The 475,805-nt window shown below is 44.5% G+C and overlaps 6 protein-coding genes and 1 non-coding gene across 18 annotated transcripts in view; 1 reads left to right on the forward strand and 6 right to left on the reverse strand.

Moving 5' to 3' along the window:
- Nucleotides 1-19,382: 19,382 nt before the first annotated feature.
- Nucleotides 19,383-47,323, reverse strand: OAS2 (2'-5'-oligoadenylate synthetase 2). The gene is given in 12 exon segments (NM_001024557.1): nucleotides 19,383-20,584; nucleotides 21,700-21,859; nucleotides 22,902-23,140; nucleotides 24,965-25,155; nucleotides 26,846-27,128; nucleotides 28,633-28,803; nucleotides 31,252-31,393; nucleotides 31,886-32,121; nucleotides 33,879-34,057; nucleotides 37,915-38,191; nucleotides 39,966-40,208; nucleotides 47,259-47,323. Coding segments are annotated over 11 exon segments (2,145 nt in total). The 5' UTR covers nucleotides 40,143-40,208; nucleotides 47,259-47,323; the 3' UTR covers nucleotides 19,383-20,494.
- On the reverse strand, nucleotides 45,346-53,281 carry OAS1Y (2',5'-oligoadenylate synthetase 1, 40/46kDa). Its single transcript, NM_001040606.1, is given in 6 exon segments — nucleotides 45,346-45,927; nucleotides 47,259-47,412; nucleotides 48,272-48,504; nucleotides 50,106-50,290; nucleotides 51,951-52,239; nucleotides 53,050-53,281. Coding segments are annotated over 6 exon segments (1,170 nt in total). The 5' UTR covers nucleotides 53,227-53,281; the 3' UTR covers nucleotides 45,346-45,795.
- A 7,512-nt stretch (nucleotides 53,282-60,793) lies between these two features.
- OAS1X (2',5'-oligoadenylate synthetase 1, 40/46kDa) lies at nucleotides 60,794-67,422 on the reverse strand. The gene is given in 5 exon segments (NM_178108.2): nucleotides 60,794-61,117; nucleotides 61,916-62,148; nucleotides 64,538-64,722; nucleotides 66,110-66,398; nucleotides 67,210-67,422. Coding segments are annotated over 5 exon segments (1,059 nt in total). The 5' UTR covers nucleotides 67,384-67,422; the 3' UTR covers nucleotides 60,794-60,939.
- A 6,577-nt stretch (nucleotides 67,423-73,999) lies between these two features.
- Nucleotides 74,000-84,978, reverse strand: OAS1Z (2',5'-oligoadenylate synthetase 1, 40/46kDa). Its single transcript, NM_001029846.2, has 5 exons — nucleotides 84,693-84,978; nucleotides 83,591-83,900; nucleotides 80,874-81,058; nucleotides 78,548-78,780; nucleotides 74,000-77,731 (listed from the first exon to the last, which is right to left on the reverse strand). Exons 1-5 carry the CDS (start codon nucleotides 84,870-84,872, stop codon nucleotides 77,530-77,532), a joined length of 1,110 nt encoding a protein of 369 aa, NP_001025017.2. The 5' UTR covers nucleotides 84,873-84,978; the 3' UTR covers nucleotides 74,000-77,529.
- Nucleotides 84,979-89,521: 4,543 nt separating this feature from the next.
- On the reverse strand, nucleotides 89,522-382,557 carry RPH3A (rabphilin 3A). Of its 9 annotated transcripts, none has more exons than XM_059875879.1 (22): nucleotides 382,512-382,557; nucleotides 374,182-374,380; nucleotides 189,859-189,979; nucleotides 155,468-155,556; nucleotides 138,024-138,170; nucleotides 120,362-120,491; nucleotides 118,770-118,856; nucleotides 118,452-118,623; nucleotides 116,437-116,475; nucleotides 116,186-116,338; nucleotides 114,232-114,318; nucleotides 111,668-111,730; nucleotides 109,560-109,799; nucleotides 107,185-107,264; nucleotides 103,983-104,057; nucleotides 102,423-102,532; nucleotides 97,711-97,837; nucleotides 95,645-95,701; nucleotides 94,761-94,915; nucleotides 94,119-94,200; nucleotides 92,714-92,810; nucleotides 89,522-91,729 (listed from the first exon to the last, which is right to left on the reverse strand). In XM_059875879.1, the coding sequence occupies exons 4-22, from the start codon at nucleotides 155,536-155,538 to the stop codon at nucleotides 91,599-91,601; spliced, it is 2,103 nt and encodes a 700-aa protein (XP_059731862.1). In that variant the 5' UTR covers nucleotides 155,539-155,556; nucleotides 189,859-189,979; nucleotides 374,182-374,380; nucleotides 382,512-382,557; the 3' UTR covers nucleotides 89,522-91,598.
- Nucleotides 382,558-413,778: 31,221 nt separating this feature from the next.
- Nucleotides 413,779-475,805, reverse strand: part of PTPN11 (protein tyrosine phosphatase non-receptor type 11) — a 70,663-nt gene continuing 8,636 nt past the window's right edge. The window contains exons 2-16 of one of the 4 annotated variants that reach the window (XM_059876402.1): nucleotides 462,364-462,486; nucleotides 457,229-457,420; nucleotides 455,303-455,495; nucleotides 452,512-452,628; nucleotides 451,759-451,872; nucleotides 435,917-436,013; nucleotides 433,668-433,747; nucleotides 433,385-433,543; nucleotides 430,884-431,015; nucleotides 427,855-428,009; nucleotides 426,870-426,937; nucleotides 426,265-426,416; nucleotides 420,768-420,880; nucleotides 418,735-418,837; nucleotides 413,779-417,869 (exon numbers count right to left, since the gene is read on the reverse strand). In XM_059876402.1, coding sequence (XP_059732385.1) covers nucleotides 418,768-418,837; nucleotides 420,768-420,880; nucleotides 426,265-426,416; nucleotides 426,870-426,937; nucleotides 427,855-428,009; nucleotides 430,884-431,015; nucleotides 433,385-433,543; nucleotides 433,668-433,747; nucleotides 435,917-436,013; nucleotides 451,759-451,872; nucleotides 452,512-452,628; nucleotides 455,303-455,495; nucleotides 457,229-457,420; nucleotides 462,364-462,486 — 1,765 coding nt within the window. In that variant the 3' untranslated portion in view covers nucleotides 413,779-417,869; nucleotides 418,735-418,767. Of the gene's footprint in view, nucleotides 417,870-418,734; nucleotides 418,838-420,767; nucleotides 420,881-426,264; nucleotides 426,417-426,869; nucleotides 426,938-427,854; nucleotides 428,021-430,882; nucleotides 431,016-433,384; nucleotides 433,544-433,667; nucleotides 433,748-435,916; nucleotides 436,014-451,758; nucleotides 451,873-452,511; nucleotides 452,629-455,302; nucleotides 455,496-457,228; nucleotides 457,424-462,363; nucleotides 462,487-475,805 lie in introns of all 4 variants that reach the window. The other 3 variants (XM_059876401.1, XM_002694590.7, XM_059876400.1) reach the window with 3 other exon arrangements.
- Nucleotides 457,960-458,066, forward strand: LOC112442121 (U6 spliceosomal RNA). Its single transcript, XR_003030128.1, has one exon. It is a non-coding gene; the product is annotated as a U6 spliceosomal RNA (small nuclear RNA).

The raw sequence follows: 475,805 nt of genomic DNA on the forward strand, positions 1-475,805 counted from the left end.
GATCCAGGGATGCAACCCTCTTCTCCTGCACTGCAGACAGATTCTTTACCATCTGGGTCACCAGGGAAGCCCCTGGAGTAGGGTAGGGCACCGAAAGAGGGATCTGGGGGTTTCCTCCTCCAACAGCCTCCACCACCACAGGTTGCACACATCTCATCTCACCACCTCCCTCTCTACAAGTCTGTCCTGTCTCCTCACCACCTTGACGACCGAGGCCCACCACTGAGCCCAGCGATCGATCGAAGCCCTTTACCATCTAGCCCGAGCTCCCCTTGCTGATTTCATCTTTTATCCCCACCTCCACCCTCTCCTGCTCTAGCCAGGGAAGTAGGGGACTTAACAGTTGGCCACACCTCTGCTCCTTCAGAGCCGCCTGCCTGGGTTGCCAGCCCTTCCCTTGTCTCCCTGACAGACTCCTCCTTAGATGCTAAACCCTGCTCAAGGGCCACCACCTCTGGGTGGTCTTTCACTCTCCTCCCTGCCCACCCCTCCCACCACCCTCGAGTTCCTTGCCTTCAGAGCACTCTAGCTCCCCACCCTAGAGAGGATGACATTGCGGTCTAGAGCATATCTTTGGAATCTCGGCCCGTAGACAATAGTGATTTACAGAGTACAGTTGCCTAGGTGACAGTGTCCTTATGCTTGTCCCATTTAATAGCCCTGTGGATAGGGACAGAGTAAGGGGCAAAGTAGGTGACTAAATAGTTACTCCACTAGGGGATTGTAAGTAAAGAAAAAAGTATGGGAGACCCCTGGAAATTAACAATCACTCAAGAATGCAGGCTTGCTTAGCCACAAAACCCAACAGTTTGTTTAGCAACAGAACCATGAGTCATGGCCCCAAACAATAAAACAATGGTGGCCTGAGCCCCATATCCTGCCAGGTGAGCTCAGAAAGTTAATGACCCCTAGGACACGCTCTCTGCACACCTAAAACAAACAGTAATTTATGGAAAGGTGACATTTCAAAGTGAAAGGCCATCATTGTATTGAGACCTAAAATAATTTTTCCATAGTGCGGTAAGAGTCCTCCAGGTAGGGTGAGAAAACTCTCCTGCCCAACCTGGAGGAGGAGCTGATGATGGAAACATGACGTCTACTCAAGAATGAAGAAGGTGGTGGTCTTTTCCCCCCTTCCCACTTTTGATTATAAAACTGTAGCCCTAAGTTCTTGGGGGTGCAGCACCCTCTCAGCTGCCTGAAAAAATCACCTCTTACCTATCACTTTGCCTCTCGCTGAATTCTTTCTATGCTGAGACATAAAGGAGCCCCCTGGAAATTCCACCTAGTGGTTTTACTGTGGGGTGAGGGCTACAGAGATCCCCATCTCGCAGATGAGGGAAATCGAGGTTCAAGGAGATGAAGCAACCCGTCCCCAAGGCACCCAACAGGAAGTGGCCAAGCTTTGCACCTAGGTCTGAGTGACCCCAGGTGAGTCCCCTTCACCACTACGAACTAAATGTCCTGTATCACTCTGCAGTAAGGCTAGATCTATCTGACATTCAGCAGCTGTATTCAGAAGGCCCAGGGCCTGTGTGGTGTCAACTGAAAAAAAACACAACCTTGGCATCTCGGTTTTATTGGGACCTTACTGAGGACGATAGCCAGACAGATAGCCCCTCACATAGTTCTGAGGAACTGCTCCAAAGAGGTGGTAGTCAAGCATACATCTTGGTGAAAGTTTATTGTTAATGACAGAAATATAGACATCTCAAGTTAATGATTTTAGTGCTTTTCTATGGATGCAAAGATGCAAAAATCTGGGGTCATTGAAATCTTCCCTTAGTTATGCATCTTAGCTTTCTGGGGGCCATATATCCAAACCCCAGAATGCTCTTTCAACCCTAAATGCTCCGTAGGGTACACTGCAGTGGGTCGTGATTGAACCCTTTGCAGAACTGGAAGATGAGCCAGAGTCTGTTCTTTTTATCGACAGTGGCAGTGTCAGGAACAAAGCAAATGTTTGGGGAAAGTGTGAGCAGAATAGGCTCAAAGGGGAACTTAAAAGAGGAAAGAGAGAGAGAATTAGAGCTTCCAGTCTTTACTGAAGAGGCCCAAAGACTTAGAAGGTGCCTTAAGCATACCGGAGTCTCATCTGCAACCAATACAAGTTCCCTCTTGATCCTAGCAGCCCTGGGCAGAGTTGTACGACACCTACTTGAACTCCCCCAGGGACAGGGTGCTCATTACCTCCCATGGCAGCCCAGTAATCGGCAAACAGTACCAACTTCGAGGAAGTGTTTTCATTGCCATTGCCAGGAGTTGGCATGGGCATAACCCTTCTAGAAGCGGACTTGCCCATTGATAAATTTAATCTTGAGAGCCTTGAAAACATATGTGCTTTTGTGCCTCCGTTGCTCCTGGAGCTTTTCTGAAGAGGAGACCAGCGCTCTAAGCCTGGGCGTGTTTGCTGTGTCATCTTCATGTTTGTGCAAACATTGAAAATACCCTAAATCTCCATCCGTGGTGGACTAAGGAAACAGTTGATGTATCGCCTGTGAAATACTGTTGTGCGGCCATTTAATACCCAGTTCCTTCTTTTTTTAAAGAACAGAGGGATTTATTTTATTATTTTTATTCATTTATTTAGGTCTCTCTGAGTCTTCACGCTGCACCAGGGCTTTCTCTAGCTGCAGTGCACAGACTTCTCGCTGGGGTGGCTTCTCGTTTCGGAGCGCGGGCTTTAGGCACGTGGGCTTCAGCAGTTGCAGCACAGGGGCTCGTCAGCTGTGGCTTGTGGGCCCTGCAACCCACTGGCTCAGTAGTTGTGGTGCACAGGCTTACCTGCTCCGAGGCGTGTGGAATCTTCCCGGCCAAGGGATGGAACCCATGTTCTCTGCATTGGCAAGTGGATTCTTATCCACTGTACCCCCCAGGGTAGTCCCTGAGGTGGTTTTTCTCCTTTTCCTCCTCTGCTTCCTTCAGAGAGATGAAATCTGCTTTTCTAGATCATGCATATCTTAGAAGTTTTTCTTCTAAGGAGAGTGTCTTTTAAACTCGTGGAAGCAGTTTAGATCGCTATGTGGTATCTGGAAGTCAGGAGAACTCTGAACTAATTGAGGGGAGAAGGGATGAGGCCAGAGATCAAGCCACCCCTAGCTCCTTGATTTCTCCTTGGCTCCTCCCCAGCATCGTACTACAGAACTCCCTCCTGTTCCTGGAGAACATCCAGTTAATCGCCACCAAGATATTCCAGATATATTCTGCTTCATCTCTCTATGGAGGCTTATAACATTTTTGCTTGCTTGCTCAGTTTTTTTTTTAATTTATTTATTTTAATTGGAGGCTAATTACTTTACAATATTGTATTGGTTTTGCCATACATCAACATGAATCCGCCACGGGTGTACACGTGTTCCCAATCCTGAACCCCCCTCCCACCTCCCTCCCCATACCATGCCTCTGGGTCATCCCAGTGCACCAGCCCCGAGCATCCTGTATGCTTGCTTAGTTTTTAAAAATGTTTTATTGTGGACCGTGTTATACTTGCAAAATGAGGCAAAACTTGTTTACAGTTTGTTGTCTGAAATAAAAATGCACAACATAAATGCTGTGTTAGGTTTTATAGGGTTAAGTCCTCACTGAGGACTGTAGCCAGAGAGAGAGCCTCTCAGATAGCTCTGAGGAACTGCTCCAAAGAATTGGGAGGACTCAGAATATATATAAACTCTGTTGTTGTTCAGTGGCTAAGTCGTGTTGACTCTTTGCGACCTCATGGACTGCAGCAGGCCAGGGTTCCCTATCCTTTACTATCTCCCGGGGTTTGCTCAAACTCATGTCCAAGTCAGTGATGCCATCCAACCATCTTATCCTCTACCATCCCCTTCTCTTCCTGCCCTTAATCTTTCCTAGCATCAGGGTCTTTTCCAATGAGTCGGCTCTTCATATCAGGTGGCCAAAGTACTAGAGCTTCAGCATCAGTCCTTCCAAAGAATATTCAGGGTTAATTTCCTTTAGGATTGACTGGTTTGATCTCTTTGCTGTCCAAGGGACTCTCAAGAGTCTTCTCCAATACCATAGTTTGAAAGAATCAATTCTTCAGCACTCAGCTTTCTTTATGGTCCAATTCTCACATCCACACATGACTACTGGAGAAACCATAGCTTCGACCAAATGGATCTTTGTTGACCAAGTGATATCTCTGCTTTTTAATATGCTGCTTAGATTTGTCATAGTTTTCTTCTAAGGAGCAAGTGTCTTTTAATTTCATGACAAACAATCACCATCCTCAGAGATGATGATTTTTGGAGCCCAAGAAAGTAAAAATCTGTCACTGTTTCTACTTTTTTCCCATCTATTCACCACGAAGTGATGGGACCAGATGCCATGATCTTAGTTTTTTGAATGTTGGGTTTTAAGCCAGTTTTTGTTTTTTTTTTCACTCTCACCCCCATCAACAAGCTCTTTAGTCCCTCTTCACTTTCTGCCATTAGAGTGGTATCATCTGCCTATTTGAGGTTGTTGATATTTCTCCCGGCAGTCTTGATTCCAACTTGTGATTCATCCAGCGTGGCATTTCACATGATGCATTCTTTGTATCAGCTAAATAAGCAGGGTGACAATATAAGCCTTGACATACTCTTTTCCTAATTTTGAACCAGTCTATTGTTCCTTGTTGGGTTCTAAATGTTGCTTCTTGACCTGCACACAGGTTTCTCAGGAGACAAGTAAGGTGGGGGCTGAGAAATACAAGTAGTCAAGCATTCATCTTGATAAAAGATTACTGAGAATCACTAAAAGCAGACATCTCAAGTTAATGATTTTAGTGCTTTTCTATGGGTGAGAAGACACAAGAATCTGAGGTCATCGAAATTCTTCCCTAGATATGCATCCATCTCGACCTTGTAGGGGCCATCTATCCAAAAGCACAGAGCGCTCCCTCCTGTCTGTCTGCATCCTGAATTTCCCTCAGGGTGCACTGAAGGTGGCCACTGCAGAGGCTGAGGACGGGATCCTTGTAGAACCGGAATGGCGGCACCATTCTTTCTTAACAAGTTTAAAAATAATGAAATGAACAATGCCCTCCATTCAAGTTAAAAAAACAGAACTATCGGTAACCTTGAAAGTGACGTGGAAGTGTTAGTAGTTCGGTTGTGTCTAACTCTTTGTGACCCATGAACTGTAGCTTGCCAGGCTTCTCTGTCCATGGGCTTTCCCAGGCAAGAATACTGGAATGGATTGTCATTTCCTTTTCCGGGGTCCATCTCCTTTTCCAGGGGATCTTCCCGAAGCAGGATTGAACGTAGGTCTCCTGCATTTGCAGGCAGATTCTTTACCACCAGGGAAGCCTCTTCCCTGAAAAGCTGCCAGGGAAGCCCTAGGAGTCCCTGAAATCACCATCAAACTGCTGATTGTAAATCATTCCATCACTATATGTGTAAAACTTTCTTTTGTTCTATAAACATATATATTCACATATATTATGTATATATGTATCCTCTATAAGATAGTATCTATATATAATACATATAATATATACATTATATTATATAATATATAAAATGTTATAATGTATGGTATATATTATATATACTATATAGCTATATAGAATTGATGTATAGAATTATTTTATATACTTTATATATCATATCTATTAATAGATTTATATACCTATTGTATTATATATCTATTTATCTATTTTATATACCTATACATATAGCTTTACCACTGTGTAAGTATTCCTAAGTAGGCTTCCCTTGTAGCTCAGCTGGTAAAGAATCTGCCTGCAATGTGGGAGACCCAGGTTCGATCGTGGATTGGGACAATCCCCTGGAGAAGGGAAAGGCTACCAACTCCAGTATTCTGGCCTGGAGAATTCCATGGACTGTATAGTCCATGGGGTCTCAAAGAGTCAGACATGGCTGAGTGACTTTCACAGGTAAGTATTCCTAAGCAATGACTTGGGCTTCCCTGGTGGCTCAGATGGCAAAGAATCTGCCTGCAATGCAGGAGACCCAGGTTGAATCCCTGGGTCTGAAAGATCCCCTAGAGAAGGGAACACAACCCACTCCAGTATTCTTGCCCGGAGAATCCCACAGACAGAGGAGCCTGGTGGGCTATAGTCCATGGTGTTGCAGTCGGACATGACTGAGCGCGGAGCGGCAGAAGCAATGACTTGTTTAGTTTTGCCTGTTTCTGAATTTTATGTAAATCAAAGAGTACTTTATGTGTTCCTCTGTGACTTGCTTCTTTCTTTCATCATCCTGTTTGTGAGCTTCATCCCTGTTGTCTCTGTGCTGGCGGCGGTTTGTGCCTTTTCTGTGCTGTGTAATAATTAGTTCATGGCATGACTGCACGGACGTTGATCTCTCCACTTTTTTCTGTTGATGAATATATGTGTTGTTGCCAGGTTTTTGCTACCAATGGCATCTTTATTACATTTCTTCTGGTGCATTTATAAAATAGTTTTTCTAGGATATTGTTTTGGTCAGTGTTCAATCAGAGAAACAACCAGTAGGAGATACAAGTTTAAGAGATTTATCACAGAAATGTAAGAGTTGATCATCACTAGTTTAAAATATATTTTTTTGTATCAAGAAATGAATTTCCACGACTGGGGGTGGCTAGGCAAGCTCGAAATTCACAGGGTGCCTGGCTGGAAATTCTGGGGCACCAGCCAACCACAGCGGCAACTGCTTCTTCCCGGAAGCCTCAGCTCTGCATTTAAGGCCTTCCAACCAATTGGGCTGGGCTTCCCAGGTGGCACTAGTGGTAAAGAATCCACCTGCCAATGCAGGCAGCACCGGTTTGATCCCTGGGTCAGGAAGATTCCCTGGAGAAGGGAATGATCACCCACTCCAGTATTCTTGCCTGGAGAATCCCATGGACAGAGGAGCCTGGCAGGCTGCAGTCCATGGGGTCACACGAGTCGGACACAACTTAGCGATGAAACCACCAACCAAACAGTTGGATCAGACCCACCCAGAAAATCCAGAATAGCCTCCCTTACATATAGTCAACTGATTACAACTTTAATCACATCTATAAAGTCCTTTCACAGCAACACCCAGCTTAGTGCTTATTCAATAACAGGGGACTGTAGCCCAGCCAGGTTGACACCTAACACTGACCTTCACATTTATAAGGAAGAGTAGTAAGTGTGCATCTTTATACACAATATCCTGTCATTTGTTACAAGTGTCTTCCCTTTCTTATTGGAAGGACAGAAAAGCTTGTTAAAGTCTGAAAATCAATAAAATAATGAACACTGTTCTCTATCTCCTTCTAAGGACCCACTGCAGACTCTATGCAAATACACTCATAGAGGAATTCTAACTTGGATTTCATTCCACTTTTGTAAAAAGTAGCTCATATTATTGATGTTGTTTTGCAACTTGTGTTTTTTTAAAAACTACTACTACTTCGTGGGAACCCCTCATGCTGGTGCATTTAAGTCTCAAATCAGTCACTGTGGGGAATTCTCTGAAGGTCCAGTGGCTGGCTAGGACTCAGTGCTCTCAATGCCGGGGCCTGAGTTCAGTCCTTGGTTGGGGAGCTAGGATCCTGCAAGTCTTGCAGTGTGGCCAAAAAAATATAATCATTTGTTATAATAGATGCTTGATATTCTGTGGGATAAGGGAAGTTGCCATAACTTTGCAAACTTTCCCACACAGGTGGGTACTTGCTTTGCTTCTGGGTTTTGCTCCCGGCAAACAGTGCTCTGTCCACATCCTTGAAGACGTACCTTAAGGCGCAGGTGCTTTCGTTTCTGTGGGACAGAATCCCGAAGTGGAAGGCAGATTAGCAGGTGTGCAGATCTTAAATGTCAACAGCTACAGCGACTCCCTTCTATAAAGAGCGGTAGCAAGTCACACTCCCACAGCAAGGTCCCATCAGGGAGTACCCATTTTCCTGCTTTCTCACCAGTGCTGATTTTTAACAACTGGGTTAACTCTTGAGTAAAAAAAAAAAAAAAAAAAACTTTCTCATCATTGGTGTGATTTGTACTTTTCCCTGTTGGCAAAGTTGACAAGTTATCATCGGCTTAGTAACTATCTGCATTTTCTTTTCCGTGAACTGTTTGCTCATATTCTTTGAGTATTTTTCTATGGTGCCTAGGCCACTATGGGCTTCCCTGATAGCTCAATTGGTAAAGAATCCACCTGCAATGCAGGAGACCCTGGTTCAATTCCTGGGTCAGGAAGATCCCCTGGAGAATGGATAGGCTACCCACTCCAGTATTCTTGGGCTTCCCTTGTGGTTCAGCTGGTAAAAAAAAAATCCGCCTGCAATGCGGGAGACCTGGGTTCGATCCCTGGGTTGGGTCACCTGGAGAAGGGAACGACTACCCACTCCAGTATTCTGGCCTGGAGAATTCCATGGACCATATAGTCCATGGGGTCGCCACTGTGTCATTAACAAAATTGTTAGATCAGTGTTGGTTGTACTCTGAACACTAAAGCAGTTCCCATCTGGGGGCCCCTGTATGCAGTGGGTAAGAATAAGGTCTTTGTATCAGCGAGATCTGGGACTCTGCTCACTTGAGTTTGTTCCTGGGGGACGTTACCTCTCTTCTTGGACTCCGTTTTATTTATTTTTTGTCTTTAAAACGGGGTTCTAAGGGTTTCCTGGATCTCTTAGTGTTATTGTGAAGATTTAAGGAGAAAAGGTGTGTCATGTGCCTGGCAAGTGGATGTCAGGTGTTGTTACCAGGAGTTAAGTCTAGGGAACACGACTTGCTCGGTGGTCACATGCAGACACCTGCGGTGCCTGGTCAGCAGTGGCCACAGGCGGTCACATGGCCCATTGGGAGGATCAAAGGCCATGTCCTGGGACAATGCTGTCACAGCAGAAGGGCCTGCTTCATGTTCACTGGGTCATCCCTGGGTGCTCTCTGCCCAGGAGCTCTGTTCTCTTAAATGATGTGAACTTCAAAAACTGGCTGGAACAGGGTAGCCTTTAGATAGGGGCCCTGGTAGGGTGGGGGGAAGGGAAGCGCACAGGCCAAGATCCTGAGGACGTTAAGGTCTGCCCCTTTGCCTGGGGCCCCAAGTCAGCTGAGGGATGCAGGGAGTGGCCTTGGAGGGTGGGATGGGAGAGGCTTCCATGTCTTCTGGGCTTCTATAGTGCCTGGCACTGCACACAGCCCTCTCAACAAGCCCATATGGTGCAAAATGATTATGATACCCTCTTTACTGGAGCTCAGAGAGGTGAGGTCACTTCCCCAAGATCACACAGCCAGCAAATGATGGAGTTGGGATTTGAACCCAAGTCTGTCTGAACCCACAACGCCATGCTCCTTCCTACCCATTACCCCTCAGTGTCTGGCTAATGAGAGAGGGAACTGCCCTTGCTTTCAGAGGGTCAGTCCACAGAGAGCACACAGACCACATGCCAATGGGAAGTGTCACCCAGAATTCTCCATGGACAAGCAGTGTGCTTAGAAGGCATTAATGCTGAGAGGTAACCTTTACTGAGTGACAGTCTCAGGTGCTGTGCAAGGGTCTTATTTAATCCCCTGCAGCGCTACGAAGTGGTAAGTCCTATTCTTGGCCCCTTTATAGAGATTAACAAACTGAGGCACGGAATGGAGCCATTGCTTTGGACAAGGATCCCCAGGGAATAAGGGTTGGCGTGGGGACACAGGTCGAAGTCTGCCTTTGTATCACTTTTCTGAGGACAGCAGGAAATGGTATTAATCGGAAAAAGTTGGGAATTGGTGGATTGCGCCCTCTGGTGGCAGCCTCGATAGGCAGCGTCTGTAGAGCCGTGGAAAGTGAAAGTGAAGTCGCTCAGTCGTGTCCGACTCTTTGCGACCCCATAGACTGTAGCCTACTAGGCTCCTCTGTCCATGGGATTTTCCAAGCAATAGTACTGGAGTGGATTGCCATTTCCTTCTCCAATAGAGCCGTGGAACTGAACTCAAATCCCTATTTGGACATTTCCTCACGTGACCTGGGGCGTCCCTGGTGGCTCACACAGAAAGTGAAGAAGTGAAGTGAAGTTGCTCTGTCGTGTCCAACTCTTTGCGACCCCATGGGCTGTAGCCTACCAGGCTCCTCGGTCCATGGGATTTTCCAGGGTACTGGAGTGGGTTGCCATATCCGCTTGCAATGTGGGAGACCTGGTTTTGATCCCTGGGTTGGAAAGATTCCCCAGGAGGAGGGCATGGCAACCCACTCCAGTATTTATCCCCGGCTTGGATACAAGGACCATCCCATTACCTCCAGTCACCCTCTCCCCTCCTTCACGGGCCACCTTTCTATTTTTCCAAGACCATAACAGCCAGGACGTGTCAGAGCAGCCTGACAAGTCAGCCTCCCCCATCTGGCTGTGACCACATACCACGTCTTGGTTAATCTCCCCCAAACCCTGCCTTTCTCATGCCCTTCAATTCCCAGCTCAAAAACCATACACGGCTCCCCATAACTCCCCAAATTCACTGCCCACCATCTACCGTCAACCTACCCTTTTGAACTACCTCTTGTTCTCACCCTCCGCTCACAGCAAGTCCATAAGGCACACGGTCTCAGAAGTGCTGAGCTCTGAGCCAGGCTGGGGGCAGGGAGAAAGCTGAAGATAGGGCTTGTCGTCAGATCCAGCCAAGCTGCTTTACTCTCTGCCCCAGCCTTGTTCAGGCTGTACCCACCGCTGAGAAAGCCGTCTTTTCTCTTTGATTCTAATGTCACTATCTGAAGTTAGAAACAGCAGAAACCAGCTGCAGGAAACCAGAGTGTGATCAATATAACCTACCACTGCTTAAAGATGTGGATGCAGACTTTGAGATGTGCATAGACATTGGGTATAGACACATAGATATAGAAAGGCATAAGGATAGACAAATGGACACGGTTGTAGACATATAAATAGGCACACACCTATTATGATCCCACCAGCAGTCTGCAAGAATGTCTTCACATCCTTTCCAACGTGTTATTGTCTTTTTTCTTTTTAAAATTATAGCTACCCTCACTAACGTGAAGTGGTATTTCATTGTGATTTTGATTTGCATTTCTGTAATGACTAATGGGGCTTCCCTGACGGCTCAGACAGTGAAGAATCCACCTGCAATGCTCAAGACCTGGGATCGATCCCTGGGTGGGGGAGATCCCCTGGAGAAGGAAACAGCTACCCACTCCAGTATTCTTGCCTGGAGAATTCCATGGACGGAGGATGTTGAGCATCTTATCATGTACTTATTGGGCATTTGTATATCTTCTTTGGAGAAATGTCCATTCAAGTCCCCTGCCCACCTTTTAATTGGGTTTTTGTATTTTTGTGGTTGAATTGTAGAAGTTCTTTATATGTTCTGGATTTTAAACCCTTATTAGATGTAGTATTTGCAAATATTTTCTCCCATCCTGTGGGTTGTCTTTTTACTCTCTTAATGGTATCCTTTGAGGCACAAAGGTTTTTAATCTTAATGAAGTCTAATTATCTATTTCTTCTGTTGTCTAAGCTTTTGGTGTCACATGTAAGAAACTATTGCCAAATCTAAGGACAGGCAGATTTCCCTCTAGGCTTCCTTCTAACAGCTTTATAGTTTTAGCTCTTAAAATTTATCCACTTTGAGTTAATTTTTGTATATGACATAAGGAAGAGGTACTTATCAGCACCATTTGTTGAAGAGAACATTTTTTTCTTCATTGAATAATCTTGTTACCCTTGTTGAAAACCAACTGACCGTAGAGGTAAGGCTTTATTCCTGGGATTTCAACTCTATTCTATTGGTCTACATGTCTGTTCTTCTGAAAATACCACCCTGTTTTAATTACTTTCACTTTGAACCAAGCTTTGAAATCTGGATTCTTTGAAACCCCATATGGATTTCAGGATGAGTTTTTCCATTTCTGTAAAAGAAATACTATTGGGATTTTGATAGGAATTGCATTGAATCTGTATATGCCATTGGGTAGAATTGTTATCTTAACAACATTAAGTCTCCAAATCTGTGAACATGACTCCATTTATTTTTTTAGAATCCTTTGATTACCATTTTAATAGGGGATTCTTAAAAGTGGTAATGCCTACAGAACTCAAAGACTTGAATCCCTAGTGGTTAAATTTGAGGCCGATGGGAAAGACTCGTTTCTCTGACACAATGTAGAATGCTTTCAGAAATACCACAGGTCAATTCAGTAGGATCTATTCAGTGTCCCTAGCTTGGGGGAAGCCGAATAGAAAGACAAAGGTTGTTTCAGAGCCTCTGGTCCATGATTCCTCCTGTATGTCAACCAGCAGTATGTGAGAATGCCAGCTTGCTGAGACACGCTTTACTGTCTGGATCATAACTCAAAATGAACCTCCCCAGGTGGAGGTTCATGAACTTACCTGGTGGTCCAGTGGTTAAGACGCCACGCTGCCAATGCAGGGAGCTCAGGACTGATCACCAGTCAGGGAGCTAGACCCACATGCTGCAACTAAAAAAAAATAAAGAAAGATCCAGCATGCCTCAACTAAGACCTGGTGGAGCCAAACAACCACCACCACCACCCGCAACGAACCTTCCTGCCCTGACTGGAGCACTCCAAACCTTCCAGGACTGGCCTGCCTTCTGCACAGGCTAATTTAATTCTCTCGAAGACCACAAGATGGCAGCAAGAGTGGAGCTGCCAAGAGTTCGGGAGTAGAGGCAAAGATTAGGGAAAGAAAAGGGAGCGATGCCAGGGTGAAGGTGTGAGCAGCACGGGGGGAGTGCCACGGAGGGCGCCCCCTCCACCAGTCACACACATGGATACTGGCTGTGAGCGGGAAGCTGCCCGATGCCCATGGGTGGACATGCTCAAAGTCAAAATAGATACGAAATTGTTAGCACACCAGCATTTTCATATTATACATCTGTAATTGATATAAGATTGTACATCAACTATGCTTCTATTTATAGAAAGAAACAGAAGTTTATGTATGGAAAGATGTGTTGTGGCAAATTTTTCAAAAGCAAAGATCTTTTTCAAAAATGTTCAACAAAAATGAAAGACTAGGACATGAATTGCAGCAATATCTTTTTTGATCCACTTTCTAAAGAAATGAAAATGAAAATTTAAAAATGGGATCTAATTAAACTTAAAAGCTTTTGTACAGCAAAGGAAACCATAAACAAGGCAAATATCATATTGTATCACTTATATGTGGAATCTAAAAAAAAAAAGTGTACCAATGAACTTATTTACAAAACAGAAGTAGAGTCGCGGATGGAGAAAACAAACTTATGGTAACCAGGGGTTAAGTGGGTGGCTAGGGCTAAATTGGGAGATTTAGACTGACATAAACACACTGCCATATATACAATAGGTAACTAATAAGAACTTGCTATATAGCATAGAAAACTCTATTCAATACTCTGTAATGAGCTATATGGGGAAAGAATCTAAAAATGAAAAAAAGAAAAGAGTGAATATACGTAGAACTTATTCACTTTGCTGTACACCTGAAATTAACACACGTTGTAAATTGACTATCAGTTCAGTTCAGTTCAGTTGCTCAGTCGTGTCCGACTCTTTGCGACCCCATGAATCGCAGCACGCCAGGCCTCCCTGTCCATCACCAACTCCCGGAGTTCACTCAGACTCACGTCCATCGAGTCAGTGATGCCATCCAGCCATCTCATCCTCTGTCGTCCCCTTCTCCTCCTGCCCCCAATCCCTCCCAGCATCAGGGTCTTTTCCAATGAGTCAACTCTTCGCATGAGGTGGCCAAAGGACTGGAGTTTCAGCTTTAGCATCATTCTTTCCAAAGAAATCCCAGGGCTGGCCTCCTTCAGAATGGACTGGTTGGATCTCCTTGCAGTCCAAGGGACTCTCAAGAGTCTTCTCCAACACCACAGTTCAAAAGCATCAATTCTTCAGCTCTCAGCCTTCTTCACAGTCCAACTCTCACATCCATACATGACCACAGGAAAAACCATAGCCTTAACTAGATGAACCTTTGTTGGCAAAGTAATGTCTCTGCTTTTGAATATGCTATCTAGGTTGGTCATAACTTTCCTTCAAAGGAGTAAGCGTCTTTTAATTTCATGGCTGCAGTCACCATCTGCAGTGATTTTAGAGCCCCCAAAAATAAAGTCTGATACTGTTTCCCCATCTATTTCCCATGAAGTGATGGGACCGGATGCCATGATCTTCGTTTTCTGAATGTTGAGCTTTAAGCCAACTTTTTCACTCTCCTCTTTCACTTTCATCAAGAGGCTTTTTAGTTCCTCTTCACTTTCTGCCATAAGGGTGGTGTCATCTGCATATCTGAGGTTATTGATATTTCTCCCGGCAATCTTGATTCCAGCTTGTGCTTCTTCCAGCCCAGCGTTTCTCATGATGTACTCTGCATATAAGTTAAATAAGCAGGGTGACAATATACAGCCTTGACATATTCCTTTTCCTATTTGGAACCAGTCTGTTGTTCCATATCCAGTTCTAACTGTTGCTTCCTGACCTGCATACAAATTTCTCAAGAGGCAGATCAGGTGGTTTGGTATTCCCATCTTTTTCAGAATTTTCCACAGTTTATTGTGATCCACACAGTCAAAGGCTTTGGCATAGTCAATAAAGCAGAAATATATGTTTTTCTGGAACTCTCTTGCTTTTTCCATGATCCAGCGGATGCTGGCAATTTGATCTCTGGTTCCTCTACCTTTTCTAAAACCAGCTTGAACATCAGGAAATTCATGGTTCATGTATTGCTGAAGCCTGGCTTGGAGAATTTTGAGCATTACTTTACTAGTGTGTGAGATGAGTGCAATTGTGCGATAGTTTGAGCATTCTTTGGTATTGCCTTTCTTTGGGATTGGAATGAAAACTGACCTTTTCCAGGCCTGTGGCCACTGCTGAGTTTTCAGTTCAAAGTTAAAATAGATACGAAATCGCTCAGTCGTGTCTGACTCTTTGAGACCCCTTGGACTGCAGCACTCCAGGCTTCCCTGTCCATCACCCACTCCCAGAGCTTACTCAAACTCATGTCCATCGAGTCGGTGATGCCATCCAACCATCTTAACCATCAAATCAACTATACACCAATAGAATATTTTTAAAAATCACAAAAGGAAAAAAAATATCCTTGCTCTGGCCATTATAAGTTGTTAGATATCCACACTTGATACTTCTAATAATATTCACTTATCTAAAATTACCCCTTAATTGATAGGGTAAACAAGCAAAAATAAATAAATAAACCCAAAAGAAAATGACTAACTTACATCCCTATGATGGCACACCCATATGATGGGACACAGTGACATCTGAGTGAGGGAATATTACGGTGTTTTCAAAGAACATTGGACGACATGAGAAAATATCCATGATTCCATACTAAGGGGTGAAAGCAAGGCACACTATAATATATGCAAGAGGACTCCATCTTTGTAAATATACATGCGTTTGTATGGATGCATAGCAGAACAGATGGAAGGTTAACTGAGATCATTCCTGGGTGGTAGGGGTTAGGGGTGACTTTTAGAAGCAGATTTCAGGGACTTCCCTGGTGGTCCAGCGGCTCAGACTTCTCCTTCCCAATGCAGGGGGCCCCGGTTTGATTCCTGGACTAGGACCTAGGTCCCAGATGCCAAGACTAGGAGTTTGAATGCAGCAACTAAAAGATTCTACACGCTGCAACTAAGACCTGGTGCAGCCAAATTTAAAAAAAAACAAAGTTTTTTTTAAATGGAAAAATATCAGTTCAAAACGTGGTTTCATTTTTTCAAAATTCTCTAATATGCCTGAATTAAATGCATAATCTGAAAAAAAATACATATACACACGCACATAGATACACGCATATTACACACACATCAGAAAACCAGCATTTTCCTTTAATACTGGGGATGGAGGAAGTGAGGGGAAACTTAGGGATAGTAAAGATCTCTCTTCCCCTCATGCGAAGACACATCAAGAAGGCAGCCACCCTCAAGCCAGGAAGAGGGCCTTCGTCAGCTGTTCGGAGTTGTAGGCTTTTATAATAAACTGGTAATCAGTAAATAAGCTGTTCTCCTGGTTCTGTGAGCCATTCTAGAAAATTACTGAGCCTGAGGAGGGAGTCCTGGGAACCTCCGGTTTATAACTGGTTGGTTAGAAGCACTGGAGCCCTGGGGGCTTCCCTGGTGGCTCAGAGGGTAAGGAATCTGCCTGCAATGCAGGAGACCCGGGTTTGACCCCGGGGTGGGGAAGATCCCTTGGAGAAAGAAATGGCAACCCACTCCAGTACCCTTGCCTGGAGAATCCCATGGACAGAGGAGCCTGGCGGGCTACAGTCCACGGGGTCACAAAGCGTCAGACGTGACTGAATGACTGACACTTTCACACTGGAGGTGGGGACTCTGAAGTGGAGGTGGGGGCAGCCTTGGGGGGACTGAGCCCTCAACCCAGGGGTTCTGATGTGGACTCCAGCAGAGAGGGTAGAACTGAATTGAACTGTGGGACACACAGCTGGTGTCGGGGAGTTGCTCAGTGAGAGAAAGTCCCCCTTGGCCCCAGTCTGGGAGCTGCCTGGTGGCCCAGAGATTGCAGCTCTATGCTCTCACTGCCAAGAGTCAGGGTTTCATCCCTGGTCTGGGAACTGGGATCCTACAAGACGCGAAGCACAGCCCCCAAACCCCAACCAACCAACCAACCAGAAAGCAAGGCGACTGGCATCAGGAATACTGAGGGCAGAGGAAGAAAACAGCTTTCCCTCTTGCGTGGGAGTTGTTTCCCCTGGACGCAGGCTGGGCAGGATGGACTAACAGGGCCTGGAGTCGGGAGGCCGATTTTCCTACAGGCCCAGGCCCCGAGCTGCTTACCAGCCCCTGCCCCGTTGAAGCAGCTGCTGCCCGAACAGATTAGCACACATTCAGCGGCTCAGAACCTTGCAAGTGTGTTATCTCACGTTTTGTGGTCAGAGGCCCAGCAGGCCTGGCTGGTTCCCCCATTCTAGGCCCCACAAGGCTGAAATCTAGGTGTTGGCCAGGCGGCATTCCTACCTGGAGGTGCTGGGGTCGCTCCGCCGGTGGGTGAACCTGGTTCCACGTGCTGTTAGGATGGAGGTGCCTGCCTCTTGGCAGGCGGTGAGCCCCCAGAGGCCTCACATTCCCCGAGAGCAGCTCAGACGCCTCGCCTGCCTCCTCTGTAGCTGACCCTCTCTGACCTCAGGTGGAACCACTTCTCTGCCTTTAAAGGCTCGAGTGGGATTCAATTGGACTCACCTGGATCCCATCCCTACCTCAAGATCTTCACCCACATCTTCAGTGTCTCTTTTGCCATGTCAGGCAACATAGTCACAGATTCCAGAGAGTCATCTAATGGTTTTATCCACTGACAGTCTCTGTTTAAACCATCTGTTTCATCAGAGGTTGCAAAAGGGCGGTATTTCTAACTTGTTGTACTTTCAACAAACAGGATTTTCCACTTAAAATTTTGTTTCTTTATCAGTCATGGCCGTTTGTTTATCCCAAAATAAAGTTTGTACGAGAAAGGCTGGGTTTATTTCTTATTCATTGTTCTCTGAGGAAAAAAAAAGGAGGGGGAGAAGGTACCCTGCTGCTGCTGCTGCTACTGAGTCACTTCAGTCGTGTCTGACTCTGTGCGACCCCAGAGACAGCAGCCCACCAGGCTCCCCTGTCCCTGGGATTCTCCAGGCAAGAACACTGGAGTGGGTTGCCATTTCCTTCTACAGTGCATAAAAGTGAAAAGTGAAAGTGAAGTCACTCAGTCGTGCCTGACTCTCAGCGACCCCATGGATTGCAGCCCACCAGACTCCTCCGTCCATGGGATTTTCCAGGCAAGAGTACTGGAGTGGGGTGCCATTGCCTTCTCCAGAAGGTACCCTAGGTACTTTCAATGATGATCTGTGACTACATGTTTCTTTTTTTTTTAATTAAAAAAATTTTTAATTGTAGGAAAATTGCTTTACAATGTTGTATTGGTTTCTGCTGGACAGTAAGCCAAGTCAGTGGTAATTTTATATATACATATATATATATATCCCCTCCCTCTTGAGCCTCCCTTCCCCCCTTCCATCCCCGCCTCTAGGTCATCACAGAGCACCACGCTGAGCTCGCTATGTCATAAAGCAACGTCTTATTGTCTGTTTTACACATGGTAGATTATATATGTTAATGCTACATTCGTCCCGCTCTCTCCTTCCCCCGCTGAATCCACAAGCCTGTTCTCTACACCTGTGTCTCCATTCCTGTCCTGCAAATACGTTCGTCAATACCATTTTTCTAGATTCTGTATATATGCATTAATACACGGTATTTTTCTCTAACTTACTTCATTCTGCGTAAGAGGCTCTGGATTCATCCACCTCACTACAATTGATTCAGATTCATTCCTTTTTATGGCTGAGTAATATTCCATTATATATATATATAATGTACCACGTCTTTATCCATTCATCTGGCAATGGGCATCTAGGTTGCTTCCCTATCTTGGCTACTGCACATAGTGCTACAATGAACACCGGAGTACATGCGATGACTGCATGTTTCTTGATCACTGAAACATTTCCTTTTCTTTGCTCTTAACAACCTTAAATGTCTACTGAGTGCTGAGAAGACTAAAATGGTCCCGTTGTGCCTCTCTGAAGGGCTCTGAGTTGCTCACTTCATCCTTGCTGGTCTTCGTCCACTGTACACATATCACTTAGCGCGTGGTGATAAACTGCCCTTCGTTCTTCTATAAGGAATCTGTTCTGGTCCCTTTAAGTACATCACAAACCCTGTAAGAATGTCTCACAGTTTCCTACCTATGGGTCTAGGGCAAGTTCAGGTGTCTAGAGGGGTCTGGTCACTGGTGGACTGAGCAGATGTGAACTTAGGCTGGTCCTTCTTCCATGTCTCAACCTCAGGCCACAGCACTTCCCTTAGTCCTTGTTCTGGGCCAGAATAGTGGTGCATTCCAACATCAGCTCGCTGATACTAACCACGTGTCCTACAACAATTCAATTCAGTTCTGACACTGCCTGGAGATGGTGCAGACCCTACAGGTTAAAGGGCAAAGTCCAAACAGGATTGTTCCCATTCCCTGGTGGCTCAGATGGTAAAGCGTCTGCCCGCAATGAGGGAGACCTGGGTTCAATCCCTGGGTTTGGAAGATCCCCTGAAGAAGGAAATGGCAACCCACTCCAGTATTCTTGCCTGGAAAATCCCATGGACAGAGGACCCTGGTAGGCTACAGTCCATGCAGTCTCAAAGAGTCGGACACGACTGAACAAATGAACTTCCACATCCCAGCTGCAAGTGGGGTCCTCAGACAACTCTGACTTGGCTGCAAATTCAAGGATTTCCATGATCCCCCTTTCAGGTTCAGTAATTCATAGAATGACTCATAGAACTCAGGAAAGGGCTACTTTTACAATCACTGTTCTATATAAAAGATACAAATGAACAGCCAGATGAAGAGATACATAGGGGAGGAGGGCTGGCAGGCTCATGAGCGCAGAAGCTGCCATCCCCCCATCTTTGTGATACATTCATATGCTCATCAGCCAACCAGGAAGCCTTGTTGTCCAGAGTTTTCTTTAGGGTTTCATTACAAAGGTACAGTTGATTAAATCACTGGCCGTGTGCTTGGCTTCGATCTCCAGCCCTCCTGTCCTCTTGGAAGGTTGGTAGTGGGTGGGACTGACCGTTTCAACACTCATCACATGCTTGGCATTTCAGGCATGGCTAATCCATCCTTTGAAACTAAGGACCCACACCTCATTAGCATAATACAGGGAGAGTTGGAAGGGGCTCCTCAGAATACAAAAGACAGCCCAAATCAGGGAGTTCCAAGGGTTTCTGAAGCTCTTTGCCAGGAACTGGCGACAAAGACCAGATCTATTCTTGTTTATCTGACAGTTGGTATATGTGGTAGTACTCAAACATTAAGTGGATATGTGAAGTTAACACATTTAGACTTCCAAGTGTCTTGAAAGCCAAAGCCAGAGGAGAAAGCCTTTAGATTTGGCAAGAAGAAGCTCATGGATGTAGGGGAAATGGTAGGCTCAGAAGGAAATGACAACAGTCATACATACATAATACATGTACATGCCTATCTGCTTTAAACAACTGCTGATGTCCATCTAAATATCTGTCTATCTCAACAGTCACAATCCAAGCCTGTGGAGAGTGTGCAGTTGTAAGCAGAGCCCGGCTCACTACTGGCTTAGGAGACCTTGATTTGGCAGGGCCCCATGGGAAGAGACAAGAGGTGAGTGAGGTGGAGGAGTCTGAGAGCAAGATGACCGAATCACAGGAACCGAGGGCCAGGAAAAGGGTTTCATCCCGGGAAGAGACCCCTCCTCTAAGACTTAAAGGAGAAGGAAGGAGTTAATCGGAAAAATACAGAAGGGTTCACAAATATGGCGCACGTAAAGCTGGATGAGAGCAGATATGTTAATAACAGAGGTCACACATGGAACGCGATTTCAGCGAGGTGAGGCGAGACGTTTCAGAGGACGTGGAGGTGATGATTTCAAGTGGAGTTGAAGACGCTTGGGAAGAGGTAATGGGGCCCGTCAAGGGAGGCATGTGTTACTCTTTTATACCATGAACTGATTCTTTAAAAAGCTATTGCGTGATGGCCTCTAGAAGTTTCTCCCAGCATTACTAGTCCAGGAATCTATGACTTCTGAGTAAGTGCATCTCATTGACCATAGAATATATCCCTGCTCCACAACTTCCTGGTGTCTGCACTCTCTTGAAAGAAGGAAGGAAATATATGTGCAGGAATAAAACATATCCAAGCAGTCAGAACCACTGGTGAAAAGACACAGGAAAAAGAAAGAAGGAAGTGTATCTGAGGAGGTGATGATAACCAGGGACAATCTGGGGGTACTTGCTGACAGAGAAACTGATGGGAGAACCAAGTGTACCTGGGGCAGGTATCTTGGAAGCAGGTGGAGCTTTGGACAGGTGTGGCAGGCACTCTGGGTTGACTGACCCAACCCCACCCACGGCTGTCTTCACCGCCCGCCTTTATGGAGTCACTTTTAAGCTGCAAGCAATGCATGACAACGGTTCCAGGTAACGAAACATAAGACGTTGCTGGATGAGGCTTCGAATAAGACGCCCTGTGGGTAGGTGTCCTCCACTTTTCTGTCCCTCCAGCCTGATGATGAGCCCGCCATGCAGAGGTGCAACAGCTACTCTCAGTGGCAGGAAGACTCAGCTAGACAACTCAAGAGGGCGGAGCCAGAAGGAGCTAGGGATGAGCGTGCCCCGGGTGACACTCGGCCATCTCTGGAGACATCTTTTTAAAAGAACTGATTTACTTATTTGGCTGTGACGGGTCTTTCTCTTCATGGCACACGGGCTCTCCAGTTGTGTTGTATGGGCTCCAGAGGGTGTGAGCCTAGTTGTCTCTCAGCACATGGGATCTTAGTTCCCTGACCAGGGATCGAACCCACATGCCCTGCACTGCAAGGCGGATTCTCAACAGGGAAATCCCTGGAGACGTTTTTGACTATTGCCCTCGGGCGTGGTGCGCACGCATCTCCTGGGTAGGGAACCAAGGGCTGCTGCTCAACGTCTTACACGGCTTACACCGTGAAGAACTATCCAGGCCCGAATACCAACTGTCACGGTGGAGACAATCTGCTCCCGGGGAAGCCTGATGGAGCTGTTGAGTGAGTCCTGTATTGCCCGCCTTAGGATTTCATCAAATGGGACCAAAAAAACCCAATTGTTTAAGCACCTGACTTGGGCTATCTGTAATGTGTGGCTGAGTGAATCTCAAGTTCCTAGAGCAGAGGAAGCTCTTGGATGGAAGCCCATCCCAGGGTAATCTCCAGACGACACTTCCTTTAGATGACTTTTTTTGGCACGTTCCACGGTTGTATGGGACATCCCGACTTATCTTTGAAGCAGAGAGAAGACAACCATTCAGTCGCTTCTTTCGCTAGAAGATGCCAGCACCAACGGTGCCCTCCACCCACGTCGCCAGTAGGATCGGCTGGGTCCAAGATCACAGGCCTAAACGAGAGGTTAGGAGTCATTAGAAGCATGCTTTTTCAGAACTGGTGGCCTCAGAATTAGGGGCCCATTCTCTTTTTCATGATAAAACAATGTGTCTTTCTAGCTTAGATGTCAGTCATTCCAATGTACCGAAACAGTTCGAAAGGATTTCCTAGAATTAAATCATATTTGTCAGAAAAGTTTTGAAAGCTATTCGTTATTACGCACGTGAAGGCATGATATAAACATCTCCCCATGCTGGTGCAACTGAAATATGATTTATTTAATCAACTCTATTTCCCAGATGGCTCAGTGATTAAAGAACTTGTCTGCCAACACAGGAGATGCAAGTTTGATCCTTGGGTTGGGAAGATCCCCTGGAGGAGGGAAATGGCAACCTACTCCAGTATTCTTGCCTGAGAAATCTCATGGACAGAGGAACCTGGGGGGCTACAGTCCATGGGGTTGTGAGGAGTCGGACATGACTGAGTGACCGAGCACAGACTGTCAAGTTGGTCACACCCATGGCTGGCAAGCCACGGTATCTTTTTCTCTTTTTTCACCCTCCTTCCTCCATTCTTTCTCAATGTTCCTTTCTTTCCTCTCGCTTCCCTTGTTTTGGCTCCCCGCTGCTGGCGCTGAGTGGATGCACTAAGATTCCTTCCTATTCTTGAGGATAACCGTTTTGTAGGATGGAGATGGGAACCTGATCTAATAAATAACCTGTAGGATCCTTCAGCAGTGAATAATAGCATTAGTTCTCAGGGACACTCTTCCAACTCCCACACCTTTTAGACCTGCTAACGAATCCCTGCTTTTCCTTCTGACCTAGAAAGATGAAAGCAACTCAGGACCTGGTACCCTGGTCCTTCCCTCTCTGTTCCTCCTGGATGACATTTCCCCTGCCTCCCTGGAGACCGTGGGAGGTTCTGACGGTCAGCACAGTTCCCTTCTCAGTTTCATATGAGGAATAATGAATCAGGGTCCCTGGGAGGTGAATTCCGGTCACCAAAATAGTGTTGGAGGGAATAAGGGTAAGAAACGGAGGGGTTTGGGGCACCTGGTTCTCCGGATCTGGCCCAGGAGGAAGTTCCGCAGAATCTCATCATCAAAACTGTAGTTGACCGTCCAGAAGACACAGAGATGCTGATATTGTATGACCAACTCCAGGACCGTCCGGAAACCTTCAGCCATGTCAAAATCCTGTGCCCCGCTCCCCTTCTCCCAGGCGTAGATGCTGAGCAGCTCCAATGCATACTTAGGGGGCAGAGACCCCTTTTGCTTCAGTTTTTTTTCACACTGAGGGGAGAGTGGAAACATCAGACGATACTGGTTAAAGCAGGGAGGTGACATGAGTGTAGCAAGAAGGTACACACGAAGGATGCTGCGGCCACAGCAGGACAACCGAGTCATGAGACACAGCCCTGGGGGGATTGGTCTGCTGGGGGCCTGAGAAGGGCCGCCCTGCAGCTCAAAGGCAGCCAATCAGGCTTCTTTGTTGAACTTTGCCTTTATGTGCCCTCCCAGAGTTATAACACAATCTTGTCCTGGATTTCAGTGGCTGGGACGGTAGAGAATCTGCCTGCAATGAGGGAGACCTGAGTTCCATCTTTGGGTCGGGAAGATTCCCTGGAGAAGGGCATGGCAACCCACTCCAGTATTCTTGCCTGGGGAATCCCATGGACAAAGGAGCCTGGCGGGCTACAGTCCATGGGGCCGCAAAGAGTTGGACACAACTTAGCCACTAACACTTTCACCACTTCCTAAAGCCCCGCTCTGCTAATTATGTGGCCAGACATTCCACCTCCATCATTCATTCCTGATCCTCCAATGTCCCTACCCAGCAGGCAGAGGTCACCATGATGAAGTCATGGGGAAGCGAAGTGACTTGCCCAAAGTCACCTAGGAGCCCTGAGCACTCTGAGCTCCCCGGGGCTTGGCATAGAGCTGGAAACCACAGATTTGGTCTTTTCCAGCTTCAGGAATCTGGACACAGAAAGGGAACATCTCCCGAAAGAGCAGCTATTGTGTGGGGCTCAGAAAGTGCCCCATGAGCTGATGGAAGTGAAGGGAGGTAAACCAGTATAGAAAATGCAGCCCCTGGTGCCGCCTGTCATTCCAACCTGCCTTCCAAGAGTAGCATCTGTGTGTATCATGGGCACCCATCAGAAGGTAAGCCATGACTTGTAGGCTTGCACATCCCAACTTCATCCTCCCTTCGGCTCCAGAATTATTTGGGTGCCAGAGCAAAGGCAAAATAAGCCACATGTAGCAGCTTTAGGGGTATGAGGGGCTTACATCTGACCCAACTCAATGGGGTTAGTGGTGTAAACACCACAAAGACACTCAGGTTAAGAGCGGGAAGATTCCTTCATGTGGTTCAGTCTCCACCCAGCTTGGGCAAGTGTGAGCACCAGGTAAGGACTGGTTTCGTGGTCACAGAGTACTGATAAAAATAAAGACCAGGACGGTCCGGTGGCTAAGAATCTGCCTGCCAATGCAGAGGACTCGCATTCAATCCCCAGTCTGGGAAGACCTCACATGCAGCGGGGCAACTGAGCCCCAAGTGCTACTGAGGCCTGCATGCCTAGACCTTGTGCTCCAGCACAAGAGAAGCCCGCACACCGCAACTTGAGAGTAGCACCTGCTCGCTGCAACTGGAGAAAGCCCACGTGCAGCAACAATGCAGCCCACATGCAGCCCACGCCCAGCGCAATCAGAAATCAACACAATAAGGGCTTCCCTGGTGGCTCAGTGGTAAAGAATCTGCCTGCCAATGTAGAAGACACAAGTTTGATCCCTGCTCTGGGAAGATCCCGCATGTGGCGGCGCAACTGAGCCCATACACCACAACTACCGAGCTTGCGCTCTAAAGCCCGGGAGCTGCAACTGCTGAAGCCTGCGCACCGAGAGCCCGCGCTCCGCGACAAGAGAAGCCACCACAATGAGAAGCCCGTGCACCGCACTGGAGAGTAGCCCCCACTTGCCGCAACTAGAGAAAAGCCCAAGCAGCAACCAAGACCCGGTAAAGCCAAAAATAAGTAAAAGCATTTCAAAAAATACAATAAATAGATCATTAAAAATAACAATAATGAGGTGGCTCTAGGAAAAGAGCCGTCGTACCCCTTTCTACCAGTGCTTCAGCAGGCGGATTAAATCCTTCAGTTTCAGGGGCAGGGAGCGAACAAAATTGCGCTGTAGCTTCGTGAAACACGCAGAAAATTCTCCCTCCAGGAAGACATCAGAAGGTTTGTACAAATGGATGAGTTCAGTATAGGTCCTGGGGCTGGGTGTGGAGCCAGACTTCAGTTCACCTAGCATGGGCGAGAAATTTACATTATGCTATAGTCTCTCTAGACAGTAACAGATCTCAAAACACTGTTAATGTAATTTAATCCTGGGAAATTACTTTGAACTCCATTGGTGTATGTAAACTACTGATGTCTAATATCTCCGGAGTAGTGAGTTATTAAAAATTATATGGTTTATATGACTATAGATGGCATTATTAAAGTGTTATCTAGATCTGCACTGTCCTATAGGGTAGTCATCAGCCAGGATGGCTATTTGCATTCAAACTCATTAAAGGAAAATTGAAAAATTTAGTTCCTCAGTAGCACTAGCCATATTTCAAGCTCTCCATAGATACAGAACATAATATAGGACATTTTTGTTATTGCAGAAAGGCTTTCTGGACAGCGCTAACCTGAACTTTGGAAACTATGGCCCCCAGATGACACCTGGCCCCTTTCTTATTTTTATAAATAAAGCTTTATTAGAACACAGTCATGCTCACTTATTAATGTATTGCCTATGACTGCTTTCAAGCTACAAAGGCAGAGTTGAGTAGTTGTGATGGATACATTATGGTCCTTAAAGCTGAAAATATTTGCTCTCTTATCTTTTATAGGGCTTCCCTGGTGGCTCAGATGGTAAGGAACCTGCTTGCAATGCAGGAGACCCAGGCTTGAAAAAGTTAGCTGACCCTCAATCTATATACTCTCATTTCCTCTCTAAAGACACTAAGAACCATTCAGAAGGAAAGTACCAGAGTCTTCTTGATTTTGATTTGGAAAATGCCTGACGTAGCCTTGGTTTCTTTTAATACATCATTGTGTATCTGTCACTTACAAATTGAATTTCTAAAGGAAATTTTTGCCTATGATTGAAAGTGAACACCCAGATTTCCTGTTTTTGCCTCAGAATTTCTCCCAAAGTCTATTTTTAAAATTTCCTTCCCTAGTACTTGAGACATTTTATCTATAAATGTGTACTGAATTCCTGTGTACCTCATTCTTTGATCTGAGAAGACAATGGCACCCCACTCCAGTACTCTTGCCTGGAAAATCCCATGGATGGAGGACCCTGGTGCTGTAGTCCCTGGGGTTGCTGTGAGTCGGACACGACTGAGCGCCTTTGCTTTCACTTTTCACTTTCATGCATTGGAGAAGGAAATGGCAACCCACTCCAGTGTTCTTGCCTAGAGAATCCCAGGAACGGGGGAGCCTGATGGGCTGCTGTCTATGGGGTCACACAGAGTCGGACATGACTGAAGTGACTTAGCAGCAGCAGCAGCGAGTGATACCCTGGGAATATACGATGCAGGTTCTGGCTGTTGCTGTTGTTGAGTCGCTAAGTCGTGTCTGACTCTGAGACCCCATGGACTGCAGCCTTCCAGGCTCCTCTGTCCATGGGGTTCTCCAGGCAAGAGTACTGGAGTGGGGATCGAACCTGCATCTCCTGCATTGGCAGGCGGATTCTTTACCACTGAACCACCAGGGAAGCTCTCTGGCCTTCATCAGGATACTTAAATGAGAATAAAAATGCACACAGGTGTAAGATGCTGGTGTCATCATATCACCTGTTGGGGCACTGGACCCAAGGCTGATTAGTAAGTCGCATGACTTTCCCTCTACACTGCCCCTGCCTCCATCACACCAGAATCCTTCCTTCTTCCATCACGCCAGAAGCCTCTTCCAGAGGCTCAAGTCTCGGGAGTCTTACCTAGGGCATTAAACGCAGGCAGCACATCAAAGTCAACACTTTCATTGAGGACTTTGGATTTCAGAGTGAAGCTTAGCACCCAGGGAGGCTTCCATTTTGAAATCTCAAACTTCACTTCAAAATCCTTCTCCTGCCGACAGGCTTCCAGCTGCTCATGGATTTCCTTGATGATGTTGTATCTCTCATTTTTTGGGGAGGTGTAGCTTTTCAGCGAGTTTGCGAACACTACGAGGCTGGCATCAGAGCCAGTCTTCAGAGCCGTGCCTTTCACAGTCGACCCCCCCTAGGGAAGAAAGGCAAATCGAGATACAGAGTTTTCTGGAGCTTGAGCCCCTCGCCCCTCGCCCCTCGCCCCTGTGGGCTGGCACCTGTTGGGCTAATTGATGAGGTTGCCAGGGATAGTCCCAAGTTTGTGTCTCCAATTAGGGCTGAGTCCTAAGCGGAGAGTTTCATTTTCCCAATAGAATCCTCTGATTCCAAAGGTGGTTTGTCTCACACTTTTTGATGTGTGAATTTACCCACAAACAACAGATAGGTTAGTTTTAAATTACCTGCTTCTCAAGTCAACGTCCTAAATACTTCTGGTAAAGACTTCATAGCTTTACAGACTCAGGGACACAGAGAGCAGACTAGTGGTTACAGTGTGGGGAGGGGCGGGGGCAGGGCCCACAGAGGTGGGGTGTAAGAGGTGCAAACTCTTAGGGATAAATAAGCTACAGCGACATACTGTACGCCATGGGGAATAAAGCCACTATTTTATAATAACTATAAGTGGAGGGCGCTCAGTTGCTCAGTCTTGTCTGCCTCTTTGCGACTCCATGGACTGTAGCCCTCCAGGCTCCTCCGTCTGTGGAATTCTCCAGGCAAGAATATTGGAGTGGGTTGTCGTCTTCTCCTCCAGGAGATCTTCCCAACCCAGGAATTGAACATATATCTCCTGGGTTGCAGGTGGATTCTTTACCGCTGAGCCACCATTTAAATTACATTGTCTTACAAAATCGTGAATCACTATATCATACACCTTGCGTGTGCATGCTCAGTCGCTCAGTTGTGTCTGACTCTTTGCGACCCCATGGACTATAGCCCACCAGGCTCCTCTTTCCATGGGATTCTCCAGGCAAGAATACTGGAGTGGGGTGCCATCTCCTACTCCAGGGGATCTTCCCGGACACAGGGATCAAACCCGAGCCTCTTGCATCTCTTGCATTGGCAGGTGGATTCTTCACCACTGTGCCACCAGGGAAGCCCAACCGTATGTATACCTTACTGTACCTTGTATGATACTGTACAGCAACTATACTTGAAGTCAATCATTTTAAAAAGAGACCATAGTGAGGAAAAAATATCCTCAACTAATAGTAAAAATCTAAAATTTTCCCACTACAAGAGATACACTACAAGCCAAGGATGGGCAAGGAGGGCCAAGCAGTGATCCTTCACCTCTGGGTCAACCTTGGAGGCTAACGCAGAATCGGAAGTCTGTTGGGAACGGGAACCCCCTGGTGGTCCAGCGGTTAGAACTCCGTGCTCTCAATGCCGTGGGTTTGATACCTGGTGTGGGAATAAAGACCCTGCGAGACACACAACGTGCCCCGCCCCAGAGCCTATCACGAATGACTTCAGCAGTGCCTCAGCACCCTCCGCTGAGAACTGGGGTCCCAGGTGCTGCTCTCCCCAGCTTCCCTCCCACATCCTTTGCCCTCACGTTTCTGGTGGTCACAACTCTTGCCGAGATCCAGGGACTACTTAGTTCCCCGCAAAGAACAAAGAAAAAAGCCAGGGCTCACCTGGATAACTTGAATCTTTGTAGTTGAATGTCGAAAGCAATTTTCTTCAAGGAATGAACAGATGATTTTAAGAGCTTTCTTGATCTGGTCTTGGAAAGTCTGGTTGGGCTGGAGAAAGTCCTTGACGAACTTATCTAGCAGATGGCCTGGGGTTATGTAGAGTGATGCAGGCTGTGGAAGGAGCCAGCTGTGAGATGCCCCCTGGCAGCCACCACCCCCCATCCCGCTTCCTCCCCTGCCTTCTCTGTTCCACCAACCCCTCCCTCCTGCTCTCCAACCCTCCTGCTGGTACCTTTGTCATCATGAGTTCTCACATCAACATACCCTAAGAGCATGCCTGAGAGTTCCAGGTGGTGCCCAAGATCCGCCTGAAACAAAAGCTCCCCTCCTTGCTCCTCCTTACCCCCTAGGAGAGATCTGGCTCCTTCTCCCAAACAGGTTTGTGATGCCCTGGGCTCTGAACCACTCTCTCATTTCCACTTTCTGTTCTGGCTTCGTCTGCCAGTTGCCAGTATCTCCTATGAATAGCTTCTCATATTCCTTCATTATTTTCCCATTGATTGTGGGTATTGTTGACTCCTGATGATCACACTCATTCCTTTTTTCGAGGTTCTGTCAGCCTCTGTCAGACACCCTGTGCCCAGGTGGACTGGGTTTCCAGGCGCTGCTGTAACAAACCACGGTTCTGGAGACTAAACTCCTGAAATCAGAGCATGGGCAGGGCCAGGCTCTCTCCCAAGACTCCGGGGAGAATCCTTCCTCGCATCTTTCAGCTTCTGGTAGTCCTGTAGTCTTCCTTGTCTCGTGGCGGCATCACGCCTGCCCCTGCCTCCGTTGTCACGTGACCTCGTCCACTCTATGTCTGTCCCTGAGTGTCTTCCTATATGACCCAGTCATAGGATCCAGAGCCCATGCTGATCCAGGGTGACCCCTTAACTGATGATACCTGCAAAGACACTGCTTCCAAAGAAGGTCACACGCTGAGGATCTGGGGGGATGTGAATTTCCCGGGACACTATTCGACCCTTCACGGCAGGGGATGTTGTTCCCTCTAAGTGTGTTGAAGAGAGGGATGTCCTGGGGTCGGAGGGGCTGTGTGCTCATTCTGAAGGGGGCAGTTCCCTGCTCTCAAATCAAATGGGGTCGTGGAGGGTGGGACCTGCTCACTCCCTCGCACCTCTGGTTGCTTCTGGAAGGAAACCACATTCTGATGAGTAAAGGGGATCTGACACCCGCCCAGAAGTGTGGTTCTGTCCTCTTCAGTAGAAAACGTCAGATGGCACATGCCCTGTAGACCACAGCTCAAGACACCTCACCCGAGCCTCTTCTCTTTGCTGTTTTGCTCAGGCCTCAGCCTGCAGAGGCAGTTTGCTTCTTGCTCTGGGCAGGGAAAACAGCGGTACCCCTCCTCAATGTCCGCGTCCTGTTCTCTGACTCTGCCTACCTTATGCAAAGATGGGACCTAGCAGATATGATCAGACTTGTGTGGATCGATGTGCTTCTCCTTTGGGGAGGGGAGGGGGAAGTCAATGCATCTGGCTGCGTCATTAGTTCCCATCTCCCGCCTCACTTCTCACTCTCACGCCCCACCCCCATAGTGTGTGAAAGGAGCTCAGGGCCTGATCCAGCATTTGCTGGGGGGCCACCACCCACATCTCCTGGGCTCTGCTCCATTTCACCTGTCACCACCTTCTCACCTGCTTCCTCTCTTGCAGAAACTAACTCTCTTGCAAACTCTCGTTTGCAGATGCCCCCATTCTTCTTTGTTCAACTTTACACTTTACCATCATTTTAATGGAAGGGAAGGCCCCTAAGGGTGTGTGTACAGATTGAACTGTGTCCTCCTAAAAACTGCATTGAAGTCCCGACCTCTAGGCCCTATTCATGTGAGCTTATTTGGAAACAGAGTCTTTGAAAAGAGGTAATCAAGTTAAGGGGCCACCCCTGGTCGTTCAGTGGTAAAGAATCCACCTGCTAATACAGGAGGTGCAGGCTTGATCCTTGGGTGAGGAAGATCCATTGGAGCCGGAAATGGCAACCCACTCCAGTATTCTTGCCCAGGAAATCCTGTGGACAGAGGAGCCTGGGGGGCTAGTCCATGGGGTCACAAAAAGAGTCGGACAGTGAGCAAACAGTGAAAAGAATCGAGTTAATGAGGTTGTTACTGTGGGTCCCTTATTCTGTATGATTGGGGTCCTTATAAGAAGAGCAGAGAAAAAAAAAAAAAGAAGAGCAGAGAGACGCAGAGACAGACAAGCATGCAGGGAAGACGTTGTGATGACACAAGAGAGGCTCACGCGACAACAGAGGCAGGGACTGGGGTGACGCTGCCACACGCCAAGGATTTCTTGCAACCATCAGAAGCTGGAAGAGGCATGGAAGCACTCTCCCGTGGAGCCTTCAGAGGGAGCACAGTCCTGCTGATGCCTTGATCTTGGACTTCTAGTCCCCAGAACTGAGACGGAATATATTTCTGTTGCTTTAAGCCACCAGTGAGTGGTACTCTGTCACAGCAGCTCTGGGCAACCAACTTAGGGTAATCTCAGATAGACTGTCGTCCAAGTGTCAGGCGGGCCCTGTCTGTAGCAGCACACCAGCTGTGCTGGAAAGCTCTCTCACCAGAACATTCCAAGATGGTCCAGGTGACTCGTTCTGCCTGAGAGAACGCAACCAGTTTTGAGCTTCGTGTTTTAGTTGCAGCCAGCAGGTGTTATCCATGCTCACATTATTGGTTGGGTCAGTTGGATCCAAGATTACTGGCCTATAAATTCCATTAGGTTAAAAAATAATAATCAGTTGGGTTGCTTGTGGGAGAAGAAATCAGTTTAAGGGAGAGGGCTGGACTGGGCACCCAGGAATCTGTATTTTACCTCCTGCAGTTCCTCCCAATTGCTGAAGTGCTTTGTCTAAGATGTCTAGCCTCTCTGGTCCTGTTTACTCTGCTTCACGGACATGTTCCATTCATAAGCTAATAAAACGGTCTCCTCTTTTTGCTGACCTGTCTCCTTAGCCCCTCTTTCTATGAGGGGAAGTGCTTGCTTTGTGGACAAAAGATGACAATGGTTTAGAATGTGAGAAATGTTGAAGCATTCCTCTTGCAGACAGACCTCTCTTTGCCTCCTTAACCACTGCAGCTCGTGTTCTTTTGACAGATCCCCTGGCTGCGGAAAGGGGGATGGACCCTCATTCTAAGGGGGCACAGCCTGGCATGCAGATAAAGAGGGAAGGAGAGATGGAATGGGAAGCTTGGTACCTTGGGGCTTGGAGCTGGCTCAGCAGGATGTTGCGGACGATCTCATCTCCAAAGTTGTAGTTGACTGTCCAATAGACACAGAGCTGCTCCTGCTTCTCAATGAGCCTCAGAACAGTCCTGACACCTTCAGCCATATCAAAGTCCTCCGCTCCACACCCCTGTTCCCAGGCGTAGACTGTAAGCAGCTCCAGTGCATATGGAGGCAGCAGGGAGGAATTGATCAGCTTTTCCTGGCACTGTGAGAGGAGAGAAGCCTGGCAGATAACTTGGGACCCGCGCCAGGGGTCTGAAAGCAAGAAACTAGAAGTCTATAGGAAGTCACCATCCCCTGCTAGTGACAGAAATGATATCGTGGCTAAAATCCCATAGACTGACAATAGCAAGTGTTGGCAAGAATGTGGAGCACCTGAAACTATCATCCACAGCTGATGGGAGTGTGAACTGGTGCAACCATTTGGGAACGCTATTCAGCTGTATTTACTAAAGTTAAATTTATATCTATATAGTTCACAAATTCATTCATGTGTGCCATGTGTATATGTATACACATATACATACATATTCATATATGTAGCTAAGTCGCGTCAGTCATGTCTGACTCTTTGTGACCCCATGGACTGTAGCCTGCCAGGCTCCTCTGTCCATGGGGATTCTCCAGGCAAGCATACTGGAGTGGGTTGCCATGCCCTCCTCATTCATGTATATATATATAATATATGAATATATATTGCATATATAAGGTATATGGACTTCCCAGGTGGAGCAGCAGTAAAAGATTCCACCCCACCAGACAATGCAGGAGATGCAGGAGACATGGGTTTGATCCCTGAGTCAGGAAGATCCCCTGGAGGAAGAAATGGTACCCCACTCCAGTATTCTTGCCTGGGAAATCCCATGGACAGAGGAGCCAGGTGGGCTACAGCCCATGGGTCGCAAAGACACAACTGAGCAACTGGGTATGCATGCGTGCGTGTGTCACACACACACACACACACACACACACACACACAGTATACCTTATAGTACAGCAGTTTCACTCCTGCATTTTTACCCAAGAGGAATTGACTGCTTCAAGTCACCAAAAAAAAAAGACATGTAGGGGAATATCCATTGTAGCCTAACTCCTGATAGCCCCAATTTGGGAGTGACCCATTCTCTTCGCAGTGGAACGCATCCAGGTACAGTGTGGTAACGCAATGGAGTAGTATCAAACAATGAAGAGCCTCGACTCCCTGCCACAACATGGAAAAACCTCTCAGGCCTAACACTGAGCGAGAGGTGGCAAACTTAAAGTACATTTAGTAAGATTCTGTTGACATCGAGTTTAAAAACCAACAAAACTAATCTGCGGTGACAGATGTTAGGACAGAGGTTTGTTTGGGAGCAGTATGGACTGGGAGTGGGCAGCCTGCTGGGGTGCAGGAAATGTGCCCTATTTGGATCTGAGGATTGCCTGCTGCTGCTGCTGCTGCTGCTAAGTTGCTTCAGCTGTGTCCGACTGTGCGACCCCATAGACGGCAGCCCACCAGGCTCCCCCGATAATGCACTGAGCCATATTCCTTTGTGTGTGTGTGTGTTTGTGGCATGTGGGATCTTACTTCCCCTACCAGGGTTCGAACCTGAACCCCTGTATTGGAACGGTGGTATCTTAACCCCTGGACGACCAGTCAAGTCCTGAGCTGTATTCTTGAATGCGAACATGTTCAGTTCAGTTCAGTTCAGTCACTCAGTTGTGTCCGACTCTTTGCGACCCTGTGGACTGTAGCCCACCAGGCTCCTCTGTCCATGGGATTCTCCAACCAAAAATACCAGACTGGGTTTCCTCCTCCAGGGGGTCTTCCTGACCCCAGGGTCTCTTGCATTGCAGGCAGCTTCTTTACTGCCTGTGCCATCATTCTTAACGTTGTTGTATTGACACTTAACCCAAGATGAATCATCTCAGTCAAAGGGAAACAGATGATAGATAGCAATAGACACACAATTTGAAATTTACCTTTTGAAACCAGTGCTTTACCAAGAGGATCAAATCCTTCAGTTTGCTGGGATAGTTGCTAAAAAACTTCTCCTGGAGTTCAGTGAAGCAGACTGAGAACTCACCAGGCCTGGCTTTCACCATATCCAAGGATCTTTTGAGTTCTCGATAGCTCCAGAGGCTAGACTTCTCACTTAAGCCTGGTGTGAAAGAGAAGCAGAACTTCTGATTTTCAGGGACCCTAGCCTCGGTGAGCCCACAAAGAGGCTGGATGCAGCTAGATAGCACACGCTCACTGCTTCATGTATAAGAGGATGGGGTTATTTACATAAAAGGTGAGGGGTGGTCTGTCCTGCTAGATAATAAAATGTAGTTAGGCTAATATTTAGTAAAGAATGTAATTTTAAAATTCCCCTGTAGTTTACTTTTCTCAGAAATGAAATGAAATGAAATGAAATGCCAGTCGCTCAGTCATGACCAACCATCTGAGCTACCCAGGGAAGCCCTGCTTTTCTCAGAAAGCAACCATTATTGTTTCGTCTAGGGGAAAAAAAAAAAAAAAATTCAAGTTTGTAATGTGTCACTCTGCCGTCATCTCGTGGAAGCTTCTGGATACTTCATGTGAGGAAGACCTGGTCTTTCGTTCTCACATCATCCTTGCACGACTGGGAGAGCCAGCAGAGGGCGCTCTGGCCTTATCTCCAACCACCCTGCAGTGACCCAACAGACAGCGCTCTGGCCTTATCTCCAACCACTGTGCTCTGAACCAGAGGAGAGAACACAGGATTTCCTACGAATTCTGAGTCACAGTTATTGTTTGGTTTAGGGGGGAAAAAAAAAGAGAGAGAGAGATTCAAATTTGAAATGTGTAACTCTGCCGCCATCTCGTGGCAGCTCCTGGATACTACATGTGAGGAAGACCTGGTCTTTCCGTTCTTACATCATCCTTGCACGACTGGGAGAGCCAGCAGAGGGCGCTCTGGCCTTATCTCCAACCACCCTGCTGTGACCCAGAGAAGTTCAGTTCAGTTCAGTCGCTCAGTCGTGTCCGACTCTGCGACCCCATGAACCGCAGCACGCCAGGCCTCCCTGTCCATCACCAAACTCCCGGAGTCCACCCAAACCCATGTCCATTGTGTCGGTGATGGCATCCAACCATCTCATCCTCTGTCGTCCCCTTCTCCTGCCTTCAATCTTTCCCAGCATCAGGGTCTTTTTAAATGAGTCAGCTCTCAGAATCAGGTGGCCAAAGTATTGGAGTTTCAGCTTCAACATCAGTCCCTCCAATGAACACCCTGGACTGATCTCCTTTAGGATGGACTGGTTGGATCTCCTTGCAGTCCAAGGGACTCTCAAGAGTCTTCTCCAACACCACAGTTCAAAAGCATCAATTCTTCGTCGCTCAGCTTTCTTTATAGTCCAACTCTCACATCCGTACATGATACTGGAAAAACCAGAGCCTTGACTGGACAGACCTTTGTTGACAAAGTAATGTCTCTGCTTTTGAATATGCTGTCTAGGTTGGTCATAACTTTCCTTCCAAGGAGTAAGCATCTTTTATTTTCTTGGCTTCAATCACCATCTGCAGTGATTCTGGAGCCTCCCAAAATAAAGTCAGCCACTGTTTCCACTGTTTCCCCATCTGTTTGCCATGAACCAGAGGAGAGAACATAGGACATCCTACGAATTCTGAGTCACACTGTCTCTTCACCTTGTCTCCAGCCCCTCCTGCTGAAATGGAGCTGGACTCTATGTCCTTGCCTCCTCCCACACTTACCATGCTCTCTGTCTGCTTTTTGCCTGGGGAAAACTTCAGTCAAAGGATAAGTTTAACCAGAGAGATGAGAACATGCAGAAACAAAGGAAAAGAGTCAAAGGAGACCAAATAATAATAATATGTCTGCTTTTTGCCTGGGGAAAACTTCAGTCAAAGGATAAGTTTAACCAGAGAGAGGAGAACATGCAGAAACAAAGGAAAAGAGTCAAAGGAGACCAAATAATAATAATATAGTCATTAAACATAATTGAGCTACAGTCTATGGGGTTGCAAAGATACAGACTCCACTAAATGACTAACTCAACATTAAGCTTAGTCGAGGACCTCTGAGAGTTTCCTTCTCAAGGATTATAGATAACATTCTGAGCCATATCCATGAGCTGTCATATAGATACTGAAACTCCAGGTGGAAGAAGTTAGCTACGCGATGACCAGACTGTACCCATGACATGAGCTGCCGCAGTTCTGAGACTGGACCCCAAAGAAAATGGGAACAAACCGACCCTGGAACTGAAGATAAACTGCAGAAGATAAACTGCATCTAAAACAATTGAGATGATGCTGGTCAGATCACTGATGACCAGTTTGAAGATGCCTGTCGGAGCTGACTGTACTTTTTCTTCATGTAGCCCCCTCCCTCGGTCTAAAAAAGCTCGTCTCCACTGACGATCAGCGGGACGAGCTGACCTTTGGACAGATGTCTGCCCTCCCCTAAAGTTACTGGCATCTGAAATAAAGCTAATTTTCCTTTCCATCAGGTTGGCCTATTTGTTGACTTTTGGACCGTGAGCAGCTGGACCCACACACCTTTCAGTAACACTTTGAGTCAGGCATGTATTCTCAATCCTTACTGTCCGAAAGGCCCTGGAAGTTAGCTTTTTCTAGCTTTGATCTTACAGTTAGACAAAGGTGGGTTAGTAGTAGGATCAGGGTGAGAATTCAGAGTTGCCTAACTCACAAACTGCTGCATTATTTCCTCTGAACTAGGTCACCTTTCTGTGAATGTGAGTCATCAGGTTTTGTGTGTGTGTGTGTGTCCACCTTGAAGGCACCATGCCTGACTCTTAAAAGACTCGGGCTTTTATTCTAGCTCTGTCAGTAACTGGGTGTGACCCTGGATACAGTCATTTCTTTCTGATTCCATTTGTTTAATGAGGGGTTGGATGTCAACTCTGATAATTAAGTTTGTGATAATATATGTACCTAATGCTTGAGACTAAGCTGTGACTATGGTAAGTCTTATCCACTCAATAAACCAACCATCCATCCACCCAGTCAACCATCCTTTCATCCATCCACCCAGTCAACCATCCATTCATCTATCCAGTCAACCATCCATCCATCCATCCATCCATCCAACGATCCATCCATCTATCCAGTCAACCATCCATCCATCCATCCAGTCAACCATCCATCCATCCATCCTCCAACCATCCATCCATCCATCCATCCAGTCAACCATCCATCCATCCATCCTCCAACCATCCATCCATCCATCCAGTCAACCATCCTTCCATCCAACCATTGATCCTTTTAAACAGTTGCCCATGGAAGATCCTTGCCTTGATGTTGACCTGATTAGAGGGCAACTCCAAACCTGCTCTAGCTGAACTTTTCTCAGATGTTTTCCCCGTCCTCTACCTCTAACCAACGTTTATTCTAGTTTACATCTTCACTATGGTCTGCAGAAGAGCAGCAACCACCATGAGGCTGGTTGAAAATACAGAATTCTGGACCCCAATCTCTTGAATCAGAGCCATCATTTTAACAGGTTTCTCAGGGGATTTGTGTGCATATCACAGTTTGAGGAATTCTACTCTAGGTTCTAGAATCTAGAACATTTCCTCCAAAGTCAATTAGGAGTTAAAGGAGAGGTTCTAAAGAACAGAGTAAGCTCAAGGTAGAAGAAGTCTTCTCTCTTGAAAGTCTTCCCTGGTGGCTCAAACAGTAAAGAATCTGCCTGCACTGCAGGAGAAGAGGGTTTGATCCCTGGCTGGGGAAGTTCCCTTGGAGAAGAGAATGGCAACCCACTCCAGTATTCTTGCCTGGAGAATTCCATGGACAGAGGAGCCTGGCAGGTTACAGTCCATGGGGCCACAAAGAGTAGGACACACCTGAGTGATTAACACTTTCACTTTCTTTTCACTTTTAGGGGTATTTATTCCATCCCCATGCTGCCCACCACCCCTTTCATTGGCTTTGGCTTTGTTCTCTTGACAAGCCCTTCCAGACCCATACCTCCAACCCTCCCCACCACCCTGCACGCCCAGGAGGGCTCACCCAGAGCATTGAAGGCAGGCAGCACGTTGAAAGTGATGCTCTGCTGTTTTGTGGAAAGCTGGATAGTGACCCTGGAGCTCCTATTGGTGTTCTGGAGCTCCATCTTGGCTGCCAGTTTCCACGTGGACTCACAGTGCTTCATCTGTGCCCAGATTTTGCTGAGGAGTTCATATTGTCTTTTTTCCTGGTCCTGGAATTGCTCAAGGTCCCCGAAGAAGACGACAAGGATACCATCGGAGTTGCCTCTCAAGACCGTTCTCCGGCCATAGGAGCCACCCTACCAGCAACAGAGAAGCAGATGTGAAAGTCTGAACCCTCTGGGGTCACTGGGCACCCCAACAGGCAGAAGTATTTCTCAACTTGAGCAGAAGTTCCACATGTCACCATAGTCTAAGAGTTGAGTGGCCGGTGTTCATCGGTCCACCCAAATAGCTGAATCAGGGCACCCACAGCAGCATTTCCCCTACAAGCCCCAAACAGAAGGCAGCTTGGATGGCCATCAGCAGCAGAGCAGACAAATGTGGTGCGCCCACACAGCGGGATGCATGGCAACAACAAAATGATAACAGCTGCACGCGGCAACGCACGCCTCGTCAACCGGTGGGTTGAGAACAGAGCCCACACGTTACAGCCACACAGCGCACGGTGTCTTTAGACAGGGAGACCAACCTGCTCAGTTTTAGCCCCGAGACGTCCATGTCCCAGAAAACCCTTCAGTCGCAGACAAACCTGGAAGCTTGATCACTCTATGCGAAGTTTAAAAACAGGCAAAACTAATCTATGTTGTTAGAAGTCAGGAGAGTGGTGGGCTGGGGTTGAGGGTAATGAGTGGATAAGGGGCCCAGGGACTCTTGGGTGGAGGCTGGGAAAATTTTATTTCTTGATCTGGGTATAGGTCACATTGGTATGTTGTCTGTGGCAATCCATCAAGCTGTACACAAATCTGTGCACTTGTACATATTTTTTTAATGAGAAAAAAGTTAACAATTTTGAGAGGTAGGACTGCATGGTGGTTAAGGGTACATGCTCCCAAACAAACTGTTGCCATTGTTCAGTTGTTCAGTCGTGTCCAATTCTGCGACCCCACGCACTGGTGCCCACCAGGCTCCTCTGTCCCTGGGATTTCCCAGGCAAGAATACTGGAGTGGGCTGTCATTTCCTTCTCCAGGGGATCTTCCTGACCCAGGGATCGAACCCACGCTTCCTGTACCTTAGTGTGGATTCTTTACCACGGAGCCACCAGGGAAGCCCTCCCAAATAGATTACCTGAGCTTAAAATCCCAGGTCGAATGCCAACTAATAATAACTTCCCCAAGCTTCATTTTCCTTATCTGGGCCAAGACAGGAGCCATCATGTGTCCAGGTGTCTTTCCTCCTAGGGCCAGTGGGTGTGTGTAAGGGCAGAGGCCAGAAAGCACGTGACAGCAGAGGAGTGTGGTGCTGGAGAGCACAGGGGTGGGGCTGGGCACACGTAATCCCCTCCCCACCCTAGGGTCCTGGCAGCTTCCCAGTATCATTTCTTCCTCAAAATTCCAGAATCTTCAGCCTCCACCCTAGGGTTTGTGCCAGAGCACCCGATGAGGCTTCCCACCTCCTTGGAGTTAAGAAATCATAGAACATTCTTGAATAGTATTATTGAACTCTGGTAGGCTCAGTTACTCGTCTGTAAAATGGGGAGGATAAAAATGCCACAGGTAACCACAGCTGATTTACTGCTGTGGCTTTGTGCCAAGTCCTTGCCAGAACATTATGTGTTTAAGCCTCTTAACACTTGGCACTGAGTATTATTCCCCTCCCATTTTACACATTTGGACACCGAGGCACAGAGAGGTTAAGCAACCTACCCGGGGTCACACAGCAGTAAGGAGCAGAATCCACGCTCTCCCAACCTGTACCCCTAAACTCTACACCCTGGTCCATCATGTCACTCGAATGCGGGTTTAGACAAGGTGATGTCTTGCATACCCAGGGCCCAGAACACAGCACGTGCTCAGCACCAAGTCCTTCTGCCCCTTGGGTCCCAGAAGCACTGACCCCAGCCATCTACTCACTTTGGCCACCCCTGTCACGGTGAGGGACGGGCAGGGTTCCTGCAGGACTTCACAGATGGTGTCCACTGACTGGTCGATGTCTTTCTGACAGTCTTCAGAAGGCCTCAGGTGGTTCTGGATAAACTCCTCCAATTTCTCAGAAGGCTTTTCATAGAGGTGGGACTCCCTGCTGCCCATGGCTCTGACTGGCTGCTGAGATGACAGCTGGTGGCAGAGCGGGAGGCTGAGGAGAATAAGGAACTTCTGTGTGCAGGGGGAGGAGAGGGGAGAAAACCGAAACTCACACCAGGGGAAAAGGAAACTCAGAGTCTTCTGGCCCAACCCAGGCCTCGCCCCCAGCCTCTCCGCTGCTGTCAAGGGAGGCTTGTAGTTTAAAACATGACCCCTTGAGACAGATTATGAGGGCTTGATATGGGTTATGTCTGTGTCTTTGAGCACACTGCCAGCCCTTTTTGTGCCTCGATTTCCATCTGTAAAATGGGGGTAACTGTGGTACCTATCTCACAGGCTTAATACAAAGATTAAAATACTTGCAAAGTGCTTTGAACAGGACCTGAAATATGGCTAGTGCTGTAAAGTGTTTGTAAAGCAAATAATTTCATAGGGGGCCAGAGGTTTTCTTTTTTTTTAATAATTGAAGTATAGCTGATTTAAAATATTGTGTTAGTTTTCAGGAGTTTAGCAAACTGGTTCAGTTATATTTACATCTAACTATATATATATATATATACTGTAAAAAATTATTTTCCCAGAGGTCATCTTTTGAGGCTCTTTCCCCTTTTCCCTGTTTCCAATGTTTTTGGGAATTCAGAGTTGATGAGAACAGTGAGGAGAAGAGACCAGAGAGGGCCCTGACTTGTTTCAGGGCACACAGCAAGGCAAGGGTTCAGCCACTTGGGTTTTAGTTCTGCCCCTGAGCAAACACAGGTTCCCAGAGGCCTGCTTCTGTGGGCCCAGTCCCTCAGCGCACATGAACACCTGCCAGGTTTCCTCGGGCATTTAACCACCCCCAGCAAGGAAGGAAAACACGCCCAGTAGCACATAGGCCAGAGAGGAGACAGACGTCAACCCCTGTGTCCAGAACCATGAGAACGAAACTCCTGGGCTCCCTCTGTAACACAGAAGGCAAACATCTCCAAGGTGGGACAGGAACAGACCCCTTTCTCTGCTGTGATGATTGATTTTGTTATTATTCTCTTTTAAATGGTGATTATTTGTTTGTAGCTTTTGGCTGCGTTGTGTCTTCATTGCTATCAGCAGGCCTTTCCTAGTTGCAGCGAGTGGAGGCTACTCTCCAGCTGTGGTACACGGGCTTCTTATTACCGTGACTTCTCTTGTTGCAGAGTTTGGGCTCCAGGGTATGCAGGCTCAGTACTTGTGGCACCTAGGGCTTAGTTGTTCTGTGGCATGTGGGATCTTCACAGACCAGGGATTAAACTTCTGTCCTCTGCATTGGCAGGCAGATTCTTAACCACTGGACACCAGGAAAGTCCTGTGATGATTAGTTTTGTATGTCAACTTGACTATGACCATAGTACTCAGATATTTGGTCAAACATTCTTCTAGAATTTTTTTCTTTCTTTGGAATATATTTTTAAGATGAGATCAACATTTGTAAACGTTGGGGAAAGCAGATTATTCACTATAATGTGGATGGGCCTCATCCAATCAGGCGAAGAGATGAAAAAGGTCTGATCTCTCCCTGAGGAGGAGGCAATTCCACAAGCAGATACTTCTTTGGGTTTCCAGCTACCCTGGCTACCCCACCCTGCAGAATTTGGACTCACTGGCCCCTGCAATGGCACAGCCAATTCCTTAAAACAAAATTTTCTCTAAATCTAGATTTATAAAACCAATTGGTTCTATTAACCTCAAAAGTAAAACAACCATTGTTTTACCAGCAAAATGGGTTTATTTGGGAACAGCAAAGAATTTCAACTTAGGACAAGCAGGCAATAGCAAAAAGCCATAGGCAAGTCCAGCCAACAAAGAAGAGGAATATTACTTTATAGAGAAAAAGGAGGAAGTTAGGAGGGGTTGTTTGAACACGTGTCTGTTGGAGGAAAGCAAGAATTCAGGGTGATGATGGGTTCTCATTGGCTCAGTTGCCAGGGGAGTTGGCTTCCTCCAGGAGACGTGCAATGTACATCTTTACTGTCCTGGCCCGTCATTGACGATTTTTCCCTGTTGATAATCTTCCTGTTGGGGGTGTGTTAACTGACTTGTCTTTCCTGGGATTGGCCTCCAGAGGCATTTGAGGTGTGAGAGCTCCCTCTTCTGGTCTTCTGACTCCATGAGGTTTCTGTTTGTGAGTTCATTTTCACAGTTTGGTTTCTCCGGAGAAACTTGATGATTGCTCCTGTCCATAAAGGGCCCTTCCCTGCCCTTTTCTGACTTTTAAAACACCTAGAGGTAGGCTGGGCTTAGGTCATAAGCCTTCTTTTCTATATTCTGAAAATATAGAGGCTCAGAGAGCTGAAAAATATTTGTCCGAGGTCATACAGCTTGTAACTTATCTGGCTAGCTTCTAACTACCTGCTTTCTAAAGTCTGTGCTTTTTTATTTTTAAAAATATTTTATTTTGAAATCATCTGAAACACAAAGAACTCTTTCATATTCTTGATCCTGAATATTTCACCATATTTGCTCCTCGTTCTCTGTGTACATTGTATTATCAGTATTATTATTACTGAGTCATGTGAGTTGTATGTTGCAGGTATTATGTCTCTTTACTCTTTAAAAAAAAAAAAAAATATATATATATAAACTTAGTTTATCAGAGTAGTTTTAGGTTCCCAGAAAAACTGTGCAGAAGCCAAGAGATTTCCTATATACCCCACTGCCACCACCCCACCACAACCACCATTACGCCAGCCTCCTCCCACTCCAACAACATTCTGCAGTGGTATTTGAGCTGAGCCCCGAAGAATTGATGCTTTTGAACTGTGGTGCTAGAGAAGACTCTTGAGAGTCCCTTGGATTCCCAAGGAGATCAAACCAGTCCATCCTAAAGGAAAACTGTCCTGAATATTCATTGGAAGGACTGATGCTAAAGCTGAAGCTCCAATACTCTGGCCACCTGATGTGAAGAACTGACTCAGTGGAAAAGACCCTGATGCTGGGAAAGATTGAAGGCGGGAGGAGAAGGGGATGACAGAGGATGAGGTGGTTGGATGGCATCACCAACTCGATGGACATGAGTTTGAGCAAGCTCCAGGAGTTGATGAAGGACAGGGAAGCCTGGCTTGCTGCAGTCCATGGGGTCGCGAAGAATCGGACACGACTGAGCCACTGAACTGAACTGATTTGAGAAGTGAGAGCACCCCTTTCTGGTCTCCTGGCTTCACTTAAGATGGGGTTTCCCGTTTCCCAGTTCATTTTCAGTTTCACATCAGTATCCCCTAGCAGGGTGGGACACTTGTTACAACTGAGTAGCCCATACAGACACATCATAACCACCCAGGCTCCTTTACTCTTTTTTTTTTAAATAATTTTATCTGTTCATTTGTGTTTGGTCGTGCTGGGTCTTTGTTGCTGCGCAGGCTTCCCTCTGGTCGCGGCGAGCCGGGGCTGCTCTCTAGCTGCGGTGGTGCTGTGGAGTGCGGGCTTCTGGTTGAGATGGCTTCTCTTGTTGCAGAGCACAGGCTCTAGGGTGCGCGCGGACTTCAGCAGCTGCGGCCCGTGGGCGCTAGACAGCAGTCTCAATAGTTGTGGTGCACCGGGGCCTGGCTGACCCGAGGCATGTGAGATCTTCTGGGACCAGGGATCGAACCCGTGTCCCCTGCCTTGGAAGATGGATTCTGAACCACTGGACCACCAGGGAGGTGCCTCGCTAGCATATCCTTTATGGCCTCAGTAGAGCTGTATTCTCTGCTTTTCCACGGGAGATAATTTGGTGGGGTTTTTCTTTTTTCTTTCTGGATTTATACAGCACATCGGCCCCTAGCACATCCACTTCCCTGACCTTTTAATCCCATCTCCCACCATCTCTCGGAGAAGGCAATGGCACCCCACTCCAGTACTCTTGCCTGGAAAACCCCATGGACAGAGGAGCCTGGTAGGCTGCAGTCCATGGGGTCGCTAAGAGTCAGACACAACTGAGCGACTTCACTTTCACTTTTCACTTTCATGTTTTGGAGAAGGAAATGGCAACCCACTCCAGTGTTCTTGCCTGGAGAATCCCAGGGACAGGGGAGCCTGGTGGGCTGCCGTCTATGGGGTCGCACAGAGTCAGACACGACTGAAGCGACTTAGCAGCAGCAGCAGCAGCCCACCATCTCTCGCGGGAATATCACCTGGCATATGCTCGTACTTTATCCGTTCTAAGAGCCTGGCTAAGAGCGAGTCTGCACCTTCTCCTGGGGTCCTTGCCAGGGTGTGAAGTCCTGAAGTCCAGGAGGGGACTTCCAAATCAATAAGCTCTAGGTCATCTGACCTGACTCCACAGCCCCTTGATGAAGTGCCCTTGGGGTCCCTCCCCCACACCCACCTGACTTGTGCTGGTACACGCTGCCGGGTCTTCCGGCCGATATGGATACAAGTCTATTCCTCCCTCAGCAGGCCCAGAGTGTCCCCAGGTGGGCTGTGTTGGGACTTGACCATACTTACAGTCCTAGTGGGCAGGAGGGGAGGTGGATACTGGTCCTCGGAGCTGGGGGGTGTCTTATGGATGAGAAGCCTCTGCAAGAGTCTCCTTGCAAGGGGGCAGATGCTAGCTTTTAATAGCAGGGGTGGATGGGATAGTTCTGAACCAGAAACCTTGCTTTACTGTTTCTTGTGGTCATATAAGCAGTACAAACTACAGCCCCAAATTAGTAATAATCTGAAAACTCAGGAAAGTATAAAGATGAGCACCTCTCAGTTGGGTTCAGCTACATCTCAAGTACTCAATAGCCATCCGTGACTAATGACTACTGAATTACACAGGGCAGTTCTAAAATTTTTCCTGGGTAAATAATCAGAGATGTGGACAAAGGATGAACCAAAGATGCTTGTCTCAGGATTATCTGTAGTTGAGAATTGAAAGGACCCTCATCTCTCCAATAGTAGAGTATTCCACAAAATATCAGCTCCATGAGGCAGGGATTTTTGTCTGCTTTACTCATTGCTATGCTCCAATACTTTGGCCACCTGATGAGAAGAGCCGAGTCATTGGAAAAGACCCTGATGCTGGGAAATATTAAAAGCAAAAGGAGGCAGAGGATGAGATGGTTGGATGGTATCACCAACTTAATGGACAAAAATCTGAGCAAATTTTGAGAGACAGTGAAGGACATGGAAGCCTGGTGTGCTGCAGTCCATGGGGTCCCAAAGAGTCAGACACAACTCAGCAACTGAGCAACAACAGTGAGCCAGTGACCAGAACAATGCTTGGCACAGAGCAGGTGCCCAATTAATATCTTTAGTTGAATCAATGAATATGCACACACACACATAATATGCAGGTATACTTCTTGGCGCTGTACCTTGAAGCTAATTAACACCCAACAAATGGCATTTGCTACTATTTTTGTTATTATTGACAATAAATTGGACCATCACCTTTCCCCTCAGGTTCACAGAAGAAAGTCAAGGCTGGGATTCCACTCTTTTGCCTGAGTCTCTCCTGGTGGCTCAGAGAGGCTATTGTCAGGCTCCAATGGGGAGCATTGTCTATGAAAGAAAAGACAGCACAGAATAGCAGGAAGGCTGGGGGTCAGGAGACCTGGATTCTGGTCCCAGGTCTGACATCAATTCACAGCTGTCTTTGGATCCAAGCCCCCTAGCCCTAGAAGTGAAGAGGGCTGGCCCAGACGGCTCTGGAGACCTTGCCTCCAAGATACTCTGGCGTTCAGAGGATGGTACATGTCCAGTTCTCTTCCACCTGGGGAGAGGCTCCTCCGTGGAACTGGATTCCTGGAGAGGGTCTATAGTGCTGTCTAAAATCATAGGCCTGGAACATCAGGTCACTGTGTTCTTGGGGCTGAAAGGGAGAAGCACATTGTCACACTGGAGAGCTGGGCCTCCCCGCTTGGCACGGGTCTCAGTGAGCATTCACCGTGGACGCTGTGACCTGCCGCCTGGATGCCCTTCAAGGAAGGCCACACCCACTCCTGGGTTGTCCACATTCAGCGGCTGACCCGTGTTGGGGCTATAAAGGCCTGGCCACCTCGGTCTTCTGTAGGACAACTCTGGAGGCTGTTGGGGCCCCCAGGGCTCCCCGGGGAGATGGTCTGAGATGGCCAGCATCCCGGATATCCCTCTCCTTGTGTTGGTACCCACCTCCCTCCCCTCCTTTACACAGGTGTCGTTCCAATGGTCCTCCCCAGAAACATCCTGCACGTGAACTTCATCCCAGAGCCTGTTTCCTGGGAAACCCATCTCTGGCATCATCAGCCCTCTCCACTCCAGCTTGAGAAAGATCCCTACTCTTGGAGTGGAAAGATGAGGCCCTCAGCCCCGACTTAGTTGTGTGACACACCCACGTCCTCACCTACTCTGAGTCACCCGTTTGTTGTGTGATATGGAGGGGGAAGGGGATACAAGGCAGGCTGTTTAGCTCAGCGGAGTAACTCCTGGCATTGGAGTCTGCTGAGTGGGATTCCCAGCTCTGCGGCTCCCTAGCTGAGTGGGCTTGAGCAGGTGACTTCACCTCTCTGAGCCTCCTTTTCTCATCTGTAAGATGGGAGTAGAAATCAGGGCTCATGGGGTGTCATGAGGATTTAATGAAACAATGAAATTTAAGGGGCTAAGAACAGAGCCTAACCCCAAAGTAGGTATTCATAAGTGGTGGTGGTTATTCTTTTTCTTCTTAGTGGAATGAGCCAATTGGCGCTGTTAAAAAAGTTACTTCTGGCCAAGGAGGCATTAATTAAAGAATAAGCTCTGGATAGGGATGTGAGAAGTCTAGGAACCCTCTGATTGGGGTCAAGATGACTGTAAAACAGGGAGCACAGCCTGGCATGATATGAATGGGAGTGACCTCTGTGAAACTGAAAGTTGCTCAGTCGTGTCTAACTCTTTGCGATCCCATGGACTGTAGCCCACCAAGGCTCATCTGTCCATGGGGATTCTCCAGGCAAGAATACTGGAGGGGGTTGCCATTTCCTTCTCCAGGGGATCTTCCTGACCCAGATATTGAACCCAGGTCTCCTGCATAGGCAGGCAGATTCTTTACTGTCTGAGCCACCAGGGAAGCCCTAGTGACCTCTAGCAAGAGGCAATTTCTTTGGAAGGAATGGTCTCTAGCTACACACCCCATATTGTGTGGAAGGGGTAGGGGCAGGGCAGCGGTAAAGAAGCAGAAGTTCTCACCGACACATCCCAGGAGCCCACGGGAGACCCATCCCATTTCTTAAAGCACGGGTAATCCAGCCAGACCAAAGCCGCTCGTGCAAGCCGCTCCCAGCTATATGCGTCTTTACCAGCAACATTTCCTGTAGGGTCCGCCGGGTCCAGAATCACAGGCCTGAAGGGTAATATTTAGAGAGAGAGAGATGAGAAGCTGGGTTCTGTCTGGCGGGTGGCCTAGATGCTCCAGGAAGGGCAAAGCAACCAGCCTGGCCCAGGCTCAGACTCAGGCAGCATCAGGGCTCCAGCAGAGCATCACTCCCTGGGTGTGTCCTGGGTGCCCTGCTCCATGGAGGACAGTGAACGGAAGGGGGAGCCTTGCATTTGGGCTTTGATAGACCTGGGCTTGAATATCACCTCTGCTCTTCTGTAGGAGTGTGACCTTGGGTAGATGTCTTGGTCTCTCTAATTCTCAGTATGCTCATCTGTGAAATGGGCAGATTTGAACATCCCTACTTCAAAGGATGTTCTATGAGGATCTAGATAAGCAACATGGAATACTCAGCACAGTAATTGGGCCATCGTAAGGGGTTAGTGCATGACAGTTACAATAATCATAATTTTTACTATACTATTAGAGTGTGTTAGTCTTATAGCAAGCTCTTACTTTCTGGGAGCAATTATTATTGTTGCTGTAGCTGTTGTTATTTTAGTCGAAATTTCAGCTGTTTCGCTCATTTTCTTAGAGTTAGGGTTTGGACAAACTCTTTAGGGTTTGGGTTAGGGTTTGGACAAACTCTTTACTGCTCAGAATCTCGGTTTACTCATCTGTGAAGCAGTTAGCATAGTGCCTGACTCACATGGTTTTTTGCACACTGTTTTTAAAATTAGACGGTACTAGTAAAGTGCCCAGCAGCATGGTATCAGAAGATGATCAGTTAATGTGGAACCCTCCCAATTCCTTCATTTCCAGGGTGCTACAGCTGTAAGCAGGGGTTCATTTATGTGGGGAGCTAAGCCTTGAGCGGATAGAGTACCTGGGTTTTGCAAGTTGCTTCGTCAGATATTCTTCAATAATAGGGTTTTCAGAGTTATAGTTCTTTTCCCAGTAGATGCAAAGCTTCTGATACTTTAGGACTAATTTCAAGACAGTCTGAAATCCCTGAGCTGTGATGAATCCTGTTTTATTGCATCCTTGCTCCCAGGCATAGACCGTCAGAAGCTCCAGAGCATATTGTGGGGGCAATGGCTTTCCAAGCTGCTCCTTACACTGAGTAGAGAGAAAACAATCAGAAAAATGGGCTTGTCTAGCATTTGTGTAAAGCTCATTTCTCATGGATCAAATTCAGCCTGTAACTTGTTTTAGGGTATAAAGTTTTCTGAGAGCAAATCCACACCTATCCATTTAGGTATGGTCTATGGTGGCATTCACAGAGCTATTAACTCACCTGTTCAAAGCCAGATGGCTAGGAAGTGAACAGAAGTGTGTGTGTGTGTGTGTGTGTGTGTGTGTGTGTGTGTGTGATGTTGGTGGGGGATATAGCACTCATTAACTCACCTAACAATCATTTTTTGAACTTCTTTCATGTGCCAGGCACTGTTCTAGGTTCCTGGGATACAGCAGGGAATCAAACACATAAATCCTTCTGTTCTTGTACATTTATTGAGGGGAAAGTGAAAGTGAAGTCCCGTCTGACTCTTTGCAACCCCATGGACTGTAGCCCACCAGGCTCCTCTGTCCATGGAATTTTCCAGGCAAGAGTATTGGAATGGGTTGCCATTTCCTTCTCCAGGGGATCTTCCTGACCCAGGGATTGAACCTGGGTCTCCCGCATTGCAGGCAGATGCTTTACCATCTGAGCCACCAGGGAATAGTGGGGAGACAGACAATAAATATGACTACTGGAAAAACCTTAGCTTTGATTATGTGAACAGATGTGAGACTTGCACCATAAAGAGAGCCGAGCACCAAAGAACTGACGCTTTTGAACTGCGGTGCTGGACAAGACTCTTTGAGGGTCCCTTGGACTGAAAGGAGATCAAACCAGTCAATCCTCAAGGAAATCAACCCTGAATATTCATTGGAAGTTCTCATGCTGAAGCTCCAATACTTTGGCCACCTGACGGGAAGAGCCAACTCATTGGAAAAGACCCTGATTTGGGGAAAGATTGAGGGCAAGAGGAGAAGGGGGTGGCAGAGGGTGAGATGGTTAGAAAGCATCACCGACTCAATGGACAGGAATCTGAGCAAACTCTGGGAGAGAGTAGAGGACAGGGGAGCCTGGTGTGCTGCAGTCCCTGGGGTCACAAAAAGTCAGACATGACCTAGTAACTGAACAACAACAACACAATAAATAAACAAATAGGCACATGCAAAGGCCTGGAGGCTGGAGTGTAGAGTTTCTCTCCAGGAGGACTAACGAAGAGAAGAGCGTGGCCTGAGGGTGGTGGTGCGCGGACAGAGATGGGGGTTCAGAGAGGTCAAGGGCAGATCCTTTGAGCCTCCCAAGATGATCTGGACTGAGGGGTAACGGAGGTGGTGACCATGGATGAATCATAAATATATTTTAACATAGGACCAACAACATTTGCTGACTAGTTGGATGTGGGTGTCTGTGAAGAAGCCAAGGATGACCCTTGGTTTGGCCGCAGTAACTGGAAGGATGGATTTGTGATTTCCCTTCCCTCCCCTCTGCTCTCCCCCCGCCTCTGTCACCTCTCCCTCTTCCCACTGCCTCATCCTGGCTCCTCCCCACACCTCTCCCTGCTCCTTCCCTCCCTCCACGCCTCTCTCCCTCCTCTCCCGTCCTCACTCTCTCCCTTCCCCTCCTCCTCCTCCTCGGCTCTCTGCCCAGATGGGACCGGCCATACCAGTTGGTACCAGTGCTTCACCAGGCGGATGAGGCTCTTCAGCTTGGTTGGACGATTCTTCAGGAAGTCTCGCTGCAGCTCCGTGAAGCAGGGGGAGAACTCGCCCTCTCTCCTCAGGTTCTCGCACTCTTGGATGAGCCGGACATAGACTCTAGAGTCAGGTCTGTAACCTTTGGTCAACTGACCTGTTGGGAATGAATCCATGTTTCGACGTCAGCTCTTCTCTGAGGTTCTTCCATTCCCTCTGAGACAACAAGCTCACTGGCCGTGGGGGACAGTGGGGAGGTCAGCAGGCCCAGAGCCAGGGGGCCTGAGGTCCATCCCCGTCCTCCCTTCTCCCGCCTCTACCGCTGTCACCCATCGTCTCTCACCTGGACTCAGCAGAGGTGGCGGCACCCTCCCCCCTGGATCCTCCACAGTCCATATAGAGGCCTTTAAACCTGATCCTTCCACTTCTTGCTTCCCAGGACCTCTGGGTAAAATCCCAAGTCCTCACAGTGGTCCACGCGGATGGTGAGGCCTGTCTCCTCCCTCGTCTTACCTCCTGCCTCAATCCCTTTGCCACTGACTCCCCTGGTTACTTCACCTCTTCAAATATGTCATGTTCATTCCTGTCTTTGCACCTGCTGTTTCCTCTTCCTGGGAGGTCTTCCCATGCTTGACTCTTTCTCATTCTTTGGGCCTCAGGTCAGAGGTCACCTCTCTTGTTAACCTATCTACCCAAGTCCTCTGGTCCCCTTTGCTCTCTTTCGAGTCAACATATTTAGTTTTGGTCACAGCAAGTTATCATTTCTTTCCTGGTGTTCATATGGTCAGGCTCCAGGAGAGAGGTTCTCTGTCTGTATCATTTAGGGCCATGGAACACGCCTTGCACCTCCAGGTCTGTGTTCCTGCTCAGTTGCTCAGTCCTGTCTGACTCTTTGTGACCCCATGGACTCTAGTCTGCCAGCTCCTCTGTCCATAGAATTTCCCAGGCAAGACTACTGGAGTGGGTTGCCATTTCCTTCTCCAGGGGATCTTCCTGACCCAGAGATCGAACCTGTATCTCCTGCTTGGAAGGTGCATTCTTAACCACTGAGCCACCAGGGAAGCCCCGCATCTAAGGTACACAGTGGAAACTGAGCCTCAAAGAATGAATTGCTTCCTGTCCCAATGTTCCTGCACATTAGCTCTGTATTCCAACCCTCAGTATAAGTTTGATATGGTTGCCTCACATTTTGCATAAAAAAATGAAATTAACATATTGAATTTACCCTAGACCTAGTTTTTAGAATGGAGAAGGCAATGGCACCCCACTCCAGTACTCTTGCCTGGAAACTCCCATAGACGGAGAAGCCTGGTAGGCTACAGTCCATGGGGTTGTGAAGAGTCAGACACGACTGAGTGACTTCACTTTCACTTTTCACTTTTATGCACTGGAGAAGGAAATGGCAACCCACTCCAGTGTTCTTGCCTGGAGAATCCCAGGGACGGGGGAGCCTGGTGGGCTGCCGTCTATGGGGTCACACAGAGTCAGACACGACTGAAGCGATTTAACAGCAGCAGCAGCAGCAGCAGCAGTTTTTAGAAAGATTACACAGTTTGCCAAAAGTCAAACTAGTAAGCCTGGCAGGTGTTCTATAAAAATATCTTGACCCCTAACTGTACCAGTTTGTTGTTTAACGTCACTTCAGTGGCTGAGTGTGACCCTAGGCATTCTTGTCCCAGGAGAGATGCTGGTGTCTCCTCTCACTTGAAGGGATACCTTGGTTAATAAGACATTTTATTTCTGCTCAGAGACAAGAGAGCAGAAGAAGCCCTGACATAGGACAAAGACTATAAGAACCTGTGGCTGGGAGCACTCACCTAGGGCATCAAAGGCGGGCAGGACATCGAACTCCACCGCCTGGTTGAGCTTGGGGGACCTCAGCACAAAGCTGAGAGCGCGGGGATTCTCCCATTGCCGTTTCTGGACCTCAAACTTCACTTCAAATGTTTCCTCTCTTTGACAGGCTTCCAGCTGTCTCCTGATTTCTTCGATGAATTCTCCTCGGCGCTCAAGCTGTTCCTGAAAACTTGTGAGATTGGTGAGGAAGACGACGAGGTCAGCATCTGATCGTCCCCTGAGGGTCGTGCCTTTGCCTGAGGAGCCGCCCTAAAAAGGTGATAAGAATGAGTATTGACACATTTCATTGAGAAGAGCCTCCCTAAATAAAATGCTGAGAACAATCACTAACATTTTGAATGCTAGCCACTGCTCTGAAGGCATCAGCGGCTGTAACTCCTAGAATGCTCACAAGAACTCTGGGATCTAGCTACTGTTACTATCTGTTGTCATCTTCTGGATGGGGAAACAGATGCTGAGAGATCATGTATCAGTTCAGTCATACAGCTAGTGGGTGGCAGAGATACAGTTTACATCCTGGTTGTCTTTTTCCAGGGTCTGTATTCTTTACCCCCTGTAATTTATGACCTTATGTGATTAATACTGTAAACTGGCCCATGCTGACTTTACTTGATCTGCAAGCCCTATAAGGTACTGAAATTTATAGATAAGGAAACTGAGGCACAGAGAGGTTAAGTGACTTGCCCAAGACTTCACAGCCAGCAGGTGCTATCTGCCTTTAAAACGTACACTCTTAACCAGCTCGTGACTTTGCAGAAATAGTGAGATCCCAGCCTGGTCAAGATTAGTGAACTGTAGATGCTGCCAGGATTCAGATTGCTTATCTCTATAGCAGTCGTGACCCAGGTGGTTTATACACCTCTCCAGGGAATTTGTTAAAAACTTACAGATGATGCCCTCACCCCAGAAGCTATTTTCACAAATGTGGTTATAGTTCTGGCATGGATAAATCAGAAAGCACCAGCCCCAGAGACCTCAGCCTTCTGCTCTCTGCCTGTCCCTGTGCAAACGCTTGCTCACCAGCCTCTCTTCTCCCCAGCCAGGCCATTCTGGACTCACCTTCACAACTTTGGACACCCGAACTCTGTGAGGGGCACATCGGAAACACCTCTCCTTCAGGAAAGTGCAGATGATGTCGATGGCTTCTTTGACCTGCATGCGGAACTCCTCGTCTGGCAGGAGGTGGTCTTCGATGAACTTGTCTAGAGACCCGGCCGGGGTATTTCTGAGCTCCATCACGGTGCTGGGGACTGGAGAGCCAGAGGCGGCAGAGCTGCTGCCTGAATCTGTGAGCTTCTGTCTCTTCTGCTGCCTGGGTTTGGAGGCTGTTAAGTTTCATTTCACTGGCAGGGAGGAGCTATGTCCATAGTCTGGGCTGCTGCTGGTTTCGTTTCCTTGGAAGGGAGGAGCTTTGGCTGGAGTCTTTAATCTCTCCTTTGCTCTGAGTAAATCAAACTCTGCTTTCATCCTGTCAGGTCTCCCAGTACATTCCTCTAGAATCCCAGATTTACTCCTGCCTTGATGCAGGAGACCCATGTTCAATCTCTGTATCAGGAGATCCCCTGGGGAAGGGAATGGCTACCCACTCCAGTATTTTTGCTGGAAAGCCCATGGACAGAGGAGCCTGGCAGGCTGCTATACAGAGGGCTGCAAAGAGTCAGACAGGACTGAGCAATTAACACTTTCACAGCCTAGAACATCTGGTCTTTCTTCAGAATGTACTCTGAAAAGGTATTTTTAACCCAGGTTGGCATTGCACCCAAGAGTAATCACAAGTAGAAACAGATTTTTGGTTTCTTTTTCCTCTCTTTTTTGTTGCAGACAACATTGTTCTATAGCCTCCTATGGTCCTTGCAGCAGTACATGAATGTTGCAAACAGAAACAGTCAAAAAATCTGGAAGCATAAATTCCATCCTGATCCTGACTAGAAGTGTAACTACTTTGGTGTAGTCTTGGGAGATATTTTTCTAGGTTAATGCACACATACATACACATATAATTTCTCTTTCTCTCTTTTAATGGCCTAACTCCATACATTTCCCTTTTTGCTTAATAGACGTTATTTCCTGTCAGGGGAGTATAATCTCCTTGGTTCTGTCTCATCACAACAAAAATTTGAAGCGATGGACGTTAAAGCCCTTGGCGTGCCACAGCTCTCAGACAGACCGTGTTATAGCTCTCGGACAGATCAGTGTTACGGCTCTGAGTTACAGCTCAGTTTTATTTAGAAAATAAAAGGAAAATACATCCTCGAGGCGTGAGGGCATGCCAACCCAAAAGACATGAAGAGAAGAGCGAGCCCAGCCCTTTGGCTCCTCTTTTTATGTCTTTTCCTCCCCCTGGGCCTGCCCTGTGTAAACTGGGCTAGCCAGGAGTGCTGTCTGTCCCACCTGAGGTCTTCACTCCAGTCCTCGCGCCTTCCTTTGTTCCATTTTTGCGGGCTTTTCCCTTCCTTGTCTTTTAGCCACTGCCATTCTGGACTCCTGTTTCCTATTCTAACTACCTAACATTTCCTAAGGCACTTTTAGGATGGCAGAAAAATTGCAAACTGTCCCTAACTGCGCAGTGTGAACACGAATGTAACCTGGCATGCCTCAGTGCCCCAATCTGTAAAGAGGGCGGCCGATTAAAAAGTATTCATAACATAAAGGTTGAGGGTTATGTTTTATTTGGTGGGAATTTTTAGGACTTGAGGCCGGGGAGACAGCCTCTCAAGGGACCCCGAGAGAACTGCCCCAAGGGTGGCGAGGGGAGGAGCCAGGTTGTATGGAAGTTTCTCAACATAGGTCAGGTAGTCTGGACATTAAAAGCTTTTTTTATGTAAATGAAAGAAAACCAGATAGTCTAAGCTAAGGAATTCAGCACTTTCCGTGTATCTAAGAGTCTGGGCTCAGCGTAGTCGTTCCTTTCTAAAGCATCTCGGCTCTCTGGGGCCGGGGTTCTGTTTTCACGTTCCGATCTTTCCTTCCTCAGGGCCCACAGCAGCGAGTGGCTGCTAGATGGCAGCTAGTATTCCTTCCCGAGTTCCCTCAGGGCTCACCAGCTCACCATCCCTGTTGACTGTGCCATCCTTGTTTACTAATAGGGCAGGCAATATTCCATTTCTCAGAAAAACTTTTCTCTCTCACTCATGGAACTACTCAGAGGATAATCTGAAAGGAGAAACACAAAAGGAGAGATGAAAGATATCAAAGCTGAGCAAAATTAAAGGGCGATTCTGACTTTAAAATTCTTTGGCCTGCTTGCTTCGCTTCAGTTGTGCTGGAATCTTTGTAACCCTATGGACTGTAGCCCGCCAGGCTCCTCTGTCCATGGGATTCTCCAGGCAAGAATACTGGAGTGGGTTGCCATGCCCTCCTCCAGGGGAGCTTTCTAACCCAGGGATCGCACCCATGTGTCCTGTGTCTGCTGTGCTGGCAGGCGAGTTCTTTACCACTAGCACCACCTTTAGGACTTCCCTGGTGGCTCAGACAGTGAAGAATCTGCCTGCAATGCACGACACTCAGGTTTGATCCCTGGGTTGGGAAGATACCCTGGAGAAGGGAATGGCAACCCACTCCAGTATTGTTTCCTGGAGAATCCAAATGGACAAAGGAGCCTGGTGGGCTACAGTCCCTGGGCTCACAAAGAGTCAGACACGACTGAGCGGCTACCTTTCACTTTCACTTTTCGGCACCACCTTTGATCTTAAATTGGCTAATTTAAGATCATTAGGTCTCCTGTTCCCCTTTTCCCAATGGTCACCAGGGCAGCTCTTTCACTGGTGGCCACTGTAATCCTCCTTTTTCTGGAGGGTTGGGTAGACAGGGTGCTGGGGGAGCTGGTGAAGAAAGCAATTTGCGTGTGGCTGGGATTTAAGGGAGTAAAGTAGAGGAGCCCAGGAGCTAATGTTCTCTGTGGCACTGTATGAGACATTACACCAAGTTGTGAAAGACCAGGGCTTCCCAGGTGGCACTAGTGATAAAGAATTTGCCTGCCGGTGCAGGAGACGCAAGAGACGCAGGTTTGATCCCTGGGTTGGGAAGATCCCCCGGAGGAGGGCATGGCAACCCACTCCAGTATTCTTGCCTGGAAAATCCCCATGGACAGAGGAGCCTGGCGGGCTACAGTCCACGGGGTCACACAGAGTTGGACACAACTGAAGAGACTTTGCACGTGAAAACCCAGACTCATCGCTGACATGCATATTCTTTTGTGAAGACTTTTTTACTTGAAGAAAGTCTGTAGCCACATCCACACTGGTCTGATTCTCAGCCAGGTTCCCAAGGGAAGCATTGCTGTCTATTATCAGAAACACTGTGGGCCAGGGCATGGGAGGGAGGGCCTACCAGGTTGGAGAGGTTGGTAATAAACACTCTTTCCTGTGAGTAGGACAGTGACGGTAATTAGAGCCTTAATGGCAGATACTATTGAGCACTTCCCATGTAGCAGATCACAGAAAAGTACACCTCTAAAAATAAATAAATAAATAAAGATGCACCACGTCTCAGATCTCTAACTGCAGAGGACAGATCTATGCTGCCCCATTGTTAGAAAAATTAAGTTCACACACTTTGCCATGATTCAAACAAATAAGCCTGGTGGGGTTTTGCCCCCAAATTGAGCCAATTTGCCGTTTCCTGTTGCCTGCTTGGTTTAGGCACGACTGCCCCAGGAGATATACGATGATCTCTGCTCCACTTTTTAGAGACACCTCATTTTGGTAAGGCTCTCGAACTGTGGGAGACTTCTGCTCAGAAACATGACAGAGAGAGAAAGAAGCCCTGAGACAGGACAGCTCCCATGGAGCTGGGAGCCCGGAAGGCAGGTAGTACAGCAGACTGCACCCCTGGTAGGGCTGGGGCCCCCGACAAGATGCTGAGCCTCCAGGGAGGCTCAGAGAACTCCACCCTCATCTCTCCTGCTTTAATCTCAGTTCTTCCCAGTTTTGTTTCCTCGGCAGGAAGTGGCCCAGAATGAGGACTCAGCTCTAGGCAATGAGGCATTTATGACTTGGGTGTTTCAGATTTCATACGAGTATGTCCATCATCCCTTACACGCTCTCTTCTCTGTTGCTGAGTCTCATGAATTTGTGGTTGAACCAGCAGTTCTGAAGTGCACCACCCTTGAGCTTTGTGTCACCTGCGTCTACCAGCTTGGACCAAATCATCAGAGTTCAGCTGACAAACACTTATCCAAAAAACTTTTGAAAGAAAATGCTTTATTGTTTCTTGTGGCCATACAAGCAATATAGATTTACAGAAAAATACAACAAAACCACAAAATTAAGAAAAGTATAAAGCTCACTCATCATACTATAATCCACATAGCCACTGAAAACATTGAGGTCTTCATGAAACCAACATTACAAAGGAAATTAAAGAAAGTACAATAGTATAAAAAGGGATATCTAGGAATAATATGACAAAATATATGTACTAACAATGCAGGGAAAAACTATAAAATGTAGTTACAGAGTAATTAAAGAAGAAAATTAATGGAAAGAAGTTCCAAGTTTGTGGACTGGAATTGTCAATATTACATGGATGTCATTTTCCCTGAACTAATTTATGGAATTCTAATCAAATGCCTCCCTGTATTTTGGGTGAAAATTCACAAACTGAGTATAATATTATCATAGAAAAAGCCAAGAGAAAACACTCGTTTGGAGAGAACACAGTTTTCTACAAGACACTGAGAATATCAGGATATCATAATTAGTCAAGGTAGTATTAACTCAAGGACACAAAACCTGACCAATGGAACAACACAGGCTCACACACAGAGGACTCGGGGCATATGTCTGAGGTGCTTCTGCAGAACAGTGGGAAGGACGGTCCCTTCAGCAAGAGCTGCTGGAATATTTGGCACCCACATAGACTAACTAGTGGGGGACCCCCAGCTCACACCCGTCTGTCTGTGTTTCAATAGGACGTTCATAAAGTCATTGCCAAATCTATGTCATGAAGTTTTCCCCCTGTGTTTTCTTCTAGGAGTTTTACAGTTTCAGCTCCTGTGTTCAGGTCTTTATATGTTCTGAGTTGATGTTTGTGCTGGAAGAAAAGGTGTGATTTTATCCTTTTACATGTGGATATCCAATGTTCCCAGCTTGATTTATTGAAGAGACCATCCTTTCCTCATTGTATATTCTTGACAACCTTGCCCAAGAGTAGTTGACTGTGTAAGCAAAGCACTGACAATAAAGCAAAAATAGACAAAGGGGAACTAATCCAACTAAAAAGCTTCTGCCCAGCAAATTAAAAAAAAAACACAAAAACAAACCCAGTGAAGTCAGAAGGTAACTGATGGAAAAGAATAGATACATGTGTAGCTGAATCACTTTGCTGTGCATTCAAAGCAACACGCAATGCGAATGAACTACACTCCAAAATTAAAAATGGAAACAGATGTATGAATGAAAGGGAGCAAAGGTAAGGGAAAGGGAGGAAATGATTGCAAAGCACAAATCTCACAAGGGGTTAATTAGCAAAATAATGAGGGCTTTGGACAACTCAATGGCTAAAGGACAAAAATCCTAACTGTATAATGGGCTACAGATTGAATTTTTATTTCTCTAAAGAAGCTTTACAAATGGCCAGCAGGTATATGAAAAGATGCTCATCGTTATTATTTTGGCCACACTGTGTAGCTTGCCTGATCTTGGTTGCCCAACCAGGGATTGAAGCCTGACCCTGACAGTGAGAGCGCCCAGTCCCCACCACTGGACCCTCAGGGAATTCCCATACTCAATATTATGAATCAACTGGGAAATGGAAATCAAAATCATAAGACATCGCTTTGACCTGTTAGCATAGCTGTTACATGTGCTAAAGGACACTCGTGTTGGTGAGCATGTGGAGGGCCTGGAACTCTTGACCACTCTTGCTAAGAATGCAATTTGGTGCCATCACTGTGGAAACAGTAGGAGAGTTCCTCAAGAATTAACAATAGCCCCACCAGAGGATCCATGTGGCTCTTCAACTGAGCAACTGTTTACCAGTTCAATTCATCTACTAGTGACTGTATCTTTATGTACAATTCTGAAACACTCTCGGAAAACAATACAAGTGGACCACCCACATGGTAATTACATGTGATTCCAGTGTCCTCTCCGCATGAAGAGATACCTGTGCTAAAGATAACACCGTGGTACCAAAACCCCATCTGGGGTAAAATCCCATTTTCAGAAAGACTCGACATAGACATGGAAATTGAGACAGAAAAGAAAAGGTCCCAAATTTTGGAGATATTTTGGAATTCTTCCTCTTTTTTAAAAAACAAAAATATTTCTCACTCTCATGTTTAAATCAGTGACCAAGTATGGTCCTCCCAGGTCCCTAGAAACAGGAGACACAGCCTGTCATTCTGTGTCCAGGCCTCACGGGAACCCCCAGGGTCTTCCGTGAGGCAGACCGAGTTAGAGGAAAACAAGGCCAAGACCTTGATGGTCATTTCTCTGGGAAAGGCAGGCGAGGCAGGGAAAGCAGTCCTTGGATGGCAAGTATGAATAATGTAAGAGGGCTGTGGAGAGGAAGGGGTTTCCTGAGTCATCTGGTACCTGGTCCCAGCATGAGTGGGGCAGGGTGGGTTGTGGCTCAGACTGGCTCTGAGTCTGGGCAGTGGAGCAGAGAGGAAAGGCTCGACAGGTTTGCGTGGGAAAGGCCAACAGGTGAGCTGCTGGCTGTGTCTAGGAAACAGCCAACCCCAGGAGGGCAGTCTCTCCAGGATCAGCAGGGCCCAGATGTCAAAGCCTCTGAGAACACAAATATACAAAGGATAAACACAGAAGCCCCGGCCAAGGAGCAGGAATGAGGGTCGAGATGGGGTGGGGAGACGGTGAGACGGTGGCTTCATCTAGGAGCCACCTCGTAGGCAGTGACAAGAGAAGAGGTGATGGCTGAGGATGACCAGGATGGTACCTCGGGTCATCATCACAGCTAGGATTTGCTGAAGAGCCCACACCTACCTTGAGGGTGGTGGCAGAGGTGCTTGTGTGGGTCTGGGTCACTCTAAGGAGCAGATGCCAATGTGACATTAAATGTGGGAGATTGTTCTTTGGGGAAACACCCAGGTGAGAGACAATGATCAGGGATCTTATGGAAGCTGCGAAAGCTGACAACCCTGATCTAATCTGACTCTGGGTGAAGGCAAGAAGGAAGGACAGTTGGCTCTGCAGTCAAGACAATGTCCAGCAAGGTCGTGGAGAGTCCTTTTGCCAGTGTCCCATGTCGGAGCTTCCCCTGCCTCTCAGGAATGGGGCTGCCTGAGTGTCTCTGGCACCCATGGTCATTGTCTGGGAGCTGCAGGTAGGCAGCGTGGCTTGGTGTCAACGTGGAGATGGATCACAGAGGGCAGTAGCTGGGACCCTCAGCCGAGTATGTTCCCTCCACTGAGGCTCTGCTATATCCCTTGTCATGGTCCCCAGATGGGAAACAGAAAAATTCAGTGTATGAAGACACACTGAGAGCAGCAACAAAGAGCAAGAGCTTCATAGCAAGAAGGACCAGGGTTCAACTTCACACTCTCGTCTCTCACTCATCAGGGGACTCTGAGTGAGTGGCCATGTCTCAATGTATTACAATGAGAATCAGAGTAAAACCCATCTCACAGGGATGCTGGAGGCCTCAAAGGAGGAACAGCAATATGGAGAAGCCAAAGGCTGTCTTCCAACCACTTAGGTGACCAGTGACTCAGGTGGTAAGAACATCTTGATCTTTTGTGCATCCTTATGGGAGTTTTTCTGGAATGGACTTTTGTCAACGACACGTTGGTTTTGGTACCAAGGCAGGGTGACAGTGTAAGTTGGTAAGCCTGCTGTCTAACCCAGTGATTCATTCTGGGGCAGACACAGGTATAATTCGACATATTCTAGTAACCACAATGAAAGAATACAAAGACCGAGATGAAACTCCATTTGATTTAAGTAGCATTTCTAGAAGTTGTTATCTCAACATGCCATCAGTATCAGGTCACATGAAATCAGGAGTTCTCACCGGCACGTTCCAGGTGCTCACTGGCATCCCATTCAAGTTCGTACAGCATGAATAGCTCAGCCAGTATCTAACCTCGTGTGCCAGCCAGTGCCACCTCTGTGGCTCTCTACCAGCCACATTTCCAGTCGGGTCAGCCGGGTCCAGAATCACAGGCCTGGAAACAACAGTCAGAGAGAACAGGTGAGTACATGGACTGTGTCTGGGGTGTTCAGAGCTCCTGGCAGGGCAAAATACCAGCCTGGGTAGACTGTTTCTGGGGGCAGCTGGAGGGCCCGTGGACACCTCTCCCTGGGTTGTGACCTGGGTGCCTTGCCCTACAGTGGGCATTGAACACGAGGTGAAGGAGGCTTGCATTTGGGCCTGGAGAGACCTGGTTTCAATCTCACCTCTGCTCTTTAGTAGTGGTATCTCTTTGGGCAGGTCACCTGAATCTCTAGTCTTCAGTATCCTCATCTGTGAAATGGGCAGATTTGAAAATCCCTGCCTCAAAGGATGTTGTATGAGGATCTAGAGAAGCACATGACATGCTCCCAACAGTAACTGATACATAATGAGGGGTCTATACATGACAGGTTTAATAACCACCATTCCCCTATTCTATCAGAGTGTTTTTGTCTTACAGCAAGCTCTTGCTTCCCGGAAGCAATTTTTATTACTGCTATAGCTATTGGTAGTTGAGTCAAATTTTAGCTCTTTCACTCACTCTCTGTAAAGTTTGCACAAGCTCTTCTTTTTCCATACCTCAGTGATCTGTGGTTAGCACAGTGCCTGCCTCACAGGGTTGCAGGTTATTATTTCAATCAGATGGTAGGAGTAAAGTGCCCTGCACAGTGACTGAGAATAGATGATGATCAATAACTGGAAACCTCCCTCTTCCTACATGTCCAAGGTGCCACAGCTGTAATCAGAGTTGCATTTATGTGGGGATCTAAGCCATGTGAGGATAGAGTACCTGGGTTTTGCAAGCTGTTTCTTCAGGTATTGTCTAATAATAGAATTTTCAGTGTCATAATACTTTTTCCAGTAGATGCAGAGGTCCTGATGCTTCAGGATTAACTCCAAAACAGTCCGAAATCCCTGAGCTGTGCTGAATTCTGGTTTTGCGCTTCCTTGTTCCCAGGCATAGACGGTCAGCAGCTCCAGGGCATACTGTGGGGGCAGGTTATTCTTATGCTTCATCTTACACTGAGAAGAGGGAACAAATTAGAAACATGAGTTTGTTCAGCTTTTGCGTGGAGAAGAGTTGATGCCTATCCTTCTCAAACTATTTCAAAAAAGTGAGGATAAGGAGATGATTCCAAACTCATTTTACACCAAAAGCAGAAAAATGCAGCACAAAAAAGAGAAGAGCAGGCCTGGTGATAGACGGGAAAATCCTCTACAAGATATTAGCAAAGCAAATTCACCAACATATTACTAGGTCACACAGCATGACCAAGTTGGATATAGTCCAGTGACGCGAGGATGTCAGAATCCACAAATCAATCAAAGAGATACATTTCTATTAACAAAATAAAGGATAAAAACATGATTATTTTCCCATATACAGAAAAAAAAATTGAGAAAATTCAACAACCACTGTCATACAAACTCTTAACAAGGTGGGTATAGAGAGAACATAACTCAATAAAGGCCACATATGACCAACCTACAGCTGACATCACACTCAGTGGTGAAGGCTGAAAGCTTTTTCTTTAAAATCAAGAACAAGACACATATGCCCACTCTCCTCACACTTATTCAACATAGTATTGGAAGTCCATCCATGGCAATCAGGCGAGAAAAAGAAACAATATCCATGCAAATTAAAAAGGAAGTTTAAACCTATTGCTATTTGCAGATGACATGGCACTATACACAGAAAATGCGAGGCACCTCCAAAAAGTTATTAGAAATAAAAACTGAATTTAGGAAGAGTGCAGGATACAGTAATAATACATAGAAATATGCTGTATTTCTATATATGAGTAACAAACTATCACAATGAGAAATTCATTTATTCATTTTTTAATCTAATCTCAGTTTTATTTATTTATTTACTCTACAATATTGTATTGGTTTTGCCATGAATTGATATGCATCCGCCATGGGTGTACATGTCCTCCCCATCCTGAATCCCCCTCCCACCTCCCTCCCCATCATCCCTCTGGGTCATCCCAGTGCACCAGCCCCGGGCACCCTGTCTCATGCATCGAACCTGGACTGGCAATTCGTTTCACATGTGATAATTTACATGTTTCAATGCCATTCTCCCAAATCATCCCACCCTCGCCCTCTCCCACAGAGTCCAGAAGACTGTTCTAGACATCTGTGTCTCTTTTGCTGTCTCGCATATAGGGTTATCATTACCATCTTTCTAAATTCCATATATATGTGTTAGTATAGTGTATTGGTGTTTTTCTTTCTGGCTTACTTCATTCTGTATAATAGGCTCCAGTTTCATCCACCTCATTAGAGAAATCTAAAAGCCATCCCATTTGCAATTACATTTAAAAGATTTTAAAAACTAGGAATATATTCAACCACTTGAAAGACCTATAACTGACTTTGAGGAGAGCAACTGAAGATGACAAAAATAATGGAAAGAGGTACCATGCTCATGGATTTGAGGGGTTAATATTCTTCAAATATGCATACTACCTGAAGCAATCTGTTTGCATGGCCTCACGGTATATGATTTAGTGTTGCTGCGCCATGCCACTCTTCAAGGGAGAAAATGGGAAGGACAAGAGGTTAATTCATTTGCCCAGATTCAGACAGCTAGGAAGTGAGCAAAGGGGAGTGGGGGGGAGCACTCATTAGTTCATTGAATACTTACTTACTGAGAAGCTATTATATTCCAGGCACTGTTCTAGGTTCTAGGGCAACAGCAGTGAATAAAACATGCAGTATCATATTATATATTTATACAATACACACAAATAAATTATACAAATGCCTTCTTTTATGTACATTCCCAGAGGGAAGACAGACAATAAACAAACAAATAAGCTCATGCAAAGGCCCTGAGGCTGAAGTAGAGTTTCCTTCTTGGTGGACCAATGAAGAGGAGAGAGCAGCCTGGGAGTAGGGGTGAGCGGAGAGTTGATGATGATATTTAATATAGGACCAAGCCGTTCGTAGATTGGTGGTGTGTGTGTGTGTGTGTGTATGAAAAAGATAAGAAAGACCCATGGTTTGGTCCGGAGCAACTGAAAGGATGGAGCATTCATTTGCTGATATGGGAGAACCAGGAAGGGTAAGACACCCAAGTCCAGTGGCAATGTCCCAGACCCTACCCTTCTGCCCCCTGTTTTTTCCCCTTCTGACCAATGTCTACTCCTCCATGTTCTTCTTCTCATCGTCTCCCTCCAGGCTCCCTTTCCCTCCTCTCCATTCGTCTCCATCCGGCTCCCTCCTGCCTCCCGCATCCTTTCTGATTCCTCCCCTCCTCCCTCTCCTCTCTCTTCTCCCCACACCTCTCCCTGCTCCTTCCCTCCCTCCACGCCTCCCTCCCTCCTCTCTCGTCCTCACTCTCTCCCTTCCCCTCCTCCTCCTCCTCCTCAGCTCTCTGCCCAGATGGGACCGGCCATACCAGTTGGTACCAGTGCTTCACCAGGCGGATGAGGCTCTTCAGCTTGGCCGGACGCTCCTTCAGGAAGTCTCGCTGCAGCTCCGTGAAGCAGGGGGAGAACTCGCCCTCTCTCCTCTGGTTCTCGCACTCTTGGATGAGCTTGACGTAGATTTGAGGGTCAGGTCTGTAACCTTTGGTCAACTGACCTGTTGGGAATGAATTCAAGTTTAAATGTCAGCTCTTTTCTGAGTTTCTTTCTGTCACCCTGGGGACACAGACTCACTGGCGGTGGGGGGCAGTGGGGAGGTCAGCAGGCCCAGAGCCAGGGGGCCTGAGGTCCATCCCCCGTCCTCCCTTCTCCCGCCTCCACCACCATCACCCATCGTCTCTCACCTGGACTCAGCAGAGGTGGCGGCACCCTCCTCCCTGGATCCTCCACAGCCCACACAGAGCCCTTTAAACCTGATCCTTCCACTTCTTGCTTCCCAGGACCTCTGGATAAAATCCCAAGTCCTCACAGTGGCCCACGAGGATGGTGAGACCTGTCTCCTCCTTCATCTTACCTCCTGCCTCAATCCCTTTGCCACTGACTCCCCTGGTTGCTTCACTTCTTCAAATATGCCACGTTCATTCCTGTCTTTGCACCTGCTGTGTCCTCCGCTGGAACCCCCAAATCTTTGAGTGCTTGGCCTCTTCTCATCCCTCAGGTCTCAGGTCAGAGGTCACCTCCCTTGTCACCCTGTCTCCAAAGTCCTCTGATTCCCCATTGCTCTCTTTTGGATCATCCTATTTAATTTGTGTCGCAGGAAGTTATCATCTCATTCCTGGTTTTCATATGGTCCGGCTCCAGGAGAGAGGTTCTCTGTCTGTCTCATTTAGGCCACAGAATATGCCGTGTGCCTCCAAGTCTGTGCTCCTGCTCAGTCGCTAAAGCCTGTCCGACCCACTGCGACCCTATGGGCTGTAGTCTGCCAGGCTCCTCTGTCCATGGGATTTCCCAGGCAGGAATACTGGAGTGGGTTGCCATTTCCTTCTCTAGGGAATCTTCCCGACCCAGGAATCGAACCTGCATCTCCTGCTTGGCAGGTGGATTCTTAACCACTGAGCCACCAAGGAAGCCCTGCATCTAAGGTACACAGTAGAAATTGAGCCTCAAAAAATATATTGCTTCCTATCCCAATGTTCCTGCACATTACCTCAAAATTCCAACCCTCAGTGTAAGTTTGAATGGTTGCCTCATTTTTGCATAGAAAATGAAATTAACATATTGAGTTTAGCCTAGACCTAGTTTTTAGAAAGAGATCACACAATTTGCCAAAAGTCAAACTAGTAAGCCTGGCAGGTGTTCTATACAAATATCTTGATCCCCCCAAATGCACCAATTTGTTGTTTAACGTCACTTCAGTGGCTGAGTGTGACCCTAGGCATTCTTGTCCCAGGAAAGATGCTGGGGTCTCCTCCCACTTGAAGGGATACCTTGGTTAATAAGAGTCTCAAAGTGAGAGACATTTCTGCTCAGAGACAAGAAAAGAGAGCGGAAGAAGCCCTGACATAGGACAAAGACTGTAAGAACCTGTGGCTGGGAGCACTCACCCAGGGCATCAAAGGCGGGCAGGACATCGAACTCCACCTCCTGGTCGAGCTTGGGGGACCTCAGCACAAAGCTGAGAGCGCGGGGATTCTCCCATTGCCGTTTCTGGACCTCAAACTTCACTTCAAATGTTTTCTCTCTTTGACAGGCTTCCAGCTGTCTCCTGATTTCTTCGATGAATTCTCCTCGGCGCTCAAGCTGTTCCCGAAAACTTGTGAGATTGGTGAGGAAGACGACGAGGTCAGCATCTGATCGTCCCCTGAGGGTCGTGCCTTTGCCTGAGGAGCCACCCTAAAAAGGTGATAAGAATGAGTATTGACACATTTCATTGAGAAGAGCCTCCCTAAATAAAATGCTGAGAACAATCACTAACATTTTGAATGCTAGCCACTGCTCTGAAGGCATCAGCGGCTGTAACTCCTAGAATGCTCACAAGAACTCTGGGATCTAGCTACTGTTATTATCTGTTGTCATCTTCCGGATGGGGAAACAGATGCTGAGAGATCATGTATCAGTTCAGTCATACAGCTAGTGGGTGGCAGAGATACAGTTTACATCCTGGTTGTCTTTTTCCAGGGTCCATATTCTTTACTCCCTGTAATTTATGACCTTATGTGATTAATACTGTAAACTGGCCCGTGGCTGACTTTACTTGATCTGCAAATCCTATAAGGTACTGAAATTTATAGATAAGGAAACTGAGGCACAGAGAGGTTAAGTGACTTGCCCAAGACTTCACCGCCAGCAGGTGCTATCTGCTTTTAAAACGTATACTCTTAACCAGCTTGTGACTTTGCAGAAATAGTGAGATCCCAGCCTGGTCAAGATTAGTGAACTGTAGATGCTGCCAGGATTCAGATTGCTTATCTCTATAGCAGTCGTGACCCAGGTGGTTTATACACCTCTCCAGGGAATTTGTTAAAAACTTACAGATGATGCCCTCACCCCAGAAGCTATTTTCACAAATGTGGTTATAGTTCTGGCATGGATAAATCAGAAAGCACCAGCCCCAGAGACCTCAGCCTTCTGCTCTCTGCCTGTCCCTGTGCAAACGCTTGCTCACCAGCCCCCCTTCTCCCCAGCCAGGCCGTTCTGGACTCACCTTCACAACTTTGGACACTCTGTGAGGGGCACATCGGAAACACCTCTCCTTCAGGAAAGTGCAGATGATGTCGATGGCTTGTTTGACTTGGGTGCGGAACTCCTCGTTTGACAGGAGGTGGTCTTCGATGAACTTGTCTAGAGACTCAGCCGGGGTATCACTGAGCTCCACCATGACGCTGGGGACTGGAGAGCCAGAGGCGGCAGAGCTGCTGCTTGAAACTGTGAGCTTCTGTCTCCTCTGCTGCCTGCATCTAGGGGGCTGTTAAGTTTCATTTCACTGGCAGGGAGGAGCTATGCTGCTGCTGGTTTCGGTTCCTTGAAAGGGAGGAGTTTTGTCCTGAATCTTTGTTTCTAGTTTGTCTCTCTGCAAATGGAACACTCCTGCCAAAGGCTCCTGTGATCCCACAAACCTGTCAGTTCTCTCAGCTTTTTCCTCCAGAACCCCAGAACTACTCCCTGCCTTTACCAGGCAGACTAGCATGTCTGGTCTGTCTTCAGACTGTACTCTGAAAAGCTGCTTTTAAACTGTTAATACTTCACCCAAGACTAATCACAATTACAGATAGATTTCTGGTTTCCTTTTCCTCTTTTCATTGTGGACGAAATTGTTTTATAGTCTCCTATGATCCTTGCCGGAGAAGACAATGGCGCCCCACTCCAGTACTCTTGCCTGGAAAATCCCATGGGTGGAGAAGCCTGGTAGGCTGTAGTCCATGGGGTCACACAGAGTTGGACACGACTGAAGTGACTTAGCAGCAGTAGCAGCAGCATGATCCTTGCAGCAGTACATGTATATTGCAAACAGAAACAGTCAGAAAAATCCGGAAGCACTGTTTAGTCCACCCCTGATCCTAAACCTCAAAGACTACAACTATAACTACTTTGGTTAGTCTTGTGAGATATTTTTCTAGGTTTACGTACACATATGCACAAACATAATTTCTCTCTCTCTCTCTCTCTCTTTTTTTTATGGCATGAATCTATATGTTTTACTTTTTCATAAACTTTAGTTCTTTAGGTTGACAGAAAAATTGTGAGCTGTCCCTAGCTGTGCAGCTTTGAACACGAATGTAACCGGGCATGCCTCTCTGTCCTAATTTGTAAAGAGGACTTTCGACCTGAAAAGTATTCACAACATAAAAGTTGAGAGTTATGTTTTATTCGATGGGAATTTTTAGCACTTTAAGCCAGGGAGACAGCCTCTCAAGTGACCCTGAGAAGACTGCTCCAAGGAGGCGAGGGGAGGACCCAGGTTGTCTAGAAGTTTCGCAACATAGGTCAGGTAGTCTGGACATCAAAAGTTTTTGGGTAAATTAAAGAAAACCAGATATCCCATTGAGGCAAAAAGGGGAAAAAAAAATAGAGGAATGAGCTTTTTTCTTTCCCTTTCCGGAGAACACAGAAGATAAAGAGAAGAGTGAGCAGGCCTGAACATTCTTAGGTTTTTACTTTATCAGTTCAGTGCGGCACGCCGGGCTTCCCTGTCCATCACCAACTCCCGGAGCTTGCTCAAACTCATGGCCATCGAGTCGATGATGCCATCCAACCGTCTCAGCCTCTGTTGTCCCCTTCTCCTCCCGCCTTCAGTCTTTCCCAGCGTCAGGGTCTTTTTTTTTTTTTAACTTTAACTGCTCCTAACTCTGCATGTCTGTAAGTTTGCTTTTCTGCCTCCTAACTCTGCAGGAGCTACAGCTCACCCCTATTTTCCTTTCTGTGTGTGTGCTCGAGAGTGCTTAGTCAATGCCAGTTCTTTGAGGCCTGCTGGGCTAAATACATCCTGTATCTGGTGTTTACGCTTGCAACATTCTTCCCCTTAAAGTTCTTCTTTTTATATATCGGAAAGATAGCCGCAGAGCCGCCAAACTGCCAGATTCAATTACTGGATTACTGATGCCAGCCTATGACTGTGTTTAAAACAGTGCAAGAAGAACAAGTCAAGATCCTAACACCTTTGTTCCTCATCACTGATTCCTGACTGGAAGCCCTTATCTTATAAAAGTCCCTGGGGGGCGGGGGGTGCAGTTCTTAAGGCATGAGTTTATGGAGCTCCCCTCTCTGCTGGCTGAGAATTAAAGCCACCTTTCTGTTTTTTCCAAACTCTATCTCTGTATTTTTTATTTGGCTTTGCGGGGCTGAGAAAGCCAAGATTTTGGCCAGCAACAATCTCAAGTTAAGGAATAGAGTGCTTTTCTATGTATGGGAAGATGTCAGAGTCGGGGCTCACTGAAATCATTCCTTTGATATGCACCTCAGCTATCTGGGGGTAATGTTAGGAAGATCCCCTGGAGAAGGAAATGGCAACCCACTCCAGTGTTCTTGCCTGGAGGATCCCATGGGCAGAGTAGCCTGGCGGGCTGCAGTCTGTGCTGTGCTTAGTTGCTCAGTCATGTCCAATTCTGTGCGACCCCATGGACTATAGCCCATCAGGCTCCTCTGTCCATGGGGATTCTCCAGGTAAGAATACTGGAGTGGGTTGCCAAGCCCTCCTCCAGGGGAATCTTCCCAACTCAAGGATCGAACCCAGGTCTCCAAAATTTCAGGTGGATTCTTTACCGACTGAGCCACCAGGGAAGCCCAGGTCTGTGGGATCACAAAGAGTCAGACCCAGCTGAGTGACAAGCACACACTTCCTGCTTTCACATTCTGCGCTTCCTTTCCTCAGGGCTCACCTTTCTTCCTGAGTTTCCTTAGGGCTCATCAGCTCACATGAAGGGCTGCAATTGCTGATGACTGTGACAACCTTGTTTACTGACATCAGTTCAGTTGAGTTCAGTCAGTCAGTCAAGTCCGACTCTTTGCAACCCCATGGACTCAACACACCAGGCTTCCCTGTCCATCACCAACTCCCAGAGGTTACTCAAACTCAAGTCCATCAAGTTGATGATGCCATGCAATCATCTCATCCTCTGGTATCCCCTTCTCCTCCTGCCTTCAATCTTTCCCAGCATCAGGGTCTTTTCCAACAAGTCAGTTCTTCGCATCAGGTGGCCAAAATACTGGAGTTTCAGCTTCAACATCAGTCCTTCCAATGAATATTCAGGACTGATTTCCTTTAGGATGGACTGGTTGGATCTCCTTGCAGTTCAAGAGACTCTCAAGAGTCTTCTCCAACACCACAGTTCAAAAGCATCAATTCTGCCATGCTCAGCTTTCTTTATAGTCCAACTCCCACCTCCATACATAACTATTGGAAAAACCATAGCTTTGACTAGACGGACTTTTGTTGGCAAAGTAATGTCTCTGCTTTTTAATATGCTGTCTAGGTTGGTCATAACTTTTCTCCCAAGGAGCAAGTGTCTTTTAATTTCATGTCTGCAGTCACCATCTGCAGTCACCATCTGCAGTGATTTTGGAGCCCCCAAAAATGAAGTCTCTCACTGTTTCCATTGTTTCCCTACCTATTTGCCATGAAGTGATGGGACCAGATGCCATGATCTTAGTTTTCTGAATGTTGAATTTTAAGCCAACTTTTCCACTCTCCTCTTTCACTTTTATCAAGAGGCCCTTTAGTTCTTCCTCACTTTCTGCCATAAGGGTGGTGTCATCTGCATATCTGAGTTTATTGATATTTCTCCCAGCGATCTTGATTCCAGCTTGTGCTTCATCCAGCCCAGCATTTCTCATGATGTACTCTGCATATAAGTTAAATAAGCAGGCTGACAATATACAGCCTTGACATACTCCTGTCCCTATTTGGAACAAACCTGTTGTTCCATGTCCAGTTCTTACTGTTGCTTCTTGACCTGCATACAGATTTCTCAAGAGGCAGGTCAGGTGGTCTGATATTCCCATATCTTTAAGAATTTTCCAGAGTCTGTTGTGATCCACACAGTCAAAGGCTTTGGCATACTCAATAAAGCAGAAGAAGATGTTTTTCTGGAACTCTCTGGCTTTTTCTATGATCCAACAGATGTTGGCAATTTGACCTCTGGTTCCTCTGCCTTTTTTAAATCCAGCTTGAACATCTGGAAGTTCATGGTTCACGTACTGTTGAAGACTGGCTTGGAGAATTTTGAGCATTACTTTGCTAGCGTGTGAGACGAGTGCAATTGTGTGGTAGTTTGAACATTCTTTGGCATCGCCTTTGTTTGGGACTGGAATGAAAACAGACCTTTTCCAGTCCTGTGACCACTGCTGAGTTTTCCAAATTTGCTGGCATATTGAGCTGGCATATCATCTTTTAGGATTTGAAATAGCTCAACTGGAACTCCATCACCTCCACTAGCTTTGTTTGTAGTGATGCTTCTTAGGGTGCGCTTGACTTCTCATTTCAGGATGTCTGGATCTAGGTGAGTGATCACACCATGGTGGTTATCTGGGTCATGAAGATCTTTTTGTACAGTTCTTCTGTGTATTCTTGTCACCTCTTCTTAGTATCTTCTGTTTCTGTTAGGTCCATACCATTTCTGTCCTTTATTGAGCCCATCTTTGTATGAAATGTTCCCTTGGTATCTCTCATTTTCTTGAAGAGATCTCTAGCCTTTCCCAGTCCATTGTTTTCCTCTATTTATTTGCACTGATCGCTGAAAAAGGCTTTCTTATCTCTCTTTGTTATTCTTTGGAACTCTGCATTCAAATGGGTATATCTTTCCTTTTCTCCTTTGCCTTTAGCTTCTCTTCTTTTCTCAGCTATTTGTAAGGCCTCCTCAGACAACCATTTTTCCTTTTTGTATTTATTTTTCTTAGGGATGGTCTTGATTCCTGCCTCCTGTACAGTGTCACAAACCTCCATCCATAGTTCTTCAGGCACTCTATCAGATCGAATCCCTTGAATCTATTTGTCACTTCCCCTGTATAATCATAAGGGATTTGATTTAGGTCATACCTGAATGGTCTAGTGGTTTTCCCTACTTTCTTCAATTTAAGTCTGAATTTGGCCATAAGGAGTTCATGATCTGAGCCACAGTCAGCTCCCAGCCTTGTTTTTGCTGACTGTACAGAGCTTCTCCACCTTTGGCTGCAAAGAAAATAATCAATCTGATTTTGGTATTGACCACCTGGTGATGTCCATGTGTAGAGTCTTCTCTTGTGGTGTTGGAAGAGGGTGTTTGCCATGACCAGTGAGTTCTCCTGGCAAAATTCTGTTAGCCTTTGACCTGCTTCATTTTGTACTCCAAGGCCAAATTTTCCTGTTTCTCCAGGTATCTCTTGACTTCCTACTTTTGCATTTCAGTCCCCTATAATGAAAAGGACATCTTTTTCGGGTGTTAGTTCTTGAAGGTCTCATAGGTCTCTACTGATATGGCAGGAAATATTCCATTTCTTGGGAGAAACTTTTTTTTATCACTCTGGGAACTATTTCACAGGATAAACTGAAAGAGGAGACACAAAAGGGTATTTGAAAGGTATCAAATACTGAACCAAAATAAAGGGCGATTCTGACTTTAAAAATCTTTTTGGTAGTTTAGTCACTAAGTCATGTCTGACTCTTTGTGACCCCCATGGACTGCAGCCCACCAGGCTTCTCTGTCCATGGGATTCTCCAGGCAAGAATCCCACTGGAGTGGGTTGCCATTTCCTTCTCTAGGGGATCTCCTGACCCAGGGATTGGCAGGTAGATTCTTTACCTACCTGAGAAGCCCCTCAAAAAAGTTTTTATTGGATCTTAAATTGGCTAATGGTCTCAGTTCAGTCACTCAGTCATGTCTGACTCTTTGCGACCCCATGGCCTGCATCAAACCAGCCCTCCCTGTCCATTGCCAACTCCCAGAGTTCACTCAAACTCAAGTCCATTGAGTCGGAGATGCCATCCAGCCATCTCATCCTTTGTCGTCTCCTTCTCCTCCTGCCCTCAATCTTTCCCAGAATCAGGGTCTTTTCCAATGAGTCGACTCTTCCCATCAGGTGGCCAAAGTATGGGAGTTTCAGCTTCAGTATCAGTCCTTCCAGTGAATATTCAGAGTTGATTTCCTTAAGGATTGACTGGTTTGATCTCCATGCAGGCAGTCCAAGGGACTCTCAAGAGTCTTCTCCGGCACCACAATTTGAACCAGGCTGGAGAGATCATTACTAAACACTCTTTGCTGTGAGTAAGATAGTGATGGTAATTATTTATAATCATAATGGCAGGTATTAATTAAAAACTTCCTATGTATCAAATCCCACAAAAGTACACCTCTAAAAAAAAAGAAAAAGCGTACCTCTCAGGTCCCCAACTGCAGAGGATCAATCTATGCTGCCCCATTGTTAGAAAAATTAAGTTCATACACTTTGCCATAATTCAAACAAGTAAGCCTGGTGGGGGTTCCATAAAGAATGTCTTGTCCCCAAATTGTGCCAATTTACTGTTTCCTGTTGCCTGCTTGGTTTAGGCACGACTGCCCCAGGAGAGATATGATGATCTCTGCTCCACTTTTTAGAGACACCTCATTTTGGTAAGGCTCTCGAACTGTGGGAGACTTCTGCTCAGAAACATGACAGAGAGAGAAAGAAGCCCTGAGACAGGACAGCTCCCATGGAGCTGGGAGCCCGGAAGGCAGGTAGCTCAGAGAACTCCACCCTCATCTCTTCTGCTTTAATCTCAATTCTCCCCAGTTTTGTTTCCTCAGCAGGAAGTGGCCCAGAATGAGGACTCAGCTCTGGGCAATGAGGCATTTATGACTCGGGTGTTTCAGATTTCTTACGAGCATGACCATCATCCCTTACATGCTCTCTTCTCTGTTCTGAGTCTCATGAATTTGAGGTTGAACCAGCAGTTCTGAAGTGCACCACCCTCGAGCTTTGTGTCACCTGCATCTACCAGCTTTGACCAAATCATCAGAGTTCAGCTGACAAACACTTATCCAAAAAACTTTTGAAAGAAAATGCTTTATTGTTTCTTGTGGTCATATAAGCTATATAGATTTACAGCAGAATACAACAAAACCACAAAATTAAGAAAAGTATAAAGCTCACTCATCATACTATAATCCACATAGCCACTGAAAACATTGAGGTCTTCATGAAACCAACATTACAAAGGAAATTTAGGAACACTTGCTAAGTACACTAATATAAATATGGATATCTAGGAATAATATGAGAAAGCATATGTAACAGCAATGCAGGGAAAAACTATAAACTGTAGTTACAGAGTAATTAAAGAAGAAAATTAATGGAAAGAAGTTCCAAGTTTGTGGACTGGAATTCTCAATATTACATGGATGTCATTTTCCCTGAACTAATTTATGGAATTCTAATCAAATGCCTCCCTGTATTTTGGGTGAAAATTCACAAACTGAGTATAATATTAACATAGAAATAGACAGAGCCAAGAGAAGACATTAGTTTGGATAGAACAGAGTTTTCTACAAGACACTGAGAATTAATACCAGGCTATCATAATTAGTAAAGGTAATATTAAACCAAGGACACAAAAATTGATCAATGATATAACACAGGTTCACACACAGATGACTCTGGACATATGTCTGAAGTGGTTCTGCAGAACACTGGGGATGGACGGTCCCTTCAGCAAATGCTGCCGGAATACCTGGCATCCACACAGCAGAACTAGTACAGACCACCAACTCACACCCATTTGTCTGTGTTTTGATATGATAGTCATAAAGTCTTGCCAACTTTACGTCTTGAAGCTTTCTCCCTGTGTTTTCTTCTAGGAGTTTTTCAGTTTCGGCTCTTATGTTTAGGCCTTTATCTATTCTGAGTTGATATTTGTGCAAGCTGGAAGAAAAGTTGTGATTTTATCCTTTTGCATGTGGATATCCAATTTTCCCAGCTTGATCTATTGAAGAGACTGTCCTTTCCTCATTGTATATTCTTGACAACTTTGCCAAAGAGTAATTGACTGTGTAAACAAAACACTGACAATAAAACAAAAATAGACAAAGGGGAACTAATCCAACTAAAAAGCTTCTGCCCAGCAAATGAAAAAAACACAATGAACTGAAAAGGTAATTGATGAAAAAGAATAGATATATGTATAGCTGAATCACTTTGCTGTACATTCAAACTAACAATGTAAATCAACTGTACTCCAATATAAAATAAAAATGAAAAACAGGCATAAAATAAAAGGGAGAAAAGGGAATGGAAATAGAGAAAATGATTACAATCCACTATCTGATAAGGGGTTAATGACAAAATAACGAGGGCCTTGGGCTTCCCTGGTGGCTCAGCTGGTAAAGAACCTGCTTGCAATGCGGGAGACCTGGGTTCAATCCCTGGGTTGGGAGATCCCCTGGAGAAGGAAATGGCAACCCACTCCAGTGTTCTTGCCTGGAGAGTCCCAGGGACGGTGGAGCCTGATGGGCTGCCGTCGATGGGGTTGCGCAGAGTTGGACACGACTGAAGCGACTTAGCAGCAGCAGTAGCAGCTACCATATGATCCATGTGGCTCTTCAATTGAGCAACTATTTACCAATTCAGTTAATCTACTAGTGACTGTAGCTTTATATGTAATTCTGAAACACTCTCAGAAAACAATACAAGTGGACCACCCACATGGTAATTATGTGTGATTCCAAAGTATCCTCTACGCATGAAGAGATACATGTGCTAAAGATAACACAGTGGTAACAAAACCCCATGGCGAGTAGAATCCCATTTTCGGAAAGACTCGACATGGACATGGAAATTGAGATAGAAGAGACTAGAGAGTAAGGATCCAAGTTTTGAAGACACTTTGGGATTCTTCCTCTTGTTTAAAAACAACCATATTTCTCACTCTCATGTTTAAATCAGTGACCAAGTATGGTCCTCCCAGGTCCCTAGAAATAGGAGACACAGCCTGTCATTCTGTGTCCAGGCCTCACGGGAACCCCCAGGGTCTTCCGTGAGGCAGACCGAGTTAGAGGAAAACAAGGCCAAGACCTTGATGGTCATTTCTCTGGGAAAGGCAGGCGAGGCAGGGAAAGCAGTCTTTGGATGGCAAGTATGAATAAAGTAAGAGGGCTGTGGAGAGGAAGGGGTTTCCTGAGTCATCTGGTACCTGGTCCCAGCATGAGTGGGGCAGGGTGGGTTGTGGCTCAGACTGGCTCTGAGTCTGGGCAGTGGAGCAGAGAGGAAAGGCTCGACAGGTTTGCGTGGGAAAGGCCAACAGGTGAGCTGCTGGCTGTGTCTAGGAAACAGCCAACCCCAGGAGGGCAGTCTCTCCAGGATCAGCAGGGCCCAGATGTCAAAGCCTCTGAGAACACAAATATACAAAGGATAAACACAGAAGCCCCGGCCAAGGAGCAGGAATGAGGGTCGAGATGGGGTGGGGAGACGGTGAGACGGTGGCTTCATCTAGGAGCCACCTCGTAGGCAGTGACAAGAGAAGAGGTGATGGCTGAGGATGACCAGGATGGTACCTCGGGTCATCATCACAGCTAGGATTTGCTGAAGAGCCCACACCTACCTTGAGGGTGGTGGCAGAGGTGCTTGTGTGGGTCTGGGTCACTCTAAGGAGCAGATGCCAATGTGACATTAAATGTGGGAGATTGTTCTTTGGGGAAACACCCAGGTGAGAGACAGTGATCAGGGATCTTATGGAAGCTGCAAAAGCTGACAACCCTGATCTAATCTGACTCTGGGTGAAGGCAAGAAGGAAGGACAGTTGGCTCTGCAGTCAAGACAAAGTCCAGCAAGGTCGTGGAGAGTCCTTTCGCCAGTGTCCCATGTTGGAGCTTCCCCTGCCTCTCAGGAATGGGGCTGCCTGAGTGTCTCTGGCACCCATGGTCATTGTCTGGGAGCTGCAGGTAGGCAGCGTGGCTTGGTGTCAACGTGGAGATGGATCACAGAGGGCAGTAGCTGGGACCCTCAGCCGAGTATGTTCCCTCCACTGAGGCTCTGCTATATCCCTTGTCATGGTCCCCAAATGAGAAACAGAAAAATTCAGTGTATGAAGACACATTGAGAGCGGCAACAAAGAGCAGGAGCTTCATAGCAAGAAGGACCCTAACCCTAACTTCACACTCTCGTCTCTCACTCATCAGGGGACTCTGAGTGAGTGGCCATGTCTCAATGTATTACAATGAGAATCAAAGTAAAACCCATCTCATGGGGATGCTGGAGGCCTCAAAGGAGGAACAGCAATATGGAGAAGCCAAAGACTGTCTTCCAACCACTTAGGTGACCAGTGACTCAGGCAATAAGAACATCTTGATCTTTTGTGTGTCCTTATGGGAGTTTTTCTGGAATGGACTTTTGTCAATGACACGTTGGTTTTGGTACCAAGGCAGGGTGACAATGGAAGTTGGTAAGCCTGCTGTCTAAGCCAGTGATTCATTCTGGGGCACACACAGGTATAATTCTACATATTCTAGTAACCACAATGAAAGAATACAAAGACTGAGATGAAACTCCATTTGACTAAGTAGCATTTCTAGAAGTTGTTATCTCAACATGCCATCAATATCAGGTCAGATAAGTAATGAGGAGGTGTCACTGGCACATTCCAGGGGCTCACTGGAGACCCATTCCGATTCTTACAGCACGAATACTTCAGCCAGACTGTAACCTCCTGTGCCAGCAGCTGCCACCTCTGTGGCTCTCTACCAGCCACATTTCCAGTCGGGTCAGCCGGGTCCAGAATCACAGGCCTGGAAACAACAGTCAGAGAGGACAGGTGAGTACATGGGCTGTGTCTGGGGTGTTCAGAGCTCCCGGCAGGGCAAAATACCAGCCTGGGTAGACTGTTTCTGGGGGCAGTTGGAGGGCCCATGGACACCTCTCCCTGGGTTGTGACCTGGGTGCCTTGCCCTACAGTGGGCATTGAACACGAGGTGAAGGAGGCTTGCATTTGGGCCTGGAGAGACCCGGTTTCAATCTCACCTCTGCTCTTTAGTAGTGGTGTCTCTCTGGGCAGGTCACCTGAATCTCTAGTCCTCAGTATCCTCATCTGTGAAATGGGCAGATTTGAAAATCCCTGCCTCAAAGGATGCTGTATGAGGATCTAGAGAAGCACTTGACATGCTCCCAACAGTAACTGAAACATAATGAGGGGTCTATACATGACAGGTTTAATAACCAAAATTCCACTATTCTATCAGAGTGTTTTTGTCTTACAGCAAGCTCTTACTTCCTGGAAGCAATTTTTATTATTGCTGTAGCTATTGTTATGTCAGTAAAATTTCAGTTATTTCACTCATTTTCTGTAAAGGTTTGAACAAGCCCTTCTTTCTCCAAACCTCAGTTAATCTGTGTAATGGTTAGCACAGTGCCTGCCTCACAGGGTTGCAGGTTATTATTTAAATTTATTATTTAAATTGCATGGTAAGAGTAAAGCACTCAGCATGATTGACAATAGCTGATGATCAATAAATGTGGAACCCTATTTTTTCCTGAATTTCCAGGGTTCCACAGCTGTAATCAGTGCTTCATTTTATGGGGATCTAAGCCATGTGAGGATAGAGTACCTGGGTTTTTCAAGTTGTCTTTTCAGGCATTGTGTAATAATAGGGTTTTCAAAGTCATAATACTTTTTCCAGTAGATGCAGAGGTCCTGATGCTTCAGGACTAACTCCAAAACAGTCCGAAATCCTTCAGCTGTCCTGAATTTTGTTTTTGAGCCTTCCTGCTCCCAGGCATAGATAGTCAGCAACTCCAGGGCATACTGTGAGGGCAGTTTTTTCCCATGTCTCTTCTTACACTGAGAAGAGGAAAAAAATTAGAAACATGAATTTTTCAGCTTTTGTATGAACAGTTAATGAGTTAATGCCAATACTTCTCAAACTATTCCAGAAAAGTGAGGATCAAGAGACGATTTCAAACTCCTTTTATACCAAAACCAGACAAATACAGCACAAAAAAGAAAACGATAGGCCTGATTTATCATAGATGTGAAAATCCTCCACAAAATACTAGCAAAGTAAATTCTCCAATATATTATAAGGTCATACAGTATGATCAAGTTAGATATATTCCAGGGATGCAAGGATGCTTCAGTATCACAGATCAATCAATTGATACAGTTGTATTAAGAAAATAAAGGATAAAAAGCATGTGACCATTTCCCCAGATACAGAAAAAACATTTGAGAAAATTCAACAGTCGTATGTGATACAGACTCTTTCCAAGGTGGGTATGGAGAGAACATAACTCAATATAAGCCGTATATGACCAATACACAGCTAATATCACACTCAGTGGTGAAGGCTGGAAGCTTTTAAGATCGGGAACAAGACATATATGCCCTCTCTCCCCACATTTATCCAATATAGTATTAGAAGTCTGTCCATAGCAATCAGGCAGGAAAAAGAAACAAAATACATCCAGAGCAAAAAGGAGGACGTTATACTATTGCTATTTGCAGATGACATGATATTATACATAGAAAACCCAAAAGACACCACCAAAAAACTTAAGACAATCAAAAACTGAATGCAGGAATACTGTAGGATACAAAAATAACACATGGAAATCTGTTGTACCTCTATACATGAATAACAGACTATTGGAATGAGAAATTTAAAAACAATCCCATTTATAATTGCATCAAAAAGGATTTAAAAACTAGGAATAAATTTAACCATAGAGGTGAAAGACCTGTACCCTGTAGTGTATAAGACTTTGATGAGAGAAACTGAAGATGACAAAAATAAATGGAAAGATATAGTGATGATGGATTTGAGGAATTAATGTTAAAATGTGCAAATTACCCAAACAAACCATATGCGCATCGTCATGGCATATGATTTAGTGTTGCTGGGCCATGTTACTCTTCACAAGTGACAAAACAAGAGGTTACTTCATGTGCGCAAATTCAGACAGTCAGGAAGTGAATAAAAGAGTGTGGGTTGGGAGGCGGGGAGTAGGGGGTTAGCACTCATTAATTTATTGAATAATTACCCAGTGAGCACGTATTATGTGCCAGGCACTATTGTAGGTTCTGTGGCAACAGCAATGAATAAAATATACAATATTATAATGTATATTTATACAATATATATAAATAAAATATACAAAGCCCTTCTTTTGTGGACATTTTTAGTGGGGAGATAGACAATAAACAAACAAACAAGCTCATGCAAAGGCCCTGAGGCTGGAGTAGAGTTTCCTCCTTGGAGAACTAATGAAGAGGAGAGACCAGCCTGGGAGTGGGGGTGAGAGGGCAGAGAGAGGGGTTCAGAGAGCGTGAGGGCAGATCCTGTGAGCCTCCTGAGATTATGGTGGGGGGGAGGTATGGGGGTCAGTGGAAGTGACTGAGACGGTAGCAATCGATGATAATGGGTTTATTTTAGATACAGGTCCAAGCCACTTGCAGACTGGTTGGATGGGTGTGTGAGTGGGTATGTGTGTGAAAAAGATAAGAAGGACCCATGGTTCTGCCCAGCGTAGCTGGAAGGATGGAGCTCTCGTTTCGTGATGTGGGAAGACTAGGAAGAATGAGATGTCCACTGGCACCCATCCCAGGCAGGCCCTACTTTTTTTTCTCCCTAACCTTTCCCCCTCCCTACACCCTCTACACCTCCACCTTCTTCCTTTCAGCCTTTCCTTCTTGTTTCCTGCCCTCTCCCCTCCTCCATGCCCTTCCCTCCTCTCCATCCGTCTCCATCCGGCTCCCTCCTGCCTCCCGCATCCTTTCTGATTCCTCCCCTCCTCCCTCTCTTCTTTCTTCTCCTCCCCACACCTCTCCCTGCTCCTTCCCTCCCTCCACGCCTCCCTCCCTCCTCTCCCGTCCTCACTCTCTCCCTTCCCCTCTTCCTCCTCCTCGGCTCTCTGCCCAGATGGGACCGGCCATACCTGTTGGTACCAGTGCTTCACCAGGCGGATGAGGCTCTTCAGCTTGGCCGGACGCTCCTTCAGGAAGGCTCTCTGCAGCTCCGTGAAGCAGGGGGAGAACTCGCCCTCTCTCCTCAGGTTCTCGCACTCTTGGATGAGCTGGACGTAGATTTGAGGGTTAGGTTTGTAATCTTCAGTCACCTGAGCTATGGAGGAGGCATCCAGAACTTTAAGGCATCAGCTCTTCTCTTCTCTAGACAAGCTCACTGGCCGTAGGGGCCAGTGGGGAGGTCAGCAGGCCCAGAGCCAGGGGGCCTGAGGTCCATCCCCGGTCCTCCCTTCTCCCGCCTCTACTGCCGTCACCCATCGTCTCTCACCTGGACTCAGCAGAGGTAGTGGCACCCTCCTCCCTGGATCCTCCACAGCCCATACAGAGCCCTTTAAACCTGATCCTTCCACTTCTTGCTTCCTAGGACCTCTGGATAAAATTCCAAGTCCGCAAAGTGGCCCACACGGATGGTGAGACCTATCTCCTCCTTTGTCTTACCTCCTGCCTCAATCCCTTTGCCACTGACTCCCCTGGATGCTTCACTTCTTCAAATATGCCATGTTCATTCCTGTCTTTGCACCTGCTGTTTCCTCCTCTGGAACCCCCAGATCTTTGCGTGCTTGGCCTCTTCTCATCCCTTAGGCCTCAGGTCAGAGGTCACCTCCCTTGTTGCCCTGTCTGTGAAAGTCCTCTGATCCCCACCTCTCTCTTTTGGATCCCCATATTCGGTTTTTGTCAGAGCGAGTCATCATCTCATTCCTGGTGTTCATATGGTCAAGCTCCAGGAAAGAGGTTCTCTGTCTGTCTCATTTAGGCCATGGAATATGCCTTGTGCCTCCAAGGTACACAGCGGAAATTGAACCTCAGAGATGTATTGCTCCCTGTCCCCATGATCTTGCAGATTGTCTATAGATGCTAATGCTCAGGATAAGTTTGCTGAGGTTCCTCATGCTTTGAAAAATAGATGAAATTAACATTCTGAGTTTACATCAGATCTATGCTGCCTAATTTTGGGGGATGGGATTTATCTATTCTTGGGCTTCCCTGGTGGCTCAGATGATAAAGAATCTGCCTGCAATGCAGGAGACCCAGGTTTGATCCCTGGGTGAGGAAGATCCCCTGGAGAAGGGAACGGCAATCCAGTCCAGTATCCTTGCCCAGAGAATCCCAAGGACAGAGGAGCCTGGCGGGCTACAGTCCATGGGGTCACAAAGAGTTGGACACAGCTGAACGACTTGAAGTTAATTTATTTACAATATTGTGTTGGTTTCAGGTGTCCAGCAATGTGATTCAGTTATAAATAGATAAGATATACTATAAGATACTGAACATAGTTCCCTATTGAAAGTGAAGTCACTCAGTTGTGTTCGACTCTCTGTGACCCCATAGACTAGCCTACCAGGCAACCCCATCCATGGGATTTTCTAGGCAAGAATACTGAAGTGGGTTGCCATGTGCTTTTCCAATAGTTCCCTATGCTATTCAGTATATCCTTGTTGGTGATCTGTTTTATGTGTAACTTCCTCATTTTTAGTAAGGTAAGGTTCACACACTTTGGCATAAGTAGAACTAGTAAGCCTGGCTATAATAAACAAACATACAAAATGTGAGGGAGCACAAAGGGTTAAGGGGAAAAAAAATGAGCCAACTGGGAATAATGGAGGATGTCACTGTAGAAAATCTGGACCAGAAAGCCAGTAGTTAGAAAAGACAGATAAATCAAGACATGGTCCTCTCTCCCAAGGAAAGTATTCACATTTCTTAATATATGTGGGGCTAGTGTAGACTGAGTGACCACAAGTAGACCAGATTTCAACCTCTCTTAAAATACTTCCTGTTCCTGCAGAAGGCAGCCTAGCATCCATTGTGCCTTAGAGAAAACAGGGTGTTGTCAGTACCATCCCCCATGAGCTCAATTTTCAATATATTCTTTTGATCCTGAGATGCACAACAGATAAAGCTCTGTAAGAGATCAAGAGGAAGGTAAGTGAGAGGTACCAAGTGAGTCCAACAGGCTATAAACCTGTCACAAGGAGGTTACGGATGGTAAGAGTTTACACACTTATCCCCACTATTCAAAAGTAGAGTGTTCCTGTGAAAGTTTTGTTAAGTCAAAATGGTGTAAAACAAAGTAATTACCTTAGGACACATCTTATTAGGGATGCACAAAAGAAACTGAGATGAAGCACAGATGCTCACAGACACAGTTCAAAGTTTGGCGATACGTGTATGCTTATAGCTGATTCACGTTGTTGCACAGCAGACACTAACACACAGTGTAAAGCAACTACCCTCCAGTTAACAGAAATCCTATGATAAAACATAATGGGAAAGAATGTTTTAAAAAGAATTGTGTGTGTATGTATGTGTGTGTGTGTATATACATAAAACCAAATCACTTTGATGTACAACAGGAATCAACCTTGTCAATCAGCTATATTTCAATATAAATAAATAAATAAGATGAAAAAAAGAAACATCTTACCCCGAATTTGTACCAATTTGCTGTTTAATATTGTCATGGTGGCTGAGTATGACCCTAATTATCTTGCTCTGAGAGAGATACTAAGATCTCCTCCCCGTGTTGACGGGATGTTTTAAAAGGCTCTTGAACTGAGGGAGATTTCTGCTCAAAACCATGAAAAAAAAGAAAGAAAGAATCCCTGACATAGGACAAAGGCTGAAATACCTTGTGACTGGGAGTACTTAGCCAGGGCATCAAAGGCGGGCAGGACATCAAACTTTACCCCCTGGCAGAACCAGGGGGACCTGAGCACGAAGCTGAGAGCACGCCGCTTCCTCTTTCGCTGCTTCAGGACCTCAAACTCCACTTCAAATGTTTTCTGTCTTTGATAGGCTTCCAACTGTCTCCTAATTTCCTTGATGAATCTTACTCGGTGCTCAAAGTTTTCCTGAAAACTTGTGAGATTGGTGAGGAAGACGACAAGGTCAGCATCTGAGAGGTCCTTGAGGGTCGTGCCTTTGCCTGAGGAGCCACCCTAAAACAGGTGATGAGAATGAGAACTGACATTTATCATTTGAGAAGAGCCTCCCTAAATAAAATGCTGAGAACAATCACTAACATTTTGAGCGCTAGCCACTGCTCTGAAGGCATCAAAGGCTGTAACTCCTAGAATGCTCACAAGAACTCTGGGATCTAGCTACTGTTACTATCTGTTGTCATCTTCCGGATGGCGAAACGGATGCTGAGAGAGATCATGTATCAGTCAAGTCACACAGCTAGTAGGTGACAGAGATGCTGTTCACACCCTGGTTGTCTTTTTCTAAAGTCTGTGTTCTTTACGTCTTGTAATTTATGACCTTATGTGATTAATACTGTAAACTGGCCCATGGCTGACTTTACTTGATTTGCTGAAAATTCTGGATAAGGAAACCAAGGCACAGAGAGGTTAAGTGACTTGCCCAAGACCTCACAGCCAGCAGGCGCTATTTGCTTTCAAAACCTATACTCTTAACCAGCTCATGACTCTGCAGAAATGGTGAGACCCCAGCCTGATCAAAGATTAGTGGACTGTAGATACTGCCAGGATTCAGATTGCCTAGATTCGTGACCTAGGTGGTTTATACACTTCCCCAGGACATTTGTATAAAACTTACAGTTGGATGCCCTCTCCCCAGAAGCTATTTTCACAAGTGTGGTTATAGTTTTGGCATGGATAAATCAGAAACCACCAGCCCTAGAGACCTCAACCTCTTGCTCTCTGTCTGTCTCTGTGGAAACGCTTGCTCACCAGCCCCGCTTCTCCCCAGCTAGGCAGTTCTAGACTCACCTTCACAACTTTGGACACCCGAACAGGGTGGGTGGACTCTTGGAAGCACGTCTCCTTCAGGAAAGTGCAGATGATGTCAATGGCTTCATTAACCTGCCTTTGGAACTCCTCGTGTGGCAGGAGGTGGTCTTTGATGAACTTATCCAGTTTGTTGGCTTGAGTTTTTCTGAGTTTCTTCATGATGCTCAGGCAGGAAGGGGCAGAAGAACCATTGGAGGGAGGCAGAACTGGTAGCCTAAACCTATTAACTTCTGTCTTTTCTGCTGCCTGGGACTAGGCTGCTGTGAGTTTCATTTCCTTGAAAAGGCGGAGCCTTGTCAGAATCTGGGCTATCATCTCCTCAGAAGGGAGGAGCCATACCCTCGTTCTTTGCATTGAAGAAATTAAGCGTCTCTTTGATCCTGACCTTTGTCTCCCACCTCTTTCTCTTGTTTTCTGAGACTTTTTGTTTTTAACCAGCCCCCTAGACAGCAGTCCCCAACCTTTTTGGCACCAGGGACTGGTTTCTTGGAAGAAAATATATGAATTCTTGCAGGGGGTTCAGGCAGCAATGTGAGCGATGGGGAGCCCCAATGAAGCTTTGCTTGCTCACCAGCCAATTGCTTCCTGCTGTGTGGCCTGGTTGGGACCCCTGCCCTAGAGCATTAGGCCTTTCTTGACACTATTATGAAAATGTTGCTTTTTTAACCCAGGTTAGTACCTCACCCAAGAGAAATTATAAGTAAAAACATTTTGGGAGATTTCCTTTGTCTTTTTTGGTTGCCTACCAAACTGTTTTATAGTCTCCTGTAATCTTTACAGCACTACCTGCATATTTCACAAAGAAAAATGCCAGGAAAATAAGAGAGTTTAAAGACCATCTAGGATCCCAAACCTCAAGAACTACATCTATAAGCATTCTGGTGTAGATCTTTTCAGATATATATATATATATATTCCCCCTGGCCACAGGTTAACGGACAAAGTGTCTTTTTTTTCCTAAATGACGTTGTCCTGTACTTTCCCCCCTTTTTGATTAATAGACTTTATTTCCTAAAGAGGCTTCAGGTTTACAGAAAAATTGAGTATAAGTACAGAGTTCACTTGAAGCTGAAACTCCAATATTTTGGCCACCTGATGTGAAGAGCTGACTCATTTGAAAAGACCCTGATGTTGGGAAAGATTGAAGGCAGGAAGAGAAGGGGACGACAGAGGATGAGATGGTTGGATGGCATCACCAACTCAATGGACATGAGTTTGGGTAAATTCCAGGAGTTGGTGATGGACAGGGAGGCCTGGCGTGCTGAGGTTCATGGGGTTGCAAAGAGTCGGACACAACTGAGCGACTGAACTGAACTGGACAGAGTTCACTTATGTCCCCATCATTTCCCCTATTTTTGACTTTGGTGTGGTAAGATGAACTGATATTGACATGTTATTATTAAACAAAGCTCAAAGTTTACTCTATGGTTCACTCTATGTTGTACATTTTATGACTTTGCCAAAATCATGTCTTATCTCCACCGATTACGAAATCACCCCAGAATGTTTTCACCTCTTGCTCCACCAGCTCATCTCTGAGTTTAGATGTTTCTCCTCTTCTAATATATACATTCAGCACTAAAAGTTTTCCTCTAAGTGCTGCTTTTATCGCATCTCAAGATCTTAATTGGTGATTTTTTTTTCCTTTCCTTGAGTGCAAAATAATTTTTCCATCTCTTAGAGTTTTGGACCCATGTGTTAATCTCCAAAGATGCTGGAATTCTCCAAGTATCTTTCTTTTCCTCATTTCTTGTTTAATTCTATACTTTATGCTGTCTCTTCTTTTGAATCTGTTTAGGTGCATCCTGTGGGCTCAACAGTGGTCTTTCTTGGTGAATGTCCCACGTGAGCTTGAGAAACGTGTGTATTTGGCTGTTGGGTGAAGTGGTCTGTAAGTGACAATTAGCTACTTTCTGAATCACCCTTGTCTTAACCAGCTCATCAATTAATTGACACTCCCCACTTCTTCTGTGTAACATATCGACATGCCTAAGATATTTGGAACCATAAAAGGGACGGGTATTCAACTATGTGACACTCTATACATCCATTTGGAATAAATGTTTATCAGAGATTCTGTTTGTTCCCAAATGACTTTGGGGCAATCATACATATTAATGAAATATATACTTTTGAAAAAGTATATGTAAAAAAATCCTTGTTGTTGTTCAGTCGCTAAGTCATGTCTGACTCTTTGCAACCCCAGGGACTGCAGCCCGCCAGGCTTCCCTGTCCTTCACTATCTCCTGGAGTTTGCTCAAACTCATATCCATCGAGTTGGTGATGCCCCTAGTGCAAAAGAGATCTGTCCTTAGAAAACCAGCACTGAATTCTTTGGCAAGATGTAATAAAGCCGAGTTCCATAAAACATCGCATAGAGTTAAGTATGAGTGAGACAATTGTGAAAGAACTGAGGGCCTAATTGGAAAAATCCGGAATTAGGCCCTTATGCCTTTGCAAGTGGCTTTATGTTCTTGTTTCCTTTAAAGAAACAGGCACAGGAAATCATAGATGGCTCATTCTCGTGTGTTTTATGTGAGACAGATTATACGGGATTTTAGTCAGGGGGTCTGCCTTCAATGGTATGGTCTAGGTCTTCTTTGAATGACTGGGAAATGAAGGCACATTTGTGGGCCTGGGGAAGCCAGTGAGAGAATCAGGACACTCTGATATCCTGCCTACAGAATTGAAGACCCATAGGAGGAAGAGACTTGCTCAAGCTCAAGAAACAAATTTGGGCCAGAGCCAAGCAAAATATTACACCTGTTACGAGCATGGACAACCATTTCTGTTTCCATGGTGCTTGGATTATTATTATTAATTAACCTTATCAGGAAAGGCCCCTGGCAAGTCTGATTGAGCTGAGGTGGGGCCAGCCCAGGGGGTTTCAGACCCTGGGTGTTTAACCCACTTGGCTTGTGCCCAGCTTTCACCAGGGGCCACCAGCCCCTTGGCCTTCACCTTTGTCAACCCAGAGGGGAGACCAGACCTTGACAACTTGGTCTCACCCATTTGAGGTCTTTATTATTGCCCCCATTTTCCAGATGAGGAAACTGAGACTCAGAGAGTTTAGGTTCCACAGCTAGGAAGTGACAGTCAGGATCTGAATGTCACACTGAGAAGATTAAATAGCTGGTGTGCTTTCCTGGTCAGGTGATTTTCAGGACACAGCATCCCCTCTTTGATATATTTGGTTTCAGTGGGGGAAAAGAAAATTAGCCAAGTTAGGTGTACTGATATATATGAAAACTTTCCTCACATGTATTCATCTCAGCCCATTAAGGGTGTCCCCATGCCCAGGTAAGGAGATGAACCATTTTAGAGGTGGAAATTAGGCTTCTTCTTTTCAGCTGCTCAGGACTGACCGATGGTAGATGCTGGGTGTAGAGTGCTGTGTTGCAGGACATAGATGCTGCTTGTAGGTTCTGTGGGAAGCAAGTCAGTTCAGTCACTCAGTCATGTCTGACTCTTTGCGACCCCATGAGCTGCAGCATGCCAGGCTTCCCTGTCCATCAGGAAAGTGGAGCTTGCTCAAACTCACGTCCATCAAATCGGTGATGCCATCCAACCATCTCATCCTCTGTCGACCCTTCTCCTCCTGCCTTCAATCTTGCTCAGCAGTAGTGTCTAGTGGTGCACCATGAGCACAGGAAAGAGAGTGGTAACTCGGGTCTCCTGCCATTCCCGAGAGAGCTCGGTGGCTCTAATGGGCACCTCTCTCCACCTGGTGGCAGCTGATGGGATTGGAGGCAAATTGATGGACTTTTAGGGCAGAGGTTTGCAAAGTCATGATGGAGGTGGGAAGACCAAGCCATCAACCAGGAAATGTTTTCAAATATACCTCCCGTCCCCAGGGTGTAGCAGAATGTGAAGGGAGCAGAGAAGGTGGCAGGGCAAACACAGTAGTTTGGGGAAAAAAAAAGAATCTCCCCAGGTGATTCTAATATGCCAGCCTCTGTCCCCAACCTTGAAAACCACCCTTTTGGGGATGAGAAAAGGAAACTGCCTCAAACTTGGCATGAAGAGAAGTTTCCCTTGGATGGAATTGTCAGCTCCTTCTGAGAGGTAACCAACCTTCCTGATGAGTTGCTTAAGCACTTTTGATGTAAGCTGAAAAATTGCACTTGCAGGGAGTTTCCAAATCCTTCTGAAAAGTTAGTTTACTTACTAGCTCACATTCAGGACCATTGAGAATCTCAACTGAGGGATCCTCTCTGAAAAGGCTCACCACAGGATGGAAAGTGCTAGAATACAAAGGAGGTATTTGGTGAGTTGCCTTTTTGGATTGGTGCGTTAAGAGCAGTGCACGCGGAGTCTACTGATCTAGCTCCTTTCCTGGCATTGCAGCCATGAGACCCTGGGTGTGCCATTCCCTTCTCTGGACTTTGGGTTATTCATCTGTCAGATAAGTGAGTTCACTGAACTAGACTCTGGCTCAACTCTATGGTCTCTTTCAGCCTTGACATTATCTGATTCTACAACCACTAGGGGTTTTTCCCCAAGGCTGGGCTAGGTAGGAGAAGAGGAGGATGTCCCCTTCTTATTGAGTGGACACCAGCAAAAAGCATTCTTCCAGGAGGGTGTGAGCTCAGCCAAGTTGGCTGGAGCCTACCTTTCCAAGATGAAATCCACCAGAAAGCACACTTCATGGGCTCGGGGACCACATCTGCCTTGTTCACTGTTGTAACCCCAGGGGCTGCAACACAGTAGATGCTCATTAAATACTGACTATCTGAGTAGGCATCATGCATGTCGGCAGGAAGAGAAAGCTTCCAGAAACCAGAGAGGACAAAAACCCAGGCCACCGGTTTTCCTGGATATTCCTACTTTATTTTTGGCTACATCATCACAAAGAAAGGCGATGGGTAGTTCTGCATGCACCAGAGGGCGTGTGTGTGTGTGTGTGTGTGTGTGTGTGTGTGTGTGTGTGTTCGAGGCAGGGAGGTGCTTACATCTGTCAGGGAAGGGGCGCGCCTGGACCGAGGCACTGTGAGCTAGCCGCATGCTGAGTCCAGCGCCAATACCAGCGTTAGGCCTGGGCGACACAGCCAGCATGCTTTCTCCTAAGGGCGAACCGTGAGAAGGAGGTGGGCTGAGAATGGGCACCAAGGGAGCCCCTGGGGAGAGAGAGGGTCAGCAGGGAAGATGGCAGCCAGGAAGCTGCTGGCCATTGTAGAGAAGGCGAGCTGCCTGGCATCTAGAAAATGGTTATTCAAGGCAAGAAATCAATGCCTTCCAATGACTTGTCAAGGGAGCTGGGGGTGGAAGGCCCTGAAAGGGAAGGTTAACAGGTGTGCGTTTGGAGACAGCGAAAGTGTAGTGTCCATCTGGCTACTTCTGTAGATAATGGTGGGGTTTGGGAGAGAATGGGGTGATTTTCATGGAGGAAGACTTACTGGAAATGGGGGGTAAAAATCCAGCCTTTCTCGCAGGGCACTGGAGATGACCTGGACTCAAATCTTATAAAGTTTGACCTCATTGCCTTTTCCTCCTTTAAAACAATTAAAAAAAATTTTAGAAAGACTTGAACAATCCAGGATGGAACAAAAGCCTTTGGTGTCAGGATCTGTCACTTTCAAACGCTTTATGTGCACGATGGTGTTTTATTCTCCCAACACAATGAACAGGGTGCAAGAGATAAAGAGACAGAGAGAGACAGAGAGACCAGAGACGATTCTGAGTTAGAGACAGGATACAGTCAGAGAGAGAGAGAGAGTGAGGGGAACGGGTCATGTGTTCATTTAACTAAGAGCCAAGGAAGGAGACTGGTGGCTTCTATAGAGAGGCCCCCTGGAAACCAGGGCTCTGGTTTGAACACCTTCTGCACCCACTTGGGGAGGTCAGGGGCTGAGAAAGGCCATCTGAGCGGAGCATCTACACAGCTTGCTGGATGCTGCCATGCACCCGGGGCAGTGCTAGCGAGCGGCCCAAGGTCCAAGTACACCCGGCTCTGCCAAGGGGAGAAGTGGTTACAGAAGCAGGGACCTAAGTGGTAGTTCAGGATTTTGCCAGTTTCTCAGCATTTGCTCGTTAGGCTGGTGAGAGGAGGTGAGGAGGTGAGCCTGTGTTAAGATACACGTTTTTGCTTTTGCTATCCTATCCCCTCAGAGAAGGGGAAAGAAGAAGGGGCGAGAGGTGGGGGCGGAGAGAAGAGATAAGGGGGTGAGAAGATAAAGATGAATGTGGCATCGGGCGAAAGGAAGGAGGAGAAGTGGGAGAGGGGTGGTACAGAATGGGGGCTAGTGTCTGCTAGGAAGCAAATAGGGAACATCTTGAAAGAGGGGACTACCCAGTCCCTTGGAGTATTCTGCAAGGTCATTTCTAGATGCATCTAGAGCTGGGAAGTGTGTTCCTAGTCACCGGAGAGTTTAAACACGGGGGTCTGTTTTGTGGCAATTGAGTGCATGATGTGAAGAGGTGGTGGGGGGGAGCTGGGATGCTCCATTTCTGTCCCAGAGCTCATCCTCATGACCTTGTCTGGCTCTGCTGACAGCTGAAGGTATAGGCGGTTGGATGTTAGGTGTGTCCAAGGCCAGGAGGGTCTAAAAACAGTCCTAAATGATGAAGAGCCTCTGTAATTCACCCGGGCTGAGAGGTTGTTAAACGAACAACCTCCTTGTGAAACTCTCCTCATCCCTACGGCTCCATCCTGGAGGGATCTGAGACAGGCTGGATTCAGAGCCCGCATCGCAGCATCGCGGAGAGTTGAAGTTATTGGTGGCAATGTCCGTGGTGCAGGGGAGACCTCAAAGGCAGGCTCCAGGAAGGATGGGTGGGGAAGGTGTCGAGAAGAGAGACAAGAATGTAACAGGCAGCTGGGGCAGGCTAGGGGTGGGGGTGAGGGGCACAAGATCGGGGCATGGACCTGGGGACCTGGGCACCACCCTAATCGCTCGACACGTGGTTCTCGTTCTGTAGCTGGTGCCAGCGTTCGATCTTCTTGTCCTTGTTTTTCAGACACTCGTACCAGTGTTTTAAGCGCTCTCCCTTGGCCGAGATCCCCAGCTGGCAGCCTCCTGGAGGACAAGAGGGGAAGACAGGGGCAGGTGGTCAGAGTGGAGGAATGCACAGGAATCTCATTCTAGACCCAAGTGTCTAGTTGGGGGAAAACGGGCCACCAAGCAGTGACCACCCACCCAGCCAGCCACTTGGGATCCACCCTTTCTCCTGGAAGTTGTGGTTGTGATGTTATTATTACCACTGGTTTTCTTTGTCTACAGACTCCCTGCTTAAGAACCTGCAATGGCTCCCTACTGTGGCATCAAGTCATAACTACACTGTCTATTTTTCAAGACCTTCTTTATTTTTTTAAAGTCTTCATTGACTATGTTATAATATTGCTCCTGTTTAATGTTTTTAACATGTGGGATCCTAGCTCCCTGACCGGGGATCAAACCCACATTCTCTGCATTGGGAGGTGAATCCAGAGAATTCTTAATCTCTGGACCACCAGGAAAGTCCCTAAAGACCTTTTTAAAATCACCACTCTGCTCACTGAAATTCTCTCTCACTACTTCTGGGGACTCATCATGCATTTCCAAGGAGTCTGTTTCATCACCCTGCTCAATCCCACCTGCACTCCTTTGCTGGAGCTGTATGCATTGTCTGGAATTCCCTCCCTGCTCCACAGGTAATGATGGTGCTTCCTCATTATTTGGAGGGGGACTGGGAACAATAGAACCTTCATCCTGGACTTGCCAATAGCCTAAGGAGATGTCCTCTGCACCCTATTTTCTGCGGAGGCCACATACTCCTCTCCTCTGCAATTGTTTATTCCACTGGAGGTGATTTGTTCAGCAAAAAAACAAATCATGATCCAATCTTCCCAGCTTTGTAACCCAAACTGGACCCAAATGAGGACCCTGGGTCCTGACTTTGCATTTGGACAAAGTAATTGCCAGAGTAAAGCAGGGTCCTCAAAACTCTGCATCCCTGGGTAAGGCTCTCTTCTCCTGGGAGGATAGAGGATAGCATTTTGCCTGGGAGCTGGGAGCACTCACCAATGTAATCATTGGACTTGCCGATGTCATAGTCCCAGACTGAGATGTCCAGTGACTTCTTCGCCAGGTCACTGTGTTTGATGTCATAGAAAAATTCCTAGACGCAGCAGAGGAAGGTATGTGAGTGACAGGGTTCTCTGAGTCTTCAGCATCAGGAGCTAAGAGGCTGAGTCCAAGGGTGCATGGACCAAGGGGAGGCCCTTGTATTGGTTATTTGGAATCAAGGGGGTCTTTACCCTAGGCCTGATAATCCCCTTTCAACAAACACTCTGTATAACAAAGCCCCCAGGCCCTATAATTCTCTTTTCAATGACTCTGCTTGAAGTTGGGAAGACTGGTGGGGTTTTTCTAAGAAGGCTGATTCTGGTCACATTTCCTTGAAGGTAGACAGACATGAACTCAGTCCTTACATTCTGATAGCTTCTGAAGTGGTTTTCCTTCTTCTTCATCATTCAGAGATTAAAGGTAGTTGAGGTTTAGGTGTTTATGTTTTCAGATAACCTGATTTTTTCAATAACTCTTCTGCCCAATCATAAAATTCACTCATGTTCACTTTTAAAACAAACACGGAAGCAACCCTGGCCCCCCTACAAAAACCCAAAACCAAACTTGTAATCTATCTACTCAAGAATGACCACAGTCAACATTCCCCATGTGTGACCATATTGGTATATGACTTAAAAAAACAATGTGAATATTAATTTGAATTTTGTATCATATGAAATATTCAAATATTAAATTATAGAAATACCATATGAATATACTGTACTGTGGTTTCCCTTTTCCATTTTATAAGGGATGGTAAAAACCAATTTTGCATGTTAGCAGTTTTTTCTACATCACTACTTTATTCTTTATTTATTAATAATTCTTTTTTTTTCTAAATCACCACTTTAATGGCTTCGTCTACCAGCTACGTGGCTGGCCTGTAACCTAGTGCCCACGAGTTGAGGATTTAGGTCCCTGACAAGTCGCGGTGCGAATACAGAGGAAGGAACGCCTTAAATGGGCATCTGGAGAGTGGCTTTAGCTGGGGTTGGATGCATTGGATGGGTCTGGGAGTTGAGGGAGAGGGCAGTGCCAACCGGGTGGCTGGTATGGGGGACAACTGCTCCTATTTATTTCCTCAAATATCAGTATTATACACAATTAGAGTTGGTAAAGACATTCTCTCTCCAAACACAGCATCTTCCCTTTGACATTCCAAATCTATAGGCTTTGTCTTAGGCTTGATTCCCTCCAGTGATGAAGAACTCATTCTTTCTTCTTTAGATAATTCAAGGTGATCTATGAAAGAAAGCTTTTTCTAAAAAAAATGTGCTTTACAACTTTCTAGCAGGGAATTTGTTCCACCTTCACATATACGAACTATTACAGCATATGACAAAAAATGGGACAACCATACCTCATTAAATTCAGGATTCAAGGTTTTCTTCTTAATTTGAGTCTTGTGTTTGGCTTTCTTTCCCATGTCTGGTTTCAGCCAGCTGAGAGGAGACATAAGAGGCTATTATGAATTAAGTTTAATGAATAGGAATAGCCTCCTGATGACCCTAAATGTCCAACTAGTATCAGGAGAATAATTAATTAACAGATCAGAAAGTGAATCAACATTAATAATGACCAGTGTGCATTAGAGCATTTACCTGGTGCCAGACATTACCTAAGCACCTTATGCACATTTAATCCTCAACAAACCCTAGATGGTACAACCGCCCGTTTACATATAAGGAAACTGAGGGACCAGAGAAGTTGAAACATGTGCCTCCAGTCACACAGCTGGGGGCTCAATCCAGCTGTTGCCTCTGGAGTCTGTGCTCTTAGCCAGGACTTTCTCCCAGTGGATCACTAAGAACCTGGATGACGGTGTCTGGGGCTTCACTACTGATTACCTCTTAAGCTGGGCATCTGTCTCACTGTGTGACCTTGGGCAGGTTCTTTGCCCTCTCGGGGCCTCAGTGTAAAATGATCTTGGGGAAGCTCTCTAGTTCTCCATTTGCAATGGACCCCCTCTCGGCCCCACTGACAGGCCCTGGCATTGACTCACAGCTTGACAAATGGATCTGAGTAGCCATTGGCATCCATGGCCGCCAGGTGCACGCAGCGTATGATGCCCACGATGAGGCCTCCCTGCTGTGTGCTGTACATGAGGGACACCAGGATCTTGCCGCGTTCCTCTATGTCACCAATACGTTCCACCTGCTGCAGTAGGAGAAGAGGGTGTGTGGGTCTAGGACGGACGGGTTCTGGGAACATGGATGGTGATCATTAAGAGACAGTCTGTGGAAAGTAGGAGGACTTGGGCCAGCACAAGTGCAGTTCAGCACCACAAACAGCAGACACTCCCCTCCAACCTCCAGGGAGGAGCAAATGATGAAAGCCAACAGGCCCAGTCCTTGGCACACGGGGGCTGGTGGCTTTATTCTGACTTAGTCACAGGCTAAGTCTGACACTGGTCATAGACTGAGCCTGACCCTGATGCCAGCCCGACTCTGAGCTCAGAACCCCCCATCCAACCAGTCTTCTCAAAAGCAGAGTGCCTGGGGCCAAGGGCATGGCTGTGAAGCCCAACTCGAGCCTCTGCCAGACGCACAGCTTAAAGAACCTGCCCTGCCTTCCCAAGGGGTGTGTGGCATTGCCCTAGTGCAGTGGAATTACTAGAAGAGCTTCTGCAAACAAGGCCAAGGAACACGAGGGTGTCTTCTGCGGGCAAGAGGATGGGCTTCCCCCACCTTGGGGGCTCCAGGTGTGAAGAGCATGCTCCTGGTCTCATGTTCTAATGCCCTGGGCAAAGGCACCTCTCATTATGAACCAACAGGCGGGTGGTTTGGGGAGAAAGAGTGGGAAACGGGCCAGTGAGGGAGAGAAAAGGGAGATGTCAAACCCTGTTTGTGGCTTCAACTATATTTTTCCATTTTACTCAGCACTCACCTCCTCCTCATAGAGGGCCATGCCTCGGGCTGACCCAGTGGTTCCGGCACGCTTCATCTTGAGGAGGGAGATAAAAAAGATAGAAAAGAAAAATAGCACTGTCAATGGGGCTCATCACCCTACTCAAGAAAGACCAGAGACCCCCTTCTCCCCTCCACTAGCATCCAGAGCCATGATGAGAGGTCCTCCAAGCTTCAGTAGCCCTCCAACACTCCCCCTTTCAGCTAATATATATATATATATATATATATATATATATATATAAAATGCTAACCATTTGAGAGACCATGTTAATGCACAACAGCCTATGATGTAGATTGTATTAATGTCCCCATTTCACAGATGATGACACTGAGGGTCAGAGTGGTCAAACCACTTGCCCCAGTCAGTAAGTGGCAGACTACCGGATCCACAAAACAGATAAGGTGTTGTCTGCTCTGGTTGAAGCAGCACAGGGGCCTTGAGATCTGGTCCACCAGATGCTTCTTCCCCCATGGCTCCTTTGGGGAACAGAATGTGAAAAGCACTGGTTAAATCCAACCTCTCGCCTTTAGAGATGAGGAAACTGAGGTCCAGAGGAAAGGGCACAGTGCTTAGAAGATCCCTGTCCTTGGTGGGACACATGAAGGGAGTCAATGGTGAGAGGGTTAAGAGCAAAGATCAGCAGGGTGCTGGGGCCAGCGCAGGCCTGGCCTGCCACCTCTGTGCCTCCGGGACTGGCTGTGTCCATCAGAGCAAGATGAGCAGACCCAGTAACTGAAGACCCAGATGGGGGCCTGGCCCTGTCCTGACCGACTGGACTCACTGAGGGGAAGGAGATGAAGCCTGAAGAGCCAGCTGTTACCAGGCAAAGACCCAGAGGAAAGGCTTCCTCCTAGCACATCTGGCGATTTATTGGAGCCTGGCATCCGGTGTAAAGTTTTCCTTGTTGCTTTGTCGGTGCTATAGAACATGGTGTGGCACACATGAGAGTCCCTCCTGAGGCTGGCCATCTGGTGGGAGGATGCTGCAGGCATCTCCATGGGGGCACTGGCTCACTGCCCAGTGAGGAGGCACACTGGTCATTGCAGGAAAGCTGGGCTATGGCCGGTGTCTGAGAGCAGAGTCATCAACTCATATCTTAGCAACTCCCTCCTCTTTCTGGGCCCCAGGTAGCTCAGAGGTTAAAAAAAAAAATAACTGGGTGGGTTGGATTATCTGTAAAAATACAGATTGCTAGGTCTCACCCTTCCTCACTAAGTCAGAATATCCAGGGAGATGTCCCATGAAATCTATTTTGTAAAGCTCTGGTTTTAAAATCTCCAGTTGATTCTGAGGTGCAGCCCAATTGAACAGCCTCGGTGTGGTTCTCGTTCTTTCTTAAAAGGTGAGAAATAGCAGTTGTAATGCTTTATATGTACTCTCACCTCAATCCTTAAAAGACCCTATGAAGTTGGTACCGTATTTTCCCATTTTGCAGATACGAAAACTGAAGCAGAGAGGGGTTAAGTCAAGGGATTCAAGCTATACTGCAGGTGGCAGAAAATGGGACTCAAACCCAGTCTGGCTCCAGAGCCCATGCTCTTAAGCACCACGCTATCCTGCCTTCTGTGTATCTCTGCGATGCTTTATGAACTTCTTGACTGACAGGTGGGTAAGGCAGCATTATTTTCTATAAGAACAACAGTTAATTTATGCGTGCTCATTATGTGCAGGGTTGTTTTAGTTATGTCTTTCACACAACCCTCCTACAAGGCAGGTGCTATTGTAATGTCCATTTTATAGACAAGAAAAACTGAGGCCCAGAATAGTTCAGACCCTTGGTGAGGGCCAGGGAGCAGGGACATGGCAGGGCTTTGAACATGGCGGGGCTTTGAACTCAGGCAGACTGCTCTGCCACACCACACTGCCCTTCAGAAGTGATGCTAACCAGGGTTGGAAGAAGGCATAGCCAGCAGGCAACCCTGATGTTCTGAGCTGAAATCTTCACCCTCCTCCCCAAAGCTGCCGCAGCCCCTCTCTGTCTGGCACCTGACAGATCTATCCCATCCTCTCCCTCACTGAACCCTCAGGGCATAGGCACTCACCGGGATCACCCGCTCCAGACAGATGTTGAAGTTCTTCCTCTGATTGGGCTTCAGTTTCTTGAGGGAGAATCTGGTCTCACCAATAAACTCATTATGGCCGAATTTGTCCTCATCACAGACAGAGATTCTGTGGTCAATATAAACGATGGGGATGAAAAAAAAAAAAAGAGCATATACCGAGCACCTACTGTGTACCAAGAGCTGTGTGTGATTGATGATGGTAGGGAAGGTATAATGTGCACAGGAATAATACAACATCCTATTTATTGAACACTAGGCCAGGTATTTTAAATTTCTTCTTGATCACAGTATAACTTAATGAGCAGTAACATGCACAAAACTTAAATTTTTAGCTGCTGATTTTTGAATATGCATACACCCATGTAACCACCACTCAGATCAAGATGTAAAACATTTCAGCTGCCAGAAGACCCTCATGATTCCTCCTAGTCACTAACTTCCTCAAAGATAACCATTTTGTCCCCTTGGCAAGATTCCGTGTCTTGTTTTTGACCTGCATATAAATAAAATCAGATGTATAGATTATTTTACATTTGGCTTCTTTTGTTCAGCATTATGTCTGTGAGATTCATCCATGTCTATAGTAATTTGTCCTTGTTTTGGGTGTATAGTATTCCATCATGTAAATATACTCTAATAATGTTGCTACATATGGGCATTTGGTTTCGAGCTATTTCTAGTTGTTATGAAAGAAGCTGCGAGGGAATATTCACATTCATGTCTTTTTGTATGCACATGTATGTGTTTCTATTGGGTATTGCTGAGCCAAGCTTCTCCTGAGGTTAACACACAAATTTAACCTCAGTAGAAATGTCTAAACAGTTTTCCAAAGAGGTTCCTTCAATTATATTCCTCCCAGTAGTTTATGCAGGTCCTGGTTGTTCTTCATTCTAATTTCGATTTTGTCAGTTTTAACTGTTGCATTTCTGAGTAGGCCATAATATCTATCTCCTTGTAGTATTAATTTACATTTCCCTGATGAGTAATGAAGCTCAGCCCCCTTTTCATCTGCTTAATGGCCATTTCGGCAGCATGTTTTGCAAAGTTAGGCTAGGACCTCTTCTCATTTAATTCTTTCCCTTCTCCCAAACCTCTGAATTTCCCACTTTATAGAGGAAACTGGGGCCCAGAAAGGTTGAATAATTTTTCCCTAGTAAGGGGCAGAGAGGGCAACCCACTCCAGTATCCTTGCCTGGAGAGTCCCACGGATGGAGCAGTCTGGCAGGCTACAGTCCATGGGGTCGCAAAGAGTCAGACACAACTGAGCAACTAAACATCACACAAGGCGCAGCACCAGAATTTGAAGCTCCTGAATCCCAGAACACTGTATTGTCTTTTGCTACCCATTCTGTACAGCAGTAAGTACACTAGAGACACAAAATTGGTGGTCATGAGAAAGGTACCTCAGGAGGCCCAAAGGACAAGTTGAGGCATGATAATTCTTCCTGACATATACTAAGAGGAACGAAGGAATCTCCCCCTCACCAAGGCATGGGAGGCTGATAGGAACTAACAGCACCTTGCTCTCGGCCATCAACATTTGTTGAACGAGTATACTCCAGTAAAACAAAAAATTGCTGAACAAGGTTCATAGCTCTAGAGGGTCAGAACACCCTCCTTCTGAGCCCCATGTGTACACACCATGCAGCCAGTAGGGGTGTGAACAACACCATCCTTTCTACAGGACAATATGTCTCCAAAGACTTAAAAATAGTCACCATATTTGACCTAGCAATGCCACTTCTAAGAATTTATCTTGAAGACATAAGTGCAAAAATACATAACTAAAGATCCTTCCTGTAGTTTTGTTTGTAATTGTGAAAAAGCAGAAATAATGTAAGTATTCTATAATGGGGAGAGATCTTAAGAAAATTATGAAATAACCCTGGAAACGTTAACAGTACACATTGAAAATAATGTTGTCCTCACTCACCAGGGAAATGCAAAAGCCACAATGTGACACCCCTACACACTCACCAGAATGGCCAACATGGAAAAGTGTTGATGAGGACGCAACTGGAACCCCTAGACACTGCTTGTTGGAGTGTAAAAACCATAAAACTATGGAAAACTGGCAGTCTCTACTAGACCTAGACATATAGGTATACTGCGGTTCAGTCATACACTCCCAGGTGTATATACGACAGAAATGCATGCAAGGAACAGCTACTACCATGTCCCAGCAGCACTATTTGTAATAGCCCCGAACAGAAAGTCCACCAAATGCTCATTAACAGTAGAATGAATAAGTGAAACTGTTACATCCACACAACGGAATACTAAATAGCAATGAGAACTTACAACTACACACAACTCGGGTGACTGTCACAAACGGATATTAAATGAGAGAAGACAGACATAAAAGAATGATGTGGTGTGGTTTCATTGTATAAAGTACAGAACCAGACTGAGCGAAGCTGTCCTGTTAGCAATGGGGGCGGTGAACGCCCTGCGGGGAAAGGTCCTCACTGAGGGGGGCGGGGCGGGGCGGGGCGGTGCTTCCGGGGTCCAGCGCTGTTCTGTTTTCTTAACTCAGTGTGTTCACTCTGTGAAAATGTGTCTATCTGTACACTTTTTCATGTGCACTTTTCTAAATGGATGTTACACTGCTATACAAATGTGTGCTTAAGAAAATTTTGTAGCTGACAGGAATGTACTTGGAACAGCCCCTTTGAAGAGGAGTTTGTATGTCTTGTAAAATTAAAAAGACCCACACCCTATATCCTATGATCCAGCAAATATTCCTCCTTGATTTCTATCCTAAGGAAATACTCATATGAACCCAAGGAAGCATGAAGGATGCTCATTGAAAATTCGTTTATAATAGAGAAAAGCTGGAAGCTGTCTAAACGTCTGTCCACAGGGAACTGGATAAATAAAGTGGTAAACAGTCACATAAAACTTTAAGACATGCCAAACAATATCATATACTGTTTACAGACACATAATTATGCAGCTGAAGCATAGGATACGCTTGGGAATCATACCCATAGAATTCAGAATAGTGGTTAGCCCTGGGGAAGGAAGAAGAAAAGAGGCGGGGGATGGAGTATACAAGAGGAGCTTCAGTTTGCATCTGTAGTGCTTAATTCTTTACAAAAAAAAGAGCAGAAGCAAATACAAAAAATATTAAGGTTTTTGAAAGACTGTTTTTTTTTTTATATTCTGTAAAAGTGTTACTTGCTCAGTCATGTCCGACTCTTTCCGACCCCATGGACTGTAGTCCGCCAGGCTCCTCTGTCCATGGAATTCTCCAGGTAAGATACTGGAGTGGGTGGCATTCCCTCCTCCAGAGGATCTTCCCAACTCAGGGATCAAACCCAGGTCTCCCGCGTTGCGGGTGGATTCTTTACCATCTGAGCCACCAGGGAAGCCTGTATATATATTCATGATATTTACTAATAAAGCATTTAAAAATATGTGATAAATCTATGCCGTGGAATACTCTGAAACAGTTAAAAATTAGGTAGATCTAATGTGTAAAATGTGTAAAATAAGTAGCTAATGGGAAGCTGCTGTCCAGCACAGGGAACTCAGCTTTGTGCTCTGTGATGACCTAGAGGGCTGGGATGGGAGAGTGGGAGGGAGACTCAAGAGAGAGGGGATATATGTATACATACAGCTGATTCACACTGTTGTACAGCAGAGACCAACACAACATTGCAAAGCAAATATACTCTAATTAAAAAGTAAAATAAATATCCTGAAAAAAATTAGGTGGCTCTAAATGTCTTCTCATGGCCACAAACCTAAGATATATTTTAAGGAAAAAGGCGAGTTCCAGATATATTCGAAAAGATATTTCTTGTACTGTAAATGATGGTGTTTGCATATATATGTACACTAAACATATGTATACGGGGCTTCCCAGGTGGCGCCAGGTAAAGACCCTGCCTGCCAGTGCAGGAGACTAAGAGATGTGTGTTCGATCTCTGGGTCAGAAAGATCCCCTGGAGGAGGGCATGGCAACCCACTCCAGTACTCTGGCCTGGAGAATCCCATGGACAGAGGAGCCTGGCAGGCTACAGTCCATGGGGTTGCAAAGAGTTGGACACGACTGAAGCAACTAAACCACCACCACCATGTATGTATATAATGAATATACACACACTCACAGAAGGAGAAAAGAGACCCAGGCAAAGGAAGGGATGAACATTTAAAGGCAGCTTTGTTTTCTCAGTAATTCTTCACAAGAAGAATATACTCATTTATTGAGTGCTAAGTGGCTTCAGTCGTGTCCCACTCTTTGCATCCCCATGGACTGTAGCCTGCCAGGCTCCTCTGTCCATGGGATTTTCCAGGCAAGAATACTGGAATGGGTTGCCATGCCCTCCTCATTAACGCATTTTAATACATTATAGAAGAATACAAAGTGGCATCAGTAAGTGAAGCTGGCTGATTATTCGATAGGATGGTCCATTCTTATAAACACTTTAAAAAATACTTAAACTTTATTTAAAAAAATACTTTTGCGCGCACACACACACAAATACACACGCTAAACCCAGATGTCAAGACACCAAGATGTTAACAGTTTCACTTACCTGTACTTTCAAAAATGTCTACTTGAAATAGGTAACATCTTTTAGAAGTAAAACTACCCTGAGATGTTTTAAGGCATAGCTCCTGGGGATCACGCGTGCTTGTCTGCCCAGCCGTGGCCCGTCTCTGCCCTCCCACCCAGCAGGCACCTGAGGGTCTTCCTTTGCATGTCCTCGTCTGTGATGCCATGGTAGACCAGAGTTTCGTTCCAGATGGGGTTTCTGGTGTTCCGCAGGGTTTTTGTACGAAGCTTGTTGGACTAGAACCCAGAGAGATGGACAGACAGACACCTGCCTCAGTGGGGAGCCAGCCCTGCAGCCACATCCCCTGGGCCCGTTTAGTGGCTGGGTGACTTAGGAGGCCACTCCCCTTAGGAGTGTCCAGGGCTCTGTTCTCCCAAGTGCGTGTTCTCGGGGGAGTCGGGGTCAGGCTCTAGGATGCATCGCCAACACTGGACGGTGGGCTACCCCTCCCTCCAGGCCCTCTCATTGACCTTTGCATAAAGGTTAGAAAGCTACAATGTCTTTGAGAAAAATGATTATTTCCAGGACAGGGAGGCAGAAATGAGAGTCACTCACTCCTAGGCAGTGAAGACATAATTTCTAGGGATATTGGGGCAATTCTCTCAACTTCCCCAAATAGAATCCTCCATGCTGGAAATTCCTTGGAGGGGACAAAATTTTTTATTTTACTCTAGGAGTGAAGGCTAGAAATACACCTGGTGACAAACCCAATTCATACTAACATGTATAACTGACTGGATTCTCTAGCAAAGCAGGTTTGGATTTAGGAGCGGGCAAAGGAGAGAGTGTCAAGGAGAAGCAAATGTCACTCGGAATAGAAGGAGTAGTGGCCAGCTAGTTTGGCCATGGCCAGATGGGACTGTCTTTTCTTCACTTGATCTTAGCCTAAAGGCTGAGAAGCAATGGGACTGTCTTTTCTTGATCTAAACACAAAAAAAAGTGAGAAAAAGTGTGTGTGGGGGTGTGTGTGTATGCCTGCACACATGTATGTGTATCCTTTTTTGTCTTATGGGGCATTTGATACTTACAAAAATTTTTGAAAAGGCGTTTTCCTAAGATCACATGTATAGTATATACCAAGTATATAGTCAGCTTTGTTTTTAGGACATTCATGTCAAGTGAACACAAAGCAAAAAATAAAACTCAAGAAGGCACACTTTCATTTCCAGCCTTGTGTTCTGAGGGGGTCAATCCAAAGAAAGGAGAATTAATCCCACTTTTCCTCCCCAGAGCAAAATAATGATCAGTAGGTGAGGTGGAATGGGAGAGAAAGGTAGGAGGGACGGGGGCCCATTTTCTCTTAATGATAGAATATTTTCTCAAGTTATCTGGAGAGAGTTGTTCATCCCTGTTGAGAGATGTTTGGCTGAGGCACAAAATGGGAGGGGGAGGTGACCATGGTCAGCACTGGGGAGCCACTATAGCTGTTTGAGCAGGTCAGGGCATAATCATGGCATCTGCTTGTCTACTGGATCCCTGGTTTCTGAGTTGGAAAAATGAGCAGAGCCCCTGCCTCTTGAAGGAGGATGGCTCTGGCCCATGCCTTATCCCGTGCAAGGACTTTGCCAATCAGGGAAGTGGGGGCTTGGGGGCAGATAGGGCTATTTTAGGCTCTGAGCTGGGAACCTTGGGTGCTTTCCAGAGCCCATGTGCCCGGCTTGCCGAGAGGCCCAGGCCATATGGTACCTTGCTGGCTCCCGGCAGGAGGTGCAGCTTAACGTAGGGATCGGCCAAGCCATTCGAATCCATGGGCTTCAGTCCCTGTAAGAAAGAAAGCAATGGTGTGAGGGCCTGGGGAGGGCTTGGGCACTCAGCTATCAAAGGCAATGTACAGTTATCGATCCACCCTGTGTGCTTCCTCCTCTGAAGAAAGAGAAAGGAAATACAGCACCTCAGAATGAGCACTGGAATCAGGCAGATGAGGTTTAAAGCCTGGTCATGTCACTTACTGGCTGTGTGACCTCAGGCAAGTGTCTTAACCTCTCTGAGTCTCATTTTCCTCACCTGTCAAACGGGATGTGTCATGGGCTGGTAAGATCTAAATGCATTCCCACTTGTAAAGTGTTTGGCAGTGGCTGGCACACTGGAAGTGCTCCATCAAGGTTGGATTGTTATTGCTGAGATGGAAGGACATGTCCCAGAATGGGTGGGAGAGGAGGAAAGGCTAGGGAGAGGAGGCTTGTGTTCGGGCCCTGGCCTCTTCACTCGCTTCTGAGACCTCAGTCTCTCCATCCATGTGATGGAGATCACAGTCTCTGTCTGGTCCCTCTTAGAGCTGACATGGGGCTCAAATCAACCATAGGGAAAGGAGTCTGTCTGGGATAGGAGTTAAGTTGGGCTTGTTAGTATGAGCAATTCCAAAATTCCTGGGGCTCAGATACATTTTGTCTACTCCCTAGGCCCTGGCTGGGGAGGTGTCTTATCTCTGGGCTCCCACGGTCTCCTTTTAGAGCACTAATCTCCAATCCCATGTGTTTCGTCCTGTGATCTCTGGGAACCTCAGTTTCCCCATCTGTTTAATGGGGCTGATCACAGCCAATGCTTCATGGGATTCTTGGAGGAGTAAAGGAGCTCTCACTTGTGAATGTTGAGCTCTGGTCCTGGCTTAAGTTAAGTATGATCAGTGTTTGTTAGTACAATATGGGGACAGGAGGCCACAAAGTAGGGTGCAAGGGGTAAATCTGGCCAGGAAGCCTAGAGGGTAAGAGCACAGGCTTTTGAGTTGGACAACATTGGTTCAAATCCCAGCTCCACTTCTTCCTGGCTCTGTGACCTGAGCAAGTCCCTTAATTTCCCTGTGTCTCAATTTCCCCATCTATAGAATGGGAATGATGATGGAACCTTCCTCATAGGTTTGTTGTGAAGATTAAATGGGACAAAATAATCTGTAGAAAGCCCCAGAGGGTGAATAATACTCGTGTGTGCAGGAGTGCTCAGCAACTCAGTTATGTCCAACTTTTTGCAACGTGGACTGTAGCCCACCAGACTCCTCTGTCTATGGGATTTCCCAGCAAAAATACTTGAGTGGGTTGTCATTTCCTTCTCCACGGGATCTTCCTGACCCAGGGATGGAACCTGGGTTTCCTGTGTCTCCTGCACTGCAGCTGGATTCTTTACTGCTGAGTCAACAAGGAAGCCCGAATAATACTCAGGTGATGGTTTCTTATCCATTTCTAGAACAAAGTTCATGAGAGCACAGCCTATTCTGGCTCATTCTAACATTCTCCAGCATTAGGGTAGTTACTGGTACACAGTAGCTATTTAATAAACATTTCTGGAATGTCTGCTTGGATTGTGAGTTTGCAAATCAGCAGATGTTGTGGTTTTCAAATTGAAACGGGAACATGTTGGTTTGGTAAACATACCAGTTTACCAAAGTTACTACCATTCCCTAACACTTTCCACATGCTTTTCTTGTCTCTATTACCAACCTAGCCCGTAAGTCATTAAGCCCCTGTCTCATGGGGGCTGTGATGGTGTGGCTTTCTCCCATTTCTGAAGCTGGAGGCCATTAAATCTGGATTCAAATCCAGCTCTATCCCTTACCAGTTGAGTGGCCTTAGGCTTTAACTTTCTAAGCCTCAGTTTCCATCTGTACAATGGGGCTAATAATAATCTCTTCCTCAGAGGTTCCTGTGAAAATTAAAAAAGATAATGTAGGGCCTTACCTCACTGTGTTATTGGGGGTGGGGTGTAAATGCATCTAAACACCTGCTGAAAAGTGACCTGGGTGTGTTGATCTAAAGTTGTGTTAAGCATCTCACACATCACTGATCATCCAAACTGGGACATTTTGTGAGTGGGAAGGAGAGTTCTTAATTATTTTAGCAAGGCAACAGGCATAATGGAGACCATCTGTGCAAACTGGGATACCCAGCTACCTTCTGTGTAATACTCACCATTGCCCTTATGGGAGAGGCTCTACTATTATCCCCGAGGCACAGAGAGGTTAAGTAACTTCCCCCAAGTCCCACAGCTAGGAGCAGGAGAGCTGGTGTTAGAACTCAGGAAGTCTGGTTCCTGAGCCTTGCTTGTTCTCTATAGACCAGACTTGGGGCAGGGGAGACCCTGGTTAGTTTTTAATACTTCCTTGGGTTGGCACTGGCATCATCCAGCTTTCCTCGGGGCCTAGAGTGGAGTCGGCTCAGTGCCCCTGAAACCTGCAGTGTAGAGATGCTCTTCCAACCTGGTCTGCCCTTCCCGCCCCCTCAGAAGGCCAGATGACTGTCCTTGTATCTGCAACAACAGGGCTTCCCAGGTGGCTCAGTGGTAAAGTATCTACCTGCCAATGCAGGAGCCACAGGACATGTGGGTTCCATCTCTGGGTTGGGAAGATCCCCTGGAATAGGAAATGGGAACCTACTCCAGTATTGTTGCCTGGGAAATCCCATGGACAGAGGAGCCTGGTGGGCTATAGTTCATAGGGCTGCAAAGAGTCAGACACTATTGAGGTAATTTAGCGCACCCGATCTGCAACAATAGGCCCCTGACTGTCTGCTACTCCAGCTTGACAGCCACATCTGTAGAAGGAGCTGTTCAGTGACTTGTCAGCTGTCAAGATCGGCTGTCACTGCCTCCCGGGTGACACCTCTGCAGTGCCCTCCAGCGGCTGTGGATGGGGCAGGTCTCAGCTCTGCCCTTGAAGCTTGGTTGCCTTCATTCCCAGGAGGCAGATACAGTTAAGTAAAACCCCTCCCGGGCCATCCCCACAGCAAGTCCTCCCCGAAAGGGATTAGCCGTGGCCAGTTCCTGCGCTTTTCTCATTCCTGTCACTGTCACAGACAGACAAGGCCGTGACAGGAGACAGGCCTAATAACCCATGCCCTCCCCAAGTCCCCTAGAAATGCCAGAGCAGACTGAGCAGTCCCCAGCTTGGCCCCTCACCCACCTTGGCCTTTATGATGGTGCAGTGCAGGGAGCTGTTGTCCTGGTCATAGAGAAGGCTGAACTCCAGGGCACCCAGGGTGGCTGAAGAGGACAGAGGCAGGTACCAATAAGACACTCATTCCGTCATTCAACAAACATTTCCTGACCACTTACCATGTGCCCAGTCTGGGATAGGCATTGAACCTACAGGGCAGAGGAAGACTTATTTGGACTTCTCATCCTCATAGACCCTCCTCTTCCTTGGAGCCCTCGGCACACCTATGATCAGTTAATCATTTGTGCAATTGCCTAGTTAATGACTTCTATCCGCTAGGCTGAGAACCCCATGAGGGTAAGGCTGTGACTGTCTTGTTCACTGCTATGTCCCCACTGGGCACAGCGCAGGGCACACAGTTGGCACTCACTTACTTGCTGAAGGAATAAATGAGTCTTAGCGTTTGCTGTTGCCTGTGTCTAGAATGCACTTCCTCTAGATCCTCCTGTGGCTGATGACTTCTCATTATCCACTTCTCAGTTTAAATTAAATGCTACCTCCTTAGAGAAGCCCTCTCTGATTGCTCCATCTAAAGCAGCTACCTTCTTGGTCATTTCACCCTATTTTACTTCCTTCACCATGCTCTGTCTCTGTTTGAAATCAACTCATTGGTACATTATGTGTCTTTCCACTAGAATGCTATTTCCATTAGATCAGCCATCTTGTCTGTCTTTTTTTTTTTTGGCCATGGTATCCTTAGCACTTATAATAGTTTAGGGGCACCTAGTCGGTGCTCAATAAATACTTGTCAATACAGAGATGAGTGAGGGAGGGAGCCAAATACAGAGACAGGCTTGTTATAAATCATCAAGGACATCTCCTATTAGGGACATACATAGGCTGGGAGGGATAGTCTAGGCTTGGCGGGTCAGGAAGAGACACTTCAGGTGGATAGAAGGAGCAGTGGTCACTGCTCTGGGCAGAGGGGCCAGGATTCCGAGAGCCAAAAGGTGGGATAGACATGGCGCCTTTCCAGAGCAGAAGCAGCCTGTGGCCGACAGCTGAGACTCCTTTCCCCCAAGCCTGCAGCCCCACGGCCCCTGGGGGAGACAGGACAGCTGATATTTCCTCCAGGTCTGGCCTCTGATCTGCTGCAGCATTGAGACTGACCGTCGGCCCCTCCACTCACTGTCCATGTGAACTAGGAGAAGCCCTTGAGCCTCTCCGAGACTCCATCTCCCTATCTGTGAAATCGGAAGAAGAAAAGCAACTATTCCTAGACTCACTGGGATGGTTAAAGTGAGCACTGCACGTAGTACACTTAGAAAAGTGCCTGACTATTACTATTATTACTTCTGACGCGCATGTTGCATAATAATACTTCCTCATGGGTGTTCTGTACTATATAAAATGATTTTTGGTTTTTGATGCCCTTTCTCAGGAGGTACCTCAGTTTACCCTGTACTTGTACTTTGTACTATATAAAACGTTTTTTGTGTGTTTTGTACTACATAAAATGATATCTGGTTTTCGATGCCCTTTCTCAGGAGGTAACTAAGTTTACCCTCCCCTCAGCCCCGCATGGGAGGCAGTATTTACTCCCCTTTTTACAATGAGGAGAGATAACCTGAAGGGCCAAAGCCATTCCACCGATTACAGCCATTGGTCCATTTCTTTGGAGCAGGTCCAGTCTCCCCATCTGACCAGCAGCTCTTGGAATGTCCCTCCAACCCCACAACGTGAATCAGGTCCAGACACGACCCATCTGTGCTTCCTTCCAGCTCACAAGGGCCACCCCAGCTCTCCCCTGCAGTGCTCAGCCACACCCAAGAGAAGTGCCACTAGGGTGCGTGTGTGTGTGTGTGTGTGTGTGTGTGTGTGTGTGTGTGTCCCCTTGGGACTCAAGGTCTGAGTGAGAGAAGCACAGAGTCGACACTTTATAAATCACCGTGTGGATGGATGCAAGAGGAAATACCAGAAAATTTCAAATCATGGTTAAAAAAATGACTTTTAGAAGACACACTAAAGAGTAGGAAACTATTAAAACACGTGCCTCTTTGTATACACCTAGGAGTGGAATTGCTGGGTCATATGATAATTCTATGAAATCACCCAGTAGAACACTGTGAATGTAGTTGAATTATACTCATAAAAAACCATGTAAAAGGTAACATTGATGTTATGTATGTTTTACAATGATGAAAAAACCATAAAGCACCTATACTTTAGAAAGCTGATGTCATTTTGTGAATTTAGTAACACAAATTTGTATTTTTATAACTTGGCTAATATGTTTATGGGGGGCTGGGGTATACAGGGCTGTCCCCAGACCCATTCCTGTTTCCCAGGGGGTGAGCACTGAAGCGACTTTTTCAGCCACCCCTTTGTTACGAGTCACCTACTTGCTTCATCCGAATCGTAGCTGTTAGCTTCCTCCTCGTCCTCCTCAGGGGGTGGGGGCTGACGGGCCGAGGCCACCACCGGCTGGGGAGCAGCCGCAGAGGCTTGGGTATAGGAGCCCGGGGGGTGGCCCGCTCGGTCCTCCCTGGTTCCAGCTGCCGAGTAGCCTCCGATTCCCCCGGTTCTCTCCTCCCGGGGTTGGGCGGCGGCCCCTGTATAGTCGGGGTCACTGGGAGCCACCTCTGCAGGGGAGATGGGGAGAGGGTGAGAAAGAGGCAGCTGAGTCCCTGTGTTGGAACTCTAGCAATGACAACTGCTGCAGTGCTGCTGCGAGTGATGAGCACCAACCAGGTGCTTGTCAAGCTTTGCATCAGAATCACCCACTGCTCTGCAATGGGGGGACTGTCACTTCCCTTGGATGGTGGGTGTGGCACATATTGCGCTGCTCCCCAGATCTCAGAATGTCGCCTTTGTCAAAGCCACCCAAGGAAGGTTTGCAAAAATGCAGGTTCCCGGGCCCCAGCTGGAATCTAAAGACCCTGTGATGGGGCCTTGGAATCTGTTTTATAACAAGACCCGTGGGCTGATTCAGATGGAGGCAAAACAGACCTCACTGAGAGCGCTCACTGGTGTGGGCTCTGAAGCCAGGCAGCCTGGGTTTGAATCTCAGCTGTGTGTCCTGGAGCAAGTGACTTGTCTCTGAGCCTTAGTTTCCTCATCCCCAAAATGTGGAATTTTAAGACGTGAATGTGCTCAAATAGTAGTTCAGTTCAGTCATTCATGAACCGCAGCACGTCAGGCTTCCCTGTCCATCACCAACCCCTGGAGCTTGCTCAAACTCATGTCCAACAAGTCAGTGATGCCACCCAACCATCTCATTCTCTATCATCCCCTTCTCCTCCCACCTTCAATCTTTCCCAACATCAGGGTCTTTTCCAATGAGTCAGTTCTTTGCATCAGGTGGCCAAAGTATTGGAGCTTCAGCTTCAGCATCAGTACTTCTGATGAATATTCAGGACTGATATCCTTTAGGATGGACTGGTTGGATCTCCTTGCAGTCCAAGGGACTCTCAAGAGTCTTCTCCAACACCACAGTTCAAAAGCATCAATTCTTCGGTGCTCAACTTTCTTTATAGTCCAACTCTCACATCCATACATGACCACTGGAAAAACCATAGCCTTGACTAGATGGACCTTTGTTGACAAAGTAATAGCTATCATTTAAACATTTTTTCTCTAATATATGCACAGGAGGCTCAGTGGTAAAGAATCCACCTGCCAATGCAGGAGATGCAGGAGACACGGGTTCGATCCCTGGATCAGGAAGATCCCCTGGAGGAGGAAATGGCAACCCATTCCAGGATTCTTGCCTGAGAAACCCAAGGACAGAAGGGCCTGGTGGGCTACAGTCCAGAGGGTCACAAAGAGTCGGATACGACTGAGGAACTGAGCCCATCGCACAGTACCTGGTGCATTAGCAAGCAGTGAACACGTTGTATTGATTGGGGCTGTTACATACATATCATGTAATAATCACTGTCACTTGGAGTGATCTTGGCAAAGAAAGAAAGAAGTCTGGAACAGAGAAGGTGACATCACTTGAGTGTTTGCCCCAAGCGCCGCCCTGCCTCCACTTCACAGGTGTAGACACAGGCCCAGGGGCAGCAGGTGATGGGCAGAGGCCACGTGCTAAGGTTTTCTATGTCTCAGTTTACTTAATCCTCACAACAACTCTATGAGGTAGGTCTTTGTGTTATTCTCATTTTAGAGATGAGGAAACTGAGGCTCAGGGAAGTTAAGTGACTTACCTAGGGTCACACAGTTGGGAAGTGAAGAAGCAGTGATTTGAATCCAGGCAGCCTGTGCTCTTAACTACTGAATGTATTGTCATTTTCTGTCCATCAAACGTTAGTACGGACTCTCTAGAGTTTTAGAATTCGGAGGATCCCTTAGAGATCATCAGCTAGGTCTCAGGATGCAGTATGGGCCAATGTCTGGTAGCCCCTGCTCTCTCTCTCTCTCCGCCTCTGTCTCTGTCATTCTCTCTCTCTCTCAATTAGTGAAAGAGAGGTGGTCACCCACACAGGCACAAAAAGAAGTGAACACTTGCCTGGTCTCTGATCTGGAAAGCGTCCCGTCGGCCCCGGACTGGGTCTGCTGCCTCCTGGGGGTCCTGAGTGGGGCAAAGACAGAAAGAAGCTTGGAACAGAGAAGGCGGCATCATTTGAGGGTTTGCTCCAAGCCCTCCTCATTTCACGGTGCAGACACAGGCCCAGGGGTGGTGGATGATGTGCAGAGGTATCCAGGGGTGCAGGAACAGTCCCACTGTAGGGATCCTGGGGCTGGAGAGGCCTAGCTTCAAGCCCCAGTCCTTCCCTCCTGAATCTCATCTTCCTCCCCGCTTCCTCCCATCACCAGTGGGGCTGGTGATACCTGCTCTTCACGTTTTGCTGGCTGTTATGAGGTCAACGAGCTAATGGAATAAGAATCACTTGCAAGGTAACAGGGAGTCCATGCTTTGTGTCCACCATTATTACAGGGTCATTACCAGTCCAGAGGATTCTCTACATTTCCAAAGCTTGGGATGTGGGAGAGAGCCACAGGTTTGGGGCATGAAATAATAACATTCAATGACACAGTGAGAAAGCCATTCTGGGCTCCATTGGTTTGATACTGATCCCATCATGGGAAAAGTCTTACTGCGGTGCTCTTTTCTTTAACACATCTCTAACCTTTATAAGTGTCCCTTTTGAAAAAGCAAAAGAGGATAGGCCTCAGGCTCCAAACCTTCAGTAGGCCAGTGTACTGAGAATATCACTGCACTCTTTTATCTTCAGTACATTAATCTTTTAAAGATTTATTTAATCTATAAATTAAATTATAAGTTAATATAGGCTGTGCTAGGTCCTTGTTGCTGTGTGTGAGCTTTCTCTAGTTGTGGTGAGTGGGGTCTACTTCATTGCTGTACGCAGGCTTTTTATTGCTGGGTGTCTCTCGTTGCAGAGCACGGGCTCTAGGCACACAGGCTCAGTAGTTGTGGTACATCGATTTATTTGCCCCATGGCATGTGGGATCTTCCCAGAACAAGGATCAAATCCATGTCCCCCTGCATTGGCAGGCAGACTCCTAACCACTAGACCACCAGAGAAGACCCAGTATACTAATTTTTATAATAGCTTCCACAATAGGTTGAATTGCATTCCCCCAAAGATGTTCAAGTCCAAACTCCCAGTCCCTGTGAATGTGAATATTTAGGAAAAGGGTCTTTGCAGATGACCAAGTTAAGATGCAGTCATTAGGCTGGGCCCTAATCCAATATGACTATTCCCTTATAACGAGGGGAAATTTGGACACACAGGACCCAAGCATGGAAGGAGGATGATGTGAAGATCCCTCTACAAGCCAAGGAATGCCTGAGGCTCCCAGAAGCGAGGGGAGAGGATGGGACACATTCTCTCTCACAGCTCATGAAAGGAACCAACCCTGGCAACACCTTGATTTTGGACTTTTGGCTTCTAGAACTGGGCCACAATACATTTCCTTTATTCTAAGCCACCCAGCTTGAGATATTTGCTATGACTGCCCTTTGTGCTGTTTAGTCACTAAGTTGTGTCCTATTCTTTGAGACTCCATGGACTGCAGCACTGCAGGCCTCCCTGTACTTCACTATCTCCCGGAGGTCACCCAAACCCACGTCCATTGAGTGGTGATGCCATCCAGCCATCTCATCCTCTGTCGTCCCCTTCTCCTCCTGCCTTCAATCTTTCCCAGCATCAAGGTCTTTTCCAATGAGTTGGCTCCTCACATCTGGTGGCCAAAGTATTGGAGCTCCAGCTGCAGCATCAGTCCTTCCAATGAATATTCATGACTGCCCTAGCAAACTATTAATAATACACTCTCTTTTTTTCTGGTATGGAATGCTGGTTTCCCATTATTGTAGGTTTCTTTTAAAATAACAAAATTTTAAAAATATTTTATTTATTTGGTTGCACCAGGTCTTGGTTGCAGCGTGTGGGATCTAGTTCCCTGACCAGGGATTGAACCCAGCTCCCCTGCATTGGGAGCATGGAGTCTTAGCCATTGGACCACCAGGGAAGTACCTAAAATAACAGCTTTTTAAATGCACCTATTAGGAATTATTTCCATTCTTTTATACAAGCCGTATGTGCTCAAATTTTCTCATGTTACTAATCTCTTGCCACTATTTCTTGCTGAATCTCACATACCTGTCTGAGAACATTTGCCTTCTTGTTAAAGTCCAAGGTCCTTAAATTTTCCTTGAGAGCGAGTTTATGATAACAACTTCTCTCAGTTATGTTTTTAAAGGAGGTCAATTTGAAGAAAATGTTAAGGAAATAAGAGGGCAGATGGTAGACATATGTGGTGAGAATTGAGAGCAGAGTGACAGTACTGGAAGGTGGGACACCCTGGGGGATGAAATACTGTCACTTCTTGCGTTTAGGTGGATATGATGCTACCCACCCCCTCCCACCCATGCTGGGCTCCCAGCCTCATTCTATTCTAGTAGTACTCATTCTAAGGGTCTTGAAAGAGTTTAGAGTTTGGCAGTGGCTGCAGCTTTTCACAAAGCCCAGCGGATTCTGCAAGCAAAGGTGGGAGGTATTGTGGTCATAGCTGAGTGACGACCTGGGTGGGCAAGTGGGTGGCAGGTACCTGGTTGCCCCGGTTGGGGAGGTGCCGGGCTCTGCATTGAGGCTGGGGCAGGTCTAGAAGCCTGGACTGAGTTGGCCCGTCTCAAACCTGAAGGGGAAAGAAAAGAGCCTTTCATGTTACACACACACACAGACACGTGCACACACATGCAGTCAAAGCAGGAAGAAGCTTGGGATTGGTGAGCTAGCATAAGGTATAGTCCTCTGGGTATGAACTGGAGGCAGCTCCCTGATATTCTCAGCTCTTTTAGACCTTCTACTTCTCCCCTCAGTGTGTTCTATCTTTTCAGTACTTAGATCACCCTGAGCAAGTCACAGCAGCAACATGGGTATTGAAAAGCCCAGGTTCTGTGATGTTGCTCCCAACATCTATGACTTTGCACAAATGACCTGTCCTCTCTGGGCCTCAGTCTCCTCATCTGTCAAATGGGATAACAGTACCTAGCTCACAAGGCTGTGGTGGAGACACATAATGATACAATACATGCAAAGTGCTCAGAACAGTGCCTGGCATGTAGTAAACATGCAAAATCTGGTAGATTTTAAAAATCAATTCGGAATTTATTTTGGTACTTGTGTCAAGCAGATTTCTTTTTTTTTTTTTTTCTTGTCGCACCTTGTGGCGTATGGGATCTTAGTTCCCAAACCAGGGATCAAACCCGTGCCCCTCCTACAGTGAAAGCGTTGAGTCTTAACCCCTGGATGGCTAAGTAAGTCCTGAAAGACTGTTCTTACCTTCATGAGGACTTAGTTTTGCATCCCAGATTTTTCTTTTATAAGCTATGTGTCTTTGGGCTGGTCACTCACCCTCACTGAACCTCAGATGCTTCATGCAGGCAATAACTCTACCCACTTGATAACAATGGGCTGATGGCTTATTTATAATAACTTATTTAATTTCACACCCTGTGAGGTAGGTGCTTTATGAGCTCCATTTTACAAATGGGTAAACTGAGGCACAGAAGGGTTAAGGAGCCCACCTAATGTCTCCTGATTAGTTAGCAGCAGAGCCAGGGTTTGAAGTCAGGTGTTTGATCTCTGGAATCTACCTGAGACTTTTAGGTGCTACTGCCTCTTGCTGAGCTGCTGGGGGATCAAATGTGGATGATACCCATAGCAGCTCCTGGTACCCAGAAGCTAAGACATTCCCGGAAGAATGCCTTGTCCTCGCTCACCTCACTGAGCTGGATCCTACCTTTCCTGAATTTACATCTTTAAAAAAAATGTATAACTTTTATTTCCAGAAGTAAAAATGTGTAGGCTTTATAGTAAATCCTCTTTTTTTTTTTTTGGCTGCAGCCTGTGACATGTGGTGGAGAAGGAAATGGCAACCCACTCCAGTACTCTTGCCTGGAGAATCCCATGGATGGAGGAGCCTGGTGGGCTACAGTCCATGGGGTCGCAAAGAGTCAGACACGACTGAGCGACTTCCCTGTGGCATGTGGGATCCTTGTTCTCCAACCCAGGATGAAACCGTGTCTCCTGCATTGAAAGCATGGAGTCTTAAACGCTGGACCACCAGGGAAATCCTGATTATTATTATTATTATTTTTGCCCATGCTGAGTGGCTTGTGGCATCTTAGTTCCCTGACCAGGGATCAAACTCATGCTCCCTGCAATGGAAAGTGTTGAGTCCTAACCTCTGGACCACCAGGTAAGTCCTGAATTGAAACCTTTTTCACAGGAGAGATGCTTGAATGCTCAGAACAGAAAGTACTTGGCCACCTCTGGCTGGAACTAACTAATCCCCAGGTCTTATCTCAGGGTCCTGCATTATTGTTTGCTTGTTCATTTTGATCTTTGTTCATCCATCCATCAACTCACCCAATCATTCAACAAGTGTTCACTGAATGTCTACCAATGGCCAATGAATAAACGGATAAAACACTGTCCTCCCCATTCCTTTTGTTTCTCTTCCTCCAGGAAGCCTGTCCGGCTTTGCCCAACTCTCTCACCTGCTGGGCTCTGGCTGGGGTCCCCAGCAGCCATGCCGTGGCCCTGGTCCCAGCTGTCTGAGTCCCGGCCAGAGGAGCTCATTCGTGCCTCAGAGGCCCTGCGCACAGGAGGCCCGTAGCTTCCTCGCCCAGGAGCAGAAGTCATGTCAGGGCCTGGAAGGAAAGCATGAATTGAATGCAGAAAGGGCACCTGAGGAATGGGGGAAAGGACTCCTGTCCCCAGAGTAGAAGACAGAGTCGGCAGAACCCACCTGTCTTCTGACCTGGGCCCCTCCTGTCTTCAGTGTCACCTGCAGAGAGAGAAAAAACTGACCAGGGGTATGTATTTGATGTTTTTGAAGAGGCATCATTTAGGAGCTCACAAAAGGGTCTGTCCACCATTCCTCAGAGCTAAAAAAAAAAAAATTAAAAATTTCCTCTCCCAACTTCCCCTCTAATGTAGAGACTGCCTACAATATCACATTATTTCCTTTGCAAATGAGTTGGGATCATCAGTTCTGTATTCTTTCTAGAATGTGCTTTGTTCACTTACTTTGATTTTCCCCAGGATTCATCAGGCATGCTCCAACCTCAAGCCCTTTGCAAGCGATATTCCCAAAGATTTTATGGGCACTTTTAACCACCTTGGTCAGTTTCCCCCAAGTATCATCTCTTCAGACAGCCCTTCTCTGACCATTCTGCCCAACATGAAGCTTCTATCCCCTCTACCTGTTTCACTTCTCTTCCAGGCACCTATAACTACCTGATATTTATTGTATTTGCATTAGCTGTTTGTTGAGCATCTGTTTGTCCCACTAAACTTTAATTGCATGAAAGCACGGGTTTTATCTGCTTCATTCACTGACTCCCTAGGGCTTAGAACAGAGCCTGGAACTCACTAGGTGTTCAGTAATTGCTTGTTAAAAGAATACTGAAAGCTCATATCATGGGCATAATTCTAAATCTATTATGTATGAAATATCATTATGTCTTAAAAAATGTACATGCCTTAATTTAAAAATATTTCATTGCTTAAAAAATGCCAAAACAATTGCCATGGTAACATCAAAGACCAAAAAATGATCACAAATCATTTTTGTGTGTGTGAAAAACTGCAATTACTGTGAAGTGCAATAAAGCAGGTGCAATAAAACAAGGTGTGCCTGTAGCATCTCATTTAATCTTCAAAATAACCCCTTGAATTATTAACCTCATTTTATAGATGAGGAAAGAGTTTCAGAGAAGTTAGATTACTCATCCAAGCTAACACAACTTGTAGGCTGCAAAGCTGGAATTCAAATTCAGGTATTCCTGGGCTCAGCTACTCAAGATGTTGACAGTTACGCTATGCAGTCTTCTCATCTTAGAGGGAGTAATGCTTAACCAGGGAGAAAGATGCTCTAGTGATGGAAACCCAGGGCTACAGAGTATGTTGACAGTTTGGTGAGTCTCTGCAAAGAGCAGAAATTGCTCATGCCTTGCCAGGATAAAAGTATTTGTTGAGTGCCTTCTGAGTGTCAGACATGTTACTGGGTGCCTTGAGAACCTATGATTGGGCACTTCAATTTTGGCGACCTTCAACTATAACATTCCTTTCAGAAGTACTGCCTGCACTCAACTCTGGAATTGTCGTTCAGACCAGTTTTTATCACTTCATCAAAAGTACTGCAAGAGCTTTATGTGGTCAGTCTTGGTGGTCTTATTAAATTAAAATGTGTTCTATTGAGGTTACATTTTTTTTTTACTGTTTTGTCACTCTTTTTATTATCATTTTAATAATTAATAAAAATAGATAATAGTGATAATATCCATAGTAGCAGTAATTTTCTTTTTGCTAATTTCCTTTTTATTCATCTTTCACTTTTAATTAGTCCAGTTTTGGATTTGCTGGTGATTGATATAAGAAATATCAGGAGAAAATAAGGCCTTTTCAGCAAGCCTCCGATCCCCTGTCCTCTGGACCCCAGTGTGTGTTTTGGTGCTGGGAGCCTTTCTTAGTTCCTAATTTTGACTTCCATCTCTGCTGTACCTCTAAATACTCCATCAGGGATGACAACAAAGCCTTTTGGGAGCCTGGCATTGCTGGAGAGTTCCCTGTGCTACTCTCTTGATAAGGGTTCATAGTGAGTTGTGAAAGGGACATAGGAGTTCTAGACCGAAGCCCAGAGGCTGGCTGGCTATCCACCAGCTGGGCAGAAACACAGACATGATGTCAGGACACCCTTCAGGTAGACCAGTTAGCCAAGATCTGCCCTTGGTCCTGAAAGAAGCAGCTGTATTTTCCTACCTCGAGTTGGAGCCCGGGCAGGGTGCTTGGGCTCAGGAGTGGGCTGCTCAGGGGCAGCGGGCACAGGCTCACTGACTGGCTGCTGGGGCTTGTTCTTCTTTATGGGCATAGGCTGTGGGAGGACCTGTTTGGGGAAGCCCTTGAAGAACCATGCTCCAGAGCGCTTCCACACCTGGACGAGGAGAGGTAGAAGATGAAGGCATGGCAGCTGAGCACTATTGCTCCTGTCTTGATGAATGCTAATTTTCCACTCTGCTCCCTGTCCTCAGAGCACCGACACAGTAGGCTCCAGGAGCCAAATGGGACCCGTCCACTCACCTCTCTCTGCTCGATGCAGATTTTGCAGAGCCACACAGGGTGTGGGCGGTTGTTGGAGGTCTCCACCCCACACTTGGTGCAGACATTCTGGAGACAAAACACAGCCCAGTGCACACTTAAGATATGTCAGGCTCGGAACTGCTGGCAATCAGAAATGGCTGGGAAGGGTGGCAATGAAGCCCCATTCTCCCTTGTTCCTCACCTGCCTCCCATGACCAAGGCCAGTTAGAATAAAGTTCTAATTTGAGTCTTGATTTCTGATAACAAGAACTGGAGTCATTCCCAAGCCCTCAATGCAGGGATTCTCCAAGAGTCTCTGTGGGGCCTGAGTTTTCAGCATCCACACCAGGGAGATCATTGACATAATTCTTTAAAGAGCGACTATTTATCTGTTTCTTACTTTATTTCTTCTTTCTTTCCCAAATGAACTGGAGACAACCTAGACTATGACTACAGATTCAACTCCTTACAAAGAAGGAAGTTATCTGAGTACATGTTGTGACTATGTGATGGAACATTATACTTTTGGCTGAGTTTCCTGCCAACCAAAACAAACAGGTCACAAAATTCTCACTATCTAGTTGGCTACAGAAGGCAGGTTTTTTGGAGTAGATAACCTTCCCCCAATATTCCATTCTAAATGCTAATTGGGACCCCAAGTAGGAGAAGTCAGGTGATATTATGGATCTCTCCAGCTGGATTGTTCCCTTGAATTCCTTTCCTGGGAATCAGACGGACCCAAGGACAGTTGTGTTTCTGTCCTGGAATGGTCAAGTGCAGACAACCTGAGCAGAGGGTACAAGGTGGAGAGCATACAAGCCCCAAGAGTGAATGCTTGAGGCTTTCCTGCCAGTCCAGTGGCTAGGACCTCATCTTCCAATGCAGGAGGTGCGGGTTTGATCCCTGGTTGGGAAGCTAAGATCCCACATGTCTCATGGCCAAAAAACCAAAACATAAAACAGAAGCAATATTGTAACAAATTTAATAAAGACTTTAAAAATAGTACATGTCAAGAAATCTGAAAAAAAAAAAAAAAAAAAGAGTGAATGCTTAAGAAGACCAAAGTCTAACTTGGCCTAACTTGGCTAGAGAGGGGCTTTCTAAAATGGCTTGTACTGTAACCCAGGGTAGAGCTTGCTGTGTATGCTGTCCATGTACACATGTATAGGCATAAGCCCAGCAGTTTTTTGTTTTTCTTGGCCACATGGGATCTTAGTTCCCCAATCAGGGATTGAACCTGCACCCTCCCATGGCGGAATCACTGAGTCTTAACCACTAGACTACCAGGAAGTCCCCCAGTATGCTCTTTAGGATGACCAATATCTTGCTGAGCCAGAATACCTGTAGGTTCAACCATAGTTCATGTTCTGCCTCATTCTCCCAAGGTCATACTGTATGAAGCAGAGCTCCAAGGGTACAGAAGGGTCAGCATGACATCTAGGGGAGGAACCATGAACAGGCACAAGAGCATGCTAGAAGGAATCAACCCAAGCTCCATCCCTAAGAGCAAAGGCCCCCAAAAGGCTGGACCCCAGGCTTAGGCCCTCTGCATGGGATGTGCAGGGAAACAGGGAAGGGGAGGGAGACGGTACCTTCTTACAGTCCTCACACACCACACAGGCAGAGCCCAGCATCCCCAGCTGTTCTCCACACAGGATGCAGCGGTTCACCCCGTCCCCGGCCACGTTCTTCCTCATGTTCTCTAGGCGGTCCACCAGGCGCCTGGAAGCAGAGTCAGAGTTATATGGACCTTACAGGACCAGGGACCACCAGCATCTCCCTCAATACCTGGCTGATGGCTTTAACCTTCTCTGGGGCACATATTCTTGAGTATCTGATGATGACTAATTGGGCCACTCCCCAGAAAAAAGGTACATACATTCTGATATATTTCAGAACATCATGGAACCCCTTTCCTGTACCCAAAAGTCTATCTATTCTACTAACTTCAGATTAGGAACTTTAATCTTTTCTCCTGTCACCTCCTCCAGGGACATTGTCTTCTGAACTCCAGATTGTCTACACGATGTCTTCACTTGGGTCTCAAACTTGCACTTTCATCTCAACTCTTCATCTTGGCTGCTCTTCATTCCATCCCCAGGGAATCTGCTCCCATTCTCAGGAAGCAGTAGGACTATCCACTAACTTGCTCCAACCAGAAACCTAGAGGGTCTTCCTGAGCCCCTACTCTCCAGACCTTCAATGACCCTACCAAATCTTATTGTATCTAACTCCATAACGTTTCCAGAATCCACCCACTTCCCTGTCTTCACCGCAGCCAAGCCACAGACATGTCCCCTCCAGATGACTGCAGGAACCTCTCGGTCTCTGTGTCTTCATTCATCTCCTTCTATTGTCTGTTCTCCCCACCACAGCCATGGAGAAATTCCTAAAACATAAATCTGATCATGGCACTCCCTCTTCCCCCTAAAACCTTTAGCTGGTTCCCATTCCACAAGGTTTCCGTGATCCTATGTGGTCTGGCCCTGGATAAAACCCTAAACTTCTTCTCCCTCTTAGTTTTACTTCAGTGTTATAGTTCAGTGGTTCTTTAAGTCTGATGACCAGACCATTAGCACCAGTGTCTCCTGGAAATTTGTCAGAAATGAAAATTCTTGGGCCCCACTCCAGAATAATCTAGTCAGAGAGTCTGGAGGGCAGGGCCTGGCAATCTGCTTTAGCAACCCCTCCAGGGGATTCTGGCAAAAGTTTCAGAACCACTGCTCTGGTTACCCTGGTCTTCTTTGAGTTATAGTTTTCCTAACTGCCTCAGTGCTTCTGTACATTCTGTTCCTTGTGCCTGAAACATGCCTTTGCCCATTACACATCTTTGTGATCTTTCTCTCTCTCGCACACACACACAATTTTCCTGTCTAGATCCCCCTTATCCTTCATATTCCATATATATTTCATATTCCAATATCCCCTCCCCTTAGAAAACTTCTCTGACTACCCATTTTATTTACTCTAATTGCAACCCTTCTGCATAGCACTTGCCACATGTATAAGTAATTGTGGGATTGTCTACATTAAGTAATTAATTAACTGTGAGTCCATCTCTAGACTATGAACTCCCCTGGGTCAGGGATCTTGTCCTCAGGGCCAGAACAGTGCCTGGTCCACAGTGAGTGTTCACACATGATGGTCAAATGAATGAATGAATGAATGAATGCAGCCCGCCTCCTAAATATGTAATCAGCAAAAGCAAGCTGAATTGAATGTCAAGTGACATATAATAGCAGCTTATACTTACTGAATACATAGTGCTTATTATACGCTTGGCATGGTATGAAGTGCTTTGCCATCCAACCCTAGGAGGTACTATTAATAAGCCATTTTGCAGGTAAAGAAAGTGAGTCACTTTCTTTAAAATTAAATTACTTGCCCAAGGTCACACAGCTAGGAAGTAGCAAAGCTAAAACTGAAACCCATGTATCTTATGTGCTACACTGTGTGTGCGTGAGTGTGTGTCCGTTAGTCATTCCGTCATGTCTGACTCTTTGCAACCCCACGGACTGTAGCCCGCCAGGCTCCTCTGTCTATGAAATTCTCCAGGCAAGAATATTGGAGTGGGTTGCCGTTCCTTTCTCCAGGGGGATCTTCCTGTGCCAGGGACTGAACCCAGGTCTCCTGCATTGCAGGCAGATTCTTTACCTTTTGAATCACCAGGGAAGCCCATGTGTTATGCTAACCCTTCTCAAACTTAATGTGCATACAAGTCACACTGGTATCTTGTTAAAATGCAGATTCCAAGGCATCAGGTCTGGGGTGAGGCCTGAGGTGTGTGTTTCTAGAAAACTCCCAAGTGATTCCACACTATGCTACTGGTCCCAGAACACACTCTGAATAGCACAAGGCTGCACATAATGACTCTATCTGTGGGGGCATCCTGCTTCAATCTCAAGTGGGTTGTTTTTGACACTTCCCACCAGCCTGAGGGGCTTCCCAGGTGGCGTTAGTAGTAACCCACCTGCCATCCCTGCAGGAGATGTAAGAGACACAGATTTGATCCCTGGGTCGGGAAAATCCCCTGGAGAAGGAAATGGCAACCTCCAGTATTCTTGCCTGGAGAATCCCCATGGACAGAGGAGCCTGGAGGGCTATAGTCCATGGGGTGGCAAAGAGTTGAGCATAACTGAAGCAACTTAGTATGCACACATCAGCCTAAAGTCATCTCCTGCTTTTTCCCTCAAACAAAACCTTATTGTTTCCGTTCCAGCCACTGCCAGTGGACTCAGATGAAGTTGGACCCTGCGCACCCCTCCACGTGCTGGCTGTCAGCTGTGGACACCAGAGGCGTGAGAACCACTGGGATGGCACTTGGGCATCACAGGGTCCAGGAGGTCCCTGGCCAGCCCTGCTGGCAGCTACCTGATGCTGATTCTCCCCACAGACATCTCTCCTCGGTCCCGCCATCCGCTCAAAGCGCTCTAGTCGCTGTGTTATAAATAGCAGCTTCTCTGTGTTCCATTCAACAGGGGAGCCCACAGAGGAGCCAAAAGCAGCTTGTGGGCGCTAGAGCCTGCTGTGACCCTGATCAGACAGGGCTGTTTAGGGAGGCAGCATGTGAAAAAGCAAAGACAGCACGCTCTCTTCCTCTGCCTCTGCCCCAACCCTTCCCACATTTTCCCTAGAAATGGTTTTTATAGGATGATGCAATGATGCGAGGTAACCAAATCCAGGGGCTCCTGGTGCTGTCTCAGTACACCAGTAGCCAGTGTCTACTGAGCACTTACAATGTGCCAGGCACAGAGGTGAGCACTCCACGTGGATTTCCTCAACAAATCCTTCCAGCAGCACTGCAAGCTGAAGACTATTCTTTTCCTCATTTTCCAAATGAGAAAAGTGAAGCACAGAGAGGTGAATTGAGGTACTCAAGTCACACAGCAGGGAGGTGGGTAGGGAAAGCCTGAACTCAGATTCAGGCAGTCTGGCAGTGTGGTTTTTGAGTCCCTGTTCTTTTTTTTTTTCTACATTTAAGTAAATAAAAAATCTTAGTTCCCTGACCAGGCATGGGCCTGTGCACACCTGCAGTGGAATCATAGCATCTTAACCACTGGACCACTAGGGAAGTCCTTCAAGTCCCTGTTCTTATTCAGACCTTGCTGCTGCTACTGCCGAGCAGAGCCATGGGGACCTTCTTGAACAGTCCAGTCTCCCCCTGCTCTGTTCCGTTGCCTTTCTCACATCAGTGGGGCCTCAATCACTGGTAGGTACCAAGTTGCACACATGATTCTGTCTCTTTTGCCTCTGACTTCTCAGAAGTTGGGATAAGACACCCAACAACTGAGCTGCCGTCTTGTTCCCCTAAAGAGTCCCCGATGTAGGATGGAGAAATCTGGATGTTAGCCTTGAATTTTGCCTCTCTGGGATGCAATTTCCTCATCTGTAAAGGAGAAGGTGTTGGGCTAAGTTGGTCATTGTCAAATTGTGTTTTATGGCACCCCAGGGGTTCCTCAGAGACCATCTTGGGGACTCACTGGAGCGGTATAGCGGGAGTAATGCTGAGAGACATTTCATTCAGAGTATATCTGTGCTTATCTCTTTCGTTTGTTTGAGCTTTTGGATTAGATTTCCTTCAGAAAGTTGGTTCCACTATTTAAGGAAACAGTTTGAAGTTGTCTGGAGCAGACAGATTTGAAGATGCTTTTCAATGCCATAGAATTACCAAATGTTACGCGACAATGGTAAGCTAATGGAGGCAGGGGATGGTAATTGCACAGTGTCATATATATATTTTTCTTTTTGGGGGACACATATTTGTTTTCACATTTTTTCCCCTTCATCCACAGCCAGATGAAGTGATTAATCTAGCCAGAAAGTAGTTACATTTTGTTCTTCTCACTCTATCAGTGGTGGTGATGGTGGTAAAGGGGGCAGTCCCAAGGCACAGAGAGCACTAAGCCTGGGCTAGAATCTAGTTCTCTGCGCCAGTAAACCATCTTTGCTTTCCATGAGTTCCCCTCGTGGCCTTCTGCCTCGAGTCAAGCTTTGCCAACCCAGCTCAGGAAGAGAGCATGGGCTAGATGACCCAATTCTAAACTGCAGCATACTTTACTCAGGAAACCTAGAAGGCTCAGCTGCCGCCACTTGCAAACCCACACTCTTGCATCCCTCTCAAGATGCTTGCTCCTTCCATCATTCAGTCCTCAACTCCAAAAGGCCCCATTAACACGCATTGTACTGGGAGTGTCTCATTAGCTTATATCAGTGGCAGCAAACGGCATGGAAAAACAGATTGAAGATCATTATCCAGATCTCTCAGCATAGCGACCCTTGTTATTTGTGAATTCAGTACAGACCAATAAAGAGAGAGGTAGTGGAGTAGGGTTGGGCAGACCTTCCTTCTCTGCTCAAAGACAGGGATGAACAGGGTGGCAGGTGTGGGGGTGTTTCCTGTAGCCTGACCATTCGGACAATCTCTCTGCAGCCCCAGATGCTAGGGCCTCAACAGGGAGGGCCTGAATAGCCAAGGAGCATAAATTTGGAAATAAAACTTTGCAGGGAACGAAGTCCAAATTATGTCATGAAGACCATGAGTCATAGATGAGTCTATCCCGGTGATAAAATATTTCAGTTCCTTCACCCCATAAGGAATGTTTCTTGTTACCAGTCTTGGCAGGAAAGTCCTATATGCACTATGAAAGATGCCTGTAACCCTCAATGCATGTTAATGACCCAGAAGAATTAAAAAAAACAACAACAACCAACGCCTGGGGTCCCAGCTCTAAAACTTCTCAGTTATGGATTTGATTACACTCGGAAACCAGTATTTCAGCCTATGGTCCTGTTGACAGCCACCGCATGCGGGTATGTTCTGCAAATGGATGGTCCATCTAGATTACCCTAGAAGAGTGTTCAACATTCAGATTCTATGGGACTGGGATGGGTTCCAAGTGTCTGTAGTTTGGAGTAGCTCCCTATGGGATCTTGGTGCTGGTGAATTTTTGGCCACATTTTGAGAAATGCTTCGGTAGGGAAGGAAGCAGTGGGACAAATCACACAAGAAAATGCTCTCCTCGTTATGTTAAGTGGAGGAAAACCCCCCAAATCCATGCAGAACTGTGATCGTGATACAAGGCTGGGTTTGGAACATGCTCATCTGAATACATGTGCCTAGTGTGCATCAGGCCAAAAAAAAAATTAGAAAAGAAACACACTGAAATATTCACAATGATCACTTCCAGGTGGTGGGATTATGAGTAACTTTTACTTCCGTCTTTAATACCTGTGCTACCCTCTTCCCTTAAGCACCCAGTTAGCTGGACTCCTCTATACTTTCTTAACTTTCTATGATAAACATGAGCTACTTTATGTTAGACAATAAAATTAGCATTTTTGGAGATAGAGAACATGTAAGCCAAGGGTTAAAACCATGGCCTTAAATCCTACCCCTCATCCAGGCAATGACCTAGAAAAAGCTTTGTGCTCTGCGTGCTTTCACCCAAACAAAATGTGAGCAGTTAGATGAGATGCACCTCAAGCTTCCTCCCCTGGGCAACACTCAGGGATTCTCAGATGCTGAGGCTAAAGCATCAAGATTTCTTCTTGTGTTTTGAAACTGAAGGACCTTCACTGACAGAGAAGACCCATCCACATCGGCAGGCTAGCTTTGTTTGCCTGTCTAATGTCTCCACATTAAGCGCCCAATTAGCTGGACACTGTACGTGGCTGTCACTCTCTAGTTATGTCTTTACATGCCCGATTAACTTTATGATTCCTACTCGTGCCTCAGATCCAGGAAACCCATCCATCACCAGGCTGGGTGCTTAAGGGGAGCTGATGGTTATTCAGTGAAGTTGGGTGGGCATCTCCCGTTTCCCAGGATGTTTCTGGAGGCACCAGAAAGGTTAATGGTTTCCTCCTCTGGGCACCAACAGACAACCCCTGGAGGTGGTGGGAAGTGGATTCCCAGGGTGCTCTGACCTTGCTGTCCAAATAGACGCAGATGGGCTATTCATTCATGTGACGAAAATTTATGGAGAAACTATGTGACAGTAGACAGCGAGGACACAACGGGGAGCAGAACAGATGAGGGGCCTGGCGTCGTGGAGCTGGCATTCTAGAGACTCGGACATTTTTACATGATCACATCGATCATCATAATTAAGCTCAGAGAAAGTACTCTGCAGAACAAGCTGTGAGAACTCAGAGGGAGGGACATTAAGTAGGATGGGGCCTCAGAGAAAGTGACCGCTGAAATGAGACCTGAGGATAAAGAGGAGCTGGACCAGTAAAGAGGGTGAGGAAAAGCACTGGAAGAAGAAGGAACAGCAAGTGCAAGGGAGTTGAGAGTTGCTTAACAGGGCTTGGGCGGAACGGCAGAAGATGAGTCTGGAGGGGTGGCCAGGGGCCATTCCCTGCAAAGTCTTGAGTCTAACAGTGATGGGAAAGCATGAAAGGGCTTTCGGTAGAGGAAACCCAACTTCCCCCATTTTGAGACAATGTATGGACATATGAATGGAGCCCCTGGAGTCTTGAAACAGTGAGTTTCAAATGCCAAAGTGGTTCTAGGTAGAATGAGGCAGGCAGGTTACCAGACTTTGTCTACACATGGGAGGGACCAGGTCTCTTGAAACTATAAGATTGTCCCCAGTGGCTCTAATTCAGTGGTGACAGTGTATACTAGCAGGAAGCCTCTGAGATGCCATTGCATGCTAGCTGGCTTAAGGAGCCCCTCTGTGTTAGCTTCTTAGTGCTGCTGTCACAAATTACAGCCTAGTGGCTTATGACAGCACAAAAGTCCTAGAGATTATATACCTGACACAGGTTTCACTTAGTCAAGGCACTGGCAGGCAGGGCTGCGTTCTTTCTGCAAGCTCTAGAACATCTGTTCTTCGCCTTTTCTAATTTCTAGAAGCTGCCCACATTCCTTGGCTTGTGGCTTCTCCCTCCATCTTCAAAGCCAGCAGTGTAGCATTTGCCAATCTTGCTGTTACCCTCCCACCTCTCTCTTATAAGGACCCATGTGATTATATTGGCTATTCCAGGGTAATCTCTCTATCTCCAGATTCTTAATCATACCTGCAAAGCCTCTTTGGCCATGGGAGGAACATAGCCGCAGGTCCCAGGGGTTAGGATGTGAACATCTTTGCAGGGCAGCATTATTCTACCCACTACACCTGTATTCCTGCCCCATCTGACATGCAAGTTCTGTTTCTACCTGGTTCAGGTCAGAATCAGATTCAAGTCCTCTTCTCTGGAGCAAAGTTTGGGCAGTTCCTCCCTGCCTGGCTGTGGATGTCAGAAAAATCAAGTTTTTGGACCCTGTGAGTTTCTGATCACCTTCTCTGGGTACTCGACCCCAGGAAAACATAGAGTCTCTCCACACATGCACATGCACATGAACACTTGCACACACACACACACACACACTCTTTGAAAATTAAGAAATGTGAGGCACTTATGATGCAGGAGTTGGGGTGTCCATTCTGCAGTGACCTTGCTTGGGTGCACAGTGGACTTTGGGCTTTGGACTTTGGACTTTGCGATTTCCTGGCTCTGAGACTTTAAGAAAGTTACATAACCTTTCTGAGCTTCTGTTTTCCATCTGTAAATTTAATGAAAACAAAGTCCTTGCCACCTGGAATTGATGCAAAGATAAAACGAGAGTGTTTGTAAAATGCCCAGAACACGGTAACTACTCAGTTGTGGCTGCTGCTAATTATTTCTTCTGGAAATTTGTAGCTTTAATAGCTCCCTATGCTCACATTTTTTTTTCTGTGTAACCAGGGTGCTAAAATCTGCACATGAAATCCATCTTTCTAAAGCTTTTAAAGAGGCTGCCATGACTAGAAACTGACAGAACTCATGTGCCTGTCTCTAACCACACACACAGATGGAACCTACAACCACACAGGAACATGGGTGTGATTGTCACCCGCATACAGAGCATGCTTTCACACACACACAGCTGTACACACTCTGCTTTTGCAAGGAGCCTAGCTCTAGTTGGCTGCCTTCTGCAGACAAGGATACCAGCCAACTGCAGATCTGATACTGCTTTTTGGTTGAGCTCAGGCTTCCTCCAAAAAATCCAAATTGGCCCCAGAAATGTTCAGGCAACTGCTTTAGCACTTTCAAACCAGCATTGCTGCAACATCTTGATGAATGTTGAAGAGAAGCCTAATAGATGTACAATTGCTCCAGAAAGTAGTTTAATGGGGTGAGCTGCAGAGCTGAGAAGAACACCCTGCCTGTGAAGGTGTGTTGGCTGTATGTGCTGGTCCCTGAACTGGTGAGGAAAATGGTGAAAAGCTGGGCCTCCATCACTGATGGTGTGGAGACAGAGAGCTGCCTTTAGAGCCATGATGGAGCGCGATTGCACGATGGTTCGGAAGACGCAGCGGAGTGAGAGTGCATCATGTTGTTTCTCTCTCTCTCTCCCTCACGTGCACACTCCATTAATTCCAGAGTCATGCTGCTTTCCCCATCACCCTAATTGCCAAGTGGGGAGATGCTACCACTAGGTTTATTAGACTTGGCATTTCCTGAAGTCTAGTCTGGGTCATCTAGACTGTGAACATGGCTGCTCTGAAGGGGGCTGGTCTAAGACTCCAACGCCAAGGTCTCTCAGGAACCTGTCCTTAAATGACTAAGTCCTTCCATCATGAAGCCATGCTGCTGGCATGCAAAGTGCATGCAGTTCAGACTCATTAATTTCTACTGCTGTTTATTACCGTCACTAGCTGGGGAGCTGTTGATCCTACTCTGTCTCCTTGATGGATTGGTCAGTGGGATTCCTGTCTGGACCCCAGCACTTTAGGGAAGGGGGTCACCCCGGGTCAGGGTTGGAGCCAAGAGAGAAAGCCCGAGGGCTCCGCTGGGCTAATGTAGTCAGCCAGGCAAGGAACTGGGTCATTTAAACCCAATAATAGCAACAGTTATCTGGTGCTGTGCTAAGCATTCCTTGTGCATTGTTTTCCTTAAGCCATACAACCTGTGAGGTCAGTTCCATTATTCACTCCTATTTTGGGGGGGGGGGAAGGAGGCACACAGACAGAAAGTCACTTACCAAGGGTACACAGCCAGCAGGTGGCCGAGACTGGAGGCTGGGTCTAGCTACTTGGATGCTGTTACCCGCTTTGGAAGAATTAAGCCTTTGTTTCTTTTCAGTGCTTACAGTTGGGGCTCCTCCTAACTCCTGCACCTGCCCTTTCTTGTCATGGAAAGTAGGGTTGAGAGAATACGCTGCTGAGGCCCACAAGGGACAGTGAAGGGTGAACTGCCCCACTGTAGGAAGAAGTGTGCGACACTCAATCTTTTAACCTGAGTGAATATATAAGACACCCTGTAAATTATTCACTTCCCTGAAGCTCTGAAGTCATTTGTCAATTGCCTTCCCTACCTGCACCTCTGAAAGGCAGTAAGATAATGTGGAAAGACAGATTCAAGTTCAGAGTTTGGTTTGGCCATGAAAAGACTGTGTACCCCTGGGCAACTGCCTTAACCTCTCTGAACTTCAGTCATCTCATCTGTGAAGTAAAGACAGTAGTCTGTCACTCTGAGAGGACATAGTAGGGACTAAAGGTAATGCAATATACTTGAAAGTTCCTAATAGAATGCTTGGCTATAAATGATTATCTCTCTATCAGTCAGTACAGTTCAGTCACTTAGTTGTGTCCAGCTCTTTGCAGTGCTATGGACTGCAGCATGCCAGGCTTCCCTGTCCATCACCAACTCCCAGAGCTTGCTCAAACTCATGGCCATCGAGTCGGTGATGCCATTCAACCATCTCATCCTCTGTCGTCCCCTTCTCCTCCTGCCTTCAATCTTTCCCAGCATCAGGGTCTTTTCCAATGAGTCAGTTCTTCACATCATGCGGCCAAAGTACTGGAGCTTCAACTTCAGCATCAGTCCTTCCAATGAATATTCAGGACTGATTTCCTTTAGGATTGACTGGTTTGATCTCCTTGCAGTCCAAGGGACTCTCAAGAGTCTTCTCCAACACCACAGTTCAAAAGCATCAATTCTTGGGCACTCAGTTTTCTTTATGGTCCAACTCTCACATCCATACATGACTACTGCAAAAATCATAGCTTAAATCTCTCTATAGAATAGCAGAATAGGCATCTAACTCTGAAGCCAGCCAGTCTGGGTTTGCAATCCCAGTTTGCTTATTAGCTGTGCAACCCTGGGAAGTTGCTTAACCTCTCTGTCCCTCAGTTGCCTCATCTGTAAAATGGGAATGATAATAATATGGCTTAATGCATAAAGCTGTTGTGAGGGTTACATAGATGAATCTGCTTAAAGCTTTGAGTACCCTGCCAACATATGGTGTTTGTAAGGGTGAACTATTATTATTTCCCTAGAAGTTGAGTTATGGTTGCAGAAAAATTCTCATTTGTTTCTTCTTCCTTTTTTGAGTCACTCAGCAAGAAGGCTAGAGCAGTGATTCTCAACAGGGCGTGATTGTGCCCATCAAGGGGGCATTTGGCGATGTTGGGAGACATTTTGGACTGTCACAGCTTGGTAACAGTCCCAGTTACTACAGGCATCCAGTTGGAGGGAGCCAGAGGGAGCTGCTAAAAAATTCAGGGCACAGAACCACACCCACCAGAAAGAATTATCTGTCTCCAGATGTAAATAGTGCCAAGGTTCAAGAACCTTGGGTTAGATGGAGATGGACATAGTCCAACTCCAACTCCCCACTTTATAGATGAGGTCTGGTAAACCTCAAAGTTAAAATTATTCAATGAGAGACTTAGTCAGTTGGGTTTAGAATTATCCAACATGCATTCATTTGCTCTCTCCTTTTTATGCCAGGCACTGGACTGCTTAACGAATTAGGAAGACATCTGTTTTCACTGGGGGCTTCCCATATAGCTCAGCTGGTAAAGAATATGCCTGCAATGCAGGAGACCCCGGTTCGACCCACTCTAGCATTCTTGGGCTTCCCTGGTGGCTCAGCTGGTAAAGAATCCACCTGCAATGCAGCAGACCTGGGTTTGATCCCTGGGTTGGGAAGATCCCCTGGAGAAGGGAACAGCTATCCACTTCAGTATTCTGGCCCAGAGAACTCCATGGACTGTACAGTCCATGGGGTCGCAAATAGTCAGACACGACTGAGCGACTTTCACTCATTCACTCACTGTTTTCATCTTGTGCAAACAGATTCCACATATTATTAAGGATACATGGACATAACAAAGTGTTGATCTGATCCCTTGAAAAACTGAGGTACTACTCAGTGTTTCTCAACATTTGGGGGTTCAGAATCCCCCCAAACCTGATGACATCTATGAATATTTCTTCTTAAAAATGAACACATACACACAGATAACTATGTTTATAATATCAGGATGCCCCAGAACCCCTGAGTTCTATCCACAGAATGTCTAGGACTCCAAGTTAAAAAAAAAAAAAATGTAGCAGGGTGGCTTGCTGTCAGCTTGTCAAGCCATAGGAAAGATGCCTAGCTAATTAGATGCAGCAAATTCCAAGCAGTATTACTCACTTCTCCCTCTGTCCACACTTTGAGAAAAATTCTAGGCTAAGACTATAGGGGATGGTGGAACTGAGATGGGGAGGTGACAGAAATCCAACAGATTTTGTCAACAACAGTCTCCCAGTGTCTCTTTGACTTCCTCCTCCATCACAGTGTTTGGACACCAAGGTTAATGACAAATCCTAATTACTTCTTCGGATCCATCTGTTGAGGGACATCAACCTCGAATGGAAACCACCAGGCTGCCTGTCCCCTTGCAGACAGAATATATGAGCAAATGCCTTTGAGAGGCTCTGAAAGAAAGAAATATGATAAAGACATGGAGGAACCTACCAGGGAAACAAAACAAAAACAAAACCTGCACACACAAGTTTCCCCAGGCAAATGTTTAATTCCAGATTTAATATGCTTTAAAAGTCCTGTGGGCACCCTCTGGGTGTCTGTTCAATTCACAAAGGACCTTGGCACTCTCTTGAGAAGCACTCAGCATCCTTGTTTGTGTAGCCTGGCACCTCTGGTCATGGCTGATTGGATGAGAGGCAGGCACTTAGGGTGACCTGGACCAGAGTTCCTTTCTTGGGAATTTGGAATTAGGGCTAAGAAGAATTATAGCAATTGAAGAGGTATAGTTTGTGACTATATTTTCTAAGATGTGTATGAGAAGCAGAACTTTTGTGAGTCTAGGCTGTGTCCCTGTCCTTGCAACCCTTGAGATACCTCTGAAACCTTGTATTCAATTCCCCTTTTTGCCTAATGGAGTAGAATCTCCAAAGAAAACTCCCATTTACAGCTTCTTTCCCTGGATGTGTAAGTCATTCTTCCAGGAAGAGGTGGATCTCTTTCTCCTCTCCAGTAGAACCCAGTGGAGTAATGCTCTACCAGTCCCAGACCCAGCTGTTAAGAATCCCGATGACTTCCATCTTTGCTTTCTTTGCCAGGTAAAGGAACTCAGGTCAGACGATTGAGTAAGAAAAGATTTCTTGGAAAGAGAGGGGCCATGCAGAGCACACTGTGTGAAAGGATTGGAGCTTTCCTGGCCCTTCCAGTCCAACCCAGTCACTCACTGAATGCAGTTGAAAGAGTGACCCCTTGCCCATGCTACGCGGAGCAGAAAATCAATCTGTCAGAGTCCTGCCTAAATTCTTAACCCACAGAATCATGAAAAATAGTAAATTGTGGTTGTTGGCAGTCAGTAAGTGTCGGGTGGTATGTGATGCGGTCACAGATAACTCAAACAGTCTACCTGGAATTAATTTCCTTTCTTGCAAGCCAAATGTTCTAACTAGTATAGAAAGTTTACAGCAGTCAGGCCATGCAAAATAAATTCTGAGATCCCATTTAGCCTTGAATAAGGAATGTGGGGAAAAATGAGGCTCTTTAATGAGTTTCCCTTCTGGCTATCATCCTTCCCTCTAGGGATGCTGAAGAGAGCAGAGCTTGATTGTGGGCTGAGTAGTGAGTGAAGTTTTAGACACCCTCTTGGTCAAAAGCAAAGAGGCTCCAAGGCGAGAACCAGCTCTACTCAGCTGCATTGCCTGGGACTCCCTGGGGCATCTAACTCTAGCTAAACCGCCCCAGGGAGGCAGTGCTTCCTGGGACACCTGAGGCTGATTCTCACTTGGAATTCTCCACAGCCTTAGGACCATGGAGACAAGTTCTGACAGCTGTGGAGGTAGAAACAGGTTAGTAAGATCACTGGGAAGGAATCACTGGGCCAGTATAGAAGGGATTCTAGCTTCTAACTCCCCCAAAAGTGAGTGAAGTTGGTCAGTCATGTCCAACTCTTTTTGATCCCATGGACTATAACCTACCAGGCTCCTCTGTTGTGGAATTTTCCAGGCACAAGTACTGGAGTGGGTTGCCATTTCCTTCTCCAATGTCCTCTCCAAACCTAAGCTTTAAACGTTCCTATATTCTGCAGAGTCTAACAATTTTGAGGCCAGGCCTTCAGGAAAGACACCTAATAGGAGCATAATTCTGAGAGTCAGCCAGAGAGGGACATGTCTCTTAGCTCTGCGTGACTTTGGACAAGTGACCTAGATTTTCTAAGCCTCAGTTTCCTCAGCTGCAAAATGAGGATAATAATAGAACCTACTTGATCGGGCTGAGAGGAGCAGTTAATGAGTTAAGCCTATATGAAGTTTTTAGATTCAGTGTTTGGCACTCAGTAAATACTCAGCCTATAAACGGTACCCATTATAATGATTGCTTATTATGTAAACAATGACTTTGCATATCTCTCAGACGGGTGTTAGGTAACCGAAAAGGAAGTTCAGCATCACAGACCTGGTGTCTGGGCCCAGAAGGGGACACAGTTATATCCACAGGTTTAATAGAAAGAGCTCATTTGCTGAGAGGGGCAGCCAATAACATGGTACAGGGTCCTCCACCAGACCTTCCCAAATACTTTACAGTTGGATCAGGAAGGATTCTGAGACCCAGGCTGACCTGCCTTACTGGATGGGTGGGGAACTGAAGCCCCCAAGGCTCATTAACTGAGCCTCAGGTTCTGAAGGGGGAACCCCGATGGCACCCCGTTTTCAGCCTCACTCTGTGCCTGATGTGTTGCTCTCCTTTCATCTGACTCCACTTTGATCCTCTCCCAGGGAAGCGTGGGTTGAACAGGAATGAGGGCAGGTTCGAGCTCATAAGACACAAATAGCATGGCTTTGCCTCTGGCGATGCTACCAGCGAGGGCTGGCAGCTGGAAGGGTGCAGGGAAACAGCGGCAGCCAGAATCCTCCAGGACTGTCCTGCCTCCTGGCAGGATGAGAAAATGTAGTGTTTCAGCAAGGGGACACTCTGTCACCATGGGCTTGGTCCCGGCTTCACTGGAAGGCTCTCAGATCTCCTTCATGGGAAGCCAGGGGCTTGCCAAACCACAGTCTTGGGCATAATTCTAGAACGGAGGCCTTGGTCGGTGTAAAGAAACGCATTTCCTCAGCAAATGCGTTGGTAAATGATCATCACCATTAACTGAGCATGTGCCCTGTGTCAGGCACCATGATAATATTTTGCATGTGAATTAAACATTCCCAGAGAAGTGTGTGCTAAGTTATCCCTGTTCTTGCTGTCCTTCAGTCACTAAGTTGTGTCTGACTCTTTGCGACTGCCTGGAATGCAGCACACCAAACTTCCCTGTCCTTCACTATGTCCTGGAGTTTGCTCCAACTCATGTTCATTGGGTCGATGATGCCATCCAACCATCTCATCTTCTGTCACCCACTTCTCCTCCTGCCTCAATCTTTCCCGGCATCAGGGTCTGCAGAGGCTCAAATCAAAGGCACCTACTTCCTGTGTGTTCATAACATCATTTTCCATCCAGGAATAAAATGATCTGCAGAGCTTCCCCATTTTGCAGATGAGGAAATTGAGGAAGGAAGAGTTCAAGTGGCTTGCGTAAGGTCACACAGGGGATTAGAAATACGGCTGGAATTTGAACCCAAGTCTCTCTGACTCTGGGGCCTCAGGGGTTAACTGCTGTGCTCTTCCACCACGTCACCAGATCAGGCAATGTAGCAGGACATGGGGGCAAAGCAGGGAGCCCATCTACCCTGTTCTTGAATGTTCAAGCTAGAATCCACTTAATTCACAGAGATCCCCTTAATTTACACCCAAAGGCAGCCCAGTTAACAGGGATAGATTCTGATATAAATCTAAATCAGCAAGTCGCAGTGTCTTCCCTGGAAATGTGGACCCTGGACTACAAAATTCCAAGCTCTCCAGCCTCATGGCCACAGAAGATGCAGAAAGAAACTGACTTGGGTGGGTGGGAGGAGCACTGTCTGCCATGTTCACTCACTCACTCAACAAATACTCTACTGCACACCTACTATGTACTAGGTCTGGGGATTCCATGGTGAACAAAACAGGTAACAATGTCTACACTCAGGAATCGTATCATCTGAAAGGGAGAGACACACAACAGTCAAACTCAGTGTAAAATACAAAGCGTGTTAGCTGGTGGGAAAGTGCTATGTAGGAAAAAGGTTGGAAGTTCTTGCCTCCAAGCAAGAATTTAACATCCATATCCTTCTGCAAGGATATCCTTTCTGCAAGGCTGAGGCCCCTTGTTGGTTGAAGTGAACACACACTCAAGCTCACACCCACACACTCACAAGACCTCCAGCCTGGACAACTCCTCACTCCTGATATATCTTTTTAAAAGCAAAATAAAAACTCAGCCATGTAAGCAAGCCCCTCAAGACCTCTCCCCATTAGCAACCTACCCAGGAAGCTGATGGAGGGCGGAACACAAGCTGACTCCGCCTGTGCCAGGTTATCTGCCACTTGCCAACATCACCTCTGATCGCCCCAGCCCACCCTGAACAAAATGGTCTGCAGAGGCTCAAATCAAAGGCGCCCACTTCCTGTGTATTCAGAACATCATTTTCCTCCCAGGAATCTTGTTAACCCCCTGCTGAGTGGATGGGCGGGGAGATGAAAGGACACCCCAGTGCCCAACCAGTTGCAAGCAGTCAGCAAAGGCTGCTCCCCACTCTGCCCCAGGGAAGAAAGGTCTGGGAAGGAGGTGACATCTCGGTGACCCCTCCCATTTCCCATCTGAGGTTCAGTCTTGGAGGACCGATTGGTGGCCTCCCTGAGTCCTAGCAGTGGAAACTTCTACCCATGAACTGCACCCCCCAACCCCCAACACACACATACTCACTCTTCTCTTCTCCCAGGCACGACTCCCCTCTCACTTCCCCATCCATTCCTCCCAAGCCCACCCGCTAGCCCTCCCTCTCTCTCTAACACTGCCCTGGCTCACTGACGCTGTCACTCCCTGACACACACACGCCACACATCCTTCTTCCATCCCTTATGTGTTTTTGTTACCTCTGCCCTCCAAACTCCACTTTCCTCCCCCCCTACCATTCGTTAAATGCAAAGTATGCCCAGGCCACTTGATGCGAAGAACCAACTCATTGGAAAAGAACCTGATACTGGGAAAGACTGAAGGTGGGAAGAGAAGGGGATGACAGAGGATGAGATGGTTGGAATGGCATCACCAACGTGATGGACGTGAGTTTGAGTAAACTTCGGGGGTTGGTGATGGACAGGGAGGCCTGGCGTGCTGCAGTACATGGTGTCGCAAAGAGTCGGACACGACTGAGTGACTGAACTGAACTGAATGCCCAGCCCTGGGCCAGGAATGATACAAGCATCACTTCACTCCTTATGACTGTCCTATGGGACAATGATTTTTATTCTCCCCATTCTAGAGAGAGCAAACCAAGGCTCAGCGGGTGAAGCAACATGCATGGGAGCTGCAGCTGGTAAGCAGGGAGTGGGGATGGAACCCTGAGTTCTTGGCATCCAGACCCACCAGCTTAATCTCTGAAGCCTCACTCTCATGCTGGCTCCCCTTTAGGAAGGATTTCTCCCGTTCTCTCATATAGTTCATTTCAGGCGTGTGCTCTCTTTCCCATACTGTGTCTTTGATGTAGACTTGCTCCCCCTTACCTCACCCTCAGCTGTATATTCTAGAACCTGCATGGCGTATGTCACTAGAACACATTTCTGTGCAGCCGAAATGGTGAGACAACTGGGCTCACACACACACACACCTCCCCAGCCCAGATGCCCCCCTCCCCAGCCAGCCCCCAGCCCGCTCTCTCCTCTGTTCTTTTCTCCTCTCCTGGCTGTCTCATCTCCTGCACCAAGGATTCCGGCTCTGCCTGAGTGGGTGTCTCAGCGCGTCACAGATGACAAATCCCAAAGGCAGCCCTGCCCCGTGCCCTCCCCAAGCACTCCGCCCTGGGCAGCACGGCCCTCCCAGAATGGAGGGAAGCACAGGGCCTCACCCGATTCGCTCCTGTTCCATCTCTTCCATCTTCTCAGCGCGAGCGATCACCCTGTTGATGATTTCCTTCTCCTCATCTGTCAGCTCTTCCTGTTTCCTCTGTCTGTCCGGCTGACCGCTGGGGTGGACAGACCATCCTGTCTGGAGCCTGAAAGGTAATATGGGAAGGCGTGAGGCTGGAGAGAAAGTAGGCTGTTGTGGTTAGGCTCTAGCCTCTGGAGTCTGGTAAACCTCAGTTCAAATCCCTTCAGGCAAAAGAATCCCAACCTCTCAGAGCCTCAGTTTGCTTATCTCTACAGTGGGACCCGTGGAGGCTTTGCAGGTGGCACAATGGTAAAGAATCCACCTGTCAATGCAGGAGACGCAGGAGATAGGGGTTCAAATCCTGGGTCAGGAATGTTCCTTTGGAGGAGGACATAGCAACCCACTCCAGTATTCTTGCCAGGAAAATCCCATGGACAGAGGAGACCAGTGGGCTGCAGTCCATGGGGTCGCAAAGAGTAGGACGTGACTGAGCAACTGAGCATACACACACACACACACACACACAGTGGGGAACATATACATCCTTCATAGGGTTCTGCTGAGTTTATTTTTCTTAAGTGCTTAGCATGTGGCAGACACTCTTGACTTGACATTTGCAGGAAGTTCATGGAAACCTGGGCTTCCCCTGTGGCTCAGACAATAAAGAATCTGCCTGTAACGTGGGAGACCTGGCTTCTATCCCTGGGTTGGGAAGATCCCCTGGAGAAAGGAATGGCTACCCACTCCAGTATTTTGGCCTGAAGAATTCCATGGACAGAGAAGCCTGGCAGGCTACAGTCCATGGGGTTGCAAAGAGTCAGACACAACTGAGCAACTTTCACTTTTCATGGAAACCTGGAGGATAATGGTGTTCTCAGGAAAAGAGTCCAAACAGTAGACTTCTGCAACTGGAGTGGAAAAGATTCTTGGAGAGTGGTCTGAAGCCCTGGATCCCAGGTGGAATCCAACCCCTACCTGGCACAAATATGTTTAGTATGGGCCACAGAATTTTTTTTTTTCCAAATTTAAACTAGTTGCCAACTAGTTTTATAAAAATCTCTCCATTTCACACAAACATCTAGATTTCCTGCCTCCAAAGCTCCTGTAGCATTTCAAGTTCCATCCTGTGCTCTTCTTGGCTTTTTTGTTTCAATAAAAAAGCAAATACTGACATGGACTTCCCAGGTGGTGCTAGTGGTAAAGAACCTGCCTCCCCACGAAGGAAATGTAAGAGATGAGGGTTTGTTTCCTGGGTTAGGAAGATCCCCTGGAGGAGGGCATGGCAACCCACTCAGTTATTCTTGCCTGGAGAATCCCATGGACAGAGGAGCCTGGCAGGCTACAGTCCATGGGGTGGCAAAGAGTTGGACACGACTGAAGCCACTTAGTAGCAGCAAATACTGACATAGTGCCTTCTGGAGGCCCACATTACTTCATTTAATCCTCACAACATTTCTACAAGGCAGGGATGGTTACTGTCTATTTTCTGGTGAGGAGACTCGGCTGTGGAGAAATTAGACAACTTGTCCGAGGTCGCACAGCTGGGAAGTGGCAGAGGTGGAATTCAGACCTGGGCAGCCTGCACACTTAACCTCCCCAATATGAGGTGAAATGAATGCCTATCTGTGTAGCCCCAGGGATGGTGCAGAGGATCAGAGCTGGGTAGAGAGCTAATGCTACAGTCTATGGCAAATTATCATTCTCTCCACTAATAATATCCTCCACCCCCCAGGCGCTGAGGGGCATTACCCAAGTGGAATGCAGGGCTCAACACCACTAGAAATTCTTGTCCCTGTTGGGGGGGAAAAATCAGTAATTACGAATCCCCTGGAGCCAGCACCCCATTAGCTGCCAGCCTCTATTACTTCCACTGCTCTAATCACGTCAGTAGGCATGAAATTGCCTTTTGACACTTAAAGTTGAAAATTAAAAGCCCTGTCTCCCCCTTCCTCCCTCCCCACCTCCTCTCACATCCTCCCACCTAAGATGGTTTGTTCAGAAGAGCAGAGAAGGAAGAGTTTGAAAGCAACTGGAAGCAGACGTCTTGCGAGAAAGAGGACGGAGCGGCTGGGGGAAACCCGGATGGAAACATACCTTGCTTTGGATCAGGGGCCTCTGGGGATGAACAAATGCTAAACATACTCAATGGAAGAAAGATCAATATGGCAGCCAGTCTATCATATGGTTCCCCGGGATATCTGCCTCCTGGTATTCACTCTCCCTGTGTTGTCTTCTTTCACACTGAATCCCAGCTGGTGTGGGTGTGACCGTGGGTGACTTCCTAGGCTAGGTCATGAAAGACATTTCAACTTCTGCCTTGGTCTCTTGGGTCATTCGGTCTAGGGGAAGTCAAATGCCATGTCATGAGGACACTCAAACATCCCTGTGGAGAGGAACTGAGCCCCCGCCCCCACTTCCCCACCACCCAACAGCCAGCACCAACTTGCCAGTGACCCTCTAGCCCTTGTCAAATCTTCAGATGGCCTCAGCCTCAGCTGCCATATGACTGCAGCTCTGCCAGGACCACCTAGCCAAGCCACTCTCAAATATCTACCAACAAAATCTGCAAGAGGTAAAAAGCAGTAACTGCTGTTTAAGCCACTGCGCTTGATGTGATTTGTTGTATAGCATTGTTGTTTAGCTGCTAAGTCGTGTTTCTTTGTGACCCCATGAACTTCAGTATGCCAGGCTTCCCTGTCCTTCTCTGTCTCCTTGAGTTTGCTCAAATCCATGTCCATTGAGTTGGTGATCCATCCAACCATCACGTCCTCTGTCGTCCCCTTCTCCTCTTGCCCTCAATCTTTCCCAGCATCAGGGTCTCTTCCAATGAGTCGACTCTTCACATCAGGTGGCCAAAATACTGGAGCTTCAGCTTCAGCACCATTAGATAATTGGAAAAATCAACCTAGCAGAGGATATAGACAGGGTGGAACAAAGCCCTACCTACAATGCCTATGTTCATTTTCGATTGTTGCATAACCAGTTATTACAAACTTAGGGGCTTTACACAACACACATTTATTATGTCACAGTTTTCATGTTGGGAGTCCAGGCACAGCTTTGGGTCCTCTGCGCAGCATCTTACAAGGCTGCAATCAGATGTCAGATGGGTCAGATTCCAGATGGCTCCAGATGGCTCAGATTTCATCTGGAGGCTTTCTAGGGGAAGAATAAACTTCCAGGTAAATCTAGTTCATTTCCCAGCAACCATGTGACCTAGGACTCCAACTTCTTGTTGGCTGTTGGCAAGAGGTCACCTCCATGTCCTGGAGGCAGGCTGCAATTCCTAACCAAGCGGACTTCAATTTCATCCCATGGGCCACTTCCTTCATCAAGTATGCAAGGTGACTCTGCAGCTCCAGTCAAGTGAGACAGAGTCTTACATAACATGACGTAATCACAGAGCTGAGGTCCCATCCTGTTTGCAGTATTCCATAGGTTAGAAACACAACCCTGGTCCTGCCCACACTCAAGGTGAGGAGGTTACACAAAGACATGAACCCCAGGAGAGGAGGGCCATGGGGGATCACCCGAAAGCCTGTCTTACACAGCCTCCCTAGAGGGGTCCTTCCAGCCTTGCTTCAATGCTCCCTGTGATGAAGACCTCACTCTCTCATAAGGAGCCTATGCCATTCTATTGGAAAGATCTTCCTCAAGGTATGCTAATATCCCTCAGCCTGATGTTTCTTCCCATCAATTGCAAAGCATACATTGGACTCCTGCATGAGGAAGACCACCCATCCTTCCCAAAGAGCCTTAGTTACAACCTCATCCAGCCACCTCCCCAGGTCCCTCTGGTTTTCCATGGAAATGGATGTCTCAACTACCCCTCTTCTTCCTCCTTCATCCCCACTTCTCTTTCTTCATTCTCTTCTGATCCCCCTCTGCATATTAAAAGTGAAGCAAAATTGTTAGTTGCTCAGTCGTGTCTGACTCTTTGTGACCCCATGGACTGTAGCTCACAAGTCTCCTCTGTCCACGGAATTCTCCAAGCAAGAATACTGGAATAGGCTGCCATTCCCTTCTCCGGGACATCTTCCTGACCCAGGGATCAAACCTGGGTCTTCTGCATTGCAGGCAGATTCTTTACTGTCCAAACCACCAGGGAAGTCTCCATGTATCTCCTGCCTTTAAAAAGCAGCTCAGGGACCAAGACAGAGCATACATGAGATGCTGGGCCATACACCCAGTAGAGACCCTTTCATGGACACATTCCTACAGCTCACAGTCTGGTCATGGGTATGGTCAGACCTGAAGTCAATGCCTCTAACCCCAACACATGACTCGCTGGGATTAGCACGCACAGGAAACACACGACTCCAGAAACACAAGCAGGAATAGGGGTCCCCAAGAGGCCCACCTAAGATAATTGCCTCCTTCTGCAGATGAGCAAAAGGCCTGCTGGAGCTCCCAGCATCCCTCCAGACCTTACCCACTCCCCGTCCTCTGCTCCAAAATACACAGTTGACAAACAACTCATCTAGTGTTTGAAAATGTCACCAATTGGTCCCAGTGGGGATTCGCAAGCCTCCTGTGGATTTTCATGTTTTAATTTCAAAAGCAAACAGAGGGAAACAAACTGGTTTTTCAAACCAAAGCCTTTGCTCTGAAGGGAGAGAATGGCCGTATCTGGGCCTCCTGTGGGCTGGCGAGCATTGTGAACATGGGGACCTTGAGAATACTCTAGTGACAAGAAGGTGGAACCCTCACTAAGGATTCGGGCTCCATGTCCTTAAGACCAAAGTCCAGTGTTGGGATCTCATTAAAGACCAAAAGTGAAAGTGAAAGTTGCTCAGTTGTGTCTCTTTGCAACCCCATGGACTGCAGCTTGCCAGGCTCCTCTGTCCATGGAATTCTCCAGGCCAGAATACTGGAGTGGGTAGCCATTCCCTTTTCCAGGGGATTGTCCTGACCCAGGGATCGAACCCAGGTCTCCCACACTGCAGGCAGATTCTTTACCATCTGAGCCACAAGGGAAGCCAAAAGTGGAGACCAAAGTGTTGCCTCCTTGGACAAGTTCCTCAGAGCATTGTATTCAATCCAGTAAATGCCTAGAGGGCCTACTGCACACCAGCTTGAGTCCTCTTTGACCTAGTGGGGTTTAAGATCCAAATCCTGGGTCTGTTGCTTATTAGCAGTGTGCATTGGGGCCCCAGTCTGAATGTCTGTTTCAGATCTGTTAAGTGAGAAGGATTTCATGTCTGTTTACTGCCAGGACTCTCAGAGGCTACTCCTTTTAAAAAAAAAAAATCATTTATTTCTTTGGCTGTGCCAGGTCTTAGCTGCATCCAGGACCCTTGATCCTCTATCTTCACTGCAGCATGTGGGATCTTTAGTTGCCAACTCTGTTATGGCATGTGAGATCTAGTTCCCTGACCAGGGATCAGACCTGGGCCCCCTGCATTGGGAGTGAGAAGTCTTACCTACTTAGTCCCTCAGAGGCTACCCCTGACCCTCAGTGGCTGCATGTGGAAACACCCCTGGCTTAGTGGCTCAGGCAGGTCAGGGCGAAGAGGGCTGACCCATCTCCACTCTTATTCACATACTTAGGACAAGGCTTCCTGGAGAATTATGAAGGGCACCTGCCTCTTATTCCCCCAAATAGTCTAAGCTGTTGTAGTTCCCTGAAGGGATCTCAAAGGGTTGCAGGTGAGTGGGCTGTGCAGGGACAGAGTAGACAGGGAACCAAGCCCTCCATCCTCACTTCAGCCCAGATGGCAATGCTGGGTTCCCACTAGCAAAGTAAGGATACCAGTTAAAAATAGAGTGAGCAAAAACAATTTTTAAGAATTTAATATTTAATAAAACCATGAGATCTAGTTTATTGCATTGGGGACCTCAATACTTCACCCTTCTAAGGATCCATGCCCTTTGCCATGTGGATTTCAAATTGCTTTCACCCAAAGGGCAGAGTCTATTTCTCAACCCTTGAATCCATATGGAATTGTGGCTTACTTTGGCCAATGAAACACAGGGGAGAGATGGGCCATCCTGGGGCTAAGCCTGAAAAACCCTTGTACGTTTCTATTTACTTTCATCACTGAAACAAAAAGCTCAGGACAGGATGAGAGGCATGCAGAGCTGAGTCATTCCAGCCACAGCATCTTAGATCAGCCTACAGTTTGATGCACAAGAGAGCCCAGCCAAGATCAGCAGAGCCACCAGCCAGGCCCAGATTCCAGAAAATAAGTCATCATTGTTCTATGCCACTGAGTTTTTTTTTATAATTGTTTATTTTTAATTGGAGGATAATTAATTTACAACATTGTGTTGGTTTCTGCCCTATATCAACATCAATCAGCCATAGGTCTATGTATGTCTCCTCGCTCTTGAATCTTCTTCCCACCTTCTACTCCATCCCACCCCTCTAGGTTGTCACAGAGCATCAGATTTGTTACACAGCAAAAGATAACTGATACACTATTCACTGTGGCGACAACAACAAAGTGAATCTTGCTAAACTCGCTACATTTACTTTATAGTTTGGTATTATTTTAACTTACAGTTGTACCATGATACATTTAATGCTTTTAGCCACTAAAGAACTTTATCCAGCTCCACTCTTTATCTATCTTATATATTTAGCTTCTGAATAAAATTGTATTCACAGAAAGAATTTTGCTGCTAATAAAAGTCTAAAGATCACTGCAGTTGACCTGCTCATTTTCCAGACGCCCAACCCTCAAAGGAGGGAAGGGAATTGCCAAGAGAGCTGTGTGGGGAGGATATGGTCAGAGGCTCAAGAAACCAGCATTCTGGGTGCGCTTCATCTGTGACCTGAATGTAGCTGCTCAGGTGCATCTAGAGACTGTTGGAAGGAACCCTCCCCAACAAACCAGCACCAGTGGCCTCTAATACAAAAGGAAACTAGTCCTGACTCCAGGTGGAAGCCCCTCACAGGTGTTCCCCACCCGCCGAAACACTGCAAAGCGCAGACTCCCAGCTTCTTCCTGCCTCCTACCTTGATTCTTCATTTCATACACACAATAGTCACGTAATAAATACCCACCAGATGTCTCTATTAATATATTATAACTCCCCAAAGGAGTGGGATGATGGAAATGCTGTCAGGGCATGAAGGCTCTGAAGCATTAAACAGCGGTGGTGTGCAGAAAATTAATCCTTTTTCTTTTCTTTCTTCTTATCCCCTCCCTTCCCCCAGGATGCCGACAGAAGCAGGTGTCAGCAGGAAGTCTCTTTACAGCTCAGAGAATGAGATTTTAATGAATCCTGAAGGGGAGGGTGTGGAAGGAGGGACATCCACAACACAGAACATTTTATCCAAGTCCTGCTGGTATAAAGGCCCTTTTGGATGAGATTTACCCCTACCAGACTCAAGGGGGTGCCACAAGGATGCTGTGGTTCCCTAACTCCCTTCAGAAAGCTAAGGGGATCTCGGGATCCTGGTAATCTTTTAAACCAGCCTGAGTTCCATTCAGCTTTCCTAAAATCCCATGCTCTCTCTCCTATTTAGACTTTGTGTATGCTGTTCCCTTACCTGGAACTCCTCTGTCTCTTCTCTATCTTGTACCTCCTTTACACAATCTCAGCTTACACAATACTTCTTCCAGGAAACTTCCCCATCATTGTACTCCCACAGGACACTGATCTGCTATTATAGCTCCTTGCACAATAAAGTGTATTTGTTGGTGACTATTTGTTTGTAAACCCTTTTGGGGTGTGGACCTACCAGAAGCAGAAGATATTAAGAGGAGGAGGCAAGGATACACAGAAGAACTATACAAAAAAGACCTTAATAACCCAGATAACCATGATGGTGTGATCACTCACCTAGAGCCAGACATACTGGAATGTGAAGTCAAGTGGGGCTTAGGAAGCATCATTATGAACAAAGCTAGTGGAGGTGATGGAATTCCAGCTGAGCTATTTCAAATCCTAAAAGATGATGCTGTGAAAGTGCTGCACTCAATATGCCAGCAAATTTGGAAAATTCAGCAGTGGCCACAGGACTGGAAAAGGCCAGTTTTCATTCTAATCCCAAAGAAAGGCAATGCCAAAGTTTGTTCAAACTACCGCACAATTGCACTCATCTCACATGCTAGCAAAGGAATGCTCAAAATTCTCCAAGTTAGGCTTCAACAGTACGTAAATTGGGAACTTCCAGATGTTCAAGCTGGATTTAGAAAAGGCAGAGGAACCAGAGATCAAATTGCCAACCTCTGCTAGATCACAGAAAAAGCAAAAGAATTCCAGAAAAACATCTACTTCTGTTTCACTGACTGCACTAAAGCCTTTGACTGTGTGGATCACAACAAACTGTGGAAAATTCTGAAAGAGATGGGAATACCAGGCCACCTGACCTGCTCCTGAGAAATCTGTATGTAGATCAAGAAGCAGTTAGAAATGGACATGGAACAATGGACTGGTTCAAAATAGGGAAAGGAGTATGTCAAGGCTGTATATTGTCACCCTGCTTATTTTAACTTAATGCAGAGTACATCATGCGAAATGTAGGGCTGGATGAAGCACAGGCTGGAATCAAAATTGCAGGGAGAAATATCAATAACCTCAGATATGCAGATGACACCACTCTTACGGCAGAAAGCGAAGAGGAACTAAAGAGCCTCTTCATGAAGGCAAAAGAGGAGAGTGAAAAAGCTGACTTAAAACTCAACATTCAAAAGCTAAGATTATGGCCTCTGGTCCCATCATTTTGTGGCAAATAGATGGGGAAACAATGGAAACACTGACAGACCTTATTTTCTTGGGCTCCAAAATCACTGCAAATGGTGACTGTAGCCAAGAAACTAAAAGTCACTTGCTCCCTGGAAGAAAACCTATGACAAACCTAAACAGCATATTAAAAATCAGAGACATTACTTTGCCAACAAAGGTCCATATAGTCAAAGCTATGGTTTTTCCAGTAGTCATGTATGGATGTGAGAGTTGGACCATAAAGGAAGCTGAGTGCCGAAGAACTGATGCTTTTGAGTTGTGGTGTTGGAGAAGACTCTTGAGAGTCCCTTGGACTGCAAGGAGATCAAACCAGTCAATCCTAAAGGAAATCAGTCCTGAATATTCATTGGAAGGACTGATGCTGAAGCTGAAGCTCCAATACTTTGGCCACATGATGTGAAGAACAGACTCATTTGAAAAGACCCTGATGCTGGGAAAGATTGAAGGCAGGAGGAGATGGGGACGACAGGATGAGATGGTTGAATGGACATGAGTTTCACAAGCTCTGAGAGTTGGTGATGGACAGGGAAGCCTGGGGTGCTGCAGTCCATGGGGGTCACAGAGAGTTGGACTCTACTGAGCAACTGAAATGAACTGAACTGAAACCCTTCTAGACATCCACTCAGACTTTGACTAACCTTGTATTCCTGATGCTTAGCACAGAGTATGATACATACTAAGCACTGCTGCTGCTGCTAAGTCACTTCAGTCGTATCCAACTCTGTATGACCCCATAGACAGCAGCCCACCAGGCTCCCCTGTCCCTGGGATTCTCCAGGCAAGAACACTGGAGTGGGTTGCCATTTCCTTCTCCAATGCATGAAAGTGAAAAGTGAAAGTGAAGTCTCTCAGTCGTGTCCAACCCTCAGTGACCCCTTGGACTGCAGCCTTCCAGGCTCCACCGTCCATGGGACTTTCCAGGCAAGAGTACTGGAGTAGGGTGCCATTGCCTTCTCCGATACTAAGCACTGGGTATCTGTTAATGAAAGGAAAAAGGGAAGGGAGGGAGAGGGAGAAGGAGAGGATGGAGAGCATGAAGGAGGGAGGGAAGGAGCATGAATATATATCCTACCTTTCAACTTTCAGCATTCAGGAAGCCTAACGTGCTTAGGACCCTCTAAAGTCATGAACGTCTCTCTTGCAATCTTCGTATTTATAATCAGATATCTCAGCATCTCTACTAGCATGTCTGAATTATATCAGTTCAGTTCAGTTCAGTACTCAGTCATGTCCGACTCTTTGCAACCCCATGAGCTGCAGCACTCCAGGCCTCCCTGTCCATCACCAACTCCCGGAGTCCACCAAAACCCATGTCCATTGAGTCAGTGATGCCATCCAACCATCTCATCCTCTGTTGTCCCCTTCTCCTCCAGTCCTCGATCTTTCCGAGCATCAGGGTCTTTTCAAATGAGTCAGCTCTTCTCATCAGGTGGCCAAAGTATTGGAGTTTCAGCTTCAACATCAGTCCTTCCAATGAACACCCAGGACTGGTCTCCTTTAAGATGGACTGGTTGGATGTCCTTGCAGTCCAAGGGACTCTCAAGGGTCTTCTCCAACACCACAGTTCAAAAGCATCAATTCTTCAGTGCTCGGCTTTCTTTACAGTCCAACTCTCACATCCATACATGACCACTGGAAAAACCATAGCCTTGACTAGACGGACCTTTGTTGACAAAGTAATGTCTCTGCTTTTTAATATGCTGTCTAGGTTGGTCATGATTTTCCTTCCAGGGAGTAAGCGTCTTTTAATTTCATGGCTGCAATCACCATCTGCAGTGATTTTGGAGCCCCAAAAAATAAAGTCAGCCATTGTTTCCACTGTTTCCCCATCTATCTGCCATGAAGTGATGGGACCAGAGGCCATGATCTTAGTTTTCTGAATCTTGAGCTTTAAACCAACTTTTTCATTCTCCACTTTCACTATCATCAAGAGACTTTTTAGTTCTTCTTCACTTTCTGCCATAAGGGTGGTGTCATCTGCATATCTGAGGTTATTGATATTTCTCCCAGCAATCTTGATTCCAGCTTGAGCTTCCTCCAACCCAGCGTTTCTCATGATGTACCCTGCACATAAGTTAAATAAGCAGGGTAACAATATACAGCCTTGACACACTCCTTTTCCTGTTGCTTCCTGACCTGCATACAGGTTTCTCAAGAGCCAGGTCAGGCGGTCTGGTATTCCCATCTCTTTCAGATATACTCACAATATTCATAAAAAGATACTGTCTGACCATAAGTTTACCAACCAACAACAGAAAATGTAGAACACAAACACTATATATATACACACACACACACACACACACACACACACACACACACACACACACAAGGGTAAGGTTAGATTGTAATCCACCCCTTCCTCTGACTTTGTTTGGTGCTTTACAGAAGTTATGACCAACCTAGACAGCATATTAAAAAGCAGAGACATTACTTTGTCAACAAAGGTCCGTCTACTAGTCAAGGCTATGGTTTTTCCAGTGGTCATGTATGGATGTGAGAGTTGGACTGTAAAGAAAGCCGAGCACTGAAGAATTGATGCTTTTGAACTGTGGTGTTGGAGAAGACTCTTGAGAGTCCCTTGGACTGCAAGGACATCCAACCAATCCATCTTAAAGGAGACCAGTCCTGGGTGTTCATTGGATGGACTGATGTTGAAGCTGAAACTCCAATACTTTGGCCACCTGATGAGAAGAGCTGACTCATTTGAAAAGACCCTGATGCTGGAAAAGATTGAGGGCAGGAGGAGAAGGTGATAACAGAGGATGAGATGGTTGGATGGCATCACTGTCTCAATGGACATGGGTTTTGGTGGACTCTGGGAGTTGGTGATGAACAGGGAGGCCTGGCGTGCTGCGGTTCATGGGATTGCAAAGAGTCAGACATGACTGAGTGACTGAACTGAACTGAACTGAACCTTTCCCATGCATCTCATTTGATCGCACCACCTCCCAGTGAAGGTGGAAGGGCAGGATTAACATAGCTAGGAGCTTTGTGCATGCTCAGTCACTAAGTCATGTCCGACTCTTTGCAACCCCATGGTCTGTAGCCCTCCAGACTCTGTCCATGGGATTTTTCAGGCAAGAATACTGGAGTGGTAGCCGTTTCTTCCTCCAGAGAGTCTTCCCAGCCCAGGGATTGAACCTGTGTCTCCTGCTGCATTGGCAGGTAGATTCTTTACCACTGAGCCACCTGGCTTAACATACCCATATTATAAAGGAGATGGCCAGGGTTCAAGGAAGTGACACTGAGTCCCAGAGCAGAACTTAGACCTGGGTGTTCTGAGGCCAGGCTCAGTGCTCTGCTTGTGGATCTGTGATAACTCCCCTACCATGGGGAGAGTAAAATGACCTTCCTTTAGTCTCCCGATGTGTACACACAACCAAAACCCCATCTGCTTTGCAGCCTAACTGTTCATTTATTGGACCCAGCATCCAATCCGTCATGCATATTTAGGAAATGAATCTAATTTAAAACAAAAGTTATGAGCAAAGATGAGACCTCGGAGTCAAAGGCATTTCATTGGGAAATCAGGCTGACCTCCCATGAGATGACAGAGACCATGTGTTTAGCATATAACTTCCCACAAGCTCTGTTCTGTTCTTCGTCATCTTTGATTAATGACAGCACTCATTTGAGTTAATATTTTCTTTACCTAAGAACAGTGTTCCCAGGAAAAATGCAAAAGAAACAGAAGGTGGTTAATAAACTTGCTGAATCCCACAAGCTGCTAACAAAAATTAAATTGAGGGCTCCCCTAAGGAATGTTTTCCATCCTTTTATCAAGAATTTTTTTCTTGAAATTTCATATTTTTTTCTCAAGAGGGGTGTGCTTTTTTTTTTAACAACTTGGATTTTTTTTTTAGATATATAAAACATGTTAGTTCCTTTTTGAACCAACTCTCCTTAGGGGCAAGCCACTTTCATCAGAAAAGAGGTAAAATTCAGTCTGTAGAAAAATAAAAGTATCATAAAATACTCACTGCTCTTTATCACTGAAGGTAGGCAAAGAAAGGAGAGAAAGAAAAAAAATGAATAAAGTTAGGGAGAAAAAACACCTTGTAACAGTATCAGCACCAGATGCAACAACCACACAGTTCAGCTTAAATGACAATGACCTACTTCCATTGTTATCATTATTATCTTATTTTAGCACATCTAAAACATGGTTGCTGTAGGGTTGTATATTCACAGCTTTGATGAACATGACCCATCAGTTCAGTTTATTAATTAACCCATCTGATCATTTATGCATTTGAATAATATTTTTTTGGCACTAAAGAGGAATCATTTAATGATAACAAGGCCACCACCATTCTTGTTTTCTGTTGTTTCAAACACCGAGGGTTAAGGAGCACACTGTTATTGTTTAGTAACTAAGTCGTGTCTGACTCTTTGTGACCCCATGGACTGTAGCCCGCCAGGCTTCCCTGTTCATGGGATTTCCCAGCAAGAATACTGGACTGGGTTGCCATTTCCTTCTCCAGGGGATCTTCCCAACTCAGGGATCGAACCTGCATCTCCTGCATTGGCAGGTGGATTCTTTACCACTGATCTACCAGGGAAGTTCTAAGGAGCATGTTAAGAAAGGGCAAAGAGCCCTGAACAGTGGTTGGATCATCCAAAAGCAGAACTCACAGTGCCCCATTTTGGGGAAGCAAGTCCTTCCATTCTAAAAAGAAGACCAGCCTCTCCATTTACTAGTCATGCTACCACAGACATGTCACATCTTCCCTTTGTGCCTCGGTTTCCACCTCTGGTCTCTGCCACTCTCAGGCTTGCAGACTTGAAAGCCACAGCGAATAATCAACTATCAGAGACAGCATTTCTCCCCATGTATCCCCAACATAGAGAACTGAATCCCTGCTCTACCCATGCAAGAAAGAAATACATTCTCTCCTTTCAAACACAATCACAATTGTCTTCCAAACACCATCGTTGGATTCAAGGAGACTGAGAGAGGAAGGCATTTGAAAATCACAAAGGCAGTAAGTGTATCTGGCTAGCCAGCAGTTAATTAAGACTAGATTTCTTAATTTACTGGAGAAAGACATTAGAGAATCATCTGCATTAGCACATCATCACTGCTGCAGACTAGATAGCATGTGTGATGACTATAATTCACTCATTAACATTTATTGGAAAATAATTTTAATATCTGAAGAAAATGCAGTAGCAATCAAGCCAGCCAGATGCATTAGGAATGCCAAGATGTTTCACAGAAGCCCGGGAGCACTTTAAGGAAATAGCATCCAGACTGCTTGAATAATTCTAATTTAATTGTAAGGCAAATTGTTTGGCTTCATATTGACTAAAGTAAACTGTGATGGATGGGGTTTTAATTAACTGACATTTCTTAAATAAAATAAATACTTTACCCCATCCACCTTCAGGCAACTGTTTATAGAGAGACAGTTTTTGGCTGATAAGATATTCTTTGCCAAATGAGTTTAGTATCAAGAGAACGTTCATGGGAAGGGCTTGGAAACCAGAAGTTTCCTTTCAAAACGGAAACCAACAGAGTTCAATAATGTCTTCAAAACTGTTAAACTCGTAGAAGTAGAGGAGGTTTTAGGTGGAAACAGTAAACAGGGACTTTTGCTTCAGAGAATACAAGTGGACTACATATTCTGAAAGACCCTCATCAATATATAATTAGGACCTTGGTAATTAAGGGCAAATCTTATTAACACAGTTCTAGGATTGCTAGCGGAGAAGGCAATGGCACCCCACTCCAGTACTCTTGCCTGGAAAATCCCATGGACGGAGGAGCCCTGGTTGGCTACAGTCCATGGGGTCGCTAAGAGTCAGACATGACTGAGCGACTTCACTTTCACTTTTCACTTTCATGCACTGGAGAAGGAAATGGCAACCCACTCCAGTGTTCTTGCCTGGAGAATCCCAGGGACGACGGAGCCTGGTTGGCTGCTGTCTATGGGGTCGCACAGAGTCGGACACGACTGACACAACTTATCAGCAGTAGCAGCAGCAGGATTGCTAGAAAGTAAAGGAATTCCCCAAAACCCCTCTACCTTTGAAACAAACAGACAAAATAGACTTCATCAAAATAAAAAATGTTTCCTCTTCAAAAGACTATGTTATGAAAAAGAAAATGCGAGTCATAGACTGAGAAAAATATGTGCAAAATGTGTCTCCAACAAATGACTTTTATCTACAGCACATTAAAAAAAATGTTAAAACTTAATAACAAGAAGATAAATGACCTGATTTTTAAGTGGACAAAGTGTTTAAACAGACACTTTAACAAAGAGGTTATATGAATGTCAAACTTACATAGAAAGATGTTCAATATCATTATTCATTAAGGGGAGTGCAAGTTAAAATCACAAAACAAATACCACTATGCACACATAGAATGGTTAAAATGGAAAAGACAAATCGTATCAAGTGTTGGTGAGAAAGGAGACAGACAGAACTCTCATACACTTCTGGTGGAAATTTAAAGTGGTACAAACAATTTGGAAAACAGTTTGCAAGTTTTTTTAGAAGTTAAACATTTACCTACAAAGCCACTGAGACATTTTCCTCCTAGGTATTTCCTTAAGAGAAATACAAGTATATATCTATACAAATTTTACTTGTACTAGCCAAAAAAACTAGAAACAACCCAAATGTCCATCAACAGATGAATGGATAAACAAACTGTGGTACATCCACACAATGAAATATTACTTTTTTAGCAATAAAAGGAATAAAATATTGATATGAAAAACAATATGAATGGATCATGATTTAATTATGCCAAGTGAAAGAAGACATCTTCCCTCAAAGAGATGATTCCATTTACATAATTACTTAGGGATGGGTGGTGACAGGCAGGAGCAAAGGGGAATGAGTATGCATGTAAGTGTAAAAATGATCAAATTGTACTTTAGATGTGTACTGTTGGAGGTACATTAATTATACCTTTAAAAGGCAATTTTTAAAAAAAGAAAAAGAAAACCCAGCAAACTGAATCCAGAACTGGGAGCTCTGAGCAGGAAACCAATGTAAACACCAACATTGTGTCCCAGAGACTGACTCTGAGCTCCTAACTAGATGAAGAAGCTGAATCTGGGACCCCCTAAGGGAGCTCAGATCACATCCTTGGTGAGTAGCACACACTTCCTGGCAGAAGCAAATGCAAATCTCTCTGAAGAAAATATTCTCATGGTAGATCCCCAGGATTCTTACAGGTTGAGCTCACAATAAAACATTACTAAGCAATCATGATAAAGAAGCTGTGGTACATATACACAATGGAATACTATTTGGCCATAAAAAAGAACACATTTGAGTCAGTTCTAATGAGGTGGATGAACCTAGAGCCTATCATACAGAGTGAAGTAAGTCGGAAAGAGAAAAACAAATGTCATATATTAACACATATATGGAATCTGTAAAGATGGTACTGATGAACCTATTTGCAGAGCAGCAGTGGAGACACAGACACAGAGAAGAGACTAATGGGCAAGGGTGGTAGGGAGGGTAAGATAATGGAGAGAGCAGCACGGAAGCATATACACTAGCATATGTAAACTAGACAGCCAAGGGGAATTTGCTGTGTGACCCAGGGAACTCAAACTGGGGCTCTGTAACAATCTAGAGGGGTGGGAAAGGGTTGGAGGTGGGAGGGAAGTTCAAGACGGAGGGGACATATGTACACCTATGGCGAATCCATACTGATGTATGGCAGAAATCAAACCAGTATTGTAAAGCAATTATCCTTCAATTAAAAATAAATAAATTTTAAAAATTACCAAGCTTTCAAAAAATAAGACCTTTGAGTGAAAAATCTTCAGTGATGATAAACAACAGACGTAGATTGTCAAGGTCTTTAGGCGGTGGTACGCTGGTGAATGTTTAACAGTTGCACTTCTAGAGCAAAACCCCACTGAGGCTGATTTCGAGTACCTATGTGATATCACTAAATGCAAAGCTGGGAGGAAACATGCAGTACCATACTAAGATACAGTGTTTCACTATACAAGTATCACAGACAACAAGTAACACAGGGAATAGCAAAATGTAGAAAAATAAGTAAGAAATGATTAATGTTGAGTATTCACCACCTTTGTCTAATATAATTATAAAACTATACAACTTAATTTCTAGTAACAGTCATATTTAACAACCGACTTGCAAAATTCCTGCCAATTTAACAGCAGCTCTAAGGACCAGCATGATACAGAGCCAATACACCACCGATTCAGGTGTAATAATTACTTAATACAGAATGTGAAGTTATTTTTATGTGAATTTCCCAATTTTTAAATGATCAGGCCAAAACTAAAAAATACATTTCTGCAAGTCACAGTCAGCTGGTGGCCTGTCAGTTTGCAACCTCTGATTGAGTCCAACTTCCTTATTTAATTGATGATAAACTGAGGCCCAAAGAAGGAAAAGAGACTCACCCAGTAAATTAGTTCAGATTTAGGACCAGAATCAAGTCTGATTCCAACCAACAGGTTAGTGCTCTTTCCATTTCACGAGACCACCTCTCATTTAGGGCATGGAGCTCAGAGTTTCATCTTGATACTCCAACTTTGCAAAGTAGTAAAATCAGTGGAGGAGTTTCCACATCAGAACTCCCACCAGCTTCTTTTTTCCCCCACCCCAGGGATGGAAGTTCTCTTTTTTCCCCTACTACTCTCCTCCTTCAAGTGTAGATCAGGACCTCATTGCCCCTAAGCAGATGACTTCCAGGAATACCCAGTGACTTACTTTGACTGCAGGGGTCGGTCACTGGGACACATCCAACGGCTTGAGCTGCTGCTGAACACGGTGTCAGTCATGGCTGAAGCCCAGCACTCCTGGAAAACATCAGCCCAGAAAGGTCATCATGCAATGGTCATTCAATCACTCCTTATTTCTCAGGTCCCTTGTCTATGTCTGAGTGGTATAGGGAAGAAACAGAGCTTCATCCAGCTTCTCCACTTTCCAGATGGGACCTTCAGGACCAAGAGGGAAATTGTCACATCCCCCTTTTGGCAAAAATGGATCAGAATGAAGAACTCTTTCCCTTTAATCTGTATTCCTCCCATTCATTTTTGATGCAAGAGGAAGGGTGCGTATGTGCATGCTAAGTCACTTCAGTTGTGTCCAACTCTCTGCCCCCGCCATGGACTGTAGCCTGCCAGGCTCCTCTGTGGGGATTCTCCAGGCAAGGATACTGGAATATTGCCAAGAATACTGGAGGGTTGCCATGCCCTCCTCCAGGGGATCTTCCCCACCCAGGGATCAAATCTGCATCTCTTTTGCCTCCTGCAGGTGGGCTCTTTAACACTAGAGCCACCTGGGAAGAGCTCTTAACTCCAATCCAGGTTATTTCTACCAGAGGATGTCATCTGGCTCATGTACTACTAGTCATCTTGGCCTTGGGTAGGTAAAAAAAAAAAAAAGCAAAACCCATCTCTCAGAGTTTTGAGGTCTCAAATGCTAGAGTCATCCCTGGCTTGCTTTCTTTTTAATACTCTACACCCAAGCCATCAGAAAGTCATGGCTTGATTGTCATAAATAGAGCCAGAATCTTCCCAATATTCTCTGCCCAATTTGCTTCTGTGCTGATCCAAATCTCTGCTGCCCCAGCCTGCCTTACTACAGGAGCTGCTTCACTGTCTCCCTGATTCTGCTCTTGGCCCACCTCAGTCTATGCTCCACACAGTGACCAGGGAGATGGTCACAGACATAAACCACAGCTTGTGAAAACCGCATCACCACAGATGGAATCTCCCGCTAAAATGTAAGCTTCTTGCAGAACTCTTCCTGTTTTGTTCTCTGTTTAATCTCCAACACCCAGCATAGCTCCTGGCATGGAGAAGGCATTTAGTAAATAAGTATTGAATGCGTGAATGAGTCTTCATCAATGCTAAGCAAGTCCAGCTGAACTTAGGCGAACTTGTGTTCTTTCTGGACCTCCACTCCTCCCTGCTCCCCCAGGTATAGCCAAAGAGTAAGGGGAAAGAGACCATGGAGATCACAGTTAATTTATTGTTTTAAAAAGTTTTGGAAGGTAGGTCATGGGGTCCAGTGGGTCCTGATTTCGCTAAAGTTCTTGTTACCTCACAGTCCTTTTCCCCAGGAAGCCGAATAGATGAGCATTTGGGAGGGGAAAAGGGAGAGAACTATCTTTCCTATTCTGCAACCAGTGCAATTATTAAATATTCACGTGGGTGGGGTTGGGGTGGAGGGCTCTGATGTTTGGACACAGGAGAGGAAAGACCCCTTACAGAAAAGCCATTTCATCTGTTCCCAGGTGGTTAACATAATCTTCCTAGTATAATATGACCGTTTCATTGTTTCCACTCTGAATATAGAAAAAGGAGTGATGACTCCTATTGCGAAGGAAATATGTTGAAAAGAACCTTAACTTCTCATTACTGCCTGTGCCAAGAGCTGAATGAGGCTTCCCGGGCCCCCGGGGTCCCCTGGTCCCTGCTGGGGACCCCAGTCCTCAGTCCTCAGTAATGAGCTTCCTTGGCTGCCCTTGACTGGAACAGCCAAGCGCTCATTTGAATGCATCGCCTCCTGAAGCAAGATGCAACAGTGCCCTTGGAGGATCCCAGGAGGCGGGGACGAGGGGATGGGACAGGTGATACACAGTCCCCACCCAGGAACTCTGATCTCCAAATTCTGATGCTCGGAACAGACACCTGCCCACCCAGACCCCTGTCTGAAGATCACATGCTCTGTTAGAGCCAAAGCCAAATCTAGTGAGGCAGCGGCAAGTTCAGAAAGCATAAAATAATTACCTTCCCTGGAAGCCAGAGGCTCAGCTCTCTGCTGGGCACCACAGCAAAGGGTCCACCACAGCCCTGTTGTGAGTGCCAAGGAATGAAAGAAACAACAGCAACAATCACTAGTTCAAATATCAAGGGTTTTGTACCTGCTAACTGCCCTTCAGGTTTTATCTCATTTAATCCTCAAAAGGTCCACTTAGTCGGTTTTTCCAGTAGTCATGTATAGACGTGAGAGATGGACCACAAAGAGGGCTGAGTGCCAAAAAATTGATGCTTTTGAATTGTGGTGCTGGAGAAGACTCTTGAGAGTCCCTTGGACAGCAAGATCAAACCAGTCAACCTTAAAGGAAATCAACCCTAAATATTCACTGGAAGGACTGATGCTGAAGCTCCAATACTTTGGCCACCTGGTGCAAAGAGCCGACTCATTGAAAAAGACCCTGATGCTGGGAAAGATTGAAGGTAGGAGGAGAAGGGAATGACAGAGAATGAGATGGATGGATGGTATCACTGACTCAATGGACATGAGTTCAGGCAAACTCTGGGAAATAGTGAAGGAAAGGGAAGCCTGCTGTGCTGCAGTTCATGGGGCCACAAAGAGTTGGACATGACATAGCAACTGAAAATCCTCAAAACAGATTTAGGAGGTAAATGTCCTTATCCCATTTCACAGATGAGTAACTGAGTCACAAAGAGTTCAAGTGGACTTCCCAAGGACCTTCTTGAAGCCCTTCAAGGAAGCAATCTAAATGCCTAATAACAAGCACGGGCTAGCAGGATGCTGGTGCATCTGTATGGTAGAGGGCTTCACAGCTGCAAAGAATAATGAGAATTTATGATGGATATGGATAGGTCAACAAGATTACTTGTCTAGTGGCAAGGCCAAGACATAGAACACTGTTCAAGAACAACACTATTGTGTAGAAAGGAAAGTGGGATAATTGCATGTTTAGGTTGTATATGCATACAGCATCTCTGAAAAGAACACACAAGAAATGGACAATACCGCTGGCCTCTGTAGAGGGAGCCTGGGAGGGTGGGCCTGAGATGGGAAGAACTGTCACGTGATACCCCTTTGTATTTGCAACCAGGAGACACTTTAGCTATTCAAAAACAAATGTATTTTTTAAAAGATAATTTCAAAATAATAAATTACTTCAATTTATTGGCTGTCCAATGCATGTAAGATTAAGACTCTCTCCGTGACCTCAAAGAACTGTCGTGACCTTCTGCCTGCTACTGTTCCTAGATCTTGGACCATGCTCCAGTCATGCTGGCTTTTCCAGCTGCCAAGTGTTTGCCTTTGCTGTGTCTCTGCCTGGATAGCTTCTTCCTCTTACTTTTGCATAGCTGGTTTTACTAATGCTCTGCTGGTCTCTGCTCAAATGTCACCTCCTCCAAGAAGCCTTCACAGACTCCACCCTCTAAGTCACTCCTCTCACTGCTTACTTCTCACTGCTTGTTTCCTCTATGATATTTATCAAGATATGTAATTATTATTATTTTTTAACTTATCCACTGTTTGTTTCCCCACCTATTCCATAAGATCCATGAGAACAGGGCCTGGGTTTGCATTTGTTCAGCAGTGACTTCAGTGCATGTGGAACCAACTTCAGGAAGCTTTGGTCTGTACAGTTGCACAGGGACCCATGTCTGGAAGCACCCTGAACTTAGAATGACCCTGTACTTAGATGAGCCCACACTTGGCTTAATGCTTTGCTGTCATCATCTCAAAGTGTCTTATAGAATTTGAATAAGGGGCCCTACGTTTTCACTTTGCGGAGTGTGGTATACAGTAGATGTTCAGTGAATCTCCACACAGGTCCTAGAGCTCAGTGAGTGCAGCAGGCACTCAGTAAATCTGCGTATAAGTGACAGAACCAGGCCTTGTTCCAGATCTGCCCACCTCCACAGCTTGGTGCTAACCTTTAAATCACCTGCATTTTAAAACGACTCAAAGACCCAGTGCCAAGCCCAGAAAAGGTTCCAGAACCCTGCCTTTCTCCCTCTGCATTTTGTTCTACCTACTTCTCCCCTGGCTCCCATCAGCACTGTTTGTTAAGGAACGATGCCTCCATTCCCCAAAATCTCCAAGGTCTTCTGCTGGGATTAGTTGAACTGAAAAACAACAACAACAACAACCCTGAACATCCATTAAGCTTCAGAGTCACACCAGGTGTCTAAGCATGATGCGGCGGGGCTGGGCTGGGCCGGTGGCGGCCCTGCACGTGGCACTTCAGGGCACTGCAGGGACCCAGCATGGGCTGCAGCTGTCTGTGTGGAGTTCAGTGCCACCGTCAGTCTCCCAGCCCCGAGTTGGAATTAAACCAGATGCTTCGCAGCAGAACCCGCAGCCACCAGCTTGGATGGTGTCAAATCGGTTCCATCTCTGTGTCTCTTTTCCTGCCCTGTTCCTCTCCCCACGAGTCCAGCCTATCTCTACTCAATTAGGAATCTAGGGGCGGGGCCGGGGGGCGGGGGTGGAGCAATCACTCAGACTGCCTGATGGGATGGGATATGCAACTTACACCAAGGGCTCCAAACAGGAGTGAAGTGGGGCTGGGGGTACTTCACAGACAGCATCCAGGCTGCAAGTACGTTTTGTTTGGCCCGTGCAATAGTTTTTAAAAGTAAGAGTAAGCCAGTATTTTAAAGGCACAGGATTTAATTAAAAATACAGATTGCCAGCTTCTCTTGAGAAACGGGAAGAATTAAAAAAAAATTATAGAACATCTATTACTCTGTGGCAGACACTGGTCTAGGTACTATGGATACGGCATTAAAACAAATAAAAAAGAAAAATCTTTGTCCTCATGGAGCTTCCCTTCTAGTGGGGAAACTGTAAGTCAAATGAAAGCGTGTCAGCTGGTGATTGGGCGCTTTAGAGAAAAACAAAGGAGGGCTGGTGAATGTGAGGGAAGTTTGATTTTAAATAAGTGGTCTAGAGAATTCCCTGGTGGTCCAGTGGTTAGCGCTCTCACTGCCAGGGGCCTGGGTTCGATCCCTAGCTGGGGAACTAAGATTCCACAAGCTGTGTGATGTGGTTAAAAGAAAAAAGTGGAGGCCCACTGAGAAATTATATTTGAGCAAAGACCTGAAGTGGGTAATGGACTGAGCCATGTGGCTGTCTCGTGGCAGAGCATTCTAAGTGGAGGGGGAAAGCAAGTACCAAGGCCCCGGGGTGGGTATGTACCTGGTTAGTTGGAGATATGATAAGGAGGGCAGAGTGGCTGGAGTGGAATGAGCAAGGGGGAGATGAGTGGGAGCTGAAGTAGCAGTGGAGGTCATGAAGGTCGTGAAGCAGTGGAGGTCAGATCATCAGGACCACTTAAGCTTCTACTCTGAGTGACATACAAGCCACAGAAGGACTTTGAGAAGTGAACTGAATATATCCTATTCTGTCTCAACCATGCATCCAGCTTTGATTATTTGACAGGCACTCATGGTTCCTACGGGAGATGGCAATGGCAACCCACTCCAGTACTCTTGCCTGGAAAATCCCATGGACAGAGGAGCCTGGTGGGCTGCAGTCCATGGGGTCGTGAAGAGTCAGACAGGACTGAGCAACTTCACTTTCACTTTTCACTTTCATGCATTGGAGAAGGAAATGGCAACCCACTCCAGCTTGCCTGGAGAATCCCAGGGATGGAGGAGCCTGGTGGGCTGCTGTCTGTGGGGTCGCACAGAGTCGGACACGACTGAAGCGACTTAGCAGCAGCGGCAGCAGCATGGTTCCTACATACCTTTGCCATGGCAAGGACACTTGGTCCAGTGAGGGAAAGATGGTGGTCTCTTGCCCCGCCTACTATACTTGACAGAGCTGAGCCTGCCTCCACCTGCCTGCAAGCCTTGCCATTTCGCGCTCTCAGAGCCCCAGCATCCTTTACCCCAGTTTCATCCAGGGGGTGCAGGCTGCTGATGGCTTCTCTTTGCTTCCAGAACCAGTTGGGTCATCCCCAGCCTCCCCTGAACCTGGCCAAATCTGGAATGACAAGACTTTGACTCCTTCCATGCTGAGCTGGTTGGTGTCCAAGATGAAGACAGAAACAAGTCTGAGAAATGCTCCAGATGAAGGCATCTCTGTGCTGCCAGCCTTGAAACACAGCAGATTCACTGTCATCTCCCCCAGGGTTCTCCCATCACCATATCACAATAATAGATGGTTCCATAAGCCCTCAAAAAAATCCCACAGGATTTTATGGGTTTTTAAGGCAGGCACAGAGCTCATCCCCCACTGCTGTACAACTCTGGCAATTTGCAGAGACCACGTTGTAAGGGGCCACAGTTGTCCTAGCCTATGCAGCTGCTCCATCATAAACTGGCCAGTCCCAGCTAACATACCAGCTGACCATAGAAGTGAACAAGCCCAGCCAAGATCATCCAAGTCTGGCCTAGACCAGAACAACCTCCCAGGTGGACTGAACCCAGTTCTGACTCTAAACAATCTTGAGATAAATAAATGGCTGTTGTTCTAATTCACTCATTTGTGGGTTGCTTTGTTATGCAGCAAGATCTGGCTGATGGAGCAGCCCATGTTGTGGAACAATTCCTGGCCTTGGATCCAAAGTCTGGGATCTGACCTTAGCTCTTCTATTCATTTCCTGGCATCTCATTTAGTCATTCTGGGCCTCAGTTTCAGCATCTGGTTAAAATGAGGATGTAAAAATTCCCATCTTTGTCATGCCAACTTCACAGAGTTTTGGGGAAAAGCCAAAGGGTTAATACATATGCAGAGGCCTGGTAATACAAAATACTTTTTAAGGATTAGGCAAAAAGGTCATTGTTAGTGTTATTTGAGGGTGCGGCTGGGGAGAAGAACACGTGTCTAATTTCTAGGTGTTTTTTAGGCCTGAGTGAGACACTGCAGTGGATACCTGGGGTAGACATTTCTTGCTTTTTCCTGTCCAGCACCTATCCCTTCTTTTTTTTTTTTTTTTAAAGTAACAGCACCCCCAATTTTCCTTTGGGAAACCATCCCTCTCTCCTATCAATCTGCGTGGCTCAGATGGAGATTACCCAAACCTGGTTCCTAAAGGTGGACCAAAGATCATCTCTAACCAATCAGTGTATTATATGCCTCATGGACTCAGGGATAGGCACATGTCCCAGTATGGACCAGTGAAGGTATACCCTAAGACTTGCTGGAACTATGTGGAAAGAAGCATTCTTTTTCCATTGTAATTGCTAAACTGATAGAACAGAAGCCTGGAGCTGCTATTGGTCACTTTTTCGCACCAGATTGGAAAGGTCTGTCAAGGGATGAAAGTGGAGTTGAGAGATGGAGAGTGACTGGTTCCTGATGACGCTGTTGGAATGCTGGATCCAGCCACACCTGAATCCCTCATGGTCTGTTTTGGCTACCATATGTTGAACATATGAACATATATGTTCCCTTTTTTTTTTTTCTCCTGAAGTCAAATTTGAATTGAATTTCTGTCATTATGACCCTCCTAACCTCTCTCTATGTGTCTTTATAAACCAGCTACCTTGGAGCAAATGGGGATCTCAAAGAAAACCAGAATTGGCTGAAGTCTGGGAGAAAAAAACCATCTTCATCCACCCACCCCAGCCAGAAATGCTCCCCGTTTACTTCAGAGACACTGCCACCCAAGCTGAGGTTATGCAAGAGAACAAGAAACATTTGTAATGCATCCTTACCAAGGCCTGCGGAGACCCTGCACTGACAATTAAAATTCAGTGACAATAAACAGCACTAATTAAAAGCAAAACTAAGTACTTAATAAGACAAATGAGGTGCCAGTACTAAAAGCTAGGATGAGAGAACTGGCATTAATTAAAAACAAAGACTAATTTCTTCCCTCCTCCAAATGGACTGCATTGTGTGTGTGTGTGTGTCTAGAAAATGTTTAGATTTATTAATGTACAAAATGCCATGGAAGCAGACAGGTTATGGGATTAGCTCTGTCTGGGGTTGGGGGTGGGGTGGGTCCTTTCCAAAAGGGGGAAGACTGGGACTGCTCCCTGAAGGATGAGCTGGAGTAAGCAAGACATGAAGATTGGAGGAAAAGATGAGGGAACAGAGTGAGCAAATGTTCAGAGGCTTCAATGGACATGGAATATTTAAGGAATGGAGAAATCCAGGGGGATGGAGCCTGGGGTGATGGTAGGGCTGGGAAAAAGGGAAAACAGAAAAGAGGGAATAGGTCCCAGTGATGAACCCCTGTTTCTGTGGGTCAACAAAGACAGTGCATAGCGTCTCCAGCACTCCCCACCCAGACAACCCCTGCTTCCAGTTAAAGATCCAGAGGCTAAGACCACATATTCTGAGCAGACAGTTCAGCAAGGTGACTTAGGGTATGAGTTGGGGGGGCCAAGTCCATTCTGCCATTTATGAGCCTGATAAGTGGATTCATCTTCCTGAACCTGTTTCCTCTTCTGTAGAGTGGAGACAATAATAGGACCCATCTCAAAATAGAATTGTGAAGATTAAATGAGATGAGGCCTGACACAAGTCATCCTCTTGTAAGTGGGAACTATCATTTATTTATGTTATTATTAATAAAAATATCAGTTATGTTTTCTTAAAGAAATGGGAACCCAACTTTGGCACGAGTAGGAAATGTCTCAGGATTCTTGAAGCCAGATTAGGTATGTGAAGCATGATAATAATGAATGATAGAAATAAAAACAACAACAAAATGCATTCTGTTATTATGATAAGAACAATATAATTGTACTAATGCAAGGATTATTTGAGAGTGCTATGGAGAAGGAAATGGCAACCCACTCCAGTATTCTTGCCTGGAGAACCCCATGGACAGAAGAGCCTGGCAGGCTACAGTCCATGGGGTCGCAAGAGTCGGATACAACTTAGTGACTAGATCATCATGGTTGTCATTAGTGCTGATAACTAAATATTTCTGACTTCTCACAATGCGATAGGATTGCTCTTCCCTCTCCCTGGAAAGCCGGAACACAAACTGTTTTGGCCAAAAAGAAAAAAAATTTCCAGGTGGAAACTCTAAAGCAAGTGCTCACATCACCACTTTCCCCTTTTCCTGTCCTGACAATCGTAGATGTATGAGGATGGAGCTCCCCCCTCAGTCTGGGTCCCTGTGTGAGGACAAATGCAGAGCAGACACCCACTGCTAACCCACCACATCCAGGTTCACGAGTGAGAAACAAATTTCTGTTGTCTCGGTCCTTGCAACATTGAGGATGGCTGTTACCACAGCACAACCTAACCCATCCTTTCTAGACTCACTGTGAGTGGGTAACTGTACTAAGTGTTTCATTTGCCATATCTAGTTGTATCTTCATAAAGATCCTAGAAAAAAGGAGCTTTTGTTACCCACTTTTACATATCAGAAAACTGAAGCCCAGAGAGGTAAGGTCATTTGTCCAAGGACACACAGTCAATAAGCCATAACAGTGCATGCACTCAAAATGAGTCCACAGCAGAAAACACAGGACACACACTGAAAGCAAGGCAGAGCATCCAGAATCGATCTTCCTGGGGGGAAGATGTCTCCTGCTAGAGGGAGGTGCCCCCATCATTTCCCTCTTTCCCTAGGTTATGAATCCCTCTGAACCCTGAGTCTACACACCCAAATACTGAACAATAAAATGCAAAGGCAGACACTATTAACAGAACACTCTTCAGGGCTCCCTGCACAGCCCAGCCAATTACCTGATTGCTTGATAGTGGAAGCTTGCCTTTGTTGTGTTGTTAATCGAGTTTATCTCTGCTCCAACTCCATTGTGGTGAGTAAGGAGAAGAGGAAAAGCTCAGGATTGATTTCTGCACTTGCACAGACACACACAGCCCCAAACAGGAAAATGTGATTAGACAGGTCTGCGTATTAAAACAAGTAATTTAGCTTAATGGCCTCTGGCTGCCACTCAGGCTCAAGTTGCAATACCATTCATTCTGATTAAAACTCAGTTGGAACTGACTTATTTGCAGCCCTAAACTAACTCTCCTCATGTCACAGAGACCACAAGTGTCACCCTAATCCCTCCTCTGCCTCAGGGATGAAATACTCAGAGCAGAGAGGGGCATTTATCCCTTTGAAAAAACCAGCATCCTCTCATCTGAGGGGCACTTTCACAAATCATAGATAGGAGACATAGCACTCCCATTTTACAGATAAGGAAACTGAGGCCCTGGTTTGCCAAGGTCACATGGTAGCAGGTAGAAAATCCAAAGATATTCCTGGATCTGGGTCTTGTATAAATGAGCCTTCTGACCACTCTGTTATCTTGACTATTGTTGCAAATAATACAATATTTGTTCTTTTAAGTGAAAGTCGCTCAGTCATGTCTGACACTTTGCGACCCCATGGACTATACAGTCCATGGAATTCTCCAAGCCAGAATACTGGAGTGTGTAGCCGTTTCCTTCTCCAGGGGATCTTCCCAACCAAGGGATCAAACCCAGGTCTCCCGCATTGCAGGCAATACAAGGGAAGCCCAAGCATACTGGAGTGAGTGGCCTATCCCTTCTCCAGCGATGGTGGAGCCAACCAGGTATAAATCCAGGTGTATCTTCCCTTGATATCAATACTCCTAACCATTACTCTGGACAACCACTCATATGACACAGCTGCCTAGCTAGATCTGGCGCCAAGTGAAAGGTACAGTGAGGGAAAGTCTGGCATAAGGTAAAGGACAGCTCTTGGGTATTCCCTGGCAGGCCAGTGGTTAGGACTCAGTGCTTCTACTGCAGGAGATATGGGTTCGAACCCTGGTCAGGGAACTAAGATCCCACAAGCCACACAGTGTGGCCCCAAATCCCCCAAACCCAAACAAACAAAATCCAGCTCTTGTTAGAGCTGATACCATCAGAGGTATCAAAAGGAGGATGTGCTACTTTGAGAAGTAATGAGTTCCCATTCGCTGGAGCTGGTCAAGCACACACAGCAAAACTACTTGTTGGGACTGTTGTAAAGAGGGCTATGAGCTTTTCTGAAATGGCCTCTTTCTGCATTTGAAAAGGAATGGTTCAAGTTCACAGACTTTCCTCTTATGTGCGAGCAAAACTCCTCACATTTCACATGTCTGACTCTCATCAAGCAAGCAAGGCCAGTTTCTGTTTATACGACAGAAAGATTCAGTACTCTGGTCTCAGATGCGCCCTGCCATGGGAAAATGCGTATTTCATTTCATCCTTGGAAGAACAGGCAATCAGGGATCAGGAAGAGCTTTGCTTGCCTCTTCACCTCAACACGCACAAACCCACACTCACATTCACTGTCACCCACACCCTCTACTTCAGTTCACCAATACCTACCTACACCCTGCTACAGCCCCTTCCTTCCCACAGCACATACTTAGACTTGCCCATCCCCATTGACAACATTCTGATGCACTTATGCCCATTCATACTCAAACCATACATCCACACACCTCTACCACACACACTCCACACACTCCTAACCACCCCTCCTCCCACACTCTCAGCACCTTCTCCACCCACAACACACCCACATTTGTGACAGTCACGCCCATACCCAACTGCATCTACACACCAACCATCTTCAGTTCCAACAACCCCCCACCCCCACACACACACAACAGTCATTTTCACACATGGTACAAATTCCAGGACAGAATCTCCCACCAAGAGCTCAGGCTTTGCAGTCACACGGACCTGGATTCAACCCCCAGCTAAACTTGAGCTGGGTGAGCCTGGAAAAAATTACTGCACATTTCAGAGCCTCAATTTTCTTGAGGCTGTAAAATGGGGGCTGTAACAGCCGTTCCTTCATAGGATTGTTGAGACGCTGGAGTGGAAGACACAGCAGTAGAGAGCATAGGGGCTAGTTCTGGGCAGGGCAAACCCTCACTTGGGTCATCCAGGGGCTCTTGCAGAATTCCCACCCTCCAAACGAACACAGGTTACAGGTTCCCTGGCTGGGAAGGACAGTTTTTGCCTCAGATTGTCCAGCCATGCTATCTCCCTGGGATGTGGATTCTAAGAAATCTGAGACCAGGTCAGAAAGAACAAAAAGCTTCTCTTGGTTCCCATGAATAATAAATCTTGGAGACTTGGCTTCATCCACTCCTCTCTCCTGCTCTCCTGACACCAGATGGGGGAAGGCAACAGAAAAACGAATCTCAGTCAGTGTTGGCTGGAGAACCCAAATGAACCCCAAAGTTCCTGTTCCTCTCCCTATGTCCCCATGAAAACAGCCATCAGAGCAAGAATGGATGGAGCGGTCTGCAATATACAAAGTCCTTGGTCTTCACAATGACCTAGGCAGGTGGGTGTTATGACCTTCATCACTGGAGGCAGAGGAGTGCAGAGGTTGAAAGGTGCTGAGTTGCCACAGTTCAAATTACAACTCTGTCTCTTTCTAGCTGCATGATGTTAGGATAGTTACTAAACCTCTCAGTGCCTTAGTTTCCTCATATGAAAAACTTCATAATAATAGTGATAGTAGTATTATTTTGTAGGGATGTTGAAGGATTAAATGAGCTAATACTTGTAAAGTGTTTAGAATAGTGTCTGGCACATGGTTAGAATTAAATAAGGAGAAGTCTCCATTATATCCTGTCACATCTCCAGGATATAATGGCTGAGAATAACAGCTCTAATGGTATTTACCATTTACAGGGTGCCAGTGACCATGCTCGGAGAAGGCAATGGCACCCCACTCCAGTACTCTTGCCTGGAGAATCCCATGGACGGAGGAGCCTGGTAGGCTGCAGTCCATGAGGTCATTGGGAGTCGGACACAACTAAGCAACTTCTCTTTCACTTTTCACTTTCATGCATTGGAGAAGGAAATGGCAACCTACTCCAGTATTCTTGCCTGGAGAATCCCAGGGATGGGGGAGCCTGGTGGGCTGCCGTCTCTAGGGTAGCACAGAGTCGGACACGACTAAAGCGACTTAGCAGCAGCAGCAGCAGCAGCAGTGACCATGCTAAATGATTTACGTACATTGGCTCATACTGTGCTTGCAAAGAGACATCATTGAATCTATTTTACAGATGGAAAGTTGAGGTTTAATAAAGTTAATTGGCCTTCCCCAAAACTGAATCAGAACCAATAAGAAGTAGGACTTCTTAGAAAAGTTGGGGAGACATGAAGAGAGCTTTGGCCCAAGCTACAGTTCAGGACCCCAGACAGCAGCACACGTTTAGTACTTTACTTCTATCATTCTGGAGCTTCCCTGGAGGCTCAGATGGTAAAAAGCGACTACTTGCAATGCAGGAGACCCGGGTTCGATCCCTGGGTTGGGAAGATCTCCTGGAGAAGGAAATGGCAACCCACTCCAGTACTCTTGCCTGGAAAATTCCATGGATGGAGAAGCTTCATAGGCTACAGTCCATGGATGAGGTCACAAAGAGTCAGACACGACTGAGCAACTTCACTTTCACTTTATCTCTCATTTTGGTGACTATATGAAAGTGTGTGTGTGTGTGTACATAGGGGTGAAACTAGTAATTGATGAACTGTCTAAAAGTTGGGATCCACCCTCATTTTATGATGTAATTCACACTTTTCTCCCCGAGGTTCATGCCACAGAAGATACCAGGATGGTAAGATGTTGAGAAGCCTTTTTCATCCTCTGAAATGTTCCTGCTCCTCCACTTAACACCTCAAGTCCCAGTTCAATTCTCACAGTCCCATGATGCTTTCTATAGCCCCTTGAACCCTTTCGTCTCTGAAAATTTAAAGTTCTTAGAATACAGAAACTTAGGGCTTAGCCTCCTATAGTTCACAGAAATCATCCTCCACAAGATGGAATGTTCCATGGGGGGATGGGAAGTGGACAACTGTCCCTCCTTCTCCTGGTATCAGCACTCCAATTTTATTTTAGTGAACCATCCTTTTCCTATCTTACCCATGGTTCTGATGGGAATGACCTCAACTACCAGCCATGGGGCAGTCACATGACTCTGGTCTGGGCAATCAACATATTCTCCTCTTTGATTCAAAGTTGTATTGGTTCCCCAATACAAGCCAATTAGACTCAGTCCTGAAACTTTTGTTGGAATATCTTAGGAAGGAGTTACTCTCTTTTCTTTACTGGACTGAAGATGGGATAAGACAAACTTAACTTGATGAGGTTTGATCAGGTAGAGAAAATCTGCCTGGGTGTGAGGGTAACCCAAAGGGAAGCAGAATGAAGAGACAGTCAGCTCTCACTCCTACAGCTGTTAAGCTATGGGATTCAGTCACTCCTCAGCTGTGTCATGGACTCTTTGATTATGTTGGCCAATAGATGTCATTTAGCATCACTTGAATTAGTTTGAGTTAGGTTTTCCATCAATGTAGTTCAAACAGACTAAGATGTGTATTAAATAATGTGTCTTTAAACAGAAACACAGAAAGCAAGAATATATACAGATTGGTTGATGCAGTGTGACCAGAAGCATGCAGGAACTTAACCCTGATTTTCTTCTGGGAGCAATGATTTAGTCATGTGTTCATCAGTGACCATGATGATGAACTTTACAGAACATAACCTGATGACTTTACAGAACATAACTAACTGCAAAGAATGATAATCTGCTCCCTCCCTCTCTCTCTCTCCACATACACACACACACACACACAAAGGGCTTACCAGGTGGCTTAGCAGTAAAGAATCTGCTGCAATGCAGGAGACTCAGAAGATGAGGGTTGGATCCTTGTATGTGGGAGGGTGATGATCCCCTGGAGAAGAGCATGGCAGCCCACTCCAGTATTCTTGCCTGAATTTTCCAGGCAGAGGAACCTGGTAGGCTACAGTCAGTCCATGGGGTCGCAGAGAGTCAGACACAACTGAGCGACTGAGCACATACACACACAAACACATACATATACATATATGTATATATAAGATAAATAATATATACATAATATGTAAAGATGTTATATATCATATATACATATGTATCATATGTAAATATATATAGAATACTAATCAGCAAGCACTCCTACCTTTCCACTTTTCCTCTTACAAAGAGGACTATTAAGTGGGACAAATGCTTAGTAGTTTGGTCTGTTTCCTATTTTATTTTTCAGAGTGCGATAGAGGCAAAGGGCTGATAATAAGATAATTGATGCTAAGAGGCAATTTGAGAGGCAAAGTGCCAAGGACCTAAAAGGACTGTCATTGTGGTTAGTTTCCTGGCCAATTTCTCCCATGCAAAACCAAAGGTGCACTTCAAGTCCCATTCCTACACCATCACCTTGCTGGGGGCAGAATGAGGTGAAGAAGAAGAATGGAAACCAGCCAAGAGCGAACATATTGACTTGGGGTTCAACTGGGGATGGAAAGCTTGCAGGAATCATCTAGTACCCAGCCTTTCTGGAGTCTAATCAGATAACAAACCACTGCTGGGAGCAAATGGGTTTTTAAGTATATTTTTAATCTCTAACACCCATGGGGCATGCTCAAAGGCAGAAGGTTTGCAGTAAGCCAGGGGTAGTTGCAAGTAGTTCCTCTCCAGCCAAGCTACCAGCTCAGTTTCTACAATAAAATGGGTTACTTATGAAGGCTGATTTGAGGGAGTAGGATAGTCCTCATCTTTCAAAGCCAAGAACGAGTGTGGATTGAGTCCCCTTGTCCCTGATTCCCAGCTTCTTATTCAGGAAAGAAAGGAAAACTTGAAGGTCATTCCTCTGTAAGACAGGAGTTGAAGTTTTGCAGTTATTCTGAGTTTTTAATCTGGTTTTTGCCTGACCAAGTTGCAAGGAAAATTAAGAAAGGAAACTAAAATGTCCCCAACAATGGGACCTGGCGACAGAAAAGGCCTGAATGAAAAACCAAGCACTTGTGATGTAGAACTGAAACCAGCAGGAGGCACTGGGTTAAGGGTCTGGATTTAGAAGCAAAAGGAAGAGGAAAGTGAAAAATGAAGTCACTTAGTCGTGTCTGACTCTTCACAACCCTATGAACTGTAGCCCACCAGGCTCCTCTGTCCATGGGATTTTCCAGGCAAGAATACTGGAGTGGGTTGCCATTTCCTTCTCCAAAATGAACAGGAGGTGATGCTCAACTCCTCCCACACTCATTTCACCTGGTGCTTCTTGGGACATCTTCAGACCCTCTCCTCAAGAATTACCTCTCCCAGGAAGCCAAACTGTCTTTAGTTTAGGGACTCACTGCATTTGAAGTACCTAAATCCAGACATGTCACTGAGGCTAGTCCTGGCTCTATCCCCCGCTAGCCTGGAACCTTAAGCAAGTTCCTTGGCTCCTCCCCTTCCTTGTCCAGAAAATGGGGCTTATCACTGTGCCTTCTACTCAGGACTGATGGAAGAATTGGATGAAATCAGACATGCAGCACCCCAAGCACAGTGCTGGCCCACATTAAATACTCAAAAACTGGGAGTTCTCATTTCAAAATAATAGTAACTCTCATACAGAGTCCTCATTGCCAACCACAGACTGTACGACCTGAACTTACACGCAGGTCCTCTTGTTTTCCCTGCCTTCTGTACCTGGTGTTGAGCTTTCCTCTCCCAAGTGCAGTAATCAAACTGAGGAGCCTCGGAGATCTTTTAAAATCTTGGGGGTTGAGGTGAGCATTCTATGGCCCTAGATCCCCAAGAGGATGAGAGAGGTCAATGAGGCAACCAGAAGGAAATGTCAAGAACCATCAAAAGGTATCGACACATCCCAGGAGACCCTCTTCAACTCTCCTACATGCACAGCATTTTAACACCTACAAAGATATCGCAATAGCGTCCTTCTTAATCTTCATTTCCTTGCAAGTCACACAAGATTAGAGTTTCAGGGCTCACTTCAAAGATGCCCAAAATAAGGACACAAGAGGTAAGATGACTCACCAAAGGCACATCACTGGTAAACAGAAGGATTGTCTTAGAACAAAGTGTCACATCCCTGGCTGCACCCTAGAATTGTTGAGGGGGGATGGGAGGACTCAACAATGCTAATTCCAGGATCCCAACCAAACCAACTAAAGAAGATGCTCATGGTGGGTACCCACATCACACTTTTTGAAAGTCCTCCTGATGATGTTACTGTGCAGCTGGGGCTGAGAACCACCAGCTTAGAACCATGTGCCCTGAGCCACACTCTTTCCAGGCTCTCTCTCCTTCAGCCAGTGAACCTTCAACTTGAATGTGCACCAGAGTCAGGAGGGCTCAGGAAACTAGACCAATGCCCACTTCCCAGGCCTGCAGATTCTGATTCAGGAAGTCTGGGACAGAGCCCACCAATTTGCATTTCTAAGTTCCAGAGTGATGCTATGCTGCTGGTCTAGAGACCACACACACTCTAAGGACCACCTCTGCATGTAATGCTAGAAAAATGGAACCCAGGAGACCAAAGTTCCTGGTCCCTAGTTTCCCTTCTGCTGACAGCACTCTCTTCGCTCTGAGTCAGAGCAAATGTTACCAGAAACCAAGGAAGCCCAGGGGGAGGCTGAGGGCTTTAGGGCCTTTTCTTCTCTTGTTTCTCTCCTTTTAAAAATAATCCACCACTTAAGAGACTGTCACTGAGCATTTGCTGCTTGTTCTTCCACACACAGTCCAAATCCTTCTCCTGCAATGCAGGTCTTCTTAAATATTGAATAAGTCTGCTGCTCCACCAATTGCCACAGCCAGAGCTGAGGTAATGTTGATATTGACAAAGGATTAATATCATTAATCAGGTTACAAAGATCAGGCTACTGAGCTGGTTTTATAAAAGACCTTCACTTTCTTCCCATCACCAAAATCTCTGGTGCCTCAGCACCTTCCCTGACTGTCCCTGACCCCTTCTAAGGCATGAGGTTTGCTTTCTCTTTTACTGTTTTTGCCATTTAATGAACCGTAGGACGAGTCAGAGCAGCCTGGGGAGTGGGTCAGGTTTCAAACAAGAGCAAAGAGCATTAGACTGACACTGTCAGTGCCCATTGTTTAACAAATACTACTTACTGAGAACTTACTGTGTTGCCAGACGCTGTGGGATACAGTGTAGTGAGCTTATAGTCATAAATAAAATAGTCAGATATTCCTGCACCAGTGGAGCTGACATTCTAGTGGGGGGAGATAGACAACAAATGAAATAAACAAGTAAAATTGTGTGTCATATGGTGCTAAGTGCTAGGGGGATAATAATAAATAATAAATAAAGAAGGAAGAAGCAAAATTCTGGAGGGGGGTGATATTTTAAATAAGATGATTAGAAAAGAAAGGCCTCACTGAGAAGCTGATGTTTAAGTAAAGTCCAAAAGGAAGCGAGGCAGTGGGCAGAGTGGAAAGGATTAAGAGTACCCCCTCTCAGTTCAGTCAGTTCAGTTCAGTCGCTTAGCCGTGTCCAACTCTTTACGACCCCATGAATTGCAGCACGCCAGGCCTCCCTGTCCATCACCAACTCCCGGAGTTCACCCAAACCCACGTCCATGCAGTCGGTGATGCCATCCAGCCATCTCACCCTCTGTCATCCCCTTCTCCTCCTGCCCCCAATCCCTCCCAGCATCAGGGTCTTTTCCAACGAGTCAACTCTTCTCATGAGGTGGCCAAAGTACTGGAGTTTCAGCTTTAGCATCATTCCTTCCAAAGAACACCTAGGACTGATCTCCTTCAGAATGGACTGGTTGCATCTTTTTGCAGTCCATGGGACTCTCAAGAGTCTTCTCCAACACCACAGTTCAAAAGCATCAATTCTTCGGCGCTCAGCTTTCTTCACAGTCCAACTCTCACATCCATACATGACCACTGGAAAAATCATGGCCTTGACTAGACGGACCTTTGTTGGCAAAGTAATGTCTCTGCTTTTGAATATGCTATCTAGGTTGGTCATAACTTTCCTTCCAAGGAGTAAGCGTCTTTTAATTTCATGGCTGCAATCACCATCTGCAGTGATTTTGGAGCCCCAAAAAATAAAGTCAGCCACTGTTCTCACTGTTTCCCCATCTATTTCCCATGAAGTGATGGGACCAGAGGCCATGATCTTCGTTTTCTGAATGTTGAGCTTTAAGCCAACTTTTTCACTCTCCTCTTTCACTTTCATCAAGTACCCCCTCTAGAATGTCGAACTCTGTAATTTCACCACCATCATCAAAATAACAGTAACTAGTGTTTATCAAGCATCTCTCATGCCTGTTCCAGTGAAAGTCACTCAGTTGTGTCTGACTCTTTGTGATCCCATGGACTATACAGTCCATGGAATTCTCCAGGCCAGAATCCTAGAGTGGGTAGCCTTTCCCTTCTCCAGGGGATCTTCCCAACCCAGGGATTGAACCCAGGTCTCCCACACTACAGGCGGATTCTTTACCAGCTGAGCCACAAGGGAAGCCCCATGCCTGTTCCAAGCAAAGACTAATATATATATATTTGTTCTTATATATATATATATATATATATATATATTCTTCTTAAATTCCCAAGACAATCCCAAGAAGTAGATGTTATTGTCATCCCCACTTTCCAGATGAGGAAACTGAGGTACACGGAGGTTTAGTAACTTGCTCAAAGTCACACAGCAGCAGAAAAGTGAAAGTGTTAGTCACTCAGTCATGTCCGAGTCTTTGCGACCCCATGCACTGTAGCCTCAGAGAAGGCAATGGCAACCCACTCCAGTGTTCTTGGCTGGAGAATCCCAGAGACGGGGGAGCCTCATGGGCTGCCATCTATGGGGTCACACAGAGTCGGACACGACTGAAGCAACTTAGCAGTAGCAGCAGGACTGTAGCCCACTAGGCTCCTCTGTCGATGGAATTCTCCAGACAAGAATACTGGAATGGGTTGCCATGCCCTTCTCCAGGAGATCTTCCCAACCCAGGGATCGAATCCAGGTCTCCCGCATTGCAGGCAGATCGTTTACTGTTTGAACTACCCAGAAAGCCTGCACAGCAGCAGAGCTGGGATTCAAACCCAGGCAGACTGGCAACTATCCCTACCTCCTCCCTCCACTCTCAGCCCCCACATTTTCAGGAATTGGACCCTATACCATGATTAATTGCAGAACACTCCCTCGTTGGGGTCCCACTGTCTTCCTGATTTCTAGGCAGTCAGTGCTATAAAGAGAAGGGGTGTGGGCAGATTGGCCAATACAAGAAACTTTCTCAGTCAGTATAGAGTATTTCCTCCCCTTATTGTGAATCCTGTGCTGCAACCAGGAAGTCATTTTCAAAACAGATTAGGCTAAGTCATCCTTTTGCTTATAAAATCGCACTGCTCTCAGAATAAAGACGAACTGCCTCATGATGGCCCTGCAGGTACTACCAACCTCAGCTCATACTGAGCTCCCCACCAACCCTATGTTTTGCGTGATGCTGCCTTATTTGACCCTTGGATATCACCACCTCAGGGCCTTGACACACTCTTTTTTCCCTGCCATGAATGTTTTCTCTTCTTACTTGGTTACCTTCTGTTCATCCCTCAGCTCCCAAGTCAAATGCCACTTCCTCCAGGAAGATGAGGTCAGATTTCTTTGTGACATGTGCTCATAAACTTGTGTTCCTCTCTTTAGAACCCTTGCCTCAGGTTCTAATTATACATTCATTTGTATCATCACTGATTTATGTCTACCTCCTCAAGGGAAGGTACCAACTCTAAATTGTTTTCTACTGTATCCGCACAGTGAGCACAGTGCCCGATAAATACTAAAAATGACCAAATAGAACATAAGGACCCCCACCCTCGACCAAATATCCCTAAGACAATGGAAATTTACCTTCTATCCAGGTCCTTAAAGTGTTTTACACTGTCATTATCTCTCTCGATTTACTTGTTTTGAATAACAAAATAGTTAGGAAATTCTTTCTAAACTTTTCAACCATTATGCTCCAAATGATATCTCTTCCTTTTCCCATTCTTTAACAAAAAGTATTTGTAGCAGATGACTTTTTTAAAAAATTATAAAATTGGCCTTACTTTTCTGGTTTGTTGACTGTTTTTAAAATATGTCAGTGGCAGAAAGCAGTTTTTATGGATTACTTGATTATTTTATATAATAAGTATTTTTGTATAATATAGTTGATGAATCAAACACTATAAAGGGACATTTGACCATTTCATCTATATCCCTTAATAGGTTTTGTTTTCTTTCTTTCAGCTCCTAATAGGTTATTTTTTAAAGTCTGGCTAACCATTTTGTGCAAGTCAGGAGGGATTGATTTCACAGGGAAAATGTGGGAATTGAAGGTCCACTTTGTTATCTGGGGACATCTGACCTACATGGTAGTGAAAGTGAAAGCGAAGTTGCGCAGTCGTGTCCGACTCTTCGAGACCCCATGGACTGCAGCCCACCAGGCTCCTCCGTCCATGGGATTTTCCAGGCAAGAGGACTGGAGTGGGGCGCCATTGCCTTCTCCGAGGCTACAGTCCATGGGGTCACAAAGAATCAGACACGGTAGTAGGTAGTCAATAAATATCTATCAACTGAATAGTGGTAACTATATGTTGAATGAATAAATGATTGTATGTTGGTTGAGAGGACCTCTAAATTCAATGCAGAGCAGATCAGACATTCGTTTTTAATTACCCCCTGACAAAAATGAACTCAGATTTATAGCCTCATACAATTACCATGTTCTGTCTTAGGATTTTCATTTCTTCAGTTTGGCTCTGGAAGGTGAAATGATCAGGAGTGACAGGAATCAGATCTAAGTTAACATCAAGAAGGACAACCACGCTGATCAGACCTGTTCAGCAATGCACAGAATGACTTTGTAGGTGCTGAGCCAACCATCCTAGAGGCATTCAAGCCCACTGCCCTGGGAGTGATGAAGAGAATTCACCCATGGGAAAGAGCATTGTTCCTCCCAGAATGACCCATGGATCAGCTGCTACCGTATCAGTCAGGAAACCCTTTACCTTGCAGGTTCCAGGGTATAACCCAAACCTTCTGAGCCAGAATTTCCAGGGATGGGCCTTGAGAATTTAAAAATACCCCAGGAGATTCTTGCATACACTAAAATTAAATAACCCCTGAAGTTAATGACTGGGCAAAATAAGTTCCCAGACATTAACTGCCTGCTTTTCCCAGCATATTGTCACATTTTGTCGGCTTGATGCCTTGTCACTGGCCTGGTGGACCTGCTGTGCTTTAAAGTTCTGTGGCGTAGCCATTGTCATCCCTAAAGATTGAACTTTTTTCTGGTCCCCAACTTACCTTGCGATCTTAGGGAAAAGGTTTACCTCTATGGGGTTTAGTTCCTTCATCTGTAAATGGAAGGAGTAAATCCCAACTCTCCCCTTCAGAAGTTTATTGTGAAACACCATTGACTCTAAAAGCAATTTTTATTTATGTATTTATTTTTTTTAATTTTTAATTTTTTTAATTTTATTTTATTTTTAAACTTTACAATATTGTATTAGTTTTGCCAAATACCAAAATGAAAGTAATTTTTAAAATGTAAGTCCTATGCAATAATAAACAGCTAGCATTTCTATAGTTGACCATGTACTGGGCACTGTTCTGAGTGCTTCATATGTATATTAACTCATGTAATTTTCATAGCAACTCTACAAGGGAGATGATATTATTATTCCCATCTTATAGATGAGTAAACTGAGGCCAGAGAGGCCAAACAACTTGCCCAAGTTCACAGTCCAGCAAGTAGCACAGCTGAATTCCAAAGAAGTCTAGAGGCAGCAGCTGTGCTTTAACCACTGAGAATACAGCATCCTACTGGTCAGTGAGATCCAGTCCTTTACAAGAGTGATGTTCTTGCTTTGGCTACAAACCAGAAGGAGTTGAAGACTAGACAATCTGTTTCTGTAGAGCTTTACATTGTTAAAAAGTGTTTCTAAATTGCTCGATCTTTGCAACAATTCTGAATAGTAAGGGAAGTGGTAACTGACTATTATCCCATTTTACAGAGCAGAAGAATGAGGCCCTAGGAAGTTTATTTCTTTGCTATGGAAACTTGACTGTAATATCCAAAGATCTGGATTTGAGTTGTTGAATCCACCCTTTACTAAATGAACTGGGGGCAGGGCGGGGAGGGGACTGAGAAAGCTGCCTCTCCAGCTTTCTGTTGCCTCAGAATTCTGTATGCAAAATGGGCATAATACTACTGCCTCTTTCCCAAGGATTTCTGAGGGTTAAAGGCAATCACTCATGTGAATGAAAAGCACAGGGCTAGTCCTTGGGACTGCTCTGTCTATCCCCCAACTCATTTGCTTCCTGTACAAAACTGCAGCTCCAGCATATAATTACCATGTTGCATAGCTGGGACTTGAACCCAATTGGACAGACTTTATCTCAGAGACCTTTCTAGCAAGAGGATGAAGAGCAGGTGGGGAGCTCTCCAGGGCATCAAAGACCACCCTGTAGTAGAGCCCTGAGGCCACCGTTACAGTCTGTGTCAGTGAGAAATGCCCCTGTGCTGCTCCATCGGGATAAAGGTTCCCATTCCAGATCTGCTGCCATGACAACCAGAGGGAGGATTTTCCAGAGCTGAAAGCTGCTCAAGCCCAGGGCCTTGGGGAGGCTCTAGGGAGCCTCTACGGCCACTTGAGGAGGCCAACTACCAGCCTCTGAAGCATTTTACCCTCTGAGCATATTCAGGGGCAGTGCGATCCTTTCTGCTGCCACCAGTGTTTTTCCAGAGGCCACGTTAGAGGAGGAAACCAAGGCTCTGGGGGGTACACAGAGAAGCTTGTGTGGCTGAGTCTGGGACAGGATCCAGGTCTCTCTACGTAGTTGGGGAAATGACTACTCAACAGGTTGTTGAAGGAAATGACTGTCTCAACCTCAGCCATAAAACTGCTCCCCAACACACCGTATACACCCCTCCACACAGGGTAAATTCAGCAGAACATGGAGGGGCCATTAACACCCATTTATCCACATCCCACCCCCAAGTATCATTTAAGACAAAGTTTCCTTACACAAACCACATCATGCATAATATCATTTCACTCTCAAGCAATCTTATAAGAATATTAAGACTATCCCCATTTTATAGAAGACACTGAGACTCAGAGAGAGAAACTCATTTTGCCAAAGGTCACACAGTCAATGAATATCTGAGACAGAATTTAAACCCAGATGTCCCTGGCTCCAGACCCCATCAACTTGACCTCTGTTTTCCTCGACATACCTATGGGGTCTGATATTAGAAGCTATTCCTCAGTGTTTGCTGAGCAAACCATCCAAAGCAAAACAGTAAAGCATCAACCTGCACCTCTCAAATGACATTGCTACATGCTAAGTTGCTTCAGCCGTGTCCAACTCTTTGCGACGCTATGGACTACAGCCCACCAGGTGATTCTCCAGATAAGAATACTGGAGTGGGTAGTCATTCCCTTCTCCAGGGGATCTTCCTGACCTAGGGATTGAACCCAGGTCTCCTGTATTGCAGGTGGATTCTTTACCATCTGAGCCACCAAGGAAGCCCCAAATGACGTTAAAGTTCTATTAAAAATGAATCTCTATGTCTTGAAAGAATCCCAGCTGCCCAGTGCAGGGAAATTTCCAGAAATGATCTGGGTAACTGGAGAGAAACTAATATAAGAAAATGGTAAAATATAAGGGATTTACACTTTGGAGCACAACAACAATTAAAAGCAAAGGATTAGATGCACATCTCACGATCTCTTAAAAAACAGTGCTGGGTAGGGGGGGAAAGGTGAGAAACAATGAGATCTACAGCACCATAGCATTTATGTAAATTAAAAATACATGTTTTGTGAACTTATGGTTGATGGTGGAAAGGACAGTTAGGGAGTTTGGGAAGGTCATATATATAGCAGGTACACACTGCTATATTTAAAATGGATAGCCAACAAAGACCTACTGTACAGCACAGGGAGCTCTGCTAAATGTTAAGCGGCAGCTTGGATGGGAGGGGAGTCTGGGGGAGAATGGATACATGTGTATGTATGGCTGACTCCCTTTGCTGTTCACCTGAAAATATCACAACATTGTTAATCGGCTATAGTCCAATACAGAATAAGAAGTTAGGAAAAAAATACACGTTTTGCAGGTGCATAAACAACAAAAGAGATGATCACTGAACAGAATAGAAGGGTTGCCTATTAGGGGAGGGGTTTGGGGTAGGGGAATAAAAGAGAATAAATAATAAATTAAAAATAAATACATTAATTAAAATTAATTAAATAAATTTTAGAAATAAATAATAAAGAATGAATAACTGAGAAAGAAACCTGCAAGGATAGGTGATGGTCATGGTGGTGTACTAGGATATGAGAAAGAATAAATTCACCCTCGGCACCTTATATCAGAATGAAAATTTAATGCTAATCTGTACAGCAGATGAGTTCTGCGTGGAAAATTGAGAGGCTGTGAATGAGGACAGCTCTCCTTCCACTATAATCACAAGTAAAGCCCCCCACTTGGTAACCAGCATATAAGCACTATTTATTCTTCCCGGAGATTTCTCCCCAAAGTGGCTTATGCGCTGTTGATGCGCCCAGGCCCGTCTTTATTTTTTTTTTTAATTTCTTTTTAGCTTTAATATATTTATTTTATTGTATTTTTTAACTTTACAATATTGTATTGGTTTTACCATACATCAACATGAATCCGCCACAGGTATACACTTGTTCCCCATCCTGAACCCTCCTCCCTCCTCCCTCCCCATACCATCCCTCTGGGTCGTCTCAGTGCACCAGCCCCAAGCATCCAGTATCCTGCATAGAACCTGGACTGGCTGATGAACATAGATGCAAAAATCCTTAACAAAATTCTAGCAATCAGAATCCAACAACACATTAAAAAGATCATACACCATGTCGAAGTGGGCTTTATCCCAGAGATGCAAGGACTCTTCAATATCCGCAAATCAATCAATGTAATACACCAGGCTGTCTTTAAAAAACACACAGATAACACGGAGGTCGGCCCTGGCTAGATCAACCCTTCCAAAGTTTAAAAAAAGAGAGAGAGAGAAGAGAAAGCAAACCAAAAGAAACAGCAGCAGATGCCTTTCTGAAAGGCATTGGAGGCCCCTCATCGGTCTGCACGTGGCTTTTCACCCCGCCCAGGGCGGGGCAGGGGTGGGGAGGGGGGCGGAGGTGGGATGAAGGTGCTCCAGCGCTCTTCCTCAGGAGCATGCTCAGTGCCTACGATGCCCTCTGGCCTAGATTCCCGGCTCAGGTGAGCCACAGGTAGGTCTCTAACGATCAGAGGGGAAGCTGCAGGCGCCAGAAGTGGTTCACCATCTTGTCCAACAACCTTTCCCGCAAGCCCCCACCCCGATCTCCAGAACTTTGGGAGAGAGGCTTGACCCCACGTCCCAGCCTGACACAGCGGCATCGGCCATTTCCAGTGGCTTCCTCGGCTTCGCCAAGTTCGCCGATGTCCTCCTTAATGCTGACAGGTTAATCCAGCCACTACTCATGAGAGAAAGAAAAACTCCAGCTGCTGCCTTTTCCTCTGGGGTGGTGGGGGGCGGAGGGGACGATACACGTTAGCCGGCCTGGCGTCTTAACCCACAGGCCCCACTTTCGGTGCCCGGAATCACAACCAATGAACCACTGCCAAGAATGGACCCCCACACCTAATCCATCAGTAAGAGGTGGCCGAGCTACTGCAGAAGCCACCCCGAATCTGACCACCTTCTTTGCACCCCCTAGTCCCCCAGGCTGTGTCACTGCTCCCCATCACTGGTCTCCTGGCTTCCACCCCTGCCTCCTGCAGTCTGCTCTCCGCTCAGAAAACAAAGTGATCATTACCAAAATTGTAAACTAGGTCATGTCACTTCTGATTCAAACCCTCCCCCCACCCCCTAGTGAAATGAAATCCAGACTCCACGCCTACCCTGGCAGGTCCTGCAGCCCGCAGGCTCCCTCACTTTCCCCTCATCCCACCGCACTGACCTTCTTGCTGTTCCATCAAGACAACATAGTTGTCTCTGCTTTTGCGATTGTCATTCCCCCAGCCTGGCTCCTTCTGGCTCCTTCTAGAGACTCAGCTCTCAATTCAACCATTACCATCTCCCCTGGCCATCCTTTTTGTAACTAATTTTAAAAACTTTTTATTTTGTATGGGAATATAGCTGATTAACTTTGTGATAATTTCAGGTGGACAGCATATAACTAAATTTTAATTACTAAGTTATCTCTCTCCCTGCACACCATTTATCACTATCTGTCATGTCATGCTGTTTCCTTCATAGCACTTGACATAGTCTAAAACCATCTTGTTTGTGTTTTTCTTTTGTTTCTCACTAGACTGTAAGCTCTAGAAAGGCAGGGAACTCTGTCTCATTCACTGCTGAGTCCCCAGTGCCTGGCACATGGTAGGATACAATAAATATCTGAGAATGAATGAATGAAGGAATAAATGAGGGAATAAATAAATGAAAGGGAATGAGTTTGCAGAAAGCAGTGGATCTCAAAGCGGAATTCCTGGAGCAGCAGCATCCATGTCCCCTGGGAATGATGTGTTAGACATGAAAATTCTTGGGCCCCATCCTAGTCCCACTGAATCAGAAACTCTGTGTTAACAGCCCTCCGAGGAATTCTGACCCAGGTTGACGTTTGGGAATCTCTGTCATAGGGACCACCTGCAGTCTCTTGCCAGATCCCTCTTGTGACTGAGGAGTGCAGAGCTAACTGGCTGGGTGGTCAGTCTTGTTGGAGGAAGGAAGTCAGAAAGGAGGAAGGAGTCAGCCCCATGCCCTTGACTGACCACTGGCCTTTGCATGCCCGGGTAGTCTTCAGAGCCATGCAGAGCTGTGCTGAACACACTGAGGCTGGGGAGGGCTTCAGAAACCACTCTGCTCCTCTCCAGAGCAGAAGGACAGGCAACTTGCCCAAGAAGTTACATCTCTGGCCTTTTGAAAGCTCCACAAAATCCCAAGCACTTGACCTTAGCAGTAAGATGACCAACTGGTCCTGATTTGCTTGAGCTTCTCTCAGTTTTAACACACAAAGTCCTGCCTGCCAAGAATCCCCTCAGTCCCAGGCTAACTGGGAGAGTTGGTTCACGCTACTCAGAGACCCGACTTGGGGTCTCGGGACTTGTAAATGCATTCCCTTCCCAAGTCACTTTGGTATATCTACCTGGGTGAGACTAAAGATGGGATGGGGAAGGGCAGAATTTAGGAGAGGAAGATGGAAAGAGATTGGGAGAAAATGCTAGCCAGAGGGAGAGAGCAGAGATCAGATGAGGGAGAAAGAAGGGGAGGAAAGATGAACTATGAGAAGAAAGAAAGGGAATTTTTAAAGGGTGGAAAAGATGGAGAAGGGGATTCGGTGTGGGTGTGAGAAGGGGAGAGAGAAGAGACAGAGACTTAGAGACCCAGTGCTACTGTGACAGAAGAAACTCACAGGTAGAGGGGATGGGACAGGGGCAGGCTGGGCTTGGGGGAAGAGTGGACCACATAGATGCCTTCTGGCAGCATCTTGAATACAGGGCCTCCTGACAAACTTTGAGAAATCATCTCTTTTCTCAGGAGCCCTAGACACCACCTCGCCATCAATGGCTGGCACCAAACTTGCTTGCCTAATCTGTTCTCTACTGAAAGCTGCTTCCATTCACAAGCTGCTGCTTATCATGGTGTAGATGCATTCGAGAGGAAAGGAAGGAGAGAAAGAAAGAGAGAGAGGAAGAAAGAAGAAAAAGGCAGCTGAATGAACTTAAAAGATTATATTAAGAGATGCGGAGAGTTTTTTTTTCCTCCCGCTCTCCAAATAAATCTTTCACAAGCCAAACATCATTATGACACTGTCAGATTAATTCCCTCTTGTTGATTGATTGCAGAGGGATGGGCAAAGCCCCGAGCTTCCTGAGGCCAGTTATCTTGCTCACTAGCTGCATTCCTAAGCCAGAGTCTGACACAGCTCCATTACAATGAGATTTAAGTGTGCATTATGTCTTTAAAAGTAATGACAGCAAGACAATTACTTAGAAGAAACCACAGTGACATTGCATACGCAGTCTGGTGCCTCAGCACTGCACCCCGGTCTCCCACTTTTCCCTGGCCCAAATGGAAAGCTATGTTGGACTAAAAGGAACCAATTCTGTTCCCTGGCCAGGCTGGAGGGGTGATTCTTACCACCTGGACAATGAACCATCCTATAACCTGAGTCCTTGCATCCTGACTGAGAAAGAAGTAGCCTCCTAGAGCACTCAGGTTAGCAGGGGATGCTAGGTCCAGCTTGTGCTCCCATGGGAAATAGAGGGAGCCAGTAGCAGAAAGTTAATGATGTGTCATGGGGAGGCAACGGCCCCAGTTCTCAGCCCCCTGGGGGATGTGGAGGGTGGGGGACCATGGCAAAAAGTCTGACGCTCACAACACACCTAGAACTGTTATAACTGACACCTGTAAAAGTGTTTAGCATTTCAAATAACTCTTTAATCTATAGCATTGGTGGTTTAGGAAAACACAGAGCCCAGGGCCCTGAACTCAGAGTTTCTCGTGGGACAGGTCCAGAATCTAACCCAAGAATTTGCCTTTTCTAACAAGTTCTCAGATGATGCTGATACCGCTGGGGGTGGGGATGGGAGGTGGCGAGGACCGTACTCTGAGAACCACCGAGTCAGATGAACCACCCAGTTCAGGTGAATCAGTCTCTTGAGCACTGAGAGCTTTTTACAGCAGAATGTGAACCCAGCAACGTCTGTCTTTCTCTGCCTTTTGCCCTCCCAGGTAAAGCCGCAAGCTTACTTTGTGCAAATGCCGCTTCTCACTCGCAAAAAGCTTTTCAAAAAGCTCCCCTCACTTTTCAGAAAGGATTTTACAACTCCGCCTCGCTAAAGTGTAAGTGACTAATAAGGAAGGATGCATTATTCCACCCCAAAAGCATCTGCTCTTCATCCAAGAGCAAAGCCTAAAGACAAAGAATGAAACTTTAATGATGGGTTTTCACATATCAGTGAGCTGAGTGTTTTAGGGTGATGAAGGAAGACCTCTTTGTACTAAAACCTGCCCTCTCCCTGAAAAGATCACATTTTGTAGGCAGTCGCTTACTTTATCTAAGTCCCAAAGGGACTGTGTCTTTGTCACTATTACCATTATTTTTTTGGCCAATGCCCACCATAGTGCCAGGCATACGGTAAGTACTCAATAAATGTATGACATATGGATAAATGTCAGCTAACTCTTTGACAGGCGAGAAAGGCCAGTTCTTTGCCTGTAGCAGATCTGAGATGAAAGCCAACCCTTTTTAAACTCTTCACCAATGACTCATCATAATGAACCAATGCTAATTAAGGACCTACTGCATGCAGGTCACTGGCTGGACCATAAAGGCATCTCTCCAAATTGACCAGTTCACTAGTTAATCAAGGTTTCATTCATTCATTCACTCATGCAAGTCATTGCTGAGCACCTGCCATGCTAACTGTGACTCTAAAAAGGAAGAGGGTACAGCCTTGGCCCTAAGGATCTTGCCTTGTAGCATTTTGGAAGTTGTATATAGAGACACCCACTGTGGCAGGGAAAGCACCAAGGCAGGGAAGGGAGAGAAAGCTCAAGTCTCCTAGGAAAAATCCTTGAGCTCCAAGCTGGTGAGTAGAGATGATTCAGCAAAAGCCTCCTAAGGATTTGGAGGAACAAAAGACACAGAGGGCTTCTCCTCCCGAATGCCTTCCTCCAGGGCCTGCCCACCACACTCATGACCGCCCTTTTTCCTTGGGGCCTCAAAAGACTTAAAGAAAGGTGGTCATTATGCCCATTTCATGGGTGAATAAACTGAGGTCTGCCACCCACCCCCCGCCCCCGGCAACTACACAAAGACCACATACTAAGTAAGTGGAACTGGAAGTCCCCTATCTCCACACCGTGTCCTCTTTATCCTGGGTCCCAGAGATGTGTGCCTGACACAACAGAGGAGTCACCTTTCTCTATCCTAACTCAGTCTTATTTAGGTCAGGGGTGACTGCTGCTACCATCACCAACAGCATCCCCATCACTCACATTTATTGGACACTTACTCCTTGCCAGGCTCAGTGAGAAGCAGTTTGCAAACATTAACTCAAAATGCTCACAGTTCCTTTATTATCCTCATTTTAAAGATGGAGAAACTGAAGCCCAGAGAGGTGACATGACATAACTAGAAAGTGCTAGAACCAGGATTTAAGCTCAGGAGATCTATCTCCAGAGCCTATGCTCTTTACCATCACACTGTGCTCCCTTAGTGCACCTGAGGAAAATGAGGCTCAGAGAGGTTTAGGGTCTCTCCTGAAGTCACACAGCAACCAAGCACTGGAGCCAGGATTCAAACTCAGGTCTGTTTGCTCCCAGCATCTCATACTGCAGCCCCTAGAGGCTAAAAAGGCTGGCTTAAAGAAACAGACAGGGGTGGGGAACAGGAAGGAGAGGTGGCTATTTTTGTGGTGCCTCCTTCACTCTTCTAGCACATCAAGGATCTCCATCCTGGGTGGCAGCTGAATAATTTAAGCTCATCACTCCAGCCCACCACTACTGGGTCCCGGATTTATTTTTATCCCAGGTTACAGCCACAGTGCTTAACAGAAATAAACCATGCTGTTTGCTTCTCATCGTCTTTACATCAACTCCTGATTTGTCTGCATTCATGACCAGCTCCCAACTTGAAGGCGATAAAGAGCAGAAGATAAGCCCATATGTCATGGCAGTTTTTATTAGAAAGTGTCAGATTCTCTATGACCCACAGAGAGACAGAGAGAGAGGGTTAAATAAAGAGTAAATATCTCAGCTTACAAATAGACCCCCAGAGCAGCCACTCTGACCAGACCCACAGCCTTAGATAGGCAGCCAGGATGTGTACAGGCAGCAAGAAAACAGAAGGCACAGCAAGCCGGGGAGACTGACTTCCCAGGCCACCATTTCGGACTGCAAGATCTCTGGCCACTGCCTCCCTCCCACCACTGAGAAAGGAGACGTCCGCACTTGTCCCCACAGCTATGCTTCCTGATCACCTCACAGGATAGAAAATTGGAAAGGAGCTGCTGAAGGTCCTCCCCCTGCACCCCGGTTGGGTCAGGGGAGTGGCAGCTGCTGGAGCCAGGAATGAAGGCAGGTATCTTATCTTTGTATGTTGCTGTGCATGACTCACTGTGTGGTCTTGGGCAAGCTGCTTGCCCTTCCTGGTACCCCTGATGACTAGATCAGAGGTTCTGAACTCGAGGTGCTCAAGTGGGCTATAGGGCATAGGCATCTTTCCAGAGTGGAGGTTCTCAAAGAGATCCTTGGTGTCTTTCTGGGATAAGTCTCTAGAGGGCTTTCAAGTGCTGCCAGATCTGGATGTCTATGCAACTGAAGCCACAAACCAATAAGACCCCTTTCCATCTGAGCACAGGATTCTAGGAACCTAGGAAAGTTCTTACAAGAGCCAGTCTCCATCCTGATTCACCCAAACAAAACCTGCTCAACACATCTGGTAAATTCCCAAACACAGGGCTGACCCTTCCTAGAAGCATGAATGCACACACGCACAAATATACATACTCAATACTCATCACACAGTTATAGAGCCTCAGAGATGGAAGCGGCCTTGGGGTCACCTAGACCAGCTATTTCATAGCACAGATGGGAAAACTGAGGCCCAGAAAGGGGAGGCAGAGCTGGGGCTGGGACCCAGGTCTCCTGATCCAACTCCAAAGCTCTTTCCAGAAGCTTCTGTTTCCCTTACGCTGGTGCACCACAATGCACCAATTCAAGTGTGATGAGGGGGTAGGGAGGGCAGCCTCTTGGATCTTAACCACCCCCAAGGAAATAAGGATGGGAGGTGGTGAGTAGATGTTCAAAAAGCACCCATGGGTGGACAGCCGAGTTCCAGCTACCTCAGGTGGGCTGGCCTGCCCTACATGGCTGAACCAGTGGTTATCACGTGTACGTGTAACTGAATCACTTTGCTGCACCCTTGAAACTAATGCAACATTGCAAGTCAACTCTGGTTTTATTTGTATATGTATATATATATACTCCTACACTGGATGGTTATATTGCATTGGCTGGTTATATTGCCCCAGCCCCCTAAACTTCCCTGTGATCCAGCAATTAAAGAGTTAACACTCAGCGCAGCAGGAGACCCTTGAGATCCCCTACTCCAGGGCCCCAGCCGTGGTCCAGTCTGACCAGTTAGTGCCAAAGTTCAAAATTTTAAATATCACCCATGGGCCGATCTGTGGCTCCTTATTTGACTGTGGCTCCAAATTTCCCCACATTCATCATTCACACTTAGGCTTCCCAAGGAGGAGACAAAGGCAACTTCCTCCCCAAGGTCACCCAGCAAGGAAAACCTGGGATTTTTGAGGACCAACTCTTTGGTACTAACCACCAAGCATCCCTTCCCACTGCCTCACATGTCATGTCCTGCCTGAGCAGTCATATGCCTTGGGATTTTGGTGTCCCCACTTGGCTCTGGGGCTGGAGAAAGTGACTGAGTGGGCCGTGCTTACGCTTGCCAGTCTTGGGGGCTGATGTTTTATTCCTCCCACCTCCAAGAATAAGAACTGGAAAAGGAAATCCTCGGGGAGGGGGTGGCCCCTGAGATAATAGTGAAGATGCTAAAAATAAAGACATTCATTTCCAGTAAGGTAGATATAATCAAACCAGGAAGCAAAGCAAATCCCCTTTTGATGGGTCACAGATTAGCAGCAAAGGCATTTAAAATTAAATGTGAGTTTTGGATTCAGTTACAAGGGACCTCCCCCTCCCACTCACTAACAGGTTGGTGAGGCTGATCCCATCAGAATAAAGAAACTAGAGCAGGGTATGGTCTGTCCTGGAACAGATCTGAAGCTGGAGCCTGGAATCCTTCCCCAGAAGCCGAACAAACCTTATTCGCCCCTTTCCCTACTCTGAGACAGGCTCAAGGATGAAATCCCCTGGGCTTGGTGCACCCTCTGTGTAATCACTTACAGGTTATACCACCTGTGAAAATAAAACCTTGTCTGCTCAGCAGACAGCTGGCTGCTCCCCTCTGACCTGCCTGACCACTCATTCCAAGAAAAATGTGATCCTTTCATGTCTCCCAGATCTCTCATCTCAGGAAACTATGAACAGGTAAGCTTGCACAAAATCACCACAATTAAATTACTCAGCTGTCCCTGGAAGATGGTACAATCTGCACCCGCTCCTAGGCAAGCTTCACTTAGCATGCCTACGTTACCCTAAACAAGGGTTAACTATCCAGCCATAAGTGATCCTCTCTCATCCAGAGTCAGGGTGCCCACCCACTAGATCAGAATACCCAGAGACTGTCCATGCCAGGCTGGCCAGTACCACAAAGGGTTAATTCACTCAGAGAACTGCTGGCTACTTTCAGAAGCTTCTGTTGCAAGGGAGAGGACAAATTGGGCAGAAGCCACAATTTTGATTGCATTGCCTAAAACATGAGCATATTTTACCCCCACCCTGGGCAGTGAGCCGAAATCTCATTTGGCTTTGGGGTGCTGCTTAGGCAATCAAACACTGCAGAATGTGGGCAAATAAATGTGGTCATTCCTCAGCACCCTTTCCCTCCCACCTAACCTCTATCCCACCAGGTCATGTACACACCTCGTTGCAACTGGGACTCCAATACCCCTAGCCCATTTACACAATTGAGAAGAATATCACTTACCAAGACACCAGAGGATTGCAGGGGGAATGGGTGAGCCAAATTCTTGCCAACTCCTCTCCTCCCTGACGGGTGGGAAGATGCTAACTCTGGATGACTTGGTTTGAAAGCTCAGCGGAGGTGCCTGAAAGAAAATTGTTCATTTGACTTTCCTACTCTTCCCAAATAAAATCAAAGCAACTGCACACACACACACACGCACACGCATACACGCGCGCGCGCACACACACACACACACACACACACACACACACACACAGAGCAACTATTCCTAAATCACGAAGATCCAAGATGAAAAGAAATACCACTGCCGGAAGAGGAGAAAACTCAGACCAGTCAGTCGACAAGGTAAAGACAGTGGCTCCCTCAGCCTGCCCTCCACATGGATGAAGGTTTTCACTCTGTGAATCTCTCTTTCTTTCTCTCTCTGTCCTCTCTCCCTTTCTGTCTCTTTCTCTTTCTCTCTGTCGTCCGCGTAGGCAACTCCGGGGCTGCTGGCAGTAGACGAATCAATTGCTTCCCCGGTGCGGGAATCAGTGGCGGCTGCCACCACTGCTGCAAAACCCGATGTGAGCAAGGGAGGGGGCAGCAGTTTCCCGGAGCAGGGGGAGCCAAGTCTGCCTTCCCTCTCCGTGATTTATGTGTGAGGTACCTGGAGAAAGAGGGGTGGGAGCCCGGGAGGTGAGACTGGGCGCACCAGAGATCCTAGCTGGTGGAAATGGCAATCGGGAGATTGGCGATCAGCACCGCGGACAGCGCTATAATGCGGCGGCGGAGGGATGGGCGGGAAGCGAACCCTCAGGCTGCGAAGTTAAGTAATTGGATGGTTAGAGCAGAAAAGGGGGAGAGTCCAGGGGAGGTGGGGGGGGGGGAGGGGCGGGGAACGGGACTTCTTGACATCACACAGTGAAGTCAGTGACAGCCTACCTACCACACACTTGTTCTAATCTTGTCGTTCACTCTCGAAGCAAAGAAGCTGTAACTTTACAGCCCCTTTTCCACATACGCCCCCAGACTTTCACTGCTCCCTCAGAAAAGAGTTTGACCCCAGTGTGGGAGTCTCCAAGTGGCTCCTCCCCACCAAGTCAGCCTAGCTGACCTGTCCTCACCCACACTACTGCAGATTTCTGACCTATACCTCAGGTGCCTTGAAAATCAGGGCAGGAAGATGAGGCTTAGGAAATGGAAATTTCTATGGGGCAGGATGGCTTAGTTGAATAAGCGCTTGACAGGTTTCTGGAACCAAGTCGAGCCCCCATACAACCTTGGAAAAGTCACTTAACATCTCCAAGTCTTGCATAAAATGAGCATATGACTATGCAAGAAGTTAGAAGGCAACAATAAGAACATCCAAGTTGTGGGCTGCTATAACCCCATGATCCATAATCTGTCCTGTGATTCAAATGTCTTGACAGAAGGAGAAAAGAATTGACAGCCAATCCAGAATGGTATATGCCAGCCTCACCTTTCAGTTCATGGTTTGAGTGGGATGAAGTTGGGAGATTATAAAAGGTCTAAATCAGACAATTGAGCCATGGCCAAAGACCTAAACCCCAAAGACCCAGATTCATCTTCTGAAGTGAAATCACTATACAGACAAGAAAATAAAATCATTAAAAGGAGAAATACATAAAGAGAAATTGACTGAACTTTCCTGGTAGTACAGTGGATAAGAATCTGCCTGTCAATGTAGGGGACACGGGTTCAATCCCTGGTCCAGGAAGATTCCACATGCTGTGGGGCAACTAAGCCCATGCATCACAATTACTGAAGCCCATGTGTGGAGCCTGTGTGATGCAACAAGAGAAGCTACTGCAATGAGAAGCCCGCACACCACAACTAAAGAATAGCCCCCACTCTCTACAACTAGAGAAAGCCCGCGTGGAGCAAAGAAGCACAGCAAAAAATAAATAAGTAAATAAACAAAATATATAATTCCTTAAAAAAGAGAGAAGTTGATTCCCATGGTTTCCAACATTCCAGATCTCAATGAGTCTTATTCCTGCTTGTTGGGAGGAAAGGACAGGAAATCTCAAATAGACCAGGATCTGTTTAGAACTTCTCAGCAAAGTGAATTAGAACCCTCTTTACTGGGGACCTTCCTCTAGACAGTCCCACTGAGAGGGCCCAGAGTGAGCTACCACATTCGTCACCTAATCCCCTCCTTGAAAAGTAGGGCTTAAAATATGAGGATCTTAGAGACCATTTAGAGCTTCACTTTATCGATGATCATGATGATGGTGATGGTGGTGGTGATGATGATGATGGCAGCTGTCATTTTATTGAGAACCAACTACACACAAGCCCTTTGGCTAAGGACTTTACATGTGTCATTTCCTTGAATCTTTACCATGACTTTTTGAGGGAACTATTATTACTCCCATTTTACAGTTGAGGACACCGAGACTCAAGAAGTTAAGTCTCTTGCATAATGTTACACCAGAAATGTCAGACATAGGATTGAAATCCTGCTGCTAAGTCACTTCAGTCGTGTCCAACTCTGTGCAACCCCATAGACGGCAGCCCACCAGGCTCCGCTGTCCCTGGATTCTCCAGGCAAGAACACTGGAGTGGGTTGCCATTTCCTTCTCCAATGCATGAAAGTGAAAAGTGAAAGGGAAGTCGCTCAGTCGTGTTCGACTCTTAGCAACCCAATGGACTGCAGCCTATCAGGCTCCTCGGTCCATAGGATTTGCCAGGCAAGAGTACTGGAGTGGGGTGCCATTATCTTCTCTGAGGATTGAAATCCAGGGTTGTATAATTCCAAAGCCCATGCTTCAGGATGCCTCTCTCAGAGTCAAGTTCAAATGCACTCTACAATTCTTTGGCAGAACTTCATTGAATCTTTTCTAGAAAGATCCTACGACACAGGTTCAATGCCCTCATTTTGCACATGGAGAAACTGAGGAACAGAGAGAGACAGTGTCTTGCCCACAGCCAAAAAGATAGAAAGTAGCAGAGTTGAGTCTGGACCTTAGGCCTTTCAGATGCCAAGGCCTGTGTTCCAGTGCCTAGAACAGTACCAGGTACATGTCTCAGTAGACATCTGAAGACTGATTCAAGAAACCCACATAGGATGCTGATGGTGGAATCAGAATCCAATTAATTCCCAGGTCTTTTGGCTCCCAGTTCCAAGGAATGTCTACCCATCTCCCCCCACCTCACAGCTTCCCTGGCATTAGGCACATGTTCTGGGAAGGTCTGTCATGAATTCAGATCACCCTTAGGGAACAAAAATAGCTACCACCTGCTAAATGTCTAGACATCTGCCACCTGTATTAAGCACTTTATGGTTGCTAACTCCAATCTTTATAACTACAAGGTGGGTGCTATTATTGTCCCATTTTCAGTTGATGAAACTGAGACTCAGGTGAAGTAAAGCCCCAAAGCTCACACAGCCAAGAAGTGGCACAGACAGAAATGCAAATCTTGGGTCTGTCTGATTCCAGGGCCTCTGTTTTTGCTACCTTGCTAGTTTTTTCTCAAACTGGCCCCCTCTCAAGAGGCCCCTATTGGAGTGTAAGTTTGGCCTGAGTTCCACCACCCCCCTCTACCCCTGCTTTCAACCTGAGAAGTTGCACTTTTAAATGTTTTGCATACTGGGCATCTGCCCAAGCCTTCATTGGAACAGAGCTTTGCAGCAAAATTAAAAAATAATAATATGGTTGAAACCAGAGCTCTGCACCTTCCCGTGACCATGCCATCTAGGAACCAGCTCTGCCTTCTCAGATTTTGCCTCCAGCCTCCCTACCTCCTTGGTCACCATCTTCAAATCCTTCTTCCATTCTGAGAGCTTCTGGAGAAAACTCTTCCTTCAGAGAACCAGCTGCGGCTGTAAGCTCTGGCAACTCTGCAGCAGGAAGATGCCTAGACACCAGACACCCCAAGGCTAACTAAGCCCAGACAGACTCTGATCCTCTCGAGGATGGAGCACTGCAAAGGGATTTCTCAGGGCCCTGGATTCAGCAAGTTGTCCTGGCCTGTCCTTGTGCTCCTGGGGCCAGAGGCAGTCCGTTAGACTCTCCCTCACCTCCAGAATAGACAAACAGTCGTGATGGTGGTGGTGTCTGTAACAAGAGCTGCCCACTGTGTGCTGGGCGACTTGTATGACCATGCTGTTATGTCATCCTCACAACAATCCTGTGTGTTAAGATGGCAATTGTTTTATTTCCATTTTAAAAAATGAGAACACTGAGACTCAGTGGCCTAAAACAACTAGCCCTTTAGTTCATAAATGGTACCACTGGGATTTGGACCGAGGTTTATAACTATTATGCTATATGACATCCTAGTTAAAATTGCTGCTTCCATTTTTTTATGTGTGTATGATTCACCAGATGACATGTTTTATCACCCCAGCAACATTCATGACTTGTAACAGCAAAATGAGGTTGTACTGCTGCATTATATGCCCATCTTCGAGATGAAGAAACTGGACACAGAGAGCCCAGGTGATATGCCTGAGGTAAGACAGCTAGAAAGAGATGGGGAGGGCAGGATGTGAATCTGAACAGTCAGTCTCAGGGGCCATGTGCTCTTCTGTCTCCCAGAGAAATGGTGCTGAGTTTGTCCAGAAAGAGTAAATGTTCCCATTTCACTTGGCAAGTGGGGCGGAATAACAGCCCTCAAAAATGTCCATGTGCTAATCCTCAGAAGTGGTGAACATGTTACCATATGTGGCAAATGGCACTTAGTAGGTATGATTAAGGATCTTGAGATAAAGAGATTACCCTGAGTTATCTGGGTGGACCTGGTGTAATCACTACGGTGTTATAAGGGGAAAGGGAAGCAGGAGGAATAGTGAGGAGAGGTGATAATGGAGTAGAGGGTTGAGAGAGGTGGGGAGAGCAGAGGGAGATGGAGGCAGAGGGAAGGAGGAGAGGGAGACAGAAATAAAGAGAAACAGAGGGAGGGAGGGAGGAAGAGAGAGAGAGAGCTGTGTTATTGGTCTTGAAGATGGAGGCTGCTGCTGCTAAGTCACTTCAGTCGTGTCTGACTCTGTGTGACCCCATGGACAGCAGCCCACCAGGCTCCTCTGTCCATGGGATTCTCCAGGCAAGAATACTGGAGTGGGTTGCCATTTCCTTCTCCAGATGATGGAGGAAGGGGCCACAAAGCAAGGGATCAGGGAAGCCTCTAGAAGCTAGAAAAGGCAAGGAAACAGATTCTCCTTGAGAGGTTCCAGATGGAGCACAGCCCTGCCAACACCTTGATTTTAGCACTCTGACCTCCAAAACTGTAAGACAATAAATCCTTGTTGTTTTAAGCCACCAAGTTTGTTGATATTTGTTACAGCAGCCATAGGAAACCCATACAGCAAGTTTGCTGGAGGACCCTACAATAAGAAACCCATGGCAAATCAGCCTCAGAAATCACACCTGAGCCCCCTCTTGGCCAGAGGACCCAGGGCTTCAGTCATATCACTGCCTGTTCCAAACAATACAGTGTACATATGTGTGCAGGTGTGCATGTGCACACATGACTGTACATGAGTGCACACAGAAGCAGATCCTACAAGAGAGAAGATTCATGCTCAAAGCCACAGCCCAACCATCAAGCTCTGTTGCTGGATGGCACTGGCAGGGCACGACATGCTTTATTCACTCCCTCCTTCTCTTTTTTTATGAGCCTCCAGGGAAATGCTATCAATGGGACCACAAAAGAGAAGAAATGTCACAGGGCAGCTTTCCAGGAGCACAACTCACTACAGGGGATAAGTCAAAGACAAAACAAGTAGACGGAGGAGAGAGACAAGTGAGCAAGAAAAAGAAAAAGAGCTGAAGAGGGAGAGAGAATTGCTGGGTTCTTCCAACAATTGCTTTGTGCCCTGGGAGATCCTGTCCCACCACGAAAGGGACAAATCTTAGGAAAGCCCATTAGCCCTTTGGAGAAAATATGGCTAAGTACAGGGGAGATGCTGCAGGACTTGACAAGATAAACTTAAAACAAATCAACAAGTATTACTTATTAACCAGTCGATTCGGTGTTATCAGGCAAGGCACTTCTAGGGGAAAGAAACTTGGACTTGCCTTCTGGTGCTATGAGCTTGATCCTGGGCTTCCCCCACTCACCAGCTGTGTGACCCTGGGTAGGTCACTTGAACTTTCTGAACCTGTTTCACCAACTGTAAAATGGGACTGCAAGACCCTTCCCACCTACCTGCAAATGTGGCTAGGACATTTCATTGAGCTAATGAATGTGGATGAGTGTTATATACTCTAAAACAATAGCAGTTACTATTTATTAAGCACCTACTATGTGCTGGGTGCTTAACTAGGCTCATTTTTACCTCAAGGAGTGCAGTTAAACGTCCAGCCTCAAACTACTACTGGTGCTGGAAGACGGCACGTCAGCAGAGACAGTACAATGAAATGGGTAAAAGGCCAGGTTTTAGGGTAAAGTTAGCTTGGCTCCAATCTGGCTTTACCACACACAAACTGTGTGGCCTGGAGGAAGTTACTCAGCCTCTCTGTGTCTCAGTGTTCCCGTGAGTCAGGTGGAGATTGTAACAGTATCTCTTCATATGGCTGTCATTAACTGATGTATGTAAATCCCTTAGCGTGCCTGGCATATAGAAAACCCCATGTGTAACATCTTTGCTTATTATTGTTACTATAGTGATGATGATTATTGTTGAAGAGAGGCATTTTCCAAAGGGCGATACATGCTGTGCTGAGGCGAAAAGGGTCGTGTTATGTTAGGTGGCCTATAGACAAATTTTTTTTAAGGTTTAAATGTTATATATTTATTTTAAAGTGCATCAGAAAAAAAAATTGTATTTTCATTTCCAGTAGTGACATAATGTTTTCTTCTATGCAAGTACACTTAAGTTGAAGCAATGTAAGGCAAAAATAGGTTTGATTTTCTCTTTTATTTCCAGCACTTCAATCGCATTATCTGCCCTGAATCCATCCTCTAGGCATGCTAGATTTACCTAACTGCCTTGCCCCACTACCTTTAGCAACTGCATCTCTCGTGGGTGGGGGTTGGGAGCCCCAGTTACTCCAGGAAATCCAGAAGCATGATCTAATGACAAGAAAATAAAGAAAGAAGGCAGAATCTTTGCACTCCCAGGCCCCCTCCAGAATATGCTCCTGGTCTATAACAAATCAGTTCAGTCGCTCAGTTGTATCCGACTCTTTGCGACCCCATGGACCCCAGAACTCCAGGCTTCCCTGTCCATCACCAACTCCTGGAGCCTGCTCAGGCTCATGGCCGTTGAGTTGGTGAAGCCATCCAACCATCTCATCTTCTGTCGTTCCCTTCTCCTGCCTATAACAAATAAATAACACTTAGTGAAGCCTAACCATATGTTAGTCCATCATATGAGCTCCTGAAATACAGCCTACTCCCTGGGTCCAGCATACATTACAACCAATTCTCCCATCAGACTGGCTGCTTCAAGAACACAGTTCAGTCTTGAGTGTCTCAAAGTTCTCGGGCCCAGAGCACTTTGATACTTTGTCAGTTCTGCACGTGGACTTCCCAGGTGGCACTAGTGGTAAAGAACCCGCCTGCCAGTGCAGAAGACATAAGAGAGCAGGTGTGATCCCTGGCTTGGGAAGATCCCCTGGGGAAAGGAATGGCAACCCATTACAGTATTCTTGCCTAGAGAATCCTCATGGACAGAGGAGCCTGGCTTAGAACACATGCAGTGCTGAATAAGTGAGTTATTCTTAGAATGTTTAGTATCTGTATCTTTTATTTTACTGAAATCTCAGAAAGAGGGTGTCTGACCACCTGAAATTGCATGTATAGTTGTAAATGGGATATGGCAGTGGTTCATGGGATTCTGCAAGGGGCCCCGTAACTTCAAGATACAGCTAGTTTTGAACAATTTTAGAAGAACTGGGGCTAGATTATCCTCCAAGATGATCAATACCAGAGTTGCTGGCTATAGGGAGAGAGCAGAACAAGCTAGGAGAGGCCAGGAAACTCGCCTGAGTGAGATTTTAGGCTGGTTAAATTTGGACGAGTGGAAAGAAGAGTTGAGTGAGGAAGAGCAGCTTGAGAAAGAAGTTCAGCTGTCCTGACGCCCACTAAGGCATGGAGGATGGAGGGGACTGACATTTGCTGGGAGAATCCACATTTTCACAAGGAGCTTTAAGCTCTGGGTTTTTTTGTTTTTTGTTTTTTTAAGAGTGAATCCATAATGGAGGGATCCCAGGCACTCTGACTGAAAGTGGGGAGGGCAGGAGAGGCAGGACTGTATCCTGTGAGGTCTTTCAAAGCACACATCCAAGAAGACCCTCTCAAACCCTGGTCTGGCTTTCCTCTTAGATAAACCAGATTCCTCGCTTCTGCTGAGAACAGATATCTGTTGGTATCTTCCATTCACCAGCCAGTATCAGGGAGGAAGCAAAGGGAAAGTTTGGAGTAGGAAATGGCAACCCACTCCAATATTCTTGCCTGGAAAACCCCATGGACAGAGAAGCCTGGCAGGCTACAGTCCATGAGGTTGCAAAGAGTCAGACACGACTGAGCACACACACACTCAAAGGGAAAGTTGGCTCCTCGCGAAGTGACTTAGATACTCACCAAGCACCTAGAAGAATGACTGAAAGGGAATTGGTCTTGGGTCCCACCTTTTCCATTTACTGGCTGTGTGACCTTGAGCAAGTCATTTCATCTCTCTGAGCCTTAGCATCCTTATCTGTAAAATGGGAGAGTACTAATACCTACAGCATATGTTTAAGGGAACAATTCAATGAGATAAAATATGTGGCTTGATACAGTCTGTGAAGTACCTGAAAGTGAAAGTGTTAGTTGCTCAGTTGTATCCAACTCTGCGACGCCATGGACTGTAGCCCATCAGGCCCCTCTGTCCATGGAATTCTCCAGGCAAGAGTACTGGAGTGGCTTGCCATGCCCTTCTCCAGGGGATCTTCCTGACCCAGGGACCAAACCTGGCTCTCCTGTATTGCAGGTAGATTCTTTAACAGCTGAGCCACCTGGGAAGCTCCTGATATGATATGATAGTCATTCAGTCTTGTCCAACTCTTTGTGACCCCATGGATTGTAGCCTGTCAGGCTTTTCTGTCCCAGGGAATTCTCCCAGGCAAGAATACTGGAGTGGGTTTCCATTTCCTTCTCCAGGGGATCTTCCCGACCCAGGGGTCGAACCCAGGTCTCCTGTGTCTCCTGCATTGCAGACAGATTCTTTACCACTGAGCCACCAAGGAAGCCCCTGGCACATAGCAAATGCTCAGCACATTAGTTGTTGCTATTGTTATTATTACCCTCATCTTATTTTTTGTTTTATCATTACCTTCTGCCAGATACTGGGGATACTGAAAGGAGTAAGATTCTACCCTTCCATGCTACAGGCCAGCTGGAGAGATAGAAAAATGTCCCCCAAATTACAAAACAGTATATGACAAGCCTATAAAAGAGCTGCGAGATGCATACTACAGAGAGGACGCTTGTTTCTGTTCATGTGTGCGATGGCAAGAGGTTGAACAAGGTTACCTCCACGGGAGTCAAGGGAAGCGGACAGGTGGGAAGGAGGGCATGCCACGTGACTAACCCCCCAGTGCCCCAAGTGTCCCTCCCTCCCCTCCCCAGTACTTGCGCCAACATCTGGGAGCATCTCTCCTCCAAGGAAATTTCTCAAGATCACACTTACGTAATCCTAACATGACACGACAGATATCCGGAAGGCTTGAAAAAGGAAGAGGCTGGTTCTCTCCAGCAATCCCATTTGGCCAAGCAGGCAAGGCAGTGAAAAGTGCTGTGGAAATGGTGAGAGGCCGTTTTTCCGGGAAGCAGGCTGGCAATCAGATTAGCCGACTGGTACCCAGCAATGTACATGACACAGCCTTCCTGGAGGGTGATCTAGCACTAAAGTGTCCAAAACCTTAAAAATTATATGCACCTACCATTTTGACCCCTGAAAGTCTCTTAAGGAATTTAACCTAAAGAAACAAATAGATGAATATACAGAGATTACAGAGATGCTGAAGCCCTGATACTTTGGCCACTTGATGCGAAGAGCTGACTCACTGGAAAAGACCCCGATGCTGGGAAAGATTGAGGGCAGGAGGAGAAGGGGATGACAGAGGATGAGACGGTTGGATGGCATCATCGACTCAATGGACATGAGTTTGAGTAAACTCTGGGAGATGAAGGACAGAGAAACCTGGTGTGCTGCAGTCTATGGGGTCGCAAAGAGTTTGACACAACTTAGTGACTGAACAGTAACAGAGACTATCATCATGACAATGCTTATCATGATGACAAATTGGCAACAACCTAAATATCCAACAGCAGGGGGGTCGTTTAAATAAACTGCGGTATACAGGAGAAGAGCTGACTCATTGGGAAAGACCCTGATGCTGGGAAAGAGTGAAGGCAAAAGGAGAAGGGGGTAGCAGAAGATGAGATGGTTAGACAGCATCACTGACACAATGGACATGAATCTGAGCAAACTCTGGGAAGTAGTGGAGGACAGAAGAGCCTGGAGTGCTTGCAGTCCATAGGGTCACAAAGAGTTGGACACAACTTAGCAACTGAACAATGGCAACAAAAATATTTCATACCAGGGAAGGTGAAGCAGCCCCACACTGATAGTCTTGGTATAACCCCCAAAAGACATAGTCTTTATATTTAAAAAAAAAAATACAAGGCACTTCTCTAGTAGTACAGTGGTTAAGACTTCATGCTCCCAATGCAAGGGGCACAGGTTCAACCCCTGGTCAGGGAAGTAGATCCCACATGCCACATAGCATGACCAAAAAATTTTTTTTTAATTTTTAAAATGTACAAAATGGTATATATGGCTTGAAAGTGAAAGTCACTCAGTCACATCCAACTCTTTGCAACCCCATGGACTATACAGTTCATGGACTTCTTCAGGCCAGAATACTGGAGTGGGTAGCCATAGCCTTCTCTAGGGGATCTTCCCAACCCAGGCATTGAACCCAGGTCTCCCACATTGCAGGCAGATTCTTTACCAGCTGAGCCACCAGGGAAGCCGAAGAATACTGGAGTAGGTAGCCTATCCCTTCTCCAGTGGATCTTCCTGACAGGAATCAAACTGGGATTTCCTGCATTGCAGACAGATTCTTCACCAACTGAGCTACCCCATGAATAACTACAGTCCCTGGGAAGACAGAAATGCTGGAAAGATCCTTCTATGTGCACCTTACATCCCTCCTTCAAAGTTCTGGCCAGTCATTCATTTACTCACTCAACAAACATGCTGAGAGCCAACTTGATTGCCAGGTGCTAGGGATATAGAAGGATGCAAAAGTGTTACTATCCTTGCTGTTGCCAAGCTTACAGACTCAAAGGTCACTTCCTCCAGGGAGACCTCTCTGATAGTTCCTCTTTTCTGATCCCTGGTAGTTCCCCCCCAGAATTTATGAAGGAGGATAATAGCAATTTCCTAAGATTTTAGCTAAGTTCTTTACTTGCAGGATAGAGATTATAGCAACCCTGGAAAATAAGTCCTAGGATTGATCTCCCTTTTTTGGATGAGAAGACTGAGGCTCAGAGAAGCTAATATATTTGTTCAAACTCTCAAATTAGCAAGCAATCAAGCAGGGACTCAGCTCATTTCTGTCTGACATCAGAGCCCATGCTCTTAAGTATCATATTTGTGTTGAGCAAACACAGAAGACCCTGGAACTGCCCTCTCCAAGAGCCTTCCCCAACTCCTCCCAACAGGGTTGGACTCTCCTTTTCTCTGTGCCCATTGCACATATCTGGCCACTATAACAGCTTGTCTCTTTCCATTGTGATCCAAAACACGGGGGAGACAGATATCTGACCAGCCTAAGTTTCAGGCTTAGTTATCATAACTAGAATTTGTCAGTGGTGAAAGGGATTCTGCAAGAAGCCCCATGTCTTCCAGATGCTGTTCTCTGTGGACAAGTTTAGAAGGACCTAGACTAGATCATCATCACCTGGCAAGACCAAGGCCAGAGTTGCTGGCTGCATCCAGATATCTGTTCCTTGAGGACAGGGGACTACATCTGTCTTATGTACCTAACAGGATAAATACTAAATAAATGGCTGAATGAAAGAATGATTGGGGGCATCATTTTTGCCAACCATTTATTTCCTAGATAAAAGTTGCTTCTTCCTCTGGGCTAGATGCCCAAAGCTCACTGAGTCTTCCACCATCATCACCACCCTCAGAAAACTGCAAAGACACTGAGCAGAAAGAAATACAGGCCACCCATCCACCCAGGGTCCCACATGGAGGAGGAGGCTTGGAGGAAAGAAAGGGAGTGATGATTGTGGGGGAGGCCAGCTGCAAGTCTCCTGCCCGAGAGCTGATGCTTCTGAAGCTGCAGTCACGTGGGACATTCCTGCTCACTCAGGCAGCAAAGCCAGGAACCTCACACCAGCCCTTTCTAGCACAGGAAACCAAGAGAGAGAGAGAGAGAGCCACAGGGAACATGAATCTGGCTGCATTTTGAAAATGCCTACTGGTTTTTAGGGGGAATCACATAATTTCCAGAGGATACTTTTCATAAGAATTTATGTGTCATTCTCAAGTCAACCTTGAGGGGCATCAAAGCACAAAGTCATTTCTCCTCATCAGCCCATCCTGATATTGCTACAATTCATTGCAGGGAAAGGGAGAGGTGATTCTGAGCTTCTCCATCCTCACCTGTAAAATGGGGGCAAGCTTATCTACCTTCCTAGTTGTTTATAAGGACCACAGGGGGATTGAAACATATGAAAGAACCCATTAAGAAGCTCAGCAAACAGCAAGTGTTCAAAGAATGCCCGTTCAGTCTGAAGGTGGTAAAAATCACCACTAAACGTCCGTGTTGTGTGCTGTGTGCTTAGTCACTCAGTCACGTCCCCGTGGCCCCGTGGACTATAGCCCGCCAGGCTCCCCTCTCCATGGGATTCTCCAGGCAAGACTACTGGAGTGGGTTGCCATTTCCTACTCCAGGGGATCTTCCTGACCCAGGGATCGAACCCATGTCTTTTGAATCTCTTGCATTGGCAGGCGAATTCTTTACCGCTTAGCGCCACCTAGGAAGCAAAATATCAGTGTTATTCCCTTTCAAATGTATGGAGATTTATTTTTGTAAATAAGTCTTTTTATTTTGCAATGATTTCAGATTTACAGAAGAACTGTGAGTCCCCACAAACCCTTCATGCATCTTTTCCTAATGTTAACATCTTACATTACATGGTACATTTGTCAAAACTAAGAAATTAACATTGGTACAATACTAACTGACTTTTTATGGATTTTACCAATGTCTTTTTTTTGGTTGTTTTAGGATCCAACATTGCATTTAGACATCTCATCTCTTAATCTCTTTGTCCAAACTGGGAATTTCTCAGTCTTTCCTTCTTCCATGACATAAACACCCGATGAGTACTGGTCAGATATTTTGTGTAACATCTCCCCAATCTGGGTTTGTTTGATGATTCTCATGATTAGACTGGAGTTATAAACTTAGAGCAGGAATCCCTTCTCATCACGTCCCATCAGGGGACATATGATATCAACATGACTATGTTTCTTTTTCAGACGCTATCCTTAGACTTGCATACAACCCAAATCTTCTTGATCCAGTATTTCTAACTAACTAACCACAGACTCTGTGGTTTTCAGGCTTCCCCAGTAGTTCAGCTGGTAAAGAATCTGCCTGCCATGCGGGAGACCTGGGTTCGATCCCTGGGTTGGGAAGATCCCCTGGAGGAGGGAATAGCTGCCCACTCCAGTATTCTGGCCTGGAGAATTCCATGTATGGTCCATAGGGTCTCAAAGAGTTGGACACGACAGAGCGACTTTCACTAACTAACCACAGACTCTGTGACTTCGGGTTTGTTTGTTTCCTTGTTTTTTTGGGGGTGGAATTTAACGTGCAATTTATTTATTATTAAGATTCTTTCTTTATTTATTTTCGGCTGCACCACATGGCATATGGGATCTTGTTCTCTGACCAGGGATCAAACCCATGCTCTCTGCAGTGGAACTGTGGGGTCTTAATCACTGGATTTTTAGTTGGAGTATATTTGCTTTACCAGACTCTGTGGCTTTGGATTTATCTAATCAGCACTGCCCATGGGGCTGGGTGGGGGCAGTCACATAGCACAGAGAGGAAAATCAGAGAGGTGACAGCTTCTTTTAAGAGGATATGTCATCAAGACAGTATGGTACTGGCACAAAGACAGAAATACAGACCAACGGAACAAAATAGAAAGCCTAGAGGTAAACCCATGCACCTATGGACACCTTATCTTTGACAAAGGAGGCAAGAATATACAATGGAGAAAATACAATCTCTTTAACAAGTGGTGCTGGGAAAACTGGTCAACCACTTGTAAAAGAATGAAACTGGAACACTTTCTAACACCATACACAAAAATAAACTCAAAATGGATTAAAGATCTAAACATAAGACCAGAAACTATAAAACTCTTAGAGGAGAACATAGGCAAAACACTCTCCAACATACATCACAGCAGGATCCTCTATGACCCACCTCCAAGAATATTGGAAATAAAAGCAAAAATAAACAAATGGGATCTAATTAAAATTAAAAGCTTCTGCACAACAAAAGAAACTATAAGCAAGGTGAAAAGACAGCCTTCAAAATGGGAGAAAATAATAGCAAATGAAGCAACTGACAAACAACTAATCTCAAAAATATACAAGCAACTCCTGCAGCTCAATTCCAGAAAAATAAAGGACCCAATCAAAAAATGGGCCAAAGAACTAAATAGACATTTCTCCAAAGAAGACATACAGATGGCTAACAAACACATGAAAAGATGCTCAACATCACTCATTATCAGATCAGATCAGATCAGTCGCTCAATCGTGTCCAACTCTTTGCGATCCCATGAATCGCAGCATGCCAGGCCTCCCTGTCCATCACCAACTCCTGGAGTTCACTGAGACTCACGTCCATTGGGTCAGCAATGCCATCCAGCCATCTCATCCTCTGTCGTCCCCTTCTTCTCTTGCCCCCAATCCCTCCCAGCATCAGAGTCTTTTCCAATGAGTCAACTCTTATCAGAGAAATGCAAATCAAAACCACAATGAGGTACCATTTCACGCCAGTCAGAATGGCTGCGATCCACAACTCTAAAAGCAATAAATGCTGGAGAGGATGTAGAGAAAAGGGAACCCTCTTACACTGTTGGTGGGAATGCAAACTAGTACAGCCACTATGGAGAACAGTGTGGAGATTTCTTAAAAAACTGGAAATAGAACTGCCTTATGATCCAGCAATCCCACTGCTGGGCATACACACTGAGGAAACCAGAAGGGAAAGAGACACATGTACCCCAATGTTCATCGCAGCACTGTTTATAATAGCCAGGACATGGAAGCAATCTAGATGTCCATCAGCAGATGAATGGATAAGAAAGCTGTGGTACATATACACAATGGAGTATTACTCAGCCATTAAAAAGAATACATTTGAATCAGTTCTAATGAGGTGGATGAAACTGGAGCCTATTATACAGAGTGAAGTAAGCCAGAAAGAAAAACACCAATACAGTATACTAACGCATATATATGGAATTTAGAAAGATGGTAATGACAACCCTGTATGCGAGACAGCAAAAGAGACACTGATGTATAAAACAGTCTTTTGGACTCTGTGGGGACGGGGGTATGATTTTGGAGAATGGCATTAAAACATGTATAATATCATATAAGAAACGAATCGCCAGTCCAGGTTCGATGCAGGATACAGGAAGCTTGGGGCTGGTGCACTGAGATAACCCAGAGGGATGGTATGGGGAGGGAGGTGGGAGGGGGGTTCAGGATGGGGAACACGTGTACACCCGTTGGCGGATGCATGTTGATGTATGGCAAAACTAATTCAATATTGTAAAGTAAAAAAAAAATTAATAATAATAAAAAAATTTAAAAAAAAGAGGATATGTCAGTGTCCTAGGGTCACTGTAACAAATTACCACCAACTGGATGGCTAAAACAGCAGATTTATTCTCTCACAGTTCTGGAGACTAGAAGTCCTAATCGAGGTGCCATAAGGCCATGCTGTCTCTTGAAGGCTGTAGAGAAGCACCTGTCCATGCCTCTCTCCTCCCTTCCAGTGGCTGCTGACAATCTTTGGCAATCCTTGGCTTGCGGCCATATCACTCTGATTTCTACCTCTGTCACCACGTGGGCTTCTCCTCTCTGTCTCTTCTGTGGCTATGTCCTTATCTCTTCTTCTTACCAGGATACCAATCACATCAGATTTACAGTCCACCCCATTCCAGCATGGCCAGTCTTAACCTAGCTAATTCTATCTGCAAAGACTGTATTTCTAAATAAGGTTCCAGGTGGACATGAGTTTGGGGTATGCTGTTCAACAAGAGTGCAGAGGGGGGATGATAGATAGGGAGGCAGGTCAGGATCTGAGTCCAGCTCTTCACTGACTAGAGGTTTGGACAAATCATGACCTCTCCTGTCTTACCTTCCCCATCTCTAAAATAGGAAAAGGTGATGACGATCATTATCTGTATCATGGGCATTAATTAAGCTAAGACCTATTATAGCACCTTTTAATCTCTGATATACTTTACAAATGTGAGTTATTATCTGTGACAGCCATGAGAACGTGCCTTACGAAGCTCCGGCTACAGGAAGCTTAATTGACTGAGGGCCCCAGCTGCTGCACTCTCAAATCCATTGGTGCAAACGAGGCCACGCTTCCCATGGGCTGTTCCCAGCCAGTAACTGAATGCAGCAGGAATGCTAAAACAGGCCTAATCGGGGAGAGATGGGGCTTCTCTGCCAGAGACTGTCAGGAGAGGACTCCTGACCCTTGCTGAAACTTTCTTGCAATGCCTGGGAGTCCAGGACACTCCTACTGAATCTTCCTTCTCTCTCCCCTTCACTCAGAGTCTGATGGCTCCACAAGCCTTCCCAGCTCCCTTGCTATTTGCTCCCCCAGGTGCTTCCCCTAATTAAATCCTGCAGTATTTAATCCCATCTCAGTGTCTGCTTCCTGAAGGACCCAGACTAGCACATTATCCCAGAAATCACCTGTTACCTTTGCCCGAGCAGCACACAGTTCCCTCCTCCTGACTGTCTTTCAAGTAAATCACTTCTGCCCTATAGTCTGTCCATGAGGTCTGGGTGAAACTGATGTCTCCCTCTACTCCAGAGGTTGGCCCCTGCATAAGCCTGACCAATCTACTGGATTGGCCACAATAGCCAGTGTTTGGTACAGAGAAGGGCATGGGACTCGATGCAAACCAATGAGATCCCCATCTGAAACTTTGCTAGTGCTGTTAGGAAGAAGGCATACTTTTACATTGGATTGCTAAGCTGGTAGAATATAAGTCCGGAGCTGCTGAGGGGCATTTTTGCTTCTCTCCAGCCTGAGACTGAAGTCTACGTAAAAGAGAGAGCGATGTAAGAAACTGGTGCCATTATTTGAGCGCCTGGAACCAGCAGTGTCTGAAGCTTCTACATTTGTCGATAATGTAAGCCAATATTCTCCTTTCTTGCTTTCTGCTTTTGGGTTTTGTTTTGTTTTTGCTTTAGCCTATTTGAGTTGAGTGTTCCAACTAAAATATTAAATTTATAATTTTTCCTGACACCACTCTTCCAAGTGAGGGCCAGAGGATGAGATTGGGACTTCTAGAGAGTGACTACAAAGTCAAGCAAATATCAAGGATGGACAAAATGGATTCTTTTAATTCTATGTGTGAACTACTTTCAAAGTGTCAGAAGGATTAAAGAGAAAAAAGAAACAACCAAAGCAGCATCAGTGGGAGCCAGTTTGGCATTAGGCTGCTTTTTAAAGAAAGCTCTCCACAATTAGGATTTCCAAATATAATCTCTCTCTCGTTCGACAGAGCCCAGTACCTAGACAGCTACTTCTAAAAATAAGAGAAATAAAATCTGTCTGTTTTCTGATGAATCACAAACACATTTCATCTCTGGCTCTTCAGTCTTAGGGTAGAACTCAAAAGAAGGTGTTTCCCTTCTTATAAAAAAATTAAAATTTGTGGAGATTCCTATCGATAAATTTGTTCTGCTCTTCTTCGTAAATGTAGATGCTTTTTTTTTTTTTTTGCAGATGCTGGTGCCTCCCATTTGGAAAGGAGGCTGATGTTAGGCCCATAATATCAAGCACGTTGAGGTTTATCCCACATGGTGAAAAGCATCTTGGCCATTCTTTGGCAATAAACAAGAGCCCCAACAAAACCAAGACTCAGTGATCCCTATTCTCATAGCTCAACTAGGAGCACCCAGCCTGCTGAGGCGTTGTGAGCAGGACTATAGAAGTTAGCAAAAATGCAACCTGGGAGGCATTTCTAACTCAGGGCTCAATCTCCTTCCTTTGCAAATAAAAACAAATAACAAACCATTAACATCTGGCTGTATTATCATTAATTAACATGAGGAGACCAAACCTCACTAAGCAATTAATTCTACTTTCTTGAGTAAATGCAGATGACAAACTAAGGTCTGTCTCATATCAGGACCCTCCTGCCCCTGTTTCAGATGTGTCTCTTTCCCTGGCACAGCTTTGATGGCAAAAAGCAAATGCACCTACTTGTTCTTTAAATAGATCTCTGCCCTGGCTGCCTTGACAGCTAATGGCCAAAGGATGCTAACGCACAGTGGCACCTGTGTTCAAAAAATCAAGGAAGTTTTCCATCAACTGACTTGCTCCTTTATTAAGAGGAAAAGCAATCAGGCATGCAGGAGTAAAGCTCAGCTAGGGGATCTGAACCTCTGAACTGCACTGAACAGATGCCCAGGGATGAGGAGGACTCAGATCAATAATAATAATAACCTTAATTATTCCCACAACAACAGCAGCAGAAACTGCTGTTATTTGCTGAGCACTTCCTGCAAGCCTGGCTCAGAATTACTGCTTTGTATGCAATGATCTCACCGAATTCTCACAGTAACTCTAAGAAGTAGGTGCTAATATTATCCTAGCATAACAAGATGGTTGCAGCAGATTGGCTGCAAAAAAAATGACCCTAATTCTTCCTTCCTTGTACCCACAGTCCTTGCAATGTGACTTCACAATGCAGTGAGATTTTGCAGTTCTGTCCATTAACAGATGGAGTCAATTTCTCTACTCCTGGAATCAGGTTGGCTTGTGTCTTGCTTTGTCCAATAGGATGTCAAGAGCCTAGAGTTCAGAGGGCCTTGCAATTTCTGCTTCCTCTCTTGAACACCTGCCCAATAAGAAGCCCAAAGTGTCCCGCTGGAAGATGAGACATTTAGGCTAGTCTTGACCAGTCAGCTCCCCGAGACCCTTAGCCCCTAAGATAGCACAGAAAAACTAGCCAAGCCCTGCTCCGACTGGCATTTCCACCCAGGCTACCCATAGACTAGTGAGCGGTAATAAATGCTTGCTGTTAGGTGCCCCTGGGGTTTTGTGATTGTTTCTTACATAACATTATTGTAGGAACAGATAACTGATACAACGAGGAACCTAAGTCACGGAGAGATTAAAGCAATCTCCCAGCAAATTTCTTAGCACATAGAAGATATTCAATAAATATTAGTTAAATGAGTGAATGAATGACTGACTAAATGAATTGGAATTCAAGTCCGGGTCTGTCTGACACCATAGTCTGAGCATTCGACTAATAGGCTATGCAAGAATGTACATTTCTATCCTAAACGAGTTTGTTCCCTTTCAAAACCATGCAGCACAGACCTGACTCAATAGATATCCCCTCATTTCTATTCTCTGCCACTCCTGATTTCTCCCTAGCCCATTTAATTCAAACCCTTGTTTATGAAGTCTCTAGAGAAAGTGGGAAATGCAAGTAATGATAAAAGATGTTAGACACGATTATAATCCACCCCTGACGGGAAAAACATATTTCAACTTTTCTCTGTTTTTATGTGTTAGATACACTGGATTACCACTACCCTGCCCCCATACTCTCCATCTTGATAGCTCTCTATTTTTTTCATCTGTTTTTTCTGGCTGTGCTGAGTGGCTTGCAGGATCTTGGTTTCCTGACCAAGGACTGAACCTGAGCCACAGCTGTGAAAGCACCAAGTGCTAACTATTGGACCACCATGGAATTGTCTGATCTCTATCTTTTAACTAGTAAGTTTAGACCATTTATATTTATTATGATTACTGAGATTTTTTAATTTAAAAATTTTATGTTATATTGGAATACAGCCTATTAACAACATTATGATAGTTTCAAGTACACAGCAAAGGGACCCAGCCATACATATACATGTATGCAATCTCCCCCAAATTCCCCTCCCATCCAGGCTGCCCCATGACATTGAGCAGAGTTCCCTGTGCTACACAGTAGGTCCTTGCTGGTTATCCATTTTAAATGTGGTAGTGCATACAGGTAGACCCCAAACTCCCGCACTGTCCCTTCCCCTCGCCTTTCCCGCTGTAACCATAAATTCATTCTTGAAGTCTGTGAGTCCGTTCTGTTTCAATCATTGAGATATTTGAATTTTGCTCTACCCTCTTATTTTGTGCTTTCTGTTTACCCTGCATTTTGCATGGTCCTCCCCCTGCCCCTCCTGCCAACTGTTTTCCCCACTGCTAATAGGAAAGTTACAGTTTCTTTCTATTCTTTCAGTGGTTACCTTCCACTTTTAATATGCCTGTGGCACTCAATCTAAAATGATAATAACAGCAATCTAAAGATTTATTTTCACAACATGGCTGGTTCCCTTGTTAAGATGTGCTTTGTACATCTTCCTTGTATCCCTTTCCTTCCCTAATGACTTCATTTTTTTTTCTTAATTTTTAAACTTTTGGCTGTGCTGGATCTTCATTGCCAGACAGGCTGTCTCTAGTTGGGCTGAGTGGGGGCTACTCTTCTTTGTGGTGCACAGGCTTCCCATTGCGGTGGCTTCTCTTGCCACAGAGCACAGGCTCTAGAGCGCTTGGGCTCCACTAGTGGTGCGCAGGCTCAGCTGCCCCTGGGCATGTGGAATCTTCCCGGACTAGGTATAGAATCCGTGTGCCCTGCATGGGCAGGTGGAATCGCAACCACCGGACCACCACGGAATTCCCGCCTCATGCCTTTCTTTACAAAGCAGACTTGTTACTTGACTTTCCTTTCCAGCATCCTCAGCCCTCCCTCAATCCCTACTTCTCCTTTCACCATGGCCAGTGGTGATGGGGGCAACAAAATAATTCTATCCACTGACAGCAAGAAATGAAGGAAGATTCTGGAATGCTGAATATCAACATTAATTTTAAAAAGGTGATACACCCCCTCCCCTCTGTAAAGAGCTTTAATCTTTCTCTTCAGAGGATTAAAACATTTGAAAGTAGCAAATGAAAGCTAATTTAATCTCTCCATTCAAATATGTTCCATCAGCCTATAGATCATTTTTCTTAAAAAAGAAAAAGATGACAGTGCTGAAAGTGAGAAAAATAAACTCAATTTGTACTAGCAATCAACATTTCAAAGCTGGGGTCAAGCCTCATAATGGAAAAGAAACAAAAAATCTTTTCCACACCAGGGAACCAATTCCACCATCATTATATTGTACCTCTTTTCGCTTCTGCAAAGCCCCATCCTTCAAAGTGAGGTCTTATTTATTTTCTCCTACCTATTAACTTTCTGTACAAGCCTTGAAGAACAATGTCCCAGTGACAATACTAATAACAGCTAACATTTACTGAGCATTTATCACGTGTCAATCACTACTTTAGCCACCTGATGTGAAGGGCTGACTCATTGGAAAAGATCCTGATGCTGGGAAAGACTGAGGCAAGAGGAGAAGAGGGTGACAGAGGATGAGATGGTTGGATGGCATCACCAACTTGATGGATATGAGTTTGAAGAAACTCCGGGAGACAGGAAGGACAGGGAAGCCTGGAGTGCTGCAGTCCATGGGGTTGCAAAGAGTCAGACACGACTTAGCAGCTTAACAACAACAAATCACTGGTCTAAGTACTTGATGTGCTGTATAATACATTCAATGGCTCACACAACACCATGTACCGAGCACCATTATTATTCCTACTTCATAGATCAGGAAACCTGAGGCACAGAGAGGCAACTATCTAGGAAGTAGGAGAGGAAAGACCTAAGCCCAGGGGGACACTGCCTCTGGCACCGTGTTCTTAACCACTCTACTCCATGGCCTCTCAATCCACACCACTGCTGTCCCCTAAGATAGATTACTGTCCAGTCACCTGTTTCTCCTTCAGAGTACTCTCCACCCTTGTCCACCCTGCTCTGTAAGGACCAAGCATACAGGAGGCTCAGCTATATAGACTGCATCATTGGACTCCCTTGCTCATTAGGGTTGGCTAATGGGAGGTCTTGGTAGGAGGTCAGAGGATGGGAGGAGAGACAGCTGGTGTATTTATTTCCCTGTGCCCTTCCAGTGGGGTCATCACAGGTTGGCCAAGTACCTTAGCCAAATGCCATCCGGGCCTGCCCATGTCAGGTGGCCCTCTCCACAACTTTCTCTCTCAAGATCCAGGTAACTTTTCCCTCCTCTCATCCCTTAATACCGAGAACTTTAACCTCCTGCTGGTTCAAGCCTCCTGGTTGTTGCACAACCTTTTGAAGGTTCTCTAAATCTTGCCTTTCATACCCTGCAGACCTCCTGCCTCTGTTCCTGGCTGGTTCCTGACATGGCCTTGGTGGATACACATGCCCGGAACAATTCATCAGAATTTCCTCAGACTATCACTTCACAGACAGCAAAGAGCTTCTCCCCAAAGGAAGCCTCTCCTTGCGGTGGCTTCTCTTGTGGCGGAGCTTGGTCTCTAGGCGCCTGGGCTCCACTAGCTGTTGCTCCCAGGCTCTCCAGCACACAAGCTCAAAAGTTGTGGCACACAGGAGCTTAGTTGCTCCTCACAGTATGTGGGATCTTCCCAGATTAGGGATTGAACCCATGTCTCCAGCATTGGCAGGTGGACTCTTTACCACTGAGCCACCAGGAAAGCCCAGGAAGGACTTTAAAGCAAAGGTGATTGAGACTTAATTTATTCAAGTAGAACTCTAGCCAGTTTCCATCACCCCAGAACCAGCAGAAGGACTTTCCACTGGGGATGGTACAAGCTCCTAAGGGGAACTAAGAAAAGTGGAGAAGAGGCATTATTTTAAGTTGCAGTGACCAAGAGGGTGCTCCTGATACTTAGTGTCTGGGGGCAACTATTCTAAATGCCCTGTGCTGTGCAGGACGGCTCCTCACCAGGAAGACTGATGTGTTCTGAATGTAAATAGCTCCCCTTTGGTGAAACCAACCAGCTCACATCTGACATGAGGTTAGGTAGGGTCAGATGACAGAAGGGAGAGTGAATTTGCATCAGTACATTTTTCTCAAAGGACAGGACAAGAGATGAAAGGGAAAGGGGAGCTGTAAGAAAGAGACGATCTGGGGGATTTTTGTGTGTTTTTTTCTTTTAAATTTTAGAGTGAGAGTTGAGAATAAAAGCTTGGTCCAGAAAGTAACTGCCATCACTGTAGTAATGTTTTTCAAACTCTTTAGACCAAGACCCATGGTAAAAACTATGTTTTACATCACAACCCAGTTCACATACACACACAAATACCCAGATGCATGGCTAAAGCAGAAGTTTGACAAAACAACACTTCACGTTACCATTAACAATGTTTTCTGTTATGTTCTATTCTATCCTATGCTGATTTCTATCTACTAAATTAACTTTCCAAGACATTACTTTGTCAACAAAAGTCCATCTAGTCAAAGCTATGGTTTTTCCAGTAGTCATATATGGATGTGAGAGTTGGACTATAAAGAAAGCTGAGCTTCTAGGAATTGATGCTTTTGAACTGTAGTGTTGGAGAAGACTCTTGAGAGTCCCTTGAACTGCAAGGAGATCAAACCAGTCCATCCTAAAGGAAATCAGTCCTGAATATTCATTGGAAGGACTGATGCTGAAGTTGAAGCTCCAATACTTTGGCCACCTGATACAAAGAACTGATTCATTGGAAAAGACCCTGACGCTGGGAAAGATTGAAGGAAAGAGGAGAAGGGGATGACAGAGGGTGAGATGGTTGGATAGCATCACTGACTCAATGGACATGAGTTTGAGCAAGCTCTGGAGTTGGTGATGGACAGGGAAGCCTGGTGTGCTGCAGTCCATGGGGTTGCAAAGAGTCAGACATGACTGAGCAACTGAACTGAACTGAACTGAAGCAGATCTCACTACTTGGTTGAAAAACATGGCTGAAGACATAACCAGAGTGTATTTTAAACATAAAAGATGTGATACTACATTATGTTGATGAGCATGGAGGGAAATGAACACTCTCATAACTATAAGTGAGAGCAAGAATTAATGAAATTCCATTAGTCAGCCATTTGGCATTCCATATCAATATTTTAAATGCATATGCCTTTGACTCAGCAATTTCACTTCCAGGAATTTCTTATTTATTCACGTATGTGCCCAAAGATGAATGTAAAAGAATACACACTGTTGCATTGTTTGTAGTGACATAAGATTAGAAACAATACAAATGTTCATCAACAGGACACTGGTAAAGTGAATTACGGGAGTTGTGTCTGACTCTTTGCGACCCCGTGGGCTGTAAACCACCAGGCTCCACCCAACCCAGGGATCGAATCCAGGTCTCCCACATTGAAGGTAGATTCTTTACCATCTGAGCCACCAGAGAAGCACCCCTTTATATAGAATCCTAAGCAACCATGAAAATAAATGAGGCAAGTTTACACAAACTGAAATGGAATCAGGTCCAAGACACAATCATATAGTTGAAAAAGCACGGGCGATATGCTGGTAATTGTTCAGCTGAAAGATGAGTACAGAGGGATTTATCATACTGTTCTTCCTACTTCTGTTTATGTTTGAATTTTTTCCATAGTTAAAAAATGAAAAAGACAAGCGTCCGAACTGTGTTCAGTATGGTACCATTTATGTTTAAGCCAATTTGCTTTCATAGACAAGAGGATATAAAAGACTGGAATCAATACATGTCTCTGGCAAGAGAACTAGGGAACAGATGCAGGAGGGAGGGTTTTAATCTCATATCCTTTTCCGTCTTTTAATTTGTAACTATGCATACCTCTTCTCTATGTGTGAATTTATCATTCGAATGGAAATAAAACTGGTTTGCCAACCTCCATAAGGATAAACACAATTTCTATCTGAAGTCAAAAGAATCCAAATAATACCTGAAAACAAACAGACATTAAAAGGACATTAAAAGAATGTCCTCCTAACTTTGACTCTCGCCCACTCCCCACTACACCACTACCTTTGGAGATTTCCTGAGCAACCTAGTAAAAACAGAATAGTGTTTAATTATATTTTGAGGTCAGATTGTTATCTGTTTGAATTGACATAGTACAAATCCTGGGCCCCGTGGATGCCAATTATACCCAGTTATACTGGAAATGATTTCAAGTTTAACCTGTTCAGTTTCCTCACTTTAAGAATAACAGAACTACAATACAGCATTCTATTTCTCAATATCCACCTAAGAGAGGATGTCTGAACAGGATATTTATCACAGCATGGTTTACAATAAGGAAAAACTGAAACCAGCCTAAACATTCATCAATAAGAAAATAACTAAGGGAATACCCTGGTGGTCCAGTGGTTAAGACTATGCTTCCAATGCAGGGGGCCCGGGTTCAATCCCTGGTCGGCAAACGAGATCCTACACGCTGTAACCAAGCGTTCACATGCTGCAACTAAAGATCTTTCATGCTGCAAGGAAGATTGAAGATCCTAGGTGCCACAACTAAAACCTGGGTCAGCCAAATAAAAGAAAGAAATAAATTTTTTTAAAAAGAAAATGTTAAGTAGGTAGTGACCTATCCGCAGGATGCAATACTGTTATGGAGTGAATGTCTGTCACCCTCTCGCCTACTGACATGCATTGTTGGCCCCTAACTTCCAGTGTGGTGGAATTAGGAGGTGAGTCCCTGGAGCGGTAACTGAGTTTAGGTGAGGACATGAGGGTGGGCACCCCATGGTGAGATTAATGTATGAGGAAGACACAGCAGAGTTTGCTCTGTCTCTGCCATGTGACGACACAGAGAGAAGGTTAGCTGTGAGCCAAGAAGAGGGTTTCACCAGGAACGAAACCACTTGGCACTTTGATCTTGGACTCCCAGCCCCCAGAACTGTGAGGAATGAATGTCTGTTATTTAAGCCACCCAGTCTGTGACATTTTGTTGTATACCCTGAGCTGACTGGTAGAAATACCATGAAATTATTCAAAAGTATAAAATGTATATATGACTGACATGAAAAGAACTTTAAGACACCCATTGGGTCGAATAAGCCAGTTGTGCACAAGTTACAATCTTAGAGTATTTTTATGTACATGTGATTTATATGAACATGTATAACACATGTTCATATAACAATACTATACATATTAATGCATTCCCAGGTGGTGTAACAGTAAAGAATCTGTCTGCCAATGCAGGAGACACAAGGGACGTCAGTTCGATCCCTGGGTCAGGAAGGAACCCAGGAGGAGGAAATAGCAACACATTCCAGTATTGTTGCCTGGAAAATTCCATGGACAGAGGAGCCTGGCAGGCTACAGTCCACAGGGTCACAAAGAGTCGGACATGACTGAGTACCTACACACACATTAGTGCACAGATGCATAGCAAATTATCTGGAAATATAAACATTTAACATACAGGATTCTTCAAGAACATGGGAGAGTCATGATCAAAGAGGATTCGGGCTTTGGTTTTAAATTTTAATTTTTTATTAAAATACATTTCTCTATTACTTATGTAATTTTAAATTATTTCAGGATGTACCCCTTCCAAAAGGTTCAGAAAAGATAGCCTGACCTCAAGCCATACAGTCAGTCTACTTCAGGGATATTTCTAGAATTAAAATTCTAAAATCTGCATCCCAATTTGAGAGTTCTTCCCACAAGCACTGAGTTCTCCATCTTAGTTTCAAAACCAACAAAAATTACACTCTCTTCCTGGAGACAGAATAAGGCAGAACCCACATCCCCCCAGACACCAACAAGGAGATAATGTTTTTATGCACTAAACATAACATGGTTAGATTTAAACAAGGTTAGCTAAGACAATTAATTTCAAAGCCTTCCAACTGACAGCAATACACAAATTAGCTTCCCCATCAGCTTTAGGAAACTAATTTCGCTACGGTGAAGAATTCAGTAGGGGGTTTTGATGCCTTTTTAAAGAAGAAGAGGATTCACTTCAAAGGGAGATGGAACTATTTTCTAGAGCAACTTCGTAATTATACCACAAGGACAGTGTTTACCTCTAAAACCAACACCCAGTAGGAATATGCTGGGAGGAAGAAAGAAGCCTCAAAACAGTGGCAGGTTGAAATCTGCAAGAGACATCCATGAGAAGAAAATAAAAAAAAGAGCAGAAGTTTCAGAAAGTTTGTTAGCAATTAAAGTAGGCACTGACATTCATTTATTCAGCCAAGAAAATGATGAGTACTGACAGTGCCAGGTGTGGGGAAAGAGCAGCGAACAAGACACAAAAATCCTGCCCTCTTGACATTCCGGCAAAAAATGTAAGTACTACAATAATCTGAGCAGGTGAACAGGGAGCACTCAGTTAAGGGGTTTCTATTTTAAATACAGTGACTGGTCAGGGAAGGTCCCATTGAGAAGGTGATGTTTGAGTGATCACCTGAAGGAGGCAAAAGAGCAAGCCTGCAGATATCTAAGGGACTTTTTTTTCCAGGCAAAGGGATGGCAAGTGCAAAGGTCCCGAGGTAGGGACATACCTAGGATGTGTTGTGGAGCAGTGAGAGGCTAACATGATCAGAGCAGAGAGACCACAGGAAGAATCCCAGGAGATACTATAAGAGAGGAAGCCAGGAACCCAATGGTGTAGGTTCCTGTAGGTCACTGTAAAGATATGGGTTTTCACTCAGAGCCATAGGAGCCATAAAATAATTTAGAGAGCAGGAGTGACATGAACTCACATACCACTGAGTACTCTGATGGGGAGCAATGGGAGGGGTAGGAAGACTAGTTAGGCATCTTACTAATTGCAATAACCCAGGGGAAGGATGGTTCATCGAGTACTGGCTTGTGAGCTAGGGACTTCACAAGCCATATATTCCTGTCTGCTTGTTTGAATTGAGATGTAATCCCCACACCATAAAATTCACTATTTAAAAATGTAAATAGTGACATAGACACGGACAGAGAAAACAAACTTATGCATACCAAACAGGAATAGCAGGGGTGAGGAGGGATGGATCAGGAATTCGGGATTGACATATACACATTACTATATATAAAACAGATAAACAAGGAGCTGCTGTATAGTATAGGGAGAGTGAAAGTAATAGCTGCTCAGTTGTGTCCGAATCTTTCAACCCATGGACTAGCCTGCGAGGCTCCTCTGTCCATGGAAGTCTCTAGGCAAGAATACTGGAGTGGAGAGCCATTCCCTTCTCCAACGAGGGGCCTTACTAAGGCCCTTGTTCATGCCACAATTAGGCAATCCAGTTAATGACATGGTCAAATGGTCAACGATGATCCCCTTCTCTAGGGGATCTTCCCAACCCAGGGATCGACCCCAGGCCTCTTGCATTGCAGGCAGATTCTTTACCCACTGAGCCACCAGCGAAGCCCAGGGATACTCAATATTTTGTAATAACCTATAAGTGAAAATAATCTGAAAAGGATATATGACGATACAGATAGATAGATCTGAATCACTTTGCAATATACCCGAAACTAACAGAACATGTAAATCAATCATACTACAATAAAATATAAAATTTTACAGTTCAGTTGTTTTTAAATGTTCACAATGCTGGACAGTGATTGACATTATCTAATTTCTGCACATTTTCATCATTTCCAAAAGATACCCAGTCACTTCCCATTCTCCCTGCCCCCAGCCTCTGGCAACCACTAGTTACTTTCTGTCTCTACAGATTTGCCTATTCTGAACATAAATGGGATCACACATTATGTGACCTTTCAACTCAGATTTCTTTCACTCAGCATCCTGTTTTCAAAGTTCCTCCATGTTGCAGCATGTATCAGTATTTTGCTCTTTTTTATGGCTGAGGAATATTGTTAATATCTTATCAAATCCCCACAAAAGGCCATGAGGAAGAGCTATCATTACCATGCCCAATTTTTTGGTGAGAAACTGCAGCATTGAAAGGTCAGATAACTAGCCCAAAGACAAACAAGAGATTGGAAGAGCTGGCATTGACCTTGGCAGTCTTACTCTAGTGTTGGCCATTTGACCATGTCATTAACTGTCTTGCCTAACGGTAGCATGAATAAGGGCCTTAGCAAGGCCCCTCATTGGGCTGGGGAAGTGGGGACCCTGATTTCATACAGAGCCGAGCAAGGCTATGACTGAAACTCAAACATCATGACATTCTATCCATCTGGGTTCCGCTCTAGCATCTCCTTTAGGCACTGGTGGTTCCTTCTCATTCTGGTGGAGTCAGATGAGATGACTGAAAGGCAAATATACAGGGTGAGATCAAGGAGACGGGCAGTGGGGGTAGGAGCAAAGTATCAACAGCATTACTTCTCCCATGGCTGAACTCAACATCAGTTCAGTTCAACCAACATTTGCTAAGCACTGACTATGTGCTAGATACCTGTGAATAAAAGTCTCAATGAGATGTGGTCCCTGCCCTTGAAAAACTCACATGGGAATTTGGAAAATGGCCATCTTGGTATTATCTCAAAGAAGAGGTTGTGGCACTCGTATCTTTGTCTTGTCTTTGCTATGCTGGGTGCACAGCGTTTGTCCAGGAGACATCTGCTAGGGAACGCCTCTGCACTAGGGATGTCACCCGTCCCCATTAGCTCTGTGTTATTACCCTGCTCCACCTTCAGCCTTCCTTCAAATGGGCCGTTTAATGCCCTATGCAATCCCCCAGCCACACCTGTTTGGGAAACGGCTGGTCACCTCACTCCCACAGTACCAATCAGAGCTCTGTTGCTGAGGATTTCAATTGGGGCTATAAAGAGTGAGCTATTTTGCTCTTGGAAGGAGTGGTTATTGCTGTCAGGGCTCTGTCCAGATTGCCTTAGCTCCCGTTACCATTTTCGTGCACACTGACTGCCTCTTAGTTGACACAGAGAACCCCAAGAGTCTGGGAATTAATTCCCTTAACTAGTGACTAACAGGTTGTTTTTGTTTAGTCGCTGAGTTGTGTCTGACTCTTTTTCGACCCCACGGACAGTAGCCCTCGAGTGTCCTCTGTCCATGGGATTTCCCAGGCAAGAATACTAGAGTGGAGGTGTGGGGATGTAAATACTCCAGCTCCCTCACCTACTTACAGGGACAGTCCCAAGGTCTGACCACACTGTCTCCAGAGCTGCCCCTGCAGGATTAAGTGAAGATCGCTCCCATCACTTCATGACAAGTAGATGGGGGAAAAGTTGAAATAGTGACAGATTTTATTTTCTTGGGCTCCAAAATCACTGTAGATGGTGACTGCAGCCATGAAATTAAAAGATGCTTGCTCCTTGGAAGAAAGGCTATGACAAACCTAGACAGTGTATTAAAAAGCAGAGCCATTGCTTTGCCAACAAAGGTCCATATAGTCAAAGCTACAGTTTTTCCCAGGAGTCATGTGAAAGTCAGAACACAAACAATGCTGCAGTCCATGGGGTCACAAAGAGTCGGACACGACTCAGCGACTGAACAATAACTCCCTTGGAACTGTCCTTGGTAACCCGTTCCTGCATGGCCTCTTTTCCTTCCCTTGAGATCCCTATTTCCCTACCCCCTTCACAGTTTCCCCTGGGAACACTTTTTCAAAAATCCTTTTCATATGAATCCTCATCTCAGTGTCTGCCTCTGGGAAACAAGCATTGCTTGTCCATTCTCTTTTCTGTGAGGCACATCAGGGAGCTGTGGAATCTTCACTTAACTGCGTCTGCGCTTGCTGCTCAGAAATAATCTCACAAGCCACCCCTAACATCTCAGAGTCCAATTTAGGGAAGCTGGCCTTCCTTCCAAAAAACTGGAATTTGGACCTAACAGTAATAACACACATACAGTAGAAACATCACACCCTCCTCTCTACTGTGTCTGTGATAAACATCTTTTGGTTCTCCCACTGATGAGCTCCTCCCTGACCAGCTGGGACCATGCAGAGAAGCAGCAAGGTGTCTGATGAATGGAGAACTTTAAATGAATACAGGGTCTTCAGAAAAGGATGACTTGTCTCTTTCAAACCAGCAGGTGAAACATTCTTCTCAGAACAAACCAAAGTCCCTCATGGATCAGACGACTGTGTAGGGCAGGTGCATTCCCCACGGTTTGAGGGTTCCAAATGAAACCCTCTAATGGGTCGGTACCAATCAGATCCCAGCCAGGAAAACGGGTGCCTCTGTAAGTATTTCAAACAAATGAAACTTAAGGCTGGAAAATGATTGTATGGGGGACAGAAAAGATCAGAAGCCACGATGGGATGGTGAGATGATCAGAGATTAGCCACAGCAAAATGCCACCACTTGTCCCTAGGTCTGGATAGCCAGAGGGAAGAAACGGTATTTACCAGAGCCCATGGGTCAGGGTCGCAAAACAAAAGCTGGAGCTGTAGAGGAGATACAGGCATTGCCAAAGAAGCCTCCCAAGGTAGAAAAGAAAGGGAGGTAGAAAAGAAAGGCTCCAGGTTCTGTGACACCAGTTTTGGCTGATTGATCACCATTATAATAAAGAGTAACGGTCACTAATGGGCTTCCCTGGTGGCTCAGCAGAAAGAATCTGCCTGCCAATCCAGAAGATGCAGGTTCAAGCCCTGGGTCAGGAAGATCCCCTGGAGAAGGAAATGGCAACCCACGGCAGTATTCTTGCTTGGGGAATCCGATGGACAAAGAGTCTGGAGGGCTACAATCCACGAGGTTGCAAAGAGTCAGACATGACTTAGCAACTAAACAACAATAACAATGGTCAGTGAGGAGGCAATGAGAACACCTACATTTAAAATCTAGAGACTGATGTGGGACTTGAGACACCATGTTTCATCTTATTAAATGTGGTGTTTCAGCTCAGATCCTCTTTGGGGTGGTTGCCAGAGTCTGAAGCAGGCTGCAGTGGCCACTGTGCCGTGAACATCCACACTGCCTGGACTCGGGCTGCCTGGTCCAGCTCAATGTGACTCAGCACCTGGAAACATGTGCTTCTTTAAATAGATCCTGCTCTCAGCTGGGTCTCAGTGGTGATCAATGACTTATCTGTCATCGCAGGGACGTGTCCTGGGGCTTGCTGAGCTGCTGTGGAACAGAGGGACATACAGGGCACTGGAGCAAGGTTGTTTGGTGGCTGTGACCCTGCCAGAGAATGAAGACAATGGCCGAGTGAGATACCGCCCAGAAGTAGGGGGTTTGTCTACACCCCTCCCCCAGACTGGCCTCTTGGGGTTTAGTGCCACTCTCCTTTTCTCCCCAGAGCCCCTGCAGCTTTGGAGAGGAACCAGAAACAAGGTGGGCCAGGATCAGGAGACCTACATTCCAATTCCAACTTTGCCACCAAAGAGCTACACGACCTTGGGCAAGTCCTTCACTTTCCTATCCTCTCATCCATCAAGTGACATGCTAATTATAAAAGCACAACAGGAGGCAGATGACAGCCTGATCATTCTCAATGGAGGATCGGCCAAATGACTTATGGTCCGTCCATATCACGCAACAAATGCTACTCAGATGAGAGTGGTAATTGACATGGGCTGAAATGAAACCATCTCCAAGTAGGGTGTAGAACACTGAGCTGCCATCTGAGTGTTTTTAAGTGGTTTCCTATATAGACAGGTACTGCAGAATATTCGTACAACATCTCAAAGGATACGTGCACACACATTCTGGTGAATCACATGAGCAGAACTGGGTTAAAAGCCCAGCTGATCATGTGGGTGGGTAATCAACTGAACTTCACAATGCCTCATGCCTCAGCGGATAAAAGGGACAAGAGCAGCTGCCATAGGAAGAATGACAATAGCAAGGACGGTGGCAACATCCATCATCTCTAACCCCATGAGAATAGCATGAGCCAAGCTCACTCTGGCCAGAAAGCAAGATTGATGCATGGTTCATGAAAGGTACATAAACTAGGCCTAATACACCTTCCATCCAGGTGAGAGACCAGACTTGCCACCTTAATATCCACACTGTGATGCCAGTCTGCCATCTGTTCATCTAGTGTATAAAGCACATAGATCCACTCCCAACCACCCATCTCGGAGAATGAATTAGGTCTTCTGGGCTTGGGAAGCATACAATCCCACTCTATTCCACTCCCACCGAAACTACCGCTAAGGACAGAGAGCTCTCTGGATATTCTCAGCCCTTTTCTCCAGAAGGCTACCTACTCGGATCTTGTTACTTCAGCCTCTTGTAGAACTGAAATGCCACCAGGAGTGGCACTTAAACATGAAATCCAAGGCTTTTTATCAAAGGACATGATATATAACCACAACCATGGCAGATCTATTCTCGCTTCTGCAGAGTTTTAATTGGGACATTGAACCCTGATATTTCGTGCCCCCTATTTAAATTCATCTTAATCCATTCATTTGTTTATTCAGCAATTATGTAGTGAGGGAATCAATAAGAAAAAGACAATCTAATAGAAAAATTGTTAAAAGGTAATGAATAGGCAGTTCATAGAAAACACAAATGACTCTAGAGCGTTTGAAAAGATGCTCAATCATACTAAAAAAAAAAGGAGGGGAGGGGAGAGAATTGCAAATTAAAGCTACACTGCGATACCATTTTCCCCATCAGATTGGCAAAAATTCAAAAGGTTAATAACACACTTTGTTGGCAAGGGTGTGAGGATATAGGTATTCTCAAGCACTGTTGGTAGAAGTGTTCCTATGGTGCATAATTGGGCAATATCTATCAAAATTATGAATGCAGATATTCTTTGACACAGCAGTTTCCCTTCTGGGAATTTATCCTGCAGCAATATTTGGATTGGTACGAAATAATGTATGTACAAGGTTATTCACTGCAGAATTGTAAAAGCAAAATACTGGGAACAATCTATATGCCTTTGAACAGACTAGTTGAATAAACAAGAATATATCCAAACAATGCATTCTATATAATTTTTTTAAAGAATGAGATCTCTTTATTCGCTGATTAGAGAAAGATTTCCATGATACACTGACAAATAACAAGACATAGAGGCATATGGATATGGCATTTCCGCAATAACACTGCCTAACAAACCACCCCAAGACTTTAAGAGTAATCATTCATTCTCATGCGCATGGACCCAAGAGCTGGCTGAAGTTCTGTCGATCTTGACTGGGTTCAGCCGGGTAGCTCTGCCTGGAGCTGCCCTTCAGGTCCTGATTGAACCTATTCCACATTCCTTATTCAAGGGCCAGGGGGAAGGGGCAATAGTTAACCATGGCATGCTCCTCTCTTGGTGTGTCATCGAACACAAGAGAGCAAGACCAGTCACATAAAAACATTTCAAGATTCTCACATCTTGTCAGCTCACACCCCATTGGCCAAAACAAGTTACATGGTCAAGTCCAAAATCAAAGGATGAAGAAAACCCACCATGAGATAACAGCTAGAGTGTGGATGTGTGGGACCACCAGAGGGGAGTGAAGAATGCGACCAACAACTGAATCTAACACTGTATCAACACACACGTATAACATTTAATTTTACTTATCTTTGTGTAAAGATGTCTGACATTCCTGCCTCCCTTGTATGAAAATCCTCTGATTACACTGATCTGCCAAATCCTAGAAAATCCAGGATCATCTTCCCGCCTCAAAATCCTTAACTTAATTGTATCTGCAAAAGTCCCTTTTGCCACACAAGATAACATATTCACAGGTTCTGGGAATTAGGACACGGACATTTTTAGAGGGCCATTATTCAGCCAACCAGAGCTGAGATTCAAACCCAGGCCCCTCTGTCCCCTAATCATGTGTTCTTTTCACTGTTCCTTGCTGCCTCGAAGAAATCCGGTGTTTATTTCTGGGAAATCATTAATCCCAGGGTTTTTGTGGGTCTATGAGGAGAAAGAAGCATATTTCTCTGCAGATTGGACAAGACACAATAATAATACACATTCTACCAAAGAGAAATGTCCCCCCATTTCCAACTGCAGTGGGCAGCGTAATTCATAAGGTAGGGCAACAAAAGGTGATCCTCACCACCCCTTGCCGTTTGCCAGGTGAGGCTCCAAGAAGTGGCCAATGTGACTTTTCTGCACTACTCATTTGTTTCCTTGTTTGTTATCTCTTTCACTTGAATGGCAGCCTCAGGAGAGTGAGGACATATCCATCATACCCATCATAGTGCCCCAGAGCCCCAAAGAGCCCAGAACAGAGTTGTCATTTCATTGATAAATGCAAACCCCAAAGGTGCCCTGACCCAATGGATAGAATTTCACTTGGGTATGAAATTTGAAGATGGGGGAGGGGATCAGGTGGGCTCTGCCCAGAATCCCCTACCTTTGGGAAGGGTCGATGTGAAAGCTGAGGTCCCTGGTCAGGATCATAATGATGGGGAAATGTGAGCAAGATAATGTTTGCTTAGCTGTACCCTTCTGAGAACAGAGATTACATCTCTTGAACATTCTACATGAAGCATTCTGAATCGATCGTGCTTAGACATCAATAACAATCCACCTATGAAAAATTCTCCCACAAGGGCACAAAGATAGATGTACAAGGATATTCACTGTACTGTTTGTAGCAGCAAAAATACTGGACACAACCCAAATGTCTATCAATACGGACTTGGGGAAATAAATGACCATACAGTCACAATGATGGAATGCTATGCAGCTATTAAAAGAATGAGACAGATGGGGGAAAATGCCCAAGATATATTGCTAAATAAAAACAGTAAGTTGCAGGAAAGTGTATAAAGTATGGTCCTATGTTTAAAAAAACAATATATATCAAAACTCATCGAACTGTGTACTTTAAGATCTGTGCATTTTACTGTACATAAATTATAACTCGATGCCTTCTAGTTCTTTGATTTTAAGAAGCAATTTTTCACATTGTTTTTGAAATGAAGACTTGCCTTTTCATGTGATGCAGCATTTTATGTTTTGTTGAAAGGCTGTTAAGTCAAAAGAGCAACTTACCGATGATGATGGTTTAGAAGAAGAAATACAAAGGAAATACATTAGAATATACATAGACAGTAAACAAGAGATAAGTATATACGTAGAAAAGCTAAAAATATAAACATTTTGAATTTAGGAGTGAAATAATGGAGAGTAGAAGGTGTGGGAACTAAGTAATATTTTTCTATAATTGAATTTTTCACTAGGGACACACATTCCTTTGGTAATGAGAAATAAATTAAGGTTAAGGAAAAACCCTTTCTGTGACCTATACCTTTTGTGGGGAAGAGTGAAAACCCACTTCGTATTTAGGAAACTCTGGGGCATCAAATCCTGGGGAAGGAAATGGCAACCCACTCCAGCATTTTTGCCTGGGAAATCCCATGGACAGAGGAGCCTGACGGGCTACAGTCCATGGGGTCGCAGAGTTGGACACGACTAAGCGACTAAGCACACAGGGGCATCAAAGGGGCATTTGACAATTTAACAACCAAGGGAACTGAACTTCATTTGTGCTGTTAAAATAGAAAGAACTTTGTTGTTTTCTGCTTATAAAAGTAATATGTATTCATTGCATGATTAAACACCCAAACAACACAGAAAATTGACACTGAAAGTTACCCACCGTCCCACACTCTACCCCCTCAGAGAGAGCGAACCTGAACATTGGGGTGCATACCCCCACTTTCAAAGGCAGCACCAATCTATACATACTGTTTTAAAACCAATTCCATCCCTCTTAATATGTAAAGAACATCTTTGCATGTCATAATACTATAATACATACATACACGGTATCATTTCAATGATCCCAAATATATTCCATCACATTTTTATACTGTAATTGGTATAAAAGAGACCCTGTTGCTGAACATCTACATTGTTCCAAATTTTTTGTCAATGTAAATAAAGGTAAAGAGAAAAATCTCATACATTTATCTTTAAGCATTTATCTGATTATTTACTCCTCAGTAATTCCTAGAAGTTTAACTTGCTGAGTAAAGAATGTTGCACGCTCTAAGGGCTTCTGATCCTTGTGACCATATTTCTTCTCCATAACAGGAGTCGTCATTAGCATTATAAAATGTTGAACATGGACTTCTTGCCAAGTCTTTCGGTCCTCTGAACAATCCCATGAGACTGGTGTTTTTATTATCTCTCATAGGAAACTGAGGTTCGAGAGGTATATAACCTCTTGACATCACACAACTGAAAACTAGCAGAGCCAGAAATAAGAGACAGAACTGTCTTCAAAGGGCAGGCTCACAATCACAGCACTTTGCTGCCTGCATTTGAGCAAGCTCCAGGAGTTGGTGATGGATAGGGAAGCCTGGCATGCTGCAGTCCTGGGGTCACAAAGCGTCAGACACGATTGAGTGACTGAACTAATCAATTTGCCTCCCAGAATAGTCCTATCATTTCATCATCCAGCCAACAGCGCATGAGAAAGCCCATGTCCTCGCTTTCTCCCGCTTCGTCCAAACTGAGTATTTTCATTTGAATCATGTAAGGAGAATGCAGTTGCAAGCAACAGAAAGCTCAACTCAAACTGCCTTAAATAATTAAGTGATTCATTGGCTCAAAACAACAAGTCCTACGGAAAGCTAATGTCAAGAACAGCCTGACTGTGCAGCACAATTATAAGACAGAGGTTCAGGTCTTTTTCCTTCCCTCTGTGTCCAGGGTGGCTTCATCTTCCACTTGACTCTCCTTCATGGTCTTGAGACAACTCCCAAGGCTGTGTGTTTAATTCCCCAAGTCCAAACAGGAAAGAGAAGGCTGACTTTGGAAGTCCTCTCAGAAGAGTAGGAAAGATTTTCCAGATCCCTTAGCTTCTCCTGGAGAAGGCAATGGCACCCCACTCCAGTACTCTTGCCTGGAGAGTCCCATGGACAGAGGAGCCTGATGGGCTGCAGTCCATGGGGTCACTGAGAGTTGGACACGACTGAGTGACTTCACTTTCACTTTTCACTTGCATGCACTGGAGAAGGAAATGGCAACCCACTTCAGTGTTCTTGCCTGGAGAATCCCAGGGACGGGGGAGCCTGGTGGGCTGCTATCTATGGGGTTGCACAGAGTCAGACATGACTGAAGTGATGCAGAAGCAGCTTAGCTTCTCCGTGGCTTGAATTGCCCCAGAAGCTCATCTTGAACCAGTAACTGTGGCCAGGGGGTAGGATTGTGATGATGAGTTTATGCCTGAGCTATATATTTGCATTCCTAGATCCCAGAGGAGGGGCTGATTTCTTCCCTGGTGGCTCAGATGGTAAAGAGTCTACCTGTGGTGCAGGAGACCTGGGTTCAATCCCTAAGTTGGGAAGATCCCCTGGAGAAGGAAATGGCAACCCACTCCAGTATTCTTGCCTGGAAAATCCCAAGGGTGGAGTAGCCTGGTGAGCTACAGTCCACAGGGTTGCAAAGAGTTGGACACGACTGAGCAACTAACACACAAAGACAAAAAGGCAAAAGGCTATAGAGAAAATGCGTGGAATGACAATCAGGACACTATCAAGAGGAGAAAGGCTGCTTTGGGGGGTGGTAGAATGCACTTTTGTGCCCCACCATCTCCTCCTGGGCTCTCCATTGTAGTGCACCCTACATGCTAGTCTCTCCTTGCTCATGGCAGCGAGATGTATCAGGGAATTACTATCCCCAGGGAGCAACGTGCAACCAGTAGCGGTAGAGGAGGCGTATAAATAGCCCAGCTCCCTCACCCTTTTAGGTGGGCCATCGTGTTCTACAGTAATCCCTAGAGTTCTCCAGTGGGACTAAGCTCCAGCTGCCCACAGTAATAACTGACTGGTGATTCGGTCTTTTCCGGTCCCTTCTCTTCCATTCTCATATCCCCACTCACCTCCCAGGGTTTCTTGGTTTCTTACAAATCAACTTAACGCCGGACTCCCTGACTTGGGGTCTGTGTATGGAGAATCCAAATAATGACTGTTAATGCAGCGGCAAAGTCCACTACATTGTTCCTTTTGGTCTGTGTCTAATTTAAGCACATTCTGCAAAGATAAAATTGCAGCCTTATGATGGAAGACAGACATTTACGCGGTAGCTCTCCACGCTGATGAAAGAACAGTACCTAGCCCTAAGCTACCTCCTTCACCTTCAGTGTGAAGGAGAAAAGAGGCCCCCTTCCATCAGAAACCACTTTGCATGCACAGCTACCTCAACAGTGACCAGACAAGAATGTATTACTAAGCCCCCCATTGGGAGACTGTCCTGCAGATAGAGACATCTGGGCTCCTTGGCGAGATTCCTTTAGGAAAAAGAGTGAGAACTCTCTCCCACGGTAAATTGGAGTTTTTAATATATCTCTTTCCGGGAGTGCTTGCTATAAACAAGCTATCAATCTGGTTGAGTGATAAAAAGGAAGCCCTTCTTCAAAAGATGCCACAGATTAATTTTTAAGTTCACTCCCAAAAGATGTAATCCCCTCTTTTGCACCTGTTAATGGGATTTGCACAACAATCATTTGTCTATAATTAATTGCCATATAGCTTTGCATGGCTGCATGCAGCATTGGCAAATGGCTGATATCTATCAGAAAAAGATATGTGCGCAGCTTCCTTTTAGGGAATGAGCCATAAACTAAGCAGATTTCTAGCTCAGAAATGGTGCTTTTCAAAGAGGAAAAATCTCTAGACTCTTTTAAATGGGGCCCAATTTCTCAGCCTGAGAGTAGGAAAGGAATTAAAAGATGACTGAATTCAACTGCCTCCTTTTACAGACGAGAGAACTGAAGGCCAGGAAAAAGAAATCTCTAAAATTACTAAGTGAGTTAGTGCAGGGTTAAAACATCCCAACGCCCAGCTCAGTGCTTGTCCCATTAAGCCCTCTGCCCACACCTCCAAGCACTGATGAAACAGACAAAACATATTTCTGTTCCCAGAAGGCAGGGCTGCAGGCTGTTCGATCAAATGGATTGAAAGCAGAGGCAGAAAGAATGCCTGGCCTAGAATGACCTTGAAAACACATCACTCTCTCTCTCGCTCCTCAGAGGAGACTAATTCTGGGATGAACTAGAATTCTTGCGATAACATACAGACAGTTACTTAGACCAACAGTATCAAATGCAAATGTCTTTAATCTCCATGTAGGCAAAACATGGGCAGAGAAGGTGGGAGGTGAACCTCAGGAAGTGGTGGGGACTGAGGCAAGTATGAGAGCCCCTGAGCATCTCAACCATCCCAGCACTGACAGATCATCTACATTTTTAAAGAGAGACCGAAAGTCCAAAGTGTGATATGAAAAAGTATTTCATGATATCTTCCAGCTTTTAAATCTTGGTAATTGGCATAATTTCTTAAATAAAAGATTTAATCTCCATACAAGTCAAACAAAATATATCATCTCCCAAAATATCAGTTTGTAACTACTGGCACAGGGTAATAACACCTGGTGACAGAGCTGGTCATTCATTCATTCAAACATGCGTTCATTTGTTCAGGGTTGATAAGAGTGATTCTTAAATCTTTCTACACTTTAGAATCACCATGGAAGCTTAAAAATCCCAGGTCTTACATCATACCAATCACACCAGCATATTCAGGAGTGGGCGATGGGCATCAGGATGTTTCAAATACACCTGGATAATCATCCAGTGTGCAGGAAAGTTTGGAACAGCTGGTCTACAATGAGCCAGGCTATGGGTTAGCTACTAGGGACACAAGGATGACCAGGACAAACATATTCCCCGTCTTCACAGGGCTTAGAGCCCAGTGAGGCATTCAAACAGGTAACCAGATGTAGCCATGGCTGTCAGCTATCCACCAAACCTGTTCTCCTCCCCACCATCTTCCAGGGCACACGCCAGACTGAAGTTTTCCTGGTGTCTTCTGCAGATAGATGGAGCCACACATGGGAATGCTGACCAATAAGCACGTGAGCAGAAGCCATTTGTGCCACTGCCAGGGGTAACTCATGACACATAGCAGGTGTGCGTTTCTTTGCTATTTGATTCCTGCCGCCAGGTTATTCAGGATGGCAGAGCCACTGTCCACCCAGGTCAATGGGTCTGTGACCAATGGTGAGGACCATTTATTGACCTAGACATGTCCCCTCTGAACAGCTGTTGAGATCTTGTTACAGCAGCCCAACCAATGCACTAAACAATTATAATAAAGACTATGACAGCAACAGCATCAGATGCTGGGGGAGCACAGATGGAGATGTGAGGAGGCAATCAGGGAGGGCCTCCCATTTATTCACATGCTCGTTCATCCAACAAATATTTCCTGAGCGCTTGCTATGCACCAGGCGTTGTTCTGGATGCAATTAATGAAATCAGTTAATAAGTTATTATATAAAAATCCTGTTTAAGAGGGATACAGCAATGAAGGAAAGACTCAAAAATCCCTGTCCTCATGGAGTTTAGGCTCTTCAAAGTATAAGGTGGCATTTAAACTGAGACCTGAAGGATAAAAAGGCAGGCAGAAATCTGGGAAGGGAACACAGATATCAGTGCTCCTGGGAAGAAGAAAGACACGTCATGCAACAGCCATGAGAGTGGGAGAATGTGGCACTTTGCAGGAGCTTCAGGGCTTCCCAGGTGGCGCTAGTGGTAAAGAACCCACCTGCCAATGCAGGAGACATGAGAGACACAGGTTCAATCCCTGGGTCGGGAAGATCCCCTGGAGAAAGGAATGGCAACCCACTCCAGTATTCTTGCCTGGAGAACTCCACGGACAGACGAGCCTGGTGAGCTATAGTCCATGAGGTAGCACAGAGTCGGATACAACTGATGTGACCTAGCATGCATGCACGCCAGTAACTGGGCATGACTAAAGCACAGAGCAAGAAGCTGGGGGTGATGAGTGGTAAGACAAGAGACAGAGACTGAGACCGAGAGACGTCCAGATAGAAAAAGAAACTGGCAGAAACACAGAGAGGGAGACAGAGCAAGGCAGAGAAACTGTCAGAGACAGAAAGACAGAACCAGAGAGACATCTGACAGGGACAATGTGACAGGCACCACAGAGCCACCTCCTCCTGATCCCACACCTCTCAGGCCTTCCTTTGACAAGGGAGACGATGTCCACATTGACTTAGGTTTACCTTGCTTTGCTGAGTAGGTAAATATTTGATCTCCTACAACTCCCAGAGATTTCTCCTAGGTGAAAAAAGCATTGTTAATTAGCCGGAGAGCAAGCCCATGACGGGCTGGGACAGAGCTGGGGTGAGGTTTGTAATTCACACACTGGGGCTTGGGTTGAGGAGCCATCACGAGACTTGAGTTCTAGACCCTCCTTGACTCCACGCAGCAGTGGGGCCTGTGCCTCAGTTTCTTCATCTGTAAAATGAGCAGTTTCCTACTCTGACATTCCATGGTAGCACTTACCGAGGTTTGTGATCCTATATTTAATTGTGAAATTGTTTAATGGATGCTTTGAAAGCTTGAGAGAGATGTGTGTGTCTGTCTTATTCACAGATGAGTGCGTAATACATGTTCAAGAGCACTGACTTGTTTAAAAAAAGAAAAAAGGAAAGGAGTGGGAGGAAGAAGGATAGAAGGAAGGAAAGAAGAATGGAGGGAGGAGGAAGGAAGGGAATGATGTTGAAGACATAATGAGTGCTATGGCAAGAAAGCAAGGAAGAACAGGATACAAGGGGACTTAACCTCACCTGGATTAAATCTTTAGGAAGAGAAACCCAGCAGGACGGATCTAAAATGGCTTTGCTGAATTTCCCCAGGGAAGCTCATACATTTTTATACCTCTTGTAGAGGCACCCACACGTTCCACAACCACAGAGGAAGGAGAAACTGGCATATACAGGTGGCCACCACCAGGAAACCAGCAAGTTGGGTGGCCAAGCCCCTCACCAGCCCTCGCCCCCACAGTGCAGGTTGAGTGACAGTGGCATGCTGGGGGAGAACCTGTGTGAGCAGCCTGGCTCCTAGACATTGTGGAACCAGCCCAGGCTTCCCCTGGGGCTTGATGGTGGTTCCATAAAATCCCCAGGTGCTTGTTCCTCTCCCTCCTCCTTCTTAGGGTGGAAGTCTGGGAATTTGCTCCTTTCTAGCTAAAGCTGACTATTTCTAGACAGTGGGAGGACTTGGGATTTTCCAAGGATGAAACAGGAAGTGAGTTGGTAATAGGAACAAATGAGGAAGTGACAGCACGTTTGTGGAAACAACTGCTCAGGAGATCAAATACATAAAGACGGGTGACTCCATGAGCCCCTGACAATAAAGCAAATGTGAACAAATGAATAAATGTGGATAAAGGAAGCTCCTCCTGATCAGAGAATGCAGCAAAGAAATGTAAAGGGAATGATGGAGTTAGAAGTGAAAAGTGAAATACTCAGTCATGTCTGACTCTGAATGATCCCATGGACTATAGCCCACCAGGCTCTTCTGTCCATGGAATTCTCCAGGCAAGAATACTGGAGTGGATTGTCATTTCCTCCTTCAGGGGATCTTCCCAACCCAGGGATTGAACCTAGGTCTCCTTGCAGGCAGAATCTTTACCATCAGAGCCAGCAGGGAAACCCTTCAGAAAACCTTCAGTGGATGCTAAAACTAAAAGCTAAACATTGATGGGTGAAGTGAAGTGAAAGTCGCTTAGTTGTGTCCGACTCTTTGCGACCCCACGGACTATATGGTTTATGGAATTCTCCAGGCCAGAATACTGGAGTGGGTAGCTGTTCCCTCCTCCAGGGGGTCTTTCCAACCCAGGAATTGAACCAAGGTCTCTGACGTTGCAGGCAGATTCTTTACCAGCTGAGTTACTAGGGAAGCCCAACACTGATGAGTAGCAAGAGAGATTTATATACAAAATCCAAAGTAACTCCCCACAACTTCCTTATTAATCACAAAGAGGATGATAGCAGCCTTCAGTGGAGAAACCTGTTGGCCACATAAATCAAGTGATCAAGGTGACCCTCACCAGGAGTAGGACAAGTCGACAGCATGCACTTCCTGATATGATGTACTGAGAATTCAGCATCACATCTGCATTATCCCTGCTGAAAGTACACAGCCTGACTCTGACCACAGTGAAGCACCAGGGAAGCCCAAATTAAGAAACAGTCTACAAAAGAACAGGCTTGAATGGTTCAAAGGTGGCAAGGTCAAGAAATGGAGAAGGGCTGAACAGTTGTTCCAGGACAGGGAAGGCTAAAAAGACATGAGAACTCAATTCAATGCAGAAACTTAGATTGGATTCTGGACAGAGAATGAAAATATATTACTGAGAGAGTTGACAAAATTTGAAAGTGGATGTGGATTCGATAACCATGTTACAGAGATGTTAAACTTCTGATTTTGAAAACTGAATTGTGGTTACATAAGAAAGCATTCTTTTTCCTGGAATACACACTGAGTTATTTAGTGGTTTAAAAAAAAAAAAAAAACAACTAGAAGAATCTGAATATCAAAGCAGAGGGTAAGGGCTGGTTTTAGGGGTTGGAGGAACTGTTTTCAAATCCCAGGTCTATTATACCCTCACTGTGTGACCTTGGGCAAGCCACCTGCCTCTCTGAGCTTCAGTTTCCCCATCTCTAAAATGAGACTAAATGGTTAAGACTCCACACTTCCAATGTAGGTGTCACAGGTTCGATCCCTGGTTGGGGAGCTAAGATCCCACATGCCTAGTGGCTCAGCCAAAAACAGAAACAAAATGAGGCTGCTGATGGTGCCTGTCTTCACAGGATTTTTGCAAAGATTTGATGAGGTAACCAATTGCAAGTCCTGAGCACAGTCTCTGGTGCATAAGGACATTACAGGCAGCTCTCAAGCTACACGTCTCTGGGTTGGAGGAGGTCCTCAGTCTTTCAGTCTCGCTTTCCTCCCAAGTGAGGGCCTATTAGGAAATGCTGTCTAAGGAAAGAAGCATGATTCTAAATACTGAGGAAAAGACAGAGATGTTAGTGCCGTAGTCTAATCCTTTTGCTTTACAAATGAGGAAAATCTTTGAATCTCCCACAGCGGCTAACATTTTTGGTCTTGCCCATAATAGGTGTTCATTAAAATTTTGGTGAGTCTGACTGAACCTGGTGAAGCCACTTGACCTTGATAGTTCAAGGCTTCAAAGATAGTCAGGATCAAAGACTGAGCATGAAAGCACGTATGTGCCATTACTAGAAAGTGGAGATGAAGGCAAACCAGAAGGAAGTCTCACCCACATCTCCCCATGAAATCTTACCAGTCCTCAAACCTGCATCTTCCTGGATTGTCTGGGTGAGCTCTGAACATAATTACAAGTGGGAGGCAGAGAGAGATTTGACTCCAGTAGAAGGCAGAGAGGAGATGACAGAAGCAAGAGGCTGGAGAGAGATGACTGCTGGCACGGGCTATGATGCAAGGAATATGGGTAGAAGCTGAAAAAGACAAGGAAATGAATTCTTCCCTAGAGCTTACTGCCAACACCTTGATTTTAGCCCCAGGAAACCCATTTTGGACTCCTAGCCTGCATGACTCTAAGATAATAAATACGTATTGTTTCAAGCCATTGAATTTATGATAATTTGTTACAGCAGCCATTAGAAACTAATACCTGTGCACCATGTCATCTCACAACTCCCTTGTTCCTCATAGCACTGTGACATCAGGAGCAATATTTACCCAACAAAGAACCAGACTTTCTCCTTCAGACCTGGAGGGATAATGACCCCCTCCCTATCCACCACACTGATAATAACCCCCATCTAGAATTCCAAATAAGAAATGATAAAGAATACAAAAGCCCTCTGAGAATCCTCAGATATATCCAAGAAGGCATTGGACTCCTCACAATACATAGGATGAGTGTTTGGACCATTTGTATTCTGATTTTGAAGGGACAAGCGATCCCGAAAGTGTGGAGGAACAGGTGACATCCAAATGGTATATGCAGGTGGCACTTTCAGACTTTGAACTTGAGCACTAATGGTCAAGGCCTCCCAATCATAATGCAGAGTAGAGATGTGTCTGAATCTCTGCTGAACCGGGGTGTTAATTACATGTCTGCGAGACAGAGACAGTCGGTGAGAAGGCTAAAATTAGCCAACAATCTGATACGTTGACACTTGGCATCAGTAACTGAAGCTTCTATGAAAGACATATTTATGAGGTGAGCTTATGTTTCATGATGACATGCAGGCTTTCAGAAGCCCCAAGAAATTCTAAAAGTTCAGCATTTTCTCTCCATGCACCTGGCTATAATGGTGAGAAAAGCTGCTGGCTTGCCCCCTCCTTGAGGTTGAAAAGGGAAGAAAATGAGAGGGGCAAAGACATCAGATTAAACGCCAAGTCTTTGTCACTGGAATGTGTTTTTCTGGTGACATTCATTAACGTGCATACCCAGAATCAATGCTTTTCAGAAAAGTAAAGCAGAGTAAGTCTTTGTGGCTAACTATAGAATTAATTGTGCTTCAATTGCTGGAACTCATGCCTAGAGTCTCCAACCTGGGAAAACCATTATTATATGCCAGAAACTGAACCAAAGGTTTAACTAAAATTATCTCATTTAATCCTCACAAACACATCAGGTGATGGGTACTATTATTATTCCCTATTACAGATCAGGAAACCAAGGCTCAGAGAAGTGAAGTAACTTAGGCAGCTAAGGCAGGATTTTCCAAGGATTGAAGTAGTTACAACAGAGAGAATTTAATGCAGGGAATTGATCACATGGACAAGGAGGGAGCAAAGATGGTGAAGCCACCCAGAGATTAGAAATAGCAGAAAGAAGACCTGCACTCAGGCTGCAGGATGGAGGAAGAGTCATATACCTGGGGCCCTAGGAAGAGGTTCACCTGGTGGAAGCTGGAGCCTTGAAGGGAGCAGAGAAGAAAGAGCAGAAATACCCTGGTTCCCTCCCTCTTCCCACTTTCTAGTATAAGGCCAATGCCTCTCACTGGCCAGACCTGGCAAGAAGCCAGCCAACAAAGAAGTCTGAGTTATGCAGCCCACAGGGATTGAAACAGAGCAGGACTCTATGGTCCTTGCCTCACCATGTCCTCTACCTGCCTTCTGTCTGTGCAAAACTTTAGTCAAAGAATAAGTTTAATCAGAGAAGTAAGAAATGCAGAAGCAAAGGAAAACAGTCAAGAGACTAAATAATAATATATTATCAAGCATAGTCAACCCTGAAAATTCATTGGAAGGACTGATGCTCAAGCTGAAGCTCCAATACTCTGGCCATCTGATGCAATGAGCCAACTCATTGGAAAAGACCCTGATGTTGGGGAAGATTGAAGGCAGAAGGAGAAGGGGACGACAGAGGATGAGATGGCTGGATGGCATCACCGACTCAATGGACATGAGTTTGAGCAAGCTCCAGGAGATGGTGAAGGACAGGGAAGCTTGGCGTGCTGCACTCCATGGGGTCGCAGAGTGGGACGCAACTGAGCAACTGAACCACAACAAAGCATAGTCAAAGACCTTTGGTTCTTTCTCAAGGGCTGTAGATAATAATCTGAGCCATATCCTGTGAGCTGTCTTATAGATACTAAAACACCAGGGTGAAGAAGTTTACTACAGATGACCAGACATGAGCTGCCATGACTCTGAGAACTGGCCATGAAGAAATGGGAGCAAATGGACCCTGGAACTGAAGATCAACTGTGCCTAAAACCACCAAGATGATGCAGGTCAGACTACTGATGACCAATTTGAAGACGACTGTTAGAGATAACTGTGCTGTTTCTGCATGTAGCCCCTCTCCCACTTCTATCTATAAAAGCTCTCACCTCCCTGTTTGGGCTGGGTTAGGGGCAGCGGGCGGTGGTGAGGCAGTCTGCCTTTGAACAGACATCCGCCACCCTCTCCTCTGCAGTTGCCAGCATGTGAAATAAAGCAAACTTTCCTTTCCACCAACCTGGCCTGTTTACTGACTTTCGAGCAGCAAGCAGCCAGACCCACCACATGCCTTTTGGTAACAGGATATGCTCCCAGTCCCAGGAGAGCTAGGAAGGGCCTTAGCCAGAATATGACACAGGTCTGCACCATCCCAGTAAATCACAGGTCCTTTCACGGGAGAACACAGAGGCCAAATGTCAACTTCTTCCGGATAGCACCTGCGGTCGCCCACAGACCCTGAAGAGGCTCAGGTAACCCTTCTGGATTCTAGGCAATGCTCCCTGTAGGCAAAAGGGGGGTTGCCCAGAGGACTGAGTCCCAAGCCTGGCTCAGGGAACAGCTCCTTGTGTGACTTTAGACAAATATTTTTACCCTCTCGGAGCCTCAGTCTCCTCCTCCGGTACACGGGTAATAGAAATACACCCCTCGCAAAACTGATTTACAAAGCACCAGGTATTCCAAAAATGGACCAAATTACACCACTGCTACCATCAGTAGTATGTAACCTATTCACAGGATTATCATTTTATTTATAGGCGGTGGGCTCTCATGAGGAGACAAGATCAGGAGAGAAGAAAAATGAGTTTCTCAGTCATGTCTACAGAGCTGTCCTGGGCATTCTCTCAGAGACCCTTCTGCTATCAAGTAAACTTACTCAAGCTGAATAACAGTTATACGACCTGCTTCCAGGAAACAATATCTAGGGATGCCGTAAACTGTTTATTCTGGCTTCTCCTTAATGAGTGCATTTACCTCACGCTGTGACCTTCCTTTACTTTCCTTAGAAAATTATCCTCTAGAAAGTAAAGAGAAAGCCAAATACCTAAAGCAAACAAACCCAACTCCCAGACCCCCGTAGATCTGTTGTGAGCCTTTGCCTTAGAAGGGATCAGGGAAATGCAAGTCACCATTAAGACAATGAAATGTATAAGGTGGGGACATTTAGCACGAAGTTGCCTGAGCTGCTCTGCAATGACTGGATGGGCTTCATTTGTTCTGCATCTGGCCATCCAGTGAGTCACTTGCTGTTTCTGTTTGGGCTGGAGATATGGTGGCTCCCCAAATGTCAACACCACTCACCTTCCAGGGGGACCCTCCTCACTTCCTCCACACCTGCACCCTGGAGGCAAAAGAGGGGAATCATGTAAAACAGGGCTACTCAAAACACAATCTCAAAAATGCTTACTCTCTATACCATATTGAATAGCACTCCCCTCTGCCAAATGAATGTCCTCCTAGAGCTTCTGAATGTAACCTTATTTAGAAACAGAGTCTTGGTAGATGTAATGGGTTAGGATGACATCATATTGGTTTAGAGTGGCCCTAAGCCCAATGACTGGTGTCCTTACAGGAAGAGAACACACACAGTGATGCTCACAAGGAGGAAAGTCATGTGATGATGGAGGCAGAGATGGAAGTGATGCATCTACAAGCCAGGGAATCTTGGTAGAGGCCAGGGAAGCTGCTCAACACCCTACAATGCCCAGGATAGCCCTCATAACAAAGAAATGTCCATCCTAAAATGTGCTAAGGTTGGAAAACCAGGCTAAATAGGCTAAATGAGTCAAAGTCAAGGTGAATTTAAGATGAGTTTTGAAGGATGTGTAGAAGTTTATGAAGTGAAGAGGAGGGGAAAAGGCCTTCTAGGCAGAGAAAACAGCCTATTCAAAAGCAAGAAGGAAACTAAAGGGCAAGGCCTGTTCAGAGAAAGGGGACAGCTCAGTATGAGCAATAAAGCAGAGTAGGGCTGGATCCCAATGGACCCAACTAAGTAGTCTGAATTTCATCCTATTAGCAATGGGGAGCCATTTACAGTACTTGAACAGGGTGGACAATATCATTACTGAATGATAATCTCATATGAAAAATTAAGGGAAGATGAGCAAAGCCAGGGGTAAGAGGCCATGAAGTCAGTCTGGTTCCCCACACCTTCTCTGCCCAGCCTCCAGTTAATCTTACATCTAGGCATCTAATCTCTGGCAGACCTGACTGGAAAGTGGTGTTCTCCATCCCAGACTCTGCCAGGCACACATTCAAACAGCCATGGGCCTTAGTGACACTGCTGGCCCTGCCTGGGAAATCCTGACTCAAACAGGAAAGAGTACAACAGCTTTCCAACCCCTGCCCTCTGGCATTTCCAGCCATTTTCACTTGGAAGAGACTTTGTTTCCTGCTCCCTTAATGAGGGGGAAGGCAGACTAATTTGAGCTCTCCTTAGAGGCCCACACAGAGACACAAAGAAGTTCCTAAGGCTCTGTCCTCAACGCTCTCCATGTCTTCTCCCTTTCTTTCTATCGACCTTGTCTGCAAAATGGTTTTAAGGTCACAGTGGAAAGGCCAAGCCTTACCTCCTGCCAGGGGACACAGAGACACCCCCTAACCTCCCAGCAAATCAGCCACTTGCCATCTTTGCCATGAGCCTGCAGAATCAATATCATGCTCTCAGATCTTGTTTTTTCCTTCAGTGATCTTCCCATCTTTGCCATGAGCCTGCAGAATCAATACCATGCTCTCAGATCTTGTTTTTTCCTTCAGTGATCTTCCCAAGGACTTTATCTCTGCTCTGTGGCAGTCAGGGTCACAAACACTAGAGTCTCCATTTCAGGAGTGTGGTGGACTCATTCATCATTTGACTTGGACAAGTGACCTCTCCTGTGGGTCTCATGTTCCTCATCTATAGAGTGGGAATAGTAAGTTCTCTAATCAAAGGATTGTGCAGGGATTCATGGAAACCATGCATGTAAATTGCTTAGTACAGTGGTTGGCATGTAAGAAACACCTAACAGATTGTATAGTAATAATATCATGGTTCAGATCAGATCAGATCAGTTGCTCAGTCATGTCCGACTCTTTGTGACCCCATGAACCACAGCACGCCAGGCCTCCCTGTCCATCACCAACTCCCGGAGTTCATCATGGTTACTGAGTCACCTAATGCTGCATGACCTTTCATACTCCCCTATTTCTTGCTACAAGATCCAAAACCACAAAAGAAAAAGGCGGAAGGGGAGGAAAAATTCTCAATGTCCATTTACATGTTTGCCATACCTGCTATGTGCATGCATGCCCTCCTCTAAGCCTCATATGGGGCTTCTCAGGTGGCTCAGTGGTAAAAAGAATCTACCTGCCAATGCATTGAGACATGGGTCTCAACCCATTGAGACATGGGTTCAATCCCTGCATCAGGAAGATGCCCTGGAGGAGGAAATGGCAACCCACTCCAGTATTCTTGCCAGGGAAATCCCACGGACAGAGGAGCCTGGTGGGCTGCAGTCCATGGGGTTGCAAAGAGTCAGACACGACTAAGCGACTGAGTACACACACATGCAAACTTCCCATGGCAGCCTTGGAGATTTTCCTCCAAGAAAGAATTTCCTTTAGCTCTGAGAACCTTCAGGATCAACTACAGCATTCAAGGCGAGGCTGCCTTCTCAGGCAGCCCCAGACAACAAGCATGGCAGGGGTGCCACAGCCTAGCCATTTCTGTCCAACATAGGGTTCTTCTAATAGGCGATCTTTACTCCAGGGGCCCCCATTGGATTGGCCAAGACTTGAGCAGATCTGCATGTTGGCCTGAAGGCTCTCCTTGCCCATTCTGCTTCCTTCCCCCTTTGTCTTTCACTGGCATCAACCTCCCAATAAACCTCTTGCACCCGTAGCTCTGTCTCAGTGTCTACTTCTTGGAGGACCTACTGAAATACCTCAAAACAACTCTAGATGCTGTATCTGTGTGTGTGCCTCTGTGTGTGTGTGTGCAAGTGTTAAGAGTGTGTTTCCTTAGGACTTCCCTGGTGGTCCAGAGGTTAAAAATCTACCTTGCAATGCAGGGGGTGCAGGTTCGATCTCTGGTCAGGGAACTGGATCCCACATGCCACAGTAAAGATCAGTGATCCTGAATGCTGCAACTAAGACCTGGAGCAGCCAAACTAAATGATTATTTTTTTAAAATATAGAGTGTATATGTTTCCTTCCTTGTAGCATGGAGTCATCCTGGTCTACCCATCATGTGAATTAACTCTGCAAAACATAAGACCTTCATTTCGAGTGTAAGATGCTTGTGCAAGCCAGTGGATGGGACCAGCACCCAGCACGGTGCCTGGCACATGGCAGGAGTCACTCAATACCTATTCGTTCCATAAATGACTAATTGACTGTAACATGGTGTTCAGGACACTCCTCTGAACACTGTAGGACAGTGCTCTGCATCTTACAAAAGTGAAAAACATTCAAAAGGAATTGTTTTTAGTCCGGACCCAGTAATAACAAGAGGAGCCAGTCTGTACTGAGAGCTATGGTGGACAAGGGATGCACCCCCTGGCTCCCCTACAAGGAAGGATGTGCCACCCTAGCTGCAGAGCCACCTCGCCTGAGGTCACCAGCACCCCAGCTTGGCCCACACCAGTGACTGATGGGTGTTCAGGACACAGACCCACCGGCTATTCTAGCTCTGGAGCACACTGTGGGCTCAGTTGGAGCAATCATTGGGCCCTCCTCGCAGCTCCAACCTCTCCCTCTGCTCTTTCCTGCTCCCATCCCCTCGTTTTCACTGGTGTTGATCCTGAGAGGTCTCCTTAATAAACATCCTGCCAGCTCAACTCCACTTAACGGTGCTAAGAGCATGCACCTGCATGAACTCACTGCATTCTCACTGCCACCCTAGGGGCAAGAATTATGCATCCCCCTCCATGTTGCAGACAAGAAATCCAAGGCTCACAAGGGTCACACCTCCAGCAAAAAGAGAGCTGAGGTGCAAGCCTCAGAGTGTGGGACTTCAAAGCCCAAGGTGTTACATTTTTGGAAATGAAGGTTGCCATCCTCCACCTCCAAGCTGAGTCTCAAAGGCAAGCCGCAATCTCACAAATAAGCCAAGGCAAGCACCACAGGCAAGTGCCTGACTCCCCAGACCCCTGTTTTCCCTTGAGTGTCCCCGGAGGAGGCTCAGAGGGACCCACCTTGACCCAAGAATGCCAATCAGGTAACACAAAAGGTCATTTTTAAAGGAGTCCCTGCCAAGCTGATAACAAGTTTTAAAGGATATTTAATCAAACCTATTTATCTGATTCAAGCCTGAACCCAAGAAATGAACTTGAGACTTTTCACAGCCCACTGGAAACCTGTCAAAGCAATCAAGTAAACACACAAAATACGTACCTTCTTTATGGATTTTTTTTCTTCCACTGTCTCACTGGGCAAGAGAATGAGAGAGAAAAAAGTACAAGGGATGCACCAATTTGACTGAAATATTTACTGTCTTTGGAACCAAAAGAAAACCTTTCTCCATAACAAAATGTCATTTTTTTTTCTAGAAGACTTAATTAGAAAACCTTCAAGGGAGAAAACTCCCAAAAGGGTATGACATGATACCTCTGTCTGAAACTGTTAAATTAAGAGGAAGAGGAGTTGTAAAAAATCCACCTGCCAATGCAGGAGATGCAGGAGACGCGGGTTCGATTGCTGGGTTGGGAAGATCCCCTGGAGTAGGAAATGGCAACCCACTCCAGTATTCTTGCCTGGAAAATTCCATGGACAGAGGAGCCTGGTGGGCTACAGTCCAAGGGGTCGCAAAGAGTTAGACACAACTGAGTGAGGGAGCATGTTCACGCACACATGAGGAGGGAGAGGTCACACAAACCACACCAACAGGCAGAAGCCAGGAGGCTGTCAAGAGCCCCTTCAACAGAGCAGAGATGTGAAGAGGGGAAATTAAGAAATCTTGTCCTGATTCACTGTTTGCTGTGAAGTCTCTGAAACGCATCCACAGATAATTAAGCTTTTAGAAGACAGGCATTTCCTTTAAATTTAATAGAAATAGAGAGCTGGACATTTATTGAAGCTAAAATGCTAAATAATAGGTCATGTATTTTGTACTTGACTGGCAGTTTTCATCATGCATTGGGGGATGGATAAAGTGCCTGTTACTACCTGACTCTGACAACTGAAAGTCTCTCCCTTGAATCTTCAAAAAGATAGTGATGGAAACATGCACATGTATGTATTAACATATTCCTCTCTCTTCGAAATTTCTCCCTCTCTCTCGCTTCCTCTGTCATTCTCTCCCCACCACCTCTTCTCTCCCTCTCTGTCTCCTATACATGTACACCATGAAATGAAATGAACCTGGAGAACTCAGGACTTCCCTTCCCCCTAAGTGAAGAACACCTCACTCTTCCCCATCCTCAATATTTAAACATCTCAAAATACAGCCAGCTTCAACAGAATTCTTACAAATGATTAATGACAGCCCAGGATCAGTCTCAAACCCTGCCCATCTATTTTCTTTTTTTAAAGATTGATCTATTTATTTTTGGCTGTGCAGCATCTTCACCGCTATGTGTAGCCTTTCTCTAGTTGCAGTGACTGGGGGCTACGCTTTGCTACAGTGCATGGGCTTCTCATTGCGCTGACTTCTCTTGTTGCCGAGCATGGACTCTAAGCGAGCATGTGGGCTTCAGTAGTTGTGTCTCAGGGGCTCTAGAGCACTGGCTCAATAGATGTGGCACATGGGTTTAGTTGCTCCTCGGCATGTGAGATCTTCCCTGACCAGGGACTGAACCCATGTCCCCTGCATTGGTAGGTGGATTCTTAACCACGAGACCACCAGGAAAGCTCTCATCTATTTTCTTGTAGGAAATCGCAGAGGATTTCATAGAAATGCAGTCCAAGCTGTCCTCGTTCAGCCTATCACCAGAGGGCATAGGGTGGGGGTACCAGCCTACAGGACATGGTAAACGCACTGAATGGAGACCCCAGATGCCCACTAAACCAGCCCCAGAACAAACAGCCAGCTTCATTCTCTGCTAAATTCTTCAGCTGGGGTTGGAGGACCTTTTCATGGTTCTCACTTCCTTCTCAGGTGGCACAGGGAAGGAAATGGGGCTTCCCAGGTGGCTCAGAGGTAAAGAATTCACCTGCCAATGCAGGAGACACGGGTTTGATCCCTGGGTCGGGAAGATTCCCTGGAGGAGGAAATGGCAACCCACTCCAGTATTCTTGTCTGGAAAATCCCATGGATAGAGGAGCCTGATGGCTTATAGTGGGGTCTCAAAGAGTCGGACACAACTGAGTGACTGACCTCATGCACGCACACAGGGAAGGGAATGCACAGAGATTCAGCTTCCTCAACATCGGCAACGGGCCATGCCAGGGGTTTTCAGGGCTTGCAGATGGGAAAACTGAATCCCCATGTCACAAGTCGAGGTCCCCAAAAGCACACATTGAAGTAGAGTTTGGAGTTCAAGATGTTTACTAGGGATCAAACTTGTCAAAGGAGGAGGGAAGCAAGACTGGACAGAGAGAATTGTCAGCTTCAATGCTGCCTGGACAAAGCCTTGGCCAGCCCCCTGGGGTGTTCTGGGATAAATACTATCCATGGGAGTCACCCTGTATAGGGCTGAAATGGCTGGGTCATTATGCCCACACCTGGCTCAGACACTGAATGTTGACTTCCCAAGGAAAGACATGCCCTCAGGCAAGGCGGCTCTGCAGCTGAAGTGAACCCTGAAGGACTGACCATCTACGGCCACATTCTCTGCAGCTGGACAGCAAATCCAATCATGTATCTTCGTGTCTGCTTCACCCTGTGCATCAGCTTCCTAGGGCTGCCATACTAAGGCACCACAGGTGGGGGCCTTACAACAACAGGGATTTATTGTCTCACAGTCCTGGAGGCTAGACATCCAAGATCAAGGTGTCAGCAAGATTGGTTCCTTCTAAGGGCCAGAAGGGAGAATCTGTCCTGTGTCCTCCCCCTAACTTCTAGTGGTTTGCCAGCTATCTTTGGTGTTTCTCAGTTTCTGCTGTATCACTCCAGTCTGTCTTTGTGTTCACATGTGTGTGTGTGTGGATCTAAATTTTACCTTTCTATAAGGACATTAACCAAATTAAATAAGGGACCCATCCTACTCTAGTGTGACCTAATCTTAACTAATGACGTCTTCAATGACCCTATTTCCAGATAAGGTCCCATTCTGAGGTATTAGGGGTTAGGACTTCAATATATGAGTATGGGAGGCAAGGGGAGACACAATTCAACCCATGATGCACAGAAAGGCTAAAAAACACGCCCACATTCACACAGGATGTGAGCAGCAGAATTGCAGATGAAAGGGAATTCTTTCAACTTTTAAGAGACCACAGCCAACTGAATTACAAGTTATCATAAACTGAGCAGTTCACTGGCCCCCACCCCCGACTCTGTTAATACAGCTAGTCAACACTTGGGATCGCGGTGTGCTCCTCTGCTCCACCCAAAGTGGGTGGGGAATTCTTTTAAGGTTAAATCCTGGGAACAGTCTAACAGTTAATAACCACCTAGAAGGCACTGGGTCTTAAACTTTTATGGGTCTCAGAACACTTTGGTTTCCTAATCCAAGTTATGACTGCTAGAAAAAAAATTATTTTTTGTGGCATATAGGATCTTAGTTCCCTGACCAGGGATTGAACCTGTGCTCCCTGCAAAGACAGGGCAGAGTGTTAACCACTGGGACTGCCAGGGAAATCCTAGAAAAAATTCTTATATGGAACTTTGCACTCCCAAAATTTTGCACACAAGTTCAGGGCATTCATAATGCTCATCCATGACCATCAGTATATATTACTCCTGCTATAAGGACAAATTGGAAAAAAAAAATAGCTTAAAAAGGGAGTTCAAAAAGTTATAAAAACATGAAGTTAAAAGTTGGGATCTGCCAATTTTGCCCCACAGATGTGGGGGCAGGGTCTTCCACAAGTCTGTTGACTTGGGAACAGATGGAAGCTGGTGCTAAATTTCCCTGCTCCCATAATTTGCCACTTCCAATTTTATGTTACCAGAAGAGAAGGAAAATTCTGCTTTTGGAATAGAAGGAAGATCCCAGCACCCAACCTTCAAGAGGATCTTGCCTGCAGTTGAAAGTAAAGTCACATCAAGACTCCCCCCTTTGAAGATGAACTGAAAGGAAAAGGGGAGTACTTTGGTTTTCCTCTTCCATAACAGGTCTGCTTTATGTATCTATGTGTTTTCATTTATTGAATTATTGGGCTACGGTCTGGCTTCATAACAAACTATTGTAGGGAAAGAAACCATCATCCCAGGAGAGAAGTTATCTTTCTGAATCAATGAAGCCTTCTTTGGTTTGTAAACAACAGAAAACCCTACTCAAACTGGCTTAAGAAAAATAATAGAATTTTGTTTTTTCATTTAATGTACTGGTATCATGTTCAGGTAAGGTTTGATCCAGGAACCAAAACCAGGTAATCAGGACTCTTACATTTCTTTCTAATCTTTAGAATCTGTCTTTGCTACTTGGCTTTATTCCTTGACTCCATGCATCATTTCCAACATTATCAAGATTCCACTCCCTCTAGGTTCAAAGTCCATGGGAAAGAAACACCTATGGCTCGGTCACTGGTTTTAACTAATTGCAGTAGTCATCTGATGATGAAGCTGAAGCTCCAATACTTTGGCCACCTGATGCAAAGAGCCGACTCACTGGAAAAGACCCTGATGCTGGAAAAGATTGAGGACAGGAGGAGAAGGAGATGACAGAGGATGAGATGGTTGGATACCATCTTTGACTCAATGGACATGAGTTTGAGCAAACTCTGGGAGATAGTGAAGGACAGGGAAGCCTGGTGTGCTGCAGCCCATGGGGTCAAAAAAACTTGAAAGACTGAACAACATCAAGTAGCCATCTAAGAAAATGCCTTTATATTTTAGAAATATGATCTAAAATATGTAGGGGCAAATGGCAAATATGTGAGTTTGCTTTAAGAAACCTCAGCAAAGATAGAGGATTAAGGGATAGGTGAAGCCAGTGTGGCCACACTTGTATAATTGTTGACTCTGAATTACGGGCATGTGAGGATCCTCCATGCTACTATTTCTACTGTGGGTTGATCTACAAATTTTCATAATAAAGATGTATTTCAAGTGTCATCACATCTCAGTGGCTCTGGTTTTATCCCACATCTCTTCCTAAGCCAATTGCTGTGGCCAGAAGAACGCAAACCTCTAACTGGTCACACTGAAAGCAATTTCCCACCCCTGAGCTGTGGATGAAGCCAATGTCACCTGCAGCATCCCTGGGAGGAAACCAAGGGGTCATTACTAAAGGAAGGGTAGAAGGATGCACAACCAACTCAACTCAACTCATGGAGATGTGAGTCTCCATCTCACACTGCCTCAATCAACAATGGTCATGGCCAGAAGAAAGCTGATGCAGGCCTCTTTTTTCCACTCAGCATCATAAAAGCTTTCTCCCATCTTCTCCATCACTTTCCTAAGAAGTGAAGCTGAACTTTTTTTTTTCCTGAATGAGAATTTATTTTTGGCCCACTCTGTATATCTACCTACAGAACAGTTAGGACACTATCTCTGAAGAACTCCACATTCCTTTCCAAAGGAGATGATTCCAGTGACCTCTTTTCAAGTTTTCTGGGTGAGACACAAGAGAAAGGAGAAGAGCTTTCCAGAAAAATCCAAGTCTAATAGGCAAAATCAGCTTCTAATCCATTTCCAAGGCAAGGAGTCTTCCCACCTATAAATGAGGGAGTTGGGGAATGTACAATTTCTCTGGGCTCTTCCAGCCCTGACATTTTATAGCACTTTTATAGAGTCCATTCATCAAATCATCACAGGTGCTGATAGATTTTATCTTGGAAGAGTTTGGAGGAAGGAAGTTTCACTATTTTTAAAAATCCATTTCAACTTTATTGAAAAAAGAGGTTTCTTGGTTTTTTTTTTTTTTTTCTTTTGTTAATGGAACTGGGAAATGCATAAAAATTGGAGACATAAACTCGAATAAAAAGTATTAAAAGCTCCACTTCCCAGCTGCCTTATCATCTTCATTTCATTGGTTCATGTGTAACTTGGGATTACAACATCTAAAATGGCCATATCGCAAATGCAATTACTGTGGCAATAGTGGGTTCCATAAGTATGCATTACTGAGATTGGCAGCTCTTGCCCATGAGCTGGAAAATCTAAATAAGGTAGCCTACCACAAGAAAAAAAATCATTATCTAATCTTATTATTCACTGCAAAAGCTATCAAAGCACAGCAGTCTACTTTAGCATTTTTTTAAAAGGATATTATTTTGCTTACAATTGTTAGCCCAACAAGTTTAATATATTTAACTTGAACAAATACATTAATGTTTTCTAATATATTCCTGGAGTGTGGTATAGTCACAATCTGGCCTTCCATCTGTTTGCTTCCCTGAAATATTGCTATCCTAAGTGACTGCTGTTGTTTGTTTTCCTGCTGATCAATTGAAAGCTTAACACTCTTCCTGTTTCCAAGGGTCAGATCTGTTAAGATCATCCATTGTGACCCAAGCCAGGCATCGCTGGAGATTCACAGACTCCTCCAGGCCACTGAAATTCCAGGAAGGGCAATGAAGTATTCATTTTCATGTTGGCAGATAACAAAAGTAGACGTCTAGTTCATATTCACACCCCTAGAGGAGTTTATTCTATCTTTTAGAGCTTTTGTTTCCAGCTACAACTTATTGAGCATTTGTCACATGCCAAAAAAATCTGATAAGTGGCTTATGTGTATCATCTCATTTAATCCTTGAAACATCAAGTTGTGGATATCTTATTATAATTGTCTGTCAGATGGATGAGAAACCTACATTTAAAGAGGTTAAGTCATTTGCTCAAATTGTAATCAGTCAGTGGTGGAATACAGATCGACTTTAATCCAAGTCTGTCTGTCTAATTCTGTAACACTGGCTCTACACACTGAGATTGAATAAACTCTTCACCATTTCCTGGATCCATGCCCTTTGCCATGCACTGCAAAGGTCCCCCTACAAAAAACAGAATGTATTTCCCTGCCCCTTGACTCTGGGCTTGTCCAAGTGAATTGATTTGGTCAACCTGATTCATGCAGATATGACAGAATCACATACTTGGAACATGTCATACAGTTGGGCTTGCCCTCTTGAAATTCTACCATTACTAAGAAAAGACCATGCCTTGGCTGGCTTGCTGGGCCTGGGGGGAGGAGCTATTCCAATCTACCTGCAAATTTGTGAGCAAAAACTAAATGTTTGTCATCTCCCACTGAGATTTTTGAGACCGTTTGTTACACAGCACTAGCTAACTGATACAAAAACTATAGTTTACAGTCTTGTGTATTATAGAACTTTATCACAGCTGGGAGGAAAATCATGTTCTTTTAATTCAGTGTTAGTCACTAACGGTTATGGAAAAAAGAAATTATATAGCCACCAACAAGTGGGAGATATCACCTGCCTGCCACAATCGATATCTTCAGAGCTATTGGCCCCATGTCATTCATCATTATATTCAAATAAATGACTTGATTAAGTCATATGAAACCTATGAGTCTGAAGTTTAACTGTGCACTTCCTCCAAAAATCTTCAAATAGTCTATCAACAGAGGAATAAATAAAGAAGATGGCAGGGGTGGGGGGGTTGTGTGTGTGTATAAAATGGAATATTACTTATGAAAGTGAAAGTCATTCAGTCATGTCCAACTCCTTGCCACCCCTTGGACTATACAGTCCATGGAATTCCCCAGGCCAGAATACTGGAGTGGGTAGCCTTTTCCTTCAGGGGATCTTCCCAACCCAGGGATTGAACCCAGGTATCCTGCATTGCAGGTGGATTCTTTACCAGCTGAGCCACAAGGGAAGCCCATATATGTGTGTATGTGTGTGTGTGTGTGTGTGTGTGTGTGGTTTAGTTGCTAAGTCAGGTCTGACTCTTGTAACCCCATGGACTATAGCCTGCCAGGCTCCTCTGTTCATGGGATTCTCCAGGCAAGAATACTGGAATGGGTTGCCATTTCCTTCTCCAGGGGATCTTCCCAACCCAGGAAGCAAACTCAGGTCCCCTGCACTGCAGGCAGATTCTTTACCAACTGAGCTACAAGGAAAGCCCTTATATATGAGCCCTTATATATGAGGGCTTTCCTTGTAGCTGAGTTGGTAAATTATATATATAATGGAATATTGCTCAGCTATTAAAAAAAAAAAAAACAATGAAATAATGCCATTTGCAGCAACCTGGATGGACCTAGAAATTATTATACTGAGTGAAGTAGGTCAGATACAGAGAAAGACAAATATCATATGATATTGTTCATATGTGGAATCTAAAAATGGGGTACAAATGAACTTATCTACAAAATAGAAATAGAGGTAGAGGTACAGATGTAGAAAATAAATTTATGGTTATCAGGAGGTAAGGGGGCAGGGATAAATTGGGAAATTGGGACTGGCATATCCACAACACTATACATAAAATAGGTAAGTAATAAGGACCTCCTGTATAGCACAAGGAACTCTACTCAATCTGTAATGACCTATATGGGGAATGAACCTAAAGAAAGAGTGATATGTGTTTGTTGTTGTTGTTGCTGTTTAGTCAGTAAGTCTAGTCTGACTCTGTGTGTGCCCATAAACTGTAGCCCACCAGGCTCCTCTGTCCCTGGGATTTCCCAGGCAAGAATACTGGATTGGGTTGCCATTTCCTTCTCCAGGGGATCTTCCCGACCCAGGAATCAAACCCACGTCTCCTGCATTGGCAAGAGGGTTCTTTACCCCTGAGTTACCTGTGAAGCTGACACATGTTTATGTAAAATGAATTCACTTTGCTGTATAGCAGGAACTAGCACAACACTGTAAATTAACTATACTCCAAAAACAGTTTTTTAAAAAATGACGTTGCTATTTTCACTGTAAAAATAAATAAATACAAGGCAAAAATTTTTTAAAAGAAATCTCTAAACATATACACACACATCTCTCTACCATTCAGGAAGATGGTTGTCAATATTAAACTTCAATCTGTCTCTCTGTTATTGCAAAGAGATTCAAGAAACAACCCAAGTACCGAACAAGCCGTTCTGTTGTGGGGACAGTCATTCTGACATTTCTTTCCTTCAGGGTCTTTTGGTGCAATGAGGAGAAAGGGGAAAGGGGAAAAGCAACAGGTTCAAAGAGAAGCTGCTTCAGGGCAGAATGCAGCTGATACATGAGGGGAAAAATAATGAATAAAGAAAGGAAAATAAGGTAGTGGTCCGATTCAGTAAAAAGGATGACAATACATTCCCAGTTCCAGTGGCATGGGGAAAGTACCCAATTCAAGTCACACAGAGGTTGAGTCTGCTGTTTCCTTGAAGTTCTGGAGCAGCATCTGACTTGGCTCCTATTAGTACAAGCTGGACAATTCCTTAATAAAACAATAAAAAGCTTAGATTGGCCAGCTGATGCCATCTTTCCTGTGATAACATCCTACACAATAGTCACTGTGTCCTAGTGCTCTCTTTGCCATCCCTGTACTGAATCACTCTATTGGACAATTTCTTTCTGCCCCATTATGGCCAGTGCGCTGTACTCCCCTCAGGAATACCCAATGGCAATAATTCTCAGCTGAAGGAGGGAACACACATTCGCCTGTAAAAAGATCCAAATCCTGGGGGGGAGTATGTGCGCATATGTAATGAACCACCTGCCAGGAATCTTGACAGCCTGGACACCCTCCACTTTGTCCCCCAGTTGGGAATTATTTCTATAGACTGTAGACGTATTTCCTCAGTAAGAAAAAAATGTTCTTTCTGAGAAAATGCAGAAGCATTTGCCCTTTAAGAAAATATGAGAATGTTACTTATGCATGGAGTCCTGGATATATTCGATCTTCTTTAATAATTCCAAAACTGGACCGGGAAAAAACAGAAAATCTTAACAGACTCATCACAAGCACGGAAATTGAAACTGAAATCCAAATTTGTATTTAAGTATATTTTTAACTTAATGTAACCTGAACTATGATTGTTTAATTTGAATAGGTCAACGTACACTGCTGGCTAATTGAAGGTAAATCTTTCTCAAGCTCTGGGCTAGAATAAATTTTCATGGCACTCCTTCCTTGGGAAAGTTAAGAGCTGCATTAGCCAAGCACAAGGGAAAAAAAATTCCCCCTCCCCCGCCCAACCGCCCTGTTACCTGCGTGGATACCAGAAGAGGACAGGCTCAATTTGATATTGAGAATCCAAGCTGGCACAAAATTAAACAGAATGAATTTGCCAGAAGGAGAAATTTATGTTTAAAAGCAGAACCAAAAGAATGAAATAATACCATTTGCAGTAACATGGTTGAATCTAGAGATTGTTATACTGAGTGAAAAAAGTCATACAGAGAAGGACAAATATGATATCGCTTTTATGTGGAATCTAAAAAAAAATGGTACAAATGAACTTATTTACAAAACAGAAATAGCGTTACAGATGTAGAAACAATCTTATAGTTACTGGGGGAAAGGAAGGGAGGAATAAGTTGGGAGACCTGGACTGACATATACACAGCATAAAACAGATAACCAATAAAGGCCTACTATATAGCACAGGGAACTCTACTCAAAACTCTGCAACGACCTATACGGAAAAAGGATCTAAAAAAGAGTGCGTGCGTGCGTGCTTAGTCGCTTCAGTCGTGTCCGACTCTCTGCAACCCCATGGACCGTGGCCCGCCAGGCTCCTCTGTCCATGGGATTCTCCAGGCAAGAATACAGGAGTGGGTTGCCGTTTCCTTCTCCCTGAAATAGAGTGGATGTATGTATATGTATAAACTGAGTAACGTCACTGTACAGCAAAAAATGACACAATATTGTAAATCAACTATAAATCAACTGCCATTTCCTTCTCCAGGGGATCTTCCCGACCCAGGGATTGAACCCGGGTCTCCCGTCTTGCAGGCCGATGCTTTCACCTCTGAGCCACCAGGGAAGCCATAAATCAACTATAGTTGAATACAATTTTTTTTCCAAAAAGTGAGACCAAAATATGTTTTAATCTGATAGCAATACTATCTACCTATTAAGGTAACTTAAAGCAAGAAGAACTCAATGTCAAGAGCCAGCAAAAACACAGAGGGACTGGAACCTTTGTACATGGCTGGGGAAGATGCAAAATGCTACAGTCATCCTAGAGAACAGTTTGGCAATTTCTTGTAAAGTTAAGCAAATATTTACCATTCAAACTAGTGATCCCACCTTTAGATAGCTACCCAAATGAAATGAATGTTTTTGTACATTTGCACCAAAATGCCATACAAAAATGTTTAAAGAGTTTAATCACAATTTGTAAAAAACTGGAGGCAACCAAATGTCAGTCAGCTGGAGAATGGATCAAGAAATCGTGATACACCCACACAAAGGAGTACCACTGAACAATAGAAAGGAATGAGCTATTGGCACATGCAATACCGTGGATGAAGCAGAAATGCACTGTTACAATGAAAGGTGCCGACTGGAAACATATATACATATATACATCAGATCAGATCAGATCAGTCGCTCAGTCGTGTCCGACTCTTCGCGACCCCATGAATCGCAGCACGCCAGGCCTCCCTGTCCATCACCAACTCCCAGAGTTCACTGAGACTCACGTCCATCGAGTCAATGATGCCATCCAGCCATCTCATCCTCTGTCGTCCCCTTCTCCTCTTGCCCCCAATGCCTCCCAGCATCAGAGTCTTTTCCAATGAGTCAACTCTTCGCATGAGGTGGCCAAAGTACTGGAGTTTCAGCTTTAACATCATTCCTTCCAAAGAAATCCCAGGGCTGATCTCCTTCAGAATGGACTGGTTGGATGTCCTTGCAGTCCAAGGGACTCTCAAGAGTCTTCTCCAACACCACAGTTCAAAAACATCAATTCTTCAGCGCTCAGCCTTCTTCACAGTCCAACTCTCACATCCATACATGACCACAGGAAAAACCATAGCCTTGACTAGATGAACCTTTGTTGGCAAAGTAATGTCTCTGCTTGTGGGAGAGATATATGCTTTTGAATCTGGCACATTTCATTATATATATATAATTATTCCATTTATATGACTTTCAGGAAAAGGTATAAAGAGCAGGGATAAAAAGCAGATATATGGCTGTCAGGGGTTACGAGTTGGGGGGAAATGTTTGACTCCACAGGGGCAGGAGGAGGGAATTTGGGGACGGAGTGGTGGTTCTCTACTTTGACTGAGATAGCGGTTGCATTACTGTATGTTTGTCAAAACTCATAGACTTGTGTACCACAAAGAGTGAATTTTAGGGCTTCCCTAGCGGCTCAGTGGTAAAGAGTCCACCTGCCAATGCAGAAGACATGGGTTCCATCCCTGATCTGGGAAGATCCCACGTGCCACGGAGCAACTAAGCCTGTGCACCACAACTGCTGAGCCTACACTCTAGAGACAGGGAGTCGCACTACTGAGCCTGTGTGTCACAACCACTGAAGCCCACACACCCTAGAGCCTGAGCTCCACAGCAAGAGAAGCCACCGCAATGGGAAACCTGCACGCTACAACTGAAGAATAGCCCCCACTCACTGCAGCTAGAGAAAGTCCTCGCAGGAACCAAGACCAAGCAGAGCCAAAAATAAATAAATAAAATTATTTTAAGAAGAGTGAATGTTACTGTGTATAAATTTAAAAATAAAAACAAAACAATTTGAAAGTAGCCTCTCAATTGATTACATTATCCACCAACCCAGACTATCTTAGAACACTTCTCTGAGCCTCATCTGGAAAACAGGGCAACTTCATAGGCTGTTATAAGGATTAAATGGGACCAAGAATGCAAAGTGCCCTGCACATAATAAATCTTCAATAATTGATTTTTTCATCATTCGTTTAACAACCCTTACCCTGGGCAAGGCTCCAAGTATTAGATTTACTTGCCTGTCTTATACATTAAGTTGTAGGCTTCTATTGGGCAGGGAACATACATAGTGTTTATCTGCACAAACCACAGTGCCTATTCCCAAGTTTCACACAGGGGAAACAGTAAATTTTTGTCAAATTGTAATGTTGTGGGCAGAAACTTCTAATTGCCCCTCAACATCCATTCTCTATTTAATAATACGCATGAGTTTTAGCTGGAAAGTGACTGCCGAGCTAGAGACTACATTTCCCAGACTCCATTGCAGCAAGGAGGGGGCATGTGACTTGATATGGCCAATGGGATATCAGCAAAAGTAAGGTGTATCCTTCCAATTTGTGGTGCTGGCTGGAGAGCCAAGACTAGAGGCATTGCTTCGATCCCAGAGGCAAAGGGACATATGAAGATGGCAGAGGTATCCAACTTCCTATATCGAGAGACTATTATGTGAGCAACAAATAAACTTATAGCCTCTGTTAAAGCCTAAAGCCTCTGTTAAAGCAGGCTGATGAGACTTTAACCCACACAACTGGATGCCACTGTACAATACTGTTCCTTCATTCAGTCGTTTAAGCACATTTTTTTTTTACCATCCCCTGCAACATGGGAGATCTTAGTTCCCTGCTGCTACTGCTACTGCTAAGTCACTTCAGTTGTGTCCGACTCTGTGTGACCCCATAGACGGCAGCCCACCAGGCTCCTCCGTCCCTGGGATTTTTCAGGCAAGAGTACTGGAGTGGGTTGCCATTGCCTAGTTCCCTGACCAGGGATCAAACCCATGCTCCCTGCAGTGGGATCGCAGAGCCTTAACCACTGGACCACCAGGGAAATCCCTTTGACTACCTTCTACATGTCTGTCACTGTTTTAAATACCAGGAATAAAATAAGGAGGAAGAGTCAGAATTCCTACTCTCTGGGGGCTTACATTCAAGTGAGGAGGGGGCAGGAGAGAAAATAATAGACAAAAAAGCAAATAAATCAACAATAGCAATTAGTGCCTGCTAAGTTGCTTCAGAATAAGTGCCTAGATGAAAATAAAAACAATGTAGTGTGATAGAGAGGAACTTGGGGGTTAATCTATATGAAGGGAAGGGAAGGTTGCCCAAGGTCAGGGAAGGTTGCCCAAGGAAGTAAGACCTTTAAGTTGAGACCTTGATGAGAAGGAGCTAGTCATGTAAAGATTGGGAAAGGATGTTCCAGGTAAAAAGAACACAAAATTCAAAGGCCCTAAGGAAGAGCAATTCAGATATGCTTTTGAAATTCAGAAGAAAGATCAGCGTGGTAAAACAAACAAACAAAAACCAAAAACATATTGAGAAGGGAGAGAGACAGCAGTAAAATAATAAGTATTTATTAAAAATACAAACACTAAGAATATGAGTATGGAGGAAACGCTGTGAATTAGATTTCTCAGAGAAGGCTTCCTGGAGGAGATGAAACTCAAGCTGGATAGAGAGGAAGGAAGGAGATTTGGATCAGCAGAAAAGGCAAGGGAAGTCATTTTAGAAAAAAGAAAAAGAAAAGTGGGCAAATTATAGAGGTAAAATGGACCTGCTTTACTCTAAATGGATATATGGATGAAAGATATGCAGCACAGACTCCTTTATTTGCCATTTCTTCACCCATGACAGACATTGCTAATCAACCACAACACTTTTCCTACAGTGCCTGAGCACGGTCATAAATCTTCACCCACATGCCATCAATCCCAACCAGTCAAGTAGTATCTCTGAGCCAGCACTGAATGAATTTAAAGGGTCCCTTTAAAGTTCAAGAAAGTTAGAAGGAGAAAGCCCCATAGTTGAAAATGACATTACAGATTTCTATAGTTTCTTGTCAACTGCTGAGGCAAGAGCCTCTTACTCAGCAATACGAAAATACAGCTCTCCCTTAAGTCCTGCACCACACAGAGACCTGGACCCCAAAGACAAGGTTTTGCCACTCCTGTTCTTGCGTTGGCACTCGGATGGTGATGACTGTGCAAGCTGAATTTGTCTAATTCCAGCGAACTTTAGCTCTGCTTCCCAAATCCTTCCCCATAACAGGAGTGGCTTCTCACATCTCCCTATAAGCATCAGCTCCTTGCCTCATAGATTATGTTCTAAATAGCTTTCTTTGGCATTTAAGGCACTGCATCAAGATGCACTGCAGTGACTACATGATCCCGTTCCAGGTGAAGAGGCCTTCCTGAATGACTGCTCTCAGGAGTCTGAGGTTCCACTGAGGTAGCTTGTGACCTGTCCAGCCATCTGGGCTCCTCAGGGGTGGGCAGAATGGGACAGAATCATAATGTTGATGACATTTAATAGGGGCCAGAACCTGTGCCAAACACTTCACATAGCAACCTCCCTTAATCCTCTTATTAACCCCATAAGACCCTCTTATTATCCCCATTTTGCAGATAAAGAAACTGAGGCACACAGAGAAGCTAGGCAACTTGCCCAAGGTCACTAATAAATGCCAGGAACTGAATCCAGATCTCAGCACTGAACCCAGCTTCCCTGCTTCACTAATTCAATTCCTCTCTTATTTCTCACCCACACCTCCTACTCCATCATGTAATACAGTTTAATTCAAAGCAAAGGACAAAACTGATTTTAACTCAGAGCTACCTTCTGCCATCACTTGAGTTCTCTCAATTGGGGTGCCTCTTTCTTTTAATTTGTTCTTGCAACAAATATTGATTGGACATCTACCATATGCTAGGCACTGCCAGCTGGTGGGACTGTTTTCTGACTTTGTACTGGAATATTCTTTTGCTCTTGCAAAAGCATGATTCCCAAGATGGTGACATACTTCTGTTGTTTAGTATTAAATTGTGTTTTTTGTCTTCAGCAAATCTCATGGAATCTTTCTCAATACAAATATTTTCAGAAAATACAGACTAAAACAAGCTTGGGATGAAGGCTGGGGAAAAGACTGTAAAAATGAAATGTGTTTCTTTTTCCATGCACTGTTGATTTTACTGCAAATCCTTTCAGCTACTTGATTTTTGAAAATAACATTAAGCTAGAGCTACACAGATAGACATGAATGAATTTCAACCATGACTTGAGTGAGGAAAGCAAGTTACAAAAAGGACCTGTGTCCCTAGTTATCATTTAAATAAAGTAAGGTGTAAAACAATACAATATGTTTTGCTTTGGATACGCACTTAAGAGATAAAAATGTAAACACATGTATGGGAATTATAGGGACCAAATTCAGTATGTAGGTTACCTTTGATGGAGAAAGGACATTGGGGAGGAGACTCCAATTGTTTTGGTTAGTGTATTATTTCTTAAACTGGAGAGTGAGTACATGGGTGTCCATTGCATTATTCCTTATACCTCTTTGAATGTCTGAATGTTTTATACACTTAAAATAACTTTAGACATCCAGACTAGTTTATCATGGTTTCTATTAGATTAAACTATAAGAAATCACCACCATTCAACTGTTTTTGACATACAAAGGGTAGTTTCATATTTCAGTATAGAATACAGGTCTGCAATGTATCAATTCACCTAAAATAAACCTTTCTATAATAAAACTCAGTTAAGAATAATTAAGAATAGAAAATGGTGATCTGGGGTGATTTATGTGTGTGTGTTCTTGAACTGCAATTAACTACAGTTTCCAGAGGACAGAACCAAAATTAATCTAAGAGCTAAGATGTGCAGAGAATGGGAAAAGAGATCTTACAGCAGAAAGTGGGAAAATGTAGCATTTGCCTCATCTATCAGTGTGGATTATCACTCCTCTTGTTTGTATTGGTCCATAGGGCCCACCCAATGAAGTGCCTGGAATAACTGCCCTTTCTCAACAACCTGAAGTCCAGTGAGGCAAATTTTTGACCACTAAAACCATGAGGAAGGCTTTATTAGATATATAAAACAAGCCACTCATTTCTAAGGTGTTGAGTATATTTTCATTATCTTATAACCAAAAAAAAAAGAAAGAAAGAAATCTATTTATGTCAAGTAATGGAACTCATTCCAAGACAGAGGAATAATGAGAAAACTACTGCACTGTCATCATTTCACTCACTTCTCAATTCTTTTCAACTGAGAGTTGTCCCCAAAGAGATGTGCTCCTTTATTTCTCTCAAGGCTTTAAAGGAAAAAAAATAATAATTTTTTAAAATAAAGAGTAAGAGGGAGGCTCAAGATTATAGCACTAATGATCGAAGCAAACAAACTATACTTATATAGGGCAGTTGGGGCTTTAAAGCTTGAGTGTACACAAGAAACATTACAGGGAGCTTATTAGAAATGCAAATTCCTGCCCCTGCCCAGGTTCTGATTCAACTGGGTCCAGCCACGAACCCAAGAATTATACAGTTTAAACAAACATCTAGGGCAATTCAGATGGAGGACATTTACAACAGGAAATAAACATGGTGGGAGGATCTGGCCACCCTAAAACTGGTCTGAATTCTGCCAAACACTGTTCTTGATCAAAGAAAGGGTAATGCTGCTCCCTGTTTGGGGTTCATTCTGAACGAAAGAAAGCATTCTAAGATAACTGACTCTAGCTGCCGGCCTACAGAATTGTTCATTCACTTAATTTGTTCAACAAATATTTATTATGCTAGGTGCCTGTGTTACAGTAAGAGATTCATGCTCTTCATAAAAGGAAGGAGGTAGAGAAGGAGGGAGGAAGGTAGGTAAAAGGATGCATTAAAAATAAAAATACAGAACCGCCTTGGTGGTGCAGTGGATAAGAATCTGCCTGCCAATGCAGAGGGCAATGGGTCCAGTCCCAGGTCCAGGAAGATCCCATGTGCCGTGGAGCAGCTGAGCCTGTGTGTCGCAACTACTGAACCTCGAGCCGTAACTGCTGAGCCTGAGTGCTGCAACTACTGGAGCCCACACGCCTAGAGCCTGTGCTCTACAATAAGAGGAGCCGCCGCAGTGCGAAGCCAGTGCAACGCAACGAAGAGTAGCCCCTGCTCTCCCCAACTAGAGAATGCCTGTGCAGCAGCAACCAAGACCCAGTGCAGTCAAAATAAATAAGATTTTAAAAACACAAAAATACAGATCAGCGAAAAGAAAAGGAAAGGAAGAATCTTTAAGAAATTAAAGAAAAAAATCATCAGGCAGCTTACTGTGGAGACATGGCACATAATTTATCATAACTACTTCACATATCTTGCTGCTGAATGTACCTAAGTCCTTTTTATTTTCTCTTCTGGACAACAGGCTCTAGGCAAAACCATCTCTTTTGTTATCTACCACCAGAGACCATGCACACTAGGGAATTCTTGCTTCTAGCTTTGGGGACCTTAAGGATATGTCACAGCATCACAAACATGACTGGGCCTGAAAGGGAAAAGCAGAGGCCAGGGCTGGTGTCTTGGAGTGTGTCGTGACTGCCTGGGGACCTCACAGGGCACAGAAGCAGAATCGTCATTCCTCTTCTCCTATGAATGTAGAACCACCCACTTTCTGTCCTCTTTGCTTTCTCAGCCAATCTTCCATCCCTGAATGACCCACCATCCCTGTTTGTCCAAGAATGACAGGGTTCCTGGGACTTGAAACTTAAAGAGCTAAAACCAAGGGAGTCCCAGGAAAACCAAAACAGGTTGGCCACCCTGCCTATTCCTTTCCCCCAAAGCATCAACTAAAGAACAAGAAAGAAAACCAACCATGAACACAGGGCCTGGGACATAGTAGGTGCTCGATCAATGTTTGTGGAACGAATGAACGGTACACATCCTGGGACCCAACACAGAGTAAAGCTACCAACTTTTACTCTTATTATTAGAACTAACAATGATTAAGCATATGGGACTTCCCTGGAAGTCCAGTGGTTAGGACTTTGCCTTCCAATGCAGGGGGTGCAAATTTCAATCCCTGGTCAGGGAGTTAAGATCCCACATGTCTCATGGCCAAAAAATCAGAATGTAAACAATAGAAGCGGTATTGTAACAAGTTCAATAAAGACTTTAAAATGGTCCACATTAAAAAAAAAAAACTTAAATAATAAAAAATAATGATTAAGGACCTACACAACACACTTCTTAAACACCCCATGTAGCAGACATCTTGCAGGGTCCATTTTTAAAACTCAAAATAAAATCTCTGATGTCACCTTTGCCATACATACCCATCCAGGTGGGTTGCAGTTTAAAGAGTTAAGGGTTTGGTTATTTTGTTGTTTGGTTTGGCTTTTTTTAAGGCAGTTGCCATAAAATTCGGAGAGGGCGATGGCACCCCACTCCAGTACTCTTGCCTGGAAAATCCCATGGATGGAGGAGCCTAGTAGGCTGCAGTCCATGGGGTCACTGAGGGTCGGACATGACTGAGCGAATTCACTTTCACTTTTCACCTTCATGCATTGGAGAAGGAAATGGCAACCCACTCCAGTGTTCTTGCCTGGGGAATCCCAGGGACGGGGGAGTCTGGTGGGCTGCTGTCTATGGGGTCGCACAGAGTCAGACACGACTGAAGCGACTTAGCAATAACAGCAGCAGCCATAAAATTAAAGGGAATTGTTTCACAGAAACTTCATATAACTACTCTTCATTTTAATTCTCTTTATCAGGTATTCCTTCAAAGGATGTAAAGGATAGTGAAAATCAACACTGTAGTAGACTTTTTGTTTATTTTCGTATCTGTATGATTCTTCATAGGATCCAGGTCTGGGAGGGAAAGAAAATAAGAAACAAAGGGAAAGCAGCTTATTTCTGAGATTTCCTCACTATTCCTGGCACTGCTCACTTTCAGGTAGTTCTGTTTTCACAATCTTGGTCCCTGTGCTGCTTGATAACTCCTTGAAGTTGAAGACTAGACACTTGGAACTCATGCACAGTTGCCCCCAAGCTCCAAAGCAATGACGTTACTCATCACTACCAGTGCTCTTCTTCCCTCCACCTCCCCACGGCCCACTGGGCCTAACACAACACTGGGCACACCATGCACGCCGAAAACATCTGCTGATGGGATAGGTCCCTTTCACCCCCGCTTTGGCATCTCACTGATGACCGTCTGCCATCTTTGACTTCAATTCCGGTCCTGGCCCCTTTTCTTTTCTCAACAGCCTTACAGATGCAGTCATCCACCTGGACAACCTGATGAGGTTATATGCCCCATTTCTCCTTGTAGCCCTGGAAGAACTTCACGATTAACACCTTGACTGCTCCCTGAGAGAAAAAAGTAAATGAAATTAAGATGAGCTATACTGCTCGGGTATATAAAACCTCTCTCTGCTATGTGAGGATCCCCAAAGACTCAGTCACATTCTGAAACTGCACATACCCAATCATGTAACCAAGATGAATATGATACTTGCTACAATTTATTAAATGCCTGGCACAGAGCTAAGCAATACACATATATTCTCATTTATCCTGACAACCGCTCTATTAGTGGTTAAAACCACAAGCTCTGACGTCAGATCTTGGTTTAACTTCCAGTTCTGTGGCCTTATTGGGTGGCACTGGACAAGTGACACAAACCTCCTAGGCCCCAATTCCAATATACTTGTAAAGTGGAGGCACAGATAACTGCCTGAAAGGACTGGTGTTGGAGTCAAGGGTGGAATGTGTCTAAATAAATTCTCACAGTCCATGTTTAGGTAAATAGTGCTGATAATGATCAAGAAGAAAGAAGAGGAAGATAAACCAATTCAGAGAGGCTAGTTACCTTACTTAAGGTCTCACAGCTAATCTGTGACAAATATGGAATTCAAAGCCAGGTTTAGCTCATTTTCAAATGACTTTTAGCATCAGAAGACACTCTTCCAACACCTTACTGGGACTTTCCTGGTGGTCCAGTGGTTAAGAATCCGCTTTGTCCATGCAGGGGACGCAGGTTCAATCCCTGGCCAGGGAACTAAAATCCCACATGCTGCAGAGCCACTGAATCAGTGTGCCACAACTAGGGTCTGTGTTCCATGACAAAAGATCCTGTATATCACAGTGAAGATCCCACGCGCTGCAACTAAGACCCGACACAGCCCAATAAACTTTTTTAAAAATCTTATAACTCTGAGCATTTGTGTCCCACCCTCTATTCAGCACTACTCTGCTGCTGCTGCTGCTAAGTCGCTTCAGTCGTGTCCGACTCTGTGTGACCCCATAGATGGCAGCCCACCAGGCTCCCCCGTCCCTGGGATTCTCCAGGCAAGAACTCTGGAGTGGGTTGCCATTTCCTTCTCCAATGCATGAAAGTGAAAAGTGAAAGTGCAATCGCTCAGTCATATCCGACTCCCAGCGACCCTCTGAAGGAAGCTAAAAAGATCACTTAGGGTGCTGAGGAGCACCATTTGAAAATGGAAAAATACTGCTTTTAATAATTAATTAATAATTAATTTTATGCAATATCACTTCCTATGTATCTGTTATCTACTGCTGCAATAATGCCAGGTGTAACAAAACACCACAAATAATGAATGTTTATTGCTCACACACCTGCAGTCAGCTGTGATTTGGCTGGTCAAGTTTAGGCTCAAGTCCATCTACCATTTTTCTTGCCTTTACAAGAGAACATGTAGAAACACACAGGTCTCTTGAAGCACAGGCTCAGAACTGGTACCTTGCTCTATTGCTTAAGTGAGTCACACAGCCAAGTCCAGAGTCAGAGTAAAAAAATATTGCACAATTAGATGAAGAGGGAGTGGTACCTTGGAACTCATTGAGTCGTTTCATATTCAAATCTCCAGTGGATGACACATGCCAGAATGTTGTTGAAGCTCCTCGCAGAGTTTGGCAAAGACCCCCATGAGCAGTACACAGCCTCCTTAGCTAACCTCTTCTCCCCTCTCTGCAGTCACCCTCTTTGTTCAACAGTTATTGCTAGCTCTTTAATAAACCCTAGCACCAGGGAAATAGCTCAAAGCCTGGAGACCTGTTCCCTACCAACTGTGTGATCCTGGGCAAGACACTTAGCCTCCCTGAGCCTCATTATCTTCATTATGAAACAGAGACCTTCATCTCTTTGGGGATGATTAAAAACTATCTAGGCAAAAAATGTTTCCTGAATGCTAGAATGATTCCTGAACTCCTGAGCAAATCTTTTGAGGTGTTTCTCTCAGCCCAGCTCCTAATACTGGGTTCTGCCCATACCTAACTCAAAGAGAAGTTGCTGCAAGTATAAGCATCTGGCCAATTCCTTTAACCTTGACACAGGATGGGAAGGGAAGCCGTTTATCTCATTGTTTGCCCAAAGGCAAGTGGGAAGTGGGAAAATGGGAGAGGTTTCCTAGAATATTCTGAAACCTAAGAGAGCCTTAGTGTTGTTGTTGAGTCTCTAAGTTGTGTCCAACCCCATAGACTGTAGCCCACTAGGCTCCTCTGCCCATAGGATTTCCTAGGCAAGAATACTGGAGTGGATTGCCATTTGAGCCTTGGTGTGGCTTCTGCCTATAAAGTAAAAAGGGAAACAAACCCAAGAAATGCTGAAACTGAGCCAATTCATCTGCATCCAATGGCAACTTATGTCCTTCAAACTTTTCCAGACGCACAGGCAGCTTAGTTGATATTCAGGTCATGGCTGTGCTTGTTCAAGCCATCCAGCATTTATCCCAAGTGGAGTCCCCTAACTCCCTTCTGCTTTGTTCTTAATCCTGAAACTGGGGGATAGCAGGGGAGGGTTAGCTCACTTCTGAGGAACAGCATATATACTCTTTACAGGTAACATATTAATACTCAGAGCCCAGATTAGTTGACATCACAAATGCAAGAATGAGGCACCTGACCTAAGTTTCTGGGTGGACACTCTCAAAATAAGTGTAAAGACAGGTTCTTGCATCCTGGTTGTCTTTTCTTCTAACCACATCTCTTCTTTGCTGTATTTCATTCTTGTCTCTTTGCCCTGTGCCTTTAAGCCACAGGTCAGTCAGTCCTTGGACTGGAACCGTTATTAGAACTCACTCAGCTCAACCACAGCATATTAACCTCTCTTTCACTCCTCAGTCCAAAGTTGAAAACAATCCACTAGATTTTCCCCAAGCTCTGCTGAAATACCTCTGGTAAAAGAGAGCTCCTGCCTCCTGAGAAATTTGTATGCAGGTCAAGAAGCAACAGTTAGAACCGGACATGGAACAATGGGCTGGTTATTGGGAAAGGAGTACATTAAATCTATACATTGTCACCCTGCTTATTTAAATTATATGCAGAATACATCATGGGAAATTCCGGGCTGGATGAAGTACCAGCTGGAATCAAGATGGCCAGGAGAAATATCAATAACCTCAGATATGCAGATGATACCACCCTTATGGCAGAAAGCAAAGGGGAACTAAATATCCTCTTGATGAAGGTGAAAGAGGAGAGTGAAGAAGCTGGCTTAAAACTCAACATTAAAAAACAAAGACCAAGGCATTCAGTCCCATCACTTCATGGCAAATAGATGGGGGAAAAAATGGAAACAGTGTCAGATTTTATTTTCTTGGGCTCCAAAATCACTGCAGATGGTGACTGAAGCCATGAAATTAAAAGACACTCACTTGCTTCTTGGAAGAAAAGCTGTGACCAACCTAGACAACATATTGAAAAGCAGAGACTTTGCTGACAAAGGTCCATCTAGTCAAAGCTATGGTTTTTCCAGTAGTCGTGTACAGATGTGAGAGTTGGACCATAAAGGTTGAGCACTGAAGGATTGATGCTTTTCAACTGTGGTGTTGGAGAAGACTCTTGAGAGTCCCATGGACAGCAAGGATATCAAATCAGTCAGTCCTAAAGGAAATCAACCCTGAATATTCATTGGAAGGACTGATGCTGACGTTGAAGCACCAACACTTTGGCCACCTGATGCAAAGAGCTAACTCACTGGAAAAGACCCTGATGCTGGGAAAGACTGAAGACAGGAGGAGAGGGCATGACAGAGGATGAGATGGTTGGATGGCATCATTGACTCAATGGACAAGAGTTTGAGCAGTCTCTGGGACGTGGTGAAGGACAGGGAAGCCTGGCATGCTGCAGTCCATGGGGGTCACAAAGAGTTGGACAGGACTGAGCAAATGAACAACAACAGAGAGCTCACTAAATCTTAAAGCAGCAGCATCCATTATAGGAGACCCTCAGAGGGTACCTTAGTTAGGTTAGACTTAATTAGGTTAGGCTTAGTTATGCCTCTCTGGTGACTCAGATGGTAAAGAGTCTGCCTGCAATGCAGGAGACCCAAATTCAATCTCTGGGTCAGAAAGATATTCTGAAGAAGGGAATGGCAACCTAATCCAGTATTCTTGCCTGGAGAATTCCATGGTCAGAGGAGCCTGGTGGGATATGTCCATGGGGTTGCAAAGAGTTGGACATGACTGAGTGACTAACAGTTAGGTTAAACCACAATTCACCTTTTCACAGCTCCTTCAGCCCTGATTCTATTCACTGAGGCTTCTCTCTCCTATAGTTGTCCTTTGGTATATGAAAGCAACTGTCACATCTCCTCACTAAGGAATTTTAGGTTCGATCTTTTTCAGCTTCTTACCCTGTACCTGGTCCCCATCCTCATCCCCATCCATCATCATGCCATTCCTTAACACCTGAAGAGTATGATTGCCTCTTTTTCTGTTTTCAGTCTAACCTTTCCACCTATATTCTTGGCTCCATCTCCTCCTGCCCTCTCCATCACCTTGGTGATTGAACTGGACTTGGGAATCAATAAAAAACAAAAAGGAAGGTCCATACCCAAGTTTATAGCTTGCATGGCTAAATGAATGAGGAAGCCATCAATTACAAGAGGGAAAAGAGAGAAGCAGGTGTGGAAGGAAGATAACAAGGTTGGGGGTCAGAGGCAGGTCGAGTTTGAGGTGTCTGGGGACATCCAAGTGGAAATGTCTAGCAAGTGGCTGGACATAAGTTTCTAAAGCTTGGTAGGTGGGAGGGATTGAGAGACTGGGACTGACACATATACACTATTGATACTGTGTATAAAACAGACAACTAATGAGAATACACAGGATAACACAGGGAACTCTGCTCAATGCACAGTGGTGACCTGAATGTGAAGGAAGTCCAAAAGAGAGGAGATACATGTATATGTTTGCCTGATTCATTTTGTGGTACAGTAGAAACACAACATTGAAAAGCTACTATAACTAAAATAAAAATTAATTTAAAAAACAAAATGAAGTTTGGGAAAGAGGCTTGGAATGGGGATAAAGATCAGGGAATCATCAGCATAAAGAAGGTGGTTGAACAAGAGAAATGATAGGATTACCCAAAGAGGATACCAAGGAGACAAGTACACTATTTGGGGGGGACCTCAACTTTTAAGGGCCTTCCCTGCTGGCTCAGTTGGTAAATAATCCACCTGCAATGCAGGAGACCTGGGTTCAATCCCTGGGTTGGGAAGATCCCCTAGAGAAGGGAAAGGCTACTCACTTCAGTATTCTGGCCTGGAGAATTCCATGGAATTCCATGGACCCCCATGGGGTCGCAAAGAGTTGGACACAACTGAACAACTTTCACTTTTATTTTCACTTCAACTTTTAGGAGGTGAGAAGGAGGATAATGCAGAGATGGAAAAGACACAAGGAAAATCAAGAGAATTTAGTGAAAGGAGAGCCAAAGGAGTAGAGAGAAGGGAAGGAGGGGTGATCAGCCATGTCAAAAGAGTCATGCAGTCCAGGTAAAGAATTAATGGAAAATATCCAGCAAATTTGAGTGTTAAAAGATCAGGGGTGAACTCAGAGAATGCAATTCTTATAGACAGATGGAGGCAGAAACCAAACTGCAGTGGGTGAGAAAATGTTGAAAGGAATCCCAACATAGATGTGCCTTTTGAGACAATTACATGAGAATAAGAGGAGTTTCTGATTTCAGAGTTGTATTAGTTTCCTAGCACTGCTGTATGAATTACCACAAACTTGGTGGCCTTCAGTTCAGTTCAGTTCAGTCACTCAGTCGTGTCCGACTCTTTGCGACCCCATGAATTGCAGCATGCCAGGCCTCCCTGTCCATCACCAACTCCCAGAGTTCACTCAAACTCACGTCCATCAAATCGGTGATGCCATCCAGCCATCTCATCCTCTGTCGTCCCCTTCTCCTCCTGTCCCCAATCCCTCCCAGCATCAGAGTCTTTTCCAATGAGTCAACTCTTTGCATGAGGTGGCCAAAGTACTGGAGTTTCAGCTTTAGCATCATTCCTTCCAAAGAAATCCCAGGGCTGATCTCCTTTAGAATGGACTGGTTGGATGTCCTTGCAGTCCAAGGGACTCTCAAGAGTCTTCTCCAACACCACAGTTCAAAAGCATCAATTCTTTGGTGCTCAGCTTTCTTCACAGTCCAACTCTCACATCCATACATGACCACAGGAAAAATCACAGCCTTGACTAGACCTTAATCAACAGAAATTTATTCCTCACAGTTGTGGAGGCCAGACTTCTGAAACCAAGCTGTTGGCAAGAATGATTTCTTCTGGAGGCTCTGAGGAAGAATCCATCTCATGCCTCCCTCCTAGCTTTGTTCACTGTAGGTAATCCTTGATGTTCCTTGGCTTGTAGACACATCACTCCAACCCCAGCCTCTGTCTTTCCATGGTCATCCCCCTCTGTGTCTCTGTGTTTGTGATTTGTGATTCCAGCCTTTTGGATTAAGGACCCACCCCAAATCCAGATCATACAAAATCCTAGGTTGGATGACTCACAAACTGGAATCAAGATTGCTGGGAGAAATACCAACAACCTCAGATATGCAGATGATACCACCTTAATGGCAGAAAGTGAAGAGGAACAAAAGAGCCTCTTGATGAAGGTGAAAGAGGAGAGGTGAAAAAATTGGCTTAAAACTTAACATTCAAAAAACAAAGATCAAGGCATCCAGTCCTATCACTTCATGGCAAACACATGGAGGAAAAGTGGAAACAGTGTCAGATTTCATTTTCTGGGCTCCAAAATCAATGCAGATGGTGACTGTAGCCATGAAATTAAAAGATGCTTGCTCCTTGGAAGAAAAGCTATGACAAACCTAGACAGCATATTCAAAATAGAGACATTACTTTGCCAACAAATGTCTGTCTAGTCAAAGCTATCGTTTTTCCAATAGTCATGTACAGATGTGAGAGAGAAGGCTGACTGCTTAAGAAATGATGCTTTTGAGCTGTGGTGCTGGAGAAGACTCTTTACTGTCCCTTGGACAGCAAGGAAATCGAATCAGTCAGTTCTAAAGGAAATCAACCCTGAATATTTATTGGAGGGACTGGTGCTGAAGCTTAAGCTCCAATACTCTGGCTACCTAACAGGAAGAGCTGACTCACTGGAAAAGACCCTGATGCTGGGAAAGATTTAAGGCAAAAGGAGAAGGGAGTGGCAGAGAATGAGATGGTTGGATGGCGTCACTGACTCAATGGATATGAGTTTCAGCAAATAATAAAGGACAGGGAAGCCTGGTGTGCTGCAGTCCATGGGGTTGCAGAGAGTCGGACACGACTTAGTTACTCAACAACCAAATTCAGAGTGATCTCATCTCAAGATCCTTAATTTAATCACATCTGCAAAGACCTTATTTACAAATAAATTAACATTCACAGATACGAGGAGTCAGGGCTTGAACACATCTTTTGGAGACATTATATTCAATCTACCACAAAGGTCCAAGTATAGATAGAAAACAAGCTTTGACAAAGACTCTCTCCTCCCTCACCAATCTATGATGTCTAAAAAGTAAATCATCTTATTAATATCTCATAAAGATGAATTCATTTAGGTAAATGGAAATTTTAAAAGCAATGGTAATATTCATTCAACAAAGATTTATTGAACTCTTTTGTGCCAAAGCATATTGCTAGGCACTGGGGATAATGAAGCAGACCAGATAGAAAAGTAAAAACTCATTGTTAAATTAATTTCTGGAATTTTTGTAACAAAAAGCCAGAAAACCCATCAACTCCGGAAAGTGTATATAGATTTTCTTTAATGGATACATGATTTTTATTTTTTATCAACTTTATTGAGACATAATTTGCATACAGTAAAATGAACAGACTCTACCTGTAGCAGTTTGATGAGTTTTGACAAGTGTAACCACACCCCTGGGCTTCCCTGGTGGCTCAGAGGGTAAAGCATGTGCCTACAATGCTGGAGACCTCGGTTAGATCCCTGGGTCGGGAAGATCCCCTGGAGAAGGCAATGGCAGCCCACTCCAGTACTCTTGTCTGGAAAATCCTATGGACTGAGAAGCCTGGTAGGCTACAGTCCATAGGGTCACAAAGACTCGGACACGACTGGGCGACTTCACTTTCACTTTCAACCACACCCCCAATCAAATAGAGAACATTTTCATTACCCCCTATAAGTACTCTTGTGTCTCTTTATAGTCAAATCCATTGGGCAGTCACTAGTCTGCTTTCTGTTACTATAGATTAGCATTGCCTTTTCATAAAAATGGAATTGTATTATTTTCTATATGGCTTCTTTTACAGAACACAATGTTTTTGAAATTTATCATGGTGTCGTGTGCCTAAGTAGCTTATTCTTTTTTATCTCTCAGTAGTATTCCATTGTATAAATGTACCCCAATTTGTTTATCCATCTACCTACTGACAGACATTCAGTTCCTTTCTAGTTTGGGATAATTATGAATAAAGCTGATGTGTGAAAAAGTGAAAGCAAAAGTGTTAGTCACTCTATGGTGTCTTACTCTTTGTGACCCCATCGACTGTATTCCACCAGGCTCCTCTGTCCGTGTAATTCTCCAGACAAGAATACTGGAGTGAGTGGCTATTCCCTTTCTCCAGGGGATCTTCCCAACCTAGGGATCGAACTCAGATCTTCTATACTGCAGGTGGATTCTTTACCATCTGAGCCACCAGGGAAGCCCTATATAGGGCTAGTTATTTAAATATATATATATATATATATACACACACACACACACACACACACACACACATCACTCAGTTCAGTTCAATCACTCAGTCATGTCCGACTCTTTGCGACCCCATGGACTGCAGCATGCCAGGATTCCCTGTCCATCACCAACTCCTGGAGCTTGCTCAAACTCATGCCCATTTAGTCAGTGATGCCATCCAACCATCTCATCCTCTGTCATCCCCTCTCCTCCTGCCTTCAATCTTTCCCAGCATCAGGGTCTCTTCCAATGGGTCAGTTCTTCGCATCAGGTGGCCAAAGTACTGGAGTTTCAGCATCAGTCCTTCCAATGAATATTCAGGACTGATTTCCTTTAAGATTGACTAGTTTGATCTCCTTGCTGTCCAAGAGACTCTCAAGAGTCTTCTCCAACACCACAGTTTAAAAGCATCAATTCTTTGGCGCTCAGCTTTCTTTATAGTCCAACTCTCACATCCATACATGCTGCTGCTGCCAAGTTGTTTCAGTCCTGTCCGACTCTGTGGGACCCCATAGATGGCAGCCTACCAGGCTCCTCCGTCCTTGGGATTCTCCAGGCAAGAGTATTGGAGTGGGTTGCCATTGCCTTCTCCTCTGTACATGACTACTGGAAAAACCATAGCTTTGACTAGATGGGTTTCTCTTGGATAAATAACCTAGATGTCTGTGGTCATGTGGTAACTCCAAAATCACTGCAGACAGTGACTTGCAGCCTTGAAATCAGAAGACAATTGCTTCTTGACCAGAAAGCGAAGACAAACCTAGACAGTGTGTTGAAAAGCAGAGACATTACTCTTCTGACAAAGGTCCATATAGTCAAGGCTGTGGTCTTCCCAGTGGTCATGTACAGTTGTGAGAGCTCGACTGTAAAGAAGGCAGAATGCCAAAGAACTGATGCCTTCGAACCATGGTGTTGGAAAAGACTCCTGAAAATCCCGTGGAGATCAAGGAGATCAAACCAGACAATCTTAAGGGAGATCAACCCTGAATGTTCACTGGAAGGACTGAAGCTGAAGCTGAAGTTTCAGTATTTTGGTCATCTGATGCGAACAGACGACTCATTGGAAAAGTCCCTGATGCTGGGAAAGATCAAGGGCAGAAGGAGAAGAGGGCATCAGAGGATGAGACAGCTGAATGGCATCTCCAAAGCAATTAACATCAACTTGGGCAAACTCCGGGAGATGCTGAGGGACAGGGAGGCCTGGAGTGCTGCAGTCCATGGGGTCGCAAAGAGTTGGACACAAGTGGATGACTGAACAACAACATGGAAACTATATTTACTTCATAAGACACTGCTACGCCATTTTCTGAGGGGTTGTACCATTCCTATCAGTAACATATGAGTGCTCCAGTAGTTTCATATCATCACCAACTTAGTATTAATAATTTGTTTTAAAAAAGCCATTCTAATTAGTGTGTAGTAGTATCTTATTGTGGTTTTGATTTGCATTTCTCTAATTATTAGTGATGCTGAACATCTTTTCATATGTTTTTGTGACATCCCTTCTTTGAAGAAGCATCCACTGAAATATTTTGTTCACTTTTAATTGGTTTGTTACCTATTATTGTGTAATGGGGTTATATAAATGTATATACATATTTATGTGTGTGTGTGTCTTGCAAAGTATAGAAGTTCTGCATTTTTATGAAGACAAATTTATCAAAGTTTCATGGTTCATGCTTTTTTTGTCCTTCCTAAGAAATCTTTACCCAACTGAAGGTCACAAAGATTTTTCTCCTACATGTTTTGTAAGACGTTTTATAGTTTAGTATTTTAAATTTAGATCTGTGATCCATTTCAAGTCAATATTTGTATATGGTATGATGCAAAGGTGGAGGTTCATTTATTTTCATATGGATATCCAATTGTCCTCGCACAATTTGTTGCAAAGATTATTCTTTCTGTATCAAATTGTCTTGGCACCTTCATTAAAAATTGACCGCACATGTATGGGTCTATTAATCAGCTCTCTGTTCTATTCCATTTGTATCTTTCTATTCTTCTGCCAATATCACATTGTATCGATTACTTTAGCATTTTAGTAAGTCTTAAATCAGGTAGTATGAGTCCCCTGAATCTGTTCTCTTCAAAATTCTTCTAGTTGTTCTGGATTCTTTACACTCCATATAATTTTTAGAATTAGGTTGTCAATTCCTAAAAATAGAAGCCTACTTGGATTTTGAACAAGATTACTTTAAGTCTACAGATCAGTTTGAGGAGATTTAACATCTTAGCAATATTGAGTCTTCAAATCCATGATACAGAATATTCTGCATTTATTTAGGTTTTCCTTCATTTCTCTCAGCAATGATTTCTCATCAGTATAAGTTTTATACATATTTCATTAGGTCTATCCTTAAGCATTTCATGGTTTTGATGTTATTATACATAGTATTGTTTTAAATTTTTTATCTTATAATTATGTATTGTTAGTATATAATAGTACAATTACATTTTTATATTAACCTTGTATCCTGCAACCTTGCTAAATTCTCTTATGTATTCTAATAGTTTTAAAATAGATTCCTTAGGATTTTCTACATACATGAGCATGTTGCCTGAGAATAAAGACAGTTTTATATCTTCCTTTCCAAACTATATGCCTTTTTCTTTGCCTTGCTGCCATGGCTAAGCCCTCATATGATGCTGAATAGAAGTGGTAAAAGAGGATATCCTTACATCCTCCCTATATTAAGGGGAAAGTTTTCAGTCATTCATTAATTATGATGCTAATGATAGATTTTTCATAGATGTAACATTTTTTTAAATCAAATAATATCACTGTTACTATTAATATTATAAAGGATAAGTGTATTTAAAACAGGCAAACAGAACTGAAGGGTATGACATAAAATGTTGTGACCCAGTTCTACCAATCTCCCCCAAAGGTAAATATCAAAATTATTTGGATACTGAAAGAGATAGAGACAGGAAGACTGGGAGGGGGAAGGGGCAAAAAGAGAATACATGTTTATTTAAAAAGAAAAAGAGTAAGTTGCTCTATAGCACAGGGAACTCAGCCTGGTGGTCTGTGATGACCTGAAGGTGTGGCTTGGGGTGGGAGGTTGGAGGGAGATTCAAGAGGGAGAGGACATGTGTATATCTATGGCTGATTCATGTTGATGTATGGCAGAAACCAACAGAACCTTATAAAGCAATTATCCTCCAATCAAAAATACATCAATTTTAACAAAAGAAAAATAATTTCAGTTATCTAGAGCGCACCAAATCTTTTCCATGAGGGAACTCTCCTCTTTCCCTGAAGTTTTACCTGAGCCCAGATCATTCTGATTCAACTGTCTTCTCTGTATACAGAGGACAGGGAACATGCTCCTTGGGATCAGAAGAGTGGGGATGAGAAGAAGCACAGCCTAGCAATTAAGAGCCTGAACTTCCGAGTCAGACCGATCCAAGGTTTTATCCTCATTGCAGTTCTTACTCATGTGTAAGCCTAACCCTCTCTTTGCACATCTGTTTAAAAAAAAAAAAAAAGAGCCATGGTATTAGCACAGGTCTTACAGAGTTGTGATATAAAATGTGAGATGTAATACATGGATGTAATATGCTCAGCACTTTGCCTGCACATAACAAATCCACCCTGGATGTGAGCAGTCACTGGGTGTCTTTGGGCCCATTTATTAACCCCTAGGATTCCATCAAATGAGGCTCTGCCCATCTGCTTCCCAAGATTACATGGAAATGAAATGAGAGGATGAACATCAAAGACAGAGCCACACAACCAAGTCTGATCAATGCCTGGAGGTAAAAATCAAAACTTGATTTAAGATCTGTGTTCATGTTTTTCACTCAAAATTGATTTCCTTGCAAAGCTCCAGCACTTGCTCCTTTATTGACCAACTTCTTAGATGACCAATATTATACTGGGTAGGCAGTAGCCTCTATTTTTAAATAAGAATGAATTTGTTTACTCTGAAATGAGCACACTTCATTTTTTTTCCTTCCCGAACTATTACCCTTTCTAATGAAGTGCCAAAAATAGAAGAGTGTCTGGCAAGCCTCCCAGTCCTATAGGTTTGGATAGAATATATATCAGAAACAACACCAATTATCTTAAGAACACATATCCTCAATCCTTGTCTATGGATTAGAATTGCTAAATTTAGTGAATAAAAACACAAGATGCCTAGTTAAAAGTAGACTTCAGATAAACAGTGAATAGGGTGGGATTCTTTTTTTTTATAAGGATAACCCATATAAAATTTACACTAAAAAATTATTCATTGTTTATCTGAAATTCAAATGTAACAAGGAGTCCTGTGTTTTATCAAACAACTCCATTATGGATTTCATCCCCAAACTGCATCTCAAACTTTCAACAAGTTAGGGTGTGAGAATTCAGAAGGAAACAGCAGACATGGAGTAACGAAAGGGAATTTCAAAGACGGTGCTAGGTATTTTAGATACTTTTCCTAATTTAATCTTCACTCACACATTCAACAAAAGGCATATGGGTTGGCAGTCTCTCCCGTTTTATGAATGAGGGGATTGAGGCTGAGAAAGTTTGAGTGGTTTATCTTAAATCTAAAGTAATTATCTAGGAGAGTTTCATGGCAGATGAGACCATTTCAAGCAAAAAATGCTTAGAAGGAGAGGATCCAGGAATAAGAACAGCTTGTCATGGGGATACTGAATGTCGGACAAAGGACATTCCCCTGAACCTCACACAGGAATGACTATGAACCTGAGAGCTCATCACAGCCCAGGATACCACCTGGGTCACTTTTACTAGTAATTGCGTCACTGAGCTTCCCTAGATCACTGACTTATGGTATGGTATACTCTCTCTCTCTCTCTCTCTCCCATCTCTTCCTTTCCCTTGTTTCTTCTGCCTGGCCATCTCAGCTTGCTGGTCACCCCACAATAACACTGTCACTTGGAGGAAAGAAGAGGTCCTACTCAGTCCTCACCTTAAGTCACTGGCCTGAAAAACCTACATGGGTGTGGGGCACTTGCCAGCTAATAGCCAAATGAAGCTTCTACTTCCCATTTGTCGCTGTGCCTTGTATGTGTAAAACTGCAGCTAGGAGATGGAGTGGCTGGGCCAAGCAGGATTCAAGCGCTCCCTGGGTCCTCCCACCAAATTCCAGCAAATGCTCAAGGCCCAGCAATAGTAAGTCTGGTCCACGCGGAGATGAGAGTTGGGGAGTTTGGAAGGAAAATGACAAGGAGCCATGGAAGAGCACTGCAGGCAAAGAAGAGCCACTTGAGGTGTCTGAACAAGGCAGCTGCCGTGCTAAGAGGGGCCAAGGTGCGAACAACAGCTTGTTGACCAGCTAATGAAACACCTTCAGTCTCAAGAGGAATTTTCCACTAAGAGTGTGCAGGGCAGACTGGATACCAGTTAGGAAGGCCATGCAGGACACCTGACCTTCAGTCAGCAAATATGCATCAGGCATCTTCTAACTAGAGAAGCAAGACAAGCACTGCATCTATTCTAGATGCTGCGGAAATAACATCTAACAATAAAGAGCTGGTTCCTACTCTCCTGGAACTTACATTCTGATGGGGAGACAATTAACAAGTAAGCTAGGGAATAAATAAGCACAATTTTTCAGCTGGCAGGAAGTGTTTTGAAAAAACTAGTTGATGGGATAGTGGGGAGCAGGGGGGCATCATTGGAAAAGAGAATTGGGGAAGGGAAGGCATCTCTGGCTTCAGTAGAGACTTAAAAGATCAGAAGGAGGCAGCCGTGCATAGATCTGGAGAAGAGAACATTCCAGACAGAGGAAAGAGCAAGCAAAAGAAGTTGAAGCAAGAACAGATAGCCATGTGGCTGGAGCAGAGTGAGTGAAGAGAGAGGGGGAAGGGGTTGAGGTTGGATTGGTGGGGAAAGGCCAAATGACACAGGGCCTTGCAGACCAAGTTAAGAAATGGGAACTTGCCCCAAGTGCAAGGACGAGTTTTTGGCTAACATGATAAATGATGGCAGCAGAGAGGAACACTTCTGAAAATCACTTCAAACCTGGAGAAGCCAGGACTTGAGAGGTGAGAGGTGAGGAACCCAAGAAGGATGCTGATCTCCTTGTGTTTGATTCCAGGACACTGATGAGCCCATGTTTGCTGCTGATGGGCAAGGTTTTCTAGTACATGCAGCTAACCTTGATTCCAACTGGTATTGGGGACAGTCCATGCCCCAAACCAGTACTGCTAAAGAAGCTGAAGTTGAACAGTTCTATGAAAACCTACAAGACCTTCTAGAACTAACACCAAAAAAAAGATGTCCTCTTCATTATAGGGGGCTAGAATGCAGAAGTAGGAAGTCAAAAGCTACCCGGAGTGACAGGAAAATTTGGCCTTGGAGTACAAAACGAAGCAGGTCAAAGGCTAACAGAGTTTTGCCAAGAGAATGCACTGGTCATAGCAAACACCCTCTTCTGATAACACAAGAGAAGACTCTACACATAGACATCACCAGGTGGTCAATACTGAAATCACATTGATTATATTCTTTGCAGCCAAAGGTGGAGAAGCACTATACAGTCAGCAAAAACTAGACTGGGAGCTGACTGTGGCTCAGATCATGAACTCCTTATTGCCAAATTCAGACTTAAATTGAAGAAAGTAGGGGAAACCACTAGACCATTCAGGTATGACCTAAAACAAATCCCTTACCATTATACAGTGGAAGTGACAAATAGATTCAAAGGATTAGATCTGATAGACAGAGTGCCTGAAGAACTATGGATGGAGGTTTGTGACATTGTACAGGAGGCAGTGATCAAGACCATCCCCAAGAAAAAGAAATGCAAAAAGGCAAAATGGTTGTCTGAGGAGGCCTTACAAATAGCTGAGAAAAGAAAAGAAGTGAAAGGCAAAGGAGAAAAGGAAAGATATACCCATTTGATTGCAAAGTTCCAAAGAATAGCAAGGAGAGATAAGAAAGCCTTCCTCAGCGATCAATGCAAAGAAATAGAGGGAAAACATAGAATGGGAAGGACTAGAGATCTCTTCAAGAAAATGAGAGATACCAAGGGAACATTTCATGCAAAGTTGAGCACGATAAAGGATAGAAATGGTATGGACATAACAGAAGCAGAAGATATTAAGAAGAGGTGACACAGCAATCAGAGCAGAAAAAGAAATAAAAGGAATCCAAATTGGAAAAGAAGAAGTAAAACTCTCACTGTTTGCAGATGACATGATCCTCTACACAGAAAACCCTAAAGACTCCACCAGAAAATTACTAGAACTAATCAATGATTATAGTAAAGTTGCAGGATATAAAATCAACACACAGAAATCCCTTGCATTCCTATACACTAATAATGAGAAAACAGAAAGAGAAATTAAGAAAACAATTCCATTCACCATTGCAACAAAAAGAATAAAATACTTAGGACTATATCTACATAAAGAAACTAAAGACCTATATATAGAAAACTATAAAACACTGGTGAAAGAAATCAAAGAGGACACTAATAGATGGAGAAATATACCATGTTCATGGATTGGAAGAATCAATATAGTGAAAATGAGTATACTACCCAAAGCAATTTATAGATTCAATGCAATCCCTATCAAGCTACCAACAGTATTCTTCACAGAGCTAGAACAAATAATTTCACAATTTGTATGGAAATACAAAAAACCTCAAATAGCCAAAGCTATCTTGAGAAAGAAGAATGGAACTGGAGGAATCAACCTACCTGACTTCAGGCTCTACTACAAAGCCACAGTCATCAAGACAGTATGGTACTGGCACAAAGACAGAAATATAGATCAATGGAACAAAACAGAAAGCCCAGAGATAAATCCACGCACATATGGACACCTTATCTTTGACAAAGGAGGCAAGAATATACAATGGATTAAAGACAATCTCTTTAACAAGTGGTGCTGGGAAAACTGGTCAACCACTTGTAAAAGAATGAAACTAGAACACTTTCTAACACCATACACAAAAATAAACTCAAAATGGATTAAAGATCTAAATGTAAGACCAGAAACTATAAAACTAGAGGAGAACATATGCAAAACACTCTCTGACATACATCACAGCAGGATCCTCTATGACCCACCTCCCAGAATATTGGAAATAAAAGCAAAAATAAACAAATGGGACCTAATTAAACTTAAAAGCTTCTGCACAACAAAGGAAACTATAAGCAAGGTGAAAAGACAGCCTTCAGAATGGGAGAAAATAATAGCAAATGAAGCAACTGACAAACAACTAATCTCAAAAATATACAAGCAGCTCCTACAGCTCAATTCCAGAAAAAAAAATGACCCAATCAAAAAATGGGCCAAAGAACTAGACATTTCTCCAAAGAAGACATACAGATGGCTAACAAACACATGAAAAGAAGCTCAACATCACTCATTATCAGAGAAATGCAAATCAAAACCACTATGAGGTATCATTTCACGCCAGTCAGAATGGCTGCGATCCAAAAGTCTACAAGTAATAAATGCTGGAGAGGATGTGGAGAAAAGGGAACCCTCTTACACTGTTGGTGGGAATGCAAACTAGTACAGCCACTATGGAGAACAGTGTGGAGATTCCTTAAAAAACTGGAAATAGAACTGCCTTATGATCCAGCAATCCCACTGCTGGGCATACACACTGAGGAAACCAGAATTGAAAGAGACATGTGTACCCCAATGTTCATCGCAGCATTGTTTATAATAGCCAGGACATGGAAGCAACCTAGATGCCCATCAGCAGATGAATGGATAAGAAAGCTGTGGTACATATACACAATGGAGTATTACTCAGCCATTAAAAAAAATACATTTGAATCAGTTCTAATGAGGTGGATGAAACTGGAGCCTATTATACAGAGTGAAGTAAGCCAGAAAGAAAAACACCAATACAGTATACTAATGCATATATATGGAATTTAGAAAGATAGTAACGACAACCCTGTATACAAGGCAGCAAAAGAGACACTGATGTATAGAACAGTCTTTTGGACTCTGTGGGAGAGGGAGAGGGTGGGATGATTTAGGAGAATGGCATTGAAATATGTATAATATCATATATGAAACGAGTCGCCAGTCCAGGTTCGATGCACGATACTGGATGCTTGGGGCTGGTGCACTGGGACGACCCAGAGGGATGGTATGGGGAGGGAGGTGGGAGGAGGGTTCAGGATGGGGAACACATGTATGCCTGTGGTGGATTCATTTTGATATATGGCAGAACCAATACAATATTGTAAAATTTAAAAATAAAATAAAATTTAAAAAAAAAAGAAGAGGTGACAAGAATACACAGAAGAACTACACAAAAAAGATCTTCATGACCCAGATAACCACGATGCTGTGATCACTCACCTAGAGCCAGACATCCTGGAATGTGAAGTCAAGTGGGCCTTAGGAAGCATCACTACAAACAAAGCTGGTGGAAGTGATGGAATTCCAGCTGAGCTATTTCAAATCCTAAAAGATGATGCTGTGAAAGTGCTGCACTCAATATGCCAGCAAATTTGGAAAACTCAGCAATGGCCACAGGACTGGAAAAGGTCAGTTTTCATTCCAATCCCAAAGAAAGGCAATGCCAAAGAAAGTTCAAACTACCACACAATTGCTCTTATCTCACATGCTAGCAAAGGAATGCTCAAAATTCTCCAAGCCAGGCTTCAACAGTATGTGAACAGCGAACTTCCAGATGTTCAAGCTGGTTTTAGAAAAGGCAGAGGAACCAGAGATCAAATTGCCAACCTCTGCTGGATCATAGAAAAAGCAAGAGAGTTCCAGAAAAACATCTACTTCTGCTTTATTGACTATGCCAAAGCCTTTGACTGTGTGGATCACAACAAACTGTGGGAAATTCTTCAAGAGATGGGAATACCAGACCACCTGACCTGCCTCCTGAGAAATCTATATGCAGGTCAGGAAACAACAGTTGGAGCCAGACATGGAACAACAGACTGGTTCCAAATTGGGAAAGGAGTACGTTAAGGTTGTGTACTGTCACTCTGCTTATTTAACTTATATGCAGAGTACATCATGTGAAATGCCAGGCTGGATGAAGCACAAGCTGGAATCAAGATTGCTGGGAGAAATATCAATAACCTCAGATGACACCACCCTTATGGCAGAAAGCAAAGAAGAACTAAAGAGCCTCTTGATGAAAGTGAAAGACAAGAGTGAAAAGTTGGCTTAAAATTCAACACTCAGAAAACTAAGCTCATGGCATCCAGTCCCATCACTTCATGGCAAATAGATGGGGAAACAATGGAAATAGTGAAAGACATTATTTTGGGGGGCTCAAAAATCAGTGCAAATGGTGACTGCAAACATGAAATTAAAAGACACTTGCTCCTTGGAAGAAAAGCTATGACCAACCTAGACAGCATATTAAAAATCAGAGACATTACTTTGCCAACAAAGGTCCGTCTAGTCAAAGCTATGGTTCTTCCAGTAGTCATGTATGGATGTGAGAGTTGGACTATAAAGAAAGCGGAGTGCCAAAGAACTGACGCTTTTGAACTGTGGTGTTGGAGAAGACTCTTGAGAGTCCCTTGGACTGCAAGGAGATCCAACCAGTTAATCCTAAAGGAAATCAGCCATGAATATTCATTGGAAGGATTGATGCTGAAGCTGAAGCTCCAATACTTTGGCCATGTGATGCGAAGAACTGACTCATTGGAAAAGACTCTGATGCTGGGAAAGATTGAAGGTGGGAGGAGAAGGGGATGACAGAGGATGAGATGGTTAGATGACATCACCGACTCGATGGAGGATGAGATGGTCGGATGGCATCATCGACTCGATGGACATGAGTTTGAGTAGGCTCCAGGAGTTGGTGATGGACAAGAAAGCCTGGTGTGCTGCAGTCCATGGGGTCCCAAAGAGTCAGAGACAACTGAGCAACTGAACTGAACTGAACTGATTGGGGACCTGGTTATCCAGAGAAGTTTTATCACCATAAGGGCCAGTGAGCCTCACAGCGTTTCCCCTGAGAGAAGCAGGAGATGGGAACTCCCACATGCCACCTTCCTTTCTTCCCAGCCGTGGAAAAATAGGACAAGAGCAGCAGGGACTGGGGTTTACTAAGTAAGACTCTCACGCCCACTTCTGCTCCCAGAGGCTCACAGGCACAAGGGCACACAGTTAGTTAGAGACAGAGTGAAAAACTGAACACATGTTGACTGACGTGACCTAACCTTGGGGCCTCACGTTGTTGTTATTCAGTTGCTAAGTTGTGTCTAACTCTTTTTGACACCATGGACTGCAGCACGCAGAGCTCCTCTGTCCTCCATTATCTCCCAGAGTTTGCTCAAATTCATGTCCACTGAATTGATGTTGTTATCTAACCATTTCATCTTCTGCCACTCTCTTTTCCTTTTGCCTTTAATCTTTCCCAGCAACAGAGTCTTTTCCAATAAGTCATCTCTTCGAATCAGGTGACCGAAGTATTAGAGCTTCAACTTCAGCATGAGACTTTCTAATGAATATTCAGGGTTAATTTTCTTTAGGACTGGCAGGTTTGAGCTCTTTGCAGTCCAAGGGACTCTCAAGAGTCTTCTCCAGCACCACAGCTTGAAAGCATCAATTCTTCAGTATTCAGACTTCTTGTCCAACTCTCACATCCATACATGACCACTGGAAAAACCATAGCTTTGACTATACAGATCTTTGTCAGTAAAGTGATATCTCTGCTTTTTAATATGCTTTCTAGGTTTGTCATAACTCTCCTTCCAAGAAGCAAGTGTCTTTTAGTTTCATGGCTGCAGTCACTGTCTGCAATAATTTTTGAGCCCAAGAAAGTAAAATCTGTCATTGCTTGCCCTTCATAGATCATAGCCTTGTCATGGTGAAGGGGCTTGCATAACTCAGTAAAGCTATGAGCCATGCTGTGCAGGGCCACCCAAGACAGAGGGGTCATAGTGAAGAGTTCTGACAAAACATGGCCCACTGGAGGAGGAAATGTCAACCCACTCCAGTATTCTTGCTGAGAGAGAGGACAGTATGAAAAAGTTGGGCCTTAGGGCTACCTGATAAATCCCTTAGATCCTCAGATGCAAGCCCAGTCTCTTGGCCCTGAGGCCAATTGGAACCTGCCATCCTTCCCCTCCCAGCGAGGGCATCCTCCTGTCCCAGTGGAGGCAGGTGGTTCTCATAGCCCTTCTCATGGTTAGAAGCTTTGTCTGCACTAGGACATCTAAAGGGTCCTCTTATAAGTTTTGCACTTATAGGGAAGATCTCTTCCCTTTTATTTCCAACCAGAAGTCCTTTCTTGCTTCCTCATCCAAAGCACTGTCATTGCTCTCATTTGTCTGAGCAATGTGGCTTTGTGAGAATAGATAAATGAGGTTCCAATGAGGGCTCTTCTGAGTATTTTTGCCAATGAGAAGAGTGCTCGAGTAGGATACTAAGACCAGAAATTAGAAAGAAAAGTATTTTCAGACTTGAACACTTTTTTTTTCTGTATAGCTTAGACACTGAAAACAAAAGTGGAAGACTAGAGACATATCAGGAGAAAATATTTGCAATGTACATGATAGGAAACAGGTTCGTATCTGTAATATAAAGTGAAAATCAGCAAGAAAAAAGGAGCAACACAACAGATAGAACTGACAAACTCAGGAACAGATGCTCAGCCTCCTTAATAACCAAATAAATAAGAATCAAAATCAGTTTCTTTATCAGATTAGCACAAGATTGATCTTTTGCATAAATGATGAGAGTAATTAGAAATGGACATTCATATTGTTGGTGGGAGTTTAAAATAGAACAATGTTTTGAGAGAGCAGTTTGGAATGTCTATCAAAATTTTAACATCAAGTTGTATAGATTAAATATCCACAGCTTTTTGCATGTCAATCATACCTCAATAAAGCAGTTAAATTTAGAAGGAAGGAAGGGAGGGATGAAAGGGCGAGGGAAAGAGGGAAGAAAGAAAGGGAGATAAATAATGTGCTTACTTCCAAGGGAGTCAGGACACAGTACGTGTTCAAGGAGGAGTGAATGAATGAACTGGGGCTGCCCCTGCTGTTAATAACAGATTAACACTTTTTTCCAATCACCTAAACACTACAGGAAGAAAATTTCCACCCTATAGCCGCAGTGATATTTTGCAAATCAAAGCCAGCCATATTATTCAACCACCTAAAACTCTCCAATAACAATTAAGTCCAGGAAATCCCCCTGCGGTCCCGTGGTTAGGACTCAGCACTTCCACTGCCGTGGGCCTGGGTTCAACCTTTGGTTGGTAACTAAGATCCCACAAGCCACAGTGTGGCGAAAGAAAAATAATAATGTCAAAAATTGCCACCTCAGCCTTTGAGGCCCTGCCCACCGCTCCAGCCTCACCTTGTAAAACTCTCCCCAGTTCATGTCACTGAGCCCCAGAGGCACTTATTTCCCATTCTGTGATTTCCCACCTCAGGTCTTTGCACATGCTGTGCCCTCCACGTGGAACATACTTCCCACTGCTGTCCTCGCACCAGGTTTCCCCTGCCCTGCACAGCTTGACTGAAATGTGGCATCCCAGGCTTTCCTGACGGCCCACTCCAAAGCCAGCCACCCAACATCAGTCTCTATCAAGCACCCTTTTCGTTTCCCTCCCAACACTTGGCACACTCAGCACTATGTATATGTTTATTGCGTGGGTTTTTTCCATCCTCTGCCCTCATTGGACTGTGGAGCTTCACAAGGGCATAATCATGCCTGCTTTGCCCCTGCCCTTGAATTCCAAGCACCTGGCACAGCAAGACCTCATTAACCATTTAATGAGCGAAGGGATGCCAGGCTCATTAAAGGACCCTCTCGCCTTAACCCCCTCGTGGCTTCCCCATGAAGTTCTGTCTTCCAAGAGACAATGGGCCCTGTCATACCAGGACAAGAGTGTTACAGCCTGAAGGAGAGCCACGCTCCTTGGTGGAAGTTAAATTGGCATTCTGATGCTTGAAAGAAGAGAAGAAATGGCATGAAGTAGCCTGTAGTCTAAGAATATAGAAAACGCAAAAAGCAACAATAGAAGAATGTTGGAGTCCATGGCAACCCCACATGCGGCTCCCCAATGGAAACCAATTCCCATGGGCTGCAGGGTCCTATCTAATCTATCACACAGAACAGAGATTCTGTGTTTTCTGGTCTGCTTCCGAGTAGACTGTCAGCTATCAAAATGGAGACACAAAGATGTTATAGCGATACTGAGTCCCATCACATCTCTTCCATCTGAACACATGCCTGACTTAGAGTCAGCACCCAATTATTTTCTCTTGAAAAGCTGTTAAGTCCCTCATCTTGTTTCTTCCCTTCTTGCAGCCTGTTCTGCAAAACAGGTGAAAATAACTATGTCCAGACCCTTATAGATTTGAAGAGGAGATGAATCCAAACAGGAAGGCATAAAAGTGTTTTTCTTGATAGAAAACCCGCCACGGCATTGATTTTTGTTGGTGTTGATGATGACTGCATTTATTTTGTTATCTCTGCATTATAGGCTGAGTGAGCAAAGATCTTAGATATCCAAAGCAGATCAAGTTTCAAATATCCTTTCCTCTTGCCTTCATAGCTGCACTTGTATTTCCAATTTCTGGTTCTGGCTTCTGAATTTTAGGGAAAAAAAATAAGAATAGACTTTTTCACTTGGAGAGAAAAACCCATCCTTGGATTTCTTTAATTAATAACAGCATCAATGGTTGCCACGTATGGCTCATTTGCTGTGTGCCAGGCATTGTAATATGTGCCTTGCAAGCATCACATACCATTGATGCCAGGACTCCCTGAAGTGGGGACTATTCCTGCTCCCATTTTACAGGAGAGAAAACTGAGTCTTGTAGCAGGTATAGAGCCTGTGCAAGATCACACAGGGAGCAAAACAGCAGGCCCCGCAGCCTGTGTAATGATGAAGCCCATGCTCTTGGTTTGCTTTGGTTTTCATTGTTCTCCTTTGACACGAGCCAGGTCCTATCCCCCTTCTCTTGTAAGCCAGGCTCATCCCAGCAAGGAGGCTCTGATAGGTCAGACCTCCAGAAACCATAGAGTTACTTTCCTGGGTGTGATTCTTCTTTTTCCAGTTGCCTGACTTCATGAGCTCTTCATCAGAGTGGAACTGCCTTTTTATGAGCTCATGAAGAAGTTCTATCACAGAAAACCAGATCTCACTGCAGCCAGCTGTAATTACTGAATTGAAGAGCCCCATAAAGAATCCACATGCAATGCAGGAGACTCAGGAGTTTGATCCCTGGATAAGGAAGATCCCCTGAAGAAGGAAATGGCAACCCACTCCAGTATTCTTGCCTGGGAAATTCCATGGGCAGAGGAACCTGGCGGGCTATAGTCCATGGGGTCACAAAGAGTTGGACATGACTGACGCAGCACAGCATACGCAGGGGGAATCCCCAAATCCCAGACTGGTTGGAATGCACTCCACTTTCAGTGGGGCAGAGAGGTTCCTGCCACCTCCCCACCCATTCCTTCTCTTACTCTTTCCCTAACTGTTGCTGTTGTTCAGTCGCTAAGTTGTGTCTGACTCTTTGTGACCCCGTGGACTGCAGCACGCCAGGCTTCCCTGACCTTCACTATCTCCCAGGTTTGCTCAAATTCATGTCCACTGAGTCAGTGATGCCATCCAACCATCTCATCTTCTGTCATTTCCTTCTCCTCCTGCCCTCCGTCTTTCCCAGCATCAGGGTCTTTTCCAATGAGTAGGCTCTTTGCATCAAGTGGCCAAAGTATTGGAGCTTCAACTTCAGCATCAGTCCTCCCAATGAATATGCAGGGTTGATTTCCTTTAGGATTGACTCGTTGGATCTCCTTGCAGTCCAAGGGACTCTCAAGAGTCTTCTCCAGCACTACAATTCCAAGGCATCAATTCTTCAGTGCTCAGCCTTCTTTATGGTCCAACTCCCACATCCTTACATGACTGCTGGAAAAAACCATAGCTTTCCGTAATATTGTCATCTTATTTCCAGCTGCCCCTTTTCTGTCCACCCCAGCCTCTGAGAAAAGCTCATGACAACATCAGAATGTGTCTCCCAACTCTCACACAGAGAAGTTCATTTATCCGAGCCATCACTAATACTTTGATGGTGCGTTCTAAGAAGCCATGCCTGGCCTTCTCCAAGCCATTCAAGCCCCTCAACACTGCTTCCAGGAAAGGGGCCCTTCCCCTGCACAATTTCCTCCCACAACTTCAGATTTCCCCCAGGAGCTTCTGTCAGTCCACAGGAGGGAACATAGCGGCGTTTGAAAAGAAGATCCAGTCTCATTCTTACTGGCATCTGAAGTTACTGTGGGCCCCAGAATCCAATTTTGAAATCAAATGAAGTCACACCAAAATTATGGTTTAGTTTGTGAGTTTAGCCCTGCTGGGGAAAGAAGCCAGGAAGCAGCTTGGTGAGAGAGTTTCAAAGCAGTTTTGATGGGTGGACAGTGGCCGAGATCCCTTGTGCTACAGTGTTGGTGGGTATTAAGGAAAAACCAGAAACAATGCACAACCTGGATAAAGCAAGTCAGGGAAAATGAGTTTGGTTTATGAACATTCAGTGCAAGCCTTGGGCCCCTCTGCCCTCAGACCCATCCTCCCCATCTCTGCCCTGTGTCACACACTACATTTCCCAGGGTCCATTGCTCACTTGAGGAACGCCTGAAACATTCAAGTGGAGATATTTAATAGGTAGTTGGTTACGCGGGCTAGAGCTCAGGCATATGGGGTGGGTATATGGAAGAGCATATAGATGATAGTTGAATCGCAGATTGAGCCCATGAGCAAGTGAGAAGAGTCCTGAGGAATTGTGCTTAGAGGAACACGGGTATTTAGAAGCAGGTGAAGTAAATGAGAAAAAGACTGACAAAGAAGTTGGAGGAGAAATAGGTCTTGGAGTTTTAAGAGTCAAGGAAGGAGAGAATTTCAAAGACAAGAGAAGAATTGGTCAGAGGGAAGGCAGTAGCTTTAGAAACTGGATTTTTTTTAAATGTATTTAAATGCTTCTATGAGAGGAACCAGGAGACGCAGCTTTGATCCCTGGGTCAGGAAGATCCCCTGGAGGAGGAAATGGCAACCCACTCCAGTATTCTTACCTGGGAAATCCTATGGACAGAGGAGCCCGGCGGGCTACAGTCCATGGGGTCGCAAAGAGTCGGACATGACTGAGCGACTGAGCATGAGCACGAGCACTGCTCACGGGCGTCAGGGAGGTTCTGCCAAAGGGAAGCCTGTGTAGAAATCTAAGGGCAGGAGGAACGGGAAAGCAGGGTTGACTCCGCTTCCCTCTTCGCCTCGAGCAGCTTCGCTGGAAGGAGATGCATCTCCTCTGTGAGTCCAGCACCAGCTGGGCACACCTCCCTGACTGCGGCTTCCACCAGGAAGACCTCAGCTCCTTGACTCTACTCACACCCTCTTCTTTCTCTTCCTTCCCATCCTGGGGTAGCAGTGTCCTCCAGCTACTGCTGGTCTCTGATTTCCTCACCACCACCTGTTTAACCAACTCCTGAGCTCTCTCTCTTTTACTTAAACACTCAGAGTCATTTCTGTTCTCCTAAGAGGACACTGGCTGATACAGCCACCAATACTGATTAACACAACCCTGAAAATATAAGATTTATAGGAATGCAATTCTTCACAGAAAGCAATGAATACCTGAGACAAGAGTTCAACCCTACAGATATAGGCAGAGCTGATAATCAAGGCCTCCCAGAGGTCAAGGATTTTTTAAAAAACTAGAATATGAAAACAGAAACAGAAAAACACCTTTCCAATCAAATATGAGTGGGTTTTCATATCAAGCCAACCTGGGCTTGAACCCTAGCTCTGCCTTTACCAGCTGAAGGACTCTGAACAGGTCACTTAAGCTTCTTGAGCCTCAGATTTTTCATCTGTAATAAGGGGAGAACCGTACCTGTACTTTATATGGTTGTCTTGAACATAAAGAGGGCATAGGTCCTGGCATGGAGTTAACTCTTATGTAAATACTGGTTCTCTGGACCTAAAAAAATTTATAGTCACCACAAACATACTCTGGAGGTGACAGATCTACCTATGACACTTGCTCTAACATTTTGGTCTGTTATGAACCTTAAAGAAACATGAAAAAATGCCCTCAGCCTTTCAGAAAAACCCTAGTGTCTCTTGAGAAAATTCCAGAGATAAATCATCAGGAGAGGGAATAAAAAAGTTACTTCCTTTAACAGGCAAGTAGCAAGTTCTGGTGAGGAATAATAAAACTTTTGACACATGAAACTTGTTTTATGTAGTTTTAGCTCTGACAGAGATGAAAGAAAGAGAGATTCAGCTAAGACACTTCTGCAAATGCCATCTCTTTGGAGCCAGAGAGAGATTGCTACTGTTTTACAGGTTTGGAAGCTGCCCTGTGGGACCTTACTGCTCAGAATTCTTTAGTCTGTGGTTGCTGTGACAAAATTGAAAAGCCAGCTCTGACTTTCACTTGTGATGTTTAAAATAAACCAAGGAAGGAAAGCCCCTGAGGAAGGATGTCGATTGGGTCTTTTTTGCTTTTTTGTTTCAAATAAACCCCTGCTTATAACTTTCTGTTGCCCATCAGATGAGGGGCTGTCCTGCTGTTTCTGTATCTCTTTTGCAGGGGCATCTGAAATAAAAGCTCAGATAGCTGATCCTCAGGAATGTGAGATGAAAACTCCAATTCTGGTATCTTGATGGATTCCTGGACGGGGTCAGAGATAGCAAATCTCTACACTCTCTACCTCCAGATGCTCCTGGGGAGGTAGCCTAGGAGGGTTGGCATAGCTCAAAGAGATTTGAAACATTCCCTCGCTCAGCTGTATCAGGGATCCTGTTGGGTAGAAATAAAATCATAGATGGCAGAGCCCAAACCACTGCCATTCAGTGGTGTCTGTTGCAAATCCAACAGAAGAGACTTCCTATGTCACATATGTGTCACATGCTTATATGGCACTTGCCTATGTATGCCAAGTAAGGCCCACATGAACAAAACTCACTAACTGTGCAAGAAGCAAGAAGTGAGAGGAGGGGGTAGTGACACAGGATGCTGGGAGACCTTGACTGACATCTCAGCTGCTCCTCTTCCTCACGCTTCAGTCATCAGCGAGCGACCTGCCTCTCTGTCTCTGAGCTTTTGTTTTCTCAGTTGCCATACAAAAATGATAATACTTCTAACAATAATAAGCTGTGGCCCTCACGGCATTGCTGGGAGGATCTAAGGAGAGAAGGAAGAGGAAAGTGTTCGATAACAATAATCATTCAAATGTATTGTCTGAGACTGTTTTCCCCAGAAGCCGACATGACTGAAGTTTTATCTGGAGAGGGGGTGAAGTGAAACAGGGAAGGAAGGGAGCTAGGAAATGGTGCAGGTCAAGAGCTGTGGGCACTCCTGCTGGGTAAATCTGGGACATGGGATAGGATACACCTCAAAGAAATCCCAACTGAGGGGTACATCAGCTGGGTATTTCCTCACTAACTCCCCATCGTTGCTGCAGGCTGATTTGGGGGATGTTGGTTTCATCACACTTCTGGCTGGCCAGCTGCAAAGTCCACTTGGGGAAATCTGGGTGGCCTGTGGAGAATGTGCCCCCAAGTGAGGATGTTTGGGACAGAAAGGTTTCTTAGAATGCAGGACTTTCAGTGCTAAAACAGGGACAGTCCTGAACTTGGAGAGGGCTGGTCACCCTGGAGCTAATCCACCTGAGAACTACCTCCAGGGATATTAACTCTCTAGCACTTCCAGCCTGCCCTGAGGATGGGCGTGCACAGCCCAGCGTCAGATGAAAGTCCAGAGGGTGAGCCCCAGATGTTTGCAGTAAGCCCACTTCAGGATGTCAAGGGGAGCAATAGCACCGGCCACGACCCATGGGCTGAGCCCAGCACTGAGCTCCCGTGGCATCTCACTGCATCTCACCACAGCCCTGTGAGCTTGCATAGGAGGAGCCAAGGTGCAGAGAACCACACGGTAAGGCAACGGCAGAGCTGGTCTCAAAACCTGGGATGGTTCATCTCTGTGTGCATTTGGCTAGGCTGTTGTCCCCATCTGTGTCATCAAACTCCAGGCTGGACATAGCTGTGAAGGTATTCTTTGGATGTGACTAACATTTTTTAATTTAATTTTATTTATTTTGGCCACACCGCAGGGCACAAGGGATTCTAATTTCCCAGCCAGGGATCGAACCTACACCCCATGTAGAGGAAGCATGGAGTCTTAATCACTGGACGACCAGGGAAGTTCCTAAATGTGGTTAACATTTAAATCAGTAGATTTCTGGGTAAAGCAAGTTACCCTCCATAGTGGGTAAACCTCATCCAGTCTCCCTCTCTCCCTTTGTCTCAGTCTGTCCCTGCCTCAATCTCTGTCTCTCTCATGTCTAACCTGGTCTGACATCCCTTTAGTCTTTCTGTTGCTCATCCCTCCCATCCTATATGTGTTCAAGCATTCATGCTTCTAACAGACTTTATTCCTGGAATGAGGCTATGTACTATCCCTGGTTTGAATTGTTTCTTGAAAGTCTTTTAACAAGATGTTAAAACAAAACTGTGATTCGTTTTCTCTCCCTCAGCCTCTCTATTCCCCATTCTGGGTCTTTCAATGAGTGATTTCTTTCCCCCGATCCTTCCCAATGGGCAGCTCCCATTAACCTCCTACCCTATCTACCTTTGGTTTTTCTTATTGCCATGTGAAATTTTAAAAAGAAAATGTTACATAACCATGAGTAAGACTACCTTAGTTCATTTGGTTGATCCCCCATATCAGTTCCTAATAGTCTCAGACACTTGTGCCGAGTTTTACTTAATCTTAAATATATTTTAATTTTTCATATTAAAAACCTAACGTAAAAAAAAATCCCTAGAGACAGAGAAACAGAAAGAGAGAGATTGATTCATATTGGGTCTACTTTTTTGGAAAACCTTGACTAGGACAAAGCCTAGTCTAAGTTTAGTTCAGTTCAGTTGCTCAGTTATGTCTGACCCTTTGCGACCCCATGGACTGCAGCATGCCAGGCTTCCCTGTCCATCACCAACTCCCAGAGCTTGCTCAAACTCATGTCTGTCAGCCTCCAAAGACTGCTCTTATACTCTTTGCCACTCTATCATTTGTGAAGTGTAAAGTGCCTCTAACTCCCATGCTCCAGTTCTGCTCTTTAGTTCATCAACTGATAGTTCTTCACAAAGCTCTGCTCTGCCTCTTGAAAATGCAAAAGAGAACACAAACCATGTCCCTTAATATCCATTCATCCCTTCTTCTTTTAGTAATTGAATGGGGTAGGGGGGAGATGCACTGCATGGCTTGAAGGATCCAGTTGGACCCTGATCACTATAGTGCAGAGTTCTAACCACTGGATAGCCTTGGAATTCCCTAAATTCCTTGAATTTTAACTGGGCACATAGTTACCCAAACCAAAGACTATCCTACCCTTGCAACTAGCTGTGGCCATGAGAATAAATCCTGGCCAATGAGACATGAGCAGAAGTGATTCGTGCAACTTCTGAGCAGTTCCTTCAAAGAGAAGAGGCATGCTCCTGTTCTTTGCTTATTGATGGAATGTAGACATAATGGCTGGACCTGGAACAGCCATTTGAGGATATGAAATGATAACCATGAGTTTGAGGATAGCAAAGCAACAAAGCAGAAAGTGCCTGCTGAGGACTCTATGACTGGGAAACAACCACATCAATCTCAGACTGTATTCTCAGACTTTGAAAGAAATGAACATTTATTATCTCATTTCAGGTCTCCTTGTTACAGTAGCAAAATCTACATTCTAATCAATATAAAGACTCAGAGTAGGAATTGACTCCAGCCGATTGCTTCCACGTCTACTTTTCAAAGTCAGACACAGCCACCCACTTCCTTTTAAATCTACTAATCATAAAAATAAATGACTCATGGCTGGTGGCTCAGAAATCAGAGCAGTGTCTTAATGCCAGAACTTTTTTTAACAGTCAAACTTGGACATCTCCCCTATAGTTGATTAATTGCTTCATGATCTCAGTTAATACCCTCCCAATATCCATGTATTTGCCACATGACTTTGCAGATCCTCCCATCAAGAGGTTGGATCTGCCTCCCCAGCTCTTAAATTGAGGCCGGCCTTATGATTTGTTTTGGCCAATAAAATGTAACTGAAGTGATGGTATGCCAATTCCAAGTCTTTGCCTCTAGAGGCTTTGTTTTCTTCTGTTCTTCCTTGAGACATGTCTTCCTGAGAACAAGGTAGAGTTAGACACTAGATAAAGCAGATATAATTCATCCCAGCCAAGTCCATCCCAAATTACCTACCACCTATGTGACCACAGACAGATGAGAACCCAGCCTAGATCAGCTGAGCAGAGCCCAGACCAGAAGAACCACCCATCCAGTCTATTTTAAATTGTCAACACAAAATCACTTACTAAAAAAACAGCTGTTGTTTTAAGCCACTAAATTTTGGGGTGGCTTGCTACAGTGTAATAGCTAACCAGTATACCCTCTTATTGGAGAAGGAAATGGCAACCCACTCCAGTATCCTTGCCTGGGAAATCCCATAGACAGAGGACCCTGGTGGGCTATAGTCCATGGAGTCGCAAAAGAGTTAGACATGACTTAATAACTAAACAACAACAAACAATACCTTCTTATTCTACGTGCCATTCAAGAGCTCAGAAACAGAGACTTCCCTGGTGGTCCAGTGATTAAGAATCTGCCTTCCGATGAAGGGGACTTGGCCTCCATCCTTGGTGAGAGAACTGAAATCCCACGTGCTGAGGGGAAAACTGAGCCTGCACACCACAACTAAAGAGAAGCCCACACACCACAGTGAAGAGCCCGTGTGCCGCAACTAAGACCCAGCACAGCCAAAAATAATAACTAAATGTTTTTAAAAGAGCTGGAAGCTTTTGGTTACCTGCAGGTGGATAAGTAAACAGATAGCGGCTCTTGAGAAGGTTCTTGGCAATATCTAACATTTTAAATGCATGAACCGTCTGATCCAGTAATCCCATTCCTGGAAACAGATCTATGGAAATAGTTGTGCATATTCTGAAATCTAAATACAGTCATCCCTCCGTTTTCACAGGGGATGAGTTCCAGGAACCCTGAGGATACCAAAATCCACAGATGCTCAAGTAGCTTATATAAAATGGCATAATATTTGCATATTATCTACACACATTCTCTCATATACTTTAAATCATCTCTAAATTACTTGTAATACCTAATACAATGTAAATGCTATGGAAATAGTTGTAAATACAATGTAAATGCTATGGAAATTGTTGCTGGCATGCAGCAAATTCAAGTGTTGCTTTTTGCAAGTTTCTGGAATTTTTGTCTGAATATTTTTGATCCAAAGATGCTTGAATCTGTAGAATCATAACTTGCAGATACAGAAGGCCAACTGTGTCAAAGATGAACATAACAGCATTATTTATAATAACTAGACATTAGAAACAATCCAACCATCTGTCAATTGGATAAATTAAATAAATTATGATATAGAATGCAATGGAATACTATACAGCCATGAAAAGGATGAGATAGGTGTGTATGTGCTGACATAGAAAAGTGTACAAGATATATTAAAAGAAAATAAGAACAATATGCTTAGTATTATCTCACTTACATTATTGGTGTCAAATTTATGTGTGTACATTCTAGAAAAATATGTGTTCAGAAACATTTTAAAAATCTGGAAGTGGAACAAACTAACACAAATAGTAATTGCTTTTATAGAGTTTAAGGGGAGTTGGGAGCTTCACTTTTTCCTCTACTTTGTGATTTGGATTTGTTTATAAAAATGGGTCTTATTTCTGTAATTTAAAAAATCTCAGGGAGGAACTACCATGGTGATCCAATGGTTAAGACTCTGCTCCCAATGCCAAGGGCATGAGTTTGATCCCTAGTCAGGGAACTAAGATACCACATGCAACACAGCACAACCAAAAAAAAAAATCGCAGAGAAAACTTTTAAGCAGCAACGTCTACAATGAGGTGGTGGCAATGCATTTAACAGTATTTTTTGCCAACTTTTTTTTTTTTTTTTTACCACAAGCTTGCTTTGTTCTTAACTGTTATTTTTCAGGGCAACTGCTAGTTCATATAGCCTTTGAGGCAAATTAAGAAAAGGGCCCCTCTTTCTAAGTCCATTCAGGTGATAAACAGATTACGGGCTGGACATCAACTCCCACTCACTTCTCACCCTTGAGCAGTGAGCAACTTGCACAACCACACCCAGCAACTCTGGTTATCAATGATAGATATCACTGTCTTTAGTGGATTTAGATGGAGTCTGGATTTGAAATAGAAAAGGAAAAAGAATCATTTTTCATTGTTCATGAAGCTACTTGGAAGACAAATGTCTGCACATATATCCACATTGTTATTCTGCTCTGAACCCAAAAGAATAAAATCCATAAGGAGTTCTGAGAGGGTGAAATCAGGGCAGCACTGAGAGTGTTGCTCTACTAATTCATTCTCTACCCAAGTGTACCTACAATAAAAAAGGAACCAGTGGGAAATTCAAGTTTACAGAGCAATCAAATTTGGAAGTGCTTTTTCCAAAAGCATCATTGGTCACCCTAAGATATATTTATAGAAAATTACCTACCTGTTAGAGAGGGCCAGTCTTAGAGAAAGCTCATTTATTATTTATTCATTTCACAAAGATTTTGTGTCTGTGGGGGTGGGGAGCACCTGTGTGCCAGGCATTGTGCTGAGTGCAGGGGATAGATTATGAGTAAGACAAATAGCACCACTGCCATTCCAGATCTTACAGCTTGGTCTATGAATTGAGATACTAACAACATAATCACACAGATACATAATTATAACATGTGGTGGGGCTATGAAGGAAACCAAGGAAGTATTTGAGGTGAATGATCTACTCTGGGGGAGTCAGGGAAGGCTTCCTGGAGGAAGGGACATTTGAGCTGAGGTCTGAAGAAAGTATAGGACTTAACTAGGCAAAAGGAGCAGGGGAGGACTTGCCATCCATTCATTCAACAACATTGTTTTAGTTCCTACTCAGGCCAAGCACTGCCCCAATAGGGAGCAAGGGATCAGATGAAACAAGGGAGTATTTATTCCTCACCTTTTCCTTGCAAAGTTTCCTTAGGATAGTTATGTCCCCTGATCTCAGTGGTCACCCAAGGTGACCTGTTCCACACAGTTCCTCCTTCTGAGTTTGAATAGCCTTTCTTTCTTTTCATTCACCTCAGGCTAAGAGACTAACAGATCTTCTGCTTCAAGTCCTGGGTTCCAGCACTATGCCTAGAAGTTCTTTTATTCACATCTTTCTAACTGGTCCCTTTATAAATAACTCCTCCTTAAATTATCCTGATTTGAATATGCCATGTTTTCTGCTGGAGCCTTGACTGACATGGAAAGAAATCACAAATGACACTTGAATTTGCTGCCTGAGCAAATCCTTTTTCAGAGACGAAGATTTGGAGAAGAGAGGGTGCAAGGTGGGAGAAGGAATCCAAAGCTATCTTTGACATATTATATGAGCTTCCTAATAGACATGCAAGTGAAGATTTAGGCTTATATACAGTTCTTTGGTATGTGTGTGTGTGTGTATATATATATACACACACAAGTCTGTATTGCAAGGTAGAGGTTGGGACTAGAGAGTCATACCTGGAAAATGTCGCACACATCAACAGCATTTAAAAACTTAAGACTGAATGAGATAATCAAGAAGGGAAGAGCAATAAAGCGAGCTGAAACAGCATGTGCAAATGCCCTGAGGCAGAAGAGAGTGAGGCACTCTACTTTCAAAGAACTTGGAAATGGCTCATGTGACTGGAGTAGAGAACCAGAGAGTGGCTTGGGGATGAGGCTGCAAGGGTCCATGGAGAGGTTTCAGGTCTTCATCTTAAGAGCTTTGAAAGTCATCAAAATGTTTTAGGTAGACAGAAGCAGGTCAGCATTTCTTTTTTTTTTTAAGATTTTTTTGATATGGACCATTTTTAAAGTCTGTATTAAATTCATTACAATATTTCATCTGTTTTTAAAATATTATTTATTTGTCTGGTTGTACCAGGCCTTAGTTGCTGCACGCAGGACCTTTGATCTTCTTGTATCATGCAGGATCTTTAGTTGCAGTGTGTGAACTCTTAGTTGTGGCATATGGTATCTAGTTTGATTACCAGGGATCAGATTTGGGCCCCCTGCGTTAGAATCGTGAAGTCTTAGCCACCGGACCACCAGGGAAGTCCCTGCTTCTGTTTTATGTTTTGATTTTTTGGCCACAAGGCATGTGGGATCTTCACTCAGCAACCAGGAATCGAATCTGCACACCCTGCATTGTAAGGCAAAGTCTTGACCACTAGACTGCCAGGGAAGTCCCAAATCAGCATTTCTTAATGATGATGCCAATTAAGGTGTGGAGGATGGATTCAACTTAAGTCTCTGCTGATGGTCTCTGGTGATGGTTTAGTCGCTAAATTGTGTCCAACTCTTTGCAAGTCCATGGACTGCAACCCACCAGGCTCTTCTGCTCATGGGATTTCCCGGGCAAGAATACTGGAGTGGGTTGCCATTTCCTTCTCTAGGGGATCTTCCCAACCCAGGGATTGCACCTACATCTTCTGCTTAGCAGGTGGATTCTTTACCACTGAACCATCTGGGAAGCCCCTCAGTCAGTTCAGTTGCTCAGTCGTGTCCGACTCTGCAACCCCATGGAGAGCAGCACGCCAGGCTTCCCTATCCATCACCAACCCCTGGAGCTTGCTCAGACTCATGTCCATTGAGTCAGTGATGCCATCCAACCATCTCATCCTCTGTCATCCCCTTCTCCTCCTGCCTTCAATCTTTCCCAGCATCATGGTCTTTTTCCAATGAGTCAGTTCTTCACATCAGGTGGCCAAAGTATTGGAGCTTCAGCTTCAGCATCAGCCCTTCCAAAGAACATTCAGGACTGATTTCCTTTAGGACTGACTGGTTTGATCTCCTTGCAGTCCAAGGGAAGCCCCTAAACAAAGATAAAACTCAGCTAAACATACTATGACAATGACACTAAGATTTGGGCTCCAGAAATGCGGTTTACACAGTTTCTCAGGACCTTTGCATCAAAATACATGCGTGAGGGGTCAGCACTAGAAAATTTAGGAGCAGAGACCCCTCCCCTTCCCAATGTACCTTCTGGAGCCTGCCACGTGGGTGCCGGCATCATCTCTTGCCCCATAAAACTCCCTGATTCAGACATCTCTTTGCCACTCTACCCGCTGTTCTCTCACTCAGTTCACTTAGACCAGACAGGATTTTACATTGGAGGGTAAAAAAAAGCCCCCCTGTCTCTTATTCTCCCAAGTCCCAAGGCGGGGAACTAGAGCAGCCCAATGTTCACACTTTCGACTGTCCAGTTGGACTGTAGCAGTAAAACTGGAGAGGTTTCAGAGGAGGCCCATACCAACTGTAGATGTCAGAACTGGGAGGCTCAGGCTATTCCAAAGGCAGAGAGAGAATTGATGGCAGTGAGGGTTAAAGACTGGCCAGGGAGGAAAACTCAGAATACGGTCACTGATCTAGCGGCCAGGACAGGATCCTAAAAGGCAAGGCTTTCAGACATAATCCCAACACCCCACGTTTCCCCAAGCCATTAAAATGCCCCTGGCACCACACAGCAGAGAAAAAAGACATAAGCTATTAAGTTCTGTTTCCATCTGAACAGCAGCAAGATAATTTCCCATCAGTGACCTACACTGAGTGACGGCAGCCACGGCTGAATCGGCAGAACCTGACTCCCAGCTCAGGTAAATGCAAGAAATTGGAGTCATCTGCTACATCAGTGCTTGTTGCAAGTGAGTAGCAAGGGGGCTGCACTGCCAGTCTTGAACCTCATGCTTCTGACTCTCAATTCACGTAGATTCGCCTGACCAGGCAGTGGCTTCTGTGCTTTTGCAGTCACTGTGCCCCCTACAAGTGAAAAGCCACACTTGGCTCAGGAAGCCTTTGCAGTAGTGAAGAAGCTTTCAGGAAATAGATTTTCTAAATCTGAGTTTACAAAAACAGCGAAGGGTGATTATTTGCATTGCAAGAAAATGTTTCTTCTTTTTCAAATGGATTCACAACTGTGTTCCAATAAATAACTATAATCCCCTTGTGCAAGTAAGCTTTGTTTATAGACCATAAACTCTGAGGATAAAAGAATTTTGAAGACCACTAATAGCCAAAATCAAGCAAACCTTCAAATTCAAATAAAAATAACTAAAACTTTATAGCATATCTAACCTTGTGTCAGGCACTAAGCCCTTTATCTATATTTACTCACTTAACCTTGAAATGGCAACCCACTCCAGTATTCTTGCCTGGAGAATCCCATGGACAGAGGAACCTGGTAGGCTACAGTCCACGGGGTCGTAAAGAGTCGGACACGACTGAGCAACTTCACTTTCACTTACTTTAACCTTTGCAAAGTTTTACCTTTGAGATAGAAAAAATTAATGTCCCCATTTTACAGATGAGGAAACTCTCATCATCAATTTGTCAGTCCCAGAGAAGACTTTGATGGGCTCGGGTTGGTCACATGTCCATCCTTGTAGCTGGGGGTCCAGGTAGTACGGGTCACCATAATTCACAACCCTCAGGACCACAGAGCAGAAGTTGGTCAACTACAGCCCATGGGACAAATGTGGCCTGTCTCCTGTTTTTCTAAGAAAACATTTACTGGAACAGTCAACGCATTCATTTGCCTACTGTCTTTGGTTGCTTTCATGCCATGGCAGAGTTCAGTAGCTGTGAGAGAAACTGTATGGGCTGCAAAGCCTAAAATAATTACTATCAGGACCTGCCACAGACAATAAGACAGGAGTGAGCCCCACTTCATGCTTACAGCAAAACCCAGTACTTCTTCTTATTAGATGTATAACTTTAGGCATATCACAACCTCTCTGACCTTTAGGTTCTTATCTGTAAGATAAAAATAACAGTACTTTCTTTTTTCTTTTCTTGCTTTGTTCTTTTTTTTAATTTGGCTTCTCTGAGTCTTCATTGCAGCACGCGGGATTGAGCTCCTTGACCGGAGATGGAACCCAGGTCCCCTGCATTGGGAGCACGGAGTCTTAGGTGCTGGGCCACCAGGAAAGTCCAAACAATACTTTCTTCACAGGATGAATGAGTAGATGGATGAATGGATGGATGGATGGATGGATGCACCCACGCATGCACAGAGGAGCTCATACTAAAACTTCTTTGTCTAACACTTCAATCCTTTAGAGTTAGATTTCATTATGGAAATGGCTAATCTGGAATGAGTTGAATGGGAGACATGCCAGGGAAATGCTCCTGTACAAAAAGTAAAGAGCTTAGTGTAGAGTCATGCACATAGTAAGCAGTCAAGATATGGTAGACCAAAAAAAAGAAAAGCTAGTGGAAACCCAAGGAAAGTGAAACGGCATTAATAACTTTGTAAAGGCACAGAATGGCTTAAGGCATTTCATCCTACCTCCTCCCTGCTGAGATCATGACACCATTATGCCTCAGTCAAGAGAAAATCAATTTTGTCCCTATTGTTTGGAGATGAGAGGATGGTCCCTATCTTGATGTTTGAACACCTCATAATGTTGAGGTACAGCTGCAAGTGGATGCTGACCTAGAATGCACTGGATTGCTTGTTTTGATGGGGAAGGGTGGGGAGGCAGAGGGGTGTTTGTGTAAAGCTGCTGTGGAAACAACTGTTTTCATTCTAATCAGAAGAAATGCTCCAAGAATAACTCTTCCTTAATTGCTCACACAAGGTAGCACACTCATTTTTTAATGGAACATTAAAGACTGAACAGCACTTACAGACAAAACTATAAGTGCTACAGTGCTACATCTGCTTCCTTTCAAGAGCTTCTTACTCTTTGTTGGACTCAGTTGCCTCATCTGTAAAATGGGAAGACAGCACTTCACTTCCATGAAGATCTTCCAGGGGCCTAGACCAAACTGTGCCTCTAATTACTCTTGCCCTGTTTTGAATGAAACACTATTTTCAGGGACCTAAACAAGAATCCCAGAAGCTCATTTACCAACCACTTACCATTAAGCCAGACTCTCTCCTAGGTAATTTACATATATTGTCCCATGGAATCCACACACCCCCATCTGAGAAAGCAGGTGTTGGAATTATCTCCTCTTTCAGATAAAGAAATTGAGGCTTAGAGAGCTGCCCTGCCCTGCCCAAGGCCACCCATAAACTCGGTGGTAGATCCAAGATCTCAACTGGGGCCTGTCTGATTTAAAATCCCACACTTCAGGCTTTTTACACTAGAGGAAATGGAAGCTTCAAAAGGCAACTTACTGTCAAATGATTCAGCAGGAAAAAAAAATTGGTACTGTACTCCCAAGTTTTCTATAACTTTGTGATTATCTCAAATTAGTTTTCTAAATATATATCAAAGAATATCTATCTACTGTATGAGATTTGAGTGTTAAAAAGAGTCCCAGGTATAAAGAAAGTTTTCAATCAATATTAGCAATTATCATTATCAGCATCTTCTCCTTCCTCCTCTGAACCTGAGAAGATAGACCATAAGGCACCAGCCGGCGAAGGTCAGTTAATCTGACCATCTGGGCACCAGCCCCAAAAGCAACCATCTTCTATCAATAAATGGATCTTGCCCCAATATATCAAACCCTTAGCAGCCATTCCCACAGATGCAGCAAAACATTTGGTTTCTTTAGAGCATTTTATTGACAAATAAGTCACACAATCCACCCAGAAGTTCTTTTGGCTCAGCCTGCAACACATCTCCTGAATCCAAACATTTCGTATCACCTCCACAGCTAACAGTCTGGAACATGTCCTCATCTTCTCTCTGCTGGATCATCGTAACTGCTTTCTAAGCGGTCTCCCAGCCTTTGCCCTGGTCCCCCTTGCAAACTGTGTATATGTGTGTGTTAAGTTGCTTCAGTCATGTCCAACTCTGCGACCCATAAACTGTGGCCCACCAGGCTCCTCTGTCCATGGGATTCTCCAGGCAAGAACACTGGATTGAGGTGCCTTGCCCTCCTCCAGAGTATCTTCCCTTGCAGACTACTCTCAACATAGTAGGTGGCATAAACCCACTTTAAAAAGGAAAGGAAAGGAGGGACTTCCCTGGTGGTCCAGTGGTTAAGAATCCGCCTTCCAATGCAGGGGACACGGGTTTGACCCCTGGTGGGGAACTAAGATCCCACATGCCACAGGGCAACTAAGCCCATGCTTTACAACTACTGAGTCCACGCGCTCTAGAGTTGGTGTGTCAAAACTAGAGACGCCCACTGCCACAACAAAGATACCGAGTGTGACAGCTAAAACTCAATGCAGCCAAATGAATACACAAATAAGCACTAAAAATAATAATAAAATGGGAAATACTTTAAAAAAAAAAGGAAAGAAACCAGATCTCACTATTCCTCCAGTCAAAATTTTCCAGAGATGCCCTCCTTCACTCAGAAAGGAAGCCAGTGGCCTTACAGGAGTCTCCAGGAGGTCATTCTGCCCTCATGATCCCCCAGCCTCATCTCCTCCTGTTCTGCCTCTTGCTCACTGTCCCCAGGCACGCTCTTCCAGAGCATGGAGGCTCCCACCTCAGGGCCTCTGCACTAGCTGTTCCCTCTGTCTGAAATGCTCTTCCCTTCGTCCACACCTCCACCTCCCACCTCCCCACTTTAGGTCTTTGCTCAAAGGCCACCTTCTCAGTGAGTCTTTCTCTGACCCCCTATTTAAAATAGCAACATCCCTCTTCCCAGCACTCCCTGTCCCATTCCCCTATATTTTTTTCCTCCATAAGTATCTTCACCTCTCTACATTTTCCGGTGTTATCTATTTATGCTGCTTATTGGACTATTTATAATTATCATCATATTAGCTCCTTGAGGGCAGAAGTAATATTTTCACCAGAATATTCCAGCACCTAAACCTATGCCTGAAACATGGCAAATCAATCAATATACATGTATTGAAATATGAATGAATGAAAGAAGGAAAGGGTGTTTTCATGGGGCAGAGGAAAGAAAGGAGAACAAATGTGCACAGGAGCCACACCTGATGATAGGGGCTCTCCAAGGACAGAGTTTTGTTTTCTCTTGGGTCATTCACCAGCTACCCACCCTCTCTGGCCCTGTGGTTACACACACAAATACAGGAAGTGACTGGTTTTTCAAATGAAGGTTCCAGATTGGTGGTTGCCCAAAACAAGCCACTATATGATCCACTAATTCCACTTCTCAGTACGTATCCTGAAAATTGAAAGCAGGAACTCAAACAGATATTCGTACACTCGTGCTCATGGCATCATTAATCATAATAGCCAAATGGTGGAAACAACCCAGATGTTCACCAACAGATTAACAGATAAACAAAATAAGTTCTAACCACGCAATGAAATACTATTCAGCTTTTAAAGAGGAATAAATTCTGATATATGCTACAACATGGATGAACCTCAAAAACGTTTGTTTACATAAAATAAGCCAGGGACTTCCCTGGTGGTCCAGTGGTTAAGAGTCATTGGCAGGCAGACCACCAGGGAAGTCCAATGCAGGCAGACTATCTCTCTATCCCTCCTCGGGGAATATCCCCCATGCCCCGGAGGAACTGAGCCCATGTGCCACAACTACTAAGCCCACTTGTGGAGAGCCTGAGCTCTGAAACAAGAAAAGCCTCCGCACCGAGAAGCCCGAGCACCATGGCAAAGAGTAGCCCCAACTCATCACACCTAGAGAAAGCCCGAGGACAGCAACGAGGGGCCAGCACAGCCAGAAATAGAATGAATAAATAATGAAATACACAGAACAAGCCAGAAACAAAGGGACAAATATTGCGCGACTCAGCTTCCATGAGGTCCCTAGAAAAGGCAGGTTCGTAGAGGCAGAAAGCAGAAGAGTGGTTACTAGAGGTTGGGTGGGGGAGGAAATGGGAGCTATCGTATAAGGGCATAGTTTTCTATCTGGGATGGTGGCTGCACAATGCTGTGAATGTACATAACACAACTCAATTATACACTGAAAAATGTTTGGCATGGGAAATTTCATGTTATGTATATCTTACCATAATAAAAAATGAAAGTTCACGATTCCATTACACTGGATATCTCTGGTATCTAGAGTGACATGGATCTATAGTACTGATATGAGAAAACACCAAGATATAATTAAGTTTAAAAAAAAGTCAGATGGTATTGATAACATGAACTCATTTGTATTTTTAAAAATTAGGAGTTTGGGATTAACATATACACACTGCTATATATAAAACAAATAACTGACAAGGGCCTACTGTATAGCACAGGGAACTATACTCAATATCTTGTAATAACCTACAATGGAAAAGAATCTGAAAAAGAATATGTATATACATACATACACACATACATACATATATATATAACTGCATCATTTTGCTGTAGACCTGAAGCTAATACCCACTGTAAAAAATACCCAGATAATTATTGGGCCCTCATGTGTACCTGATCTTGCTACTGGCATTAGGATATAGAACTGGGAAACCAAGACAAAGCTCCTAGCTGTCACAGTGCTGGCGTTCTTGTCCATAGTACCTCTGAGAGTGGGCCTGGAGATAAGCAGGGAGAGGGATTTTTTTCCTTTTTGCCTCTCTGTACTGTTTGAATTATTTTACCATGTGTGTGTTACTAAAAGCTACTTTTTATTAAATATATATATATATAAGGGGATGAGAAAGATTCCACTTTTGGACTCCCTTATCATACAAGAATCTCTTCCTGGCTTCCTCTTTGATGCTGTTCAGTCACTAAATCTGTCCAACTCTTTGTCACCCCATGGACTGCAGCATGCCAGACTTTCCTGTTCTTCACTGTCTCCCAGAGTTTGCTTGAATCATGTCCATGGATGCTATCTAACCATCTCATCCTCTACCGTCCCCTTTTCCTCCTGCCTTCAATCTTTCCCAGCATCAGGGTCTTTTCCAATGAGTCAGTTCTTCACATCAGGTGGCCAAAGTATTGGAGCTTCAGCTTCAGCATCAGTCCTTTCAATGAATGTTCAGAGTTGATTTCCTTTAGGATTGACTGATTTGATCTCCTTGCAGTCCCAGGGACTCTCAAGAGTCTTCTCCAGCACCACAGTTCGAAAGCAATCAACACTCAGACTTCTCATATCTGTACATGACTACTGGAAAACTTATAGCTTTAACTATACTTTGTCAGCAAATTGATGTCTCTGCTTTTTAATACACTGTCTAGGTTTGTCATAGCTTTCCTTCCAAGGAGCCAGTCTGATAAGGAAGCCTTCACTGAATGAAGAAGGGAAGATTTCTAGAAAAAGTGAGGGAGGGACTTCCCTGGCGGTCCAGTGGTTAAGACTTCCGCTTCCAAAACAAGGGGCACGGATTCGATCCCTGGTCGGGGAGCTAAGACCCCACATGCCTCGCAGCCAGAAATCCAAAATATAAAACAGAAGCAATGTTGCAACAAATTCAATAAAGCCTTTAAAAATGGTCCATATCAAGAAAGATGGTAACGATAACCCTGTATACGAGACAGCAAAAGAGACACTGATGTATAGAACAGTCTTATGGACTCTGTGGGAGAGGGAGAGGGTGGGAAGATTTGGGAGAATGGCATTGAAACATGTGAAATGTCATGTATGAAACGAGATGCCAGTCCAGGTTCAGTGCACGATGCTGGATGCTTGGGGCTGGTGCGCTGGGACGGCCCAGGGGGATGGTATGGGGAGGGGGGAGGGAGGAGGGTTCAGGATGGGGAGCATGTGTATACCTGAAATTTGAAATTAAAATTAAAAAAAAAAAAAAAGAAAAGATATTTAAATAAAGTAAGGGAGCTTGGCAATGATCAAGCCAAGCTTGTTAATGTGGCAGGAAGGTTAGAAGTTCTGATTCTGACATCAGGGAGACCTGGACTTGAGTCTCAGCTGCTTTAGCTCAACATCCTCAACTCTAGAACAGGGGTAATATTAGAGATGAGGTTATACCAAATGGGACTGCCTTGGCTGCCTGGACCAAACTGGAGACGTCAGCTTTCCCAAACTTCTAAGATGCTCCCTTCATTCATTCAACAGAAGTTTCTTGAGAGTGTATGTGCCAGGAACTAAAGTGATGTGGATCTGTGTGTGTGTGTGTGTGTCCGTTGCTTAGTCATGTCTGACTCCTTGTGATCCCATGGACTGTAGCCTACCAGGCTCTTCTCTCCATGGAGTTCTCCAAGCAAGAATATTGGAGTGGATTAGCCATTCCCTTCTCCAGGGGACCTTCCCAACCCAGGGATCGAACCCGGGTCTCCTGCATTGCAGGCAGATTCTTTACCATCTGATCCACCAGGGAAGCCCCAGTGTGGATCTATTTTCAGTGCTAAATATATGATGACAATGTTGATTCTAAAAGCTGCATATACAACGGCTGAATTTTGTATCTCCTCCCCTGACCCTGTCAAATTCTTATGCTGAAGCCCCATCACCCAGTCAGAATGTAACTGTATTTGGAGAGAAGTCCTTTAAAGAGATGATCAAGTTAAAATGAAGACAACATGTGGGACCCTAACCCAATAGGAAGGTGTCCTTATGAGCAAAGAGAGACAGGTATGCACCAGCACAGAGGAAGGGCCACATGAGGACACAGTGAGAAGACGACCATTCATGCCAAAGAGACAGAGATCTTGAGAAAGCAATCTACTGACACTCTGATCTTGAACTTGCAGCCTCCGGAGCTGTGAGAAAATTAATTCCTTTTGTTACCGCAGTCTCCAGTACTTTGTTATGATAGCCTGAGCAGACTAATATAGTTGTAAATAAAGCAGACAGGATATCTGACCTTAGTGAAGTGAAAGCCACTCAGTTGTGTCCGACTCTTTGCGACCCCATGGACTATGCAGTCCATGGAGTTCTCCAGGCCAGAATACTGGAATGGGTAGCCTTTCCCTTCTCCAGGGGATCTTCCCAACCCAGGGATCAAACCCAGGTCTCCCACATTGCAGGCGGATTCTTTACCAGCTGAGCCACAAGGGAAGCCCATCTGATCTTAAGGAGCTTATTATAGTCTAACGCAGTATTCTTGAAAGGCAGGCACCCAATTGCTCCAAGAACATGGGGTCAATTAATGCAAACAGCACAAGTGCTCAGAACACAGGAGTCCTGCAGTCTTTTCTAAAGGGGGGTACACTGTGACCCAAAGAGAAGGTAGGACTTGCCTTGGGTCACAGATTTTGGCTAGCAGTTTCATCGTTTACCCCATTGCTTTAACTGCTTTAACTGACTGAGTTCTGGGATAACCAAGAGTCATAAAGTCTCCACAAGGCACTGGATAGAGATCTTTTTTTAAGTAATTTAAAATGAAAAGTGCTAGGGGCACTAAACAGCAAATCTCACTACTCTCAGAGATGAATGGACATGAACTTTTCCAACTTGAAAAGGGAATAAAATGCAATGTAGCACTATCTGAAGTCTACCAAGAGGTCTGCTTCACTTCACATCAACGAACCTCCCCCCACAAATAAACCCTGTAGGTTTTCCATTTCTGTAAGTAAAGAATCAACCATCTTGAATTTTGAATCAGCAATTTCATATTTGAAAATGTCAACTAAGGAAATAACCCTAAATATAAAGGAGGAAAAATGTAATGCACATTATGCATGTAGAGAAAAATGAAAATCAGCCTAAATGTCTTTTAACTGGTGACTTGGGTTAACATGCTAGTCAGCAGAACATTGTTCAGCCCTAACAATTCATGTTTGTGGCACATTTGTATCATGGAAAATATTTACATCATCAAGTCAAGTTAAAATATAGAAAGTATACAGTATATGTAGTGATTTGTAATTGTGATAGATGAAAACCTAAGCATATAAAAATACCAGTGGAAAATACACTAAAACATTAACAGTGATTGCTTCCATATGTTCTCTCATCTGTATTTTGCAAATTACTTACAATGATTTTATATATATATATATATATATATATACACAATATATAAAACACATAAAGGAACATATATCCCTTTCAACACAGAAGAAAACTAAATTCATTTTTAATATATTTTGTAACATCAGGAAAATATATAGCCTAGATTTTCCCCCCAGAAAATGAGTTTTCTCTTCTGAAGACTCAATGACAATGCCTTCTCCGAATAATAATAATAGTGACAATAATGAACATTAATGCATTTGCTATTATGCCAGGCGCTGCTCCAAGCACCTGACTTGTGCTAACTCACCTGAGCGTTTGCTCACTCACTCCGTTCTGCCTGCACTGCCCTCCTTTTGCTGCCTTGTGCTGCACTCAGTCGTGCCTGACCTTGGTGGCCCCATGGACGCTAGCCCGCCAGGCTCCTCTGTGCATGCGATTTCCCAGGCAAGAATACTGGAGTGGGTTGCCATTCCCCCTCCAGGGGATCTTCCCCACCCAGGGATCAAACCCGGCTCTCCTACATTGCAGGCAGATTCTTGATCCCCCGAGCACTACCCTCCTTGCTGTTCCTCAAACTCTGTGCTGCCTCAGGGCCTTTGCACTCGCCATTCCCTCTGCCTGAAACCTGCTCTTCCCCTGCTCTTCCTGCACATCCACATGGGTCATTTTGTCCAGGTCTCTACCCCAAGCTTCCCTGACTGCATGACCTAGGACAGTGTACACCCTTCCTCCCTAGTCCCATTACTCTGCTTATTTTTCTTCATGGTACTTACCCACCTGACATATTGTGTTGTTTACTTTTTTTTTAATGGCTTTTTTTTTTGTTTTTCGCCATGTCAGGTCTTAGTTGCAACATGTGGGATCTTTGATCTTCATTGTAGCACATGGAATCGTTTAACCGTGGCATGTGAACCAGTTGCAGCACGTGTGATCTAGTTCCCTGACCAGGGATAGAACCCAGGCTCCCCGCATTGGGAGCACTGATTCTTAGCCCCTGGACCACCAGAGAAGTCTCTTGCCATTGACTATGTTTGTTGCCTATTACCCCCATTAGAGCATCTGCCTGTTTTATCCACTGCTGTCTCCAGCACAGAGAATAAGACATAGTAAGACAAGAATAAGACATACCTATCACATAGTAGGTGTTCAATACAAAGTGAGTAAATGCAACAATCCTATGAAGTAGTTACCTTCAATATCCACATTTTACAGATGAAAAACTGAAGGACAGAGGAACTAAGCTACTTGTTCCCAAGGCTGTACGGTCAGTAAGTGTCAGAGGAAGGGTTCAAAATGAACAGTCTTGCACCAGAACTCACTTTCTTGACCAAAAAATGATCTGAAGTGGTGTAATAACAGGGTACTGGTGAAATGGAACAGATTTTCAGGAAAGACAAGTCAAGGACAGCATAACTTCCATTCACTAAGGATGAAATGTGGGTCTTTGAGCCGGGGAGGGCGGAGAAAAATTAGTTTGTGCAAGTGTAACACACTCAGACTCCTTGATTTTTGGTGTATTCTGGGCTCTGAAAGAACCAAAGCTAATCTGTGGCTAAATGCATACTTCAGAGTGGCCTGTGGCCCAAAAGAAGTAGGAGTTTCCCAAATGATAAGATGTGAACCCTCCAGTGTTAGCAAAAGGGATCATGCAGTGAAGACGTGCCCATTTACAAAATGATCTCCACATCCCTCATCAGGACAACCCTGCAAGTCGGGACTCTCCCCAGCCGTCAGCAACGTGAAGACAGAGACCTTGCCTGTCTTGTTTCTGCCAAGTCCCAGGCCCCTCAAGTGACATCTGGCAGACAATCAGTAAACAATGAATATCGAAAGTGGAATGAATATTAGGAATGAGAAAACGGAGGCTCAGAAAGGAGACGCCACCTTTTCAAAGTCACTCAACTGGTAGCCAGGTGTTTCATTTGACTCTTCAGTTCTCCAGGGAATATCATTTCTTCTACCAGAACAAGGATAATTCAAACTGTCAGACCTCACTGTGCACTTGCTGGTTTTAAAGCAGAAAAGAGGGAAGCTCCCCTAACGTGTCTTCACTTACAGAAGTTTAAAACCTACAGTGTTTATCTGGAGGGGTCTTTGATGCAGAGTGAACCAGATCTCTTGGTAGACCTGAGGTAGCGTGTGGTGGCCACAAGAAAGCAGAGCTCAGATCTCAGAGAGCAAAGCTGCAGAGTGTGATTGGCTGACTGCCTCCAGAGAACCCGAAGACCCATCTTCCCAGGGTTGCTCCCAACCTCTGACTGAGAATGGCAAAGGCAGGACAGCTGGGCCACTCAGGATAGACACAGGGCTCTTGGGGGTGCATCTCTATTCTGGGGCTCTCCAGAAGCCTGGCTGAGATCTTCTCAGGGCCGCACTGGGGTCTCAGGCTCTTCCAAGGCAACCCTCCTTCCTGCCCCTCCCTTTTCACAGGTGGCAGACCCACCTCACACTCTATTCCTGCTCCCTCTCCTCTTCATCCTTCACAGGCCCTCACCCCCATAACTCTCCTAACATCTGCTTCCTGCAGGACCTGAACAGGCACAGATGGAAACCTGATCCATCCAACAGGCTTTTGAAGGATTCTGGGTAATTGAAGTGGGGTAGATAATGACACTGCTCCCCCCAAGATGTCCACATCCTAATCTGTGGAACCTATGGTCCTGGAGAAGGCAATGGCACCCTACTCCAGTACTCTTGCCTGGAAAATCCCATGGACAGAGGAGCCTGGTGGGCTGCAGTCTATGGGGTCGCTAGGAGTCGGACACGACTGAGCGACTTCACTTTCATGCATTGGAGAAGGAAATGGCAATCCACTCTAGTGTTCTTGCCGGGAGAATCCCAGGGACGGGGGAGCCTGGTGGGCTGCCGTCTATGGGGTCACATAGAGTCGGACATGACTGAAGTGACTTAGCAGCAGCATGGATATGGTACCTTATTTGGCAAAAGAACTTTGCAGAGATGATTAAGTTAAGGATCTTGAGATGGAAAGAAAATCTATTAGTATCTGGACTTTTCAGGTGAATACAATGTAATTACGAAGGCCCTTATAAGAGGGCGGAAGGAGGTGGAGGACTCCCCTGGGGGCCCAGTGGTTGGGACTTGCCAATGCAGAGGATGCAGGTTTGATCCCTGGCCCCAGAAGATCCCACATGCCATGGAGCAAATAAGCCCATGCACCACAAGTACCGAGCCTGTGCTCTAGAGCCTGCAAACCACAAATACTGAGCCCACACGCTGCAACTAATGGAGCCTGGGCACTCTACAGCCTGTGTTCTGAAACAAGAGAAGTCACTGCAATGAGAAGCCAGCGCACTGCAATAGAGTAGCCCCCGCTCACTGTACCTAGAGACAGCCCACGCGCAGCAGTGAAGACCCAGCACAACCAAAAACAAGTAAATAAATAAAAACTCAAATTAAAAAAGAGGGAGGCAGGAAGTCACACAGAAGAGAAGATGCTGTATTGCTGGCTTTGAAGATGGGGGAAGGAGGCAGGAGCAGCCTCTAGCAGCAGGCAGAGGCAAGGAAAGGATTCTTCCCTGAATCCGACAGAAAGAACTGGCCCTGCTGACACCTTGATTTCAGTCTTCAGCATGAAGTCTTTGATTTCATCCTTCTGACCTCCAGAATTTAGGAGAACAAATTTGGGTTGTTTTAAGTGACTAAACTCATGGTCATTTGTTACTGCAGCCATAGGAAAGTCATACAGTGATGAAGTACAAGGGAGTAGCTGGATTAACAAAATGTTAAACCCAAGCTTTTTGATCACACGAGGCTTTGGCATCCTTAAGGCATCTTTAACGAGGCCATATTTCAATGGTCTTGCTGTTGACCAAAACACATGATATTGTGATTAAAGCATTCGATCTGTGTCTGACAGATTAACAATACTCTCCGCAGGATGGATGACACCGTTCATGATTTATTTTCCCTCGGGTTCTTTGAAGCAGTTCAGCCCCCAGAGAATGAATGTATCTGTTGATACTTCCAATGTCAAGGTCATGAGACAGTCCTGGCATCAAATTCCAGTTCTGCCCCTGTTTATTAACTGTGGGAACCTGGGCAAGTCATCTCAAAAGTCATATGGTTTCACTCTATCGTAGTCACAAGCTTGCCCAGATTCAAAGGAAAAGAACATAGACATTGGCACTCAAGGGAAAAGGCATCAAAGCCACACTATAAGAAGAATATGTGGGCTTTCCTGGCAATCCAGTAGTTAAGACTCCCGGTTCTCAGTGCAGGGGGCCTGGGTTCAATTCCTGGTCAAGGAACTAGATCCCACATGACACTCAGTGCAGCCAAAAAGAAGATGTGAGATGGAAGATACTGTTGTGACACTTGAAAAACGCAATCTGCCACAAGATTCTCGGGTAAAGGTGACCCTCTCCCATGGTCATCATTCTGGTTCCATGCCCTTTGCCTGGCTTAGGCATGTGATGTGGTTCTAGCCAGGGAGTTGTGGGGAGAAGCCTGCTGGGGTCTTCAGAGAAGGGTATGTTTTTTTACTTTTAAAAAGAGACACATAAATGAAAAATGGAATTTCTTCCATGACTGGATATTAAACTGCATCTGAAAATGACATCTAGAACTGGAAGAGCCATCTGGTGACCATTAGAGCTGCTGCCATAAGGACATTAAGATATCAGAGGAGACATATGAAAAGAACATCGGTCCTCGGTGAAGTTAACAAGGTACTGAATTAATCCTGGAGTCACTGTTACTTGAGACAATAAAATTTTTCTTATTGTTTAAGTCAGTTGAATCAGGACTTTTTTTTGTCCCAATAAAAGCATCCTGAATGATAAAAATAGCTACCTTTTCATTGAGCATTTACTATGAACCCACAGCACACAGAAACATAATCTCTTCCACTGGGCTAACTATTGTACATTTGTTATCAAATTTAATTTTCACAGCAACCCATGAGGCAGGCACTGTTATCAACCTCATTTTACAAAGGAAGCTGAAGCTCAGAGACAATATGAAAACTGTCCGGTGTCTCCCAGCTAGCGGCAGAGCTAGAATTCAAACTTAGGGTGGGTACTCTTGTATTTTACCAGTCTTCTATAAAACTGCCTCCCTTAACTGTCCACAGGCTGTCTGCTTCTTCCATTCAAAACCCCACTCCTATTTACAAACTGATTGAGAGAGCAGCTGTTGCAGCCACAAACTTATGAATCAGATCTACTGGAAGCAATTGCAATCTTCGAACAATTCCACGAAGATACTGAAGAGCCATACTACGAAATCTAAACCAGATGTGATTTACCCCCAAGGATGTCAATTCAAGCTCCAGCTGGAGGGGAAAGATGAAATTTGCAGAGCAGAGCTCTCTCTGCTTTGAAACATCCTACACCTGCCTCGTCAAAAGTGAGATCCCAATTTAGTTCCAGCACTGCTTGCAGAATTTGTTTTCAGTTGTGATAACAGTCTTAAAACATAGTTCAAGTGCTTTGCTCAAGCGTTTAAAAGCACACCTTTCAGAGAACAATAAGGCTCTCTGGCAATAAACCGAGTAGACCCATGATGTGCTCGGATGATCTATATCCAGAGAATCAGGAAAAGCTGCATAGATAAGAACGTCATTTGGCAAAACCAAAGAAAGTTGCAGACATTTAATGAAATCAAGTGAACTAACTTCAAACGAGGCAGAAACATACATAATAATACTAGACAATATGACCCTTTGTTATGGAACCAAAACAATCAAATTGTGTGTGTGTGCCCAGTCATGTCTGACTCTTTGCACCCCCATGAACTGTAGCTCACCAGGCTCCTCTGTCCATGTGATTTCCCAAGCAAGAATACTGAGTGGGTTGCCACTTCCTTCTCCAGGGGATCTTCCCAACCCAGGGATCAAATCTGGGTCTCCTGCATTGCAGGTGGATTTTTTTTACCACTGAGCCACCATCAAGGGTGACATTAAAATTAGTGATGCCTAGTGGTTTAATTCAGTAACAGTCATTTCAAACTCTGAGCCTTGTAAGCCTCACTTCTGTAACTCTCACAATATCTCCATGTTTGACTTACGGGTCAGAACACTTTAGGTTAAATCTGAACAAACCTCTCACCCTCCCCGCCTAAAACAATGGAAATTTATTGTTTCTGGAAAATAAAATGACCAGGAGTCTTTTGCTTCAGGTAAAGCTGGATTCAGGCACTCAAATGAGATGGTCAAGACTTGCTCTCTCCCCAGATCATGATTCTGCTTTTCTCTGTGTTGACTTTCTTTTCAACCAGGGTCCCTCTTTGAGGTAAGTCCCCCCAGTTACTTAGAGTAGCATCAGACTTTTACCTATCTATTCTAAAGAGTGAGTCTCTTCCCCACTCATGCAAGTTTTTTGTGGATATTCACTTCACCTACACAGCAACTAAAGCTGAGGATGAGTAAGAATTGAGAAAAAGCTGTTGGAGATGGTGGTTTGAGGATCTTTGATGGACTTTAGAAGACTGAGCTAATGTTGGAAAGTCCCTGGTATGTAGGAGATGCTCAATCAATGTCTGTTGCCGACTGCATACAGTAGGTGCTCAATCAATGTCTATTGCCCCACTGCAAACAGTAAGTGCTCAATCAGTGTCTGTTGCCCACTGTAGCAGAGACTGCAGTGCTCATCCATATCCCCTAGAGACTCATCAGATGGTGTGCCCTTGTGACTTTGCACCAGAGGCTTTCTCCTGGCCCACTTATAGGACAAGTCAGAAGTGAAAGGGAGTTAAATGTGTCAAGAGTAGCCCACTCAGTCAACAAGAGCTTGTGCTGGAGGGTAAATACCGCAACTGCCTTGTCCCCTCAGATGGAACAACTCTGAGGCTTGCTTTCCACGCTGTTTCCCAGAGTTCCCAGCCGAACTGAGCTCTAAGCTCAAATCACCTACAGTGGTATCAGGTTTAATACTGAATGAGTAGGACTGTCAAACAAAATACAGGACACCAGTTAAATTAGATTTTAGATAAACAACAAATAATTCCTTAGTATAAATATACCCCAAAATATTTCATGGACTATACCTAATACTTATACCTAATACCAATACCAATACCTAATACCTAATACCAATATACCTAATACCTAGTACTTAAAAATGATCTATTGTTAGAAATTCAAGTCTTGGGACTTTCCTGGTGGTCCAGTGGCTAAGACTCTGGGCTCCCAGTACAGGGGCCTGGGTTCAATCCCTGGTCAGGGAACTAGATCCCACATGCCACAACTGAGACCCTGGTGCAGCCAATAAATAAATAAATATACCTTTTAAAAAAAGAAATTCAAGTTGAACCCAGTAGCCTGTGTTTTTATTTGCTAAAGCTGGCACATCTCTAAATGTATGACTTTGGACAATTTAACCTCTCTGAGCTTCAGTTTCCTCATCTGCTGGATAGAGATAAAAATTCCGACCTTATCAGGTTATTATAAGAAATAGAAAAACATACTAAATGTATGCTGTGCTGTGCTTAGTCGCTCAGTCATGTCTGACTCTCTGTGATCCCATGGACTGTAGCCCACGAGACTCCTCTGTCCATGGGGATTGTCCAGGCAAGAATACTGTAGTGGGTTGCCATACCCTTTCTCCAGGGGATCTTCTCAACCCGGGGATCGAACCAGGGTCTCCTGCATTGCAGGTGGATTCTTTACCAGCTGAGCTACCAGGGAAGCCCAGTAAATATGTAGTACCTATCATACAGTAGGCACAAAACAAATGATATTATATAGATAGCTATATATTATAAATATATGCCTAAATGTAAATATATTATAAATATTTACTGGAATTATATATTCAGGGATTTAAATGCTGTGTTTGTGATTTATGAAAAGAAAGTGAGATCCTTGAGAGCAAATGCTGTCTGTCTCATTCATTACTTCCTCTCCTACATTAAGCAACCAGCAGGGAAGAGCGTGTGCATGCAAGCCAAATACCCTGGGTTTGAGACTCAGCTCCATCATCTACTGGCTGTGCAACCTTGAGCAAGGCACTTAATCTCTCTTTGCCTCCATTTCCTCACCTGGAAAATAGTAATAATATCAAACCTATGTGTAGGTTCTGTAATCATGTATGAAGTGAGAGTTGGACGATAAAGAAAGCTGAGTGTCAAAGAACTTGATGCTTTTGAACTGTGGTGCTGGAGAAGACTCTTGAGAGTCCCTTGGTCTGTAAGGAGATCCAACCAGTCAATCCTAAAGGAAATCAGCCCTTAATATTCATTGGAAGGACTGGTGCTGAAGCTGAAGCTCCAATACTTTAGCCACCCGATGCGAAGAACTGACTCTTTGGAAAAGACCCTGATGCTGGGAAAGATTGAAGGCAGGAGGAGAAGGGGACGCCAGAGAATGAGATGGTTGGATAGCATCACCGACTCGATGGTCATGAGTTTGAGCAAACTCCAGGGGTTGGTGATGGACAGGGAAGCCTGGTGTGCTGCAGTTCATGGGGTCACAAAAAGTCAGATATGACTGAATGAGTGAACTGAACTGATGTGTAGGTTATTGCAAAGGTTAACTGACTTAATAATAAAAGTAGACTGCTTAGTGCCTGGCTGTGTTATGTGCTCACCTAATCCTGGTTGAAAGAATGAGTGAATTAATGAAGGCAGCTGTACTTTATCACATCTCAGTCCACACAAAAATCCACTTATCTGTCTCAACAGTATAATCACAGAGCTCCACAATCTCTAGCCTTTCTCTGGCGTTAAGGTTCTAAACTCCATATTCAAATGCATCTAACACACCCCTCTGTGATCCAGGTCACTTAAAGCCTGCTGTTTCAAGCAGCAGCTAGAATCCTGAAAGAGGTTCACCAGAGTAAACAAGCAAGCAGTAAATTTACTTGTAGCTTTGAATTTAATAGAGCTGAGATGCAGGCTGGCTGCAAGAGGCAAAAATTAAATGGTGACCTTTTCAAAATTTGCTTTCTCTGATGCAAATGCTAGCCCATGGCTGCAACCAGACATTTATCATGTCTGGTTAGTAGATTTATAATCAGACAGTTCTAAATGTACAGAAAACAGAAACGTGCTCTAATTTAACTGTACTCAGACCTCTTTCTTAACCAAGCTTCTCAGCGTTTGACTGTTCGATATGAGTCAGCCACTTTCCATGCCCCAGACACACAAATACCCCATTAAGAATGACTGCATTTATGCCATAGTTACTTTTTTCCACCACCTCTGCTGGAAAGCTAGGGGGAGGGAGGATGCTAAAGAGGAGAAACTGGCAAAGAAAAGCAGAGAAAATCTGGAGCACTCAGAAGGAGACATCAGCGACTAAAGGGGTCCCACTTGTCCTATTCATCATTCTTCATGCTCCCGCACTCCATGCCTGTTAGAATATTTTAGGAGGGTATTGAGATTTGCAAAGGGTATTAAATTCCATGGCCACAATCCCCTATCTCCGCAAAACTTGCACGCACTCAGATTTCTGTGACAGTTGATTCAATCAAAATTTAGTGAACTAAGCATCTATAACTCCAAACTAGGATGCTATTCAATTCAAATAATATGTATTGGGCATTGAGTGTCCCATGATAACTATCATGAGAAGAGAGAGGGAAGAGTGAAAGGGAGGGGAGGTGAGATAGGAGGGAAGAAGGTGAAAAAAGAGAAAAGGGAAAGAAAGAGAGACAGTTAATGAGCATCTGTGTCCTGTGTCATGTGTAATGAGGCTGTGTGGTGCAGTGGTTAAAGTCACAGCCTTCAGCCAGAGTCTGACTTTGAGCCCCTGTTCCACTGTTCTCCAGCTGTGTGACCCCTGATGTATTACCAAACCTCTCTGAGCTTCCATTTCCTCAAATGTAAAATGGAGGAAATTGCCCAGAGTTGTTTGAGCCATTGTGAGGACTCACAAGTCAGTACCCAACCAGCGGCAGATGTTATCACTGTCAGCAGGTGTCGTGCTGAGTGCTTCTGGGTTCTGTCCTCACCTAACCCTGCAGCACAGGGTCAACACAATGTGTGTGGATCTGGTTGTGGATCTGGTTATGGAGCTGATCCTCGGGACTTAGCTCTTCTGTGTGCTCCAGCCATTTCCAGCTGCCAACGTCTGCATCTTTGGGGGCTTTTGACAGAACCACTGAAGCCTCTCTGGCCAGCAAGCAGAGTGGATGTACCCGGGTGTCAGTCCCACCCCCACCTAGAAGGTAGCCTTCTGGAGACCAGCTTAATGCTGCCCCCGTACTGGCTAACTTCCCTTCCCAGTATCACTCCTGTACTCTTCTGGCACCACCTGCACAGAAATTCTTGCCTTGGGATCAGTTTCTTAACAGAGGCTCAGAGAAGTTAGGGCAATTGCCTGAGGACACATAGCTATTAATACGGGTGGGGGTGGGAGGAGGGGAGGGTGGTTAAACTAGAAGAGTCTCATTCCCTAAAGGCTGTGATCATTTACCATCTGGTCTTCTTAAAACTAACAATATGCCAGTGCTTAGGGATGGTGGCACCCATTAAGAGGAGTTTTCCTGCAATGAACAGAAAAGGCTGCCAGCCCCACCCATATTCTCCTTGATCCACTGATGACACATGGCACTTTCTCTAACATCGCAAGTCTCCTCATCTCAGCTTCATAGGCAGTATGGCAATGTGTGGCATTCTCTCTCTGGGATATTTGAATAGAGGATTCAGGGAGCATTTCCAGATACCCAATTCCCAAAACAGTGAGATGTGGTGTTTAAAAGAAGAGTCCTGGGGATAAAATTCAGTGGGGCAATTCTGGATTTGCTAACCTCCTCCTGGAGCTTCACAACACCATTAATGTATTAAACACTATGAGAAATTCTGCACTAAACCACCTTGCTTAACCCATTGTTTTCCAGGCTTATTTTGACTATGAAATCTTTTGGGTTATCAATTATCAAGATCTCAGTAGAGTCTCTTCAACAAGTGGTGCTCGGAAAACTGGACAGCAACATATAAATCAATGAATTTAGAACATTCTATAATACCATATACAAAAATAAATTGAAAATGGATTAAAGAGCTAAATATAAGACCATATACCATAAAACTCCCAGAAGAAAACATAGGCAGAACTTTCTTTGACACAATTCATAGAAATATTTTTTTTGATATATCTCCTGAAGCAAAGAACATAAAAGCAAAAATAAACAAATGGGACCTAATTAAACTTAAAAACTTTTGCACAGCAAAGGAAACCATTGACAAAATGAAAAAACAACCTACTGGGAGAACATATTTACAAATAATATGACCCATAAGGGATTAATATCCAACATATAAAAACAGTTCATGCAACTCAACATCAAAAGCCAAACAACCCAACTAAAAAATGGGTGAAAGAACTGAATAAACATTTTTCCAAAGAGGAAGTGTAGATACTCAACCCTGCTATTCACCAGGGAAATGCAAATCAAAACCACAATGGGATATCACCTCATACCTATCAGAATGGCTACCATCAAAAAGAACACAAATAGCAAATATCAGTGAGGGTGTGGAGAAGAGAACCCTCATACACTGCTGGTGTGAGCGTAAATTGATGCAGCCACTGTGGAAAACAGTACAGAGGTTTCTAAAAAAGACTGAAAACAGAACTACCATAGGACCCAGCAATTCCACTCCTGGGTGTATATTTTAAAAAATACTAATTTGAAAAGATACATGCACCCCAATGTTCATAGCATCATTATTTGCAATTACCAGATGTGGAAGCAACCTAAGTGCCTATTAACATATATTGGAGTACTACTGAGCCATTAAAAAGAGGGGAACTTTGCCATTCACAGCAACATGAATGGACTTGGAAGGCATTATACTCAGTGAAATATGTCAGATAGAGAAAGACAAATATTGTATGATATCACTTACATGTGGAATCTGAAAAATACAACAAACTAGTGAATATAAGAAGAAAAAAGCAGATTCACAGATACAGAGAACAAACAAGTAGTTTCCAGTAGGGAGAGGAGGAGGGGAAGGGCAATATAAGGGTACGGGCGCAAGAAGTGCTATTAGGTATAAGACAAGCTACAAGGATATACTGTATAACATGGGGTTGTACAGTCAGTATTTTATAATAATTGCAAATGGAGTGTAACTTTTAAAAATTATGAATCACTATATATACACTTATAACATGCAAAATTGTTTACCAGCTATACCTCAATTTAAAAAGATAAGAGGAAAAAATAAATACATAAAAACAAAAATTTTAAAAGATTCCTATAGAAACTAGTGTTCCACAGAACATATTTTGGCAAATAGTAGATTAGGGATTGATCATAGATATATAGAAGCCTTCATCTTGCTTGTTAAGCAGGATCTAATTAGCGTGAAAAGTGAAAGTGAAAGTCACTCAGTGTGTCCAACTCTTTGCGACCCAATGGACTATACAGTCCATGGAATTCTCCAGGCCAGAATACTGGAGCGCGTAGCCTTTCCTTTCTCCAGGGGATCTTCCCAACCCAGGGATCGAAACCCGGTCTCTCCAATTACGTGGATGGCTATTAATCAGCATATGTAGATCTGGCCACTGGGATAAGATGTGAATAGGTTTATGGTGCCAATCAGCCAACGCCAACTAGATCCATCAAGGATTATCACGGTGCCAGTTAGCAGGTACTTACTGTCTATATCATAAGATGCCAAGAATTTGAAAGGCTGTAAGAGAACCAAGTAAACCCCTGGAAAGGATCATCAACAACTGTCTTCAGGCCCATTTCATCACCACCCTTGCTATTGATCATGGTTGTGTGATAATGGTGAGGTGGTTGAATAGAAAGGAAAATGGAATTTATTTACAGGGCAACAATGGAGAAACATAGAGAACAGACTTATGGACACGGGGAGAGGACAGGAGAGGGTGAGATGTATGGAAAGAGTAACATGGAAACTTACATTACCATATGTAAAATAGATAGCCAACGGGAATTTGCTGTATGGCTCAGGAAACTCAAACAGGGGCTCTGGATCAACCTAGAGGGGTTGGATGGGCAGGGAAATAGGAGGGAGCTTCAAAAGGGAGGGGATATATGCATACCTATGGCTGATTCATGTTGAGGTTTGACAGAAAACAGCAAAATTCTGTAAAGCAATTATCCTTAAATAAAAAATTAATTTTTAAAAAAGAAAGGAAAACGCAAAAACTAATGTAAAATGAAAGAGGTCTGGCTAGATTAACTACGGCCCTGAGTAGAAAACGTCTGCTGATCCCTGAACTACTCTGTCATTTATTTTTTCTCCAACTCATTGCACTCAAGTAAAGTTATCATAAGGAAGGATTTCCACTATCACCCCCTCCACCACAAAGAAAGATGGTATATCATGACCGTAAGTGGAAAATCAACACTCACCAAAAGGCAAGGAAGAAAAAAATGTAAAAACAATGGAAGCAACATGATATTAAGCTCTAGCCAAGCTCTGTTACTTGCCCAGGCTCCGAGTCCGAGCCCCGCTGCCTGTTTGCTAAAGACAGGGATTAGAGACAGTGTTGGGAGCCGACGGCACCCAACTGAGATTTTCTCCATGACCAGAGGACTAAAAGTGATTTGGAAAGAGAGTATACATTTCTCTATGTGAATCAAGAAGTTATGCAACATGATGGCCCAGATCATCTCACACCCCATCAGAAATCATCTCATATACCAGGGAGCATATATGACACATGGGGAGATACTCAACCAATTCATCATGTGAATCCCAAAGCAAACAGTGGCTGACATGGATGCCATCCACTCAAACTGGTGACCCGTTTATTTTTTTAATTGGCCTCAAGTATGTACATCACTTCTACTCTGAGAAGCATGTGCTTTGGGCAAATCACGCTTACTTCCTGTTTTGACTTGAACACCATCTCACAGACAGAAAATCAGAGAGCACAGGAACACCTGCAGCGTGAGCCTTGAGGAAGAGGACAATTAGATCTCAAACAACTTGCCGAGGGCCACCTGGCTGAACCAAGATGTGGACCCGAGGTGCCCACCCCGGATTTGAGATATTCATAAATTCTGAACGTTGAGAAATACTGTCTCCAAGCTCAAAATCATAAGGAAAGATGTGCTTTCAACAAAAACATGACTCCTTATGAAACAGTAAACACAACTAACAATCACTATTTTGAAGGTAATTCATATAGATTGTTTCTTTTTTTTTTAATTTATTTACTTGCTTGGCTGCTCTGCATGGCATGTGGGAGCTAGATCCCCAGCCAGGGATGGAACCTGTGCCCCCACCTGCCGTGGAAGGGCGGAGTCTTAACCACTGGACCACCAGGAAGTCCCTAGATCACATTTTTTTAAACATCAGCTCCTTACTATGGCCTACAAGGCCCCACATGATCTGGCCCTGCCTCCCTCTCAGACTTCAGCTCTCCCCTCTCCCCTGGTCCAAATGTTCTAGCCACACTGGCTGACAGTTATAGGGGGCTGTCCTGTGTATTGTAGGGTCCCTAGCAGCATCTCTAGCTTCTACCTACTAGATGCCAATAGCACCAGCCTCCTCAGTTATGACACTCAAAAACGTCCCCAGGGACTTCCCTGGTGGTCCAGTAGGGACTTCCCTGGTGGTCCAGTGGTTAGGACTTCACCTTCCGATGCCAGGGATGCAGGTTTGATACCTGGTCAGGGAACTTAGATCCCACAAGTCCTGCAGCCAAAAAACCAAAACGTAAAACAGAAGCAATACTGTACCAAATTCAACAAAGACTTTAAAAATGGTCCACACGAAAAAAACTTAAAAAAATCTCCAGATATTGCCAAATGTCCCCCAGAGCAGAGGGAGCACCAGTAGACCCAGCATTGTATAGTTTTTTGGTTTGGATATGTAAGCGGCACTAGCAGTAAAGAACCCACACGCCAGCGCAGGAGACACGAGAGGTTTGATCCCTGGGTTGGGAAGATCCCCTGGAGTATTCTTGCCTGGAGAATTCCACGGACAGAGGAGCCTGGCAGGCTACAGTCCATGGGGTCGCAAAGAGTCAGTCATGACTAAAGCAACTTAGCACACACACGTAAGTTTCTAAGCCACACTGGGAGTGGAATTCTAAACACATCCTACTGTCCAAGGAGGGTGGGCTCTACCACTTGGAGGATTCCATGTGGTTTATTCACTGTGATGGATTCTGGGCATGCAAGCTTGAGCCTGGGCTGAGGCAGAGTGAAAGAGCTTGCCATAAAAAAGGATAAGGAGATTTTGAGAAAGAGCTGGAGGAGTCAAAAGCCTGAATCCCTAAACCCATTGAAAAAAGAGAAAATCAACACAGCTAGTCCCAAGGAGGGCATCATTCCTCATTCTGAGGAGGAGAACAGAAATATCCAGCGGCAATCTTTCGAGTTGCATGATACAAGCTCCATCTGCATTTCACTATGAAATCTCCAGCAAAGCCCACAGTGCTCAATGCTTTCGTGTGACTTTGGAGCTTCCCTGGGGGACCCTGAAGAGGTGTGGAGTTTTGTATCCAGGTTGCCACAAGGTTAAAACAGAAACAACATGAGCGGAGGCAGAAGTTAGACTAACAACATGAGCAGAAGCAGAAGTTAGACTACAAGGGGCCTCAGTCATCTGAGTTACCCACTGCTACTGCTGCTACTGCTAAGTCACTTCAGTCGTGTCCGACTCTGTGTGACCCCAGAGACGGCAGCCCACCAGGCTCCCCCGTCCCTGGGACTCTCCAGGCAAGAACACTGGAGTGGGTTGCCATTCCTTCTCCAATGCATGAAAGTGAAAAGTGAAAGTGAAGTCGCTCAGTCCTGGCTGACTCTTAGTGATCCCATGGACTGCAGCCCGCCAGGTTCCTCCATCCATGGGATTTTAAAAACACCTGTAAACACTGAACAGAGGCAGGCTGGGGATGCGGCAGCCCCCACATCACCCCATCTCCTCCACCCTCCCCCTACTTCACACCTGCTCACCTGCCACTTCATCAGGCTAGTCTGGTGTCAGCTCAGCCATCACCTCTCACCCAGGGACTGAAAAGTGAAAGTCGCTCAGTCATGTTCGACTCTCTGTGACCCCATGGACTATACAGTCTATGGACTTCTCTAGGCCAGAATACTGGATATTCTGAAGGGAAAGAATACTTTCCCTTCTCCAGGAGATCTTCCCAACCCAGGAATCAAACCCTGGTCTCCTGCACTGCAGGCGGATTCTTTACCAGCTGAGCCACAAGGGAGGGACTGAACCCACTATATTATAATCACCTACTGAATGTCTGTCTCTTCCACCCACCTCCCAAACTGAGAACTAATGATGGCAGGGACTGTATCTGTCCTACCCCAACATAGCTGGTGCCTGGAATAGTGCCTGGCTGCCCAGAAGGAGTCACCAACAATTGTTTATAGAGTAGATGCATGCAAAACGGACCTGCACAGCAGGAGATAAAGGGCAGTGGATGCTGTTGGCCACTTGATGTGAAGAGCCAACTCACTGGAAAAGACCCTGATGCTGGGAAAGATTGAAGGCTGAAGGAAAAGAGGGCAACAAAGGATGAGATGGTTGAATGACACCACCGATGCACTGAACACGAACTTGGGCAAACTCCGGGAGATGGTGAGAGACAGGGAAGCCTGGTGTGCTGCAGTTCACGGGGTCAAGAAGAGTCAGACGTAACTTGATGACTAAACAACAAACAAAATGCTATTGGTGCCTTGCCCAGAAGCTCTTTACCAGGTGGGGGCACACATTCCCCATCTCCTGCAGGTGTTGGTTGCTTAGGGCTCACAGCTGTATCCTTCTCCAAAGAATGTCCTCCAGATGGGGACCACCTTGCCCAGGAGGCTACACCCCAGCCCACCCCTGGGCAGCCCACAGCCAATAACTGGCTAGCATTGTAGTACAGAAAGCCAGTACCCTCGTCTCAATATGGCACCAACTCCATGGTGTGATGTAGGTTCCAGAGTTCCCTGCAGGATCAGGCTGAAGTTGTCTCCACCTTAAGACCATGTCCCTGCTGAGCTTTTCCCCTGCCCTCTCTGGTTTTTCTCACACCCCTTCTTCAGAGAACTCTCCTTTAATAATCACCTGAATAAGAATCCCCATCTCAGAGAATCATAAAATAGGACTAAATCATTGAAAGCATTAGGGAGGAGATGAAATTTGGGCAAAGCAGCATGGTATCACTAACACTCTAGCATATATAGAACTCAATAAATATTCATGAAATGACTGGATGGATGAATAGACAGACAGAAGGGTCCATTAACCTATAAGAGCAAAAAATAAAACATACTGACATCACACCTCAAGGAAATGGTAAAAGATCACCAGATGGACCTGAGTCTGAATCTTTCTCTACCTCTTGCTAGCTGTGTGACCTTGGGCAAACTACAGTACATCTCTGAGCCTTAGTTTGCTCATCTGTAGCATGGCAGATAGTCATGGTAACCACTTCATAGGGCTGTTGAAATGTGTGCCCAGGATTTCAGAGAGAGAGAGCTCTTAGCAAAGAGCCTGACATATAAGTGCTTATAAACAACACCTATTATTATTATCAAGATTTTTATGATTACTATTGACCCAATTAAAAGGCAAGTACAAAGGGCATTCCCCTATTGTGTCACAATATAGATAAACAAGTAAAGCTAGTTTAAAAACATTTTTTTAAGCAATTGCCAGGAGCTAATTTTTCAAAAGGGAGAGATTAGGTTCAGGGAAGTGAGCTTTTCCTTGTTGCGATAAAATTAAACCCAACACAGAAAACAGGTTAATTTCTTAGGGAAAGAAAGTAATGACCTCACACAGGAAGCTGCCCTACATGAGTTCTGTGAGTCTGAGTCCTCCAGAGAAGCATTTATCAATAAGTATTTTAACAGCCTGGCCTTCTCATCTAGAGCCAATCAGTAAGTATCTCCAGGTCCCTCTCCAGTTTTTGATTAGTTGTTTTCATTATTTATATTTGGCTACATGCAGATGGGAAAATGTTTTCACATTATCCCTAAACACCAGGAATTAATAGTATAGGAAGTTCTGAAAGTATGAGGCATTGGGCCAAGCCTGATGGGTCAAGGAGGAATAAATAATATACTGTTTATCTCTTTGACCTCAACACCCCGCCACCACCCCAGCACTGACACATTCCTGGTTCAAGGCACCATCAGGAGTATCCTCCTGGGTCTCCCTGTCTCCTTCCTCACCCCACTTCTGTCGATTCCCCCCACAGCATCTCCAGAAATCCTGTTAAAATGTAAGTCAGGCCTGCTCTAAAGCCTTCTTGGGTTCCCCATGTTAATCAGTGTCAGTTGCTCAGTTGTGTGACCCCATGGACTGTAGCCCACCAGTCTCCTCTGTCCATGGAGTTTTCCAGGCAAGAATATTGGAATGGGTTGCCATTCCCTTCTCTAGGAGATCTTCCCGACCCAGGGATGGAACCCAGGTCTTCTGCGTTGCAGGCAGATTCTTTACTGTCTAAGCCACCAGGGAAGCCACATGTTAATCAGAATGATAGTCAACATCCTACAGCGGTCCCAAGGCTCTGCCAAATCCGCACCCCCCTCCATTACCTCACTGGATTTGCTTCTTATGACTCTCCCCCTTGATTGTTCCACCTCCAGCAAGACCAGCCTCCTTGTTTTGCCTACACATTCCAGGCACGCTTCAACCCCAGAACTTCTGCACTTGCTGTCCTCTCTGCCTGGGATACTCTTTCTCAGTTATTAACAGGCCTCACCCTCCCACTTCCTTCAGGTCTCTTCTCAAATGTCACTTTGTCAGTGAAGGTCCCCTGACTTCCCTATCTCAAGTGGAAGAGACTCCCACCCCCTTCCCCTACTCAATTTCTCCATCAGAACAGGCTGGTGGAGGGCAAGAGAGGACTGGCAGTGGGCTGGCCCCAGGAGATAGCTGTGAAGTACAAGAATAAGTATAAGAATAAGAAGTGCTCAATTCTGGAAATGGCTTGAAGGTGGAGCAGACAGGATTGGTTGATGGACCAGCTGTAGGACTAGTGAGAGGAGGAGAGGAATCCAAGAAGAAGCCAGGTTAGGGACCTGTGCCAGAGGAAGGGTGGAGTTGCCGATTAGTGGCACTGGGGAGATTATGGAAGGAGTACGGTTTTGTTTGGAGACTGAGTTTGATTTTGAACATGTTAAGTTTGATGTTCTTATGAGACATCCTAAGACATCCTAGAGGAAGCATTGCATAGGCATTTGGCCATGCAAGTCTAATAATCAGGGGAACCACCGAGCTGAAGACAATAAATTTAGAAGTCATACACGCTGAGATGGTACTTAAAATCAAATTTAGATGGAGAATAGAAGATGTCCAAATAAAGACCAACCCTGGAATACTAGTATTGTTGAAAGGTGGAGGAACCAGCAAAGAAGACTGATAAGAAGCAGCCAGGGAGGAAGAAGGAAAACAAGGAGAATGTGGTCCTGGAAATGACAACTCAGTAAAGGTAATGGGATTTGTAATCTGCTTCCTCACCATCCATCCCCCTTCTAGCGGTTGCCCTCAATTTTCACTGAGAAATATACTTCTGTTCTAAGACCATATGACCTGGGTGGGTCTTTACTCCCAGCTCCAAGCATAGAGCATCATGACCTTGCTGTCGTTCAGTTGCTAAGTTGTATCCAACCCTTTGGAACCCATTGGACTGTAGCATGCCAGGCTTCCTTATCCTTCACCATCTCTCAGAGTTTGTTTAAACTCATGTTCATTGAGTTGGCACTGCCATTCAACCATCTCATCCTCTGTGGTGCTGGAGAAGACTCTAGAGAGTCCCACAGACAGCAAGGAGACAAAACCAGTCAATCCTAAAGGAAATGAACCCTGAATATTCACAGGAAGGACTGATGATGAAGCTGAAGCTCCAATACTTTGACCACCTACCTGATGCAAAGAGTCAACTCATTGAAAAAGACCCTGATGCTGGGAGAGATTGAAGGCATGAGGAGAAGGGGATGATAGAGCACCATGACCCAGAGCTAATCAATAAAACCGTGCTTCACAACACTGGCTGGCAGTTAGCTTAGGGGTGAACATGTGGCTTCAGCCAAGCCAATTAGAGTGAATATCAGGACTCCTGCAGAAAGCTACTGGGAAATGATTTTCAGCAGGATTTTTAACTTTGCAGGAAAGCAGCCACCCTGAGGGCAGTTTATCTGTGAAAGAAGCCCACAAAGTATGGTGGTGGAGAAAGTGGATCCTAGTGACTTCATTTGTCACCTGGATTAAGCCACACCTGAAGTCTTAAGTGCTCAACTTTTCAGTTATGTGAGTCTTTGTGCATGCCACTTTGGGTTGGATTGTTTTGTAACTTGGAAAAAATCATGGGAAATGGATAAAATCATTAGGGGGTATCCATACTGTAGAATATCATTATATTGATAAAAGCAAGTTAGAACTCTACCTGTTGACCTGGAAACATGTCCATAATCATTAATAAATGGAAAAAAGCATACGGTACTTCATATCCACTAAGATGGCTTAATCCAAAAGACAGTAAGTATTGACAAGGATGTGGAGAAACTGAAACTATCATACATTTCTGGTGGGTGGGATTATAAAATGGTATAGCCACTTTGAAAAACAATTCAGCAGTTCCTCAAAATGTTAAACACAGGATTACCATAAGACCAAGCAATTAAAAAATTATTCCACTCCTAGGTATGTGTATACATTTATTTATGTATATATATTTGGGGCTTTCCTAGGCAGCTCAGTGGTAAAGAATCCTCCTGCCAAGCAGGAGATGGTGTGATCCCTGTGTCAGGAAGATCCCCTGGAGAAGGAAATGGCAACCTACTCCAGTATTCTTGCCTGGGAAATCCCATGGACAGAGGAGCCTGGCGGGCTATATAGTCCATGGAGTCACAAAGGGTCAGACACGACTTAGTGACTAAACCACTAACACCACCACAAGTGTGTGTGTGTGTGTGTGTGTGTGTGTGTGTGTGTGTGTGTGTGTGTTTATTCCCAGGAGAGTTGAAAATATATGCCCACACAAAAATTTGGACACAAATGTTCCTAGCAGTATTATTCATAATATCCTAAAGATATAAAAACCCCGAATGGCCACCAACTGACAAATGGATAAGTAAATTGTGGTCTATCCATATAATACAATATTATTCAACCATAAAGAAAAGAATAAGTACTGATTCATGCTTCAACACAAATGAACCCTAAAAATGTTACGGTAAGTGAAGCCAGACACAGAAGGACAGATTTTGTCTGTGAAGGGGAGCAGAATATAAAATCTCAAAATCCGCCTCTTTGGCATAAGGATTATTTCAGGCTGATTATTTAAAAAAAACAAAAAAACAAAAAAAACCCAGCAGATATACAGAAAGCTCTGAAAACTGAGTAGAAGTTACCCTTTCGTTAAGAGACATTTATCTTGTTTAAGAGAAATCTGCATTTGAGGGGGATGGCTCTAAATCCCTAGAAAGCTTTATCGCTGGAGAAGGGAATGACTTACAGCCGTATAACAACCTTACTCTTCTTTACCATGCTTTTCCTAGTAATGTCCCTGACTCACCGCTTTCCTCACCAACATCTTCTTTGGTTGTTAGGTGGAGAAATTTAAATTTCTTAATTTTTCTGGGTCTCTCCCACATATAGTCAAAGCTATGATTTTTCCAGGAGTCATGTACAGATGTGAGAGTTGGACCATAAAGAAGGCTGAGAGCCGAAGAACCCATGCTTTCAAACTGTGATGCTGGAGAAGACCCTTGAGAGTCCCTTGGACTGCAAGGAGACCAAACCAGTCAGTCCTAAGGGAAATTAACCCTGAATATTCATTGGAAGGACTGATGCTGAAGCTGAAGCTTCAAGACTTTGGCCACCCAATGCAAAAAGCTGAGTCAATGGAAAAGATCCTGATACTAGGAAAGACTGAAGGCAGGAGAAGGGGGTGACAGAGGATGAGATGTTGGACAGCATCACTAACTCAGTGGACATGAGTTTCAGCAAACTCCTAGGTGGAGTTTTCAGCAAACTCCAGTGGAGCCTGGCATGCTGCAGTCCATGGGGTCACAAAAAGTCAGAAATGGCTTAATGACTGAACAACAACTCCCACATATACAGGAGGTATTCATGTTATTAAACTTTTGTTTGCTTTTCTCCTGTTAATCTGTTTTTTATTACAGGAGGTATCTCAGTCAAGAACCTAGAAGTGTAGAGTGAAAATTCTTTTTCCTCCCCCATATATGATTCCATTTATATGAACTGAGATGGGCAAACCCATAAAAACAGAAAATAAATTAGGGGTTACCAGGGGCTGAGGAAGGGTGAGGGAAATGGGGAGTTACTGCTAGGGGTTAAGGGACGAAAATATCCTAAATTTAAACTGTGATAATCTAGATTAAGATTGTACAACTCTGTGAATACACAAGAAACATTGAACTGTACACTTTAAATGGGTAAAATGTGTGGTATGTGACATATCTCAATAAAGCTGTTTTTAAAAAGCAAACAACTCAGGTTGTTTCCCCAGGATAAAATGGGCTAACATATCCCAGGTCAAGGCCAGAGAATCGTACACCAGAGACAAGCTGACTCCTGAAGCTGTAACTAGGAAACAGAAACATCAGAAGATGATGATTAACCCCAGTCTCTGTGTTCTTCCCCTTAAAAAAAGAAAATCCTACCTCAAAGACCACTTTGGCAGTGGAGCTGAGACTTGTCTCCCACTCTCGTCCTTGGCACCTGCAATAAACGCTGTACTTCCCATCACCACAAGCTGTGGTCAGCTGGGTGGCTTTGCTGTGCATCCAGCAAGCAGACCCCAGTTCGGTTCAGTAACCGTGACACCTGATATCAATATTGATATATGTACACAATACGGGCTTCCTTGGTGGCTCACACGGTGAAGAATCTGCCTGCAATGCAGGAGACCCAAGTTTGATCCTTGGGTTGAGAAGACCCCCTGAAGAAGAGAATGGCAACCCACTCCAGTATTCTTGCCTGGAGAATTCCCTGGACAGAGGAACCTGGTGGGCTACAGCCCAGGGGTCGCAAAGAGTTGGACATGACTGAGTGATTTTCACATTCACATATGCATACAGGAAGACCTTGAAAAGGATAAACGCCACACCAGTAACGGTGGTTCCCTGGAGATGGGATTGAGATCCAGGAACAAGAAAACTTCCGTATGCTTCTTTTACGTAGTTCTGGTTTGTTTGAATTTGTCTTGACAAGCATGAACGATCTTGTCATTCTGAAAAAGTGAGGGAAAAAAAGCCAACTCAAGTGCTACCTCCTCCAGGAAGCCTCAGGGGCTGATGTAAGGAAGGATCCTCTCCCTAACACTGCATGTAAATGTTGTTCCTTCTGCTACTTCAGCACTTGCCACTTGAGGAGAATTAACCGTTCTGGTGAGATAGGAGGGAAGTGGGCAAGGCACAGCCTTCAAAAGAATGACATAGCCATTGAGGATATGACAAAAACTGGCTAGAACCTACCAGACCCAAGACAGCAGATGATTCGACTTCCAGTGGACTTCCAGCCTCATCATTTGTTCATTGTAATACATTGCTGCTGCTTCCCACAGGCACCGTGACAGTTCTGAGACGGTGTGTGCTCAGTCTGTCTGACTCTTAGTGACCCAGTGGACTGTACCCCACCAGACTCCTCTGTCCATGGAATTTTCCAGGCAAGAATACTGGAGTGGGTTGCCATTTTCTACTTTAGGGGACCTTCCCCACCCGGGGATGGAATCTGCATCCCTTGCTTCTCATGCATTGGCAGGCAGATTCTTTACCCACTGCGCCACATGGGAAGCCCAACAATACTGAGACTGACCATAAAAGTAAAAAAGTGGGCAGTAGCCCAAATTCCAGGAAATCTCTGTCCTTCCCCAAAATAGTTGAAATATTCCTATCATTGGTTAGTCAATGAAATTATCCAGCCCAGAAAAACTAACCACCCCATTTTTCAGGGTGCTCTCGCCTTTTGAGAGGGACCAAATTCTGTCTATGGAAGGTGTGTCTGTTCCAGCAAACATGCTCTCACTTTACTGTGGCTTGCTCTTGAATTCTTCCCTGCACAAAGCCAAGGAACTTCACTAGGCTGCCCGTCCCAAGAACTTGCGTAAGACCTGTGACATTACTACGCGACATTCTCACACCTCATTTTCCTGCAACCTCTTTCCAAAGGATGTTAATAAATCTATTTCTTGCCTATTTTGCCTCTCACTGAGTTCCTTCTGCACCGAGATATGAAGAACCTGAGTTTCACTGAATCCTGAGACAGCTGTACAGTTTCAGTCGGAAGATTGTGGGTTCAAGTCCCATTCGAAAAAGGGCAGTTTGCTCTAGAGGGCAGAGGTTGTTCATTTTGTCTGTCTGATACTGATCTATAAAGGGAACTTAGTAATAACTGTCTGGGGAATGAATGGACAGAGAGTGAGTGAGTAAATGAATGAGTTCACTATGGCCACAAGCGTCTCTGAATCCCACCTGCCCATGCCCAGGCACACCCTACGGAGACTGGCTAAATGACAAGAGTAGCCATTTGGGGATGCTGGGTGCCTGGGATTAATGTTGCCAACACCTGAGCAACACGGATTTGCAAGTCTTAATTGCATGCAGGGACCAGCAGGAACAGCTCATTTGATAACTCGAGCCCAGAGACTCAGTGCTTTTCTTTGTCCCTTCTCTCTCGTTTTTCTGACACCTCCAGCTCCTTAGAGAAAGTAGGGAGAAGGGGAGGCAAAGATGGAAAAGAGATGGTGCGCTTCAAACGGGGAGGGAGAAGAGAGGGCTCGTGCTGCGGGAGCTCAGCTTCAGCTTCAGACCTCAGGGCCTGAGAGGGGGAAAAACAGCTTCCTGTAATTTAAGGAAATGGCTCAGCCAGAGGTGATGGTGGGAAGCTGGGTCCTTGCCCAGAGTCAGATCTGCATTACAAATGCCTCTCAAATCCCCCTCAGGGAAGCCGGGAAGTTGTTGATAAGATCTGTTCTCCCAGCTGAGCTGAGAGGCAAGGAAGCTACCACGTTTGTCTCTGCCAACCTTCCAAATTTCAGCTACTGGATCAGCATTCTACCTCTGGTTTCAGAGCATCTGACAGATCATCTCTTCTGTGCATCTCTATGGGTGAACAAGTAAGAAACCAACTGAGGAAAAACAGGAGGGTGCTGCATGAGCTCAACTGAAAAGCAGACAGAGGTTCAAATCCCAGCTTCACCACTGAGCAGCTGTGTGGCCCGGAGCGAGTTGATTGACTTCTCTGAGCTTCAGTGATATCATCTCTCTCTTATTTTTAAAACCTCTCACTGCCTGATGCCGGGCAACTTTTACCCTCTCAAGATTTTGCCTTCAAATTAAAGCATTATCATCACTGTGTGTTAGTCGCTCAGCCGTGTCCAACTCTTTGCAACCCAATGGACTGTACCCTGCCAGGCTCCTCTGTCCATGGAATTCTCCAGGAAAGATATTGGAGTGGGTTGTCATTCCCTTCTCCAGTGGATCTTCCTGACCCAAGGATCAAACCCAGATCTCCTGCATTGCAGGCATCATCACTGAGAATACCCTCTTTAAACACACACACACACACACACACACACACACACATTTGGCTGTGCTGGGTCTTAGTTGTGGCATGCAGGATCTTAACTTGCAGCATTCAAACTCTTAATTGCAGCATGTGGGATCTAGTTCCCTGACTAGGGATCAAACCCAGGCCCCCTGCATTGGGAGCAGAGTCTTAGTCACTGGACCACCAGGGAAGGCTCAGGAACACTCTTCTAAAACGCAAAAAAACCCTTTAAAAGTCTCCAACTCAGCCTTGAACATTTGAGAATGGATCTATTTGTCAGAGGCTAACAATCTGATATTTAGGAGGGCCCTGATGACAGGAGACGAGAGACAGGGAAGATTTAATTGGGAGAAAGAGAAGTTACTCCCAGAGAAAGAGAAAATAGGATTGCTGACCATGAGGATTCTAGGGAACAGGACCCAGGCCTCAGTTTCCCCATTTCAAGCAGATACTATAGAGGAAATTTTAATAAGCATTTACTAGCTTTCAGGCATCATGCTAAGGGCACCACAGATTCTCTATTCATGTTTACAAAAATCCCATTTTACAGATGATGAAACCAAGGCCCAGGGAGGTTAGGTAGCTTACTCAAGGTCACACTACCAGTATATGAGGGAGCCAGCTTGAAATCCCAGAGATTTTACTTGGCAACAGTGGGTAACTTCAGGTTCTTTGGAAGCATTGGGATCCTTATACAAGGATGGGGAAAGGATGTGACAAAAGGAGGGTGTAAGGAAAGGAAAGAAGTCACTGAAAGATAAGCCCCAACCACTCCTCAATTGCTACACGATCTGCCACCCTCTAAGGCTGAGATCTCCACTGGAGACAAAGCAAACTGGCTTAAGCGTGTCCCCAGGAAGCACTGGCTGGCATGGGCACCCTTCCCTCCTTCATTTCCTCTGGCTTCGGTTGGCCGAATGCCCCTGAAACTGTTACCATGGAGACTTCCTCTTCAGTGGCCAGAGCAGAGAAGGACTGGCACTGGGTTGGGAGAGTGAGTGCTGGTGGCCCTGGGGAGGTGGTGCCAGGGTTTACCAGATGGCTGAGGGCAGAAGGCAAGCCCATCTCCATAAGGCAGGCCCCCAGTTACGCTAGGGTCTGCCAGACTCCTCAAAGCTACTAGGAAAAAAAAAGACAACAAAAGCAAAGAAACACCGATTTCTAGCTGTCAATAATTATGCCTTAAATATTTGTGCAGTACCTACTGTGTACCAGGTACTATGCAGGCTCCTGGGATATGATTATAGAAATCCACAGACCCTCTGAAGCTCATCCATGAGTCCTCTAATATACAATGAGTCCCTCAGTATTAAATAGTGCAATATTTTATCCAATAGACAGGATATCCAATATCTAATATCCAATAGACAGGATATGAATTAGCCCAATACAAAGTTGCTCCTGAGTTGATTTTTATTTTCAGGTTCTTTGATTGGCATGCTTATCTTCATATTAGCATTAATAATAATAGTAGTGGTAATAGTAGTCATCATGGTCATTGTTCATTCACTCAGTTGTGTCCAACTCATTGCAACCCCATGGACTGCAGAACCCAGGGCTTCCCTGTCCTTCACTATCTCCCAGAGTTTGCTCAAATTCATTTCCATTGAGTCAGTGATGCCATCCAACCATCTCATCCTCTGTCACCCCCTTCTCCTCTTGCCCTCAATCTTTCCCAGCATTGGAGTCTTAGCTAACATTTAATCAACACGTACTATGTGCCAACCATAAAGGAACTTTCGTGCATCAACTCCTTTCATTTTCAGCATCAGGCTATGATGCAGGCATTGTTAGTATTATGCCCATTTCACAGATAATGAAATTGAGACTCAGAGAGGATCATTCATAAGCCCAAAGACAAACATCCTGGTGTATTAGTTCTCCATTGCCACTATACCATAAATTTAGGTGCTTAGAACAACACAGATTTATTCTCTTGCAGTTCTGGAAGTCAAAAGCCAGAAATCAGGCTCCCAGGGCTAAAATCAAGGTGTCAGGAGAACTGGTTCCCTCTAGAGGCTTTGAGGGGAGGATCTATTTCCCTGCCTTTTCCAGCTTCTAGTAGCTGCCTGCATTCCATCCCTGGCTTATGGCCCCTTCCTCCATCTCTTAAGGACATCACTCCAATCTCTGCTCCCTGTTGTTATAGACAGGGATGTTTGTGCCCTTCCAAACTCCTATGTTGACAACTGATTCCCAGTGTGGTGGTGATTGAAGATGGAACCTTTAGGAGGTGACTAGGTCATAAGGGTAGAGCCGTCATGAATGAGATTAGTGCCCTTATAAAAGAGACCCCAATGAGTCCCTCATCCCTTTTACCCTGTGAGAACGCAGCGAGAAGACAGCTACTGATGAGCCAGGAATTGGGCTCTCACTACATACCAAATCTTCCAGCATCTTGATCGTGGACTTGCAGCCTCCAGAATTGTGAGAAATAAATGTGGTTGATAAGCCTCCCAGTCTGTGGTATTTTGTTGTAGTGGCCCAAACAGATGAAAACAGTTGTTATATTCCTTCTCTTAACTCTGAGCCTCCTGCCTCTCTCTTATACAGATCTTCATAATTACATTGGGTCCCCAGGTAATCCAGGATAATCTCCCCATCTTAATCACATCTACAAAGTCCCTTTTGCCATGTAACATTCACAGGGATTAAGACATGAACATATTTGGGGGCCATTATTAAGCCTACCATAACAAGAAGTGGCGAAGCCAGGGTTCAAACCCCCAGATCTGCCTGACAGCAAAGACTATCCTGTGAATCACCAGGCCAGCAAGAGTACCCATGACACCTCATTTCCAGAGAAGAGGATGCCTGGGCCCTCCAACCAGCAGGCCAGTGGATTCTCATAAAGCCAGGCCCTAACCTAACTCAGGTGGTAGCCAATCTCCTGGATTACCACCCTCATGCTTCAGTCTGGAGCATCTATTTAGCAGAACAAGGAAGACTGTGGGCTTTGAAGTCAGTTCTAGGTTTCACTCTGCATAATGACCTCTACCAGCTCTGTGACCTTGGGCATGCACTTAGCTCTCTGAGTCTTAGTTTCTCCATCTGTAAGTGGGCATAATTAGACCCACCTCACAGGGCTGTTGTGCCCGTTAAATGAGGTTAGGAGAGAATGGTCTTAACACAGACCTAGCAGAGTCTGAGTTCAATAAATAGGAATAATAATAATATATAATAATAATTTACTATTATTATTGAATAAGTACACAAATTTGAGCAAACTCCGGGAGACAGTGGAGGACAAAGAAGCCTGGAATGCTGCAGTCCATAGGGTTGCAAAGAGTCAGACACAGCTTAGGGGCTGAACAACAACAAGAAAGAACTTGGTCACCAGCCAGCCCACCTTGAATAACCTTGTTTACACCCAGATGCTCTCCTTGGATTTCACCTGGAAGTTAGAAGTTAAAAAGTAAAACTCTCTGAGGGAACCCCAAGGGCAGACAAAAGAACCCCAGTCATGGGTGAAAAGTTTAACAGAACAATAATGAAGTGCTAACAACTTCCTGAGAAGAAAACAATGACAAGATTTCCCAGCCCCATTAAAGGGGTGTGCATTCTAAGAACTGGGGTAACAACATGTTTAACTTTAATCAAACCAACAGCCTTTTAAGATCTAGATATGCAATAGGAAATAAAACAGAAGTCAGCAGATTTGTTTCAGCCCCGAAAATGCACCAAAGGCTGCAAATTAAGAGGCTCCTGGAGCAGTTCCAAATGAATAGCCCACCCCTCCCCCCCAAAAAAATATATTTTGACAGGCGGGGTTGAATTATTCAAAAGACATTGCTCTTTATTTAAAGAAGAGCGTGGGTTTGCAAGAGGTTGCTTTGTTTTCACTTTATTTCTTCTCTGGAATCTTTATAGTCTGGATTTCATTAATGACCCAAAAATGCCACACTGCAGAGCATGGGGAAATGCGATGGCAACAGTTAAGATTCTGGCCGATGTACCTGTATCTGACAAATGCTTCAGCCACTAGCCATATGTACATCCATTTCAATTAAGGAGTAGGAAGGACAGTTATCCTGCTGCAGGCTGCTAATTTCATTGAGGGAACTCTCATTATTTTTTCCTTTTTATCTTCCTTCCTGACTAGAACAATTATGTAAGAGTATTCCTATTTGCCAGAACTACACACTGAAGTAAGAAGTAATGACCATGATTTCTCTAAGATGCTCTGAATAGGATGAGTAAGGATCCAGGCAGGGTTAAAACATTCCCAGAAGAATGGTAGGAACTCCCTGGGGCAGAATTCTTACACCTTTCCTGGGGAAGTAAAAAGAATGTTCAGCTGACCATCTCCAATTGCAGTCGTGGTTACAGGACTACATTCATTTTTCTAAATTCATAAAACCACGGGACCATGAACCAGTTCTATTATATAAAAATGAAAAGACATCATTACCACTGGTCAATAAAATTGGTTAACAAACAAAAAAGTAAGAAAGAAAGAATGTTTGGAATCTGCCTAAACTGATCCCTGGAAGTATTTTTGCTTGCTGAAAAGCTTAATTGCACATCCAATCCAATTGCACATCCATTGAACAAGTATATATTGAGTACCTAGAGAAGACGCTTGAGAGTCAGTTGGAGAGCAAGATCAAATCAGTCAGTCCTAAAGGAAATCAACCCTGAATATACATTGGAAGGACTGATGCCAAAGCTGAAGCTCCAATACTTGGCCACCTGATGCGAAGAGCCGACTCATTGGAAAAGACCCTGTTGCTGGGAAAGATTGAGGGCAGAAGGAGAAGGGGATGACAGAGGATGAGATGGCTGGATGACATCACTGACTCAGTGGATTTAAGTTTGAGCAAACTCTGGGAGATAGTGAAGGACAGGAAGCCTGACACCCTATAGTCCATGGGGTCACAAAGAGTTGGACATGACTTAGGGACTGAACAAGATTCAAGGCACTGTTCTAGGCACTAGGGAAGCAGCCATGCTCCCATCCATGAATCAGATGACAAGGGATGTACATTCAAGCAGGAAGAGGCTAACTCTAAACAGAAAAACTATATACATAGAACAATCTCAGACAAGTCTAAGTACCATCAGTTCAGTTCAGTTCAGTTCAGTCACTCAGTCGTGTCCAACTCTTTGCGACCCCATGAATTGCAGCACACCAGGCCTCCCTGTCCATCACCAACTCCTGGAGTTCACCCAAACTCTTGTCCATCGAGTCTGTGATGCCATCCAGCCATCTCATCCTCTGTCGTCCCCTTCTCCTCCTGCCCCCAATGCCTCCCAGCATCAGAGTCTTTTCCAATAAGTCAACTCTTCGCATGAGGTGGCCAAAGTATTGGAGTTTCAGCTTTAGCATCATTCCTTCCAAAGAACACCCAGGACTGATCTCCTTTAGAATGGACTGGTTGGATCTCCTTGCAGTCCAAGGGACTCTCAAGAGTCTTCTCTAGCACCACAGTTCAAAAGCATCAATTCTTTGGCGCTCAGCCTTCTTCACAGTCCAACTCTCACATCCATACATGACCACTGGAAAAACCATAGCTTTGACTAGATGGACCTTTGTTGGCAAAGTAATGTCTCTGCTTTTGAATATGCTATCTAGGTTGGTCATAACTTTCCTTCCAAGGAGTAAGCGTCTTTTAATTTCATGGCTGCAATCACCATCTGCAGTGATTTTAGAGCACAAAAAATAAAGTACCATAAAGACAACAAAATTAGATAAGGAAATGCAGAGGGACTGGGCAAGGGGCTACTTTAGGTAAATCAGAGAGGGCTTATCAGAGGGAAAGCCATTTGAGACTAGAACAAGAAGAAAAGCCAGAAAGAACAGCAAGTGCAAAGGTCCTGAGGTAGAAACAGAGTGATGATGGGTATAGTGTGGCTGAAGTCAAATGATCCAGGGAAGGGGTTTGCTGCAGAAGGAGGGTGGGGGAAGAAGGGACAGTGTGGTGGGCAGGGTCAGATCACTCAGTACTTTGCAGGCTGTAGGGAGAGCCTGAGTTTTATTCTAAATGTGCTGGGAAGCCAGTAGTGAGTTTCAAACGAGGGTGCAAACGTAGAACAATTACTCCATTGGCTCAAGGCACACACTGGGAGGTGTGCTGGCTATTCTGTCACCATGGGCACCAAGACCACTGGCCCACTACGTGTTAGACTTGGATTGGGGGTGATTTTCCAGAAGTTAGTATTGGATTTGCTTTCCATCACCTAGATGCTTCTGAGGAGTAGGATACAAGCTGGCACACTGGTTTGAGAAGAAAGTTCTATAATCTATTCAATACGTATAACCAGGTACCTATTCTAGACATCGTTCTAGAGGCTGGGGAATATAGCAGTGAAGAAGGCACAACTAGTCCATAACCACACAGAGTTCTGTCACTGATGCCAGAAGGTGGCAGGGAAGGGAAGTACCAGAGATGTCAGAGCATTGACGAGGAGCCCCTAATGCAGACTCAAGGGGATCTGAGGAGGCTTCTCAGAGAAAGTAAACTGAAGGATAAGCAGGAAGTGGAAGGGGGGAAAGGAATGGCATCCCGGACAGATTATCATGTGCAAAGGCCCAGAGGTCACAGAGGAAACTGAAGGGACAGCATTATAGCTTGACTGGACCAGAAAATATGAGGGTGAAGCAGTAGGCAAAGCCTCATAAATCACATTGGAACTGAAAATATGAGGGTGGAGCAGTAGGCAAAGCCTCATAAATCACCTTGAGGAGCTTAGAATGTATCTGAGGGGACACAGAGAGCCATGGAAAAGATGCAAGCCACAGGAGAAGGAGAGAGTGGTCAGATCTGCATGTTAGGAAGATCGAGCTGTCTTCAGATAGAGAAGAGAGTAGCAGAAGGTGGAGTGACCACAGGAAGAAGGGACTCCAGTAAGAAGCCTGTTACAGTCATTTCAAGTGAGAGACAGTAGGAGCCTCACCCAGAGAAGTGTCACTGCAGACTGGAGAGAGGAGGATGGATCAGTGAGCCATGGATGAGGTGGCTTCAATAGGACTCCTGACTGGTGGAACGCTGGAAAGGGGAGAAGAAGAAGTCGAGGATAATATCCCTGAACTCCTAACATACAGATATGGTGGTACCACTGGAAAAGAAACAGTCCTTGAGGGTTTGGGGAAGATGATACTCATGAAACATCCAGATCTGCACTGTCCCAATATACTAACTACAAGCCACATGTGGCTACTGAGTATTCAAAATGTGGCTAGAGTGACTGAAATGTGGATTTTTAATGAATTTTAAAACCAAGATCTGATCCAGTTATGAGAAAAATTTTAAGTATGCTCAAGACTTAGTTATATGACTCTACTTTGCCAACTGTAAATTTTATGAAATCTAAATCAAATACTTCAGATGGAAATTTAGCATCCTAATTGCGGTATGCTGTAAGTGTAAAATACATACCACGTTTCAAATGCATAGTACAAAAAAAAAGTGTGCTTCTGTTTCATGTTCTCTTTTCAAAGTTTGTGTGCTTAGTCGCTCAGTCGTGTTTGACTCTTGGCAACACTTTGGATTGTAGCCCACCAGGCTGCTCTCCCCATGAAGTTTTCCAGGCAAGAATACTGGAGTAGGTTGCCATTTCCTTCTCCAGGGGATCTTCCTGAACCAAGGATCAAACCAGCATCTCTTGTGTTTACTGCATTGCAGAAAGATTCTTCACCCACTGAGGCATCAGGGAAGCCCTTTTCAAAGTTTCATTTCAGTTCAGTCGCTCAATCGTGTTCAACTCTTTGCGACCCCATGAATCACAGCACGCCAGGCCTCTCTGTCCATCACCAACTCCCGGAGTTCACTCAGACTCACGTCCATCGAGTCAGTGATGCCATCCAGCCATCTCATCCTCTGTCGTCCCCTTCTCCTCCTGCCCCCAATGCCTCCCAGCATCAAGGTCTTTTCCAATGACTCAACTCTTCGCATGAGGTGGCCAAAGTATTGGAGTTTCAGCTTCAGCATCAGTCCTTCCAAAGAAATCCCAGGGCTGATCTCCTTCAGAATGGACTGGTTGGATCTCCTTGCAGTCCAAGGGACTCTCAAGAGTCTTCTCCAACACCACAGTTCAAAAGCATCAATGCTTCGGTGCTCAGCCTTCTTCACAGTCCAACTCTCACATCCATACATGACCACTGGAAAAACCATAGCCTTGACTAGATGGACCTTTGTTGGCAAAGTAATATCTCTGCTTTTCAATATACTATCTAGGTTGGTCATAACTTTCCTTCCAAGGAGTAAGCGTCTTTTAATTTCATGGCTGCAATCACCATCTGCAGTGATTTTGGAGCCCAAAAAAATAAACCCTGACAGTTTCCACTGTTTCCCCATCTGTTTCCCATGAAGTGACGGGACCAGATGCCATGATCTTGGTTTTCTGAACATTGAGCTTTAAGCCAAGTTTTTTACTCTCCTCTTGCACTTTCATCAAGAGGCTCTTTAGTTCCTCTTCACTTTCTGCCATAAGGGTGGTGTCATCTGCATATCTGAGGTTATTGATATTTCTCCCAGCAATCTTGATTCCAGCTTGTGCTTCTTCCAGCCCAGTGTTTCTCATGATGTACTCTGCATAGAAGTTAAATAAGCAGGGTGACAATATACAGCCTTGACGTACTCCTTTTCCTATTTGGAACCAGTTTGTTGTTCCATGTCCAGTTCTCACTGTTGCTTCCTGACCTGCATATAGGTTTCTTAAGAGGCAGGTCAGGTGGTCTGGTATTCCCATCTATTTCAGAATTTTCCACAGTTTATTGTGATCCACACAGTCAAAGGCTTTGTCATAGTCAATAAAGCAGAAATAGATGTTTTTCTGGAACTCTCTTGCTTTTCCGATGATCCAGCAGAGGTTGGCAATTTGATCTCTGGTTCCTCTGCCTTTTCTAAAACCAGCTTGAACATCTGGAAGTTCACGGTTCACATACTGCTGAAGCCTGGCTTTGAGATTGTCAAAGCTTACTGCATGTTTAATATAGAGGCTCAAGCCCTTGGAAATTAACCACTGCTTGCTTTTCACAAGCAGATTTGCATGTGCCAAGTCTTGAGTCCTACCACCTTAGAAGTCAATTTCCCCAAATATCCTAATGAGTTAACATCTCAATTGAAAGAAGTCCTTAATTAATGAAATAAATAAACTAACCTTGAGAACAAAAGTGTTCCCCAAAGCACAATACAGGAATTTGCTAATTAAATGCAATAAATATTTACTAAGAACCTACCGTGGGCAGGACAGTAGTTAAAAGGGTATATTCAGTAACTGCTGCTTTGTGACAAACCACCCCAAATCTCTAGTTTCAGCCAATGATGGCAGTAGTGGTAAAGAAACCACCTGCCAGTGCAGAAGACATAGAGACATGGGTTCAAGGCCCGGGTCAGGAAGATTTCTGGAGGAGGGATTTTTGCCTGGAGAATAACATGGACAGGGGAGCCTAGCCGGCTACAGTCCTGGGGGTCGCAAAGAGTCGGGCACAACTGAAGTGACTTAGCGCGCACGCACACACATGCAGGTCACCTTATCAAGGATGGGCTCTCCTGGCGGCTCTGCTCCACGTCTCTCAGCCTCTTTGGCCGAGTGGCACCATCACTTCCTTCTCACTCTGTGCCAAAGTGAAATATCTAACTGAACCCAAAGACCAGAGGTGGGGAAATACAGGATATACCAAAAATTTTAGGGCAATTTTAAGCTTTAATGACTTTGGGAGTATAAATGTTACCAACTTATAGAATACAACATGTGAATGTTTAACTTTCTTTTACACTTATTTAGGGTTAAAAACTCCAAATATAGTACTTTTACTTTTTTGTTTACATCCCTCTCATTGAAGACGGCAAATGCTAACCAAAACAAATCTTGGCTGCAGGAAAGAACAAAGAATTAAAGTCCATGATACAATTCTACCAGCCAGTGATAGAGATGAGTTTGCAAGGAGCTAGCACTCTGGCTGGAGTGGTGGATGGAGGACAGTGGGCATTGACTGTGGTGCGTGCTTCCAAAAAGTAGGAAGAAACAAATGTAAAATACATTATTATACATTCCATTTCTAAAAATAAACATGAACCAGGCAGTACACTGTCTCATAGGCATCATTTCCTTTACTCCCCACAACAACACAAAGAAGTAAATATCATTAACCCCATTTTACAGACAATAAGTGTAAAAACTAGAGAGGGGAAGTGACTTTGCCAAGGTAGCACGGTAAGTGACGGAAACCACATTCATTCCCAGGTCTGTCAGATTACCAAGCTTGTGCTCGGAACCACTTATCTAGATACTGAATTCCTGAAATTAAATGTAACAGTGACTCAAAGAACAGAGAAAGAATTGAAAGTCTTCTTGGAAGAGACATCCTTTGCCTCTGGGTCCTGGTAATCTGAGTGTGATGGTGATAGGTAGAAAAATAGGAAAGGGAAGAAGAGCATAGAAGTTGGAGGGAAGAGAATGAATCATAAGAGGGCAAATTTTTAAATCCCAGGGCATGTGTGGGAAGAAGCAAGTCCACTGCTTTGGCTTCCCAGGAAAGTTAAGATTCTGGGCTGAGCAGTTGGTATTCAATGCAGTGGGCAATAGGGAAGCACTGAAGGTTTTAGAGCAGGAGGGTGACTTCAGATCAAACTGCCTTTCTGTTAGCCATAAAATGAAGCACGTGCTGAGCAAAGAATAGTGTATTTAAGAGACAAGAGATCAAGCCAAAATCACAGCCAGGCATTTGTGGGGGAGAAGAAATTAGAAAGAGGATTCAGAAAGAATAGTTTGCTGGTGTTTGCAGAGCCCTGCTTGGAATCCGTTATTCATCAACTCTAGTGAGGACAGGGAAAGCTTCCCTCAGGGGGCTGCAGAAATTCCTGCAAACCCATCAGACACTCACATTTAGGTAGATGATTAAAAAGCACTTTTTCTAACTGAGTGCCTCTCTTTCTTTTTCTTATGCTATTTAGCATGTCTTCCAATTAACATAAAACTGCATTAGCCAGTTTCTTGAGCCAATAGGAGGGGAAACAAATCACTGCTAGCTTTTCAATATGCCCTCCTAGACTGCAAAGGAAAAGAAAAGGTAATTATGTACATAAGTATGTTGCTCAATCCCCGCATGTAAAAAAACATTCTGAACAACCCCTCTGGCTTCTATTAATTCTGTGCAACTATTATCTAAAATTACTCCAGCAAGCAAAGGCAAGCAGGATATAATGAATAGATTTTTTTAAGTAAATAGTATGGGTGTGCTGTATAGACAATTTCAAGGTGTTAATTGTTAAGAGATGGAAGGAACCTCGGGAATTATGCAATTGAACCCACTCATTTTAGAAGTGAAGGTAGTTTGAGAGGCCAAGGAATTTCTCCAAGTCACGCAGCAAGCTGAGATCTTGGTATACAGAGAAGTGACTTTATCAGAGCAAGTGTGTTTAGAAATGTAAGGTGCCTTTGAGTGTTGACTATCTTGCAGTCGCTGAGCTAAGCATCTTTATGTATCATCTAATCCTTGTAACAGTCCAATGAAGTAGGTATTGCTTTTAATCCACATTTTACAGATGAGAAAACCAAGATTCAAAGAAATAAAGTTACTTGCCTGAGGACCGTTTCTAGTAAATAGTAAAGCTGGAATCTGAACCCAAGTTTAACACAAACCTATGCTCTTTCCACAAGAGTAAATGCAAATTAGAATATTCACTCTGAAATGGATCAGAATACCACCTACAAATATGCCACTTTGACATAAGAATTATCTCAAGCTGAATGCAACTGAGGAAATAGCACACACAGGAAGAGCTCTCTACCCTCTTCTTTCTGTCTAAAAATAAGGCATAAATTTTCCTTGTAAAAGTGAGATGTTTCCACATATAGAAGTGTCCTCTTCTCCCCTACCAAGTAAAGAACCACTTTTATCATTAGAGATTACTTGAGTCTAGTCTGTATATTGCCTATCACCTTCCTCAAATTTACCACCCTTATGGAGCCCAAATCCCCTTTTTCTTTGACTAGTCACTTCTCCACAATTTATCACTCTTTGCTAAGATGGCATATAAACCTCTGAATTTAATCTTTTCTTTAGGCTTTCATTTCTGCGAAGCCCTCATGCACATAAAAATATAGTATGAATAAAATGGGTTTGTCTTTTCTTCCGTTATCTGGTGCTTGTATTTAATTGCAGTCCTGCAAGACATAACTTAAGAGAGTAGAAGAAAAGTTTTCCCTCCCCTTACGGTTCCAAGACCACAAACTCCTATGGCTCTGCCTATTGTAACTAGTAGAAAGACAGAGGAGTGGCCTGTAGGCAAGAAGGAGTCAGTGCCAAGCAGGTGCCAAGAGAACAAAGGTACGTAGGTAAGTGGCGGCTCAACATAGCTTATCCAGAAGATCGCATCACTTGCCTCCATCTTATTAACGGGTTTTTTGTGAGAATCAGGTGATATGCTGTGTATAAATGACCTTTGAAAACTCTGAAGAGTTATACAAACGATAAATTAAACAGACCCTTATAATTATCATTATTTCATCCAAAACTTACCCACAACTTCAATGATCTGCAAGACGAAGAATCCGGAATAGATGAAGAAAGCTTTCAGAGCACTCCAAAATGTTATAAATGCCACCTGATGACAAAGAAACCCCAAATAGTCACTCAGAGTCTACTGACTCTTGATGGACACACAACTAAAAGTTACCAGGTTTCCCAATTTCACAGGAGATTCAAAATTCCAATTTAGAATAAGAAGGATGTTGCTTAGATGTGATAGATGATAGAGAGATAGAAAGGGGAAAGCTTTAAAAGCAAATAAAGAGGTTTGCAGTCTGGGGCAAATACGCATAAGGGCAAACAGCTCTCCATTCCTCAGTCAGGGAGAAATCACAGGACAGTGAAAAGAAAAAGAGTGTGGAACCATCTAGAACTATGGTTGCATCTAACCTCTACCACTTACAAAGCCTATGAACTTCAAGGGTTCATAGGTGCAAGTTGACGGCACCTCCCTGAGTTGGTAGTTCTAAAAAAAAGTACAAATTCTTTAATACTTCCACCTTCAAGAGGTGTAGAGCCTAATTCTCCTCTCCTTCGAACAAACAGAATTAAGCATTGCTTAATTGACAGAATTGCCAATGTTCACCTACAGAGACTAAGTCTTAAAAGGTATTACGGCTTCCATTGTGATCTCTGTCTCTCCTGGATCATTCCATGCTGTGAAGTCATGTAGGTAGCTTATGGAAAGATCCATGAGGCAAGGAACTGAGGCTTCTGGCCAAAAACCAGGTGAATGGAAGTAAATTTTTCAGCCCCGTCACATCTTCAGAGATTACAGTCCATGCCACCCTCTGACTGCAACCTCATGAAATTCTCGGCCAGAACCACCCAAGCTGCTCCTGAAACACTGATTGCTCAGAAACTATGGAAGATCATAAATGTTTGTTGTTTAAAGCTGTTCATTTGTTATACAGTGATCAATAATGAATACACACTGAGCCACAGTTTCTCCATCTATCAAATGGGAATAATAACAGATAATAGGGAACATAAATAGGAATCTGCACGATATCTAGCAGATGCCTGGCATGTGGTCATTGGTGAATACGTGTTAGCTTCTTTCCCACCTGCCCCTCAAACACACCTGAGAGCATAACTTTGGAAAGGATGCAAACAATTTTATATCATAGGAAAAAAGTTAAATTGTTTCCCTACCCTCTTTTAGAAAGCAAAACAGTTTTCAAAACGGGGGTGATTCTTGGAGTGAAAGTGAAGTCCCTCAGTCGTGTCCAACTCTTCGCAACCACATGGACTGTAGCCTACCAGGCTCCTCCATCCATGGGATTTTCCAGGCAAGAGTACTGAGGTGGGTTGCCATTTCCTCCTCCAGGGGATCTTCCCAACCCAGGGATTGAACCTGGGTCGCCCACATCGCAGACAGACGCTTTACTGTCTGAGCCACCAGGGAAGCGTTTCTTGGAATGACTGTCATTAAAATTACCCTCAGTAAGATAGGAAAGTTTTAACGACACATGAGCAAATAGAAATACAGTCCTTGATCTACCAGATACCAGCTTGGCCACTTTACCAGCTGTGTTCCCTTGGAAAAATCACTTAACCTCTCTGAACTTTGTGTTCTGCATATAAATATAGATGACCTCAGGGGTGTATGTTTCAGCCACCTGGAAAATGTACTTATTTATTGATAGAACTTCTCCTACCTTGGGGTTCCAGATTAAAGGGTCAGCTATGGAGAAGGCCAGAGCTGATGACCTGGCAAATGTTGCTCCTTCAGTCATCCACAACCAACAGACACACACACATATACACAACTAGGCAGCATGCTGGAGAGTGAGCAGCATACTGCATTCTCTTCACTTCAAGACTGCTTTCGGTACGCATTTTAATAAAACTTCTCTTACAAAGAAGTTGGGATGGGAATAGAAGAGCCTTACATATGGTGACTTGTCTCAGTCATGCCAGATAAGGTTGGTCCCATTTCTGCAGTAGTAAGTATGCTGCTGCTGCTGCTAAGTTGCTTCAGTCGTGTCCGACTCTGTGCGACCCCATAGACGGCAGCCCACCAGGCTCCCTCGTCCCTGGGATTCTCCAGGCAAGAACACTGGAGTGAGTTGCCATTTCCTTCTCCAATGCATGAAAGTGAAAAGTGAAAGTGAAGTCACTCAGTCGTGTCCGACTCTTAGAGACCTCATGGACTGCAGCCTACCAGGCTCCTCCGTCCATGGGATTTTTCAGGCAAGAGTACTGGAGTGGAGTGCCATTGCCTTCTCTGAGTAGCCTCCTGCCATCTCTTCCACACACCCACCCCAAAAAGAGCCAACGGATATCTGGGAGTGTTTGGAACTGAACAGAATGAAGCCATGGAGGTGAACGATAATTAAAACACAGGTGGAGAAAGCAAAAAAAGTGCTCCTTTAACATGAAAATTGAGAACCTGGCTGCCAGGAAGCTCCGTTTTGAGCCAGGTAGGCTGGGGGTTTTGTTAGTGAGACACTAAGAAGACATGGAGGTGGGTGGAGAGAAGCTTTGGGCTCAGGAAGATTAAAGAATCTTTAATAGTTTGTGGGGGTGGCAGAATCTCAAGAATACCGAGGGGGTTCCTAAATTCCTTTCCCCATGGCTGGGGTGCAATTTTTTAAAATTACTGTTACCCACTTGAGCTGTATGTTCAAGGTGTGAAATGAAAATATCTCCTGCCATATCAATAAACAAGAAATGTCACAGCCATCAAATGCAAATTTGTTGTTCAGTCACCCAGTCAGGTCTGACTCTTTGTGACCCCATGGACTGCAGCATGCCAGGCCTCCCTGTCCTTCACCATCTCCCAGAGTTTGCCCAAGTTCACATTCATTGCATCAGTGATATCGTCCAGCCATCTCAACCTCTGATGCCCTCTTCTCCTTCTGCCCTCAATCTTTCCCAGCATCAGGGATTTTTCCAATGAGTCATCTGTTCACATCAGATGACCAAAATACTGGAGCTTCAGCTTCAGCATCAGTCCTTCCAGTGAACATTCAGCGTTGGTTTCCCTTAAGATTGTCTGGTTTGATCTCCTTGCTGTCCACGGGACTTTCGGGAGTCTTCTCCAACATCAGAGTTCGAAGGCATCAATTCTTGGGCATTCCACCTTCTTTACAGTCCAGCTCTCACAACTGTAAGTGACCGCTAAGAAAACCATAGCCTTGACTGTACGGACCTTTGTCGGCAGAATAATATCTCTGCTTTTCAGCACACTGACTAGGTTTGTCATGGCTTTCCTGCCAAGAAGCAATTGTCTTCTGATTTCATGACTGCAGTCACTGTCCACAGTGATTTTGGAGCCCGAGAAGAGGAAATCTGTCACTGCTTTCAACTTTTCCCCTTCTATTTGCCAAATGTGAATGAGGGCTCTCAAAACTTCAATCCAGTGGATGCTGCCAGCCTCCACGGTGACTGCTGAGGAACTGGGAGAATTCGAGAAGCAAGGGAAACAAGGAAACAGGATGGGCCGCAGATAGCTGAGGCGCATATGAAGGGAATGAGTTCAGTGAGCCTAGAGGCTTGCATCTTCCTATACACAGAACGCTAAATTCCTTAACTGATACCTGATCTTCAATGTTCAACTGCCTGCTCCCTTTGTTGCAAACCTGTACAGAGCCTGACTTTCCCTCCTGCCTCCTTGGAGCAGTTTTCTAAGAGCTACTGAGATGGTGTCTCCCAGGTTCGGAGTCCTAAACATTCCCACCAAATAAAATAACTCGCTACTTTCAGCTTGTGACTATATTTTTTATTCGACAAAGGACATAAAAGATAATAAATGCCTCCAATAGCAGATTAAGAAATAAGCATCCTGGGCTCCCTAGTGGCTTAGTGGTAAAGAATCTGCCTGCCAGTGCAGGAGACACAGGTTCGATTCCTGGTCCGGGAAGATCTCACATGCTTTGCAGGAACTAAGCCCATGCACCACAACTACTGAGCCTGTGCTCTAGAACCTGGAAGCTGCTGCTACTGAGCCCACGTGCCTTGGAGCCTGTGCTCTGCAACAAGAGAAGCCACTGCAATGAGAAGCCCACGCACCACAACTAGAGAAAAGCCTGCACGGCAATGAAGACACAACACAGCCAAAAATAAATATTTTTAAAAAAAAGAAATAAACCTCCCAGGATATCTGAAGGCTCTTGTGTGCCCCCTCCCCAGTCATAGCCCCCACCACATCCACTGAGGGAATCTCTGCTGTGAAGTTGGTGTTTTCGGTCTCATGTGTCTCTATACTTTTACTGCCCATGTGTGTAATGTGTATCCCTGACTTTATTCAATTGCTTTGCGTAGTTTTAAACTTTATAGAAATAACATTCCACATGCATTTAGGGGCAACTTGCTTTTATTGCTCTCGACATCATGTTTTTTGGAGGATTCACTCACACTGATTCACAAAGCCCGAGCTCATTCATTTTCAGTGGCATGAATCTAATGTATACACCCACTTTCCTGTTGATAAGGGGCTAATTTACATCCCCACTCCCAAATACACTGTGAAGAAAAGATTATAAAGGGAAACGGATTTAAACATTGAAGGCGTCCGTTTGTCAGAGTGTTGCCATGTGAAACGAGCCAAACGCTTTTCATATCTACCTCAGAGGGCTTCCATCAGGATTGAGGAACATGATGATAACAACAGAAGTGAACATTTATCAAGCGCTTATGGTGTGCCCGGCTTCAGGCAAAAAAGTTTTGCATCTATAGTGCATTTAACCTTCAGCACAACTTTGTTGATGGAGCAGCTCCTGTCATCCCATTTTACAGATGAGGACACTGAGGCTCAGAGAAAAGGGAAGTGACTTGCCTGAAGACAAATTGCTTGGAGGAGGCAAGAGTGGCACTTGAACTAAGGTTTCTATGAGAATGCTTCACTCTAGACCCCATGCTAGAAAAGAGCTCAGGGCAGAGTCTGGCACAGAACAAGCCATTCAATCAATGGTAGTTGCTGTTATTAGTAATAATGAACCATTTTTGAGCCAGGCAGGATTCTCAGAACTGGCATTAATTATTCAGCTCACCTGGGGAGAGTGACTTGCAGTGGAGCCTGTATTTAAACTAAGAGGAGGGAAATAGATGGCAGAGCGGATCTACCATTCCCATAATCTGATTCTAATTATACCCCCAGGGAGTGCCCTAAATCCATAAACACTGGGAAGCTGCACCACTGTGATTCAAAATCTGTGTTATGCAATCTTTTTCTCTAGGTTTACAGCTCAGGGTGAAGAAATTATGCACTTCTTGGAGCCACAAGGTATAATTCTGAATCCTCCAAGTGTATTAACTCACTCAGGCCTCACAGCAATGAAGGAAACAACTTTTGTCATCCCATGGGACACCCAGAAGCTAAGGATCAGGAGATCAAGCCATAACCTAAAGCCACTGAGTTAGTGACTGTGGTATAATAGCAAATATATGTTTGGTCTCTGTCCTTGGTTGCTTACACAGAGCTCCTAGAACTCTTGTCATTTCCTAAATGACAGGATGCTGTGTGCTTAGTCGCTCAGTTGTGTCTGACACTCTGCGACTCCATGGACTGTGGCTCGTCAGGCTCCTCTGTCCATGGGATTTTCCAGGCAAAAATACTGTAGTGGGTTGCCATTACCTCCTCCAGGGGATCTTCCCGACCCAGGAATTGAACCTGTGCCAACTGTGTCTCCTGCATTGCAGGCAATTCTTTACCCACTGAGCCATCTAGGAAACCCCCAACAGAGTGCTAGGAGCATCTTTTGTTACAGTAGTTGGTCTTAGTCCCCTGTTCTTGACACAAGAGCTTCTAAGACCCTTGGATCTCTGGAGTGATGTGTATTTTAATGCTGATGAGATGACAAGTTGATGAGAGCCCCTATAGAGTTTCAGGATTGAAGCTGGTTATGGAAAGATGGAGACATAATTAGAGGGTTGGAACTTGCAGCCCCAAACCCCTCCCAACCTCCAGGAAGGGAATAAGGGCTAGAGTTGTCAGTTAATCATCAAAAGCCAATGATTTAATCAATCATGTCTGTGATGTGGACTGCGGACTATGTTAGTCACTCAGCTGCGTCCTAGTCTTTGCGACCCCACGAACTGTAGCCTGCCAGGCTTCTCTGTCCATGGAATTCTCCAGGATTCTGGAGCAGATTGCCATTCCCTTCTCCAGAGGAACTTCCCAACCCAGGGATCAAACCCTGGTCTCCTGCCTCTTTACTGTTTGAACTACAGGGAAGTTTGTGATGGGATCTCCATAAAAACCCTAAACAGTGGGGTTCAGAGAGGTTCCCCTTCCCATGCTAGAGGGGGCACACCCCAACTCCCCTGGGGCAGACGCCTCTTCAACTGGCTGTTCCATCAACTAGTTGAGGTATATTACAATGGGTACAGTGTTTCACGAAAGGAAACATGTATAAGTTTCAATTACACAAAGCAGAACTCCTAGAACCAGAGATAAGGTGGTTACCAGGGGCTGGGGTGGGGGTGGGGGTGGGGAATGAGTTATTAGTCAAAGGATATAAAGTTTCAGTTATAAGATGAGTAAGTTCTGGGGATCTAATATACAGCATGATGATTTTAATTAATACTACATTGTTTGCTAAAAGAGTAGATCTTTTACTTAAGAATTTTTATTTTATTTTATTTATTTATTTTTTGGCCTCCTGTGAGGCACGCAGGATCTTAGTTCTCTGACCAGGGAACAAACCCACATCCCTGTGGTGGAAGTACAAAGTCTTAACCACTGGACCCCCAGGAAAGTCCCAAGAGTAGATCTGAAGTGTTTTCATTACCAACAACAGCAACAACAATAAAAAGGTACTATATGAGTTTGTGGATGTGTTAATTACTCTGATTGCTACTAGTAATCATTTCACAGTGTATACACATATTAAATCATCACATAGTAGACCTTAAAATCACATTGAACAACCAAAGTATATACAATTTTTACTATACAATGTAGACAAAATACACATTTTTTGTATATACAATGAATATATAGTATATATAATGTATACAAAATATACAATATAACTCAGTAAAGCTAGATGGAAAATAAAATTCAATTTTTTCTTTAATTATATGATTTTCTTTTCATATTTCAGAGGCCACTTTATTTTTTCAGTGTGCAAATATTACTACAGGCCTTTGTAAGACTCATAAGCTCCTAGCACTGATATCACAGTACCAGATGGATAAACCAGATCTCATCTCAGATACATGAAAAGAAAGTCAACTTTCTCTTGTTACACAGATACCATGACTCGCTCGTGCCTTCCTCCATGTTGGCCCTTCCAGTGTGGCAGGCGATATGGAAAGATGCTGACAGCAGAGCACCAGGAAGATAGAGGATTAACCACTGCCCCACCCCCCTCCCTGGAAAAGAGAGGCCAATTGCTGGCATCTAAAACATCTGATGGGAAGATGTTACACATCTGTATTACCAACTAACCTCACCTCGAAGAATCTGTCATCACTGCAAATACTAGAAAATGACTACCATCCTAATTACAAGGACTGTACAAGAGGCCAGGGTTAGGCAAGGAGGTTTCTGGCTTCTCCTCCTCCTGGTTAGTTTCCTATTCTGTCTGGCATCCTTGCAACACGTTACACTTGGGGTCCACTTCCTCCTTAAAGCTTTCCCCAGAAACCGCTGCTGCCACTAATGTAAATCATTTTTATTGAGCACTTATATGCCAGGCACCACACCAAGTACATTCTCCTCCTCCTCCCACCCACTTCGCTTATTCATGGTCCCTGGCTGGTAAGATCTTTTAAGTTTCTAAACTCGATCTAAGTTTCTCTACGGAATTCAATTCTGGCCATGTACTCCCCCAGAGGAGCTGTCTCTCTTGACTCGCACCATCCAAACTCACAAAAGACCGATGTATAAATCAGAGGGCCAATGTACTGACTGCTGTTGAGACTCAGAAGTGCTCAAGGAAGAAAAGCTCATTTTCTTCACCAAGCACATTTTCTTCCTGTTACAAACCTGTACCAGAAAACATAGTATACACTACTTCTGTCCCTCTCACTATCCCTTGCACACTGATGTGACAACTTCTGTCAATACCTATGATTCTTTACCAAGTCTTTCTCTGGCTGCTGAAGCCTGCTAAGCCAGTGTGTAGAGTGCATCAGGAGTAGCCCTTCAGTGATGACTGGTGTGAGTGAAGGACATGTTCTTCCTCACCCACACAGCTTTGCACACCATGAGCAACTGTGAAGCACGTGCTACACAGCCTCCCAGTTGCCCTCAGCAAGATGCTACTGCTTACTGCCCTTCTCTGTCTCAGTTCCCTGCCCGACTAGTGCTTCGGGGAATCACCTGTCAGATAAACTACTTGCACTGAAACCCTGTCTCAGGGTCTGCTTTTGGGGGGACCCAGCTTCCCAGGTGCTAGCAGTAAAGAATCCACCTGCCAATGCAGGAGACGCAAGAGACACGGGTTTGATCCCTGGGTCAGGAAGATCCCCTGGAGGAGGAAATGGCAACCCACTCCAGTATTCTTGCCTGGAAAATTCCATAGGGAGAGGAGCCTGGTGGGCTACAGTCCGTGGGCAAAGAGCCAGACATCACTGAACAACTAAGCACAACTCTGCACAAGCCTCATAACCTTGAGGCCCTGCATTCTAGGCATTTGCCAATGTATAAACAGGTTCTTTTGCTTACTAGTCTAGGAACACCTTTGTGGACAGTTCTGGGCACACAGACTGACCTGTCTGGAGGCCCTGAACTCAATTCTATAGATCCTCAGTTAACACAGCCTCTCTTCAGAAGACAACCCAATTGATCAGCTTTTTGTGCTTTTAATCACAATCCCCATTCAGGCACCTTCTGACATAGGTAGGAAGGGTTCTAGGCTCTCCTAACTCATCAATCACACACATACCCCCATCCGAGCTTCCCTGATAGCTCAGTTGGTAAAGAATCCGCCTGCAATGCGGGAGACCTGGATTTGATCCCTGGGTTGGGAAGATCCCCTGGAGAAGGGAAAGGCTACCCTCTCCAGTACTCCAGCCTGGAGAATTTCATGGACTGTACAGTCCATAGGGTGGCAAAGAGTCAGACACAACTGAGCAATTTCAAAGCTTTAGGATGGTCATTTACTTTTTTCTTATAACAGATTCTTAAATACATTAAAAAACAGTTTCATTCTTATAGTAATTAAAACATGACAAATAAGGTAAAGACCCTCTTGAACACCACCTTTCTTCAAGAATCTCAGTCCCCTTTTCCTCTCCCCTGTAGTCAGTTTGGTATATACATTTCCAGTCTTTTCCTATGAGTTTACACAGATATATTAAGTCATGGAAATATATATATAGGTGAGGTTAACATAAATGGTTGAACTGTTCCAATATCTGAGCAAGCATAGTTGGCTTGCTCAGATACTGGGGCAAAGAGGGAAAGGGGAAGGAGAAAGCTGTTGGTGGTCAAACATCAAATACAGACTCCAACTCTTTATTATACTTGATTTATGTCAACTTGGGTAAGCACTTCGCTGCATAAACCACATATCCTCTAGATCAATAGACAGTCACTAATCAATTTACCTTCGACTCTGACTTTAGCAGATCATATCAGGTTAAACTTGTTGCTGCTCCTGACTCCATTCCCCCATATGAAAAACTGTTAAAGAAACCCACCTAGCGAGAGATATATGTAAGCTAATCACTCATCTTTTGTTGAGCAATTATTTATATAGGAACTATTCCGAATACTTTTGCCTTAGTTAACTCTTTGCCACATAACAATTCTCTGAACTAATGGTTTTTATTATCCCTATTCTATTGGAGAGGAAACTGACATATAGAGAGGTGAAAGGATTTGATTTGCATAGCCAGTAAGTGGCAGACATAGGACTCAAAGCCAGGCTGTTCAGATCTAGAGCCCAAGCCCCTAACCACTATGCTGAAATGTGGACTCCTTCAGCAGAGTGGCAAATACATGGTCCCAAGACTATACAGAATGCAGTGTGAATGATATCCTGGAGTTGTGAAACAAATTGGGTCTGTGTGCACCTAAGAATGCCTGGCATATAGTAAGTGCTCAATAAACATCAGTGACTTAATTAATAACTTTATGTATAACAATAAAAACAAAGAAGCATTATATTATCCATGAGGATATAAAAACCAATACAATAAAATCAGCTGAAGAGCTCCAGCTCACACATTGAACATTATCTCAACATCCATGTCAACAGCCACTGAGGAGAAATTGCCCTCTACTCATCAGAATGAGAGCACCAGGAAGGCAGAAACTGGATGAATAAATGGATGGGTAGGTGGACGGATGGATGAATGAATGGATGGATGAATGTTTGTGGATTATCGGATGGATGGTGGGGTATATGGATGGATGAATGATTGCATGAATTAATGGATGGATGACAATAGAATAAACAGATGGGTGGGTGGGTAGGTAGATAGGTGACATGAGCAGTTAAAATCATGAACTCTTTAGTTAGACTGCTTGGGTTCAGAGCCTAACTCTGTAAATTATTCCAAGAATAAATATGGAATTAAAAAGCCTGGAAAGCAACCCAAAATTAGACTCCGAGAAGGAATAGACCATGTGAATGAAATAATAATCAAACATCAGAGCCAAAAGGAACTGATTTAATCAAACATCTTCCTTGTCCTACTGGAAACACTGGGATTCGGAGAGAGAAAACTACTTGTCCAAGATGACACAGTTGACTAGTGGCAGTAAGGACACAAGTTCAAACTTTCTGACTCTCTTTTATTCAACAAACATACATTGAGTGCCTACTATGCTCTAGGCAGTGTACTAGATGCTGGAGATATCACACTGAGCAAAATAGACACAGGAACTGTCCTTAGGGCAGTTAAAGTCTAATGGGAAGTTATGTGGGATAATGTTATATGGGAGGAGTACCAGGATTTAGGGGATCATATAACAGTGAGAGGAGAAGGCAATGGCACCCCACTCCAGTACTCTTGCTTGGAAAATCCCATGGACGGAGGAGCCTGTTAGGCTGCAATCCATGGGGTCGCTAAGAGTCAGACACGACTGAGTGACTTCACTTTCACTTTTCACTTTCATGCATTGGAGAAGGAAATGGCAGCCCACTCCAGTGTTCTTGCCTGGAGAATCCCAGGGATTGGGGAGCCTGGTGGGCTGCCTGTCTATGGGGTCGCACAGAGTCGGACACGACTACTGAAGTGACTTAGCACAGCATAGCATAACAGTGAGAAGGCAATGGCACCCCACTCCAGTACTCTTGCCTGGAAAATCCCATGGACGGAGGAGCCTGGTAGGCTGCAGTCCATGGGGTCGCTAAGAGTCAGACATGACTGAGCGACTTCCTTTTCACTTTTCACTTTTCACTTTCATGCATTGGAGAAGTAAATGGCAACCCACTCCAGTGTTCTTGCCTGGAGAATCCCAGAGACAGGGGAGCCTGGTGGGCTTCCATCTATGGGGTCGCACAGAGTTGGACACAACTGAAGCAACTTAGCAGCAGCAGCAGCAGCAGCAGCATAACAGTAAGAAGCACTCTAACCTGGTGATCAGGGAAGACTTCCTTGAGGAGGCATTATAGTTAAGACCTAGAGACAATTGAAAAGATGGATAGGAAGCATTCTGGAAGAACTATGTATTAAATAGCTCTATGACCCTGAGCAAACTACCTAATTTCCCTGGACCTCGTTTTCCTCATTTTTAAATGTGGAAAATAAATGACAAAATAGATAGCACTCAATAAATGTTAGTTCTCAACCACCAGAGAAGTTCCCTCACTCATTATTTCTAATAGAGAATGTATCAGTCAGCTTAGGCTAGGTTATGGTGCAGTAACAAATACACTAAAACCGCAGTGCTTTAATACAATAAAAATTTACTCTCTCCTAGCACAGAGTCTTCTGTGGTTCCAGGTAACTCAGAAATCCAGGTGAAAATAGTACTCTGATTCCACATTTTCAACATGAAGCCTTCACAATTCACACAGCAGGAAAAAAGTGCCCAGAGCACTCATAACCATTCCTATGCCTAAGCCTGGATGTGACGCACACTCTCTGCTCATAGACCATAGGCCAGAACTAGTCTCAAGGCTCCACTTAAGTGCAAAGGGACCAAGAATGCAGCCGAGAACATGGACTGTCTGATGAGCATTACTATCTCGCCACAGTGGGGATACACACAAGGACATAATTACAATTCCCATATGTGCCAGCAAGGGTCTGACTGTGGATGGGCTGGCCACGGCTCCTGAATTAAGACTTCAGAAGTCAGCAGACACATGTATAAAACCATAGAGAAAAAAGAAATAAATGACTGTCCATCATAGAACTGTTCTCAAAACCAGGGTAGGAGTCTTGAGAGTTATCCATCCCTACAGCCTGGCCGCAACCAAGCAATGATTTCATTTCTAAGCACAAATCACTAAAAAACAATGCAGAGCACAGAAATTCAGCCACACAATTCCCACAACACCTGTAAAAACAGCCTGACATGGCACAATGCCCAGGATTTATTTACTGGGTCCTGTTCTGAGTAAAAAGCTCAGCACATCATGGCCTGTGCCTGACCAGTACCTGGGTTCAGCTCAGATCCAATAAGAATCAACAAAGGTCTCAAAGGAGAAAGATGGTCTCACAGGACTGAGACCAATAGGAGACATTGACCGATTTAAAGGGGCAGTTGCTCCTCAACACCACCGAGGCATTACTACTTGGGATTATTTTTAAATTTCTAAGAGAAGTTGGAGATCTGGATTTTTCTGTGAGATCTCTTTGATTTTTGTAAAGTGGGAATTAAATAAAGTTATTAAAAATATTCTTTAAGTTGAACAAAACACATCTGCTGTCCAGATTCATCCAGTGGGGCTACCATGGAACAGGCCTGCTGTGAAGCCAGACTCCAATTCTCTCTATTCAGACTCTGAAAAAAATGTAGCCTGGAGCCTTCAGAAAATGAGTCATCCCACCATCAGTATCGTTAAAAGAGAAAAGCTGCCATCAACCAGTATGACACCAGTTAGGGAGTGGTTATGTAAATTAAGTTGCCCAATAAAATATTACACACCCATTAAAGATGTTGTTCATGAAGACAGGAAGGACAGACAGACATGCATAGGGAGAAAATGCCAATAGAAAAGCATACAAACCTGTTCTTATGTACAATAAAAATAATCTGCATATCAAAACTGTATAGCAAAAAAAGATGAAAAGAAATGCACCAAAATGTTCATGGCAGTCCTTTTGGTGTTAGAATTATGGAGAGTTTTCATTTGTTCTTTTTACTTCTCCCCAAATCATTTAATGAGTTTGTCCTTTTCATAACAGGAGGGAAATACATATTAAAAATTAAGCAGTTGTTGGTGTGTGCATGAAAGAATTTTAGACCTCGGAAAAAATGTTAGTGGTCACCAAGTTCAAAACTTCTGACTCAACAGAAGAGGAAATTGAAGCCCAGAGAGGTTGAATACCTTTCCCATGGTCACACAGCAGCAAAGCCAGAATGAACTCAGCTATCTTGATGTCAGTCTGGGTTCAGGTATAACAGGCTACTGACCCAGACATAACATAGAGGAAAGGAAAATCAAAAAGGAAAAGGAAGGCAGGAGGAAGGGAGGAGGGGAGGAAAAATCTCAAAACTTCCCAAGCTACCTATCTTTTTTTTCCTAAACATTTCACATTATCTCTAGACCTGCCCGTTTCCATAAAGGCTGACGATCTTAATTTTGCCAAGACTCTGCAAAACATTTCCTCTCTGTAATATTCCCCAAGGGAGGAAAACTTGCAGGAAGTAACCAAAGAACAATTTTTACCTTCTAACTTAATTACTGCTACTTTCTTCTATTAGGGCGCTCACCAAGAACTGAGATTTAAATGTTCCCCCCTCTAAGCTGGTGTGTAATGAGTGGACACAGAATTAAGAAAAGTTAATTTTGAATGTCAGTGTAATTCCTATGGGAGAATATTACCTCCCTGATCCATTAGTGCTTTGACGGTTTTAGGAATTTAATATTTTAGTCACATCTCACATCTTGCAAACCAATCTGCACAAATTTACTAATAAAAAGACTATCTTGCTAAAAGTTAGCAAGCCAGCTAACTTCCCCCTGCCACTGTGACATACAAAATACAAAAATTATGTTAGCTAAGCTCTGGATTAGGGCTTCCCTGTGCTCAGTTGGTAAAGAATCCGCCTGCAATGCAGGTGACCCCAGTTTGATTCCCAGGTCTGGAAGATCCCCCGGAGAAGGGATAGGCTATCCCTTGGAGAAGGCATATCCCCTGGAAAAGGGAGAGCCATGAAATTAAAAGATGCTTACTCCTTGGAAGAAAAGCTATGACCAACCTAGACAGCATATTAAAAAGCAGAGACATTATTTTGCCGACAAAAGTCCATCTAGTCAAAGCTATGGTTCTTCTAGTAGTCATGTATGGATGTGAGAGTTGGACTATAAAGAAAGCTGAGCGCCGAAGAATTGATGCTTTTGAACTGTGGTGTTGGAGAAGACCCTTGAGAGTCCCTTGGACTGCAAGGAGATCCAACTAGTCTATCCTAAAGGAATTCAGTCCTGAATACCCAGTGGAAGGGCTGATACTAAAGCCGAAACTGCAATATTTTGACCACCTGACATGAAGAACTGACTCATTGGAAAAGACCCTGATGCTGGGAAAGATTGAAGGCAGGAGGAAAAAGGGATGACAGAGGATGAGATGGTGACATCGCATCACTGACTCGATGGACATGAGTTTGAGCAAGCTCCAGGAGTTGGTGATGGACAGGGAAGCCTAGCGTGCCGCAGTCCATGGTGGGGGTCACAAAGAGTCGGACACAACTGAGTAACTGAACTGAACTGAAGCCCTTGATTAAAAATGGCCTCAAATGGAGGAGACTCTTCCTAAAGTCATAGCTTGTTAAAAAAAAAGTCGGGGGGCGGCTAACAGGAAAGATGGGGTGTTAGGTAGGGATGGGGTAAGGAAGCAAGGGGAGACAGAAAGAGGCAGAGAGATACCCTGGTGGTCCAGTGGTTAGGACTAGATGCTTTCAGTGCTGGGGCCATGGGTTTGATCCCTAGCAGAGGAACTAAGATCCCACAGGTTGTGGGGTGTGGTCAAAAAAAAGAGGAGAGACAGAAAGAGAGTTTAATATAAAGTCCATAGAGAGAAATGGAGAGATGAGGAGAGAAAGACAGACAAAAGAGTGAGACAATATATAGACACAAAGAGAGATTGAGAGGCAGACAGACAGAGGCAGAGATAGGAAAACAAAGAAACTGACAGAGAGCAATAGAGTAAGAGGAGAAGTGAGAAGTGGGTGCCGATCTTCCTTCAGCCTTAAAGCCCTCATCACGTCATCATCATCACAGCAGCAAACCATAATCACTCTGTCACCCGGGTTCAGGGTGTCCACTGAGATTGAGAGCAAAGTCAAAATAAAGTGGGTTGTTAGGATCCCAGGCAAGACAGGAAGAGAAGGACCAACACAGCTCTCTGGCAGAAAGTTAGACTCTCAGGACTCTGAGCCTTGGACGTGGAGGCAAGTCTTCTGGTGCTTTCTAGGAAAGCTGGTCCCCAAAGCATCCATTTTCTGCTCCCTGCCCAGACAGTACTAACAGGGAATGAGGGTGAAGCTTCACGTGGCTCTGAAGCACTTCCTATTACATGGACTAACGCCTGCAGGCCAGGGAAATGCCAGGCTCAAAACCTGTGTGCTCTTTCTCTCCACTGTGGCCTGAATGCATCACACATGTTCGTCAGCACAAACTAAAGCTTTTTGTCCCCCAGACTTCATTGGTCTTCACAAACTTGGAATTTGGCCTAGATTTTTCTCTTTCAGCTGATATTTACACAGAAAAAAAAAAAAAAAGAGCGATAATATTATCAGCAGGCAGTTTTTGACCACTGATTGTGTGACAGGCATTGGGCCACATTTTACAAGAATTATGTCATGTCGTGCTCACCACAAAACTCTTTACATTTCAGTAACGGTATTTTTTAGGCAAGAAAAGTGTGGCTCAGAGTTATGTTTTGTTTAAGAGCACATTGCTAATGGGTCAGGTAGAAAAGATTTGAACCCATGAACCAGCTCTTCACCACACAGCCTCTAAGTCTCTGCTGTGAAGGTTCATTTAGTTAAAGAATGCAGTTCCAGGGAATGCCCTGATGGTTCAGTGGTTAGGACTCTGCATTTCCACTGCAGGGGAGCATGGATATGATCCCTGGACCAAAAACTAAGTTTCCACAAGCCACACAGCCAGAAAAAAAAAAAAGAGAATATGATTCTAAGTAGCCAAGAAAATGGTTCCTGAAATTGCCATGCTCCCTTCCTCAACAGGGCTTTGCATAAGTAATTTAATTAATAAATTACTTAATTATTAAGACAGTGAATGAAATAACTAGAAATATATGTTAAAATCATAATTAGAAGTATGAAGATGGGGAAATGCCGTAAGAATCAGCTAAGGGAGTTGAAAGTAGTTGCCTCTAAGGATGGACTAGGAAAGAAGTGGGAAATATGATTATTCTGTTATAAATATGTGATAATTGACTTCTCAGCTATATGCATGTATTATGTCAATAAGTTAAATCATAAAAATTAAAAGCAATGACTTTATTGGAATTTTTTTAAATATAAGAAGAAAGATGAAAGGGAAGGAGAGAGGAGTTTTTCAAATGGGAAGAGAATGGAGTGGTGAGGGAGGGGAGGATGTCGGGGAGGGAAGACACATCCCAGAAAGCAATCCATGCAGTTCAAAGGGTCTGGGCTTGTGCTTAGCCACTCAGTTGTGTCCGATTCTTTGAGACCGCACGGACTGCAGCCCATCAGGCTTCTCTGTCCATGGGATTTTTCAGGCTAGAATATTGGAGGGGGTTGCCATTCCCTCCTCCAGGAGATCTTCCCAACCCAGGGATCAACCCGTGACTCCTGCACCTCCTGCACTGCAGGCATATTCTTTACTGCTGAGCCAACAGGGAAGCCCTGGGTACCCACAATCAAATTCTCAGAATGAGGAGTCACTGCCAACCTTGAGCTACACAGTGGAATGGAAGGAGGCCTCTATGAAATTGTATACAAAATGAAGTTAAATGTGAATTTTCCAGGTTCTGTGTTTTTGACCAGATTATCAAAGGAAGCTGTGATGAAAGGTTCAGTTCAGTTAGGAACTAGTAAATAAACAAGGTAAAAAAATTTTTTTATATTTTTTAAAATGGAAAGGGTTCATGTAAAGTTCTAGATTTCCGACACTGTCCGCCAAAATACAGTAATGCTGAGCCTGTAGTTTCTCATGGTAATGATTGCCCAGAGCTGAGTTGCAGCTGCTCCCTGTGTAACAGGGAAGAGCAAATCTGACTTGATATTGGCTCTATTGGTATTTCTTTAACTCCTGTATTCTATTGCTTTTGCTACAGATTAAGAATGTTGCCTATAGCCTGAAATATACTGGATAGCCCATTTCCAAGGCTCTGTCCTTTAAAGGTATAACACGTTTCCATCATATAGAGATAAAAAAACTGCAAAACAGAGAGTAACATTTCTCATGTTGGAAGTTTACAGGAATATGGTGACCTGACCTATATGGACAACTGCAAAAACAAAGGATTCTCACAGGGTGAAGTTTGTAACAATCAACCACCAGCTTTTGAACATAGAAGAAGCCTGAATTCTAACTTGGGTAAGATGTTGTTGTTTTTCCCCCTAGGAAGAATTTTATTGTCAAGTAATTCCCTTAGGGAACAAAGCCTTCTGAGAAGTCTGAAACACATTTCCCTTTCCTTCTGTGATTGAAGATGATTCTTTAGGACAGTAGACTACCATCTTCTCGGTCTGCTGGCTTTCCAAATAAAGTCACTATTCCTTTTGCCCCAACAACTCATCTGCCAATTTATTGGCCTGTCATGCAAGAAGCAGAATGAGCTTGAACTCACTAACATCTATAGATGGAGCATGTATTCTCCAACTCACCACATCCTACCATTCTTGTACTTTCCTGACCCAGCCTTCCTTACTTGTTGACATTTTATGCCTGAACCCTATAAGCAGTTGAGTTTGCAACTCTTAGCTGTCACAAAGTGGCTAGTTCAGACTAAAATGTGAGTGGCTGATATGTTTGCAGGGTTCTGTGGTTTCTTTTAAAGAGAAGCTTATTGAACCCATCAAAATTCTTAATGATGAAATTCATAGGCAATCTATTTCTGAGTCCCTCAGACATGTTTATACGTCTAATTCTTTCTCGCATTCAGATTAGACCAACAGAAATCCAGCTCCAAGCATTCTCCCTCCAAAAAACTTGTGTAGACCTTCCCAGATTTCTCCACAATCTATTTTTATTGTTAATTTAGTTTGGATTGGCTGGTTTTGGCTTGTTTGATTTTGGAGTCTTTGATTGGGTAGTTGTCTTTTTGTTGTTGTTATTTTCCACGGGGTTTTTTTAGTTTGGTTTTTCCTATTTTAAGACAAATTATTAGCTGCTAGCAATCATAATTTTGCCTGTCGAAAGAATCTTGGCCTCCAAGAAAATGGGAAATCAGTAGCTCCCTTTGATTGACACATACTTTTGAAAGCTTCTGTTTGCTTCCCTAGCTCTGAGGTAACTATCACAGATAGCCACTATTGCTGGGGCCACACTGAGAAAAGCCCTGTTACCTTTCCATAATAAAATGCTGCACAGTTTGAAACCGTCTCATGCTAGGCCCATTTTCCTAACTGTTTGGCACCTGCAAATGGACAAAATGACTTTGAACTGAGGGGTAGTGGTGAGAAAAACAAAGGGGAGCAAAGTCAGAGACTGTGATGTTCTTTATATCAGAAGTGTGAGAACAGTGACTTCTATTGCAACTCAAAAGGAGAGAGAGATTCCTTGCCTGAGGCTGGTGTCTAAGAGACTGAATCTCTACTTCACTTGAGTCAATTACACTTGATTCAGTACTTCCTGAGCATCATTATGTGAAATGTAGTATGTCTGACTGGTGAGGATGCAAAGATGAGGAAGACAGAGCCACAGTTCTCAAGGAACTTGAAGTCTAATAGGAGAGATCAGACAAAAAGTCTAAGTGATAAATAAATAAATATGGTTTCCAATTACATAATCTTTCTACTCTTTCCTAACAAATGTTTATTCCCACTATTCTTGGTAACCACTACCATGTTCCCAATTTCAAGCTACTTGGTCCAGGAGAGCCCTCCTGAGAGAAAGATAATTTCAACTATACTGGTTGAGCCCCTGGATCAAGCCATACCTGAAACTTTCCCCCTTAGTCCTTTCTGAGCCTTCAAGCTGTAAAATCCCTGTTTGTTTTGCATAAGCAGGTTTAAGTTATCTTTTTAACTGAAAGAATCCAGACTAATAAAAACATATACAAATACTCTTACTTACATTATCTCATCTTCAAAGCAATTCTGTAAGATTTACAAGAAGGAACTGCTCAGAGACCTGTAAAGAGTTAAGACTGGTGTGAACAATGCCAGTTCTACTTTGTAACCTAATCAAACCTTCCTAAAGGAAATGCTTACTCCACCAAATTATCTTGGGCCAGACCAGAGCTTTGGGGTATCAAAGGCAAGAAATTCAACTCTAAGATCAATAGAAGATCATGAATCTAGAGACATGAAGAACTATCTGGAAGGGGACTAACATAACTTGTCCAGGCAAAAAAGGCCGAGAGCAGTGTCTCTCAAACTTTGATATGTATATAGATCAACTGGGGATCTCATTAAAATCCAGGGTCTAATTCAGTTGGACACGACTGAGCGACTTCCCTTTCACTTTTCACCTTCATGCATTGGAGAAGGAAATGGCAACCCACTCCAGTGTTCTTGCCTGGAGAATCCCAGGGACGGGGGAGCTGGTGGGCGGCCACAGGTCGCAGAGTCGGACACAACTGAAGTGACTTAGCAGCAGCAGCAGGGTGGGGCCTGAGATTCAACATTTATAACCAGCTTCCAAAAGATACTGATACAGATGCTGCTAAACTAGGACCATACTTTGAAGAGCCAGGGCTCAGATCAGGGCAGTGACCACCCAGACATGTTTAGGACAGAGGTAGCTACTGAACATGTTTTATTTGGCTCACACAGTAATTAAAAAAAAAAAAAAAGTTACTATATCAGTTTCTCTATTTTGTGTGTTTGAAACTTTTCATTATAAAAAGTGTTTTAAAATTTAAGTCAATTGTCAAAATCTAAAGATGACTTTACAAAAATGTCCCACTTTCTTCTTCTCAAGAAATCAGATGATCTGGCCACACTGGGCTCACAATCCTGCCTGGAAACATGAATCTCTCTGGTGGGGCTCCAAGTTGATCCCATAGTCCATCTGCTCAGCACAGCACAATGGTTAAAAGTCTGGAATCCGGACCCACCCTGCCCATCTGGTCTTGACCTGGTACTTCTTACCCATGTGATTGTGGGCAAGTAACTCACCAGCTTTCCTATCTGTGAAATGGGAATGATAACAAGTAGCAACCTTGAGGTAGGGTGAGGATTAAGTAAATGGATACGTGTAAAGCTCTCCAGAGAGTACATAGTATCCAGTTGGGACCAGGCAAGGATTGGGATCATTATTTATCTCCTGGTCCTTGTATGCACCTGAGTTTGCCATCCCTGGTTTAGAAGATGAAATTTCAAGAATATTGTCGGTGGGTGAGGCCAGGAAGACCCTCCTCTGAGTATGGAAACCACTATCCCTGGGGTGAGAAGTGAAGACCAGGATAACAATCTGATGCACACAGGCTGATGTTCACTGGTTCTTAAGAGTCCAGATAACAGCACTTTCTGCATCTCCCCTTTCCCCTCACTTTGAAAGACCGCTGACTAAGGCCCAAGGAAGGAGAGGTGTCCCAGTTGATGCCAGGCAACCCCGGGACCTCTGGAGAAGGCGCACATCCAACACAGGAAGCTACCGAGGCCAGGTGTTAACCCCCTGCCCACCTAGGGAAGAGGGACACCGCTGGAGACACAGGCCACTGAGCCCCAGGGACCAGCTGCGCTGGCCACCACCTGTTTTCTGCGCGCAGACGCCGCCACTAGCACACCCTTTCGGGGACCCGCCCCCCAAATTCCGGTCGGATCCCGCCGTCCAATACCGTAGTCGCCCCACCCTCGGTTCTAGCGCATCCTCCAGCTCCAGGTGGCCCCGGGGACATCGTCCTGGGTCCCCCTCCCCACCCCAAATAACACCCACTATCCCGGACTCAGCGCTAGAGGAGGTAGGACCTGCGGTGGCCAGTCCCCTTCCCCTGAGCAAACCCCTTCCCCGCCAGCCCACCTTACCCTTCCGCAGCGACGGAAAGCCCGCCGTCCCTCGTCCTCCTCCTCCTCCAGCCTTGTCGCCTCTGCCACCGCCGCCGCCACCGCTGCAAAGCCACCTGCGCGTGACCCTCGATCACCAACACCCTCCCCCACCAACCCCGCCGCCTACACACCCGCGTTTGCGCTCAGACCTTAGATGTGGAGCAGTGGACGAGGGGAAGCTCAGAAAGCTTAAGGAGCCAAGCTCAAAGATCAGGAAGACCACCTCCCTCCTCCACCCTCTCTCCACCACCGCCTATAAGTTGTCTCTGCAGTTGGGCTTCTTGGCTGGCAGAATCCATTCACCCACTCCTCCTTCCTCCATTCAGTCATTCACTCATGTTCCTTGTCCCCAAATACACAGTGGTCTACCGCCACTGGTGGAAGGCACGCAGGGAAGGGGGGAGTCATGGGGGGGGGTGTCACTTGCTGTCCCTCTAGGAGCACTTTCTCCCCCTCCTGCTGCTGCTAAGTCGTTTCAGTCGTGTCCGACTCTGTGCGACCCCAGAGACGGCAGCCCACTAGGCTCCCCCGTCCCTGGGATTCTCCAGGCAAGAACACTGGAGTGGGTTGCCATTTCCTTCTCCAATGCATGAAAGCGAAAAGTGAAAATGAAGTTGTTCGGTCCTGCCCGACTCTTAGCGACCCCATGGACTGCAGCCTGCCAGGCTCCTCTGTCCATGGGATTTTCCAGGCAAGAGTACTGGAGTGGGGTGCCATTGCCTTCTCCGTCTCCCCCTCCTAAAGGTCCTCAAAGAGAAAACCAGGAAAGGTGGGGTTGGGCTGGGGTGGAGGAGTCAACTTTCATTTCTACTCTCAAAAGGAACTGCTGGCTAGAATGAGCAAGATTTTTAATCAGTGACTTAAAGGGTGCCTAAAGTGGACTTCCAGCCAGTTTATTTAACCCCTCTGGGACCAAATGAAGTAGAGTGGATGTTGGAAGTATTAAATGCATTGTTCTATGTAAGTCTTAATAGTGTCTGGCACACAGTAGGCACTCAATCATGATAGCTATTATTATTGCCCACTGCGTTCAGCAAGACACCTATTCCCAAAGCTGGAATGGAAGAGAACATCCTGCTAGTGAGGAAATCATCTCATTCTCTTCCTCTTTAAGCCAAGTGATATAAACCAGAGGCGTGTGGCCAAGGGTGGCCTGCAAAATACCTTCTGTTTGGTTTAGTCAGTCTGTTTTAAGTGAACTAATTGCCAGCACTTACAAACTGAGACACCTACGCTGAAACTAAAACTCCAGTACTTCGGCCACCTGATGCAAAGAGCCAGCTCATTAGAAAAGACCCTGATGCTGGGAAAGAGTGAAGGCAGAAGAAGGGGACAAAAGAGGATGCAATGGTGGGATGGCGTCACTGACTCGATGGACATGAACTTGAGCGAGCTCAGGGAGATAGTGAAGGACAGGGAAGCCTGGCATGCTGCAGTCCATGGCACTGCAGAGTCAGACACGACTGAGCGACTGAGAAACAAAAACAGAGAGGGCACGTAAATATGGGGATTTTCAGTACCTCTTTGATAAATAAAAACTTCCTGAAGGCAGGAAGTTCAAGAGCAGTGGGTCCTTTAAAAAAGTGATTTTTCCAGCATTTCTTTTAAATTTTCTTTTGGTCACACTGTGTGGCATGTGGGATCTTAGTTCCCTGACCAAGAATCAAACCTGCGCCCGCTGCATGAAGCATGGCATCTTAACCACTGGACTGCCAGGGAAGTCACGGGTGTTTCTTCTGATTAGTCAGTTTCCACTAGGCCCACTTCCCTCCTTTACAAGGTCTTCTTGGCCCCTGTGAACCTTTATATTTATTAATTTATTTGGCTTCATCAGATATTCATTGTGGCTTGCAGGATCTTCGTTGGGCTTATTCTGGCTATTTACAGGACAGGCTAGAGCTAGGCTAGTGTCAGGAGTTAGCTCCCCTCCCTTCTCCCGGAGCGTGTCTCAACCAGTGACTGGCCAAAGGTGGGGGTGGAGGATAAGCATCAGGTCTCAGATCCCTCACTCCTTGGTGGAGGATACATTGAATGTGGATTTGGGCTCTGGTGCCCCAGTGGCAGTCTGTATTTGCGTCTGTATTTGCTTCCTTCCTTTGCTTTCCCCTCTCCTCCACTGATGCTTCCTGAGGTCGCCTCCCCCAGTAATTGATTTGCACTCACATCTTTGTCTCAGGATCAGCTCTTGAAGGTGGAGAAGGAAATGGCAACCCACTCCAGGACTCTTGCCTGGAAAATCTAATGGACAGAAGAGCCTGGTAGGCTACAGTCTATGGGGTTGCAAAGAGTCGGACATGACTAAGCGACTTCACTTCAGCTGTTGAAGGAGGTCATCAAGAGGATGTGACTACTGTTTGGCCCTTGAGGTGGCCCTGGGTAATCAGAGGCTCTTCATCTCCCCTCTTCTGATCTAGGAATGTACATTCTGCCCACTGTTCCTGCAGTGAGAAGCATTTTCCAGGACAGCCTTGGGAGAGTAAGGTGCAGTTGAGACCATCTGGATGGTATATATAATTGAGCCCAGTTATGGCGTCTCTGTAAACTTTTCAGACCAGCAGGCCGATGTGGAGTAGGCTGGTGTGGAGATATCCCTGTCTTGTCGGCCCAAGACAAGCCTTGGAAGTAAGTTCCCTTACTTACTGAAACTGCCATCTACCAGCCTAGGGTGGCTGTCCCCTTCTCTGGTCTCTCCCTGCTCTGTGTGTGTGAACCAGTATCTGCTGCTGGAGGAATACAAATGAGGACGCTCCACACTGCACGTACCATCCCATCCCAATGCACTCTCTGTCCACACCGCAGGCGTGGCCTGGCCCCTGCCTCGGCCTACTCCAGTACTTCAGTGAGCCAGGCTTCCGCCTCCCCAGACACCTGAGATGAGGCGGCCTCAGGGCCTTTCTACAGGCCCTCTCTCCTTTTCACTTGTGGGCCATCTCCCCAGAAGAGCTTTCTCTCACTCCTCATCCTAAATTCAGCACCCCTCAGCCTGCTCCCAGTTATTTTCATTCGAGCCTGTATCACCACTTGGAATGACGTATTTGTCTGCTTATTTAATGCCTACCTCCCTTCCCAAATTGTGGGCCTCTTAGAGGATAACCATGTCTGTCTTATTCACCATTGTAAACCCAAAGCCTGCTTCACAGAGGTGCTCAATACGTATTTATTAAACAAATGAACAAAGTGCGATTATTATTATGCCCATTTCACAGAGTGATTGAATCATTTGTTCAAGTTAACACATTTGGAAAGTGAAGGTCTGGATTTAAACCTGGCTCAGGAAAATGTCTGCTGAGTCATATGAGGTGAAGTGAAGTTGCTCAGTCGTGTCTGACTCTTTGCGACCCCATGGACTGTAGCCTACCAGGCTCCTCAGTCCATGGAATTTTCCAGGCAAGAATACTGGAGTGGGTTGCAATTTCCTTCTCCAGGGGATCTTCCCAACCCAGGGATCAAACCCGAGTCTCCCGCATTGCAGGCAGACGCTTTACCGTCTGAGCCACCAGGGAAGCCTGAGTCATATGGTGTCTCTCTAACTTTATAGGAGACAGCAAACTATTTTCCAAAGTTGTTGTGCCATTTTGCATTGCCACCAACAACGTATAAACGTTCTAGATGCTCCATATTTTTGTCAATACTCGATGTTGTCAGCTTTATTAATTTTAACCATTCTACCGGGAGTGTTGATCTATCTCACTGTGGCTTTAATTTTGCATTTCCCTAATGACTAAGACAGGCCTCTCAGGTGGTGCTAGTGGTAAAGAATCTGCCTGCCAACGCAGGAGATGCAAGAGGTGCAGGTTCAATCCCTGGATTGGGAAGATCCCCTGGAGAAGGAAATGGCAACCCGCTCCAGTTTTCTTGCCTGGAAAATCCCATGGACAGGGGAGCCTGGTGGGCTACAGTCTGTGGGGGTCGCAAAGAGTCAGACACGACTGAGCACACAGCACAATAATTAATAACACTGAACATCTTTTCATGGGCTTATTGCCATTTGTATATCTTCTTTTGTGAAATATCTTTTTTATTTCACAAAATAAAATAACGATGGGACGATAATGACCCAATCATGGAACAGGGTTGAAGCAAAGTATGAGATGGGAGAGAAGAAACCAGGTCAACTTGGCAGGTGGGAAGACAGAGTGGAGTTGTGAAATTAAAACGTTAAAAATTGGAGAGGGAAAAGGTAAGGACTATTACAGCAGGAAGATTTGCCCACTGCTGTATCTCCAGCACTGACTTTGCCTGCCAGGTAGTAAGTACCCACTAAATATTTGCTGAATGAATAATAGCAGCCATATGATATTTTTACTATTTGTCCCATGACTGCCCTCCCTTCCCTCCACCTTTCTTTCCTTCAATATTAGAGAGTATATTCACATTCTATGGAACTGACTGGAAGCTTGAGTAGGGTGGCAGGATGAGTCAGGGGCAAGTACTTTGTACTGAATGCTGCATCCTCCCCAAATTCATATATTGAAATCTTAATCCAAGATGTGATGGTATTTGGAGGTGGGGATGTAGGCCTTTGGGAGGCGATTATGTTAGTGGGGACTTCGTGACAGAATTAGCGTCCTTACAAGGAGAGGGAGAGATAGGAGATCTCTCTCTTTCCTTCTCTCTCTCAGCACACACCCAGGAAAGACCACAAAGACAGAAGCTGGGACAGAGCCCTCAAGAAGAACTCCACCATGCTAGGACTTCCCTGGTGGTCCAGTGGTTAAGACTCCAAGCTTTCACTGCAGGGGGTGTGAGTTCAATCCCTGGTTGGGGAACTAAGATCCTACATGCCCCCACAGCACAGCCAAAAAAATAAAAATAAAAGAATTCCACCATTCTGGAACCTTGATCTCAGACTTCCAGCCTCCAGATGGAGAAATAAATGTTATTTAAGCAGCCTAGAGAGCTGAAGCATTTAGAAGGCATAAATTTGTCCTCCAGGAAATCACAGTCCTATTCACCTCCAAGAACTAAGATAATGGCTGTAAAAAGACCTGGATCAAGAGACAGTGGTATCTATCTATAAAGTAGAATATTATTCAACCATAAAAAGGAAAGAAGCACTGATTCATGGTGCAACATGGATGACTCTTGAAAATATTATGCTCACTGAAAGAAGCCAGTCACAAAAAAAAACACATATTGTAAGACCCCATTTTTATGAAATGTCCAGAATACATAAATCCATCAAGACAGAAAGATGAGTGGTTGCCAGAGTGTAGGAGGAGGAAAGGGAGTGGAAAGTGACTGTTAACTGGGTACACATTTCCTTTTTGGGTGATAAAAAGGTTTAGAACTAGATAGTGATGATGGTTGCACAACACTGTGAATGTCACTGACTTGAACCTCTTAAAATGGTTAATTTTATGCAAGATGAATTGAAAAAAAAGGCCTGTGAACATAAAAATGGGAATTTTTCTGAAAAATCCCTCATAGGGATTATTCTAGCTAATGCCAGAGACTTTGCTGCTGGTGCCTAGTTCCATGTCTCATGTGGGGCTGCCACACTGCCCAGTTCCAGGGGCAGCATTTACACAGTATTCATTCTACATGAGTGGCGCCCCCTAGAGTTGTGAGACATGGCTGCTGCTGCTGCTGCTACTGCTAAGTCGATTCAGTCGTGTCTGACTCTGTGCGACCCCAGAGACGGCAGCCCACCAGGCTCCCCTGTCCCTGGGATTCTCCAGGCAAGGACACTGGAGTGGGTTGCCATTTCCTTCTCCAATGCATGAAAGTGAAAAGTGAAAGTGAAGTCGCTCAGTCATGTCCGACTCCGAGTGACCTCATGGATTGCAGCCCACCAGGCTCCTCCATCCATGGGATTTGCCAAGTAAGAGTACTGGAGTGGGGTGCCATTGCCTTCTCCGGTGAGACATGGCAGCTCCACCTTTAGGGTCAGAAACAGATCCGACTGGCTGGAATGCCACTGCCTCCCCAAGTTTGTCTTTCTCCTCTCCCCCAAAAGGCTCAGGGATGTGGCTCTGACAATCCTGACTCCAATTAGAAAATCAGTGTTAGAGGCTGGATCACAGGTGCCTGCAGGTGGCTGGTGAGAGTCCCCAGACAGCCCTGGAAGGATGGCTTCTTCACTCTTTACAGAAACTCTATCCCAGGGTTGTTAGGCTGGTTCAAAGGGCAGAGTGAGGAATGCTCAGTAATTGCACTGAGCTGGGGAGCTTGCTTCCCAATTACCGGGCATTTGAAGTTATTTGATGTGGGAAAAGTGACTGCACTGCTAAACTTCCTCTAAGCTGCTGTGGGAACAGCGAGAGAGCACCAGCTCCACGCTGAGATGGACCAGATGCCAACCAGAGATGCCTATTTTGGTGTTAGCCATTCCCTTCTGGGCAGAGCTGGGCCAAGATGGGCACTTAAAAATAATCATCCTTATCACACTGTCATTGATGTGCCATAACACTAAAAAAAGAAACAACTTTATGGAGGTATGATTTCCTTACAACAATGCACCCATTAAGTGGACAGTTTGGTGCATTCTGGGGCTACCTTGGTGGCTCAGCAGTAAAGAATATTCCTACAGTGCAGGAGATAGCCTGCAATGCAGGAGACATGGGTTCAATCCCTGGGCATCTGCATAACCACCACTCCAGTAAAGATACAGAACCTTTCCATCGCCCCAGAAATGTTCCTCATATTCCTTTGCCCTTAATCACCACCCCCTCAATCCTAGACGGCCATAGACATGTGAAAGAGCTCTAGAATTTCAAATAAATAAAATCATACAATATGCACGTTTTTCTATCTGGCTTTTTTTTGCTTAGCAGAATGTTTTTGTATTTGTCCACATTGTTGACTGTATCAGTAGTTCACTCCCTTTTCATCACTAACAAGTATTCCATTATATGGATATACCAGAATTTGTTTATCTATGCACACATCGATGGGTGTTTGGGTCACATCCATTTTGGAGCTATTATGAATTGCACTGCTGTGTGCAAATCTTTGTATAAGCATATGCTTTCATTTCTCTTGGGTAAATGCCCAGGAGTGGAACTACTGGGTCATATGATAAAGTGTACGCTGAACTTTATAAGAAATTGCCAAACTATTTTCCCAAAGTAATTGTACCATTTTGTGTTCCCATCAGCAGCTCATGAATGTTGCAGTTGCTCCACACCCTCATAGACACTTAATACTGTCAGTCTTACTAGTGTGAGCCACCTGGTAGATGTGTAGTGGTTGTCTCACTGAGGTGTTAATTTGTATTTCTCTAATGATTAATACTGTTGAACACTTTTCATGTGTTTGTTGGCCACTTACATACATTCTTTTGTGAACTGTCAAGTACTTTGATCACACTTTGATTGAGTCATTTGCTCCGTGTTGAATTATAAGATGATACACTCCAAAGGCAAGGGGTGAAGGTATTCAGGGCTCTCAGCGTGATGGGAGGGGCTCCTAGTCTCCGTTTCTCTCTGGGGTCTGGCCAGGATGACTGAGAAGGGAGTCTTTGGCAGTATAACCTGAGGTGCAGAAAGATTAAAAGCATAAATCCTTATAGCATAGAGCACACAGGAGGACGTTAACCTCAAACTTTAGTATTCATGAGAATCACCTAGAAGACTTGCTGAACCAGAGATTCCCCGGGAGACAAACCCCAGGTGTTTGACTCGGTAGCTCTAAGGCAGAGCCCAGGAATCTGCCTTTCTAACACGCTCCCAGCTGATGCTGAAGCTGCTGGTCTGGGAACCACTGTGTGAGTTACACCTTAAAGGTGCTTGATGCTGAAGATGGACTACAGTGAGGACCCCTTACTCCTCCCTCTTGTCCAACCTGTCATCTCTGAAGCCCTCCCCTCTTCCTCCACCCACCCACCCATCCCGCGCTCAGAGTAACTGGACAGAATGGAATGAGTGACAGACCACATTATCAACATAGAGAGGCCCAACATGGTCCAGAGGCTCAAGGAGACTGCTTTCCCCATGACCTCACAGGGATAGGTGCACCTTAAGGAGTGCCCTAAAAGTCAAGAACAGAAGTCACAAACTAGCTGAGTCAGGCCTTGATATGAGTCTCTTTTTTTGTGGGCAAGGGGGATGTCTACACAGTATTCAGGATTCTTCTGAATTAGTCATCAATATGTATACAAAACTGACAATAAATCCAATGTCATTTTTTTTAGAGCCAATGGTTGCAGCCAAACTTTTTTAATTTGCTTTTATATTTAACTTTCTATTTTTAAATTTTAAATTGGTTTTTACTGTTGTTATTTTTAAATCATTTTTTCTTTTTTTCAAACCCTTGTGTCAAGGGATGACTTTCAATAGGTTGACGCGAGGGAGCTGCTTTGCTACAAATGAAACCCGAACCCAGAAGCAGGTCGTCTACGAATCAAACTCTTCTTAAACTTTCGTGTGAAAGGTAGAATTATGCTTATTAAAAATAACTCTTAGTGACTTTGGCATCTGAGTTTAGGACCTAGAAATACATCTGGGGGCAAAGATACCTGGAGAGACAGCAAAAGCTTGTTAGAAGTGTAAATGCATATAGATAGGCGTGTATGTGCACAGCACACATTTTTTTCCCTTTTCTTTTTTTGGCAGCACAGCGCAGCATGCGGGATCTTAGTTCCCCCACCAGGGATCAAAACTGGCCCCTACACTGGGTGCTCAAAGTCTTAACCACTGGACCACCAGGAAAAAACACATCTTTTTCTTATATGTGTTTATTGAGCTAGAGACCCGGGTTCGATCCTTGGGTCGGGAAGATTCCCTGGAGAAGTAAACGGCAACCCACTCCAGTACTCTTGCCTAGAAAATCCCATGGACGGAGGAGCTTGGTGCAGGCTACTGTCCAGGCGACTGTCCATGGGGTCGCAAAGAGTCGGGCACGACTGAGCAACTTCACTTCACTTTACTTCATTGAGCTAGAAGACTGCACAACCCTAATTGAAAACTTAACAGGAAAGATTTTGATTTTGCAAATTTATAAACTACAGAGTCAAATATAAATAAAGAAAGCAAAAAAAAGAAGAAATGGAAAGGAAAGAATACCCACAGTTGCCAGTAACTAGGAGCAGATGAAATAAACATTTTCAATCTTAGCTAAAACTTTAGAAATTTTCCAAAGTGCTTAAATGGGGGCGGGGGGGGAAGTAGAGTGAATAGGGGAGAGGGTACTACCAATTCGGATGAAGCTAAAAATTTAAATTTTTGTTAAACAATCCTAACAAATTGGCATTCAAAAGATGCTATTAATAAAAATGCTCTGTTCAAAAAGATGGTTTGGTGTAAAGTACTTTTTCCCCTTTATACTTTCCCTTACCCCTCAGGCATTTGGGATATAAAGACTGGATTTGAATTTCAGTTTTGCTGTTTATTAGCTGTGTGACTTTGGACAACTAGACCTTTCTGATCCTCAGTTTCCTTACTTGTAAATTGGGAATAGTGAAAATTACTTCTCAGGGGAACTGTAAAAAACTCAGCAGTAGACCTTAGGCAGAACTCAAAAGGTCCACAAGGGACCTCCCTGGTGGCCCAGTGGCTAAGACTCCACTTTCCCAATGCAAGGGGCCAGGGTTCAAACCCTGCTCAGGGAACTAGATCCCGCATACTGCAACTAAAGATCCTGCATGATGAAATGAAGGTAGAAGACTCCACATGCCACAACTAAGACCCAGCACAGCCAAATAAGTAAATATGTATTTAATACTAAACACTAGATTTATTACTAAGCTCATATTTATTTTTTAAATAAAAAAAAAAAAGAACCTTGCCTATGAATATTAGGTGCAGCTGGCTGCTGAAAGTTTTCAGGTCTGTGTGCCCAGAAATGGAGTGTGCCAAGCGGATATGAGCAGGGCACACACAACATCTGTTATAAGGAGTCACTGAAGGATTCTAAGCAGAGTGATTTCCAAAGCTCACACTGGTCTTTGGGAGGATAACAGGCTGCAGGTGACACCAGTGGAAACACGAGTGTAGCGTGGATCTGCTGGCAGTAACTCAGGAAGGAGATGGCCGTAGCTTGGACCAGTAAGGCGGATGGGGTGGAGAGAGTGGGAAGGTTTGAGATACATTCAAAGTAGGAACTGCAGGGCTTGACGATGGATAGGATGTGGGCCTGAGAGAGAGTGGGGCATCAAGGGAGCTCCTAAGTTTCTGGCTTTGTTAACTAGGTGAATGAAGATGCTATTCTCTGAGAAGGAACTGGAGAAGAAAATGTTGCTATTATTGTGGAATCTGATTAAATTAAGGAGACCGCACCTAGTCTGGGGCCTTCCCTATGCTAGGCTCTCAGTAAGGTTCTGTGTTTTACCTTCCACTTTCATGTTCTTTGGAGACAATATCAAAGCCTGCTGGGACCCACAAAGAGTGAAACATTTAATCTCTGGGAAATAACAGACAATAGAAACAAACTTCCCAGCCCACCTTGGCAGGTTTACTGAAATTCCATGTGATATCCCTGGTGACCCAGATAGTAAAGAATCTGCCTGCAATGCAGGAGACCCAGATTCAATCCCTATGTCAGGAAGATCCCCTGCAGAAGGGGATGGCAACCCAGTACAATATTCTTGTCTGGAGAATTCCACGGACAGAGGAGCCTGGCAGGCCTGTCCATGGGGTCACAAAAAGTCAGATATGACTGAATGACTAACACACATGTGACATCCCAACCCAATTCTGGAAGCAAATTCCAGAAATTACCTTTGGTCCTGATACACCAGGGGCAGATCTTTTTTTTTTTTTTTTTTTTGATTGGCATCAATTATAAGCTGAGGGTTAGAACAATGTGGTCATTTTCAGCTGGTGATGTGCTTTTAGTTCAGTATTTTCAAATGGCTCAGAGTTTTCCTCTTAACACATGGTCCAAAAATAAACATGGAAGAGCAAACATTTGGGATTGCTCCAGAAGATCTGAATCAATCATTCACATATTCAACAAACATGAGCATCGAGTGTTTTCAAGGGAACTGGTAGAGAGAGGAGCTTTCTCGAGGAGCTAAATCATATGAGCAGAGATGAAACTGTTCACAGCCAAGAAAGAAAGTATACTGGGCGGGGGTCAGAAAAGGGGGTGATTATTATCCACAAGTGTCTTTACAGGGAATACAGGGACATGGAATGCTGCAATAGACTTAGAGACGGAAAGACATGCAGAGTTACCAGAAGAGGAGTGCAAATTGGTACAACCACTTTGGAAAACTGGCGATATCTATTAAAATTAAAGGCAATGGCAACCTACTCCAGTTCTCTTGCCTGGAAAATCCCATGGATGGAGGAGCCTGGTAGGCTGTAGTCCATGGGGTCGCTAAGAGTCAGACATGACTGAGAGACTTCACTTTCACTTTTCACTTTCATGCATTGGAGAAGGAAATGGCAACCCACTCCAGTGTTCTTGCCTGGAGAATCCCAGGGACGGGGGAGCCTGGTGGGCTGCCGTCTATGGGGTCGCACAGAGTCAGACACGACTGAAGCAACTTAGCAACAGCAACAGCAAAACACTGTAATCTAGCAATTCCATTCCTAGGCATATTCCAAAGAGAAATGCATTCATTTGTTCACTAAAAGACTTGTGCTAGAGAGTTCAAGGTCATGCTATTCATAAGAGCAAAAAAATCAAAACAAAGAAACTGGAAACAACACAAGTGCTGACCAACAGTAGTATGAATGAACAACCTGTGGTATATTTACACAATGGAGTATCGTGATACACTGTACAGCAATGTGAATAGTTTACAAGAACATGCAATAACATGGATTATTCCCACACAGTTATAATTCTAATAATAATACTTTACAGCTGGACATACTGTTAAATAATTCAAGAAATACTGAGAAGTAATTGCTAGAATGGGCTTCCCTGGTTCTAGGACTCAGTGGTAAAGAATCCGTCTGCCAGTGCAAGAGATGGGGGTTTAATCCCTGGGTGGGGAAGATCCCCTGGAAGAGATCTATTCTTGCCTAGGAAATTCCGTGGACAGAGGAGCCTGGTGGGCTACAGTCCCTGGAGTCATGACTGAGCAACTGAGCACAATACACACATACACAATTCCTAGAATAGACACTGTCCGAGGAACTGGAGATGTGACAGTAAACAAGATCTTGAAAAACCCTTGCCTTCATGTATCTTACATTCTAGCTAAGGGAACAGATAGAAAGTAATATATCTGAAATCTCTGAACGTGTTTTAGTATGGTTTTGGCTTTTTAATGGAATTAAATAACTTAATGGCCAGGATTGAATTAAATGAACATTATCCCCTAAACCTGGAGTTGAGGAACATCTGTGGAGAGGGGTGACCCTTGATGGATATCAAGGTCATGGATGGATATCAGAATTATATGTAAAATGTTGTATGTCTGGGGCTTTTTCTGGGGAGATGGTCCAAGGCATTCTCAGATTCTTAAAAAGGTTGCTGACCCAAAGGGAGTTCCAAATCTCCAGATTCTCCCCAGTGCTGCTCAGGGAGCAAACACACAATCCCAGAACACTGGCCAATAATTATGGGAACAACTGTATTTTGCTCAATTTGCTCAACATTATTTCTCTGAACCAGGAAATGTATAGCCCTGTCCTACGTGTCATTCATAAATGCTACAAAAGATCTTGCTGCTTCATACTCTGATCGCTTTGCAGAACTACTCCCTGCCTGTCCGTCAGGCATGGGGTTGTTTCCCCTGTCTTACCATCCCACAAAGGTTGCTGTGAGAGCTTTGGGAAGATTGTTCCTTTTAAAGTTTTGTCTTGAAGTGTTTTCAAAAACTGCAAGAAGTGGGTCAAGTAGTACCAACGGTTCAATACTCCAGAATGGCTTTTGACCACATTTTCAATACAGCAAGAATAGGTATTAAAAATCACCTACAGGATATGACAAAGGGATCGTTTTAGCTTTAATTCATCATTGATCTTCCTCTCCCCGCAACAAGAGTAGTCTTTTATCTGTGATAAAATAGCAGAATGAAACATACTTATTACAATAATGGAAAAATACGTATTTTCTGGCAAGATATTTCATGCTTCTATGCCCTTGGACGTTCCTCTCAAATTTTTTTCATTCACCATAACTAATGTGTCAGTTTCAGGGTAAACAGGCAAGATGGAGTGGGGGGTAAGGGGGGGGTTGAAGGGTGGAATGTTGCCATGGTAACAAAGGATTTCAGTGATGAGTATCCATGGTGATTGTTGCTAAATTCTGAGAGGCTTTAAATGCTTTATTTAAAATACATAACAACTGTGCAGCTGCTGAGGATGTTGTGAGAGGAAGAGAGGAATGGACTGTTTGTTCCTTTATGGATCCATGCTTGGTGCGGTTCAGAAGGAAAAAAATAAGGCAGTTTAAGGACAGACGTGCTCCCTGTGTGATGCTATTTAGCAGCTATCAAGGTCTGCTCTCCCTCTAACACAGGATGCTCTCACAGTTCTGGGTCCCAGTTTTACCTTGATCGCCTACTTGACAGGGTAAGCCCTGAGATAAACTCCAGCAGGAGCCAGTTTCCATCCTGCTCCTTCCTTGGGCACCCTGCCCACATTACTGCCTCAGAACAGAAACACCCAGCACCCTGAGCAGAACTGAGAATTCCCAAGGGACGAACCCCAGTGGAAGCTTAAAATGAAGGCTGAGGATTGTGAAGCAGGGACTATTTTTTTCACCCCCAAATTTGAATGGAAGATGAATTGGAGGAGTGGGACTAGAATCCAGGTGGTCTAATTAATAACAGAGTTCTCCTTTTGTATTAGAATGAACTTTCGCTATGAACAGCAAAGATCCAACAGAAACTTAAAAAAAAAAAAAAAAAGCTCATTTCTCTTTTATAAATCCCATCAATTCATTAAGCAATAAATCCAGAGGCTCAGAGGGCCAGGGTCCCCTTATTGCTCCACTAGACTCCATAGTCATGGTCCCTTCTTTGTCCACCATGGCTGCCTAATTCTAACCATCACATCTAATTCCAACCAACAGGGAAGAGAAAGCGATGAAGAGATAAAAGCAATGGTCCAAATAAATGTCTTTTTAAAGAAGGTTCCTAAAAACTGTCCCCTGACACTTTCCTTTATACCTCATCTAGTTACCAAACACAAGTCCGTGTGCCGATACACAGTGAGGCCAAACAATACCACAATGTTGGAGTTTGGAGCAGAGAAAGGCTTATTGCAGGGCCATCCAAAGAAACGGATGACTTGTGCCTTAAAAACCTTGAACTTCCTGAAAGCTTTTGGCAAAGCTCTTTTATAGGAAAGGTGAGGGAGGGGCATGGTTAGTTGTTGCAAACATCTAGGCGTCAGATCCTTTGTTCATAAGGTCAGGACATGATCAGGTTATGATATATAGACCTATAAACCTACAAACCTATAAACCTCCACCAAAACAAATGTTAGTCTCTGTTCTGATGATAAAGTCTCTGTTCTTGGGAGAAAGGTCCCAAGGTTTAACTTTTGCCCTCTAGGGCCCCTATGCCAGCCAGTTACTCTGCCCAGGAGCATTTGTCCAGCATCCAGTCTGGGTCCTTCTGCCTGTGCCCAGATCCTGCTGAAGAGGCAGCTCTCAGCTGGTGGTGCCCTTGGGGCCAGGTCCCCAGACCCTGCCCCGTCATCATCATTGAGGGAGCCAGGCATCCAGGACCATGCCGCTCTCAGGCTTTTCATTTAGACAGGAGAGAATAGTTGTATAGGATCAATAGAATACATGTCATAGCAAGTATCAGGTTAATTCCCAGCTCATCACAATTGCCCTTCTTTGAGAACAGCCCCAACTGTTACGGAAATCACTGACCAAAACTGCCCACCCTCGCCAGGCAAAATAGTAACCACTTGCATGAGTTATCAAACAGGAGGTCCTGGTAAGGAACATGGAACTGACAAGCTACTACCAGCCAGAATCAAAAAAAAAATCAAAAGGAAAGAGGTGAGACGCCAGTCCATATGTTCTGCCACCTTCCCCGAGTCCTTCTCACCGGACTCCATCTTGGCTGAGCAATGCACGCACCACCAGGAAGGGCCCTGAGTCGGAATGATTGGCCAAAGACAACCCGGAAGCTAACCCCATAAAACCTGAGACTGCGAGCTGCGAGGCAGAGCAGTTCTCCTGGGTTCCCTTACCCTGCTGCTCGCCGCCCAGGGCGCCCCTCCCCAATAAAGTCTCTTGCTTCGTCAGCACGGGTGTCTCCTCGAACAATTCCTTTCTGAGTGCTAGACCAGAGCCCAGCCTCCGGGCCCTGGAAGGGGTCTGCTTTCCTCCAACACAACCACAGAGGTGGACTTGAGGTAATAATGTGCAACGTCCTTCCAACTTAACCCTGGCCTCTAGTTACCTTCTAGACGTATACAACTGATCCAAACTGGACCAAGTTGTGAAACTTGAACAGAGAGACCGAAGCTGATGGAAACTATTTCCTTAAGGGCAGCATCCACGTACGTCGTCCTCTGCGGACATCAGGACGTTCGGAGACGGCAGCCATTAGGTGGAGGAGGCGGAGATCAGGGAGAGGGTCGCCTCCGCCTGAAGGCCAAGACGAGGGCTCTGGAGCTCTGGAGCTCTGGAGCTCTGCGAGCAAGACACAGCCCTCAGCCTGTGCCTGGGCCCCTGGTTCACCTGCCAGCCCTGAGCTGGAGGGCCCCTGAGAGAAGGCTGAGCTCCACCTCTGGGCACACTCACCTCTGAGAGGGCCACCCGCTGCCAGGCTGACCGCTGGAGGAGCGAGACCTCCAGGCTCCGCAAACTCTGGATCTCGTTCCAACGGTCTCGCGGTAACATGCCCCGCACCCCCACCCCCCAGGACTGTAGGTGCTGCTGCTGCTGCCGAGTCACTTCAGTTGTGTCTGACTCTTTGCGACCCCATAGACGGCAGCCCACCAGGCTCCCCCGTCCGTGGGATTCTCCAGGCAAGAACACTGGAGTGGGTTGCCATTTCCTTCTCCAATGCATGAAAGTGAAAAGTGAAAGTGAAGTCTCTCAGTCATGTCCGACTCTTAGCGACCCCATGGATCGCAGCCCACCAGGCTCCTCCGTTCAATGGGATTTTCCAGGCAAGAGTACTGGAGTGGGGTGCCATTGCCTGAGACAATCCTAAATGGTACATTGGGCTTCCCTGGTGGCTCAGACTGTAAAGAATTTGCCTGCAGTGCAGGAGACTGGGGTTCGATCCCTAGGTCAGGAAGATCCCCTGGAAAAGGGAATGGCAACCCACTCCATTCTTTCCTGGAGAATTCCATGGACAGAGGAACCTGGCAGGAGCAACTAACACATAATCTTTACCTTGGGAGGAATTCGTCCCTTTTTTCATTCCCTTCCAATCCTGAGCGCGACAAGGAGAAAGTCTCAAGTTGGTAACCACGGGTCCCCAGTGCTGTCCTCAAACTTGCTATTGCCTCCTTTTAACAGAGAGGAAGTCTCAGCCCAGAATTCTTTTTTAATATTTTTAAATTTTATTTGGCTGCTCTGGGCCTTAGTTGTGGCATGCGGGATCTGGTTTCCTGACCAGTGAACCCCAGATATCTGCATTGGGAGCTCAGAGTCTTAGCCACTGGACCACCAGGGAAGTCCCAGCCCAGAGTTCTAAGTAGCCCTAAATATCCCTAAATACTAAACCCGATGAGCAGAGCAGATGCTAGCTTTTGTTGTACATGAGTCATTGTCTTAACAATCACAGTTGCCTAGTACAGCTTCATACATGGATTTACTTGCCTTGTATAATTATCATTTATTTTCTATTTTTGTAAGTAGTAAGATTTTCCATTTACACTTGGGCAGTTATTTCCTTTTAAATAAACACCTTTATGTTTTTTAAAGAGAATTGATTTAAAAGGAAAAACTTACGTGTACAATAGTACCAGGGGCACATGAGTGTCTTACAAGTGTGACCGAACTATGGGGACACAACATTTTCATGGAAAATACAACTACTGAGGCTGGAAGGGGCCTCATTCTAATCCCGGTTATGCCACTGATTTGCTGTGGACAAGTCCCTTTACCTCTCTGGGCTCCCATTTCTTTACCTGTAAAATAAAGAAAACTGAACTCCTGTAAAATGAAGAACCACTGAACAGTGGTTGCTAAGATCCCTCCTCTAAGTAATAGGAATTCTGGGGTCTACAGAGAACCCCAAAATATAACTTCCAAGGACCCAGACATTATTCCTCTAGTGATACCAGCTTTGCCTCCATGAGCCTTTGAGAGCACGTGTTCTCTCATGCATGCTAAGTCACGTCCAATTCTGTGTGACCCTTTGGACTGTAGCCTGCCAGGCTCTTCTGTCCATGGGATTCTCCAGGCAAGAATACTGGAGTGGGTTGCCACGCCATCTTCCAGGGAATCTTCCTGACCTAGGAATCGAACCCGTGTCTCTTATATCTTCTGCAATAGCAGGTGGGTTCTTTATGACTAGCACCACCACCTGAGAAGCCCCAGTTGAGAGCACATCAAGCAGCAAAGTTTAGTTTAGCGATGGAGATTAATCTGTATTCAGAACATTGCAAATAAATAAAGATTTTTAAGCCAGTGGAGAGCCATCTCCCAAACATGCAAAATTAGAGTTAATTATTTTTAAAACAATACATCTCTTAATTTGCAAATGAGCAGAACCGGCATGCTAAGCAGGGTTTTATTTTGGATGCTAACTACAGTAGCTTTTTCAATGGAAGATTTTCATACTCCTCTTCACACTTCCCCTCAACTGTTTATTAATAACTCTGCCTTTTCCTTGGGTTTAAATTATCCCTAAATATTAAAGCCAGTGTGCAGAGCAGATGCTAACTTTTGTTTTACGTAAGTCACTTGTCTTATTATAACCCGAAACAAAGACCCATATCAAGAAATCCCGAGAGATGATCTACTTCGGAGCTCTGGACTTGAACAAAATTGGGGGGGAATCTGGGGGGACACAGCTCCACTTGTCCCTCAGAAATGTTGACATCTGAGTTCCCAGGCATATCAAGAAATGCGTGGGAAAACCACTATTTTACACCCAAGCACTGGAGAAAATTGAAGTGTCTGACTATAGCAAGTGTTGTCAAGGATGAGGAATTCTTATAGACAGGAAGCCAGTCAAGGGAGGCCCCATGCCTGCAGTGGACAGAAGGATGGCTTTGGAGTTATTCACTCAACAAATATATATTGAGCACCTACTGTGTGCCAGGCACTGCTCTTGATGCTGGGGAAGCAGCAGAGGGCATGACGGAGCACCTTGCTTTCATGGAGCTGATCTTTTTGAGGGGAAGAGTGAACAACAAACAAAAATAAATAAGTGATAGAGTGTGTTAGATAATGAGAAGTGCCAGGGAGGAAAATAAGGAAAGAGGGAGAAATCGGGGGTAGTGGGGAAAATTTGCAATTTTTAAAAGGGTTGTCAGAGAAGAGGTGACATTTGAGCACACACTTGAAACAAGTTTATGCAACTATTTGGGGAAGAGTATTCTAGGCAGAAGGAACAGCCTGTGCAAAGGCCCTGAGGTAGGAGTGTGCCTGGATGATTAACAAAGAGGTGGGGAGAGAGGACGTAATCAGGGAGACCAGGGAAGAGGCTACTGAGATGTGAGAGTGGCTGGCCCAGCTGATAGCAGTGGGGTTGAGGAAAAGTGGGCAGGTACATATTTTGAAAATAGAGACAAAAGATTGTGCTGAATCTAGTTAGAGCTGAGTTCAAATTCCAGTTCATCCGTTTTCTCAGATATGTCACTTTTCCTCTCTGAGCCTCAGTTTCTTCATCTGTAAAATGGGGATAATCGTTCCATTGGCAGCTGTGGTGGGGAGTCAGTGACATAGCTGGTGCACAGTAACTCAAAGCTATTATTATTATCTCTTCCAGCCAATGTCCACCTCCTCAGGGCTCCATTGACCACCTTAGAAAGACAGAGTGCCCTGGGGGTGGCGAGTTATCACAGAGCCATGTTCTGATATGGAAAAGGGAAATGAATCTGACCAGAGTGGACCCTAAGAAGCTGATGTCACCGGCCACATAGAAAAAGGATGGGCCACGGGCACAGGAGGAGACTGACCACCACCACACGACCTGTCCTCAGCTAGAAGCCAGGAAAACCTCCTTCCGTCCTCCGCCTCTCTCTCTGCTTCTGCCAGTCTCGTTTCATCTCTCCATTAACTGTAGCCTCTTGTTCTTGATGGCGAGTTCTGGCCGCCTCTGATGGCCTTTCTGCACACTGAAGATGTGGGAAAAACAAAATAATTAAACCCTGCCTTTCTTGGTATCTTTCAGCTGGGAACCCAAAGTGCTTTTCCAACATTAATGAGACTGCTGAGGCTTCCAGCAGCTGAGCACGGAGGGCAGGTCACTGACACAGCATGGACCCGACTGTCATGGTCTTTCTGCTGCCTTAAGAGCCCTCCAGGAGGAATAGCAGCTAATTCAGAGAAATGTCCATGCAGTTCTATAAGGATGGATGAATCTGCCCTTTGGGTTACCTCTTTTAAAAACAGTAAAATTCAACACAGAAAAAGGAAGCCAGAAAACCCTAAAATGTTTATGGAAGAACTCTTATGTAATTCGCTGCTGCTGCTAAGTCACTTCAGTAGTGTCCGACTCTGTGCGACCCCATAGACGGCAGCCCACCAGGTTCCCCTGTCCCTGGGATTCTCCAGGCAAGAGCACTGGAGTGGGTTGCCATTTCCTTCTCCAGCTGATTACCAATAATCAGCTTATCCACTTCTGCTATAATCAAGCTAGAAATCAGCATAATGTCATTATGTCAATCAATAAACATTCTCTGTCATTTCACATGTCACTCAGACGTGTTTTTCTGATCTCTGTATTTAAAACAGCATCCCACTACCCCCATCTCTATCATTCTTTGTTCTTTTATCCTATTTTATTTGTCTTATTTCTTCTATTATTGTATGAAATTGTGATTATTTATCTATTTTCTTATTTACTATTTTCTCCTCCAGCTGGAAATAAACCTCATGTCTGCCTTATTTGTTGCTCTGTGCCAGCACCTATCACAGTGACCATCACGTAGTACACCCTCAATAAATACTGAATGAGTGGATGAATGAAACAGGGAACAACCCTTCAGGGTAGGTGGGACTCATATATCTTTGCCATTTAACAGATGAAGAAACTGAGGCTTATCCAGATTGAAACAAATAGCTCAAGGAGGGGTACAGGACAGAGCCAAGGGTTAGAAGAGAAAGAAGGGTGGGCCATGAGGTCTCCTGAGTCATCACATTCTGGACCATGACTGAGGAATCCAACATTCTAAATTCAAATTGATAAGTGTGTCAAGATAGGAAGATAACTCACATTTCATTTATTTGCTTGATGTATAATTTTCAAATTCACAAACAAAAGATACCCTGGCCTCCCTCTGCACTCTTGCCTTGGGGCCTGCAAATGTCACCCCAAGCCAAGAAGTGAGCCTGGAACCCATGCTGGGCTGATTGTATGTCCCCTCTCCCACCGTCTAACTCCTACACCTTCTGATTAATGTCTTTGACTTAACTGAGCCCAAATTGGTGTCTGTTGCTTCCAACCTAAGAACCCGCCAGGTATTCCCAACCCCAAATTCATTGTTCCTTCCATTAGAAAAGGAGGAAAATACACATCAGGTCTGCATCCCCAGAAGACATACAAGACACAGAGAGGGAGAAAGGGGAGGGTAGGATGGAACCTCAGGTACATCTCACAAGAGGTATCCAGAGACTGCATTGGATCCTCCATCCCCAGTTCCCCCCACCTCAACTGACTCAGGGCAAATAGAGTCTTAAAATTCACTAAATCTCATAAAAGAGATTATACCTTCAGCTGCAACCTCCACCCTCATATGTACAGAACAAAAAAAAGCAAAACCATTAAAAATCATTTTAATTTTTGCTAGAAATCATTAAAGCCTTCACACTTGATGCTCTGTCTTTTGTAAATATTTCTATCGCATCCCCTAAAAAGTGATCTCACTGAATGGATGAATAATAATCTAAAGAGAGGACAGGAGGAAATTTACATCATTTAAATGAGAGCCTCTATTATGCAAAATTATTATTCAAATCATGCAAATATCACCCTCTCAACTGGATGAACTTGCCAGGGGAGGAGGGAGGGAGCAGAGGCAGACCACTCCATGGAGCGGAGGGAGGGAAGAAGCAAGATAAGCAGGATCCTAGAATAGCATCTGGAGGGTACTAAAACCTGCAATGGTCCATGGCGGGATGGGTCTTTGTATGTTAGATTTGTTTGTGCATCACTCTACCCTAAAAATATGCAAAAATCTGATTCATTTCCTGTGATTCCCGCAAATTGCAAGAAATGAACCCCTCAGATGTTGTGGCTCTACATCAAGAATACTTGTAGCGACAGAAGGATGGAATTCTCTCCCAGCAGGGTGTCTAGTAAAGATGAGACAACCTGAAAAAAAAGTTAGCTTTCAGGATAAGTGGAGAAAGGACAGAATGTTTGCTTCAACAGAGACCAATCCCCATTATTAGTACCATGGATGCTGACACTGCTGCTAAGAAGCCCCTTCCTTTGCCAGAGAGGTTTTTTTTTTTCTTTCTTCCTTCCTTTTTCTTTCTTTCTCTCTTTCTTCTTTTTCTTTCTTTCTTCTCTCTTCCTTTCTTTCTCTCTCTCTTTTTTTTTAAAGGAGATTGGATGGTGCTGTTCCCCTGTTTAAAGCCTCATAGGAGCTTCACATTCACTGATGACAGGAAGGCTACACATCCTCCCATCCACCTAGGAGTAAGTGTGATTATCATCCAGTGTCCCAAGCTGGAATCCACAGGAAACCCACCTGGAGACAGAGCTTAGCATATGGGCTATTTACTAAGGAGGGCCCTTGGGATGGATCCCTGTGGAAGGCTGGGGAAGGAAGTAGAGTGGATAGAGGGGGAAATTGAGCTTGTGATGCAGGTTCAACCACATCCTCAGCCTGCCCAATGGGGAGGCCTGGTGCTAATTTGGTGATGTTCAAAAGTTGGGTCTTGATGGCAAGGCCTTCATACTCCACCTTGAGCTGTGGGCTGACCCAGAAAGGGAAAAGGTCAAGGTGGCTCTGCAACTGAGGGAACCTTGAAGGGATTAACACCTGAGGGCTATCTGCTGTCAGCATCCCCCTGACAAGCCCTCCACCAAAAGGGAATCTGAGTGGCACATGGAACTGAGACTTGAGGAGTTTTTGCAACCTGCTGAACATCTCATAAGTACAACACAGACAAACAGCAGAGCCAAGATTTGAACCCAGATCTGTCCGATGCCAACATTTTCCCCACCAGCATGTACTTTTCTTAACTGCTAATCTACATTGGTTAGTAAAAAGCAAAGAAGTTCATAATGACTTGGATAAAGGGAATAAAACAGAAAAGACTGAAAGAACAATCTGTGGTTTGCCAGCCTGGGAGCCTGAGTATGTGATGGCATCCTTGACAAGTGGGAAAGTTGGGATGTGGAGCCAGCGGAGAGAGGGGAGGTGACAGGTTCTAATCTGACCAAGTGGCCTGTGGCAGAGGTTGCTAGAAGGAAAATTTGCATTCAGGGATAGATACGAAAAAAATCACCATTTTTTGAACTCTCTGAGTTGGCAAAGGGCCAGGAAGATAACCCAGCATTTGTCTGGAGCATTGCATGATGGGAAATGCCATTAACACTTGGAAAAGATGAAATGCAGCCGAGGAGATTAAAAAACAACACTGCACTTTCTTCCAGAAACTGTGAGGACTTGGGTTTCTCCCCAGAGAGAGGTAGCAACTGAAGACGGTTTCACAGATGATGACAAAATGGAACAAATACACAGTGAGGAAGCAGGGGGCCTGAAGTTCAGCAACAAAACCGCCTTGACACGTGTGCTGTGCGTCCTGGAGCAAGCCACTCGCCCTCTCTGAGCTTCGAGGTGAGTGAGCACAGAGAATTCTGCCTCAACAGAAGCCAGATATAACACAAAGCAAAATCAGATAGGTTTGTTTCCTAATGATGTCTTAGTATTCTTCTGTCCCAGTCACACTTCGTTTGCACATTAAAGCTTTGCCAAGAGCGCTATTTCCACAAAAGAAAACATTCCTTCTTCATCTGCTTCTGAGGAAAAGCCCTCTCCATCTACCCTTTGTCCTTTCTCTCCAAGGGGCATTAAGTAAAAGGAATGTTTTGGTTTCCTCTTTACTGTAACAACATCTATGTGCTGATACACAGCAATGAGTGACACTCCAGCTGCAAGTTCAGAGGCACTAGAAAGTGATCTGGGATGTGCAAAGAAGGAGGAGGGAGGGGGCTTCCTTCTGGCCCCTCCCCGCTCTGACCACCTACCTTCTGACCTACAGAGGCGGCCCCTCCTGCACAGCCCCGCCTGTCCTTCTCCACCCCTCACCCCACCCTGCCTCCAACCCCGCTCCTTCCCTTTGCCCTGGAGGTGGTAATGATTCTCTCTCTGCCAGCCCTAACACCTCAGTATGCCCTGTAGTCCCCTTGTTCACAACCATATCTTTATACTGGGTCACAGTTACATAACTATATAACTATACAGCTATAGTCTTTTTTTTACCAAACTCTCCTCGATTATCCAGTTGAAGTGTGCCTTCTCTTTCCCGCTGGAACCCTAGCTGATACAATAGGTGCTCAATAAATATGGATTAAAAAAAATAAATGAACGATTATTTGAATAATTGAGTGGATGAAAATGGTAACTGTGTGAGGTGATGAATGCATTAATTAACTTGATTGTGGTCATGATTTCATAATATATATGTATATTCCCTAGTAGCTTCCCTAGTAGCTCGGATGGTAAAGAATCTGCCTGCAGTGCAAGAGACCCAGATTCAATACCTGGGTCGAGAAGATTCCCTGGAGAAGGGAATGGCTACCTACTCCAGTATTCTTACCTGGAGAATTCTATGGACAGAGGAGCCTGGTGGGCTGCAGTCCACAGGGTCAAAAAGAGTTGGACGCGACTGAACAACTAACAGACACATAGGAAGTCTTCACAGTGGAGACCTTAAATGTATGCAATACCAGTTATACCTTAGTAAATCCGGAGGGGGAATGAATGGATGAATGAGGTGGATAAAGGGGAGAAGCAGAGGATTGGGGTTGAGGTTAGTTAAGAGTTAGAGTAAGGTAAGTGTTAGGGTTAGAACTGGGGTTAGGGTTAGTGCTAGGGTTTGTCTTCAAAGTAGAGGGAGAAGGGATGTCAGCAAGGCAAGCAGAGCCGCCCGCAGCCATCTCTGGTGCTGTGTGCAGGCTCCTCCATCCCATCTCTGCTGCCCAAGGGGCCGTGAGATGACTGTACTGTGCAAAAAGCCCATTAATTACTTTGGCTGAAGGTCAGTTGACACACCCCACAGACAGTACATTAAAACACCTATCACATGGTGGTCCTTCTGGGGGCGGCCAGCACCTCCACGAAAGGACGCTAACCTCAGCCTCCAGCAAGGTCAGATTGAAGGAGTCCGCATGCCTGACGCCCTTAGTGGAAGTCACCAGGCTCTATGGCTACGAGAGGAAGACATTTCTCATTTTAGACAAGCAATTTTGTGAGCTCCAGAGCTATGGCTTAGAATACACTCAGGAGCCCCCATCTGGCATCTTCCCTGATGCAGGCATTTTCCTTTTTTATGGAATTCTAGATTTCTAGAGTGTTCAGCATTTCCTAAGTTTCAGTGATTCAAAGCCATGGTCACAATCTTGCTGTACCCTTGTCATGCATGCTTTATTATCTGTTTAATATTTTTCTTTACATTAACTCTCACCTCCTTTTTTTGTTCTTGTTTTTTGGTAAATCTATTTTAAAAAGGAAACATTATGTCATGCATCAGCAAAGTAGGATGGTTAAGGGCACAGGCTCTGAAGGCAGAATTCCTGGGTTCAAATCCCCCTTCTGGTATGTACTAGCTGTGTGACCTTGGGCAAGTGCATCGACCTCTCTGTGATTTTATTTTCTCATTTCTAAAGTGGGGATAAAAATAGTATCCTGTCTTGTAAGAGAAGGGAATGAGTTATGCGTGTAAAATCTTGAGAAAAGTTCCTGGATTTAGTAAGCACTATGTTGATGTTGGTAGTGGTGGTTGCTGGATTATAAATAAATGGAAAACTAGTTTTCACTGGCTACACAGAGAGAAGAGAAAGGAAAAACACAAATAGAAAATAAAAACAATGTTTTTTTATGGATATATATCTGAAGAAAATAAAAATACTCATTCAAAAAATACATGTATCCCAATGTTCATAACAGCATTATTTGCCATAGCCAAGATTTGGAAGCAAGCCAAGTGCCCATCAACAGATAAATGGATGAAGAAGATGTGGTTAAAAAAAAAAAAACAAAATTTTGCCATAAAAAAGAATGAAATTATGCCAGGGACAGACTTGAATGGTATTGTGCTCAGTAAAATAAATCAGATAAAGAAAGACAGATACTGTATGATATCACTTACATGTGGAATCTAAAAATACAACAAACTAGTGATATAACAAAAAAGAAATAAACTCAGAGGTATCGAGAACAAACTAGTGATCATCAGAAGAGGCAAGAGGAGGAGCAATATAAGGGTAGAGGATTAAGAGTACAAACTATTATGTATAAAATAAATAAGCTCTGGGGGTACATTATACAGCACAGGTAACATGCCTCCCTGGTGGCTCAGACGGTAAAGCGTCTGTCTGCAATGCGGGAGATCTGGGTTCGAAGGAAATGGCAACCCACTGCAGTACTTTCGCCTGGAAAATTCCATGAACGGAGGAGCCTGGTAGGCTACAGTCCATGGGGTCTCAAAAAGTCGGACATGACTGAGCGACTTTACTAACTCACTAACAGGGAATATAGCCATTTGTTTTATAATAACTATAAATGGAGTATAGCCTTTAAAAATTGTGAATCACTATGTTGTACCCCTGAAGTTTATATAATATTGTAACTCAACTATCCCTCAACTTAAAAAGATAAAATTTTTAAAAAGGCAATGTTATTAAATTTTCTTTGTTAGAAAGAGATATTAGCCAATGCAGGTATTAAGTGCATTTTTCTTCATGGAAAAGACAAATGGAATTGATCAAGGAAAGGAATTCCCCAGTGGTTCAGTGCTTAGGATTCAGAGCTTCCACTGCAGAGGCCCTGGATTTGACTCCCGGTTGAGGAACTAAGATCCCGCAAGCCTCTTGGTGCAGCCCCAAAAAAGAGAGAATTGAACAAAAAACACTTTAACCAGATAATATTTAAAGCTCCATCCTTGTATCAACTAAAATTTGTATCATACACTATCGTCCACTCTGGTTTTACCCTCCAGGATAGGGGCAAACAGAGGTCCCAGCGCTGGCCTGCCCAAGGGCACAGGCAATCTAATACAGATGTCATTCTCAGCCAAGCTGGAAGTTCTTTGGACATCAGAATTCCTAAAATCTCTTCTAGACAAGGATAACCAAGAGCCCCAGTTCAGCTCTGTTCAGTAAGTTTATATTTTCAGGCACCATACCTGGAAAGAACTGAAATGTAAAAGAAATCTTTAATAAAATTCCATAAAAACTTGAGAAGCAGTCAATGGCCATGACACAAAATGACTTGCAGAAGCTTCGAATATTTTCATCTTCTCCAAACTGCCTTTATGAAAAAGACAGCTATAAAAGTGAAGATTTTAGCAGCCCTCTCAGGGCTTTTGAACACACAGGCGGATTGCAATCAGTGTTGCAGTTAGCCTCAGGAAACGCAATTTTTTTGGCCACTGAAAATGCCTGTGATATTCTTCTTTGGTTTTCAAAATAAATGCAAATACACATCCCTCAAGACAAAAGGAAAGTAAGGAATAAAATAAAAAATAAAAATGTCAGGTTGTGGGGGGATGAAACCAGGAGATAGAGTTGGTCGCTGTGGGAAGTGGACCAATTATTTTACCTCGTTCAGGGCCTGAGTTCTTCACCTTAAAAAATAGGTAATTGAAACTAATGGTCTCTATGTAGATGTGGTTGCCAAGGGGGAAGGAGGAGAGGGAGGGGAGTAGACTGGTAGTTTGGGGTTAATAAATGCAAACTACTAAGTTTAAAATGGATAAACAACCAAGTCCTACTGTATACAACAGGGAACTATTGATATATCAAATTTCCTGGGATAAACCATAATGGAAAAGAATATAAAACAAGAATGTATATATGTGTATAACTGAATGACTTTGCTGTACAGCAGAACTTAGTGCAACATTGTAAATCAAGTATACTTCAATTAAAAAACAACTAATGGTCTCTAATGACGGCCACTTACATCTCTTACACACACACACACACACACACAGACCTCTAACAGAGAAAACTAGCTGCTCCTCCACCCACCCACTCAGCCCTTCCCCACATTATTCTTAGTTGAAGGTTGGCCATCCTCCTAGGAACCAGGACTCCAGACTTGAGGCCTCTAAGCACCTTATCTCCATCATATCCATCCACATAGCATGCCAAATCTTGCTAACTCTCCTTTTATTATTTATTTTTGCTTTTATTTATACAATGCTTATTATATTCCAGGGGGGAAAATGGGTTTAAATCTTTCCGACAGTCAGTAATAAGCACTATTATTTTGCTACCCAGCACCCATACCCCTTCTTCTGGTAATGGCACCCTGTTTTCTTTTGAGGACCATCCCCCACTCTTAATCCATGAGGCTTGGGAAATGCCAACGCACACTCCCTTCCAATGACCCAGGCCTTACAATGCGTGTGTGTATTCCATCCCTCTGGCTATAAGGATTCACTCAGGAATGGGCATGTGAGCTGTGGTGATCCAATTACCAACCCCACAATTTTTATCAGAACTATTAATAAAGAGGTAATCTCTTTAGATAGAATTTGTTGAGGGAGTGTGACTTAGGTCTGGATGTATTGGCAGCCACCTTGCCACCATGAGGAAAGAAACAGCCTAAATAAAGCCAACACTTAATCAAGAGATAAATCCCTAGTAACTTTACTAAAGCTTCTGGATCCAGCCATACCTGAAATTGGAGCCGTCTTTAGTGAGCACACAACACAAGTAGTTACCTTAGTGGGAGAATGAAAGCAGAATATCTCAGGTAGAACACTGAGGCATATGCAAAGGCCCTGAGGCAGAAACAGAAAGGAAATTTTTTTTTTTTGTGAAACAGAAAGAAAATCATTGTGTCTGGGGTGCAGAGACCAGGGACAGGCAAGAGTGGAAGAAAATACGTTCTGAGAGAAAGGTAAGGGTCAGACCATCAAGGACAGACCAGAGTATGTATTTAGGTATTTATTCTAAAGTCAATAGGCAAAATAATAATAATAAGTAAAGGCAATAGGCAAAATTTTAAGAAGGAGAGGGTTAACAGTCTGATTTGAATTTTGAGAAATTTACTGGGGTTGTTTGAAGGAGAATGGACTGGGAAGGCAGATTTTGGAGGGACAATTCGGGGACTATTGTAATCATCAGGGGAGAGAAGGTGGCCTGGAACACGGTGGCATGTGTCCAAACAGCTGCCCTTGGAAAGGCCACAGAGAGGAGGAGAGGCCGGCCACGTGCTCTATCTTAGTAGCTACATGAAATGAAAACTAATGCAACAACCAAGGCAAGATTTGCTGCCCCCAGCAGCCCACCCAAACCACCGAATCGTGGAGAGCTAACACAATCAATAAATCCACAGTTGCTGGGCAAGAGCGCTGCTCTGCATATATATCGGCACGAAGTAAGGGACCAGGAGCTATGCACCAGTTACATCCAGTCACCCCTAAGGCTTGCAAGAACCTGGAAGCTGGGCGAACTGTCTGCCAGACAGGACCCCTTATACCTGTTTGTCTTTTCCTGTTTACACTCCTGAGTGATTTCTCCTGAATATTTCCCTTGAATTAAAAAATGGCAGATGTTCATCATGAAGGGGAATGATTCCTGTACAGGGGAGAAATTAGACAATATCACCTTGGCCACGTGATCAAGGTTAACATCATCAATAACAGGACAAATGACACCTCATGCCTCCTGATGGGACACATCAAGAAGGACACAACGATGCCCACACTGTGTTTTTGCCAAAAAATGTTTAACCCCAACCTAATCATAAGAAACAATCAAATTCAGATCAATGGACTTTGCACAAGACAAAGGCCTGTGCTTCTTTACACAGCATCATAATTATGAAGGATGAGAATGCTTTTAGTATTTGCACCCTGCAGTATTAAAGGATGAAGTGTCATGCTGTCTGTACTTGAGTCTAAGGAAAAGTAATGATATTGATAGACAAAGAAAGTATGTAGGGAGGTGGGTAAATAGGTAGGTGGGTAGATAAGATAGGTAGGTAGAAAGATAGGTAGGGTAGGTAGGACTGATGCTGAAGCTGAAGCTCCAATAGTTTGCCCAAAGAGCTGACTCACTGAAAAAGACCCTGATGATGGGAAAGATTGAGGGCAGGAGGAGAAGGGGATGACAGACGATGAGATGGTTGGATGACATCACCAACTCAAAGGACATGAGTTTGACCAAACATTGGGAGATAGTGAAGGACAGGGAAGCCTGGTGTGTTGCAGTCCATGGGGTCACGAAAAGTCAGACACGATTTAGCGACTGAACAACAACAAGAATAAGATAGATAGGCAGGTATATAATGTAGATAGATAGATAAGATAGGTAGACAGATAAAGATAGGTAGATTAAGTGGGTAGACAAATAAGACAGATAGATGGGTAGATAGATAAAATAGGTAGATAAAGACAGGTAGGTAAGTAGGTAGGTAGATAGGTAGAGAGAGGTTGGTAGACAGAGATGACATAAATGTGGCACCTGTCAAAAATGGCGCTATCAAGGTAACAATTATGTAAGTGTTCATTGCACTAATCCATTATTCTTGCATTTCTTTTGCACTCTTGAAATTTCCCAAGTTATAAATTGTGGGGAAAAATCAGTAACTTCTTTCAATGCTCACACATACAGCACACAGCCAGTGTCCTGCCGTCACTGTAGTGAAGAATCACCTCCCTGATTGGCAATGTTACCAGGCATCCTAGTTTGCCCAAGACAGAGAGCATTATTCACAGTGCCCCCTGAAAACCAAGATGGCTGCCCAAAGTGGAGAGAAAATATCACCACCATCTGACTTCTGAAATAGCAGCATGTAACACTCACACTTGTCAGGTGTACGATGGGCACGTAATGGTGTGCCGAGTATGCAAAGCTGAACACGGTCAGACAGTTTCCTGACCTCATGGAACTGATGGTCCAGAGACAGAGAGTGAATATTTTATGCTGTGTCTGATGCTGTGTTCACACTCGAGAAATTTAACATTGACACATCACTGTCTAATATATAGTCAATATTTTTATTTCCCCATTGTCTCCCAAATGTCTTGCTTTTTTGGGAACCAGGATCCAGTTAGAGATCACACATGCCATTTAGTAGTCCTTTTGATTCAGTCTCCCGGAATTTAGAGCAGTTCCCTTCTCTCTTTACATTCTAAAATGCTTGGAAAAAATCCAAAGGAAAAAAAAATTGTGATATATGGAAATTAAATGAAATTCAAACCTCAATGTCCATCAATAAAGTTTTATTGGCACACAGCCCCATCATCCAGGTACACATTATCTCTGTTGTGTCCCAACAGCAGAGTCATGATAGTGACAGTCTGGCCTGTCAGCATAAAATATTCACTCTCTGACCCTTTATAAAAAAAAATTTCGCCGACCTCTGGTCAACAGTTGTATTTGCAGTTGATTTCCTAGGGTCACCAAAAGATGAAGTAAGATAAGGCAAGTGTAACAGAAGCACCTGGCACTTAATAAATTCTCAGACAATGTGATTTGGTTTACTGTCTCAATTTATTCATCTGACAAGTGAAGGTTATTGCACCTACAGAGACTTTCCTAGCAGTTCAGTGGTTAAGACTCCGCATTTCCACTGCAGGGGTGTGGGTTTGATCCCTGGTTGGGGAACTAAGATTCCACATGTTCTGTGGTACAGCTAACATTTTTTTTAAAAAGGAAAAGAAAGAAATCACCAAAGCTCATATAGATAATCTCTGCCACAAGTTATCATCTGAGAAGGCAGTTGTGGTGTAGTGAAGAAAAAGCATTGCAGCTACAGGGTGTGTGGTTGTGTGGAGGTAGTCAGAGAATGCAGGTCAAGCCCTTGGCAGTGCCTGCACCTGGAAATCAGTCAACAAACAGCAAGTCCTGGCTGTTAACACAAGCTGACTTGAGCAGTGCACTATTCACAAGGTGCTTGTCACATTTATTAGCATCGTCTTTTTAATGTTTCATCCTGAAATATTTCAAATGTTCAAAAGAATATACAGAACATATAATCTTATAATATGAACATATTATAAAATGTTATAAAATCCATAAAAACATGAAATATATCATCTTATAATGCAAATACCTTATAAAATGTCACAAAATCTAAAATTATATGGAACTTATGCTCTTATAATGTAAATAGATGATAAGACATAAAAACGATAACGTGAATAAACAGCTCCAGTAAGCATCGTGGAAGCCATGGGAAGCCCACTGGCCCCTCTCTCTTTTCCAGCCTCATCTCTTCCTAATGTGGAAACAACTACTAGAAAGTGGGGGTTATCGTCCCTGTATTTTCCTTTAGAGTTTGACTATGAACAATTTTCTTCTCTAAACATGATTATTTGTTTTTGCATGTGGCTGGGCAAGCAGAATAAATGATCTCACTGTGTTCATCTTCTCCCAAGATTTCCTTGTCCCTTCGTGTGAAGGATTCATTCATATTGACAGGATCCACTCCTTCCCTTTGCTGTATCACACATGAGTCCGTGTATGGAAAACACCACAACTGATCCCATCCATTCTTCTGCAGAGGGACGTTTGAGGGATCTTTTATTGCTTTGCTCCTACAAAGAATCATTCTTGTGTATTCTGTTAGCTCATTTTATCTGCACAGGCATTGTGATCGTCACCCCATTCTCCATGAGGTTCTGAAAGCTTAAATTACTTCCCAGAGTCACGTGAGCAAAATTTATGACCCAGTCTTTACCGTCAGCTCATCCCCATTCTCAGCTCTTTCAGATCACGCTTCCCAAAGTGAAGCAATTTCCCACTCGTTGATTGTAATAAAGTAAAAGGTATTTGCTCAACCATTACCTTTTGGAAGCGCTATGTAGACTCTAAAGCAACCCATGAATTTCATTCATATCCTCCCTGCTATGTGCCATTAGCTAGTAAATTCATATAACACAGAAACAAGCTATGTCAAGGGTCTGCAAGATATTTCCAAGTCCTGTAGGAAAAACATAGATGTTTATTGAGCACCTACTATGTGCCGAGTTATCCACCACCATTAAACTTTTCAACAATCCTTCACAACAAGGTAGATTTCCCAAAGAGGAATCTGTGGATCAAAGGCCTGAACTGACTTGTCTAAGCTCTTATAGCCAGTAGGTGACAAAACCAGGAAACAAGATCAAGATTGTAGGGTTTCAAAGCCCTGATTTTTCCCACTAAATTAACACGCCTAGCACAGAATGTTCCATCTCCTCCTGGAGTCTAAAACTCCAACATAATTAACACCTTGTACCAAAACATTTATTTTAACTTCCCCTTAGCAGAAACTTGATGGTTTATTCTTATATCTCATGAGAGGAATTAGGACTTACTTGTTGGTGACTCCACACCTCCACTGCAGAGGGCATGGGTTTGATCCCTGGTTGGGGAACTAAGATCCTGCATGGCTCACAGTGTGTTCAAAATATAAAAAATAAAGAGAGGACTTATGTGTCCCCAACGAGGATCTTGGGGCTTCCAAGGTGGCACTAGAGGTAAAAAATCTGCCTGACAAGCAGGTGATGTAAGAGTGTTGTAGCCACGCGTTCTGGGAAACAAATTCACTCAGGAGGACAATGCAGATAGTGGAGGGCAGTTTGTTTCACGGAACGCATGGCTACAACATTTGGTGCATTGGCCGGGAAACTCCTCACTTTGAGGAGACGAGTCCCATTTGGGACTACTCCGAGGCCTTGCAGCTCAAATATTCTAGAGGGGGAAGGTGCCTCGCCCTTCTGGAAGGATTCTGCTTCTCAATGCCTGGACCTTTCACATCAGCAGGTAGTGGACAGCAGCAGGGGAACTGAGCGCTCAGGTGAGGAGGAACCCACCCAGTAGGGTGGAAGAAGGGGGCCTGATCACCCCCCTGGGAGGGATTAGAAGGGGCACAGACCCACAGGAGCCTATTAGAATAGGCAGGTGGCAACGATTACTTGGTACACAGGTTGATGAGTGTGTTAGGGCTTAGGAAGGAAATTTGTGAAGGTCATTTAGGAGGGGAAAATTATTACCAAGCAGTTGTCAGGGGATTTTTAGAAGAAACTTGGCTTTTTTTGTTCATATTCTGCCCAACCCAAGGAGGTGTCCCATCTGCTATGAAATTCTTGAACCCCTCGGAATTGTCAGGCTAGAAGGAGGGGGATACATGCTGCTGCTAAGTCACTTCAGTCATGTCTGACTCTGTGCGACCCCATAGACGGCAGCCCACCAGGCTCCCCTGTCCCTGGGATTCTCCAGGCAAGAACACTGGAGTGGGTTGCCATTTCCTTCTCCAATGCATGAAAGGGAAAAGTGAAAGTGAAGTAGCTCAGTCGTGTCCAACTCTTAGCAACCGCATGGACTGCAGCCCACCAGGCTTCTCCATCCATGGGATTTTCCAGGCAAGAGTACTGGAGTGGGGTGCGGGGGATACGTAAGTGAGTACGAATTGGCTTTTCCAGAGACAGCCTGGGACATGGGATATTTAACCCATCTGTATTTTCATCCACACCTGATCAAGCCCACCAAGGAAGAATGGACTTTAAATGTTAAGGGAGAAACAGTCTTGCATCATGTGATGTTCTGGTTCGGCTGTGCTGACCATCAGGTGAAGACATGCTGATCCCCCTTTTCCCTCTGGGATCTGGCAGGTAAGGTTTTTCTCACCCCAATTAGGAAGGAGGCAGAATGGCAATTTACGTGTTGTTGCAGCCATGAAATTAAAAGACGCGTACTCCTTGGAAGGAAAGTTATGACCAACCTAGATAGCATATTCAAAAGCAGAGACATTACTTTGCCAACAAGGGTCCGTCTAGTCAAGGCTATGGTTTTTCCTTTGGTCATGTATGGATGTGAGAGTTGGACTGTGAAGAAGGCTGAGCGCCAAAGAATTGATGCTTTTGAACTGTGGTGTTGGAGAAGACTCTTGAGAGTCCCTTGGACTACAAGGAGATCCAACCAGTCCATTTTAAGGAGATCAGCCCTGGGATTTCTTTGGAAGGAATGATGCTAAAGCTGAAACTCCAGTACTTTGGTCACCTCATGCGAAGAGTTGACTCATTGGAAAAGACTCTGATGCTGGGAGGGATTGGGGGCAGGAGGAGAAGGGGACGACAGAGGATGAGATGGCTGGATGGCATCACTGACTCGATGGACGTGAATCTGAGTGAACTCCTGGAGTTGGTGATGGACAGGGAGGCCTGGCGTGCTGTGATTCATGGGGTCGCAAAGAGTCAGACATGACTGAGCGACTGAATTGAACTGAACTGATGGGGTGAAGATGAAGCCTAACTGCCTCCACATATTCTGTGAGGTTGAATGGCCCCCTATGGGAGTAGGATGGCCACCAGAGAACACCATGAACTTAAAAATAATGGAAGCAGTCTGTACAGTAGTCACAGGAGAGCCAAGACACCTGGATCAATATCCGTATATTGACTCATGGCTAGGGTTAGCTTAAGACCCTCTTACTTGGACAAGGTTCTGTATCCAGAAGGGTAAGGGGAAAATATTAATGGCACAAAAATTGACTGATGATAAAAAAGGAAATTCTACAGGATTTGGACAGGGATGACCTGACCCCTCCCCCATACTGGATAATGACGCGCCTGCCTCCCAGTGCTCCACCAGGACCGGAGGCCACCTTAATGCCCCATCCAGGGCCAGGTGAAGCTCCTGCAGTAGGCACTGCTCTTCCACCAGCTCTCCCAGAGTTCGTAGAGCCGCCGTTTCGGCAGGCTCCAATCCCAGCAATGGAGACCTCTGGTCAATGCCCCCAGAATTCCACTTCAGCTGGACCTCCTAGATTGTAACCATCTCTCCTGGTGAGTACTGTTGGGAAGGGGGAAGAAAACACAGCAATTAGACAGAGGCTGCACTCTGCCAAGGAACAGGGGGAAAGAACCCCACTACAGATGCCCCTCAGAGAGCTACAACAGCCTCCGGTTTGGGATGCATGGGGCTCTACCATCAGCCCCCTGTAGCCTATTATTACCAGCCATTTTCCTCTACAGATATATTAAACTGGCAGAGACACGCTCCACCCTATTCGGAGCCACAAGCCATGATTAGGCTAATGGAGACTATTTTTCGAACCCACTGCCCTGCATGGGATGACATAATCCAACTACTCGTCTCCCTCTTCAGCACTAAGGAGAGACACAGGATCCTAACTGAGGCCAGAGAATGGTTAAGAGCAATGGCACCTGAGGGTACTGCAAACCCGCAGCGGTGGGCAGAACCAGCCACCCTGACGAGAGGCCCAGTGGGGACTGTAACACAGAGGAGGGAGGGGCCACCTCGAGACATACCAGGTGGCTATTTCACAAGGTCTCAAGAGGGGGGCTCGAAAAGCTATAAGTATCACAAAACCCTCCAAAGTGATTCAAAGGGAAAGTGAATCACCCTCTGAGTTCTGTGAAAGTCTGTGCGAGGCCTATAGACTTTATATGCCAATAGACCCAGCCAGAGGCTGCTGGGTCTCAGATGGTGATAAATGCAGCCTTTGTGTCTCAAGCCTACCCTGAAAATGTCAGATGGGGGGGCACCAAGTGACTCAGGAATTTTTAAACATCTCTGAATGCCCAGTACCTTTGTTAGGAAGAGACTTGCTGTCTAAATTGAGGGCACAAGTGACCTTTCCCCCCACAAAAGGCCCACTGTTCGAGTGGGCTCCACCACCTATTCACTCTTCCTCTCGGTAATCCCTCAAGATGAATGGAGGTTGCACGATCTCCCGGAAGTGAAACCGGACGGGCTAAACAGTCAAGAGAGAGAGTTAACTCAACAATTCCCTGAGGTCTGGGCAAAAGACAACCCCGCCTCCACCCACCACCCCAGGCTTGCAAAACAAGTCCCACTGGTAATAGAACTCAAACCCGGTACAATGATGTCCGCACCCATCGTGGGCCTGCCAGACCTTGCTAAGCCATTTACTCTTCACGTGACTGAAAAGGACAAGGTGGCTATGGGAGTGATGTCCCAGACTATGGGGACATGGGACAGACCCGTGGTTTATCTCTAATCAGCTGGACAATGTTGCCACTGGGTGGCTGGGATGCTTATGGGTAGTTGCTGCGGTTGCCTTACTGGTCTGGGAGGCAACTAAGCTGACTTTGGGCCAAGATTTGTTCATAAAAGTCCCGCATGGGGTCAACACTCTCCTGCGAGGGGACCCCCATAAATGGCTGTCGACATCCCGGATTACTCAATACCAGGGACTGTTATGTGAGAACCCCCATGTTACTACTGAGCCTTGTCAGGCCCTGAATCCGGCCACTCTCCTTCCTGTGGGAGAAGGTGGGCCCTCACATGATTGCGAGGAAATATGCCAGCAGACCTGACTTAGACACCAGCCAATCCCGGACCCAGATTGGGTCCTGTACACCAAGGGCACCAGCCTGGTGAGACAAGGACAATGACGGGATATGCAGTTAGTTGTCATGGAAGAAACCATTGCTGAGGCTAGCTCTCTGCCATCACACTGGTCCCCTCAACAGGCCGAACTATATGCTCTAATCCAGGCCCTCCAGCTGTCAAAAGGGAAGAAGACAAACATTGACAGACTCCAGTATGCTTTTGCCACACTACAGGGCTCTGTATAAGGAGAGAGGCCTTTGACAGCTAGTGGAAAAGATATTAAAAATAAGGTAGAAATTAAGACCCTATTAGATGCTGCCTGGGAACCAGAAAGGGTGGCAGTCATACACTGCTGAGGACGTCAAAAAGAGGATACCCCCCGGGCTCAGGGAACAGACTGGCAGATAAGACCACTAAACAAGCAGCCGAAGGCTTGGGGGTGACAAGTGAAGCCCCTATTAAAGCTCTCATTTTGGCAGAGCTGCCTGAGCTAACGCTGGACTCTCCAAAATACAATGAAGCCCAAAACCAATTAGCCAAAGCAGAAGGGGCCATCAAGACTGAAAACGGATTGTGGGAATTGCCAGGTGGCAAATTATTGGTACCGGAGGAGCTGGCACCCACTCTGGTAAGCCAAACACACCAAGCTACCCATCTAGGCCATAATAAACTGGAAGAGCTAGTTCGAAAATATTTCTTGGTTCCCCGCCTCTCTTCCCTAATGCAGGACAGAACCTCAGAACTGTACTGCCTGCTCACAGGTCAATGCTGCCTCTCGGCATGGACAGAAACCTCCAGGGATTCAGCTAAAAGGCATGCTGCCCTTTGAACACCTGGAAGCAGACTTCACTGAAATGAAACCTCACCAACACTACCATTACCTGCTGGTCATGGTATGTACGTTCTCCGATGTGTAGAAGCTTTTCCTACCCGGACTGAAACAGCATCAGAAGTAGCCTGGTGCCCGCTCAGGGAGATAGTTCCCAGCTTTGGATCTCCTACCAGCATTGGACCGGACAACAGCCCTGCTTTTGTAGCTGATTTAGTATAACAAGTAAGCAAAACTTTAAACATCTAGTGGAAATTACATAAAGCATATAGGCCCCAGAGTTCTGGGATGGAGGAAGGAACCAACCAGACACTTAAAGAGACACTCTCCAAGTGGATCTTAGAGACTGACTGTTCCTGGGTGGACTTGTTTCCGATGGCTCTGCTCACTCAGGATGACCCTACAGTCCCGTGGCTCTTCTCCGTACAAAACTGTGTATGGGAGACCCCCTCCCATAATAAAACAGGTGTCAACAAATTTGCCTCAGGTAAGGGGAGATGAGATTTCACAGCAGATGGAACAACTGGGTAAGGTAATAAACCAGGTAACTAAGTTTGTACAAGAAAGTGTGCCGTTCCCCCTTGGGGAACAGATTCACGAATTTGTGCCCAGGGATCAGGTGTCAAGGATGGAAAACAGGACTCCTTGGCCCCACATTGGAAGGGTCCATACACTGTTGCTCTAACCAGCCCTACGGCAGTTAAAGTTGCAGATGTCACTCCCTGGATCCACCACATGAGGGTGAAGAGAGCATACCACGGGACCCGGAGGATGCTGAGCGGACTACACAACAGGACCCCACTGATCCCTGTGAAACCAAGATCATCTTAAAGAAGAAACAGAGATGAAGCTCTACGATCAACTGCTGCTACAAGGACTTGCTGGTATCATCTTGAGACTAACCTTAGTTTCAGTACAAAGAGGGACCTGTGCTATAATTAAAGTCGAATGTTGTGTATATATTCCTGATTTATCTGGCTATAAATCAGCCACCCTAGATGACATGAAAGGTCAGGTAAAAGTTATGTCTGATGATAATCTTCCTTTTTGGACTTCAGTCCTATCCTGGGTGAAGAGTGATTGGTGGAAAACTATATTTACCATTGTTATAGTTGCCTTGATAGTTCTGCTTTGTGGACCCTTTATTTTACAATGTATTATGAACTTTGTAACCCAAAGGTTGATGTCATTCTCCCAAATTGGAGGTCGGAGAGTCAGGGTGCAATATATCCCTATGAATGATGCTCATACTATGAGATAAGAGCATCAAGATGGGGGAATGAAGGAGGAAAGAGACAGAACAGGCTCCATCTTGAAAGCAGGACTCCATCTTGGGGCGGACTGTGGACTTCGAGCTATATGCCCAGGATCTATGGAAACGACATACCAACTGGAAAACCAGGCCCCCTGGATGGAAGAGCCCCAGGGCTTGTACCTAGACTCTCTGTTGCCTAAAAGAATACCCTAATTATCTGTGTAACTGAATAGAATCATAAATTCTATCATGCTTATTGGGGTATGACCACAGGCCCATTGATAATTGTCCACTGTTAACTACCTAGGCTTAAGACATATGAATCACAGGTTAACTTTGATTGTATCTTTCTTTTCCTTTGTTCAGACTAGTTTCAGAGAATTTGGGGAGGTGGGTTTGGGCACGTACACTTAGGGTATATAAGGTTTTCAGAAAAACTGGTCAGGGTCCTTGGCTAAGAGGAGACTCCGCCTTGGGCCCGCCAGTGGAATAAACTGCACTCCACTATCTGCATCGTCCTTCTGAGTGAGTTTGTTTCCCAGAATGCGTGGCTACAACAAGAGATACGGGTTCGATCCCTGGGTTGGAAAGATCCCCTGGAGAAGGGAATGGCAGCCCACCCCAGCATTCTTGCCTGGAAAACTGCACGGACAAGGGAGCCTGGTGGGCTGCAGTTAATGGGGTCACAAAGAGTCGGACATGACTAAGCATACACACACAAACAAGGATCTTAGTCCATTTTCAAAGGTGGAGAACATATTGAACACAATAAATCAATTCACAGTGGGGCACTGCTAGAAGCTTATTTGTATGACGGAAGCTTAGGCATTTTTCTGTCCATAACTCAAACCTTTGTTAGACATTTTCTAAAGCCTTCATAGAAGGTAACACTTGAGAGAATCCACCCTTTAGAAAGAAGGAAATTGATTTTCGTATGAGAAAAAATATAACGGTAAAAGGGGAAGCAACCGTCAAACATGTATGAATGAAGATGAAAAAAAACTACTTCTTACAAGCCGAGAAATCTATCAGGACCCAGACATCTGTCACCTCCCAAACAGACTTTAATTTTAGAGTTTGCTTCCTCTACATTTTTTTCCCCTTCTCTTCCCATAGTTAGATGGATTTAACATATGCTTGGGATTTCACAAACTTGGTTTTGGTAGGTGTGATGTCTAAGAATATCTAAAGCTGTTTTTGAGGCCTTATGGGATGACGCTTGTCTTGTTCTTTGAGATTCAGTCTTCGGATTTTTCTTATTCTTCGTGGGTACTCTTGTGATGTCAAGTGATTCCCAAATCCCCATCTGCAGATGTGAACTGAACCAAGCACGGGGTCTAATTTCCAACAACCTTTCTCTCCAATGCAGCTCATTTCGAATGCACCCACACAGCCCCTGGTAATCTTGTTTAAAAAAAAAAATACAGTTTGTGATTCAACCCCTGGTGGTTCAGACAGTAAAGAATCTGCCTGCAATGCAGGAGACTCGGGTTCAATTCCTGGGTCAGAAAGATCCCCTGGAGAAGGAAATGGCTACCCACTCCAGTATTCTTGTCTGGGAAATCCCATGGGCAGAGAAGCATGATGGGCTACAGTCAAATAGAGTCACACACAACTGAGCGATTAACACTTTCACTTTTCTGACTCAGTAAGGGTGAAGGAGGGCCTGAGACACTACCTTTTCTTAACTTCCAGGAACACCACTACCTGTCTCCTTGACCTTCGGATGGCAGTAATAGATGCAACAGACCAGAGGTAGATATACTTTAGGAGAGTGAATAGAACTGGCCGGAGGGATGGACAGGCACCGGCGTGGTCCCAGATGATCCCTACATTTCTGCTTGAAACAACAGAGCGGTGGTGATACTGAGGCCTGCACCAGTGGAGGAGGTGCTGAGTGCTGGCCCAGAGCTTCAAGGGGCTTCCACAGGGGCTGGGCATGACTGTTCAGAGTTCACAGCTGCCCCAGGAATCAGAGGGAGGCTGCCTCCACCTGAGTCCTGCTTATCCTGCACTCCTAGGCTCAACAGACCCTAATTCCCCACTTACTGAGCGAGTGGAACCTCAGATAAGTCAGTTTGTGTCCCTGAATCTCAGTTTGCATGCATGCTAAGTTGTCTCAGTCGTATCCGACTCTGTGCAACCCCATGGACTGTAGCCCACCAGTCTCTGTCCATGGAATTTCCCAGGCGAGAATACTGGAGTGGGTTGCCATTTCCTCCTCCAGGAGATCTTCCTGACCCTGGGATCAAACCCGAGTCTCCTGCTTCTCCTGCATTGTACACGGATTCTTTACTGCCGAGCCACTGGGGAAGACCGGACCTCAGTTTACTCATCTGTAAAATGGAGATGAGCCATTTATCCATAACTACTGAGCCACCCAGGTACCATGCTAGCTAGGCACAGGTACATGGTGGTGAGCAAAACAGACAGGGGAGAGTACCTGCTTTGCCACGGGAGGGTACCTTTCAGTTTTTGAAATCATCTCTTGATAGTCTTTCCATAGCTGCTTTATTTTCCATCTTTTATTTAGCCTGTGTGTGTCTGCTTTCCCTAAATGGGGCATCAAGTCTTTTAAGACAGGGGTCAAGATGTTTTGTATCCCTCATAGTAGCTAGCCATACTCATTAAAAAGGGGTTGAATGGATGCATGAATGCATACTGCTTGTTGCTTTTGAATCTGAAAGAAAACCTGAAGAAATTCTAAACTCACTGCTGCTGCTGCTGCTAAGTCGCTTCAGTCATGTCCAACTCTGTGCAACCCCATGGACTGCAGCCTACCAGGCTCCTCCATCCATGGGATTTGCCAGGCAAGAGTACTGGAGTGGGTTGCCATTGCCTTCTCTAAACTCACTAGCCAGGATAATTAAGACTGGTCTCACATGGTAGCTGGTAGAGAGCTTCAGCATCCTGGCAATGCCAAGAATGCTTTCCTTCATCCTGAGGAAGGAAAAAACTGAGAATGACAATCACAGCAAGGCCCAAACCATACTGCACAGACAGGTATATTCCATATGCACCTAAAGAGCATTTACAGAAATTGATTGGTGATTCAGTAATTCCAGACAAGTCAGCCAGTCAGAGAGAATTGAATATCTTTAGTCCTAAACTCCGGAGAAGGCAATGGCACCCCACTCCAGTACTCTTGCCTGGAAAATCCCATGGATGGAGGAGCCTGGTAGGCTGCAGTCCATGGGGTCGCTAAGAGTCCGACACGACTGAGCGACTTCACTTTCTCTTTTCACTCTCATGCACTGGAGAAGGAGGTGGCAACTCACTCCAGCGTTCTTGCCTGGAGAATCCCAGGGATGGAGGAGGCTGGTGGGCTGCCGTCTATGGGGTTGCGCAGAGTTGGACACGACTGAAGCGACTTAGCAGCAGCAGCAACAGTCCTAAACTCAAAACAGGACAGATCCAGAACTGAAAAGGAAAGAAAAAAACAAAAAGGCAAGTGACATAAAGAATTCACAGAAAGGGATACACAAAGCATTTGAAAAGATGCTTGAGAGAAGCAGATTAAGTTACATTGAACCATCAGTGTTCATCTATCAGAGGGATGAGGGCTAGTGTTTGACCACAAGGTAAAGATATGAGGGGAAAGAGGCTGGTCAGGCTATAACCAGTGGCAGCCACACTGGGGGACATTTCAGCATTCTACATCCAAGAAACAAATGCAAACTCTTGGAACCAGCACTTTGTTGTTGCTGTTGTTCCATCGCTCAGTCGTTTCCAACTCTTTGCAAACCCATGGACTGCAGCACACCAGGCTTCCCTGTCCATCACCAACTCCCGGAGCTTACTCAAACCCGTTCCATGGAGCTGGTGATGCCATCCAACCATCTCATCCTCTGTCGTCCCCTTCTCCTCCTGCCCTCAGTCTTTCCCAGCATCAGGGTCTTTCCCAATGAGTTGGCTCTTCGCATCATATGGCCAAAGTTCTGGAGCTTCAGCTTCAGCATCAGTCCTTCTGATGAATAGTCAGGACTGATTTCCTTTAAGATCGATTGGTTTGATCTCCTCCCAGTCCAAGGGACTCTCAAGAGTCTTTTCCAACACCATATCCAAGTAACAAATGTAAACTCTTGGAACCAGCACTTACAGTGGGACATATGTTCAAAGTTGCTCTCAGTCCTTGGGGATAATGAGAAACACTGTTCACAGGAGATAGGTGTGAAGAGATTCCCCACCGTATGCTCTTTTGACTGATGCTATAGCTGAAGTTCCAATACTTTGGCCGCCTGATGCAAAGAGCCAAGTCATTGGAAAAGCTCCTGATGCTGGGAAAGATTGAGGGCAGGAGGCGAAGGAGGTGACAGAGGATGAGATGGTTGGATGGCATCACCGACTCAGTGGACATGAGTTTGAGCAAACTCTGGGAGACAGTGAAGGGCAGGGAAGCCTGGCATGCTGCAGTCCATGGGTTCACAAAGAGTCAGACACGACAGCAACTGAACAACAAAAAATGCTCTTTTGAATATTTTACACTTTGTTCTAAGTGAATTTATTATGGATTCAAAAACAAACACAATTTTTTAAGCCTAAGGGAGGGAAATTTTGTAAAAACAGACATATTGGTTAATGGGTCCAGAATTTCAGTGGTGATACAGTTCTGGAAATATCGTGGTTAATGTTGCACAATAATGTGAATTCCTCATACCATACACTTTAAAGTGGTATAAATGTTCAATTTTGTGTTATTCATATTTCACAATTGAAAACATTCTTTTAAACAAACTAAAGACAGACACACAAGAACTCATGAATCATGAGATCACATTCAAATACCACTACTTGGGAATCCCCTGGTGACCAGACGGTTGATGGCATCATCAACTCAATGGACCAATGGACATGAATTTGAGCAAACTCCGGGAGACCATGAAGGACGGGGAAGCCTGGTGTGCTGCAGTCCACGGGGTCACAAAGAGTCAGACACAACTGAGTGATTGAATGACAACCAGTGGCTAGGATTCTGAGCTTTCACTGCCAAGGGCCCAGGCTGGATCTCTGGTTGGGGAACTAGATCCCAGAAGCCACAGAGCCAAAAAAAAAAGAAAATACCAGCACTTGGAAGATATATTCTGCCAAGCTGTTAAAACTCAGAGGCCTACACTACATACATTCTCTAGGGTAGTCCTGAATTAATAAATAAAGGAACATTTATTAATTGTAAAACGAAATTGCATGTAACTCTGTGAATTTATATGGAAACATTTACAATGTAGGAAAAAAAATCCTTCACCTTTGGACGTGAACTTGATTTTTCCCTTGAAAAATGTGGTCTCAACAGTGATTACATTCAGAATGAAATGGCTCATTCCAAACCACAGTTATACTCTAAATTATACTAGGAAGTCCTAACAAAACTAGCCTAGATTATCCAAATAGTGACTTTATATTTCACCAAGAACAGAATGGTTAAAAATGTGCTGAACAGGTGCATGGATAGAGGATAAAGACACTGATAAAATATGTACTATGTTTTGCTGCAAAATGTGTCCAGAAGAGTCCTAGAACTGCCATTGGTACAGATCATGACAAACAGAATTATTCTCCTTTGTTCAAAGATGAATAGAGAAGAGTTGAAAGAGAAGAAGGGAAATAGCTATTTGCCTTGCATGTTCATTTCTAGAAAGAGAAGCAAAGAAACTGACCCTAACTGAACCCACAAGAAAATGAAAGGACAATTTTCCTATTTCTCTACACACACACACACTCTTCCCCTCTTTCTCTGTACATACGCACACAAACACACAGAGAGGCTCCCCCATGGTCAAGAATAAGCTTAAGGGACCCCCAACATTGAATTCTAACTCCCCTATAATTTACTCGTCTATGTAACCATTCAGTTAATACGCTTATTGTCTACTCCAATCAAATTACTACCTGTATATAGATCTGTCTCCTTGACTACATTGAACATGTCAAAACAGGAACTTTTATTCATCTATTCCCCAGTGTCTAGCCTCTAGCAGGGATTTAATTTTTGCTGAATGGAAGAAAGTTTGTACCCAAAACACTCTACAGTCTTATCAGGTAGAGACAAGTCTGAGTAACACATGAATTTTTTTGTCCATAAAAATGTTTATAAGATTCTTTCTTATAAACTCTTGTTTGAGTAGCTGTGTTTTATATCAGGATGCTATTTGGAGATTTAAATCATCTAACCTGACATGACAAGACTATCAGCTCACTAACTGTGGCTATTGATAAAATAGCAAATCACTCTTCTTGGCTCAAATTCAGTGTTTGGAAGTTCACTTAGTTCCTAGGGGGAAAAAACAGCACCCGCAATAAAACCATTTACTCCAGGGACCATACCCCCCTTTTTTCTCAACTGCTTCTTGTATGGACCTCCCTGGTAGCTCAGCTGGTGAAGAATCAGTCAAAGCAAATGGGTGGATACAAAAGCACGCACATGACCCAATAACTAGGTGCTTTCTTCAAAGCTTTTCATTTACAAGATGATCAAGCTTGGCAGGCTACAGCCCAGGCCACTGGGTTGAAAATAGTTGGACACAACTGAGTAACTAACACAACAGCAAGCTAAATAAACCCTTAGCGCTCCATTCACAATTAACTGGTTATGGGGATTCCTGCTTTGCCCTTTAATCTACGCATTCTCTTAGGGACTTTTCTTATGTGTAGGAACTATAGAACTAGAAAGTTCTTTCATGACAAGTCAAAGATATTGCTGTTGCCGTCTAATGTACAGAAATTCCTTGGTGGCTTAAACAGTAAAGAATCCACCTGTGATGCAGGAGACCTGGGTTTGATCCCTGGGTCCGGAAAATCCTTTGGAGAAGGAAATGGCAACCCACTCCAGTATTCATGCCTGGAAAATTCTATGGACAGAGGAGCCTGGTGGGCTACAATCCAAGGGGTTGCAAACAGTCAGACACGAGCGAGCAACTAATATCTAATGTACAACTCAGGATCTCTGGCAGGCTGAAGGGGAACGAGAGTTTCCAGGCCAGCAGTGTATACTTTTCTGAAACCCCAGAGGGTACACAACAAAGTTGTTGCTGTTCAGTCACTACACACCAAAGTACCATGCTATGAAAACCCAGCAGAGGTTCCCCCTCTCGTGAAAATTCGCTTGATAGACATCCTCAGTTCCTCTTCACAACTCCCATACCATTTGAAATTCACTGTCTAATTCCCATTTTTCCTGCTTGTCTTATTGTCCTGCATCTTCAGTAGTGCTTATCCCAAGTACAGCTAACTGCTTTCCTTTTTTTTTTTTTTTTTTGCTGTACCATGCGGCTTGTGGGATTTTTTTTTTTTTTTTTTTGACTGCACCCCACAGCCTGTGGGACCCTAGTTCCCTGACCAGGGGTCGAACTCAAGCCCCTTGCATTGGAAGGTGAAGTCTTAACCACTGGACTCCCAGGGAAGTCCCTTGTGGGATTTTAGTTCCTCAACCAGGATCAGGACCAGGGATCGAACCTGGGCCCTTAGCATTGAGAGCACTGGCCCACCAGGGAATCCCCAGTTAACTACCTTCTGACCTGTACCAGGCCTAGCTCCCGTGTTAGAGCACCACCACGGTGACGAAGGCCACCACATCTGTTCTGCTCGCTGCTCAGGCCCAGTGACCTAATGCAGACAGACGCAGCACTCGGCATTTCGCAGGGGCTCTATATTTCTTGAACGGATACATGACCAGACCACCTGCATCCAAATACAGGCAACTCGGCTGAGACCAAGAGGAGGGCAACAGTATTTTACAAAAGTGTAAGCAAGTAAATAATACAGATCATTCCTTGGATTTATAATACAGAAGGAACACCTGTTTTGTTATTTATAAAAAAGGATTTCTTTCTGTGTAGCCATGTCAGAAGCAGCAGATGCCCTGTTGGTATGAGACCTAAAGCTACTCATAAGGGGAGAGCTGACGTCCTATGCCACGTTGATTTACTCCTCCTGCAAGCCTCCTTTATCATATCTTTACTTCAGAGCCCCACTCAATACTATTTACATTCAGTTCTATATGTTTTCTGTATATATTACACAGACATATTTTTTATTTGCTACTTACTCATAAGTTCTTTCGAATAAAATCGCCTTTGTGTCTCCCAGAGCTACTCAAGAAGTAGGTACTGAGTAAGTGCTTGAGGAACTGATTCATTCATTCTGTATTCCAAGTTCCCTTCTAGGTAAGAGTTGCTAAATGTCAGCATCTGGCCAGTATAGAGGTTCAGGGACATATAAATCCAGTTTTTCTGGACTTTTTTTGGGGGGGGGAGTATAGTTGCTTTGCAATGTTGTTTCTGGACATTTGTGATGAAGTAAATGACAAATACTGTAATATAAGAAAATGGTTTTATTCCTAATTTTTAGTTCCCATACAGTTTACAAATACACTTTTACTCTGATAATGCAGCTCTGCGACTAGCAAAGCAGTTAAAACTAACACCCATAAATACAGGTGGGGAGACAATTAACAACCACTAACGTTCCTCTACATAAACTATTCTTTTAATGTCATTTTTTAAAAACAATTGCAAGTAGACTACATAATATACGTGGGCAAAAAGGCAATTAACTGAATCTCTTGAAACACTAAATGTATAATAAACAGTGCATATTATCAACATTTACATGATTCACATCAAAATGATGACATCCTAAAACGTATTCCTTTTAAAGGATAGATTTATCAATAAAATATTACATATCTTTTAATACTCTGGTACAATACTTCATATACTGCAGGAAAATTAACTGTAGGTCTAGTCATCAACTTAATAAAGGATCCTTTTCCATTAGCTTTTATTAATAAAAGAATCACAATTAGGTCATAAATAAACAGGCAAATTATTAATTACATGATTTGAGGTTTAGGATGAAAACTTGTAAAAATTAGTTTGATATACAGTAAAGTTATACAACACACTAAAACCAACTGTTTAATATTTTTGCCTTGTGTGAACTGCCCGTAATGAAAAAGGAACAAACTTTTTAAGGATGGAAGATACAATAAACTATATTTTGGAACTTACTTTTCAAGAGGAAGAGGAAAAAAGATTTTAAAGAAATAAAGGGCTAATACAGATCCTAATAAAGGCATATTGAAATCAGGGAGGCCATGTGCTTGCCATATAAAACTTTATTCCCCCAACAACATACAGAAAACAAGAACTGCACTGGGTCTGTACTTATGTCTACAGCCTAAGTTTCCCTTGTGGATTAATAAGCTACAACAAAGCACTTCACAACTGCATACCTTTGTCCACATTCCGCTGCACTAGAAAGAACCCAGGACATTGTATTAGTTCTTAAAAACCCCAGTAAACCCTTAATAACCCCTTAATAACACCTAAAAATAATCTTGATGACTTTCTTGGGTGTTTCAAAGCAACTGGGCTTTGTAAAGGATGCACAAACACCAAGAAAATCACACATGTACTTGCTCATCCCTGTTCAGCCACATTTAAAAAGTCACTGAGTCACTGATTTCAAAGGGAGAGATGACCAGAATTCTCAGGAGGGCCACACACTGAATACAAGGTGTCTTTTTGCTTTTTTTTTTCCTTTTTAAAAAAGTTTTATTAAGACTCTGAAATTTGGCTTCTTTTTAAAAAAACCCCAATACCACGTGCCAGGTAATTTCTTCACCCCAAATATAAAATCCTATGCTTATAATTTTAAAATACTTAGCCAGCTACGGGATATTGTGCAAATTTAATGTCTACCAGCAACCCGGAAGCAGACTGTAGACGTGTAGCTATCACACCTATTTCCCAGGTAACCTGATTCAACTCTTACTGACTGCTCTGGCCCCAGGCCCTCTGACTTCCTCAGAAACCACCTCTTTGGAACTTCCATTTCCACTGTATTTCTACCTGCACCTTGAGCCCCCGCCCCCCGCCCCCACCCATCTTCACAGTCCCTCCACCTGAATCCATCCCATGTAACGTTACCCAAGAACCTACAATCACCTTTACCAAACACATGGCAAACCTTAGCACCCTAGGGACTATTACAACCTTGTCTTGGCATCAGTTTATAGCACATGATAGTTTGCTGACTTTATGGAGGGAAATCTAAATGAAATCAATGTCCCTTTACAAAGCTGGCCAAGATCAGGTGGTTTCCAAGTGCAAAACCAACTGATCTTAAGCTACAGGCAGAAACGTTACTGCAGCAGATATACTGTACAATCAAACCCTTGTTTGCTGGTGAAAGACCTTGCCCCCAAAGTCCACAGTCAAAAATTTACTGCAAAAATGAGACCCGTTCAATGTGACAATGTAAGAAAAAATAACAGGACGCAAGATCCTTGTTGCAAATACTTAACTGGAATCTCTTTCCTTACAGGTTTGACAAGAAGACAGCAGTCATTTACATTCCTCTTACAAGGTAATTACCTTCAGATCAGACCTGCGTTCTGAAGCACTGAAGGCACTGCTTCAATGCTGAAGTTCAATGGCTAGGCGGGATGGGAGGTGGGGTAGGGGGGAAATCAATGTACTTTTTTTTTCCAATGTACATTTTTGTCTTCTGAAAATGGCAGCCAGGCTCTTCTCAAACAAATCTCCTCAGGATTTTAAAGGAGGTAAAGCCCTCAGGAAGGAACTACTACCAGGGCTGGATCTAGTCCTTCCTTTTCAGGAGACAAAGCAAAAAGAATTCGATGAAGGAGCCCATGACTTAACAGCAAAGTTGCCACGGCATTTTATTATCTTTACCATGTCCACCAATGACGCTTTAATTGAAATACACTCACCGACTGATGATTCAACACACAGGGCAAAGAGGGATGTCTTTGGAGAAGGCACTTCAGGTAGGACGTTAGCAAATCTTACTGCTCAGTTAAAACAAAAATGAGCTACTGCTAATTCAGTCAGATTAGTGACCTCAGGAGAACTGCTCCTCCTCACTCAGCCAATGGCAAGCATGGGCATGGGATATGACTAAAACCAGGGGTGTGAAGAAAGCACTCCATACACCTCTCTCTTGTAGGGGCTAGGGCAGCGAGCTGGTTCTGCTTTCAAACGCTCTGCCCTCACAAACACATCCATCCTAAGAGGTCAGGTGCCCAAAGTGATGGTTCAGAAAATATGCTAAGAGCCAGCAGAAGTGGTTCAAGAAGATTGCTGAAGGCCCTGTTTCTGCCTGACTCCCAACTTACACGAGTTATCATAACCAGCTTCAGCTTTCCAAGGTCACTAGCGGCTCCTACTTTTGCTATTTTTTTTTAGCTGTTTTTCCACGGCACTGGTCCTGACTGTTACGCTGGGGGCCTCCAAGGAACCTTACCTCCAGTTCACGCCCTCATGCAGTCCCCTCTTCCCAAATTGGGCCTGGGCCTGACTTTAACCAACACGGGGCAGTAGAAATGATGTGGTGACAGTTCTGGGTTGAAGTCTTCAGTGCATGCAGCCGCTACTACTTTATATCCTTGGGGCCTCAGAGCTGCCATGAATGTGGTCCAGCTACCCTGCTGGCGAATGAGAGACCTGAGGACCACACGCAGACAGAGAAGCCAAGCCATCCTGCCCACCACATGAGTGACACCAGCAAGACAAGGAGAGGAACCACCCAGCTGAGCCCAGCCCAGTTTGAAGAAGGTGAGGAAAAGCAAGCTGTTGTTTTAAGCCACTCGGTTTTGAGGTGGTTTGTCAGCAACAAATGATAACCAAAAACTGGTTATCTGAAGATGCAATTTTTTTTCCAAACACAAGACAATTACTCAAATGAAAAGAAAAGATGGCAAATGTTTTCCCACCACAACGTTTTCAGTCAACAGGCTGAATGGTAACTGGTCAACTGCAAAGAAGAAAGCATGCCTTTTATCCTAAGTTCCCGTGATCTTTCCCCTCCGTGATTTTTTAATGTCAATGTAAAGGTAGACAGTCTGGGGCATTGGCTTAATTGTTCTTGAGCCAAAATAAGAGGCCATCAAAATGAATTATCCACTACTGGATAAGTGATGATAAATAAAACTGTTCTCTCTTCTACAGGATGTTGTCACTTAATTTTTCCAAATCATTTTTCCTCTTACAAGTGCCCTAGCATCCCCCACAAAGAGGGGAGAGGAAACTCAATCTGTTGAGGTTATCAAAAGAAAAAAAATGCCAATAACTAGAATTTGAGTCACCATCATGCGTAAAATATACAACACAATTTAACTGCTTCCTCAATTTAAAATAAAAGTCCATAAAACATAACACTGTCTACATCATAGAGATGATTTCTTCTTATCTGAGGACATGAGTAACTGGAAATCAGGTATCATCGAGTTAAAATACAGTGGTCTTTAAATGGTTTCAAATTTTGCTCATCAAAAGGTAGCCAACCACAGTGCAAGTATTCCAAATTCAAGTTCATTCTTCATGTAACCTTGCTTGCATCTATTCTTGATCTTTTCAGGGAGAGGGTGAAAGTTCACATCTAGCAAAGAAAGAAATTAGAATTTTTAACGAGCATACATTGAAAAGTCTGGCAAGGCAGTAAACCATTTTAAAGCAGAGTTAAAGCTTTTAAATATACTACTCATCAGAAATGAGAACTTCAACATGAAATACTAAAAACTGTGAGCTTCTAAATTCTCTTGGGTTACATCCATCACATACTTGGGTCACTCTCTAAAAAGGTGATTGATAGGGAGGAGATGTACAAGGGAGATAATTCCCAGCATCAGAGCTGGAAGGTGTGGAGTTGAGCCAGTCAGAGAGAGGCCCAGGAGGTCCAGTGCCCTTTGTCACACAGGCAGGCAATCAGAGGCCCACTAAGGTGAAAACTCAGGCATCCTGACTCCAATCATCCAGGACCATGTCCCCATACTTTCTAGATCCCTAGAGATCCTCTCCCAGCACAGCCTGGGTCAACCATTTCTCAGTAAGTGCTAACCCTGGCCTTAACAGAATTAATTTTGCATTTGATTTCAATACTTAAATGAATCCAGCTTGGAAAAAGAAATACAGGCAAAAGAAAACGAAGGCTGATTTCTAAAAAGAAGGGGGTTTGTTTTGTTATAACAGTCACAGATTATCTGCCAGCTCCAAAACGCCACAAATTCACCAGACCCTGATGCTGGGAAAGACTGAAGGCAGGAGAAGGGGACGATAAGAGGATAAGATGGTTGGATGGCATCACCGACTTGATGGACGTTAGTTTGAGTAAGCTCCAGGAGTTGGTCATGGACAGGGAAGCCTGGCATGCTGCAGTCCATGGGGTCACAAAAAGTTGGACACGACTGAGCGACTGAACTGAATTGATATGAACGATGAACCCAAGACCACTTCCACTGAAATACCTATTTCTGTGCTTGACGTCTTGGCAGGGCTTCTCATCTGAAACTTTTCTGCTGCTGCATCAGGCCCACATTTTCATAGACTCTGGCATTATCTTCTCTCATTCTGAAAAGAAAAGAAAGAAGACGACACTAACAAAAACACAGACAGACTGTTTAACCTTATGTGATAGTTTTAACCCATCTACTTCATTCTCTGGGACTGAGTATGGCACAGATATAGCTGTTGCCCCAAGGAGCTGACATTCTAGGAGGGCATTTGAGACAGAAACACATATCAAAATCATTGTGAAGAGCCTTGAGTTCCTGTACTCTCAAGGGTTTGGCACAAGGAGAGTTGTTTCCCAGGAGGGTGGAGTAAGGGAGGCCCGTGTGACGAGGTCCTGGTTAGACCATGAAGGAAGCTGGGGCATGTGCACAGAGAAAAAAATGGTATTCACTGCGAGGAGAGGGATCTGATGGCCAGAGGTCCATGAAGGCAAAATGTAGGAATAGTCAGACAGTGACTCTAGATCCATTCAGTCCCTATCCAGTCAGGTGAAGGTGAACATGAAGCTGATTGGTGGTTTAGGGCCCCTGGTGGGCAGGGAAGCATCAGAGTCCAGACTCTATGGTGACCAGAACAGCCCAGGAGGATGAGGAAACCAGCAGCAGAGGGCTGGCCAGAGAGGAACAAGTTGAAACAAGCAGCAGGGGCTGGGGTCTCCTGGGTCTGCACCCTATGAGAGGGATGATGGGAAAGGCAGAGAACCTGTCAGTCACAGGCGACCACTGGTAACAGGGGAGTCGTCAGAGCTAATTCTGTTGAGCCAACATGTGGGGAAAGCTTTCTGGCAAGAAATCGGAGCCCTGACGCACTGGTTCCACTGCAGATCACAATTCAAAGTATCAACTTTCCCCATCGGCCCACTGGGAAAGAAAAAAGCAGCCAGAAGGAAGAGGGAGCTTGGCGGAAAGCATACTTTTGCTGCATCATTTCATCTCAATGTTAAATAGAAAGCAAATGTAAATACGAACCTCATATATGTTATCCAAAACGTTTATATAGAGTATTAAAGCCAGCAGGGGTTTAAAAATCCACATCAGAAACAAACAGACATAAGACTCGCAGGGGAAAATAAAAAGTAAATGTTATACCAGAGAGTGACTGCAGGATATACAGAAAAATCATAACTTATAATTACTATTCACATCATTGATTTAACAAATATTTTCCTATCACATGTTTTAGTTTAAAAAAGGAGTTGGCAAAGTTTTTCTGTGCAGAACCAGACCGAAAATTATGTAGTCTCTGCGGGCCATATGCGGTCTCTGTCATGTATTATTCTTTGTGTGTGTTTTTTTAAATAACCCTTTAAAAACCATCCACGAGCTGTACAAAAACAAGCTGCGGCCCAGATTTGGCCTGGGGGCTATAGTTCGCTAACCGCGGGCTTAAATGGCCACAGTGGATTTCTGCTGACCACGGAAAATGAGAACACAGCTGTGGGGGCCACTGTGTGCTTAGTCACTCAGCAAGTCCAGCTCTTTGTGCCCGGACGGACTATAGCCTGCCAGGCTCCTCTGTCCACAGGATTCTTCAGGCAAGAATACTGGAGGAAGCTGCCATTCCCTTCACTACAGGGTCTTCTTGACATAGGGATCAAACCCGGGTCTCCTGCACTGTAGCAGATTCTTTACCACCTGAGCCACCGGGGACCATTAGACCATTATTTTATGTAGCAAAGAATCTTGACTCATCAAAAGGGATATTACCTACTTCTGCAACAATCCCCCACCCCATTGAAATAAAAATAAAATTCTTCTTGGAGAAACAGCATTTGATATATTTATAATCCCCTAGGTTCCTAGCCAGTGGAGCAAGCAGCCTTCAGTTTAGGTGAATTACAATTTAGCTTAGCTAGCCATGCTCACAAACCAGTTAGGCAACAATAATGTGCACCAAGGAAAGGCATGTGCCGCAAAGATGTGTCATTTTTTAAGCTTTTCTAAAGGATTGTGTTCAGGCAAAAAGAATCTCCTTCATTTCTACTTACTCTGCACAGGATGGTGTTGGGGTACAAGGTGGCAGGGGACTCTGATCTCCACTTGCCTGGTCCGTCAGGGAATACTTAATATTTGTGTATTCGTGTCCTTTCCTCTTGCTTTTCTGAAAAGCAAAAGTTGCATATATGAAGTCCTATGACTTTTTTGAAGGATTGAAGAAGTTAAAAAGGCATTTCACAGGAAAGAAAAAAGGAGAGAGAGAGAGACAGAGCTGGACAGATAGATAAGGTGAACCCTGAATACTGGTATGCTGGCCAAATGCCAGAGAATTCACCTCCTCCATGTAAATCCATCCTATGAGTGAAAGGGACTTTTGAATCATACAATTCAAAAACAGAGAGAATCATGCATTAACAACTTACTGTATTAAATGAAATGTACCTGCTTCTGAGCTAAGAGAGAATTCACACTTTCTCTCCCACATTAGCATCTAATCATTTCATAGTTCACTTGCAACACATTTAATGATTTTCAAGTAAACAGGTAGGAAAAGAGTTCCAGAAATAAATGCACTCCAAGTAGAAATGGCCCACGGGTACAAAAGATGTCAGCACTCTTATCAGGATCATACATTTTATCACATCGTCCCTATCCCACCCTTACACCAGAAAAAAAACCCTAGCACATTTAATACTTTATTTTCAGCCCAATGATAAACTCTGGAGGAAAAAAAGGCAAAGAAATCAGTAGAATGCAATCTCATCTCAGATACAGAATGAACTGCATTCGGTAGGACTCCTGGTTAGATGATTTATCACTCTTTCCTCCTAAATTCACCCAGAAACAACCAATTCCAAAAATCTAATCCATAAAGTTCTCATCATTATACAATGCTGCTTTCATTTCAGGATTATTCAAGACACAGCAAACATTAGAAAGGGTATGCATATCAAATACTGACATACAGCAGTGACTTTCGTTCACTGCTGGTGGGAGGGTAGACTATGCCATCACTTTGGTGCACAATTCGTCAGAACAGATAGTACTAACACTAGTTAGTATCTGGTAATGATAAAAAGTAGAGCTACCAAGGGAACATTTCATGCAAAGATGGGGTCGATAAAGGACAGAAATGGTATGGACCTTACAGAAGCAGAAGATATTAAGAAGAGGTGGCAAGAATACACAGAAGAACTGTACAAAAAAGAGCTTCACGACCCAGATAACCACGATGGTGTGATCACTTACCTGGAGCCAGACATCCTGGAATGCGAAGTCAAGTGGGCCTTGGAAAGCATCACTACGAACAAAGCTAGTGGAGGTGATGGAATTCCACTTGAGCTATTTCAAATCCTGAAAGATGATGCTGTGAAAGTGCTGTACTCAATATGCCAGCAAATTTAGAAAACTCAGCAGTGGCCACAAGACTGGAAAAGGTCAGTTTTCATTCCAATCCCAAACAAAGGAAATGCCAAAGAATGCTCAAACTACCGCACAATTGCACTCATCTCACACACTAGTAAAGTAATGCACAAAATTCTCCAAGCCAGGCTTCAGCAATACGTGAATCGTGAACTTCCAGATGTTCAAGCTGGATTTAGAAAAGGCAAAGGAACCAGAGATCAAACTGCCAATATCCACTGGATCGTCAAAAAAGCAAGAGAGTTCCAGAAAAACATCTATTTTTGCTTTATTGACTATGACAAAGCCTTTGACTGTGTGGATCACAATAAACTGTGGGAAATTCTGAGAAGGGAATACCAGACCACCTGACCTGCCTCTTGAGAAACCTATATGCAGGTCAGGAAGCAACAGTTAGAACTGGACATGGAACAACAGACTGGTTCCAAATAGGAAAAGAAGTACGTCAAGGCTGTATATTGTCACCCTGCTTATTTAACTTATATGCAGAGTACATCATGAGAAATGCTGGGCTGGAAGAAGCACAAGCTGGAATCAAGATTGCCGGGAGAAATATCAATAACCTCAGATATGCAGATGACACCACCCTTATGGCAGAAAGTGAAAAGGAACTAAAAAGCCTCTTGATGAAAGTGAAAGAGGAGAGTGAAAAAGTTGGCTTAAAGCTCAACATTCAGATAACGAAGATCATGGCATCTGGTCCCATCACTTCATGGCAAATAGATGGGGAAACAGTGGAAACAGTGTCAGACTTTATTTTTGGGGGCTCCAAAATCACCGCAGATGGTGACTGCAGCCATGGAATTAAAAGATGCTTACTCCTTGGAAGGGAAGTTATGACCAACCTAGATAGCATATTCAAAACCAGAGACATTACTTTGCCAACAAAGGTCCGTCTAGTCAAGGCTATGGTTTTTCCTGTGGTCATGTATGGATATGAGAGTTGGACTGTGAAGAAGGCTGAGCGCCGAAGCATTGATGCTTTTGAACTGTGGTGTTGGAGAAGACTCTTGAGAGTCCCTTGGACTGCAAGGAGATCCAACCAGTCCATTCTGAAGGAGGTCAGCCCTGGGATTTCTTTGGAAGGTATGATGCTAAAGCTGAAACTCCAGTACTTTGGTCACCTCATGCGAAAAGTTGCCTCATTGGAAAAGACTCTGATGCTGGGAGGGATTGGGGGCAGGAGGAGAAGGGGACGACAGAGGATGAGGTGGCTGGATGGCATCGCTGACTCGATGGACTGAGTCTGAGTGAACTCCGGGAGTTGGTGATGGACAGGGAGGCCTGATGTGCTGCGATTCATGGGGTCGCAAAGAGTCGGACACAACTGAGCGACTGAACTGAACTGAACTGAATGATGAAAAGGGATGTATGTACTACAACTTTAAACATTTTCTTCTTCAGAAGCTCATGCACACAAGCCTAGAAGAGCTGACAAGGATGTCCAGTGACGTGCTATTTCCAACAACATTCACCAAAAAAACAAATGAATGTGATGTATTCATATCACAAAATAAGAGGAAATGTACATATGTATGTGTGCACACCAAAACAGATTTCATACACAATGTTAGATACAAAAATACAAACTGCAAAATAATGAAACAGTGCAATAGTATGCTATCACCTTGCTGAACATTCTAAGGGAATTCCATTACGCTGTTTCTGGGTATTTTTTTAAAATGTCTTTTTAATACTGTAAATGAAAGTTAACAAAAGAAATCGACTTCCAAGTAAACAGCAGAGTGTGAGATTGGTATATACAGACTGGAAAATTTTTTCAGTCTCGCTCATTTGCATTTCCCCTAGATTCCCACCTGTTTTGCATTTCCTCCTTCCAATGCTGCCTTGGTTTCTCTTCTTCCCTTACCCTGCTCTCCACCTCTGACTGTCATTTTCTTTTTTTCCATTTATTCCTCTGTAGCACAGTCTTTTACTCCCAAAGGTCCTTAATGCTTCATATTAATAATTTTGGAAATGCCTGGATTTCAGAATAATTAATTATGCTGAATGAGCTTTGTTCATTTGCTTAATCTAAAAATCAGGTGGGTGTAATATTTTTAAGTCTGCCACTGAAACCTACTAAATTAAAGTACTTCTTACTCTAGTCCCAAGTCAAGTAGCAAGATCCTACATTGAATCAAACAGTACAATGAAGCAAACAACATACCACAAAATCTATTTTATTTCTTTTTATTAGTGGATTTTTTAAAAAATTTATTTTTTTGCCCCCCTCTGTGGCATGCGGGATCTTAGTTCCCTGACCAGGGAATCAAGGCTGTAACCCTCATGTTGGGAGCATGGGGTCTTAACAACTGGGATCACCAGGGAAATCCCCACAAAATCTTATTTTAAAAAACAATGTAAGCCTACATATTTTTCTTTTAAATCCAAGGGTTCATATACCAAATAGCTAATGCGCTGACACATAATGGCACTGAAAAGTATTGGCTGAATGGACGAATACACACACTCGTTTGGTACTCTTGGGATGGGATTACTGGGGACATCCAATTTCTATAGTCTACATTCTGTAATATTTAAGTGATTCTACCTCCTCTACCCCTCATCCCCAATAAAAGGGCAGCAATAAAGGCATTTTGGTTTTAACTAGTTCCTAAATCCAAATTACAACTTCAGATTTAGGGTCAGAGAGACCATATATGGTAAGTAATAGGAAGATGTGAAGTGCCAAATAAGCTGGGAGGGAAAGTCCCTAAATTCTCCAAAACCAGAAGAAAAACCAAAGCTTCTGAATGAAATAGAGAGCTTTTCCCCCAGCTTTTCTAAGCAAGACTACCTTATGGTCTTCAAGATATTCCCAAGTAATTTCCCATTTGTACCAGTGGGACTGCACTCTACTTATTAGAAGTCCTTCTTTTGAGGCAACTTCATGCTTTAAGTAAGTACTCCTGGCCCAAATCAATGTAACTGGAAGGTGAATATGAAATAGCCTACAGTAACCATCTAAAGGCTTCCTGGTGGCTCAGACGGTAAAGAATCTGCTTGCAATGCATAAGATCTGGGTTCGATCCTTAGGTCGGGAAGATCCCCTGGAGAAGAGATGGCTACCCGTTCCAGTATTCTTGCCTGAGAATTCCATGGGCAGAGGAGTCTGGCGAGCTACAGTCCATGGTGTTGCAAAGAGTCAGACATGACTGAGAGATTAACACTTCTACTTCTAAGTTCATAGCACTTACATTAAGACAACGACTTAAAGCGGTAAAGTTCAAAACCAGAACAGAGCTTGTTAATCATTTGACCATGCCTTCCTATATCCACACTGTTTCTGAAGACATTTTTGTACAAGGAAACAACCTAGTGAGTATTTCTGCATGGACTGAGAACCTGCTAAACTAACTAACTTGGGCTAACCACACTTTGATAACGTGGCCGCTGCACTGCTAGGCTAGAAGCCTTTCAATCAGGTTGCAGGTCCCATTTTTGAGAAGCTGAGTTTTCCAGAAGGTGATAAACAGGGTACAGAAGGCAAATACCACTGATGTTTAGACATCACATCTATCCAGTGAGCAGCATGATGATGGGGCTGGGGTTGGGGTTGGGGAGTGAGCTAAGGATAGCTCCCAAAAGAGCAGTCTCCTCAGGCCTCATGAACTCAGCTTTGTGTATTATAAAGAGCTTCCAATGGAAAGGCTCCAGTGCCACACTGTTCATTATGTATGGTTTATTAAAAATGGAAATGTTTCTGTTTCCAACTTGACCACATTGGTGGTTCCAATCCTCATGTGCTATAAAGGGTGAGGCATTCATTTAAGAGATGGAATCAGGATGAGTAAGGCCTGGATCAAAACTGGAACAGGCTGGAAACTTTGAGGCTTGGAGTTCTAAGCCTGCCAGGTGAGCCTGGGAAAATCCCAAACCCATCTGTCAGGCCTGTTGCCCCTCCCTGAGCTACTCCATAGTGAAAAATCAGAGTCGTGTGGTAGGGAATAATTCATTTCCAGAGAGGTCCTTCCTGGTTGGGAACTTGTTTCTCCTTTTCAGATAAAGACAGTTATCTAGCAAAGCCTGTATTCTCGCTCAGAAGGAGAGCATATCCAAGCCAAACTGCCCAGAAAAAAAAAAACACCAAAAATCTACATGTCAGCCGTGCAGGCTTGGTACCTGCTCTTCTTCAATCCTGCGCTGTAGTGTTTCAATATAATGCTGGACGGCCATATAGATGAATCGGTACTGTGCTTCTGTCTGGACCATCCCTGACCTCTGTGACCGCACCATCTGAATGGTTTTGGGAACGTCGATGTCACAGTCAACACCTACAAAGCAAAGCACCATGGAGCATCAGGAGAAACTGCAGAGACAAGGGGCAGCGGTTCAAAGCACAACTTTGAGCAGAGATAAAGCAAATTTACACGTTCATGTTTTAACCAAACCTGTTCCAAGGGCTACGGCACTGGCCTTCTGACCAACACCAATGATCCTAGAAGATTATAGGGTCAGGGGTCAGCGGAGAGGAGCCCCGCAGGTTACAACACCGCCCTGTACCATCAGCAAGGAGTGAGCAGATGGACAGAGACCACCACTGCTCCTAGGCTCAAACAGCATCACTCCTGTTCTTGAGCAAACATACTGAAAGTTGAAGTCTCTGGCCTAGATTTTTGTGAAAATACTTTAACATTCAATTTTCTTCCGCAGGCTATTTTCACTAGCACTTTCCTTCCATAGACTGAAAACAGGAATCGTAGCTTCTTGCCCTCCGAATGACCTACCTTTCTCTCTGATGATGTCAATAAGAATATCAATCACAATGAACGTCCCTGTCCGGCCAATTCCAGCACTGTGGGCAGAAGGACGAAGAGCGAGGACAATGGAGTCATTCATGAGGGTTTTATACTCAAAACCAAGCTATTAATATTAACAATGTCTGCTCTTGGGAGTATTTATAAGATTGTCTATTTATATTTGCAAACATATTAGCAAAGAGCCCAGGGCTTTGGACTCAGTCCATCCTGCACTTGGAGCCCAGCTTCTCCAACATAGTGTACCTGAGGCAAATCCCTTAACCTCTCTGACCCTCAGTTTCTTCATCTGTGAAATGGGCTACTATGAGTATCAACTATCAGTAACGGGTGAAAAACAATGAATGCAGATGCTGGTATGGAGCAAGGGCTCAATAAAAGGGAGTTTTTATAGAACTGAATAAATAATGTTTCACAGGCATCTACTTGCCAAACATATGAAAGATTTAGGAAACCCAACTTTCCCCAGTATAATCATGAAGCCTAAACTTGGGAACTGGCACCTACAAACTCTGGTGCGGAGGCCATGGGCCTGGCTTCTAGAAGCCTGAATGGGGAGTGGTCCAAATATTCTGAAACAAACAGGTATGTTGTCAGGGGGAAAAAAATACATCATATTTCCATGGAAAACAAGAACAGGATCACAATCAAAGAGATTAATCCTAAAATAACTGCAGAACAGAGAAAACCAATCAAACATTACCAGACTAAGGGTGCCTTAAGAATAAGGACTGTGTTCACCACCTCCTGCCCCACCACCCCAGTACCTGGTGGTCCCACAGGATCTAGAAGAAATGTACTTTGGGGTCAAAGTGTCCCTTAATGCCACAAACAGGCATTAAATTTTTCCCACAGTTCAGGAGCTGTGGCTGGGGCTGGGCAAATACAAATAAGCACCCTGGGCATCGAGAGATGATGGGACAGGTGACATCTCAGAGGTGGGGGGGCTGGTCACCTGCAGTGAACCACCACGGGCCCCGCGTCCACAATGCTCTCCTGCTTGTGGTGAACCTCCTCCAGGAAGTCCAGCACGCCCCCCGGGTCACTGGGCACACCGTGGTCCGGCCAGGTCCGAAAGTGGTATTGCCAGACCGTTCTCTCCGTATTCCCCTGGAGTAGAGCCAAGAAAAACCAGAAAAGAATTAAATAAACCAAGGGGTTAAGGCATCGTCCAAGTCCCATCTTTCCCAGATCCTCTATGAGCCAGGAGGGTCAGGCTGGCACCACCTCCTCACGCTCCATTCACAGGTCCCCTCCACAAGTTCCCCAGATCTCTCCTCCTCCTGGGTCTGGCTGAGCAATTCTGGAGGCTGGAACCCCTTGCCTCTGTCCAAAGAAACAAGATGTCTCATATGGCAGTTTGTTCTTGAGGAAACGACAACTGGCATCCGTGTCTGTACCGTTAGCCAGTGGCAGATGAGGTCCCCGTTCCCGCTCCTCCAAGCGCAGCTCCACGTGGGAGACCACTGAGCCCTCTGGGACTCGGGGGCTCTCCTCCCATCACCTGAGACAGCGGGAATTCCCTCCAGACATCTGCTCATCTCTGTCTTTTGTACCTGACCCTCCTCCCCTCCTACAACATGCACTTTTATTATAATTATTTCAACTTTTACTTTGGTGCAGACAGGGTAAGACAGGCTTTGCAATCAGGTGGGTGGATTCAGGCCCCAACCCCAGCATTCACACTCACTGTGGTCCGTGGATATCTCTAAGCCTCAAACCCCTCATGTGCTGATGGGCATAAGACTCTCTACCACAATTATCACTGTGAGGACTAAACAAGACCAGTTAAACACAGAGCCACTGCGAAGCAGAGAGGAAGAGACTCAGCACACGGGCACTCTTCTGAGGACTGACAGTAAAGGTCAACAAGGGTACCGAGACTACAAAAAACCAAAAAAGCATCGTGTTCTGGGTCCACCCAATTAGGTCACTATTTGTCACTGCATCTTCTTCCTACATTATCTGGAGACTACATACGCTAAGTAACATTTTTAAAGGGGATTTTGAAAAAAAAAAAAGAGAGAGAGAGAGAATAACCAGACCAGTATCCACCACCTGTGACCTTCAGAATATCCAAGGAATCTGAACCACGGTCAAGATCTTCTCGTGAATTATGTGCATTTAGTTTGCTGAGTCATGAAAAAGGATTTTTCTGGAGGTTACCAGTGAGCTAAAACTCAGGGGGTTCCCAGGGTCACAGAAAGGACAGGGAATGAGAGATACCCAGCTGCCCTGAGCATCCTTGTTCTTCCTCCTATATAAATGGCCACTGAGGTCTCTGGTCCCACTCCTGGTTCCCAGGCGATTAGGAGGCTAAAATGAGATCATGTGATAGTACTTTAAAAAAAAATGGAACATGCTATACAAAAAGCAGATAATCCGTGACCAGCAATCTTGGAGAAATGATCGGTCTCGTGTCAGCACCTGCATCCTAAAGTGCAACACACAAACCCAAACACCAACATTTCCCATGCCTGACACTCCCAAATCTCTGCTAACAAGAAGATGGATGGTTTATCAAAAAAAAAAACCTGAACAAAAATCCACCTGCTACTGAGAAACACCTGATAACGAGAAGACGGATAGTTTATCACTACAGCTGAAGAAAAACCTATCTGAAATCTTTGTCCGATGTCCTCTAAATCTCTGTCTCATTTCTGCTTGACAGACCTCGCACAGTCTTGCAATCGACTGAACCTCCACCCTCTTCCTGCCAGCAACAGAACTGCACATCAGAAGTTCTGACATCTCACCCTGGACCACAGCCGCTGAGGCTCCCGGCTCACTCGGGTCCCTAGACCACATCATGGAACTCATCAGAGAACAGTCCCTCCTCCGTCCTCCGCCTGCCTCCTGCCCCCGCCTGCCCAGCTAGGACTCCGTGCACTCTCTCCATCACAGATCTGCATTCCCCCCACCCTCTCTCCACCCACTGCTGAGGAATCTCAGCACCTCAGGTGGGTGTGACAGCAGGTGTCTGCTCAATGGCATAGGGACTTGTACCGTGGCTTCTCGTGGCAACATGACTGCAATTCCTTAAGGACAAAGGCTGTTTCGTTCACCTCTGTGTCCCCAGAGGCCCCTGAATAAGCCCGTCTCACCATGAAATCATGCTGAATCCAAATCACGCTGGATGCAAAGTTAGTCACCCCAGATGTATACGTATGGGTGACTCCCTTTGCTGTCCACCTGAAACTATCATCTATACTTCAATATACCATAAAAAGTTAAAAAAAAAAAAAAGAAACAAACATAGTCATCCCAGGGACAAACCTGAACTACGTACAATTAGAAGCTGACACATGGAATACGAGCACTAAAATAGGCCTCAGGCCCTTTGCACTTGCTGCTCCTTTTGCTTGGAGCTCTCCTCTCCCGAGCCTCAGATGCTGCTCCACCTTCAGGTCTCAGCTTGCCTGGCACCCCCTCAAAGAGGTCCTCCCTGCTTACTCCATTTCATTCTCTAACATACCACACTGTGGCGTTCACAGCCCCAGCACAACTGGAAAAGCTTGGCTGGTTATCTACTCCTTAGCCTCCCACCTCCCTAGGCTCTGTGGGGGAAGGGACTGTGCAGGTCTGGTTTGCCGTACACCAGTCCAGTACCTTGCAGCTTCCCAAGTGGCTCAGACGGTAAAGAATCTGCCTGCAATGCAGGAGACCTGGGTTCAATCCCTGGGTCAGGAAGATCTCCTGGAGAAGGGAATGGCAACCCACCCCAGTATTCTTGCCTGGTGAATTCCAAGGGCAGAGGAGCCTGGCGGGCTACAGTCACAAATAGTCAGACACGACTGAATGACTAACACAACAACAAAACAAGTACCTCGCTGGTACCTGGCACACAGAGGGTGCCCATAAATGGATGTTACTCAGTGAGTGAGCGAATGCCTGAAGGTATGCAGCAGGAGTGACCGCACGACCCTGGATTAGCGCACCCTCCGTGCAGTTACCAGAGTCTCTAAAGTACGACAGTATACTCACTTGTCCAACCTTCGAGAGTTTAAGTTCTCTTAACGTATAGTCGTGAGCGGCACTTTCCTTGACGTTCCTAACGCGCATGACTCCGTATTCTTTTAGTGCATACTCGTCAGGCCAGTATTTGACACATTTACTCTGGAAGGGGTCCAAGAAAAGAGTTAATCTCTGTGAACTGTGAAATGAAAGCCTCAACCAGCAGAAGAGCAACATTCAAGTGTTGACTACTAACATGGAAAAGGGCCTGCCTGGTGTCTAACTGTTGGATTTTCAAAGAAAAGGAAAGAAGAGTTCAAACTAAAGAAGCAGATGCAGGGAGAACCAAGGAGAAGTGGGAAGAGAAAGCCAGTGTAGCAGAGTGGTTCATCTAAGTCATGGGTCTAAGGAGACTCAGTGCTTATTTATTTCTCTCTAAAGAACCAAGGAGGGATTTCTCTGACAATCCCGTGGCTAAGACTCCATGCTCCCAATGCAGGGGGCCTGGGTTCGATCCCTGGTCAGGGAACTGGATCCCACATGCCACAGGTGACCATTTGCATGCCTCAACCAAAGATCCCACATGCCACAACCAAGACCCAGCAGAGCCAAATAAATAAATATATTTTTTAAGAAAGGACTTGAACTTTCTTTCTAAAAAAGAACTAAAGAGCAGAGAGCGGGGGACTACGGGGTGTGCAGGTTGCTGTCTAGCAACAGCTGAGCACTGAATTCCGGAGATCTGCCAGTCACTCTGCAGGGAAGACAGGCAGGGGCTCTGGAGGTGGATGGGCTGCCCAATGAGCCAGACTGTCTGGTTCATTTCCGCGCCCGTGTAGGAGGGCTCCGCGCCTTATCTAACCCAAGTGTGAACAACTCCAGCACAGAAAGGCAGCTGATGGAGTTTTGAACCAGCTGCTTTTTCTATATCCAGATCCACTTGATACCTGCTGCACACGTCACCCTCGCTTAACCGGGCGCCTGGGAACGCCAAGCCTGCAATAGCTGCTGGCTTCGTGTTGGAAAATATGGCACTAGGGGAATCAGTCTTGCTGCCAAAGAGGAAGATACTTTGTTCAATGAGACATGAGTCTGCAGAGATCTGCTGATGGAGAATGTTTTTGTGTCTTGCTTTTTTCCTCAGGAGCAGTCACCCACACCACTCACTTTCCACAGCCCCCAAGACACATCTACCAGCAAGAGAAATCTACCTGGTACATTAGGAAGATACAGCAATTCATTGTTAAAAAACAAGAAATCAGAAAACAGCTGCAGACACCCCGCCAGTCAATGATTAATCGAAAGGAAACAAAATATGGTAGAAGGAAAGATCAACAGAAGAATTAATGGATAGCACTACTTTTTTGCTTGACATGCTTTATGTGGCCTTTTATTTATTATTCTGAATTTGGCTTTCCCTCCAGTATTTTGTAGATCCAAGTACCTTTTTGACAGATGATACAATTTTTATTATCCCCAAATGAACACTTTGACTATTAAATGTATGCAATGCTCTCGCTGGTCAATCAATTCTGAGGACTGCTGGTCACCCAAGAGAACACAAATCACAACTCCTAACACTGTAGCTGACTCTACGTGTCTGCGAATGACTGCGCCCTCCTCTCAGTTTCCCAAACTCTGATGTAAACCTTGGCAAACAAATTCAAAAACGTGAGCACTGATACTTTAGCTTTTAAATTAAAAGCCCAGGAATCCAGAGGCTGGTTTTTCTTCTATGCACTGGGGGTGGATACCAAGCAAACACAAGTTATTGGAAAGACCTGTCGGGAGACCGAGAGTACATCACACCCTCTGCTCCAGCTGAAGAGTGAAGAGGGAGAATGGGAACACAGGCGCAGGCCAGGAGGAGGTAAGGAGTGGGGCAGGGTGACTGGTCCCAATGTCTGTCTGTTCTGGGAGCTTCTGGTAGCTCTTCTGAGAGGGACCAATCCTAATCCCTCTGAAGTAACCCAAGAACCCTCTCTTCCCAGCCCCAGGTCAGCCACCTACAACTGCAACCAGAGAATGAGAATGGGCGGCCTCTTATAACTGCAACCAGGCAACTGGTAGGACGGAGGGTTCAGTTTTCCTTTCTACACTCAGATTAGGTGATCCTCCCCTGAAGCAGAAATTATAAAAATGTTTTAACTTGTCCATTAATTCAAGAACATCTAATGCTACTGCGGGCGGCTGCTGGAGGAAGCCTTTGTCTCACCATGACCATAACTGGCCCCAAAGGTACTCAGACGTGTTAACAACTAGCAGTGCAACAACGAGAATCCTACAAGGGAGCTCCTTGGTGGTCCAGTGGTTAGACTCCATACTTTCACTGAGGAGGGCTGGGTTTTGATCCCTGCCCAGGAAACTAGGTATAGAACACTATACCACGCAGTGTAGAAAACTATACCAGATTTCCTCCACTCCCCTTTTTCCAGAGGGTCAGTTAGAACAAGCTTAACATGTTTATTCAGTTCTTAACATGGTCAACCCAACACGTCCAATACTTCAAGAAACTATAGTACACAGTCTACCTTCCCTCTCTCCACTTCTTTCGTTGTCATGACAATCACTCGGGAGTTCTCTTGGAACACCATCCTCCAGAAGTCATTCACGGTGTTCTGCAGGCAGCCTTGTGTGGCAATGTAACTCTTTTTGGGCTTTGAGTTGTTGCATTTGGTTTCAAATTCAGGCTAGAGATTGAGAAAGAAAACAACTTCAAACGTTCGAAAATTGCTTTCATGCCATGTGGAAGGATTTAAAATACAAAAACTGGCTAGCAATATATAGTCAGAAGACACCATGAAAGCAGTTTACCATGATAATGTTTGCGTTGATGTAATCCGAAACGGGCTCATTGGGATCACCGTCATGGAGGACGACCCTGGTGTGATCGACTGGAAGAAGAAGAGACCACGGTCACAGTGTACTCAGACCCCTTCAGGACAAATCAGGTCAAATCAGCTCATCCTCAGGGAGTCCCAGTTTTATTCATTTCATGATAAAATGGTATTAAAAACTAAATCCAATGTGAGCACGATAATCTGAATATGATGCCCCCAAATGCTTTCCTTAAGGAGTATAAGGTAGCAATGTTAATTCCCTGGTTTTAATAGTGTATTGTTGATATAGAGGATATTATCTGGAGAAGCTGGGGAAAACAACGGTACACGGGAACCCTCTACGTATTTTTGCAACTTCTTGTGAGTCTAAAATTATTTCAAAACTAAAGGTTTTTTGCTTTCTTGTTGCTGTTTTTTTTTTTTTTAAAGGAAAAGTATAGGTAGACAACGTATGTCTGAGATTTGCTTCACAATAATTCAGGGAAAGAAGAGACATGTACCAGAATACAGATAAACTGGGACTTCCCTGGTGGTCCAGTGGCTAACACTCCATGCTCCCAATGCAGGGGGCCAGGTTCAATCCCTGGTCAGGGAGCTAGATCCCACATGCCACATCTAAGAGGTTGTATGCCGCAACTAAAGATCCCACGTGCTGCAACTAAGACCCGTCGCAGCCAAAATAAATAAATATTAAAAAAAAAAAGAATAGAAATGAATCAAGATTAGGCACAAGCTGACAATTGGTAGAGCTGGGTGCTAGGCATGTGTGGGTTGTGTATATTATTTTGACTACTTTCAAATATACTTTAAACTTTCTGTAATAAAAAGGATTTTTAAAAAGTGAAGTAGAATTAAATACAGTCTCCAGGCAACAAGATTCTGACAACAGTATCTACTGACCAAATTCTGTATAAAAGTACATTACTGATATAAAAATCTGAGTGTGCTTCCTAAGCAACACATTTTACACTGGGAATTAGTAATAAAGTCATATGTCTTAATACTGTTCTTTTGTTTCAGATTGCCCATCTTTAAAGAAAATGATGCTAATCAGAAGAAACATCTGCTTGGGATTTTTATGGGAGGAAAGGACAGTAATATTCTGTTTAGTACTGCATACCACTGTTCCCGTCATCTTTCCCTACATGCCCACATCTTACTAATGAGCACCATTCAGACCTCCTGAGCAGAAATGAAAACTTAAGACGTAAAGAGGATAATGCTTCCCCAAGGTCATTAGGACCATGCTGTGGCTCAGAATGATTCCCTGCAAATTCCTCTTTTTCTCTCCTCGATATTAGAAGAGCTTCCACTGTCTCCCATCCTCACTTACACATATCTATATGGATGTGATGTTCATATACACCATGTATGTGCCCATATGAACACAGAAAGAGGAAGACTATGCTCCACACACACGGGATGGGTTTATAATATATAACAAAGCAGCTCTGACCCGATGAGACATTAGAGCAAGGCTCTCCAATCTGATCATGTTCCCCAATAAACTTTAATAATAAAGTTTTTGGACATTGAAATGTATACATATTGGATGGGTCAAAAAGTTCATTCGGGTTCTTCTGTATGCTCACTATGTGGGAAAGCCAAACAAACTTTCTGGCCAATCCAATCCAATTATAGATACAAACAAGGCTTATTAAATACATTATACACATTCTGGTATCAAGCTGCATATCAGATTTTTTTTTCTTTTCTTCCTTTTTTTTTTTTGGATAAAAAATATAAATCAAGAGAAGTTCTAAATGTTTCTTCCTGGCCCACTCTGGAGACCCTGCATTAGAGCCTGGAGCTAAGAGTAGTGACTCTGGGGGTTCCAGTACCGGTTTTCCCACACAGACCCAAGAGCCAGGGACTGCAAAGCAGGGGCACAAGCCTGGGACCCCTGAGGCTGACGATGAGACCCTGGGAGAGAGCAAGCCTTGACATGATCTCTCCTGGGCAGTCTAAATTAACAGAAGGAAACAACCACACTCTAAGCCTCCTAGTGGCAATTTCACTCTGTAAGAAGCAGCATCACAGGAACTCGATGAACGAGGCCATCAGTCTCCACCACAGCTGACTACTTTGGAAACTACTTACAATTAAAAGAAGCTAAGGCCTTGGATCTGCTGAAAAAGCACATGCCCCACCTCCCCAGAGAAGTGACAGAGACACTGGGGATCAAAACCTCCAAGAGTGACTATTACAGAGATTGGTACTTACAGGGCAGGATGTTCTTATATCTATTTTTGTTTTTATTTTCTTGCCTCTGACCCTCTTTTCGGCTATAGAGAAGTTTACACTCCTGTTGTTGTAGTGTCTGGAGAGAAACAGAAGTAAATATTATTATGAATCAAAAGCTTCCCCAAAAAAGCCTGACTGAGCAGTTCTGCTTTAGGGGATTTATCCCAGGAAACGTTTAAGAGTCGTGGGCGACAGCTGTAAGAATGCTCACCTTAATGCTACATCAAGAGGGGCAGAGACACTGAAAGAGCTGCCGAAAGAAACACTTTCATTCATTCAAACAAAGGATGTTCTACAGACATTTAAGAGACAGCCTAGGAGAATATCTAATGCCTTGGAAAGATGATCAGAGTGAGTGTTAACTAAAAAGAAGGTCAAATTTTCCAAACAGTGCCTTACACAAACCCTTATGTCTGTGTGCACCTATGTATGTAAGAAATGGCAGAAGTCTGTACACCAAAAAAGTATGGGGCTTTTTTATTTTCAGCAGTAAGATTATGTTTTGTTTTGCTCGTTTTTTGCCTAAATTTTCTACAATAAATATTTATAAGAAGAGAAACTTTGGGAATTTCCTGTCAGCGCAGTGGTTAGGACTCCTCGCTCTCATTGCTGAGGGCCTGGGTTCATTCCCTGGTCGAGGAGCTAAGATAAGATCCCCCAAGTCGCCCAGTGTGCCCCCACCCTGAAAAGAGAGAGACCTTTAAAAATAAGTTATTAAGAATGAAAGCCAGTGAACGTTGGTATACAGTACCCAAATAGGAGATGTGATCCATGTTCTTGAGGACTTTGTAATCTGCCTACTTTAACCATTGATGAATTCAAAGCAACCTGAAAGTCAGTTCTCAAATCTGGATTCTGGTGGACGGTAGAAGTGGTTTACTGTGGACATGCAATCTTTGTTAGCAAAGCTTTAGAGTCCTCCTGTGCCCCAAACCTACATCAGTGCCCTGGGCAGCCAAGCCGTGTCTGCACAGACGCCCACTCCCCTGCACTCTGAGGGGAGGGGGCGCCCCTCCGTCTCCGCAGATAGAGATGGAGGAGGAGAATGCTCAGGCTCCTGAAGCGAGTGGTCAGGAAGGACACCTCTGAAGGGAAAGGAGATGGGGAGCGGAACCAGGGAAAGAAGAGCCTAAACAAAGCAGGCAACCACAGCAGAGCTGGCCCCAGGGAAGAAGGGACAACGTAAGGAAGTGGAGAGGACCAGCTGTAGAAACAGACAGGAAGGTGGACCAGCCAGGCTGAATGAAGCATTTTCAAGGATGTAGGCTTCATTTTCAGAATCACCAAAAGTGCCTCTTCAAGGAACCAATGGTTTCAGACAAGTCTCGTTTGAACAGGAAATCACAAATGGGCAAATCAAGAAAGTGAAAGGCAAACTAAAAAGAAAAAAAAAAAGTGTTACATACTAAAAATATATTTATATATGCCAAAATGATGATCCCTTAAAAGATTTCTCTACAAGGGAAGGCAGAGCCAGTATTTCCTAACACAGTGGCCCTATTATATTTCCATTTCATTTATCTGCATTTCGCAGACAGGTATGAAAGTCAGGAGTTTAAATTGCTGTTTGACTCTAGGTTTCAAAATGCAATAATTCAGCCTTGACACACAGCTCAAAACCAAAATGTTTAGCCAGCTGAAACCTGGACAGAAATAAAATACCACATACACAGAACTCTGACAATCACACGGTCACTCAAAACTCTTCAGTGAGTTCACATGCAGTAATTAGAGCCATCTGCATTCTCGGTGCTGGCATATCCTCTGATACTGCTGTTAGGAAGAAAGTTCGATCTTGATTTTTAGATAGTAAGGTGAGGTTCAAACCCTATGAACTGAATCAATCACTTAAACATCAACCAAGTGAAGAGAAACAACATCAACAAAAGCTACACGCTAGGAAATAACTAGGGGCTTGATTCAAAACAAACTTGACAGCAACGCATTCAAGTGCTCGCTTATGAACAAACCTCAAGTGACGCTTCACTTGGGAGGGCACACTGCCAGAGCAAGCTCTAGAAGCAGCAAATCGCACCCATCCCTCCCTGTTTAATCACGTCCAATTTCTCCCCCTGCCTTCGAGACGAGCGCAAGCTTCTCAGAACAACTCAGGAGACCTTCTCTTCTCTGAGTGGATGGACGCCTGCCTCTAACCTCAGCTTCTGATTGTCCAGTCACGATCCTGACTGTCCTTCAGTGTCCTCCGGTATAAAGCAGGGTGAACCCTGACTACCTACACCACAGAGTTGGTATAGGAGTTAAGGCGCACTGTGTACACTCCAGCCACACCAAGCGTCTTGAACCCACCGTATTTCTTCAGGCCTTCATGTTCTTGCTCATGGCCTCTGCCTAGAATTCCTTTTCTCTGCCTTGAGTACCTCTGAATGTTACTTTTTGGTCATTCATTAGGACCCACCCCAAAGGCCGCCGCCTCTGGGAAGCTCTCCTAACCCATTCAGCACGACCTCCCTGTGTCTCATGATACCAGCCACGATCTGAAGCACCGCCCTCCGTGAGTGCTCCTGTCACACTGAATACAGCTACATCTTTACAACCTGTCTTTTCTATTAAAGAGCATGGACCACCCCTGTTTGCCTGTAACCAGCTCAGCATCCAGCACAAAGCAGGCCCTCAAAATGTATCTGCTGGATGGACAAATAAATACAGGAAGGGGTTGGGGGGTGGGAGGGAGACAGACAAACCACAGACCATCACTGGTGATGGCCATGAACTGCAGGCCCCACACTCAGCATCCCATGCTGACACTGTTGACCTGGCCTTCAACGTAAAGGAAAGCCACTGTAGGCAAAATATGAGATCAGCATTTCCCAATCTTTAATCATCTGAAAAGCCTATTTAAGGGAATTCCCTGACGGTCCAGTAGTTAGGACTCCAAGCTTTCACTGCCGAGGGTGCTGATTCAATCCCTCGTCAAAGAACTAAGTATCCCACAAGCTGCACAGCACAGCCAAAAACAAAAAGATAAATGAAAACAAAGAAAGGAAAGCATCTTCAAGATGCTGTCTCATCTTGGCACACTGCCTATTATATGAGTTGTTTTCTTAAACTAACCTCCACTTTTTCCCCTTTGGAAGATGTATTTCAAAAGAAAACTGCATATTACTAGCACATAAGAAAACCAGTATCACTTGCCATATATAGAAGGTAACCAGAAGAAGGAATATACTAAAAATGAAATATTGGCAAATCTTACCTAGATATTATAGCACGCCTTAAAGTGAAAGTTGCTCAGTCGTGTCCGACTCTTTACTGTCTGTGGAACTCTCCAGGCCAGAATACTGGAGTGGGTAGCCTATCCCTTCTCCAGCAGATCTTCCCTACCCAGGAATCGAACCAGAGTCTCCTGCATTGCAGGCCAATTCTTTACCAGCTGAGCTACCAGGGAAGCCCTGGTATGCCTGAGGCTTTATTAAAAAAAAAAAAAAAAAGTATACTGGCAAGTGTTAAGAAATAGATGTTGCTGCTGTGCACTAAGTCACATCTGACTCTTTTGTGACTCCATGGACTGTAGCCTGCCAGGCTCCTCTGTTCATGCGATTTCCAGGCAAGGATACTGGAGCCACTTCTTTCTACAGGGGATCGTCCTGACCCAGAGATCAAACCTGCATCTCCTGCAATGGCAGGTAGATTCTTTACCACTAAGCCACCAGGGAAGCCCAGAGCTAGATGTAAGAGGCATATTAAAAACTGTACTCAGACCTTCTCCTAAGCCATGACCAAAGAAATGGATAAGGGTTAAAGTGAAAAAAAAGAGAAAACCTTCTTCATTCACTAGTTCAACCTTACTATAACAGGGCCGCTGAAAATCACCTCACACACCAAGAACACTTTGCTAGAATAACCCAGACTTCCAGGCCGAGGAAAGCCTCACCAATACCCAGCACGTGCTGGCTGGACCATCTACTCGGCTCTGGCTTCCCTCATCCTGCATTAAGTTACCAACCATCTCTTCCATGCGGATGTGAGGTTTAAACAGAACGCAAGCTGAGACAGTTTGGGCCCTGGAGTCTTCCAGAAAGGACAGGCCCAGGGGCCTTGTGTCCCTGGCTTTGCTGGGTGCTGACTGCCGGCGGCTGGCAGCTGTCATGGATTAGAACTGAGTAACCATGTGTCTCCCACTCCAGCCCTGCCCACTCCTCAGACCCCATCAGCCCATTCTCAACTATGCCTGGGGCCCACTGGCCTGAACACAATTCATTTCTCACAGTGGATGGTTGCCATCCCTCTAGAGTGAGGCTGAAAATAAAAAGAACTCAGAAGTTGTGACTTTCTGTGCTCTGCCAGCAGAGGCTCCCCAACTGCACCTGAGATTATCAGCTACCACCTGCTAAGGGGTGCTTTCTCCCCGGCACCAGGCTGGTGGACCAGGCATTGCAACCAAGCCCTGCCCCCAGGAGGTTACAATCCGTTCCAAGTTGATCTTCCATGAACTCCCTCTCAGCCGCCCCCAGGTCATCAAAAGCTGTGAATGACCTGCAGCTGACTGTCACTGTTTCTGTCCCCATTATCCACTGGGCCAGGCAGGATATCAGTGATAAGGCGTGGGACAGGCAGCTAAAAGGACAGTACAAAACTGGAGAGAAGCCCATGTGCAACCAACAACGACAAAAAACACTACAAAGCTGGGGCGCAGGCTGTAAGATATCCCATTTTCCCAAGCAATACAACCAAAGATTTGCACCCAAGGATGAACCCTCCAAAAGAACCAGAGGCTAGCTACAGTCACCTGATTACATGAGCCAAAGCTGATCAACAAAGGGATTATATCAAATGGCTAAGCCTTTATAAAAGCCACGAAGAGAAAGATAATCCCCTGATCCACACTATACATTAGGAGTGCCCAGCAGCACAACCAGTGTGGACAGAACAGGTGTTCACAGTACGGAACCATCCCTTACATGTATGGCGGTTGAACATCCATGCTCCCCACACCTGGAGCCCTGCCAGTCTCCAGCCCAAAAGCCAGGAGCAGCATTCTCAGTCTCTGTGATGATCGAAAGAGACCTCCCGAAACACCCCCTCACAGACTTCCAAAGCCCTCTGATTAAAGACCACTGGAACTGGCTCTTGAACAGAATGTCACGAATGCAAGTGGAAAAACAGGATCAAGGAAAGACACACACACGACAAATGAATGGGCAGAGCCAGGCAGCCCCACGCGCCAGGACAAGGCCTGAGAACCATTTGTCCTCACTGCTCTGAGCAACCGGGACTAATTGCTAAGGGGGAAAAAAAAATAATGCCATTAACCATTAGGGACAGACCAAGTTGTACAGTTACTTTATTTTTTTAATTCTAATTATTGTTTATTATTATTATTTTTTGGCTGCACTGAGTCTTCGTTGCAGCATGCAGGCTTTCTCCAGTTGTGGAGTATGGGCTCTTGAGCACGCGGGATCAGCAGTCCTGATGCACGAGCTCTCTGGTTGTGGCATGCAGACTTCTCTAGCTGCAATGCATGGGCTTAGTTGCTGTGAGACATGTGGGCTGTGGCATCTCAGTTCCCTGACCAGGGATCAAACCTGCATCCCCTGCATTGGAAGGTGGATTCTTAACCACTGGACCACCAGGGAAGTCCCAGCAGTTACTTTATTTTTAAAAACAAAGCTACCAGGGGAGGAAACAAGAATAACAAAGTATTGCTAAGTGTTACTGCTGAATGTTGGGAAAAAGAAGGTTCATCATCCTATTTTCTCGACTTCGGGGTGTGCGAAAACATCAATAATAAAAGAAGGTTTTTATAAATTGTAAAAAAGAAAAACAGAAATGTAAAAGTTGCTATTAACTCTCCTGCTACCTATGCACGGCTGGCCTCCTGAAGGAGAGAGAGAAGGCTGAGAAGGGCTGCTGGGCTGCTGGCCTCTCTGATTTGGGGCCACAAATAATAAGACAGTGGTAACCATGTGGGCAGGCTCCACATGGGCAGGTCTTCTTTCCTGTCTGAATGAACTTCTGTTTCCCTTTGGCATCTGCCCTCTGCAAAGAGGAACACTGGAATTCTCACTCTGTCCTCTTTACTGCAAACTCTGCAATGTTACCAGGCACCACTAGCGGGTAAAAGCCCCCACTTCCAGATGCTACGCGGCCTGGCCTTTTACCACTTCCTCACAGTGGAGTCTAGCGGTTAGTCCCAAATGAGTCCACGGCAACCTCGAGAAATGAAGGGGCTGATGGGGCTGATGGAGTCTCTCATGGTCAGAGAAGGTCCGCACTGATGGACAAGCTCTGACAAAGCACCATGAATAGACAAAACCAACCTAAGATCTGGTTCCTTTGCAGGTGCATGTTGTAAGTCAAGTCATCACCTTCCTCCAACAAGGGGAAGAATAAGTGGAAAAACACATTTAGAAGACACAGTTCCCAGATGAGAACAGGACCTGACACAGGAAATAGCAGCCCACAGCACAAGACAAATCCATCTTTAATAATCTGTCATTCAGTGTGCAATGCATTAGGTGATGTGGAACTTTGGGAGTGAGATTCATGAAAATGAAGGGAAGGTGGTTTCTGAGAGGAGCTGAGGCTTGAGGTAAGTGAAGGGTGAGGCAGAGGCAGAGCACAAGGAAGAAGAGAAGATCTCCCAGCAAGGTAGGGATGCGAGCAAAGGTGGCTAAGAGGCCAGAGCTAGTGACCTTAGAGTTGGGGGGAAGGAAACTGGTCAGAGTCTGAAGTTGTGCTGTCAGGGGTGGAGAATGAGGTCAGGCGGGGAGCTAGGGGGCTTTGGGAACTGGGCAGGAGATCTTCAACAGCTGAGCAGCACAGTGCAGTGGACTTGGAGTCAGAAGTTCTGGAAGTTCAAACCACAGCCAGCTATTTGCCCACCACATCCTTGGGGACAGCTTTCTCCCTTTCTTCCAGGTGCTTCGTCTTCAGAATGAAAATGCTATACCTCTGGTGGGACATCGGGAGCCACTGCAGGTATGTAAGCAGAAGAGTGATGGGAGAAATGCTGGGAGCAGATGAGCACGAAGGGTGAATGGAAGGGCAGAGGTCAAGGGTAAAAGAGCAGCTGGGGTCCTGTGGGGCGATGAGCACCTACAGCCCTAGCATCAGGTGAGACTCCTATCTCTGCCGCTGCCCGCCTGGGTGGTCCTGGAGAGTTGCCCTGATCACAGAGCATCCAGGGACACAAGATCTACCTCCCTCAAAAGATCTGGGGACACAATGAGATGACTTCCTTAGCCCACAGCGCAGCACTAAACAGACCATAAATGCTGGCTTGCTTCCTTCCTTCCTCTAAAAACAGAAAGACAACTAGGAAAGGAAAATCAACCGGACCTGGTGCATGACAATGAGAGAAAGAGGAGAAAGACGAGTTAAGGGATGCTCCGAAGATTCTAGCATACAGGGTCAGAGAATATACAGGACAACCACCAGAGATGGAGATGTAAAAACGGATAGTTGGTTTGAAGGCAAAAATCAAATAAAAGGTCTGGTTGTGAATGCTTGAATCTGAAGAGACGTGAAAGCCAAGAAGTGTGGAAGGCACAAATCAAAAGGTAAAACCAGAGACTGGAAGCCACTTGGGGTAATCAGGCTGGGGTGAAAATGGACATGCTCTCAGTGAAGAGAGAAGCCAGAAGAGCAGAAGGCTCAGGACACGTCTTGGAGAACTAGCAGAGTTAACTGGTCAGGAGAAGAAAGAGCAGTGAACACCAAGAAGGGCACACGGGATGGGAAGAAGGAATAAAGCAGGCACATGCTGCTATCAGAGAAATGAGAAGATGGTGGGAAAGAGAGGCTGGACAGCTGTTCCAAGACTGGCTCATGGGTGAAAAAGGCCAGAGAAAAGACTATTTTTTTAATCACAATTAAGAAAACCTTTGGTGGGACCTCCCTGGTGGTCCAGTGGTTAAGAATCTGCCTTCCAATGTGGGGGACACGGGTTCAATCCCTGGCTGGGAAACTAAGATCCCATGTGCTACAAGGCAGCCAAGCCTGCATGATGCAACTGGAGCGACTATGCACCACAATGACTGAGCCGTGTGTCACAATGAAGCCCAAGCACAGCCCCCCAAAAAAGAAAGAAAGCAAGCCACTGGTGTCTTCTGAAAGTGTTATTTCAATATACTGGGGACGGTCACATTCCAAGGTTAAGGAAGAAAGGGGCTAAGAAGGAATGGAGCCCACAACACAGGCCCACTAGATGGAGAAGACAGAAGGACAACCACAGGTGTAGAAAGCACCAAGGGTGTTCAAAAGCAAAGGGGAAGGTTAAGCAGAGATGTCAAAGTACCTGGAAGTACCTCAGGTTCTTCAATTCTCTGTAAAGATGTCAGACAGCTCCAGCAAATGAAAACATTCCTAAAGAGAAAAACCTGGCACTGGAGAGGCGCAGAACAAAAGCAGGAGGGGAGGGAGGATGAAAGAGAAAGAGTTCAAAGGAAACAAAGGAATTTCTCCAGAATGAAGCTTGTGGAATAGACCCCCCTAGCCACTGTGATGCTCTGCCTGCAGGAAGATAGCAGCTGGGAGCTCGGGCCTGGATGGAAAACCCTGATGACAGCTGCAAGGCTGCCATCCTAGGGCATTTTTAAGCACGAGGCTGGAGCCCTGGTTGGGGGCTGTTGTTCAACACGGGTTTGCTTAGTCACCCAGCAGAAGATTTCCGCTAGAGATCACCAGCAAGAATCATTATTTGAGGCACAGCTTTGGGGTGCAGTTAAAAGTCTTGTCTCCATAAAAACCTAACCACCTCCAAGGAGAATTTATAGCTCCCCTGAGCGGATGTAATCACTTTAAAGAAATCAAACCAGACTGTGGGTTTGAAGATAGGCACGAGCTCCTTCCGGAGACACGCTGGCTGGCAGAGCTTCTGGCAGAATCCAGGACATCTGTGTGGCTGTCAGCGAACTGCCTGCAATGCCCATGCAAACGGAGAACAGTTTCAGACCATGACAGGGAAGAGAGGCTTGTGTATAATGGAAGAAGGATGGGCTTTGAAGAAAAACCAAAATACTGAGGAAAACAAGCTTTAAAGTGCTTTGGAAAACAGAACCCCAGTGAAGAAGATGTGCCGGGTTTATCCGTGTGTATTTTTTTTTAAGTCAGAAAGTTCATAACTGAAATCTCTGAAATTCATTACTGCGATCCTGAATGACATCGTTTTAACCAAGTTTGTAGAGAGGCTGCAGGGACTAAAATGTGCATTCGCCAAGCCTCCAACAGGGACTCCAAATGAAAAGTGCATAAGAATAAAGAGGGACATGTCAAAGCAAAGCCTGGAACATTCCTCCATACTTTTTAAGTGTCAGAGAGCTGTTCCCTATTGAATATAAGCAAAGGGTCCAAAGCCAATACAGTGTCTCTTGCTACTGAAAACAGCTCACACTTGACACAACACAAAACATACGTTGTACCTACTGTGTGCCAGGCGCTTTGCTGGATTCTGGGGCTACAGTGAACAAAACAAAACAAAACAAAAAGGACTACCTGTCTTTGCAGGGCCACAGACTCACCTGGACTATTTTCTTAGATAATATGCATACAGCAGACATAAAACAGCAGGGTTGAAGTGTATCTATCTGTTCACCAACACTTTCATTTGAACAAAACCATAACGGATAATGGGCTTCCCAGGTGGTGCTAGTGGTAAAGAACCCACCTACCAATGCAGGGTTCATGCTTCTGACCTGTTGTGCTGGAGAAGACCCTTGAGAATCCCTTGGACTGCAAGGAGATCAAATCAGTCAATCCTAAAGGAAATCAGTCCTGAATGTTCATTGGAAGGACTGATGCTGAAGCTGAAACTCCAATACTTTGGCCACCTGATGCGAAGAACTGACTCACTGGAAAAGACCCTGATGCTGGGCAAGACTGAAGGCAGGACGAGAAAGGGACAACAGAGGATAAGATGGTTGGATGGTACCACTGACTCGATGGAAATGAGTTTGAACAAGCTCTGGGAGCTGGTGATGGGACAGGGAAGCCTGGTGTGCTGCAGTCCACGGGGTCACAAAGAGTCAGACACAACTGAGCAACTAATGTGAACTGAACCAATGAAGGAGATGTAAGAGAAGCAGGTTTGATCCCTGGGTCAGGAAGATCCCCTGGAGGAGGAAATGGCAACCCATTTCCCAACCCATTCTTGCCTGGAGAATCCCATGGACAGAGGAGCCTGGCCGGCTACAGTCTACGGGGTCACAAAGAGTCAGACACGACTGAAGCAACTTAGCATGCACAATGCACAAGTGGTGAATTCAGGTTTCAGGTCACTTGCACATCACAGGGACAAAACAGCAGGATCATAACCTACCTGTTCATTTATTTAGTGTCAGTCTCATTTTAATAGAACTTTAGTTCATTTCACCGAATCTAGAAATATTGGTCCACCTCTTCGCAGTCATGACCAGAGATATGCAAGAGACACGAAATGTTTACAGAAAAGGGCAATCTCATTTTATCACAGTAAATGTGGTTAAAAAAAAAAAAGTGGGGGAGAAAGAAAAAAAGACAGAGAATCTACAGGGAAAAAAATCAAAGCTTGGGTTTGCAACATTTTGATCACACCACATGACCTAGAAGAAAACCATCAATCTGAATTTATTTCAGGAGCAAAGGAGGAAAGAACCAAAGAGTTTCAGAAGAGACTTTGTATATTTTAAGATGCATCAAAATCGGAAGTAATTTGTAAGTGTCTTCTGGGGAGAAATAGCTGAAAGAACACGCAGAATTTTACAGAAAACCAGAAGCCTGGCATACAGACAAACAAAATGTACCTATCGGAGCTAAATTCTCAATGGCACTGCAATTTAGAGCTCTGGTTGACTTTAAAGACCATAGAACACACAGTAAGAAGGAACTGATCCCAAATTTATCATCTTCTGGGGAAAAAACTAAGATACAACCACTAAAATAATAACGCCTTGCTGTTGGATCAAGCTTTTCCTTCAGAGGACTTAGATTTTAATGAGTCTCTGCTTCCACAGACCTAAGTTCTTCTATAATGGTTCGCTCTGTTCCCAGCCTTATTCCCCTGGCCCCAACTTTAAAGGGCATTAAAAAAAAAAAAAATTGACTGGATTCAAGCAGCAGGTACATAAGAGATCTAGAAAGCAGGCCACCAGCTGTTTGGATCTAGCTTCAGTTTAAATGAAACGATAATGCCCTGACTGCCTGACAATTCATCACCCCAGCCTGACCTCTGAAGAGGATATAGGAGAGTTCAGACATGATCTTGTTTCTCTCCCACTTCCCCTGAAAGCCAGCTCAGTTCTGCCTCATTTTGCTGTTAATAATGTATACAAGATGAACTGAATTTGACATGTCACGGAGTGAAACCATCCGGTGAGCATCTAGAGTCAACCTTCTTTCCATGGCCAGAAAAGTCAGGTTAGGCACTTTCCTTCTAAGTTCTTATCTTGACCCTACCAATGGGATCATGAAAAACTCCCTACTGCCACAAGCGGCAGGAAGGACTTAGTTTCTTTAAGTACTGCCTAAGTGAACTTAACGAATCCACCACTGCACCAGATACCCAATTGGCTGCTATAATTTCTTAAAAGTTCATAGTCACTTTACAGTTTCCCTGGTGGCTCAGTGGTAAGAATCTGCCTGCCAGTGTAGAAGACACAAGAGACACAGGTTTGACCCCTGAGGTAGGAAGATTCCCTGGAGAAGGAAATGGCAACCCACTCCAGCATTCTTACCTGGAAAATCCCATGGACAGAGGAGCCTGGCGGGGTAGAGTCCATGGGCTCACAAAAAGTCAGACACGACTGAGAGACTAAGCACGCACACACGGTCACATTTTATAGGAAAAGTGGTTGATGCAAATGACTGCCCCAGTTATTTTAAAAGGTAACATAAAAATGGGTCTAGATTACAAAATTACTCACCATTTACTTCTTATAATTATTTCTTATATTTACCAAAAAGATTTGATATTTTAAAATTTTAATTAAAAACAGTACTTTTCAGACTGTAAATATGCTAACCAAAATCATGCAGGATAGATAATAAAGATTAAAGATGAGTAGGGAGTTTCCTAGGAGTCTAGTGCTTAGGTTTCAGAGCTTTCATTGCTGTGGCCCAGTTCAATCCCTGATCAGGGACCTGAGATCTAGCAAGCCATGTGGCACGGCCAAAAAAGAATAAAGATGAGTAACAACCATCACTTTTTTTTTAAATACAGAACACCAAAAAAAAAAAAAAAAAAAGTTAATATTAACAATAATCCGCGAAAATAGAGAAACAAGCATGCACAAGGCTATCCATTGTATCTTCTTTCATTTGCAAACTATCCAAATGCTGATCAATAAGCTGAATAAACTATGGTACATCCCCACAATGGAGTAGTATGCAGTAAAAATGAATGAAGATTATCTGTAGACACTACTGTCCGATGGGTCTCCAGTGTAACAAAAAGACAATGCTGGAAAAAAAGGGTGTAAAATATTGCTACTATTTATCCATGAAAGGATGGGTTATGAAATTACAGATACATATTTGCTTATGCTTTTTGAAAGGCAATGATAAGCTATAATTTTTTTAAAGGGCTATACATATAAGGAGGAAAAGATGGGAATAGAAGGTAGACTTCTTTGAATGTATTTTTTTATATCTGACTTTAGAATCAAAGGTAATATTTTATATAATTATAAATAAAATTTTATAGAAAGAAATTTCTGAAATTCAAATATAAAGTGAAACAACCTAACTGTATATCCAGTTAGAAAATAACCATATACAAAAGAGACACTGATGTATAGAACAGTCTTATGGACTCTGTTGGAGAGGGAGAGGGTGGGAAGATTTGGGAGAATGCATTGCAACATGTATAATATCATGTATGAAAGGAGTTGCCAGTCCAGGTTCGATGCACGATACTGGATGCTTGGGGCTGGTGCACTGGGACGACCCAGAGGGATGGTATGGGGAGGGAGGAGGGAGGAGGGTTCAGGATGGGGAACACATGTATACCTGTGGTGGATTCATTTCAATATTAGGCAAAACTAATACAATATTGTAAAGTTTAAAAATAAAATAAAATTAAAAAAAAAAGAAAATAACCATATAGAGAAGAACTATTACAAATGAATTGAAAGGACAGTAACTTGACTCTATTTCTCTGAAGGAACTACCGTAAGGATTGAAAAATAAAAACTAGGAAAACAAACTGTTTTCAGTAATCATATTATTACAGGCAGTGGAAGTCTTATAATTCTGAGCCCTAAATTTGAATTGGAAATTTCATCTGGACTTAAAATAAGTTATTTCAAGAAAATAACTTTTTCTAGCTCCACCCATTGAGAAGGCAATAACCAACCTTATAGCAATAAGCACTTCTGGCTCCTGGACTATAGTCTCTAAATACCACTTCCCAAGAAAGGAAGGACGAGAAGGAAGGGAAAAAAGGGAGGAAAGAGAGAAGTTAATTCACTCCTCAGAGAAATGACTGATTCCAGTTCTGACATGGGAAATGTATTACCCTGTAACAATTTATTAAACCAGAAAGTAAGGAATCTAGAAAAAATTACTAGAGTTGTACAGGAAGGCATAGAAGCCACTTGTAGAAGCTCCCAGTGCCCAAAGCTAAAATAATTTGAGCAGCAGAAATGATAATACTGTAAGCAGACGCACTCTGAATGTGTTAAAATTCATGAGTAGGGCTCCTCTGGTAGTCCAGTGGTTAAGAACCCGCTTTGTGATGCAGTGGACACCAGTTCGATCCCTGGTCTGGGAGGATCTCACATGCTGCGGAGTGATTAGGCCCATATGCCCACAACCACTAAGCCCCCAGCCTGTGAGCCATGACTACTGAAGTCTGTGTACCTGGAGCCCATGCTGCATGATGAGAGAAGCCACTACACTGAGAAGCCTGCACACCGCAACTGGAGAGCAGCCTCCGCTCGTCACAACTAGAGAAAGACCGTGCACAGCAATGGAAGACCCAGCACAGACATGATAAATAAATAATAGAAATCAAAATGTAAGGTACCAATGCAAAAATAAAGTAAAAACAAAGAAGTACAAAATGTGTTTAAAAATCCATGAGCACATATTGATAACAAAATTTTTTTTGGAGAATGCTATTTTGAAAACTACTTAGTAAAAAGGAAGAGAATCAAATATCTTGTCTTTGGTGACAAGCACCTCCTGACACACCAACATATATGCAGTCCTGCTGAAGAAAAACTGGATCTGACAAACCTTCTAGATAGACCAACCTAAAAAAAATACAGGGAACTTCCCTGGGGGTCCAGTGGTTAAGACTCTGTGCTCCCAGTGCAGGGTGCATGGGTTGGATCCCTGCTTGGGGAGTGAAGATCCCACATGCCACGCAGCGCAGCCAAGAAAGAAAGAAGGTGGGGTGGGGGTGCTAGCCTGTTCTTAGAGCCTCCCACAGGAGAACATTCAGAGGCTTAGGATTTTAAATCAGAGATCCAGGGGGAACTTATTTGAAAAATGATCCAACAGCAACAACAAGAGACAACTAGTATAATGAGAACAATAACTACTATTTGATGAATCTTCATTATAAGTGGAGTGGAGTGTAAAAAGACTGTCCAGCTAACAATGATTGTTAATGTTGGGGACAGGTATATACTGCTACAATCAGATGATTCTCTCTGCATTTGTATATATTCGAAATTTTACATAATAAAAAGTTTTTTTGAAAAATAGGTTTTTCACTCAAACTCTGATGTAAGATTTCTGAACTTTCTGTACTTATCCATCTCTCAACTCAAAGCTCCTTAAAGACAAAACCCTGTCCATCTTGAGGGTGTCCTTGGTGACTAACCCAATGCTGGTATAAAGGAATAAACATGAGGTCAAGTCCCTGGTCAGGAACACTGAGCAAAGACCATGACTGTTCTATTCTGTACCCATCCTCAGTGCTGCATTCAATCAATATTCGTGGTACAGAAAGTTGGACAATTTACTCAGCCTCTCTGAGCCTGAAGGCTCCTCCCTCATCTGTAAAATGGAAATAATATCCCGCCAAGGTGATCTGACATATGGCGGTTAAAAAGGACTCCATGTGGCCATTTACTCGTTCATTCATTCCACAAATATTTATGAATCCTGAAGTCCTACAAAAAGTATGGAATGATCATTCCCATAAACAGAATAACAATAATATAATAACATAAATATTAGCTACATGTAAATACTCATTCAACAAACATTTATGGAGCTGCTGCTGGTTACTAGGCATGCTGCTTAAAGGTAACTATGAAGATGGATACAGCACACACACACAAAATTGTTTTTAAGGGCGTTTTCTGTCAAAGGGATGAAAAGGGAGAGAACCAGGTTACAATGGTGACACATTTCACTGCAACAGGAACATAGCCCACTGTGGACATTCTCCTACCCAAGCTGGTTTCAGGAAAGAAATCAGTTAATCTCTGAAAAGGTATAAACTTCCAGATTATACCTTATAAAAGGTAGAAGCTCCCAGACTAAAGCTACCTTGAGCTGTCTTTTACTTATTCGCTGCAGTAAAGCTATATATTCTTCCTAAAGACCCCAGCCAATGCTGGAAATCTTCCAAAGAATTAGGTACTTTTGTGTTTCTGGGATTTTGCCAGCGGTCCAAACCAAAAGAGCCAATCCATGAGCCAAATGGCTCATTCATTTAATATTAACTGCCAACTCCTTTCTCCTAGAACATAACGCCAACTCTTTTGAAAAAGCCCCCTCAGCAACTTGCTCCATGTCAATCAACGACCAAATTAAGAAGAGCTGCAGATCCAAGTGAGTCTTTTGGAGATCTAATCCCAAACATAAGACTTCCCTTCCACTAAGAACAGGACTTAATAAATCATGTAAAAAAATTTTTTTTCATAACTTACCTCAAATTCTTCCCAAAAGCCTTGTTTGACTTTATCTGTGGTCTCAGCTAATTTGCTTAGTTCTCGAACCCGACTTTCTATTTCAGCAGCATTGATACGAGTTGTGTTGAGGGGCTAATCAAATTCAGCAGTCAGTGCAAAAACAAGAAAGTATTACAGAAAAAAGTGTCAATGCAAAAAAAAAAAAAAAGACTTCTCTGTTGGCATTCATAAAAGCAAGGACAGGAAGTTCACAGTATTCACAATAAAAGTTTTCAAATAGAGTTTCACTTTCCTTTCTGTTCGGTCAGGAATCTTCATATACTTTACTCTGCTGATATAAATTCGAAGCTATTTTTCTTTATAAATAGACCACATGTTAGAGATGATGTCATTTGCCACTAAGTAATGAGTGAGTTTTAAAATAGCAATAACTCCCAAGTGAAAAGCAATGATCACCTAAAGATAACCAAAGCTGGATTTACAATGAAAACTTTATCAAAACTTTGCTTTAAAACTCCATAAGGCCTTTTGAATTATATATGAAGACAGTCATGAAAATGATGTACTGTCTAGAATTTGTTTACAAATACTAAGGAAGAAGGTAGTGAGTGGACTAATAAATGAAACAAGACTTGATGAGTTGATATAATTGAAGCTGGGTGATGGGTATGTGGAGGTTTATGATACTATTCTACTTCCATCTGGAATATTTTATGTTGGGACTTCTTTAATTGTATAAGGAGGTGGAGTTTAGCTGTCCAATAAGCTTACCTGCTTGAGTTGTAGTACTGTGCCCAATGTTTCTACCATAGGATTCTTCTTGTAATGCTCCACGAGGTCTGTCAAAGAATCAAACCGCTCTCCTCCACCAACATCATATTTCAGTTCCTTTCATGACGAAAAACAAAAAAAAATTACGCTCATGACCTTTATGTTAAATGACTGCTTTTCCCAACTCAAGTAGAGAGACTAACCCTCCCCCAACTTGGTAGCCTTGAAAACCAATAGCTTCATAACCGCAGTAGCTGGGCAAACAAAGCAGCTTAGCACAACTGGAGTAGACAAGATGAAACTGGAACACTGTCCAGACCAATCCCCAGAGAATTATCACTATCTGATCTGTTTAGCAGCGCCCTGTTTTCAGAGCTTGTCTTTGAACCTGACTTAGAGCCTATTTAGCCCTGCCTTCAGGGGATCTCCCCAAAACAATCGGCAGCAACTGTTTAGTATCACAGCTGCCTAAGGCAGCAATACCAGTCAGTGTTTTATAAGAGACTGAGCAAAAACTTAAAAGGAAAATCCAGGCAACGTCCATAGCGGGCTCTGAAAACCTCCAACACACTCTTGAGAATCTAGAAGGACATGTGCATGTGCAGGGCTATGTGAAGTTCAGGAAAGATCCAAAAAGGCCCTAATCTTTACCTCTGGCTGATTCTGAGGTTGTGTGCAACCAGGAAGTGAAGGCTAAGGCTGAGTTTTAAGGTACCAGAACACTAAAGGCAGACATGCCCCAACACACACACAAACACACACACAGAGCCATGCTGGCAAAGTCTGGGAGATTTAATGTTTCAAGGCATTTAAGGAAATCTGTGTCCACCCATCAGGTGATCACTATGCTACCCAAGCAGAGATATCAGTGGCCACACATGACAAAGAATACAGGAAAGTCAATAAACATACAAACAGCATCAACTATAGGAACGATAAAAAGCAGCAACAACAAACCCTGGGAAAGGAGGACATCAGATTTCCAGAGCTGCCACATAATATTGCTTTAACTGTCTAGTTTTCAGGAATTTCCTGGTAGTTCAGTGGTTAGGACTCCAAGTTTCCACTGTAGAGGGTCCAGATTCAATCCCTGGTTGGGAAACTCAGATACCACAAGCCATATGGTGTAGGGGAAATTTTTTTAATAAGTAAAATACTTTGCTGTCCACCTGAAACTATCACAACATTGTTAAATGGCCATACTCCAATACAAAATAAAACTTGAAAAAAATAAAATGCCTAGTTTCCAACAAAAACTCATGAGCCATGCAAAGAAACAGGAAAGTATGGACCATATTTTGGGACTGGGAGGGAAACATTCAGTGGAAACTGTCCTTGAGAAAGTATAGACAAAACTTTAAACCAGCTAGTATAATAAAGGAAACTATACAAATTAAAAGAAAATATGAACATCACGTCTCATCAAATAGAGAATATCATGAAAACTTTTACATAAATGCAGTATTCATGATAGCCAAAATGCCCATCAATTGTTTAATGGATAAACAAAATGTGGTATATATCCATACAACAGAAAGTTTGACAATAGAAAGAGTTTACTGACACATGGTACAACATGGATAAGTCTTGAGAAACATGCTAAGTAAAAGAAGTCTGTCACAAAAGGCCACATATTACCTGAGCCCATCTCTATAAAATATCCCAAACAGGCAAATCCACTGAAATGAAGAGATTAGTGGTTGCCAAGAGTTGCGGGGAGGAGGAAAGGTAGGGAGTGACTGGTAAAGAACACAGGGTTTCTTTTTGGGGTGATGAGAATATTTTGGAATTAGTGTTATTGGCTGCATAATTTGTAAATATAGTAAAAAAAAAACAAAACCACCAAACTGTCCACCCTAAAAAGAGTGAATTTCATGGTGTGTGAATTATATCTCAATAAAGCTGGTTTTTTTAATCTTATTAAAAAACCGAAGCAATAAGTGAATACACAGTTACTATTTAAGAAACTATGTCAATGTATATTATCATATGTGAAATAGATCACCAGTCCAGGTTTGATGCATGAGACAGGGTGCTCAGGGCTGGTGCACTGGGATGACCCTGAGGGATGGGATGGGAAGGGAAGTGGGAGGAAGGGTCAGGATGGGGAACACATGTACACCCATGGCTGATTCATATGAATGTATGGCAAAAACAGCCACAATATTGTAGAGTAATAAGCCTCCAATTAAAATAAATTAAAAAAAAGACACTATGTCAAAACAAAGTTTGATGTAGTTGACCAAAAACCCAACCTCCTTGGTCTAGCCACCACATTAAAAACAAGAAATGGTGAGTTCAATTCTCCCAGCCTTAAGATATGAAATCACATGCAGTCACAGGCTATACTGTGCCAACCCAAGGGAGGAGCTGAGGCCATCGCTTTAGAAATTCAGACAGAGGCAGATTCCAGCTGCAACCATGTACAAGTAGATTGAGATACTGTGGGGCTGGGAATTCCCTGGCAGTCCAGTGGTTACGACTCCATACTTTCACCACCAAGGACCAGGCTTCAAGATTCTGCAAGCCACGTGGTGCATCCAGAAAAAAATTTAAAAAGATACCACAGGGCAGAAGGTGACTTGCTAGAGACACACAGGAAATAAGTAATATAATAAAGCCATGAAATGATGAAACAGTTATAATTAACAAGGTACTCAAAGTATAGAAGCCCTCGCCTAAATGAACAAAGAAAACCTGACTTTGAAAGAAATGGTGTTGGTCTTCTCCCAACAGAAAAACCACCCAAAGATGACATTTCAGAAGACTCACGGTTCAGCTGGGGCTTTACCTGACAGCGAATCATGACGTGGGTCACTTTAGACTTGGCATCATTGCTCTCCCCTTTGTCATCTCCAGTTCGGACAGAGAGAACAAAATCTCCAGGGTGGCTCTGGCTCTCGCGCACAAGAAAGCTACCATGTTTTCCTTTTTCAGTTAATAATTTTTCTGCTTCTTTCCCAGAGAGGTGTCCATGAAACCACCTAGTTTTTTTTTTAAATGACAATCAATTGAGTTCTGCAATGAGTTCACAATATCCTTTTATAAAACTACCATCCATAGTCATATCTCAAAACAATTTAAAACAGACACATTCGTCCAAGAGACTGATCCATCCTATTCAAGACTGAACCTGCATCCCCAGCATGCAGGAAAAATGATAAAGATGTTATGAGTAACCATTAAATTCCTTAAATGAGCCCACAGTCATTTGAACACAAATATCCTCAATCTTTCTTATTTTCTTTTAAATTCCTCATCTTTTAAAAAGGCAGTCTGCCATTTCTCCACTGCCCAACCCTAAAATGACCAACTATTTAATCACAGTCATTTAAAGCAATTATAATAGAGAGTTATGGTAGTGACAGAGAATCATCTGAATGTTTGCCCTTGCTTTGGCATGCAAACACTCCATAAAAAAGGGATCTTTTGTTAGAAATGAATTCAAATATTCCAAGCTTTCCCAGATTTTCAACTTATACTTCAAGAGCCTCCAAGTTTGCTGTCCACATATTTGGACTATCCGCTGGGTTATCATTTCAAATTTTAATGCACATGAGACCTGGAGTAGAGGCAAAGGATTGGGCTAATGATGTGAACTCTCATACCTTACAATCAGAGATACCAATACACTAGGTCAGAATGGGGCCCAGCAATCTGCATTTTTAACTAGCACATTAGAGTAGGTGGTCTGAAATCAGACTTTGAGAAAATACTACTCTAAGTTACTATAGAAAATATCTTAACATAGTCATATTAATAATGTGGCTTTTTCCCTCAGGATCTTGGTGAGGAAGATCACTACATGATCCACATGTAGTGCTAATTGCTCATCACTGAAGGTATATATATCAAGATATTTTTCATCCACTCTCAGCCAAAGATAGCAAAATTAAGAAATAAACTGCAAAAAAAAAAAAAGAAATAAACTGCAGAGAGTTGGCTGACAGTCTTTTGCTTAATAATCTGGCTGGCAAACAAAGGATCAGCATAAAATAACAATGACATGAAGGTATAAAGAGAAGAAACCTATCTGAAGATGGACAATATACAAACCTAATTAAGAGACCCTGATTTGGTACTGAGTCAGAAAGGAGACGGAGAATGGAGAAGAAAACCAATAAAATCAATACAAATAAGTCAAGCCCCAGCTTTCATCAGCTTAGTTCCAAAATAAGGGAAAGATCTCAGAAATAATACAATTCCCTCTAAGCAAGGTCATTCCCACACATTCGTGGATATAACATCAAAGAACTTATGAACAATCTGAACCCTCTGAGTTCTCTGCTTTCCCACTTCTGAGCTTAAACTGACATCTGTTGGTGACATTGCTGAATAGCTGGTCAGGAGCTACAGGGAACTACTACCGTTTTGGTGTTTCCATTAAGCGTTCGTTTTCCTCTCCTAACTCTCAAAGTTCAGTAACATTCAAATTCAATAATCTTAAAATTATTCATGTACCAAGTATAATCTATACAGGAACTGTCTGAGACTTCTATGAGTTCTAAGTAATAGTGACTGAAGCTTTTGCAAGAAAAGGCCACTCTGAGAGTAAACTGATTCTATCACTGTTACTTTAGTAAAACTTTTAAGATTATGAGATTTTTAAGATTTTAAGATTAATAAACAGATAGAAGCCAAACCCCCATGATGCATTCACATCACACCTATGACACGGGAGAGACGCAGGCTCCACAGTTACGGAAACAGAACTGACCTTTCAGAGGTAGGATCGGCACAGTTCAGAGGATATTTGAGCTCAATAACATCTCCATTCTTTTCTTTTAGTTGCCCGTGATGTTCCATGTAATACTGGACCAATTCAGCCAAAGTGGCAAATTTCTCTCCTCCGTACAGGTCATAGTAATCACCAGTGTTCTGAATCTTGATGTGGGTGACAGCTCCATTTCTTCTAAAATAGTCCATTAGAAAGGTGGGGGGGAAGACAAATGAAGAGCTATACTAGTAAACATGGATCTCACATTCATTATCAGATTTCACCTAACTGAAACAAACCCAAAGAAGGTACAAATTTAGGCTTTTTTTAAACAAATGCATTGAGTGAAAAATAATCACACAGTCAACCATTTCAACACAAAGGGTTCTGTGTATATTAAGGGGCAATCATTTTTCTCATCACTAATTAATCAAATGAATATCATTAGAATAAAACATACATTTACCTGATAATTCAGTAAACCCACTCTTAAGTATTTTGCCCTCCAAAAATGACGCTTCATGGCTACCAAAGATTGGTTCAAGAATATTCATTGTGGCCTCGTTGTAGTAGAAGAAAAATGAAAAATCAAATATTTGTCGCCAAAATGTATACAAATACTCATACAATGGAATATCATATAGGAATTTACAAAGAGAGACACAGAACCATTGATATACACAAACAACATAGGTGAATCTCTAAAACATTAGGTTATGACAGTGAAGCCAGTGCTCACTTTGGCAGCATATATACTAAAATTGGAATGGTACAGAGAAGATTAGCATGGCCCCTGCGCAAAGATGACATGCAAATTGGTGAAGCGTTTCATAATTTAAAAAAAAAAGAGAAGAAGAAGTCAGGCACAAAAGAAAATATATTGTATGACTTCATTTATATACTGCTGTCAAATAAGTTAGTCAATGGGGATAGAAAAAAGAATATTAATATTGCTGACCTCGTAGCAGGAGGAAGATTAGAAAGGAGCATAAAGGGACTTTTGAGGGTGAAAGAAACAGTCAAGATTTTGATTGTGGAGTTTTGGTTGCATTAATAAGTACACTTGTCAAAACTCGTCTCACTATACACTTTAAGATATTATACATAACTGTATCTTTAAAAATCATTTTAAAGACATATAACTGACAGACTTTCCAAAATGAGATGGCTAATATGTCAACCCACTGAACTGACGTAACACACTGGCCAAAAGTTTCTAAAACTTGGTTAGCCTAGGCAGTCTGATGATTTTCCGTTTGGTTTTCCAAACTACTAAATATACCTCGTTACTCATAATCATCTTTGTGGACCCAAGAAATCTGGCAATCCCAAAATGAAAGCCACTAACCTATATTTCTTAGTCTGACCCTACACCATTATCGATGAGGCCTCTGTTAAATATAAACACTACTATCTTTATCCAAAGATAAAGGAAAATGGGAACAAAGTACGAAAAAGTACTCTACAATGTTAACAACAATATCTACTTCTAATTTGTGGTAACAATCTTTTCCCTGTAAAAAAGGTACTTCAAGTAAGTCTCTCCTCCAGCTACACCTGATTCTATTTTAGCACATGAGCTCTCTGTCTCTAACCTTAAGAACATAACACAAAAACAGATATTTCAGTTATGGACTAGATCAATACAAAGCAACATAGGTGGAGCTCAAAAATACGATATTAGGAATTCCCTGATGGTACAATGGTTAGGACTTGGTGCTTTAACTCCTGGGGCCCAGGTTCGATACTTGGTCAGGGAACCAAGTTCTGGCAAGGCTTGCTGTGCAGCCAAAAAAAAATGTACATATACATAAATATACACGACAGAGCATGAAAGAAGCACAATGCAGAACAATGTGCTCAGCACATACCATTTATGAAAATTTCAGAATGTACACAAGTCATACCATGCATTATTCATGACACAGACCACAGACATATATATAATTATGTTTACATTTTATTATTTTTATGTTCCATTGTTTATTATATGTACCCTTTTTAAAATGAACTAGAAAGAATTATACCAAACTCAGAAAGTAGTTATTTCTGAGAAAGAAAAGAACAGTAGAAAGTGTGGTGAAAAAGAGGAAACTTTGCTTTACTTTATATTTTACTTTGAAGAAAAAAATGACTGGCAATAAACACAACATGGGTAATTGTACATAAATTTATGTATTTTTCTGTATTTTTTTTCCTCAAAGTTAAAACAGGGTATCTTCCTTGACTAACTAGCATGGGTGCATAACAAAAAGTTTAGATCACCCGCAGAAAACTAGAACAATAAACATGTCATACACACACATATACACATATCTCAGTGTCTATTATATCATATACACAATAAAACATTTATCATATACATAAAAAAATGAGTACATAACCAAAAATGAATACAGAAAGAAATGAATCTGACTTTGTAGTAAGTTCATAACTACACAGAAAATTAATTTCTGTAGCTTCTGAAAACAGTACTAACAGTACACCCTTATTGGGATATATTCTAAGAACAAAAAAGACTCCAGGGAAATCATGAACTTTACTTAATTAGAAATGTTTGTAATTAGAAATGATAGTGGTATAGTCATTTTGAAGCTATTTTCCTATTATAGGATTGGGCAAATGAGGTCATACACTGATGCGGCTATAAAACAGGGTTTTCTCTATAAGTGAACGGAAATGCAAATATGGAATGAGAAGAGGTGAAGAAGCTGGTGTTGAATTGGAACTATCAAACTTGGTTTGATATATATTCATGTATTTATTGATATTGATATATTTAAAATTTGCTTTCAAATATATATTTACTCCCCAGCTCTGTCTACTACAAGGGCCTAGAAGCAGTAACACTCCAGGAGTACAAACACCAAAAGATAAGACAAACAGATATTCTGTGCTTTCTGATGTGACATAATGGGATGGCTTCAAAAGCCACGATTGAAATGACGAGAGAAATTTGAACAGGGACTGTACATTAGATAATATTGAATCAATGTTAAAATTTCTCATATATAATATTAATGATATTGTAATTATACAGGATGTCCTTGTTCGTAGGACATGCACACTGAACTAACAATATTGAGAGGTTAAAAATAAGCATCCTGACATTTGCAACTTATTTTCAAAAGGTTTGGTAGAAGGAGTATACAAACACACAGTCCTAAAAAGAAAGAGCAAACACAGTGAAATGTTATAATAACAGGTAAAGAGAATGTGGGTGTTCACTGTATTCATTTTTTGACTTTCCAATAGACCTGAAATTGCTCAGAATAAAAAGCTGAGGAAAAATAAATTAAAAAAAAAACCTCACCAGTTCTGTAGTCCTGGCTCTGCTGCCTACTAGGTACGAGACTGGCTTCCTAACTTGACCTTTGAGCTTCAGCTTACTTACCTCAAAGCTGGAGATAGTGGTATTTATTCTTAGGACTTAGGACTTAATAAAGTGGTATTTATTCTTAGGTTACTGGAGAGATGAAATAAAATGAAATACGGTGAGTGTTTAGCAAGATGGCCTGCAATGTGTTGAGTCCTCAGTAATGTCTGCTATCATCCTCCTCTTCCTCCTCCTCCTCATCGTTACTATTATATAATCTTGTAAGTCAAATGTCACTCAACTGTAGGTTAGAGGTCTGTGCTAGGACAAGGCCCAAAAACTCACGAAGGCTTCTGCCCACTCCTGGTAGCAAAACAGAAGTAAAAGCTAACGATGACATGGGCTCCTAGAGAAACTAATACCCATCGAAAAGGGACTTCTCAAGTCCCAAAAGGGTCCTAGATAAATCCTCAGAGCACATTTTCCTTACTTTTTTATTTAAAAATAATAACAACAAAAGAAAATTCATAGAGCAGTTCATATCTAGCTCCTGGAATGAGCTAGAGCAAGGAGAATATAAGAGTATATAAGTATATAAGAGAAACTCAATTTCAAGAAAAAACTCTCCCATGTGGGCTCAAAGAGACATGCAACAGGGTGCGATGGCCATACTGTTCAAAACAATTTTAAACGTAGTAAAGATAACTTAGTGTCCAACAATAGGGGATGGGATAAATTGTGGTATATTCACACCATTCAAGTATTATACAGCCATTAAAATTGATAATTAGATCTATATGTCCCAGCACAGAATTAAAAAAAAAAAAAAATTTCAAGGAAGTCGCAGAATACATACGTTATAAAGCCAGGGATATGAATTCTAAAAACACACAAACCAACTTCATATCATTCACACATAGGACAAATGCAGTACAAGTATAAAAACATGTTCAGGAAGGAGATATGCCAGCCTCTTGATGGTGGTTTCCTCTGAGGAAGGAGCGAGGGGAATGGGACTGGACAGGGGAACAAACGGCACCACAACTTCCTCAGTGATGCTTTATTTTTTGAAAAAGAAAAGTGATCTCAAGAAACTCTTCTCTTTCTTTCTCTTTTTACTTGAAGTATAGCTGATTCATGGTGCTGTGTTAGTTTCAGGTGTACAGCAAAGCGGTTCAGTTATGTACACACCTTTTTTTCAGATTCTTTTCCCTTATAGAACATTACAAGATACTGAGTACAGTTTCCCGGGCTATACAGCAGGTCTTTGATACCTACTTTATATATAATACAGTGTGTATCTGTTAATCCCAGACCCCCACCACCACCATTTCCCCCTTTGGTAACCTTAAGTTTGTTTTCTATGTCTGTGAGTCTATTTGAAGAAATACTTCAAGAGTATTTTTTCCCATTCAGTAGTCACCAGAAGAGAAAGGGAACCAGATTCAGGATGAGTGAAACCAGAACTGTGCCTTGTTTGGGATTACACTGGGATTGAATCAGGTTCAATTTAAGAACTTCTTATTCTCTGCTCCAACTCATCCTTATGTGGTCCCTCAAGAGAGAAGAAAAGCCCACCTTTCAGGCCCCTTCTGCTGACTCCCTAATCCGCTCACTCTCAGGAGGCTATGTTCTGAAACCCCACAAGCAAGCCTGAATCCCCCCTAATCTGGGGACCAGGGCACTGGCAAGGCCTCACTCACAGGGCTGCAGACAGGTCTTCAGACTCTAAATGAGGGTAGCAGGTTGTCCAAATGTGGTCTTAACATTTCCCACCTGGCAGGCACTCTCAGGATGTGCTCTTGTTCTTCCAGCTTACCTAACGGAAAGTGTGAAGTCTCCAGGGTTGCTTTTACTGGGCCTCGCCAAGAAACTGCCGTCAACTCCTCTTGTCAACAGTAGGTTTTCTGCCTCCACGCCAGTGATATTTGGGTGAAACCATCTTGAGAGGGAGAGAAAAAGAGCAATGAAAAACAAAGCACTGCTTTCCACACCATTGCAGCTAAAATGCCTATGAGAAGAGTAGCAGATAAAAATATCAACACAACCTTTCCCCAACTCTCTTTGATCACCGCCTCCTTCTTGTCTTCCCTAAGGTAGGGACCTGGCGTCCCACTGGCACAGTAGGTGGGGCTGGGAGCACGGTTAAGGGGACTGGGGCTGAAATGGATGCTATTTATTCAGGGTGGTTGGGGATGGCCTCAGCCATAAGGGAATATCTGATCAGATCTGAAAGAAGCAAGGCAGTAACATGCAGCCATATAAGACAGGAGCACAGCAGGCAAAGAGAGGAACAAGAAAAGGGCACAGGGGCAGACTGTTTTTGACCTGTTCAGCTTGGGACAGAACAGACAAGGGTCAGAGGGGAAGGAGATGAGGCCAGTGAGGTAATGAAAAGCCAGATGAGGGAGGGCCTTGGAGGACACTGTAAAAACTTCAGCTTTTATTTTTTGTGAACTGGAAAAGACCTACAGGGTTTTTAGGCAGAAGAGCAACATGATCTAACTTACTTTGTTTTTTTTTAACTTATTTATTTGGCGTGCAGGGTCTTAGTTGCAGCATGAGGAATCTTCAACATTCATTGTGACATGCAGGCTCTTTAGTTGTGGCACACAGAATTTTTAGTTGCAGCATGTGGGATCTAGTTCCCTGACCAGGGATTGAACCCAGGCCCCCTGCATTGGGAGCAGAGTCTTGGCCACTGGACTACCAAGGAAGTCCCTGACTTATATTTTAAAATCATCCCTCAAGCTATCATGCAAGGACAGAAGCACACAGATCAGTTAAATAAGCTACTGTGATAATCCACACAAGAGATGATGATACCAAGGACCAAGGTGGCAGAAGGAGCAGTGATAGACAGTCCAACTGGGAATACTCTAAAGGTAGCCAACAGGATTTCCTTATTAACAAATGAGATGGGAAAAAAAGAAAAGAGTAAGAAAGATGCCTGGGTTTCAGGTCTGGGTAAGTAGCAGGTTGGAGGTACTGTGTACAAAACAGGGGAAAAGGGTGGGGAGAGGAAACTCAGGTGTTGGATTTGGCATATGCTAAATACGAGATGCTTAGTCATCTGAGAGTGCATATATATTATGCACTAAGGTTTATTATTGACAATCATAATAATAAATGTAAGACTGTTCTGACAAGGAATAATCAGAAAAGGCAAGAATTCAGACATAGCCTACCAACATTCCTGTTATTTACATTAACTGAAATTTATTTTCTTTTTAATTTTTCCTATTGTATCTTCCGAGCATTTGGGGGGAAGTCTAAACATCACTCTGATTGTCCCAGAGAAAAATCACAGGGCTCAGGTGAAAAAAATACACATATATTAGTTGGCTTTTTACTCCCTCTGAGAGCCTGTCAAAAGATCAAGATGGAATTTTACCCCAGGAAAACAACCTCAAGTTATATATACCTTTCATCCCAACATCCCATACTTTAGCATACAGCATGATTACTAAACTCTTTTTTTCCTTTTTAACCTTGCTCACGATTTCTTTGATCTGTGGTTCCCACCTGAGTCCCCACAGCCCTAGGGAATCAAAAAGCAGTAACAGAGGGTTTCCAATTACTTATAACTTTTCAAAAAGTACAGTGAAAATCTTACATTAACATTCAATTTGTCTACCTATATAAGCCAGTTAGAATGTCAAATCTCTTTTGCTTTTGGCTACAAAACAACGTATTACTTGATGTGGTAGTCTGAAGCTGAGTGGGTGAACACACATATAACCGAGAAAAAAAAAAACACATGCAATAGAACAGAACTAATATTTAAAACTAAATTGAGGGCCTTCCATGGTGGCCTAGTGGTAAAGAATCCTCCTGCCAATGCAGGAGACATGGGTTTGATCCCTGATCAGGAAAATCCTACATGCTGCAGAGCAGCTAGGACCATGTATCACAACTATTGAGCCTGAGCTCTAAAGCCACAGCTACTGAGCCCATGTGTTGCAATACTGAAGTCCGTGTGTGCTAGAGAGCATGCTCTGTAACAAGAGAAGCCATCACAATGAGAAGTCCAGGAACCGCAACTGGAGAATAGCCCCAGCTCACTGCAACTAGAGAAAAGCCTGCAAAGCAACAAAGACCCGGCACAGCCAAAAATAAATAACTAAATACATTAAATTTTTAAAAAATAAATTGAGACAATGAATAAGATGTGAATATATACACTGAAAAGTTTCACCAGGTACTTAGGAAAACTAGCCCAGAACAATCACTCTGACACTTGTTCTAATGAAATTATTATACTTTAAAGACAAATGGGAAATGCCTGCAGGAAAATCAAATAACTTGCTACAGGAAACAAATGAGACCAGCACCCGACTTTTCAAAGTCAACATATATAGCAAGTTGACAAATGAACAAGAATGTTTTTTAAACTCAATGAAAGAAAAGTGTAAAACAAGAATTTTATATCCAGCCAAGTTATCCTTCAAGCATCAAAGCTATAGAAAAAAACAAGTTTCAACATACAAGAACTAAGGGAATGCTGCACATATCAGTCTTTCCTGATGAATCTCCTAGAGGATAAACTTCATCTAAGCAAATAGTAACAAGCAACACTGACAAAATAACTGACTGTGGGCATTTAATGATCTGTAAGTGTGCATGGACAATGAAACAAAGATGGGAATGAGAGTGGAGGACTGATGCACAGTAGTTACACATTGTCACACAGGAGAAATACTACAACCAGAAAATGGGAAAGGGAAAACAATAAAAACCTCATTGCTGGGGAACTAGGATCCCACATGAGCCCTCTTGATCTCCACAGCGAAAGAGTCTGTGTGTTGCCAGGAAAGATTCCCCAGTGCCACAACTAAGACCCAACACCGCCAAAATAAAAACCTCATTGCTGTATAGTGAGAGTGAAAGTCACTCAGTCATGTCCAACTCTTTTGTGACTCCAGGGACTGTAGAACTTCCTGGCTCCTCTGTCCATGGAATTCTCTGGGCAAGAATACTGGAGTGAGTAGCCTATTCCTTCTCCCGCAGACCTTCCCAATGCAGGAATCAAACTAGAGCCTCCTGCATTGCAGGCAGATTCTTTACCAGCTGAGCTACCAGGGAAGCCCCATTGCTATACAGGCAATAGGCAACAGATGGGTATTTAAAGATAATGAAAAAATCTGATAAGCCTGATAATGAAAGTTAAATAACCAAACAGAGGGGTATAAGTACTAGAATTAAGAAAAAAGACACAAACCTTCCAAAAAACTATTTTCAACAAAAAACTTTTAAATACACATCTTAGAAAAAAATTATACACACACACACACATCTTGAGACAAACAATGCAAGGAAACACTACATATACACCAGACCCGTGAAAAACTTGGGGGTTAGAGGCACTGATCCTTACATAGTTGAAAATCCATATTTAACTTTATAGACAGCCTCCATATCCACTGTTCTGCTTCCAACCACATGATTTCAACCAGCTGCAGATTGTGCTGTACTGTAGCACATACTTATTGAGGAAAATCTGTGTTTATGTAGACCTGTGCAATTCAAACTTGTGTTGTTCAAGGGTCAACTGCAAGTATAAAATATTATGATAGAATTGATACCAAACCTATCAATCATGACAATAAATGTAGATGAGGTTCTATCTGTTTATGTACAATCACCTTTATGGAGCAAAAACTATAGGAGATGCAAGGAAACACACTAATAATAGGAGATTTTAATAGTCCACATCCAATACAAAATAAAATAGACTAAGAAAATAGGTAAAAGATAGAAAATCTAAACAACATAAACAATATGGTAGATATATTGTGCATATGTTGAATTCCACATCTTGATAATAGTCACATATTCTTCCCTAGTGACCAGAGAATTTTCATAAAAACTGATCAGATATATTAGGTCACAAAGAAAAGAAAATAGTAACTCCTATAAAGTAGAAGTATTACAACTTAATACCATTATATCATGATTGGTCAACAGAAAATAATAGAATTCTGTATCACCAAAACTCCCATTTAACAGAAAAACCTGTGATCACTTTTTAAAATCCAGATGCACATCAGAATTATCTTAGAATTTTTTGAAAAATACAAATGCCCAGGTATAGCGTTTTTTCTCCAGATGTGTTTCTAATGAGCAGCCATGTTTCAAAGCAACTGGACTATATGATTATCTTTTACTTTTATCTAGTTTGTTTCATTTTATCTATTTCATAGTCAGTGTTCCCATTTTATTTAGTCTATGTTTTCCATTTTTTAATATATAGCCATATATGTATTATACACACATTACATGTCTATATAATAGAGTTTTGCCAAGAAAATGTACTGGTCATAGCAAACACCCTCTTCCAACAACACAAGAGAAGATTCTACACATGGACATCACCAGATGGTCAACATCGAAATCAGACTGATTATATTCTTTGCAGCCAAAGATGGAGAAGCTCTATACAGTCAACAAAAACAAGACCAGGAGCAGACTGTGGCTCCTGAACTCCTTATTACCAAATTCAGACTTAAATTGAAGAAAGTAGGGAAAACCACTAGACCATTCAGGTATGACCTAAATCAAATCCCTTTTGATTATACAGTCAAAGTGAGAAATAGATTTAAGGGCCTAGATCTGATAGATAGAGTGCCTGATGAACTATGGACTGAGGTTCATGACATTGTACAGGAGATAGGGATCAAGACCATCCCCATGGAAAAGAAATGCAAAAAAGCAAAATGGCTGTCTGGGGAGGCCTTACAAATAGCTGTGATAAGAAGAGAAGTGAAAAGCAAAGGAGAAAAGGAAAAATGTAAACAACTGAATGCAGAGTTCCAAAGAATAGCAAGAAGAGATAAGAAAGCCTTCCTCAGTGATCAATGCAAAGAAATAGAGGAAAACAACAGAATGGGAAAGACTAGAGATCTCTTCAAGAAAATTAGAGATACCAAGGGGACATTTCATGCAAAGATGGGCTCGATAAAGGACAGAAATGGTATGGACCTAACAGAAGCAGAAGATATTAAGAAGAGGTGGCAAAAAAAAAAAAAAAGAAGAGGTGGCAAGAATACACAGAAGAACTGTACAAAAAAGATCTTCACGACCCAGAGAATCACGATGGTGTGATCACTCACCTAGAGCCAGACATCCTGGAATGTGAAGTCAAGTGGGCCTTAGAAAGCGTCAGTACGAACAAAGCTAGTGGAGGTGATGGAATTCCAGTTGAGCTATTCCAAATCCTGAAAGATGATGCTGTGAAAGTGCTGCACTCAATATGCCAGCAAATTTGGAAAACTCAGCAGTGGCCACAGGACTGGAAAAGGTCCGTCTTCATTCCAATCCCAAAGAAAGGCAATGCCAAAGAATGCTCAAACTACCACACAACTGCACTCATCTCACATGCTAGTAAAGTAATGCTCAAAATTCTCCAAGCCAGGCTTCAGCAATACGTGAACTGTGAACTTCTGGATGTTCAAGCTGGTTTTAGAAAAGGCAGAGGAACCAGAGATCAAATTACCAACATCTGCTGGATCATGGAAAAAAGCAAGAGAGTTCCAGAAAAACATCTATTTCTGCTTTATTGACTATGACAAAGCCTTTGACTGTGTGGATCACAATAAACTGTGGAAAATTCTGAAAGAGATGGGAATACCAGACCACCTGACCTGCCTCTTGAGAAATCTGTATGCAGGTCAGGAAGCAACAGTTAGAACTGGACATGGAACAACAGACTGTTGTTCCACATAGGAAAAGGACAGACTGTTCTTCCAAATAGGTTCCAAATAGGAAAAGGAGTACGTCAAGGCTGTATATTATCACCCTGCTTATTTAACTTATATGCAGAGTACATCATGAGAAACGCTGGACTGGAAGAAGCACAAGCTGGAATCAAGATTGCCAGGAGAAATATCAATAACCTCAGATATGCAGATGACACCACCCTTATGGCAGAAAGTGAAGAAGAACTAAAAAGCCTCTTGATGAAAGTGAAAGTGGAGAGTGAAAAAGCTGGCTTAAAGCTCAACATTCAGAAAATGAAGATCATGGCATCTAGTCCCATCACTTCATGGGAAATAGATGGGGAAACGGTGTCAGACTTTATTTTGGTGGGCTCCAAAATCACTGCAGATGGTGACTGCAGCCATGAAATTAAAAGACGCTTACTCTTTGGAAGGAAAGTTATGACCAACCTAGATAGCATATTCAAAACCAGAGACATTACTTTGCGACAAAGGTCCATCTAGTCAAGGCTATGGTTTTTCCTGTGGTCATGTATGGATGTGAGAGTTGGACTGTGAAGAAGGCTGAGTGCCGAAGAATTGATGCTTTTGAACTGTGGTGTTGGAGAAGACTCTTGAGAGTCCCTTGGACTGCAAGGAGATCCAACCAGTCCATTCTGAAGGAGATCAGCCCTGGGATTTCTTTGGACGGAATGATGCTGAAGCTGAAACTCCAGTACTTTGGCCACCTCATGCGAAGAGTTGCCTCATTGGAAAAGACTCTGATGCTGGGAGGGATTGGGGGCAGGAGAAGAAGTGGACGACAGAGGATGAGATGGCTGGATGGCATCACTGACTTGATGGAAGTGGGTCTGGGTGAACTCCGGGAGTTGGTGATGGACAGGGAGGCCTGGCGTGCTGTGATTCATGGGGTCGTGAAGAGTCGGACATGACTGAGCGACTGAACTGAACTGATATACATGTATAATATATGTATTTTAGAAAACTTATAAATTTTTGCCTAGCTAAAAAATTTATGACATTTTGATACTACTTGTTTGATGTAGTATGAATAGAATGCTAGATGTCTAATAAAAAAATAAATATGCAACACACAACAAAAGTTAACTGTATAGCACAGGGAACTATAGTCAATATCTTATAAAAACCTATAATGGAAAAGAATCTGAAAAATAATACATATCTCAGATCACATCAGATCAGTCGCTCAGTTGTATCCAACTCTTTGTGACCCCATGAATCGCAGCATGCCAGGCCTCCCTGTCCATCACCAACTCCCGGAGTTCACTCAGACTCATGTCCATCGAGTCAGTGATGCCATCCAGCCATCTCATCCTCTGTCGTCCCCTTCTCCTCTTGCCCCCAATCCCTCCCAGCATCAGAGTCTTTTCCAATGAGGCAACTCTTTGCATGAGATGGCCAAAGTACTGGAGTTTCAGCTTCAGCATCATTCCGTCCAAAGAAATCCCAGGGCTGATCTCCTTCAGAATGGACTGGTTGGATCTCCTTGCAGTCCAAGGGACTCTCAAGAGTCTTCTCCAACACCACAGTTCAAAAGCATCAATTCTTCGGCGCTCAGCCTTCTTCACAGTCCAACTTTCACATCCATACATGACCACAAGAAAAACAATAGCCTTGACTAGACAAACCTTTGTTGGCAAAGTAATGTCTCTGCTTTGAATATGCTATCTAGCTTGGTCATAACTTTCCTTCCAAAGAGTAAGCGTCTTTTAATTTCATGGCTGCAGTCACCATCTGCAGTGATTTTGGAGCCCATTCTTGCCTGGAGAATCCCATGGACAGAGGAGCCTAGCGGGCTATAGTCCACGGGGTCGCAAAGAGTCATTTCCACTGTTTCCCCATCTATTTCCCATGAAGTGATGGGACCAGATACCATGATCTTCGTTTTCCGCATGTTGAGCTTTAAGCCAACTTTTTCACTCTCCACTTTCACCTTCATCAAGAGGCTTTTTAGTTCCTCTTCACTTTCTGCCATAAGGGTGGTGTCATCTGCATATCTGAGGTTATTGATGTTTCTCCCGGCAATCTTGGTTCCAGCTTGTGTTTCTTCCAGCCCAGCGTTTCTCATGATGTACTCTGCATATAAGTTATATAAGCAGAGTGATAATATGCAGCCTTGACTACTCCTTTTCCTATTTGGAACCAGTCTGTTGTTCCATGTCCAGTTCTAACTGTTGCTTCCTGACCTGCATACAAATTTCTCAAGAGGCAGGTCAGGTGGTCTGGTATTCCCATCTCTTTCAGAATTTTCCACAGTTTATTGTGATCCACACAGTCAAAGGCTTTGGCATAGTCAATAATGCAGAAATAGATGTTTTTCTGGAACTCTCTTGCTTTTTCGACGATCCAGTAGACATTGGCAGTTTAATCTCTGGTTCCTTTGCCTCTTCTAAAACCAGCTTGAACATCTGGAAGTTCACAGTTCACATATTGCTGAAGCCTGGCTTGGAGAATTTTAAGCATTACTTTACTAGCGTGTGAGATGAGTGCAATTGTGCGGTAGTTTGAGCATTCTTTGGCATTGCCTTTCTTTGGGATTGGAATGAAGACGGACCTTTTCCAGTCCTGTGGCCACTGCTGAGTTTTCCAAATTTGCTGGCATATTGAGTGCAGCACTTTCACAGCATCATCTTTCAGGATTTGGAATAGCTCAACTGGAATTCCATCACCTCCACTAGCTTTGTTCGTACTGACGCTTTCTAAGGCCCACTTGACTTCACATTCCAGGATGTCTGGCTCTAGGTGAGTGATCACACCATCGTGATTCTCTGGGTCGTGAAGATCTTTTTTGTACAGTTCTTCTGTGTATTCTTGCCACCTCTTATTAATATCTTCTGCTTCTGTTAGGTCCATACCATTTCTGTCCTTTATCGAGCCTATCTTTGCATGAAATGTTCCTTTGGTATCTCTGATTTTCTTGAAGAGATCTCTAGTCTTTCCCATTCTGTTGTTTTCCTCTATTTCTTTGCATTGATCTCTGAAGAAGGCTTTCTTATCTCTCCTTGCTATTCTTTGGAACTCTGCATTCAGATGTTTATATCTTTGCTTTTCTCCTTTGCTTTTCGCTTCTCTTCTTTTCACAGCTATTTGTAAGGCCTCCCTAGACAGCCATTTTGCTTTTTTGCATTTCTTTCCCATGGTGATGGTCTTGATCCCTGTCTCCTGTACAGTGTCACAAACCTCATTCCATAGCTCATCAGGCACTCTATCAGATCTAGGCCCTTAAATCTATTTCTCACTTCCACTGTATAATCATAAGGGATTTGATTTAGGTCATGCCCAAATGGTCTAGTGGTTTTCTTCAATTTAAGTCTGAATTTGGCAATAAGGAGTTCATGACCTGAGCCACAGTCAGCTCCTGGTCTTGTTTTTGCTGACTGTATAGAATACATATGTATATATACATAAATGAATCACCTTGCTGTGCACCTAAACCACTGTAAGTCAACTATACTTCACTAATATATATAGTGTAAGAGAAAAAAGCATTACCAAATACACTATCATAAGGCAATAAAACCGAATTCTACTAACAAAAGCAAAAAACTGAAAGGCCCTGGTACCTGGAAATTTTAAAACCTTCCATTAAACAACTGTTAGGTAAAAGGGGAAATATAAGCTCAAATTACACAATTTTTAAAAAATAATGGCCACAAAAACACTATGTATCAATATTTATAGCATACAGCTAATAGAGTGATCAGTGGAAAATTCACTACACAAGCACTAACAATAATAAAAAAATAAATAAATAAATAAAGTCCCACCCCTGCCAAACAAAAGCCAAAGTATACCACAAGGAAGGAAACATATTTTATAAAGATAAAAGCAAAAATCAAAGAAAAAAAGGTAGCAGATGTAATTAATAAAAATCCTGCTTCTTAAAATTAGCAAAATAGATAAACCACTAGTTAACTCAATCAGGAATACACAAATAAGAAAAAAAAAATCACAAATACATAAAATAAGAAATGACAAGGGGGAAATAACCATAACCACTCAAACAGAAGAAGAAGAATTTTTTAAGAAACTACTTTGCAAACTGGTGTACCAATAAATTAGAAAATCCAGATGAAGTGAATAATTTTCTAAGGAAATACAGACTGCCCAAACTGGTCCATTCAAGAGAAAATGCAGGCAAACCAATTTCTATATAAAAACAGAGCAATTTTAAAATTACCCCACAGAAAAGCACCAAGCTTTTTATTTGTTTGGTTTCAAAATGGAATTCTATCAAACTTTCAAAGACCATACCATTCCATGCTCTATAAATTATTCCAGAGAAGCAAAAGGAAAAGAAAATGCACCACTTCCTTTCATGAAGCAAATATAACACTGATATCTATCCCAGAAAAAGACAGCTACTTCAGTGATATGGACAGCAGATACCTTGTTCCTGATTCAAAGATTCTAATTATTTTTAAATTATAACGATGGTTATATCACAGTGTTTAAAAAATCCTTAAGCCTACAATTCTCAGGTTACTTGAAGTGAACTGACGCATACTTCAAGCTCAGCGGTTGCTTCAGGTACACTGGTCACCCAGCCTGGCCCCCACCACCTATGGGAGATCTGATCCCTTACTGTCACCTCTGTTATCTCCTCTTTGTTTTTCAAAAACAGGTTCTTAGAAGAATTTCTCAGGTTTGCCCCCAACCTCACCATGGGGAGGGCTCCCTCAAAAGCACTGTTTACTGCTTCTAGCAAGATCTTTTTATTTGGTTATCCTGTTTTTCATTCCTGTTTCATCTTTCCTTATCTCAGCCAGCTACTTTAGGCGGCTCTAGTTTTGTATAGTCGATGCCCTCTAGGATCCTGCTGAGCACACACACTTAAAACTTTCTAAAACCTTTTAAAATTTATCTATTAAAACAGCACGATAGGCATGAAATTTCAGAGAAAAAGCCCAAGGTTCCATAGACTCCCAGCTGTATTCGTCAAAAGTAACTACAGTTAGCAAGTTTCCTGTAACACTGAGAAACGTCTCATGCATATACACACACACACACACACACACACACATCAGATCAGATCAGTCGCTCTGTCGTGTCCGACTCTTTGCGACCCCATGAATTGCAGCACGCCACACACACATACTTACCTACATGTGCACGGGTGCATACTCCATGCCAGGCTATGTGGAACACACACACAAATGGAAGCCTGATCTACACCCCGATTTTTCACTTACTCCAACACAAAGATCTTTCTATATGATCTTTCTATTCTTTTTAATGGCTATACATTATTCCATTATAAGAATGTACTATTCATAATTTAATCCCTATTAAAGGACATTTATATTATTCCTAGATTTTTGTTAATACAAATAATGCAGCATATCATACCCTTTATAATTATCTCTATACAAGTTTACAAGCATGGTTGTAAATTAAAATTTTAGAAACAAAACTGTTTTGACAAGAGTGTTTTTTTAACTCTGATAAATCTGCCAAACTGCACTCAAAAGAAGGTAACAGTTTCAACTCCCATGAAATGAGTGTGAAAGTCCCTGTTTTCTCCCAGTTTTGCCAATACCACATATATTACCAAACTTTTTCATCTGAGTCATGGAAAATGGTACCATTCTACTTTGCATTTCTGTGTGAGACTGAGCGATTTTTCAAGTTTTCAGACCATTTTTTTCCCCCCTTTTCTGTGAGTTGTCAGCTTGCCATTGTTCATTTTCTATTGGATTTTTTTTCTTACTCATTTAAAGGGGCTCTTGATAGAACCAGAAAAATGATCCTTTATTATATGTGTGACAACATTTGTCTTAGCATTTTTCCTTTTTTACTCACTTGTGGTTAATTTTTTTGCCCCCAAAGAAATTCATCTTGGCATGATTAAATTTATCAGCTTGTTCCTTTATGGTTTCTGGGTTTCTTGCTATGTTTAGAAAACTTGACTCACAGCAAGTTGTTGTGAGCTTGAAGTCAATTAATAACACATAAAATGCTTAGCACAGAAAAAACTCTAAGGACTTTCACCTTAGGAACTAGGAATTTTGTTTTAGGTCAGAATAAAATATTTACAATAAAGGCACAGATTTTAACAGGGCCCTTCACAATAGGTACTAAAAAGATGGGGTGACTGGAAGAAGAAAGTAAATAAGACAGAGATGAGAATTTACATCAGGAAAAGAGTATGAAGACAGAGAAGGCATAATTATATTTTTCCCACTAATAATATTTTTTAATTGGTGGAAAATTGCTTTATAATATTGTGCTTTTATTCTGAGGTACAATAACACAAATCAAGTCATGAAAAGCGTTAGTCACTCAGTCATGTCCAACTCTTCACACCTCATGGACTGTAGCCCACCAGGCTCCTCTGTCCATGAGATTTCCGAGGCAAGAATACTGGAGTGGGTTGCCATTTCCTTCTCCAGGGAATATTCCTGACCCAGGGATCGAACCTGGGTCTCCTTCATTGCAGGTGGATTCTATATTGTCTGAGTCACCAGGGAAGCCATAATTTTATATATACATATATATATATCTCCCCTCCCTTTTGAGTCTCTCTCCCCTACAAATATTTCAGATTTAAATAAAAAGTTGCAAATTATAAAACAGAAAAGACTTCTCCATACTCATATTATTACATACATTTTTTTCTCCTCAATTATGAACTTGCTCTGACAGCAAGGAAAAAAATAATTTACTGGCTATTATTTATTATGGCTAGTTAAAACTGCGACCACAGGGCTTCCCTGGTGGTCCAGTGGTTAAGAATCCACCTTGCAATGTAGGGGACATGGGTTCGATCTCTGATCCAGGAAGGTCCCACATGCCATGGAGGCAACCAAGCCCATGCATCCTAGGGCCCGTGCTCCGAAATAAGAGAAGCCACCACAATGAGAAGCCCGCGCACCGCATCAGGAGAGTGGCCCCCCTCTCCGCCACTAGAGAAAGCCCACACGCAGCAACAAAGACCCAGCAGCCAAAAATAAAAATAAATAATAAATACATTATTTTTTTAAAACTGTGGCCACATTTACTGACTGTTTTCCATGGGGCCAGCATACAATGCAGACTCCAAAAATCAAATTTTTAGCCTTTACACTGTTATTTATTTCTAAAAATTTCTAGAGCAGGACTCTGAGTCTAGATGGTCTTCATTCATAACCATGTGTTCCCACCTTTGTGTATTTTAAAAACACAACATTTACGTAGAGTATCCTGCTAAGGCTTAGAGACATTATAAAAGTGACTGCTAAAAAAAAAAAAAGTGACTGCTGAAGGTGGGCTAGGTAACCACCACGAACACCCATCAGGCAGACTGGCACAGGGGAAAAAGCACGTGGTCTCTTTACCCTTATATTAAACAAACTATCACTGCTTCATTGCCAGGTTCTAATTATGCCTATCATGTTATTAAGAGGGAACAGAGGAGAGTAATGTTTATGGGGGAAACTCAGTAACCAGCATTTAGCACAAAGGCTAGACAGAGTAAGAGCTTAACAAACATTGGTTATCGCTGTTGTTATCATTATTATTATTGGTGGAAGATATGCAGATA

Source organism: Bos taurus, chromosome 17, assembly GCF_002263795.3.
Source record: "Bos taurus isolate L1 Dominette 01449 registration number 42190680 breed Hereford chromosome 17, ARS-UCD2.0, whole genome shotgun sequence".
Classification (NCBI taxonomy): domain Eukaryota; kingdom Metazoa; phylum Chordata; class Mammalia; order Artiodactyla; family Bovidae; genus Bos; species Bos taurus.

What these genes read in the sequence shown, in the direction of transcription:
- OAS1Z (NM_001029846.2), bottom strand. Translation starts at nt 84,872, where the DNA reads ATGAAGAAACTCAGAAAAACTCAAGCCAACAAACTGGATAAGTTCATC. An exon ending in TAAGTACTCCCAGTCACAAG is followed by an intron (nt 81,059 to 83,590) that starts GTATTTCAGCCT and finishes CCTCCTCCATAG; the next exon opens with CTCAGGTGACTGAAGATTAC. An exon ending in TGAAGCACTGGTACCAACAG is followed by an intron (nt 78,781 to 80,873) that starts GTATGGCCGGTC and finishes TCCTCTTCTCAG; the next exon opens with TGTAAGAAGAGACATGGGAA.
- RPH3A (XM_059875879.1), bottom strand. Translation starts at nt 155,538, where the DNA reads ATGACTGACACCGTGTTCAGCAGCAGCTCAAGCCGTTGGATGTGTCCC. An exon ending in GACCGACCCCTGCAGTCAAA is followed by an intron (nt 138,171 to 155,467) that starts GTAAGTCACTGG and finishes ATTACCTTTCAG; the next exon opens with GCTCCAGACAGGATGGTCTG. An exon ending in TCCTGCCGGGAGCCAGCAAG is followed by an intron (nt 102,533 to 103,982) that starts GTACCATATGGC and finishes TCTGGGTTCTAG; the next exon opens with TCCAACAAGCTTCGTACAAA.